The sequence below is a fragment of the Primulina eburnea genome, chromosome 14, assembly GCF_022965805.1.
Source record: "Primulina eburnea isolate SZY01 chromosome 14, ASM2296580v1, whole genome shotgun sequence".
Classification (NCBI taxonomy): Eukaryota; Viridiplantae; Streptophyta; class Magnoliopsida; order Lamiales; family Gesneriaceae; genus Primulina; species Primulina eburnea.
Genome location: NC_133114.1, coordinates 25,915,466 through 26,453,545, shown reverse-complemented (window position 1 = coordinate 26,453,545; position 538,080 = coordinate 25,915,466). Strand labels below are relative to the sequence as shown.

General features: G+C 34.2%; 48 protein-coding genes, 3 long non-coding RNA genes, 1 other non-coding gene and 3 pseudogenes across 101 annotated transcripts; 24 read left to right on the top strand and 31 right to left on the bottom strand.

Moving 5' to 3' along the window:
- Nucleotides 1–11,971: 11,971 nt before the first annotated feature.
- Nucleotides 11,972–14,114, top strand: LOC140812848 (3-ketoacyl-CoA synthase 1-like). The gene is given in 2 exon segments (XM_073171213.1): nucleotides 11,972–12,629; nucleotides 12,632–14,114. Coding segments are annotated over 2 exon segments (1,602 nt in total). The 5' UTR covers nucleotides 11,972–12,428; the 3' UTR covers nucleotides 14,033–14,114.
- A 3,660-nt stretch (nucleotides 14,115–17,774) lies between these two features.
- LOC140812827 (beta-amyrin synthase 2-like) lies at nucleotides 17,775–26,563 on the bottom strand (annotated as a pseudogene).
- A 2,540-nt stretch (nucleotides 26,564–29,103) lies between these two features.
- Nucleotides 29,104–34,869, bottom strand: LOC140812828 (uncharacterized). Its single transcript, XR_012113762.1, has 3 exons — nucleotides 34,587–34,869; nucleotides 29,291–29,476; nucleotides 29,104–29,192 (listed from the first exon to the last, which is right to left on the bottom strand). It is a non-coding gene; the product is annotated as an uncharacterized lncRNA (long non-coding RNA).
- An 11,393-nt stretch (nucleotides 34,870–46,262) lies between these two features.
- On the top strand, nucleotides 46,263–62,477 carry LOC140811463 (protein REDUCED CHLOROPLAST COVERAGE 1-like). 5 transcript variants are annotated; one of them, XM_073169360.1, is made up of 25 exons: nucleotides 46,263–46,416; nucleotides 46,894–47,019; nucleotides 47,098–47,159; nucleotides 47,763–47,855; nucleotides 48,678–48,750; nucleotides 48,837–49,211; nucleotides 49,810–49,874; nucleotides 49,961–50,092; nucleotides 50,524–50,565; nucleotides 50,675–51,199; nucleotides 51,290–51,447; nucleotides 51,718–52,249; nucleotides 52,339–52,401; nucleotides 52,486–52,587; nucleotides 55,361–55,672; nucleotides 56,144–56,236; nucleotides 56,328–56,429; nucleotides 56,692–56,796; nucleotides 56,974–57,107; nucleotides 58,052–58,235; nucleotides 58,635–58,766; nucleotides 59,050–59,162; nucleotides 59,781–59,871; nucleotides 60,169–61,480; nucleotides 61,538–62,477. In XM_073169360.1, exons 2-25 carry the CDS (start codon nucleotides 46,959–46,961, stop codon nucleotides 62,350–62,352), a joined length of 5,676 nt encoding a protein of 1,891 aa, XP_073025461.1. In that variant the 5' UTR covers nucleotides 46,263–46,416; nucleotides 46,894–46,958; the 3' UTR covers nucleotides 62,353–62,477. The 5 variants fall into 5 exon arrangements, with proteins under 5 accessions (XP_073025461.1, XP_073025458.1, XP_073025459.1 ...); XM_073169357.1 differs by having other exon boundaries at nucleotides 46,264–46,416; nucleotides 60,169–62,477; XM_073169358.1 differs by having other exon boundaries at nucleotides 46,268–46,416; nucleotides 46,899–47,019; nucleotides 60,169–62,477.
- Nucleotides 62,478–63,150: 673 nt separating this feature from the next.
- Nucleotides 63,151–63,771, bottom strand: LOC140811465 (uncharacterized). Its single transcript, XR_012113464.1, has 2 exons — nucleotides 63,278–63,771; nucleotides 63,151–63,239 (listed from the first exon to the last, which is right to left on the bottom strand). It is a non-coding gene; the product is annotated as an uncharacterized lncRNA (long non-coding RNA).
- Nucleotides 63,772–64,761: 990 nt separating this feature from the next.
- LOC140812560 (uncharacterized) lies at nucleotides 64,762–67,125 on the top strand. Its single transcript, XM_073170855.1, has 2 exons — nucleotides 64,762–65,714; nucleotides 66,801–67,125. The coding sequence occupies exons 1-2, from the start codon at nucleotides 65,049–65,051 to the stop codon at nucleotides 66,960–66,962; spliced, it is 828 nt and encodes a 275-aa protein (XP_073026956.1). The 5' UTR covers nucleotides 64,762–65,048; the 3' UTR covers nucleotides 66,963–67,125.
- A 3,655-nt stretch (nucleotides 67,126–70,780) lies between these two features.
- LOC140813271 (protein FAR1-RELATED SEQUENCE 5-like) lies at nucleotides 70,781–73,456 on the bottom strand. 4 transcript variants are annotated; one of them, XR_012113871.1, is made up of 4 exons: nucleotides 71,443–73,456; nucleotides 71,236–71,368; nucleotides 71,056–71,163; nucleotides 70,826–70,939 (listed from the first exon to the last, which is right to left on the bottom strand). XR_012113871.1 is itself a non-coding variant. In XM_073171763.1 (3 exons), exons 1-3 carry the CDS (start codon nucleotides 73,300–73,302, stop codon nucleotides 70,862–70,864), a joined length of 2,253 nt encoding a protein of 750 aa, XP_073027864.1. In that variant the 5' UTR covers nucleotides 73,303–73,456; the 3' UTR covers nucleotides 70,781–70,861. The 4 variants fall into 4 exon arrangements, 2 of the variants coding, with proteins under 2 accessions (XP_073027864.1, XP_073027865.1); XM_073171763.1 differs by having other exon boundaries at nucleotides 70,781–70,939; nucleotides 71,236–73,456; XM_073171764.1 differs by having other exon boundaries at nucleotides 70,833–71,163.
- Nucleotides 73,457–78,512: 5,056 nt separating this feature from the next.
- Nucleotides 78,513–81,649, top strand: LOC140813308 (phosphatidylinositol 4-kinase gamma 4-like). Its single transcript, XM_073171812.1, has 3 exons — nucleotides 78,513–78,739; nucleotides 78,850–80,298; nucleotides 80,982–81,649. The coding sequence occupies exons 2-3, from the start codon at nucleotides 78,961–78,963 to the stop codon at nucleotides 81,354–81,356; spliced, it is 1,713 nt and encodes a 570-aa protein (XP_073027913.1). The 5' UTR covers nucleotides 78,513–78,739; nucleotides 78,850–78,960; the 3' UTR covers nucleotides 81,357–81,649.
- A 1,105-nt stretch (nucleotides 81,650–82,754) lies between these two features.
- Nucleotides 82,755–92,430, bottom strand: LOC140813309 (E3 ubiquitin-protein ligase SINAT3-like; annotated as a pseudogene).
- Nucleotides 92,431–95,157: 2,727 nt separating this feature from the next.
- On the bottom strand, nucleotides 95,158–96,877 carry LOC140813070 (aspartyl protease family protein 2-like). Its single transcript, XM_073171486.1, has one exon. The coding sequence runs from the start codon at nucleotides 96,836–96,838 to the stop codon at nucleotides 95,372–95,374; it is 1,467 nt and encodes a 488-aa protein (XP_073027587.1). The 5' UTR covers nucleotides 96,839–96,877; the 3' UTR covers nucleotides 95,158–95,371.
- Nucleotides 96,878–109,793: 12,916 nt separating this feature from the next.
- On the bottom strand, nucleotides 109,794–112,299 carry LOC140811647 (transcription factor MTB1-like). Of its 2 annotated transcripts, none has more exons than XM_073169673.1 (2): nucleotides 112,096–112,299; nucleotides 109,794–111,847 (listed from the first exon to the last, which is right to left on the bottom strand). In XM_073169673.1, the coding sequence occupies exon 2, from the start codon at nucleotides 111,829–111,831 to the stop codon at nucleotides 110,029–110,031; it is 1,803 nt and encodes a 600-aa protein (XP_073025774.1). In that variant the 5' UTR covers nucleotides 111,832–111,847; nucleotides 112,096–112,299; the 3' UTR covers nucleotides 109,794–110,028. The 2 variants fall into 2 exon arrangements, with proteins under 2 accessions (XP_073025774.1, XP_073025773.1); XM_073169672.1 differs by having other exon boundaries at nucleotides 109,794–111,972; nucleotides 112,096–112,239.
- Nucleotides 112,300–127,443: 15,144 nt separating this feature from the next.
- LOC140811478 (auxin response factor 18-like) lies at nucleotides 127,444–132,954 on the top strand. Of its 9 annotated transcripts, none has more exons than XM_073169381.1 (15): nucleotides 127,444–127,507; nucleotides 128,117–128,168; nucleotides 128,663–128,778; nucleotides 128,863–128,958; nucleotides 129,060–129,116; nucleotides 129,251–129,403; nucleotides 129,675–129,759; nucleotides 129,838–129,928; nucleotides 130,009–130,173; nucleotides 130,542–130,655; nucleotides 130,732–130,804; nucleotides 130,890–131,052; nucleotides 131,185–131,732; nucleotides 132,139–132,326; nucleotides 132,421–132,954. In XM_073169381.1, exons 2-15 carry the CDS (start codon nucleotides 128,123–128,125, stop codon nucleotides 132,566–132,568), a joined length of 2,043 nt encoding a protein of 680 aa, XP_073025482.1. In that variant the 5' UTR covers nucleotides 127,444–127,507; nucleotides 128,117–128,122; the 3' UTR covers nucleotides 132,569–132,954. The 9 variants fall into 9 exon arrangements, with proteins under 9 accessions (XP_073025482.1, XP_073025486.1, XP_073025484.1 ...); XM_073169382.1 differs by lacking the exon at nucleotides 127,444–127,507 and adding an exon at nucleotides 127,526–127,713; XM_073169380.1 differs by lacking the exon at nucleotides 127,444–127,507 and adding an exon at nucleotides 127,526–127,810.
- Nucleotides 132,955–133,505: 551 nt separating this feature from the next.
- Nucleotides 133,506–134,704, top strand: LOC140812772 (uncharacterized protein At4g00950-like). Its single transcript, XM_073171129.1, has 3 exons — nucleotides 133,506–133,703; nucleotides 133,774–134,222; nucleotides 134,533–134,704. The coding sequence occupies exons 1-3, from the start codon at nucleotides 133,571–133,573 to the stop codon at nucleotides 134,608–134,610; spliced, it is 660 nt and encodes a 219-aa protein (XP_073027230.1). The 5' UTR covers nucleotides 133,506–133,570; the 3' UTR covers nucleotides 134,611–134,704.
- A 113-nt stretch (nucleotides 134,705–134,817) lies between these two features.
- On the bottom strand, nucleotides 134,818–134,888 carry TRNAG-CCC (transfer RNA glycine (anticodon CCC)). The gene has a single exon. It is a non-coding gene; the product is annotated as a tRNA-Gly (tRNA).
- A 1,619-nt stretch (nucleotides 134,889–136,507) lies between these two features.
- Nucleotides 136,508–139,233, top strand: LOC140812921 (pentatricopeptide repeat-containing protein At5g08510-like). Its single transcript, XM_073171308.1, is given in 3 exon segments — nucleotides 136,508–137,536; nucleotides 137,539–138,404; nucleotides 138,501–139,233. Coding segments are annotated over 3 exon segments (1,545 nt in total). The 5' UTR covers nucleotides 136,508–137,478; the 3' UTR covers nucleotides 139,122–139,233.
- Nucleotides 139,234–169,064: 29,831 nt separating this feature from the next.
- Nucleotides 169,065–171,664, top strand: LOC140813272 (aluminum-activated malate transporter 10-like). Of its 2 annotated transcripts, XM_073171766.1 has the most exons (6): nucleotides 169,067–169,575; nucleotides 169,658–169,795; nucleotides 169,890–170,162; nucleotides 170,250–170,371; nucleotides 170,470–170,613; nucleotides 170,702–171,664. In XM_073171766.1, the coding sequence occupies exons 1-6, from the start codon at nucleotides 169,236–169,238 to the stop codon at nucleotides 171,137–171,139; spliced, it is 1,455 nt and encodes a 484-aa protein (XP_073027867.1). In that variant the 5' UTR covers nucleotides 169,067–169,235; the 3' UTR covers nucleotides 171,140–171,664. The 2 variants fall into 2 exon arrangements, with proteins under 2 accessions (XP_073027866.1, XP_073027867.1); XM_073171765.1 differs by having other exon boundaries at nucleotides 169,065–169,575; nucleotides 169,890–170,371.
- A 547-nt stretch (nucleotides 171,665–172,211) lies between these two features.
- LOC140812234 (uncharacterized) lies at nucleotides 172,212–173,477 on the bottom strand (annotated as a pseudogene).
- A 4,960-nt stretch (nucleotides 173,478–178,437) lies between these two features.
- LOC140811295 (calcium-binding protein KIC-like) lies at nucleotides 178,438–178,809 on the top strand. The gene has a single exon (XM_073169159.1). The coding sequence runs from the start codon at nucleotides 178,438–178,440 to the stop codon at nucleotides 178,807–178,809; it is 372 nt and encodes a 123-aa protein (XP_073025260.1).
- A 6,805-nt stretch (nucleotides 178,810–185,614) lies between these two features.
- On the bottom strand, nucleotides 185,615–187,405 carry LOC140812609 (AAA-ATPase At2g46620-like). The gene has a single exon (XM_073170919.1). It carries the CDS (start codon nucleotides 187,163–187,165, stop codon nucleotides 185,768–185,770), a length of 1,398 nt encoding a protein of 465 aa, XP_073027020.1. The 5' UTR covers nucleotides 187,166–187,405; the 3' UTR covers nucleotides 185,615–185,767.
- A 5,581-nt stretch (nucleotides 187,406–192,986) lies between these two features.
- LOC140811433 (uncharacterized) lies at nucleotides 192,987–194,374 on the top strand. The gene is made up of 4 exons (XM_073169298.1): nucleotides 192,987–193,341; nucleotides 193,431–193,676; nucleotides 193,817–193,976; nucleotides 194,059–194,374. Exons 1-4 carry the CDS (start codon nucleotides 193,120–193,122, stop codon nucleotides 194,235–194,237), a joined length of 807 nt encoding a protein of 268 aa, XP_073025399.1. The 5' UTR covers nucleotides 192,987–193,119; the 3' UTR covers nucleotides 194,238–194,374.
- A 91-nt stretch (nucleotides 194,375–194,465) lies between these two features.
- Nucleotides 194,466–197,868, top strand: LOC140811432 (conserved oligomeric Golgi complex subunit 4-like). The gene is made up of 2 exons (XM_073169297.1): nucleotides 194,466–196,195; nucleotides 197,086–197,868. Exons 1-2 carry the CDS (start codon nucleotides 194,594–194,596, stop codon nucleotides 197,713–197,715), a joined length of 2,232 nt encoding a protein of 743 aa, XP_073025398.1. The 5' UTR covers nucleotides 194,466–194,593; the 3' UTR covers nucleotides 197,716–197,868.
- A 1,787-nt stretch (nucleotides 197,869–199,655) lies between these two features.
- On the bottom strand, nucleotides 199,656–210,664 carry LOC140811422 (mitochondrial Rho GTPase 1-like). Of its 4 annotated transcripts, none has more exons than XM_073169278.1 (15): nucleotides 210,528–210,664; nucleotides 210,119–210,343; nucleotides 209,335–209,467; nucleotides 209,062–209,211; nucleotides 208,610–208,786; nucleotides 208,214–208,465; nucleotides 206,611–206,679; nucleotides 205,095–205,150; nucleotides 204,426–204,507; nucleotides 203,811–204,022; nucleotides 203,634–203,703; nucleotides 202,889–203,001; nucleotides 201,715–201,865; nucleotides 200,934–201,120; nucleotides 199,656–200,035 (listed from the first exon to the last, which is right to left on the bottom strand). In XM_073169278.1, the coding sequence occupies exons 2-15, from the start codon at nucleotides 210,334–210,336 to the stop codon at nucleotides 199,962–199,964; spliced, it is 1,944 nt and encodes a 647-aa protein (XP_073025379.1). In that variant the 5' UTR covers nucleotides 210,337–210,343; nucleotides 210,528–210,664; the 3' UTR covers nucleotides 199,656–199,961. The 4 variants fall into 4 exon arrangements, with proteins under 4 accessions (XP_073025379.1, XP_073025376.1, XP_073025377.1 ...); XM_073169275.1 differs by having other exon boundaries at nucleotides 210,119–210,409; nucleotides 210,528–210,650; XM_073169276.1 differs by having other exon boundaries at nucleotides 210,119–210,421; nucleotides 210,528–210,624.
- An 8,689-nt stretch (nucleotides 210,665–219,353) lies between these two features.
- LOC140812213 (uncharacterized) lies at nucleotides 219,354–223,938 on the top strand. Its single transcript, XM_073170437.1, has 6 exons — nucleotides 219,354–219,551; nucleotides 219,659–219,683; nucleotides 219,792–219,872; nucleotides 220,632–220,818; nucleotides 222,721–222,988; nucleotides 223,498–223,938. Exons 1-6 carry the CDS (start codon nucleotides 219,495–219,497, stop codon nucleotides 223,702–223,704), a joined length of 825 nt encoding a protein of 274 aa, XP_073026538.1. The 5' UTR covers nucleotides 219,354–219,494; the 3' UTR covers nucleotides 223,705–223,938.
- A 1,900-nt stretch (nucleotides 223,939–225,838) lies between these two features.
- Nucleotides 225,839–231,393, bottom strand: LOC140811495 (uncharacterized). The gene is made up of 8 exons (XM_073169404.1): nucleotides 230,480–231,393; nucleotides 229,818–230,168; nucleotides 228,701–229,189; nucleotides 228,463–228,531; nucleotides 227,670–227,825; nucleotides 227,193–227,409; nucleotides 226,639–226,971; nucleotides 225,839–226,127 (listed from the first exon to the last, which is right to left on the bottom strand). The coding sequence occupies exons 1-8, from the start codon at nucleotides 230,723–230,725 to the stop codon at nucleotides 226,012–226,014; spliced, it is 1,977 nt and encodes a 658-aa protein (XP_073025505.1). The 5' UTR covers nucleotides 230,726–231,393; the 3' UTR covers nucleotides 225,839–226,011.
- A 341-nt stretch (nucleotides 231,394–231,734) lies between these two features.
- LOC140813215 (U11/U12 small nuclear ribonucleoprotein 35 kDa protein) lies at nucleotides 231,735–238,926 on the top strand. Of its 2 annotated transcripts, XM_073171699.1 has the most exons (9): nucleotides 231,735–231,953; nucleotides 232,062–232,159; nucleotides 232,232–232,283; nucleotides 233,264–233,334; nucleotides 234,630–234,720; nucleotides 234,792–234,867; nucleotides 237,584–237,662; nucleotides 238,013–238,279; nucleotides 238,819–238,926. In XM_073171699.1, exons 1-8 carry the CDS (start codon nucleotides 231,818–231,820, stop codon nucleotides 238,268–238,270), a joined length of 861 nt encoding a protein of 286 aa, XP_073027800.1. In that variant the 5' UTR covers nucleotides 231,735–231,817; the 3' UTR covers nucleotides 238,271–238,279; nucleotides 238,819–238,926. The 2 variants fall into 2 exon arrangements, with proteins under 2 accessions (XP_073027800.1, XP_073027799.1); XM_073171698.1 differs by lacking the exon at nucleotides 238,819–238,926 and having other exon boundaries at nucleotides 238,013–238,483.
- Nucleotides 238,644–240,138, bottom strand: LOC140813214 (NADPH-dependent aldehyde reductase 1, chloroplastic-like). Its single transcript, XM_073171697.1, has 3 exons — nucleotides 239,755–240,138; nucleotides 239,298–239,674; nucleotides 238,644–239,148 (listed from the first exon to the last, which is right to left on the bottom strand). Exons 1-3 carry the CDS (start codon nucleotides 240,127–240,129, stop codon nucleotides 238,764–238,766), a joined length of 1,137 nt encoding a protein of 378 aa, XP_073027798.1. The 5' UTR covers nucleotides 240,130–240,138; the 3' UTR covers nucleotides 238,644–238,763.
- A 490-nt stretch (nucleotides 240,139–240,628) lies between these two features.
- LOC140813212 (mevalonate kinase-like) lies at nucleotides 240,629–245,563 on the bottom strand. 4 transcript variants are annotated; one of them, XM_073171694.1, is made up of 6 exons: nucleotides 245,331–245,563; nucleotides 243,342–243,585; nucleotides 242,999–243,252; nucleotides 241,807–242,220; nucleotides 241,388–241,528; nucleotides 240,629–240,770 (listed from the first exon to the last, which is right to left on the bottom strand). In XM_073171694.1, exons 1-5 carry the CDS (start codon nucleotides 245,461–245,463, stop codon nucleotides 241,410–241,412), a joined length of 1,164 nt encoding a protein of 387 aa, XP_073027795.1. In that variant the 5' UTR covers nucleotides 245,464–245,563; the 3' UTR covers nucleotides 240,629–240,770; nucleotides 241,388–241,409. The 4 variants fall into 4 exon arrangements, with proteins under 4 accessions (XP_073027795.1, XP_073027796.1, XP_073027794.1 ...); XM_073171695.1 differs by lacking the exon at nucleotides 240,629–240,770 and adding an exon at nucleotides 244,038–245,237 and having other exon boundaries at nucleotides 241,119–241,528; nucleotides 245,331–245,468; XM_073171693.1 differs by lacking the exon at nucleotides 240,629–240,770 and having other exon boundaries at nucleotides 241,119–241,528.
- A 10,599-nt stretch (nucleotides 245,564–256,162) lies between these two features.
- On the bottom strand, nucleotides 256,163–261,577 carry LOC140812793 (signal peptidase complex subunit 3B-like). The gene is made up of 7 exons (XM_073171153.1): nucleotides 261,442–261,577; nucleotides 261,181–261,313; nucleotides 261,043–261,090; nucleotides 260,096–260,158; nucleotides 259,046–259,099; nucleotides 256,570–256,656; nucleotides 256,163–256,488 (listed from the first exon to the last, which is right to left on the bottom strand). The coding sequence occupies exons 2-7, from the start codon at nucleotides 261,304–261,306 to the stop codon at nucleotides 256,363–256,365; spliced, it is 504 nt and encodes a 167-aa protein (XP_073027254.1). The 5' UTR covers nucleotides 261,307–261,313; nucleotides 261,442–261,577; the 3' UTR covers nucleotides 256,163–256,362.
- Nucleotides 261,578–263,095: 1,518 nt separating this feature from the next.
- On the bottom strand, nucleotides 263,096–265,027 carry LOC140812507 (uncharacterized). Its single transcript, XM_073170785.1, has 3 exons — nucleotides 264,768–265,027; nucleotides 264,528–264,603; nucleotides 263,096–264,394 (listed from the first exon to the last, which is right to left on the bottom strand). Exons 1-3 carry the CDS (start codon nucleotides 264,795–264,797, stop codon nucleotides 263,235–263,237), a joined length of 1,266 nt encoding a protein of 421 aa, XP_073026886.1. The 5' UTR covers nucleotides 264,798–265,027; the 3' UTR covers nucleotides 263,096–263,234.
- Nucleotides 265,028–274,735: 9,708 nt separating this feature from the next.
- Nucleotides 274,736–276,805, bottom strand: LOC140811294 (uncharacterized). Its single transcript, XM_073169158.1, has one exon. The coding sequence runs from the start codon at nucleotides 276,803–276,805 to the stop codon at nucleotides 274,736–274,738; it is 2,070 nt and encodes a 689-aa protein (XP_073025259.1).
- Nucleotides 276,806–279,726: 2,921 nt separating this feature from the next.
- Nucleotides 279,727–283,829, bottom strand: LOC140812125 (probable E3 ubiquitin-protein ligase LUL4). Its single transcript, XM_073170329.1, has 4 exons — nucleotides 283,109–283,829; nucleotides 282,145–282,652; nucleotides 280,157–280,259; nucleotides 279,727–280,037 (listed from the first exon to the last, which is right to left on the bottom strand). The coding sequence occupies exons 1-4, from the start codon at nucleotides 283,822–283,824 to the stop codon at nucleotides 280,024–280,026; spliced, it is 1,341 nt and encodes a 446-aa protein (XP_073026430.1). The 5' UTR covers nucleotides 283,825–283,829; the 3' UTR covers nucleotides 279,727–280,023.
- Nucleotides 283,830–285,555: 1,726 nt separating this feature from the next.
- LOC140812381 (E3 ubiquitin-protein ligase ATL31-like) lies at nucleotides 285,556–287,339 on the bottom strand. The gene has a single exon (XM_073170634.1). The coding sequence runs from the start codon at nucleotides 287,310–287,312 to the stop codon at nucleotides 285,846–285,848; it is 1,467 nt and encodes a 488-aa protein (XP_073026735.1). The 5' UTR covers nucleotides 287,313–287,339; the 3' UTR covers nucleotides 285,556–285,845.
- A 3,119-nt stretch (nucleotides 287,340–290,458) lies between these two features.
- On the bottom strand, nucleotides 290,459–295,632 carry LOC140812281 (phosphoglycerate mutase-like protein AT74). Its single transcript, XM_073170515.1, has 2 exons — nucleotides 295,068–295,632; nucleotides 290,459–291,053 (listed from the first exon to the last, which is right to left on the bottom strand). The coding sequence occupies exons 1-2, from the start codon at nucleotides 295,558–295,560 to the stop codon at nucleotides 290,653–290,655; spliced, it is 894 nt and encodes a 297-aa protein (XP_073026616.1). The 5' UTR covers nucleotides 295,561–295,632; the 3' UTR covers nucleotides 290,459–290,652.
- LOC140812282 (uncharacterized) lies at nucleotides 291,060–294,717 on the top strand. Its single transcript, XR_012113636.1, has 2 exons — nucleotides 291,060–294,617; nucleotides 294,648–294,717. It is a non-coding gene; the product is annotated as an uncharacterized lncRNA (long non-coding RNA).
- A 1,415-nt stretch (nucleotides 295,633–297,047) lies between the features above and the next one.
- Nucleotides 297,048–299,987, top strand: LOC140812577 (uncharacterized). Its single transcript, XM_073170887.1, has 4 exons — nucleotides 297,048–297,306; nucleotides 298,103–298,220; nucleotides 298,296–298,524; nucleotides 299,750–299,987. The coding sequence occupies exons 1-4, from the start codon at nucleotides 297,155–297,157 to the stop codon at nucleotides 299,776–299,778; spliced, it is 528 nt and encodes a 175-aa protein (XP_073026988.1). The 5' UTR covers nucleotides 297,048–297,154; the 3' UTR covers nucleotides 299,779–299,987.
- A 2,639-nt stretch (nucleotides 299,988–302,626) lies between these two features.
- On the bottom strand, nucleotides 302,627–308,468 carry LOC140811974 (aspartic proteinase 36-like). Its single transcript, XM_073170114.1, has 12 exons — nucleotides 308,017–308,468; nucleotides 307,768–307,888; nucleotides 306,812–307,239; nucleotides 306,549–306,705; nucleotides 306,065–306,147; nucleotides 305,874–305,970; nucleotides 305,660–305,732; nucleotides 305,388–305,594; nucleotides 304,226–304,350; nucleotides 303,976–304,077; nucleotides 303,778–303,875; nucleotides 302,627–303,031 (listed from the first exon to the last, which is right to left on the bottom strand). The coding sequence occupies exons 1-12, from the start codon at nucleotides 308,259–308,261 to the stop codon at nucleotides 302,857–302,859; spliced, it is 1,911 nt and encodes a 636-aa protein (XP_073026215.1). The 5' UTR covers nucleotides 308,262–308,468; the 3' UTR covers nucleotides 302,627–302,856.
- Nucleotides 308,469–309,633: 1,165 nt separating this feature from the next.
- LOC140812424 (aspartic proteinase 36-like) lies at nucleotides 309,634–313,136 on the bottom strand. Its single transcript, XM_073170683.1, has 9 exons — nucleotides 312,773–313,136; nucleotides 312,522–312,642; nucleotides 311,722–312,152; nucleotides 311,461–311,617; nucleotides 310,981–311,063; nucleotides 310,789–310,885; nucleotides 310,557–310,629; nucleotides 310,284–310,490; nucleotides 309,634–309,858 (listed from the first exon to the last, which is right to left on the bottom strand). The coding sequence occupies exons 1-9, from the start codon at nucleotides 313,018–313,020 to the stop codon at nucleotides 309,746–309,748; spliced, it is 1,530 nt and encodes a 509-aa protein (XP_073026784.1). The 5' UTR covers nucleotides 313,021–313,136; the 3' UTR covers nucleotides 309,634–309,745.
- A 6,230-nt stretch (nucleotides 313,137–319,366) lies between these two features.
- Nucleotides 319,367–325,878, top strand: LOC140811907 (uncharacterized). The gene is made up of 9 exons (XM_073170030.1): nucleotides 319,367–319,706; nucleotides 320,911–320,975; nucleotides 321,716–321,764; nucleotides 322,588–322,682; nucleotides 322,839–322,924; nucleotides 323,008–323,067; nucleotides 323,309–323,390; nucleotides 324,448–324,561; nucleotides 325,365–325,878. Exons 1-9 carry the CDS (start codon nucleotides 319,520–319,522, stop codon nucleotides 325,533–325,535), a joined length of 909 nt encoding a protein of 302 aa, XP_073026131.1. The 5' UTR covers nucleotides 319,367–319,519; the 3' UTR covers nucleotides 325,536–325,878.
- Nucleotides 325,879–326,967: 1,089 nt separating this feature from the next.
- LOC140811700 (phototropin-2-like) lies at nucleotides 326,968–345,018 on the bottom strand. The gene is given in 24 exon segments (XM_073169753.1): nucleotides 326,968–327,295; nucleotides 327,593–327,733; nucleotides 328,408–328,520; nucleotides 329,985–330,036; nucleotides 330,936–331,055; nucleotides 331,506–331,612; nucleotides 332,005–332,054; nucleotides 332,325–332,428; nucleotides 333,482–333,562; nucleotides 335,774–335,858; nucleotides 337,384–337,460; nucleotides 338,113–338,202; nucleotides 338,429–338,488; nucleotides 339,785–339,889; nucleotides 339,987–340,036; nucleotides 340,141–340,247; nucleotides 340,797–340,867; nucleotides 341,071–341,284; nucleotides 342,316–342,407; nucleotides 342,409–342,575; nucleotides 342,652–342,743; nucleotides 343,595–343,777; nucleotides 343,960–344,556; nucleotides 344,885–345,018. Coding segments are annotated over 23 exon segments (2,682 nt in total). The 5' UTR covers nucleotides 344,370–344,556; nucleotides 344,885–345,018; the 3' UTR covers nucleotides 326,968–327,184.
- Nucleotides 345,019–350,343: 5,325 nt separating this feature from the next.
- On the top strand, nucleotides 350,344–360,231 carry LOC140812661 (uncharacterized). 19 transcript variants are annotated; one of them, XM_073170998.1, is made up of 10 exons: nucleotides 350,344–350,583; nucleotides 350,660–350,738; nucleotides 351,525–351,722; nucleotides 351,820–354,871; nucleotides 355,694–355,749; nucleotides 356,073–356,107; nucleotides 358,185–358,247; nucleotides 358,369–358,456; nucleotides 359,705–359,740; nucleotides 359,880–360,231. In XM_073170998.1, exons 4-9 carry the CDS (start codon nucleotides 354,664–354,666, stop codon nucleotides 359,720–359,722), a joined length of 468 nt encoding a protein of 155 aa, XP_073027099.1. In that variant the 5' UTR covers nucleotides 350,344–350,583; nucleotides 350,660–350,738; nucleotides 351,525–351,722; nucleotides 351,820–354,663; the 3' UTR covers nucleotides 359,723–359,740; nucleotides 359,880–360,231. The 19 variants fall into 19 exon arrangements, 8 of the variants coding, with proteins under 8 accessions (XP_073027099.1, XP_073027100.1, XP_073027094.1 ...); XM_073170999.1 differs by having other exon boundaries at nucleotides 359,705–359,742; nucleotides 359,835–360,231; XM_073170993.1 differs by lacking the exon at nucleotides 359,705–359,740 and having other exon boundaries at nucleotides 359,900–360,231.
- A 2,648-nt stretch (nucleotides 360,232–362,879) lies between these two features.
- On the top strand, nucleotides 362,880–365,414 carry LOC140811886 (signal recognition particle 43 kDa protein, chloroplastic). The gene is made up of 2 exons (XM_073170009.1): nucleotides 362,880–364,079; nucleotides 365,097–365,414. The coding sequence occupies exons 1-2, from the start codon at nucleotides 362,982–362,984 to the stop codon at nucleotides 365,115–365,117; spliced, it is 1,119 nt and encodes a 372-aa protein (XP_073026110.1). The 5' UTR covers nucleotides 362,880–362,981; the 3' UTR covers nucleotides 365,118–365,414.
- A 165-nt stretch (nucleotides 365,415–365,579) lies between these two features.
- Nucleotides 365,580–367,336, bottom strand: LOC140811293 (uncharacterized). Its single transcript, XM_073169157.1, has 4 exons — nucleotides 367,256–367,336; nucleotides 366,813–367,061; nucleotides 366,665–366,694; nucleotides 365,580–366,487 (listed from the first exon to the last, which is right to left on the bottom strand). Exons 1-4 carry the CDS (start codon nucleotides 367,334–367,336, stop codon nucleotides 366,197–366,199), a joined length of 651 nt encoding a protein of 216 aa, XP_073025258.1. The 3' UTR covers nucleotides 365,580–366,196.
- A 2,181-nt stretch (nucleotides 367,337–369,517) lies between these two features.
- LOC140812623 (uncharacterized) lies at nucleotides 369,518–371,059 on the top strand. Of its 2 annotated transcripts, none has more exons than XM_073170942.1 (6): nucleotides 369,518–369,663; nucleotides 369,921–370,082; nucleotides 370,199–370,273; nucleotides 370,391–370,516; nucleotides 370,614–370,706; nucleotides 370,817–371,059. In XM_073170942.1, the coding sequence occupies exons 1-6, from the start codon at nucleotides 369,564–369,566 to the stop codon at nucleotides 370,894–370,896; spliced, it is 636 nt and encodes a 211-aa protein (XP_073027043.1). In that variant the 5' UTR covers nucleotides 369,518–369,563; the 3' UTR covers nucleotides 370,897–371,059. The 2 variants fall into 2 exon arrangements, with proteins under 2 accessions (XP_073027043.1, XP_073027042.1); XM_073170941.1 differs by having other exon boundaries at nucleotides 369,519–369,717.
- A 1,334-nt stretch (nucleotides 371,060–372,393) lies between these two features.
- Nucleotides 372,394–374,902, bottom strand: LOC140812232 (probable ribose-5-phosphate isomerase 3, chloroplastic). 2 transcript variants are annotated; one of them, XM_073170455.1, is made up of 2 exons: nucleotides 373,934–374,901; nucleotides 372,394–372,736 (listed from the first exon to the last, which is right to left on the bottom strand). In XM_073170455.1, the coding sequence occupies exon 1, from the start codon at nucleotides 374,783–374,785 to the stop codon at nucleotides 373,952–373,954; it is 834 nt and encodes a 277-aa protein (XP_073026556.1). In that variant the 5' UTR covers nucleotides 374,786–374,901; the 3' UTR covers nucleotides 372,394–372,736; nucleotides 373,934–373,951. The 2 variants fall into 2 exon arrangements, with proteins under 2 accessions (XP_073026556.1, XP_073026557.1); XM_073170456.1 differs by lacking the exon at nucleotides 372,394–372,736 and adding an exon at nucleotides 373,513–373,531 and having other exon boundaries at nucleotides 373,934–374,902.
- Nucleotides 374,903–375,332: 430 nt separating this feature from the next.
- Nucleotides 375,333–376,620, bottom strand: LOC140813095 (endochitinase At2g43590-like). Its single transcript, XM_073171528.1, has 2 exons — nucleotides 376,167–376,620; nucleotides 375,333–375,867 (listed from the first exon to the last, which is right to left on the bottom strand). Exons 1-2 carry the CDS (start codon nucleotides 376,567–376,569, stop codon nucleotides 375,458–375,460), a joined length of 813 nt encoding a protein of 270 aa, XP_073027629.1. The 5' UTR covers nucleotides 376,570–376,620; the 3' UTR covers nucleotides 375,333–375,457.
- Nucleotides 376,621–386,472: 9,852 nt separating this feature from the next.
- Nucleotides 386,473–388,800, bottom strand: LOC140812461 (chitinase 6-like). The gene is made up of 2 exons (XM_073170727.1): nucleotides 388,399–388,800; nucleotides 386,473–387,047 (listed from the first exon to the last, which is right to left on the bottom strand). Exons 1-2 carry the CDS (start codon nucleotides 388,697–388,699, stop codon nucleotides 386,635–386,637), a joined length of 714 nt encoding a protein of 237 aa, XP_073026828.1. The 5' UTR covers nucleotides 388,700–388,800; the 3' UTR covers nucleotides 386,473–386,634.
- Nucleotides 388,801–399,006: 10,206 nt separating this feature from the next.
- LOC140812686 (PITH domain-containing protein At3g04780) lies at nucleotides 399,007–403,388 on the bottom strand. The gene is made up of 8 exons (XM_073171034.1): nucleotides 403,249–403,388; nucleotides 403,060–403,146; nucleotides 402,745–402,868; nucleotides 400,012–400,060; nucleotides 399,868–399,925; nucleotides 399,697–399,743; nucleotides 399,522–399,599; nucleotides 399,007–399,371 (listed from the first exon to the last, which is right to left on the bottom strand). Exons 1-8 carry the CDS (start codon nucleotides 403,285–403,287, stop codon nucleotides 399,323–399,325), a joined length of 531 nt encoding a protein of 176 aa, XP_073027135.1. The 5' UTR covers nucleotides 403,288–403,388; the 3' UTR covers nucleotides 399,007–399,322.
- Nucleotides 403,389–406,700: 3,312 nt separating this feature from the next.
- Nucleotides 406,701–408,594, top strand: LOC140812760 (uncharacterized protein At2g34160-like). Its single transcript, XM_073171119.1, has 5 exons — nucleotides 406,701–406,915; nucleotides 407,056–407,104; nucleotides 407,621–407,683; nucleotides 407,834–407,898; nucleotides 408,192–408,594. The coding sequence occupies exons 1-5, from the start codon at nucleotides 406,793–406,795 to the stop codon at nucleotides 408,306–408,308; spliced, it is 417 nt and encodes a 138-aa protein (XP_073027220.1). The 5' UTR covers nucleotides 406,701–406,792; the 3' UTR covers nucleotides 408,309–408,594.
- A 27,000-nt stretch (nucleotides 408,595–435,594) lies between these two features.
- On the top strand, nucleotides 435,595–439,348 carry LOC140812735 (uncharacterized). Of its 2 annotated transcripts, XM_073171090.1 has the most exons (7): nucleotides 435,599–435,974; nucleotides 436,186–436,265; nucleotides 437,446–437,506; nucleotides 438,098–438,155; nucleotides 438,252–438,309; nucleotides 438,808–438,880; nucleotides 439,057–439,348. In XM_073171090.1, exons 1-7 carry the CDS (start codon nucleotides 435,666–435,668, stop codon nucleotides 439,147–439,149), a joined length of 732 nt encoding a protein of 243 aa, XP_073027191.1. In that variant the 5' UTR covers nucleotides 435,599–435,665; the 3' UTR covers nucleotides 439,150–439,348. The 2 variants fall into 2 exon arrangements, with proteins under 2 accessions (XP_073027193.1, XP_073027191.1); XM_073171092.1 differs by lacking the exon at nucleotides 437,446–437,506 and having other exon boundaries at nucleotides 435,595–435,974; nucleotides 438,094–438,155.
- A 2,468-nt stretch (nucleotides 439,349–441,816) lies between these two features.
- On the top strand, nucleotides 441,817–448,522 carry LOC140811810 (vacuolar protein sorting-associated protein 36). The gene is made up of 9 exons (XM_073169885.1): nucleotides 441,817–442,506; nucleotides 443,545–443,748; nucleotides 445,182–445,275; nucleotides 445,415–445,472; nucleotides 445,618–445,687; nucleotides 446,605–446,740; nucleotides 446,809–446,893; nucleotides 447,846–447,896; nucleotides 447,997–448,522. The coding sequence occupies exons 1-9, from the start codon at nucleotides 441,892–441,894 to the stop codon at nucleotides 447,998–448,000; spliced, it is 1,317 nt and encodes a 438-aa protein (XP_073025986.1). The 5' UTR covers nucleotides 441,817–441,891; the 3' UTR covers nucleotides 448,001–448,522.
- A 3,425-nt stretch (nucleotides 448,523–451,947) lies between these two features.
- Nucleotides 451,948–458,623, bottom strand: LOC140813206 (65-kDa microtubule-associated protein 5). Its single transcript, XM_073171681.1, has 11 exons — nucleotides 458,396–458,623; nucleotides 457,319–457,522; nucleotides 456,769–457,023; nucleotides 456,466–456,681; nucleotides 456,101–456,256; nucleotides 455,847–456,006; nucleotides 455,239–455,390; nucleotides 453,852–453,939; nucleotides 452,664–452,737; nucleotides 452,505–452,579; nucleotides 451,948–452,356 (listed from the first exon to the last, which is right to left on the bottom strand). The coding sequence occupies exons 1-11, from the start codon at nucleotides 458,483–458,485 to the stop codon at nucleotides 452,102–452,104; spliced, it is 1,725 nt and encodes a 574-aa protein (XP_073027782.1). The 5' UTR covers nucleotides 458,486–458,623; the 3' UTR covers nucleotides 451,948–452,101.
- Nucleotides 458,624–467,716: 9,093 nt separating this feature from the next.
- On the top strand, nucleotides 467,717–477,112 carry LOC140811769 (uncharacterized). 5 transcript variants are annotated; one of them, XM_073169837.1, is made up of 8 exons: nucleotides 467,717–468,232; nucleotides 468,500–468,686; nucleotides 468,780–469,030; nucleotides 470,121–470,235; nucleotides 475,949–476,041; nucleotides 476,336–476,479; nucleotides 476,794–476,943; nucleotides 477,031–477,112. In XM_073169837.1, exons 1-7 carry the CDS (start codon nucleotides 467,895–467,897, stop codon nucleotides 476,908–476,910), a joined length of 1,245 nt encoding a protein of 414 aa, XP_073025938.1. In that variant the 5' UTR covers nucleotides 467,717–467,894; the 3' UTR covers nucleotides 476,911–476,943; nucleotides 477,031–477,112. The 5 variants fall into 5 exon arrangements, 3 of the variants coding, with proteins under 3 accessions (XP_073025938.1, XP_073025937.1, XP_073025939.1); XR_012113526.1 differs by lacking the exons at nucleotides 476,794–476,943; nucleotides 477,031–477,112 and adding exons at nucleotides 472,434–472,598; nucleotides 472,685–475,482 and having other exon boundaries at nucleotides 475,949–476,479; XM_073169836.1 differs by having other exon boundaries at nucleotides 476,794–477,094.
- A 9,368-nt stretch (nucleotides 477,113–486,480) lies between these two features.
- LOC140811571 (probable inactive purple acid phosphatase 27) lies at nucleotides 486,481–496,914 on the bottom strand. The gene is made up of 12 exons (XM_073169528.1): nucleotides 496,367–496,914; nucleotides 495,625–495,716; nucleotides 495,428–495,497; nucleotides 495,101–495,223; nucleotides 494,769–494,861; nucleotides 494,413–494,542; nucleotides 493,780–493,861; nucleotides 493,539–493,671; nucleotides 492,730–492,935; nucleotides 492,512–492,637; nucleotides 487,926–488,235; nucleotides 486,481–486,998 (listed from the first exon to the last, which is right to left on the bottom strand). The coding sequence occupies exons 1-12, from the start codon at nucleotides 496,565–496,567 to the stop codon at nucleotides 486,693–486,695; spliced, it is 1,872 nt and encodes a 623-aa protein (XP_073025629.1). The 5' UTR covers nucleotides 496,568–496,914; the 3' UTR covers nucleotides 486,481–486,692.
- Nucleotides 496,915–512,674: 15,760 nt separating this feature from the next.
- On the top strand, nucleotides 512,675–517,080 carry LOC140812840 (uncharacterized). The gene is made up of 8 exons (XM_073171206.1): nucleotides 512,675–513,017; nucleotides 513,881–514,165; nucleotides 514,798–514,857; nucleotides 514,946–515,155; nucleotides 515,728–515,844; nucleotides 515,944–516,043; nucleotides 516,416–516,540; nucleotides 516,642–517,080. The coding sequence occupies exons 1-8, from the start codon at nucleotides 512,796–512,798 to the stop codon at nucleotides 516,804–516,806; spliced, it is 1,284 nt and encodes a 427-aa protein (XP_073027307.1). The 5' UTR covers nucleotides 512,675–512,795; the 3' UTR covers nucleotides 516,807–517,080.
- A 1,843-nt stretch (nucleotides 517,081–518,923) lies between these two features.
- Nucleotides 518,924–521,871, bottom strand: LOC140812974 (general transcription and DNA repair factor IIH subunit TFB5). The gene is made up of 4 exons (XM_073171364.1): nucleotides 521,666–521,871; nucleotides 521,240–521,382; nucleotides 519,462–519,503; nucleotides 518,924–519,356 (listed from the first exon to the last, which is right to left on the bottom strand). Exons 3-4 carry the CDS (start codon nucleotides 519,494–519,496, stop codon nucleotides 519,179–519,181), a joined length of 213 nt encoding a protein of 70 aa, XP_073027465.1. The 5' UTR covers nucleotides 519,497–519,503; nucleotides 521,240–521,382; nucleotides 521,666–521,871; the 3' UTR covers nucleotides 518,924–519,178.
- Between the last annotated feature and the right edge of the window lie 16,209 nt (nucleotides 521,872–538,080).

Sequence of the window (538,080 nt, the reverse complement as noted above, 5' to 3'; positions counted from 1 at the left end):
TTTTAATAAATTCATTAATAATTTCAATTGCTAATATAAGTTATCTAGAATGCTAGTTACTCAAAACTATAACTAAATATGTTAATATCATTAACTTAAAAAAATACAGAAAAAAATATATTAGAAAACTAATTATTACTTTTATCTTCATCTTCATCTTAATTTATATTTTATCTTCAATTTTCCGTAGAAATTATGTTTCGTTCTTTTGTTTTAAATTTTTATTATAACTTAACAAATCAAATATTTTTAATTAATCATACTATGTTATGAGTGATATGATCATTTAAGAATGCAAAGTAATAAATAAGGATATAATAAATATTTAATTAGGATATTATAATTATATACAAATTTACTAAAATAAGTTTTTATGATTTTTTTAGTAAATAAAAATGAAATATTTTTTAATTTGAGAATAAGAGCATTTCTGATTAATAAAAAAACGTATAAGGACCTAAAATTATTTAATCTGACCCCCTCAACCTTAATAATATAGCATATAAATGCATATCATATAGTATATGGCAGCCCTATGCTTCTATAAATGAACCTTCCCCCTTAGGATCGAGATATCTTTCCCAGCTCTTTTAATATCTAACCTTAGATTAAATTTTCTAGTGGCCCCTGGCTGGTCGCCACAGTGCATTCGCTGAAAATAAATCTCTCACTTTTTCTCGTGAAAAGTCAATGTCTTTGCCTCTATATATCATTTTTTTGTATGTATGTGTGTGTGTGTATATATGTATATGTTTTTATGTAATTTTGTCAAATATTGACAGCAGACGATGTGCATAAGTCTGGGAATATAACATGAAACGTCAAAAATTATGTGGAAAAGGAATGGATTTATGATGTGCTCAGTTTGTGATCAAAATGAATTGGCCTTTTTTTGATTATACAGCTTCCCGTGTTGAATTTTCTTGACAAGATTAGTGTGTGGACCATGTAATATTAATTCAATGTTAAAAGGGATGGCTCATAAGTCATAACCAGATCGATGTTTAGTTGATTGTCCATTTAAGTGCCTGGGATTATATCTTAAAACACGGATTCATTGTGGGTTTTGCTATCCCAACTATGAACTACCTGGTGTGGTTTGGTTTTTAACGTCGATCCGATTGATTATCGACGAATGATTCATAATATGATTGATGATAAAGTAATTCTTTGATTAATACCTGCACATATGTGAAATCTGGTTGAAGGAAATCTGTTGACTTCTGTTTCATTGTTAAGGTTGGATGGTTTCTTGAGTCGTTTTTGGTCTTTTGTGCACGTTTAGTTAATATATCTCAGCTGCCAGCAAGAAAGAGTACACAAATATCTCCTTTTTTTTTCTTTTTCTTTTATAATAAACATGGGCACATGCTACATCTTTTCATTTTTTTTATTCTTGAATCTTATGTTTGGCTAATGGTCTGGCAATCAAGACTTAACCCTCATAGACAGATCATGACAACAATCCGGGGTGACCCTCCAAGTCAAGTTTTTGAGTTTAATTTTTTAATGCAAATAAAATCAAGTTTTATTCCGGCCAAGACCAACGACAAAATGCTTTTAAATTAAAGGATACAAGAGCCGAGCTTTAGATTTATGTAATGAATATATTCATGACTCACGAGCTTTTATTAAGCTCGCTATTCATGACTCACGAGCTTTTATTAATCTTAAACGAATTTAATAAATATAAATTATAAATTTAAATATATTCATTAAATTCATAGAGGAAAATATAACATTTTTTTTAAAATTTTTAATGTATTGATGAAGATCAAATGTATTGCTTATAAAAGAATATATATGTATATTTCATTATTAGAAATTGTGGGAGTTAACATGATTGCTAATTAAGTAAGAAGATTGCAACTGCCTAACTTAGTAAGGAAGTTCCAAAATAGACAGCGGTAAAAAATGAATAAATGGAAATTTTGTCATTCGAAATTTTTGTTTTTTATTATATGAACGAGATTTGTATCATCATCTGCCGGAGTTATGATGAGTTCATAATTATTTAATTGATAAAATTAGAATATGCTAATAAACAATAATTGAGTAGTAGTGACTACTATGTAAGATTCTCATTATAGTTTAGAAGAGTCTAGAGTTAATTAATTAAATTGATTATGTGAGGCCCGGGGCCGAAGAGGGCGGGGGGTGATCGTCGGTGCCATCAGTTGCACGGACAATGAGCGGCTCCTGGCAGGCTTCTAGGTGAAGGGAACATGAATGAACTGACCCACACGGGAATGAGAGGGATTCCGAGACTGGGCAATGTAATGGACTGAACAGTTGAAGAGGGCTTAAAAGATTTGATTGGTACTACTCATATCACGAAGGTGCATCTTCTTTTCGGTAGCTCATCACATAAGAACTCCACAGTTAAGCGTGCTTGACTTGGGGCAATTTTGGGATGGGTGACCTCCTGGGAAGTTTCCTAGGGTGCGTGTGAGTGAGGACATAAGCACGCTGGAAAGACTCGTCTGGATACAGTGAGGACAGTCGTCAAATCTGGGGCGTTACAAGTGGTATCAGAGCCGACCTCTCTTAGTACGGTGTGGTTCGGGGACGAACCAAGCGGAAGCTGGTGGGCATGTGAGGCCCGGGGCCGAAGAGGGCGGGGGGTGATCGCCGGTGCCATCAGTTGCACGGACAATGAGCGGCTTCTGGCAGGCTTCTAGGTGAAGGGAACATGAATGAACTGACCCACACGGGAATGAGAGGGATTCCGAGACTGGGCAATGTAATGGACTGAACAGTTGAAGAGGGCTTAAAAGATTTGATTGGTACTACTCATATCACGAAGGTGCATCTTCTTTTCGGTAGCTCATCACATAAGAACTCCACAGTTAAGCGTGCTTGACTTGGGGCAATTTTGGGATGGGTGACCTCCTGGGAAGTTTCCTAGGGTGCGTGTGAGTGAGGACATAAGCACGCTGGAAAGACTCGTCTGGATACAGTGAGGACAGTCGTCAAATCTGGGGCGTTACAAGTGGGTTACAATAACCGTTCCTTTGGCCTCGCCCCTTAGAGGAGTAACATATAGGGGACTGATCAGTAAAACCATAGAAAATGAGATGATTTTCAGTGCTATATTCGTAGTTTGTTATTATTTGATTCAACATGCTTAATATTGAAATTTCGATAAATTATTCGTATGTATATCCTCGATATTTGTTATGCTCGATCGGCCCCCATTTACTGAGTATTTCCCCAAAATACTCACCCCTTACATTCCCACCCAGATAAGAACGAGGAACAAATCGAGGGTGAAGAGCAAGATCACTTTTGGGGGGATGGTAATGAAGAAAACTCCATTTGAGACCAGTCGAATTTATTCTGTCTTTAATTTTATCATCATGTATTCCGCTTCCGCATTTTATTTCTATCGCATTATAAAGACGATTATTGGTTATGAAAAAGACTGGTTATTTTGATTTACTACGAGGCTCGTTGTTTTGCAATTATGTGATTGTGAGACAACGCCGGTGTCGACTAACCCCGGTCTCGGGGCGTGACATTTAAGTGGTATCAGAGCACACCAGGTTCATAATCCGGATGGGAGATTGCCATAGGAAATTTGACGAAGTCAAATTTTGGCAAAAGCTTAAATCATTTTCCTAACCAACTTTGTCATCAATATCCTTATGATTCATTCTTTAGAACCCTTGGAAAATATTCCTTGTTTTGTATCATGTTCTTTGACCGCTTTTCCGATACTTGTTAAACATTTCCTCTCGTTATTTCAGGAAATGGCTCGTACACGTTTGACTGCCCGTAAGAGTGTAGCTTCGATTACTCATAGAGAGACGTTCCAACTAGACAGTCCCCGACCTCGCCCGCGCGCCCAGTCCCTTCTACGTTTAGATGATTTGACTCTAGCACGCCACGATAGGACGGCTAGGAGGCTAAGAGCTAGCAACCTGGAGAGGAGGAAGCAAGTGGAGGATCTGACTACCAAGCTATTGGCAGCAGAAAAGAGGGTCGATCAGGTATATGAGATGTTTCAACTCGTTAATGAAGATAACGGCGAACTGCGAGAGTCACTACAACTAACGAGGGTCCAAACCAAACGAGCTATGGATGAATTGGACCGACGTACCGTAGAATTGGCTGAAGCTCGTCACGCACGGGTAAGAGATAAGGAGAGAGTGGAAGAGTCGTGGAAGGTGGTCATGCAATTGTCAGAAAATAACCAAAGGCTATCAAGGGAGATAGACGAAAGGAAGGCAAGGGAGAAGGCACTCATCCAGAAGGATCAAGCCAACTGCGCGCGTGCAAAGAATGAGTTGGACAACGCGATAGGGAAGATTCTGACTCATAAGGAACAGATTGCTGAATTAGAATCGGAGAATCAAAGTCTGCAGATGCAGCTGGCAGAATTTTTAGACCCGGAGATGCCGGAGGAGGATTCCGAAGAGGAGGAAGCCCCACCTGACGTAGCTGTGGGGAATGGAGAGATATCAGATTAGAATATTTTAGTGAACCTTTTTTTTGTTTATTTCCGTTGTTGCCATTTTCTTTTTTCCATTCCAATAAATTCCCATTCAGTTGTTTATGTTTAATTGAGAAATCAATAAACGTTGTTAGTTCGATTACTTGTTGGCGTCAATTTACTTTCGCACAAATTATTCAATGCATTCTATCAAATTGTGCAACAAATATCTTAGAAACTTGTACACTTGTAGGAAATGGCCGGAAGACCTCCACGAGCCAATCGCAACCCACGGTACGCCCACAACCACAATGACAATAATGAGAATCCGAATCCTGACGGAAATCCACCTCCACCGCCATCACCCCCCAGAGTGGGCCTGAGCCAAGCAGATTTAATAGCTATAGCCACCATAGTGGCAACAACCATCCAGGGTTTGGGAAACCCCAATGGTAATCAGCAGCCACAACCACCACCGGCACAGAATGGGATCAAGCATCATTATGAGTCCCTTCGTAAGAACCGTTGCCCAGTGTTCAAGGGAGACGCCGACCCTGAGAGTAGCCAGAGTTGGTTGAAAAGCGTGGAAACCCAACTGCGACTGCTGGAAATACCTGAGGCACTTAAAGTAGAGGTGATAGTGCCATTCCTGGAGGATAAGGCAAGCAAGTGGTGGGAAACAGTCTCACCTGCCCTGACAGCCGCCGGAGTAATCACCTGGCAACAATTTCGAGACGTTTTTCTCAAACATTATTTCCCAACAGAAGTCAGACTACAGAAATTGAGTGAGTTTGAGAATTTCTCGCAAACTCCAGACATGTCAGTGGTAGATTACACCTCCCGATTCAATGACCTTGGAACTTATGCCCCGACAATCATGGCAGATGGGGTTCTGAAAATGCACCGATACAAAAAGGGATTGAGCAGCCGTATTCAGTCATCCTTAGCAGTTTACCAACCTACGAGCTTTACTGATTTAATGGGAGCAGCAATAAGAGCTGAGACAGACATCAAGCGTCGTGAGGACGAGAACAAGAATAAGCGGCACCTTACTGGACAATCATCCCAGGGGAAGCCGCCATTCAAGAGACCAAATCAGTCCAGTGGATCCTTCAAAGGTGCTTCGTCCCACCCAACTTACCAAGAACCAAAGATGTGCCCCAAATGTAATAATCGTCATTCTGGAGAATGCCACCGACAGACGGGAGCATGTTTCAATTGTGGGAAATTAGGACATCGAATTGCTAATTGCCCCGAGCCATTGAAGAGAAGTACAAAGCCTAATGCTGATGCAAACCCCAACAAACCAAGGGAGAATAAGCCCAACGCTCGTGTGTTTGCAATAACCCAAGAAGAAGCAGATAATGCAAACGATGTCGTGGCAGGTACTATTTTTGTCAATGAAATGCCAGCTTATGTGTTGTTTGACAGTGGTGCTACTCATTCATTCATATCTAAAAGGTTCACTAAGAAACTAGGGCTTACACCTGAAATACTAGTCGAACCATTTAGAGTAGCAACTCCTACTAGTAAGACAATCGAAACACATAGAGTGCACCGACATTGTAAAATCTGTATCCATGAGCACCTATTCCAAGCAGAATTGATACAACTGAACATGGTGGAGTTCGACATCATCTTAGGAATGGATTGGTTAGCAAGAAACAATGCGATGGTAGACTGCAAGGGAAAGAGTGTTAGGCTCCGAACCCCGAGCCAAAAAGAAGTCGTGTATCATGGCAAATCCAAGGAACGGAAGTCACTTCTTTCCGCATCCCAAGCATGGAAAGCCATGAAATCTGGAGAAAATATCTATCTAGCAATGGTTAATGTAGTGAAGGAGGAGATTGAACTTAAACCAGAGGACATCCCTATCGTGCGAGATTTCCAAGACGTCTTTCCAGAGGAACTACCAGGGACAATCCCGGATCGTGAAATTGAGTTCGAAATCAACTTAGTGCCGGAAGCGGCACCCATCTCCAAGGCACCGTACAGAATGGCACCAGCTGAACTTAAGGAGCTAAAGGAGCAACTTCAAGAATTGCTAGACAAAAAGCAGATTCGACCAAGTGCGTCTCCATGGGGAGCTCCAGTACTTTTTGTCAAGAAGAAAGATGGGAGCATGAGGCTGTGCATTGACTATAGAGAATTGAATAAGATCACTATCAAGAACAAATACCCTCTTCCGAGAATAGATGACCTGTTTGATCAGCTTAAGGGAGCCACAGTGTTTTCCAAATTGGATTTGAGAACGGGCTACCACCAATTGAAGGTCAGGGCTGGAGACATCCCAAAGACGGCCTTTCGGACAAGGTATGGACACTACGAATTCACAGTGATGCCCTTTGGTCTGACAAACGCACCAGCAGCCTTTATGGACCTAATGAACAGAGTATTCAAGCCGTTCCTGGATCGGTTTATAGTGGTATTCATTGATGACATCCTTGTCTATTCTCCTAGCAAAGAAGATCACGAAGAGCATCTCCGCCTCACTCTACAAACTTTAAGGGAGAAAGAACTCTACGCCAAGTTCAAGAAATGCGAATTCTGGCTGAACAGTGTGTCCTTTTTAGGGCATGTGATATCGGAAGCAGGAGTATCATTAGATCCAAAGAAAGTGGAGTCAATTCTAGATTGGCCGAAACCGAGAAACGCCACAGACATTAGAAGCTTTCTCGGACTGGCAGGCTATTACAGGAAATTCGTCGAAGGATTCTCTTCCATAGCCGTGCCATTAACAAGACTTACTCAAAAGAATTCTAAATTCATTTGGGATGACAACTGCGAGAAAAGTTTTCAGACATTGAAAGAAAAGCTCGCGTCTACACCAGTGTTAGTCTTGCCCACCGAAGATAAGGATTTCACCATCTACAGTGACGCATCAAAGGAAGGGTTGGGATGTGTACTCATGCAAGAAGGAAGAGTGATTGCCTATGCATCAAGGCAGTTGAAGCCGCATGAACGAAATTATCCCACTCACGACCTCGAACTGGCAGCAGTCGTCTTTGCTTTGAAGATATGGAGACATTATCTCTATGGCTCCAAGTGCGAAATCTTCACAGACCACCAGAGCCTCAAATACTTGTTCACCCAAAAGGAATTAAATATGAGGCAAAGACGATGGATTGAGCTGTTGAAGGATTACGACTTGACTATAAGCTACCATCCAGGTAAGGCAAACAAAGTAGCTGATGCTTTGAGTCGGAGGAATATGAGTAAGGTTACCTTAGCTGCAATCTCCGCTCAACCATGTCTGCGAGAAATCGTCAAGTTGAACCAGGATCGAGACCCAGTTCTAGTAAAACTTAAGGAACAAGCTAAGGAAGCAAAGTCTCAAGACACTCAGATCGACGACAAAGGAGTCCTTTGGATGAAAGGACGATTGTGCGTACCAGACATAGATAACCTTCGACAAGAAGTAATGTCAGAAGCACATAAGTCGAAATTTTCAGTTCATCCTGGCAGTACCAAGATGTACAGAGACCTAAAGAAGAATTTCTGGTGGAGTGGAATGAAAAAGGATGTTGCGATATTTGTTTCCAAATGTCTTGTGTGCCAACAGGTCAAAGCAGAGCACCAAAGACCTGGAGGACTTCTTCAACCTCTAGAAATTCCAGAATGGAAATGGGAACATATCTCCATGGACTTTGTAGTTGGATTACCAAAGTCTAGACAAGGCCATGATGACATCTGGGTAATCGTAGATAGACTCACAAAATCTGCGCATTTCTTACCAGTCCGCATGAACTATAATTTGGACAAGCTAGCCACATTGTACATGAATAACATTGTACGATTACATGGGGTTCCAGCCAGCATCTTGTCAGACAGAGACCCGAGGTTTGTATCTCGTTTTTGGAAAAGTTTTCAACAAGCCATGGGAACTAAGGTCACCCTCAGTACGGCCTACCACCCTCAGACCGATGGTCAAACAGAGAGGACAATTCAAACTTTAGAAGACATGCTGAGAGCATGTGCCCTAGACTTTAGCGGTAATTGGAGTGAACATCTGCCTCTTATTGAGTTTGCTTACAATAACAGTTTTCACAGCAGCATCGGAATGGCGCCGTATGAAGCTCTGTATGGGCGAAAATGCCGGTCACCACTATATTGGGATGAAGTAGGAGAAAAGGACATCACTGGACCCGAGTTGATCCAAGGAACAGTGGACAAAATCGCTATAATCAAGGAGAGACTTAAAGTGGCACAAGATCGACAGAAAAGTTGGGCTGATTCGAAAAGAAGACCAATGGAATTCATAGCGGGAGATAAAGCATACTTGAAGGTATCACCAATGAAAGGTGTGGTTCGATTCAACAAACCCGGAAAACTGAACCCTAGATATGTTGGACCTTTTGAAATTCTGGGGAAAGTGGGAACACTTGCATACAGACTGGCACTCCCACCAAATATGTCTAGAATCCATAATGTCTTCCACGTTTCGCAACTAAGAAGATATGTTTCAGATCCAAGCCACATTCTTGAAGCTGAACCACTCTTAATCGAGGGAGACTTGAATGAAGAACTTAAGTATAAAGAAGTCCCGATCCGAATCGTGGATACAATGGACCAAGTACTAAGAAGACGAACGATTCCATATGTCAAAGTACAATGGTCTAATCATACCGAAAGAGAGGCCACTTGGGAACTCGAAGAGAAAATGAGAGACCAATACCCCTATCTTTTCGAAGGACAAGTTAATCCAAGTTTCGAGGACGAAACTTAAAATAAGGAGGGGAGAATGTGAAGACCGTGCATTATGGAAGGCACCAGTCTTGGGGGAGATCCTCACAACCCAAAAATCACTCTCCTATTGCAATTAAAGAAGCCAACAATCACTCCATTTGCAGCATGAGTCTCCGACGTGAACTTGAACCAAGAAAAGGGCCACATTCAGCTTGGAAGAGGAAACCGTAATCACCCGTTGACTAAGCTATCAGCAGAAATCTTGGAGTGATGGGAGCTTGCCTTGGAGCTGATAATTCAAGCCTATAAATATAGGTGAACCGAAGGGATACTACATACTGTAAGCTTCATCCCTGTACCTGCAGAATTCGAAAGTTCAGTTGCTGGAAAACAGATTTCTTGGCCCAACCTCCTACCCAAATTCGAGGCATTTTAGTAACATTTCGAAGTCCAGTTGCTATCGTTGTTAACAACCCAACCTTAGCCAAGTTCCTGTTGTTTCTTCGAGAGCAGTTGCTGCTCAAAATTGGTCCAGGAATAGCCGAGGAGCTTGATCAAACAAGCTATCCAAAAACCCGAGAATCCCGCAACGGTTCGAAGCAAGGTTGATGCCCTTTTTTCCAGACCACTATCTGTCTATTTCCGAAGGTGACAGTAGCCGAATTCAGCCAAGATCGAGGCATTGCAGCAGCTAATTCGAAGCTTTGCCGTAGCATTTTGAAGTCTAGATTCCACCACTTCAGAAACTCTCCACAAGTTGCTGTCTTGGACCAGTAGCCATTTGAAGCTTCAAATCCTCCCCACAAACTCAATTCTCGATTATCTTATTTGAAACGTAAGAGGGTTTTCTCCTTTGTTTTATTTTGCCTCTGATTTTATTGAATAAAATTGCTCAATCATATTTATTTAAGTGGCCTTGATATTTATACTCTTAAATAAATATGGTCCACTTATTTGATTATTTTGTTGTGGACTTCTTTTGTTTATTATATAAAAATTTCACAAATATAGTTATTTTAAGTGACTATTAGTATTTATACTCTTTTAATAAATATGACTTATTATTTAATTGTTTTTAAGATAAACTTTTGAATATGTATATTTTTATATAAAATATTTGGGCACACTAAATCCTTTTATTTTTGTGAGGATGATATATGTAGGAAATAATTTAAATACGACTTTAAAAATTCGATCGGCATAACCTATTCATTTCCATTCGGTATAAAACCCCTTGAATTATTCGTTGTTCGATATCAGTTATAATATTCGAAAGCATGTTGAATTATTTGAAATGCACTGTAATGATTTGATTTAGAAATGGTAAAGGAAATTCCGAACTTCGATATGTTTTGTTTAGGCCCTGATGCGGTGGGTTACAATAACCGTTCCTTTGGCCTCGCCCCTTAGAGGAGTAACATATAGGGGACTGATCAGTAAAACCATAGAAAATGAGATGATTTTCAGTGCTATATTCGTAGTTTGTTATTATTTGATTCAACATGCTTAATATTGAAATTTCGATAAATTATTCGTATGTATATCCTCGATATTTGTTATGCTCGATCGGCCCCCATTTACTGAGTATTTCCCCAAAATACTCACCCCTTACATTCCCACCCAGATAAGAACGAGGAACAAATCGAGGGTGAAGAGCAAGATCACTTTTGGGGATGGTAATGAAGAAAACTCCATTTGAGACCAGTCGAATTTATTCTGTCTTTAATTTTATCATCATGTATTCCGCTTCCGCATTTTATTTCTATCGCATTATAAAGACGATTATTGGTTATGAAAAAGACTGGTTATTTTGATTTACTACGAGGCTCGTTGTTTTGCAATTATGTGATTGTGAGACAACGCCGGTGTCGACTAACCCCGGTCTCGGGGCGTGACAGATTAAGTAATTAAATAATGATTATTAATAATATTAAATCATGTATTATCGAAAGTGGAAAATACAATATGAAATTTTTAAATAATGAAAATTGAAGAATCCTAGTAATAGTGTGAGAGAGTATGTTTAATAAAAACGTGTTATCAAAAGTTGATAGTATACAATCTACACAACATAGAAAATCTACACAGAAATTCTCTCAACTCTCTCCAACTCACAAAATCGGCCACCGCCTTACGGTCGAGACCACCACAACTCCATCGTGCAACGCCGCTGTCCCTCCACCGCCCACGGCTACATTGAATCTCAACGTAGAATTTTGTTTATATCTCTATTGTGATCTATACAAGAACTGCAGTATTTGATCGTTGACTGGATTTAACGATTGAAGAACGGAGAATGACATTGATTACAATTGATTGTTTGTAGGAGATTACAAGAAGGACCAACTCTGTTAATCCCGAACTGACTTAGTGTTCAGCATTCTTAAACGCAAGTGTAAATCAAATCCAAATATCCTATGAATGATTTGAATCATACATCGCCCAAGAACGTTTTGAATACCAAAACAAATAATTTTAAGCTTTCGCTAAATCAAATCCAAATATCCTATGAATGATTTAAATCATACATCGGCCAAGAACGTTTTGAATGCCAAAACAAATAATTCAAATAATTTTAAGCTTTCGCTAAATCAAATCCAAATATCCTATGAATGATTTAAATCATACATCGCCCAAGAACGTTTTGAATGCCAAAACAAATAATTTTAAGCTTTCGCTAAATCAAATCCAAATATCCTACGAATGATTTAAATCATACATGGCCCAAGAACGTTTTGAATGTCAAAACAAATAATTTTAAGCTTTCGCTGCATATTGAATGCAATAAAAACGGTACTCCAACAACAACTATACCCATCCCTCAATTGTAAAAGAAAAGGTTTTGTTTTCACTAAAATCTATCGAATCGTCTCTCGGCACCCGCCAAAAATAGGCACGGATGAAAAGATTGGAGAAATTTGTAGACGACGGCCAGGGGTGGCAATGGGTGTGAATGCTGTCCCAGAGTATATGGAGAGATGAGTAAATGCTAGTAGCTTTCATCTTCTCTTCATTTTCTCACATGGCCACTTGGTCAACAACATTACCTATTATTTGGTTGGCAGATTGGCTATTTTGCTTTGATTTTTCACTCTACCATTATTCAAATATTTTCCATTCCTCTGCCTGAGATGGTTGTTGAGCTATCTCTCTCTACTTCCCACACACTTGAACCAATAAAATGGACTTTTCACAGTGTAGCTATCCTACGCTATATTCATGTTTTTACCGATAATAACGAGTTCTCTACGTTAATTATCTACTCGGATTAAGACCCATAATTCAGATTATTTATACGTACGCGGCAATGGAGAGAGGTGGAGAAGTGAATTGCATAGAGATGGAAGAGGAGAGGCTAATGGCGGATGTTGAATTCAAGGATTCTTCCTCCATGGTTATCAAAATTCGGCGAAAACTGCCTGATTTCTTGAAATCCGTGAAGCTGAAATATGTGAAATTAGGCTACGGCTATTCATGCAATCCCGCAAGTACTCTCCTTTTGGTCTTCGTACTTTGCTTTTCCTCATAGCCACTACAATACAGCTCACTGGCCTAACATTTGGCCTCTTTTCTAACATATGGATCACTCAAACACTTCTTTTGGACACTGCCACCGTTCTGATCGGTTTGAATGTATTGATTCTCTTGTTGGGGATCTACTGGGCAAAAAGGCCAAGGCCGATCTATCTGGTCGATTTTGCATGCTACAAACCAGAGGACGAGCGCAAAATGTCCGTTGATGCGTTTTTGAAGTTGACAGAAGATATTGGTTCTTTCGAACAAGAGTCGATCAACTTCCAGAAGAGAATATCTCGTCGTTCCGGACTTGGCGATAAGACGTATGTCCCAAGAGGAATTATGTCCCACCCGCCCAATCTATCGATGAAAGAAGCTCGATTGGAGACCGAAGCTGTCATGTTCGGTGCATTGGATTCTCTGTTCAAGAAGACAGGTGTCAGGCCTGAGGATATTGGAATTCTTGTAGTGAACTGCAGCTTATTCAATCCAACCCCATCTCTTTCCTCCATGATTGTCAACCATTACAAGCTCAGAGCTGACATCAAAAGCTTCAATCTTGGAGGAATGGGATGCAGCGCCGGGCTTATATCCTTAGACCTCGCCAAACACCTGCTCCAAACAAACTCGAACGCTTACGCAGTTGTTGTGAGTACAGAAAACATAACCCTCAATTGGTATTTCGGAAACGACCGTTCCATGTTACTTTGCAACTGCATCTTTCGAATGGGCGGTGCTGCCATTCTGTTGTCGAACAAAACCCGAGACAGGAAACGTTCCAAGTATCAGCTTGTGCACACCGTTCGAACCCACAAAGGCGCGGACGACAATAGCTACAACTGTGTCTACCAGAGAGAAGATGAAAAGGGGACAGTGGGGGTTTCATTAGACCGGGAGTTGATGGCCGTCGCAGGCGACGCTTTGAAGACAAACATAACCACATTGGCTCCTCTAGTATTACCATTTACAGAGCAGCTGATGTTTCTGGTCACTTTACTGAAGAGGAAGCTTGTGGGCGCTATGGTGAGGCCATACATACCCGATTTCAAGCTCGCTTTTGAGCACTTCTGCATCCATGCGGGCGGACGGGCAGTGCTTGATGCGGTCCAGAAGAATCTGCAGCTCACGGAATGGCACATGGAGCCATCAAGGATGACTCTGCACCGGTTCGGAAACACGTCTAGCAGCTCATTGTGGTATGAATTGGCTTATACTGAAGCTAAAGGTAGGGTCTTTAAAGGGAATCGTGTGTGGCAGATCGCATTCGGGTCGGGTTTCAAATGTAACAGCGCAGTTTGGAGAGCTCTCAAGGGAATCCCTGCTCAAGAATGCGACGGTAATCCATGGCTTGATTGTATCGATAATTACCCGGTCCCCGTTGAACTTGGATCTTGATTTTGATATTATTCCTAAACTTTAATCTATTCTTTATGAAGTCTGTGCTTAGATCTCAAACTATAACACTCCACCGAAGAACATTTGCTATATATTAAATTATAATTGAGTTTATGTTATAGGTAATAATGTATATAATTTATTTTTATTAAGTTAAATTAATTATTTTACAATTAGATATTATTATATTAGTAATAATATTTTTACTTGTTAACAAATTTTTCATATCACGAAAAAAAATTCTACTTCGACCTTAAAAATGTTTACTTGTTAAAAAAAAATCAATATTTGTTAACTTAAATTTTTTACACACCAAATAAATTTTAAATATCAAATTCAAGCAATAAATACGTGATATTAAGAGTCGTTCTACTAATATTTTCAATAAAGAGCTGTATTTAGAAAAATACACTTTCATGAACCTTGTGAAAATATTTTAATAAGTATAAGGAAAACATTTTTACTCACTGACATATAAAATTTTTATAAAAAAATGACTATGTATCAGATATCAGATTTTGAAAAATCTCACTCATTGTTCATATATCTATAAGTTTTATGGTGCTTTACTTCTCGAATTGTAACAAATCAATATCAGATTATGAAAAACTAAAATGATGATTTGTTTGCTTGGTCGTTCGCAAACAGTACATTTGGCTTTATTTGCATATATTTATTTATTTTGTTTTTATCATATGATAAAAATATTTGTTTTATATTTGAGTTGATGATTATTTATCATAATACAATTTAAATAAATATAATTTTTTTAAATAAATTAAATAATCTTGAAAATAAAAATGTGTACATAATCGAATTTATTAATGTAGTTGGATTGAAAAACAATTTAGGTTAAGAATAAAATTAATTTTTCAACATTATAATACAATTTATATAAATAATTTTTTTTATTAATGTGTTTACAAGCCTAATTGAAATCAAGCCCAATTGAAAAAAAAATTAGAACACTACTTTGTGTTGTTGTCCTTTGCACAGCAAAGAATCTGTGTTCCTTGTTATCATAGTTCAAATTTGGAGACGTTAATAATATGTTTTGTTCATTTAAATTTCATAGCCTCACATATTTTGTGGGGACTTGTATTTCTCATTAGTATTTAATGACCAAACAATCATTATTAACTAATCTATATAGTGAAAACGATTTAAAAAATTTCTTTTTGAGTCTACAGAAATTTCGACATAACCTTCTTCGTATGTAGGGCATCCCAAAAATATCAAGATACTACAAACAATATTTATATACTTGAAATAAAGTCATGTCATCAATCCACAAACTTATAGTAGCACCGATCAAGACTAAACACATGCATAGCCAGTAAGGCCCGATCACACAATTATCGATCGAAAACATCGTAAAAATATGTGTACAGCTACTCGGGTCTCCCTGGCAAATGTATAGACCCCGAATAGTTGTACATATATTTTCACAATGTTTTGGACTGAGAGTTCCAATCACACACACACACGATAACTCTCAGCAACAACCCAATTATAAGGAGACACTACCTGACGCTCCATCAGACGTGTCAAATCATCCTGGATAACTTGTTATGGCATAAAAAACAACTACATTATACATTTTTTTTTAAAAAAAATCTGGTCCAGTAGGACGAACCAATAAAATTACTGCAAATATAACTTAAATAAAATAAAATAGAGTAAAATGCAATGCAATACAATGTGTGTAAGGTAAGAACGAAATAGGATAACAAACAGTGTGAGAACCTGAAATTCCAGCAGAAGCTAACAATTCCAGCAGCAGCTAATATTTCAGAAGATAGTATTTTCCTGCAGATAGAATCCACCAGCAGATAGAATCCAGCAACAGAAGAGCGAGATTCCAACAGAAAGTTACTGATTCAGCCTATGACTTGTAACTGAAGCATTTAACATGCAATAAAGACAGTTAATTTCAGATTATGGCCATTAATTGGAAGGCTAACAGTCAGAATTTTACCTATAAATATCATCCTCAAACCTCTGAATTGGGTTACACAAATCTTCAGATTATCCCTTGAATTTTCGAGCTAAGAGAGTGCTTATTTTCGAGCAGTAAAATCCAGTAGAGAGAGCAACCAAATTTCCAGTAGACTTCAACCGAAACTCTAGCAAATTACGGTAAGTGGGCTTATGTATAAATATCTTGAAACCAGATTGATGATTTCTATTTTAAAGCAAAGTATAAGTATTCCTGATTTCTGATCTCTGATTTTTTAAGCATTGAAACTTAGTGAACTAATGGTAGGAATATATATTCTGAACATTACTGATTACTGATTTATGATTATTGACCTCACCCGTTAGAGGAGAGAACATATAGGGGACTGATATCAGTTTAGCCATGAAATTCACGAACGTGCTCGGTGCTTACTTGTTAAATTTCCGATTACTGAATACTGATTTCTGTTATGAAAATAAGAATTTCTGTATATTATTTGTATTACTGTTTGTGTATGAAAATGATTTCGAAAACTGAGAGTTATTCCCGCCTCCGCTTACTGTGTGACAATCATATCACTCACCTACCAAATCCATCTCAGATTAGAGCGCGGAAGAATTGTTGGAAGAAGAAGAACAACATCAGTTCTGGGGCTGGTGAAGAAGACTGTTATTTTTCTCAGTTCTGATTTATGTAATTAGATTTCGCTGCATCTGTTAAGACATTATTATGTTCGGTTTTATATTTCTGCTGTAAAACATTTGAGTTTGTATCAGACATTGAGATATTATGTATTTATGAATAAAAAGACTGGTTTCTGAATTTTGTACTTCTGAAGCTTGTTTTTTTCGAATGTAAATTTGAGAGCAACACCGATGTCGAAAGTGATATGATTGTCCTTGTTCAACAATCAGGAATGTGCTAATCATATCACTCACTCCATCCATGAGATGTCTCGAGTTTTCTAATCATATCACTTGCTTCATCGACGACTCTACATCTCAACAGATCAATAACAAGAGCAATCAAAAGAGTCAAGACTGAAAATGCTATGCAACAATAGTTAATATGCTTAATTGATGAATATCCCAATTATTCTTTTAAAAAAACATATTTTTTATTTTATTTACAAAAGGTAAAAATATGGATCAACTCTCAACTTAGCATATTAACTCAGTATGAATGCATGAATAAAGTCACATCATTAACACTCACAAGATACACTTAGCGTCATCTCACGTCATTATAAACATCGTAAGAAAAATAATTTATGCGTACTTCAACCGAAATTTAATTTATCACAAGACGATAAAGACAGAGCATTGAACATCAAGGGTTTGGCTTCCTCACATTGCTCTATTTTAGGATTTTTTTTTTCCCTTTCTCGTAGGCTTGAGGCAACATAGGTGCAAAGTCGATAATATACTCAGCAAATTTTAAGGCGGCTGTGATATGGGCTTGGGGAAATGGGTTTAGAGTGGGTTCTCACATATTTTGTGTTAGAGAATTTGAATGGATAATTTATATTTTTTATTCAATCTTGACTTTAAAAGTTTCATGGAATTAATTTTTTGTAATAGAGCTTTGGAAGATAGAGTTGGTTTTGACTTGTGCTAGAAGAAGTAACAAGCTGGGTAAAAGATTTGACCAGAGTGGCTACAAATCTAAAAATAGGATTCCGATAGCAGTCTGTCCGTTGATAAAAATTTTAAAGCAATGTTTCGATGACGTAGTATACTCAAGGAATTGCCTATGGAGAAAGAATATGGATTCCACACATCTATATTACAACATGTTTAAATTATTAGACTCAGCGTTACCACAAAAGAATTAATTATCTGAAGTGGGGATGTAGCTACAAATTTATTGAGCGCACGAGATTTCAGTTGGATGTTTTTTCGTACGAGTTTTAACTATGAATTTAACAACTTGTAGATATTTCATCTCATTTATTTCTCATATATATGGTTGATGGCTGGTGATGGAAGGCAGTGGAACGCGATTGCGATACTCAGCAAGACACCATATCGGGTATGTATTTCTGTATAAAGCGTAATGCAGCATGCAGTTTTTCCTAAAGGCTCCTGTGATTTCCTGTTGTGGGAAATCACCATTTTCAAGCTGAGAGTTTATCAGAAGCTTTGCTCCACGGTGGAGGGGTGTCGGGTCTCTTTCACCCTGTTAATTGAAATATACCAACAGATATTTATTTCATACGTTTTTCTATTTTTTGGGTTTATAAAAGGGAGGATAATTAACCTGGCCTGAATGGATGAGACCCATCAAAACCCAAGCGGTTTGCACCAAGTTTGAGCGTTCTAGTGGCATGTACTCCTGTTTTCAGACATATTTCTATAATTAAAATTACGAAAACTTGCAATTTCAATCGTTTATATTTGTTTGTTTGCGGTTTTGATCGAGTGCAATATTTGTTAGCGTTAGTAAAAAAATTACCATATTCGGGCATGAAAGGTAACTTTCTCCCCAGCCACCGTCGTCCCTCTGCGCTTTCAGTAGAAAATCAACACCTTTCCGAACAGCCAAACAATTATTGTAGGTTTTATCGGCAACAGCGAGTCCTCTCAGTGCAAACCAAGTGCCATACGTAAAGCATACACCCCAGCTTCCATACCTTTTGACAAACAAATTGAGGGCAGTATGACTTATAAGTATTTTCCTTGCGAATAAACAAACTACAGAAATACTTTACTACACATTCTTACTTAACGTTTTGAGTCTATAAACATTCAAAATCATCACAAAACTAGTTATTGTCTTTAACTTTATGTTAAAAATAACGGCAAGAACTAAGTACAAGGAATTGAATTTTTTTTTGTAGCCCGTATTAAAATAGTAAGCTATCAGATTTATTTTTTAAATAATTTTGTTCATTGGTATCTTGAATTTTTTATGAATATGAATTTTTTTATTTAAAATCATATAAAAAATTATTAATTTTTTGAAACCGATGAAATTATGAATTTCTTGTTAAAAATTTAATAATTCCGGAATCAAGTAAGCAAATTTATTTTTGAGACATATTTTTTGTTATAGCCCGTAAAATTTAAAAGAAATAAAACAACAATACCTGTAGTTATCTTTAATATTGAAGTTAAAAGCGTTAAGTTAAAATATTAAGAAACCAAAAATGTTTAGTAGTAAAGTACAAAGACTAAAATTGTATTTTTCTCGAGAAAAACATCCGTCATTATTCTCATGATCTGGTTGCCTCCCCTCAAGCTTTATTCATCTTTCAATCGAGATCACTCATCTTCACTGCGTTGGAGCGCACGCCTTACATAAAATATCGGGAGCATCAACTACTCGAGAGCTTATCAAGGATTTTTACCCCCATATAATTCAACCCACATGATTCGATCTAGACCATAGATCTGATACCACTTGTTTAAAATATGGAAGTTGCATATCTTCACAGTGGTACGATATTGTCCACTTTGAGCATAAGCGCTCATGGTTTTCTTTTTGGATTTTATCCAAAAGGCCTCATACCATTGGATATATCATTTCATCTTATTAACTAATGATTTTCCTCTTAATCTTTCAATATGGGAATTTGATTGTATTTTCAAGAAAGAACAATTTTATCAAGATTTGCAGGGAGAGCTGTGTCATGGCAGTCAAAGTTACAAACGTGTGTAGCATTGTCAACCATTGAAGAGGAGTTTATTGCAGCAGCCGAGGAATGCAATGAGCTGTTATGGATGAAAGGGTTTTTTAAGGAATTAAGTTTTGTCCTAGATCAATACAAGTTGTTCTGTGACAGTCAGAGTGCAATTTATCTCGGAAAGAATCCTTGAATGCATCCGAGATCTGAACATATTGATGTTCGTTATCATTGGATACAAGATGTATTGGACAAGAAGTTGTTAAAGCTTGAGAAGATTCACACAATGAAAACAAATATGATATAATGACTAAGACATTGTCGAAATGGAAGTTGGAATACTATTACAGGTTTGATCGAATTCACAAAATGTGCTTGAGGGGAGATTTGCTAAATAATCAAACAATCTTTGAATTCAAATCAAGCAAAATTTGAATTCAAAGAACACCATTTTTTGAATTATAAACACATGTGTTGATTAGTCAAAAATTATTAATAAAGAAGTGATTTTCTTGAGAGGTTTAGAGTGGACGTAATCTAATTTTGGGGTGTACCATTATAAATATTGGTGTCCATCTTATTCATTGTTGATATTATTTATGATGTTTCCCTGCAATGTTATCTCGTTTATTTTTCTGATTTCCCATCACTTTTGATATAATTATAATGGAACAGATGAAAAATGTATACCATGATCCATCAGGCCTTTGAACATTTTCAAGGTATCCGACAGCCTTGGTAATGAAGTTCTCTACTTCATTCTTTCGGTGCGCAGGATGCAACCTTTTGAACAGAACAACGGCTTGCAATGCTGATGAAGTGCACTCAACATAACTATATGTGTAACGCCCCAGATTTGACGACTGTCCTCACTGTATCAAGACGGGTCTTTCCAGCGTGCTTATGTCCTCACTCACACGCACCCTAAGAAACTTCCCAGGAGGTCACCCATCCCAAAATTGCCCCAAGTCAAGCACGCTTAACTTTGGAGTTCTTTATGTGATGAGCTACTGAAAAGAAGATGCACCTTCGTGATATGAGTAGTACCAATCAAATCTTTTAAGCCCTCTTCAACTGTTCAGTCCATTACATTGCCCAGTCTCGGAATCCCTCTCATTCCCGTGTGGGTCGGTTCATTCATGTTCCCTTCACCTAGAAGCCTGCCAGGAGCCGCTCATTGTCCGTGCAACTGATGGCACCGGCGTTCACCCCCCGCCCTCTTCGGCCCCGGGCCTCACATGCCCACCAGCTTCCGCTTGGTTCGTCCCCGAACCACACCGTACTAAGAGAGGTCGGCTCTGATACCACTTGTAACGCCCCAGATTTGACGACTGTCCTCACTGTATCAAGACGGGTCTTTCCAGCGTGCTTATGTCCTCACTCACACGCACCCTGAGAAACTTCCCAGGAGGTCACCCATCCCAAAATTGCCCCAAGTCAAGCACGCTTAACTTTGGAGTTCTTTATGTGATGAGCTACCGAAAAGAAGATGCACCTTCGTGATATGAGTAGTACCAATCAAATCTTTTAAGCCCTCTTCAACTGTTCAGTCCATTACATTGCCCAGTCTCGGAATCCCTCTCATTCCCGTGTGGGTCGGTTCATTCATGTTCCCTTCACCTAGAAGCCTGCCAGGAGCCGCTCATTGTCCGTGCAACTGATGGCACCGGCGTTCACCCCCCGCCCTCTTCGGCCCCGGGCCTCACAATATGTATCAAATATCTCATTAAAATTATATTTTGAAATCAAGCATGAGTTACCCAAAAAATTTAAAAGGGCTCATGGGAGAAAGATGAATCTTACTCATGCTCGATAACAATGTCAGCGAAGAACTCGGAAGGGTTGAGCACCTGTTGAATAGAGGGAAAAAAATTACTGAGGTTTTAGTGCAAGGAATCAATAGAAATGATCATATGCAAACGCATGTTTTTTAAAGATGATATCTTGTTTTACTGAAGAATATAAACCTCCAACCAGTCTGAGGCTCCTGCAGGCTCCCATGCAGGTAAGCCACCGTTTTTGCTCTGCAAAGAAATCAATATGTTCACAGCATTATACAGTCCTTGAGCTTCCATTTGTTCTCCAACAATTTCCGGAGGCATCATAGAGAACAGAAGGCAACACTGAAAAATCAATACCAAGAAAATGTAATATAAATAAGCACTTAGTTTTCCACGAATCTATCTTTTTCTTTATGAACATGGATGTATACCTTCAATGCTTCAGCAGTACAGTCTGATACTTGCCATCCGTGATCTTGATCCGAAAAAGTCCACGCCCCTTTAGAAATATGGCGGTGCATGCTTTTAAAGTCACCCGAAGGATCCTTTTTAAGCTGCAGGTTCAATGTCAGTATCCCATATCAACCAAACCAACAGCTTTTTTTGCAAGGAAAAACTCAACTGGAACTACAAGTACCTGTGATTTTTTTATGTAGTCGTGTCCTTTCTTTAAAGTCTCACCTATTTCGTCATTCAAATTGCTAGCTAACAACGCTTGAATTGCTAAACCAGTATCCCATTCTTGACTTCCGAAACTCTGAAGTTCAAAATCCACATTTTTTTTAAAAGAAGATATCTATCAATTTAAATTTTTGAAATATTAAGTTTGGTGCTTAGAAAATTACTGAAGCACCTGCATTTTCATGCCATCTTCAGCAACCCATATGTAGTCAGGGATTCTAGCAAGATGTTTCTTGAAGTAGTCTCCATTTGGATCCTCAACCCAACAAGCCAACATACACAACACTTTTCAACACATCCGATAGTGATATACCTGCTATTTTCATCTTCAAAATGGATGTGCTTTATAGCAACTTGGAGAGCCTTTTCTCTTAACTTGTTGAAAGGCCAACGAGTCAACAAAGGCTCGACAAACAAGTAACAGCAATCCCATATCAGATCTTGTATTAGTGGGTGAGGATAATACAGATCCTCCTGCATTCAGGTTTTAATTTTACAAGCTCTTTTTAAGCGAAAGAAAGGGCACGCATGTATGCGTGATCAGTTATTTACCTTTGCACACCGATGTCGTATACTTCTCCAGTTGATTTGTTCATAGGGCTGATCATATAGTTCTTCTCTTAACTGTAAAATGAGAGGAGTGATCGGTCCCACAAATCTCTTGCCATATAAATATGACATTGGCATGTATACCATTCGGCAATAGCACCACATTTTTGCTGCATGCGTTTCAGTTTGGAAAAATCATCACATAATGAGTATTAATGAGATATATTTTTGGGAAATTGAATTTTCCATTTTTAATCATGTAAATCATCAATTGCAGTCGTGGTCACCAAAAATTTATCATTGTTTTTCACTTTTAGTTTTTTTCTTCGGAACACTGTTGTGGCGTCGGACATATCAACAATTTCCGGCTCGAAGTCATCATTTTATGTGTTACATTATCACTCGGATTAAAAAGGATTATAAATGAAAACAAGGACCAACTTATTGGTCTAACACTGCAATTTGACGCGTACATGCAAGAATAAAAATAAACAATAGGCATGTTAAATGACCAAAATTGTAATTTTTCATTTATATATGTGTATATAATATATATACACTCTTATTATGGGCATATATGCATGCATATCGATACCTGGATGCATAGGAAGAAAAGAAGGAAGAAGCCAAAACTCAGGAGGCACTGGATTGCTTCCAGACCAATCAAATACTCCTAGTATCTACAAACAAACAAAAAAATTCGAACTTATAAACTTTTTCCCAAGTAGATTCGCAAAGTTATATATAATTTGTAGGTATTTATATTTAACACAGTGTATGTAACATACAGAAAGCCATGTTTTCCCCCAGGAAGGTATAGCTTTAACAGTTCCATGATCGAGTATCCACTTCCTTGCTCTAGAGCATGCGTTGTTTTCACCATCATCTGGCCCTTCTCCGAGTATACGCATACAGATGTAACTGAGTGCAGTGCTGAACATAGTGCTGTGGCCCTCAATGTGTAGACCCCAACCACCATCTTCATTCTGTTGATTGAAATGAATTTAATTATCAAGAAAACGAATTTGTTTGTGTTATTTGAGTTATGGTTTTATTGTTAAGAGGACATTATATTAATTCACACCTGGTGACAGTATATGTAGCGGAGAATTTCTTTGCGATGTTCTAATGGAAAAACGGAGTTGAGATGGCCTGTAATATGAAGGATCATTACCTGCATGCGTATTAACATTAGCCGATGTTCATACAAATTGTGCAAGAAAAATGGATAAGATCAGTGACCAAATACCGACACAGACGATCGACTTACGAGAGGTGGGAGAAAAAACAAGGGACCGGCATTTTCAGCCGGCCAGTGGCCGTCGCTGGCTTGCAACGCGGAGAAGAAATGGACGGCCCTCCGCAGCGTGGCGGTGGTTGTCTCGTAAGTAATTTCTTCGTCATCTCCAACCTTCACTTGAGGAATTTGTTGTTTGAAATTCTTTTCATACAGAAACTGCTCATTAAAAAAATATAATAATTAATGCTTTATTATTAACTATTAACTTCATGAATTAATACTTTTTTTTTCAATTTTTCACTTTCTTGTTATTTTTTCTCACCTCTTCACAATATTATATTAATTTAATCAATTTTCTAAAGACAATATTTTGCAAGCATTCCCTGATTTCCTTTAATGGGGCTGGGACTTTGTTTTTAAGTCATGGAACTCCCCAATAAATTACAGTAATTTGTTTCACATTTATTCAGTCAATATCACATGAACTTATAACTTATATTTGAAAATATATTATTGCATTTTCCTATTTATTTTAAAAAAATGAAGAACTTAAAAACACAAATTAGCCAATACAAAAAGTTAAAGTTGCTTTAAATCCTTACACCTAAACTTAAATTTTTATTCAATTCTTGTCATAAAAATTATGTGTTTGCAATCTCTAATCCCCAACAAAATGTGTTTGTACCGATTTTCATCTAAAAAACATGTAGACTCAGAGAGTTCAAAATAATTTTTTGACACGGGGATCGAAAGCAAATTTTTTTTTTGGTTTTGAGAATTTTTGGTAAATTTACCGATACAAAAATAATGTAAAAATTAAAATATAAATATCTTACATAGTTGATCTCTTTGGCAGGACTGTCTTTATTTACTAAAACAAGTACCCAACATCGTATTATACAAGTGTAATGAATTCTTGATTTTTTCAACTTTTTGTCTACCGGGTACATTTTTTTTTCGATTTTGATATAAGTATGTAAAACTCTAGCAATTTTATTATATACTAAGTATTTTAATTTCCTGATATGTTTTTTTTTTAAAATATAAATTTTATTAATGATGGCATTTGGAATTATATCAACGCATGCAATATATGAATTATAATACCACTGTGCTAAAAAGCGTGAAGTCTGAGAAAAAAGACTTGTTTCAGACAAAAACGTGAAAAAATATCAAGGTCGATCATATGGAACGAATAAAAAAAACATGAAAAATCGGATTTCTTAGAAAAATTTTATTTTTTTCTAAAAAAAATTAATTTAACTTTTAAATTTTATTTTAAATAACTAACATTTAATAATATTAGCTTTTTAAACAAAAAAAAACCCTAAAGACATCGAAATAAAATTTGTTCCAACCCTTCCTTTCTTTGCAATTAAGAGAAGACGCTTGACCCAAGCAATGATCTACAAAATTAGTTTTACTCCCCATAGTTTATGATTTCGAAACTTATGTGATAACTTGAAAATTTATACATTTATTCTTATAATTTATATGTTTATGTGTTATTTAATCTATTGATTTACTTGATATAATTAAAATTATAATGAAAACAAAAAAAAAAAAACAATTTAAACTTGTAATGTCACGCTCCGAGCCTAGGCCTGCGTCTACATGACTGCATAATTAGCCCCTATAGCAACTACTTCGTATTCTTCATCGTTTTACGAAAATGATTAACTCAAATTGCTATAGAAGTCCATTGTAGGCCATTATAAACTCATTTTAAATATTTAATTTTAAGACGTGGGATAAGAGGTATCACAATCACTCCTTCAGAATGCGAGGTCCTAGTCGTGTCCTGACCACTCGATCCACGAGAGCCGAGAATCTAGAGGTGACTCCTACATGTTCAAGATATGACTCTCATCATGTAGCACTTTGCTCCACAGGTTCAAGAGCTGCTCTCATGCACATAACACTTTGCCCCGCATAACACTTATTTCTCGGTGTTCAATGCATTTGACCAGCTGTGATACCATTTTGTCACACCTCGAGCCTGGGCCTGCACCTGTGTGACTGCACAATGGTCTCCTATAACAACTACTTCGTATTCACCCTCGCTTTACGAAAAATGATCAACCAAATTGCTATAGAAATCTATTGTAGCGAATTATAAACTCATCTTAAATATTTATTTTTTAAGATGTTGACAAGAAATATCACATATGAAGCTTTATCGTGACGATTCGTCATATTTCACGTTTTCTAGAACCTTGCTTGCTACTAGTATGCATGAGTTAACAAGAATGGGTTTAAATTTTATTGAACCTGAATCCTCCACAAGATATCACTGCTAGGCTTCACCTGATTCCGGTTGTCCCAAAACTGCCAACGGGCATTCTCCGCTTCTTGACGGAGCTCCTGTGTGCCGTAATTGGTGTCGAACTCCCATGTCTGCCGACCAACATAATTGTTGGTGCTGTAAAGGTAAGGACTGTCAACTCCCTCAGCAATCTTTAGTCTCCACATTTTTTAGGTTTCTGTCCTAACCTGTAACTGAGCCTGTAAGAATAAATTTACTCGATCGTCTGTGTCAGTATTTGGTCACTGATCTTTATAAAAATTTCAAAATGTATGAAATTAATTAACGAGAAAGATCGAAGAGGAGACAGAAACTCAAATGTGAAAGAAAGTAACAAAATAAAATTTTTATGGATTATGTTGCATTGGTTTCAGCTAGGTTTGCAATAAATTGATCTGACAAGAGCATTGGTTGTTCAGTTTATATATGTTATTTTTTGGGGATGTATATAAAGTTGAACGAGAGAGATGGAGACAATTCCACAAGTTAAATGTGCTAAATTTTTGGGACCCTTTCTCGAAATCGACACTTGACAGAGGTGCAAACGAATCAAATCAAACCGAATATTAGTAAAATAAAATAAAATTTAAGGATCAAATTAAGTATATTCGAATTTGAGTTCGTTTCAAAGCTTGAAAATGTTAATTTCTTTTTTTTTTGCTCGAGTTCAGTTCGAAATGTTTGAACTTATTTTAAAACTATTCGAACTATTCCTCGAACATTAAGATTTGATAATGGAGGTTCGAAAGTTTGAAATGCGAAAGCCTCAAAATATATATGTATCTAATAAATAATTACATTAAATTAATAAAATATCATGACTCAAATAGCACGAGAACTATCGAACAAAATAATTTTAACTCGAGTGCCCAAAAAAATTTGAACATATTCGAGTTCGATAACTTCGAGTACAAATCAAATATATTATAAAGTTGAGCATTTACATGACTAAAAAAATCGAGCATATATTTGATCTATCAAATAATAGATCTATCAAATAATACTTTTTAAATATTATTAGAAAATACTCAACACATATATTTATTTATTTTTATTAAATATGAACAATGATAAGCACTAAACTGAATTTTTTTGAAAATATAATATCTTATTTTTTCCCACCGATAATAGTATATACTCTCTTATATGTACCACTTCACAACAAAAAAATCTACTTTAATTTAATTTTATTTTTTGGGTGTCACGCTCCACGCCAAGAGCAAGTGATCTTCGATTAACATCAGTAAAAAATCTACAGTATCGAATATCTACCATCCCAAAAATACAATTCTCTTCGATCTCGACTCCTTCACCTTCTCATTCTATATACTAGTAAAAGATACACACGCGTTGCATGTGTTACTATTATTTTTAGTTTACTCAATAATATTAAACAATTGATCATACAAAATTATTTCAATTTAAAAAAAATTGTTCGATTTAAAAGGGAAGTTTTGTTTAGATTTTTTCGATGTAAAATATGAAGTGACTTGAGAAGATTTTAATAGGGTAAGAATGATAATTATGAAATTAAATATTTTGGTGTCTTCCAAGATAACTACTCTAAGGGTCTCACACTTAATAATATAGTATAGATAATAGTATATTATGACATAAAATAAAATAATTTTGGAATAACTGTAATCAAAAATTTAGTAATCGATCAATAATAAAATAAATCATTCTCAAGTGCATTGAAATAACTATGTTTATCATTGCTAAATCGATATCAGTCCTCTATTTGTTGCTATTCTAAAGGGTATGGTTTCAGCAACATCAGTATTCAGTAGTGTTCAAAATATGTATATTTACTATTCGGTTAATAATTGCTAAGTGCACAAAAATCAGTCATAATTATACTTCGGATTGATTGAGCCGACGGACTGAACTCAAACTAACAATTCTAGTGCGCTTAAATTTTTTGTATGTCATAATTCTTAAAAAAAATCCTCATACTAAATTTGTGCATGATTCAAAACTAGAGGAACAAAATTTTTGCAGTGATTAATGTATTATTATGCATACAATGTAGCCCTACACATGCTGTCACGATTATTAAGGTAATATATATGGCAGCTGATGCTATTTCATATCTGATTGGTTATTTATTATATTCTTCATTTTAATTTGTTAATTATTCAATGTATTATATCAGAATTATTCTGTTGTATGTAACAAAAATTAAAAAATAATAAGCTTTTTACTTTGAATTTTTTTTTGAAAAAAGGAAAAAATTGTCACCGAAGTAATTAAAATTTATTGGAAGTATGATATGTGATTGGAGAATTTGGAGTGGGTTCAACTTTTTTATTGGTGGTGACCGCCGTGTATTAAATGAGTGTCTATTTTTTTACAGTACCCGAGAAATGCAAATGTTGGAGCTATTTTAATTCAAACATAACAAACTTTTCTAAAGTTGCATTTTCTTGTTCCACCCAAATATTAAAGACACTATGATTACTTTTATATAAAAAAGGTACTTTCAATTCATATAAAAAGAAAATATGACTATAAGAATTAATAAATAAATTCAAAAATTTACACCTATACCAAGTTTATATTACATATAGAAGTATATGTAATATTTAAGTATAGTTGGAAGCTTTCGTAATTATCGAGATGAGTGATCTTCTTGGAAACTTTCGTAATATATTTGCTTTTATTTGCCATTATAGACAAAATTGGATATTTACTTTTTTTTGACCATCATCGCAATATATCGAAAGTTTCCTCATCTGCATCAGTAAAATGAAAAGTACTAGAAAAATAATTCTCGATTTCCCGACTGGAACTTGAGGATCTTTGTGGGCATTTTGTCAGTTTCTTAATAAAATTTGTGATTTAGTAAGTATAGAAGTGATATTACTAGTGATAGTGGATTTTCTTCATGGTGACAATATATGTAACAGGAGACTGTACTAATTCACACATGGTGACAATATATGTAACAGAGAATTTCTTTTCGATGTTCTAATGGAAAAACGGTGTTGAGGTGGCCTGTAATATAAAGGATCATGACCTGCATGCATATGAACATTTCACCATTTGTTTATACAAGTTTCGCAAGAAATATGGCTTTGATTGGTGACCAAATTAATATTGTTACAGACGACTTACTAGAGGTGGAAGAAAGAACAAGGGGCCGGCATTTTCAGCTGGCCAGTGGCCATCGCCGGCTTGCCACGCTGAGAAGAAGTGAACGGCTCTACGCAGCGTGGCAGTGGTCGTCTCGTAAGTTATGTCTTCATCATCCCAAACCTTCACTTGTGGAATTTGTTGTTTGAAATTCTTTTCGTGCAGGAACTGATCATTTAAAATTGATTATTAATAATATTATCATAACAACAGACACTAATATTTATTTTTGAATATTTTATATCACTCATAACATTAAGAATTATAATAAATTTAAAAGTAGAAAATTTTTATCATATTCTAATCAATTATTAAAAAATCTAATAAAAAATTGTTTCTAAAATTTTTATATTTTATTATAATATCTAGATCTTAAGCATAACAATTAACACCATAAAAGGTAATATATATAGTTATTATTATTGCTGATTAAATTAGATATGACCAATTTGTGGAATTGTTGGCCAAACACATTGACCACTGCCACAGCTGAGGAAAAAATAACAAAAGCCAAACAGGCTACGGCTCTAATTGACCATATTTAATTTAATAGTTAATTAACTTGTAACATCCCGTACTTTTGCTACTAAAATTTACGGAAGAATTAAAAAATTTTTTAAATAAAAACATAGGCATTCAAAATTCGATAAAATCAACAGTACGTCTCAACAAAGATCTAAAAATAGAGTTTGACAAAAGTGTTTGAACTTTTCATAAAGACTTAAAAACATGGCGGTCCTCGGGTTTAGCCTCCCACTCAGTCCAAGCCTGCTCCTTGGTCCCCACCTCATGTCTCCTCATAAATATCCTCACCCGCATCGATCAAGTCTAGTGAGTTTAAAGACTCAACAGGTATAAACTGGAAGTAACAAGTATTACATAGTAAAATCACATGCAACTTAAAAAGGACATACATACCTAAACTTGAACTTGCGTATAAAAATTTGAACATACATACATACTTAGACGCAGAGACGGATTTACGCTAGGGCTGTACTGGGCTGTAGCCCAGCCCATTTTTTTTATTTAGCGACGGTTTTAACGACGGTTTTTTGATAACCGTCGCTACTTTTGCGACGGTTTTAGTAAACCCGTCGCCGATGGGATCGGCGATAGTTTTATCAAAAACCGTCGCACATATTAGCGACGGTTATTGCTAAAACCGTCGCTAAATTATTAAAAAATTCTTCGATATTTTTGATGCAACAATAGATTTCATTTTAATGGAGTTAAATACTCGGTTCAATGAGTTAATCGGTGAAACTTCTTTATCTTAGTATAGCTTTAGATCCTAAAAATTCATTTGACTCATTTAACAGTGATGATATTTGCAAGCTTGCGAAGAAGTTTTATCCTGGAGATTTCACAGATCAAGAAATTGTTGTTTTGAAGTATGCATTGATACATTTATAAACTCGATGTGATGCAGAATTTAAAGGTTTCTACACTTGTTGAGTTGTGTCAGCAATTGACCGAGAGTGGACGGTCAAGTGTTTATGTTATGTTGACTAGATTGATTCATCTTGTTTTGACATTGTCTGTGTCTACTGCCACTATTGAACGGGCTTTTTCAGCAATGAAGCATGTGAAGACGGCACTTCGCAATAAAATGGAGGTTGACTTTCTTGCCGATTGTTTGACACTCTATATTGAACGAGATTTAGCTAAACATATTGATGTAAATTCTATTATTGATGAATTTTATGTTTTAAAATCCCGTAAGGCACAACTTCGTTGAACGATATAATGTATTTTTTTTAATAATATATAATTTATCATATTGAGTTCAAGCCCACCCCAACTCTTATTCCTGGATCCGTCCCTGCTTAGACGTGTCATCAACATAAACTTTTCTTAACATACTTGCATACTTGAACATACATGACTTCATCATTTTGCGTAGAGAATGTTTCAAAGCAAGTGACCCATAATATATTTCGCCTGATCAGACTAAACCACAGTAGTGGGCTCTGACAGAGACGTATCCACTTCCACATACATGAGATCTCCGTTCATAATTTAACGGGCGGATCGGTCCCCGTTCATAATTTAACGCTTTCCAATCCTGATCTAAACTCGTTCATAATTTAACGGGGTGGAGAGGTCCTCGGCCGCGTTCACCGACTTCCAAATCCATTCATAATTTGGTCACAAGACATTTAGCATACCTCAAAAACTTGAAATATTTTCTTTTGCACATCAACATACTTACTTGGCGTTGAGGGATTCAGTGGACTTCGATTGGGTTGTTGCTGCACATACTAATATGAATTCAAATGCTTAACTTGCATAACTTAGACGTAAATATAAAGCCTACTTACAAGCACATTCAATTCTTTAGGACGTTCTATATTCACATGACTCGAACTTGTAAGTCATTGAACTAAACCATGACGTCAAACCTCAAAGTATAACATAAAATATTTCCCCAAATAACAAGCACACAGACCCGTGCCCAGGTCCGGCTCCGGGTCCGTGTCCGTGTCCGTGTGTTGAAATGTGTCGAAAAGAAAAGGGAGGCACGGGCCCCGTCCCCAGATCCGTGTAAGGGTCCGTGTATGTGCGCAAATGGATTACTCGGGAAAAAAAGGGCACGGGCCCCGTGCTAGGGTCCATCTAAGGGTCTGTGTATGTGCGCAAATTTGACACTTTGGAGAAAACAAAGGCACGGACCCCGTGCCAAGGTCCGTGTTTGGGTCCGTGTACCTGCGCTAATCGGAAACCAACGAGAATTCAATACACGAGGTGCTTATAATTCTAGACTCGATTGTACGGACCATGAACCGACACCCCGAGACCCATCTTAGCATGCCATAACATCAATCCAAATTCGTACCACACCCAAAGCAACGATGTTCACCCTACGACACATACAATTCAAAAACGTGGCAATTGATACTGAAATGTTTCCTACGACTTCTAATGTACTCAAGTGCCTATCGACACTAAACGACAAATCAAATAACAACCCCACATCATACTAAGCATACCTAAACGCAGCAACGATCATCCGTCTATTCCCAACGAAGCCTGCAACAATAAAACTTCAAAGACACGTCAATACATAATTTTCTGAAAAACGCAGTTTGAGCAGTACCACGAAAAACGTCATAACTCACTCAATTTTTATCCAAATATTTCGAATTTAATGTCAAATTGAAGATATCGAAAAGTTCTACAATTTTCATGTTAAAAGTTTTCTTAGAATCACGACCAAAAAGTCGCAGTATTTAAAAAGACAGTAAAAACGAGTTTTCAGATCTAAAATTATTTCTAAACTGATCCAAATCATTTTCCGCTCAAACGACGAACGACACACGTGAATTTTTTTATGCATAAACATAACACAACGCATAATATGACAAGATCGATGCAGAAATAATAGATTATACGTGCCTTTTGATGATAAAATTTACCGAAACGGCGATACCGATACGGGAACGGAGCGAGGCTTGATCCGGGACGAACGTGGCGCTAAATTCTTGAAATAAACTCAACGAAATATTGCTGGAAATTATACAGATGGGTGGGCGGCTGCACTAGGGAAGGAGACCCTAGGTTTTCTATCCTCTCAAAATTTCAAAATCTGAAAATAGAGTGTGTGTGTGTGTAGAAACCTGTGTGAGTGTGTATCTCGGTGTGTGTGTGTGTGATTAGCTAATTTAGGGGATTAAAATATTGCTTAATTAAATAATTAGTCACCCAATAAAATGTAATCAAACACTAACTTAACAATTCCACTAATTGAAGTAGAATACGCACTAAATTTACAAAATTTACTAATTAGCACAATAAAATACCAAAAATGCTAACTTTTAAAGTTTTAAACTCTTAAATTACTAGATAAATAAATTAGACGTTAAAATACTAACAACCTAATAAATTATTTAAAATACCCCAACCTCAACTCAAAAATAAAATAGCACGTTAAAATTGCCAAAATCGTCACCTGTCTTTTCCTCGATCCCTCTTCGAATAATCACTTGAAACATGACACTTGAAAAACATTTTAACGTGCATCACATAAACATTGAAATGATGCAATTTATACAAATCATGCATCACTAAATCATTTTAAACTTTAATACAATATTTAACAATTAATTAATGGATGTGTTATACGTGTACTGAATTTGAGCTCTACATAACTTGTCTTTATTTTCGAATCTAGTTTCATTCCAGTGATGGCTTGTAGACAGAAAATTTCATTTTGGTGGGTAAAATTTATTTTAAGATACATACTTGAACATATAAAAAAACAGTATATCTTTTGTGTGACGGTCTCGTGGATTTATATATGTGAATTGGGTCGATCTTTTTCATGCCTACAATGAAAAGTAATATTTTTTACATAAAAATTAATATTTTTATGGGTCGGGTTATATTAGAGACGCGTCTCACAAAATTATTATTTGAGACGGTCTGATATGAGCTTTTACGAAGAAAAAAAAGTGCTACAATTAATATATTAATTTTAAGGATGAAAATAAAAAAATATATACGATAAATATATATTAAAAGTCTACTTCAATCACAAATTACAATTTTCAAAACATCATATTTGTCAATGAGAAATGAGAAATAACTATATAAGTTTGGTTAGAAAATTATTTTCCATTTTCTTATAAAGCGGCCTTTAATTAATTTGAGAATTCCATCTGAAATTTATGTCAGCTACATCTCGCGATACTTACATATACTCCTATTTTTCATAATAAAAGTAAAAATAATAAATGATAACGGAGATTGATACTCAAAATTGGAATCGGGAATTTTTTATTAATACATGGACTGGGATTACTATAAGTTAATGAAAAACTCCTGCTCATGCTTTAAATGCTCTGTTTTCACTCGGAGCTTGAATATTCGAAAACATATTATTAATTTATTATACTGACACTCTAATTCTTGGTTAAAAACACAACCGATTTTTTTTAAAAAAAATAAACATAATGTGAAAATTAAAATATGAGTATCTCACGCAATTTATCGATACTTTATATTTAGGGGCATGCCTACATTTGTTTATTATAAAAACACGGTCTCACAGGTCAATTTTACAAGATAGATTTCAACTTAATCCAATTTATCAAAAAATATTTTTCCTTATGTTAAAAGTGTTATAATTTACTTGAGCATGAATTGAGTTAATTCATCTCATAAAAAAATTCTGTGACATGTTCTTGATTTATTTGATGTGAATATGACTTTCTTTATTTAGTGAAATATCCTCTAGTTTTTTGCTAAAAAAATATCCTCTAGTTTTTTTTTATTGAACCTGAATCCTCCACAAGAGATCACTGCTAGGCTTGACCTGGCTCCGATCCGGTTGTCCCAAAACTGCCGACGCGCATTCTCCGCTTCTTGACGGAGCTCCGGTGTGCCGTAATTCGGGTCGAACTCCCATGTCTGCCGACCCACATAATTGTTGGTGCTGTAAAGGTAAGGACTGTCAGCTCCTTCAGCAATCTTTAGTCTCCACATTTTTTAGGGTTTTTTCTGAACCTGCAATATTAAATGTGATTGATCTTGTCATGTTGCATGGAAGAAAATAAAATGGTGGTGGCCTGATTTATTTTGTTTACATGATCGTTAATACATGGTCGAGCAAGTTTCATGCATGCCTCGGATCGATGATCCATTTCCAAATATGTTACTGAATATGTCATGTAATAAAATACGTCGTGACCAGATAAAAAAATTATTCCAGCTTTTTTTCTGAGGAAAACCTAAGCATCGAATTAAATGCGATTTTCGATTGCAAACTATGAAGCATGTTGAACAATTAGCGATCAATGATCATACCTGCCCAGAATTTCGTTGATTTAGTTCCGAACGAAGGAAGAATTGGTTTGATATTGTGGAGTTTTGGAAGGTAAAGACATTGAGTGCTTTTACTCCTGAAAAGCTTAATTTAATTTGCGGGTTTGGCAGTGCCCAAAAAATGAGGTTAAAATAATAATGTTCAAGTCAATATTGGAGAGCACTGAGAAAAGGTGCTTTGAAAGGTCAAGTTATCTCAATAAATTTTATATAATCACCAATTTATAAGTATCGTATCATTATAAATTAAATAATATATATTTTTTTATATAAATATTATCAAATAAAAAATAAAAATATGCATATTTAATGTATATATTAGACTTTCTTTTTAGTCCACTTAAATACCACGTAAGAAGAGAAACGATTAAAAGTAACTATTTGGTTTTTTTTTTTTAAGAAAAATATTTTATAAGATTCAAAATTGAAGATTTTTAAGATGAGTGATAATCCAGGATCAAGAATTTGATAATGCTTGTCGGTCGATCAAGGGAGATTCCACCCAATGTTAAAAAAAAAAAAAACACACACAGACACATATCACAAAACTTTTAGGTAAAAACTTGTATGAGACGGTCTCACGAGTCGTATTTGTGAGACGGATCTCTTATTTGGGTCACTCATGAAAAAGTATTACTTTTTATGCTAAGAATATTACTTTTTATTGTGAATATGGGTAGGGTTGATCCGTCTCACAGATTATGATTCGTGAGACGGTCTCACATGAGATCCACTCAAATTAAACTTTTATGAGACAGTCTCACGAGTTAATTTTCTGATACGGATCTCCTATTTAGGTCATCCTTGAAAAATTATAACTTTTTATACCAAAACTATTACTCATTATTGTAAATATAGACATGGTCGATTCGTCTCACGGATAAAGATCCGTGAGACTATCTCATAAGAGATTTACGAACTAACCAATATATAGTAGATTAATTTTGTCCATAGTAAGATCGATTCCTGGAACAAAATCTACTCCCTGCCATGAATTTAATAAAATTACATACAACGTACGTTTTAATCACATAATTGTTCTCAAAAGAATAAAAATTGGACAAATCTTTAACAATTTGTTCAAAGCCACAAGAAAATGACAAAAGTTTACTTATACCTTTTCTTAAGGAAATGTGTATATATATATTGTGGTTAGTGAAATGTTTATTGATAGTTTAGCTCATTGCGTGAGATGGAAAACAGATCTTCTATGATATTTCTTAGCAACATTTCATGTCGATGCATCAACAATTGATTATCATGTGTTAGGTTTTTATCGGTGCGACAGTTTTTTTAGTATGTTGAATTAGAAAAACAGTTGCAATTTTATACACATGACAATCAGTGATTAATGTAACGGATATTAATGTTGCAGAGATTTTTCTCTAATTAATTGCATTGCACAATCCATCTTAGAATGGGTTTTCATTTCTCAGGTCTTTACCAAAACTTCGTACGAGTGAATGCACCATAAAACATATTGGACTAGGCGTTTGTCACATTGTGGTATTTCATCAAATTTCGTACTTACTTAAAAAACCTTTTAATCATTTAAATTTTTTCTTGACTTTTTTTTTTCCTTTTTGTTTTATTGGGAAATACTTTCAATTTGATAGCATTAAGCTAATCATAAACAAGCCACCTATATAGAAAAAATTATAACATCTAAGGCTATTATATCATTTTAGACTATTCAAGGCTACATGCTATTTTTTGTATTTTATAAATTATAAAAAAAAAAAGAGTATCAATTAGTTGCCCCAAAAAGAATTCAAAAAGAATTATGTGACACACTCAACGAAGTATCTGAGTTGATGGAGTATGTGAGTGCTTGATCAATAGTCAGAAATTTGATCATCTCTATCAATACTTTCTCAGATGAGCTTGTCATATAAAGCTTGTCCAGTGTAATTTATTGGACTAATGTGGTATGCATGTCATTACATTAGCCCGATGTTTACCCAATAAATATAAAAAAAAAACAATGGTTGTGAGTACAACGTCATAAAAAAATACTATTATGTGCTGATATCAACATGTAAAAATGCATCATTAAATTAGGAGTGGAAATGTTTACATGCAGTGGTCACCAAATATATAATTTGAAGTTGCATGATAGCGGTCAGTAATCATGTTCCCTGTATCCACATATGGTGGATGTATTAATTAGTGTTTCGTATATAGCAATATTCTAAAAAGCCCGTTTAAATGTACTTAAGTTTGAAGCTCGACAAAAACGTCTCGATTCGAAAAAAAGCAGTTAAACTGTAGTTTGACCGAATTAAGCGTAATTAAGATATTTAATTAAGTGTGCTTATGCACAATTAACCGCATCTATTTATTTTTAATTTTTTTTATTTTGAAAGTATGCCTTTTTATTTTAAAATAATAAATTAGGTTTATAATTTAGATGTTTATTTTTAAATTTTAATTATGATTAAGCATGTTTGATAATGATTTGACAAATATTTAGAATTTTTTAATGTGGTCTAGTTGCAAAAACAAATAAAGATTATAAGTTTGAAATTTTTATGCTTTTATAAATATGAGAATTAATGCATCTGACTTAAATTATCATATTTATGTATTATTTTATTTATTTATTGGTTTGAGATAATTACAATTACATAAAGATAAAACACGTTTTTTCACGCTTAAGCATATGCTAATCTCGCTTAAATTTGAAAAGCTTGGAGCTTGATATCCGCGCTTCGGGGTGCTTCACGCTTTTTAGAATCTTGGTATATATAATATCTTTTACTTTTATTTTTTGTAAAATATATGTAGAATATATTAAAATCAAAAAGTTTAGAGATGCTAAATATTTTGAAAACTAATTAGAATAATTATCTAAGTAGGTCAATTAATTTTTGTTATTTTTAATATTTATATTATAATGTTTTATAAAAAAAATTTAAAAAAAATTTAAATTTCATATGAGATAAGTTTTTCTGATCCTACTTTAACCATGGGTCGTACGTTTATTCTACAGCATTTCATGTATTGTAAAGTCTTTTTTTACTTCCAAAATTACCCTACATGATCACATTGATCATGATGTATATAATTTTGTTCTTCAATTTAAATCTTTCGAATTTTTTTTTTGTTTTATTTAATTAGTATTATTTGTTTTTAGTTTTATTTCATGTTATAAAATGTTGTTAAATATTCATATTTAATAATTATAAAAAAATTATCTTATTAAATCTCATTTCATATTTAATTTTGTAAATATGATAACTAAACTTGAGAAATAAAATATGTGCAGCACATAATATTTGTCATACCCCGAACTTGAGATGCAACATCGGCATTTTTTTCAAATAAAAATCGAAATAACAACTCTCTCGTAGTACAAAAATTCAACTAAAACATGTATATTATTTCATAAAGAAATTTGTTCTTACATTCAAAATATAGAGCATAAGCTAAATATATCAGCGTACTACGTAAGCTAAAGTTTATTAACATAACGACGTACAGTGGAAATCAAATAGCAATAACCATTCTAAATTTCTTCTTTCACCAATCCCAAAACTATGTATGTTCTTATTCTTCGAATTCATTTTCATTCTTATCTGGAAAGAGAAGTATGAGATGATCATTTGGTTAAACACTCAATTAGTGAAAGCCAATCGAACACAACAAATACATACATGTATACAAATGATTTTTGAAAAGAGCATCATAACATGGCAAAAACAGACCTTATCACGATAAACAAAACATTGATGTATATAATTAAGATTTCATCTTATCTTTATTGGTTTACTAAATCAGACCCATATATTTTACTCTTTTAATAGATGAGATCATGTAATGATTAATTATGATTTACTACATCATGCAGGGACGGATCCAGGAATAAGAATTGGGGGGCTTGAACTCAATATGATAAGTTATATATTATTAAAAAAAATTACATTAGATGAATTAACATCATTCAGGAAAAGAAAACAATAGAAATAATATGTCTTATTTGTTGAAGGCGAATACTCCAACCAATAAAATTTCTGAAACCATTTTTCTGAAAACGACGATTCTGGCTTCCAAATATTGTACCTGGATACTCCAACATATCTGGTTGATAAGGCCCCATATTTAGATATGAACGTCTTAAGTACATCTCGTACATTAACATGATATTCACATATCTGTTTTCATTTTTCCGGATCTCGTTCAATAAAGCAGACGAAGACTGATGATCGTCTCTAGGAGAGGAACATGAAGGAATTTGGATATTGGGAAATAGAAGACTTTAACTGGATTGATGTTGCATTGTAAGGACCGTAGGAATTGAAGTATCTTCACTAGCTTGACGATCTCTCTTCTTAAAGAAAGAGGATATCAATGTTTTTCCTTTCTTTGCAGCAGATTGATGTTCCATTTTGAAATAGTTCAAGTTATAATCCTAAACAAGAATAAAATAATTATTAAACAAATAAACAAGTAATAGTAAATCAACAACTCAACAACAAATAATCAAGAAACCACAAATCACGCACAGAGAAGCTATAAAAAACAAAATAAAAAATGTATAGCCGATTCTTACCTAGATTGTTGCCTTGCCGATGAGCAATTCGATTTCTTCGGGAGTCCGCAATTCTATTCTGTCGCTAAAGGGCTTGGGACTTGGGAGACAAATTTTGTAGAATTGAAGTGGGGCGGATCAGAGGATATGAGATGAATTTGGTCTCATCCTTGTAAATGGACGAGACTTGATTGGACTAAGACATTGATGTACGACTGTTTTTGAAATAACCGTCGCTATTAGCGACGGTTTGTCAAAAAAACCGTCGCTAATAGCGACTGTTTGAATTAAAACCGTCGCCGATCCAACATCGGCGAGGGTTATACTAAAACCGTCGCTAATATTAGCGACGATTTTTGAAAAACCGTCGCTAAAGTAAATCCGTCTCTGACATCAGGACCATGTAAAGGTTATTATAACCTACCGTATCAGAGTCAAATCTTTTTATGTTTCAGAATTCTTATACCATATCAAATTGGAATCATGAAAATGCTTGAAATCATAATTTTTCATTTCAAACACCGTACATACAAAATGAGACATAATTTAAGTAATAATAATTACACGGTAATTTTTTTAAAAAACATTAATCTTATAGCAATCTAATTTGAAAACAAGTTTCTTTGGCTGCTGGGTAAAAGAAATGAATTTTATACGAGTAGGAATAAGAATGTGATTTAATGGATACGAAACGTGAAAACAGGACATGGAATTAAATTGTTAGCACTTTGGAGAGTGACGTTGGCTTTATAGATTAATTGGTGCATATAGACTAATTAATAGTCTATCAATAATTATATTTAATATATAATAAAATATTATATACTTTTTAAATTATAAAATATATTGTAAAAATATTTCTTATTTTTATAAAGCGTGAATGAACATTCAGACACAACAAAATTAAACTCTCAATTTTGTTTAGTTAATAAAAAAAAAAATTGGCATAAATATGTTTTATTTATTATATCAGATTTTTGTGACGATTATCAAAATATTAATATTTTATATTACACGTAGTTTTTTTTAGATCCTCCCCATATTACAAGTCGTGGAAACTATTTGTTTTTGGGAATATGGAGTTATTTACGAAGGCCAAAATTAACACAGGCTCGTAATATTGGTAAGGACCAAGTCGAAAGTGCCCGATTGGTTTAATTGGCTTGGGTCTAACCCGAGCAATAAAAAGTGTGGTAACGTTGGGTTTGGACGTTTGGTTTTTTTTTTTATAAACAATTTTATTTTATTTTCAATAAAGATCACCACTGTCATATTTTAATTTTTTTAAGGTAAAAACTTGTGTGTGACAGTCTCACAGGTCTTATTTTTTGAGAAATATCTCTTATTTGGGTCATCAATGAAAAAATATTACTTTTATGCTAAGAGTATTACTTTTATGAATATAGGTAGGGTTGACCCGTCTCACAAATAAAGATTCGTGAGACCGTCTCACAAAAGACCTACTCTTTTTTTAAAGACTGATTTTCATATCTTCCAACAAATATATTATCTTTTATATTTTAATTTTCTACTTTCCTACAATATGCCTAATATTACATTTTAAAAAAAAAAAAATTCACCGAGATGGCAAGTTTTTATTATATAAAAATAATAAAAGATCGACAGGTAAATATGTCAAGGCTTCTTTTAGAAAACTCATTTCCTCAAAAGAAAACCTACTGAAACTCCATGAACAAAACCTTTAAGTAATGGACACTGTTTTGAGACAAAGCACATTAAAGTATGACAAATGAAAACGCAAATCTTGGTTTTAAAAAATAATGGTTCATATGTATGTTGGATGTGACACAAGTTTGTTTTAGCTATAGCATAATTAATTTAACTTCAACTTATTATGGTTTTATATAAGATTGATACCTGTGATTTTTAGGCAAATCTTATAAACTGATTCAATATTTTCGTTTATAGTAGCGAAATAGTTGTACACGCGTTGTATGCTTGTGTAATTGGTTTTTTGGACAATTATATGGAGTTGAATCAAATTTTAAATATATTAAGAAATATTTATACTAAAAAAGAAAAAAATAACAATTTCTATCCAATATTTTTTTTACTTATTATTTGTAATATTGATCATCTATGTTTTTGAAATTGAGTATTAGTTCTGTATATTTTGATTTTGGGCAATTTAGTCTTTTTCTTTGTCTGGAACACTAATGTGACACAACATATACGATCACCACAGCGGCGTCAGGACAACGCTGCATCAACATTACACCAAAGAAAGAACCAAATTTTAAAATATATAATAATAATAAAGAATACGAACTATACTGAAATTTGATAACAAAAAAATCAAAATCACAAAGAGACCATTATAAATAATCAAAATTACAAATTTTTATATAGTAAAAATATTTGTAATTATTTTTTGGATAATATGTCTTCTTTAAAATATTGATCCAATTTCAATGGTTAACGTGTTATTTTTATATAAATAGTTGTTCAACTGTCTAAATATATATGTAATTTGTTTGTGAGACATGATGTTATGGTTATTTGAAAGTTAATTTTATTATTAGTATAGGAATAGTACCGTCATTTGACAAATGAGTAGGTCTCTTGTGAGACAGTTTCATGAATCTTTATCTGTGAGACGGGTCAACCATATACAGATATATATTCACAATAAAAAGTAATACTCTTAACATAAAAGTAATACATTTTCTTGAATGATCCAAATAAAAATCCGTCTCACAAAATACGACCCGTGAGACCGTCTCACACAAGTTTTTGCCTTGAAAAATAATCATAGTAAGATATCATTACGGTTACATGAGGGGCAAAATCTTTATAATATAGTATTCACAAAAAAATTGTGAGATAGTCTCATAAGTCAATTTTGTGAGACGAGTCTTCTATTTGAGTCACCAATGAAAAAAAAATATTTTTTATTGTAAATATGAACAAAAGTGACATGTCTGACGAATAAAGATCAGTGAGACCTGTCTCACAAAAGACATACGAGACATACTCGTACTAAAAATTTTATGTGAAATAAGAGTTCATATTTATACGGCGGCAATGTTCGAATCTCATAACTTGAACTACCAACTACCAAAATATGAAATTAAACACGTTATAATGTCAAAATAAATATGTAATAATAATAATAATAATAATAATAATAATAATAATGAATTAGAGAGATAGAAATAAACAGGTGGGCGAGAAGTCATAGATGAAAACAATCTTGTAGGATAGTTTCTGGTTGGTTCCAGCAAGAAAGAAACTACTTAAATTAATTTGTCCTTTTTCATGGAAATTCCTTGTTTGCAATTTAGGGTTTGGTTTATTCATCAATATCCAGTCAATATTTTGAAATTCGGGCACTGTTCAGATATTGGGTGGTGCAGAATGAACTATCCTCGAGGCATCATTTTCATTTAAAATATGAATGTGTCATCCATAATTCATATAACTCCAAATCTAAGTTTTAAATTAGTAGGTGGCTTGATGGCTTCGTATCACCAAATCTATAGGTTTTTATGAATTTTGACCCTTATATATAAATTATAGTTAAACATATTTTACTAACTTTCTCCTAACATTTTGATTTCAAAAACTAACAACTTTCGTTTTTAAAATTGAAAAAAAAACAACATTCTCCATTTTTCTTTAAATATTATATAACCAATAACATAGAAATGCTTGAAATCATACTTTTCATTTTAAATAATAATATACATATATATATATATATATATATATATATATATATATATATATATAGTTTTTAATGCTATATCAATTTGAGTACTATGTGCGGAAATAGCATATTAGACCTATTTGGACAGATTAACAATATAATTGTGGCTTTTAGTAATATTGAAACACATGCAATATGCCTGATTGAATATGAACGATTTCATATTAGTCTATGAGCAGGTGAAACGAAACTCTCCAACTAGCTAGTTAATTATACAATATAAAATTAAATTTGTAATTTTCAGATTTAAAACACATTAACGTTAAAAAATGAATAACAAAAATGTTAAGATTACGAATTGAGTCTAACTTTACCCCATAACCTAGTTCAAAGAAATTAAGAAGATTGTCCAAATTGTATATATAACTCCGAAAAACTTAATCCAACCAACGTAGAACATCTAATACACTATCTCTCATGCTCCAGAAATATAACACATACCATCATATTTCAGAAAAGAATAAATTAAGCATGAAATTTACAAAATATTAACGAATTCAATACATAACTACGAGTCTGATCGCTAATACAGCATAGTTTATGCTTGATTCATTCAAAACATATGTTCCAATACCTTAATTGATGAAGAGATGTGTGCAGAAAAAGATTCTAGACTCAGACAAATATACACACGCATATATATATATATATATATATATATCATTAAAAAAAGAATTGTGAAGAGATGTGTGCAGAAAAATGGCACCCACCGACCCTTTGACTCATATTTATTGATAGTATGCGATATCATATATAACATAGAATTGTAAAACATGAATACGCGAATTCAACAACGAACAAGTGTGCTGGTCCCATTATGCCCTGCAAAACTGGCATCTGCTGCCTTAATTCTCAAATCATATCACAATATTGTTGTATTTACATTTTCAAAAACTAAATTTATTTAAATTGTGTTGTTTTTTAACTTCTTATTAATATAACTATTTTTTTTACGGATTTATATATTTTATTAAATAAAATTCACATATTGGTTTGTTCAGTTTATTTTGTATTATTGTGATGTGATTCGGGTGAATTGGGTGAGCAGGGTCTAGACAATCCATTGGATCTGATAAGAGTTTGTTTAGAAAATTAACGAGCAAGGAGATATGTCTTGTGATGAAGGTATATCTTTAAATCATATGGCTGCAACCATGTCCTGCAAAGAATGAAATGAACTCGTGAATGGGCGCTGGAGGGATGTCTGACGTGACCACTCAGATGCTTAAGTCAGCAGGTGAAGATGAAGGGATAAAAGACTGTATATGTGAGACTATACGTGAATGCTCAAAAGCTTGGAAACAAGAGTATCTGAATCCTTTAAATGAAAAAAACATATATGCTGTTTATAGGAGGAAATCCTATGATTGCCTTGTTTTCATGTGTCCAACGGCTAATTAAGGTAAGGTGGCTGCTCATACCCTATCTATGATAACTTCTCTGACACGCCAACCCCTATAGTTCTGACAGTAATGATTGTCAAGCATAAGGTAGCTCATATTGCTGCACTCAAGTGAAGTGCTATTTTTGAGATAGCCCTGGTAGAAATCATCCGATCCGGGAGCTTGTACGAGACCACGAGCTTCTGGTAGCCCAGAGAGAAGATGTCCCGGGCATCCACTTGCCCTGCTTTTGAAGATTTTCATCAAGCAGATTGACCATACTTTGAGCTATCTATATAATATCTCGGGTTATCCACGACCCGAGCTCTAATGGGGGCATCACCATACTGCATATACACATATACATATAATCAAGCACATATCCAAAACCATTTTTTTTATCGGTGCATTGATTTCTGCTCTATATCGGGACCCCTTTTTTAATCAAAATTATTAAACATGCAATAAAAAATATAGTTCGAGAAATTAAATTGATCGATAACATGAATACTAATGAAAAATATGAATGTTATATGAAAAAATTAATTATAATATGATGGTAATTTCTCATCCTTTTCATAAATTACATCATATTATAATCATTTTTTCATATAACATTCATGTTTTTCATTTGTATTCATGTTATCGATCAATTTACGGTTTTAGTTCAATAGTTTGTATTTTTTCAATCTTAGTTATTTTTCATTATTGCTGACGTGGCACCATACGTATGTAGGAGTGAGTCTCATTTGAGACCGTCTCACGGATCTTAATCTGTGAGACGGATAAACCCTACTCATATTCATAATAAAAAGTAATACTCGTAGCATAAAAATAATAATTTTTCATGGATGAACCAAATAAGAGATCTGTCTCACATAAGTTTTTGCCCGTATGTAGTATACACATCAGGTGTCACACCAATAATTTTTTATAACACAATTATTTTTCAACACGTTACCACTCCAATGAAAATGAATATAATCGAAATAATGCAAATAAGTGGACTAATTAAAATGTAAATCGAAAAAAAATAGTGACAAAAAATAGAACATACAAATTGTATAATCAAAAATATAATTTATCCATTAATCAATTTGATCAGTCAAATTTTCATCAAGTAACCTCTAAAAAAACACAAGGTTGGATATATTGAATTGATGAACTTGGAAGATGAATTTCAAATTTATCGTTTAAATCTACAAAATTCAAGTGAATTCGAAATCTAATCTATGTCAAGTTACACAATTTCAATTATAATCATATGTTTTTAAATACACCAAAAATAAATCTTATTTGAAATTTACCACTCAAATACTTAGTTGAAAATCATATCCATCGATCCAAGCGGCGATAATAAATCTAAACCCAATTAAAAGTTCTCATATTAAAATGATAAACATCGAGTATGCCTATTGGACGGAAGCTCCCATACAATTCTGACCATTAAATCTCAACCCTTCCTCCCTTATCACACCCTCACCCCTACCCACCCCACCCCCCTATCTCTTTCATTTTGCCTCCTCCAATATTCTCCCTCCCTCTGTCTCTCAAGCTCTCTTTTAATGGTGCACTGCGATATCTGCACATCATCCAAATACTGAGCCTATCTCCACCGGCGTACAACCATCTATTGACCAAGGTACAACCTCGCCCGCGTACTGCAGATATCGTTTCTTCATGATTGCTTTCCTGGATATAAATATAAATGAATACCGATTTTAAGTAACCTCTGCATCAATCCTATCCGGGATTACTCTTTGTCGCAATCTTGAATTGAAATCTGCTATAAATTGGTTCAACTCTTAATTATTACCTTGCAGTAAGCACAACTGTTTCATATGTATATTATAATATATATTACATCTGCGTACGTAAATATGTATTTCGCAATTATTTTTCTTCATTCTTTAATTGTTGTTCTTGTGTAAAAAGTTGTTAAAACATATAGTTGGGTTAATGTTAAATACTATATTTCTGCCTCAGAAAAGCTTATCTGTAATATTCTCAAAACAACATTAATGGGAATAGACTAAGCTCATCTTTCTTTTTTCTGGAAAAATGCGTGGAATTTTGTTCAGTTTTGTCGATTTTTCAAGTATTTTGAAATTGAATTCAGTGCAGTACTCAATACACTTTCGAAGTTTAAGGTTAGTTAATTAAGGAGCTAGCTCAAGTTTCAGAATGGCACCAAAGAACGCTCGGGGCAAGCCCAAGGGTGACAAGAAGAAGAAAGACGAGAAGGGTAAACTTTTTTTTATTAGCTTGTTTTATTTCGTTGGAAAATATTATTTATTTAGATATATATTGCTTTAATATGCAGTTCTTCCAGTTGTGTTGGATATCAAAGTTAACCTCCCAGACGAATCTCGTCTTCTTTTGAAGGTTTGTTACCCTAGCTAGCTACACCAATTTTTTTTAAAAAAAGATTAATTCACACAAAACAATATGTAAATACGTACCTTGGAACTCTCTCTTTTTTTATTTTCATTTTTTTGAAAATATTCTACGTACGTACTTTGGAAGATAAGAGAGATTGCATGAACATAAAAAAATTTCACTTATCATCTAGACTCCGTTGGTATATTAAAATATTAAGTTTTGCATCCTAGTTTATTAAAAAAAAAATAGTATATATAGTTTTGGTTATATGCTGTTCACCAATCGTGCTATTCTCCTTTTGTCCATCATGAGTCGACATTTACTTATTTGATGTAGAATTTAAATATATTTCATCAAATCCAATATATGAGTGTTACCGATAACATGAATATATATATATTTGGTATTATGTGCACTAATTCTCACCACTACCCAGTTTACTAGAACTGGTGCAGCATGTTAAATTTTGGATTTATCTGTAATTTACTTATTTCATTTACAAGAAAGGACATCTAGCCATCTGGGCAATGTGATTTTTACGACATTTATACATAAGTGATGAGTTTTTAGCTTCTTTTTTTTTTTTCTCGTGTTCTTGTCGAACAGGGAATATCAACTGACAAAATTATAGATGTTCGTCAACTGTTGTTAGTTAACACATTAACGTGCCATATCACCAACTTCTCCCTATGTCATGAGGTAAATTGTTCTCCTTCTGGTAGTTAATATAATCGAGATCATAAATTTAGGACAATGTCTCGAGTTTAAAAGACTTAAATGTAATGAACTGTTTCCTTATGTATTCTTAAAGGAGTTGTGCTTAAATACACGATTAAATATTGATTAAGTATCTTGTGAGACGATCTCAAATATCTTTATTCGTGAGACTGATCAACCATATTTATATGTACAATAAAAAGTAGTAGTTTTGATATAAAAAATAATATTTTTTTCATGAGTGATAAATAGAAGATATGTTTCACAAAATTAACTCATGAGACAAAAAAATGTTCGAGCAATGAGTTGTTTTATAACAATTTATTCATTCGAACAAGTACTTATTTAATGATGCATTGAATTCATTAATAAAAGGGTGTAATACTAAAGAAACGTTTCTTTTAACACATAGGGTGTGTTTGGTTGAGTGGATTAAATAAGGATAGATTAATAGTCAAATATTTATCGTTAAAATTTTAAGTTGTTTTAATAATCATTTTGACCCGGTTTAAGATCCAATTTTATGGATAAGTATTTGATTAATAAAATTGGATATTGAATCGGGTCAAAATGATTATTAAAACATCTTAAAGTTTTAACGATACATATTTGACTATTAATCTATCCTTATTTAATCCACTCAACCAAACACACCCATAAGGTTCTTTATCCGACACAGTAAATTAGATTTATTAATGTTAATCAATCTTATGTTTATTTCATACGAAACTAATTTATTACTTATATATATATATATATATATATATATATATATATATTCCTGGCTGGCCCATTAAATTACAGGTCAAGGGGCCACAACTGAAAGACACCGTGGACGTGTCCGCACTGAAACCCGGCACTCTCACGCTAGTCGAAGGTTAAAATAAAAAACTACGACACGTAGGACCCAAAAAATGAAATTCCTATTTTATCCCTAACTCTTTGGATTTCTCATTATCCCAGAGGACTACGATGAAGAGAGCGCCACGGCGCACGTTAGAAGGCTGCTGGACATCGTCTCCAGCACGACTTCGTTTGGGCCGTCGGGGAACAAGGATCATTCCTCCTCGGCCTCCACATTCACGGCCGGTGACACTGGAAAGAATGTGCGAGGTGTGCAGGATGCCAAGCCCTCGAGGAAATCGAGTAAATCACAAAGCTCAAACAGTAAAAAAGACAGTTCTTCGCCTCCGTCGTCACTGGCGGAGGCGGAGGCGGAGGCGAAGTACGCATCTTCGGCGTTGGTTGACGGAGAAGCGGAGATGAATAACATTTCACCCAACCTGGGGAACTTCTACGAGTTTTTTTCTCTCTCTCATCTCACGCCTCCACTTCAATGTAAACTTTTTCCTTCTTCTATCACTTCTTAATCGATTCTATCTTGCATGGGAGTGGATCATGGATTGGAATGAACTGAAAAAGATCGATTCTTTCGACGTCGCCATCGGCCTAAACCTGACTTCAGTTAGTATAGTACACACACACATATACACACACACAGAAAGTTAGTTTCTCATGTCGTTAGCTTTCTCCTTGAGGTCAACTTCAGTATTTAATAATTTAACTCACTCTGGGCCCACCTTTCTTTTTTTGTTGGAAGAAGGCCCTCTCTGTTTTATGTGTATGTAAATTACTGAAGTACATCGATGATCTATTGATAACATTTACTTGTTCTAAATATACATTTTTCTTGCAATTTAAATATAACTTTAATTATCTTTGAACGAAACTTTCAATCTTCAAGGGGACGACAGAAGATGTGTCGAGTGTGCAATTAATCAAGTGTTGGCATTTATCCAAAAATTTTCCGAATGAGTTAGTGTCGGACCTTGGAAGTTGCTAGGGAAAAACAAGTTGTTTTTTTTACTTTTCTTGAATTATATCTAGCCTTAGTGGGAATGTACACTTATGGATATGTGATTCACGACTGTGTCAGTTATAAGGTTGGGCATGAAGAAAACTGGTGGAGTTTTAGGGGCTGATCATCTTTTCACTCTTGAAGTAAGTCCCTGAAGGCTGAAGCTTTTACTTAAATGGAGGCATAACGATAACAGAATATTCTGCTTTGTCTTTTTTTTTTTTTTCAGGTGAAGTTGTGCAACGGGAAATTGATTCTTGTAGAAGCTTCCAGAAAAGGTTTTTGTAGCACTGGAAAGCAGCAAATTCTTTGTCACAGTTTGCTTGACCTGTTGAGACAACTCAGCAGAGCCTTTGATAATGTCAGTCCCATACTTTCTTGGTTATTTTTTTTATGTTAGCCTTGCATTTGATTGCTGTTATCCTAAAAATGTTCTGCATTGATATTTGCAGTTATTGGTTCTTTGCTTATGTTATTAATTTTAAACTTCCATCAAGTGGATTACTGTCAGCGTGCTAATCCCTTTAATCATCCTTGTTATCCCCTGTTCTAAGCTTGATATTTTTTAATATTTTTTATAAACTGGGCTGTGGCAGCATTTCGTAACAGATTATGGTGCATTACTGTGGCGAGATTCCTGGAACTTGTGCAATAGTTGCCCTCACTATCTAGTATTCTCTCATTAGAGTGCATTTCTGAAGATGGCTTAACATTTTTACTAACTGTGATGCACTTCTTTTGGTGCCTGAAGCAATTTTTGAGACCTGATAAGCATTCTTATCTCCATTTCAGGCTTACAGTGTACTCATGAAAGCATTTTCAGAAAGAAATAAGGTAAAAGCATCAGTACCTTGGATTCTCTGAATCAACAGCCTTTTTGCCACATCTTTCTTTTTGCATCAAGTTTTACATTATTCGCAACTTTACCTTTTCTTTACTGCAGTATGGGAACCTACCTTTTGGCTTCAGATCCAACACATGGCTTGTCCCTCCTGCTGCTGCTCAATCACCATCTTCATTTCCTCCTCTGCCTTCAGAGGATGAAAACTGGGGAGGAAATGGAGGTGGTCTAGGCAGAGGTGGAAAATGTGACCTGTTGCCTTATAGAAATGGATTTTTGTCTATCGCGTCGCTGCCATGCCAAACAGCTGAGGAGAGGCAGATACGAGATAGAAAAGCCTTTCTTCTTCACAGTTTATTTGTAGATGTTGCTATTTTTAAAGCCATTGCAGCTGTGAAACATGTCATGAAAACTCGAGAATTAATTCATTCTGCTTTGGACAGTCAAATTATCCATACTGAGAAAGTTGGGGATTTGTGCATTGCTGTAACCAAAGATGCTTCTAATGCTAGCTGCAAAGTTGATACTAAGATTGATGGACAAGCAGCTATTGGGATGGAAACCAAAAAATTGGGTGAAAGAAACCTGCTTAAGGGAATCACAGCTGATGAAAATACTGCTGCTCATGTAAGATTCTAAGGAATGTTTATTCAACATGTTTCTTGCTTGTCGTTTGTCAAATCTTATAATCAAGAAGTTTTTGTATGTTGACTGCAGGATATTTCTACCCTAGGGGTTGTGAACATAAAGTTTTGCGGTTATATTGTGAGCGTGAAAGTGCAAGGGATTGACGGTGTAAATGCAAATCCTAATTCACAAAGCCTGGAGTTTCTTGATCAGCCAGATGGTGGCGCTAATGCCCTCAACATTAACAGGTTTATTTACTAAATACTCCCATAATTATGCTAATCAGCACATAATTTCTAAAATGAGTTTCATTTGCTATTTCCTCTTTAGGCAATGTTACGCCACTTCCACTCTGCAGTCCATATTAAGTGTTCCTAATTGAACTGGATAAGCTTTTATGATCAGCTTACATTTTTTCTGGGTTTATTTCACACTACTAGTTTACAATGTATGCTATCTCTCGGTCTCTAATATTCACTTAGAAATGATTTTGTTACTTTAATCTTGTATATTTGCAGTTTGAGGCTGCTTCTTCATGAAAATGACGTTCCAAAACAAAATAAGTTAATCCAGAATTCACCTTTGTTAAAGGGTGATGATCTCTGTTCTTCCCAAGCTTTTGTTGAGAGAATATTGGAGGACAGTCTTTCAAAGCTTCGGGAAGAGGAAACTCGTGTAGATGCTTTTGTGAGATGGGAACTTGGAGCCTGCTGGGTACAGCATATACAAGATCAGAAAAAAACAGAAAAAGAGAAGAAGACGTCTCATGATAAGGCCAAAAATGAGTTGAAGGTTGAGGGACTAGGAACACCTCTTAAATCCCTTAAAAGCAAAAAGAAGATTTCAGATAAAAGTACTGCAGTACCAAAATCTGAAAATTTCAAGTCAACTGCAGATGAAGTGAAGGATGAAGCTGAGAAGAAGGTGAAAATTGTGACAGAATCTCAGTTTGATACTGAAACACCTGAAAGTGAACTTATGCTAAAAACGTTGTTGTCTGATGCTGCCTTTTTTCGATTAAAAGAGTCAGAGACTGGACTTCACACTAAGGTATCATGTAATACTTAGTGGTTTTTAACTAAATGTTTTATGGCATTTATTTTTTGAATCAGTTTACTTACTTTTCTTATTGTTGGTAGTCGGTGCTAGAATTAGCTGAGTTATCCCAAAAGTATTATAATGATGTTGCCCTGCCAAAGCTGGTACTTTGTTTTTTCCCTTTAATATGGAATTATATATCTTACTGAAAAATAGCATCTCTGGTCCTTCTAAATTACGAAAGACAGGTTGCAGATTTTGGTTCATTGGAACTATCACCAGTGGATGGCCGGACACTAACTGATTTCATGCATACTAGAGGTCTTCGGATGCGATCGCTTGGACAAGTTGTAAGTTACTCATGGTGTTATTAACTCCTCTGTCCATACTACATGTTTGTCATTTTAGAAACTAGGAAAGTGTACGTGTGTTACTCGTGGTTGATAAACGATCGAAACGTAATTATGAAATTTAGATACTGTCTAAAATCGTTTGAATAACGTTATGTTTAAGAGTATTTGTCAATCTAAACAGATCAAAACACAATAGATAAAATAGCATCTTGACCATAAACATATATGTTCACTTGTTCATGTGACAAACTTTTAAATCAACGTGATTATGACGTAACAACAATTTTGTCAAACCAGAAAAGATTTTTTCATCCAAATATCATTCATAAAAGAAAAAAATAAAAATAAATTAATAGAGTAATGAATTTTATTATGGCCCAAACCACAGTGTACTTAAATGAAGCACACAAAATTATAAGCGATAATAAAAAAAATTCTCTTAATTAACTAAAATTAGCGTACTATTTTTAAAATAAAACCACTAAAATTATTATCAATTTAATTCAATTGTGTATTTGCTAACTTTTAATCTTTTATGGATTTTGTATACTTTCTATGTTTGGTTTTTAGAATTACATATTTAGATAACTAATTTTGTATCAGAATACATATTTTCCTGTGGATACTTTTAACTAAATTTCATTAAAAAATTTCTACATGCAAAACTGCTTCATGAAACAGAAATTTACATCTTATAGCTTTCGGCAATGGCTGTAAACCAAACATAGAAATCGTTTCCTCTAACATCCATTTTAAGGAGAAAAATATTTCTAAAATTATTTTCAAAATAATCTCAAATTTAGCCAAAATTTCATTAACGATTGATAAAAAAGATCATATGCCAAATCGGTAAATCAACTGCTATAACTATCAAGCCTCATGACAAAAAACCCGAATCACTTGTTACTATCAAGCCTCATGACAAAAATACCCGAATCACTTGTTATCATGAAGGATTTTCATTCACACGATTGTAATATAATAAAATAGGATATGGTAAAAAACGAGAATGACTTGAACATTATCGACTATAATATAGCGAATTTCTACATATTTAACATCATCTTTGGGACAAAACTCAAAACTGAGTTAATATAAATATATATTCTACCTTTCTTCTCAAATAATAAAAAAATGAACTAACTAATAAGGAGGCATCACATAAAAATGGATCAAGAATGTCAAGCACAATAAAAGTACTTCAATTATTTGTGTTATCAATTGCAAGCTCTCACGAAATATCAAAGGTAAAACAAATTATGCATGTGAACAAATGAAATGAAAAACAAAAATGAAACAAAATACCACAGTCATCATAATAGAATGCAAAACCTCTTTCGAAAAAAAAATGCCACAAAGAGGAAAAAAAGGTGTGAAAATAACAAAAACGAATGTCACAAAGAAGAAAAAGAAAAGCATGAAGAAACCAATTAAAAAAATGAAGAAGAATGATAAAACAAGTGGTAAAAAATACAAAAATAAACACATGAACTAAAAAATAAATGCACAAGACATCAATTTCTACGAACATAAATACAATTGAATGATAACTACTAAAATGAATTAAATCCTATTAACCTTAATATGGACAATGACTAAAATAACCCTATCAACTATGTCAAAATGTAAAACAAGAGGTCATAATAGTAAGCTCACAAATAGAACTCATATTTTTATAGGTATATAAATAAATATAGATTTGAGTTATTGTTTTTATATACCAAAAGAGAAATCATTGCCTTTCATGTATAAATCAATTAGGGGTTCAAGAATTAACTGAAATCTGAGAATTTCAAATCCATGAGATAGATGGAATCTCTAGTAGTTTGGGGGATTCTTAAATCCATGGGTTTTAATCTTTTTCTATGATATCATTCGATTGTTTATATATTTCCAATTTATTTCAAATTCTCCATATTTGAAGTAATTTACAATCCAGTCCTCCAAATCAATCATCTAATCCAAATGCAATCTAAAGCTACATTTGGATGCATGGATTTGGATTAAAAAAATAAATAAATAAATTTTAAGTAAGAGGATTTGAAAATCAATGGATATCAAGTATGAAATTTTAATGGGAATCTCAAGTGCCCAATTGGTGAACTATTAATATACTAGATTTTATTGGTGGATTTTAAGTTCTCAAATTTTTTCTCGTTGAATTTTAAACAGGTAGGAATATAGTGAAGAGCACACATATTGCAGCGTAGGATTTATTTGACCGGTCATGAGGACCTAGTGACCTACATCCAAGAAACATCGCCTGTAGGTTAAAAGTTTTATTAATCTCTCTTAGTTTAGATTATAACCATTACTTCTTCATATGGTTGATAATATATATTGGGTAATATGGAAGAAAATATTTTTTAAACCTAGATCGCATCATATCATATCATAGCATATAATATAAAGATACAATCTGACCTAATATCAAATATAGTTTTACGATATATTCTTCGATTTCTATCAGTTCTAACCATGAAATGTACCCGAGGATTAGGATGATTGAATTTGAATCCATGCAGCTCAAATTTGTCAACCTCAAATGCACATAATTGAAATCAGATAATCTTCGTTGAGATATTGAGTTCAAGAGTCATTGCATAGGATTTCATTATTTTATGTTTTCTTGTTTATAAAGACGGCATTATTAATTCCTTTCTAATATTTTGTGATGTCCGAATTCTAAAAATTATTTCTGATTTTACATGCAGTGTGGTGGGGAATAAAACCACACATTTGACTTAGAATGCATATTGTATTTTAACAGGTTAAGCTTTCAGAGAAGTTATCACACGTGCAGTCTCTTTGCATTCATGAGATGATAGTACGGGCTTTCAAGCATATTATGCAGGCAGTAATAGCTGCTGTCCACAAAACTGAAAACATTGCAGCAAGCATCGCAGCAGCTTTAAATTTGATGTTTGGATCTCCTGAAAGTGGACAACCAGGTCAGCATGTACATTCCCTTGTATGGGGATGGCTGCAAGTTTTTCTTAAGAAGAGATATGGATGGGATCTAATCAGCTCAAACTATAATGATGTGAGAAAATTTGCAATTCTTCGTGGTTTGTGCCATAAGGTATGCTGAATTTAAGTAGCCGGAGATTGGCAAGATCGTCGCTTTTAGTTTCTGATGTTGATCCTAGTTTCTGATGTTGATCCTGAAGATGTCACTTTCTTTTCCACATGATGCTTTGACTTGCCTAAATATATTTTAGGGATAGATAATTATACATATTCGTGAAAGAACTGTTGGATGTTCTCCATTATAGAATCCCAAATGCAGTTCATTTGTTCAAAAACAAATGTGTAATCGACTGCAAAATAAATCCTTCCTAGCATGATTGTTGCGTATTGCCTGAGATAGTGGCTAGCAATTTGACTTCTACTCTCTCTCTCAATCATTCAACATGTGAGAAAGAAAATCTTTACACCTTTTCACGCTGTCTGGCAAGAAAAACAAAGATATGGACCTGTTTTTTATTCCATTTCATATCGGCTGGAGATTAAGTATATAGTGCTTTAAAGATTTTATATCCTATGTTTCTAGGTGGGTATTGAACTGGTATCAAGAGACTACAATATGGAATCTGCATGGCCTTTCCGAGTGGAAGACATTGTTAGTCTAGTACCAGTGCATAAGGTTATTCAGACCTTTTAATTCGTATGATGAGGCACCTTATATATTCTTGGTGTGTTATAGATGCAATAAAATTGTCATTGGTTTCTTACAGCAAGCAGCATGCTCTTCTGCTGATGGACGCCAGCTCTTGGAATCTTCTAAAACAGCTCTTGATAAAGGAAAACTTGAAGAAGCTGTCGCCTATGGAACAAAGGTGGATTATAGATCACGTTCACAATAATTCCTTGTGTTTTTTATATCAACTTTAGTTAGGTTTCTCTTTCCGACTGCTTTACGGGTGATGACAAGGTTAGTAAACAATCTGTGGTAGAATTTTGTTTGGTTCATGAGTTGATATTTTCATGGTTTCAAATTACAACTAAAACAAAATTTAGTGGAAATGGCTATTATAAACACATTTCTTTTGTCTAATCTCGAGGTTAATAATTAACCGAATGAATGCAACATAATCGCAGGCCCTTGTAAAGTTGGTTGCAGTATGTGGACCCTATCATCGAATGACAGCTGGTGCTTACAGCCTTCTTGCCGTTGTTTTATATCACACTGGAGACTTCAACCAGGTACATGTCCAGTCTGCTTTATTTTATTGCAGTGGCATCTAAGAAAAAACACTATCAGCCTGTTGTTATCCTAAGGCCCAGTAGCATCTGTAAATCACCTACTAGATTGAATATATTCTCTAGTGTCTCACTGTTTAGAATATCTGCAATCCACTTTATTTTGTTGATCGTACACAGGCAACAATTTATCAGCAAAAAGCCTTGGATATCAACGAACGAGAACTAGGGCTTGATCATCCAGATACTATGAAAAGTTATGGGGATCTTGCTGTCTTCTATTATAGACTCCAACACACAGAACTCGCTCTCAAGTATGCGTTTGATTCATAGTCACTGTACCCTTTAAATTTGTCAAGTGTGATTTTGTAATGGTGAAGTTCATTTTCAAAAAATGTTTTTATATTTTAAAATTTAAATCTTGCATGTAAATGATGCATGTCCAGGCTACACAGAAATATTCTGTTTGTTTATCTTGAAGAAACAAAAGTTTCCGTCATTTCTGTATTGCATAAGTGGAGTATGTAGCCATTTGCATTGATACGAAAATAACCCATGTACACTTTTGTCGGCTTATCAAAACAATTACTCTTTTTGTGTGAATTAAATTTAACAACTTAGAAGTCCTGTGATCCAGTCTGCCGTATGAAGATAAATAGTAGGAACTTGGAGTGAAGAACATGTGCCTAAATTATTGTAAACATAAACTTCAAGTTTAAGACGTTTCTTGTAGGCTCAGCCTCCACATTTATCTCGGCTCAGGTGCTGATTGATATGGCTGAACATTGGAAAAATGTGCATCATTTGAATAAAAATTGGCCTTTAAGGCAAGTTAGACCCTGGGAAAATGAGTGCTTGGATACATGTTGGCAAGTAAGAATGGAGCTCATTTATGCATGTGAGATGGTAAAATTATTCCTGACGAAAATAAATTGTGAGGATTGTTTGAATTCACCAAGAGACTAATATTCCACTGGTCCGGAAGCATGATTGAGCAAAAAGGTAATTAGGCTGGGAAAAGGAACATGCCTAAAATGTTTGATCTGTTTATGTAACCAGAGTTACATCCCTTAAATCTCCATTTAATTGCCGTAGAAGAACGACACTAACCATAGAAGAACGATACTAACCATTTAGATATGTACGTGCACGTGTGTGTGTGTATGTTATTGTTTTCAAGCTTTTCCCTTTTGGAAACAAAGCTTTCTCTGAATGTATTTAGCAGTTATACTTATGTGTTTCCTTTTTCATTGAATAGATATGTTAAGCGAGCATTGTATTTGTTGCATCTTACATGTGGACCATCACACCCAAATACTGCTGCAACATACATAAATGTTGCTATGATGGAGGAAGGACTTGGTAATGTGCGTATTGCTCTGAGATACCTTCATAAAGCTCTTAAATGCAACCAAAGGCTTCTTGGACCGGATCATATTCAGGTCCTTGCAAATTTTGCTGATATTTTTCTCATTTCATTTATAGAGACACGAGCTGTAATTTTGTGGCTTACTACTGAAAGCGTCACTGTTTACCTCCTTATCTCGTTCCAAAGCAATATGCTTTGTAGTGTTTTATGTGTATGTGATTAGGATCATAAGCGTTTGTTTTTTCATTCTTCCTTCCAACATACAGAGAAAATGAAAGACGTGCTTACAAGTGTTGTTTTCTTTTGTGGATTCTTTTGGAAATGATGCCTGGGTTTGAATTTTCTATTTTCTCAACTTAGAATTCATTGGTCTTTTGTCTCTTCATGATAAATTATTCTTGTTCCAGTTGTTATGTGGACTTGTGTTAGCATGGTTTAAAAACGATATGCTAATTCATTTAGTGTTTTCCAGACCGCTGCTAGTTACCATGCCATCGCAATTGCCCTCTCCTTGATGGAAGCATATCCTTTGAGTGTTCAGCATGAACAAACAACCTTGCGGATACTTCGGGCAAAGCTAGGATCAGATGATCTTCGAACTCAGGTACTTTGATTTTTTTGAGTCCAGAATTGTATGACTGATCACAAGTTTTTGTGTTCTAGGTTTTTCATGCTTGTTAGCAGCAGAGGATGTGTAAACTTTTTATTGGTGTTTGAATGATGCAATTACTGGTGCTGATCACCATACTTTTCTTTGTACGACCTTGACTGTCACATATCACTGAGTTTTAGCAATTATTTTGGAGGCTGTGGAGGAAACATTCTCTGTGCATCGATCCCTTCAAGGTTGTTACAATATTTGTGGGCCTCATTGTTTTTTCTTGCAGGATGCGGCTGCATGGCTTGAGTATTTTGAATCCAAGGCATTTGAGCAGCAGGAAGCTGCTCGAAATGGGACACGGAAGCCAGATGCTTCTATAGCCAGCAAGGGCCATCTAAGGTAAATCAACATTTTCTGGGTGGTTTTTAAAATCAATGCATTTACCTCCCTGAACATGGAGGGAAACCTTTTTACCCTTTAACTAACATTATCAATAGATAAGTTGACTGGTGGACTCCGTTGCTGGAATGTGTCTTATTCTCAGGATCCATATCAATTTGATGAGAATCATTGCTTTATCAATGTGGGATGTGATCTTTCCCATCGTACCCACCCCTTTAGCTTTATTTCCTTTTGAGTGACTCAGAATCTTGAGTTGTGGCTTCGGTTCTAATTTTAATGACATGCTACCTGCATTTTGGTCCCTGGAAGTGAGGTTTCTTTTTGAACTTTCGAACCCCTTGCTGATAAGGGATGCACATTAAAATCAATGTGCAGTTAGAGTTTAAATGACTTTAAAGCCTGATAACCCTAGCAGAGAATGTGAGAAAGACTAATATCTTTCTGCTGATTGGAAATAACTGCACTATGCTTTATGTTTTCTGGTGGTCTCATAGTGGCAAATTTTTCCTTAAATAAACCTACCTTTTACAAATTGCATATTGCCTTCTTCTTCAGAGAAAGATTACATTTGGGAGATTGATGTTATTTCGTTCTTATTGATGATTTCTCTTTCAGTGTATCAGATTTGCTCGACTACATTAATCCAAATCATGATGCAAAAGGGAAGGATGCTGTGGGAGTAAAGAGAAGAAATTATGTTGCAAAGGTTAATATTTTGCTTCTTTATCGGTAAATTAAAACACATTGATAAAAAAAATAGATACAACTATGCTGGACATATGTAGATTGTTACAAAGTTAAGCTAAGTAGCTATATACTCTCTGTGAGTGCCATTGTAGAACTTGAAAGTTATCCTGTCTCTATGACATTCATGGGTTTTTCTAAAGCTTGTTATCATACCATATAGAGTTCCGTCTCTGAAAAATGATGTGCACTTTCACTGGATCGACAAATATTCATTTTTCAGAAGCACACCTATTTTACAATTGTGTTTCATTTCTAGGCAAAGGAAATATCCCTGCAACAAAAGCTTGACTCAGATTTTGATGTGCTCCTGCTCCCAAAAGATGTCCGTAAGGAGGAGTCAGATGAAGACAAACAAGTCGCTAACTTTGATGTGGAGCCCAACTTGGACAATTTGTCTTCCCCTCTGCCAATTCGGTCTGAAGAAAATATTCAGGTACATTCGGAGGAAAATCCCACTCAGCTTGAACAGCCTTTGCCTGAGAAACCTGTAGAGAAAATGCCAGTGATTTCAAATGATATCCCACCTGAAGCTCATGCGGAAGCGGAAGATGGATGGCAGCCAGTTCAACGACCCAGATCAGCTGGTCTGCTTGGAAGACGAACAAGGCAGCGACGTCAGCACACAGTAAAGATGTTTGCTCATCAGAAGAAAGATTTAGTTGCTGAAGTGGATAATGGTAGACTTAAGCGTAACCATCGAACCAGTAAATATTATGTGTTAAAGAAACAGGGGACTTCTCCAGAAAGTTTTGCGGAATATTATGTACCGAAGAATTCATCACCTGGAAATAAGTTCGGTAGGAAAATCATTAAAACTGTGGCATACAGAGTGAAGTCTGTGTCTTCATACCTCATGGATGCTGATGTGGAGTCTGTTGATAATGAAGGTAAGACATTATTCTCTCCATCTGATGAAGGGTCGTCAACTTTTCTACCAAAAGAGACTGGAACAGTGGCAAAGAGAAGTTCAATAATTAGTTTGGGTGAGTCCCCATCATACAAGGAAGTAGCCCTGGCACCACCAGGTTCCATACCTATGTTGCAGGCAAAACTTCCCCAGAGTGACATGCAATGCAATAAGCAAGTTATAGAATATGGTGAGCAACAATATGAAACAGAAGAAAAACATGAGTTGCTGGAATTAAATGGAGAAAATCAGGAAGAGAAAATTGTGAATAGAGTAGTTGATTACACAGAGAAATCAAAAGATGATACCAAGGCTTCAAACAAAGAAGAGGTATTTCAAGCAGATGATACTAAGAATTATGAAAACCTTGTGCCTGGGACCGAGAGTATTGCACCCGTTCAATCCAGTGGGAATGAGTGTAATCAAATGGATGAACAATGTTCATTGGCAGATAGCATACCAGATTCTGTACATTCTCCAGAAATCGGTACTTGTACTGCAGCTTCATTAAACACCATAGGACATAATGATGACACAAAATTTAATTTGCCAGGGTTTGAAGAACTGAATGTAAAACGTCCAGTGACAGGTCTGAATGACTCCAGAGAAGTTTCCAACAGGAAGCTGTCTGCAGCAGCAGCACCATTCAATCCATCAATAAGTGCTGCACGTGTTACGCCTTTGCCTTTGAATATTTCTCTCCCCTCTGGTCCAGGAGCCGTTCCACCTGTTGGGCCCTGGCGGATGAATATGACCCTTCATCCAGGTCCTGTTACTATTTTACCTAATTCAATGTGCTCTCCTCACCACCCATATCCATCTCCCCCACCAACACCTAACGTGATTCACCCATTACCGTTTGTGTACCCTCCATATACTCAACCCCAAGCTATACCACACAGCACTTTTCCAGTAACTAGTAGCTCATTTCATCCAAGTCATATTCCTTGGCAACGGAATATATGCTCCAATGGTTCAGAGTTTATTCCTATCACAGTTTGGCCTGGCTGCCATCCGATAGAATTTCCTTCCTCACCAACGGTGGTGGAATCAATTTCTGAACACATAATGGAGACAAAGACGCTATCTATCAACTCCGAAAACCTAAATTTGGCACCTGATTTACCTGTGGATCTTGACCCAGAGAATGAGTTTAAGAAACAATTAGTTCTTCCAGCATCAGAAGCACTGAGAAACTTGAAAAATATGGACGGAATCAGATCTGAGAATGCAGACAATATTCATTGTTCAGTTAGTCCCTTAAACAGCAGTAATGGTTCCAATAAAAATGCCTGCAGACACGACAATCATCCTGTGCAGAGACAGCAGCAGAAAGCTGACAATGATAAGACCTTCAATATTTTAGTTAGAGGAAGAAGGAACAGAAGGCAGATATTGAGAATGCCATTAAGTTTACTGAGAAGACCAAATAATTCACAGTCATTCAAAGTTGTATGCAGTAGAGTAGTAAGGGAAACAGAACTTCCTAGATCTACCTGTTTTGATTCTAGTGAGAATGCTAATGCAACATAAGGTCATTTTATTACTAATTATGGTTCAAGCTGATTAAAAAGAAGTGGAAGTTATGTTACAACACATAAAAGTGACAAATGCTACCTTCGATATTTGGAGGTTCGTTTGAGTCCGGAGTGAGTTGCTGCAGGTTAGTTCCTTCGAGGGTTCTTTTTGTTCTAATATCTCTCTCCTCCCTCTCTCTCTGTGGCTATTTGTATATTTTCCTGCATGATAAATATTATCCTCACATACTGTTTGTTTGTATGATTGCATTTGACGAAGAATTGCTAGCTGATTTTCTTAAATTGTATAAAGACAACACTTCATCATGCTCTTGGTAACCAGAGTAGCGTTGGGGTTCCTATCATTTTCAAAGTTAGCTTGGCTATGTTCACAGATGCTTTATGTTAGATATGAGTTTGATGTAAAAGTTGAGTGTAGCATATTGCTATGTTATGAAACTCAGTTTGTGAGCTGCTGGATAAGTAAAAGTTTTTGTGGCAGTCGGAAGAAAGTATTGGATACTGATGCAGAAATTAAGGTTGTCCCATATATCTTTATTATGAATCAAGTTAAAGAGTTTTTTTTTACTACCGCCATGTAATACTTATGAGTGTGCCCTTGACAGTAACAGTATGTTATTCTGATTCGTTCTCTGGATTATTTAAGGAATTTAAGTTGTATGAGCATATTTTTCTTGCCAAAATTTGAAAAAAGAAATCCATCTTGTTTTCACTCGGCTGATCCCTGTGTTCTTTAAATATGTAGGGTTTCTTTGGAGAATTCATATTTGGATTATCCGAGGTTTTTTATATGGATCATTGCATCTTCATTCGGGAACAAATTTCCTTCATACAAAACATGAAGTCCATGGTATTCATTCGCTTATAGAATAAGAATTTGCTCTATTTTGTTTTGTTTCCAATAATGTTGCTTACACCACAATCTGTTTGTTGTCTCCAATAATGTTGCTTACAACACAATCTGTTATTCACACTCCACATTGTATTGTAAAAACTCATCTAATTTCTTAACACATGGTGAAGACAATATCATTCATTTTTATTTACGGTCACGTAATTGATCTGTTGTTCTTTGGATTACACAAGACCACTCACTTTCTATAAACAATCTGAAGAAATTACTTTGTGGGAAGTAAATTTCATCTAGCAAAGCGAGATACAGAGCATAGATTTTCTCTTCAAATTCACAAGTCAAAAAATGGTCTGAAGCTGAACTTGTTTATTGAATGTTAAGGTGAGTCGACAGAGTAAAGATAAATATATATTCATTATTATTACTATGCTATAGAAGTTGAATTTGCTGATCAGACACTTTATTTCACTTACCACAGTTCGAGGTTAAAACGCTTTGTATGTATCAGTTATGAATTTAGATTCTCCCTTGTAAATGTTTTGTGCACAGATAATCCTTATGTACAGATGTATACCCGTAGCTATAACCCCCTTTCCACAAATATATTATTACTTAATTACATATATAAATATATTAATATTTTTTTTTAATACTATTTCAAAATCATTACATTCAAATAAATATAGAAGATATAATGATGAATATTATTATTTTTTAAAAAGAAATTAATTAATGATATAGGAAATTTTATTTTTGAAAAAAGGAAAATAAAAAAAAACAAATAAAATGGGAGATGTTCCACAAAATAAACCAAGTAGAATTTGAACTTATGACTTGCTGCTTAGGAAAGCTGACTTTTGTGAGTGTTTGGAGGAGCTTCTAGGAAGCACCTCTTAGATTCTACCACATGGCATTTTTCTGATGTATTTGTGAATCTCAACTTCTACTCAACTTTATAGTTTTTAACCATAAGCTAAAAGCATTTTTTCATGATTTAAAGTTATAATTTGACATTTGTATGGTTAAAAAATTTATCATATTCTACAATTGCTTTTAATTTCTATAAATATTTTTTTAGATTTTGTAAAAGGTTACATTTTATTTATATCTGTTTTAAACTTTTCCAATGAAACTCATAAAATTCCAATCATATTTTACTTCAATCATTTTTTTTAAAAAATGTTTGTATTTTTTATAATTTACATTTCCAGAATTTTTTTACATGTTTGTGTGAATTTATACACATTTTTTCACTTGTTTTTTTATTAATCTTATATGAGTTTTCAAGTATTTATATTATAAAACGATAAATAAATTTTGATAAATTTTGATACAAAATATCCAATATAATAATAATTATATAAATATATTGTCAACTATATGTATACCAAAACTTAAAAAAAAAATATTATTTTCATTTTATTAAAATTTAAGTTGAAAGTAATTTTTCTCCGAACACTCTCATCGAATCATGGTATCGACTCTTTGAGAATAAAAAAAAAAAAAAAAAACTCAGCAAATATATAGACCCCTCGCCTCTTATCAATATTTTATCAATGGTATGGATAGTAATATTCCTTGGACCAATGATGGACTATGCCTCACGAGTGGCATCTCTATCATGAGCAATTGCAAATCTATAGTTAGCAAAAAAATGAAGAAAGCAAGGGAAAATCTTGCCCACAAACAGAAGCAGTGGTACCTAGTTTAGTGTCCTCCTCTGTTCTTCACATACGTTTACGAATTCTCGAAAGTGTGCAAGCTTTGTTGCGTTCTTGCCCTGCTTCGATGCAGACTGAAACTGAACTCAATTCTGACAGCTTTGTGATTCTGTCCTCATGTGCTCCCTAGTGATGCTGCACTCTCCACTCAAAGCTTTGAGTTTCTTGAATTTTTCTTGTGCTAGATCGGTTAGTCGTTCCTCGTTATCTGTCTTCAGATTCAAGAAATTTTCAATCACCGCAAATTCCTCTATACCTCAGAATCCTAACTCAGTATGGGGCAATTACATCCCAACCATCAAACCCTTTTCGTATTTAATTCCATTTTTTCAGAAAGTTGGGACCTTTGTGGTTGAATCATCGAAGTCGAAATGTGCCTATGTTTTTAAGGATTTAAGTGTACAGGAGACTGAGTCTTTACAAAATGGGGCGTTTGGTACGGCGCTCATGAGTGTGACGGCGACGGCGAAAGTTAAAATAAGTCCTTTTGTGGCTAAATTAGCGGCGAACCCTACGTTCGTTTCGGGTTTATGCGCCTGTGCTGCTGCGCAATCTATGAAGGTTTTCCTGAATTTTTGTGTGGAGAGGAAGTGGGATTTTAGGATTATGTTTGCCTCTGGTGGAATGCCTTCTTCACATTCTGCTCTGTGTACTGCATTAACAACTTCTGTGGCCATTTGCCATGGGGTGGCGGATTCGTTGTTTCCTGTTTGTTTAGGATTCAGTTTGATTGTTATGTATGATGCCATAGGTGTTAGACGGCATGCCGGGATGCAAGCTGAGGTAATTGCTATTAATTTCGTTTGTCTTCCATGATCTGCTCCTTAATTGTTAATTGTTGTGTTATTGGGTATTATTTGGAGTAAGCAATATGTATCAAATTCTGAATGATTGTGATTGTTTTTTTTAACATTCTTCTCGATTTATGGCATGTGTCATAAGCGCTTTTGGGAATTTGTGTTTAGAGCTCATTGATGAGTGAACTGCAAGTTAAAAATACTCCTGCTATTGAAAAAGCTTGGCATCGAAAGGTTTTGACGCGAAGGCGTTAACTTGAGGCCGTACATCTGTTAGTACCAATCCTTACAAGATATTTGAACTTGGCATTGTTTGAATTATGGACAAGCTAGCTCTGCATGTCTTATAAGTTATATCTTGTTTTAGGTGCTTGTTTTAAGAATATGTGCTGCTGTTGTGGTCCTGCTAGAAACTTGATTGCTGTCACATTTTTTTTATGTTTCGACCTAAATGGGTTGATAGACTCAGACCAGCATAACAGCTCATGTATTCCTCTTACAGGCCTCAACTAGGTCATGTAGCGTGCAAATGGATCACGTGTGAAACAAGATATAAATAATGCCATATTTCAATACAACTTAAATGTATGGCACATCCTACTGAACTTACCTAAGCATAACATTGGCCCAGAACTCATTGGTAAGACAAGCATTGAAGTCTCACTTGTTCCCACATATGTTTTGGGCATAGCAAGGATTTTGTCTTGTGTTGATGTCTATCATCTATGAGTGGTACTCGAGCATGAGAATTTCTAATGCTGAACGAAGCTACCAAACCTTTGCATTCTTAACGAGTAGGTTCTTTATGTAGAACTGCAAGGTGAAGGAAGAATTAGTATATAATTATTTTTGTCAAAGTGAATTCAACCTGAACTGGCGCCACCCTCACCCACTTGGTTTTTCCTGTATTTTACCTTAACTTGCTTTTGCAAATGAATGATTTATTGATGTATAGAGGAGCTGCAAATCAAAATACAGTGCAGAGGAGTATCTTGAAATATCCTCATTTCTTGATAGTGTTCTTTATTCATAAGTTGACCATACTTTACTCATAATTGTTTAATCTCTGTAGGTCCTCAATCTGATAGTTGAAGATCTATTCCAAGGGCATCCAATAAGCCAAAGAAAGCTTAAGGAACTACTCGGCCACACTCCGTCCCAGGTCTTTGCTGGAGCTCTACTCGGTATTATCGTTGCTTGGATATGCTCTCCAGGTTGTTTCATTGCAATCTGATGAGTTTTGAATGATGTTGCAGTCGAAAGGCAGTAATATTTGGGAATCATATGTTGAGTTTACGAGAGTGTTCTTGTTTTTCTCACAGTTTAAAGAAACATAACAGTTCCTAAATAACCAATTTTTTTCCCTGATTTTGCAAAAAATTTAACTGTCTGGAGTCTCTAAATATTCTCAAATCCTCTTACCTAATTATACATATTCTCTGGTTAGTCTATTCTATTTATTAAATACGAGATCCTTTAAATTATCAAAGATTGCGTTTGAATTGATGAATTTCAAATTCATAGATTTCAAATATATTCAAATGTATTTTTGTAGTTTAGAGAAAAAAGATCATAAACTTGGAATCCACATCTTCCATATTTAAATAATAATTATGTTATTTATGATTGATTTAAATTTCATCCAATAACGGATATATTTGAAATTCATTTTATTTTATAATGTTATTGTTTAAATAACTAAGATATTAATTTAATATTTTATTTATTGTTTTATTGTTAAAAATATATAATCGCTCATATATTTCAAATCTATCCAAATGAAAGCAAAACGAAAAAGCAAAAACTTGTGTGAGACGGTTTCACGGGTCGCATTTGTGAGATGGATCTTTTATTTGGGTCATCTATGAAAAAGTATAATTTTTTATGTTAAGTGTATTACTTTCTATTGTGAATATGGGTAGGATTGACCCGTCTCACAAATTATGATCCGTGAGACGATCTCACATGAGACTCACTCAAAACAAAAAGGTGAAAGAAATGAAATACAAGAGCCTTAAAACTTTTTTGTCTTTTGGTGTATTCATCTATTCATTGTTCCAGGAAAATGATTTTTTTATTAATTATTAAAATGTGAAGTTAAAATTTAAACTTTACTTTTTAAACATTTTCACCCACTTTTTACTAGCATAAATTTGGTTAAGTATAAGAGAAGTTCTCTGATAACTGCGTATTCATTTAAATAAATAATGATACACAAAAATACCATTGTAAATAGGAAAAAAATGAATTACTATTTATTACTTATTAAATGGACTTACAGTTAACAAAAATGTCCTGTAAAACAGAAATTTACCAATATATTCCCAAAAGAAGATTAAAAAAAAAGTCATTAATCCACGTTGATGGGCGTAACTAAAATATTATAAAGAAAATCATGTATTTATTTATTTATTTAAACACAAAAATAATTAAAATGAAACTTGGTCACAGTATCCAAATTACGATAGGAAAGATTTTGTCAAAGCCCGACTTTGTCTACTTCTCGAAACTAAGAAAGTCCTTAACGGATCTTCAAACGGCTTTTCTTTTTCACCATCAATTCCAAATAATAACCCAAATGCCTCTTAAAATATTGTTTTTTCAGAATTAGATTATTTAACTCCATTTTTTTTAGAATTTTACTCCAATTTTCATATAATAATGTGGGTCACAAAAAATAAGTAGCACAATTGTTATGTTGGTAGCATTTGAGTTGTTACAAGTATAAAGATCTAATTGTTTCGTTATCATCGGTTATAATTTTTTCAACTTGATCTTATAGATTTTGTATTTTTAAAAATATAACTTAAAAAGGACTGCATTTTCTATTATCGATAAACATATATAAATTATTAATTTATAAATACATATCCAAATTACGATTACAATATAACATGAAAATTTATCAGTATTATATCATAAATATTATGATTATTTATCATTCTAACTATCTTAAAACATTGTACTCTTTCTGTCTCAAATGCATATATTCTTTTTTGACACATGTTATTTATATATATAGTTATGTTAGGATCAAAATAAACACGGAATATGGTCTAGAGGTGATGAATAGAATCGTTTGAATAAATTGTTCTTTCATTATAAAATGTTTTTTTAGGCCCTCGCTTGCAATAAAATTATTATATTCAACTTGCGATAGTGGAAGTATATACAATCCTTCAATTTATAAAAGATATCAAAAATATGAATTCAACGGAAGAGTCATGAGCTTGCTAAATTAACATTTTCATTTGTTTCTCAATTTCCATCCTATTTGGATTCGTGGAATCATGTAGCTAAAATTTACAATAAACATAAAGAAAATAGAGATCAACTCTTTGTGGACTTGGCGAGAGAATAGATTGAGATTATATGTAGTTAACAAATCAAAAGATAACACTAGTGCAGTAATTCAATATGAACGACATTTATCAATAATAATGTATCGTTATGAAAATTTTCTGTAGAGTGAAATGCAATGACTGTTAAGGACTCTGAAATGAATATATTATAGGCTACGGAGGTGGCTCCCACCAACATTGTGTCTCTTCACGTAGTCATATTGGATCCATGCAATCGATCATTTACGAGCCAAATTGAACTCATATTTCCAGACATAAGTCATGTTGTTTAGATGAGTCATATACCAGAATTTGGAATCGTTGTTCATTGGACTCACTTTTCGGGCATAAGCCACGATATCCAGTCGACCGTTGTCTTAATTACATCCAGTCATTCTTTTGCAATCATATATCATAATTTAACCAAGAATCAAGTATGCCAAACATTCAAAAGGGTAAATCAAGATGATCCAATAAATTACAAATTTATTGTAAACTCCAGGACAAATGCCAAACTCTATTATTAAATAAATTGGTAGGAAAAACCTCACGAAGAAACCATACTTTAGAAATCCTCACGATAGAGAAAATCTCTCCTCGGTAGGTTAGTTTTCGACATGATTTCAATCCGAAGCCAAGATAATTTCTTGTTTTCTAGAAAATTTATAGCAATGTTCTTCACGGTTTCAATCGATTTTCGAAACTTTGCTTGATTAACTTGATGCACCTTCTTTTTCAAAGTGTTTCTGGTTGGAAAAGGAGTATTGTGTAGGTTTTTTGGAATTTTTGGAGATGACTATTTTGGCTAACTACTCAATTTTCTTCAAAATTTCATTTCAAGCCACAAATTTCATAGGGTTTTGTGTGATAAAATGCATCACAAGAGGTCGTTTATTGGCAAAATGAGATGAGATTAGTCATTATCCATAGCCAAGTGTTGGCATATCTTGATGACAACATTTTTTCTATTAAATTTAATTAGTAATAAATATTTTTCATTAATTAATATAATATTTAGAAACTCTATGAATTTTTACATGTGCTTATTTATTTATTAATTTAGCATATATTTTTATGTATTTAATATATTATAATTTTCTTTTGTAATTTATATTAATTTTTATGTAATTTATAATAATTTCTAGAATCATTTTTCTTCTCAAATATATTATATATATATTTTAAAAGACTAATTTTTAAATTATTTATTTATTTTGATTTTATTAACCTAAATAGTTTTACTTTATATTTTATTGAATACTCTTTATCCAGTTAGGTATAGTTTAGTACGGATCCGGATCCCCTGCTGTGCACAGCATCATGCTGTGCACAGCTTGACTTTTTTTTTATTTGTTTTTAAATTTTTTTTTTTCTTTTCTCTTTTTTCCTCTCTTATTCTCTATTGTTTTCCTTCTATTTTCATCCTTTTTTTTTTCATCTTCCACAAATATTGGACAAAATTTTATATGAAATAATATAAACATTTTAATTTTTTTATGTTAAATTAATAATTTTGCAATTAAAAATTATTATATTAAATTTTTACGTGTGAAAAATCGTATCTTTTTTTTCGAATTTGATGAGTATTATTAATTTTTTTCTAATGAACAAAATTTTTAACAATATAAAACTATTAACATGTTAATGCTTAAATTAAAATTTAAAACATTTCCATCATGTAATATCAAAAACTAAAATTCAACACCACATTTCCATAAAAAATAAATAATTCATACATTTTTAAACTTAATATCAACTAACAATGTTAATCGGCTATTCTTTAAATAAAAAACTACTCAAGAGCATTATTGGATATATCTCCATTGAAATCCATGGCTTCAAGAGAATGGTGAGGATGATCAAATTGTGCCTACATTAAATAAGAATAAATATTATAAAATCAATTTTACCATATAAGAATTAATATTTTTTTGGCTTAAAATTTTTACCAATTAAAAAATTTCTAAATATCATTAAAGTTCATACCATTAATAATTCAGTGAAATTGAATTGACCTCCAGTTGTTTGAAGACATGCATGAGGTACCGGAGGTGCTGAACAAGATACGGGTAATTCATCATGTGTTCCGATGTCCTACAATGATTGTAAAAATAAGAAATCTAGATAATTTTTATTTCAAAAAAGTATTAATATAAGTTAATTTACCTCGACTCTCAAATTTGTTTTTCTTCGTTTTGCTTGAAGTTCTACCCAACTCTTCAACCTTCTTGACTTTTTCACACCATTTCTTTTCTTGAATCCTTTTGCTTGTATCATAGAAGGTCCTATCGATGATGTCCTGACACCACTATTATTGTCTTGGCTCACTTCAGTCAAACGCATTTCCATGACTTGCTTGGTTAGATCACATACCGAATTATGCACCAAAGAGAAAGTTGATTGGTGGACGGAGGCTTCGGTTGCCAGTCTTACGAGCATCATACAAAGTTTTCTATATCGTTCTGTACTTTCTCGTTTGGGATCTTCTTCGACTTCATTGCCCATACAATCGTGTACCACTCCACTCCTAGCTTTTCTCGTCCATCTATTCAAGATATAATGCTCTGGCAGTTTTTTTACGTCCTGCACATCATATACTTTCACAGCATGACAACACAATAATCCAGTCATCTCGAATTTTCGGCAACTACATGAAATCATCTTTGTGCTAGGATTAAATGTCACCCTCCATTCTCCTTCTTTATCAATTCGCCCGACAACATATTCAAATAATGGTTGAGTTTCATTTTTATATTTTATGTAAGCAGCTGCGAACAAAACAAACTCTACTTGAAATAGATGAAAGATAGTGAGGGTATAAATTTCAGAAAGTTGACGCAACATAGGAGAACTCTCTAGCTTTAATCTCGGTAATTTTTGACGTGTCTCAAATTCACATCTTAGCTCATTGTACCGCTTTTCCTCCAAGACCTGTTCGAAGTGCTTAAAAAATTGCATTATATCTAAGTCGGGTTTCATACAACTCTTGACATCAGAATTGACACTTTCACTGAGTTGTGTGCTTCTCATACCAAGTGTGAAAGCCTTGTTCAAGTAACAAGCTGCCCATTTCTCCTTTATATTGTAAGTGAATTGCAGCCATGTGTTTTCTTGAATATTATATTGTACTAGTAGAACACTCCAAGCCTCCTCGAATCGGGTCTCATCGTCAATGCCATACATGCATCTCTTAAAATCAGTTAAGAAATGAGAACCATCTTTCATCAAGTTTCCCAAGTGTTTGATACCATTTTGCATCAAATGCCATGTGCACAATCCATGAAATACCTCAGGCATCACCTCCTGTAAGGCCTTTGCCATAGCTTGATCCTGATCAGTGAAGATAGTGAGAGGCTTTTTTTGCTTGTGTGCCTCTAAAAAAGTTTCGAACAACCATTTAAATGATGAAGCAGTCTCATCATACAAAAGTGCTGCACCAAAAATCACTGCTCCTCTATGATGATTGAAACCTGAGAAGATAGCAAGTGGTCGGTATGCACGGTTCGTACAATACGTGGTATCTAGTGACACAACATCACCAAAATACTCATAGTCGATTAGCATTCTCGCATCAGCCCAAAAAACATTTGTTATCTGTTCCTCCACATCCATCTGATTAGCATGGTAAAATGATGGATTTTTAGATAATTGTTGTTGAAAATATCGCATCAGACAACCAACTTCCCCATATACCATACTTCTTTGTCTTTTGGATCGAATATAATTTTTAGCATCCAACCTTGTATAACCAAGACCATCTATTCCCCCTGCATGCTTACTCATCAACTGAAAATTTGATTTTTGTTTAAGCCCAACATCCTCTGCCAAATCAATCTCATAGGCTTGAACTTCTGTAATTTTACGTTGGGAAGACAACATATGAACTGTTTCTTGAATATGGAGTGAGTGATTATGCTCTTCGATAAACTCATTAACTTTATATTTATTATCCACAAATGTGACACCCATTCTTACTTTACAATTTGTTCGAGTCTCAAGCCGAGGATTGAGTGTCGATGATTCTCTTTTGTCATTTTTACGAACACCCTCCTTGCAACAAACATATTTATACGAAGTTATAAATCCGGTGTTCTTGTTCTTGTTGAAATAATGCTTCCTAACTCCAAATCCAGTTTTCCCACCATATTCAACCCAAAACTTCCAAGACTCGTCTAGACTATCAAATTCCATACCAATCTTAGGCTTGAATTCGATATTTGAATTATAATCCATCAAGAATCTGAAAGTATCAATAAAATTTTTGGCTTATTTCAGATCAATAGCAACATAAAAATAGAAACCAACAAAATCAAATAAAAAAATAGATAGCTAAACAATTAGAAAAAAAATTAGACATTTAAAAGAAGAAAAAATCGAACCTTGTATGTTATAGTATTTCCTGCAAAAAAAATAATAATAAAATTGAGTGAGATGAAAAACGAGAAAAAGAAGACGAGATGAAAACAAATGTTTATACTATTTTCATATAAAAGTGTGTGAATAATGTTTGTGGAATAGAGAAAAATGGAGGGAAAAAAAAGTAGGAAAAGAGAGGGAAAAAAAAAGAAAAGAAAAAAGAAAAATTAAAAAACAAATAAAAAAAAAAGTCAAGCTGTGCACAGCATGATGCTGTGCACAGCAGGGGATCGGGATCCGTTTAGTACACTGGATATGAGAGGGATTGATAAATAATCTTCATTATCCCAAGTTTGGTACTTTTTTAGAAAACTCATGAAAATATCATGGGTCCGTGATAAATAATTTTATACAAAGATAAAATATCATTTTTATGAGATGTGATAATTTTAATTTAATGATAAAAAATACCACAAATGACTTAATTTCTCTCAATATATAAAAATCCTATACCCTATCAAATATTTTTATATATTATCAAAATAATAGTGTTTTGAACTCGAGATAATTATATAAATGATTTTTATAAATATTTAAAGTTTCCTCTTGTAAAAAGCTCTGCCTTTCGACCTTAATATAAAATTAAAATCAAATAAATATTTTTATTTATTTTTTATATTATATAATATGATAGTTATATAAATAAACTCGAGATAATTATATAAATGATTTTTATACATCACGATAAAATTATCAGTATGACTCGATTAACCTTAAAAATTGATATTTGACTTGACTCACAAAATTTATTATGATAATATTAATTTTGTCATTACAATCTAATATATAAATTTAATCACTCTTATTAAAATAATACCAAACATTAAATATAATATCCTACATCTTATTTATCCTTAACTTATCCTTATTCTATTATGTGTACCAAACTATGCCTTAACGTATTGTTATCATTTTTATTCAAATCCTTTAATTAAATTTTGAACAAACACTTCAAAATTTTGGGCGTTACAATATCCCTCTAAAAAGAATATGATCCCCATATTCTTTGCATTGTGGGAAATCTCTTAGTCTTTCGATCTGTTCTTTCCCATTATTTTCTTTCATAATATTATGAATCGAAATTAATAAGATTTTTATTCATCGAGCAAGAGTATCTTCCTTAGTTTGTACAAGCTCGACAGAATTTATGTTCGTCTTGAATGTCTCTCTTATCACTGTTCGACTACGGGGTTGATATCATCTTCCTTTCCAATGAGTCCGTATGCTCGAATTGGAATGTTGGTCTTGGGTGTGAGTGGTGCTTTGTTCTTCTTAATTGTTCGGGCAGTCTTGAATATGATGTTGGTCACTTCCACAAAACACACATTTCCCATGTTTCTTCCAACATTTTCTTTGTCGTGATTGGGTTGTCGTGGTATCCACATTTCTCGTTATAGTTGACGTCTGGGTATTCTTGAAAATTTTTGCTCTTGGATTCCTCACACAGTTCGGGTTGGGTATCTTTTCCATTGCTTCTTTTCCGACTATTGTTTTCGATGGAGTTGGGGATCCCGTAGTTTCTTTTGCCTTCTTATGTCCTGGGTAGTAATTTGATCTTCGTCTCTACCTACAGTGCTTGATTGACAACAGAATATAATATGAGGCTTCGACAGATAAGGTTGCCCAACGAATGTCAAGGTTGAGGCCTTTGACAAATTTCCTAGTCTTTCTTGCCTCATCTTCCAGGTAATGAAGAGCATAGTGAATCAAATAGTGAAATTCTGCTTCGCATTGTGCCGCAGTTAAAGAACCTTGAACTAATTCCATGAACTCGAGTTCTCGTTTTTTGAGTATCTGGGTGATGTGTTTTGCCTCAAACTCCTGAAAAAATAGTTAGTCCATATGTTGGGAATGTTGCTCTTATTCCAATGGTGATCAACAACTCTCCACCAGTCATGTGTTTCCCCCTCGAATTGATGTGCCACAAACTTTACCTTACGTTCTTCTGAGTCTTCAGCTTGTTGAGCGTAAGGGATGCCATAAAACTTGGGTGAGTGAATCTTTCCAGGGTTTCGATCACATGTTTCTTCAAAATCTTTGAAGACCTCGATTATCTCCGCCAAAGTTTTTTGCTGGTGGTGGTTGATAGAATCGCATAAACTGCTGAAATACGTCAAACATATTTCTTGGATTTTGCTCTTGGTGTGGTATATAGTGTTTATTTCCTTGGTTTCCCATTTCTTAGGAGCGATGATGTTCATATTGAATTCTAGCTTGTGAACTATTTCTTGACGACAACATCCTAGGAAATGAAACTCAAATCGTTTTCCTTTTAAACAAAGGATTTGTAATCAATATCAATTTAGAAGGAATTTCGTACCGTACTACCAACGTTTTTTAATCAAAACTTGTTGATCACATAATTCACATTTTTTGGGTCAAAGTAAGGCTGACAATTTATCCTATTTTATTAGTTATTAACCAGAAGGTCTAGACATAACGGTATATATCATAGGCTTTCACTATAAGTCGTAGCCATCAAAATCCCAAAAACATAAAATTTTCTGGATTTTTTATTTATTTTTTCACCCTACCCAAATTTATGTCAGGATAAACCTGGGGGACTCTGATAACACATGCGGGCCCCAGCTTGCAATAAAATCATAATATTCAACTTGCGGTAGCAGAAGGATATACAATCTTTTAATTTATAAAAGATAATAAAAATATGAATTCAACGGAAGAGTCACGGTCTTACTAAGTCAACGTTTCCATTTTTCCCAATTTCTATCATATTTGGAGTCCTGAAATCCTAGGACAGAAATTTTGCAATAAACAGAAAGAAAATAAAGGTCAATTCATTGTGGACTTAATGAGAGAATAAATTTGGCTTATATGTAGTTAACAAATCAAAATCAGTAAACTAATTCAATATTGTATGACATATATTAATAATAACATATCGTTAGGAAAATATTATGTCAAGTGAAATGCAGTGACTGTGAGTGACTCTGAAATGAATATTATAGGCAAAAGAGGTTGCTTCCACCAACATTCGGTATAACACTTTCCATACGTACTCAAGTAGGATCCGTACAATATATCATTTATGAGCCAAGTTGAACTCATATTTTCGAACCGAAGTCACGTTGTTTAAATAAACCATATGCTAGAATTTGGAACCGTTGTTCATTGGTCTCACTTTCAGGGTCTAAACCACATTTTCCAGTGGACTAGAAATTTGGTACAATGACCATTGTCCCGACTCCATTCAGTCATTTGTGTACAATCATATATCATTATTTAACCAAGAATCAAGTACCTTAGACAATCAAATGGGTAAATCAAGCTGAACGTTTAAATTATGAATTTACTGTAAATTCCAGGCCAAATACTAAACTTTATTATTGAAGAAACCGATATGAAAAACCTCACGGAAGAAACCTATGGTAGAAATCCTCATGGTAGAGAAAACCCCACCCCGGTAGCTTACTTTTCGTCTTGATTTCAATCCGAAGCCAAGATAATTCCTGGATTGTTGTTCTCTGGAAAATTTACTGCAATGTTCTTCAGTGTTTCAATCGATTTTTGAAATTTTTCTTGATGATCTTGACACACCTTCTTCTTCAAAGTGTTTCTAGGTGGAAAAAAAGTGTTGTGTAGTTTTTCGGAATTTTTGGAGATGGTTTGCTATTTTTTCTTATTTCCTCATTATTTTTCACTATTTTTGCTCACTACTTAATTTTATTCAAAATATCCTCTCAAGCCAAGAATTTCAGAGGATTTTTAGTGATAAAATGCATCACAAAGGTCCTTTTATAGGCAAAGTGAAATGAGATGAGTCACTATCCATAGTCAAGTGTGACATTTTTTATATTAAATTTAATTAGTAATATTTTTCATTAATAAATATAATATTTAGACACTCCTGTGAATTTTTACATATGCTTATTTTTTACTAAGGGCTTTCGTTAACTTTTTGTAAAAACTATATTTATTTTGACATAATTTGCATTCTTTTGGCAGAAAATTTTAGTTGATTAGCCATGAAAGCAGCAAAGATAAAAATCTTTAATATACTATAGTATATAAAATATGAGATTATATAAATGATGACTGTCATGAAACATATATTTAAATACTGTATATTCTACAAATATTCACAGTCGGTTGGGCTGGGCTGCTTAAAAGGAGTATAAATGTCATTCGAGTTCGAGACTAACATCTGTGATGCTAACGACCAAGTTTTATTGATATGATATATAGATGTTCCATCATACAGCTGTATGCTCATAAGATGAGTTCATCGAACTACCTTTGCTCGAATTTTCCAAGTGAATACCATTTTTTAATGGAGAAGTTCATGGTTATTGTCGTACAACCATTACTCCTTATGATCCAAAACAACATTGAAGCTCTAAATACTATTATTATGTTTTAGCTCGTTTATTGGAAGGGTCATCAAGTGGCCAAATTGTGTATTGTTACACCACATATAGGAAAGTGCATTGTAATAGGATATTCATTGATTGCCTACGGACGTTGATATCCTATGCGATCCGTGGACTTCATAGTACATGAAATCTTTGATCATAGTAAGATAAGTGTTTTAGGAAAATGATATTTCCTATTTGCACATGCGATGCCACTATGAATGCTCAATATAATTTACATGGTTATCGAATCCATATACTACCCTTGATGTATCAATATGTGATGAATAGACATTAAAATATATGCTAATTATAATCGATTGGTTCTCGTAGGAACTATCAGTGAGATAATGATACCTACAAAATATAAGATAGTCCTAGGGTCTAATTAGAAGTAGTTATGACATTTTTATTATCAAGGAGTTGATGAATAGAATGATCCATATTAGGACGAGCCCGTATAAAGAACAAACATTATTTTAAATCACAAAATATTATTTTTTATTTTAAATATAATCGAATGAACTCATTTCATAAAAATATTTCTTTCACAATATTCTTTAATTTTCCCATAAATAGTGTTAAGAGTCAATAGCGATCTAGCCCGTTTGTGTAACGGCGTTAACTAGGAGTCAAAGTCGTTAATAACTTCTTATTACGCCAAAACCGCGTAAGCTTTCTCCTTCTCCAACCAACCAATCAAACCTCCATTGCAAAAAAATAGCTCCCAAAGAATCATTCGTTTTCCTTCTGCCTTCCACCTATTCAAAACTGGTGAGTCTCCTTATTTTGCAATTTAATTGCTCCCACTCCCAATTTCAATTCTTCCTTCATTGTCTCCTCAGCCGAGGGCGCCGTTTTTCATCGGTCCGTGCTCTCTGGTAAGTCGCGCAATCAATCCATTCTTTAGCTCGTTAGGATTTTCATTTAATCCTCGAAACGTAGATATGGGAATTCCTTGTTCTTTATCGTTTTTTTATGTTTAATTCAGGTCTGTGAATGATGATGAATATCACGCATGTGAAAATTCGTTGAAATTTGTTTTTTCGGGGTCCGATTTAGTATTTTAGGGTTTCGGATTTGAGTTTTCGGGGGTGCCAATATGTCTTCGGCTGGATTGGTTTCCAATATCCCGGTTCGCGAGGATAATATGATTTTCTCGCCGCCTCAATCCCCTGAACCTAGTCTGGAATCTATTTTGATCTACGTTGCTATGTCGGGCTCGATGGTTCCAATGCGGGTCCTGGAGTCGGATTCCATTGAATCACTGAAGCTTCGAATTCAAAATTGTAAAGGGATATTTACGAGGAACCAAAAATTGGTTTGTCGAGGTAGGGAATTGGCACGGAGCAATTCCCTTATGCGGGATTATGGCGTGAGCAATGGAAATATTCTGCATTTGGTACTACGCCTGTCTGACCTCCAGGTTATTAATGTGAGGACGTGTTGTGGAAAAGAATTCACTTTTCATGTTGAGAAAAGCCGAGATGTTGCTTATGTTAAGCGTCAGATATCCAAGAAAAGAAATTTTGAACATGTCGAGGATCAAGATTTCTTGCTTAACGACGAGTTGATTGAGGACCAGACGCTGATAAACGATCTCTGTAAGTATAATTCTGATGCTGTGATTTATTTGCTTGTCCGGAAGTCAGCTAAAATTAGGGCTACTCCGGTGGGAAAGAACTTTGAGCTGTCCATTGTTGCACCACAGGTGAATGAGAGAAAGTGTGGGATTGATTCAAAGCATGACCATAATCTTTATGTTCCAACCAAGACCCCTGTTAGGGAGAGAGTACTGGAGCCTGTTATTGTTAACCCAAAGATCCAGCTTTCTCCTGAGATTAGTGATTTGATAAATCGTACCATGAATGGTCTGGATAGTGGAAAATGTCCAATTAGGTCATCAGAAGGTACTGGAGGAACATACTTTATGTCGGATCCTTCGGGTACTAAATATTTATCAGTTTTCAAGCCAATTGATGAGGAGCCTATGGCTGAGAATAATCCTCGTGGGCTTCCTCTGTCAGAAGATGGCGAAGGGTTGAAGAAAGGAACCAGAGTTGGAGAAGGTGCGATCCGGGAGTGTGCTGTCTACTTACTCGATCATCCGATGAGCGGCCGGCGCTCGTTTACTGGAGAAGTTAGGGGCTTTGCCGGAGTTCCTCTAACTGTTTATGTAAGGTGCCTTCACAGTGCTTTTAATCATCCAGATGGGGTGTCTGTTAAGACTGGATCCTTGCAAATGTTCATGGAGAATAATGGAAGTTGTGAGGATATGGGGCCCAGCGTCTTTCCAGTTCAGGAGGTGCACAAGATTGCAGTGTTGGATATGAGGATGGCCAATGCAGATAGGCATGCTGGAAATATATTGGTGAGTAAAGGTGAAGATGGCCAAACTGTGCTAATCCCAATTGATCACGGCTACTGCTTGCCATATAGTGTAAGTTCTGTATCTAGCTTTTCATTCTTGTTTGTTCTCAGTTAACCATTTTAACAGGTTGCAAATTTGTATGTTGCTCTCTCTTTTTGTGTGCAATCTCATCTAGTACCAAAACTATCCCGCCCCATAACCTGTAAATTTCCTATTGAAACTTAGTTTGCCAACTCGATAGCTTTGGTGCATGCTTATTATAACTGAAATTTATGATGAAGGAAAATAAACTTTATTCATCTAGGATCTACTTTGCTCATATGATTATGCTGCTTGCAATATCCATAAACCATGCTTGTGCATCATGGAAAACACAAAATATTTTGCAATGACCACATTTATTTTCTGCTAGAAATATTTCAGAGGTCCAGATGATACATTTGCGAGAATATGAAATATGGTACCATCTCTGGCTCAGTACCCCCACCCGCACCTCTCACTGTTTCGGTGTGCCAATATCTCTATATCTCTGGCATAACTTTTGAATCGCTAGATATATTTGTCAAGAATTCCTCATGAATATCTACTAGGTCAAATAATTCTTGCACATCATATAGCCATAAATATCTTTCATTTTGATATATATGGTAATCAGTGTATGTTAAAAGATACTAGTTATTAAGTGAGAGTCTTCCAGCTTTATCCAATATAATCTCACTTTCCAACCGTTATGGTTCTTCCCGTCCTTTTAGTTTGAAGATTGCACATTTGACTGGTTGTACTGGCCCCAAGCTCGCCAGCCTTTCAGCGCTGAGACCCTAGAGTACATACGCTCAATGGATGCAGAAAACGACATCGCTTTGCTCAAATTCTATGGTTGGGAGTTGCCTCTTGAATGTGCTCGCGTACTACGCATATCAACCATGCTTCTGAAGAAAGGCATGGAGAAAGGCCTTACTCCATTTGCTATAGGAAGCATGATGTGCAGAGAAACGGTGAGGAAAGAATCCATCATCGAGCAGATCATCCAAGAAGCTTGGGACTCTGTTATCCCAGGCTATAGTGAAGCTGCATTCCTTGATTCGGTGTCCATTATTATGGATAGCCGTCTTGAGGAGATGGTCTAATTTCTCAGGTTATGCTTAAAAATCAGTACATAGATGTGAATGATATCTACGTATGCACATACTGTTGGTTGTGAATGATCGTAGTTTAAATCGTCTGAGTCGCAAAGATAATTTCTATCTGATCGTTTTTTTTTTTCAATTTGTTCAGCATTAACTGGAAATGACTTGTATAGCTTTGTCAAATTCTGATTCTCATTTGTTTTTTCTTTCTGAGTGTAAAGGAGTCATTTTGTCCTGTTCTACATTGTGCGAGAATACAATGATGTCACAATGAAATTGTTGAATTTTAGGTTTGTTTTTGTCTGAAAAAAAATATATATGGGTTTTTCCGTAACCAGTAAGTATAAATTGATTTTCTTCTCGTTCATCCCTGTTTTTTTTTTTAAAAAAAAAAATTATTTCCTTGTCTTATCATAAAAGTAAAAACCGTTACTTTATTCAAAAACCCACTAAACCTCTCTTTTCTTCCCACCTGTCTGTCTTCAGTCTAATCGAATATAATCTAAGGAATGAAAATGAACGAGAATCAAAATCTTCGTAGATCTAGCCATAATCATAATCACTATACCAAATCCAGCGGTGGCCGTACTAATCTAGCTTCATGCATAGTCGCTACCGTCTTCCTCCTCGCCAGCGCCGCCGTGGCCTATACTTCTTCGTATTCAAGCCCAAGCAACCGGCAATCGCTGTTAACGTCGTTCAGTTCCAGAACACCTCCATCTCAAACGGTCGTGTACTCCGGCCAGACTGTGGGAATCATTTTCATCCCCGCTTCGTGTACTCCGGCCAGCCTGTGGGAATCATTTTCATCCCCGCTGGAAGAATCGGTGGCAGCGGGAGTCAGAAAATCTGGGCGAAGTTTGATCTGCAGAAGTATCCGTTGTCGTCGCCGTTGAAGGCGGCGATCGGCGAAGGTGGTAACGGAGTTCCCGTGGAAGGCTTTGCCGCGGATGGGACGCCGATGGAGATACCGACTCGCATGAAGTTGGAAGGCAAAGTTCGCGTATCGGCGAAGGGTAGTAAAGGAGTTCCCGTGGAAGGCTTTGCTGCGGATGGGATGCCGATGGAGATACAGACTCGCATGAAGTTGGAAGGCAAAGTTCGCGTGCTGAAGATGTTCGTTCACCGAGTTGTGAGTGGAGTGAAGTGTGAGGTCATGATTGAGAGCACGCGTGCATGGGACTGTTTTAGGATTCCGCTGTTGACATAGCAGCTTCCATTGTACTTATTTTTATCTAAATAATAGAATAAATAGATAATACAAAAATAGTATACATCTCACACATGATATCAAATTATGGACGAAGAATGTAGAATACATGGTAGTTTGTGGTTTATTCATGCATATAGAAGAGTTTACGATTGTTCGTGGTGTACTCAGTACGTACCGAATAATCATGGTAGTTTGTTTTTATGTCATAAATAATATATATATATATATATATATATATATATATGTATGTGTAAAATACACAGTCAGCGGGTTGCAAAACTCTCACGGACCAAAACTAAAAATTACAAAGATTGATTTGGGTTACTTTGTTCTTTCCATATTCTGCCAGTTACACGAAGCCTAAGCTCTTTCTTGTCCGCTCCGGAAAAAGACAGTGCAATGTTTCGTTGTATAATGAGGCCGTCGTAACAGTCTCGAACCTTTCTGTGACCGTCTCTAATGCAGCGAGGTGTGCCCTCCCATATAAGCTTCCGACCATTCCCTCCGACCTCCAAACAGTAGCGGTAGTTCCTCCCCTCCGTCTCGTCTCCCATGAACCGAAGAAAAGCCATGTAAACAGGAGCCGTCCCGATTTGGAAAGCTTCGAAATGAAGGCAGAAATATCGACCAAAGCAATGAAATACCTGGATGAAGAAAAGGCTCAGAATGCAAATGCAACGTTTGATGCACTTTTTTGACGAGCGTGGTAGAAACCAAGAAATTAAACACTCACAGTCAGCATCCATGTGGCGTTCTCTACATCTTCAGGATTTGATTTGACGTAGCGATGGTTAAACGTGCAACCGGAGTGCATGTCGACCTTATGATCATCTCTCAAGTGAGTAACAAGACACTGAATATCCCCAACGACCGAGCATCTCGATCCGGCATAAGGGATCGTAAGGCCGAAAGTCACATATGGCTTCGTGTTTCGACTTACTATAGAAAGGCAAGATCTCGGGGCATCCAAGGGTGCAATGCTTGCAAGGAAGTTCGAGTGATTCGGCCACTTTCTCAAGTGCTAAGCATCTTATATCACCAAGATCGTGTCTACAAGTTGGGCATTTGTTGTGAACCTTTGCTTTACACGAAGAACAAAGGGTGTGCCCGTTCTGGCACTGTAATGATCAACTCCATGTCAAAACATTTTTCGATGCATTTATTTTCCAAAACCACGCGACCTGCATGGGGCGGAGCTATTCTTTGTGGTCCAAAATATAAAGGCACTCCCTTTCAGTGTACATTAGTAATGAACAATCAGATATTTCACCTTCCTTTTTATTTCATAATCTTATTTTGATAATTCTTATTTTTGAAAATATATTATTTAAATATCTCACGTTCAACTGGATTAAGTCCTTGAGAATTGTATAAATGGACTTGGACAATTTCCTCTAGAGCTAGCTTTTGAGGTCGAGTTAGATACAAGTTTCAATTTTAATATAATATTAGAACAAATGCACACCATTATGTGTTGGACTGCCATATGAGCCACGCGATAATAATTTGTAAAATTTCATGCTTCAGTTGTTCATTCATGTGTGTGAGGAGTATTTTAAATGTCTTACATCGACTCGATTAAGTCCCATTGAGCTAGTTTTTGGGGTTGTTCTTGCGCACTCGAGATTGATCGACCAAAGTTAGGCCCAAGTCCCAATAATAAACTTGTGCAATTTAACGATACGAAATTGACTTTTTTAGCTCACTGATTCTTCGAATGAAGAACTATTATTCGAATTTAACATGGAGTGAGTCTCATATGAGACCGTCTCAAGGATCATAATTCGTGAGACGGGTCAACCCTACTCATATTCACAATATAAAGTAATACTCGTAGCATAAGAAGTAATATTTTTTCATGGGTGACCCAAATAAGAGATTCGTCTCACAAATACGACTCATAAGACCGCGTCACACAAGTTTTTGCCTTTAACATGACATGATTAAGGTTTAAATTAGATCATTAATTTTTATAGGGATACATATTTAAAAACGGCAAAAACTTGTGTGAGACGGTCTCACGAGTCGTATTTGTGAGACGGATCTCTTATTTGGGTCATCCATGAAAAATTATTATTTTTTATGCTAAGAGTATTACTTTTTATTGTGAATATGAGTAGGGTTGACTCGTCTCACAGATTATGATCCGTGAGACGGTCTCACATTAGACCCAATCTTTAAAAACATATAGAATTTAAAGTCGTAAATGCATGTTAACGAGAAAAAACAGCAAAATCGGTGAATGGCAATGAATAAAGAACAAAAACCACTTTGGAACGAACAATATTAGGATCCGCGACGAAGGCACCGCACACTCGATTTTATAAAAATCTGATTTTTATATACATAGGTTTTGTTGAAAAATAATTTAAAATGTGTGTATTGAATATTTGAATGTTGAAAATAAGAGTTGTAAATATTGAAAATTAGTGTGTGATGATGTAGGTGATGATGAATTTTATTTTTGGATTATGTGTAAAGAAGCTCTATAAATAGATCTCTCATTTGTGAAAAAAATCACAATTGAGTAGAGAGAAAAATATTATAAAGTGTGTAGTTTGGTAAATTTTGAGAGTTTGAGATTTTTACTTTTTACCATAAATTTTTACTTTTTCACAACACGTTATCAGCACGAAGCTCTAAAAGTCCTACATACTTTTCCAAGCTCCAAACAGAAGAAAAAGGTAACAAAAGTAATAATATTTATTTTACTGTTATTTATTTATTGTGTATTTATTTAATATACAATATAATGTTATTATTAGAAATAATAAAAATAAATTTTTCATAAACTTGTTATAAATCCTGGGAGGATGTTAAGACGACATCTCACACTCCCTGTAAGGGATACGACATGTATAAAAGCCTATAAGGTTTTTAAACAAAATAAATTATGACAGTCATTATAATATTATGATATGATATACATAATTATTTAAACATGTATAATATTATATATACCATATTATTACCATAAAATTATACAAATACATACCTTTATTTTTTTGTACACCAACGGTCATAAATAGTAAAAAAAACGGCTAGTTTTTGCCCTATAAATATGATCTCACAAACACATTCAATCACTCCAACTTTCTCTTCTTCTCTAAAAATTATTCATCATCAAATTTTTCGAAGAAAAAAGAAGATGGCTTTCTCCAGGATATTTTTAATTATTTTGGTTATCATACTCACGAGTCTTGTATTTATCGGAGAATATCCTCCTCGTGCGTTTTCTTTATTTTTACAAATACTTGTACTTGTTGTTTATCCGTTACTTTGTATTGCAATATTTATTAACTAATAAAATGCATCGTAATTTTTTTAGTACCACCATGTCAAATTTAACAAAGCTCGAATTTGTTGCGCTCGACATCACGGGAAAGAATTATATGCCATGGACTCTATATGTAGAAATGCATCTTGAGTCATTGGGTCTAAACGAGACCATTAAAGAAAATGGCATATGCACGTCACAAGAAAAGGCAAGAGCCATGATATTTTTGCGTCGACATCTCGAAGATGGATTGAAATGTGAATATCTGACTGAAAAAAATCTCATGGCTTTGTGGAAGGGATTAAAAGAAAGATTCGAACATATAAGAGAAGTTATACTTCCGACCGCCCGGGATGAATGGAATACATTGAGATTCCAAGACTTTAAAAAAGTCAGTGATTACAATTCGGCGATGTATAGAATAATCTCGCAATTAAAATTTTGTGGACATGAGGTCACAGAATCTGAGATGCTTGAAAAAACATTTTCCATGTTTCATGCATCAAATATTACACTACAGCAACAATATAGAGTACGTGGATTTGCGAGATATTCTGAACTCATCGCCTGTCTTCTTGTGGCGGAAAAGAACAACGAGCTATTAATGAGAAATCATCAGTCCCGACCCACAGGATCAACAGCATTTCCAGAAGCAAATGCTGTAAGTAAAAATGAATTTAAACCTGGAAACCAAAATCAATTTCAAAGACGAGGTCGAGGTCGTGGACGTGGACATGGAATTGGTCGTGGTCGTGGACGCGGCCGTGGTTTTGAAAATAATAGAGATAGTTATTTTTATAATTCATCTCAAAAGAGCGTCCCAAACCATCCACTAAAAAGGCATCATGAGAATACAAGTGTTAATGAGAATCACTCAAAAAGATATGAAAGTTCTTGTTACAGATGTGGTACTCCAGGACATTGGTCCAAAGTTTGTCGAGCCCCTGAGCACCTTTGTAAACTTTATAAAGAATCATTAAAGGGGAAAGAAAAGGAGACCAACTTCACTGAACGCAGTGACTGTTTGAGTGATTCAACTCATTTTGATGCTGGTGATTTTATGAATGATTTCTCTGGAAATGATCAATATGTTGGTGGGATAGAAATGAACAATATTGATACTGCAGATTTTCTCAACGATTTCTCTGAAAATGAACAATATAATGGTAGAATATAAATGTATAATAATTTATTTTTCATGTATTCATAGAATAATGTTTTATTGTATAATTATGATATGTGTTATAGTTAAATATATATTGCCAGTAATTTATTTCACTGCATATTTTTTTGAAGTTCAAATATGGAAAATGCTATGAGTAAAGCTGAAGTTTGCATACCCGATAGTGGTACAACGCACACTATCCTCCGAGATAAAAGATATTTCTTGGAACTAAAACCAACAAAAATAACGGTGAATACAATATCAGGTCCTGTAGACTTGATTAAAGGATGTGGTAAAGCACAATTTTCGTTACCTAATGGTACAAAATTTTTGATCAATGATGCTTTATATTCACCACAATCGAAAAGAAATTTGTTGAGTTTTAATGATATATATTCCCATGGGTATGATACTCAAACAATGAATGAAGGGAATGAGAAATATATGTGTCTTATCACATATACATCAGGAAAGAAATATGTGATTGAAAAACTACCAATGCTCCCTACTGGATTGCATTATACACATATAAGTCTCATTGAATCAAACATGGTAGTTGATAATTCTTCGATATTAACCAATTGGCATGATCGATTGGGACATCCTGGTTCAACAATGATGCGAAGAATTATAGAAAATTCACATGGTCATCCACTGAAAGACCAGAAGATCTTTCAGAATAATAAATTCAATGTAAAGCATGTTCTCTTGGAAAACTTGTTATAAGACCATCACCAGTCAAAATCCAAACTGAATCACCAATGTAATTTCTTGAACGTATTCAGTGTGATATTTGTGGACCAATCCATCCACCATGTGGACCATTCAGATACTTTATGGTATTGATTGATGCCTCCAGCAGATGGTCACATGTATGTTTATTGTCAACTCGAAATGTTGCATTTGCAAGATTACTTGCTCAAATAATAAAATTGAGGAATCAGTTTCCCGATTATACAATCAAGAAAATTATACTTGATAATGCTGGTGAATTTACTTCCCATACTTTCAATGATTATTGTATGTCTATGGGAATCATTGTTGAGCATCCTGTTGCTCATGTACATACACAGAATGGATTGGCTGAATCATTGATTAAACGTCTGCAAATGATTGCTAGACCAATGATTATGAAAACAAAGCTCCCTATTTCTATATGGGGACATGCAATTTTACATGCTGCTTCATTAATTCGCATCAGACCAAGTGCATATCATAAATACTCCCCATTACAGCTTGCATTTGGTAAAGAACCAGACATTTCTCATATGAGAATTTTTGGATGTATGGTGTATGTGCCTATTGCACCATCACAACGAAAGAAAATGGGACCTCAAAGAAAGGTTGGAATTTATATCGGTTATGATAGTCCATCAATCATTCGATATCTTGAACCTCAGACAGACGACGTGTTCACAGCACGTTTTGCTGATTGTCATTTTAATGAGGAAATCTTCCCAATGTTAGGGGGAGAACAGAAACATACCGAAAAAGAAATTACATGGTATGTATCATCATTGTTACATCTGGATCCAAGAACAAACAATGTGAACAAGATGTACAACAAATTGTACACTTGCAAAGAATAGCAAATCAAATACCATATGCATTTACAGACACAAAAAGGGTAACTAAATCATATATACATGCTGCAAATGCCCCTGCTCGAATTGAAATTCCAAAGAAACAAATGGAAGATACTCATGATGTCATTAAACGCCTGAAGCGTGGAAGGCCAGTCGGTTCCAAGGATAAAAATCCTCGAAAAAGAAAATTCATAGACAAACACGATGATCACAAAATAAAGAATGATGTTTCTGAAGAAACACATGATGATCACAAAATAGAGAATGGTGTTCTTGAAGAAACACATGATGATGAAAATGTTCTGTCAGAACTACAAACTGACGAGAATCATGAAATCTCTATCAATTACATTAATACTGGAAAAATATGGAACCGAAAAGATATAGATGAAATTGATGATATATTTTCTTATAATGTGGCAATCGACATCATAAATGATAACGAAGATCATGAACCAAAATCTTTTGGTGAATGTAAAAATCGGCAGGATTGGATAAAATGGAAAGATGTCATCCATGTTGAATTAGATTCGCTAAATAAACGTAATGTTTTTGGACCTATAGTCCTTACACCTGAAGGTGTAAAACCTGTTGGATACAAATGGGTTTTTATTCGAAAGCGAAATGAGAAAAATGAAATAGTAAGATATAAAGCTCGACTTGTTGCACAAGGTTTTTCTCAAAGGCCTGGAATTGATTATGAAGAAACGTATTCTCCTGTGATGGATGCAACTACGTTTCGGTATTTGATTAGCTTGGCGGTATCTGAAAATTTAGAAATGCGTCTTATGGATGTTCTTACAGCTTACTTATATGGATCACTTGATAGTAATATATATATATGAAAATACCTGAAGGATTTAAGATGCCTGAAGCACAAAGTTCAAAACCCAGGGAATGTTATTCTGTGAAATTACAAAGATCATTATATGGGTTAAAGCAATCAGGCCGAATGTGGTATAATCGACTAAGTGATCACTTGATGAAAAAGGGATACGTAAATAATTCAATATGCCCTTGTGTTTTTATTAAGAAAACAACATCCGGATGCGTAATTATTATTGTATATGTTGATGATTTAAATATCATTGGAACGAATAAGGAAATTCAAGAAGTTGTGTCATACTTGAAGGAAGAATTTAAAATGAAGGATCTTGGAAAAACCAAGTATTGTCTGGGTTTACAAATTGAACAAAAAGAATGTGGAATGTTTGTTCACCAGACAAATTATACAGAAAAGATCCTTAAACGTTTTAATATGGATAAAACAAATCCTTTAAGTACTCCAATGGTTGTTAGATCATTAAACATAGAAAAGGATCTATTCCGTCCATGTGAAGATGATGAAGATATTCTAGGTCCAGAAGTACCATATCTAAGTTCCATCGGTGCCCTTATGTACCTTACAAATTGTACAAGGCCTGATATATCTTTTGTCGTGAATCTGTTGGCAAGATTTAACACATATCCAACAAAGAGACACTGGAACGGAATTAAACATATATTCCGTTATCTACGAGGAACGACAAACTTGGGACTTTTGTATTCAAAAGATGCTAATCCAAGTATAATTGGTTATGCCGATGCTGGATATTTATCTGATCCACACAAGGCACGTTCCCAAACTGGATATGTATTTACTCGTGGAGGCACTGCAATATCTTGGCGTTCACAGAAACAAACGCTCGTAACAACTTCATCAAATCATGCCGAGATTATTGCACTACATGAAGCAAGTCGTGAATGTGTGTGGTTAAAATCAATTACCCAACATATCCAAATCTCATGCGGATTATCATTCGATGAGAAGCCTGTGATACTATATGAAGATAATGCTGCATGTGTTGCTCAAATGAAATAAGGATACATAAAAAGCGACAGAACTAAACATATTCCTCCTAAGTTCTTCGCATTCACCAAGGAGCTTGAGAAGAATAAATGTATTGATGTTCGTCACATTCAATCAAGTGAAAACTCATCAGATCTCTTCACAAAGGCACTTCCTACGTTAATATTCAGAAAGCACATATATAATATTGGGATGCGCAATCTACGAAATTTGTAAAGAATTGTTCGTGTCAACATGAGGGGGAGTTTACGTGACTGCACTTTTTTTCATTACTATGGTTTTTATCCCAATAGGTTTTTCCTAGTAAGGTTTTTAACGAGGCAGTACAAAAACACGTAATGAAGACATCATCGTATCATGATCATCATCACACGGAGGAGTGTTGAAAAATAATTTAAAATGTGTGTGTTGAATATTTGAATGTTGAAAATAAGAGTTGTAAATATTGAAAATTAGTGTGTGATGATGTAGGTGATGATGAATTTTATTTTTGGATTATGTGTAAAGAAACTCTATAAATAGATATCTCATTTGTGAAGAAAATCACAATTGAGTAGAGAGAAAAATATTATAAAGAGTGTAGTTTGGTAAATTTTGAGAGTTTGAGATTTTTACTTTTTACCATAAATTTTTACTTTTTCACAACAGGTTTTTCGAATATAAGATTTACATAATATATATTTCATTCGGTTATAACATATTTATTCGAAAAAATGGATTAAACTGACCTCCATATTCTTAAAATAATTCTCTTTTCTTACCTTTCTTCTCCAACAAGGCCAAAAGTCAAAAAAAATCATTGAAAAGTCCATTTTTTCAATACAAATTCGAATACATATTTCTTCCTCAGTATCCATAACCCAATCATCTCTTTAAAGTTAGGGTTAATTATAATTAAGTCTCGAACCCGAGACCTCGAGTCAAATTTAATCATGACCTTTTATTATCCCTCTTTCTTCATTCTTCCAATCATCTACAATTTGTCGTCACAAAATATTCCACCCAATAATTCCTTTCAGACGAGGACGCCATAAAAGACATGAATTTGTCTTATTTTGACTCCTCAAATTTCCTTTTGCGACGACAAATTGTACTATATTATATCAGTTTCATCCATGATGGTTGTCTGGATAATGCGGAATAAGATTCATGGAAAACTTTTAGGTATGTATTACAAACAGATTATTCAAACTTTTACGGTCATTAACTCAAAAATCGATGAGATATTATCACCATAACTTACTCAAATATAACACATCGATTGTGCTTCCATATCCATTTCTTGTAACCCTAAATCTCTTTACAAATAGTGTAATAAATAATTGAAGTATTACATCTTTTCATATTCTCTAGAAGCTTGATTGCTAGCTACTGTAATGGATCAATGTTGGAAACTCTAGCATGATAATTATTCTTGGTTTTAAAATATAATTTACTTTGAAGCTATATATAGTTTTTGGCTGTTAAAAGGAAGCTTTTTTTAATCAATACTTTTGCCCAAAATAGCTAGCTAGCCAGAAACTGTTAAATCTTGAAAACTATCAAACCAAGCTATAACTAAAGAGAGAGAGAGAGAGAGGGAGAGAGACAAACCTGGTGGATGGGGGGGTACATAGAGCTGGTACAGACAGGGCATTCAAGAAGTTCTTGGACATTTGTGACTTCTGGATTTTTACCATGAGATGGTTTTGGAGAAGAGGGAGAGATTTCATCTTCATTTGTATGAGCTTCAGTATTGGATAGGCATTCAATATCGTTTGAATCCATTCTTGAAAAAAGCTCTTAATTGGGATATTGCACCATATCTATATATTGTTTTGGAGTAGGTTTTCCAATGATGAAGTCTGAGATCTGCTTATTATGGAAGTGAACAAAAAGGAAAATAACTAGAAGATGTATATGTTGGGAAGATGCTGCTAATGAATAGCTTAGTTGTCCTCAAAGGTGGTTGTTGGATGTCTCGCCTCGGTTTTTTGAGCTAACTTTTAAAGTGTTGAGTCGAAGTCTTAATCTTAACAATGATTTTTTTATCAAAAAATAATAATAATAAAGGTGGTATATATGTATATGGATGTTTTGAATTTGATAATAAATATGTGACAGTCATTTGCTCGGTACAAGGTTAATTGGCGATGTTTTGTTATGGATCGGACATCATAAATGAGAGTATTCATTTTCAGAACCTAACCATCTTGAATTCTGAGTCGGTGGGGGTTTGTTGTCCATGTTAATTTGGTTGCAATTAATACACAATTATAATGACGTGTGAATGATATGATATAAAGCTTGGAACCCAGTTTTATGTTGGTATGACAAAAAAATTGTGTCAGATAATCTCACGGATCGTATTTTGTGAGACGGATCTCTTATTTGGATCATCTATGAAAAAATATTATATTTTATACTAAGAGTATTACTTTTTATTGTGAATATCTATAGGGTTGACCTGTCTCATATATAAAAAATGGTGAGATCGTCTCACAAAAGACCTACTGTTTTATGTTAAATATGTAGTGTTAGTTGGACTTTTAAATCACGAAGTTATTGAGGAATCAGCCACTCTTCCTGCAGCCGGGTCCCGCTCGTTTCAATGATTAAGAGTACCCAAAATGACCACACCCATATTTAATGTGGATCTCCGGGGGTTCCGAGATAAAGGTGGGTCTGGTATAGTAAGGGAGTTCACCTACGGTCTGGTTCGATTTCATATAAAAATTCGAATCAAATCATATATTATATTTTTAAAAAATTTAAAACCAATCCAAAACTGTATGATTTGGAAGAATAATTATAATTTTTAAGTTTCATAGTGAATTAGTGCACGGGAATTCTAATTTAGAAAAAAAAAAAAATCAATTGAAAACTTAATATAAATTGAGTAAATATTTTATTTTATTCTGGACTAAATGATTATAAGTAAAACCCATACATTACATGTTATATAATTTTTGCAACTTATAAAAAAGATAAACAAAAATTTATGTGAGACGGTCTCACGGGTGGTATTTTGTGAGACAGATATCTTATTTGGGTCATCCATTAAAAAGTATTATTTTTTATTATGAATATCGGTAAGTTGACATATAGATAAAGATTCGTGAGATCGTCTCACAAGATAGCTGCTACTCAAAAGATAAACTTTTAAGTTTGTAATTATGTTTGTTTGAACTAAAATCTGCGATAATTAAATTATCAAATAGTTGGACCGTGACAAAGCTTAGTAATAATGGATTTCAAACTAAATATCAAATAAAATATTTTTATATGAAAGGAAAATCAAACTAAATTAAGAAAATTTTATTACATAACTTGTCATACTAATACAATTAGTATGGTTTGATCTATTTTTCATCTAATTGAACCAAACCAATTTTTAAGTTTGATTGACTGTAAAACCAATTAAAGCAGTGATTTTTTTAAAATCAGACAAAACTATGCGGTTTGGTTTGGCTTGATTTTAATGCTTGTTTCGATTTAGTTCGATTTCTGAACACCCATAGGCCATATCTAGTACCATCTTACCCCTATTCAATTCACACATACAATTAAATTACAATAAACTATTTTTAATATTTTATTATTTTTCTATATTGTTTAGTTTGCTAGTTTTTTTCTTTAATATTTTTCTTACCATTGTCTTAAAAATTTAGTAAATATTTAAAACTTCAGTAAAAAAAGTTAAATTTAAATTTTAAAAAAAAAAAAAGGCAATTGTGAGTGGTAATAGAATATTTAAGTAAAAAATAAATATTTGATCATTTGACGATCGAGTACGATGATAAGAATGAAACTCGAATAACCGACAAAAATAAAGATGAATAGCATGAACGTGGATAGAAATGAATTATGTGAATTATTACTTGAACCTACCTTTGCCATCCCTACCTCAGTAGTCAAAAGTAGTTATCCTATATCTCGCAATAAGAAAGCCAAAAAATAAATAAATAATAATTAATCAATGTAAAATTGACGCTTTGTTGTGGGCTAAAAGGAAGAGGTTGGGCTACGTATTTGTTGGACCTCCTTCTTCTCAATCAGATTCATCATGGGCCTCTACATGTTAAAGGAAGAGCCAATTCTAACATATAACCGTTGCGTGATTTCTATCGATCGATTCGTTTAGCGTAAACTAATAATACCGGCAAGGTTTGTTTAACATTATTCCATGCAATAAAACGTTAATTTTCTAAAAGATAATCATCAAATATTACAGACCTGTTGTAGTCAGCGTATATAGCGCCATGGAATGTCTTTTAGACTTGTAATAAGCACGTCATTTACAAATGTAGTAGTGGTCGGATGTTTTTGTTTAAAGAAATTATGATTGTTTAGTATTAAAATTACATGGACAGGGTGTAATCTGCATGGCATTTTGAATTTTGCGCATGGTAAACTGACAAGTCCACCAGGATAACATATTATATATGTATTTGTGTGTGTGTCTTTGTGTACCCTTAAGATAATATCACAGAGTCATGATTCCCAATGAAATTTGAACACCCTTTCATCATATAATAGGTTGGATGAGATTTCAAGTAGTAAATATGTGAGACGGATCGATTAGATTTATATTTTGAATAAAAATATTTTTTCGTATTTATTAACATATTTTATGAATTTATATATGTTGATCGAACAAATTATGATAGATTTGAAGTTCAAATTTCGTTCGAAAAGGATTTGAATTACATTTTGCATAACACAAAATCCAAATCAAATTGATAATCTATTTTTTTTTTTTTAAATGGAAACAATCCTTAAAACCTACAAAATGAAAACAAAGCTTCCTTAGATTGCAAATTTATCATTTGGTTTTGTATTACAACAATAAAACTACTAAGTCTGTCACCGTTCTTTTGTTCTTCTTCCTTAAACCCTAATCATTAGTAGGACAACGTCGTAATATTTAGCATTGGTTCTGAAATCTAAACACAACTACCCGGAGCGAACCCGACCCGTTTACCCGCCAAATCGAACACAACCCGGAAGCCCTGCTGCTGAATATTTCCAATAATGGACAACCCGCTCGTGGTACCCGCGAAAGCGAAGCAAAATGTCCCCTCGCTATCCACCGGAATCAGGTAATTCGACGCCGGAAGAGACACTTCAGCGCCAGTGAAATGGAACACCAAAGTCGGAACCTTTACCACCGTCTTCCCTGAAAGATCGAAACAGGTGTCGAAGAGGGAGTAGTCCGGAGCCCGCTTCAAGTTCGACGCCCCCGAACGGAATGCATCCCTAAGTGCAATGTAGGCGGGTCTGGTCAACCGGGTCACGGACGTGCCCGAGTCCACTATCACTCCACCATTGCCACTCGGGTCGAGGTTGAAGGTTGACGATGCAATGACGGGGACTGGAACCCCTCCGACGGAGATTCCGTTCAAGCCGATGTAGTAGAAAGTGTCAAGCTTCGGATTAGTTATCAATGGAGTAAAGACGGCTTTTCTGGAGAACGAGGATTCACCGAACATGAGATACGACGGTTTCGAGGAAGATGACCGGTCCACCAAACAGTAGGAAAATTTATCACCGAATCGGCGGCCGGCTTGAGTTGGAAAAGATAGTTTACCACGGCCGAGGCCTAATAAACCGGCGGCGCCGACGAAAAGGCCTTCGTTATCGTGTCCGCAGCCAAGGGCGACATTTTTTACCCTCGTCCGCCGAAATGTTAATGTTTCTGTTGAAAATTCCCCGACGGTGAAAGAACCATCGCCATACGAGACTTGGTAAAGACATTTTTGCCGATTGGCAGTGCAACCAGGATTATCGAGCCGCCGGCAGAGTGGAGACCCACACGAGACTCCCGAGAAGGAAGTCGACTTTTTCGGGTCGAAAACCGGGTCGGCTTGTCTGTAGCATTTCTTGCACGGGGAGCACTGGATCCAAACAACGTCACTTCCAGTGTCGAGCACCATGTAAACATACTTGGCAGGAGTACCTATCCCGAGGCGAGTGAAGTACTCGCCGCTTCCGTGTCCAAGTCCAGAAATCACCGAGCTGCTAAAATCACGCGACAAAGGCGGCTTTCTTGAGGCGTTGGCCGCAGCAATCGTGACCAGTGCTTTCACTCTAACGGCGTCGCGTCTGAGACGGAGCTGGAAAAGGGATTCTTTTGTATCATTGGAAGCGGGTGAAAGATTATCGACATGGTGTAAGTTCAGCGAGAAAGTATCATCAGATTCGGGTGAAGCCCCATCAGTACCAACTCCGAGTTCGTGGTCTTTCTGTATCAGCCATGATAGATCCTGAGGTGTAGGAAGGGAGGTGAGGACGAAGGTCTGATACTGAAGAGCAGCAGAAAAAGACACAGAAATGGTGAGGAAAAGGGAGAATAAAATTTTTCCATCCATTTTTGCAGAGAGGATAGGAGCCACCGGTTCTTTTCGAAGCATGCATATGTATGTTTTGTAGTATTTCTGTCAGATTATTACATGACTAGTTCGGTGAAGAATCCAATCACATAAATGAGGTGGGATATAAAAATAAATAAAATAAATCTTTTATTTGATTTTTAATTTGATCATAAATTCCCCATTTTAATGTATTTTTTTATATCATTTCACACAGAATATATTGCAATAATTCGCCAAACAAGCCACCGGTGCCATGCATCATGTATTCCTTACTTGGTACCTTTTTTAAAGTAGTGATTTCAGTGACAAATCTTGTGAATTGTTCGAGTATTAAAACAATGTCATCGTAAATCAAAGGAATTCAGACATAATCATTCGAAATACACCAATCTTTTTCTAAACACAATGCGTAAATATTCCACTTAGTCCCACGCGATCCTAAATGTCTCCACAAATCCTCGCACGCTGCTCCTTAAAAAGCAGTGGAATTCTTTGTTAAAAAACGAACCAGGTATGTTACTCTGTCACGCCTGATATATAAATGGTGTTTGGAACATGAAATACTATGTAAATATGGTACGAATTAATTTGAAATTTATGTTATTATTTATTTAAACAAGAAAAATTCTATTTTTCCAAATACAACATTCATTCAATTCTTATTGACCTGCACATAAATTAAAAGAGAAGAGATCATTAATTATTTATTGTAAAGAAACTTGTATGAATTCATTAATTTGGTCGAGCTACCTCTGAATTCACAGCCTCAATAAATTTTTCTGGGTCCAACACAAATAACTGTGTTTGTATTTCCGTAATAAATTTTTTCACTTTACCAACGGTATTTATGTAGTGTCTCACCCACCAAGATCATCTACGATTACCGAAGGGCAGCAGTCCAAGTTCATCGTTCTTGTGATATATTCGGCGGTGAATTGGCCAAGTGGGCCTCCTTTCTCGGGAATTCGTGTATGTCATTAATGTGGTCACACCTCCACTTCATTTATAACACATTGGAGATTTTCGTTACTACACAGAACACCACCACATCAAAATCGTATTGATGTTACATTAGCGTCATGTTAGAAAAAAGGCTAAATCTGTCAAAAAAATGAAGATAACATATGTGATGATACAAGGAAATTTCATGCTATTATCGAGACACTGTCCAAATATACTCGTGGGAATGAATATTTATCAATATATGTGGAGACTTTCGGCAGTTTCTGGTTTTGTTGTGGCAAAACATTTGGCCCAAGAATTGCGCAGAGGAAAGGAAAATAATGGTGGAGGAGGGGACCCTTGGTTGGAAAGTTGCATCACTTACTGCACAAGTAAAAGAAATGTTCCTAACATATATTAAAAGCTGCTACTATTTTTGTGTGTGTACAGATTAAAATGTTAAAGTGATTTTCTTGTAGGGTTTAATTGTATTAATAAATTATTATTGTATTTTTAATGTTAATTGATTTTTGTGTCAGGTTTATTAGTGTTAATACCTTATTATTTTTCTTGCAGATTAGAGAAATATAGGAAATTTTAATTGATTACTCAATTATTCACTTCCAAAGGAAGATATATGAATTATTCATTGTTATATACTTGGAGTATTTCTCACCCTATGATGTGGTCAAATGTTATTCATGTGTGTGAAGTGAGAGAATAAGTGAACGGAAGCTCTCTCAGTATATTTCTTACAATGATTTTACACTGAATAAATACAAGTACAAGTTTTGGTAAAAAGGAAAGTCCGAAACTAATTGCATATGTCAATCTCTAATTATGTCAATCAATGTGTATGATGATCCTTGATTTGAGTATACCGATTTCTTCCTTTATTGGTGATAATCATCTCTTGATCTTCGTAATTATCCTTAACATGCCCCCTCAATCTGGTGTATGAAGGGGGACAAACACCCAGATTGTTTCTAAACCTTTGGAAAGCATTCTTATGTAATGGTTTTGTAAAGATGTCAGCAGGCTGAGACAAGGACGGAATATATCGTGTGACAAGATAGCCCATCGCAACTTTCTCGCGTACAAAATGATAGTCAAGTTCAATGTGTTTTGACCGTGCATGAAACATCGGATTAACTGACATATGGAGTGCACTAATGTTGTCACAAAACAGTTGTGGTGGTTGTGATAATTTAATCCCAATGTCTCGAAGAAGGAATGTCAACCAAGTTATTTCTGCTGTTGTGGAGGCCATGGATCGGTATTCGGCTTCAGAACTAGAGCGGGACACAGTGGGTTGTTTCTTTGAACACCAAGAGATGCAGTTTGCACCAAGAAATGCACAAAATCCTGTAGTACTTCTTCGGGTGGTTGGACAACCAGCCCAATCTGCATCACTAAAGGCATAGAGGGTTGTAGGACTTTGAGTTATATATCGAACACCAAAATTTCGTGTACCGTTTAAGTATCTCAAAATACGCTTCACCGCCTTGAAATGAATTAGTGTAGGGCTGCTGAGAAACTGAGCAACCTTGTTGACAGCATAAATTATGTCTGGCCTCGTGAAGGTGAGATATTGTAGTGCACCTACTATGCTTCGAAAATCAGTCGCATTGACAGGCTCTGAATCTGATGGTTGCGTTTTCTCTTTTATCGTAATGGGTGTAGAGAAGGCAACACTTTCAAGCATCTGTGTTTTGTGAAGCAAGTCATGAGTGTACTTTTGCTGCGACAAGAACACACCACCAGGAAAATAATTCACTTCAACACCAAGAAAATAATGCAGTAATCCGAGGTCCTTGATAGCAAATTCTTGGCCCAGCTTATCAACTAATCCTTGAACAAATGCATCATTGTTTCCTGTAAGGATTACATCATCTACATATATGAGAATAATAGCGATAATATCATTAGCACGATAGACGAAAAGTGAAGCATCGGATTTGCTACAATAAAATCCAAGTTGTAGCAGATATTGAGAGAGTCTGTCAAACCAAGCACGAGGTGCTTGCTTCAATCCATAGATTGACTTCTTAAGCAAGCAAACGTGATTTTTCTTTGTGGAGTCGATGAATCCTGGTGGTTGTTCCATGTAAACAATTTCCTTAAGATTACCATGCAAGAAAGCATTTTTAACATCGAGTTGCCTCATCTGCCATTTGAATGACAATGAAAGAGCAATCACCAGCCGTATGGTAGTTGGACGAACTACCGGACTGAAGGTTTCGTCATAGTCGACACCCGAGACTTGTGTGAAGCCTTTTGCAACTAAACGAGCTTTGAAGCGATCAATTGTTCCGTCCTGTTTCGTTTTAATTCGATAAATCCACTTTGAGCCAACAATGTTGACGCCAGAGGGCCTAGGAACCAAATCCCACGTACCATTTGACTTGAGAGCATCAAGTTCATCTTGCATAGCACTTATCCAGCATTGATCTTTTAAGGCTTCTTTGAGGCTGTTTGGTTCTGATGGAAGGGATTCTTTTGTGGCAACAATTGCATAATCTTGCAAATATGAAGGCGTTTTGCGTTGTCTCATTGGTCGAGCAGTGGTTTGAGAAATTGCTTCAGAATGTTCAATGAGAGGTGATTGAGATTCCATATTTTGTGGTTGTTCGGATAATAACTCTATCCTTGGCTCGATCGAAGTTTCTTCAGCATGCTCATAGTCATTTTGCATAATTTGCGATTGTGTAGAAGGGCCACGAGTTTCTGTAGTTAATGACTTTGATGAGTCAATGATTTGAGATTCTGTACTATCAGCACCAAACATCTCCAAGTTTGTGGAAGTATTGACATCTGCATTTGAAATATTGTCACAACAATTTATGAAATTAGGAGCAATTAAGGATTGAGAACTATCCTGTTTCGAAAAATCTTCCGACGTGCCAATCAGCTCATCCAAATTCGGAAATTCTGACAGGGAAAAATTTTGAGATTTTTGGACCAGCTGTGTTGGTTTGAAGGGGAAGGCTTGTTCATCAAAAATGACGTGTCGCGAAATGTATACTCGTTTTGATTTTGGCTCTAGGCATCGATACCCTTTGTGTATTGGACTGTATCCAATGAAAACACATGGGTATGTTTTCTTGACAAACTTCGAACCACCTTGATGTCTCAAGGAAGGAAAACACAAGCATCCCAGCACTCGCAAGCCATTATAATCTGGATATCTGTTATAAAGCTTGTGATAAGGGCTTTCATTCTGCAGAACTGATGATGGTAGACGATTAATCAAATATACACCAGTAAGGAAAGCTTCAACCCATAAGGATAAAGGTAAATTTGCATGGAATAACATGGTAAGTCCGGTTTCAACAATATGTCGATGTTTTCGTTCCGCTACACCGTTCTGTTGGGGAGTTCCAGGACAAGAAACATGCAAATCAATTCCACAATTCTGAATATGATCAATAAAAGTATTTGAACTGAACTCTCCTCCACCATCACATTGAAAAATTTTGATTCTTTGATCGAATTGGTTCTCCACAGTTTCTGAAATTTGATGAAGCAATCAAGAAATTCTGTCTTTTTCTTTAAAGGATATAACCATGTAAATCTGCTCAAGTCATCAACAAAAATCACAGAATATCGAAAACCTTGATTTGAGGCTATAGGAGCTGGCCCCCAAAGATCACAATGAATTTTTTGAATGAGAAACTTTGAGATCTTATTATTGGTTTTAAAGGGGAGTCTACAACTTTTTCCCATTTGACAGCTGATACATATGTTTGATTTAGCTATCCAATAAGAAACATCAATGACATTTTTCTCTTTTAACAAAGATAATAACTTTGAATTAGGATGTCCTAATCGTTGATGCCATAGTGTAGACGTAGAACCTCCTTTCTTTATTGCGCTCAAGGCTTCATGAAAAACTCCATCCAAGGCATATAACTGTCCCTTTTTACGCCCCTTCGCAATTATCCTTTGATTTTGATCCTTAACAACAAAATCAGAAGATGTGAATTCAAAGGTGCAATAATTATCCGATGCAAATTTTCCAACAGATATCAGATTCTTTTTCAAATGCGGAACGACAAGCACATCATTTAATTTAAATTTCCCTTCTTTGGTAGAAACATGTGCATCACCCACATGAGAGATTGGTAAGGCATTTCCATCACCCACAAAAATCATGTCATTGCCCTTGTAAGATTTTAAGGATGATAATTTACCTGCATCATTTGTCATATGCGCAGTAGCCCCAGAATCAACGTAAAATGATGGATCATTTTCACTGTTAAGATTAATTGCAGCAAGAGCTTGGGGTAAGTCGTCTGATTGGTAAGAATAATCAAACCTGTACCAACACTCAATGGCCAGATGATTTGGCTTTCCACAAATTTGGCAAGTAACTTTATCAGGATCGTTTGAGTTGTTGAAGTGCCGAATTTCCATCTTCGGAGAGTGATTAAAACTTCTGGGCAATGGGCTTGTATTCTGGTGTTGTTTCACTGCAGTATTTTGGATGTTGTTGTATCTTCCAGCTGGTGTAAAACCTCTGCCACGAGAGTTGAAGCGTCCTCTTCGTCCATTTTGTCCGCGTCCCCTTTGGCTAAAGAAGGCCTGAGCATGTTGAATGTATGTTTTCTCTTCCTCTTGTTGTGATGCTAATGTTTGTTCATGGCCTTGAAGAGCCAAGAAAAACTGGTTGAATGAAGGATATGGTGGTTTTGTAAGCCAAGCATTTTGAAAATTTGTGTACTGGGCACCTAAGCCCCTTGCAAATTGGAAGACCTTGTCAAGATCTGGAACTGGTTTCCGAATGGCCGCAAGATTATCACATATGAATTTAAATTCTTTAAGGTATTCTCCAAGTGGACGAGAACCCTTCTTAATTACCATCAGCTGATGTTTCAGATTTCCTTCTTTTTCGATGGTGATGGGGAGTAGTTGTTGTTCTAGTGATGTCCATAGATCAAAAGCAGTTCCTGTTTCTCCAAAAATCGTGCTAAGGACATCTTCTGTCATGGTTCCAAGGAGCCACGAAGTTAGGAGTCCATCATTTGTTAGCCAGATTTGATATTGGGAGTTCATTTGTTTTTCTCCCTTTTCATTCACAATTTCTTCTGTTGGTTTTTCATTCACATGGATGTGATGGTAGATACCAAGGTTGCGGATTAGTGGGATGACTTGGGATCGCCACAGAAGAAAATTGCTTGGATTTAGTTTGATGGAGATCAAACTAAAACATTGGTGAAATGACTGCAAATTGAGTTCAGGTTCTTGCTTTAGCAAGGAAGAAGAAGCTGAAGACATTTTGTTTTGGTTTGTTGGTGTAGGGTCAAGCTCTGATACCATGTGAAGTGAGAGAATAAGTGAACGGAAGCTCTCTCAGTATATTTCTTACAATGATTTTACACTGAATAAATACAAGTACAAGTTTTGGTAAAAAGGAAAGTCCGAAACTAATTGCATATGTCAATCTCTAATTATGTCAATCAATGTGTATGATGATCCTTGATTTGAGTATACCGATTTCTTCCTTTATTGGTGATAATCATCTCTTGATCTTCGTAATTATCCTTAACAATCATCAACATACATGTCAAGTTGTATAAAAAAGCGAGAGACTCACTTGATCTAACGACATTGGAACATGAACATAGTCGATAAATACTTTCAGTACAATATAGACTAACCCGGGAGTCATATACTTTGGTGGTCAGAGACTCACAGAGTATCCACAAAGTTAATCAGCTTCTTGTATTCAAATGTCGTTGAAAAATTAGAATTTTCAAATGTAAAGTTGTATAAATCCAAAGCCCAATAGCCCGAATAGCTAATGGGGTCATTCTCACTAACTTTATTGGCTCAATTCAGGCTGGCGAGTCCAGCCCAATCTATAATTTTTGGGCTACGGGGGAGGTTACATCCTGATTCTGTTTATCCATTCCCCAAATCTCTCCTCTATCACTTGTCGATTATAGTTCCAACACAAGTTTAAAACATAATTCAAGTACTAATTCCTACGTTCATTAAAATATCATATTTTCTAAGTTTATTCTCTATTATATGATAACATACGTTAGTCACATGATTAACGAGAGTTAATTCATCTTTTTAATAATATGGTTTGAAGACCCGACATTTTTTTGCTTTTGAAACAACTTTAAAGTCAAAAAAGCAGTTTCAAAACGAATTTGTCCAGTTTTAATTACCATATCTTTCTATCTCATTAATTTTCTCATCAGGTTTAAAACTTGGCACCTGTTATATGAGTGCGTGTGTGTTTATTAACTATCATTTCTCTTTCATAGATCTTCTTCAAGTGAGGAATTGTAATGAAATTTTCAAGCATCAAATCTAAATAATGAGCAATGCATGAAGACCAATATAAATGAAGATGTTGAGCTTCAAAATGATGTCATATTCATTCAAATTTAAATACATTATCTAATTAACATTAGAACTTTAATTTAAAGAAATGCAACAATTGCGCATATAGTGATATAGCTGATATTAAAATTTTAAATAATATCATCTAAAATATTTGTGCTTGCACCATCGGTAACAACTTGAATCGCATTCTTTGCCACAATTTGATGCACATATTTGTCGATTAACTTGAACAGTTTATCACCAGTGTGAGAATAGCTTGACCATCTTAAGATTCTATACACACTCCCGATCTTGGACCATTTACAAAAAATTAATCGAAGTTCTATTTTTCTATATGGTCCACCCATTTGCAATTAAAGTGCAGTCATATTTAACTTGACCATTCATGAATTCCTTCAATATTAATTTTGTATGTTGTAGCTCCTTTTTTATAAGCATACAACTCTAACTACATGGTAATTATTCATTCCATAACCTAATTGTCCAACTACTTGGATAAATGTTCTAAAACTATCATAATTCACATTATTAAATTAAATATGTGCATCATACATCCATCTAGAGAACCTTTGCACCACATTCTTCCTCGGTTTCTTCTTATGTTAATCATACAGCTTTGCATCTTTTTTTCTTTTATTGTTTCACAATTTTATCAACATCTTATCATAAATATAAATCTATTGGGCCAGTTAATTTTAGTTTGTTCTCTTGAAAATCAGGTGCAAGATTGGAACACTAACCATTGTGGAGGCCCGGACGCTAATTCATGTCTTAATCATCATTAATATCAAATATAACAACTAAGAAAAGTGGGACTAAATTTTTTTTTTATCCTTTTAAAATATGAATGCGGAAACATAATAGTAATATATCTGATATACATGTGAATATAAAAGTACAAGTCATGTACTATATGCTTCTATCGCAACTAGGTTCAACATCTATACATCCAGTGCTGAATCCTATCCTGTTTCTGGGCTCGGATCTCCACGTTATCTATACTCTCTCATCCTCTTTCTGATCATGTCCCACCTGTTGTCAAGCACACATACAAACAAGACAACAGCCGGATAGCTCCGGTGAGAATTATATTCCCAGTATAAATCATGTATACATGCAATAATATAAAAAATATAAAAGCATATAACAAATATTCATAACATGTATTAAAATCAGAAACATGACTCAATACGAACTCTGAATCTCACTCCGTGATTCTTAGACTCTGACTCGACTCATCATAATCTAGGGATCCCAATCTGAATAAGAACATACCCCCACCTACACTCCCAATCGAGGTGGTGACATGTTCTTATTCACGGACTTTGGCTCTTTCCATATCGAACACCAGTAATAGAAGAAACTCCAATTCTATCCACTCCGATATAGCCAAACGTCCGGTGTCTTGGCTAATTAGCCACAGGCTGGGCCTATCGACCCTGGCATCTATATCGAACATCAGTAATAGAAGAAACTCCAATTCTATCCATTTCGATATAGCCAAACCTCGGTGACAATGTGCAATGGGCCTGTGACGATTCCATCACAATCAGGCACCTCTGTCACGAGATCAAATGTATACGACTAGGCACGTTCGCCTATGACTCAATACATACATTGTCTATAAATCCATAGACCACAATCACAATCAATTGCAAATAACAATGCAATAACATAAAGTATGTGATTTTGGGAAACTCAAGTCAAACCTCACTCGAGTTGTGCAATCCCCACTCAACATTAATTTATACATTTCGTTCTGTTGCTCTGACTCTGTCGAAGTCTCGAACCCACTGCCTGTCAATATCAATCTGGTAATAAATATCGAATATATCGTATCAATATACAACTCAATTCAGAACTTGTTCTGATCAATACTCAAATCAAACATAATCTGCTCAATGTCACGACAGAACGATACAATCATAATCAATACTGAATCTGATTAATACCAATCTACTGATGCTTCGACGGTATAATAATACAGTCTTGATAACTCCGTCAATTTCCACATCACAGACAAAATCAATATCAATACAACTCATAACCCCAGCGATAACAAATTATAATCTTAAATTGGTACAATCTCAGTCATATCGCTTCAGAAAATCAAAACAATTGCATACACAGTCTGTTCTTCGATCTAACTTCGATTATACAATGTCTACTATATCAGAAACCCTATATATGATTCATATTCACTTCTGACAATATCATAATTCTAAACGATATCAGAATTCAATAAAAATTACGTCCCGTTGTAGCTGTCGTTGCTAGGAACACGGTGCTGAAGTCAGATTTTAAATATGCCGGTTGGATCTCGCAAAATCACCATTTTTCCAATTTAAGGAAACCTCCTCGGAAGCCTCTCGTTCTCCTTTTCATTTTCTGATAAATGAATTGCTTGTTCTTTATATATATATATATATATATATATATATATATATATATATATATATATATATATATATATATATATATATATACACACACGTTGAACGGGAGACCAAGTGGCTCATCTTCGTTTTGCATGCCGCGCGCATATGCGCGCCCAAGGCCCGCGCATATGCGCCTGGCTTTCCGCCCGGCACGGCGGCACTTCTGAATTTATCAACTCGCGCGAGACCTACTATCTCGTGCACACACACACTCGTGCATATGCGTGTCTCTACGCCGCGCATATGCGCCAACTCCTCTGGACTCCCCCCTTGGCTTCTCGCATGACTCGCGCATATGCGCGAGGTCTTCTGCCACCCACACGCATATGCGCGGCTCCTTGTCACGCATATGTGCGAGGTGTTCTGTCCTCGCACATATTCCGTGTTTTCTTCCGCCTTTTCGGTCTAATCCGTTCCGTCTATAATCACATCAATTATCACCAAATCGTTTCAGATTAACAGGATAAATTACTCGAGCCTTACAAACCAAATGAAGCCATTAGGTCGTTTCTTTTTTGCTCGGACATCTTCTTCGACTTCCAAATATTGTTTTGATATGCAGCTTCATCGAAGTGATAAAACACATCGGTTTGATTTTTCACTTCTTTCTTTTTTGTCATATAAGAACTGATTTCTTTTTTTCACGTGCTCTAAACATTTTGAGCAAGTTTTTCATATTTTCATTGCATCCAACAAGATGCTGCTTATGTCGATAAATCATATCGTTAATTATTTTCTCACAAAAATTGAGTTTATCGGTAATTTTGTGTCTACTAATGTTGCATATAATTACATGCTCATCTTTCAGAAGGGATTGTTATTCAAAATTTGACATTTTTATCAGCAACTACAGGCTTCATATGAGAGAAGGACTAAGGAGAATAAGAGTGGCGTGATAGGAATTCTGGAATTATCTTATTTGAATCGCTAGAAATTGAGAAACCAAAATTATAGTTTTACACGCACGTAGTTAGAACCTTAGATTTGAAAGTTTGATTTCAAAAAAAAAAAGAATTGGATGCACCTGGCATCCTGACGCTCGTCTTTAATAACTATGAATGAGATATCATTCCTTGTTAAATTATTTACTTGTACTGCGTATGACATTTCTGATTCATTTTTCTTTTATGAAAAATCTGGGGTCAGATGTTTTCACTGTCTTTCAATGATGTTGTGCTTGACAAATTGAATCAATCAAGATATATACGTACAGATTAATTTGATAAACATATTATTATTCTTTTTCTTTTTCTTTTTCTTTTTCTTTTTGACAGCATTATTATAACACCACTAATTGGATTTGATTCACGTTTTTGCATGATATTGGTGTGATTTATAAAAAAAAAGAACAAAATTTATTTCACATGCTTCACTCCCCAATCAATCACATGCACGAACCTTTTATGCATCACATTCTTTTTAATAATGACATCTGTTTGATTAATTGAAAGGTACTCTCGAGAAAATTCGACTGCCCTGATGCAGATCCAACGGCCCATAATTGATCAAACATGTGGATTCACAGTAGACTTCATAAAAAATAAAAAATAAAAATGGGTCAAACATGTCATCGATATGTACTTAAGACAAAACCCTACTGTTAGATAGAATTAACCTCGTAGAGTCTCTAATTAGTATTTGCAGCTAAGCAGATCAGACATGGTTGGTTAGCTCTAAGAAATTTATGGGATTCTGCTGAGCTGTGGAAAAGGGTGAAATTTTATGGGATGACCGATCCTCCATGCATCTATCATAAAAATAACACTGCAAAATCATAAAAATGAAATAAATTTATCAAAAAGAAGAAGAAGAAAAAAAAACATTTGCATGAATTCTTTTTAGTTATGATGATTGATACTCTATGGATATGTCCATCAAGATCAGGCTCAAACAAAACTTTGGAACTCCGACCCATTCTTAACATAGGTGAGTGGCCCATGATGGATCTCATGTACGCTCTTATAAATGTCAGGCTTGTGCGTCCAACTCACTCATTCAATAAATTGATTCATTATATTGATCCTTAGCAGCCTGTTTTCTCATTTTATTCTGGATACCTGATTTGAGCGTCTGAAGGGTTACGTCGGGACACCTTCCCGACCCTCTTATAACGGTCTTTTTTGTGATTTCAGTCCTAAAATAAATTTGAGATCTGCACACGGACTAGTATCATCTGTTAGAACCGAATTCTAAATTTTCAATAAATATGAGAGATGATGGTTTGATAATAGTTGTGATCATGAAACTAATATCTTAAGTTAAAAGATAATAAAATTATTTATCTTTACCGTGGGATGATAGGATTATATATGAAATAAGTTATACAATGATTATTAAAATATCAAATAATAATTGATAACTCACCCTTCAATTATTAAAAATAATATTATACTTTTCTTACATAATATGATTATTAAAATATCAAATAATAATTGATAACTCACCCTTCAATTATTAAAAATAATATTATACTTTTCTTACATAGTCAAACTATGATTTTGGTAGGAAAAGAATATTTTTTCGCAATTTTTCTTTTTATTGAAATTTTCTTTTTTTCCACACAATTTCACGAAGGATAGGAGAATCAATCATTCATGTTCAAATTTTAAAAAGAAAGGAAATTAAAATAAACATACTAAAGTATATGGCATTATAATAGGAAATTTTATGGGGAGATCTTCGTCCGGTGTCACATGTCGTCACATGCCCCGGACAGGTGGATGATCGTCGAATTTCCCCATATTAAATTTTAGTATGGCATGTCTTACACCTAAATAGTTGTTCCCCCACGTGCCACACGTTCTCGAAAGAGCTCATGCTATTTTACTCTCTTGTTCACATGCATTCCTTCTTCAAAGTCAAAAAACATGAATATAGGAAGCACAACCCACCTTCCTCGGAAAATGCTTGTACTCTCTTACCAAAAAGATTTACAATACATATATTCTGTGCTCTCACAAAAATGAGTCTGTATTTGAATTTTGAAATAAATATTTAATTTAACAACATTGACTAAAAAAAATCAAACCAACCATTGGCATTGGTGATTCATCTTCTCCTATCTATACACACACATGAATTTGCCAAATATCATGCCATTGACCAAATCTAATGTGTGATTTCAAACCACCAAGATTTCAAGAACATATCAAGCATATCACTAGTAAATAAAGAATGAGGGCAAAGATTATGGCGACCAAAATAATGTAAGGGATACAAATACCGAATAACAGCAACAGAATAACAATGAAACAGACAGAAGTAGGGGAAAGGGAACTAATGAAATCTCCCGTTAAACTTTATATATTCAATAAGTGATGTATATATACTTATAATCAAATAATGTTTTGTTACCCTAGTGGGCCAAATTACATTCTTTCTTCTAATGCTAAGCATTATCTGCTGTATAAGTCTGCAAAATAGTTTTCCATGTTGATTTTACCACATGGTATTTGGCAATGGCAATATTTGTAGTTATCCAACAGATGACTACGGCTGCCAGGAGTTGGAATCATGGGAATACGCATTTATCAGCTTCTCCTTGGTCAGCGGTTCTGATCCTACAGATTTTACAACGAATGTGTGAAATATTTTTTCACTCCCAACGGCCATTTTTGTGTCAACAATAGTTGCCTGCGCATTCTTGATTGCTTGGTAGATTTTGGACACAGGGTGAGCATCCAATTGACAGCTCATCTGCACTGTAACGTCATCACCGTTGGCTTGGACGTCGATTCTTGGAACCGATTCTTGCATCTCCGTGCTTGTCTTAGCTTCTAAACATGATGCTTCCCTTGGTATGCTTCTAGGTCTTTCTCCCTCTGACTCCATGTTCTTAAGTTTCGTCTGTAGTTCAGTTATGTAAGAAATTGCATCTCCAAGGAGAGAAGCTTTGTCCATCTTGGAAATATTTGGCACAACTGCTCGCAGTGCATAGAAACGTTGGTTAAGCTTCTCTCGTCGCTGCCTCTCTGCTTCTACATGATTGAGAGCCTCCATTCGTCCATTGGCAGGCTTCCGACCGCGCTTTCTTGGCCTCATCTCTGTCGATAACCCGTTCTGCTCTTCCTGACATGAAACCTCTACATCTGAGTGCTCAGAGTCAACACTATGCGTCTGGGAAACTAATGGCCTCGAGGTTGCTCCAGTAAAATCAATCTGCATCTTTGCTGGCTTTTGATTCTGAGTATTATTCAGCCGAAACTCTTTCCTTGGCCCACCGATATGCTCGTGAAGATTTTTGGTTGCAGGGCGAGGGCTATAAATCTCCGCATGGTTCCCCGGCTTTACATTATTGTACTGAGTCCATGTTGCGCCATGAAAACCATTTCCAGTTTTTGCAAATGGCAGCCTGAGCCCATCTACATTTGCATCCCATGCCCTGCCTTCCACTTTCTTAACAGCGAGTTTTTCAATAAATTGCATACGACCTGAATTTAAATCCTGCCCGAAAATCTTGGCGACGACTTCTGAACGAGTTCCACTTACCAAATTAGAAATGGGATCATCCACATCTTTTTGGTTGGCCACAGGTCCGACTTTCTTGACACTAAGATGTGGCGAAATTGAGGAAAAGGAAGATCGAATCTCCTTTAAGATCTCTGAACTTTCCGGGATACATTTCACCGACCCTAATTCAACCACCCCAATGTCTGTTGGAATCAAAACGATAGTTTGCATACCAGCCGACTTTGCAAGAAAGGATCTCACGCAATAATCAATCGGAGACTTCAAAGCATCCAACAACCAGACATGCTTATTTGACCCAAAACATTTTCCAGGACCCCCTTCTCCCCTAGCAAAGCAGAAGTACATGGAAGCCAGGAAGAACATCTCCGTATCCGTAACCTTATCCAATCCAAAGGCATAACTATCCTCATCGGTTCCCCCAAACAAAGTATGCAACTTCTGGAGGACCCTTTTCCTCATTCTTTGTTTGGATTCATCTTCAAGTCGCATATTGTGAATCTGGGTAAATTCAGACTCCTCGTCATCGCGAGGCTCACGACAACACCCATCTCCCCAGCCCAAGACCAAATCCCCGGAATTAGACCTCGAAAGCTGCCAAAAGATTGCATAATTCCAGCTAAAATTGGCGAAACCTGGGCGTTCCACAAGATCTGACAGCTTATTCTGCAACTTCTCATCATTCCCCAACGTCATGAAAGAGCATTCAGCAGAAACGGAGCTCGACATCAAGTGATCAAAAGCCTTGGCTCCTAAAACCGCCGCCGTCATGGCCTTATCCTCAACATTCCACCCAACAGCCTCCATCCCGAAATCTAATCTCATCCCACAAGACAACCCACTAATAAAAAAAAAACTAAAAACAAATTAAAAATTCAGTCTTTGTAATCAATCCCAATTTCCAAATAACACTGATGAAATCCAATCCAACAAAGACCCGTCTCAGCTCTTCCACAAAATTCAACACTTTTTGCAGAAAACAAGTAAACTCTCAGATCTCAGATCTTACAAATCCAAATAGACATGCAAGACCAAAAAGCACAGAGAAAAAGAAGAAAGAATACGATATAAAACAGAGAAATTACCGACCAACAATTCCAGTGTGCGTACAGCTGGAGAAGTGAAAACGAAGAGCTATCGTTTGGCTCGGAGTGAAGGAAAAAGAAAGGGCAGCACCCGAAATTGGTTGCCCGAATTCCAACGGTGGTGCATGTGTTTGAAAGGACTGGAAAGTAACCGTGGTTAAGTTAAATGGAGGGTGGTCAGTTACCATTTTATCCTCCCCATCTCTTTCCCCATGTTTTTTTTTTAATATAGCTCACATTTCCCCAATGGTTGTATCATTTTTATATCAAATACAAATTTATTTTCACACTAATTATTATTATTTTTAATTAAATTTGAACATGAAATAGAATTAGTATATCATGAGAAAAAAAGTATTCTAAACTAAATATTTGGTGTAGAATCGAGTGTTTGTCGCTTTATCAAAAGCTATAGTTAATAGTAATGGTGCAACTCAAATCTTTTAAACCACACAACAGCTCAAGCATCAAGATTCGATCGCTCTACTAAGTAGGGACAATTATTGCAACCAACAATCTTCGTTTCAATAATTGCATTCCTTGTAATACATGAGAATCAAATATGTAACATTGGCTTTGATATCCATTGTACGACTGAGTGTTTGTCGCTTTATCAAAAGCTATAGCTAGTAGTAATTGAGCAACTCAAATCTTTTAAACCGCACAACAACTCAAACACTACAATTCGATCGTTCTATCGAGTATGGACAATTATTACACCCAACACTTGGTAGTTACTATATAAATTAATTGAGAGATCCGGTTTAGGCAAAAGTATCACAAAAATACTTATAAAATTGTCTCACATATTAATTTCATGAGACGATTTCTTAATATCAAACTCATTACAAAAAAATATTAATTTTTTAATTAGAAATATAGATCGAATAATTTGATCTTAAAAAAAAAAACTGGATTTCACAATTATTACTTCAGTTGTAAAAAAAATGAAGTGGTACAAGTGAGGAGTGGTTCCTGTGGTGAGGCCGCGTCATAAGTGGGAGACACGTGTGTATTAGTTTGTATCACACATTTCACGTTTGAGTAGGAGAATCTCACGCACCTAGAAACCGCGTTCTACTTACTGTTAGGACCACGTGAACTGCATTTATTCATTAATTTATTATGTTTTTGTTTCTTTCTTTTACGCGTGCTCTGCGTGTGCTTTTTCTATCTTTATTTATTTTTTATTTTTATTTTTATTTTATTTCTTTCCCCTTGAACACGTTACCCTCGTGTTTTTTTTAATATCTTACTGACAACAATACAAATTTTACAAAAACTCGAGTTACATCGTATTTTTGGTCATTTTATAAAACGAATGTTTGATTCGATCTGATTCATTAACAAATATTATATTTTTGTGTTAAAGTATTATTTTTTATTTTAGATATAGATAGTGTTGACTCGTCTCACGAAAATAGATTTATAAAAACGTGTCACAAGATATCTACTCAAATTTTAAACATTTAATAAACTTTTAAATTTTTATTCAAAAAGTACTTGCTATAAATTTGATTATATTTTATTTAGTTGGCAAATGAATGATGTTTCGTATATTAAAAATATGTGTGTAGACTATCATCTGTACATAATCATATAAATGATCTTATATTGATTATATGATTCAGGATATATATGTGTGTGTGATTAATTCAATTTATCATAGGCTCGAAAGTGAAATAGAAATTGAATTCAATGAACGAGAAATTTAATTTCATTTTGAGTAATTCATTTTTTCACATAACGAATATCGTTCGATGATATATGTAACATTAAGAATTCATTTTGAGTGACACCTGCTACGTTTTCTGGCGTAACGACTTGTGTATTATGAATAAGACTGCAATGGATGAGTGACACCTGCTACGTTTTCTGGCGTAACGACTTGTGTATTATGAATACCGAAACATGTAACATGAAACCTTAAACTGAAGTATAACGTATCCCATCAATTAATTATAGGATGAAAAATAAAAGAATGGGGAATGAATCGACAGTCATATTATTGTCCTATTGGAAGACAAAAATCATATGACATATTGTAAATTGAAAGGCTTGTTTAATCATAATATAAAAGGAATTAAATGTAGTAAACTAAGTCCCTTGTTTTAGTGAAACCATTATTCTGAGTTTTATTAAACAATTTCCCACGTTGGTCATAATATGGGAGTATATTGATGGTTGGATGCTGAAGCGCCTACTTTATTCGTTGTGTAGAGTAATTCGACTCTTGACATTATACCGGTTAATCCAATCCAACCGATGTTAACAATATTTGGGCATGATTTTAACTATTAAAAAGAGACATCTTAATCATAACGTGTGTTCATATTTTTTTTAGTTCCATAGCAATTTTTCAAATTAAATCAATACGTTAAATACAATATAAAAAACTAAATGAATAAAAATATCAAACATGTCCAAAATGATCATTAAAAAACAATCCGCCTAACAGTTTTAGAGAGCTACAAATACTAATCAAGTCTGTATAATCAAGTTGTTCAGTAATTTCTTTCTTAATCGATAACAATATCAATTCATTCAATTTTTCTTGTGACATAGTTGATCGGAGAAAAGTTTTGATGAGCTTTAACTTTAAGAAATTTCGCTTTGCACTTGCTGCTGTGACCGGGACAGTCAAAAAGATTTTATAAACAATATGAACATTTGAGAAACACACATCCATTTTCTTCAAGTAATTCACTGCATCAATGGCCTATTTTGCTTCTATTAAGTGTGAGACCCTTAGAGGACACCAAAATATTTAATTTCATAAGCACCTTTCTTACCCTATTAAAAATCTCCTCAAATCACTTCATATTTTACGTAGAAAATAATCTAAACAAAACTTCCCTTTTAAATCGAAAAACTCTTCTAAATTAAAAATATTTTGTGTTAATTGTTTAGTATTATTTGATCAAATTAAAAATAATAATAACACGTGCAATACGTGTACATCTTTTACTAGTATAACTTAGTGGATAGAGTATTTGTTTCCTAAGCATCAAGTATATTCAATTCCTACTTTGATTTTTTTTCTTTCTTTTTTCTATTAATTTTTTTAATTCATATATCAAAATTATAGTGTACTACCCTCAGTATTTCTTATAATTACATTTTAATATTCATTTAAATATAACCCAAATGAATTATAAAAAATATTGTACATGTACACAACATGTGCGTCGGTACATTAGTTTATCTTAAAATTATGTATAGAGTAATAAATTTCTATTCAATTATTAAATTTGGGTGGGACCCACTCAGATGTGTACAACATTAGTTTTGGCCCTTAATTTTAGATATTCAATCAAATTTTAGAATAGTACACTCATACAAATAAAGAATTAATACTGAAATATATATTAGAGTGATTCAATAGTTGGTTCCGGCGATACTCATGCAAATGAAGAATTAAATACTGAAATATATATTAGAGAGATTCAATAGTTTGGCTATCTAGTATTATATATAATAATTTTTTTTAAAAAAATTTTGGGACCCAAAAAAAAAAGATGAGCCTGAGTCGTTGGACTCATTTGACTCTGAATAAGCACGGCCCTGATCCAATCATTGTACGTCGAAATAATAGGCATGTTGTGATCGAATAACAAAAAATATGTATCATTTGATAAAATATTGATTGATTTGAATGAAAGTATATATTCACTTGTCTTATTTGAGTTGACATAACATACACAACATTTCTCATTAATAAATTGAAGTATAAAATAAATATGTTCTTAACATGTATTTTTTTTTACATATATTGATGCAAGATATGCACGTTGAGATGTGATATTTGGATAATCTGATGTCATTGGATTTTAAGATTGATTATGGGGTTTTGAACGTGGAATTAAGTTTGTCATAATGTGTCTCATAAAAACATAGCATTTGTGGCTTTTATGATTGATTGGTTGAAATTTAGGATATGATGGTGTTTTTTCGACGCTATCAGAGATGTAAAAACGAATTTTTTATCTAATGAGAAAAAAATAATTTCAAAGTATATATATAAGTAATATGTAAAGCATAGTCTTAACTTAATGTACGGAAAAAAACACACCAAAAGTATATAATAAAATATATTAAATTTCTATTTAAGGCGTAATCTATGATGTATCAAACTTATTAATGGTGAACTTTATATCAACACCAAGAGCTATTTATCTCTCAATGTAAATAATCGTAGCATTGATTAGAAATTCAATTATCATTTTTATTGTAATATGGTGTCTTTATGAATTTCATCCCAGAAAAAGCTCGCTATGTGGCTTTTGTAGAAATTGAAAGAATAAACACCAACGTAATCAACCTATCAATCAAAGGATATATGTTTGCCTTTTTTTTTTTTGCAGTCAATTCTTGACACGATTTATTAAGAGAATCAAGTTTCTGAAATTTTATCACGAACCACATCAAAATTATAATGATCCAACTGTCTCTCCAGCTCTTCTATTCCTTCTTTAGTAAAATCTTTATTATTATCAACCAAGTAACAAATATCATAGGGTGAAAATGATTTAAATTCATCAACATGACTCAAAGCAACACTAAAGTCAGGGATTTGGATTCTCTGCTGTGACTGAAAACACATCACCTAGTATTATGCTCTTTTTACACGAGATGATCAGCTGAAGCTGATCATCTGACAATTTTTCAAATTTATCCGAGATTGTTTGAGGTCCATCAAATGATCAACTGATCATCTCGTGTAAAAAATGCACAGCACCAAGTGATATGTTTTCCGTCACAGCATAGGATCCAAATCCTAAAGTAAGGAGTTCAATTGTATCATCCGAAAATCTATCGTTCAACTCCATCAACTGAAAATCTATTACTTGATTGAATATATCAAAATGATAATAATCACACACAATTGTATTATTACTTTGCTCACAAAGACGTTTAATTTGTGCCTTGTAGATAACAGTCATCTAACCTAAGACATCAACATCATTACTTTCACAAAACTCGACAAAACTCTAAAAAAAAACTCTCTTATCTATCATCTCGCATCTTTTGAAGAACCAACGTAGTAGAAACTGAATTCATGGCATTCAAAATGTCTATATTTTCCTTTTGGTAATGCTTGACACAATATATCTCATAACCCCAAAACTTCATGCATCAAAAAGAAGATGAACATCAATTCAAACGATTTTATATCTAAGTACAAACCTTTAGCCTCTCCATGAATATTACCATTTGAACGTCCATCGATTAGATCTCCAAGAACTGTACATATTGAACCAACAAATCAATCTATCTCTGAACTTAAAGTAAAAATGTCCACTCCAACGAGCAGTGCAAGCTCGTGCCAAAGAGTCAAACACCTGTTAAAAATGGAAATATGTCGATGGCTAGTACAATCGTGCTTCTCCCAATGCTTTAGTTCCCATTTTGCATATTGGAAGAGTTTGATTTGAATTCATTCATGTGGAAATGGTTAAATGAAGACCTAATTCTAAAATTTGAATTTTTATGCTAATTTTTACAGACTTTTAAGCCTTATATTTGTACAAGATTTATTAACTTATATATATTTATTAAAGTGGGATAGGGCAATTTTCTAGTGGGCAATAACCCACTATTGCCCCATAAAAAGTTGCGTCTTTGGGCGCTAACATATGGACACTTCTTTGTTCTTTACTAATGCTTGTGTGTCTTCTTGAGTTTGATGATTTAATAGCGAATGGATTGATTTCGATATATGCTCGGTGGATGAAAATTGACCTAATATCTCTACGGAATGGATGTGTTACATATCATAAATCATTTTATAGATACATATTGTATTTATTATGGTTGTTCCGTACGAAACTCATCTTCGAATGAGGCTATTATTGTCTTTGTGTATGGATAATGGTAGGTATCACACGTCATCAGAAAACTAGATATGATACTTCTGGAGGAAGCTGCACTTGAGATTTACTTGGTGTCGTTCATCCCAATATATATTTTATATTTATATCGGAGCATGTTCAAGAAATATGAAGTGGTTGTGTATATGTTTATTTTGAATAAGCTATGTGCACATGTTTATTATTTGATGGTTGTAAACAAGATATCACATTAAACTCTTTTTTTGTGTCGAGACTCGAGAATTACATCAAATAAATGATTTTGAACTCTTGTTAGATGAAATTTTAAATTTGTTTTTACTATAATTAATTAACTCTAATCGAATTACACGTTAATAATTATTAAGACTTAAGGATCCCTCAAATTAGATAAGGTGGAGTGTTATTAACATTTTTTGAGTGTAAATAATACTCCTCAAAATCCCGACCCACTCTCGTCTCGAAAATCTTGACCCGCATTTTTTCGACCCGAGTTTTCAAGATTTTTCTCGTCCCGCTCAATATCGGGAAAGGGATCGGGAAACTAGCATCCTACTGATGAGATTATCGACCACATTTGATGATGGGAATTGAGAGAATGAAAGCGTAAACAGATTGGTGAAAATATGATCTATTTGTCACACTCACACACACAAAATATGTGTATATATATTTTTTTCTAAGTTGGGTGAAAGCCCAAGAAAGTAATTTGAGGCCTACAGTTCATAAAATCTTTCCTCGAATTGATCGGTATACTGTTGAGATTTGAAGCCCAGTAAGGCTCAGCCTCTCTCCACATTTGTATAGCTATATATACTAGATACATTGAAACACACATATTGTATTGTATATGCAAAAATTAACTATAAATTTGAATCGTAGATATTTGAGATAATGATTATTTTATTTGGGTGAAAATTTGAAAAATATATATATATATATAATTTAATTTGGATGAAGAATTGATAAGAAGTGAGAAAATGTTTAATGAAATTTGTAATATATTTTCCTCACAAAAATACGGTGGGCATTTATGAAATTTTCAAAAAAAGGCTTAACCAACACATAAGAAAGTTTGTTTGTCTAGGAGTTTAAATTTGATTAATTGTATAGACATGTTTCATCTTTTATAATTATATTTTTCCAGTTTATATTTTATATTTGTAATTTTTTTTTATATATCAAATTTAGTCATTGTGTGGACATATTCACTAAGATTATGTTTACCATTGTTGGTTTTAAATTTGGAATTCATAAAAACATATTCAATGATTTATTTAATAAATACATTTGACAATGAATTATAAATCTTCAACTATTATTTATCAACATCATAGTGGATTTCAAATTCATCTTGATACGATCATTTCAAATAACAGATCTTTTGTAAGATGATATCACAAATATTTATTATGACAAAAACTTGTGTGAGACGGCATCACGGGTCTTATTTTGCGAGACAGATCTCTTATTTGAGTCATCCATGAGAAATATTATTTTTTATGCTAAGAGTATTACTTTTTATTGTGAATATCGGTAGGATTGATCCGTCTCACAAGAGACATACTCATTTAGTCATTTATTAGTGAGATGACGAGTCAATCATGTCCATATTTAAAATAAAAAATAATACTGTCATATGCTTTGTGTGGTTGTGTTGGGGCTGTAGGGTTTATTTTATGAAAATTCGTTCGAAATGAATTAAAATATGATACTATTTTCCGTGAATTTAAAATATATCACAGGTTTTAATAATTAATTATACTGATAAAAGGATATGATAGATTTGAAAGTCATCTAAGTTTAATTAATTCAAATAAATCAATGCATTTAAAATTACATAATTTCAAATAAGGATTTTTTCATTGTGTTAGACATTTTTTTTATACTTAATAATAGAGGTAAGTGTCGAATATATTAAATACACTGATTTAGTTATAATTACCACTAATAATTAATATATGATGAGAAAAAAGGGTTCCATCTTGACCATCGAAACTAATGTTTAAACTAAAGCAAAGCAAGTGGTTCCCTGCTTTTATATAAACTTAATTGTCGTTTACTAATCATAATTAGTACCCATCTCTTTTCACTTTTCTATTACATTAAATCATTAAGACAGCTTGCAAGTTAAAGTGATCATAATGTTTAAATTAATCACCTCTTTTTCCACTAAATGTTGTTAATAATCCCGAGCTAACATCATGCTAATCACATGCATGCGTATAGTTTTTAACAGTTCCTCCATACTCTATTACACAACACATACATACATACGTTAGTAGGTATTTTGTGAGACGTCTCACGGATCTTTTTTCATAAGATAACTCAACTCTATCACAAAATTGACCCGTCACGTGATTTTTTATATAGATACATATACACATATAATTATATATGCAAATTATTTATTTATTGCAAGAGTGTAGAAAAATCTAAGTAAATTTAAAGTTACAATATCTTTTTTAACAAAAATCACTGATATTTCCAAAGGAATGAAAACGTGACTCCAAAAAATCTTGGAATTTCAATTGGGATCTATTTATCGAGCAGATCCAACGGCTAGGGAAGCCTGGTTAGAGGTCAAAAGATGGTCAAGTTGTACGGACAAAGGGAACCCCAACCCTATCAAAAGAATCTAGCTTATATCTATGTATATAAAGGCCTTGGAACAAGGAATCCCACTAGCAAAGTTAAAATTAATTAACATAACTTAAGCTCTATATACATACACGTATCCCTAATTATTATATAATTAGATTTCGAATAAGATACATCGTCTCAAACTCGAGACTTTGATGGCATGTGAGTTATAAGTAGTCAGCGTGATTAACAATTTAACATTTAATTTAGTAGAGAATTTTGTTGCAATTATTTAAATTATACACTTGAGTGTTCATTTATTTAAATTTGACAAAAACTTGTGTGAGATGGTCTCACGGGTCGTATTTGTGAGACGGATCTCTTATTTAGGTCATCCATGAAAAATATTATTTTTTATGCGAAGAATATTACTTTTTTATTGTGAATATCGGTAATGTTGACCCGTCTCACAGATTAAGATCCGTAAAAAGGTCTCACATGAGACCCACTCTATTAATTTAAGAAGTGCGGTCCGAAGATAATTATGTTGGCATAGAATTAAACCGCTCGTGCGTGCACGAACTTATTCGATGGGCCAAGACAAGTGGAAAAGAGATGGAAAATGGAATGAGAAATGATTTTAAAATTATATAAAAATAAAAATGGAATGAGAAGATTCCAATGAGATCAAAATGATACCAATTTAAAAAATTGGTATTGGGGAATTGGAATTCAAAACGATATTCCATGTAATGGGTCCAAAGGAGACATTCTATCATTATCTTGAATTTTTGACAAATTGATTAACTATACATTTTAATGGAGCCAACAATCAAATAAAGACTATTAAAGATTTCCGATAAGATTGCCTCAAATTAATTAATTTACACAAAAAATTTGTTATACGGTCTCACGAGTAATTATATGAGACAGATCTCCTATTTGAATCACTCAAATTTTTTTTTTACTTTTTGTTCCAAAAATATTATGTATTGTTTTAAATATAAGTATAGTTGACATGTCTCACTGTGAGACCATATCACAAAAGACTTACTAATTATATTATGATTTCGGTTGGAATTTTCAAAATAGTTATTACCCTTTGTTTTGTGGGACATCTGATCGATTCTTTGCTCTACATTAGCTGCTCTGTGTGTATCTCTTTTATCAAATGATGTTTAACTAGAGATAACTAGAAATAAGAGTAGGGCTCTTGTGAGACGGTATCACGAATCTTTATCTCTGAAACGAGTTAACCCTACCGATAATCACAATAAAAAGTAATATTATTATCATAAAAAGTAATATTTTTTCATGGATTACCCAAATAAGATATTCGTCTCACAAAATACTACCCGTAAGACCATCTCACACAAGTTTTTGCCTTAGAAACAATTGAGACTTATTATTGGAATTTCATTGGATTAAATTTATCTATGATTGGAAAATATGATTAATAATTTAGGGCCTCATCGTGATTCCGTCGGTCCGATGGCATGACGAATTCCCAAATTGTCATACATAAAAAATTTTGTAAGACTGTCTCGCATATCAATTTTGTTAGACGAATCTCCGACTCGACCTAACTCATTAAAAAATATCATTTTTATAACAAAATTAATATTTTTCACAATATGTATGGATCGCGTAGACACGTCTCATAGATATAAATATGGTAGACTTGATCACAAGATACCTACTCATTATTATAACACCTTTATTAATTTTTGCATTTATAATCATGTCCATATTTTATAATATGAATCAAACTAATTACAAAAAAGTGATTACAATCCAAAAAACTTTTTTATAAAATAAAATATTATACAATCACACAATGCGTACGAGACACTGACATATATTAATTGTTCCACTATAATTTCCTTTACAAGAGGTCAATGTGATAGCTTAATGTTAGCAACATGGAAAGTTGGAATCATATCTATTCTTTAATCGAATTAAGGCATCAATCTAAAGTTCGGTTTTTCAAATATTAGTTGTCCTATCCTTTCATATTATATAGTTTATTATTTGGGCAATCATTTTATTTTGAGAAAATTAAAGATCTTTAATTTCCTCTTCCAGACTGGCTTTGGTTCGACAACTGTTGGTGGTACACATGAAAAATGTTGATCTTTACGAAGATAATTTTCGAACCTAGTTCTGATCATTTTTAGTGCAAAATGTTTGAATGTACTTGAAATTTTGCCGCCTATGTGTAATATGAGATGTGATCTCGAGTTAAAAACTTGTGTAAAACATATCTCCCGAAATAAAAGGGAAAATAACAAAAAAAAAACAGGGAAAATAGTAATTTTAATCATTTAAGTTGACATATTTTGGATTTTAGTAATATAACTTATCAAAGTTGAATTTTTTATCAGTTAACTTGAATTTGTTTTTGTTTGGTCATTTTTAGTGCCTCAAACTATAAAATCTATCGAATATGATTTATATAACATTGCTTTTCTCCCACGCAACGTAGTAGCGATAATTAAACATATATTATTCAAATTAAAATTAATTTAATAAAAAAAGACTAAAATAAAGCGAAACGATCACAATATTTCTAAACAAAATGAAAAAATTTGGCGTTTCACATTTTTTTTATTATGAATATTTAGTGTGTGTAGTATAAAGTTTTATTCTTGCCACATTATCCACATATGAGAGTATAAGTATCCGAAATGCAATATCCGGTGGTTTTAGGCAAAAAAAATGACAAAAAAATCAAGTTATTGGATAACAATCAAACTTCGACAAGCTACAATACTAAACTCAAAATAGACTAAATTATAAGACTAAAATTTTCATTTTCAAAAAAAAGAAGTTTTGTTTTTCGGTTGTAGTTTGAAACATGAAAGACAAAAACTTGTGTGAGACGGTCTCACGGGTAGTATTTGTGAGACAGATCTTTTATTTGGGTCATCCATGAAAAAATATTATTTTTTATGCTAAAAGTGTTACTTTTTATTGTAAATATGAGTAGGTTTAACCCGTCTCACAAATTAAGATCTGTGAGACGGTCTCACATGAGACTCACTCAACATGAAAATAATATAAGACTGTCTCTAATTTATTTAAATTTATAGTTGAAGCTGTTTTTAGAATGTTTGCGTTCTTTGATTTAATAGGCCTTTGGTCGGTTGAATATTAGGATCAAGCACTTAAAATTAGGCCAAAAGCTATAACTGTTAGCCAATACACAACTTTATTTCTTTATATTTGTTGCAGCGCAGAGTGCAGCTATTTGGGTGCTAATAGGTCGAGCTGTTAGGTTCATGAATCCGAGTAGGTGCGTATCTATCTGCTGATGTTGTCTCATATCCCTTATAGATCAGTCTTATCCTTTCCCTACCGTCGACCATGTCCCTAGCAAAGACATTATTATCCGTTAATATATGGTGTCATTCTTTTACGACCAACTTATTTAACCAGATCAAGCGGTGTAATATCAGCAGTTTGACGCATGAGAACTTCCCAGGAGGTCACCCATATCAGTACTACTCTTACTCATGCACGCTTAACCCAACAATATATATATATATATATATATATATATAAATATATATATAAAATATTTAAAATTGTTTACGTTGTTGTACGGTTTAAAATATTTTCTTACAGTGTTGCTATCGACTACATTACTTGATAAAAGCGAAAAACACACGGTCGTATGTGTTCTATTTCTAACCAATTCTAGTATATATATTCCGGGTTGTTTTATACTTTTTGCATGCTAAAATTATTTATTCCTTCCATACTTTTGTGTACGACACAAATAGATAACCCGATAACTCCAATAATCCAATTGTTGAATCAATTGGGACCTGTAATAATTAAAAAGAGAAGTATTTTTGAAAATAGTAACAAGCTACACCAAGTAAGAAGTGTAGAACGATTAGTTCATAAGGACCACCGTTGTATAACCATTCATCAACGGATGCTGCTTCCCAGATTGGGTAAAAGTGCAAACCGATAGCTGCAGAAGTAGGAATAATGGCACCTGAAATAATATTGTTTCCATAAAGTAGAGATCCAGAAACAGGTTCACGAATACCATCAATATCTACTGGAGGAGCAGCAATGAAGGCAATAATAAATACAGAAGTTGCGGTCAATAAGGTAGGGATCATCAAAACACCAAACCATCCAATGTAAAGACGGTTTTCAGTGCTGGTTATCCAGTTACAGAAGCGACCCCATAGGCTTTCGCTTTCGCGTCTCCTGCTTCGCCTAGCAGCACGACGCTTGACATAGGTTTTGTGTGACCATATATAAAAAAAATTTCGAATTTCAACTTTTTAATTTTTTTAAATAAAAACTCCCACCTAAATCCCAAAAATAATCTCATAAATTCAAATTTTTTAAAAATTAAAGTAGCAAAAACGCAGATTTCATTATTATTAAATGGATAATTGTTTATTTGCCTACAAAAATGTTTACAAGTTATAATTCTTATTCAAAATTGTTGTTAATTGTTATACAATATGAATTTTTATATTTATCTCTATACACGGATTGTAATGATTTATTTTTTTTCTAAAAATCGAAATATTAGCAAATAAATATGAAAAAATATATAGAAAATTGACATTTTATATTTAAATTGTGAACATTGTGGGATTTAAAATATGACAATTTTCGTACTTTCTCGTCACCATTTTGTCTTTTACTTCGTCGTCACAACCAATTCCCATCACCATATAAACTCCATAAATTTAAATAAAATAAAACGTAAACTTTTAAGGAATTAGCAACATTATTATTATCTTACCTTACCCAGCTCAAATTGTCTTAATTTCCATTCCAAATTTAACCAAACCTTGTGAATATCAAATAATGGTCCTGATCAGTATTTAATAATACAAGTGGAAATTAATCATACATGAAAATTAGGTGGAAGATTAATTTTTTCGAAGTTTCTGAATCGATGGAGTACTAGATATCTCTTAACTAATAATCACGAGTTAGATTTCCATACTAACACATTGTAAAGTGATTCTGTCTCATAAAACTTATTTAATACAGTTTACTTGATTAACGTGATTTTTGTTTTAGTTCCGAAGTTACACATTAAAAAATAACGACAATGAGTTTTCATGTCATGAAAAAACTGGCGACAAAAAGTGGAGAACATAATTGTAAAGAATTGGTGGATGAGCGTTGAATAGTCGTGGCCAATAAGCGAGGCACAAAAATTTTGACCAGGCCCAAACAATTGGTGACACGTCGATTGAAACCACGTGGCAGTAGTTGGGTAGCCACACACGACAAACACGTGTCTCACCTGGGTCCCATTGATTTCAAACACCTACATTTTGAAGTTTTTGATTTGATGATTTTAATATTATAAAGTAAGTATGTTGGTACAATTCCTGTAAATATTTTTTTTTTTGTTTTTTTCATTTAATTATATTTTATTTTTGAGTGCATAAAAAATCACTTTAGTTACCATAATTATATTAAATATATGATTTGTAGAGATAATATACGAATTTTTTTTAAATAAATTAAATATTGTAATTAGAAATTAATTTATATGAAAACATTACTTATTTAAATCGTAAATATGATATTTTCGTAAAAACTAATTAGTGTCACAAAACCGGGTCAGTATCTGTTTGATTTTTCAAAATATCAGAAAAAAAAAAAAATGAACGATTGCTTCATATTATTATTTTTAATAATGTTTGATAAAAAAAAATTGGCACTCATTCATCATTTTTTACTATTCCATTAACTGTATATATTATATATTGAAAAGTTATATATACGTGGTCACAAAAGTCAAACAATTCAAATAATAATATTCAATTTAAAAAATCCGTAATTTTATCAAATAGTTACATTTAGAGTAGGTTTTATGTGAGACAGGTCAACCCTGCTCATATTCACAATAAAAAGTAATACTTTTTCATGGATGACCCAAATAAGAGATCCGTCTCACAAATATGACCCGTGAGACCGTCTCACACAAATTTTTGCCTTACATTTATTGTCATCTTTGAAACTTTTTTTTTTTAAAATTATAATATTGGTTAAATGTTAGCTCCATTGCTACTCGTATATAAGATTTATGAAAAAGAATAAATGTGAATATTTAAATACACATAACTTAAGAGTGAGTTGGTTGAACTAAATCCCAAGTTTGAAAGTCACTCGTACCACCGTTCTTATAAGTCAAACCCACTCCTTTTTTGTGGAAAAGGCCAAATTTCCAAGCACTAAAACTTTCAATACAGATGGAAATTTAACATCTCAACCACAAAAAAACACGACAAAAGGGTAGATGAAATCAGAGAAAAAAGAAATGGAAAAAGAGGTCAAGTTTACAACACAGACATATCAAATAAGTCTTCTGTGAGACGACACATATCTTTATTAGTAAGAGATGTCAATTTTGTTCATATTTACAATAAAAAATAATATTTTTGACTTCAAAATAATTTAGTTGTCGATATTCTGTATTTTACTCTCTCTATATTAAATATATAGATTTGTTTGTTTTTTCATACATATTAATAAAAAAAATTTAGAATCAAAATTAATATGCCCGACTGGCTCGGTTTTTCTCTTAATTTATATATATATATATAAAATTTTGTTCAATTTTTCGGTTCTATTTGTTATAGAGTGAGTCTTATGTGAGACCGCTTCACTGATCACAATATGTGAGACGGGTCAACCCTACCCATATTCACAATAAAAAGTAATACTTTTAGCATAAAAAGTAATATTTTTTCATGGGTGATCCAAATAAGAGATCTGTGTCATAAATACGACCCGTGAGACCGTCTCACATAAATTTTTGCCCTGTTCATATATGGATATGTAATATTAAATGAAGAGGCTAAAAATTTAAATCGTTATATTATATTGTGAACCGTGGCAAGAAAACATGATGGAGCAAACAAGGTATAAAAACGATAACAATATAATATTTAGCAAGGAACTAGGATAGAGAAAGCGTGGCAAGTTCTTGTAAGTTTTACCAAATTTATGTATGTATTGGTGGGAGGAGTGAGTGGTTTTGGGATTTGGTAAAGGTTGGATTCAGGTAGTGTTGCGTGAGAGAGCGACAAAAACAGAAAGAAAAGGAATTTTCCGTGAAAATGCCGAGGGAAAAAGAAATGACTGGTTTTGGTCACTGAAGAGTCTAAAGCGAATAGTAGTTTTGTAACTGAAAAGTGAGAGAAAACAAGAAGCTTTAGCCCTTTCTTTCATCCCTTTCACACACCATTTGTCATACACCCTCGAGAAGCTGTTACGCAAACCTATACATACGTATATACATACCTATTTGCTCCTTGTCTTTTTTTTTTTTGCTTGTGAATGACAGTGGATAATAACTGGTGGGCTTTTCTTGTTTTTGGATTAGAGGTGTTGAATTCCAATGGGGTTGGTTGAAGTGCGTGAGAGGAATTTTCTTCCTACTTTATTTCTTCCTCAAGACTCGAGCTTTCATTTTGTTTCTGGGTTTCTTGGATTTTATCGCTAATTATATATTACTTGAAGTGTCAAGTGTTTTTTTTTTCCTTTTTTGGTTGGCTTTTTATTTAGCATATTATTCTAATCTGGGAGCTTTGGTAGATTTGAATGGCGCATGCTGATGGGTTGAGAGGAGCAGGTTCTCATGGAACAGGTGATAAAAATGGTTTCTCTTTCTTGATTTATGATAATTTTGTGTTATTTGCTTTGACCAGTAGAAGATGCTTTGGAGATTCTATTTTTTCTTGCTCCTGCAACATAGTTGAAATTTCGCGCACTTTCATTAGCCATCTCGACCTGCTGGGGCTTTTTGTTGCAATTAAACGGTGGTTGATCTAGTTAGTCGTATGATTATCCGTGTATAAGTTTTGCAGCCTGCTTCTGCTTGCTTACTGGAATATGCGGGCTTCCGTTCAAAATTTCTATTTGTTACCTTAAAATTTAATTGGAAGGACTGAAAACTTTCACCACTCCTGGTTTCAGTATCTGTTCAGTTTTCCTTGTTCTTTCTGAAATGTCCTCAACCGTGAAATTTGGTAGCAAATCAAAACATTTACTTGTGAAGGTTTAAAACTGATTGCCAAACTGTAGCGTCCCATCTCGTAGTTACACGACTAAAAATGATGTTTTGCCTTTTATCTTGGGTAGATATTGGAAGAGATGATCTCTATACAGAGCTGTGGAAGGCATGTGCTGGACCTCTAGTGGATGTTCCTTGTAATGGAGAGAGAGTTTACTACTTTCCTCAGGGTCATATGGAACAAGTAACCTTTCCACGATCCCTGCTTGAAAATTGTTCGATTCTTTTTTCAAATTCATTTGGAATTATCCATTTAATAAATTTGCAGTTAGAAGCATCAACAAATCAGGAATCGAATCTGCAAATACCTAGGTTCAATCTTCCTCCAAAGATTCTCTGTCGGGTTTTGAACATTAAATTACTGGTATTGTTCATATATTGTTCATTGTGGTTCCCTTATTTTCCCTCTTTGGTCATTTCTTGAATATTCTTATCGTGTTTCCTTGGGTTATACTTAACTAATAGGCGGAAGCGGAGACCGATGAAGTTTATGCCCAAATCACTTTATGCCCAGAACCGGATGTAAGCTATCATCTTGTTGTATTCGGCATTATCTTTGTGTTAGAGCTGTGCCCTATTTTGTTTGTCTGTATAGTTGCACACTAAGTATGTATGTATTAACAACGACCTTTTTCTTGACAATTTTTAAATACTAGCAAACTGAACCGACTACTCTGGATCCATCCTTACCTGATCCACCAAAGCAGATTGTTCATTCTTTTTGTAAAATATTGACTGCATCTGATACGAGCACTCATGGTGGTTTTTCCGTCCTTCGAAAGCATGCCAATGAATGTCTGCCGCAGTTAGTAAGTAATTTCTTTAGAGAAACATATTACTTGGTTAAAGAGCATGTCATGTGCATAATTACTTAGCAAAGAGAAGATGTTAAAAAATCTCTTTTGGCAATCGTGTAAGGATCAATATTATTGGGCTTTGAGCATGAAGTGGAAAAATCACTGTCCTGACTTCATCGTTGTCTTGTTTTCGTTTTTTTTATTTGTATGTTCTTAGTATTTTATTAAAATGAAAGCTTTACTATATTATCTGATCTTTTATATGCTGTTATTTATTCTCAAGGATATGACTCAACCAACCCCAAACCAGGATCTGGTTGCCAAAGATCTTCATGGATATGAGTGGAAATTCAAGCACATATTTAGAGGTAATGATCATATTATGTAGCTCGAGGATCTGCCCTTTTCATTGTATTTTACAAATCTGGGATTTAATGACTCATTAGGTCAACCTAGAAGACACCTACTTACAACTGGATGGAGTACATTTGTTACCTCTAAGCGAATAATTGCGGGTGATTCTTTTGTCTTTTTGAGGTAGCTACTGATTCTACCCTGCTTGAATGCCCCTTTCTGTTTTCGCAGTATAAATTTGATATAAGAAAAATCCATTGCAGGAGTGAAAATGGGCAACTGCGAGTCGGGGTTCGCCGTCTTGCTCGGCAAGTGAGTTCCATGCCACCTTCTGTCATCTCCAGCCAAAGCATGCATCTGGGAGTTCTTGCTACTGCATCACATGCCATCACAACACAGACAAGATTTGTGGTGTACTACAAGCCAAGGTACAAAACTCTCTTAAAACTGTTGATTTTCATTGTTGATAAACTTAATCTCTTCTACTTTAGTTTTGAATTTTATAGTATAGTCAACAGAGTAGGACATAGCATCGCGGGATTTACGTGGTTTGGTCATATAGGCCTACTTCTACACACAATTTTAGAATCCTTAAACTTTATCGATCTATCTAATCTTACTTTAGATTACAATCATCACTCATTATATATGGGAAAATATATTAAAATAAATATGATATTAAAGCTTCCATCATGCTAAATCATATCAAATATATAGTAAAGATTACAATCTTATTGATATTAAATCTGCTTTCAAACTATATATTTTGATATCTAACATTTTTATTGATGTTCAGGACATGCCAATTCATTATTGGGTTGAACAAATACTTAGAGGCCATGCATCATAAATTTTCATTGGGGATGCGTTTCAAGATGAGATTTGAAGGGGAAGATTCTCCTGAGAGAAGGTTCTCGGTTTGCTTGTGTTTCAATCATTAAGCTTAGATAATTCAGTAGCTGATTACAAGTATTACCCATTTTCAGGTTTGCAGGCACCATTGTTGGTGTTGGAGACTTGTCTTCAGAATGGACAGGCTCTAATTGGCGGTCTCTAAAGGTGTATAATCGTATTGGATTTTATCTCATTAAGCATATCAAAATCAATATTTTCACGTCTAAATAATGGTTCCTGCTCCGATTAGATTCAATGGGATGAACCAGCAGCCATACTGCGGCCAGAGAGAGTCTCACCATGGGAGATTGAGCCTTTTGTACCTTCTGCTTCAGTAAATGTATCACAATCACCTATGAAGATCAAAAGACCTCGACCCCTCGATCTTCCTTTTACTGCTGGCACACAACATGGTTGCTCTTTCTCTCTCTCTCTCTCTCTCTATATATATATATATATATATATATATATATATATATATATATTCGCTCTACATTGATAGAGAGTGTTTCATGTAATGACTTGTTAACTGATGTTTAATGTAGAAAATATGATCACCCCAGGTGCTTCTCCTCTTCGACATCCGAAACCAACAAAATCTCTCGAGTCATTTAGCCCCTTAACTTCTAATGATGTCCAAATCAACAATAGCCAAGTTTTTTGGCCTCCAAAGCCGAAAGATGCTAGAGTATCATGGCCATTAATGTCACCATCGAATGTTTCTATAAACCCTTTTCAAGAATCTATCGAAAATCTATCTGTACAATCTGTCCTTCCCGGTTATCAAACCCCTATCTCATTGAGGGACAGTAATTGCCTCAGCCAAGTTGAAGATATAAAGAAGTCTGAAACTGCATCAGTTTGCAGATTATTTGGAATCGATTTAAGGAACGATTCAAAGAAAATGCTCCCACATGGAAAGGAAGTCTCTTTAACTTGTACAGGCATTCCCAATAAAAGACTTGAAGCTGATGGGGTGGACAATGCTGAAAAGAATTTATCAAAAGAAAAAAAGCATGTCGAGCCAGAGGTTTCTCTGAGTGATAGTCGGGCCAAGCAGGGTTATTCTTCATCTTCAAGAACTCGAATTAAGGTAGGTTCATCTTAATCTCATTGAAGTTATGTTTTCCTTAAGTCAGGAGCTCGTATGAGGTGGCCTTAGTAATAGTTTTATACTTTTTAACATGGTTCCCTCGCGTATATATGTTCTCAGAATTGATATCAATGACATACACGTACACTTTGGCCTAGCAATAGATAACTAAGGGCACATTAGACTAAGTTAACTAAATATTGAGGGTTTTGTGCATGGGGGTTTTGAACTTTCAATTCCTGATCCTGGCATCATCGTTTAGACCACTCTTCTCAAATGCTCAAGCTTATGGGGTGGTCTAAACAATAATTTTATACTTAAAAAAATGAACTTCTGCTAAAAAAAATTAATGAACTTCTGCTAGGATATGTTTAACGCTTTGATATGAGTCCTTTACTTGTGCAAGGTTCAAATGCAAGGGATTCCCGTTGGACGTGGCATTGATTTGAGTGCTTTTGAATGCTATGATGACCTTCTCACTGCGCTGGAGAATATGTTTGAGATTAAGGGAGAACTTCGTCATAGAAGCAGGTGGGAAGTTGTGTACACCGACATCGAAGGGGACATGATGCTCGTGGGTGATGATCCATGGCTGTAAGCAGTTTGGGACGTTTCCATATCTGACATGGGTTGTGTTAGATAAAATATAGCATCATTTTATTTTATTCCTTTTCATGGATTTTTGCAGGGAATTTCGTAAAATTGCTAAAAAGATATGCATATACTCCAGTGAGGAAGTAAAGAAGATGAGCAAAAATTGCAAGTTTCCCTTGTTATCTCGACATGGCGAAGGCATGATCGGAAGCATAGAGAATGAACTGGACTCAGAAGCATGAAATGTGTATATTCTCTTGTATATTCTTCTCTTCTTTAAGGTTCCACTTGGTTCAGGTTACCCAGTAAGGTGGAGGAGAGGTCTGGTGCTCTGTTTTTTTGAGCTTGTTCTATAGAGGTAACAGAAATAAATTTGAAGTGAATTAGGGGTTATGGAAGTGCAAAGCTAGTAGATTTGTGGAAACACTTGATATGAAAGATCAATCTCTGAAATTGTAAATATTAAGTTTCTGAAATTGTTAGATACTGTGTTGGGATTGAGAGTGATTTGAGAATATGAAAAATGGCCAAATCTCAGTAGCCTACTAAAATCTTCGGATTGTTGTGTGAACTTTTTGCTTTATTGCAGCCAGTGAATGTGTTTATTTAGTGAGACTGTTTGATGGTTCATGCTGATAAATTGTCAAAATTTTGGGGGAATCAAACAATGTACAAATGATCTCAGTTTGTTTTATTTAATTTAACAAGCACGAGGACCGCCTAGCTTCTCTTGGATGAAAAGGGTCCAAGCTGAAGATTCCATTTTTGAATGTACATCCATTCTTTTGTTTTAAAATCGAAGATTTCTTCACAAGAATCAGAAAAAGAGTCCTATGTGAAAATGAGAATGTGAAAAAAAAGAAGCCTAATAAAGTTAACACGTATGTGGTGTATTACTCTCCCCTTCGTGATTTTATTTTCTGCTCCTTTAATTTGAAATGAGTAACTGGTATATTTGATTTCAGATTCAGGAATATTAGAAAGCTGGTATTCTTTATTCCAATATTTTGAAATTTAATACTTTCTGAAAAAGCATTTTATTTTGTACTCAAACTCAGGATTAGTTCTTATTTCATTACTATATTGTTAATGATTTTTTAAAGTTAATTTAATTTGTTATGATTTTTTAAGGTTAATTTAATTTTACACGTTGAATATAAATTGTCTCCAAAGAAACATACTTCAAAGTTCTGATTTCCCCAAACCTCATCCAGTAAGAACTCGCACTCGCACAGAACAGAAGCATGGAAGGAAGGGACGAACGCCAGCACTCTGCGCCGAATATACTGATTCTCACTCCGCCTAACCTTCCATTGTTGAACATATATGCGCCATCCATGAACGGCCACAGCCACTCTCCTAGTCCTCGACACTCGGGTAGTTAAAGAAATCTCACGAAAATACGATTAATATTTGTTGTCTGATCGATCCCATGCTTAATTTTCAGGTGCGGAAACCCCGCCGCTGCAGACCTTAGCTTCGGTTCCATTCAGATGGGAGGAGCAGCCAGGAAAGCCCCGACCCTGCGCAGCAGTTCTACCCGAACCCATGAAGTGCTTGGAGCTTCCACCCTGCAAAGCTTCCAAAACGCCGTCGCCCACTGCAGTCCTCGACGGGCCTTACAATGTGGGACGACCCAAATTCTCTTCCTTCAGATATTTTAGAGATTCCTTAGACAGTTACAGCAGCAGTCCTGCGGATGATGCAGCACTCATCGGCAACAAACGTATTACAAGGCAAAAGGCAACTGGGCTATTCGGTAGAAGCTTGAGATGGAAGGTGACTGGTCAAAAGGAGAACGACAGGGATACTTTCGGATGCTCACCCTCCGACGATACTAAGAAGGTGGAAATCGAGGCAAATACGAGAAGAAACGCGAAATCTACTCCCCTGTGGGCAAGTTTTCACCCTTATTTCAGCTCATTTTGAATATTATATTTTAGAATCAAATTAAGTTGATGGTAGTTTTCTGGATATATAATTTTTTTCATTTTTAACGTAGACGGTCTCACGAATCTTTATCTATGAAACGGATCAATCATACCGATATTTACAAGTGATACTCTTAGTACAAAATAATATTTTTTCATGTATAACCCAAATAAGAGATCCGTCTTATAAAATATGACCCGTGAGACCGTGGTCGTAGAGCATGGACTTCCAGTGAGCTAACCAATATGTTGTTTATCCTCTCAATCAATTTCAGGCGTCCATATACGAGGGCTTGAAGCACGTTATACCATGGAAGAGTGCAAAAAAATCGAAGAAAGATGACCATCGCTGAAAGAGCTTTACGACGAAGTTTTCTTTCTTACTTGTTGTTTTTCCAACAGAATAAATATAATGATTATTTCTGATGCTTTATAATTTGTGCTCAAAGTTTTCGAACCATGTTAAATCAAATCAAGCAGCATTATTATCATATCAAAAAACCAAGCAATGAAAAAGGATAGGCATCAAAAGTTGTAGAAATTTAAAGGCAAAATTAGAATGCGCATCCGGGGAATCGAACCCCGGTCAGTACCGTGGGAGGGTACTATGATACCACTACACTAGATGCGCTTTGTGTTTCCTAACGGGTACAGTTTGGTATTTAATAACCTATTAAGTTCCTTAATTTTATGTACAATTGATTAAAATCTATAGAAGTATGTGTTTCTAAAAGTAGACAGGTCTAGAGATGTAATCGAGTAGAATTCTTGAATGTTTGAATTTGATTCGTTTATAATCGAGTCGAACTCGAATTTTATTTAATGATAATATTCATGACTCACGAGTTTATTCAAGATTTTATCGAGTCTAAACGAACTTAATAAATATGAATTATAAATTTAAATTTTCGTTAAATTCACTAAAAATTAAATAATATATTTATTAAAAATTGTAAATTTATTATAATAAATAACTTTAATAGATTTTTCTATATATTTAATAAATAATGTGCTAAAATAAATAAAATATCAAAAATATTATTTTTCATCTAAGAGATGACTCACGAACTTATCAAGCAAACGAGCCGAATATTGTAAAACTCGAGCTTTGTTCATTTATCATAATGAGCCCCATTAAACGAGATTTATCGAATCGAGCTTCAAATAATTCACAAACGATTTGATTCATTTACATCCTTACACAAATCTATCCGATTTACAAAATTTTTTTTTATGTCTGATTATTATTAGTAGGGGTGATCAAATTTTTTTATAAACCGCCCGAACCGAATTGCACAGCATCGTTTTTTTATAATATTTTATAAAAACCGCGATTAAAAATATTAATCATAAATCGTATTGCGTACGCGGTTCGGTTATTTTTTTTGCCAAAACCGCACCAAACCGCATCCCCTAAACCCCTTGCCATAATATTGGGCCTATAATTATAATAATTTGTAAACAACATATTTAAACAAAAAAGTTATCATTCATTATATCTCAACTATCTTCAAAATTATTATTCTTACAAATAAAACTTATCTTTTTCTTAATTATTCTTCGTATTAGTTTTTTTATTAAAGTATTTACTTCTTTTGCTACAATATTTTGTTTGAAGTTTGAAAGTAAAAAAATGATAAAATAGTGTAAATGTCATTTTTGTTGTGAATGTATTGTGTTGTTAAATTCTTAAGTTAGTTTTGAATCTTGATTATTGTTTTATCTATTTTGATTTTTATATGCTTTGAATTATATTTTATATTTGAAGACAATATATTGTTGTTGTTTTCAAATAAATTAGAATATTTGTTTTAATATTTTTCATTAAGAAGACCGTAATCCGATCGCAACCGATTGAAACCGCTCAAAACCGTAAACTAATTTTTCATGTAAAATCGCGATTAATTTTTCAAAATATTAACCGACTTCATATAGCAATTCGGTTTGAATTTTTTTTTAAAAAAGCGTAAAACCACACCGTGAACACCCTTAATTATTAGAAGATATTTTTATGAGGGTGCGAAAGCAATTATAGCATGTGGCGAGAGAATCTTTTAGGGCATTCTAGCTTTCGAAGAGGTCCCACAGTGGTTTGTTACAGTCCAATGAATGAGATTATTAACGTAAACATACTTACCAATTCAGATTAAAAAAATATATAAAAATTATTAATAAACTCGCATTAATAAAATTAATTAATACTAAAAGTATTACGAAAAGTAAACCAATAAAACTAATTTTGTGTATTATGAAGCGTAACATCCGCACGTTCTTCTCGAAAAATAGTCTGTCCCTGATTTTATATCTCAACCACTGTCCTAAAATCGATCCACAGAAACAAGGGAAGAAAGAAAGATAGAAACATGTCTTCCGATGAGAGCAGCTGCGGCGGCGGCTTCATCAAGTGCGACAAGCTGGACCGCGTGGCCAGCTGGGTGGGGTCCAGTGTCGCCACGGCCTTCTTCACTTCGTTGGAACGCTGCTCCTGCATCAACCTATCCACCGACGACGCCGATGAGGAGGCCAATGACCGGCCGCTTATTCTCACCAAACACCCCTCTTTCGCCACCGATGCCTCCTCCCACCACCGCCCCGCAGATAATAATGTCCCTACGCCTCCACCTGTGATCTGAGATGCTAATGTTTTGGATTTGGTTGGATTAATCCAACGCTCTCATGCCGTACGTTATTATGTGATAATAATATTATTTTTTTTGTAACAATGGAGATTGGGGAGGGCGGAATTCCGATGATTTGTATTCTATTTGGCTTGTGTGTGTGTGTGTGTGTATGTGTATTTTTATAAAAGATTTCCCATAGCAGAAATCGATGTTGCTTAGAAAAATTATTCAATTAATTAATATTCCATCAAGAATATTGTTGTTGATAGAAGCCATCAATTACGAAACAATCATAAATAATTAATTAATTTTGAGATTAATTGTACGACATAGTTTATCCATTCTTTAAGTAGAAGATGTCGGAAAAGATTTCATCTCGGTTCATATGTACTAGGAAAAATGCTTCCGTTTGAGCTTATAAACTTTTGATTCCAACTCTTATTAATTCACGAATATTCAAAGAATCATATAAAAATTCGAAAGTTGTTGAGCGCGGAAAGTATATTGGTGTATATTGATTTTGTTTTGTAGCAAAAATCCTGCATATTTTTCACTCATTTTTTTCGGTTTCAAAGAATCCCAGCAGGTCTCAACTCTCGCATGAACCAGCTGAAACAGATACACGCCAATACGCTGAGAAATGGCACAGACTTCACTAATACATGATCACCAAGCTTTTGGAAATCCCAGACATAGACTATGCCCACAAGCTGCTCGACCAAACGCCTAATCCATCACTCTTCCTCTACAATAAACTCATCCAGGCCTATCATTCTCGTGGCCTACATTTCCAATGCTTCCTTCTCTATTCTGGAATCCTTCGCCATTGCTTTTACCCCAATCCGCACTCATTCACTTATCTCTTTGCTGCATGCGCAAACCTTTCATATCCTTTGCAGGGCCAGATGCTGCACTCTCATTTTGTCAAGTTTGGGCTTGATTATGATGTATATGCCTCAACTGCTTTGGTTGACATGTATGCTAAAATGGGCTTGTTGCATCTGGCGAGAAAACAGTTTGATGGGATGAACGATAAAGATATCCCCACCTGGAATTCCTTAATTGCGGGGTACGCGAAAAGTGGGTGTTTGGATGAAGCCTTCAGCTTATTCTTGGCTACACCATCAAGAAATGTGATATCTTGGACTGCATTGATTTCTGGATACTCGCAAAATGGGAAGTTTAGGGAGGCTTTGGAAATGTACATGGAAATGGAGAGAGAGGGAAGGGTGAGGCCTAATGAAGTGACGATAGCTAGTGTTCTTCCAGCACGCGCGAATCTCGGTGCGTTGGAGATTGGACAAAGGATTGAAGCTTATGCTCGAGCCAATGGTTATATAAAAAATCTGTTTGTCAGCAACGCGGTGCTTGAACTGTATGCGCGGTGTGGTGCAATTGAGAAAGCAATGCAATTGTTTGAAAACATTGGAGGAAATAAAAATTTGTGTTCTTGGAATACTATGATCATGGGTTTAGCAGTTCATGGAAGATGTGATGAAGCTCTCAAGCTATTTAACCAATTGCTGGTAAGCCTTTCTGAGTACATTACTCACGTAACTATATATTAAGCACTGACTCATGCAATGCAATTTAATCTTTGTACATTCTGAATGGGGATGTAGAGAAATGGCATGAAGCCGGATGATGTCACATTTGTGGGGACAATTCTTGCATGCACTCATGGTGGCATGGTTGCTGAAGGCCGGGAGCTCTTCAATGCTATGGAGAAAATATTTTTTGTCCTTCCAAAGCTAGAACATTATGGGTGCATGGTTGATCTTCTAGGTCGAGCCGGTTTGCTGCAAGAGGCTTATAAGCTTATAAAAACTATGCCCATGAAGCCCGATTCCGTTGTATGGGGAACTTTGCTAGGGGCTTGTAGTTTCCATGGCAATGTAGAGTTTGCAGAGAAAGCTGCTGAGTCGCTCTTTAAGTTGGAGCCTTGGAATCCAGGTAACTATGTGATTCTTTCCAATATATATGTAAAAGGAGGGAAATGGGATGGAGTTACGAAACTTAGGAGGTTGATGAAGGGATACAATGTGACAAAAGCAGCAGGACATAGCTTCATTGAAGAAGGAGGCATAATCCACAAGTTTATAGTCGAGGATAAGTCTCATCCGAGGTCTGATCAGATACTTTCTGTGTTGCATTGTGTCACAGCTCAAATAAAGATTGATGAAGATCATAAGATTGATTGGGATTTCATCAGTGAGGAAATAGGGACAGTGCAAACAGATTGATAAATTTATCTTTTGTCTGTGAGTAGATTTGAAGATTTATGTATCCAAGATGATAGTTCAATTTCATTTTCCAAATGGACGTATTCATGTGAAAAAGGTAATTTTCTGTGTTTAACGGAAGAAAGAAATTAATTTCTACCATTCTTGCAGGGAAAATCTGTTGAATGGACAACTTACTATTTGGTCCGGCCTCAATTGTACTTAGAGCCGATTAGATCACCACTTCGCATACACCGCATGATACTAGTTTCTTTGTTTAATTTGCACTTGCAGAAAGTGAAATTTAATTAGAATTATATATAAATGTTCTTTTTTCTCAACCATTTTCATTTATTCTGGTGTAGTCTTACTTTAATACCTTTAAAAGATGAAAAAAACAAAAACAAAAACAACATTTTCATTTATTTTGGTGTGGATGATTTATCTTTGAAAGCTAATCTTTTTTTTTTTAGTTTTTGTTTTTGACACCTCACTTTCTTAGGTTTGATTTATTCTAGCTTATTGTTTTCTTTATTACATGCACATGCTTTGAATATCCTTTGAAAGCTCTTGTTTGTACTTCAAAATTCTATAATTATGTCCTATAAGAATGATATGAACGTTAAAAGCAAGAATATAACTGGTTGGAAATATTATGTACCATTTATGACATTGAAATGGTCATATCGCGTTGTTGGCTATTTTATGTGATCGATTTGGTTTTACCATTGAGCTTGCTGGTTTGACTCTAGAGTGATGACCATGAAAGTTATAATCCTATTTTTTAGCTTAAATTAATCACCGTTGACCAATATATGATATGCCATCGAAAAACTTCAGCTCGCTAGAAACTAGGTTGTGTTAGAATTATATTTCAGCTGATTATCATTTCCAAAATTAACATCTACCAACTACACACTTAATGAAATATATTAGAAACAAGTTTTGTTATCATCAAAATCAAGATTGCTAGCGTCTCCCAATCCGACTATCCTCTTTTTTCATTATCACAAAACTTGGATAATAATAAAAATGATTTTATCTTACATATTTCGAGTGTTGAAGAGTGTTCTATAAACTTGATTTGGTGCAAATGATTTATCTTTAAAAACTCATATCTCATTTTGTTCCTCACACTCTTCTTGGATATGCTCTCATCCTAATTTTTTTCTCATAATCTGCCTATGCTTTGAATACTCATCAAATGCTTTGTTTGTTATTCAAAATATTGTATGTATGGCCTCCAACATTATATGAACGTTAAAAATAAAAATATGATTTTGAAAAAGTTTTGTACGATTTCTGAAATTGAAACCGTCATATTTGTGGTGTTAGCCATTTTGGAGATCAAGTTGATTTTATTGTTGACTGGACGAACTAGTTTGACTCGAGCTGGTCCAAGTCTGGCCGTCGCCTCTCTTGATTATAACCCTTGATTTGTTGATTTTTGGCAATTGATTAACATGAAAATTGTATCCTTTTCTTTTAGCTTTTCAAAATATACTTCCATTTATTATTACTAGTAAGAAGTACGTGCGATGCACGTAAATATTAATTATTTAATAAAAATTAAAATTTGATTTTTTTTAAAAATAATTTGATTCATTTTTTTATTTATATTGATTTAATCTTTTGTCATATTAGACGAATAAATTAATTAAGAACTTATATACTTTACTTTCAAAATTGTTTCTCAAATTGAAATTCAAGTCGTTAATTTTATGTTATATAATAAATTATAATTAGCATAATATATAGAATGAATTGAACTGAAACAAATTTTGAAAATATATATATTTAAGAACCACGTATAAGGTATAATAACCTAAAAATCAACCAGATTATGGATTTTATAAATGCATAAATCATAATTTATATAAGTGAAGCACACTAAGGACAAATAATTGTCAATTTAAAATATTTATGACTAACTCGTCAAAATATTATCAAAACTAATGAAATAATAATAATTGATAATAAAATATAACCTATAATACTCAAAATTTGCTTTTAAAATTTGTTTTCAATCATTTTTACACGGTTGAAAGATTTTCTCAAACGGTTATAAATATTAATCACGTGAAAAGTGTGAAAGACGGTTCAATATTTCTAATGATATTTTCAACCAGTTGACAATCTAAACAACAAGATATAGTTTGAAGAGTTAGTCTCATGTGAGACCGTCTCACGGATCTTAATCCGTGAGACGGGTCAACCCTACCCATATTCAAATAAAAAGTAATATTCTTAGCATAAAAAGTAATACTTTTTCATGGATGATCCAAATAAGGGATCCGTCTCACAAATACGACCCGTGAGACCGTTTCATACAAGTTTTTGCCTAGTTTGAAATGTAAAAACTTGTGAAAAGTAAAGACACGGGAATTTTATGGATGTAAAACACTCACACGTCACTCCTTCCTCTGTAAAAAGGATTCCACTAAAAGACTTTGTCTTATATATATATATATATATATATATATATATATATATATATATATATATATATATATAAGTGCGACTAAAATATTTAAACTTCTTATTATAGCTAACTATTTTAATTTTTCTATCAGATTCGTATTTTATGATATTATTAGTATATTAAAATTCATAATTATTGATATAAATTCTAATAAATAATTTATTAAATTCTTTACTTTCAATTCTTAGTTAAAAAATAATAAAATATATTAGTATTAAATTTCATATTATTATATTATTATATACTTATCATGTTATTGTACTATTGCATATATAATTATTTTTTTCTTATATCTTCATGTGATACTATAATTTATTACTTAATTAGAAACTACACTAAAATATAATTACAAAATTGCATTAATAATAAAATAACATGTAGAAAGAAAATTAAAAGGATAAAATATTTAAACTTAGTATAAAGATGGATTATTTGAGAAAGTTAATTTAGGAATTACATTTTATTCTTGAAGTGATATAAATTATTACAATCAATGTATATTATAGTGATAATTCATTAGCAATTGTTAGACTATTAATTATATATGATGCGGAATAATTAGGCTACTAATTAATTATATATTAGGTGGAATAAATAAAAAAAATTGATATTTTCTTTTTACACTTACAACAATTAGAAATTTACAAATATATCTTTATTGAAATTTTGGATTTGTATTGATGAGGATGTCATTTTTATCTTTTGGCAATTGAAAAAATTGTCAATTATCTACACTTACGTAGGTTTATAGATAAAAAAAATATATTTTTATTATCAAACATATATACATTTTTAATGCATAGATTTCCCATAAATTATGTAGAAAATTTCCATGCAATTAATCTAACAACACACAATTTAAGGGGATGGTAGAAAATTTACAATGAAAAACTTTGTTATTATTTTTACACTTTTATAAGTATAATAGTTAAATATATATTTTTTTAATATTTTTAATGATTTTTTAAAATTAAAAAAAGCTATTGTTTTAATATTTTTTCTAAGAATTATGTATCAAGAAAATATTATTTCTCTAATGTATTTTTATTATAAAATATTTATTCAATTTTTATGTAACATTATTTTCAAAGATTCTTATGTTGCAATTTTTTATTAAAAAATAAAAACACTATTTTAATCCTTATGTATTTAATGATTGTGTAATTTTCATGCAATTAATCTAACAATACACAATTTATGAGAATAGTAGAAAATTTACAAGGAAAATTTTGTTATTCTTTTTGTACTTTTATAAGTATAATAGTTAAATATATATTCTTTTTAATATTTTTTGTAAGAATTATGTATGAAGAAAATATTATTTTTCTAATATATTTTTTATTATCGAATATCGATTCAATTTTTATGTAATATTATTTTCAAAATTTCTTATTTTACAATTTTCTATTAAAAAAATAAAAACACTATGATCCTCATGTGTTTAATGAGTTCAAAAAAATAAATACCTCAATTAAATACATAATCAATACATTACAAATCCATTATCCCAAATTTGTCCCTAAATTTTATATATTTTTTCCACCAATGCCCATGCAATTAATACAAACAATGCATAGTTTTTGGGCAATGTAGTAAAATCACAATCAAAAAACTTTGCCAATCATCCACACTTTTATAGGTACTAGGAAAAGACACGTGCGACGCACGTGAAAATACACTTCTATTATCAATTGTTGTTGTTAAATAAATGAGATCAAAAGAGATTAATTTACAGAAAATTATATATTAATGATTTTCATGCGATTTTAGTCAATAGAAAAATGAGTAATGTTACATGTACAACAAAATTTGTACAATAATTTTTACAATATAATATATGTATATATTCAAGATTTGATCTATTGTTTCATTGTTAACAATAAAATTATGATTCTAATATCCATGAATTTGAAATCAACTCATCCAAGCGCGATCTAAATAAATTAATAATTGTTGAAAAACATATCAGTAATAAATCTTATAATTTTGTATAAATTAGACATTGGAGAAAATATAATATAGAATTGATATCATAATAGTTATTAAAATTAAATTCGAGAGAAGAAAAAAGTATAATACATAGCGTTGACTACCTATTTTGCCACGTGCTACTGATTTATGAAAAATAAAAATACAATATAGATAATATATTCTAAACCTTAAATTAAATTAGTGCGTCAAATGTTTTCTTCTTTTATATTTTCAATTTTTATTGCTTTCACGTTTTTTTTGTCATCAATTTTTTTCTTCTTTGTGAGAAAAAAAACAATATTCTCATCATATTCAATTCATTAGCAAATCTTATGGTCCTGTCGACATCAATCATTTGCATTTTCATATATGTATTTTTTGATTCTTTTGTTAGACGACTTTTTTTATATAATAATTTTGATGCTGAAAATCTTCCCCTGCAATAATATCATTATCCTCAATATTCATTCTTGTGTTGTTATCGTCTTCTATTACTTATATTTCAATATCGTTACAAATGAGACAATTGATGATCATATTTTATTCTTTTTAATTTTTTGTCGTTCGAAATCTACTGATATCTTTTTAAATTCAAGGTTTTCGTTGTTGAAATTTTTTCTTATATTTTTAATGTCTTCAATTATAAATTATTTAAATCGTTTTGTCCATTTTGAGAAGAAATGTATATTCTTCTCTATTTGATGTCTTTGCAGGTCTCCACACAAATTTAGTTTTTTGTGGAAATTTTTTTTCCTTTCATTTACAAGTAAATAAAACAAAAAAATTTTGTTATTTCAATATTCTACAAATTATGTTTCTTTTTTGTAAAATATTTTTTAACTTAATCTATAAGCAAATAAAACCAATGAATTTTGGTTATTCCATCTTCTAGACAACTGAAAAATATGATTTAATTAATTTTATATTATATTTATAGAAAATGTTCAACTCTTAGTGATATAATAGATTTATGCAATATATTATTTAAATACAAAAATTTAAATTTACGATCAACATATTTTTTTTATATTTCATACTATATTATTGGAAGTAATAAATTTTTATATATTAATTTTTTTCTTGAGAAACTTCTTGCATATATAAACTCATTCAAAAGATTATAGATTTAAAAAATTAAAAAATCATATTCGATCAATTTAATAATTTGTGAAAAATATATGTTCACTTCGTCTACAAACAAATAAAAACCAAATAATTTTGACTTTTCTTATTATCAATCATAAGGAAAAATATTAAGTAATGCTAATTAATAATTTTTGTAAAGATTTATTCTTAATAATTTTAAAAATTTACCTTCAAAGATATGTCATTTCAGATCACATAAAGCTATAACTGATTTGCGTATATTTATCTTTTATAAAAATACATCTTCGTCAATTGCAAGATCATCAAATATGTAATTGTTATAGTTTCTGATATTTACAAAGATGAAAAATATTGATAAATTTTAATAATAAGCTTAGGCTTTGAAAAATATTAGTTGGATTTTTTTATAAAGAAATATAAATAGAATAAATACTCACGAAATATTTGTATGGTCATCTTTCTTCTATATTCGATCATGCTTCGCATCATTTTTGTGAAATGTAATTAACTGTGGAACCTTCTTCATAACACCAACCCACATGATTTAATTATTTGGCTTCATTATTTAAATTCATCGTTTTAAATTAATTAATCTCAGTTAATGTAAAATAAAAGATATTTAACTTTATGTCCTTACACAATTTTTTTTTTTGGAAAAAATTCACTATTTACAACCAAATAAAACAAAAGAATTTTGGTATTTCAATATTGACAAAAAATCTACAAATTAACTTTTTTGTGAAAAAATTATTTTCACTTCATCTATAAGCAAATAAACCATTATATTTGATTATTTCAATTTTTTCAAGTCAATATTTTGTGTGAAAAAGTTTGTTCAATTTATCTATAAAAAAAAATAAAAACCAAAGAATTTTAGAGTTTCAGCTTTCTTGACAACTTGATCATTATCTAGTATAAATATAGTTTGACAATTTTGTCCTAATCATAATAACTTATTTTACAAAAACATCCTCACTAAATTTCTCATGTATTACAAACTAAGGATAAAGTTGACAATGCACAATAGAAAAACTTTGACCTTGGTTCACACATTTCAATTTTTTCAAGTCAATATTTTGTGTGAAAAAGTTTGTTCAATTTATCTATAAAAAAAATAAAAACCAAAGAATTTTAGAGTTTCAGCTTTCTTGACAACTTGATCATTATCTAGTATAAATATAGTTTGACAATTTTGTCCTAATCATAATAACTTATTTTACAAAAACATCCTCACTAAATTTCTCATGTATTACAAACTAAGGATAAAGTTGACAATGCACAATAGAAAAACTTTGACCTTGGTTCACACTTTTATAATATGTATAGATATAGATCAACTTAATGGCTCCAAGTATCAAAATTTTCAAAATTTGAGAAAGTATAAAATTTTCCGTTGTTTGAAGCATTGAAAGACGTTGTTGCGAGACCAGGGCAATGGCCCAATGGTTCTCATTTGTAATCCCCAGCCAAATGGCATGGGTTCGATCCCCCACCCCTTAGTTCAGGAATTAAAAAAAAAAAAAAAAAAAAAAAAGACGTTGTTGCAAGCAACTGGGAAGCAATTGTTTAATAATTTCGTGCAATAGCAGATGTATCTGTTCATTTCATCCCCGAGGATATCAGGATGTCTAGTTGCTGAACCAATAAAGAAAGCTTACAAGCTTACCCTAACACAGTGGCTGAAAAATGCAATTATATGCTTGTGAAAAAAACGAGATGTTCGAACGAACTTCAATTTGGCAACGTGAGCCTACACAAAGAAACCATAAGAAGAGATTCTATTAAACGTTTATGAAGAAAGGATCCTTGATGGAATGATTTTGTGTGAAAAGATGCTGTACCTGCTGTTTGTTGGATTAGAGCCATCTGGGTTGCCCCATCTAACAGGAGAAATCACATAACTTGTTATCTGCTTGATTGTCCATAAATTCTGGATTTTAATATTTGTAGAATATCATCAAGAGTGCACAGAATTGGAGGCAAATGAAATGATCCGGTTTGTGTTTATTTCCTAGCTTGTTTGAACTTTGTATTAAATCAGGAGGAACTTGTAGCACAGGCGGTTTGAAGCTTAAGCATGATAGAACTTGGTATTAAGCTCAAAAACAACAATTCAACTATGAATCTGAAGTCTAATTTGACTCCAACTTGACCCCATCATGATAATTCATTTTCTAAATTGAGAAAATATACAGCTCAGCCCTAATTAGCTTGTTGATCATTCGCATCACAAGCACCAAACAGATATAAACCAGTTGATACAACTAGTAAAATGACTCCAAGCTTTAGAAGCTAAGAAATATGACAGTGCTGCTATAATTCTCTTTTACATGAGCTATGGGCATTCTGCAAGTGGAAGTTAATTTTGGTTTTGCATAAACAAGATAATTTTTTTCTTGATTCTTCATAACTCAATTCCCCACATTATATTTATGCCTTGGCTTCAGGAAAAGTGTCTGCACAGACATCAATCTCGAGCAAATGCAGTCAGGATTTTATCAACTGCCCTCACTTGGGCAGGCTTTCATATCCAGTTACACTATATCTCCTTCTTTCTTGGTCTATGCTACTAGAAATCTGACCTATCGCGACGCATCACACGTTCAACGTCGTCATATGGTACCATTTGGCAATGCGTGTTCAACGTCGCTGAAATATTGAATCATATGCATCCATTTTCTCATCTTTATTTTGGGTTATTTGGCGACTAGACAAAGTTAATGCGTCACGAAATGTAAGCATTTGGCGATGTAGAGCACATTCAATGTCGCTGACACGTGGCGGAAAATTTTCCCTCCTACATTCTGGGTCTTTTGGCAACATGACTCAGTTAAAGCGTCGCAGAACGATAACTTAGAGCGTCGCAAAACTGGTAAATCATTCCACGACGCGTAGTACATTTCGCGACGCATCGTACGCTCCACGTCGCGACTCATTGTTCTTTGTGCATATATTTTATTTCATTAATTTTGAGAATTATATTCAATTTTTGTTAGGTAAATTTCATATCTTAAATTTTTTTTATATGTATTATATAATTTTTTTATTATATACAAAATTATAAATTTTTATTATGTTTATATTATTTATTATAAGTATTTTCATTCTCCCACCATTCTCCCCCATTTCTCCCCGGCCTCATAGAATCTCAAATCAACATCATCGTTCCTTTTTTTCCTATCGGGAAGTGGCTTCAAGTCAGGGGCGGATTTAGTGTAGGGCGAACGGGGGCCACGGCCCCCCCAAAAAATTTAAAAAAAGTTTTTAGTATATATTAATTTTTTTTAAACTAAATATATAAACAGATATATATACATATGGCTCCCCCAAAATGAATGATACGTCCATGTATCTCAGTGGCTAAAGTCACTTATAAACTAAGCGGCCCCCCCAGTTCCCACATCCTAGATCCGCCCCTGCTTCAATTGAAAGATTTTCAGAAAGCTATTGTTAATCGGAAGAGACAGGGCGGGAGTTCATCGACATCGAATCTGTTGAGGTGAAGAAAGCTGCTTAATTCTAGTAATCCAATCTTAATTTGATGGTCAATTCTTAAACATTTTCATTGAGTAGATGCAAATATTGTACCATAGCATTCTTCGGGTCTAGAACGACGGTATTAAGGGCTCTGAATCCAATTTTACATCAATATATAATGGAGAAACACCTGCAGTTGATGTCTATTAATGTCTTGTACGTCTTGGATCCAGGTTAAACAGTTAACCAGACATTTCGCTAACCATCCATTGACCGAAGCAGCCTTTCTTTGTGGCTTTAGAGCGTGCAAAAAAACCGAAACTCTGCAACTACATCTTAGTTTGCGGAAATTTTGTGAGATGTGAATCTAGACTGGACATACGGCATTGGCCCCGCCTCACGAACGAGATGTTGGGCTGGAAGCCTGGAAGGCATAGTGCTATGCACTCCAATTTTGGAGGTTCTTTAATTTGCTATCGTTAATTAGGGTTTGCTGGATTCGTTAAATTTATGATAAAAATTTAAATTAAACCAAGTTACGATTTTATATCCAAACCAAACCAAACCAAACAATTGACATGCGAACGCCCGTAGTTGTTGATCACGTCATGAGATTATCGTGATTTATAGGGCATGCATGCTCTATGCATTAAATTCATCATTAATTTTATGTATTTTGTGTTTATTCCTTTATGTTTTTATTTTTCTAATGTCTAGAGAACATTTCTTAGGTCATGCTTCTATATAAATATAACACTATAGTACTAATACATACATGATGATCGACATTACATTGCTATAACCCTCTATATACTACTAGCTTGGAGTACTCTACCACCAATCACAACTATATATAATATCATATATCTTACTATATAATAAAGAAAGGTCTTATAAAAATTAAATTCGCCATATTTATGTGATATTCCCAAAGTAACCTTCAAGATAACAAAGCGAAAAATATGAAATAGGATAATAGTGTAATTTGTTATGCAACGAATGATTTATATGATAAGTTATTAACGCGTGGAAAAATAACGATTTCAACTAAATATTTGATCAGATGAGATAAAAGTTGAATTATGAATCTAATCAAGTGAACTAAACGCGCCCTAATATGATAATTAATACTATATTTACAAACCTAATCTATAACTATAAGTTGACTACCACCATATTAAATACATTGATACAAGGGTTTAAAATCGCGAGCATAATATTAGTAAAAGTTTAAAGCTGGTCTATATTCGACTCAGATTAAGTATATTCGAGTTCGGCCTCGATTTTAAGTTTGTAAATGATCCTACTCGTCTTACACGTCCACTAATACATATACTTTAACAACCCTAGCTATTCTATACACTAGTTAACACACAACATGGTCAATATCTAGCTTAGAATGTGGACTCATTTTCCGTTCCGTGTGTAGGTAGGAGGACGAACCAAATTTTGCTTGCAAATGTTGATTTTGTCTATGTTGTAACCATTAACATGCAACACGTACAACACTCGCTCTTTTGGAGACTTTAAGAAATATAATCCTCGAAGCATGCATGCAAACTCGACATTTGGTAAAGTTCATTCAATAATTCTCCTAACATCAAACTTGCCACACACACAAATATACATACACATATATATAAATAGTTGAATTGATAGTGCTTGACAATTGTCGATTTATCCATTGTTAGTAACTTAGTAGAGTCAAATCAAGAGTCACGTGCCTTAAATATTACTATCTTAAATATTCGAAAACAAACACACCGACTCATCATAGTATTAATTAATTACTTTGATTTTGCACATTATATTCGATCGATGGCATTGCTAATTATGGCAAGGTAGTATTGTAGTGTGCGTAGGACAAATGAACCATAGACCGAAACGTAAGGGTGCCACGTGTGAAAAGTATTATGCGCACTACGTCTAATTATAGAATAATAATTTAAATACAAATTAAAGTTTTGAGCCTTTCGGTCAGTAAAGATATCGTGGTGGTTGAATATATCGAGTGATATAAGTTATATTTACTTATAATGTACGAATTTTCAATAACTTTAGTCAAAACAGATGAATAATTTGCAGGCGTCATCTTTAGTATTAGGCTTAGGTAAAATAAAACACTGGAAAATGATATCTATACAAATTGAGTTACAATTGGGATAAAATCAAAATGCGTTTAAAAGTACGAAATTATCTCAGAAATTAATTCGGAAAAAATTATTTCAAAGTACATTTAATATATTTTTGTAAATTTAAATTCATTTTATAACTTAATGTGTAACTCAATTTGTATAAATATGAAGAACCAATATAGTTTAGAATTATGTAAGTCGGAGAGATTTTCTTGGTACATTTATGCATCACGAAAACAAATAAATACCAAATTAGCTAGTTTTAATTCGACTCAAGACGTAAATGCATGTAATTCAACGCGTAAGGATGAAGTACACCTGGCGCGGCACTATTTTGGCTTTTTGAATCCACCTATAAAGTAAATTGCCACTACCTTTTGCCATGCAAGACACCGTACGATACTTCATATACTATGTTGTCTTTTCTAAGTCATATAATTGAGTGGGTTTGTGAGGCTCGGGATCGAATAAAATGAGGGTGATCGTCGGTGCTATGAGGTTGCAATGATCTAAGCGAAGAGAATATGAATAAACCGATCTTATACCGAAAGGAGAGATATTTCAAAAATGTTCATATATGAGACTGTGCATTGATGAATGCTTAAAAGATTTGAAAGGTACTACTCATATAAGATGTATCTTCTTCGGAGTTAATAACATAAGAACTCCAAAGTTAAACGCGCTTGACTTGGAACAATTTTTGGGATGAATAACCTCCCGAGAAGTTTCCTAGGATGCGTGTGAGTAATGACAATTGTTAAATTTGGAGCGTTACATGATTCACATAAATAAATTTAAATATATTTGGTATAATCAAAATTATGAATAAATTTAGTTCGGTATGGTATAGTGAGTTTTCCAAAGAATATTGTATACCATATCGAAAAATTTCGATATCGAAATATGAATATCGATTCACCATCAAAATTTCGGTATGACATAATTTCATATCGTTCTTACCAAAAAAATTTAGGTATACCGAAATTTCGGTATGGTAGCCGTTTAATGTCGTATATGTCGAAATTTAAAAAAATTAGTGTCATTCATATCGAAATACATTTTTTTTATTTCATATCAAAATACCGAAATTTTTTTAATGTCATACCTATACCGAAATTGATTATATTATAGTTTTTAAAATATATGAATTTTTTTGGTATTTCTTACAGAAATATCGAAATTTTTTGAATGTCATACACATATTGATACGGAAAAGTTCGGCATGATATCATATCATATTGAAATTTATGGTATACCTTTAAATTCGATATGCACGGTATTTTGTGGTATGATAAGTGCGATATACCGGAATGTTCGGTATTTTTTTCCATCGCACGTATGTGATTGTATTAATACTAATAGATAAAATAGTAAGAATATTAGTTTATCGAGCATTTTATCGTGAATAATTGTTTTTATCTTATTTATTATCTCTGCACTTAATTATCTATAGTTATTATTGATTATTGTTATTATTTACACTGTGTAATAATGCACAAATCCCTTTGATAATTACATTAACCCACGCTGTTTTTTGGTCGACCCAAGTTTTTAGTAGACCAAAACATCGGTCGACCGTGGGTCGACCCATGATTTGATCGACCCAAGCTTGGGTAGACCACTGTTTTTTGGTCGACCTAAGCAAACCCAGTTCCTTTTTGAAATTTGAGCGTGTAATGAGTATCATTTTTTTTTTAAAAAAAGTTTTGAAATTTGAGCGTGTAATGAGTATCATTTTTTTTTATTTTTAAAAAAGTGACAGCTGGCAGATGGTACCCATGGTCATTCAAGGTATCAATACTAACAATCTCAAACTTACAAAAAGATATAAAAAAAATAAAATTAGAAAATTTTTTTCCCTAGGGTTTCGAACTTTTAGGGTTGGTAACCTGTGGCTGGCAGGATTTCGTCGCTCAACCATATTCACTGATTTGAGCGTTGGCTGGCTCTGTTGGAATGGATCCGGACGAGATCACTCGTTTAGTTGAAGAGATGAAGCTATCTACGTCAAATCTAAATGACACCATATGCTTGAATGAGACAGATAAAAGAATGGGGATGGATCGGCTGGCTAAATGCTTAGTGGCCAAGGTTCTATTACCCAAGGCACTCAACCGAGAAGCGTTTAGACAACACATGCCTCGTATTATGCAAGCCACAAGGAAGATAAATATCGAAGCCATGGGTGATAATTTATTTGTGTTTGAATTCACCTCACCGAGGGATCGCATTCGGGCGCTTACGGACGGACCATGGAATTTCTTTCGACGTTTGGTGATTTCCAGGAACCAAAAGGATGGCAGAGCCCTCGCTCTATGGCTTTCGACGAGATATCGTTATGGATTCAATGCCATAATCTACCTTTGGCTTTCATGCAAGAAGACTTGTTATCAAAAATTGGGAGAATAATCGGACGTGTGGAGGCTTTAGACCCAGGTGATAATGGTGCATTCCTGGGCAAATTTGCTAGAATCCGGGTACGTATTAATATCAACCAACCTCTGAAGAAATGTGTTCGCATAAATACTATGGAAAATATGGAGGATATTATCGTGCTACTTGTCTATGAAAGATTGCCGGATTTCTGTTATGCCTGCGGGAGAGTTGGACACACTATACGGGACTGTGAGGATGGAGGTGTAGACAAGACTGCTCCTGGATTTGGCAGCTGGCTACGAGCTTCGACTCATATTGGCACTGGGAGGAAAACCAAAAGTAGTGAACCGAAAGAGGACCATACACCGGGACACACTCATGACAAAGAAACTTGGACAGAAGGTAATGAAGATTCTGGGAATTCTGAGGGCGAGAATATAGGTTCAGTGGCTCAGGTACTGAGGCTAATGGATAATAATGCCGTGGGAAGTACTGAGGTTATACCAGCACAAGCTATAATTCAAGATACGGGCACGGATGCTGGTCATAAGGGTTCAGTGGAGGACAAACAAATGCATGTCGCGAGAAAACAATGGAAACGAAGGGCTCGGGAAGTGCGGAAGGAAGTTTCCTCACAAAGTTTCTTTGGAGCTAAGAGACATTTTAGCATGGCCGCTGATGGGTCTTCTTCTTCTCACGAAGCCACGAGCCCAGTCAAGAAATGCGCAAAACTTGAAGCATTAACGGTGACTACTAAGAATTTAACGGCGGAGGTTGCTGTGCAACCCCGCCGATCATCATGAATATCATTGTTTGGAATGTCAGGGGGCTTGGGAACCCCAGGGCATTCCGGGAACTTCGGCAACTCGTAGCCGACAAGACACCCACTCTCTTATTCCTGTGTGAAACCAAGATGAGAGAGTCTAAATGTAGAAGGTGGAAAGATGTGTTGGGTTATTCGGGTTGCTTTATCATTGACTGCTTAGGTAAGAGTGGAGGATTGGCTTTGCTTTGGAAGGAATCAATTGATGTGCATATCAAGTCTTATTCTATGGGGCACATTGATTGTGTCGTCCAGGATAATGGTAAAGAGTGGAGGTTTACTGGCTTTTATGGGAATCCAGATGCATCTCTCCGTCATCATTCCTGGGAACTACTTCGGAAACTTCGAGGTATGACAGATCTCACAAACTTACCTTGGCTTGTGGGTGGAGACTTCAATGAAATCTGTTTTGAGACCGAAAAACTGGGAGGTGGGAGACGCAGACCCTCACACATGCAATTCTTTAGGGATGTACTGGAGGTTTGTGAACTCCAAGATATTAATTGCCAAGGAGAGTTCTTTACTTGGGCGAATAGGCGAAGTCCAGATAGTATTATCTTTGAAAGACTCGACAGATTTGTTGGTAGTTTGGGTTGGAGGTTACTTTACCCGGCTGCTAGAGCAGTATCCCTAGAGTTCTATCATTCGGATCACCGACCAATTTGCCTTGAATTGAGAGGTTGTTGCCCACAGGACTCCTCGCATGGTAAGCGAAATAAGATTATATTTCGATTTGAAAAGCATTGGCTCATAGAAGAAGATTGCGTGGAGGTAGTAAAAATAGCTTGGGGTGACAGGGGACTATCGAGACCCATCACAGACCGCGTAGTAGATTGCAAAAAAGCACTCCAAGATTGGGCTAAGACCAGATTTCATAGCATTCCCCGATTACTCAAAGATAAGAAAACGAAGCTAAATCTGCTTCGCACGAGTAGGATGTGGAATTCTTCCATCACCGAGATCCAGGACCTAGAACAAGAGATAGATAAAATTGCAACAAAGGAGGAGATGCATTGGAGACAGAGGAGCAGGATATCTTGGCTGAAAGAAGGTGATCATAACTCCCACTACTTCCATGCCATAGCATCCAAGAGGCGAGCACAGAACTTGATAACTGGCTTGGTTTCTGCCCACGGTGACTGGTGCTCGGATAGTAGAGGTATGGGTGACATAGTTCTAGAATACTTTGGATCGCTATTTTCCTCGGGAGCCCCTACAGAGGAAGATATGAGCCCTATTCTTAATGTTCTGACCCCGGTAGTGGACCATCATATGAACTCAGTACTCTGTGCCCCGTTTACCGCAGAGGAAATCCGTCTCGCACTATTCGATATGAATCCAGATAAAGCACCCGGCCCTGATGGTATGCCCCCTCTCTTTTATCAAAAATTTTGGCATGTTGTTGGAGAGGATACTACTGCTGCTGCTCTCCAGATTCTTAATGGATCGACTTCCCTGGTCTCATGGAATGACACTCTAGTAACATTGATTCCCAAGAAGAATAACCCAATGACCATGAAGGACTTTAGACCAATCAGTCTCTGCAATGTAAGCTACAAGATTGTATCCCGAGCACTTACCAATCGGTTACGGCCTATCCTTACAAGATTGATTGATGAGTTTCAGAGTGCTTCATTCCAGGCCTCCTGATAACTGACAATATCATTGTGGGTTTTGAAACAATACACTGGATGAGAAATAGGAGATCTGGAAGAAGTGGGTTTGCGGCCCTTAAGCTGGATATGAGCAAAGTCCTATGACCGAGTAGGAATGGAACTTCCTACAAGCAGTGATGATTAAATTGGGATTTGCAAGAGAGTGGGTTGACAAAATTATGAATTGCCTCATATCAGTGAGCTATTATTCAGAGTCAGTGAGAATGTGGTGGGCCCTGTACGAACCGTACTTCTCATACTTAAAATTTGCGGAAAAATTAAAATTTTCTTAAATAAAAACATCCATACGTCGTCACTCACATTCATAAAATAAACCTCACATCATCCGTCACCAATAAAATTTTGCTAAAGAAACTGTCTCCAAATATTTCGCATCCAAATGTAATAAAATCAGAGTATTTTAAACTTGCATAAAAACATAAACATTGCGGTCCTCGGGTCTAGCCTGCCACTCAGCCCAAGCCTGCCCCTTGGTCATCACCTCCTGTCTCCTCAACATAGTCACCTGCATCGATCAAGTCTAGTGAGTCTAAAGACTCAACACGTATAAACTGGGATAACGAGTACTACATAATAAAATTGCATTCATCTTAAAAATAGGGCGTACATAACTTGAAGCTTGGACTTGCATAATAAACTTGGACATACGTACGTACATAATTTAGACGTGCCATCAACATAAACTTTCATAAACGTACTGCATACTTGAACATACGTAACTTCATCATTTTGCGTAGAGGCATGTTTCAAAGCAAGTGACCCATAACATAATAAACGCCTGATCAGACAAACCACAGTACTGGGCTGACAGGGACGTATCCACTGCCACATACATGAGATCCCCGTTCATAATTTAACGGGCTGGTTGGTCCCCGTTCATAATTTAACGCTTTCCAACCACGATCTAACCCGTTCATAATTTAACGGGGCGGAGAGGTCCTCGGCCACGTTCACCGACTTCCAAACCCATTCATAATTTGGTCACAAGTCAATTAGCATACCTCAAAAACTTAAACATATTTTCTTTGCACGTCATACATACTTACTTGGCGTTGAGGGATTCGTTGGACTTCGATCGGGGCCGTTGCTGCGCATACTGATCATGAATTGACATGCTTAACTTGCATACTTAGACGTAGGTAATCATGCTCACTTACGAGTTCATTCAATTCCTTAGGACGTTCTACAATTCCCATGACTCGACTTTGTAAATCATTGTACTAACCCATGACGTCTAACCTCAAAGCATACTAAATTATTTTCCCCAAAAATGAAGGACGCGGACCCCGTATCTACATCCGTGTAGGGGTCCGTGTAGGCTCTGGAAATTGACACCGAAGGAAAGCAAAGGCACGGACCCCGTGTCAGGGTCCGGGTGAGGGTCCGTGTAGGTACTGGAAATATACACTAAGTGAAACCCAAAGGCACGGACCCCGTGCCCTCATCCGTGTAGGGGTCCGTGTAGATACTGGAAAAAGACTCCGAGAAGAAAACAAAGGCACGGACCCCGTGTCAGGGTCCATGTCCGGGTCCGTGTACCCACTGTAATCGCGAACTTACGAAAATTCTGAACACCTGATATTTATCCTTCTAGACTCGGTTATACGGACCATGCACCGACACCTCGAGACCCATCCTAGCATTCCATAATATCAATACAAGTTGTACAAACGTTCCAAAGCAATAACGTTCGCTCTACGACACAAACGACCCAAAATACGACCAATGACATCAAACCGTCTCCTACGACTTCTAATTACTTTGAGTGCCTATCGACATGAAACGAAACCTCAAAGACACTCTTAACATCACTACTAACATACCCGTACGCAGCAACAATCGCCCGTCGATCTCCGATGAAGCCTGCAACAGAAACTTAAAGAAACACAATTTTCGTAAAAGTCACCGTTTGAGCAGTCCCACGAAAAGCATCTTAACTCACTCAATTTTCATCCAAAAATTTCGAATTATATATCAAATCGAAGGTATCGAGACGTTCTACAATTTTCTAGTTGAAAGTTTTCTCAAATTATGTACCGAAAATTCGCAGTATTCAGAAAGGACAGTAAAAATGAGTTTTCAGATCTAAAATCCATTCAAAACCGATCCGAATCAATTTCCGTTCAAACGACGAACGTCACACACATACTTTTACGCATAAAACAATGCAACGCTTAATATGACATGATCGATACAGAAAGAACAGATTATACGTGCCTTTTTGATATTTAAAAGTACCGTACGACGACACCGAAGCGGAGATGGAGCGAGGCTTGATCCGGGACGATCGTGACGCTAAAATTCTTTGAAGAAAATTCACAAAGTTTGCTGGAAAAGTTCAGAGGAGGGGGCGGCTGCTATGGGGAGAAAAACCCTAGAATTTTCTCTCTTAAAAATATAAAATCTGAAACGTAAGGTGAGTGTGTGTGTTTAGTGTGTGTAAAAACGTGTAAGTGTGTGTGAGTGTGTGTAACGTGTGTGTGTGTTTTAATTAGGAGAAACTCTAGCTAAATAGACTATTTAAAATACTAATAAAAAGTTAACACACACTAATTTAATCAAACTCTACAATTAAAATAATTACACACCAATTTTAAAAGTTTCAAACTCTTGAATCTCTAAATACACAATAATGCTTTAAAATATTAAAATTTGATAACTTAATAAATTTCCCCATCCTCAACTTAAAATAAAATACCACATTTTAATTTCCCAAAAATCGTCGCCGGTCTTTTCCTCAATCCCGTCTCGAATGATCGCCTGAAGCATGAAACTCGAAGGACGTTTTAACGTGCATCACATAAACATAGATAATTTAAAATAATGCATTTAAATAAATCATGCACTACTAAGACTGTTTTAAAATTAAATAAATGTTTTAATAATTAATTACATGCATGGGTTATGCGTGTACTGAATTTGGGCACTACAGGCCCGATCTCCCCAGGAAGGGGACTTCGCCAAGGAGATCCGTTGTCACCCTATCTATTTGTTCTTTATGCCCACGGTTTCTCTGCTTTGATGCAATCGTATGAAAGAAGGGGGCTGATTCGCGGGGTGAGAATTGCATCTTCTTGCCCACCAGTATCCCAACTTTTCTTTGCCGATGATAGTTTGGTATTCTTCAGGGCGACAATGGAGGAGGGGGCGAGAATTAAGGAATGTTTATCCCTTTATGAGCGTGCTTCTGGCCAACTGATTAATTATGAGAAGTCCGCCTTATCCTTTAGCCCAAATACTAACCATTCGTTGATTGATACAATCAAGACAATATTGACAATTCCAGTGGTCCAAGGTCACGACATCTACCTCGGCCTGCCGACAATCTCTTTAAAAAGCAAAAGACTTCAATTTAATTACTTGATGGAAAGAGTGGTCAAACGAATTCAAGGTTGGGGACATAGAGCCTTCTCTGCTGGGGGAAAGGAAGTTTTGATCAAATCCGTCCTTCAATCTATCCCATCGTATGCGATGGGTTGTTTTAGAATACCTGCATCTGTCTGTAAGGAGATTGAAATGGCTTGTGCCAACTTTTGGTGGGGCACATCGAACGGAAAGCGGAGAATGCATTGGAGACCTTGGGATGCTCTCTGTAAGCCGAAAATGAGAGGAGGCCTGGGCTTCAGGAAAATGGTGGAGTTCAATAAAGCGCTTCTAGCTAAACAGCTGTGGCGTATCATTCGATATCCAGATTCTTTAGCAGCTCAAGTCCTTAAAGGTCGTTACTTCAAACATGGGAATGTTTTGAATGCTAGGCTGGGTAGCAACCCTTCATTTATTTGGAGGTCACTTCTCTGGAGCAGAAATGTACTTGAACAAGGTTTGGTGTGGCGAGTGGGTGATGGCCAAGCTATTCATATTTTTGAGGATAAATGGGTACCTGGATTGTTATCTAACATTGGAAAGCCCACAGGAAATTGGCAGATTACTGATAAAGTGAGCTCATTGATCAGGGAGGGGAGTTGGAACCGAGAGCTTATTTTGAACACTTTCAATCCTTACGTAGCCGAAGAAATTCTCAAGATCCCTCTATCTACCCAGTTGACCAATGACACTCAGTACTGGCGGTTTGACAGTAAAGGGAAATACTCTGTACGGGATGGCTACCGACTTCAAATGGGACTTTTTTCTCCACCTGAAAATCAATCGGAACATTCACTTCAGAGGTGGTGGTCCTTTCTATGGAGCCTTTCTATACCACCTAAGGTCCATATTTTTTGGTGGAATGTGTCTCAAGATATCATCCCCACTAGCCAAAACTTGCAGCGCCACCATGTTCCGATTGGATCGCACTGCTCACTATGTAACTTTGCTTATGATTCTACATGTCACGCTCTATTCTATTGTCGAGCCATCAAACATCTGTGGAAGGAAGCAGGTTACTATCATTTATTCAAGGCAAAGACGGCTACAGCTACACCGGTCTTCTGTGAATGGATGCGAGCACAACTGTCCAGGAAATAATTTGAGCAATTTGCAGTTATCGCTTGGGCTATATGGAAAGAAAAGCAGAAATTTCTACATAATGAAGGTGATAGGGTGCTCCCAAAGTCTGTAACGTGGAGCTCTGCTTTACTCTCGAGTTTTAATGCCGCAAAATCAATGGAAAAACATGGTAATGAAATGTCTAATGGCAGGGCCCAGAAAAATTGGAAACCAGCAGACAGAAATTCTTTCAAGATGAATGTTGACGCCTGTGTCAATGAGCAATTACGTCGATACAGTGTTGGTGGGGTAGTGAGGGACAAACAAGGTAGACTTCTGTTGGCTTTCGGGAAACAAATAAACCAACCCATCTCGGTGGTCCACGACGAACTACTTGCCATCAGGGATGGGATTAATCTGCTGTATGAAAAGAATTTCGAGGATGTCCAAGTAGCATCAGATTCCTTATTGGCAGTGCGTGCAGTCACGGCCACGGAGGAAGACTTTGGATATGTTGGGAAATGCGCTCTAGAAATCTTTAACGATTTGAAGACATCTGTGGTTGCGGAGATTATCCATGAATCTAGATCGGCGAATAATGTAGCCCACAATGTTGCACTTTTTGCTTCTTCCCTCCCTTCATCTTTTGTTTGGATGAACGGCGAGTTTCCGTCTTGGTTGGTTGAACTTGTACAGAACGATCTTAATTAATAAATTGCAAGTTTACCGTAAAAAAAAATAAAAATAAAACTAGAACTAAAAGAATTAAAAAAAACAAAAAGAAGATTATGAAATAATCAAAGGAATATATATATATATATATATATATATATATATGTGTGTGTGTGTGTGTGTGTGTGTGTGTGTGTGTGTGTGTGTGTGTGTGTGTGACACACACATAACTAGGGGTAGGGGTGAGCAAGATTTCGATTAAACCGAATTAACCGACCGAACCGAGCCAATTCGAAAATTCGGTTCGGTTATTTCGGAAATTCGGTTTTCAAATTAAAAAAATTCGGTTATATCGGTTAATTCGGTTCGGTTACGGTTTTCAAAATTTTGAAATCGGTTAACCGAATTAACCGATATAATAAATATTATTATTTAATATTTTTTTATTTATCAATTTCTATAAATATTTTAATTTTTAATTTTAAAATTGATATAATATGTATTAATTGTGTTCAAATAAAACTTATATATTTGTGATGTGTGTGATTTTATGTTTTTATGCATTTGTGTAAAGTGTAGTGTTAAAAAGAATTACATATATAATTAAAGTTAAATCATAATTTTTTTAAAAACTAATCGGTTAACCGAATTAACCGATTTTAATTAGGTTCGGTTTTCATCGGTTATTAAAATTAATTCGGTCTGTTCGATTATGACTAAATATTTCGGTTCGGTTTGATTATAGCTAATTCGGTTCGGTCGATAACCGAATGCTCACCCCTACACAAAAACCTTGTGCCAATAGATAGTTGTTAATAATTCATACAAAATGAAAAGGAAAAACAACGTACGAAGTTAGGTGAATATAATTGCAGAAAGAGAGAGGAAAAAAAAAGTTTGGTCCCCAGCAAATGACATCAGAGTGCGGCTGAATCGATCAACTTAAGACTAATTTTAAATTAAATTTCTCTTAATTTAATCAGTTTAATTAATAATTATAAAAATTTCAAATGAATTTGAGCTCGAAACCATTTGAAATCATTTCTCAAATTAAATTCTTCTGTGTAACTCATCAAATCATCCATCCAAACACAATTATAGGTATTTATCAAACTTAGAAACCAATGATATCTCAGCCACAAAAGTTCCCAAGAAGCTAAGCCACACCTCTAAAAAGATAATCATACCCGTGAAGCATATGTCATTTGGGATTATTATATTTTTAGTGCTCTTTAAAACAGTAGTTTGGTCATTAATTTTTTAATTAAATCAAGGATTAGAGAAAAATTATTAGTTAATTATAATTGGAAATGAAAGTAGAAATATCATTATAAGCAAACTAACTTTGATATGATATATATATAGTTGAGCAAGCTTTTCCACTTATATGATTTATAATTTGATCATATATTAGATTATTGATACTTTATGGAACTCTCTACCTCAATTCATTCAACTTTTGTTCCAACATTACATCAAACTCACTTTGTGATCTATGCAAGTTTCACAACCATATGTTTTATATGATAAATTATGGAAATCAAAGTGATTAATGTTTGAAATGAAGTGAAAATGTGGAAATGTTTAAGCTAGAGTTTTTAACACATATATCTCTCACTCTCTACAAATCATTAGGGTGTAACAATCTGGCCAAACGGCGACATGTCCCGTCATGATATCTCGTTTTGACAACTCTAATTTTAAAGAATCAAAATCATCATGAGATCAGATTTGATATTTTGATTAAATTAAGAATAAGCTAATACTGAATTTGGTGTCAAGAAACACACAAAAATGTTTTTTTAATCATTACTAAATAATCAATTTTCTTTAAAGGTTGTAAACATTGGCTCATAAGTTGGAATGTTTTGGCTTTATGTCACATATATAATCAAACTTTTTTACATATATAATCAAACTTTTTTCTTAGCTCAATAATTTGGATATTTTTGTCGAAGTATTAACATAACGTCGAACATATCAGAACTAAAAGTAAAATAAAAAAACCAATTTATTAAATTATAACAAAACTTTTACTATTTTCATATTTTGCATCACCAAAATTTAAAACATATCAAACAACTGGTTCATTTGCACACTATGACGTCATCAATTAATTAGTTTAAGCAAATAATTAACCAATCGAAAACAATAATGGGAAAGTTGAGTGGATTTTTTTTTTTTAAAATATGGCCTAATTTGTAGGAATTAATGGTTCATATGGATAAAAAAAAAAACAAATAAGGTCTCTGATGAAAACAAATATTGCTCCTTTTAGCGAACTCACAAATCTAATTATGTCATTGCTGAAAAATGAATATTTTTTTGGTCCCTATAAAAATTGAGCTCGAGACGATTGTTTATGAGTATATATCTTGTGAGACTGTCTCATGAATCTTTATCTGTGAGATGGGTCAACGCTACCGATATTCACAATAAAAAGTAATACTTTTAGCATAAAAGACAATACTCTTAGCATAAAAAGTAATATTTTTTCATGGATGACCCAAATAACCGATATTTACAGTAAAAAGTAATACCCTTAGCATAAAAAGTAATATTTTTCTGTAATGACTCAAATAAGATATCTATCTCACAAATTACGACATGTGAGACCTCTCACACAAGTTTTTCCATCCATCGTTTATTAGGTCTGATCTCTCGTCCAGCTATATATATATATATATATATATATGGTCTTAATTGTGATCCGTAATTATCGTACGTGATATCTATCTAAAGCATCCCACTTATAATTGAGTTTTGCAAAGAATTGTTTTTAAATCGAAGATTTGGTAACTTTTTGCCTCCACTTTAGGCTGTATTCAACTAACGATTTAATAAATATAGAGACAGTTTCACATGTCTTTGTTAGTGAGATGAGTCAATACTATATATATTTACAATATAAAAGATAATATTTTTGACATAAAAAGTAATTTTTTTTATGGGTGACTCAAATAGAATATATGTCTAACAAAATTGATCTGTGAGACTGTTCACATGAATTTTTATGATTAAATTATATGTCCGTTGTTTTATTTTCACTTGACCATCGGCCTAAATATATTTAATTAGGCCACTTTGCTGTCAAATAATTTTCTTCACACACACACACAATATCATATTTGAATTATTATTTGAGACTAAAAATACCAAGTATGGAAGAGAAAATATCAATTGTTTAAGGAGGCTAAATTATTATTAGATAATGAAGGCATGAAAAAGAAAAAAAATTGGTAATGTCTTTTGGTTTTGATGTTAACGCATTAAATTAATTATTTTTTTTTCATACATTTAATCCAATTTCGTTTTTTGCACATTCAGTCTGATATTACCCAAGTTTAAAGTAATATCCCTTCGATCACTCTAGAGGAATTATAATGTATGTATCATATCGTATCGTAAAACAGTAAATTATTGGTAATAAATTTCACTAAGTAATAATTAAAAATTGGTTTAACACCAGAGAGTGTAAGCTTATTAGTCATTAGGTAATTTATTCAATCTCCCACATGGTCGTGAGAGGGATATGAACCACCTACCCTTTGCATTGCATGTATTTTAATTAACTATAATAGAATATTTAGTATTTTGAATATTAAATTTAATATATTTGTGTTATTATTACAATAGTTGTGTTAAATACATCAAACATTAGGAGAGAGGATACAAAAAGAGAATATGTACTAATACAAGATTAATTTCATTCCTATTTTATTCTATGTTACTAAATCAAGCTGGATATAAGGGAACATCGTTACAAAAAGACAAAGAATCGCTTCAAAGAAACTGAACATTGTTATTGATCTTCTTACCTAATTATACTTTAGGAAAAACTACAATATTAGTATATGTTTGTTCTCAATCAATTTTGGTTATATAAGTTATCAAATTTCAGTCTTGATCTACTACTTTTGTTATTTTCACAATATTAGTTTTTTTTTCCTGCGGTGCTGATGTTACACCTATACAGCTCCAACATGGTGTTGATGTTTCATTGTCATGTACGGTTGGGAAAAATATCGAACATTCCGGTATACCACACTTTGTTAGGCATGCTTACCGGCCAATCCAGTTCCGATCGGTCCTGGGTTGACCAGTTCCGATTCCAAGGTAAACCAAGTCACGAGCTTAGAATCAATCCAGACCACGCACCGGTTATATAATAAAATAACTTAAATATTGATTTTGACAAGTGAACATCTAAAATTTATCATGATTTATTAAAATATATATTTTGAATCTTCGTCGAAGCTTGAGCTTTAAGTTCGTCGATCGCTTCAACAGTCCTATTCTTTTTTCGACTATAAACCATCTTGTAGATCATTGTCCAAATAGTGTTTCTGGCTAAATTAGTTCTTTGTTCACAATAATTCTTCTATACACGGAAATGATGATTCAGAAGAAACACTTGAAGTGTTTGAATGGCTAGGACATCTATGGCAATGTGTGCTAACCTAGGAGTGATCAGATTTTTTTATAACCGCGCAAACCGAGCTCCCGACCGAATTGGACCGCACGTTTTTCTAATTTATAAAAAACCATTAAAAAATGTAATCCGCTGCGCATACGTGATTCGGTTATTTTTCCCAGGTCACCTAACCGCTTAAACTGTAAAGTATTTGGGATATTGAAATAGTTTTAAACAAAATATCATTAAGATCGTCACTCTTTATCTCATTCTCAATCTCTGAAAAATTATATTTCTACAAAGTAAACATCTTCTTCTTAATATTCTCATGAATTTGTCATAGCATTTATTTCTTTTACCATAATATTTTGCTTGAATTTTGAAAGTAAAAAAAGATAAAATAGTATAAATGTCATTTTTGTTGTGAGTGCGTTGTGTTGTTAAATTATTAAGTTAGTTTTGAATCTTAATTATTGTTTTATCTAGTTTTATCTTTACATGATTTGAACTATATTTTAAATTTAAAGACACTATATTATTGTTGTTTTCAAATAAATTATAATATATATTCTAATATTTTTCATTTAGAAAAACCATAAAACGACCGCAACTGCCTGAAACCGCTCAAAATCGTAAGATTAATTCTACATGTAAAATCACGATTATTTTTTTAAAATACTAACCGACCGTATATAGCAATTCGGTTTGAATTTTTTTTTAAAAAAAAAACAGCAAAACCGCTCCGTGTTCACCCCTAGCTAACATTGGATAAACATGAGAATTTACTTTCCACTGATCAAAAACTGCGAAATTCTCTGTAGTCTCAATATATTGAATAAGATAAATTTAAATTTCATTATAATTTGTAGTTATCACCGATTTTTTTTTATAACTTTTGTTGTTTCAAACTTTGAAAGAATTTGAGTGCTCCACTTTGATTTTCTCTGTCAGCCTCTCCTCCAGCTGCGTACTCTGTTCACATTGCTAAGCCATGCATAATTGGGATATTCTCCCAATATTTAAAATTTTGTTTTTCATATTAAAAATAAAATCATGCATTACAATATCATCACAATATGTAATAAATTTATAAAACTTATTGAAAAACAAATGTAGAAACATAGTTGAAATAATGTAGTTAATATTAGAAAAAATTTCAGTTGCTTCTTTAAACATTTCTGTTACTCAAAATATTTTAATTACCGTAAGTCAATATTATATTAAAGATTCTACTGCAATATTATTGTAATATGAAGTAACTAAATCTTGAAAACCCAATAAAGTATAAAGCAAGTGATAAAAAGAATTTCATCTAGTTTCAATGAGAAATGAATTTTTTAAATTTAATACCGTTTGATTCAACTAATTCTTTCCAATCACGTCAATATCTTCTTTCACGTAATAACTTTCCGCAGACTTTGGATTTTTGATTCCATTAGACACATGTTCATCACATCCACATTTAACACATTGACAATGTGACATGCACATCTAACATGAAGTAAATTATCATCTAAAATTGATTTATTAAATATTTAAGGTATTTAATCCCAAGAGTATTAACACTCGCATTATTTAATTAGATCAACTTTATTTTATTTTGTATGTAATAAATCTTAACAATATTTAAAACATATCTAGTTATAGTGTATGCGTTGTGTAACGATTCTAAATGATCTATCGCTAAAATTTTGTTTTACTTAGTCCAAATTTCTTCAATCCAATGACATGTAACAACAAGATAAGATTCATATTTCAATTTAGTTCAAATATCAGTTGTCAAACTACTCTACAAGAAATATTTGAAATATAGGATTTTATTATTCTTTATATTCCTTATACATATCAAAGCAATATTTCTTAAAAGCTATATTTCTTAAGTGTGTGCTTAGAAATCTTGTGAAACCAGGTTGAATAATACTAGTAAATTCAACAAAACCTTCTTAATAAGCTATTATAAAAGCTTGACAACATTTCATAACAAATTTAACAATGACTTTTCAAGAATTTTTTTTTGTTCTTGTGGAAGCTTAACCAAATGAAGGATTAATTTGTCTTTGGGTGGTTTCTTACCGAATAGTTGTAGAGTATCGGTATCATGTTTGTGTACCTTAACTACATATTTTGTCTAATTGTCCGAACCACCACCTTTTCTATAAGAATATTTATTTTCGCAAATTTTACATACCGCAAAGAGTTATTTGTACATTCTTTTCAATATTGAAGTGATCACAAACCTTGATTCACTTTGTTCGGACTGACGTCGTGCTCATTTCAATCGCATTGCTTGTTCGGGTGGACGATGATGGCCCTACATATTTTTTGGAGTGTTACATGGCTTCCTACTCCTCGTGGATAGGTTCGACTTCATCAAAGTCGAAGATGTAACCAAAATGTTTACCAGAGTTGGAATGTGTTGACCTCTATGACCATCATGATTTGAATGTGACGTCGTTGAAATTTGAATTATTTATTTGAGTAAATTATTAAATAGTAAATAATAGTAATAAAGAGAATATTGGAATACTGAGTGTACATAAAATTATAACAAAATTTATTGAATATACGTTGACAAATGACATGAAAGAGAGAATTAATTATAGGAAATGTAAAGTTGAGAGAAATTTTTGTGTGAAAATGTTAAGAAATGATCTTTTATTTATAGTTGATTTTTGAGATAAAAAATATATTGAAATTTGAATTGGGGTCAAATTGTTCAGGGTCCGGTCATGTCATTTTGCAGCTGAGCATGTTACCAGTCCTGACAGCGTCCTGACAACTGTTCATGCATTTTTTTTAAGATGTATATGTGGCTATTGAACATGGATTTTTAGGTTAATGTCAGAAACACGCTGCATTCTTGGTTTTAAGAAAAAATATGTAAACGCGTGAGTTTTACAAGTGATGAGTATGATATAATGTTTTTTAAAGAAGTTAGTTGATTGTGACTAATACGAACACTAACATGAACATGAACATGTAAGGTCAATGCTCAATGGATAAGTAAAACTGTAGCTGATGTCCCCGCTGCCGCGTACCGTGGTTATACGTAGATGGATCAATCGACTTAGAGCTGAAACGAAAGTCACAACTAATGATCTGAATTCAATGAAGAAAAAAGAATACGTATATGTTGACATGATTTGGTATGAATAGGTTTACTTTATGTTCGTGTTTTTGAAGATCATGCAAGTTACTTTTTACAATACTTTTCACTGTTGCATGATATGTATATATACTTGTTATAACAGTTCAGGTGTATTGAGTTTTAGACTCACTATGTGTGATTGATGTAGGTGGTTATGTGGTCGAGGAGACTTGAGGCGCTGAAAACTGAGTAAGCTGAGCTGGGGGGTACACGTGAACCCGACCGGACTCGATTTCTGGGCTTAACAGACCATTTCCCCATCCCTACTTACCAGTACTGCAAAATACCGTATATACCAAATTTAACGGTTACAACGTAAATTTCAGTATGATGTGACACCATATAGAACTTTTCGATATCAATATCGCGATTACATTAAATTTTTTTTGATATTTCGGTAAATACCGAAAAAAAATTCATATATTTTAAAAATTATAATTATAATAATATAATGTCATTTCAGTATTGATATGACATTTAAAAATTTCGATATTTCTGTATGACATTCAAAAATTTAGTATTTTGATGTGAATAATATCAATTTTTTAATTTTGATATAAACAATATAATACAGATACCAGTATCAAAATGTTGTATACCAAGTTTTTTTTTTTTGTAAGAACGTTATGAAATTTATGTCATACCGAAATTACACTACAGTATAGGTATTCATTTTTTGGTACCAAAATTTTTCGGTACAGTATACGGCATTATTTGGAAAATCCGATATACCGTATCGAACAAGGTCTAATATCATATCAACATTTCCAATAAAAAAATATTAAAATTGTCAAAATTGAAAGATACGTGACCAAAACTGAAATTTGATAAGATAAATAACCAAATCGAAAAGCAACAAACATATATAACTAAAATTACAGTCTTTCCTATATTTTATGAATAATAATTGATGGCATGATTAAATACATTTTATTTCCAAGAGAAATGTATAGATACTAAAATATAGCATCCGGTAAATGATGTAATAGTTTTAGGTTCCACCAAAAATGTTCGTGCATTCGTTTTGTTGAGCCGATTTTTGAATATAAAGCTCCCATTAGCGATAATAAAAAGGGAAATGCAATTGATGGCAACAGAAGAGAACACCACTTAAACTGACCTACCAAAATATTTATGTTGCCCGTACTATCCTTCAAATTTAGCTATTATTTTATGAATATTTAATAACATCAGAAATATACCTATATATTATCAATTATTTTATAAAATGCATGTGTGCTGTAGTAGTGGTATATATATACACATGCATGTGTGTAATATATGTATGTGCTTGATCTGCAATCAAACACAACTACCTGGCCTGCAAAGAGAGACAGAAGGACATTGGGTAGTTCTTGTCCTTCGAACCATTCACTGAGCCAAATAAACAGTTATTTTTTCCCTTTGTAGCTTTACGTATTCCGAAAAGATGGTCAAAGAAAGTGAGGCAAGCGGAGGATTGGAATGGAGGATTAACATGCCGGATGGATCATCGAAGATTTTAGTACCCGAATCCATGCCACGAACTAGAGTTTGTGGAGCATTACAAGGAGTTTTGATGGGATTTTTGTCCAAGTTCTGGGGGTTCATTCACAAGGCTTGGAACTTAGGATTGAACGACCCTAAGAAGTTCTTTCATTGCATTAAAGTTGGGTTGGCTCTTTGTTTGGTGTCAGTTTTTTACTACATGAGGCCATTGTATCATGGAGTTGGAGGAAATGCTATGTGGGCTGTTATGACCGTAGTGGTTGTGTTCGAATACACCGTGGGTGAGTAGGCCTTAAAATCGAAAGAATAATATTTGTTTGTTGTAAAATTTATGAGTAATCACATTAATATATATTAATGCAGGTGCAACATTATGCAAATGTGTGAATAGAACAATTGGAACTTGCTTGGCTGGAGCACTAGGAGTTGGCGTTCATTGGATAGCTAGTCAGTCGGGAGATTTTGAACCCATAGTCCTCCAAGTCTCAGTTTTCCTCTTAGGTACGTACATCTTTTACAGACAATATTTATACATATCTAAATAAATTTGTTACTAGGAGAAATTCATTACCATGGGCGTGCATTTTTCTTGCAGCCGCTGCAGCAACTTTCTCTAGATTCATTCCATCAGTCAAAGCACGATTCGACTATGGGGCCATGATCTTTATCCTCACCTTTAGCCTAGTTTCGGTTTCAGGCTACCGTGTGGAGAAATTGTTCGAGCTCGCTCACCAGAGACTATCCACCATTGCAATAGGGACCTCCATCTGCGTCATCACAACCATGCTTTTCTTCCCCGTCTGGGCCGGAAGCGAGCTTCACAACCTTATCAAAAACAACATGGAGAAGCTTGCTGATTCCTTGGATGGTAAGACCAAACAACAATATTCACGATGGAAAATCATATTGCATGTAGGGAGAGTTAACGGACTGATTTCTTCCATTAAAAACGCAGGATGTGTAGCAGACTACTTTGCCAACGATGTGAATGCTAATAATGTCAAGACCGAAGCCCCCAACAAAATTTTGCTAGGCTACAAATGTGTGCTTGGATCTAATGCGACCGAAGAATCCTTGGTGCGTTTGCTTCTTCTTTTCTGTTTCGTGAGAACCTACGTGATAATGCACATTAAAGTGATCACCATTTTGCTGAACCATGATACTGCTTTTCTCAGGCTAATTTTGCCAGATGGGAGCCTGCACATGGAGGCTTCAATTTTGGACATCCGTGGAAGGAGTACCTAAAGGTTGGAGCTTCACTTAGGAGCTGTGCTTACTGCATTGAAGCCCTCAATGGTAGCATCAATTCAGGCGCAAAGGTATCACAAATGGATCCTGCAGGTTCAGTTACATATTATCCTTCATTAACTATAACTAAACATTCATGCCTTTCTTCGAAATTTTCAGGCTCCGGATGTCCTTAAGGCACATTTCAGCAAGTTCTGCTTAAGATTAAGCTCTAGTTCCTCAGCAGTAGTAAAAGAACTCTCCACTGTTATCAATACGATGACAAAATCGACGAAGATTCATCTATTAGTTCAAGAAATGAACAATGCCGTGGAAGAACTTCAAAATGCCTTGAAATCTTTCTCTGAACAATCAACTGCATCAGTAACTGTACCAAAACTCGAAGAGTCAGATAACGGCGCAGTAAAAGCAAAAACAAGTCCCGCCCTTGTACAAATTGTACCATTAGTCACAGTATCATCCTTACTCATGGAGATCGCAGCAAGAACGGAAGAGATTGCAGAGACAGTAAATTCACTTGCAAAGAAGGCAGAGTTCAAAGTTGAAAGCGATGAAAAATCAAAGCAAATCCATAACCCAAAAGCTTTAACAAGATAGTGGAATAAAAAGTTGGAGATTATATTACAATAAATTCCCTTCAGAAGATTATGGTTAGATAATGTAACTGAAGAATTCTGTGGTATTTTTTGTTTTGTTTTATGAGCTAACTTATACAACGTACATTAAACCAAACTTGCGTTTCATTACCAGATTACAGATTTTGAACAAATCCAGGCATGTTTAACGTTTTAAACGGAAGCGCGGAGTTTGTTACAATCGAGTTTCGAATTCGAAATTCAAAAAAAAAAAAAATTCTAGACCTGCAGCATCTCAGGGCCATCCAATCAGATTCACATACATAACCATATTGTAAAATCAACTTTTTTGGAAAAAACAAGAAGATAATATAAAGCCAGAAATAACAGATGTCAGCAAAATGGACAGTATATTTGCACGACAAGTCCAAGACACTTCTTTTGGTCGTGGTGTCCACTGTAGAGTCCATTACAGCTACTGTTATTATATCCTAAGCTAGGTATAATTCACTAACATTTGTTTATAATTTATCTTTTCTATGTAATATTTAATTTCATTAATCTAATGACAAATCTATGAATTTACATCAAGACACTAATTTGATTTATCTTTGCAAACATATAAAACATAAAAATCAATAAAATATCAAGGGTCCAAACCATGAAAAACTGGTCAAATTTTTTAAAAAAATTCTAGTACATGTTCCACTAGTTAAAATATATTGTGTTCGTATAACAATGAAGAACAGTTGGGGAAAGGAAAAATTCATGATCATTTTTTTTAGAGTTTGCAAACACTTCATTAAGCTATAATACAATTTAAAAATTTTGAGTTGCAATGTTACCACCAGCTATAGTCTTTTGGTAAAACGTCGATCGATCGGTTTTCAAATTGGTATCTAAGTCAAGATCACTGATTCGATTCTGATTGATCGCAAAAAGTCCACTATTGAGAAAGATATTATTGTGTGTAATAACTGTCCCTACTGGAAGAACGATCGAACCATGTTACTTAAACTGCTAAATACTCGATCCTACAACAATCTATCCATATATTACATCTTCACAATTATTTCTTTTAACTCAAATTTTCATGACATCCTAAAAACTACTCAACTATCATTATATTAAAATTTGATAATAAATTTATCAAATAATTTGTAATATGATTTAACATCTACAAGTTTGTTTCCCCCAACAAACCAGACATATAATCAAACTTTTTGGAGAGTAAAATTGACACCATATTCGATCCAATAAATATTACCCAACTAAATGGACGATATATAATGAGAAATACACATTGAAGTCCCCTACTAAGAAAATGGAAGCATTAGTCTTCTCTCCAAGTGTGATTGCATTTCTTGCAGTTGTAAAATAAGGTCATTGGTTCATCAGGTGACCTGGTTTGCACTTGGGAGAAATAAGCTTCCTTGTGATTGCACTCGGGGCAGGCAACCGCTGCGCAACGAACAAACGTAACCAAAATCATTTACACGATTAATCACAAATAGCAGCAGAAGTCGAATTTATTGCACTTGCACCGAACAAGGAGAAAGAGCAAACATATAGATAAGAAGCACGAAAACCATAAAATACTCTATAAAACACAAGGCCTGATCTAGGAAGGTGTTGATGTCCTAGATAAAAACACTCAAAAAACACCAAGATAGCAAAATCGTATGGAGTAGAGCTGTAGAGACCCGAGGTGGTGTTGAAACTCTTGTTGTCGTCTTTGGAGAAAATGGGATGGATTAGCCTCTTAGCCAAGCGTAAGTGTCTCTTTATCTTAACCTGTTAAACATAAACCCGCGCATGTATCCATAAACACAAAAGAAAAGAACAGAAAAATATATTACAGATGGCCAAGCAAATTACCTTGTTCTCTATTTGACATACACAAGGACATGTTGGGCAGAAGAATCTGGCTGGCCGCTCCATGTGATGTGAGGCAACTCATATAGCAGCATATTTGAACATATTGGGCAGAACTCCATTGATTCACTATTCGGATCTAACCTTGTTGAGAGTTGCAAGAGATAACAGCTTCAAACAGAGAAAAAGACAACACAAACCAGTCATTGCATCTCAACAAAAAAACCAAAGAAAGTTAAAATAATGACTAATCTTTACAATCAAATCCATGCACCGTCTTCCAGAAATTCAGAAAAGAAAATAAAATTTAACAGAAACATATACAGAAGAAAATGGAAGGGAGTTTGTAGCTTTCATTGTTTTCAACACACCAAAAAATGAGGACAATAGTAGTATTTACAGGTACAAATTAACCATCTATGATCTAAAAAACTAATAACATGCCTACGATTATTATCTCCAAATATAAAAATCCTCTCGTGAAAAGATCGACAACATTATCTTCAAATGCTTAGATATGATAATTTAGGATCAAAGATTTTTTTAGCACTATCAAACACATATTAAGGGATGTAACATATCCATATAAAAGTTTTTTCTTTATTGTGTACTATGATCAATTAATATATAATCCTTATGAAAATATTGAATTCTTTGCTCAAAAGAAAATTTCATATTTTCAAAATCTTTCATCTAATTACATTTGTATTTCAATTACTTGCAATTTTAGTAAATTTTGCATTCATATCTACTAATATGAATGAATTATATGTGTATGGAGTAATATCTCAATCCTCATAATTACTTTTGTCATTTTATTGAAAAGATAATCTTTGAGTTGATATTTCAAATCATTCATGGATTTTTCTTTGTATATCACTATTTAGTCAACATCCATGACAAGTGAAAACATTGTCTCACTATGTACTTGGGGACTTTTTAAAAAAATTGGATTGAGTTTAGTCCATAAAGTTTATATGTCAATATATATTCAATATATACAAACTACAGTTTTATGTATTCATTGTTTTTCATACTGATAAAAGATGATATCAAAATAATTATCAATAATCATATTACTTCGATCTCATAGTTTTGATAAAACAAATAATTTGTTTAAATATAATTTCTTACTGATATTTGTTATTCATTAGAAATAAAATTATTTTGATTTATCAAATTCTTTCATTGTATCATCTAAAATTACTTCTTCTGGAGTTTTTATACTTTTAGGATAGAAAATCTTTTGAATTTATTGGTCGACCACGCACGCTTATGACGTATTTTAGATTTACTTGCAAGTAAAATACAATATGTTCTTGTATGACATCAATTTATTTCAGATGTTTCAGACACCTAAACCTTTTGAAGGTTTTACTATTATTTATGTCACGCTATCTTCAAGACGATCAATCTCTTTAATTTTGACATATAAGTTATTCTGTAATTTCATTTGAAGGGGTTATTGGTTCTATATTTAAAAACCAATTATATTTATAGTGGTTCATACGAGAAAGTTTAAATTGTTCAACTAGAAAAACTATAAGAGATAAATAATATATTTTATCTATTGAACATTATATCAAAGAATGTATTTGAAATTTTGAACTTCGGGTTCACTTATATTTCACAAAAATTGATAAAAAATAAAATAATAAAAAAGACAACACATTTTCATTGATATAAATTTAACTTCAATGTTTATCCCTTTCAATGTTGGAAAACATTGTTTTACTAAAATAACAATTGTTATTGCATCCTAAAAATCTCATTGTTATTAATTCAACATACTTCAGCATAAATTCCAACATATTTTCAATATCTCCTAGAGACTCAATATATTGCATTTTTTTTTTTTTTGCACAATCAATAATTTTACTAATAAACTTTAACTTAAGACAATATCAACATTAATTAATTGTCATAATTTCTATAATATTTGTTGCAGGTAGGGGTGAGCAAGATTTCGGTTAAACCGAATTAACCGACCGAACCGAGCCAATTCGAAAATTTGGTTCGGTTATTTTGGAAATTCGGTTTTCAAATTAAAAAAATTCGGTTATATCGGTTAATTCGGTTCGGTGACGGTTTTCAAAATTTTGAAATCGATTAACCAAATTAACCGAAATAATAAATATTATTATTTAATGATTTTTTATTTATCAATTTTTATAAATATTTTAATTTTTAATTTTAAAATCGATATAATATGTATTAATTGTGTTCAAATAAAACATATACATTTGTGATGTGTGTGATTTTATGTTTTTATGCATTTGTGTAAAAGTAGTGTTAAAAAAAATTACATATATAACTAAAGTTAAATCACAATTTTTTTTTAAAACTAATCGATTAATTCGGTCAACCCGATTTTAATTCGGTTCGGTTTTCATCGGTTATGAAAATTAATTCGGTCGGTTCGGTTATTGCTAAATATTTCGGTTCGGTTCGGTTATGGATAATTCGGTTCGGTCAGTTACCGAATTAACCGAATGCTCACCCCTAGTTGCAGGTAATATATCACATCTCCAAATATATGTTGCATTATTTTCAGAATCAATGGTTCAATAGTTGATATGAGGCATTTGAAAAATAATCAACAAAACTTTTTTTACTGATAATTATTATTCTCAGTAAATATTTTCACAAGCATTAGTGATCTTCTCGATCCTTAATAAATCTATTTAAAGTTACAATAAAAATGTAATTTAAGTGGTAATCAATTTCCTCCAAATAACATAGATCATGCTTGATATAAATCATTTAACGTACTTCAGCTACGATATAGTAGTTCGAGAGAACAATGTATATCGGGTACAATATTCAATTAAGATGTCTAATATTTTTATCGTACTACAGGCACAAATATTTTCTTACGACACTTTAAACATATAATTTTCATATATATATATATATATATATATATATATATATATATATATATATATATATATATATATATATATATATATATATATATATACCGATTTTTTATAATATTTATTTCATCAAGTGAAAAACATTCTTTTCTTTTAAAAATTGATCTACACATGAAACAATAGAAGAAATCTCGAGACACTTGAAAGATAGATAGATCTATATAGATGGAACGGACGGGAAAGTGATTATTCGAAAGTGGTATTGTTGCTCCTTTTCGGGAGTAGACTCTGCGGACACAATAGCTCGAACCTCCAGAGTCCAGAACTGGAGAAGGCTTCGCCACCTTTGGAGTCCCCATTTGCTCAAGAGAAGCTCCTTCCTGAAAAACGAGAGGTTGGTATCAATTATGTTCATTCACTTCAGGAAATGAATCAAATTAATCAGGCAACTTTCAATATTAGTCGCTCATTATTTACTTATGTTTTCGAAAGAGTTGAAACTGAAAAATTAGACATATTTGTTTTCCAGTATCTTCTACTTAAAATATAAGTTGTAACGAATAAATCAATTAGGATAAGTAGTGATATATAGTAGAAACAAAAAATCCGGGTTAGCTAGACTTCTCTACTTTAATCTCGCATTTGGACAAAGAAAACGGTGAAAAATAATGTGAAATTTGAAACTTTAATGCAACATAAAATAATAAAAATTGCAAAATTTTTAGACTTACGTGGTTTTCTCATGCTATCTCCAACCAAAATTTGGTACAGAGGATAGCTCTGCACCACATCTTCTTTTTAAAATTTTTTCTTTTTTTGTTTTTAGTTATTATGAAAATATGTTAATTATCTTATTTATTTTTTAAGATTATAATTATTATTTTAATGATTTGATATTTAAAAACAAAATTAAAATCTATCAAATAAATTTATAAATAGATTTTTAAATAATATTTATTTATTTATATTAACTAAAAATATTTGATTAACGGTTTGATTTAGTGATTTATAGATAATATAATAACCAAATACAAATGAAAATTTTAATGGAATAATATAATTTATAAAAATACAAAAATAACAATTGGAATTGTTAATTCTAACACAAATACAAAACTATTAATATATGTAAAATAAAAAAATATTACGAGAATATTTTTTTTGGTAAAATTTGAAATAAATAGCTAGGTTGGAGTTGGATGTTGAATTTGGTGTAGAAATTCAATTATTTTAGTACAAAACTTGCATTAAAATAGAATTAATGCTTGGAGATGGTCTCACATATGTCTCAACTTTTACAATAATTACATTTAAAAAATAATCATATTATCATTCAATTTATTCTCTATACCACGAGTCATATAATCGAAAAATAAAGACAATGCCCAAAGAGTTTTTTTTTAAACAAAAAAAAAAACACCTAAAAAAAAGCAGTAAGATTCTTAGCTTTTGGTTTTCTAAAGCCACTAACTTATTCGATTATTTTTTTCTGCCATCGATGTTTTTTTACATAACTCGAGTAACGAGAATAAACCAAAACAAATCAAAACAAAAACAAATGAAAAAAATAAAGCAAAACCACACTCAATATTTCAAAATATGAGAAAAAAAACCTTGTTGTTTCCTTTTATTTTGTTTAGACAGATTTTGATGTGTATAATATCTGTTTTAGTATTGTTACGTGAATCTTGAAAGAAAGAATTGACCCCAAATAAAAAAAAATATATTTAATAAATTCAGCAGTTTCAAGTGAAAAGACCAAAAAAAAAATCTAAGTTAACGAATGAAAACCAAATATCGACAAAATTATTGGACTAAAACGAAAAACATATCAACTTACGAGATTTGAAAGTGTTATTTCGAGAGGCAAAAGCCTCGCCGTTTCCAAAATTCATTTCAAATCTTGGGAAATATCATTGTGAATTCTGAACTGACAATACGTACAGTACAAGAATAACAAGCAAACGATGAGATATGCACCAAATATGAAACTTCGAGGAAAAAGCTAGCACGTACGTCAAGATAACATCACCAATCACATATAAAAGTCCCACTATAAACTAGCAACTTCCTGGAAAATCACCATATCGTGGAATCTAATGCCAACGACCTAAAATAGATACATGAACAAACACTTGTCAACCCGTACGTGAGCGATATAAAAAAGAATTTCGAAAATGGGGGATCGTTCATTTTTCTTGCAACTATCTTTCTTACAAGCTACATGAGCAACTCCTAAGCACTCGACAAAGACCACTGGTGGACCCAAAAAAATAACTGTGGACACGATTTATACGTTTAAGACCTGGTTAATGTACCAATAATATTAAGGTCGAATTGAGTTTTATATGAAAAAATACATGTGACGCTTTTACGATCATGGTATATATCAAATGTTTACTTACTAAACTAAGATTAGGAAAGAATAAATTAATCATGTCAGTGGAGTAAGCATAATTACTCCATTGTCCTAACCCTGGTACGTTTTCCTATAAAAGGAGCACAGGGGCTTACGAATTTTTCCATGATCGAGTGCTGAGTGTTTCTAGCTAACAAAGAAAAGAAAATGGAAAGGAAAGGTGAATTAGGGGCCGAATATGAAGACTTGTTGGATGTGATGGCAGAAAAGTTGGATGTGGATAGGTTTGTAGGAGAGCTTTGCGTGGGTTTCCAACTTCTGGCAGATCCGAAGAAAGGGTTGATCACTCCCACCAGTCTGCAAAACAACTGTAAACTTTTGGGATTGGAAGAAGAAGATGTGGAGGCTATGGTGCGAGAAGGTGACTTGGATGGAGATGGCGCGCTTAACCAGATGGAGTTCTGCATTCTTATGGTCAGACTCAGCCCGGGGATCATGCAAAATGCGGATGTATTGCTTGAAAAAGCCATTCAAGCCCACCTCCAACCAACTGCATCTGCATCTGCATCGTCTTCATAATTATTATTTCTGGCTTCTTTTCTTCTCTTTTACGAATAAGTACAACCACCGTTATGTTAAATTGATTTCTGCTCCGGTATCATATATATGTGTAAATATTGATGAATCTTGCGGGTGCTAATCAAGTGATCTTTTACTTTTTCTCACAGGAAATTAATATATATCGACGTGATATTGAAAAATCTAACTTTTGAGATATTATATACTTAAATCTCAAGCGACGATTATAAGATCCGATTCACAAATACTATTTAAGGAAAAAAAATACATTAGAATGACGCCGGAGTAGAAATGACCATCTTCCATATAAATTGGTTATCGTTTCAAATTTTACTTATGTCAGTTGAATATCGTGTGTAAGATATTCAACTGACAAAAAATTATGTTGGTTCTGATTTCTTCAATAAGCCATTACGGGGACTGCAATTTGAAGAAAACGAAACTCAAATATAGATTTATAACAAATTTGAGTTAGAGACAAGAGAATACCTCTTTGTCTTTAAACGAGTTTGTCTCACACGTTATGCTCACAGAATGTGACAATTAATCCAAAATATAACGACTTCTATTTTAAATAATAACACTACAAATCAGAAGTTTTATAGCCACAAAATGATGCAAACTCTCTTAATAAAAATATGAATATGATATACCGGTGCACTTTGATTTTGATTCACTCAATCTATTGCTATTATTAATTTGCAGAATAATGTGTGTATTTCAATTTGTATGGATTGATTATTAAGCAACAATCCTGGAGACTGCGGGTGCTGGAGGATGTGTAAGTCTAAAATTGTCTGGAAGTTGTTGTGTGAGATGTTGCAACAAACCTTGAGACAAGGCAAAAATAGAATGTAACTTGAGGTCAGAGTTGAGCTCTATTTCTTTAAGACTAATTTGTCTCACACACGGTACTTACTTATAGAACGCAACATTTCTCTCTCAGAGTACAACGACTTGTATTTTGTTGTAGGAGAACTCCTAATCACAAAACTTAGCGAATTCTAAGATGATTTTTGAACTTGGTTCAATAAAACCTGGGCAAAGGTTTCTTGTTTTACAACATAATATATAGATACATAGATAGGTATGTATGTATGCCTCTAAGACTAAATTTATTTACCAAAGAAAATGGACTTGGTTCGATAAAACCTGGGGCTGAGGAGTGGCAAATAACCGATTTCAAGTGGAATGCGATTAATTATTAAGCATCCACTTGATTTCAGCATTTACGCGAGTATATTAAGGCATAGTGTAAAGGCCCGAAAATTCGTGCTTGAAAATTTTTGCGAAAAAAATTTAAAATTTTCTTTTAAACTAAATGAAGTATCAACCTCATAAAATAAACTGTTAAATAATGTTTAATGTTTAAAAATAGCAGCGGAAGAATTTAATGTTTACAAAGTAACAATTTAAAATAATTCAACAAGAGGTAAAATGTTTGAGCATAAGAATCGTAAGTGCTGAAAATGAGGTCCTCGGGTCCCACTACTGCCGACCAAGCTAGCTCACTGGTCCCCGCCCTCAGCCACGACATCAGCAGTACCTGCATCAATCAAGTCTAGTGAGTCTAAAGACTCAGCATGCATAAATCGTATATAACGAGTACATAAATAAATAGTAAAATTTTGCATGGGGTAAGATGTCGTATCAGGAGTCATAAAGTGAAAATACTTCGCCATAAACAATTATAATACGTGCATAACTAAACTGAACATCGTAGTAAAAATGGTTGCTCCATCGAGCCCTGTCATAAATATCAAGTAACAATTTTCTGGTGAGACTATGGTATCCGCAAGTGGCCACTGCACTAATATAAACTGCAAAATGACCGGTGACTGGCGACCGGACCGATAATTGGCGATCGGATTTAAATATGCTCGTCTGATCAGACAAAATGCCACAGTATACTGGGTGGTACAAACTGAAACTGACCGGTAACTGGCGACCGGATTTACAAAGTCTCCCATGATAGTGCTACGGCCACAAGCAATATCGCATAAATCTCAAAAATGAACATTTTAAATTTCTATGCACGTAATATAATTAAATGGCATCATCAAATCTGAAAAATTTCAATCTCCTGTATTAAAATCATTTACTTGCGATAATTTTAAAAATATCTATATGACTTGATTGAAGAGTCAAAGGAGATATAAACATGCCTTGGTTTGTTTTGACAGAAAACAAACGAAATAACGACGCGGCGCGGCGGAGACGGAGTGCTCTTCTCTTCCTCACTTAATTCCTTTAAATTAAGCATGCACCATAATTATTATAATAGCGTAAAAATCGTAAACGTGATGCATGAACATTTAAAAATATCATGATTTGTGCTCAGGGCGCTGCTAGGACCAAAATCTCTCCCCGGGTGCAAAATGATCATTTTGCCCCTGGAAACCCAAATATTATCGTTTCAACCCTGGACCTCTAAAATTGACCCGAAACTTACCAAACTCCCTAAAATGTCTCAAAACATTTTTAAAAGTATTCCTAGACTTAAATTCGAGCCCAATTTTCAACTTAACCGATTCGTTTTAAAACTTGGACCGGAGTCCCGGTTTTATCCCGAATCGAACCAAAAATTAACTAAAGCTTTCCCAACTTTTTGCCATAATTTACAAACATTATAATACTCCTAAACCAATATCATTATGCCCCTAACTCACGGCTGAAATCCTCACCATACCATCAAAGCTCTCGGCCCCTCTTGCAAACTCATATCCCAACACATCACAATCCCTTAAATCATTCGGTCCACTCCTATCACCCATCACGTGTCCATCATTTAAGGGCCACCATTAAGACCTTATTTAGCCTCCTAAACTAACCCCACAAAGCTGCTGATAAATTCCAGGAGTTGTCCCAAAGTTCTCGGCTCTACCTTTTTATGCCACTCTTTGCATTATTCTTCCTCATATCTCACGTTTCTACCTCTTCCTACTAGACCAGCCCTGAACTCACCAACCATAGCCCTAGAATAGACCCTAAAGAACCTACCTTGACCACCCAATCATCCCCATGCAGTTTACAACACAGCACCCAACGCTAGCACCCAAGATGAGCCACCCGATGATCAATACCCCTCTCTCGGCTGTCACCAAAATCACCACCAGCCCTCCTAACAATCTCATAACTCCAACTTACCACCAAGAACAGCCCCTTAGCATCAACTACTGGCAGCCCTTCGCACAGATCAAAGAAACCGTGAGCAACACCACACAGAAATGTAATAATATAGTGCAAAACCGAAGGATCTCTCGAGTCCCTAATTATATCGGATGATTTCCTGAAGATATGCACACACAACATTAATATGGATGTTCATGATGCAGAAACAAAATAACAAGCATGCCTGATGAGTTTGTAGAACCAGAGCGTGGGAGGGAGATCCGGGAGAAGTTTTCTTTGCAAAACAAACCAACAACTCAAGCTTTCGGCTGCTGGGTCTGAAACCGAGGGTGAGAGGTTCTGAATGGGAGTGTCGGCTATGCAAAATAATTAGGTTTAGGTTTAGATGATAATTAGGCAATATTTAAATAGCTAACACTCCACTAATGGGCCTTAAATTAACAATTAAAGTTTTAAAAAGATAATTAAGCCCAATAAGCTTAGAATAGGCCCATTAAATCCAAACACGCTCCCGAAAAATATTTCGAGTTGGAAAGATTTTGAAAATAATAGCCGAACCATTAAAAAGTCCCCCGATGCGATAAAATTAGCGTACCGTTTAAAAATTAAAATCATGCGGGTAAAAATATCCAAAAATTCTCATTTTTGAAAAGTACGCTTAAAAAAATTTTATCTTAATTTATAAAAATAGATCGTGTGATAAAAATAATTTTTCTGAAAATTCTCCGGTCTCCGATCCTCGTTCGAACGTGAAATGCACCTAGAAATCTTAATGCGTGAACTTTTAAAACTTCATGAATTAAATTCTACAATGCATGAATTATGCATAAAATGCATAAAAATAATTAAACATAAATTAATGAAATAAACATGCTAAATTACAACTTCTTAAATGAATCTTTATTAACTTATCTCAATACTCCATCTCCAGTCCGGCCTCACTTATTTAACTGAAAAGATAACAATCAAACTACTGTGTAAAATAAATAAATTTAAAGAAAAGAATTTAAATGCTCATACAATAAAAATCATTTTAATTTTAAATCCTAGAATTATGCATGGCTTATACGCAGTCTAATTTACGGGTTCTACACATAGTTTGATACATGGGATCATTATCCCATGTTTGGTACATTTTTAAAAAGCTCGTGATAATATCATGGGCCTTTGATAAATAATTTTTTAGAAAGATAAAATATCCCTTCTATTAGGTGTGATAATTTTTATTTAAGGATAAAATACACTAGAAATAACTTAATTACCCTCAATTTATAAATGATTTTTATAAATCTATGCTAGTAGGTAGAAGTTAAAATCAAATAAATATTTTTATTTATTTTATATATTATATAATATGATAATTATATAAATGAATTCGAGATAATTATATAAATAATTTTTATAAATCATAATAAAATTATTAGTATCACCCGATTAACATTAAAAATTGATATTTGACTTAACTCACAAAATCAAAGGCTCAATTATCATATTATATAATATATAAAATTAGGTAAAAATAAATAAATCATGCAAGCACTATCGGCGTATGAACAAATAAAAAATATGAACTGAAGCAACAACTTTGAAATTATAAAATTTATTATGATTAAGGCTAATTTTGTCATTTATAATCTAATATATAAATTTAATCACTCTTATTAAAATCATATCAAACATCCAGTATAATATCTTACATCTTATTTATCCTAACTTATTCTTATATTATATATCACATATTTATCCTATCATATATACCAAACTATGCCTAAATGACTTGTGAATGAATACCAAGTAGATCGAAAATTAATCCCACGAGTTTCAACATCCTATTATACATTATTATAAATTTGTCGGACTGTCAAAATAACAGTTTGGTGGCTCGAGAAATCATATCTTTTAATTTATCGAAATTAAGAATGCTACTCAAACAAATAATAATAATAATGAGATGATTTTGCATGTGGCTATTATTTTATTAGTCCTCCATATCCAAGATAAGAAAGAACATGTACATGCAAAATCAAGATTTTCATCCAGGTGGAAAACTGCAATTTTGTTATTATGTGTTTGCCTCATCGTAATTTTGGTATTTTATAATATCAAATTTCAATATTAATAACATGTCTTAGATTTTTTTAAATAATTTTTATTCTTTTTTCCACGTTGATGTCAAGATGATTTGATATAAAGAATGACATGCACACTAGCACAAAGGACTCAAATTGCCAAAATTCAATACTGAAATTTGCCGATGACCAATCCCAAACCAAATTAGGGAACAGAGGGAACTACTATTTTTCTATATTCGACTGAAATAAAATGTAACATTTTTCAGAAATTATGTATAAAATTTTTATTGGAAAGAAAACAGAATCATTGTGGTGTTAGCATCGTGACAGCTTATGAACCACCAAAAACGTAAGTGTAGGATCCTTTTTTTCTTTCTGGCTCCATCCGAGTTCCAGTACATTGCCAACTACCTACACACTGGCCACTCAATCTTCTTGTTTTCTTCTTTCTTGTCAAAATAGAGCCCACCGAATAAAGCTGCATACATACATATACATATAATCAAATTTTTTGGTACCCAATAACTCCGTAGGGGAGGTCTCTTGTGAGACGGTATCACGAATCTTTATCTGTGAAATCGGTCAACTCTACCGATATTCATAATAAAAAGTAATACTCTTAGCATAAAAATTAATATTTTTTCATGGATGACCCAAATAAGAGATATGTCTCACAAAATACGACCTGTGAGACCGTCTCACATTATTTCTTGCCAACCCCGTGTGGATGGTAGTTTGCTAGTCAATTATTTAATGCTAGTTTAATTAGTTACACAAAAAGTGCTCAAGTTTTCGATTCAATTAGTTCATGTAGAGGTGCTCAAACTTTGATTAAACTGAAAAAACCATAAATCCAATCCGAATAAACTGAAACCCAAACTGAAAAATCATGTTTTTTTAATTCGGATATAAATTTTAAAATGAAGTTTATATTGTTCAATTTCATATTATATATGTCAAAATCCAACTAATTGAAAAAATTTAAATTTAATTAGAATAATAAATTTTGATTTTTTATTTAGACTTTGTGTATTATGGAATGATAGTTAGTGAATTAAGAATATTTTTGTTAATTTTTAGTTGATTGATATTTATTAAATTCATTTAGACTCTTTATTTAAGGTTTTATTAAATAAATTGCTAAAAATATAATTTAAATATTTTAAAATATATTTTACTTACTAATTAAAATAATTGTATCAAATAGAAATAACGAAACTGTTTTGATAGAAAACCAAACAAAACTATTTGTATATCAATTTTATATTTTTTAAAATCCAAAACCAAAATAAATGGCATATTGTACACCTTATATATATAAGAGATCTGTCTCACAAATATAACCCGTGAGACCGTCTCACACAAGTTTTTGCCTAAGACTAAAATCTAAAATGAGTAGATCTCATGTGAGACCGTCTCACGGATCTCAATCTGTGAGACGGGTCAACTCTACCCATATTCATCATAAAAAGTAATACTCTTAGCATAAAAAATAATACTTTTTCATGGATTACCTAAATAAAGATCCGTCTCAAAAAATATGACCCGTGAGACCGTCTCACACAAGTGTTTGCCATATAAAATATATCGCGTTACGTGACTAAAATCGCAATTTTTAAGTTTATTAATTGCTGAAAACCGTACATACCACAATATTTTTTAACCTGACAAAAATTATTTATATGTATATAATTATTAAATAAATGCAAGCTTATAAAAAAAATTTAGTTACTCATTTTTAACAATACAATTGGTCACCGTTCGATCATATCGGTATCATGATCAAACGATCCAGATTTCTTGCAGCTTTTCATCCTTAGCAAACCGTACAACTTCCGAAACTCTTTAGGCACGGTCTCCTTCCAGTGGGCGGCGCCACTGCCTTCTTCCGACGCGTAAGTTAGCTCAGCCGGTGATGACGCCGATTTCAAGGCTGTGATAACCGACTTCAACGCGCGGCTCGGGGAGTTCCGGTTCGCCAGCATCAACTCGCCGATCTCCGCGGGGCTCATGGTGGCGCCGCTCTGAAAAATCTCCTCCAGTTGTGGAAACAATTTGTGTTCTTTGACTCCTAAGTAGTTACACGCTAAATCTCTGAAAGAATTGAAATCGCACATGGTGAAATGGATACAGACATCGATTCTTCCAGGCCTCAACAAGTTCGAGTCAATCCCCTCTTTGCTATTCATGGTGAAAATCATGATCCTTTCATCTTGGAAATTCAATATTCCATCCATAAAATTCAGGAAACCGGACGAGGAAACCTTCGAATTCGCCGACTTCTCCAAAATGTAAAGATCCAAATGTTCGATCACGATCAGAGATTTACATGTAGTCTGCAACAGAAGCGTATTCAGATCAGCATCATCCCGCACCTGTGACAAATTGACGTTAAACACGTCGTAACACAGCAAATTCGCCACTGCGGCTGTGAAACTGGATTTCCCGGTGCCGGAAGGGCCGTAAAGAAGGTAGCTGCGCCTCCAAACGCGGCCTATCTTATGGTAATACTGCTTGGACTTGAGAAACGTTTCCAAATCATACCGTATCTTGCTTTTCAAATCCGAATCCATAACAATCGAATCAAAACTAGCGGGATGATTGAACGGAACAGATTTCCACCTACCTCCACAGTTATTATAGATATTCAGCTCCTTCCTCCGCTGCTCGATATCATCAGAAACCGCATGAATCTGTTGCAGATAAGGTTTCAGAACTCTACGCTTATCCTTTCTCCTGATTTTCAGCACAAAACTCCTTGTAACCAGCTGGTTGGCAGAATCCCTCTGGACTCTGTTGAGCCAAGAAACTCTGGCTCCGAGAAAAACATCGTGGATCACCTGATCATCGTCGAGCGACAAAACTATTTCGTTGGGCTTCTTCCCGGAGAAGAGATTGGTGAAATCGGAATCCTCCAAAGAAGCCAAAGAATTGACGTAGAGCAAAACCCGGCCGTAAAATTGGTTCTCCTGGTGCGTGGAATCGTTGAACTCGGGAACTTTCAAGTGCTGATGGACATGGAATCGATCGTCGAACCAGTCCGCAAATTTTCTGACCACATATATCAGACCACTCCGATGTAGGAACAATCGAAGAAGAAAGATGGAGGATAAAATCGAGAAAAATATGAACAACAATTTTAGTGGAAACATGAATGAATATTGATGAGAATCACGTATGCTAATGAATAAAGGAGTCTCTTTACTCTTTTAAAGAAGAAAAGAAACAAGTATCGTTATTATTGTTCAAAAATGTTAATCATATGGAACGATCCTACGTATCTATTTTCGTGAAATATATCAACTGATTGATAAATTTTTAAAAAATTAATTTAAGAAATAATATTTTTTCGCTCGAAATCAGAGAGTAGAGATTTGAGAGATGAGGTTTGTTTGGGTTCTTTTGGAAATCATTTAAAAGACATAAATACATAAACCCTTGGTGGAGTTTGGTGACCAATCACCTACCCTATGTCTGCTCTGGTCCCCGGCACACTTTCCAGCCATTAAATTTAACGAAATCATCCTCATATCGCATTTGTAAAGAAACCAATTTCATTTGGCAATTCCCTACAACATCAAAATATTATTACTTAGCTTGATAAAAGTACTCCATAAAAATTTGTTCTTTTTTCCAAAAAAAAAAAGAAAAAAGAAAAAGAAAAAGAAAAAGAATGCAACCTGTTTATGTATAGAAATAAAAATAGTAAATCTATCTTGCATTAATTATAGATCGATATCGATCGGGAAAAAAAATATAGTTTCGATATCGATTTTTCTTAAATGGTTAATCACATGCACATCCATTTATTAACTTTTTTGGTAAAGGATATTGTTTTTTGTAAGATAGGAAGAGTCTCCACCTAAAGCGTCAAGTTAGAAGAGATGATGTTGTGTTGCTGGTGATTTTCGGTCGAGTTCAACCTACATTTATGTCATTGTTAAGTGTTTGATCCTACAATCAATGTTTTTTTTTACATGTAGAGTTAGTTGTTTTTATGTAAACCTCACATATAAGAATAAACTAATTATTCTGCCTACGTGATTATGTGTACATTTTATTTTTTTTACAATATCGATGGACTAAAATGAAATTTGACAGATTATAAAGGACTAAACTGATATTTGAATTGTTGAAATAAGAAAAATAAAAATAAAAGTGTGTTGAAATTTAAAAAAACAAAACAAAAAACAAATGTGTAATACTAATATCATATAAGGGTAAAGTTGGAAGAAAAAATTGATATCCTTTATAACTATCATATCCTCGACTTTAATAAAATAGAGTAGATAAAGACATTTGAATACTATATATATATATATATATATATATATATATATATATATATATATATATATATATATATATATATATATAATCTCGCATCGAATCGGGTGGGTCATCCCGAAATCAGCGTGTGCAGACCGCGTCGCCCATATTTATCTCCTTTCGTAGTTTTGGCTTGACATCAGTCTCTAGAGGATGATGAGAAGAAAATGGGATGAACCACACACAGAGTTGCCAGTTGAATTTTTCCAAGATAATTTATATACACGAGTTTGATCAAAATAATTAGAGTTGGTCTCATGTGAGACCGTCTTACGGATACCAATCTGTGAGACGGGTCAATCCTACCCATATTCACAATAAAAAGTTATAATCTAAGCATAAAAAATTATATTTTTTCATGGATGACCCAAATAAGAGATCCGTCACACAAATTCGACCCGTGAGACCGTCTCACATAAGTTTTTGCCAAATAAATTATTATTTTGTAAATCTATTAGATAAGAGCATCGAACCATTTCTTCATACATCTTTTCAAATTCGAAAGTCGGTTGATTTACTAGATAAGAAGATTGAATCATTTCTTCAGATATTTTTTCAAATTCGATAAAAATTGGTTGATCGTCAAATATTTTTGCAACTATATCATTGTAATTTTTCAATTTCTTGAAATCAATATCGAAATATATGAGAAATTATCATTTTAAACATGATATTAAAAAAAATTATTGATTTTGATACCATGCGATTGGGTCCATCACTTGCTCGAGACCAAGAGGTCAGACAATCGGCAGATGGATTTGAAGTTGAGGGAACCACGAGAATGAGCGGTTGAGACGATTCATGGCAAGTGTGGATCGAGATTATCTGTGAGGTGTAACATGTATGGAAGTGAGCTATGAGGTGTGGCAAAGCGTATCTTATCGGTATCTATTGACTTCTTTGCCTTCTCCCTCGTCTCAAAAAATCATCCAATGCTTCTCGCCGACGAAACGCTGCCCTCCACCGGTGGAAACTCACAATTGATTGAAGGTTTTTGTTCTCACGTAATAAGCTTCATTTTGATACTAATTTTGGGGTGTAAAATTGCGAACCAAGCTGAAACCCGAATCCCTTACTCGCGGCTCCATTTCTACTCTAGTTGTTATTCGATTTTTCCGACGATTTTCGGTTTTGTTTTGGGTCGTGTAGCTATGATTCTAACAGTTTATTTCATTCTTCTCATGTGGATATTGTCTCATGATAGGTTGGATGGTCAAGATTTGTCCATGCATATATAAGACCCACTTTTTTTTTTGAAATTGTATGTGTGGCAAGATCTTACCCGTTGAAATAAAGTGAGGGTAGTGCCCAAATAGGTAGGATCTCATTCACCGATTCTAACAATGATAAATTTTATTGTTTGAATTAATAGGTTGTCGGATGAGGAGAAATTATTCGCTTCGATTTAATTTGATTCCATTTCAATTATCGCACAAATATTGACTATTATTTGAGTTAATTTAGTATATACCAGAGTTTATTGAGTTGGAGGTATATTTCGGCAAGCCCTGTAAATTTGGGTTGAATTAGTATTGCAATTATTTTATGATTTTAAATTTGTTGATGTCAAAATTTATTGTTGAAAATTCGTTAATGCCTTCGTTTATTTGTTTGGGCAAGTTGATTTTATACGTGTGGTGATTTTTTTGCCGAGTTATAGGATTATTACAGGGATAATATTTGTACTTTTTGTATTTTTTTGATGCGAAAACTTATGTGAGACGGTCTCACGAGTTGTATTTTGTGAGATGAGTCTTTTATTTGGGTCATCCACGAAAAAATATTATTTTTTATAGTAAGAGTATCATTTTTTATTGTGAATATCGATAGGGTTGATCTTCTCACAGATAAAGATTTATGATATGGCCTCACAAGAGACCGATTCTTTCTTTGGGTTGTCATTAATTTGTAACTTGTACATAACGTGTTTGAGAAAATGATTGTGAGAATTTTTCTTTTATTCTTGCATTTTTAAATTTTGTTGGTTTTTCTAAAGCAAGCTCGAAGAAACAAGAAGAAAATTATGTTTTTATTTTTCAAACCAAAAGCTAGCATATTAATTAGCAAGGAGCATTCTCTAACAAATGCTGGCATCTCAAATCGTGATGAATATCAAATAGTGGATAGTAATGTTGGTGATTATGTTCAACTAGATCCAACCATGTGTATTCTAATATGGCAATGTCATGTCAATGAAATAGATTCAATTAGACAAGTTTATATTTTAAGGGGATCGTATCAACTTATTATAAAGTTTCGGTGAACCAAATTATAAAACAATATCGAGTAGTTCAAAAATGTTGGTTTGAGAAATTTTCTTGGTTGGAATACTCTCCTAATATAGATGCAGTCTTCTGCTTTCCTTGTTTTATTTTCCAGGAAAAAATACTTGTTATCCTACAAGTAAAGTTCATGATTTTAGAGACAAGAGTTAATGATGGGCAGAGATATGCTTTTATCAATATATGTGAAGTCTAACTTCACCACATAACAATGTCGTGAAATTTTTGAGTGTTTTGATGAATATAAATGGTCACATCGAGTGATAAATGCATAAATATCAGAAGAGGTTAAGAAGAAATGATTGAGGTTTACGACTACAATTGAAAGCATTCGGTGGCTTTGTTTGCAAGGATATGTATTGAGGGACACGATGAATCTTAATCATCCAAAAATCAAGGTAATATTATAAAGATGATAAAGTTTATGCGAAAATAGATGTTAAAATTAATGATGTTTAAAAAAGCACCAAAAAATGAAAAATATACATCATCAGACATTCAAAATATATTTTTCATTGTACTTTGCAGGCGAGCTGGCAAGATGCGATAGAGTTCTCCTTGTAATCGATTTCCAGTATGATAGATGTGTACAACTGTGTGATTATAGTGATTGAGCACATGGTAAAAGAAAAATCTTAGAATTATATATGGGGGAAGCTACAGGTTTTTTTTGTTTAATCTAAGATAATTTTATTATGCATTTCTATATTTGATGCATGAGATTATGGAGATAACATATTTATTTTTTCAAACTTTGCAAAAAAAATCTTGAGACATTTTAAATGCAATGGATTTTATCTCAATAACAAAAGCTTTACCTCATACTTTGAAAACATAAAGTTATCATACTTTGAAAACATAAAGTTATTATATTCTTCTAATGAACGTGCAACTTGTTTGTGATAGTAATTATATTGAGATACCAAATAATAAAACGTTTGTTAATAAAATGTTTGTTATAGATCTCCTATAAGATGTTCGTGCTAGCAAAAAGATTCTATGACATTTGAGCACCATCACCGTTTTGATGTATTTTATGTTGTAATAGATTTTCAAGTGGAATAGCTCAATAACATATTTGATGACGGGGTTATAGAATTTCTTAGACTTAGCATTGCTTTGTAATCTCGAGACAATTTTAAATAATTTAATTCTGATGATATTTACAATCTTGTAGAGAAATTCTATCTTGCTTATTTAAGTAGAAAAAAACTACATTATTTGAATAATCGATGGAAAATTATAAGTATGATATAATTAATAATAAAATATTTCACAATATCTCTACCATTTCTGAATTATGTTGACGATTAGTAGAGATTGAAAAATGTTCAATATTGTCACTTAATTGATATATTGATTCGTCTTGTTTTAACACTTCATGTTTCTATAGCAATGGAACGAACATTCTCAGCTATCAAAATTGCTAAAACTTCTCTTTGGAATAAGATGTAAGAAGAGTACTTTTTGAAAAATTCTTTGATTGTCTGCATTGAAAGCGAGTTTGCTGCAAAACTCAACATTGATTAAATAATTGATGAGTTTGATTTAAAAATATAAAATCTTGAACTTTTATTTTAAGAACGTGCAGTCTTAAATTCGATAATGAAATAAATCAAAAGTTTCCGAGTATAAAAAACACCAAGAGTGATTTAGTGCTACACTAAACAATTTATTCTATGTCGAGCTATATGAATTTTCACATGCAAGGCCCCTCAAATTGAAAAACTCTCCTCTATTAAATAAATAAATAAATAAATAAATAAAACCCAAAATGAAAAATAAATAATATAATATTATTAAAAAAAATTAAAAACACGAAAAAAACTGTAATCAAATATAAGCCTCATCATACTTCAAAAAAAAAAATATTGAGATAAATAAAAATATATATTATTTAGATATATATTTACTTTACATGAATATTATTTGTACACAAAAAAAATGTTGTAATTGCATGAACACAAATGTACTTACTATTTTTACTATTATAAAATATTAGAGCACTTCATAATAATCATTTTGATATATCAATGTGATATTAGAGCATTTCATATTAATCCAAATACTATTTATGCTATAAAAGATTTAGATTTGGAAATTTCTAAATGGTTATAATACTATTAATGATATATAATAAAAACTAAATGATATATATACTTAAATTTTATATTTTTTTTATAATTGATTTGGTTTGAATTCTTTAATCTGAAAATTGAAATAAACTAATTTTTTCAATTCTATTATTTTTAAAACCAATCCAAAATAATGATTTGATTTTGGTTTGGTTTGGTTGGTTTGGTTTACACCAAATATTTTAATAGCTAATTTTGTGTAAATAAATCCAAGGAGTAGCCGAGAAAATAACACGATCCCCAGCAATCTGCGACAGGCAAACTTGTCCTCATCTTCCTTATCCTTGTCTACCCATTCCACCACTGCGTCTGGCACACACACGACCCACTCTCACTGTGTGTAATCATCAGCCACGAACAATGGCGGCAGCTACCCTCAGCCTTCCAAAACTAATCCCCAGTCACCGGACAACAACAAGGCTACCACAAATCCATCCGAAGTTACATTCATCTCTACCCCTCGACACCAATCTTGAAGCACAAAACCAACCTCAGCCTAAAGATCAGTCGTTATTGTTCCAACTCAAAGCAGCTTCTCTCCCCATCACAGCACTCGCATTGCCTTTCCTTTTAGAACCCCAGGCACGTCATATTCTTTTGTGTAAATTTATATTTTCTTTTCTTTGTAATTAACGCATATAATGTACATATACATTGCAACAAATAAATAGGACGCGGCTGCTGTTGGAGGGGAGTTTGGAATTCTTGAAGGGAGATCGTTTGCTCTTATTCATCCGATTGTGATGGGTGGGCTGTTTCTGTACACACTATATGCTGGATATCTTGGATGGCAATGGAGGAGGGTGCGCACCATTCAAGAAGAGATTAATGAGCTCAAGAAGCAAGTCAAACCTGCTGATGGAGACCAGCCACGTGAGCCATCGCCTCTTGAGACCAAGATCCAGCAACTCACCGAGGTACGTAAATGGATCGATCACCAATTCCTTACTGTATTCTAGCTGTAGGGAAACTTGGACTAGTCGTTGATCATATATAATGTTGTCATGAATCTGAAAGTGAAATCAGAACTAGTAGTTGTATACCAATAATAATCCAGGAAAGGAAGGAGCTGATTAAAGGGTCATACAGAGATAAACACTTCAATGCTGGTTCCATATTGCTGGGATTCGGAGTGTTTGAATCAATCTACGGAGGGGTCAACACCTGGTTCAGGACTGGAAAGCTATTCCCCGGACCTCATTTATTCGCTGGCGCAGGTGCAGTATTTATTCGAACAAAATACAGTACAATATAATAGATTTGGGTTCATTCATTTCCTTGTTTATTTATGAATATCAGCAATAACTGTTCTATGGGCGGCGGCGGCTTCGTTGGTGGCTCCGATGCAGAAAGGGAATGAAACAGCCAGAAGTCTTCACATCGCTTTGAATTCTTTGAATGTGCTCCTCTTCGTCTCGCAGATTCCCACAGGAATTGACATCGTCTTCAAAGTTTTAGAATTCACCACCTGGCCATGAATATTTGTTTCTTGTTCAATATTCAATAACGGAGTAATTATTGTATACTAGCGGGTTTGTGACACACATCACTTCAAAGTTGAAATATATAATATGTGTGACATAATCGAAATTTATTTTTTATTAGTGGAATGAAACTTAGATGCAAAATTGGGTGACAATATATAATAAGAAATGTGAAATCGTGCGAAAATGAGATGTGATCGATCTACTTGCAATACGGCCGATGCGACTCATGAGTCATGGCGAAAAGATCGTAATATTTTTAAAATTAAAAATATATATTAATATATTCAGTAGATATCTATTTATTTTTGATTTAGCTTTCACAACTAGTTGCGAAGAGTATACTCCTCATGGCTTCTACACCGATGAGTGATACGGACGTCGACGGCGGCGTCGCCGCCATTAATTCATTGTCAGTAGAATTCGGCACGGCGGAAGCGCTTGAACACGTGCGGAAACTGACGGACGTGGGAGCCATGACGCGTCTCCTTCACCAATGCATTGCCTATCAGCGAGCCCTAGATCTGGAACTTGAGTCTCTACTGTCTCAGCGCTCCGATTTAGATCTCCAGCTCTCCAATCTCCACAAATCGACCGACGTTTTGGAGATAGTGAAGGCTGACTCTGAGTACATGCTCTCCAACGTCTCCTTCACCTCCGCGCTCGCCGATCAGGTATCCGCCAAAGTCCGCCAACTAGACCTCGCTCAATCGCGAGTTCAAGACACGCTTTTCAGAATCGATGCCATCGTCGACCGATCCAACTGCCTTGACGGCGTTCACAAATCTCTTCTCGCCGAGGATTTCGAGTCCGCGGCATCATTCATCCAGACATTCCTCCAAATTGATTCGAAATTCAAAGACTCCTCAACAGCAGATCAGCGCGAGCAGCTCCTTTCCTATAAGAAGCAATTGGAAGGCATCGCCAAGAAGAAGCTTTCCTATGCAGTAGATCAACGGGATCATCCCACTATTCTCCGCTTCATCAAGCTCTACAGGCCTCTCGGACTCGAAGAGGAAGGGTTACAGATTTATGTTCAATACTTAAAAAAGGTCATTTCCGTGAGATCAAGAATGGAATTTGAGCAATTGCTGGAACTTATGGAGCAATCTAATAATAATAGCAACGTGAATTTCGTTGGTTGTTTGACTAATTTTTTTAAAGACATTGTCTTGGCTATTGAGGAAAATAATGCAATTTTGAGTGATTTGTGTGGTGAGGATGGTATTGTTTATGCCATTTGCGAGCTCCAGGAGGAATGTGATTCGCGAGGTTCTATCATTCTGAAGAAGTATATGGAGTATAGGAAATTGGCGAAATTGACATCAGAGATTAATTCATATAAGAACAATTTGCTCTCTGTTGGGGTGGAAGGGCCCGAACCTAGAGAGGTTGAGCTGTACCTGGAAGAGATACTGACATTGACCCAATTGGGTGAAGACTATACGGATTACATGGTTTCAAAAATAAGGAGCTTGAGCTCTGTGGATCCAGAGTTAGGACCGAGAGCTACGAAAGCTTTTAGGAGTGGGAATTTCAGTAAAGTTACCCAGGACCTAACTGGTTATTATGTGATCCTGGAAGGGTTCTTTATGGTGGAGAATGTGAGGAAAGCAATTCATATCAATGAGCACGTGCTCGATGGTCTTACCACATCAATGGTCGATGATGTGTTTTATGTGCTCCAGAGTTGCTGCCGGAGAGCTATTTCTACCTCCAATATTAACTCAGTGATTGCCATGCTGAGCAGTGCTGTGAGTTTACTAGGTGGGGAATATTGTGAGGCGCTGCAACAAAAGATGAAGGAGCCTAATCTTGGAGCAAAGCTTTTTTTGGGTGGTGTTGGAGTGCAGAAGACTGGAACAGAGATTGCCACTGCCTTGAACAACATGGATGTCAGTAGTGAATATGCCTCGAAACTTCGCCATGAGATCGAAGAGCAATGTGCAGAGGTACATATAGACTTTGTTTCCCCCGATGCTAATGTTTTTTATATCTAAATGTGCCTCTGGAGTTATCAAGAAGTTTGGATTTGATATGCTATATGTTCCGTGTTCTCTAAGTTCTTTGGGAGACCATTACAGTAAACTAGAGTCATTGATTAATGTTTATTGGTATAATCGGTTTGACTGTAGATACCATCACTTGCATTTGGCCTACGTATTTCTGCTCCTAACAAAACCTTCCAGTACATAGTTTGCAGTAGCGAACTTGATGGCCCTAGCAAGAGCAGCACTGTATATGGTTTCTTCAATTTTGTTTGTGGTAGGATCTTTGTCTGTAATGTTGCTCTATAGCCGATGCAGTTGTATTTCAATTAATGGAATTTACTGTGTTTTTTAAATAATTTGTTTTGAATCCATGCTTTTGGACATGGAGAAAGTGGTTCCAAACGTAGAGATGAGGAATAGTTTGTGATAAGAGTCTTCATAGTAATCTTCATACTATGTCGTTTTTTTAGGTTGTATTCAAATTCAAATGCATGGTCAAGATTTTTGCCCCAGACTCCGCAGGAATTTCTCATGTAGTGATTTGTGGGAGGGTAGCATCAGTATGGCCATATCCACTTATTTTGAGTGTCTATATTCATGATTTTTGTTGTAGATGAGTTAATTTTTTTTGTTTATGCTTGATGTATGCTTGTGGACCCTGGTTAACTGTTCAAATATACCTTCCTAATCATAAATGATTAACATCTTCTCATCGAGCATGCGTGAATGCTTTTTTAGCCAAATGTATGCATTAAGAATCTTAGGATTCTTGATCTGTGTTTTCTCCACTATCTTACTCCTTTATTCTTGGAAATATGTCAAAAGGACTAACTTCAATTCCCTTGCATCAGGCATTCTCTGCACCTGCAGATAGAGAGAGAGTTAAATCTTGCTTATCTGAATTAAATGAAATGAGCAACAACTTCAAGCAGACGCTTACGGTTGGAATGGAGCAACTTGTGTCATCCGTGACACCCCGAATCAGGCCAGTATTAGACAATGTGGCAACTATTAGCTATGAGCTTTCTGAAGCAGAATATGCTGACAACGAGGTGAATGATCCCTGGGTGCAAAGGCTTCTACATGCTGTTGAAACCAATGTGGCATGGCTTCAGCAATTGATGACTACCAACAATTATGACTCATTTGTACATCTTGTCATCGACTTCATTGTGAAAAGGCTTGAAGTCATCATGATGCAAAAACGATTCAGTCAATTAGGTGGCCTTCAGCTTGATAGAGATACCCGGACCCTGGTTAGTCATTTCTCGAGTATGACCCAGAGGACGGTTCGAGACAAATTTTCTCGTCTCACCCAGATGGCTACTATCCTAAACTTGGAAAAGGTCTCTGAGATTCTGGATTTCTGGGGAGAGAACTCAGGTCCCATGACTTGGAGACTAACTCCTGCTGAGGTTAGACGAGTATTGAGTCTAAGAGTGGATTTCAAACCTGAAGCCATTGCAGCTCTCAAATTGTAGCCCAGCTCATAGTTTTCTTTAATGTTTTTTTACCTTGTGAAGTTAAAGTTTTAAATTTTTACAAGTGCAGCGATTAAGTTTTCGATCAATGTATTAGTCACGAGCTTGTTTAATTTTATTTTTTGGAGATATGTAAAGGAATACATTACGTGATACAGGTTATCGAATTTGAATGAAGGAGTAGGTTCTCAACTGAAGGCCTTATTTTGCAAATTGCGTCCGCAATGTGTTTTTATTTATGTATTTTTTCCATGTCGTGATAGAACCTCCCATGGCATTGTTCAAAAATTACACAATCTAATATCTATGTAAAAGCGTGATTAAAAATATGAATTGTGTTTTCAGTTTCTATATTGTCGTTGATGTTGGTACCTCTCTCTTTGGTATTCCCTGTGCATTTATTATAGATATTATCAACGATGATTGGTATTCTGCCCTTTGGTGTTCCCGTGTGTATTTTGTATGGTCTGCATTGATGGTATTGATTATGGTGGTGGAATCTCATGGTTCTTGAGTACACAATTGTCATCTTCATTGCGCATTGCTCCCTATGGTTGTTAATGTCTCTGTGTCTCCTACTCCATTGGTAACTAGTTTTTCTTCTCCGAATAAGTCGAATCAAGTAGAAGAATCTTTTTTTTTTTTGGCATGGTGTAAATAGCTAAATCAAGATAGTAGAACACATAGGTTATGAAAATCAGCTCTTTATTATTTAAAAAAAAAAACATTCTTAGAATGTACTTCTCAAAATCTACGATCCAAGTATCAGCATTATTAATATTGAAACTCATCTCTCTCTCTTTTTTTTAAGTAATTTTGGAAGAAAACTCGAGAGGAAAATACAAACCAAGTCAACGAGAGATACAACTCTAGCAAAAATAAAGAAAATAAAGATCAAAATATTGAGATAATTGAGATATCATATGATACAAAGTTATCATTCTTCGTCACTAAAAAAGCCAAAAGGAAACCGGAGAACAAAAAGTAACAAAAGAGTGAAAATTTCAAAAATTAAACAACAAAAACTTTAAATAAATATCTAGCTAGCACAACAAATTATCTATCATATTTGTATGAAATTTAGTGTTTATCAAGTACAATAATGATTTACTTTAGTATTTCAATATGTATTAATTTAACGTAGTTTGCAACGCACGTGTTCGTTACTAATTATTATAAAACATGGAATATAATTAGAACGGATTAAGGCAAAAACATGCATATATACTTGATGATAAATTTATATTATGATTTGAGTGGCCTTTTATTTCAAAGCTCTTCATAAATTAAAAATAACATCAAGTGTTGGGGGAGGAACGTTCTTGAAGCAAATAAATCATCAGTGGTGTATTGTTGTGTTCAAATATTAGAGCATTATCCCAAGAGTTCATCTAAAGATACATTTGGTACTTCTGGGATTCATTCACTTTTCAGTAAACTTACATATATTGATAAAATTTCATCCTTAAATACATTATTGGCAGCACCCTAAAGATAGATTACAAATTTCCCATTTTGACTGAGGGGAGTAGGTTTCAAATTTGAGATTTACTAAAAACGCTTCTCCGACTTTTCCTTTAAAATGAATCATAATAACAAAATTGAACACAAATCAATTAATTTTTCTCATATATGCCCTCATTTTTTCCCCAGTGAAATGTTGAGGTCTACGTTTATTCAAATAGGCTAAGTGGAGTTTATTCAAATAGGCTAAGTGGAATGAAAACAACCGCTCCTTCGATTTGTTTTCCCCTTTTTTTGCAAGCAAGCACACGACCAGTGTTATGATAATAGCTATTTTTCTTGCAATATAACAGCTCATTTCTGCACCACAGAATAAAAATAAAAAATGCTACAGGACATAGCTCCATTTGTATAACATTATTTGATTAGATTTTCCCCATTTTTTGGCTATCGATTCCATGGAAAACTTTGGCCAGTGGATAGAAAATAAAAAGTTCAATATTTTTACTAAAAGTTTTCAAAAAATTCTTCGAATGTCAATAAAACAGAAGCAAAGTAACATTTATCACTCTTTTTGGTTGAAGAAAAGCTAGAGAAAGTTGATAAAACCAAAGTGAGTGCATGATCTAGTTTGATAATAATTTTGATATCACAAGAAACAATAAGCACAAATTGAACTAAAGTGGTTCAAAAAGAACCACACCCTAATCTAAAAGAAAAACAAAAACCAACTAACCTACAAAAAAACATAGTCAATCAATCAGAACCAGATATCTTCTTTCCTAACTAGACGAATTCCTTCTTGCAGCATAGACACGATAGGCAGCCAACCCGACAACCACCACGGCAGCTCCAACTGTAAGATTGATAAAATCAGCTACAGTATGATTAGATAAAATATGCAAGTGCAGTTTTATGTTAAAATTTAAGAATTTTGAACAAGTAACGCAACTTACTTAAGAAACAAGGAGAAGAAGTGGAAGAACAAATAAACATTACTATCAAAATGGCGATATCACAATCCATAAAACAAGTAAATTGTCCATTCCAGACTCCCTTCTTCCTATGGAAATATCCGGGAAAATAATACATCCCAGAACTTATGACTCGTTAGTCCCTCTTAAACTAGGTTCAAACAATTGATGAAAATTGTTAAACTCATCATTGTGGTGATGCAGAATGGTTGACAGTCATTAAAACTACCATCTCTGCCAAACTCCTTTAATTGGATTAGTTAGTTAAAAACGATTTTAATTTCAAAAAGATAAAGGAGTGAACATAAAGCACAACATTGCAACACGTGAAAACATTTAGTGAGAAAGTTTATGATCGTCTGAAATGCAATAGAATTAAGGTTCCAATAAATTGCGAAAAGCACAAAAGAAACATAGGTAGCATTCGGTTGGGCCTCTGATCCGACTCAACTCAAAATTCTGAAAGACAAATCTCAAAATGATTTTTAAATACCATGTGGAAAAAAATTATGGAAGTTGATGAGATATGCAAAGAGAGATGTAGTGTAATGATTATATGGAAAAAGTAAAATAATATAATTTACTAGTAGAACTACTACTAAAATAAGAAATGGTTGTGCAAGTATTACATTTTTAATAGTTATTTTGAAATAAAAATGAACGTATAGAGTAAATATTTGAGAAAAGAAACACGGAGGGCGATGTTTAAAATGTGTAGCCAACAATGGTTGGGCTCTGGGGTTCAGCCAAAGAGAGCTATAATGCTCTAGACCAAGATACCTGAGACAAACACAAGCGACCGGTTAATCAGCCTATGATACTGCTTACGGCTTTTCCCTGCTACGGTCTCGGGAATGCTCAAATTAGGGTGTTCAGCCGCCCTCACAATCCTCTGAAATATGTTGCTCAAATCTCCCAGCTTTGTGCTCAGGGGTATAGGTGCCTCTACCCCCATATCTTGGCTCACCTTTGAAGAAAAAAAGAAACAAATGAAAATTTATCAGCTTCAGTAGGAAGAAACCATATTCCAAAGCAAAATAAAAATTTAGACGTGCACTAGTCCAGATGTGCATTGCAGCTCTTCTTTCCACATCAGAAAAGACAATCAATGAAATTTGGGACAGGACTCACATATGGTGGTGGACACTAGTAGAGGCCAGCGAGTGAGATTGCACGTGTTCAATTGTCCATATTAGCACCCAGGCTGTTAACCCCTCCTTATTAGCTAAATCCATGACTTATGAAAAAACTCAGTTTTTATAACTTGAGGTATACTAGAGGAATCCATATTAACATTTGCTAGAACTTTAAAAGTTCTGGAAACAACATTTTCTTGATTTGTTGCCAACGACTACTATGGATAGAGAAAACTTTGGGTTAACACCGGGTATGTTTTACAAAATACTGGTTATAGATTCCATGGTTTACTACACAAATGAAACCATTAAAATTTCATATATTATGCCGAGGACAAGCTCTACAAATAGACAAACACCCAAAGGAAACAAAGTGGCGCATTGAATATTAACTCAATTTATGCTCCCATTGTAACCAATATTACCCTTGTAGAATCTTGAATCTCTGTCAAATAGGGGTCAAGGTCATCTTTAGCAGCCACAATGAGGCAAGGCACCTCATACCCAGTGGCTTCCCCTTGACCAGCAACATCCACAAGCATCTCAGTGGCTTTCTCCCAGGAAGGTTCACGAGAACTACAAAGGAAAAGATCACAAATTAACAACATTGAAGAGAATAGCTGTTTGAAATAGGTAAAAAAGAGTAGCAATTCTGAGATAAAAGAAAATTCTGTAAATTGTGTGCTAATAAGTAGGCAAATCAGGTTGATCGTCAATATTAGGGTACAAAGCAAATCAAGAAACTGGAGGGTTTTCCAATGGTTTTAAATAAAACGCAAGTTCAAATTCACACATGGAGTTCAAATCAATTCCTATTTCCATGTTCAACTTGAGGGACATTGTACAGATCAAATAATATATTCTGAATATGTTGTATCTTTCACACGATATAATTGTGATCGTTTATGTCAATATATTTTAACATATGTATAAAGGTGATGGTTACAACATAAATAAAGAGAGATTGATAGAGTTTAAGCCTGTGTGAGTATATTGTGTAATGATCTATGTGGTCGAACCACGTCAAACCTATAATGCTTTCTTATTACTATTAAAATTCGACGTGGCATCATAAAAGAAACCCCGTCTCAGGTTTTTGTCTCGTGTTGTCTAAAAAAATCTATCCATGTAGGAAAAAATGACAATACAACAATATGAACAAAAAACTGTGGACAAATAACTTGCATAGCGTATAAGAACCGTGGTTCTGACTGCCTAATTTTCACGGTTACAAGTTGAACAACCCATAATTTTAATGTCTATAGGTTTGATTTAATTCTTTCGTATGCAAAACTATGAAGACTGTATTGCTACTCAATGAAAAATCTCAACCTCCATGCACGGTGTCTCTCTAATTATGAATACGACATTGGAAAAGATTTTTCGAAGACACGACATGATTCTATGTTCAACTAGAGAGGGAGTGTTAGAAATAAGTACCACAAAATTTTATTGTAGTTTAGTTATAGTGAATATTTCCAACCCTGTTTATTTTAATCAATTTTCAACTCTGCATAGAAGGCATGATTTTAATCCAAATCAAGAGAGGTTAATCTAGTTCTAGTCTGCATTATGTCAGCGAAAGAAAAAATCGACTACCTGTCATGTACAAATATTGCAACATCACAAGCTGCCAAACAATCCTTTGCAGAAATTAAATTTTTCACTCCTTCCTCTGGAATCTCTCGTAATACAAGGATCTTTTTAAGTCCCTGCCAACATAAAAAATCGTACCTTCTTTCTTCAAAAATCCAAGTATCTCCACCAAGAGAAATTAGACTAAGACATCCTGCACTTATCAATCAAACAGGAGCACAAAATGCATTCTTATGCCATATTCAGACTTTAGGAGACAAAAACAAAATCTTCTTAAGAAGGACCCAGTCAATGGACCATTAAATAAATTTAAAAAATCTCCAATATTTCCACCAAGATATACAAGACTCAGGTGAAAACAACACTCAATGACTTTGGGATCATTTTCTTCTGCTATATTCGGATAAAAGAGGAAAATATATAATGTAGCACCCAAGAAACAACCAAGAAATCAGCATGATACTAGCATCAATCAACACACATGTGCTTTTCCTCTAATGCAATGTTCTGATTTCAATAAGCAGCTATTTATATCTTTACTTTTCAGTTAAGAGTAAAATTCACATTTTCCCTCATGCAACAAGTGTTTATCACCTGCTAAGGTTTTCAAATCTCATTTGCAGAGATCTATATAAAATTTTGATGGCACAATATAATATGTTTAAAGCATGTGCAGGTCAAGACCATCAAGCTACCTTGTTTTATATTTTAATGAATCGTTTCTAAGAAATGACAAGATGGGACATACCGATGGTAGATCAACCACATTAACAGCATATCTGTCACTGGTAGTGGAAACATAATCTTCAGTGAACGGCCTACAAAAAGAACAACATCATAACGTAAGAAGCACATCTCATCGACTAAAAAATGGAACATGAATCCTCACATAAAAATTGTAATATTTAGTGAAGACAAAACATACTTTCCAATAAAAGAACTCAGCAAAGCAGATTTCCCAGCTTCCTTTGGCCCAAAAACATAACACAGATGAACATTTCTTGCTGTTTGCTGCTTCTGACGATCTAATTGCCTTCTCCGAGTTATTCGCATTGCAGATGAGGGATCACCACCATAACCAATATATATAAGTGTCTCGATGCAATGAATTGGGTCCAGAAGCATCATAAGTGCCCACTGAAAACTTGTATATCATTGTCAGAGAAATCTATAGGAACAAATGGATAAAGCATCTTTGTAACACAAATGAGATCACAGATTATCCTTTCTCAACTAGGTTTATGAAAGAGTGAGTCTCATATGAGACCGTCTCACGGATACTAATATGTGAAACGGGTCAACCCTACCCATATTCACAATAAAAAGTAATACTTTAAGCATAAAAAATTATACTTTTTCATGGATGACCCAAATAAGAGATCCGTCTCACAAATTCGACCCGTGAGACCGTCTCACACAAGTTTTTGCCTTTATGAAATAAGGAATGCTTATGAAGGCCAGGTAGCTAACAAGTAGCGAAATCAAAATGAAAAACATGGGTAATCAAGAACTTCAAATACAATGATTAATCTTCACACACCAATGCCAAAAATCCATCCAGAGATAGCCATCCCAAAGCAGTCTTCTCTGCAGAATCATCATATGGAGCTTTGTTCCAAGGACTGATTTCCAAAGAAGAAGATGAAACATTAGGGCAAGCAAAAAAGAGCTCGGTTAACCAACAAAACAGATGCATAAATACTTTCCATTGGTCAAAATTCAAGATTGATCAAGCATTACACTTATTTCCGTGTCACCTGCTTCTCGAATTAGTTTTTCCTACTATCTTGGAGTATGGAAGCAGTAAAATAATCTGTTTGAGTTACTTGTTTAAAAAACAAAGCTACATATGTAAATAACTAACCCGTGCGATAAAAATAGAAGAGCAATGCACTAGTTCAAATCTCAAAAAACTATATTTCGAGAATTATAATGGTCCCTTTGGTAGTCTTTTGCAGAAGATGTATCTCAAAAATCCAAGCCAATCTATGAGTCTCACCACTTGCTGATAATTAACTTGGCCTTGAGTAAAAAGACATAGACGTAAATGCATCAAGAATTTCCCTTCTCATTTTAGCAGTTAATCACAGATATCATAAGACTGTTTGATAGATTCTGTTGAATATGATCTCCAAAACATCTGTAGTAAAAAGGGACCTATTTGTGGAAGTAGACAAAAATGTGAAGATGTCAAACAAAAATCCATTACTTTTCAGGAGCGGTAGAAAACAAATCTTCAAGCTCAGCAGATCGAAGAGCTCCATCCTTTACAACATAGAAACCAAAAATCATGTTGACGTACAGCATGAAATAAGAATTGAACAAGAAAACAAGCAATTTAATCACATTGATGATTGTAAGAAAATAGTACAGACTGGAGCAAAATACAGTAACAAATTACCTATAATATACTGAATACCTAAACATTCCATGAAAACGAAGACCTAAATATGGCCGGTTGAGAAATTACAGTAACACAAATCTGTCACCTCTTTCTTAGAGCGCAGTAAAACAAAGTTCGATGTTGTGGAGCAAGAAATTATCCTCAGCATATCAAAAAGGGTGTCTTTATGTGTGTTATAAACTTATAAAATCCACTTCCACCAATTCACATGATAAACCTATTACCACCACCTGTGAACTCCGTTATTTGTTATTTTGCTCCAAACAATGATGGTGTGGCTCGAAATCTTCCTGGTGGCTCATACACTCTCCCTATAAGGGAGGATTCTAAATCTAATCTAAAAGAAACTAAACACACAAATAATTCTAACTAATCCCAAAAACCTTTTTGATAGATCTTATAGAGAGGTCAAACATTCTCTAGTTTACTTCTCCTATTACGACCAAACCATCTCAACTAAATAAGAATATCTATCACTCACGAACATCAATATTTATATTCAAACCAATTTTATGTGATACAAAATATAACGAAGCAAATGTCAAATTTTATGTGGATTTGTACCACTCCAAAGACATTGCAATATACTATATCATAATCATCTAACGCTTCAGAGTTTAAATTCTAGATTTAAAATTCGATCAAAAAATTGATGTTTTGGAACTTCCTCTGTTGACTTTGAAAAAATTCTTTACACTTAAAGTGCAATCGACGTAGAGAAGCTAATTGATGGCATCTAAAAGACCTTGATTGGCTCTTTAAAGCCTGTTGATCCAGTCTTAATAATTCAAAATACTCTTCTTATTGGCTTTTGTTGACCATTTCTTGGATGTGTCCAGAGTACTTTGTCATTATTGTTTTTCTTGGTATGCATCTTTCTATGTCTAATGCTTTTAGACTAGGGAAACACCCGTTTTTGGAAGGCGTAGATCCTTTTAAGTCATTTTCTGAAATTGCAGCAACTGATTATTCTTTTACACTTCATTAATCACCTCAAAATGACAAAAAATTAAGATTGGTACTTATCTTTGCAAAGAGACAAGTATCCATGTATTATTGCTTTTCTCAATGATATATCATCAATCCAGCCTCATTTTCCACATAAAGGTAATAAAAGACATTTTGATATCTCAGTCACCTGTCTTAAAAATCCACTCAAATGATGAAAAATAACAAGGAACTAGTCCAAAGACGGCCAAACTGATCACATAAAGGATAGTAACAATTATAATAACTCAGTAATAAAAAAATATCAAATCAATGGTAATCAGAATATTATAGTTATACATAACTTAATTCAGTAGGAAGAGACTTCACTTACACAATCAACATCGTACGTGACGAAAATCTTTTTGAGAAAATCCACAGCTTCATTTGTCAGCTCCACACTCTACAAAGATGGGAATCAAGCATTAGAAAATAAAACAAAAACAATACACTGCAAAATTTGTTACTAATTAATAAAGTAAGAGGATGGTGTAATAACTACCTTTGGTATTTACGTGAACATCCAAAATTAACCCTAACTCAATGAAGAAAAAAATAGATGAAATGCGCAATGTAGTAATTATACTCAGTATAATGTAAATTTCACCATGAATTCATGTTGGTGAATTTTTAGATCTGAAAGTAACTTCCATCACCGTGTTCTTTTTAACTTATTGGTTGGTTTCTTACCCATTTTAAAATGGAAATCAACTTTTTTCCCACTCAATTTTTCAACTTCCAAAATGATTTTCCCAAATTAATAAAAATAAATAATATAATATCTTAAAATAAATTGATTAAAAAAAATCATAACAAATTAATATCTTTTAAAATTATACTTCAGTATTCACACGCATTGTGTGTGAAAAGAAGCTAGTTAAAATTATCTCAGAGGAACAGAACAGGAGAGGCAATTCACAAAACCATGAACTCACCAGAAAAAGGAAATCGGAATGAATCATCAGAACACATCAGAAAGATGAAATTCAATTAGTGTTGAACTTGTAAAGGTTTTTTGCGAATTGATAAAAGTCAACGATCAACTGATAGGAACTTTAGGAATATGGTGATTTTGTTCGATGACTCCTAAGCAAACTTATACATCATTTACCATTCATTGGGCATGACAAACAATAGGAGAAGAAAATGCATCATCATAAGAATGCAACAACACAGTTTCAGTGCTGCCAATTAAAAGTCAATACAACTAAAATTGCAGGAATCGGGAAAGCGAAAAAAAATCTTAAAATTGTTTCCTCTTTGGAATCATGCATAAACAAGCACATAGCAGAGATTGTATTAAAAAACAAAGTATATCCCAATATAATTTGATTAATTTGAAAGTAAAGATATTAAAAATCTGGAAACTGATACAAGCAAAAGAGGTTGGACCATAAAAGTGTATACATTCCCCTCTTTAATGAATAACCCTCAATTGCAAACCCACCAAAGAGACTTCTCTTACTTATTACTATAACCAAAAACCATATTTCATTACAAATGAAGCCTCACAATTAAGTTTCAAATTTCAAAACGCCCATCAACTCAAGAAAGACCTTTCAAGAATAATAAAAATTTTAGATTTCATTTCAAAAGTTGGCCTTTGAAATTCCAACATGGAAGGCTATCATAACCCCATATTAGATACTTCTAGACTATAGTGCTCTGGGGCAGGCAGTCCTCCAATGATGGATTCTAGTTTGGTTATGGCTGCCATATAAAGAAGAAGAAACAACGAACCCATTCACCAGGAATGACTCATCCACATTCTATCAACACTGGATTGAATCAATCAATTAAAAAAAGATGTTAAAACTTAAAGCATTTTTAAGTTTCAATTTACAAATGCGACCTTTTCAACAAAGGCATCACCAGGTTATTTCATATTTTCACATGTGACCCACTGAAACTCGTGCTAATATCTTACGATTAAATACCTGGTCAGGATATCTCTTTGTTGGAGGTGGCAACTGATCATCCCGAAGCTTAATTTCATTGTTATATCCAAATTTTCTAAGGACAGTCCAGGTGGTCTCTAATCGCCCCTTCTCAATAAAAAGTGCATGGAGAAATAGGAAGCCAGTCAATGTAAGACCACGCTCATCGACACCTTCCTGCAATTTCTCTCGTACAACTCTCTTAACACCAACTATTTCAGAAGGCTGGAGTGGAGCATTGAAACACTTCACCTGCACATTATTACCACTTCATTTAACTCTCCATAAAAAAAAAGAGATGAAGCTTATACATTAAGCCATGAAGCTCGTTATCACTAATCAGAAATAAACAGTGAGACATTTATATAGAAATTCACTCTATCCAAAGAAATTGACCTGAAAGTCATTTAACTCTGCATCACTGAGGGCACCATCCCTGTCATGGTCACAAAGAATAAATATCCTTTTCAAAGCCCTCACACATCTCGGCTTCAAAACTTGCTGTTCCTGATCAAATAAAGGGGCAGTCGGGTGCAGTACAGCTTTTTGTGCATAGTAGAAAACCTCAGGAATCTGCAAGAAGAAAACAACCACCATTTAAGTAACTTTTCTTAAAAACACGGCAAATCAGAGGCGTAAATGTAACTCAGGTAAGTCAAACGCTAAAGCATTTAGAGAGAGAGAGAGAGAGAGAGAGAGAGAGAGAGAGAGAGATAAACCTATCACTAAACTCCAAACAATTATCAGACATTATAGTCAATTATTTGGTTGAAAAATACAAGAGCATACAAAAATAAAATATGTTAAAAAAGAAGGAAAAAAAGGATATGCCAGCATTAGATATTAACCTGAATATGGTTTACTGCTGAACATTCAATACAAGTTTCAATCTCTCGGAACTGTTGCATTATTGGTGACATAACCTGCTCCAGACTAACAGGCTGTAGATCACCTCTCTTATCTAGCATGCAACCCACCACAATAACTGGCACTTTAACCTGTAAAAATCCAAATGTTTACATGATAATTAAACTGAGGAAAGACACTGCTGGAATGTTAAAAAATCATCTGACTACAGACTCCAACTTGATTAGTAAATTATAAGAACATGAGAAAGCAACCTCTAATCGTCGAAGTTCAGGAAGCCAAAATGAACTCAATCGATCGAGTGTTTCAGGTCTATCACACGCGTAAGTAAGAACAACAGCATCAGCTTTTGTTAGTTGTTCAACAAGTTTGCCTCTATGCTCAGGGCTGCATTCCCAATGGTGTGATAAATAAAATCAAAATTTTCATCAGATGGGGAGAAGAGAAACAAATACATGGCAACAATAGAAGGGCTAAAGATACATTAAACAAAAATTTATGCAAAACATAGGCACAGAGTATAACCAAAACAAGAACACAGTTAACTCAAATATATCAAAGAACCAAGTCAACATAGAAGATAATACATATGTGTTTCATGCACGTGCTCACAAGACAGCACAACTGACTAAAAAAAAGAGACGATTTTACATTTTAAAGATAATTAAATCTCCGAAAATGATGACTTGCATCTGCATAATAAACGCTACCAAAAGACCACATTCACAAAATAAAAATTGTTCGATTTCTTGCCTAAAAGCGAAAAACATCCAAAGTCCAAACATGACAAAAGAAAAAATATTGTGAACCAAAACTCTGTTGAAGGATTAGAGGGGGAAAAGAAAATTTAACCAGCTCAAAAGTAAGTCTTGTGTGTGTATATATATATATATATATATATATATATATATATATAAGGCAAAAGAACACATGAATAATATATCCAATGAACTACATACAATTCTTCAAATTCCAACACTACCAACAGACGTTAAAGCAAACAAGATATGTGATAGACAACCAAGCATGATTAAAGACCTTGATGAAGTGTCAAAAATGGTGACCGGGACACGGTCGGGGTACAAGTCCTCCGGCAGCCTGGTTGGTGGTAGCACTGGAGGGATACTTGTGGGGAAGTTCTCAGCCGCAGCTGTAACAATCAAACTCGATTTTCCTGTCTTGGCGTCTCCAGCAACAACTATTCTCACCCCTGCGCCATTACCTGCCGCACCAGAAGCTGAAGCACCTCCCGCCATTCACCAACTGCACCCGATCAAATGATGAAGATAAATAAACAGTGCTGGATTGATTGGACAGCCTCCGCCAATCCTAGGAACAAAACTGAAAATAATTTAATTTTAAAAAATAAACCAGAAATCAATGAACAATTAGATAAATGCCCACCACTGCTAGTTGTGAACCTGCATAGAGAGCAGAAAGTTGTTACCTTGCAGAAGGGGGCAAGGGAGCCAGAAAATTAATTATCTCGTGAGAAAATCAAATTTCCAAATTGTGCTTGTTAGGGTTTAAGCCTAAGCAGCGGAGATGATAATAATAAAATAATAAAAATAATTTTATTAGAAAAAATTGGATGAACGGATCCAACGGTGGGGGATAGTCGGGCCAAAGTAACGAGATTGCAGAAGTGGGATTTTTTTAATAATAATAATTAAAATGGTTTAATTAAATATCATCTTTAAAAACATAATGACAATATTTAATTAAAATAGTTGATTGGACATGAAATATTTTGATTTTTTATGTAAGTGGGATTTTTTTAATAATAATTAAAATGATTTAATTAAATATCATCTTTAAAAACATAAAAAAATATTTAATTAAAATAGTTGATCTGACATTAAATATTTTAATTTATTTATGTAAAAAATTTATTTATGTATTATTTTATGATTTATAAAAACATTTACCTTTTATATTATTTAAGAACTGGTTTATTGCTAAGATTATGACAAAAATATATTGAAAATTGTTTTTAAAATTACGGACAGAGAGTTAATCATTTAATAGTTTTATCTGGTTTTATTTTTAAAATCTTTAAATTTTCAAATGACTTGGGGATTATAACTAAAAAGTTTTTAATTTTGTGATATCATCATCAGAAAACATATAAACATTTAATGTTCTTATAATAATCTTATTTTAAAAATTCAATTTTATATTTTAATAAATATTTTTCTGTATTTTACTTTCAATGTATTTTTTCTTTAAAATTAACTTGAGGATTTAATATGTATTACTAATATTTTTTAAAACAAAAATATTTTATATGTTTTACGAATGGAGCTTAATCATTTTGAAGTACTTCCTACTTTAAAATATTTTTTAATCAACTTTAAAACTTTTTGGCCAAGAAATTTTGATCAAAGAGGTTTTGTTTTTAGAGCTGTCAGACGGGTCGACTTGTCCTGCTTCAGCAGTCTCCAAACGGGACGATTTCAAATAATATAAATCATTGTAAATAATATGAGTTTTTTAATATTCATAAACCCACATCATACAATCATAAACATTCTAAATAATATAAATGGTTCAAAATTAATTAATCACACATAAATCATTCCAAGAAATATAATTCTCTCAAAATTCATCAATCGAAAAGTCCAAACCATACATAAAAATAATTACAAATATTTTTAAATCCATCAACCATATACAATTCTCTCAAAATTCATTTTCCTAATCTTCCCTGTCTCTTTTTTCTTCTTCTTCTTCAATAATTTCCAAAACTTTTGATCTTCACAAGATAAAATTGTCTTAATTCTTGCATCATCTTCATTATTAACACTAAAAAAAATTACAAATTCAGATCACAATAAATCAATATATAAAGTAAGTAAATAACAAAACTCAATAATTTGTCAATGAAATTAACATTACATAATCATGTAACCAATTACGAGTGCAAATAAGAGCTTGCACATTTTCAGGAATGGTACAACTTCTATATTTGGTGAACACACGAGCACCAATAAAAAAAAACTGATTCTGATGCAACAGTCGTTCTGGAAATAGCTAACACTTCACGTGCCATTAGTGCAAGAGTTGGGTATCGATCACCTAAGGTGAGCGATTTCACCTTTTGGAGCAAGAGTTGGGTATCGATGCTTATGATACATCCAATACTTCAACACATCCAATTCATCATAGTATGCAAATTCAAGATTTGGTTCTTGCAAATAGATATCCAATTGAGATTTTTTTAGCACATGTTATAGTTTGACTCTTGTATGCTTTAATTTCCTATATTAATTGAAGCATGTGTGTGTGTATCACACAAGGAAAAAAAATTTAATAGAATACTTACATCAAAAATTCTTTTGCCATTAAGTTTACATCCTCCTCCACTTTGCATTTGTGTAAGTGTGGTAGAAGAAGATAGGAGTTGTTAAGAATGAGTTTTGTTGGAATTAGAATATTATTCAAAAAACTTGTAAAACTATTTCTTCACAAGTGACATCTTCTCTTGAAATTTAAGAACATCAATAGTAAAAGCTGATTCTGATGCAACAGTTGTTATGGGAATAACCAAAACATCACGCGCCATTAGTGCAAGGGTTGTGTGCCGTTTCTTATGATCTATCCAATACTTCAATACAAAATTCTTCATAGTATGCAAATTCAAGCTTTGGTTCTTGCTTATAGATATCCAATTGAGATTTTCTAGCATTTGTTATAACTCTCTTATGTAAAGAAAAATTAATAGAATATTTACATCAAAAATTATTTTGCTCTTATGTTTACATCCTTATTCACTTTGCATTTGTGTAAATGTGGTAGAAGAAGAGAGGAGTTGTGAAGAACTAGTCTTATTGAACTTAGAATATTGTTCAAAAAACTTGTAAAAAAATTTCTTCACAAGTGACATCTTCTCTTGACATTTAATATGGTCATTCTCAACTTTCGAATAAAAATACTCCAACATAAAAAGTTTTATTCGTGGATCAAGAATAGCTCAAAATGCAAGTATCACGCTATATTGAATCAAATACCTGTCAAACTTCTCTTTCATCCATTTACACATATCACTTATTACCACATTTTCATTCCACAAGTTTTCCTTTAACAAAACTTCAATTTTTCAAACTTCCATAAAATACAATTTTAATGTAGGAAAAAAAGTACAAGAAATCAAGTTGGTATTATCATAAAATAGCTCAACAAACTCCATATTTTTTTATCCTCTTACACATTCTTTACTTAAAGGACAATACTTATAATTTCTATCATTCAATTGTAGAGAAAGCAAAAGTTTTTTTTTTAATATTTGATGGCACAGTCCAACATCAAATATGTTGAATTCCAACGGGTAGATGCATCTAATCGCAAGACAGTACTAGTGTCAATGCCACCAACCGCTCCCACACATTCTTCAAATTTTTTCATCCTACTCTCTGAACTTTTCACGTACTTGATAGATTCTCTAATTTTGTTCAAAGCTGCACTCCCCACTTTCAGATCTTCTTGAACAATGAGATTCAATATATGAGCGGAATAATGACTATGGAAATATTCGTCTTTCCCATAACAAGCTATTATGCAAAAAGAGTTGCTCTTTCAAAATATCTTGCATATTGTCATTGCTAGATGCCTGATCCAATGTCAAGGAATTTTTTTTTTTTCAATTCCCCATTCCTTACAATTCAACTCCCGAGCGTAGAAGAGGCATGTAAACACAATAAGTATTTTACTTTCCAATTTCCAATTTTCATCAACAAAATAGCCAGTCATGCAAATATAATATTCACTAGTGCACATAATTCATATATATGAAGTTAAACATATTCTATTTTGAATACTAGCCAAAACTTGCTTAATTTTCTCTTTCTCTCGAACATAGATTTTTGTAATATTTGAAACAAGAATATTTCTAGAAATACAAACAACATCAAGATTTATCTACCTCATCCAAGCTCTAATATCATCATATTCAACAAATGAACATGGTAAATCATGCTTAATAATTGTAGCAGCTAATAATTCATGTGCGATCTTTTGGTCAATTTTTTTAGACCTTACCCTTTCCATCATGATCAACAATCATTTGTTCAATTTTTTTAGACCTTACCTTCCCATCGTGATCAACAATCATTTGTCCTACATCGTAGAACGTTGTTATTTTTCATTTTTCAAGGTGGCGCCTCAATGAAGAAATCCCATATTGTTTGCTCCCGTACTTGTGTTCCTTTTTACATCTCTTACATTCAAACTTTTGTATACCATCTTTACCAATTTCTTTCTTTGTAAAATAATTCCAAACCTTGAAAATTACTTGGGCTTTTAATTGAACCTTGGGCATAGAGTTTTCATCTCATCGTCCTCATCCAGATTAATACTTTGATTTAGTGAAGTAAATTAAGTGAATTGTCTGTTTTAAGTAGTAGATTAATATCAAACAAAAATCAACCAAACAACCAAAATCAATCAATCAAATTTAGAATATACAATAAATTAGTAATATAATCTATTATCTATATGTATAATTGTATATGCAATGGGTCAAAATTGACATTCAATTAACTTAAAAGGTACTTAGTGTAAACACCAAATTCATTAGATGATTTTATTCCCTACGTATGTGCAGTCAACATCTTGTGCATTTTGTGCATTTCACTATTTTATACAGTCATCTTGTGCATTTTGTGCATTTCATTATTTCATACAGTTATATAAAAGTGTTGGCAATTTTTATAAATTAATCATATAATTTAATTATACAACATTTTTCTTATTCGATGAATTCCTTGTGTTAAGTAAAACTAATTATCATCAACAAAATAAAATGGATCAACGTGATTACCTTTTAAGCCAATGGTGAGAGCAAATTGCTGACATGCTGGTGAGAGCAAATTACAGACGACGCTTTTGAGCAAGGGTTTAGGATTTGTGAGTTCAAAGTTGAGACCTAATTAGACTTTTAAATTTTAACTTTGGATTTTGTCAAACAGTCAATATTAAATCAAATATTTTAATATTTTTAAAGTACTTGGGCTGGCCGCCCGCCCGGCCAAAACCTGCAGCCCAAACGGGCCAACCCATTTAGTCCCGCCTCAGAACGGGCTGCAAAATGGCAACTTTCCTAACCTATTTTCATGTCGGGGCGGGTTAGCCCGACGGATGTGACCGTTTTGGCGGCTCTAGGTTTTTTATATCAGATTTACGAGACAAAGAAATTAGAGTTTTTGGATTTAAAAAAAATTCAAAAGCGGTTCTTCATAATTTCTCAAAAAATAATAATTAGATGGAGTATATCCTTAAAGACATTAATTGGTGAAATTGATATCCAATAAATGCTATTAATAAGACCATGTATAACAGTCTGAGGAAGTTGTTGATATGAAGTTACTCATAATGATATCGGTATTGATGTTCCTACAGTAGTGAGATGATATTGAAATATTAATTTTTATTCAGTTTAATAACTTTATGTGTGAAAAAAATAATAAAATTGTACGTAATTGAGAAAAAAAATTATAATTGCGCGTTATGATTTATTTATTAAATTCAATAATTTATTATTTAAAAACAGAATAATTAAAACATAATTAAAAAGTGGAATAATTATACTATGCATTTCTATGTAGACTTTTAAATGTGTTCAATAAAGTCTTTTGGAAGTATATGGTGCAATTCGAGGTTCCGAATGTTGACACGTTGCTCCAGAAAAAAAGTTGAACTTTTCGTTAGGATATCTTAAAGGAACAACATCTGGGGGCATATATTCATCATCTCCAGCTGGGAAATCACGATCTTCCAGCATATCATTCATTTTGTCCTCAACAATCATGCTATTGAGAATTATTTAAGTTTTCATTATATATTCTAACTAAATTGGATCACATATGTGAGATGAACCTCTCACTATATGTCAACGTACATGGAATACACCAAATACACACTCCACGTCTTTTCTCACCCCTTCTTGATATCATGCAAAAATCATATGTTTTTTTTGCAAAAGGAACTGAGGGATGGTTTTCACAAAGACAACCCAAGATGGGTAAGTACCATCGGCAAGGTAGTAACTCACGTTTTACTCATTCTCGTTCACCTCAAACTGCACCGGAGGAACTTAACCATTTGCAAGGTTTAAGAAGAAATTGGACCTCTCAATCACATTGATGTTGTTACATTGTGGTACGCCAAATTATGCATATCAACCCCATAAATCTCTCGATGCAACAGTATGTAGTATGATTAAAGGTCCTTTTGGTGTCCACTTTGATGGCCAAGCTGTTGGACAATTTTTTCAAGACAAGTGCATGCAATCAATACTTCCAAGAATATTGGGAAATCCCCTTTCAGCATTTTCAATAGTTAGTCGAGCAACGTCCCCAGGTGCTAGTTGCCTCATATATTGCTCAGACAATATATCACGCATCCTTTGCAAAATGTTTTAAACATTCCAATGTTGTCTATGCAATGTATTCAACATCGTCTGCAACATTATATACAAACGAATCACAACCAAAACCTTATGAAGTAATGACAACTCGAGCTTACAGTTTGAGTCCCTCTATTGGACAAAGTAAAGCACATTTGTTTGTAAAGTTTTCACAATTCTTAAAAACATATACCTCCTCATTTGAAAACGGCCTTCGAAATTTTTTTTGTTATAGACGAGATTATCAATGAAGTATTTTGATATAATCTTGCAGCCCAGAAACACATTCTTGATTTGTTGTTTTCATTTGTAGCTATTTACGCAGCTTGACTCCCACAATTCAAGTGTTACAGCAGTGTGTGTCAACAATATCTGGGTTGGTGGTCATCTTGACGAGAAAACGATCAGTTGATAATGGGGTATGACACATTTTCATTGTCTGATAAGAAGAGTTCATGTAAGATATGATAAATATTCAAGAATGCGTGCAAGAAAGTATTGAAGATTGTGCATGTGAAATAAATTGAATATTGTGCGTAAAATGAAATCAAAAAACAGGTTTATTTATAGACAAATGTTTGTATTTTATAAAATATAATCACCTGGATTTTCAGAATGTTTTAAAAAAAGTCAACTTTTTGTTCCCAATTTTCAATTTTTTTTATATTTTGAATTCTTAGATCGACATTAAATAAACAAAATTAATGACCGACACTTCACCACCAAGTGACTTTCTGTTCGGCACCCACCATCTTCCTCGCACACAATATATGTGTGAGGTCCTCGCCTCATTGAGGACGAGAAATCCAATGGGCCGATGAAGCACACCATTGGACATTGCCTAACAAATGGACAACAATTTTTAGATATTAAAATAAAAATTAAAGATAATGTGAATACATATTGTGATATTTCAATATATCTCTCTCAACCATGGACAATTGGATCTGGTTATCCATGTCACCCTGATCGATATCATTAACTGGATGATTTAAGGATTTAGTCAAGTTCAGGTAATTAATAAAAATCTAGTTAGGTTTGAGGTAATTTGTTTATAGACAAGCTACATGATCAAGATACTCAAATAAAGTTAAATTCCATAGAGTAGACCAGTTGACTTAACCATGAACTATTATCCAGGTTTTTTTTCCAATTTTTTTGTTCAGAATTTAAAGAGAGAATCGGTTTCACGAACATGAAATAGTAAAGTGGTCTACAAGTCATGTCGGATTTTGATATAGTGAAATATTATTGGAAAAAATGTTCACACGAGAACTACCCGAAAACAAATAAATAACTAAATATTATGTTGGGTTAAGTGTGTAAGAGTGCGATAAATAATAAAACGAGTGACCTTCTCCAAAATGATCTTATGTGTCATGGGGCTGACGTTGCACCACTTGATTTAGTTGGTTAGGTTGATCATAGAAAAGGCATACCAAATATTAATGGGTAAGACTGTGTTTATTGGGACAACACTAGCGACAGGGTGATGGTAAGACTAATCTCGAGGGACTGAGACAACACAAGCAGTGCTCTCAGATTCACGGGCCTAACAACCCAACTCATTAACATTCACATCGGTACAGTTCGATTGTGCACATTTCGTTTATATAAAGATTCACATTGTTAAAAATATAAGAAAATAAAGATATATCTTGACTAATAATTATAGTTTTTAGCTTAGTGGTAATCGTTTGATCTTAACACAATATTTTTTAAATATTGTCAATGTGAGTCGGGAGACTTGCTTTTAAATTCTCACTAACATAATTGTATTTGTATTCATTCTCTATCAGACAAAAAAAATTTATGCTGTCACTGATTCACATAAAAATGTTCCTGTAATCTTTGGGCTTACATGTGTTTTTCTATATGAAATGTAGCAAAAATTTAAAATCTGTAACTAATATATAATATTTGTGTATTAACTTTTTTAGATCTGATACAAAAGATAAAACTTTGAATATAAAATTGAAAAAACTATATTAATATCAACACATTATATATTTGTTTGTATGTTCAAATATTATAAATTAGTGTTGAATCTGAAAGAGTTGATATTAAATATCTGATATTAGTATCACGTGTTTAATTATTTGTACCAATTTTCATCAGAAAAAGACGAATAATTAATACAAATACTTGTTATACATATTTTAGTACTCATAAGACATACCTTAATATCAGATATGAAATATTTTGCATGTTAATATCATATATTAATACTATATTTTTAATATTGCATCGATTTTTATCGGAGAAAAGACGTATCATTAGTAGGGATGACAATGAAACGTGTTTAGTCAAACCCAAGACGCACCCCCGAGACCTCTGCCAAGACAAGAAAAATTAGGACCCGAACTCGTCCCGCCTCAAAACCCGACGAGTCCTACTCGGGTTAGACCCGTGGACCCACTACATTTAATTTAAAAAATTAAATATATTATTAATAATATATATATATATATATATATATATATATATATATATATATGATACATGATATGTATATGTCTATATTTATTTATCATGTGTGTATATATTAATATAACGATATGTATATGTCTATATGTATACATATATCATATAGTATGCATATATAATATACCTATATATACGGGGCGGGTTCGATGTGGGTTCATCAAAACGCGAGACCTACTCTGAACACGTCATTAGACTCGTTGCCTCTGTCCTGTCTCAAAACCCGACTGGGTTAGTCGGGTTTTAACCCAGTCCATTGTTATCGTTAATATTAATGTTTGTTATATATATTTGAATACTCAAAAATTATATATTAGTATCGTATCAGAAATATTTTGTGTCAAATATTATATACGACTTTCAATTATTTGCATGAAATTTTAACCGAAAAAATGAGAGAAAAAGAAAGAATAGTTTGACCGAGACCCAACACAATTGTTGGGATGTATTGATCATCAAGCTCGTCATTTCACCACTGTGGTCTTGCAATTACATTACGGTTGTGGATCGAACTCCCAAGTGAAGAAGATGATGTCCGGCAACTACACATCCATTAACAATCAAAACCTCATCGGATCTGTTCCGGTCGGTAGTTACCTCTTTTACCTCACATATAAAAAAGTCTCTCCTGATTTGCTGTTATTTTGTATTATTAATCGATAAATTGATTCGGAGGAGTTGATGTTTTGCAGGCAGTTACGGATCCAGCTGCTATTGGTATAATTTTTTTTCATTTTTTAACATTTAGCTCGTATGATTACTGTCACCCACGGATTCAATTTAATTTGCAGTTAATGTATGTTTTTTCGATGATATTGCATCCAGAATCGAATCTTCAGATATTTCCGCCCGTAGTTCCTCAGGGGAAGATAACTGGCCCCTCACGACCCCCTCGTGACGCTGACGGTATATTTCTTCTTCAATTATCTTTTGTCTTGGCATGGTAGGTTTATTGATTTGAGACATGATCGGTATGGCGTTTTTCTGCCCATTTAAGGAGTACAAGTGCTATACAACCGTGGTCGTAAAGAGCTATGCTAGATGTGAATGTTCAGTTCATTGGATGAATTTATTTTGCAAGCTTTTTATATTGTTTGTCATTAAAAAGTTGAAGCGCATGTCTTGGAGAATTGATGCCAAAATGCCAAAGACAATTGGAAAATATTTCTAGTTTTATATGGTCTCTCGGGCTATGCAATGGGTTTCAGTTCGGTGGTAGTTATTCTGTTGGTTTGTTGCAGAAACGACTCAACATGTGGGTTATCTCACAACTCTCACTTGAATCATGGTCGGCTAAGGGTAAACCGCAGTAAGGTTTCCTAATTGGATTTGATTTTGGATACTTTTTAATAGGGTCTGATTTGCGGGAGACACATATTGAGGCACCTGGATAATAGTCGGTCAGGGTTAAATATAGTAAAGTTTTCTAATTGGATTGAGCTTTAGGTATTTTTAATCAGGTCTTATTTTGTTGGGCTGCACATATTGAGTTTTATAATTTTCTTTTTAACTGTGATCAGTGATTATCTTAGTATTCTTTGAAGCACTTTCTCATTTATTGTCATATTGGATTGACTATATTTCTTCTTATTTTTCTTGTCTTGATTTTATGGTGATATCATTTTATTTTCTGAATATCATATTGTAATTACATTGTTTATTCAGATACATTTACCAAATCTGCATCTGGTTCTGATGTGCCCCAGCAAACTTCTTGGTTTCAATCTTTCACAATTGCTGCATATAGGCCTTATTTTGATGTTGACACATCGGATGTTCTAGAAAGGATGAAATATTCTCTATTTCCTTTCAATGGAAGCTTCAATGAGAAAACTGCCAACCAACCAGATTTGTAAGTTTAACTGCTATTTCTTAATGTCTAGAAATCTTAATTCTTAAGTAGTTTTTGCTTTATGAGATAGTACATATATCATTTGGGCTTGAATACTTGCAAAGTTTTCGGTTCTAGAATCAGAAAGTTATCCTCAAACTTTTTCCAATGTATATAGCAATAAAGTTACTTCATTTGGTATTCACTTCTATGTTAGGGGCTCTCTGTTTGCATGATCGAATGCTACTCTAGTTTATTGCCCAAATAAATACAATAGTCAGCTTGAGCCAAATCTGCACTCAAGTGGCATCTCTGTTGTTCTATATGCATGACAGTGTGACCTTATAGTAACTTTTCTCTCTCTATGCTGTTATGGTTAGTAGTACATTCAGCTTATGAGGGAAACAAGGCTAACCTGATTACCTGAACAAATTTTCTCGTGATAAAGATAGAAGTCTCAAACTTCCTTGTGACTTTGGGTGGGGACGCTGTCATAGCTTTGCTTTTCCTGATAATCCTCAATTATCATGCTTCTTTGTAAACATAAAAACATGGGAGAAAATGAAAAGAAGATTTTTAAGATGGTCACATTCCTGTTCCTCTAGGGAATAATATGAGCCAATGGAGTATTTTCTAGCAGGCCTTTGAAAATACATCCCGTATTTGATCTTTTCAAATAGAAGTCTGTTTGCTGCTATGATGCATGAATGCCCTTTATCATTGTTTTTTATCAACAAAAGAAATATTTAACATGGCATTAATATTTCATTTTGGTGAATTTGATTAAAATATTTAGATTCTGCTGTATATGCATTTCTTTGTTTGTTAGTTGTGCTTCTAGGTTGCAATGTTACTGATTTTTGTTATTGTATGTTTCCTCTTCTGGTACCTTTTGGTGGAAATTCAAATCCTGTATCACCCATGCAGATGAATTTAATTATTTTAGAATGCCACGTTATGTCTATGGTCCTTGTTAGCACCTGGAGTCTTAGTGCACTTTTGTCTTTTTTTTAACATTTTCCCTGTTTAGGGTGTTTAGGTCATTATGATGTATTTCCCTCACACCTACCTATCAATAGATTTTGAATCTGTAACCCTAGAAAAGTTTGGTGGTGTAAATATACTTGGTTGGACATATTAATTTGGCCTTTTTTTTCATTCTCATGTGAGACTACTGACGAGTATATTTAACAATTTAAGGGTGCCAATTTTGTATAACCGTAGTAGAGTATATATTTGACACCTAGCAGATACAAAATAGTTTGTATATAACAGAAAATGACATTGACCGTAAAATTGATCGTAATGCAAATTTAGCATATTTTCTTCAATCAGTGTTATGAATTGTTTTGAATTTTCAATTTTTTAGATCTTATTTAATTCATATAAACTGGTAATATAAGCAACACCACACCCATTTGATTTTTTTCTGACTATTCTATGATAAGAATTGAGTGGTGATCAAACTTGGGAAATGCCATTTTTTTGGTGGTTGGGCAAGGCTTTAAAGAAGAAATTCTCGGTCTTAGTGAGAATAAGATAGATTATGGATGCAACTAATAAGTACTTTAAAGTCGCCCAAATTAAGTTTCTTAGTTCAGGTTCATAATTGTGTTTCATATATACCGACTCGTTTGAATATGAAACAAGTGGAATGGATATCATATCTTTTGGACAGATTTCCCAGTATTCTATACAGACTGACTTCATCACTTCTGATATGTAGATTAGTTGCTTTGCGATCCAGTAATGGCATTTAAGGGTCATATCAGCTGTATTATTCTTTTCCTTATTTTTATTCACTCCCTAATTGCAAATCACACCAATAAAATTTTAGCAAGCAGTGTATAAAACATGTTTTTATTTGTTGTCAATTTGTTTCTTTCAAATTAAGCGTCATTATGAATCTGTCATGATTTTCAGGTATGGACCTTTCTGGATCTGCACTACCTTAATATTTGTGGCGGCTTCTATTGGTACATTTGTTACCTATTTAACACACAAACTGCAAAAGAAGGAATGGGATTATGATATTAATCTGGTTACATGGTCTGCGGGGTTGTTCTATGGCTATGTTACTATAGTGCCTCTACTCTTGTATATAGTCCTCAAATACTTCTCAGCTCCATCTGGTCTCGCCCAGCTGCTTTGCCTCTACGGCTACTCTCTGTTTGTCTTCATTCCTGCTTTGGTAAAACTTAAAATGACAGTTTTTTTTCCTCATTGGTTTAACACTTTTTTGCTCACTCAATGTATGATCTTTCTTGAGCATTATGATTTATCTCCATGCAACCAAACTTGATATTCTGTAGTTAAAAAGTTTGAGTTCTTCAAACTATTATAATTCTTGTAAATGTGTAATTTTGTTGTACAGTCTAAATATTTGAGCAGTTCACACTACATATTTGATACTTTTCTGTCTGGCCATATCAATTCCTGTTTCATGATCAGATGTCAGTAAATCATCTGTTCAATGGTTTACAAGGTCCACAAAATTCCAGTTGGCAGTTAGATGGAAATTATCGTTCTTAACTCCATCAAAAGCCCTAGAGTTTTGAATTTTATTAAAAACGAAATATTGTGCTGGGATTAATCGAGTTTTCCATGCTAATGTAGTAACTTGACCTACTTTTATTTCATTTTTTTTTTCATTTTTGCATGATCTGACATGTTCTAATTCTTCTAATTTGTTCAATGCAGTGTTTATCTGTTGTTCCATATGAAATCTTCAGATGGATTGTTGCTGGTATAGCGGGTTTCATGTCTGCTACATTTGTTGCTATTAACCTCAGAAACCACATCAAGTCTGCAGGTGAAAGCTGGGTTTTGATTGTAGCTGCTATATTCTTGTTGCAGCTAGCTCTTGCTTTGGTCCTTAAGTTCTACTTGTTCAACATCACAATATAACGACGAGCAACTGTGTAACCATTGGTGGTATCAACGAGTTACTGATCTGGAGTGATCATGGTCCTTTTTTTGGCTGAAATATTGAGCTTCATCATGTTATGAGAACCGTTTTTATTCATTTAGTTTTTATGATTTCTCATTTATAATTGTAAAATCGGCATTTTTTTGTAAAACCTTTGAATATGGAGAGGCCTGATACGTGCATTGAAGTTAATCAAGTATGGCTTTGGTTCAGGATTTAAATTTTATAGTATTTTGGGCATCTTTACCTCTCATCATTATCATACTTCCTATTTGAGACTTTAATTCAGAACAAAAAACCGAAGTATTAGAAGTTTGATCAAAACAAGCTAACCTTCAATTCAAATACGGAGACCTTGCAATGTACAAGCAATAATATTCGAGCACAAATGAACGTGGCAAACAAATCAAACAAGTTTTGAAAAATCATTTCATTGCAAAAGTCCACAAATTAGTATTACTTTTGCAATTATTTTAAATTGCTTGCAAATATTGTTATTAATTTCAACAATGCAAGAAGAATCAGTTATATTTCACCAAAAATGATCTAATTTGGCCACAAAAAGATTTTAGTTGTTTTTGTAATTAATATTGAACGATCAATGTGATTATTTACCCAAATATCCTTAATTTGAAAGTTTTTGTTGAATAAAATTGATCATTTACGTCACAAGGACTAACACAGATTGTTTGACAATAACTACATCACTGCAACTTTTTAACCTAAATTAGGATTAGTCCTTCCACATCCTAACGCAACAACACGCTTCGGAGCCCTCATCCCAATACCTGGAATGGATTTTGGCTTATGTTCAGAATTTTTAACCAATCTCTTTCATCCAATGAAAAATTAGAGTTCTTAAACGGGACATTGTGATAAGCTTTTATAGGTTCCAAAAATTTAATTCCTTAATTATTTTTAAAATCATTCCATAGGCTTTCTCCAGACTACATTTTTACCATGGTTACCGAGCCAAATCGAAGAAAATGATCTCAATTTCGTCCGTCCTCATCGCTACACCCACAATTAAACTGATTGAAATTGTGTAACATGATCATTCAGTGGCAGCACAACCAGTACGTGCCAACAAAGTTCTACGAGTGTTGCACTGGTTGATCAAGGATATATATATATATATATATATATATATATATATATATATATATATATATATATATATATATATAAGAATGAATGAAAACAAATATCAGTAAGATATTGCATCAACAAACAATATACATTTCAATAAGCTGCCATTCTAGCAATTCTGATCACATAAAAAAATATCTGGAGATGAAGCAACGGTTTTGATTGCACACGAAATCCAAATATATAGAATAAGAGCTAGTGTAAAAGATTTCGATACTCACCAATTTTAGACAAGCAGAAACTTGAGAAGCAGGGGCCATTCAGGCCTTTATCCAAAATCCTTGATCTTCTGTTAAAACAATATATGAATTCAATATTCAGTTACAAATCAAAATGGCAAAACTTAGAGCGGAAGATCGATCCTGAGCCGTGATATCATATAGAGAAAGGAGCACTTTTTAAGCGGTTGGTATAGCTTACCTTCTTTAGAATTGAGAGGGGAGGTCTGACAAAAGGAACAAGAGGAAGGGGAAAAAAAGTAAACAAATAAAAAAAGAAAAAACAATGTGCTACTTCGATCAATAGAAATCGCCAATTGATTCAAGATTCCGTTCCAATTTTCTGGGAGAAAAAATAGTCAGGAATGGTACAATATTTGGTAGTGAATTTGCCCAAAGGCTACTTGTACAAAAACTATAAACTTTCACCATGAAAAAAAGTACAACCACCATTACTATACATCGTATTACTTATATGAGAGGAAGCCTCATAAATTAAGAATTCCAAAATGATAAATCTAACACAAAAGAAAAAGAAGAATTTTTGAAGCACCTTAACTTTAATTCGACTGTATGATCTCCCCAACACAATCACTGGTACAAACAAGTATATTTTGACTTGACCCCAAAAAGAATATCCCATTTTTGTTGGGGGTATTTTGTTATGTAACCCCAGTCAACTATAATTTTTAAAAAATGACTTTCTGCAGGTATTTCAAATACACTTGGGGATGTCATTTTTAAAAAAAAAATAGTTGACCATGTTCATTTTCCTAAATATCCTTTTTTGTTGTGATGTAGCAACAACAGGTCGGAGGGGTGTTAAACCGCACAGCTTGCCTTGTGGCTTGCTAGAACAGTGATTTAGCAGCACATTGTAGACATGGGGTCATTGGAGTTTCATATACCGCTTGTTGTTTACGAACCAAAGCGTAACTGTGGCAACTTCGGAGGAGTACAGCTTATTAAATTTGCCCACAAGTTTGCAATGGTGACAAAATAGCGCTCCTCTCCCCACTTTATGATCTTCACTCCTGGTTTAGAAACAAAGGAATTTAAAAATCACACATGATCGACATTCAAGGATATTCACAAAATCAGATATAAATCATCCAAATGTGACAAACTGCAACATAATCTTTGGTTGAGGTGAAAACAGAACATTGGCCATCAAGGGAAATCGATACAGTTGACAAAATAACAATTTTTTTAATTTTTCTTCTTCTTTGTTCTCAAAGCCCTTTCGACATCAATTCAATCTGAAATACATTATTTGAGAATTAGGGTCTGGTAAATATTTCGAAAGTTGTCATTCCTGTTAAATTTGAAATATTTTATGCTAACTTCTTACAATTGCACAAAATTTTGGGTCTTGAAGATGTTTCAATGTTTTCTTTGAAGAAAACAAAGCCCATATAGAGAATCATGAATCACGAGACAAACATTCATCTGTATTTGCTAGTAAAAGATAGCCATTTTCTGCAAACATGTAATGAGTTCTCGTAAAAGGAGAAGGAATTGAGCATTGTCATTAAAAATGTCTACCTGGTACCACTCCGGCCGATAGCATTGATAGTCCACATAATGAATCTTTTTCCAAGAAAACATAGTTTTGAAGTACAGTTGCATCAAGACCACGGATGTCATTAATGGACTTGAATAACAATGCATCCTCTGATGCAGTAGATACTTGTACACTATAAAGGGCTTCTTCAAGTCCTGATGTTGACCACAAAGCATGGCATTCCTCTAGAAGAATGTACATGCCAGAAAAATCTATGGAACATGATATGGTCCAAGGCTTAAAAAGTTTGGCTGAAGCTCCAAGAATCACTACCACCCTATAGATCTCTCCAAGTTCTAAAACAAAATTTCTTCCTGTAATAATTGCAACAGTTTCAGTGAGGATTAAAATGGAAAATTAAGTATGTTGAGTTTACAAATAATATCAGCTGCATTCATTAGCTTTCTTCTATGCATAAGATTTAATATTACAGTCGTTATCAACAAATGTTCTTCGACCAAAATGTATTCATTACAGAAAATACTACCGATGTCAAATGGACCCTTTCAACAAGATTATAATATAGGTTTGATACCTTGAGTTTTAGCAAGTAACTGACTCCGAACATGCTTCTCTGCTGCTTTAGTCCAAATTGAGGCACCTTCTTTTAATTCTTGAGCACATACGGAGATTATGTTAGACCATACGGAAATATATGTGGTTTTTTCCTCTGATGTCCCTAATGTCAAAATCTTAAGCATCGAGTTTGTATGTCTAATGAGTTCCATAGCTGATTTCATATCCTTCTCCACCTATGCCCAGAAAATGATTTCATAAGCAATGAAATTGCTATTTTCCATGTGCACAGAAAGAAATATATAAATATAGACAAATCGAAAAGTCAGTCAGTCAATTCTAAACTGTAATAGAGATAAACTGAAAAATCTCTCAACTATAATGGATGTGGAAAAGCAAAAGAAGAAACTGAAACAATACGTCACCACAAAACTATAAAAGAACATTTTACTATATAAATAAAAAATATGCATGAAGTTCTGAATTAACTACATACCAGAAGTAATTGTTCTGATAAATGATACTCTGACTCCAATATCTGAAACTGTGGCTCGAGCAAAAAATCAATGAACTCGCCGAGATAACTATTGTTTGAGGTGTGATCCTGCTTATCAAAGAGGTAATCCATTCGTTCCAGTTCCGTGCAGAGCATCTATACACGGTTTGAACGCAATTAGAGTTAGAACGGTGAAGTTTGATCCGATTATATTTAGTTTTTAATGTTCAGTGAAATTATGACATCAAACCACTGATTACCAAAATAAAAGAATCAACATTTTTATCTAAAAATTGTCACATACTATTGACACATAACCAACCACTTTAAAACACCAAAATCTCTTTTCAATGTCACTAAACTACAAGAAAAAGTACAAAATTGAAACAACTGTCCGAGAGGCTGTAGCTAGTTTATGTACATCAACTCATTACTGCATTACAACGAACATGGTATCAAACTGATTTTTCATCATGAGAAGAGTTGATCCACATTATGCAACCAAAAGATAATCTCAAGAATCTAATTGATTGAAAATAACAAATGTATTTTGATAAATTTGAGATATATAAACAATGACCAAACTTCAAGAAAGTTCGAAAATTACCACCAATTATATTATAGAACCAAACAAAGTATTAGAGTAATCACAGTCGCATGGTTGCAATTTGCAAAGTGCAACTATAGGAACAAATCAGTCTTTCTGACTGCAAATCTGGGAACAAACACAAATTTTCATAACGCCATTGGAGGCCTATGTTAAAAGCTCAGTGGTAAGCACTCGGATGATTACCTGGAACTCACTGGTCAGATCTGATATGCTTGAATCTTCACCCAAAATATCATCATAACATATAGATTGCTAGCGGCAAAAAGAAGATTACAGAAAATTAGCATTAATACAATAGGAAGCACAAATATGTACCGCGAGTTGTATCAAAATCAGCATGCAAGTTTATCAAAACAAAGAATATGAAAACTCAGTAACAGTGACAAGAGGATCAAAAAATTCGGTTGACTCTCAAGCATACCTTTAGGCGTTCGATATGGTTTTTAGAAACAAAGCATAATGCTTCCTTTAATTTAGAATAAAAATTCAAATGATTGTTCAGCTTCATCTTAGAAGAAGTTTGCAGATGTGCATCCCCAAAGCTATAAAGAGATGCCTCGTTGTCCCCGCTCCTTTGTGAGAACGCATCCTTAAAATCCGAAGAAGTATCATCACGATGATCACCACCATTCCCTAGGTTGGAGCTGGTCATTGAACTTGAGAGGTTCAACTCAACTGCATTTGGTTCTTGGGTAGTGTTTATAGAAGTCTTCTCAGTTTGGTTGTATAAACTTGATATTAGATCATTGATACAAGAAATTGATTTAGAAGTATGATTATCACTCTCAGAATTAGACTGGTGCACAAATGCATCTCGAGCATCTAGAAAACCATCGCTTTCTGGCTCTTCATCACCAAAAATAGACATGGGGAGTGCACTTCTGTGAAAATTTGAGTTCGTATCCTTCCTCTAGAAAGTGAATAATCACAATCAGTAGAAGAAAAAATAAGAAGAAAGAAAAGTTCAATTTCCTTTTAGTGATAGCTAAATGTAAGTATGCAATGAAATAGCTGGCACCGGTAGATGGCATGATCTTTTCTCAAAGTTAAGGAGTGCAAAAACCTATAAAAAAATGTGCGTTCAATAGATCAAATAAATTCTAAAGTGTGTTAAAAAGTTGAAAAACACAACCATCTTTAAACTAAGAAAGACAAAACAGCATGACTGAATTACTAGGAAATATGTGGATGACAGCAATGAGATTGCAAAAGAAGGGTAAACTCATTGACAAAAAAACTTTTGTGTCTGAACTATGTCCTGTATCATGAATATGCGTCCTGAAATTTCAATCCATCATCAGTGAGAACGGTTACTCAATTCAATTCTAACAGTTGCTTTTTCATTCACCAGTCAACTTTACTGATTCAAACATCTAATACCTCATTAGGATTTTTCTATCACGTCTGGATATGTTTTCGCAGGAAAAAAAAACAGCATAAGTTAGATAGTTTGTGAAGAAAACTAAAACTTTACAAAACACTATCCCATGGTACAAGAGTCAGTCAAGAATGAAAGGGACACACGAGTGACTAACCACCTGCTCTGGCTTAGTTTCTGCAGAGGCAGCAGTAAACTCTCCAAAATCTTCATCAAAATCAGCACTTTCAACATCTGGACTAGGATTCAATATACCTTCTGCATCATTTTCTTTAATGTTTGAATCATAATCGCTAGCTTTGCTTGGCTGGGTATTGATTAACTCTACATCCTGGGAACCATGAGAACCAGCACTTGAAGCGGCAAAAGTGTGTACAAAACTGGTTGATGGTGCAAATAGATCTATAGATTCCTTAGCAGGCTCAAACAAATTATGTATTTCATTTGAGCTACTCGCACTTCCAGGTGAGAATGTATTCATTGCAGACACATCATGTGGAGTCAAGTCAACCTAGGAACAAAGCAAATCATGTTTAGGTAACCAAATGAGGAAGACTGTACCTTATAGAGTTCACTTCACTACGCCTAAAGATACTCACCGCCGGAGCATGTAATGATTTCCAATCAAGCCACAATTGATACTATTTTATATAAAATCATAATTATCGCAAAAAAGTGCAGTTCTTGGCCTTATGGCGCATTTCAAATCTCGATATATTTAAAATCACATGATCCCAACATAAATGCCTAAAGAAATTAACAAGTACCATTTCACAGCTGAACTTTGGTTTATATGTCAACACTATAGGAGTCATGCATTACCTTATTACTCAAATCTATAGCATTGGGTTCTGAATATGCATCTTGAAATTCCCATCCATCATCATCATCATCAGAAGGAGGAGCATGAGCCGTCAAACCTCGTGTACGATCATTTATATCCGAATTGGGATAGGAAGTTTTGACGCTTGGATTTGCTGAGTTCGAGTTAGAGCTGGATTCACTCAAATCCAGACTCCACGCACCAAAAAGGTCATATTTATGATTCGGATCAAACACATTTGCCATAAAACTGAACTCGCTATTACCATTTTTTATGAGCTGACTCTGATCACTTCTGCCTACCGCACCGTTAATGTGAATGTTTTTCGAATCAGTAGAATCTGATCTTGCCACATTCAGATCTGAATTGGACTGAAATCTATTCTCAACCAAAACCGAATCTTTATTAATCAACTTGGAATCAGGCCCATTTTCCCCGTTGATCAGCGAAGTGTGGCTGAACAGATTACCAGCACTGAGATTCTTAGAATTCTCAGTAAAAACCGAATTGAAATTCGCAGCAGCACCCTTACCTTCTTGCTCCTCTTCTTCCTCGGCAGCCCCAAAAAACGAAAGCGGCAACGCACCACTCGGCTTCACCCATCGAGACGTCGGCGCCAATGGAGAATTTCCTTTCCCAGTAAACGAATTGATAGGAGGATCGGCGAATTGCGATTGATGCGGAGATTTCACGAAATCACCCCACGCATCATCGTCGGTAACTGGATCCAGACCATTGGATCTAGAATCCAGCGTGGACAGAGGGTGGCTGGAGCGGAAGGAAGAGAAGAGCGAATTCTCCGAAGGCGGAGCCCTCCGCCATAGCCAAAAAGACGAGGACGCGGAGAATGCTCTTCCACTGTTCTCTCTGTCGTTCAACACATATATGCGCGATTGGTTGAACGCGCCTGTGGATTATAATAGAGCCTACCCCTACCGTATATTCATTTTCTAGATTTTCAGCAGCCGTAATTACACTAAATTTTGTATAGAAAACGTAAAATCGAGTGTAATACAAAATTTAAAATCTCGAATTTAATTTATTCTTGATTCGAAATACGAAAATTTGAAAAAATATTGATTCAAATTCGATCAAATTCAACTTGAAATATTCAAACATATTCACAAATTATTTTTCGAAAATAAATATTCAAAAAGTTCATAATACATACAAGCAAAGTTCGTCCACGCCAATATTAATTAATAGTTTTCTTAATGTAATTAATATTTTTTTGAAAAAATGCTACTCAAATATGAAAACTAAATTTGGACAAGATGAGACGAAGCGTGTATATTTGGGACCGCAAGTAACCAGCAAAGTTTCATTTTGGTGTGAAAATGGGGAGCAGCGTAAATTCAGTGTTCTACGCCGACTCCTACCATCCAATCCAAGTCGGAAGCATCGACGGAACCGACACTCAGCCGCACGACGGCGCCGTACTCAGAGCTCTTCTCTGTTCCAATGCCGCCCTTTGTAAGAAATAATACTTGCTGCTGCTGTTTGTCATTGATTGCCCATGGTTCGGGGTTTCAATTTAATGAATTTTTGCTTCTCGTCTTATTTCGTGGTTTCTTTTTGCAGACGATCCATTTGGAGACCCTAAGGTTATCGGAGACCCTTATTGCACTCTCTTCGTCGGTCGTCTTTCCCATCTAACCACTGAAGATACTCTTCGAAAGGTTTTTTTTTCGTAAGAAATTTAATGATTGTTATTATGTTATGCTAGGTATTTTCTTTGTTTATATTTTCAGGCTATGAAAGTCTATGGGAGGATCAAGAACTTGCGATTGGTCAGGCATATAGGTATTTTTTTTAATCAATTTTCCTCCAGTTCATTGGCTTCACATGGATCAGTGAGTTACTGGGTTGAGCTTAATCTAAAACAGCGAGAGTGATTGGGACCGTTGTTAAAGAAATTTAGTGTATTTCAAGATAATCACTAGAACTTCCTCGTTACGTGGATCTTTGTGAAACAGGGGAGATGAAAACGTTCAACTCGCATCTTTACTATTTTATCGTAGTGACACAGCGTGTTTATATTTTAATATCATTTTATTTTGTTAAATATCAAAATTTAAGAATTGGGCTATGCAAGGAACTAGTCACTCCAATGAAAATCCAAAACTTGCGGTACATTTCTAGTAGAATTGCTGCTCTTTGTAGGAACTTGCAATTTATTTCTTCAAGTGCCTTGGGATGGAACGTTTAAAAATAACAACACGGATCTTGCTATGACTGCTGCCTACAAATGATCTACAACTGAAATGAAATTTCATGACAGTAAAAAAATTGTTTGCCACATTACGGGGGAGAATGTTGCTGCTTTATTTACGCAAGGATAAAAGTTAATTGTCATTCACTATCATTCTTCTTTTCTCTAAACATTTGCTTGTGTGCGAGAACTGCTAAGGGGATTTTGTTAGTGATGCGTCGTAAAACATATTAGTTGTTTCTCTGCAGTGTGCTGTAATCATACAAACTGCTACTGACCATAGTACTCCAAAGGGTCACATCATGCAGAAATTTATACTTATGAATGAATTATTTCTTTCATTGAAGCACAAAATTGTAGATGGGATGTTATAAAGTTGTGTAGGTGAATGATCTGATTACTTGTTAGCTTTGTATCATATTGTTCTTGACTTCTGAGAATTTGAGAAGCAAAAGGATGTGAAAAGATTACTTATTGTATTGAAATTATTTTAAAGAAATTTCAAATATGTGATGTTTTTCCTGTTTCTTTTTTTTTTCTCGAGGATCACCCTTGAGTTATTTGTTTGCAGTGACTGGTGCCTCACGTGGTTATGGGTTTGTTGAGTTTGAGACAGAGAAGGAGATGCGTCAAGCATTCAAGGTTATGCATACTGGCCATGATTGTTAGCTGTAACTTTGCTTTTTATATAAATTTTGTTTGTCATACAAGTGAGCCAAGATGCCTGAGTCAAGAAGAAAGCTCTGTAAAACAACTACATTATTAGTTTACTGAAGAGAAATATATGTCGATCTTAAATTTAGGAATTTAACCAGAGATTATTAAAGCACTATAGCAATGGCGAATAAAGTAAAGCCCATATGGTGGGGAAACAAGGAATTAGTTTCGTTTATTGTTTCATTTGTAAACGTTCCAAACAAAGGTAGCTTGTCTGAGAAACTTCATTTAATTAATAACGATATTAGAAAGTGAAAAAGGTCATCGGTTCTGGGACATCTAAATTTGATAAGAAAATGATTGTTGAATATCTCTATAGGAATCAAATAAAGAGAAAACAAAAAACTCCACTGCTGCCTTGCATTTGTGGAAAATCAACCCGTTCTACCTTGGTTAGTTTTAATCAATTGTGAAATGACCTTCCGCTCGAAACATGCATTTACTTAGTATTCACTCTTTTAAAATTTGAAATAGTGTTTCTGTTTTGCCATTGCGATTGGTTCTACAAGATTTTCCCCCAAAACTTTGATTGTTTTTATTTTTAAAAAAAATTCAGACCTCTGTTGACCCCACCCTTCCTAATGATATTCAGTTTACAAAGCTGACAAATCTTCCTTATCCAGTTCGTGAATTTATGGGCATGTTACCCTGTCACATCCAGTGTTCTAAATTCGCCTAGGCAAACGGCAAGCGTGCACCTAGGCGGCCGCACAGCAAAAGTGCTAGTCAGACAGCTTAGGCGTCCAAAAATTACCTTTTTTTGGAAAAGTTTTTTGGGCTTTTTAATTTAAATTAAAAGTCCAATTAAAAAAGTGAATAGTAATTATTTTATAGGTTTTAAACCAAAGTCCAACAAAAATGTGATTTGTAGGCTTGTCATTACACACCAAACTTCATTTTATTATGTTAATATCATAGAATCCACCTAGAAGCACCTAGTCCCCACCTAAACGCTAGACTGGCGTTTAGGACATTAGTCTCATCCTCAGACAACAAATGATTCTACACTGTGTACCAATACTCGAAAGAAATGGAACACCTCTTGTGGTTTTCTGAGTTATTTCATCTTTTCAGATTTTGAAAACTATAGTGTTGCTGGATTGCATCAATATGTAGATTTTTGTTGTCACGCATGTGTGACTGAACTCTGAAGCAACCATATTTTGTTCTATTAACTCTACCTTGGGTCTCATTAATGATTGTGTTTTGCTAAATTTCAGGATGCTCATCATACTATTATTGACGATTCTGAAATTATAGTTGACTACAACAGGCAGCATTTGATGCGTGGCTGGATTCCAAGAAGATTAGGTAAGTCGAAAGTTTCCTTTCACAATGTTTTTGTACTCAAAAGGGACTGAAAGTTACATCATATTTGATAGGGGGTGGTCTCGGTGGTAAGAAAGAATCAGGACAACTTCGTTTTGGGGGACGAGAAAGACCATTTCGTGCTCCACTGTATGTCCATCTTTCCTTGTTTACTAGCAAGATGTTTAATGATTTTATCCTTTACCCTGGAATGAATTTTGTTTCTTAATATTTCCTTTTTGTTTGTCAAAACGTGGTAAGACAAATTGTTTAAAGAAAATGCAGCTGTCTTTCAGATAGGAATCGCCCACATTTTCTCTTCATGAATAAGGGAGATTGAGCAAGGGTCCATAGCATAAATAGGAGCTAAATTTCATAGAGAGATTGGATTTAGAGAGTGTTAACATGGATTTGTGAGTGCCCGTGTAATGTTGACAGAACTAACGACTGGAGGGAAGAATTGGTATACATTAATGGTGATAGGTTGTTTACTGTCCTGAGCCTATTACCATTTGAGAGGGGGTATGGGGAGGAAGAACGCTGTAGCTTGTTTCTAATTCCTTCAAAACTCGGTAATATTATAGTTCTTTTATTTGGTATAACTTATAGATTGGAAACACCTGAGGCAAAGCACTTGACTGGACAATTGAAGGTAAATTGAAGATTATCAAAATGTGTCAGCAGAATCCCGGGTTTATTGAATTTAAAAAAGGAATATAAAGTGTATTTGGAAGGGTAATGTGATTGGTTATGGTAACTGGACCTACTTTGGCTACTTCGGAACTACCACCATTTGGCAATCTAACCGCCTCAATAGAAGTGTCACAAGACAAAGAATCATGTGCGGACAAGGAGTTTCCAACCATGTGGTTATTCACACCACTATCCGCTATCCAAGAAGAAGAAGAACACGAGGATGACTGCACTAAACCTGCCATGTTAACAGCATGAGGTGTATCCTTTTTTGGAGTAACATGTGTCTTCTCAAGTAACTTCAAAATCTCTGCATACTGGGCTAGTGTGAACAAAGCTCCATTAGAGTCTGATTTTTCTTCAGGTGGAGGTTCACCACCAGGAATGTGAGCATTTGATCCAGATTTAGGAGGTCGAGACCACTCTTTTCTGGATTTGAGATTCGGACCTTTGTTCTATTATTATGAAATCTGTGACCTGATGGATACCCAATCAGTTTGTAGCAGGTGGACTTGGTGTGGCCTGGCCAATTACAAAACTCACATCCAACTTATTCTTTCTACTTATCGTCAAACCGTCCTTGAGTAGAACACGGAAGATTGTGTCTCAGTCATAGAGGAAGGTGTTGCGAGAAGAGAACGGTGAGATTCCTCCTGTGAAGTAATCGAAAAAGACTGGCTACAGAAGGCATTGGAGTCATCATCAGAATTTGACTATGGATAGGAGTACAATTCTCATTGAACCCCATGAGAAATTGTAGCAAACGCTATTGTTGCTCATGCTCAATATACATCTTTTCCGTATCACAGGCAAAAGTAGGCAATGTAATGAGAGAACCAAATTCATCCCGAAGCTGGCATAATTTCTAGTAGTAGCTGGAAATAGTGCTACTACCTTCCACCAGTCGTCCAATTTCACGATGCAGGGCAAATATTCGAGATCCATTTCTCTTATCGAATCGTTCCTTGACATCCTTCCATACCACAACAGCTTCCGTCGAATATACAATTCTGGCAAAGATTTCCTTCGAAACATTGTTCATGATCCATGTTAGCACGAGCACATGACATCTTTCCAACGGCGGCAAGGTATCCGAATCTGCGGTTGGTCTAGCACAACTGCCATCTATAAACGCCAATTTGGTCTTAGCTCGCAAAGCTGGCAACATTGCTCGACTCCAAACACCATAGTTCTCTGTTTCAATCAGTTGCTCCGAAATCAAGGTCAATCCAGGTGTATCAGAAGGATGCACATACAAAACACTGTTCAAATCTATTCGATTGCTCATAATGTTGCAATTAAAAAAATCGAAGAAAAATGTGCACAAAAGGGAGAAAGTTGAAGAATCCGCAAGGAAATCTGCAAAAAATTTGCACTCCACAACAAGCACCAAATGCAGGACCCTAGACAAAATCCCTAGGCTCTGGTTACATGTTAAGAATGAAGAATGCGAGATAATATGAGGAAAATTCATTCTGACTTCTGAGTACACAATGCTCTATCTACACTTACCAGTCTGTACATTCCTACCAGAAGGAAAAGGCTATTGCTAACTAAAATGAAGACACGAATTTTAGCTACACTAACTATTCTTTTGTTCCCAACACTCCCTAGTATTGTTGTAGAAGCCATCATCGTAATTTTGAGTGGCTGATAAATACTTACTCGTTTTTCTTTTCAAGTGGAAAGCAACATTTTGCTGTTGAGTTCTGCTGGAAAGGTTTTTTTAGCTAATGACATATGGGGTTTGTGAGGAATTGACTCGGTGAGAATATATTGAAATGAACTTGGTAATATTCCTCTAGACAGAAGATTCTTCTCTTATATGGTATAGATCTTCTCTTTATAACCTCACAAATGCAAATTCAGTTGAATTTTGTGGCCCGCCAAAGTTATTTTCGTACTATAAATATGGAAAGAATACTATTGGAATATGGAGCCTGAGATGGATCTCAATTTATTTGTTTCATCTCATTTTTTTTCCAACTTTTGGATTTTGGTTCCTTTTCTTGTTGATTCGTTTGGTCCATGATCTATGCACTACTCTTGTATTATCGTTGTGTGCTTTCTCAAGGGAAATATCTATAATATACACCTCCCCCAAATCCATCATCTCCACAGATACTTTACAGTAATGTTTTCCAAGCTCTTATGTGTTTTGTTGTACGCTCAGGAGACAAATTCCTTGGGATGAGTTAAAGAGGCTTGGAATACCACCTCCTCCTGAAGGAAGATACATGTCACGCTTTCAGGTAAGGGTAACATGGGATAATGAAGCATGCTGATTGTTGGATGAAAAATATTTGAACGATATCAGCAGCTTTCTAAGACTGAGTTTTGTTTAGGTTCGCCTGTTCCAGTATGAACTCCGGTTATGATATAAACCAAATAAAGTAATTGTACTTGATTTTCTCTGAGAAATCTCAAAAATATCGAAAATCCTTTAGTATGCACTTTACGATTTGATCAGTTAAATACTTGCATCTCTTGTTCGATGTCAAACATTCAAACTTCTTATCTTGACGCTTGATTGTCCTTCTGGCATCAAACACTGTCATAATTCCTAAATATTAGAGAGTTGCTATTTTAATTTTTGAATTAGAACCCATCGCCGCCGCGAAGAAAAAGAGAAAGCGCCGAAATGGAAGACACTCAGGAGCACATGAAACGGAGGGCACCTTCTCATCAGCTCGAGAAGTCATCTAGTCCTCAGCATTTATTTAGTGAAGATCGCATCCACAAGAAGCACAATCGGGTTAGACATTCTTATAGGGAGGAGAAGAGGTTGTCTAGTTCTAACGAACGATCTCATATACAGCATCGACATGATAGGTGGACTCCTGGTAGAGATGACCAGTAAAGCGATTAGGTAAGAGCTGCATTATGACCCTCTTTAGGGAACTTGGCATTAATCCTATTATTGGGTTGCAATTGGTTAATATTGCTGTAATGTTTCAGCTGTATTAAGTATTATCCAAGATCCACACACTGTCTCTATTTAATGGAAAGAGAGAATATTATGTTAAGTTTGTCATCATTCTTGGTAATGGAAGGAGCTCTTCCGCATTTGCTCTTTGTCAACCATCTTACATGTTACGTATCATTCAAATTTGAGTTCGAGGGTTTACATTAATGAAATCACCCGTCCACTTCAGTGATCGAGAGAACCATGTTCAGGAGACTTGTTCTTCATAGTTTAGAATGTCATTGAAGAATTCAATACAATAGAGAGGTTGAGAATAACAAAATGAAGTGTATATTTTCATACGATAGCCGACAAACACATGTAATCAAACATATCACAGAAAACTTTATTTTTCATTATTCATTCATACATCTAATCAGTGAACTACTCAACTATTAACAATTGTGCCCCCATTAGGGTGTATGACCTGTCCGCTTATGTAGGAAGAGTAGACATTCGCGGCCAGGAACAAATACGAAGGGGCAAGCTCATAAGGCTGCGCCGCCCTCTTCATGGGCACTTCAGACTTTCCCAGTTCGGCATTTTCCTCCTCACTTAGAGAAGCTGCATTCACAGGTGTCCATGTAGGCCCTGGCGACACACCGTTCACCCGGATCCCTTTATCCATTAACTGCATCGCGAGGCCTCGAGTGAATGCTATGGTTGCCCCTTTTGCGGCTGTATAATCCAGTAACTTTGGCGTGCCTATGTAGGCTGTTAATGATAAGGTGTTGATGATGGCACTTCCTTTCTTCATATGCTTCAAACTGTGCCTGTAAACACCGCATGAAAAATGTCCATCATACAATATGAATTCGTTAATTACATCCAATAGCTCATTTCGAGTTCAAGTCTACTAAATATTCAAAATTTAGCTTCATGCAGTCATTGAGTTGTGTTTTGCTATTTGAGGAATAGTTACCTTGTCATGAAGAAGTAGGAGAAAATATCAGTCCTGAACACTCTTATAATCCTTTCTTCATCAATATCTTCAACAGAATTGGCTTTGTGCTGCTCTGAGGCATTGTTCACTAGTATATCGATATGCCCGAATTTGTCCACAATTTCCTCCACCACTTTTTTGCAGTTTTCGTCGTAACCCAAATCCGTGGGTATAGCAATGGGGTCTTTGGCATGGGGGTGCTTGGCTTCCTTCAATATGTTAAGCGTGTCTTCCGCGTCTTTGTCTTCTTGACCTTTCACGTACGTGAATGCAATGGTGGCGCCCTCTAAGGCAAACAGGTGGCTCACAGCTCGCCCGATGCCCGAATCACCTCCAGTCACCACCGCAATTTTACCCTGCACATCGATCACCAGTAAGTAGTCAGTGTGTGTAGTCTTTTCATAAAAAAATAATACACGAGAATGTGTACACGTACGAGAAGCTTGTCGGATGGCTTATAATCATCGGAAATGGACTTGGGAATTGGGTCCATCAAATGTTGTTTTCCGGGCTGAGTGCTTTGTGACTGCGGCGGCTGCCCGATCCCAGTTGACGACGCCATTGATCTCACACAAGAACGACGTTGAATCGAAGGATGAGTTGCTTTAGCTGGCAAACGTGGGAAGTAACAAGGGAAAGAAACGGGATTCAAGAAAGCTTTAGTTGCCAAAACTTTGGAACTTGGAATGAAACGAGACATTAGATGATGTATATATATAGAGATCAGACGTGATGAAATAAGCAAAACTAAAAATGGCGTAGGTTGTTGGGTTGACTGGCAAAGGTGATGGGGCAAATGGGCGACGGGCATTGTATAAAATGAGATGGGAGAGGATACGTGTTGATTGAAAGATGAGCTTAGGACAGATGTGAGGGGACAGACGTACGTCCGACATCCGAAAAAGATTTGGATCCATGCAGCTGGTACCTACTTTGGGGTGGTTTACGTGTGTGTATTATATGTATGTCACGTATGTTAACTATGACTATATATTATTAAATTAAATTATTGTTTTAAGAAGATTTAGAATTAATTAAATTTATAGATTGAATCACGAATTCCATTTCATTTCTCGAAACATCTGTCGCTGATTTTAAAAGATTATTTTGTATTTATTTGAATGTGTCGACAAGTTCATCTCAAATCATCAATCGCAAAGTTTGTATTTTTATCGACCCCTAATGTAATCTTAATAGTTTTATTTGTGCTACATTAGTTGTTCGTTGGGACTACACCATTTATTTATTTTATTTGTGTTGAGTATAGAAATTACGCTATTTAAAAGTTAAATATTACACTAAAAGAGAGTTATTGAGATGAACTAACAACTCCGACAATCACATCCCTGTAGGGAAATAATAGTGAATTTGATGACGACATTTTTCGGAAGACCCACCTACTGTGGACTTTGCCAGTGCTCGTTCATTTTTTGATATTCTGGTTGCCTTAGCCTGAAAATCATTGAGCGATTGTGAGATATCACTTCGCATTTTGTGGTTGTTTGGATAAGAGAAATAAACGAGATAACATAACAACGGAATATTATAAGTACTATCAACAATGAATAAGATGAAGATCAATATCTATGATTTACCTAGTCCACCTGCTACACTGGAAGTTACAAGTTGCTCAGGGTGTGTAATTAATATCAACAAAAGGGGCGAGAAAGATATTAAACATGTATAAGCTATGATAATAACGAGAATAACCAGGTCGCTCTAAAATTCAAAGACACTAACAAACTGGATAATATACTTCAAAGTTGTTTTGCAAAATGCATCTACAAAGTGGAAAAGAAGAAAAGAAATGACATGCAGACCATAATTTATTTTCAGATTCAGAACGTATTAAAATGGGTACAACGAAAACGCACAAGTTTTTCACAGTTTTCCCGAATGAAGGGGACAAAATATGATATCCCCGAGTCCAAAAAAGAAGTCAACTTCGATGAAAATTATAAAAAAAAATGTAAAAGAAAGACAGCCTAGTGAAATCAGGACTACCAGAACCAGGGAAATATAGCACCCATCTGCATGTACTCATTCGACATTACACGTACAAATCTTACAGTGTAGGCGTTGTTACTAAGGTCAGGAAGAACCGGTAAAACTAATTTCCATGCCCTGTCCACCAATTCCTGCGATCAGACATTGGAACCCACCGGATTCTAACTCTTGAACCACTTTATCAACGATTGATCCTGACAGTACTGAGTTATGCAGTGAAGGAAAACTTCAGAGAACTAAAATTTATGGATAAATGATATACATATTTTATCAGAAATTGAAACAACATAGCCAGTGGCGGAGCCAGAGGGGCAGGTGGGGCGACCACTACACTTTTCTTTAAAAATTTCTGATGGACTTTCACATTTTCAAAAAATATATATGATTTTTCACCCCTAGTTTCAGTTTTGGCACTTCAGCCTCTGCCACTGGATATGAAAGGAGTCGAGGGAAAAAAACAAGCAGAACAAACGTCGGATACAGGCTGGCAGTAGTGTCAAAACACAGCCTCCACCACCAGCTCCAGTTAGTTTTGAAGAAAGTTTATATTTAAATGTCGTTCGAAGCACACTTTCTATAGAAGCATGGCTAACCCCCATACACTGGAGTAGTCCTTGATTCATTTCCATTAACTCTCCTAGTTTCTCCTCTTTCTCAGTTATGGCAAGATCATCAGACACAGGCGTTTGGATGATTGCAGCCAACTCATTGCTAATGGAATCAACAGCATTAAATACAGCAGTCATAGCATTAGAATGCCTCATTGTCCTTTCCGAGACACCAGCTACCAAAGCTTTTGTATTTCTCCTGACTTTTGTATTTGTTATGAGCATTTTAAGAGGCATATTAGTCTTGATGCATGTCAGCTCACCAGATCTAAATTTGATCATGTTGCCTAATAAATAAAAGTCATTAGTCAACGGTCATAAAAGTGTTCATAGATTTCACTATCGTTGAGAAAAAAATGTAGTAAGCTCTTTTGTGTATTTAATATAATAATCAGGCACGGTTTGGTGGTGGCGTGCTTAGAATATCCACCTAGGCTCGCTGAACTAGTCTGAACAAAACATCTGTTGAGGAAGAGAAATCCAGTGTCAGTGACATCTTATTATACATTGGAGTTACTTTCAAGCACAGTCTACCAATCTTTAAACGAGGTTGGAACATCGAGTTTATGAAGCCCCTATAATATTCTGAGATAAGATACATTATACATCATCAGTAGTAGTGTAGTACGTTGCTCAAAAGTCCATTTCTGCATGGAAAAAACTTATTAAATTGTTTTCTAAAGTTGTACGCAATTTATTACTTTGCTTTTGTTCAAATAGTATATAAGCATTCCCAGAAATTATACCATCCATGAGGATAAACATCATATGGTTCAACTACAAAAGTGAACAATGTCCTGATAACTCACAGGAAATGTAATTGGAGATAATATTTGAATTAGACACGAGTCATTCTCATTTTCCCAGGGAAAAAAAACAAATAGAGAGAGAGAATAACAATTGTCTCAAACATTAGTAAATCAAATCCTAAATCGAAGCTATTGGAGTTCAGTATTCCACCAGATCTTTCTATTTTCCTTCTTTTTTTTCTTACAACTTTTGAGAGTGATGTGATGATGCAAAATGAGAGGGATAAACGATTGAAAAATGAGAACCTGTACTCACCATAGGTGCTAACTGTGTTGTCTATCCCAGATGGCTTGCCATGGATGATCTTTTCACCTTCAAAGGCCCATTTATTTAGCAGTTCCAGCTCATTCTCTCCAAATTTTTGCCAACCTTGATGGCTAAAATCCAATTTTACAGATTCAGATAGAGCGAGTAGAGCAGCTGAGATGGCTACACAGAAGGCAGCAGATGAACCCAAGCCAGCGCCCAATGGCAATTCAGAAGTGACGACAATTTTAGCAGGCTTACACCTGATAAGACCAAAATATAAACTAAATTATAGCGTTTGTTTGTGCTTAAAACAAAATTTAAAACCATAAAAGACGTTAAGATTACACACCCATGAATCGAAGTGTACAGCCAAATAAAAGCAGAAACACCCGAAGTTAGTCCAGAATTTTCTTCTGGAATATTTTGTTCTTCAACTAACATAGTAATTGCTTTTAAGGTCTCTAGTGAACATGACGAGGGAGAGGAATTGGCATGACTACCTACTTCAGGCAGAGCTTCTTTAATTCTTCCAACAGCCCAAGAAAACTCCAAGTCCATATCCTTAAGTTGGAGTTTAATTGCATCATCATTATCTATTAAAAATTAAATCAATAATCAGAGGTAAAAAACGGAGCCAATTAACAAACATATCAAGAACGAAAAACAGAGAACTACAGATTTAATGCACTTCAAGTCATGTTCCACTATTGATAGTGCTCTTGTCAGAGCTATAACGTGTCATTTGCAGGAGTTAATTCTTCATTCTTAATAAAGTTTCTTGAGGAACAAAGGGAAAGTGTCATCTTTCTATCATTAAGGACCTCAGAACTACAAGGATGAATAATTTCCTTCAAATCGTCCATATTATTTCAATTGAATCTGCCTGCAGTTCAACAAGATCACACCAACAACCTTGATTTAATTGGTTTCACATTGGAATTGGAACAATAATCATAACAAAGGTCATTTACCTATGAGAATTCATCATCTCACAATTTTAAAAAAAATGGAAATATATATGTTCAATCATGAAGTGCAATAATACCATTATACAATTTCAAAACTAATAAGTACTGGCTTGAGCAGATGGGGCAAGCAACTAATAAGTACTGGCTTGAGCAGATGGGGCAAGCCTGTGCTTTATGAGACTATCAGGAATATTCACAACTTCAAGTTGATATATGTTTGTCCGTAGAATGTAACTTCAAGTTGTTTCCCATGAATTTAGTTAATGCATGCTTTCACTTTTACAATTGTTATATGTTCGACTGGCACACGTAGTTATTCTCCAGAGAGAGAATGTATTGGGCAGTGTTTTAGACAAATTCAAGTAGGAAAGACTCAGTCACTTCAATAACTATCATATCTGAATTTGCAAGCACAAACAACTTCCAAAATGTCAAGTCTCATTTCTTCCACAGATTATCTACTTTGGAAATATTTTTCCATTACAATTCCAGGACAATTTAATAGTGTCATGCGGAACATCAAAGTTTGTACATCCTTCTAATTATCACATTGGAACCTCTGCTAACAAAGTGAAAATTTCTCATCTATGCGCCATAATTTTCATGGTCATTACAAAAATAAAAATTGTCGCGCTGAACCCAATTGAATCATTCTACTCTGGGGTTTTTCTTAATGGGAAATTTATCAAATACAATATCTATATATCTTTCTATTCTTCCTCTTATAAAAATTCTAACAAAACCATTCCCAGTTGTAACAAAGACCGGTCACAGCAAGATTCAAACTTATCCTTTACATTCTCACAACTCACAAGCTTCCCCACAGCTCAACATAATGTGAAAATCATTTTAATTCATCTGAGTTGGGGAATTCCAAGCTCTTCCCAGTTATTGATGAATAATCACACTTGAATACAAGTCATTCTGTAACATAAAAAGAAGAATCTTGCAAGTAAATCCCACGTTGAATCATCCGAAAACCACTAAAAAGTGTGGAAATATAATGATTAAGCAATTTTTTAAATCAAAAGACCCATTAGAACATTTTCCAGTGATCGGAAGAAAGAAGTAATATTATCTAATACCATTAATACATCTAAAAAAGAAGCCGAGCGCTAATGCAAAAAAAAAAAAAAAAAATCATGCTCATGCTTGATTTTGCTGATAAAAAAAATAAAAAAGCATGCAAAAGATCAACAAACAGTAAATTGAACTAAGATTCTGAGATCCATGTTAGCCCTATTGACGAGTAGCTTAGGAGCAAAAGTCAAATTTTCCTGCCAAACAGCAAAACATTCAACGTGATTTCCTCGAAATTACAAAACACGGAAAATTTCTCGAACATTGTTGAAAAGGGAGCAATTGAGTACCAGAGGGAGTCGGGAAACGAAGAGATACATAAGTGTAGAGATCAATGGCGGCAGCGACGGCGGTGGATCCGTGAACCACCGCATGTTCGCCGGCCAATATGATTTTTCCGGGGGCTCTTGCTCGTACCTCCATCGCTTTTATTTTGGACAATCTAACTCGTTCAATTTACACGTTAAGTTTGAGGAGTCGACAGCACCGAGATCAGTGGCGGAGAATTACTCTTATATATATATATATATACTAGAAATAATGAACCTAGAATTTCAAATAAAATTAGTTTACTCAACCAAAAATAATGATAATATTATTGTAAATTTTGACAATTCATGTTAATTAACATATGTAACTAATTTGGGAAAAAAACATATTTTTTTAATTTAAAAAAAAAATGGACTACTAAAATTTTTCTCATATCTTTGTTATCATATTGTTTTCTTTTGTTTTTTGTCATATTCTCTCAATAATACATGTATTATTTTACAATATTTTTTGACAATCAATGATATGCAATTTTTTATTTACAATGTTGTTTGATTATCTTTCTCTTTCATGTAAATTGACAACAATTTCTATTGGATGTTTTTACTTTCCTAGTAACCTTTAATTTATTAGACACTTGTACTTGATAACATATAAACTACACATTATTATTAATTGTTTACTTTAAATGTGTCTTTTATTTCTCCTTATTCATATTTTAAATATGTGTGATTAGTAGTATTTAATTTTTTATGTCTACCAACATTATAATATTTTTTTTATCCAATGATATCTTTTCATTATGTAAGTTAGTATTTTATTTTTTTTATGTCTTTGTAAATTATTTAAATAAAACACGGTAAAATATCGTTGTGATTTCAGCCGTCATTTTGGGTTGGGTCTGTCGGTTTTTTTCGATTATGAAAATTAATTCAGTCGGTTCGGTTATTGTTAAATATTTTGGTTCGGCCCGATTATGACTAATTCGGTTCGATCGGTAATCGAACCGGGCGAATACTCACCCCTGATTATTATAACAATCTATCATCACATAAAAAGTACTGATGGATTGATTTAAAAAAATATTGATTAAATGTTGTGTTGGAATATTTCATGTTCGCAATCTTGATTTTGATGTTAACAAAACTTGTTATTGTGTTTCTAACATATTTACTCAAGTGTGAAGTTGCAAACACAAGAAGCAAGCTGAAACTGAATTTTGCACAAACTGAATTTCTGGCGAGCTTTGGTGTTTTGAAGATATCTCTCAATTGGATGATCCAAATGACAATCCGCGAATTGGACGGATTAGAAAACTCAATTTGGAACAAATCGTATTTCACGTCAGTTGGGCAAAATCGGATGTTATCATGGTCTAACTGATCGCTCAATTACCGAACTGATCACACGAAAACAACAATCAGTTGTGTTTGAGCAGCTGCCGTATTTTGGTCATATCTCTCAGCTCGGTTATCGAAACGAAGCGATTAAGTATGCGTTGGAAAGATAAGACAAATATCTACAAATCATTCTCAGAAGTCAAAGTCTGAATCGAAGCTTACAATGCTGATAAATGACGATCAAGTTACTGGTTCTGCACAAACTGAAATCAGCTAGGCTGATTTTAGCACACCAGCTGAAACTGAACCAACTGAACCAACTGCTGACCAGCTGACCAACCAACTGAACTGAACCAGCTGCTGACCAACTGAAACTGAACCAGACCAGCTGAAGACCAGTTGAACCAGTCCAACTGAACCAGTTGAACTGAACCAGACCAACTGAACCAGTTGAACTGATTGACCAGTTGAGTTGACCAGAGTTGACCAGTCGAGAAAATGTCCAGCAAGACGAATTTGACCGTTGCAATTCCAGAAACAGTACAGAAACTTTCCAACGGTCATATTCTTGTGTCTAACGTATATATCAGTGTTGGAGCCTATAAATACAACATATTGAAGATCAAACAAGAGCTTTGGAAGTGGATTCAAAGCATGGGCAGTTAGCATGAAAAAATCAGCTAGTTGAGAGCACAAGCCCTTGTGTGAGGATACATTTGAGATGTGCACTGTAAAAGATAAATTCCTCACACACACAATCACTCACACATATATGAGAGAGTTGAGCTTACAAGTTTAGTTGAGTGAGTCTTTACACAAAGACGTAAAACATTGTGTTTGTAGTCTTTGCATATGAGACATTAAACAATATGCTGATTGTGAGGTTCTGCTTACAATCTTGAGTGCTAGGAGTTCAGTTTAGGCAGTGGGTAAGTCCTAGCTGAATGGGTTTGTACAAAGTGTTGTATAAATCAAAGTCTTCTAGTGAATCCTTCCCAAGGGGAAGAAGGGGTGACGTAGGAGTGTTTGAAATCTCCGAACATCCATAAAAAAATTCGTGTCTATTTATTTATTGCATTTGCTTATCATCTTCACTGTTTTTAAAGATGCATTGTTGAAGCATTTTATGTGTTTCTCAAATACCAAAATATTGCATACCAATTGTTTGATAAAATGCTTCAACTGAAATATTTTTACTCATTCAACTTGCATATATTTTAAATGCTTTACAAAATATTTAATCGGTTTCTACGAAGGATTATTTCGAGTATCTTCCGCTTGGTTTTTAACCAAACTCGATTTAATTCATCGGTGTTCAATATTTCAAGAACCGAGCTATTGTAGCTCATCGATTTACTCCCCTAACCGATCCTAACATGTTGTCATCTATTTGCAATTTATAATAATAATATTTTTGACAATAAATCATCTTTTTATTGACTCTTATGACAATTATTTTAATATTTCATATTAACTCATAAGTATAATTAACACAATCAAATCACTAATGTCATATTGATATTACCTCCAAAAAAAATAATATATTTAATTTTTCTAATTGCTTATATATCTTAATGGGATAATTTGTGTACCCTTATCTTGAGAAAAATTCATTGCATTTATAAAGTTTGAACGATAAATATAACTTTATATTATATATTTAATTTGGAAATTGAATTCATTGTATGACAAACACTTCTTTCATTTTTATTTTTTTCTGTAACCAAAAGAGTTAATATTTTTTCTCTTTTATCTTCTCCAACTCACCATAAAAAGTTAAAAAAATATTTATATCTAGAAAAATATTTTTTTATTGTTTTTCTTGTCTATATATTTTGTTATATGTGAACGTATATTCTACTTCATTGTCTTAATTGTCATATATCTTTACTATATAATCTGTGTACATTGAAGATGAATTAGTTCATTTTATAGTTTTTTATTACCTGCACTTAGGTTGATATATTAATATGTGATATACATGGATATAAGAATTTTCAAATTCAATTTATTCACAATGATTTTTCATAACAAAGGCCAACTCAAAATAATAAAAATTAGGATTAATTATTATTTTAAATATGATATAAAAATAATATGTAGAAACTTTTTTATTATATTTTAGTTGCAAAATACAGTGATAAATGCTTGTATGTGTACTATTTCATTGTGACAATTATAAATTTATTTAAATATCTTATTTCTCACTCAATGATCAAAATTTGTTTCTTTCTTATTTTGATTATAGAAAAATCCAATATTTCATTTAAATATTTTTGTTAATAATATTTACACGAGTTTTATTGTATATTTATCCAATTTGAAAGGGATAAATTTTAATTCATTATATAATAATATTTAAAAACTGTAGAATGGTTCTAAATTTAAAAATCGAGTAACATGTAATGGATCCATTCAAAACTAAACGTTTGTGCAAACCTATTTTTTCTAGCTTTACAATCGAATAATATAGGATCGAATGTTTGTCGTTTTACCAAAAGCTATAACTGATGGTAACTATCCAAGTCAAATCTTTAAATCATATAACAGCTCAAGTGCCTATCCATCGTAGACAATTATTGTACGAGACAACCTATCTCCTAATAATTGCATCAATTGCAATCAATGAAAATCAAAGTCGCGATCTTGACTCTTATACAAATTGTAAGCTCAAGCGTTTACTGTTTTATCAATTGTAGGATGTTAAATTTAAAATTGACATTAAATAATTATGGTATTAATTCTAACATTCTTTTTTTATTCTTCTAAATACATTACTTTTTCTATCTTCAAATATATTAATCTATTTATTATTGTATACAAAGTTAATAATTATTTGGTTAATTGATCACATTTAAGATTAGATGTTTAGAAAAATTCTAATATATCTTAAAAAACCAATAGACGATGAAATTAAATTTGAAATCAAGAGAAAAATTAAGAAAATTTTGAACACTACAGTGCATGAACTTTCGCTCTGTACAATGACAAAAGATAAAGTGAGACCAAGTGAGATACTTATATACATGTCTAATTCAACTTAGCCCATTATAATATTTTTATTAACTCACTTTGTCCTTCGTTTTTACTTCACTAACTTTGTAATGTGACTCATTCAAGTATTAACTTTTTATTTTTTTAGTACAGAGTGGGTACTCTCACCGAATTCAATCTTTAGAAATCGGTATTAGTAGTTTATAGGTAATAGACAATTATTTAGTTTTTATTTTCTGTCTTTGATTAATTGTGTAATTTTTTTATGTTCTACCTAATTCATTTTTAGAATTTTTATTAAATTTTTATAATCATGATTAGAAGTGTTGTACGCGTACAATATAAAATTAATAAATTTTAAAATGTTGATATTGAAGTTTCGAATAAATGTATTAAATCATTATTTAAGAACTTTTAGAAAAATAATATACCTCATAATTAAGATTTAAAGATTAACATACAAATAAAAAATTGCGATGAATATATTAAAAAATAAATGGTGTTAGCCCAAAAAAATAAAATATGATTATTGTAAATGAATTTTTCTTAATTAATTAGAAAATTTTCAGCAAATGCGCTGAATTAATTAGAATGATCTCAATATAGTATGTCGATAAATGTTTTTTCATTTTAGTTAGTAATTGAGTCCTTACGAACATTTAAAAAATTGTGTCTTTAGTTATAATAACAGTGTCTTATAATTTAAAATATTAAATGAAACAAATTATCATGATAAAAAATTAATTAAGAAATTCAAGAATATGTGATTATTCAATTAGTTTAATTGACACACTCTTTAGTTTGCTGATTAAATAGATGTTAAATCCACAATCACTGAGTTTGACAAAAATTCTTATAGAATAAAATACAATTATAATAAATTACTTGATTGTATATGTAATAAAATTTTGTATATTTCATATATGTTTGACTTATTTCATTTATAAGGTTGAAATTTCATATATTATAATATAAGATTTGTGATATATCTTAACATCGATAAATTCATTAAAAATTTATATATTAATTTTAACTACCATATAATTCTGATTTCACCCCAGACTTTTTGTATTCGTTTGTTTGAATTTATTGTTCCTCATTTTACCAAGACTCATAATATGTCAAACATGAAAGTGAATATTAATTTAAAGATATGATAATATTTATATATTGTAATAAATATATTTACCTCCCACGATACTGATAAAACTAACTTAAAAATAATATGTTGACGAACATATTGTCAGGAATCCAAAAATACAACTCAAATGTCAACTTTGACACTCTATTTTGAGTGACTGCCAAAATGTCTCGACCCACAATTTTGGACAAGATAGTAACATCACAATTTTGAAATCAAAATGATATTTTCCATTTTATATCAAGAATTCATGATTGAAAATCGATAATATTAGATATATAGATATTTAATATAAACTCGTGCGAGTTCATTTATGCTCACATTTAAATGTGTCAACGAAATTTCAACCAAACTCACTTAAACTGTTTGGCGGTACAGGCCAACCCGACAGACCCAACACAAATTGACGGCTCAAATCACAACGATCTTTTGTCGTGTTTTATTTAAATAAATTATAAATATAAAGCGCAAAAAAAATTCGGTTGCAAAAAACTTTAATTTAAATACATAAATTCTATCAAACTGTCACATTAGGACATGAAAAAATTAATAAGACACCAATGAAAATTCACAATTCGATAATGAGTTATTTCTAAACTTTAATTAATTTAATTTACATAATCAAAAGATAAATACAAAATCTAAATCATTGAATTAAAAATAACATATTATAATGTGGGCATGCATAAAAAAACCAAATACTAATTTATATAATGAAAAAATATCATTGGATAAAAATAACATATTATAATGTGGGTAGATATAAAAAATTAAATAATAATAATAACACATGTTTAAAATATGAATTAGGAGAAAGAAAAGACACATTTAAAGTAAACAATTAATGTAAAGCAAGCAAATAATTAATACGAAGTAAGCAATTAATAAGGAGATACATGTAAATTAATATATAAAGTCTCAACATTAAGCAAATAATTAATGTAAAGCAAGCAATTAATAAGGATATACATGTAAATTCACATATAAAGTCACATATATATATATATATATATATATATATATATATATATATATATATATATATATATATATATAATAGAAATATGTTGACGAACATATTGTCAGGAATCAAAAAATACAACTCAAATGTCAACTTTGACACTCTATTTTGAGTGACTGCCAAAATGTCTCGACCCACAATTTTGGACAAGATAGTAACATCACAATTTTGAAATCAAAATAATATTTTCCATTTTATATCAAGAATTCATGATTGAAAATCGATAATATTATATATATAGATATTTAATATAAACTCGTGCGAGTTCATTTATGCTCACATTTAAATGTGTCGACGAAATTTCAACCAAACTCACTTAAACTGTTTGGCGGTACAAGCCAACCCGACAGACCCAACCCAAATTGACGGCTCAAATCACAATGATCTTTTATCGTGTTTTATTTTAATAAATTATAAAAATAAAGCGCAAAAAAAATTCGGTTGCAAAAAACTTTAATTTAAATACATAAATTCTATCAAACTGTCACATTAGGACATGAAAAAATTAATAAGACACCAATGAAAATTCACAATTCGATAATGAGTTATTTCTAAACTTTAATTAATTTAATTTACATAATCAAAAGATAAATACAAAATCTAAATCATTGAATTAAAAATAATATATTATAATTTGGGCATGCATAAAAAAACCAAATACTAATTTATATAATGAAAAAATATCATTGGATAAAAATAACATATTATAATGTGGGTAGATATAAAAAATTAAATAATAATAATAATAACACATGTTTAAAATATGAATTAGGAGAAAGAAAAGACACATTTAAAGTAAACAATTATTGTAAAGCAAGCAAATAATTAATATGAAGTAAGCAATTAATAAGGAGATACATGTAAATTCATATATAAAGTCTCAACATTAAGCAAATAATTAATGTAAAGTAAGCAATTAATAAGGATATACATGTAAAATCACATATAAAGTCACATATTTATAGATATAATAGATATATATATATATATATATATATATATATATATATATATATATATAATAAATTGGTTTTTTTTATGTCCAAGGAGCTAAGAATTATATTTTGGGGGGAAAATCATAATAGCTTTTGTGTCCAAAATATACATTGCGTCATGTGTACAAATTATTTCTCTGTATTATTGTATTTTGTAATTTGATAATGATGATATCAAAATTTTATTTTGGATTCGATATGGTGAACAGGTCTTTAAATCTTTCAAGCTCTTGGGATGGGGTCGGGTCGGTTTTGAGGGGTCTACGGGTTGGGTCGTTAGAGATATTTCCGGCATTACCCATCCAATGTTTGAGTCGGTGCTTTGATTATGAATACAATGAACAATATGTGATACATTAGTGTTAATTGGGTAAGGGAGTGTGAATGAATAAAGTTATGCTCGGTACCTAGATTATAGAAACAGGAGAAATTAATTACTTTGTTGGAGTGAGATTATTATTACATTATAATTCTATTTGAAAAAGGTTACATGATATGATAGGACTTCTCAACCATGGAGGCTAGAAATCTTAGTGGGGGTTAGGCCGTTAGGAGTCTCACCTTATCTCGATGAGAGATTCGATCAAATCTCCAAATTATTGATGGAAATATCTTCATATTCTCCAACTGTCTTCGGACACAGATTTCTCGGCTCTACTAATGGGCTTAGACCTTTAGGGAATGGTCCGTAGGCTCGGTCATTTATGGAAATGATTACGGGCTCGGTCTTTTCAGATCCCTTGTTAATAATGATGTATGACCCTTAATGGACTAGGAAAATTATATCGCAATATAATGTAAGAGAATTTGGAAATGTTCTTAGCTTCAAATTCGAAAAGTTATCGAGATCTGCTAACTCACCACATTGAATTTAAAATCGTGCAATATGTTCCGCTTAGAATGTTCATCTTCTTCAAACTAGGCCTCCCATATAACTCATTACCACTTCCCTCATTGTTGTGTAATATTGTAGACTGGAATCTCAGAGGATAAAACAAGTACAGTATGTCAGTATCCCTCCGAGTGTTAAAATTGGGGTTAGCACTTGGGCCATTCGGGTTATTTCCTTTCTCGATTGAATCCTCATACATGCCAGGTTGTTCTCCAGAAATAGTGAACACATAAGAAAAATTTACAAGTTGTTTTACATTACTGCGATTTCTAGATTAACTTTCTTCATCCATACTGTAAGACCGAGTGCTTACCGCTTTACCAATAGCTATAACTAGTGGTAATGGTGCAACTCAAATCTTTTAAACCGCACAACAACTCAAGCACCACGGTTCGATCGCTCTACCAAGCAGGGACAATTATTGCACCCAACAATCTCCCTCCCAATAATTGCACTCCTTGCAATCAATGGGAATCGAACTCGTGACCTTGGCTCTGATACCAATTGTAGGACCGAGTGCTTACCGCTTTACCAATAGCTATAACTAGGGGTGCAAACGAACCGAATCGAGCCGAATAATAGTAAAAAAGTCAGGCTTGAATTCGGCTCGAAATAGGTATATTCGAGTTCGAGCTCGATTCGAAGTTCGATAATTTCAAATATTTGGGCTCGAGCTCGGCTCGAAATGAAGTTCGAGTTCGGCTCGAAATATTCGATTATATTCGTGAACTATTCGGCTCAAATTCGATAAGTTCGAATACGAATCGAATATTTATCGAGCCGGCTCGAAAAACTCGCGAACATGTTCGGTTCGTTTGCAGCCCTAGCTATAACTAGTGGTAATGGTGCAACTCAAATCTTTTAAACCGCACAACAACTCAAGCACCACGGTTCGATCGCTCTACCAAGCAGGGACAATTATTGCACCCAACACATACGATGCGAAGGAGTACACCTTTCTTCTATCATTGGATATGTGAAAGGCGGAATTACCAAGCGGTTTATTTCACCTGCTTGAATATTTTGTGAAGTTTGGTCTTGTTCGACATCAGATATATTTGAATTATTCTTCTTAGTAGAGGGATGATTTTGAAGACAATCATTGACCATTTCTTTAATGTTTAGTGTTTACCATCTTCATCTTGTCAAAATAAACTAACGTCTTATTCAACAACATATCCAACGTTGGCTAGATATTTGATTTCAACTCAGTATTTCGATGATCCTCCGTTACGACCTTGCCTTAAACTGGTCTATCACATTCTAGATCAATCCCCCAACAATCGTTACTCGATCCTCCACCTATTATGGACTTCCTCCTTTTGGCTAATGAAGGTTCTTCTTTAGTACTTTCAACGTTATTTCTTCTTGACGACATTTTTCAGGTCTCACTCGACGTGTCAAAACTTGTTTGACACCAATTTTTGTATAGCGCAGGTGCTAAGTCGGGAAAAAAATAAAATTAAAATACGACTTTTATATAAATGACGGGAATTTCCGATTTGATAGTTGGTTTTAGACTTTTCGGATTTAGATATTAAAGAAATGGGTGTTTAACAAAGAAAACGAGGAATCGATTCGCAAACGACAAGAAAATTAATTACGTTATTTCGAGCGGCATCAAACATATTTTACAAGCTGGAATAGAGCAAAACAAAAGTAAAATCAAGGGAAATGATCCTTGATGCCAAGAAGTTGCTCGGGCAAGGAGCGGGATCCTTACATGCTTTTAGGTGAAGGAGAACAAGAATAAACCGATCTCATACCGGAATGAAAGATATTCCAAGACTTTGTAGGTATAGAACAGTACAGTTGAAGATAGTTTAAAAAATTTTATAGATACTACTCATATCAACAAGGTGTATATTCTTTTCGGAGGTCTATTACTTAAAAACTCAAAGTTAAGTGTGCTTAACTTGGGATAATTACAGGATTGATAAGTCCTAGTAAGTTTCTCATGTACGTGTGAGTAAAGACATAATAAGTTGTAAAGACTCGTGTTATCACAATGGAAATAATCGTCAAATCTGAAGCGTCACAAAATATATAGCTGAAATTTAAAAAATATTGCAGAGAATATTTGAGTAGTTTGATGATTGATTCTATCATTCCATTTGTCTCCTCTTCGGTTTTGTTCAAACTTCTCTCGTGATGACTTTATCTCCCACTTCGATCGTGAAGGAGCGTGGGTTAAAACTTTTCCTGGTAGACTTTATTTTTATTTATTTATTTTGGGCCAACACCGTGTAAGTGGGATGTAAGACACAAGAGTTGCATTTTTTACTAAAATTTTCCAAGACTAAGAGCTCTACTGTTTAATTTTCATCTAAAGAATATGTCGTGTTGCCCCCATCCCTCCCATCCAAGATCATGGATTCGCCTATGAGCAGCATATCAGTCACATATAACAACATAAAAATGGCAGCTGTCAATCAGCCTTGCGGTAGAGGCCAGTTCTTCAAAATTAGTGTCTAAACTTCGATGTCCATCGCAAGTTCATCGGATTCAATGTAGAATGCCGAGTCTAAAACTCGAATTCTATAAATCTTCATGGTTTCAATACAGTCAAGAATAAAACCACCTTTTAAACTCCTGATGCTGTTATTCTCACGCATGTATCTTTAACTCTCGGAACGCTAAATTACAGAAAATGCCACAAGATAGTATTTTTATCTATACGCCTCAGGTAAGCGGTAGCCACTCATCACTATTTTGTCCACAAACATCTTTCCAGTCTTTGGCATGACATGCCAATGCAATGTTAAGTTGAACTCTTTACCGCGTAGATTTCTCCCCTAGCCACAAAAGAATATACATCAAAGGCCGAATCAAAAGATTAGGTATGAATCGCGTAAAATGCTATACCCAAAACTCACTTGGTCAATAAAACGATATTTGTTTGTTGTGTGAATCCAAAACTTGGCATGTTCTTTGGAAGGTATAATACCATCCCACAAGGACACCTACAAAAACAAATTTCAATCATTTCGAGAATCGTCCCACATAGGAATACAATATTTTATGGTACTCAAGAGCTCTCCAGATAGAGAGTTTTACAAGGTAACAAACAGTGTCTAGGAAATACTGCACATTCGTTAGGACATCAGTTTTCTATCGAAGCAATGGAGAATTATAATATTGAATAAAATAAAGTATATATATTAGAAGGGTATGAGTGGTCCAAATGCAAATAGGTTTATAATTTCAGTAATCCTGATGTCATCCAGTATCAAATCAATGCATTCATTTATTTCGTTTTTTGCAATATTTCAAACGAGATAGATTAGTTAAGATATCTCCTCATCTATTTGTTGATGACAAACTGGAAAGAAGGCCAAAATCCTTTTACCGAAGTCAAAGAGTGTCCAAGCATCAAATCGTAGTTATTTAAGGTGCACAAGTGTCCTAGAGCCTGAAGCGCAAGGTAAGGTGTGCGCCTCATCGAAGTAAGGCGCACTAAGCATAAATTGTTATAATTCACATATTTAATGTAAATTTAACTAAAATTTATATGCATAGAAATAGATTTCACTCATTATTAAACAATAATTAAAATAAAAAATTCATTAACAAACATACAGTGTGATTGTTTTAAAAAAAACAATTCCCTAATCGTTAACCTTCTTTGTCTTCTTAAAGAAAACATTAAATGAAAAGTTGCATAAGTCCTGGAATTAAATTGCAGTAAAAAAACCAGAAAGAAAAAAGTGATGGTTAATATATTTAAGTGCTTGGAAAATTAAAAAAAAAAAAGAGGAAAAAAAAAAAAGAAAAGCAAAGAGGAGCATTTTAGTAATTAAAAATTAATATAGAAGCATTGGAAGAAACGAATTAAGGCTGCATATATTAAAATTAGGGGAAAGATAGTGTTATGCTTTTGATGGAATTAAAGTTTGCCAATACATACAAGCAGGATTTTATGGGATTAATCTTACTGGGATTGGGTTATGTTAACGTGGAAAAAAATTACCCACAAACAATTTTAACATAAGCGCTTTTTCCTTCTCAAGCAAGGCGCACCTTGCAAGAGGGGTGCAAGGTGCGCCTGGGCTCGCCTCATGCAAGATCTGCACCTAGGTAAGGCAAGCGCACGCTTTTACAACTACGCATCAAATAGTTTATGATAAGGTACACCCAGAAACAATTTTAACCTTCCAAACAGGGACATACAACTCCAAGGACTACTCATCAGATGACACGTAATCTTGCTTCTGTGATGCTTGGGTTCTTAAAATTCTAAATAGACCATAATTCGAAGCATCTAATTACAATGCCATAACAGAACAATGTTGTAGAGATAGCTGCGGAGCATACGTCTCAAGTGAAACAAATACTCTAGTAACAAGAAGACATTTAGATTAGGCCCCCAATTTGTAGGGTGATCAAACCCTGAGCGGATAACATACAGTAGATTTAGTGTTTTAAATGGCGGTTGAAGGCCGCCTATCGCCAATGCATGATGCGGTTGTTTTAGGCGACCCAAGTTATACGACGGTAGGTAAGCGGTCAAGGCTGGCGGAAGCGACGAGCAGGCGGGTCAGGTGAGACAGTCAACAATTTTAAATTGTAGTCAACAAATTTTAAAAACATATTCAAAGTTAACTAATTTTAAGAACTCAAAACCCTAGTTATTTAAATCAATCTCTCACTTTCTTTTTTAAAACTTGGTCCTCACTCCTCCTCTCTATCAACCTCTAGACCACACAAACTATGTGTCGCCGCCTGCCGCAAGAAGCTTTAGGTTACACATTGTATATTTATTATTTAACATATTTTTTTTAAATATTTCAGATTTTGTGATTTCAAAAATCAAATTTTTTTTAGTTTAGTACTATTTCTAATGATGGATTGAAACTTTGAAATTTAAACTTAGTTTGTGGTAAAAGTAATTATATTAATTTATTAGCATAATAACATTATATGATGATGAATATTTATTAATTATCTTATAATTTGTATTTATAAATCTATTTGCACATTTTCTAGATGATATTATATTATATTAAGCTTCTTTATGTTTAAACATTATTTAATTACACATCTTGCATAAAAAAAAGATGATTATTTGTGATTATATTGCATGATTATATATGATTATCTATAAAAAAATTACTTAAAAAATTCAATCACCTAGGCACTGCCTGGGAACCACCTAAGCGGCCGAGGCGGTAAGTGACCGCCCCGTCCAGCCACCGCCTCCCGTCATTTACAACATTGAGTAGATTCGAGAGATGAAAAAATACACAGCAAAATGAATTCTAGAACAAAGGCAATAGGAGTTGAACTATGGCTATTAAGATATTTTTCAACAATAATTAAATAAAAGATAAGTATAAATGAACTGGTAGACACCTGATTCAACGAATTCTTTGGTGTTTCATATTCAGCAGCTAAAAATACAAAGACCTGCAAATTCCACAAGAGCTGATGTCACATTACATGGACTTAATGCCAATAAGAGGTCATAAATTCAGCCATTCCCAAAATTTTTAGCATCTGACAGTTGACATTAAGTTCATTTCCCTTTTTTATGAACTTCAAGTAAGATATTTTACATATAAAACAGTTTAAAATGGCATATGGTGACATAAAAATTCGACATTAGCTGAAGAAAGGGAAAGAAGAATTTCCGACGCTAATGCTTGCCAAAACAAAAGTATAAATACATTCAAAAAAACAAAAGCATGGAACAAGAAAACATCAAACCCTGACAACTGTGATAATTTATTAGGGCTAATATAAGGCAAAAGAAGACATCATGGATATACATAAAAAGAAAATTTTAATTTTTATAAAGCAGAAAAAAATTATTCAGGATGGATCTGGGAATTTTCGTTCAAGTTAAGAAGGGAAAGGCATGGAATGGAAATTTTTAAAATTATTTTAGCCGAAAAACGAAAAGGAAAACGAGAGAGGTAGATGCACACTTTTTTTCGTGGGTTTGAGCTAGAAGCCGGGACAAATGGGCAGATCACACCCATAAGTCTGTCCTTGCACCCTATGTCCCTACCTAAAACAGGAGACCAAAGATGCCAAGCATAACTTTCCATATTTTAATTGTATATCCTACAGGATACAATCAATAATTTCTTGAGCAAACCACGTGGCATATTTCATTGCATGTGTATTACTTCCAGCGACCAGCCAACAACTGTTTATGCTCATGAAAGTCAGATGGATAGGCATTGCTAATGTTCTATAATTTGAACTTCATCTAGTAACTGAACCAATTTTTGTGACTACATATTAAAAGCCGGACCCATGAAAATCAGGGATTCTTTGACAGAAAGCAAGTAGTCTCCTCTATCCGTATTGAATATCACCAACAGTATCAAGAGAAACTATAGGTGGTCAAAGTTTAAAAATGGATAAAATATTCCACATAATGAGTTAATGACAGACCTGCTTCGTGTTCCATGTAAATAATGACTGCAAGTTAGCAGATATATTCAATGTCAGGCTGACCTGCATGATACAAACATCCTTATTAGCCAACCAGGTATGCCACGTTTCCTTAATTGTTTTTCAGAATTGGAATACAAGAAATTGAACACAACTTTGCACATTAATATCTGCTAAACCTTTTGCAACTTATTTTCTGTACAAGCACAAATTAGCTTATCAGTCAAAATGCAGAGGTAGTAATCCAACTTTGGTTAACAAAAAATACAGGTAATGGAAAAAAATGAAATATGAAAGAGATTGGGTGGAAAGAAAACCAAATTCTGGATCAAGCTGTACTTCCTTTTAACTTGTAGAAGTAGTGAGTGAGAAAGTGTAAAATCTTTAATCTATATCACCTTAAACTCAACCAAAACTAAGGACACATTTGCATTTGCTAATCATGAAAACCTCCAAATGTGACTATGTTCAAAACTATGACTTTTCGAAGTGATGTATGGCCCATAGATAGGATTAAGTGGAAACGTGATAACACAGGAACATAAGCACTCAAACTCGAGAAAAAAATTTTAACAGCACGAAAATTCCACCGAAAGTTTGATGTTAATAAAAAGTACAAGTAGTCCAAAGATCGGAAACTTTGACTTGCACAAAACTCAAATTTTGCATGGCGATGCATGTAGGCAATCCGAATCGAGTAAATTCAGAGTTGGCACAACAACAATTGAACTTTGAATGCAAGTTATACTGAGTAGCAACCAAAATGTACAAAAATAACAGGAAAATGTAAACGGATAATGAGTGATGACAGAACGAACTTAAGGGAAACGTTAACATAGTTCACATGCTAATATTCAAGCAGAAATCTCTGCCCAGCAACAGTCCCAGAATACCGGACGCACAAAATAAACGAATAAACGCCGTCCCAAATCAATAGGTTGATTTACCTCATCATCTCCATCGGGTTTCTTCTGGAACCAATTAATATTCAAAACCTAAAACAAGAAAAAAAAACTGATGAACAATGTCATTTTAAAATGGGGGGATTAACAATTAAACATACGTATGCGTACAATTATACATACCTGAACTTCAGAGGTGGGAGACGGTGAATTAAAATTGTCAGATACAGAAGCCATGGCGCACATTAAAGCGAGAATGGTGATGGCGAAGGTTAGCAGAGCATTAGCTCTGTATCCGAAAGAGTGCATTTTGTCCCTGATTGAGTATATATAATCGGGAAAAAAATGATAAATCTAGCTTTGAATCAAATTCAAAGGAATCGCAAATCGTTAAATTCTTGAAATCTGCCAAGAATTTTTCTGATGCAACAATGAATCTTTTACCTCGTGAATCGTAGGTGCCGCCGGAGACTGAAAGTCTGAAACCGATCGAGGACGAGGGTAGACTTCAGAAGACTCGAACGAGAGAAAAATGGAAATAAAAAATGGTTACTAAATGGGCTGGGCCCAACTTAAGTATAATATTGGGTCTACTTTTATTTATATACTATTGGGCTGAAATATAAGCTTAAGATTTGAAATCATAATTAAAAATTATTTACATAATTGGAGTGAATTTAAATTGAGTATACAAATTTTCATATTATTTATGGGCAAAAACTTGTGTGAGATGATCTCACGGGTTTGTTTTGTAAGACGAATCTCTTATTTGGGTCATCCATGAAAAAAGTATTACTTTTTATGCTAAGAGTATTACTTTTTATTGTGAATATAGGTACGGTTGACCCGTCTCACAAATAAAGATTCGTGAGACCGTCTCACATAAGACCTATTCTTAGTTATGTACCCAATACATATGTTTTATTACATTAAATTTTTATCATCTCACCCATGTTTGCACAAAAATTTTATATGTACACCTAAGATACTTCTCTGTATAAGACGTGATAAAATTTTAATATCTAAAATATCAACTTATGATGTCAACTATCATAAAAAGAGATACTCACTAGAATTATTATTGAAATTGTTTGACTTCGTATGTTGTGAATTTGAAATTTATTTGAATTTTGTTCGTACAAGTTTCATTATTAATCCTGAAATTTATTTGAATTTTGTTAGTACAAGTTTCATTATTAATCCAAATACAGCATAAGTGAAATGAATTGTACTTAATAGAAATAAATGCATATTGAAATTCACGGTTTGCATATGGGTCAGATTTAAAATTATAGATAAAAATATACATATAAAAAATCATGCATTTCCGAAAATTGAAACGAATTAAAGCCAACCAAAAAAGGTCAAGTCCTCTCTCTCAAGTTAGGCAGCCTAGGTTGCCAAAAAATCCAAATAGGGCTTTTATGCAGTTGCCGTGTCGTGTAGAAGTAGAACAAAATTAAATTCACAAAACAAGACATACACGCGTTTTTAAGCTAATTGTCTTCTTTATTTGAATTTCAATTTGAGTTTGACTTTGAAAATATTTTTTTTGTTGTGTTTCATTAAAAAAAAAAAAAATATTGAATCTCGGGAGAAATAACGAACTTGAATTTTTTTTATGTATACATAATTAAGCAAAAATTTGGATCTTACAAATCATATTTTGTGAGACAGATATTTTATTTAGGTAATGAAAAGTATTATTTTTTATTGTGAATATTGATAGGATTGATCCGTCACACTTATAAAGATTCGTGAGAACTTCTCACAAGAGACCTATTCACGTAATTAATATCTTAGATTCCTTAATCTAAGATCAATAACTAAATAAATTTAAATAAACCACAAGATTCAACTACAGTTCATGCATTTAACTTAAAAGATTCACTTCTTGATGATCAATTTTACGACACGACTTTTTTTCAAGTGATTTATGAAAAAATATTATTTTTTATAATATATATAAAGAAGATTGATTTTGATCGATTCCAACAGAACTCAGAGAATGAATTCGAACTGAAATTGTTGTTAGTCAAACCAAACACCAAAAATCTGACCAATCTATTAACATTGGAGATCGATCTCACAGGGGGAAGAACGCACCAAGGAACCTGATTGAAAGGAAAGCAGTAACTTGGTTTGGTACATGTTGATTAACACTAGCACAAATTTTCACTAAGCTACAAGCACAAAAGAAATCAAAACTAAACCCAACATCTAATACAAGACTACTTTCACATGATACTGCAACTATCAGTGTTCTCGTCACTGAAAATATGGGTGAATTTATCGTTGGCCGGAGGAGGAGGCCCGTAGTTCATCCCCGGGTGCACCGGCCCATTGAACATCATCGGATGGTACATATCGTTCCCGTTCGCCCGTTGCTGGTTCATCATCATCATCTGAGCCATGTATTGCTGTTGGTTGTAAGGATTACCAGGTCCCGGGCCAAAGTCCCCTGGTCGCCCTTGCGCTGCGCCGGGGAAATTCCCCATATGCAGCCCCTGCGCAGAGGCCGGAAACTGACCCATCGGATTGTGACCCATCATACCTACATTTCCACCATTCAACCCTTTATGGTTTGTTGCATTGAACTCCTTGAATCCTAGTTGTTTATTCTCCATTTTCGGAAGCCCGTCAAATTTATCTCCCCCTTTCTTGCTCCAGCTATCATTGTTTTTCCCATCATTCTTGCCATTTTTTGCACCAGATTTACCATCTCCGATTACAAATCCTACATTTTTACCACCTTTTTTACCACCAACTTGATCTTGATTCCCCTTTTCTGCCTTAACTTTACCACTGTTCTTCGCACTGCCGTCTTTAGCACCAGTTTTACCCAACATACCCTTCAAAAAGTCGAATCCGCCGCCTTTCTTGCCATTTTTTGCTCCAGTCTTGTCCTTCAAATGGCCGCCATGGCCACCACCACCAGCACCATTTGCAACTTTATTGGATACTTGATGATGACCAGTAATGAACTCCTCATCAGAATAATCATCAAATTCATCGTCAAAATCATCTTCATCCTCCTCATCTTCTGACAAATTCAACTTGCCAGATTTATTATTATTATTATCTTTACCCAGAAATTTCATATCCTTCACCCCTTTAATATTCTGATTCTGAATCTGCTGCAGCAGAGGGTTTTGCTGATGCCCACTTTTCTGTTGATCTTTTCCACCCTTTTGAGATCTATTATCTTTTCCCCCATTAGTCGGGTTTTCAAAGCGGAGATTGTTGAGAAAATTTGCGGGGTTTTGTCCATTTTGTGTTCCCCAGAGCTCAGCATGTTTGCCTGATTTTTCAAGTTTATCTATGAGAACAGCTGGATCAGCATTCCCAGAAACAAAAACTTTCCCTTGCTCCGCATCTATATTTACCTTGTACACTCCTGCAGAGATAAAAATTTAAATCCATGAAAAAAATCTTAAAGAAAACAGTAAAAAAAATATATATATATATATACATAGGACAAACTAAAACTCGATTGCTTGATAAAGTCTTAGCTGAACTCCACAACGTACCCTGAATCTTCTGCAGCTTCTTCTTGACCTTTTCCTTACATCCTTCACAGTGTATATTTACTCTGAGAACACAAGTCTGCAGCCAAAAACAAACCAACACAACTGAATCATTAACATAAACAAAAACCGTACAATTGTCCCAGGTGGGCTGAGCACAAATCTTGAACAAAATTCACAAGCTCAAGCCAGACAAAACTTTCCAGTAAAAGAAATCTTGACGAAAAGAACCCCCCATAATACCTGAACCCTCAACATATCTTGCTTGTTCATTGTTATTTGGAGTGCAAAACAGGAAGAAAAGAGAGGAAACGAGTAGCTTAACAGTGAAGGAAAGAAGAATTTGAGGTAAGCAAATATTATATCATTATCCAGCAAGAAGAAGCAGGGCTTTAATTTACAAGATCAGGAACCGACTCTTTCGCTTTTGTAGTCGGCTGCTCTCTTTTGTACTGAGCAGATAAAGGTCGAATAGGTTTAGAGAGAACTAAGAAGGCGGTTGCAAGAATTTAAAATAGTCTCAGAAAAAAAAAAAATTAAAACTAAAAATATCTCTTCTGAACACTCTTCACCACTTCTTGGCACTAATTAGAAGCAAAAGTTTCAGTTTTAATTATTATTATCATTAACTATTTAGTAATTAACCTCTGAGTGTCTATTATATTCACGTGAATAGGTATTTTGTGATGTCATTTTATATATTTTTTCATCTTATGGATCAATTATATTTATATTTACGATATAAAATAATCTTTTTGATATAAAAAATAATAATTTTTCATGAATTATCCAAATAAATTGTTATTCTTACAAAATTTACTTGTTAGATCGTTTCACATAAGTTTTTGTATATTTCATATTGCTAAGTATTTCGATTTACCCGTTACTTTCTTGTACAATTTTGAATAGGTGAGACGGTGTCACGAATTTTAATCTGTGATACGGATCAACCATACCGATATTCGTAATAAAAAATAATACTATTAGCATAAAAAGTAATACTTTTTCATGGATGACCAAAATAAGATATTTGTCTCACAAAATATGACTCACGAGACCGTCTCACACGAGTTTTTCCCTACAATTTTTTTATTTTTTTAAAATTTTATTTAGAGCTTAATAAATTCTTTAAAATTAATTTGATTTATATTACCAAAATTGATAATATAAAAAATATAAAAATTGAGGGAAAAAATCTTATGAAATTTGAAAAGAGGCCAGATTGTGAAATAACGATCGAGGGCACTTGTGATCATGTGCGCATGTATAGTTAATTTTTTATAAGTTATATTTTTATAAAATATTTAAAACTTAAATTGAAAATATCAAAAATCACAATAAAATTATATTTATTTCACTATTTAAATTGTTATCAATTTTTTAAAAACTCAATGTGTTAAAAATAAATTTTATTTGGAAAATAAGAAATCATAAAAGTTACAAAGATTGTGAACAATTTAAAAATTGAATATAAAAAAAATAAAATTCATACAAATTTAAAGTATTTTTATATATATCATGTTGTGGGTTTGAAAAGTAAATCATGTTATGGTATAAGATAAGAGATATATCTATATACTATTGTAGTAAACTAAAATATTTGTACTAATAAAATTTATACCAACTGAATTTTATGAAAATACCACTATCCATGAATTCAAATATTATCTCTAAAAATTACATATTTAATTTGTACATAGAAAAATAATAATTAAAATTTATCAAAAAAATCACAAGCATATACAGATACACTAATATTATTATTATTTTGAAAGTTTACAAAATTAAAATTTTAAATCTTACTAGTCAATTTGTCGTGAGATATATCTCATATTTGATTCGTTGTATGAAAAAATATTATTTTTATATTAAAATTATTATTTTAATTTCAAATATATATCGATTAGATCTTTCTCACGGGAATATAATTCCACAAAACTGCTCCAATATAGGTATAACCATGTGGCAAGGTTTTGTTAAGCTTTGACTCTAACCATCATTTAAAATTTCATAACAACGAGAAATTCAATCGTGTTGAAAAATATATTTAAAATGTGTGTATTGAATATTTGAATGTTGAAAATAAGAGTTGTAAATATTGAAAATTAGTGTGTGATGACGTAGGTAATGAAGTATTTTATTTTTGGATTATTTGTAAAGATTTCCTATAAATAGATCTCTCATTTGTGAAGAAAATCACAATTGAGTAGAGAGAAAAATATTATAAAGTGTGTAGTTTGATAAATTTTGAGAGTTTGAGATTTTTACTTTTTACCATAAATTTTTACTTTTTCACAACACATTATCAACACGAAGCTCTAAAAGTCTTCCATCATTTTCTATGCTTCAAACAGAAGAAAAAGGTAACAAAAGTAATAATATCTTCTTGGATTCATTGACCGATTGATAATAATAATAGACAAAGGAGAGTGCCCAGTAATAGTAATTTGTAATTGGTAACCCCATCCCGTAAAAGCAAAAAAATAGTAATAATAATAATAATAATAATTATTATTATTATTATTATTATTTGTAATGGGAAAAATAAATGAATAAATAAAGAGGAGCCAAAGGCACGAGGCAAGCCAAAAAGAACGAAATAATTGTCGAGTTAAAAAATGTACATTTGTTAATAGGGGAAGTTATTGAAAAATCCCCAATCAAAAAATTTCTTTGGCTTCACTCCCTACCCATAAAATTGTGGTACTATATCATACAAAATGTGGTACACTTCATGTGGAAATGTGGTACTAAAAAAATACCTAGAGACTGAACACACAAAAAAATAGCGGCTGGGGACTGAACCCAAATTTCCCGTTGTTAATAACACTGTATTCTGACAGCTACCATTCACTGCCTTTACCCATTTCTTTTATTTATTTGTTCCTTACATTAGTTCATAATAGCACTGTATTTCTTCACAGTTGTCTTTGTTCCCATCTTGTGTCAGAATATACACGCGCTTTTTGTTCTTGTGTAGTCTTTTATTATTTCAAATTTATTGACACTCTCGTAGAACAAACGTGTCCTCTCAAAATAATTATATTTATATTTGTTATTATCATATATAGATTTTTGATAAATTGATAAGTGTTCGGTGCTACGGTTGTTAATAAAATTGAGATCATGAGTTTGATTTTCATTGAATACAAGTAATGCAATTATTGGACATAATAAGTGTCCATATTGTGTACGACAATCGAAAACGTCAGTGCTTGAACTGTTGTATAATTTAAAATATTTAAGTTTCATTATTATCATTAGTTATAATTTTTGGTAAAACGACAAGCTCTTGGTTCTATAATAATTTTAAAAATTATCGAATGATTAAGTGTAATATCTACAGTTTTGACCCAAAAAAAAAAATTTGGTGTCCGTTTTTAGTTAGATTTAAAATTTTCAAATGATGAAATTAGAAAATTTGATTCATCAGAATTATATATCTTTTTAGTTGTCTATTTATTACTATCATTATTAAAATTATGGAATCGTGTATTCTACGTTATTAGTAAAGGCAAAAATTTGTGTGAGATGGTTTCATGTGTCGTATTTTGTGAGACAGATCTTTTATCTGAGTCATCCATGAAAATATATTACTTTTATGCTAATAGTATTATTTTTTATTGTGAATATCGGTATGATTGACTCGTCTCATAGAAAAAAACTCGTGAGACCGTTTCACAATAGACTTACTCATTAGTTAAATAGTTGATATTTTCAAGACATCGAGTCTGGTTGGGTTGACTTAATTAATGATGATTTAGAAATCAATATAAATTATTACATAACTTCACCCAACGTGGGATCGTGCTTCTATGTTTTAAAATTAAAATTTTAGTTTCGATTTTATTTTATTTTAAATTTTAGTTGCAATTTCTCTTGTACAAAAACTTGACACACTGATTTTAGGATCAACTGAGTAGTAGGAGCGCCGAGGATATAACTAATTAGTGATTAAAAAATATATCGTATCGCGGTAGAAGATAAAATATTGACGGATTATTCATCTTTGTTTTATTCAATGTTTAGCTCAAATTATACATAAAATTAAAAGGATTGTTTCAATTTACGAAAATTTTATTGCTGTGCTTGGGATTAGATTTAAATATATAAAGGAAAATATTGAAAATTAAGTTTAAAAGTAATATGTTTTATTACTATAGAAAATATTTTGCAATATAATATGTAATCTAGTGATTAAGGGAATAATTACAATGACGTAAATTGATCTATATTCATTTCATATGGATTCACACTAAATATTATAAATCATAAGTGGGAAAAAAAATAAATAGAGATCATTTATAAAATTCAATATTCATGTGTAATTTTTATTAAACTCAATTACCCTATTTATTAAGGGAATAACATAATACAAGCACTTACAATTATTATCTTGATAAAAAAATGTAAGTAAATGAGAATAATAATCTACAATAAAGAAAAGTGTCTATGACACTTCCTCTTAGATTATTATATGCATCTATTTGTCAAAATCTCAATTTGACAAGATAGATGCTCGAGGAATTCATTGAGACTCAAATGTTGCATCGGTAAAACCTTGATAGTAAAACTGTATGAGAAAAAACATGTGTGAATGAAAATAATACAACAATTGATATTTTCTTCAGATTTTTTACGGATGATAGACGTGTTTGGTTAAAATTTTACTAAAAAATCTAGTGAGACAAAACTATAATGAAGGAAAAATAGTCCGATATCTTTCACTACGTGATAATTGTCACGTTAAAAGTTTTATGAAAAATCATGTGGGAAAAATCACATGAAATTAAAAAGAGTACCGTTTTAATTGTTCTACTTGTGGCAAGCATGTTGAAATTATTAGGACCTATACTCCAAAAAAAATATATAAATTACCATTATTGAATCAACTAAATGATAAAATCAAATATCTAATAAGTTTTTTTTTTTTTGAAAATATTATCTAATAAGTTATAAAAACATAAACTCATTCATGGCATTATATATAATATTATAATTTTTACTATGATTGGTCGATAAATAAATCAAATAAAAGAACTTAAAATTATTTAAATCAACCCGCTGTCATCCAGGGGCGGATTTAGTGTAGGGCGAATGGGGGCCACGGCCCCCCCAAAAAATTTAAAAAAAATTTTTAGCATATATTAAATTTTTTTAAACTAAATATATAAATAGATATATATATATATATATATATATATATATATATATATATATATATATATATATATATGGCCCCCCCAAAAAGAATGATACGTCCATGTATCTGAGTGGCTAAAGCCACTTATAATGTTTCATCCGCCCGATTTCGAAACCTGGGAGCGCTTATTTTTTCTGGCTTAACGACGGTTGTGACTAAAACCGTCGCAAAATTTGCGACGGTTTCTTAAAACCGTTGCCATATAGCGACAGTTTTTAAAAAACCGTCGCAAATTTCGCGACAATTTCTTATATGGCGACGGTTTTTGAGAAAACCGTCGCAAAATAAACTTAGCGGCCCCCCTGTCCCTAAATCCTAGATCCGCCCCTGCTGTCATCATTATGCATATGCCACCATCATCATGGTTGTCATGTATGAATGGTAAGTAGATCTCTTGTGAGATGATCTCAATAATCTTTATTTGTGAGACTGGTCAATCCTACATATACACACAATAAAAATTAATGTTTTTAGCATAAAAAGTAAATTTTTTCATGAATGACCCAAATAAGAGATCTGTCTCACAAAATATGACCTGTGAGATCGTCTTACACAAGTTTTTATCACGAATGATAATATCAATTCATTGTACTTATTATTTATTTTGTTTTTCGATTGATATCGACATGATCTTACTATCACATATTCATAAATATTTTGTCAATAACATAGGTAGATTATCATCAAACATCAATTCACTATTAATAAAAAAATAGTGACAAATAATTGTTCATTATTCTTCTAGAGCATAATTCTTTAATAAATATGATATCTTTAATCATATTCTTTACTAATTTTGACAATTTTAGAACTTATATCAATATTCTTTAAAAATTTGTAATTGAATTATTTATTTATAAGATTAACAAAAACTCATTTAACCAAAAAAAAAATACACTAAATCAATATTCTTCAAGAATATTGTTAAATATTAGATCTTATATTAATATTCTTATAATAATATTAACAAATCTTTCATCTTTTAATCAATATTCTTCATAAATATTGATATACTATTACATTATATCTATATATTTCGATAATATTTATAGATCTTGAGTCTCAAAATTATTTGGATTATATTTCTAATTCAGAATTTAAATAATTTTCTAAAATCAATATGTCGACAAGACTCCAATTACGCTAATTAGACTCGACAAAATCAAGCCTTAGTTGAGATTGAAATTTTATAAATGTTCGATCCTTTCTCGTACAAAGTAATTTGGAATCGATCTAATTAATGTCAAAATGACTGGGGTAAAAACTCGTGTGAGACGGTTTCATGAGCCGTATATTATTTAGGTCATCCATGAAAAAAAATACTTTTTATGCTAAAAGTATTACTTTTTATTGTGAATATGGATAAGGTTAACTCGTCTTACAGATAAAGATTCATAAAATCATCTCACAAGAGACCTACTAAAATTTTGGATACACAAATATATATTTGTAGCCAATTAATGTAATGAAATTTGCGAAGAACAATTTAGATTTTAATAAATGCTTTATATATGTATCAAAATAATATTAAAATTTAATGGTGATTAAAATATTCATATTGATATTGTGTACACACACAAATAAAAATTTAAAATGGTTGAAAATTCAAAATATACATACACTAACTTAGCCTACATATAATGTGGATTTTGTGTCTGAAGCGGACAAATATATAATCGTTGGTCAATAATTAATTTACTCGAAAACCCAAATTATTTGTTTCTTCTTTTTCCCTCAAAAGCAGCCTGGATTCTGATCACATTGTCCACCGCTTTTCATTGGTCGGATGCCACCCTTTTACACACACAGAATATAGACACACACACACATATGACATATATATATATATACATATATATATATATTATCTTTTTTATCGTGCTTACTGCTGAAGTGACACTTACTTATTCGATATGTCTATTATTGGTTTGACGTATTCACTTATTTTATTTAGATTATGTCTCTAGTAAGACGATCTCACGAATCTTTATCTATAAAACGAGTCAAACTTACCAATATTTACAATAAAAAGTAATACTTTAGCATAAAAAGTAATAATTTTTCATGGATGATCCAAATAAGAGATCCGTCTCACAAAATGCGATTCGTTAGACCGTCTCATACAAGGTTGTGTATTTTATTTATAATTTTGTTATATTTCATCGTATCTAATAAGTAAGGGTCACTTAAACAGTAAGCACAATGAGTTGATAAACTTTATATATATATATATATATACGATCCTTAGTTAAAGTAGACAAAAAAATTATAAAAATTTATTCTGATAATAGACTTTTTTTAATATATATATATATATATATATATATATATATATATATATATATATATTAAAAAAAGTCTATTATCAGAATAAATTTTTATAATTTTTTTGTCTACTTTAACTTATATATATATATATATATATATATATATATATATATATATATTAAAAAAAGTCTATTATCAGAATAAATTTTTATAATTTTTTGTCTACTTTAACTAAGGATCGTCTCCTTTAGGGAACATTTAAAGACTTGAAAGTCGATATACTATGACAGCACTTTAAAAAAGTAAAAATCGAATAATATAATTTAATATTTTGGTCGAGCAAGTAAAAATATATATTTATTTACCCTCAGGTTATTTGAGCAAGTAAAAATATATATTTATCTACGCTCTGGTTATTTATTTAAGCTTGGATATTAAGTTTGAGCCACCAGAATAATTAATTTTAGTGTGATGATGAATATTTTAAAATATCAACAATATCATTAGGCATAGTTTGGTACACATGATAGGATAAACATGTGATATATAATATAAGGATAAGTTAAGTGATACTCACGGGAAATCTAGGGTCCGATCCCAACGAGCGTCACTAGTTCAGACGTGGGCTTTAAGATGACCCTGAGCCTGAAATCAAGAAAAAGACCGTTAAGAGGGGGCCAGGAGGGTGTCCTGGCGTAGCCCCTCCGACGCTCAAGTCAGTGACTGAGGATATATGAGGGGAGCAGCTAAGGGTGCTGCTGAAAACAATATAATGAATTGAATGCCTGAGTTATACACCCGAACCTAATATTTATAGGAGAATACCTGGGCCCTTGATGGGCTTGTCTTTCATTTGGGCTTGGGGCCCATCCACGGGGTATCACCAGTCTCCCCCTCCCGAGTCGAACTGAATCGCAGGTTCGAAGTTCGATTAGTTGTGCTGTCCTCGGGTTATCGGGTGCGAGTTTTGCATTATCTTCCAGCCGTTCGTCAGTCCCCAAAAATTTGGAAACAAATCAAATCGTAATCCTAGCACCGCTTCATCATCACCTCACCATCACCTCGCTCAAGCACAGGCCTCGCCGCCTGCACGCCAGCCCCCACAGCGAGCGTCCGCCCTTGCGCGCCTCTCCCTCGCCCGCCGAGCGTCTGCTCGCCGCACGCCCGAGCGCGACACGCTCGCCCAGCTTGCCCCATCGCCTTCGCCACGCCAGCTCGCCCGCGCCCCGCAGCTCGCCCGCCACCCCCGCTCGCCCGAGCACCCGCTCGCCCCTCGCCTGCCGCTCTCGCCCTCGCCCGACGCTCTCGCTCGCCCGAGCGCCGGCTAGCCCGAGCACCAGCTCGCCCCTCGCCTGCCGTTCTCGCCCTCGCCCCTCGCCTGTCGCTCTCGCCCTCGCCCGACGCTCTCGCTCGCCCGTAAACTCTGCTCCCCCAACAACTTTTGTTATCGACTAACCAAAAAAATATTTTTCCTCCCAAACTCTGCTACTCTGCTAGGCGATGCCTTAGCAGAAAAATTTAATTCTTCACCTCCACCCTCTAACTCCTCTGCTAAGCCGGGTCTTAGCAGGAAAATAAAAACTCAACATCTCCACCCTCTAACACCTCTGCTAGGTGACGCCATAGCAGGAAGATAAAACTCAACATCTCCACCCTCTAACACCTCTGCTAGGTGACGCCATAGCAGGAAGATAAAATTCAACGCGCCCACCCTCTAACTCCTCTGCCAAGCCGGGCCTTAGCAGGAAAATAAAATTCAACGCGCCCACCCTCTAACTCCTCTGCTAGGCGATGCCTTAGCAGGTAAATAAAATTCAACGCGCCCACCCTCTAACCCTTCTGCTAGGCGATGCTTTAGCAAGAAGATAAAATCAACACCTTCATCCTCTAACTCCTCTGCTAAGCCGGGCCTTAGCAGAAAAATAAAAAATCAACATCTCCACCCTTTAACTCCTCTGCTAGGTGACGCCATAGCATTTAAAGAGGAATTCAATACCTCCACCCTCTAACTCCTCTGCTAAGCCGGGCCTTAGCAGGAAAATAGAAATTCAACACCTCCACTCGCTAACTCCTCTGCTAGGTGATACCTTAGCAGGAAAATAGAAATTCAACACCTCCACCCTCTAACTCCTCTGCTAGGTGATACCTTAGCAGGAAAATAGAAATTCAACACCTCCACCCTCTAACTCCTCTGCTAAGCCGGGCCTTAGCAGGAAAATAGCAATTCAACACCTCGACCCTCTAACTCCTCTGCTAGGTGATACCTTAGCAGGACAATAAAATTTCAACACCTCCACCCTCTAACTCCTCTGCTAGGTGATACATTAGCAGGAAAATAGAAATTCAACACCTCCACCCTCTAACTCCTCTGCTAAGCCGGGCCTTAGCAGGAAAATAAATTTTTATCCTTCACTCTTCTCCTCTACCAGGCGATGCCTTAGTAGGAAAATAAAATTTCTCTCCTGCCCTCTGCTCCTCTACCAGGCGATGCCTTAGTAGGAAAATAAATTTTTTCTCCTTCCCTCTCGTAATACAACAACATTCATGAACTGAAAAGAGGAACCTGATTTTATTGAATTCCAACGGATAAATAAGACAAATTCATAAACGAAATACATCAAAATTCAAGTCAAGATTAATATTCTCTAAGGTGGCAAGCGTTCCTGAGCCTCTTTAGACCCTGGCCCAGCGCATTCTCCAACTTTCATATCTGCTCCTCTTGTACCTCACCAGGACAAAGTTACTCATTTCTTCCTTTCCTAATCATGTTAAGCTCCACACTCGCTTTCTTCCCATCTTCTTTCACTATCCCCTCATAACACCGACGCGCGACCATCTGGTCCCCGCATAAGGCTCCAACCTCCTTCCCTTCAGGAAACTTCAACTTTTGATGATATGTGGACGCTACAGCTTTGAAATCCTTTAGAGCTGGTCGCCCCAGAATTCCATTATACTCTGAAAGGGTATCCACCACGGTGAACGCTATCATTTTTGTTGCCCGCCGAGGATCAGTTCCCAAGGATAGGGGAAGCACAATCTGACCCAAAGGTGGGATGGCGTGTCCTGCAATCCCATACAACGGGGTGGAGACCGGCTCAAACTCAAATCCTTCCACCTTCATTTGATCCAACGTGCTCTTGAACAAGACGTTCACGGAGCTTCCATTATCAACAAATATCTTTGCCACATCACAATTGGCAATTGTGGCCGTCACCACCAAGGCATCGTTATGAGGAGCCACGATGCCTCGAAGGTCTTCCGGCCCAAAACTGATGACGGTGTCTTGTGGTAAGTCTGCACCCCTATATATCTCAAAGTTCTCCAACCTTCTGCCACGTGCTTTCCCAGCTCGCCCAGAGTCTCCATCAGTAGCACCCCCCGAGATCATATGAATCATTCCTCTCGTAGGGTGGTTATCCTCGTTCATTCTTCTCCTCGGTTCTGCGTGCTCTCGAGGGACATCCTGGCCTCGACTTTCTCTCCTTGACTCCTCGATCCTCTGATGTACCCATGGAGGACCTTGACCACGTCTAGGGGACATGCGAGACCTCGGTCGACTCCCGGATGCGGATCCTTCTCGTCTGTCCCGCGAAGGCAATCTAGCCCTGCTCTCAATCCTTTGCGACTTCTCCCCCCTCCCCTCGGACTCTCCCACTTCCATCACCTTGTCATGACTTCTATCCAGATGAACATGAGATGAGAACCGTCCTCTACCTCTAGTTCTATCCTCCTCCCTTTCACCTGCACCCCTCTTCCTTCCTCCTCTCTCTACTCCCTCAACTCTTCCTCCCCCGGGCCGCTGCTCCATCCTCTTGTGCCGCTGGGCATCCTCTAGATTTACATATTTTTCCGCCCGAACTAACAAATCATCATAGCTCGACGGAGGTTTCTTGACAAGCGATTTGAAAATTTCTCCTCCTCTAAGTCCCTGGGTAAAGGCACTTATCATGATGTGAGGAGTGGCCGCTGGTATCTCCAATGCTACGTTGTTGAAACGCTGAACAAACTCTCGCAAAGTTTCAGCTTCTTGTTGTTTCACCACAAACAGGCTCAAATAGTTTTTTTGGTATTTCTTGCTGCTAGCAAATCGGTGCAAGAAGGCAGCTGAGAAGTCCTCAAAAGAACGTATAGAGCTGGGCTGCAAAGTGTTAAACCATTGCTGGGCTGACCTCACCAACGTGCCCAGAAAAACCCTGCACTTGACCTCATCTGAATACTGGTGCAACAGAGCCGCATTCTCAAATCTCCCCAAGTGTTCTTCGGGGTCTGTATGTACATCATATTCTCCAACGTTTGACTGTCGGAAATTTGGAGGAAGTCCCTCTTTCAAAATGGCGAGGGAAAAAGGACTTCCTTTCTTGGGGGCTGCAGCTCTGTTTCCCAATTGCTGCCTCAGCGTCCGTATCTCCCTCCACATCTCTTCCATCTCCAGATTCTCCTCACTTGGGCGGGATCGCGTCTCCTCCACCCTACTCTGACTTCCCTCCATATTCTCCTCTCGCTCCTGGCGAGCGGCCTGATCTTCTGCAAACATAGACTCTTGATTCCTCTTCATGGCCTCATCCACTGTCCGGGTGATAAATTGACCCAACTGTTCTAGGGTCAAGTTCCCCACATTCTCATTGGGACGGGGTTGCTCGACCCTTGTCTCGTGAAGGGGCTGCTCGGTTCTTGTCTCTTGACGAGGTTGCTCCTGTCTCGTCTCAAGATGCAGTTGTTCCTGTATTGTCTCAGCACGAGATGGTTCAGGTCCCCTCCGAGGACATGATGATGCTGAGGTAGCTCTTCTACTCCCTCTCTTACCTACCATATCTACGTCTCAACTCAAAGTTCCCACAGACAGCGCCAAGTGATACTCACGGGAAATCTAGGGTCCGATCCCAACGAGCGTCACTAGTTCAGACGTGGGCTTTAAGATGACCCTGAGCCTGAAATCAAGAAAAAGACCGTTAAGAGGGGGCCAGGAGGGTGTCCTGGCGTAGCCCCTCCGACGCTCAAGTCAGTGACTGAGGATATATGAGGGGAGCAGCTAAGGGTGCTGCTGAAAACAATATAATGAATTGAATGCCTGAGTTATACACCCGAACCTAATATTTATAGGAGAATACCTGGGCCCTTGATGGGCTTGTCTTTCATTTGGGCTTGGGGCCCATCCACGGGGTATCATTAAGGATAAATAAGATGTAGGATATTGTATTTAATGTTTGATATGATTTTAACAAGAGTGATTAGATTTATATATTAGATTGTAATGACAAAATTAACCTTATCATAATAAATTTTATAATTTCAAAGTTGTTGCTTGAGTTCATATTTCTTTTATCTGTTCATGTGTCGATAGTAGTTGCATGATTTATTTATTTTACCTAATTTTATATATTATATAATATGATAATTGAGCTCTTGATTTTTTGAGTCAAGTCAAATATTAACTTTTAAGGTTAATCGAGTGATAATAATAATAATTTTATTGAAATTTATAAAAATTATTTATATAATTATCTCGAATTCATTTATATAATTATCATATTATATAATATATAAAATAAATAAAATATTTATTTGATTTTAATTTCTACCTACTAGAATACATTTATAAAAAAATCATTTATAAATTGAGGGTAATTAAGTCATTTGTAGTGTATTTTATCATTAAATTAAAATTATCACACCTTCTATTAAGGATATTTTATCCTTCTAAAAAATTATTTATCAAGGGCCCATGATATTATCACGAGCTTTTTAAAAAGGTACCAAACATGGGATAAGAAGGATTATTTATCAATCCCTCTCTTATCCCATGTACCAAACTATGCTTTAAAATTATAAAGTATTTCAATTTGATTTAGTAAAATAGTATAAAAATATATTGTAGTAAATTTATGTATTCCTTAATATTATCTTATCCACTTTTCAAAAAATTAAAACTATTATTATTTTCTAAACCTTTATCCAATTTTGAATTTTTAAATGATTATATCATTCATAATATTAAATAAATGTAAATCATTAAAGTAAAAAGTATTTAATAGAAAATATCACATATACGCACCCGTGCAAAGTGTTCCTAATATATATTAAAATTATAATCTCGATTAAAATAAGATAATGTAATGAGATAACATATAAATTATTTAAAATCCTTTAATTCTACTTTCACCATTTTAATTATCTTTAACCAATAAAAACAGATTCTGTATTTTTATATAAATATATACTCGTGCCTTCGTTTAAATGCATATCACCATTTCATTTACATTATTTTTTTTCTCGAAAATAGATATTTCTAACGTAACTTTAGACTCCACTTTTCACCGCTATAAAAAAAAATTTGTTATTATATTATAATAATGTAAGTGAATATACATAATTAAAATTTCAAATTGAATGATAGTATGTCTATTGTGACATAGTCTTACAGATCTTTATTTGTGAGACGGTTGTCTATATCTATAATAAAAATTATTATTTTTATATAAAAAATAATAATTTCTCATAAGACCATCTCAAAATGAGTTTTGTGTTGAATGATTGACATGAACAAAAACAAGAGTGTGTCTCTTATGAGACGGTCTAACGAATTTTTATCTGTGAGACGAGTCAATCTTTCTGATATTCACAATAAAAAGTAATATTCTTAGCATAAAAATAATATTTTTTTATGGATGACACAAATAAGAGATTTAGCTACAAAATATGACCAGTGAAACGGTCTCACACAAATTTTTACCTAAAAACAATTATATTGTACCAAAACAACTATTGTTGTCTATTTGCAGATATTGATTTGTAATTAATATATATCTCATACTAACAGTGTAAATATAAGAATTAAAACTATTTACGGGAAAATAAATAATAAATTATATATATACATGCTTTCGTCCATTTTCATTGATGGTATTCTCTGGCACACTTTAATTTCATCAATCAAGATGTATATTTTACCTCAGGGTATAGACGAGTTGGTAAAGTTTAAAATGATAATCTGAAGTATATTTCTTAATAAAATATCATGAAAATATGCTCTAAGATTTAGAGTTTACGGTCTTTTCTCTCGAGTCCTTGTCTACTCATACGCATCATTCGATTTACGATTCCATCTATATCAAATAACCTCATGAGTGACTTTTTATTTTCATAATAAAATCAAGATGTATATTTTAGTCCTCGGGATTGCTTAATGCTTTTACTTTAGTAGCCTTTGAATAATCCACCAACTTTTGGATGCTTTCGATTTTTAGAATAGCCTATGCCTCCACCAAATGCGTACATCCGCGCTTTTACTTTAGCAGAATCTTACAAGGATGTTGTATATATGATTAATTATTTTAAAAATAACAATAAAATCAAGAAACATGACATATTTTTTATTATATTTCACTTGAAAACTTGTGTGGTTTGAAGTTTTTAAAATATGGTTCTTTGTGTTAAATATAATATAACAATGCTATTATTTATGACAACTGCATGTGAAAATTTAAATGAAATAATAATTACGTTGGAAATGGTGAAAGTTGAATACTATATATTTATAATTCCAATACATATCTTGCACTATATATATATATATATATATATATGTGAAATAATCTATTTAGGATTTGTTTTGTGGGAGATGGGGCATGTAACCAAAACTTAGTGCCACACACATTGTAATAAAAAACAAAACTTTCATAAGACATCAAGGAATCTCCAAATTTAAAGCAACCAAAAGCCCGACCAAACATGTAGTAAACTATGTATGTATATTCGAAATTTCAAACACGAAATGTTATAAACTTGCACTATACAACGGCAGCTGATAAGAACATGAAGCAACTCAATGTTTTGATTGAAAATACAAAATTATAAAAGTTAGGAAAAAAATGGAACTGTTATGATATTCGAGAATGTATTCAACAAATATTACATTCTCAACTGTACACCATCTTGATTCAAGATTCTTCCAAACTGCATACTTCGGCGGATCATCATACATAGAAACGATGTTGTTCGTTGTATACTATGATATTTTACACTTCCTGCTTAAGCCCCGACTTCTGGAAGGACGTCGAAAATAAAATTCATGAGGGATCAAGTAAATTGTTTCTCAAAAAAACTGATGAGTAAATTAAAAGAGAACACATTCTGAACAAGTCACAAGCCAAAATTTTGTTACCTTCATCAACCTTGATCTCTAAAAGTTCTTCAATGGGCTGGCGGCAAATTGGGCACTTGTCTGATTGGATTCTTAACTCTTTCGCACACTCACTGCACATACACTGGAAAGCCAGAACAAAGCAAGGATTAGCGTAAAAGTAGAGAATACATACTTCACAGAGAATGTCTAGAAGTATCTACAGGTAAAAACAGTAATCTTTTTCGTCGTCACTTTTCAAAATAGAAGAAAGACCAGTCTTAACCAAAATTACTAATGTCAATGTTTTAATGCCATAATAACAGAGCAACTCATAATCAGACACTGCCTCTTTTTTTGTCTGATAAGAAAGAAATCACTTAAAACTAAAAAATTCCGGATGCCACCAATCAGAAAGACCATTATAGATGGAAACTAAGGTGTTGACATATAGAAGAACATATTTATTAACGTAAAACTAAACTACATCAGTTGGTTAATTACGTTGTTATTCACTAAAGCCGAATCTTTGGTTTGGTCATTCTTTACTCATGCAACAGATCCTGTTTTTTCTTCTTTCTACCGAATTCCGGCAAGCATAGGTAAATTTTTTTGAAGATAATATCCATTCTTCGCTGATGGGAGAAAAAAATCACGTGGGGAAAAAGCAGAAGATGGAGAGAAGAACAATACACGCAAAAAAAAAATATGTTTGAGCAGGTGTAAAGGCAGTTGACAAAGGCAACTGAACAAGAGAAAAATATAGAAAACAATCTGTGCTGCTGGTGACGAACAACAGTTGGATCATGGATATTAGCTTAACTTCTTAAACAAAAACTAATGTTGAGTGATTCAGTTAGTTTACATTGGAGAAGTTGATTTGTTTGCACAGTCATAAATCCCCGTTTCAAGTTTTCACTTGCCTCCAATCACTTTATCATTTCTCTCTGTGCGTGTTGAGAAATAAAAATTAAGAAAATAAAATATTGAATGCACTGCGGTTGTCGCTTTTCATTCATCAATTCTCTCTTGTCAGCCTTGAGAAATAAAAATAAAAAACATTAACTACTGGATGCACTGCGATTGTCGCTTTTCATCTGGATTAGTGATTCAGTGAAATCAGAAAAGCCTTGGACTATTGAGTTGCCGCAGCAGCAACTCTCCATCATGGCAACACCTAAAAAATGCTTAGCCTTCTAAATCAAAGTTCATTTCTATTAGAAAAAATTTTGTGTCATTAAGTTAGTTCATCTTGGACCTAGTAACTTCTATCTCCAGTAGTTTCATAAGTTCAACTACAATCTATTAACCCCCAACCCCACCAAGATAAGATTTTTTAAGCCTATTTAGGCTAAACTATTCTCTGGATGGTAACCATGAAGATAATTAATGGTCAAGAACATTTAGAGAAACTAGATAAAGTTCCTTTTTATTTTTTTCACTATATGAAGCTGGCTTCAAGTAAGAATGAACAAATGGGATACCTTTCGGCTTGGTAGATGATACCCATATGGGTAGTACCCTCATCCACTAATCACATGACATATGAGCTAAGAGATGAATAACGGTCACTCATCCTTACATCATGATTGAATGAGTGACCATAATTTATCTACCGAGCATACGTGTCATAATTTAGTGGATAAAGACATTACTCATGTAAGTAGCATAACCAAAACCTTTTTTTATGGAGATATTGTATTTTAGGTGGAAATCAATTATCATTTAAGCTCTTTATTTCATGGTTTTTTCCAGATTGACCAAGTTTTTTAAAAAAAATCTATTTACTTGAAAAATATATCATTCCTATTCAGTAAAAACTTATTTACATTTAATCAATCATATTAAGATTCAATGTGATTTGTTTTCTTATAAAATTAAGCATCTCAACCTGCACAACTGCTTTTATCTTTCTCTTGTATATCAACAGAAGACAAGAATATGCACTACAAAACTCTCCAATTTCCACATTACTGTAATATTATCCTTTATATATGAACAAATAAAACGAACAAGGTTCAGGTTGTTACCAAATGCCTACATGGCAAGACCGCTGTGTTCTTGACCTCAGTCATGCAAATGACACATTCTTTTCCCAAGTCCATGTCATTGATAGTTGTTCCACCCGAATTGGTAATTCCAAAAATCTCACGCAACTCGTAACGAACACCATCAATCCATAAAATTTGCTTCATCACTTTCACTTGGAAATTACCATCATTCTTCTTTTCTAGGACAACCTGAGAGATTTGTGCATGTCGAGATGCATTTATCAGTTCTAGATTTGAATGTTCATCCTCAGGCAAGATCGATCCACATGACTCTGCTAATATAACAAGTGGATAAACATCCTCCCCTGGAAAAGGTTTAGACAGGTCATCGGTATCGAAGAAGCCTAGGTCCACACCCGTTCCTGACGTCTGGCAAAAATTTTGACCCAGTCCTTTATGGAAGGGGATTTTAACAGGCTTGATCTCGGGGTACACAGGAGTGAATGAACAGTTGGCGCCTTCCTTGGCAAAATAGAAGATAGTGATACTGCATTAGAAGAGCAAGGATATTGAGTACTAATTCATCGGAAACTTAGGAAGCATATGCTCGGATAAAAGTAAACAAATCCGTAGCCACACAAGTGGTACATGAATTAAAAGAAAAAATCTTGCGAGCACCAACTCATGGAGGAGAAAATTAATTGGCAGCAAATGCCACAAACCTCAACTGATTACACATCAACACATGATCATCTCTCGAACAGGTAATATTTAAGAGGCGCTGTATATAATGGAGCCTGAATTTTCTAGTTCCAAATGCCAAAAATTATGAATAGATCCAAGATTTATTCAACTTCTTATTAAGGTCACAAGCAAACTCAAAGGCATTTCGATATCCATACGAAACAAAAGCATAAATATGATAAAATGTCCCCTCATGTGACTATAAAACCAGAACAAACAGCAAACAGGAACAGCATGCTAACATATACGGTTGAGATACCTTCCATCAACCAAAGCATCAAATGTGAAGGTAACCAAATGGCAATCTTCGTTCTGAACATCCAATTGAAGCCTTATGGTGTCCTTATGGACATTCACATCATTCTTAATCTTTTTGGCACTTTGATGATCAACGTAAGGAGCGGGAGGATGTAGGGGTGGCGCCGGCCGCGGAAGATGGGCCGGTGATTGGCCCCACCCGTTGATCTGAGGTATATAATAGGGGCGGTAGTTCGAGTACTGACCAGTAGGTCTGGGGTAGTAATTTGAGAAGTTGTAACTGTAGTTGTTGTAGCTAAATGGGGGGAGAGGAGGTGGCGGAGGCGGAGGAGGGTATGGATGTTGCTCCGGTGCTGGTGAGAACGTAGGATGGGGAGCGTTGGCCGCAAAAGCATAGCTTGGTGATTGTGTGGATTGAGCTGGTCGCGTTGTCGGTGGAGGTGGTGGCGTTGGAGTGATAGAACTGAGGGGTGATGAGGAACGCGGTGGTGGTAGCGGTGGTGGAGGTGGTGGAAGTGAAAGGTTGGTGGTGGTGGGGGAAGGAGGTTCTGGTGAAGAGGAGGACGGAGGGGGTGGTTGCTGGTGGTGGCGGCGATGTCTTTTACTCCAGGTTATGCCCATATTCGGTGGCGGTGGCGGTGGTTGTGGGAGACAAGTAATTAAGGTGGAGGAAATCTCACTTTGACAAAAGTAACATCTTCTCGTCTTACGAAACATTGAGAGGGGTTTTCTTTTGAAAAATATAACTCGAAAACGTGTTTTGATTCCACGATATTGATTTGGACAGTCTCATTTTTTTATTTATTTTAATCATATATACTGTGTGTGGTTGTACAAGTCAAAATACAACAACATTGCATCAAGATTCATAATTATATTTATATCCACGTGGCACTAATATATATATTTTTTTCTCCTTTTCTTTTTTTGTAAGTGGAAGCCAACTCAGGGTGCTTTTAAGGTTTAAATGGTAATCAAACCGAGGTTGCTTCTTCCATTACCAAAGATAAAACCAGGAACAAGAAAGCTACTAAAAAGAGCCATTTGTTCACTGCTATTGGTGTTTCGATACAACAAGGACGGATGGAATACTCATCAAATACCCAACTTTAAACAATAATTTTAGAAATTAGATATCAAGGTCTAGCTGCTGCTGGTTGGCTGAGTTACCTCCTCTCACATTCCTGTCGGGCCGGGGGTGAGGGACGCCTAAGGTGAGCGATTTCACCTGTTGGAGCAAAGAAATTAGATATCAATCCATCTGTATTAGCTTTATTAGTTGATTTTTCGGGATAATTGGTCATGTAATTTGTACTGTTTCTATCTTAGTCTAGTTAACAATTAATTTGTATTCTTAGTTGAGTACGTCTCTTGTGAGACGGTCTCATGAATCTTTATTTGTGAGACGGATCAACCCTATCGATATTCACAATAAAAATTAATACTCTTAGCATAAAAAGTAATATTTTTTCATGGATGAACCAAATAAGAAATATGTCTCACAAAATACGAGTCGTGAGATCGTCTCATATAAGTTTTAGTGTTTTTAGTTATATAACTTTTCTGTTTTTTTTTTCTTTTGATTTTTTGGTCATGTTAATCGTGAATTTACATATTTAGTCATATTACGATTTTTTTTTTTCCATTTTGGACCTTTTTTAAGGGGAGATGTTTCTACATATGTCATGATTGTTTTAGAAAATTATTTGGAAGAAAAATCGATGGACTCCGTTTAAAAAGATGACAAAAATGATAATTCATCGTTAACAGAACCAAAACTAAAAAAAATACAAATTACAAGCAAAAAAATATAATTTTATCTGTTTTTTCAGGCGAACTACACTACATTCACCTGATTTTGAAATGTTTTATGGGCCGTTGTATGGATTAATTTAGGTTTGGCCCAATTAAAAAACAATTACGGGATGTCCATACTCTAGTATTTTATGGTATGACAACAAACAAGTTACATTTAATTATTTAAGTGTAAAAATACCATAATTTATTTACCAATTATTTTTAATAATGTAGGTTTGTCAATAAACATATATGTAAAATTAAGTGTCTGATATTTTATATTATACATTATAGTTTGTATCTCGATTTATGCGAGAGGCACTAACAGTTGTCAAGGTTGACCGACCACCTCCTAGTTAATAATGAGAGGAGGAGGAAGGTCCATTTATTGTTGTCTGCCATTAAGACAGCCTCTCCAAAAATTAACCCAATAATAATAATAATAATAATTATTATTATTATAATATAACATATGGTGCTGCTGAGAAATGACCCAAAAAGTCAATACCACATATGCTAAACTATATTTTTTTTTAAAATGAATTTTTTGAAAAACTTTAAACGTACCAAAGGGTAAAAGTCATATGCTGCTGCTGCCTACGGGCTACGACATCGCAAATACAAGAGAACCTGTACAAAATGATGCTACGATACAAAAGAAAACGTGGAAGTTTTCTTGGTCTCGAATTGGAACATTCTCCTCCTCCATAAAAAAATTAAAATTTTAAAAAACCATATTTATTTTATAAATAAATATGGTAAAATAAATTTTAGAAATAATAGGATCCACATAAAGTTTCGGGTGACCGGGTCCGAAAGTAGCCATATGCTGGCCACTTTCTTGTGTTGTTCCATACTCCTTTAGTGGCCCCCACTTCTGTCCGCCGATATTGACCTAACTTGTACTAGAAGAGACACCACCTGGACCGGAATTTTTAATGCTAGACCGGAGACGAATCCGGGTTTTTAGAAATGGGTCGGGTCTCAATGTCATCCCCGGTCTTGGGATCCTGTAGACAGTTGAAAGACGGCATTCTGACCGGATTCCGCCGCCCGCTGTCCTTCGTGGAGGAAATGCGGTCCTCGCCGTTGTCCTCCGTCGCCACCTTTGGTGATTTTAGCGACAGACCCCTCGTGAAAAATACCCACCTGTCCGATTTAGCTCCCCTGTCCAGTTTCTCCAGTTTTCGGTAGTAACGACCTCCCCGGCTGCTTTCTTCTCCTGCGCCGGGAGTTTTGGAGGTCACCTCTTCACGTGAAGTGCTCGCCGCGAAGCTCCCGGTTCGTTTCATCGAAGCTCGGTGAATCATCTCCTTCCTCACCTCCGCAGGTAATTTCAGAGTGAACCTCTCCAGATTCTCCCCAGGATGAACCAGTGAATGTCCGGTGGAGTTTGATCGGAACTTGTTTAGACCAAAGATTTTCACTGACCATGATCTCGGAGGCCTGTTTGGGTAATCGGAGCTCGATTGCTGCGCCACAGCTGAATCCTTGTCGACTGCTACTTGTCGTCGATCTTCGTCTACTTGTATGACGATTTCCTCATTTCTTGACGTAGTACTGTTGACTCTTACCACGTTTTCGTTCTCTTGTGGGGTAGCATCATTCGCCGAATCTGCTGCCTGAGCCGATTGATCTCTGGCCTGCGAGACCAAATTAGCTCTGCAAACGGGGCAGGTGACGTGGGATTCAAGCCACGCGTCGATGCACTCTGTGTGGAAAACGTGATCGCATTTGGGTATCAAACGCAGTGTTTCCTTCTCTTCAAACTCATTCAAACACACGGCACATTCCAAGGCTCCTATCCCGATCTTGTGATCCTTCACCTCAGAATACGAGAAAGTCGGGAACGTCTCCAATACCGACGCGTCAAGCCCACGCGCCGCCGCAGCACGGCGATTACGCATGGAAAGAGCTCGTCGGACGCTGCCAGCAGCTCCGGAGGCATCAGAGCAGTGGCGGATGTAAATAGAGAAGAAGCCAATGAAGAAAAGCACCGCTATGAGGACAACTATGATCACCGCCATGGAAGGACTAAACTTCGCGTACCCAAACTGGCTGTTGTCAGTCGGCGTATTACCCGGCTGAGCTCCGACCATGGTGACCAAGAAAACAGCCACAGAAAGAAGAAAGAATCCATCCATGGCCGCAAAACCTCGCTTCCCGATCGATTTTCCCATTCTTAATCTGAAGAAACCAGTAAAATTAGCACACATATATAAAATAAAAATCTCAGCTTGACATAGGAAGCGAGCTTGGAAGGTAAGTGAATAATGGGAACGGTAGTCGAATTTATTGGAGAGAAAATGGATCAGTGCAGAAGAGGGGAGGTGTCGTGAAATACAAGGTGAAAGACAGAAGAAAGAATTGACTTTTTGAATGTGTGGATAATTTTGTTGAAGCATCATTATACAACGACCTTCTCTCAAATTTTCCTTGTTTGACAGCTTCTTGCTCGAGTTCTAGAATATCTCTATATTTTGGAGGGTTTTATTGCAATATTTTCTATGTGCAAATAACTACCTAAACTATTATTATTTTCCAATCGAACCACTGAGGTTTTAGAATTTCCCGTGATTTACCCTAAATTTAAAAATTGATGAGTATATATGGACGAATTTCATCCTTGGACGAATTTGAAATGCCAATCATTTTGAGTGTATTTCAAACCCATCATAATTACCATAACATCTACGTAAAGTTAATAAACAGTTGAATTTGAAATATATACAAAATAAATTCCTCAGTCTCCTCCGTCTAAGTTTGCAAACTAAAAACTGAGTAAATATCAAATGTAACAGGTTTACAAGAGTCATGAAACATGTACAAAGTAAAAAGATAATTTATTTTTTTAAATTTCAGGCCAATTAGATGGAAAAAAGTTCTGAAAGGAGTAAAAGTTGGGGCATTTCCGAATAAAAATATAAGTTCAAGGTGGAAGTCAATTATATATGGAGTTAATTTGACTGATTTGGTTTATTGTTTTTTTAAAAAAGATATTCATTCACCTTATGCATAATTACCATCTTATCCTCCAGACAAAGTGAGAATGGTCGGGTCTCCAAGGCTCTAAAGGCAGATGAATCCAAAATCTATGTACTCACATATTCACATCCCTAATATAATCACTTCATCAAATTTTTTGAAAGATGTATTCATGCATGACAAAAACTTGTGTGAGATGGTCTCACAGATCGTATTTTATGAGACATATCTCTTATTTGGGTCATCCATAAAAAATATTATTTTTTATGTTAATAGTATTATTTTTTATTATGAATATCGATAGGGTTGATCCGTCTCACAGATAAAGATTCGTGAGACCGTCTCACAATAGACTTACTCATCGTGCTATTTTATAATATTTCGATTTTTCTTTTTAAAAAAGTTGGTTAACAAGGACATCCTTGTCTTTTATCCTTTAATATTGAAATAAGGAGCTTGAAAAAACTTGAAGAGAATGGTGGGGTGGAACTAAAATCTAGAAAGGAAACAGAAAAAAATCCAATTTATGGGAATGCGAGTTTAATATATTTTGATAGTTAAATTTATCTTTTTTAAGCAAATAAAATTCAATTATAATTCCCTTGAAATTAACTATTTTCAAAGGTTCAGATAGACCAAAGCCTTTATTGTTGTTCTTTTCACATATCATGAATTTCCATGATGGTTTCTTTTTATTTTTCTAAACAAAGAATTTATTTGATTTACGAATTGAATTAATTATATAAAAACGAAAATTTCAATTTTAATCATTTTTTTATTAAAAAATCAAATAAAATAAATAATAGGGTGAAAAATCAACAAATTTCAAATTCTATATAATTGAGTTGGGCATAGAGCTGAGAGGAAATTGGCCGGCCACGTGCGCTTCAATTGTTTGAAAATTTATGCAAATTAATTTATTTTATTAAGTACTTTGGTCTTGGTGGGCAAATTGGACTGGTATATTATTAAAACAATTGGAAATATTATTTTTGAGTCTTCCAGAATTCCTTATAAAAACATCTCTTGATTCAAACTATGAACATCTTTATAATATTATTATGATTATAATAATAATTATTATATGTATTTGATTCAAGTTTTATAATAATTAAAATTTAAAATTAATTATATATATATTTTTTTATCTTTTATCTTGTCGTCTTGTATGTTGTATAAATATTTATCATATTTTCTATTTAAAATTTTATGGCACCAAATTTGACTTAAGTTACATAATTCTAGCGACACTCGAGATTATAGACTACCCGAAAATCATAAAAAGTACTATGAAATGGTTTCACTGATCAATTTCATGACACGGATCTTCAATTTAGAACATTTATGAAAAAAATATTATTTTTTATGTTAAAAGTATTACTCTTTATTGTAAACATGAGTATGTCTGTTTAATGAAAAAAAATCGTGAAATCGTCTTACATGATACATACTCTGAAAAAATAGGTGCAGATGTGATAATATTTTTTCACTTTTGTTTATTAAAAATAATTTAATTTCGAGTGATGGTTAATATGTAATATCCAATAGTGTGATAAACCATTTACTAAATAAAACTAAAATATTTGAAAGCATTCAATGACTCGCATCCCAGAGTCATTTCTTTTATGAGTGGCGGCTTAATTAATTGCCTAACAAGAGTAGCAAGTTTTTTCTTTTCTTCTTTCCTACCGATACAAATCATGTTTATTGTTGCTCAAAAAAGGGAAAATCACGATTATTGATTATTATCTAGAGATAAATCGTCTCGATTCATATTTATAACGAAAAATAATATTTTTAATTGAAATCGTAATATATTACACAATACATTTGACATAAAACATAATAATTTTCAGTTAAATTAACATGTATTACACAATATTTTTTAGTATTATAACTGACAAAAAATATACTTTTGCAATGAAATAATACTTTGAAATAAATAATAATAATTCTAATTGATCAAATATTTTTCACTCAACTGATAATATATTATACAATATTTTTTTTTCTTATAAAATAACTTACAAAAATGATACTTTAGTAGTGAAAAATAATATTTTAAACATAAAATAATATTTTTCATTAGTCGAGTTGAGTCAGATATCTTTATCACAAGATATGCTTGTTAAACAATCTCGTGAAAGTTTTTGTGTATTATTAATTAGCAATCAAATATAGATTTGGTATGTTCTTCTGAAAAATAACATTTTAACCTACGTATGAATGTAATGATTCATATATTAAAAATACATATTTATTTGATTGCCCCTTTGATTTTAATAAATCATATTAATAGAATGTTGATTATTTATCACCTGTAACGTATGAGTTGAATAATTGCTCGTATTGGAATAACAATCAAAATGGATTTAAAAGATTTGAATAACACTATTTATAATTTTTGATAAACTGTTCAATCCTACATTTACCAAACATTTTATACTCTTCACACATGAACCTTTCAACAGAGGGCCATATGATGAGAAAATCTTACGGTGACGTTGAGTTTTTGGTAAGTTCGCATGAAAACAAGAATAATGAGGACCCTCAATTTAACAACCGAAACTTACAGAAGATGAACTTCATTTTTCTCTCTTTTTTTTCATTTTTTTATTACAATACACGCGAGGAGGAGAATCAAACCCGGGCTTCCTGGCAGGTGAGACCTTTCATTCTATAATGTAGTATTCCAGGATAGTACCAGAATGCTACAAGAAAAAGAATTCAAGTCATATTTTCTTGCAGCTATAATAAACATAACTACAACTCATTTTTATCTTCGGAATCCGAGTCTTTCGCATACTGATCGAAGAACGAATCAAGATACCACAGATGTTTTTCATTCCAATCACCCCGAGTAGAATCAACTCGCCACTTTTGATCTTCTATCATTTCATCAGATAGTCCCCATTTTCGTAGTTCTTCGTCTGTATGATGGATTGCTAGACTGTAATCTCCGCCCAAACCCAACTGCATCACTCGAAATTCACAATTTCCCAAGTTATTCAAGTACTCGAATTGCTCAACTGTCCATTTAAACCACTTCATTAAAAAAACACGAATTGCAAGCCCATGTGATACGATGACAAGATTGAGATCATCGGATGAATCCTGATGAAGCCTGTTCATATCTATGTCCCTCCACAGTAATTCAAGAAAACCTGCACAGTGAAGTGTTCGTCTAAAATTTGAAACACGGATCCGAATTCTGAGGAAATACATAATTTAAAGATATAAGTTAATGCACAAAACAGAATAGAAGGATTTATCACAGGTAAAGGTAGCAGTTAATTAATTCTGTTGACACATTATTTTCAGATCACGTGAAGGTATTTTACACTGCTTTCAAAAAGGGCATAAATTCTTAATGCAATATTTTTTTTTCGTAATGATCCGATTTAATTATATATTATTTGACGATTAAGATTAATTATTTTAAATTGAAGTATTTTAAATAATTAAATCTGATAATTAAATATTATGTTTAAAATATATATTAAAAATATCGATTTATAGACGAAAAAGATAAACACATGCATATTAATATTATATATACATATATACATATATATATATATATACACACACATCATCATCCTAAATCTACGCGTTACTTCCCGTAGCTTCTGTTCTTCATTCCACCACCATTTTCGCTTCTTTGACCGTCGATTGTGGCTGCACCGTTCGTCAAATAATTAAAGTAAATATATGGTTGGAAAGCTCTTGACATAAGCTAGCCATTGATACCCTTTTGATAGGTAAAATCGAGATTCTTGGAAACCCGCCGCCTCTTTCTCCGTTGAATCGTTGCTGTACGTCGCCGGACTTCGGAGGCTTCAGTTTGATATTATATATACAGAGGTATATTTCAGTTGTTATAGGTACTACTTATTTCTTATGTTTTGTTCAAGAAATGTGTAAATAAGGACAATTACTTTGTTGGATTAAATATTATAATCCTTAAACAAGATTAGGATATGATTTAGTAAATGATTGAAGCTACCTGGTGGCGCTTAGATGAAAGTTTCTCAATCTAACTACCTTGGAGCTTTCTTTATGGTGTTGTTTGCTTTATGACAATTAAGGTGAGGGATTGTATTGTTAATAGACTATCGAATTAATCCTAAAATATTGTTGGTAATTGAGCTCTTGGACCGTTATTATGGTGGAAAGAATTGCTTAATTCTTTCAATTGTTCGTGGAATTATACGTGGACAACCAGTACCTCAAGACAAATTTTAGATTAGGTTTTAATCGTAATTGTGAAAGGAATTTGCCATATGCTAGAACTATAAGTTAACTATTAGAAATTTTAGAAAGATAAAATGTCTAAATAGTTGAAATTGGATTTTTTTAGTGAATTTAAATTGTTTTGGAATTTTTATATGATAATAAGATCATTTAAATTAATATTCAATTGAGGATTTAAGATATTGGTAAATTAGTTGAGGTACGTAGAGATCAGTTATTTTCACGATAATCGACAGAGGCATCTGATGATCATGTGTACGATTTATTTGCTATTTGTTGATTTATTTGATATTATATGCTGACTCGCATATTATCAGTTGGTAATTGATGTGCAAAATAAAATAAAATATTTCTTTTGTTCACATACATTTTATTTTAGTTAGACACATCAATACGATGAACATATCATATTGAGCCTATATGTTATTGAGATCCAGTTATATTTCGGTTGAGATCCGTTATATATTTGATATGGTGTCATGGAGATGTTTGGCTACCTTGATTCGGTTCGACTTATGTGGTTGCTGGCTTCGAAGCCGGGCCATATCCCAGACACGGTCCGCTGAGTCGTGGACAAGCTCGAGCATATATGTATGATTGTCGATATCGATCATTTGACTCCTGATATCCTGATATCTTGCATATATTCATGCGTTGCATTCATATATGGCATCATTGCATTTCTATGTCATATATCGTGGTTTCTTAATGTCTCGTATTGGGGTTTCTGACCCTCGAGAGAAGGCTGTCGTGTCTTTTGTGTATGGACATGAATACATGACAGGTGATTCGACCTCAGGCCCTCAATAGGAAGTCTCAGGAAGTACCAGAGCTCTTTGAGAGTGAGCTCAGTTGTATTTAAGTACTGTGTGTTGTTGCCGTCTCCCATATACTATATGTATATATTTGGAGGATTGTATTATGATATTATCGAGCTACCAGAACATTCGTTCCCCAACGAGTTGATCCGAAGGCTCGAAAGGAGGACTTAGTAGGCTATCAAGTCTCTCCCCACTGGCCTTCGCGGGCAAAAGAAAGAGATTCATTTTTAGATGCAGATTAGGCTCTGCTAACCATTAAAAAATATATTCAACTGCCTTCTACGATCTCGTTGGTTCTATAATATTTTGGGTTTGTATATGTCATGATTGTGTCTGGCTGACATATTATTATGTTATTATGTTTATTGAGGGCATATGCGTATTTTGAGTATTTGATTTTCTGGTATATCTTATTTATGAAAAAATCATATCGAAATTTTTATAAGCTTAAACACAAATTTTTAACTTATTTTTTTGTTATTTATTGATTAATCATGATTGCATGTTTATAAATCATTATTGGGATAGGACTCTCACATTATCCTTCCCCCATTTCTTAGGGATACTGGATATGACTACTAAAAGAAAATCCGTGCAAATAGGCATCACAGAAGTAAAAGTTAGAAGTTCTTTCACAGTCTCAGAGGCAAACAATTATAGAAACATCATAGAGAGACGGCACAGTGACAAAATCTTTAATAACTTTTATAAACACACCAACACGTACACAACTTCAGAAACAAAACCAAACACACAGTGAAATATCTCACACTTTACAGAAAATACAGAACAATAAACCAAACATAGCTGTAGTTCCTCTCTAAATTGTCTGCCTCTTCTCAAGTGAAGCCCAACCAAACCATAAACTAAGAAAAGCCACCAACATGTCATTTAAGGATAGAATCAACAAATGTATACCAAAGAATTTTACGTACATGCAGTTTCCATGCAACTGTGTGCACGCACAAAATAAATAATAAAGTAGAAAAAAGTTAAAGTTCACATATTGTGGATTATATGCAGTTTGTGAGCAGACACAAAATAAGAAAGTAAAAAAATTCAGAGTGAACACATATTAATCCAAGTTACCAGAGAAGTTCTTGCATTCACTTATAAAGAGTGCCCATAACATAATCATCGAATGCAGATGGAGAAAAAAAAATCAATGTTCTTGGTTTAAAAATCAACCCAAGGAGGACAGATAATCCCTTTAAACATTCGAATTAGGAAATGTTCGATGAATCATTTAGTAACATATTTCAAAGGTGGTCTCATAAATTGTTGATTATTTGTTATACTACTAGGAAGAAAACCACAATACATTATGGAAAATGCCGACAATAACCCAAAGGGACTCTAAAACAAGAGAGACATTCTTCTTAAACTTGAATTTAAAAGTTTTACTTCTGCGGCAGCTTACAATTTCTCATCAAGAATCAATACCATGTAATTAAATTTCACACGAACTAAAGAGACCAGCATTTTACACTCGCACTATATTTCCAAGCATAATCCACAATCTGTGAGTTCGAACCATTTCAGCCAATCTGAATAATGATCAACTAAATCCAGAAGTCATCCTACTCTTCAGAGCTGTTTTTCACACCATTTCCTTCAGAACTATAAAAATCCTCATTAAATTCTCTCCAAAACGTATATAGTGAGTAGGAACTTTTGTACAAGATGACCTCTAGATCCATGTTACCAGCTAAAGCATTGGCAAGGAAGATTGTACTGCCATTTCAGATTAACTGTATACATCTAAATAGGTTCATCCAAATCGACCTACCGGAAGGAAAGAAATCTTTACTTAAGTTTCCCTCACAATGTTTCGGAATCCTACTTGCTGAAGATAGCAAATCTCCTAGTAATATCACTGAAAATTACAGGTAAGGAAGCAAAATTATAATCTCTTATTGCTAGTCGAAAACAAGAAACATATTATTTCAGTATAAAAGCACTCCATGTTCAAATAGTATAACTAAAGCAGCTCCATCTTTTGCATCTCAACTGAATCAATACAAGATAAATAACGAAAGGAGGAGCAGCAAAAAGTAGAGGTGATCGAACGAGGATGTAAGGTGGTAGAAAAGAAAAGAATACTTGAAACACGATCATAAACATCAGCAGCAGACTCTCCTTCGGGAAAGCGATAAAAGAACCTCCCAAACCTCTCTCTCGTCTCCTCAATCACTTTCATCCGTTGGGCAACCTGAAAGTTTCCGAAATCCTGTTCTCTAATCCGGCATTCTTCCCTTACCCCAATGATTCTCCTCTTGGGAAAGGCACGACCGATCTCGCGGAGGGTTGAACGAGACCTATGGTAAGGAGACAGGTAGAAATAGACTTTCCAATTCGACGAAAGTCCGCGGTCGGAGACGACATGCCTGATGTCTGAGCCAGCCCGTTTGGCCTGGTCGACGCCTAGAGGCGTCAAGGGTAATTTATAGTCGGGTGTTGTCGCGTATGCACTTCCATCTATGTTGCCTTCACTTTCGCCATGGCGCAGAAGAATAATGCGCTTAGGCAGGATCCGTTGATTCTGACCCTGAGGCTGGTGGCGGCAGTCGTTCAAGTTTAGCGGCAGCGAAGCCATAATCTATGGAGGTACACGGAAAGCACGTGAAATATGTGTTTGGAATTTGACTGCTGTCTTTAAATCTTGACAAATGCTAATAATTGATTCCTTAAAAAATCTTCCTGTTTTTTTTTTTTTTGAAAGGAAAAAAATCTTCCTTTTAAAACAAATGATTTTTTTTTAAAAAAATTAAGTATTGTTTCAAAATAATTATATAAGAAATAAAAAACAACAAATTTAAAATATTGTTTTAAAAAAAGTACATGAGAAATTTAAGGGGAAAAAAATACCAAAATTCCAATACTTCGTTCATCAAGAATTCCAAGGAATTAAAAATAACTTCTAAATATCATTTCTTCATATCAGAATCAATTTTTAAATTGTTTTTATAACAATGGAGGGCAAAGCTATATTATATGTTTATTAAAAACATGAAAAAAATTTATGTCAGACGGTTTCACAGGTCGTATTTTATGAGACGAAATTTTATTTAGGTCATCCATGAAAAAGTATTATTTTTTATGTTAAGAATGTTATTTTTTATCGTGAATATCAGTAGGGTTGACTCGTAAAAATTCGTAAGATCGTCTCACAAAAGACTTACTCAAAAAACATACTATTTAAGATTTTTTTAGTATATATTTAATATTTAATATAACTATATTTAAACTTAATCCAGGTTCAGTAATTTACATATAAAGATAGTATTTTAGTTTACTCGATTTTCTTACGTCTATAAATAGAATGCTTTGTCTTAATTAGTAATTAGAAAACATAATAGCTAATAGTGATTGTTAATCTATATTTATATTAAAAAAATAGAAATTATATTACTTGTTCTCTTGAACATTTATCCTACCATTTCTCACTCTGAGAACCCAATTTATAACAATTTAAAATATTCTTTTTTTTAAATGTCATGAATTAACTTGATTTAGATATACGATTAATAAAAATATGGTTGTCGATATAGTTTTATGCTAAGAGTAAAATCTATGTTGATACACGAATTATTGATAAATTGACCAAATTATATATTAATTATTGTAAATGACTTAATTGATATATGATCAAGCTAAAAAATCAATTTTATCATCAACTTAAATTTTTTTAAAGCCCAATTCCATTAATAAATTCAATTAACTAAATGTTTTTATTTTCAAGCTTATTTTACTGAATTTTTTAAAATTATTTTACAAATGCAACATTGAATAATTGCAATTTAAGTGTTACATAAATACAATTACTTTGAAATAAGTTTTTTTTTTTTTTAGTTTTTTTGGCTATAAAAATAAGGACAAAAATGTATGTGAGATGCTCTCACAGGTCGTATTTTGTGAGACAGATCTTTATTTGGGTAATCCATAAAAAATATTACTTTTTATGTTAAAAGTATTATTTTTTATTGTGAATATGAGTAGGACGGTCTCATGAGACCTGTTAAAAAATAAGATATAAAATTGAACCAAACGAGATGAACAACAAAAACCGATCGGTCCTCAGATAAAAACGGCTGCAGAGACTCCGGTTTCAATCGATCTCAAACTCCGAATCAAAACCCTGGTGGATAGATCCCAATTACAGTTACCCTATCGCGGGCAAGAGGAGAATTATGGTGAGGGAAGTGTCGGAAAGTTGCGTGGAGAGTCTGCTCACGGAGATCGTCTCCTCGTATTGCAACGGCTTCTACGCCAACAAGCCCGAGCTAGCTGCCCGAAGGATCGAAGCCATTGGCTTTCAGGTTGGCCACCAACTGTCTGAGAGGTTTGTTCTTATACACATTACCGATTGAAGTTTCGTTGTTATTTGTTTGATTATTTGGTGAGGTAAATATCCCATTTGAAATCGATGTGGGGTTAGATACTTGGATGGTAATGCAAAATGGGAAATTGTGAATTTTTTTAGTTGCAGGTTTGTGGCGGTATGTGATCGTCGATTGAATGAACTAGCGGAGGTTCTTTGGTATTTAATAATGAAGCAAAAGCAGTGATTGATGGTCTTGGAGAAATGTGTTTGTGATGGAAGCTATATGGATCGAAGTTTCTGAATTGAATGTGACATGATGCTGTTACATTTTTTTCAACACGCGGGCTCTTGTTTACTTTTCTTATTTCTGCTGTGAACCTAGTGAAAGTTTTATATTGAAAGCTTCTTCACTAGAAAAGGTTATAATTCCTTCATAATTTGGCTAATTTGATTACTGGTGGAAGTTGTAATAGTTTGAAAGGAGTGGTTAACCTACTGACCTTGTGCGAGAAATTGGTGGCGGCTTAGGTGTTCTCGATTGACTGAATACACTCATAGCTTGTTCATATAGAGTATCTTTTGACTTGTAGCTTTAAACGAGAAATTCTAAAAACAAAATTATAGTAGAGTTAAGGCCAACATCTTTGTCATTGCCTAAATTTTGATCCAATATGTGCCAATTCTTGAAAGGTTTAAACAGTTTACATGAGAAAAATTTCATCTTGATGCAGAATGTTCAAATCACATGATATTTGGTATTGCTTTTCATGTATTGATGAGGAAACTCATTGAATGTCATCTGGTTTTGTGCCAGATATACAATGGATCGACCTAGATTCACGGATCACCTGGAGGCTATCAAGTTCATTTGCAAGGACTTTTGGTCTGAACTATTTAAGAAGCAGATTGATAACTTAAAGACAAATCACAGAGTGCGTATGCGAATCTGAAGGAACTAGAAAGATAATTTCACATGATTTGTGTGACCAATTATGTTTTCCTTGCAGGGAACTTTTGTATTACAAGATAATCAGTTTCGATGGCTTGCACATATGTCAGTTGACCCGTCGGTAGAAGCCTCTGGTTCTATTCAAGATCCTTCAGCAATGGCAGACAACAAGGAAGCTCAAGCTACCGGCATGCATCTTTACTTTCCTTGCGGAATAATAAGGGGAGCACTTTCAAACTTGGGTATACCATGTGCAGTTTCAGCAGATATATCCAACCTTCCAGCATGTGAGTGTTTCTTAGGTTGTTTTTTCTATTTTTGTTGCATTCTCGGATCTGTTATAGAAGGAATAGTGAAATATATGATCTAGTAAAATAACATAAATAACATATTACAGAGATTTTTTTTTTAATTTTCAAAGACATCATCATTACAAATTCAACTTTTCATCCAACACATGTATCAATATTGTAAGGTGGTAGCCTTTTTCACTCTTGTCTCTATCTTATATAGTGTTTTAAAAGGGTAATTTGAAGAAATATGGTTAAGAGATGTCGGCGGTTGACTTTTCTGATCTTATAAAAATGCTTTGGTTATATTACATACAAGTGAGTTATCGTATTGCTCAAAACTTACACAAGGTTAAGTTTTGCTGCTCCTGTTCTTTAACTACTGCTCTTGGTGCTTCAGAAGCTACATTAGATCGTAGGAAGTGAGTTTTTCCCATTGAATTTTGAATTTAGGGGAGTGGGGTAGAACTGGTTCATGACTTGTTCGACTAAAACACAGTTCTCACTGATCTTGGGCCTTTCACGTGTTTGTTCATGAGTTTGTAAGCCGACAGCCAGATTTTATTACTATATATATTTATGTATTGAATGTATACGATATGACATATGATAGGTGATCTTGGTAACAATAAAAAAAAATCAATGTAATTAAATATCTTTTATTATTAAAGATTTGCCTTGACCTTTTTTTACCAGTAATATTAATCGAGAAACCCACATAAGAGCTACTTTCAGTTTCTTAATGTTTATTTTTTAATTTTTAAACTACCATTTACAATAGCTACCTATTTATCTTATCGAGTTGTTTTAACAGTTTTTACACAATATTTTTGTAAATAATGACTAATTGCTAGACATGCGTCTTAGATTATCTTTAATTTAATTATTTATTTTGTGATGTGACTAATTTGTCTGCTATGCCTCTTTGAGGATATATCCACCTTAGTGTAATTGTGGAAGTCACAATAAGAGCGGTTTTTGAGGCTCTAGACGACCCGATTTATTGATCACGCACGTTCATCTGTCACAAGTCTTTCTGCATTAAAATTGCATAGTAGAGCAATATGTTAAAAGACATTGTATGTTAAAGATCCTTAATCTCAAACAACTCGAGTTCTAGAGATATTGTAACGAAGGTGAAGTAAATGGTCACCGGAAAACTTCATGACATCATCCTAACAGGCTAAAATCTTTGCTCCTAATCCTTCTCTGTGATTTTCAGGTTCTTTTGTGGTTCGTGTAAAAGCCTGAGGAGGTCTGGGCATGATCGTGATTGAAATTTCAGGCTTCATGTTTTACTTAGTTGTGAAGTCTTTTTTCACTCTTATTCCTACATCGTGTTACCAATTCTAGCTATACAGCCAATACTGAAGGAAGGTATGTATAACAGAAGTTATCCTTTTATTTGATTTCATGTGAACTCTGTTTTGACTTGTTTTATAATACTTCCATTGACTACATCGTTAAATCGTGCAATATGCTTAGATACTATATTAAATTTACGTTGGACCAACGTGTATATTTTCGGATTATCTCCCATAATAAAGCATTAATTTTCTACAACATAATTTGGTAAAAAAATATAAATGAGGGGAGCATAGGATCAGGAGATTTATCTCCTTGGCCCCAACTTTTATCCTATGTTTGGTGCAAGGATAGAGAGGATCCATTTATCTATGGCCCGGAAAAAAAAAACACTCTTTCTCCACCCCCTCAGCGTCATATGTACGAGTACGTTGTTTTGCACATGCTTTGTATATGCATAATATAATATATAAATACAATGTAACATAATGGCGAAACCTTAAAAAAATGTTCATGTTGAAAATATTCAAATTCGAATTTTAATTATTTGAAAATTTGAAAAAAAATGATAGTTCGGAAAATTGAAAAATTATATAGAATATTTGGGTATTGTTGAAAGAGGAAAGTCGTGTGGATAGTTGGGAAGAGAAACTGAGTATTGTTGGGAAAGTTAAGTTTAAAATTAGTTGTTGATATTACATTGATGTCTTCTAGAGAGTTTGTTTATAAATAAAAAGGAGGTATTTAAGCTCACTTGTTAAAAAGCCCAAATAGGTTCATGCATTATCAAGTAGTAAAGATTACTATCTTTACAGTTCCATGGATAATGTCCTGAAATTCCACACAAGCCCTGGTGAAACCCCAAAAATGAGACGAGTTACTGCCACATTTACGATTTTTCGTAGAAGCGGGCGACCATGGTGGAGGGGAACAATGGGAAAGAAACACATAGAGTGTTGCGGAAAGTATAAGTGAAAAGGGTAGTGATGCAGCTCAGAAAAAATGGGGCAGAGTTGGTGTCTGATTCTCGAGCTAGAAGCCTTCTCTCCAAGGATAGTGCCCAAAATCTCTAGGTAATGAGCGAGTTCCAACAATCGAGCTCTTGCACACGCTCAAACAACGAACTCGTATATGAGATGTCAGAAGATTTTTTCGTCGTTATCACTCCGACGCTCAAGTCACTGTTGGACTCATGAAAACTAGAAAACTAACTATACAAGTGAAAACAGGTTGTAATATGAACCGAGTACCTTTCCAAATATGTAAACTTTGGTATTTATAGAGAAAAGACAATGATGAGCTCGAAACCAAAGTCACGAGGATTTTGTACTTTACGCATTAAGTGTCTCGTTCCGGACTAAGGTCCGGAGGACCTCTTTCCTCCCCAGTCTTGAAAAATCACCGCTACGTCGTACGCGCGCCGATTGTCGTTCCCAATATTGTGGAGTAGATCAACTTCTACTCTGCGGCGCCGACTGATCTTCTCGTTACCCGGAGAAAGTTTTTACTCTGAGGACAATAACCTCTTCCTAGATTTAGTCCCAACCTGTTATATTTGACTTGAGCGTGATCTCTGAACTCTACCACCTCGGTCTCGAACCCTCAAATACACACTTATGCTTGTTGACTACCTGAACTCGAGCATTCCATCTCGAACCAAAGCATCTTGCTCGCAAGATTCATCTTAGTCACTGCGGCCAATTACCCTAATCAAGTTGGTCTGAGTACCTTGGCCTAGGTCCTGGTGGGTAGCATTCTTGTGATTCCATTCTTTGCTCACAACTTTTCTGAACTATTTCTCAAGATGTCATTGAAACGAAACCATATCTATGACTGTAAAATCAGCTTTGAGGACAAATCTAGTGTTGTCCATGCCATTTTCGAACAAAGATCAAGGAACGAAGATAAAAAGGGAAGATTCAAGATGAATGAAGTTTTCGTTTCTGGTTTTTAATCGGCTGATTTTCTTTGATTTCTGAACTATTTCATTTTGGGTTTTATTTTATCTTCTATTTTAGGATTTTGGGTTCTTGAACATTCACCAGCTTATATAATGACAGCAGAAGAGAGCTTAAATCAGGTCTGGGTTTTAATGATGGAATTGAGTTATTTATTTCTAAAATCGATTTAGTTTTTAATTTTTTTTTGGTTACTAAAAGCAATAAGAATGGAAAAAAGGTGATGAACTATCACTTCTGTCTACCTAAGTCATCCATTAATTTCAATCTTTGAGTGCATGTAATTTTACATGTTTTATTCAAAAAACAATCCATGTTTTTAGTTATTACCCACACAAAAACGCAACGTGCCTGCAATTTTCACACACAGTGGTGCGCTATGTGTGATTTTTTTTCACACACAAACAAGCCAAAGACCATAACACAGTGAGAATTTTTTTATTTTTTGATTACCAAACACAGATATTTAAAATGGATCATTCCTAATAAAAAGTAGCTGTCGAGCACACGTGCAACTATGAAATATACTCTATAAATATTATGCATGGTGCATATATAATATAGTTTTAGTTTTTGAATTGATTTATAAAATGGACGAGTTGTAATCTCCTCAGTTCATTGATTGATTAGTTAATTGATTAATATTGGATAAAATCGAAAAAATGTACAAGGATATTTTTAATATTTAGTATGGTGCCTTGTAGTTTTCAAGTGACACTCAAGTTTAAAGTTTAATAATATAGTAAAGGCAAGTCACGACTCACAACTAATTGACTCACACATTCTGCCGCAAGGATGAATTCCGTACAAAAATGTGAATGCTGCTAAATCATGAATGAAAAATATATTCTTTTCAATATATATATATATATATATATAGCAGAGCTTCTAGAGTTAGTCGTGAATTTCTGCTATTCATACAGACAGGCGCATATTGGATACGCTAGCTACAAGTGCGGGATCGTTTCAAGGAAGCATTTCGGTGCAAGGACTCCATTGACAGGACAGGAGCTAACAGCAGACAACACATGCTAGGCTAATACACGACCACAAAAGTCAGGTAAACTTAGGAGCTCTGCAACGGCTGAAGTTCTTGCTCGGCTACGATGGACTCAACGGGCTTGTACGGATTAGTAGATCGCTCCCTCCTCCAAATAAACCATGCCCCAGACGCCAAAATTCCAATCCCCAAGATTACAGCAAATGAGACAACTACCAAGTAATATTGCTGCCACCATGTGCTGCATCATTGTAGAAATTGTCGAGTTTAGTATTTTGTATATCAAGTTCTACTGCAGATTTGTAACATCTTTAGCTTTTGAGATTGGGAAGAAGTTTCCATAACAAAAATTACCACGATCGACCATCCCATCACTTTTCTGAATTTATATTCATCATTGACACTTCTATGCCACATGCTGGGATGTGATGTAAGAGAATATATTTACCAACACAATTATAAATTTGATATATATTGTGTTTAATATTTTGTAGAGGATATGTTAGGTGTATTTTAAAATAGCAGCTTAGCAACCTTAGTTTCAATGAGGCGTTCACCACACATTATGCCCAGACTCCATGCGGTGCTTGTGCCAAACTGCCAATAATAACGACGAACAAAACCACCACCTCCAGCTTCTCCCCTCTTCGATCTTTTCTCTCCTTCCTCTCCGAAATTTTTTCCATCAGATCCCTACATGCCAGGAACAGCCCCTCCTATGCTTCCACTTAGTGCTACCACAAATAACAACCTCCAATACACTGAATCCCGATCTTCTCTATAACCCATACAATCCCAATCCAAAAAATTAAAACCCACCATTCCCTCGTCTCTCTTCACCCTTCTCTTTTCTCCCAATACCAAGACATCGCTCCAGATAGTATGCTCAAAATTGTCTTTTATGAATTTAAATATTTTTTTTAAAAAAATGAGGACACACAAGTTTACCAAGAATAGAGACACAAAGGAAATCATATTTTAGTTTACCGATTTTGTGGGGGTTCAATGTTCCATTCGAACAATTTATAATTTCCAAAGCTGTCAGGAAGATGCAAGCTGTTTTCATTCAACTTGGAAATAATATCCTGGTAAAAAGAAAAATAAAGCTGTAAATGTTTCTGAGCCCCCTTAAAATAAAGATTTAGACAAGGGAATCCACAGTTCAAAACAAAGTTTACAGTTTACCATTGCAGCACTATTTGAGATATAATCAGAAGATTCTGCTGGAGCAATGGCCCATCTTAGGAGTGTATCATTCTCTCTTGAAGTGAAATTCATCAATTGAACCTGCAAAATGATTCATCTCAAAATGACGAGAGTCGTTGTACCATGCAACAATTACAGATGAGTAACATAAATATCAGGATTTAATGAGTAATCAAACTAATTTTCAAATTTTGAATTCCATGGTGATTGTCAATTTTTATTGATGTACCTGAGAAGCATTAACGTCCAATTCTTTTGCAATGTACAGAGCAAGTTCTGGGATGTGAGGCTTCAAATCTGAGTACTTCACACTCAGCAGCATAGAGAATGTTATGAGCCCTATTTTAATGTCCCCTGCAAATTGACAAATGCGAAAAATTGCCAAAATATGCTTAGTTTCATTGCTGCTTGTTGGCCGAAAGGAATAGTTGAATAATTCTTAGAAATAGTAGAGATACAAGAAATAATCCACATGAATAGAGAATGTTTTCAGCTAGAAAAAATTGCTGGGTTATTTTTTAATGTTGGTTGAAAAAAAATAAGGACTTGTTTTCTTCTGCTGTAATCGGAATCGAATGGAGTTCATGTCTACTTTTAACAAAAAAGTGACTTTAATACTCGAAAACTACATATATTTCTTACTGTAACAGATTCCCCTTTCTCTCCTGGTCTTTCTCATGACAAGTATTCTCTGCTCAAAATGAGATTCTGTGCAATTGTCATACGCAAAAGATTCTTTTTGTATATTTGGCTAGTCTGCGTCTCTCACTGCTGAAATGTAAGTCCCACTTATTGTAGTATACAAATCTTTCTCCTGATCTAGCGTTGTCAGCTTAGGCAAGAAGATAAGTTTCTAAATAAAATTATATTTATGGATTTCATCGAGACACCTAATCAAAACATGTGTTTGATCTTGCAATCCTAAATTATTGGTTTGGAATGATGATCAGTCTTCCATATTTTTTATCCCTTTGACTTTGATGCTCTTCTGGGCTTGAACCCATGATCCATCCCATTTTTTATGAATCTTTTTTTATATTTAACCATCGATCATCACATCCTGCTAAAGTATTCGCATTCACCATGTAAGCTCTCATTCCCCTAAAAGGTGTCTCCCACAGTTTACTTTTTACTTCGAGAAACTAATCAGGACAGGTGGCTCTCATATTCCTTTGCTTTTCCAAAAGAAGAAGACTGAGATGAAGAATAAGACAACAATAAGCGTCTTCATTAGTATAGCTTTGACCATGCACAATAGGAAAGTCTGAATAGATTACAAAATAATCATTTAACTTGTTAATATTTATTTAGAACTTAAGCAGAAAAGGTTTGCAAACGGTAAAAATTAGCATGACATGCAACAGTAAAAAGAACACAGTACTTTGTTATACCTGGGCCTTTGAATGGTGGGGATTCACTAGGAGCTAGTGTAGGAGATGTAGCCATGCTGGAATTAGTCTGATTCAAGCCCGACGGCAGTGGTGGAGGGGCAGGAGATATGTTGAGTCTCTCCCATAACTCTGAACAATTGGTTTTCCAGAAACCAATCCTTTCATGTTCACGGTCATATGTCACAAGAGTATTACGGACAACGATACCTATTACCAGTACATATAAGCAAATATACATCTGTTAAATGATACCCATTAAAGACTGAGCTTACCCCCCAAAAGAGTGGTTGGGTCCTTTCCGTTCTGAAAAATCCCGAGGCAGTATGAACCACGCATCTTCGAATGCTAAACAAAAGAAAAAAAAAGGTCAATAAAACAAGAACCAGAAGGACATTATTATATAGAAATGTACACACATCAGGTTGAAATAGACTATTATACACTCGAAGGAAATACTTCAAACAAGATAACACAAAGGTAACCTACTCTGAACAAGTAGTTCTCAGGGGACAACAATAGCTTCTGTCCATTGCCAAATACCATTTCAACCAACGGAAATGATTTCGAGAGTTGTGAAGCATCACTGAAGCAAACATTCACACTCAATTAATGGTCACAAAAAAAAAGCGCTGAAAGCTTTGATTTCTTTAAAGACTCAATTATGATAATCATGTTACCTTCCAGCACCTGAGAAGCAAATATCATTGTAGTTAGGGTCAGGACCTTGTATTCGTTTAAGGGACTTGAGTTCCTCGAAGATCTACAATTCAAAAATGATAAACATCAGTACTGAAAAAGGGAATCATGCAGATTCTTCTAACAATTGAGTAATATAATTTAATTGCTAAAAGGGAGCTTTTAAATGTTATCTCCAGCTTCCAATGTAGCATCTTAAGTGATTGCAGAAGCTTGTAGTGTTTTAAGCACAAGACTCCATGGGGCATGGAGGAGAAAACAAGAGGATTTTTTTCAAGCCTTCAAACAAATGACAAGAACAAGCTGCCTTTTGTGTGAGAGAGGAAGGACAAAGAAGAGCAGATATTTGTGTTTTGATGCCTGGCTGGAAATTTTGTGAAAAGTTAAAAGGCACAACAACCTAACTAACCACAATTCCTAGACAACCATAGATAAATGGCAAAACCCAAAAAAGAAATATCTTACGGCTGTTTTGAATGCTCCGAATGCAAATTCTGGAAGATAAGCATAAGTCGTGCCACTATCCAGCACAGTTCCATGTTTACCATCAAATGTCTTGGGATGCAGAGGCAGCGCTTTCCCAGAAACACGTATCTCCGTCAGCTCAATATTGTAATATGGACTGTTGCCATCCCGAAACTAGAGTAAATGCGTGAGATGTATCAAGTGTACTTGTTAGGAAAGAGCCTAACGTTCCATCAGTATACCATAAATCTTCCTAAACATACCTGCGCAAAGGGTCAGAACGGGTAAAAATCATATCAGCAGGGGATGAAATTCCTCCAAGAACCATTGTACCGCCACCCAAATCCATTCCACCATAGCACAAAGAAAATGAATCACTAATTACACCTTTGTCAACGAGTTGATCCATGATACTAAGATCTCCACGGCCCAGACCCATTATACCATCAGCATGTTGGCTGTAAAGATCACCTGTTTCCATATTTTCGCAACCAAAAACAGCTCGTTGGGGTTCCAGTTCACTTTGATTACCGAAGGACACAATGTCTTCACCTAGGACCCCACTGCTAGAACTCATTTCAGCATATTGTCTTTCATAAGTGCATTGCTTCCTGTCGCTATCGCAGGGGCAATCAATGTTGCACTTCACTGGTTTGTAGGTACTTGAAAAATCGGGCTGAAACTTTGGATCCTATTAAATTCAAAAATTGAAACCAACATCATGCACTAAATCGATAAATGCAACATAATTAAATGAGTGGCGTCAAAGCAGATGAAACGAGAAGAAGACCAAAAAGGTTACTCTTAATTCACTCTCTCGTTACTTTTTCATCGTTGTTTTGTCACGACTCTCGTTGTGATGACAGTTATTTAGCATCCAAAAAAATATTTTTATAAAAAAATGAAGAGTGTAATCAATACAAAGTGGAAACACCAGTTCAATGAAGATAACCACAGACTACAAAAAGATCACTTAAATTTCGATCACTCCGAATTGGCTAAGTATATTCAAAAAATTGTGATTTGCTCATTACATGACCACCACAAAATCCATCTGGCTCTTGAGACATTTTTTATTGAACATTCAACAAAGGCATTAATTTAGCATGATTAAGAGTAGCATTGAAATAAATCGGAATGAGAAGTGATACAGTAAAGTAAAGAACATATTCAACCTCAATCCAACACTTTTTAATAGAATACGAAAGAAGCAATTGACCTGATGCTTGCCGCACTGTTCGCAGGTGGCGCAGGGAACATAAGTAACAGTACTGCCCGTATCAACTATGAGCGCAAACATTTGGGGCGGTGACCCGATCCATAAGCGAGACGTATAATACCTGCAAACCCACGACATAAATCAAACAAGCAAAATCAGATCTCATCAAATCACCACTCAACAATTCAAGAAACGACTCATTAGGTTCATATCAAACCAGCAAACAAAGTCAAAGACTACGGAGCAGACCCGTTAAGGAGGAGATCGTCGTGGAGAAACATGCGGGCGGTGCGGTGGGAGTTGTTCTGGAGCTGGCGTTGGGGATATGAGTCGATTTGGCGGCGGTTGTTGTGCAGAAACAGAGGTAGGAACATGGTAGTGGTATTACTATGAACATGATCACTTTTCGAATCCGGGATTGATGAAATCGGAACGAAGAACAAGGGGAGAATGCTGGAGGTGAGAGCGAAAGCGAACAATGCTCCTCGTGCCATTGACAAGAAGGAATGAATACGATCTGGTATTATGGAGGGGCACCGATAGCGAATCGATCCAAAGTACACATCACGGTCATAAATGCTGAGTCGCTTCTTTGGCTACAGCTCCTCCCTCTTCCCTTCGCGTGTGCTCGCGTTGAAAGACGTTGCTTTGTTTTCTGACATCCGTGTGTGAATGGGCTTCTTCGCCAACATCCTTGATCTATTAATTTTCCGAAAGTCAGATTGATTTTCAAACATTTTATTTATACTTTTTATTGTTATTTAAGTAATATAATACACCCACGACAACACGAATCAATTTTATGATATAAATATTTTGTTTAAATCAACAATTAAAAAATGTTATTTTTTAGAAATTCGGGTTTATTATTGTCGTTTTTTTTGTGTAAACATATTATCTCATTAAATATTTGTCGGATATTTTTCTTAAGTTTAGTTGTCTTTGTCACTAAACACCTCCTGATTATTCAATTTCTCTTCATTGTCGATACTAAAATCTTCAAAAAACTGCAGACTTCTAGTTAATCAGAATCTAATAATTTTCGCTTTTTGGTTGGAGTAAAAAGAAGTGCGACACTTGAAGAAGAAAACCCGAAACTTCTTCTTTTTTTACATGTATTCATTCACCCTGACCCCTGGTTGCTCATGCACACAGACAGGTTGAGACTGTTCGCTCTTCTATTTGACCTCCATAGTGAGTGGTAGAGTTGTTTAAACGGACCAGCTGGATGGACAAGCCCACAGCTCGTCACAGCTTGTCATAACCCGCCATTTGGCAGTACAAGGTGGCTGGTTCGCCATTTGGACATGTTGAGATATTGTCAACTCAATCCGTCTATTTAGTCGGGTTGGACGGACCAACTCGATAGATCTGATCAATTTTGACAACCCGTGATGTGAAAATATTCTATGTCAAAAATCTTGTTCTTTTGACTTTTATGATTTTCATTTCATTCCGTACAAATTTCCAGTATTTTTAGCATAAAAACAACACAAACCAAAGTTAATACTTGATTGAAAATACGGGACAATATTTTTTTATAATGTCTAAATTTTCTTGTTTTATTGAAAAATACGTAGACATATTATTTCACTTTATACAATACAAATTGATTGAAAAATATGTAGACAATCTTTTAAAAAAAATCTATATATTACATTAGACGGCTTCTAAAAATGGGACCCTAAACGACCACCCAATGCTTAGGTAACCACCTAGCGGTCTTAAGCGACGTATTTTAGAACACCGATTAAAACAAATACTCAACGAGTGACGTGCATCACAAGATGTAAAAATAATAAGGCATCATTCAATTCTTAATGAAACACGTACATCCGCAACTTTTTGGTAACATACACAAAGCAATGACTGTATACAAAATATCTGAAAGGCATACCATGTCTGGTAACATACACATCCACACACAATACCCACTTCAAAGCAATTGTACACTGAATAGAGAATATGTCGAAAATGATTACTGAAACAGAACATTGAACGGAATCATCCAAAAAACTAAGAAAACAGTGTAGATCATTGACGACCAGTAAAGTACGGCCGTTGAGATTGAAGACGATGAAAAGCTAGCTGCTGCATTCACCAAAGGAGAGACAAATAACCAGGAAGAAAATACAGAAAAGGATAGAATCATTAAGATAAAGAAAGAAAGAAAGAAAGAAAGAAAGAAAGAAAATTTTTGACAAAGTATTCATGTATACGGAGCTATCTTTTTTTTTCTTAACACTCCAATTCAAAATCCTCAAACATAAATGTCATCTTCAATTCCATTGGGTAACTAAAGATACTCAACAAATAAACTACTCTCACGTGCAATGCATGTGTTTTTGACTAGTAAATATAAATTTACGACCGAGGATAAGACATGTTCGAATAGATTACAATCGAAAATAATCATATTACCTTGTTAAGATTTAGAACTTGAGCAGAAAAAGATTGTTACCAGCAGAGACTAGCATGACATGCAACATCAAGCAGAACTCAGTAATTTCTTATACCTGGGGTTTTAAATGATGGAGGTCCACTAAAAGCCAGCGTAGGAGCTGTTGCCATGGTGGATTTATTCAGATCTATGCCGGAGGGCAGTGGCGGAGAAACAGCAGATACATTGAGTTTCTCCCATAACTCTGAACAATTGGTTTTCCAGAAACCAATCCTTTCATGCTCACGGTCATATGTCACAAGAGTATTGCGAAAAATGATACCTATTACCATCAAATATGAGCAACAGATACAGCAATTAAACCATAAAAATTAAAGACGAAGCACACCTCCCAAAAGAGTGGTCGGATCCTCCCCGTTCGTAAAAATCCCAAGGCAGTATGAACCAGGCATCTTTGAATGCTAAACAAAAATGGCAAAAAAACAAGACCCATAAGAACGTAAGTATATAGAATTGGCGGCATAAATAACAGAAAAACAAATGTAAATGCATCAGGATGAAAAAGATTATTATATGATGGAAAGCAAGACTTCAAACAACATAAAACAGGTAACACCTACTCTGAACAAGTAGTTCTCAGGGGACAACAATAGCTTCTGTCCATTGGAAAATATCATTTCAACTGATGGAAATGATTTTGAGAGTAGTGAAGTATCACTGAAGCGACGTTAGCACTCAATAAATTGTCACACAAAAATAAATGACTGAAAGTTTTGCTTTCTTCAAAAACTCGATGATGATAATTATGTTACCTCTCAGCACCTGAGAAGCAAATATCATCGTAATTAGGGTCATGACCTTGTATTCGTTGAAGGGACTTGAGTTCCCTAAAGATCTACATGACAAAAACGGTAAACATCAGCACTGCAAAAACTGGACTATGCAGAATTTTCTAACAGTTATATCAAATTGTTTAATTGCTTAAAGGGGGGTTCTAACTGCCATCTCCAGCATCAACTGGAGTATCTATAGTGATCACAGAAACTTGCAGTGTTTTAAGCACAAGAATCCCAAGAGGGAAAAACTAGAGGATCTATGCAAACATCAAGCCTTCAAACAAATGGCACACCCTGTGTTTTTTCTATGTGATTGAAAGAACAAAAAAAGCAGATATTTGTGTTTCAATGTCTGGCTCGAAATTATGTGAAAGCTAAATGGAAGAACGAACAGAAAAATTATAAATCCTAGACAACCACAGACAAATGGCAAAACCCAGAAAACAAGTATCTTACGGCTGTTTTGAATGCCACAAATGCAAGCTCTGGAAGATAAGCATAAGTCGTACCACTATCCAGTACAGTTCCATGTCTACCATCAAAAGTCTTGGGATTCAGAGGCAGCGCTTTCCCAGCAACATGTATCTCCATCAGCTCGATATTGTAATATGGACTGTTGCCATTCCAAAACTAGATTAAATGTGTGAAATGTATCAAGTGTACTTGTTAGGAAAAAGCCTAACATTCCATGGTTATACCATAACAGTCTTCCTAAACATACCTGCGTAAAGGTCAGATCGAGTAAAAATCATGGCAGCAGGGGATGACATTCCTCCAAGAACCATTGCACCACCACCCACATCCATTCCACCATAACACAAAGAAAACAAATCACTAATTACACCTTTTTTAACTAGTTTATCCACGATACTGAGATCTCCACGACCCAGACCCATTATACCATCAGCGTGTTGGCTGTAAAGATCACCTGTTTCCATATTTTCGCAACCAAAAACAGCTCGTTGGGGTTCCAGTTCACTTTGATTACCGAAGGACACAATGTCGTCACCTAGGACCCCACTGCTAGAACTCATTTCAGCATATTGCCTTTCATAAGTGCATTGCTTTCTGTCGCTATCGCAGGGGCAATCCATGTTGCACTTCACTGGTTTGTAGGTACTCGACAAATTGGGCTGAAACTTTGGATCCTATTAAATTCAAAAATTGAAACCAACATCATGCAACTACATCGACAAATGCAACACAGGATAATCAAATGGGTGGCATCAAAGCAGACGATGATTGGAAGTAGCAACAGATTTTATGTCATACTACCATTTGGCCATTACAGGGCCAATGGCATGAACACAATCACATGACCATCTAAAAATTCAAATGATTTTTAAAAGGAAACGAGAAGCAAGATTTGTTTATTTCATAATCTAAAAAGACATTAAATTTATCACTATTAAGAGTAGCGTTGTACTCACAAAGGATGAGAAGGAGACACGGTAGATTAATGAAATATTGAACCTCAATCTACAATATTTGACCGGAATCGGAAAGAAGTAAATGACCTGATGCGTGCCACACAAATTGCAAGTGTTGCAGGGAACATACGTAAGAGTACTGCCCGTATCAACTATAAGCGCAAACTTCTGGGGTGGTGTCCCGATCCATAAGCTAGACGTGTAATACCTACAAACCCACATCATAAATCAAATATCACAACCAGCTCTCATCTAATCACCCGTTGATACATTCAAGAACTCGCTCATTATACTCATATCAAACCAGTAAAAGAAATAAGAAAAGCTACGAAGCAGACCCATCAACGAAGAGACCGTCACGGAGAAACATGAAGGCGTTCGCCCTGTGGGAGCTGTTCTGGAGCTGGCGTCTGGAATATGCGTCGACTTTGTGGCGGTTGCTGTGCAGAAACAAAGGTAGAAACATGGTAGTAGTATTCCGACTAATACAATCAGCTTCCGAATCCGCCATTGATGAAATCGGAACGAGGAACGAGGAGAGAATGGCGGATGTGAAGACGAAAGTGAGCAATGCCCCAGCTGCCATTGAGATTGAAATACAAGGAGCAAAGAGATGCAATCTGCTATCACTACAAAAGATGCTGCTCTGCTCTCACTTCCTCTTACTTAGATGTTCATTCTTCGTCTCTCTCCAGCGTCCACGTCAACGTCAAAGTCAACGCTGTGAGGTATGGTGTGTGTAAACCAATCAAATGGAGTCGAACACGAGGAGTCGAATATAACGAAAATTTGAAGGTTTAAATTCGGTTTTTATTGAAATTGGAGTTCGATTTAAAATTCGAAAAAAAAATCATCAATAAAATTATATAACGAGAGTATAATTATAATTTTGAATAGAAAATTATCAAATAATAAGAAATTATTTAATATAAGAGTCTTTATTAAAGCTAATAAGATAATTATCAAAATAAAATAAAGATCAAAAGTAATAATACTTATACTGATTGGATTTATTACTCCAATACTTGGAATCCACATGTCATGATATCACACTTGTGAATTGTGATTTCTCATATTATTATACTATTTTGGAACTGGTAATTTTTTACTAAATTCAAAATTATTTATACAGATTAAATTTAAAAAGATATTAGATATTCATAAAGTTTTAAAAATAAAACACAAATCATCTTATATATATAATAACATCGATGCATTCAGACTAACGGTGTGTTTGACAACTGGGATTTGAGAGGACAATCAAAAGCTCACATCTTCTTCTATGCTTAGATGCATAGGTGAATTCAAGATCTCCTCGAGGTTCCTAACTTGATTTACTACGAGATGGTCAACTTATTTATTATAAATTAAATTGTATTTGGATCGAAATATTTGAAGTCATGGATCACAAATTAATTTATTAAATTGTTTATACCAATATATGTGGGGTGAATTTTAAGTTCACCTATTTGTTAATTTACTTATATAGATGTATAAGTAATTGTGATAAGTTTTAAATGCACGGAAATATTAACAATGTCAAAACGGGCTAACGGGGGTGATCAATATGTAACCTGGTGCAGTATGCTATTAGGCAGCCAAGGAGGGTTGGCCCGACTCCCTAGCCAATTTTTTGTTGAATTTGGTGGGACGGGACAAAATAGACGAGTCTAAATTTTGGTTAGTCGAGATATTACCAACAATCCACCTATTTTACGTGGTGGGTCGGCCGTCCAATTGGCCTAACCCGTTTTGATGGGTGTACAAAAGATTATTTCAACTTCATAGTCAAATCACGGGCTAATATCATTTGGACCCTACGTGAAATATCAAAAGATTGCAAATACTTGTCCTGTCATCTCTCATTTATTTTTTGCAGATGATAGTCTGATTTTCTTCAAGGCGACCCGTGAGGACAATATACAAGTTCGAAATTGTCTTGATCTGTATGAGAAAGCTTCCGGCCAAGTGGTAAATTTTGACAAATCTGCTCTTACCTTTAGTCCAAGCACCTGCCCTCACACAAGAGCTGATATTATGGATGTTATGGATATACCGATAGTGCAAGGCCATGAAATTTATTTGTGACTACCGACATTCTCAATGCGCAGTAAACGTTTACAATTTGGTTATTTGCGAGAACGGGTGGAGCAAAAAATTAAATCCTGGAACAATCGTTTTTTATCTACGGGAGGAAGGGAGGTGCTTATAAAATCTATTTTGCAAGCTATTCCATCCTATGCAATGTCATGCTTCAAAATACCCGTTTCTATTTGCAAGGCTGTTGAACAACTTTGTGCAAGATTTTGGTGGAAAGATGCTAGTGGTAACAAAGGGATACATTGGATGAATTGGAAAAACTTATGTAAACCCAAGAGTGTGGGAGGTATGAGATTTCAATGCTTGGTAGCTTTCAACAAATCTCTGTAAGCAACAAATATGGAGAATCATTCATTCACCCGACTCTTTGGTGGCCCGAGTTCTCAAAGGCAGATACTTTAAAAATTCAGATATTATGCATGCAGGAGTGGGCTCAAACCCATCATATGTTTGGAGATCTATGCTGTGGAGTAGAGACATTATTCAAAGAAGGTTGTGTTGGCGAGTAGGGAATGACCAGAGTATTCGGGCTTTTGTAGACCCTTGGATCCCGACGGTTCCATCTTATAATAGCAGTTTACATCCTTCTAAAGACAATCACATCCGTGTGTCACACTTTATTTCTGGAGCGGGAACATGGAATGAGTCTTTGGTTAGGCATTGCTTCTCTGTACATGAGATTGATGCTATCCTCAATATTCCGCTGCACCGACAGGGCTGTGATGATTTACGTTTCTGGTCTGGGAACAAGAATGGCAAATATTCTGTTAAAGATGGTTACCACTTGGAGACTGGAAGCTGGGACACTCCACCTTTTATTTCTCGGCAGCCTCTTGGCACTTGGTGGCGGCAGATTTGGAAACTCAGATTACCACCGAAAGTTCGTATTTTTATGTGGAAAGCTTCAAGAGACATTATTCCGACTGAGGTTAATTTGCTTTCTCATCATATTCAACTGGACTTGCTCGCTTTGCATTATCATTATGCCTCTACTAGTCATTGTCTCCTTTTCTGATTGGCTATTAAAGATGTTTGGAAAAATACTCCTTTTTGGTATTGTCTGAAAAAACATCGTGATGCTTCCTTTCTTGATTGCGCTTTATATGTGTCAAAGAGATTTAACCAAGAGGAATTCGAATTGTTTGTGATCCTTTGTTGGGCGATCTAGGCGGGAAACTTGTTTGTATAAGCATGATGCCGAGGGTAAGAGCATGCAATTTAGAGTGGATTGGGTTTATGCATTTCTAGATTCGGTTCGATATTCTAGATTAAAGTGTGCTGTCTCAGTATGTGCCTCACAAACCTCAGCAGATCATTTATGGAAACCGCCTAGCCCTAATTTATTTCGGCTAGATGTTGATGCAGGGTTCGATACCAAGCGTAATAAGTTTAGTGTTGGAGCGATAATTAGAGATTCACGAGGAGTAACTAGAGGTGCACATGCTCTTATTATCTGTAATCCTGGTAGTGTCCTTGCAGCTGAAATCCTGGCTATTCGTTGTGGTATAGATCTTTGTCTACAGGTGGGTGTTTCTTCTGTTTGTATTTTCTCGGATTCCAAGGAAGCGGTTCGTTTAGTTCTCAACCCAGATCTGGACACTGGTCCTTGTGGTGCATTGGCTCTTGAAGTTAATTCTATGTTCCTAGTGAATCATTTTGTATCGATTAAGCATATGCATCGTTCCGTGGCACACTCTCTTGCTCATAGAGCATTCAATAGCTCATCTAATTTACTTTGGCAAGATGAAAATATTCCATCTTGGCTTTGTAGTATTGTAACTCGGGTTCTACCGATTTGATGTTATGAATGTTTACTTTTCAAAAAAAAAAAAAAAAAAATTTAGACCAAGGGCAATAACAATGATTCAACAATGAGTAAAACATAGGAAAATAAGTTGTATTATTTGGTATATGTGATATATATACATTGAATTTTTAGGAGAAAAAACATTAATGGGGTTTTTCTGAGTATTTTTACCCGCATTACTTTATTTTTAACGGTACGCAAATTTTATCAAATTGGGGGACTTTTTAAGGGTTCGGCTAATATTTTCAAAATCTTTCCAACACAGAATATTTTTCGGGAGTGTATTTGAATTTAACGAGCCAACTTTTAAACTCATTAGGCTTAAATATTATTTTAAACCTTTAATTAGCAAGTTTACAGGCCATTAATCTTTTAATTAGTATGACATTTAAATATTTGCAACCCTTTTATCTCCCGTAACTCCCATGACCGATATACACTCATTTCTTTCAACACACACCCCTCGGTTTTCATCACCAACAGCAGAAGACACCATTCTTTTTGGTTGGGTTTGCAAAGAAAAATCTCTCGGGACTCCACGTGCATTGTTCTTGTTCTTCATTCACCAAGGCATGTCCTACACCATTATTTTTGCATCACTCATGTCATATATATTTCTGATATGTGTGGATTTGTGTGAAGAAGTCTCGGTCCAACGTAGAATAAAAAGAACTTACGGTTTTTGTACATGTTATGCATTCTTTTAAGGTTAATTCACGCATCTATGATTTCTTGTGCAATGGGCTGCGATTTCGGTGCTGGTAAGGGACTGATGTTAGTGTCAAGATGTGGTTTGAGGAGTGAAATTCATCGTTGTTGCTGTAGGAAGAAAGATCGAGAGTTGTTCTTGAGTTTTTGGTCTGTTGGGACTCGGTTGGTGTAGATCGAGAGTCAAGAGTGGAGCCGATGGCTTGAGAAACAATCCGAGGCCTAAACCAGACCGTATTGAGTCTGAGTCGTGGTTGAAGAAGGGCTCGAGCGCTTCTGATACCACCCATAGGACAGCTCGATCGTGTGAGGGAGCTTGAACCATGAGTGGCGCATCTTAGAGTTTAGCGTTTGGGAGAGAAAGGTGCTGTGCTTGGATGGGTAGACTTGGGTTCTTTGGGACCAGGGGGGCCTAGAGTAGTCAAGAGGTGATTGGTTGATGGCTGGTTTCGGTGGAGGAGAGCTAACATGAATTTAGATAGGTAAGCATGTGAGGACGTGTCTTGTGGATAGGGACTAGCGTCCAATGACATGCTGGAGTTTTAGCCGTGAGTTAAGGGGCTGAAGTGATATGTTTAGGAGCTTTTAGTGATTGTAAAGTGGGTTAAAAAGTTGGAAAAAAATTTAGTTGTGTTTCGAGTCGATTCGGATTAAAACCGGGACCCCGGTTCAAGTTTCTAAAACGAGTCGATTAAGTTTGAATTTGGCTCGATTTTACGTCTAAGAATATTTTAATAATGTTTTGGGACATTTTAAGGAGTTTGGTAAGCTTCAGGTCAATTTTAGAGGTCCAGGGATGAAACGATAATTTTCGGGTTTCTAGGGGCAAAATGGTCATTTTGCACCCGGAGTGAGATTTTGGAACTGGCAGCGCCCTGAGCACAAATATATGATATTTTAAATGTTTATACATCATTTTTACGATTTTTACGTAATTATGATAAATACGTTGCATGCTTGATTTAAAGAAAAAGTTACGCATATACATGTTTTATTAAGTGATGAAAATGATGATATTTTTGAAGGATGAGAATTGGTTGTGACTGACAATGTATATGTATACGATGATATGATTGGAGATATCGTGAGGGAAAAGGTCCCAGAGGGAGCCCAACGATCGTATTTCCATTGACATGATATGAGATATGATGAGCTGAGGCCCGAGCTCAGTGGCCGGGTAATGCTGTCGCTGATGTCCCCCGCCGTCGGGTACCACGGTTTTTATAGATGGATCCATCGATAGACCTGATACGATAGAGCTGATACGAAAGTCACAACTAATGAACTGAATTCAATTAAAAAAAAATGTTTAAGTTTATGCTGATACGATGAGCTGTTTTGACACGTACATGATGACATGATTTGACACGATATGATTTTACACGACAAGTTTATGTTACGTTTTTAAAGTTCATGAAAGATATGTTGAGTATGATATTTTTCACTGCTGTGTGCTATGTATATGTATTTGCTATTAACGGTGCAGGTGTGTTGAGTCTTTAGAACTCTCTAGGCGTGTGTGATGCATGTGAGCTTAATGATGAGGGGACTGGAGGTGCCGAACTCTGAGTAGGCAAATCTGGTGCGGTAACACGACCCGAGGACCGCATATTTTCCGCATTATAATTATGAGATTGAATGGAGATGAATATTGATGATTTTTAAGATTTTGACTGTTCATGTTTACGTATGATTTTGGGATGAGTTGGTTATTTTAAACTGCACTATTTTACTGTCAATATTTAAGATCATTTTAAATGTTATATTTTTCTGTACCAACACATGTATGGTTTAATGGTTATTTTCAAAATGAGAGTTTTTAGTAATTAAAAAAAAATTCCGCATTTTAAAACGAGTAGACGTTTCAATACCAATATTTCATATAAAATAAAATTACAAAACATACATGTTTCGCGTGCAAAAATTACTAGTTATTAATAAAATCAGTGCTCCAATATATACGAGGGATACACAGACATTTTTTACGCTTAGGAGAGAAAGATTATTGATTATATTTTTAAATTTTAAATGTAAAAGATTGAATTTCTGATAGATATATATATATATATATATATATATATATATATATATATATATATATATATATATAATAGTTAATTATATTTGATTTTTTAAAAATAAAAGATATATTAACCTATTAAATACATTTCAAGGAATTTATTTAAATTTTCACTTGCAATTAGTCCTCGTTAAAATATAAAAATAGAAATAGAAGGATTGAATTGGGCGTGGAGCATAGTTGGAGGGTCGAATGGAAATTAACAGAAAACAGGGAAACTCAAATATATATCGATGCTTTGATTCCGTGGGATGGGTTTCCGCTGCTCTCTCCCCTCGATCCCAGATCCATAAAATATCCTACCGGCTTCAATTTGGCCACTCGATTAACATACATATAAACTGAGGCTGCGAGTGGACGTAGAAGAATTATATATATTCAGAAGCAGCGATGGTGAGCAAAACAGAGGAGGAAGAACTGAACAGATTGGAAAACCAAGTGGATAACGGAGGAGGAGGCGCGTGGGAGTACCTATGCCTCCTCAGAAAGCTGAAGCTTCGCCGCTCTGATAAAGTCTTGAAGCACGGCGTCCATATTCTTAACGACCACAAGAAGAGATCTGCTCTTGGCCCTGAAGGTGGATATATATTAAAATTCAAGAGTTTTGGTTATTTTAGATTTGTGTAACCAATTTGAGGCCTGCTTGAAGGTTTATAATGCTTTTTATTTACTTCAAGTCGATTTTATTGCGAGAATTAGGAAAACGAAGTGGGTTTCTGATCATCAATCATAATCACGATTATCACGATACGGCAGCTTCTATTAAGAAACAAAGAGAATATGTTTCCATATTTTTGAAGTAGAGATTGGGTTTGTGAGCAGTTGGAAATATTGTTTTCATGAAATTTACTGTTTGACCCTCTTGCTTATTCTTTTGGGAAATGTTTGTATCCGTTATGCTGTGTGTGCTATTGATATTTGTGGTATTATCTTTTGTGATGCAATGTCAGTGAACGGTGAAGCTATTACAACAAGCAAAGTTTATGATATTCCAGATCCAGATCTTATTAAGTGGAGGTTGATTATGTTTGTTAGTGACTTAGTGTATTATCACGAAAGTATTCTACTTGCTATGAAGCAGCAAGGAGATCTTAGTAGGCTCAGGTTGTGAATGATAGGTTCATGTTCCAGAATATTACATTTACTTTTATAACTCTAGTATTACCGTAAACACTCACATCTTGTTGTAGAAACTAAACAAGAAATTGTGGTCTAGAAACTTGTGACTTGTACAAGTCTACAAAATATAAATAATGTTTTGTAAAGTTTGTTTCCTTTGATCCCCAAAATTTAGATTTTTTCGCGTGTTGATGTTGAGGAAAGATGGGGATTCAGTTTACTTCTAAGATTCTTTATATTGAATGTGCTAGTCATCACATTTCTTGTGTGGTTTGAAATATTTATGTTTTGTTCAAATAGCATTAATACTTTACTTTGACTTATTTTTGTTTGCTCAAGCATGCTTCTTGACTAATGTCTGATAAAAAACATTAGTATCGTTTCTTATAAAAAAAAAGGTCCATGATCAAAGAAAGTTATAACTGAAGCTCTTTCCAATCAAAACTTGAAAGTTGAAATAAATTTACTGGCTTGTGCGATTCATTCCTGATGTATTGGAGAACTCCTTTATGCTAATTCTCAACTTCGTATTTTATATTTTATGTGATAATGCTAACTAGGATTCGTGTTTCTTAGGAGATGATTTCATAATTTGCATCCTTTGTGCCACATATCTTTTGATTATTACTTTTTCCTTTGTTCTCCTCCTCTAAATGATGTAGAATGGACTTTATATGAGCAAGTATGCATTGCAGCCATGGACTGCCATCTGCTTGATTTGTCAAAGGTATATCTTTTCTCACGAGTAATACTTGAATATATTTTTGCATGCAAACCATTAAATTCAGGAGTTCATGCGATGCTCCTGGATTCTGTTTTTTTTTCCCGTTTTGCAACTTTTTACATGCAATTTTTTCCTCTCAAAATGTTTACTGTCGCGGTAGTTATGCTAGCCATTTCTTGCATCTGAGCTTCTAGAAGCATGTTTGGGATATTAGTGAAAGAGCTTAGAGTCCAAAATATATAGTTGCTACTGGTACCAAATGGATGGTCTCTCAAGTGAATGAAGGGATCCAATATCTTTATGGAATAAACTTTTTTTTCTTGTTTGCAAAAGTATTGAAGTATACCCCCATGTTAGAATGGATTTTATCATTTAGTTTTATTCAATTATTGTTTGTGTTGCTAGAAAAGACCTTGATTCTCTTCAAGGAAAATATAGTAATATGCGGGGGGGACTGTAGGGGGAAATTTACTCTTTTCTTGTTGCACTGTGGAGTGTGGTGCCACTGACTGACTTATTTTCATAAACTTATAGTTTCTTGAAAAAGTGAAGGCTACCCGATTTTCTTGGTTTTTTTCGTCACATCATATTGACTCATATATTTAACTTTGAAATTGTGCTTTCACTTCTGATAAACTGTACTTACTGGGATTCCGAGTTTTGTATTTTGTGTTATTTACTTTTGGAACTCTTATAGTTCTTGAGCATGAACTTGATGTGTTTATCCATAAATTTGGTGGCAGGAGTGCATAAAGGTCTTAAAGAAAAAGTTTCCAGGGAGTAGAAGGGTTGGTGAGTTGAATTAATTTGCAGATAACATATGCTTCTTTATGTCTCTAGGAGTCGGATAGTCTTTCATAATCTTGCTCATAGATGCTTGTTTTTTCATATACAACCATTACTTCTGTTATTCCACCACGCTAAAAGATAAGAATTTGTAGTTTTTCAAGCTATTTCTATTATTAAATTTTGCTTCTACATTGCATGCTTTTGGATTGAATTAAGTAACGAACTATCTGCCCCCTCTCTCTTCCATTCTTTTCTTTGTTGTAGTTCATTAGAGGATGAGTGTATTCAATAAATTTTTTTTTGTTCCCTTCCTTCAATGTTTTTGTTTTCCAAGACAAAGGGAACTTTTTTCATTTCCCCGGTAATACCAAGCGATGTGAAGTTTGTCAAATCCTCTCCTGGTCAAGAATTTGACTAATCATTGCCTTCCTCTCTTCCTATCGAAGGGAATGGACATCTAGTCTCTTATTGGTTTTATTTTATTTATTTTGGACATTGGGTCAAATAGCGCATACGAATTGATTATTCATATTTTTTTGAGCATCATACCAAATCAACTTGCAATGCCCCAGGTTCTATGTTTGAATCTTATGAAGTGTTACGCTATTGTATCAATATCGCTGATTCAAGTGGATGGAGCTACCACTTAGTGGTTCTCCATGTTATTTGCTGAATATGTATTTTCCAACCTATTTCAGCTTTAAACCAGTCCCCAGTCTCCACCTTGTTCAATTTCAAAAGAGCGCTGCATGTTCTTTGGCAGCTTTTAGGGAGCCAATATATATATATATATTGGCTCTTTTTTGACTTTTTTTTGCACTTGCAGGCAGGCTGGAAGCAATGTTTCTTGAAGCCAAGGGGTTATGGTCAGAGGCCGAGGAGGCTTACACAAGTCTGTTAGAAGAAAATCAATTTGATCAGGTTGGTGAAGAGACTCATTATTTAGTAGATAATTTTTTTAAGTTAGTAAGTTCCTTTATTGTTGTAGAAAACATTTGTTCTCTTTGTTGTGGTTTTGAAAGGAACAGCGTGCATGCATGTTCATGGTTCTCAACTTCTCATGATTTAAGTATTCAGGTGGTACACAAGAGGAGGGTGGCAATGGCGAAGGCGCAAGGCAATCTTTCTGGGGCAATTGAGTTACTCAACAAGTATCTGGAAATGTAAGTAAGATGCCAAGAATAACTCTTGATTAATATGAAAATTTTCTCAAATTGTATAATGCAGAGTTTTGACCATTTTCCAGATTTATGGCAGATCATGAGGCATGGAGGGAACTAGCTGAAATATATGTCTCTCTACAAATGTAAGTTTGTTCTTTCCAATTTTCTTCTCGAGGTAGGAGTGAATGTATGGAGGGAATCTTGTCCTCCAGACAAATTGCTATGTTCTAGTTTGTCTAGCTGAAATATACGCGTCTCTACAGTTGAAAGTTTATTATTTCCATTCTCTTCCTGCGGTAGATGTAGCAAGGGGAATCTTGTCCTCCAGAGAAATTGTTAAGTTCTATCTGTTGTTTAAGGTCCTTTTTCTCTACTTACATTTAGGTATAAGCAAGCTGCATTCTGCTATGAGGAAGTTATCTTAGCTCAGCCAACAGTTCCATTGTATCACCTTGCATATGCTGATGTAAGTAGCTTTTCTAGAGATTTTTCCTTCTTTTCCAGTCAGAAAGAATTTGAGATGTAGAAGCATCAAAATGAATGACACTATAGAGAGAAAATATGACGTCATTGAGAGCAGCTTTTCTGTGATGTTATTTTTATTATTAAAAGAACACGCATGCTTGACCAAAAATGTGTAGCTCAATCAGAAAAAAAGAAAAATAAATAAAAGGGCTAAGTAGAAACCTTTTCTCAATATATATGAAAAATCAACAGTTTCCTAATACCTAGATTGCATGATCAAGACACTTTGAAAATAACTGATATTGTAACTGGATGAATCTAATTGTTAATCATATTATTAAGGGCTAAGTTTAATTAGTTCTCCTGAAGCATGAAGTAATATATCCTAATTGGAATATATCCTAATTGGGTCAGAATGGAAGACGGCATGAATGATGTCTGGAGCCTACAATACAACCATAGTTATTTCACAACAGCGAACTGGATTCGGACAGATAAAAACTTTCAAGGATTGTCTACATAAGATGTTTTGAGAGATTGGTCATATGTGTATTGTTAAAAACTAACTAGATTATGGCAGTGGATCACTAGTCCACTTTTTGTACTGTAAAATTCTCATATTAATAATATTATTATGTTTCTTATCAAAAAAAATTGTCCACAATATAAACTGAAACCGATTGCTGAAAGGTGAATAGCTGATTTAAACGAGGTTGACCGATAGTAATCCCTTCAGGGTAGGAGCTGGGATGGATATTTTCAGAACTTCAATTTACCTCACTTTTTGAGTGGCGGCAGTTAGTATTTGGTGCATGCAATTAAGATGTCCACTCTTTGAAAATTTTCACGTGGCTTGATTTATTTTAAATTTCTTCTTTGACCATGTTACATAAATACTTATACTGAGGCTGGCAAAGTTCATTTACCTCTTGATATTTCAAGCTTTATGGCTTGTGCATACTTCTTGGAATTTTGATTTATATATTGTTTTTGTATATGGGATAACTATGATCACGTAATGGAATCAGTTGTTACTTGCATCTTTCTGGCTCAACTAGGTGCTTTATACAATTGGTGGACTTGAAAATCTTCAAGCTGCTAAGAAATATTATGCAGCTACCATAGATTTAACTGGCGGCAAGAACGTTCGAGCTCTTTTTGGCATATGCCTGGTTAGACTCTCTCTTTCATGCCCTCCAAAAAATATATATTAAGAAACATAAGCCAATTAATAGAGTTCATTCCACAGTGCCCACACTTTCCTCAAGTATTGTAGGTCATGTAACTCATCGTTCTCTTGACAGTCTGATTCATCATTTAGTCCTCTGCATCTAACATTAATTATGAAATTGGTGTGAATATCATGAAATTGCTATTTCAAGTTATCTTTTGAATTAGAATAAAAGCCATTTTTGTTAAAACATTGACGAATAAATTAATAATTCAGTACTCATTTATTCAATATATAAATGGTTTTCTTGTAAATATATTTGAGCAAGGAGCATTAAACCATATGAATACCTTTCTTACCCTCTCTAAAGAAAAAGTAACGTAAAAACATTTTCAGTTTACATATGTTACTTTGAGCAAAAGTCGAAGCTATGATTATATGCAACTCTTTTGTACTAAAAAACTATGTAATTTTACTTTGAAGTTAAATGATTAAAATTTAGTTTTAGAAAGAAATGACAATGGTGGTTAGTACATAATATTTGATCGATGCAAGTAATAACAAAATTTCAAGCTCTCTTTTTTGTTATCCCTCATGTCAAATTATGCAAAAACACTGGTAAGCAATCTTCACATGAAATCTTATACGGTCTCAAATGCAATTTTATACATCCTTCTTTTTGTTGTCCGTGGCAAGGCATGTAATATATGGTTTTAGAAGTTAGTTTGCCACACAAAGTTTTAGTACTGCCTTTCTTGTATGTAACCATGATGTTCAACTGAAAAAGTAAGGTGGTTGTTTCAGTGTGCTTCTGCCATTGGGCAGCTGGCAAAAGGGCGGAACAAGGAGGATAAAGAGAGCTTGGAACTGCAAGCCCTCTCAGCTGTGGCATTGGAGAAAGATTACAAAGAGAAATCGCCTACCAAACTTTCGCTTGTTAGTTCCTGTTTGAGAAGTTTGAAAGTGCCACTATGATGTCCTATCCAATCTTTTTGGATGATCGACGTTGCTTGGAATAAGAAACTCCTCTTTGAGAAACTTGAATCGCATTATAATTATGTATTCAATGCTTTAGCTCGATAATCGTTGGTTGAATTGTTGAGTTCCTATTTGAGACACGTGAAAGTCTCGCTAGAGTTTATTTACCTATTTAAGTTGTTTAGGGATGATATATTATTTCGGTGAGACTTCATGATTGGAGTTGACACATCATATGTTCTAAGGCTGAGGTTTTAGTTCTAAGATTTTCCTGGACCTTGGTCCTTCTAGTACTTTATTTTACCGAACTTAAAGCTTTGATAAAATTTTATTTAATTTATGCCGACAGCCTCTCTGTTTTTTTAAGAATAGGTATATTTTTGGTACAACATTGGCGTTGGGAGGGTTTTGATCCTCTATCACCACTCCCTTCTATTGGAGCGGCTTGTGCCATTCCACAAAGAGGGGGTTGGCACCTCTGATAGTCTTGATAACATATGATGTGATATCTTTAATATTTTTCCTGATCCGCATAGACAGATGGATTAATTGTCGCAGGCAATAGCCTATCAAGCGACCCTCTCACCTGGCTTTGTTCATGCTACTCACATAGGTAGTGTCTTTATCAACTCAGCACATGACACGTGTAATGAGTGGATAAATTATTATCGTTCATTCAATCATGATATTTGGATGAGTGGTTATGATTCATCACTCAACATACGTGTCATCTGTTGAGTGGATGAGTGCACTGTCCATGTCCATATGAGTAACATCTACCAAGCTCTCCCACTGGGGCCTGCTATGCCTGAAGATTTGATTGATACAATCAGTTTAGTTGGAATTGAGGAACATCTTTAGCACCATATTATCTTCCGCTGATTATTGTAGTTTGTGTCAATCACTAATCAATAACACTTGGCTCAGCTTGTTTTAGATGACTGATATGGAGTACTCCAGGTTTGTTTCAAATTTGTGTTAACTACATGCAAGCGTAAACAGAAGGAAAGTCTGAGACCATATCTGGTACTATATTAGAGAATATGATATATATGGATGATTCTAATGTTTGGAGAAAATATAATCTTTTTCTCAACATTATAATACACTAGACTCATTCTTCAACCAGTGTATTATAAGTTTCCTAATATTCTTTAAATTATCTTAAAATATAATCTACTGGTTGAAGAATGAGTCGTATTATAAGTTTCCTGATATTCTTTAAATTATCTTAAAATATAATCTAACTGTTGAAGAATGAGTCTGGGGAAAGAAAATGAAAATGAGATATTACCATTTAGTTTTACTGCAGATGAAAATCATTTCCAGAAAATGGAACTAAGCATGCTGCAGTCTCGTCTTCATGGGAAAATGGCATAACCTAATATTTCATGCATCCTTGAAACCATACACTATTAACATTGAGATCAGAAAGCTCTTGCAGTTTACATTTTTTAAAAAAACACGTCGTATCGTACCCCTGTTCTTGTAAGAATAGATTACCCACTTACTGGAGCTTAATCTCAACACACATTTGCTTCCTGAAATCTACTTAAAAATGTAGAGAACTCTCAGCACCCAACATCATTCAGTCTCCACAAAAGCACAAAGAAGACTTCACAACATATACATTTAAAATGATGCCTTTAGAAAATATCCATGGGATGCACAAGCACTCCATCGTCGGACCAACTAACCTCCTTCGCATTTGATTCTTTTCCAATTAATCGAAGAGGCTCGTCTAAGGGCGGCGGGCTCTGCAAGTGATAAACAGTAATCAATGTTTGTTCACAGCAAATGATAGGCAGGATTAAAAATTTTATTTTTCAAAAAAGAAATCTTTACATGTGGTGTAAATGTGTGCCTTTCCAATTTCTAAATGCATATAAAAAACTGAAATCAAGAGGTCAGAAAATATAATTTTCATTGTTCAAATTCAGTCTCTCTTCGAAAAATGAGAACCTCAACAACAAAATTCTTTTGATTTAAGCTAATAGCTTATATATCTAAACTCATTCATGGTAGTAAAAGCCAAAATGGTGAGGAGTTGTTACCATGCAGCGAATAAGAGGCCAATCTATTCCGTTAAAGAAAGGATGTTTCTTGATCTCATTTGCACCAGTATTTGATCCTAAACGGCTATCTGAATCTCGATTTAACAATGCATGAATCAACTGCCTTCCTGCAAGACTCACCTGCAATTATTTTTCCTATTTACTTCGACTTCGAGAATGGGTACAGTTTGCATACAAATCTAGTTATTGGACTCTCATACATATGAGATTTTCTGGCAGCTGTAATTCAATATCCAGATTACCACTTTGCCTTTTTTGTAAATGATGTACACATTTCCTTCTACGGAAGCCAAACATCGAAGAAACGAAATAAATACTTTTGGTATTCATATTTAGATTAAAGCAGGAACTAATCCAAGAGACTATAGAGCAATGAATGATCTTCCTCTCCAAAACGAGAAAAAATTTAAATTTAAAAAAAAATAAATATCACATCTAAAATCTATTGAGTCGCTCACCAGACCAATTTCAGCGCTCTTAACTAGTTCCTGGTAAAGCCTATGATTCAAAAGAAGAAAATACTTTAAAACAAACATTGCCGTCCTCGACATTCTCATTTTTTTAGTGGAGCTGTCCATTTCCTTTTTTCTCCAAAACTTATTGATGCAATATAGAAAAGATCAGGAGATGGCTACCAGAACTGCATTTGGGAAATGCACTACATTCTGCAGAATTCAAACGAAAATTCAATAATTTTACTGCCACAACCACCTATAAACCATTAGACCTATAAGAACCCAAGAGTTACTCGCCAACAGCTCGATTGTCATGCTCAGTACAGTTTATAGTATTACCGGAATGCTACTTGGGAAAGTTAGGTCTTTGTGCAAGATGTTGGCAAATGTTTTCTGCCTGTTCTTTCCTCTGAATGGTGTGCGCCCGTAAAGCATTTCATAGAGCAAAATACCTGAATGTAAAAAATATTTTATGAGGTCAGCAATAAGCATAGCTTAGTATCATAATCAACCATTAAAGTGAAGTTCTAAAAGGAAATGAACTTCTTTCAAAAAATTAAGTCCAAGTGGTTCCAAAAAGATCATGAAGCAACCTACAAGTTTTCAAACAAATTAGGGACATTTCTTTATAGGAGGTCAACTAATTTGGAAAACGTATCCAATAGATAAATTCTTCAATGGCATAATACCATAGCATATGACATGTTGACAAATTCTATAAACCTATCCAAATAGGTTGTAGAAACAGGAGGGAACTAATGGAGATGACAAGAAAGGAGAGCCAGAAACTATCAGAAAGATCAAATAATGGCCTTGGCCCTAGATAAATACAGAAGATAACTTGTTGAATGAATTTTTTTGGGAGGAATTAAGAGCAAACTCACATTTTCTTGAAAAATTATTTAGCTCTAAATGCTTATAAATCTAGCCACTTTTATTATGAGAAACAATATCATATTAGCAAAATAAAAGAAAAAGTTACAAATGGTAGACAAGATAGTTGAAATTCTGATTCCATCAACAACATATAAACCAATCCCTAACTAAATCTGATAACAAGAAATTATTAAATAATGAATGCTTCCTAATCCAAACTAATGTCCTGAATCTGACCTTTTCCCAACATTCTTTAACTGATTCTTTTGTATAATCGAAAATCATGATGTTTCGCTCTAGCTAGATTGACCAAAAGATACAATTGACCGCCACATTCCAAAAAAAATATTGCCTTTCTTGCCACACTCTAGAAAATACTGCTTCTCTAGACACTCAATTCCCAATGTCCTTTAACGGTGCATTCGGGGAGATGAATTTGAAATATATGGATTTCGATTGTAGTTTTATTGTTAACAATGAATCAATATATGAAATCTTAAATCCATATCTCACTTATTTATATATTATTTACACAAAGTAGAATGAATTTCAAATGACTCTTCATCCTAATTAAAATAAAACACTATGTAAATACGCAAGATGTGGATTTGAAGTATATAGTTTTGTTTATCTAAAACAACAAAAATACATTCCATCGATCTAAATGCAACCATAATCTCTGGAAACTCTACAAGTTTTCGAACTGAATTACATACATACACTACGATAAATCATTTTTTCTAAGACAGGATATCAGAAAATGTTGTTTTCACCAAAAGTACTAGTTAATATTGCATAGATGCAGCTTCATTACATACAAGGATCATGTTTCTCAGTCCAAAAATAAAGTTGTTGTCACCAATAGTTGAAATATAATTCCATTTATAGTCAAATTAAATTGAAGAGAATTAGCATATCCTTTTTGTCGCCAATCAGAACGAAGATTGTGTGAAAGGATTGTGACATTGTTCCAATAAGTTTCTCATCTATCTGTTACTGTGAAAAAATAATTCAGAAATCATTCACTTTCACATGCTTACCAAGGGTCCACCAATCTATAGCACTACTATGACCTAAGCCTGTAATGATTTCCTGCAATTAAGTGAAAAGCACAATGAAAAAATATATTTTCAAGAAAATTTGTCAAATGTTAAAAAATTGGAAAAAAAATGATAATGAACATAACATTTCTCTGGAGAAAGGAAGGCTATCCAGAAAGTAAGTCAAATCGACAAAATTAAAATCTTGTAACTGGTTTTGTCTACAGCCAAAAGAGTTGTAATCAGATGCATTTTGATAGGATGTAAACCAAATTAAATTGGATAGCTTTTATATATCTTTGTATAAAATCATGAAGAATCTTCATCAGACAAAGCCATTTTGTGATCTCATACTCAATGATCATCAATGCCAAAACGAAGAAAAAAACATGTGAAGCATAAACTAACTTCAAGTTCATGACTAGGAGGTCCTAATGAATTGCACATTTAGTCCCTTGCTTTGTTCCATAGAATATGATCAATGCCCTAACTATGTTTCTCAGAAGGAAGAAAGAGATGTATGCCTATAAAACAAACAAGTTGAGGCTTATTATGAAGTAAATCTTAACACACCATTCTACTAATAAAATTGAATATCTAGAAGTAGACAGCTAGAAGTGGTCATTGATCAGATAGAATTTGCATGTTTAAGACGTTGCACTTGCTATTTCACCTAAATACTGAACAGGAGTACTTGTACTATATGGTAGCTCCGCTCATTATTGAAGAATATACATTAAAATATTGCCCGAAATGTAGAAATCAATTTGTGCCATGTACTTTGATCAAATCGAAATCTTTGAACTTTGAAGTCAGTTAAGGTCATCCTTAGTAGGCAATAACTACTATGGGAAATAACATAAACTAGCCACGAATTATAACAAAATTTCTATGCAAGCCAATGCATTAAGATAATGAGCAGATAAAATCAGAACACAGAAAAGCCCATACTGGAGCAATGTATTCTTCAGTTCCAACAAAAGAATTTGATTGAGTACTTGGTTCTGCAAAAAAAATTGGAGGAGGTTGTTTCCTAGAGCTTCTCTTCTTCGGGGGAGGATGCTTTATGACCTGGAAGTAATAAGTTTTTTAGTACAAAATAACTTAACTCGATTTTCGAATTTAATAGGAACACGGTTCCCGAGATAAAGAACGAACTATAACAGTATACCTCATATCCTCACACCGTGCATTTAGAGAGTGGTTATGATCACATGAAAAAAGGTCCAGGTGTTTCTTGTTTTAAATAGGTTTTACCCTTGTGTAACCCCATGCTCAACTACAGAAGATAAAAGCTATAAACTGGTAAAAAGCTTTTCTACTTTCCTCCAGATCGAAGTAAGACCGATGGAGATTCAAATGCAATCGAAGGTTTGGGAGAAACTCAATCAGTTCAGGATCAGTGGAGCATTTTAAGAATGTTAAAAAATGGAAAATTGTAGTCATAAATCATCAGAAAAATAATGTTCCAACAAGAGAAGCAATTACGAATCATCAAAGAGAAACTAATAGTATGCATACCTGTGGTTTGCATGTTGTCTTAAATGATAGATCGAAGTCAGCTAACACAATATGTCCATCCTTCTGAAGAAGAAGATTTTCTGGTTTCAGATCCCGATAAATTATACCTGCAATGGTCCACATAGGACAATCAAATGAATATCTACAATCAACGTTCAAGCAGAAACGTCACATGCCTCTCAACTAACATGTCTTATACCAGCCACTTGAACTAGGTAAAAGTAACCTCAATGTTTGTTAATGGTAATACAGTGTGATAGTCTTCGAAAGTAAAACAATATATATTTGGTAAATAAGAATGTGATCTGATATTGAAAACGTGGAAGAACTCAAAGATAGGAGCTGACAGGACTAAAGAACTTGAACTATCTATGAATACCAGTTGAAAGATGGGACTTAGCAGGACTGTAGGACCTAAACGAATTCTGGCATACATGGTTCACACTACTTCATCCAAAAAATGCATTGTATTTATAAATTTGTCAACAACTAGAGATACCTAAACAGTGAAGATATTCCAAGCCAATGACGACCTCTGCTGCATAAAACCTGGAGAATTTTATATACAACTTTCAGCATCCTTCAACTCACATTACTTTCAATATTCTAATATGCATTAGACCTACGTGCTATGACATTTATGAAAGAGTGTACAGGAAAATTTGTGCTCATTAGAATCTCCTACATAGAAATGAATTACAACTTCATTAATAAGACATACATGAAGTCGTAACTCATTTCTATGTAGGTATGTTCCAAACATATTAAAGAATTTCAGTCATTATCTGTAAATTTCAAACTAAGCATTTAACCAACTACCTGGCTGAGTCCTCGTTTAAGATTTTCAAGGGTTGTTTGTCAAGCAGTGCAAATAACTCTCCTCCGGGATAAAAATCTGTTATCAAACAAACATGTGTAGGTGTCTGGACAAAAAATAGGTATCATGTTAGAATGTAAAGAATATAAAAAAAATTAGGAGTAAAATCAAATTAAAGAGATAAATTGATGCACAAGGCATGTTAGAGAGAGAACATATATCAGGCCTTTTCAGCTAGCACAAATTACACAAAAATCCATTGAGTTAGTTTAAAACAGTTAGCTGCATCTGTTATATAATGACATTGCACAGCTTGATGGAACTTTGAGTACTTTGCCTGCTTTTGATTCTTAAGAAACTAAAGAAGCTATCAACGTACCATTTTTCTAAAATGGATTTCTTATTTAAGGATAAGCAAAAAAATGTAGGGGTTTTTCCACATATCTAATATCATTCTCCAAGATATACTAGAAATGAGCTCAATCTGGCATGTGTTAGCTTGGCAGTATTTGATTTACAACATGGCACTCTAGTATATATTGAAGGCTTAGTAAAATTTCACAAAATGAGAATTTTGTGATGAACTATATAATACATGTGTATCTGAAGTCAATGCAATCAGCTGACCGAACTCTCGATTCATGATTCAGAGCCCATAAATGTATTTAATCCTCTAATGGCAGACTCTACAGACACAGGACCGTACTGTCTCGGACTTTTTAGAATTCTACACTTCCTAAATCTAGGGAGAGCAAGAACTATTGGCTATGTTCAGTTTCATTTTAAAAAATCATTCTCGTTTTCCAAAGGTAAGAATAACATGTTTGATCTCATTCTCCATTCATTTCACAGCATACATTTTCACTGCCTTTTCCATTTTCCTAAACAATAATTGTTTTCTATATATATATATATATATATATTATGGTTTGATATCTCAAGTTAAAATGTTTCATTTTAAAAACAAAACAAAATATGCATCACATTTCCCAATACAATTTCAAGATCGCGATTTTACAAAGAAATGTGCGAAAATGTCGGAGATGAAACAAAAAATAGCTTCGAATTCTTGCATTGCACACATTTTAATGATCATGCCTACATCACATCACCATAAAGTAAATAACACATGGTCAATCAAGTTTCTTAAAGGGAGAACCTGAAAAGAGGTGTACAAAGTGGGAAGAAGTGGATGATCCAAGAGTGAGATAATTTCTCTTTCAACGCACGCCCGATGAACCTGCACAAATTTAAGACCACAGTCCAAATTGATTGTCATTACAAACAAAAGGATCACCCCTTTTTGTGCTCATGAAATCTAATTGTTTATCCTTGAGTATATTTGACTATGTTTTGCAATGCACAAACCCATGCATGCAGTCTTTTTCTGTGTGTGGTATGAACAGTAACCTCTTCAGCGGGCATATATCCTATTGGTGTTAAAAAACCTAACCAAACTGTAAAACCAAACCAAACCGCATTGGCTGAATTGATTTTCAGTCGATCACAGTTTGAATTGGTCTTAAAATTAGTCAAACCAAAAACTTTGGCGTGGTTTAATGTTTAGATAAAAATAAACTGATCCAAATCGATTACATTAATATAAAAAATATGTAATAAATTTTGTTAATTTAGTTTGGTTTTTCTCAAATACAAAAATATTTTATTTGATTTTTAGCTTGTATTATATTATTAATAAACATTGTAAACTGTCCCATTGTATTAAGAATTTATTCATTGCTGACTTTGTCCCAAATACACATAATCATGTCCCTAAATGTTTAGTTTATCTTATATATTGCAAAATTCTATAACCAACCTATTTATTTTAATTTATGATATTTTACTTGTAATCATTTTAGTCAGCGATCAAATAAATGTTCACTCGATTTCTATCAAATGTCAGTTATTACTTTTTCCAAATTACAATATCACAATACTAATTCACCGTGAAATTCAAAACTTAAAATTAATCATCCAAAGCAGATCAAACCGAAATTTATGGTTTGGTTATAAATAATTTATGGTTAGGTTTAATTTGAAATTTTATAAAACCAGAAAATATATTTTGGGTCGAATTTATATTTAAAACCGAACCAGACCGTAGTTAAACACCACTAATATATCCATCCCTATACTGAAATGCCACAATCCTGTAGCAGCATTTTGTGAACAACTAAGTTTTGGAATACACGGAGTCATGTATGGAACTTCTGGTCAATAACTACTAGTATTTATCTCCATCCTCCAACCAAAAATGCTCTGGAAAACTAAGACCAAGGTAGCATACCACCTCTTTCCTCTTTCTTTCTAAAGTTAATCCCCAAAAATTCTTTTACATTCATGAAAAACTTACGAATTTGAATTACCTTGTGTTAGGTACTTCCTTTTGATATAAAATTCTCATTGGTTCCTCGAGTTTTAATTGACAACTATGGTTGTGTCGGTCTTTAAGCTTCTAGACTAATTTGTACAACCTTTGAAGTGATGCTTCACGCTATTTGCACAAAAAATCAAGTATTTTAGAAAACATATAACCGACATATTTTCTTTGTTTATTTGTTAGTTATTTATTATATTTTATCAACATTATATAATTAACCAAGGACTACATATTTTTTTCACATTAAAGGGGAATAGGATCCTTATTGGTGCATGAAAATTAAAATATGTTTTGGTAACAAAAACTTGTGTACAATGCGCCAATAAATGATAGGACATGTATAAGGGATTGTGCGGAATATGAATGGCCAGTGATATATATGGTGGTCAACCAGGCATAGTGGATATTTGATCCCGGTTCGGCAAGCCATCTGGTACACTGTAATAGTCTGCCGGATGAGTGCACATTATAGTGTTGAGGCCAGCCCTTGTATTTTGTTGAGTGTGATATATGCTCAAGCACCATATCATTTACTGGAATTCATGAATATCCTTCAGACTGTGTTTGTTGTTGTACCTTTACGACACGTATTGTTTAGCATTTCATATTACCTCTTATATAGTTCTTCGTCGTTTTTATCATGGTCAACTCCATCTTTGGGGGTTGTATTTTTAGTATGTAAATCATAACATGTGACTTGAGGACCGAAGACACCGAAGAAAGGACCTATAGAGGAGATCAAGGTCGAGTTCGTAATCTCAGATCCTTGTACTATCATTCTATACTATAGTCCCAGAACTTTCAGATTATTCAAATATATCCCCAGTATTATATATGTATAATCATATTATGAGATGTATGCTTGCATTAATTTATATAATTGACTATGATATTTAATTTAGCTTTCGTTATTACAATATTATTATTATTAGTAGTAATCATAAGATTACTGTAATGATTTTGGGCCTATGTTAATGAAAATTTCAAAAACCCTTCACCAATCATTAAATAAATTAAATCAAACAGCATGATAATACGGGCGAGAACCCAAGTTCCCCACACCTATACCTTATTACGATTAAGCATCATGGATTTATCCATTGCCTTCATAGCAAAGAGTTGACCACTATCTATTAGTTCCACCAAATGAACACTGCAAAAAAAAAAAAAAACATTTGTGTTTGCATAAGTGAAGAATTCAATTCAACCGAAGCCACCACTGAGAGGCCAGGTACATCCTTGAGGAAGATAGCATAAAACACTGTTGAATTGTTCATAAAATAATAATTTATACTGAAAGGAAAAGGTGAATAAACAATAAAGATAATCATATGAACTAGGAAAAAAACATAATTCTATCAGACAAAAAATAAATAAATTATAGAAAACAATTGGAAACACAACCTTAGTTTTCAAGAACTTTTCTAGTTAATACATTACATGTTTTCCTTTTGTTCCATTTTCATCACGTCAATGAGACCCCTTGAACATGTATACTTGAGCTTGATAAAGCTCGTGCTCAAGTTATAATTAGTCTTGACAAGCTCATGTGTAGGATGACACACCTTCCACCTCGACAATGGAGAACAAATATGCATGTATATGACACAACTAATTTTGAACCAACTTTGGTACTAAATGACGAAAATAAAGAACAAAACTAGGAAGCAAAAATATTTCTTAAGAAGGGCACCCAAAACCAACTTAATGGTAATATAAGGCGTTTTGTGATTCAGGGATCTTGAACCTTCGATTCCTAGCCCTAATATCATGTTGAAACTGCTCGCCCAAACGTTTGAGCTCATGGGTTGCGCCATGATCAATAATTTTATACTTTAACAAAAATAATTCTCTGTTTTTTTTACATAGATGCAAAAAGGCAAGTACTGGTATGAATGCTCCTCGGCTGGTTAAATATTATGACCTTATCATATATTAGAAGAATCCACATAAATTAGGTGTTCGATGAGCTCAATAACTTTACTATGGAATATATAACTAACAAGGTAATAAAAAGGAGATCGAGCCAAACAAAAGATCCAAAAAGCAAATAGGCCAGCAAGGAACAGAATGAAAAAATGGAGGGGGGAAGAAAGTACAAGAAGAACTATTGACTGAAGGATTTTTTTTTTATCAAAGACGAATAAATTGTTTGTTGATAATATGCAATTCGATAACAATCAGCATATGTTAATCAACTGCATTATATAGTTTGAAAGTTATGAAATATTTTCCATGGTTATTATTTAGAGATTTTTCCATATCATACTCAGATTAAGTAGACACTCGCATCGATTTGGCTTATAAAATTGTTACCATAAGTAACAAAATGCAAATTCCTATGCATTAACAAACTCCCATAGCATCCTCATGTAGACAAAGTTGCTTATTACTTGTTACTAGCATCGAATGAGCCTACTAAATTTGCTACCATAAATGGCAAAATGCAAATTCCTAGGCAACAAGGATAATAAGATACACACAATATCTCATCAGGATGTCATATATAACAAAAAGCCAACACTTAAGCAACCAAGACATAAGCTACATGAGCCCTCCTAACATTTATTAGTGCCAACTTAATAAGGAGAGTCGTGCATTATATAAGTGTAAGTGCTGAAAACTGGCTGTAATCATGATTAAGAAAACAGTTCATAAATTAATTTATGTTGTATCACCTTCCAGTGTCGCCACATCCCAAAGGACGTATTGGTTTGAAGTGATTCAATCCAATAGTTTCACCAGATTCAGTGATCTATAAAAATTAGAAATAGAAGTAAGATACTTGCTAACAGACAATAAACAAATAACTATATCATCTTGGCTTCACCTAATTAATTCAACATTTAAGCTTCATTCCACACCATCAATTCTTGGAAAGAAAATATATGGTATGATGTTAATTTGATTTAGTTTGAGAAATTTCCTCAGTTTTTATAAACAGGTTATGCATTCTCCCAACATAAAGACATAATTGTTTTCAATATTCTTAAGAGAATAAGAGCTAGTTATTTGGTCATATGACAGTGGATGTAGGCCAAGTAACCAAACCACATAAATCTTGATTTATGTTAATTAATGGTCTTCGTTCTTTGTGAAGTTTAAAATTTGTCTTGGTATCATGATAATAGTCCGATTACAGCTGCACTCCCATCAAAATATTTCCATCAGTTGGTCATGTATGCTTTCGGAGGATTTCGTTGTAAAAACCCACCAACATGTCTCATGTGGATACTAACTTATGGCCTTCATTATCTGATCTTCGGCCCATGCACGAAATATGATGAAATATAAATTTTTTATCACCAACTTCTGACATTATAAACTAGTGATATTCTAGTTCTTCACATGGAAGCCTGAAGAAAACATCTCCAGATTTGCTTGAATTCAAGTTCACATTGTTATACCTTTCTTATTGATGCCCATTCAACACTATTTTTTTTATGGGGCTTTGGAAGTACAGGTTGAGAATGTACAGCCCACAGGTCTTGTGGTCTCTGAAATTGACATAAGATATTTGCATTAGCAAGAAGAGAATGAGACATTATCTTTTCATAGCATTTTGTCAACAATCTCAACATCCTAACATTAATATGTTACTCACTGTATTAAAAGCCTTATTTTCCACATATTCACATCGAAATGCATTAAACATGTACGGATATTAATATGAAGGTTAATCATTGGAGGCACTTCAAGGATAGAAATAAAGGAATACCTTACCAAGTTGGCATCAGGAAGTTCTCGAACAGCTTCATCAACATTTTCTGCTGTAGATTTGACCTGGTAAAGAAAATTCATCCAATAATAATTAACTTGAACTTGAGGAACTAAATTGAATGTTAACAGAAGATTAATCAGAGAACATAAGAGTAAAGCCAAAGGATAATTCTTTGAAACAAAACTTATGCTTGCTTTATCATTTTTATGTCAGAATGATAGAATAGGTCATTTAACATCGCCTCTACTATTCTCTCTTCCACAATGATTCGGGAATCATGATGTTAGGGTACCTAAAAATACTTGCATTACGTGATACTTCATTTGTGTTTCAGTTCCAAGATTGATGTTTGCAAAGCCTGTTTCACACTCTCCTATGTATTTATAATTTTATGGCACAATTTTGGTAGCACGATCAACAAGAACGTGTTAAGTTTAAGCAGATTTTAGAAAGCTTTAAAACAACTTCCTAGAATTAAAAATAATTTCTTCTAGGGCAGGTGGAACATAACACATTGACATCAATAATTAGCGGAAGTCATAATATCTTGAATTTCCTTTAGAGTCCAAGATGAAGGCCACTAGTTTTCCCTTTTCAGGGAGTGTCTGCAATCTCTATTCACTTTTCAATAACAAAAATCAGTTTTTTTAGTGTTTCTTACCTGCAATTTCTGCTTGTGCTCATTGTAATTCAAATCCAAAAGCTGGTCCCATGCCGATTCTTAGTTTTTAAAAATGATTATGATATTTTGGTAAATAAATGGAAATTTTTCTGGACATTCTTGCACCAATATTTTCACTAATCCAAAATTAACTTTTATATTCATGTTTACAATAGACCATCAAACCCTATATTTTGTAAGCACTCCAATTTTTTTTTTTGGTATGTTATTAAAAAACTAGTATTAGAATCACTTATTTATTTTTTTCGTATATAATAAACAATATTATATTAATAAAAAATATGAACTAAAAAAAGCACACCAAAGGTCCACGCCAAACGAAGTGAGATCCATAGTCAAAAAAGATTAACATAACACTAGACTCCAATTCTTATACAAATCTGAGACTGATAACTGTTCGATCTCTATATTCCTTTAACTCAAGCATGAAACCGTGAACTTAAAAAATCACTTATTTATCAAACGTTCTATTTTTAAAAATTTCGACATTTCACTTTTTATTTCAAACACCATCTACTTCTCATTGTTCTCACTTATTCACAATCTATAAAATTAATAACTTCTTTAAAATCACAAATTTTTGCTAGCACTCTCTTAATTTCTGTATTTGGATAATATAATCAGAGTGTAGATTAGTTCAAGGAGAATAAAACTAAAATTACAGCAACAGATATACCAACTTAGTGCCCTGTTGCTCAGTTCCCTCGGAGAGGCGGTTCTTCAAGGGTTCCACATGATCACTTCCATCCAGTTGGACACCAATAAAATATTGCAGTTCACCCTGTCATGCCAACAAATATCAAGTAAACAAATCTTGGTGCCATTGACTTAAACTTCTCAACCGTCACAAGAGAGCTTGATTCAAATGGAAATTCCACCTTCTGATCACGCATAGGTTGCAAATGAAATAAATTCCAGAATTTCTTCCCTGAAATTTTTTAATCATTAATAAATGACAAGTTTAAGGTGAGAATTTAACGAAGAACAAGATGTCTAGCGAGTCTATTTAATAATATTGAGAGCTAAACGAACCATATTTTGTGTAATTAATCAACTGAACTGTAACATCCCTTTGGTCCCTGATGGCATCCCTTATCTTTGAAACAGTTGCTCGATCAGTTTCAGGTCCCTGAAGAAACCTGAAACACATTTTTCAACAATATTAGGAAAGCTGGAAGTGATTTAGACATAATGAAAGAGAAAAACATGACTCCTATAGATGAATAGTCTGCAGAATACATAGTCAGAATGTCTATAGTTTTAAAAACATTCTGCCTTCTATGTAATTCCATACAATAAACCATGGATGAATAGCGAGATGAATCAATATCATTTAAATTTGTAGTTGAAGAACACAGTAGGAAGGAGGCACACAAAGTATACAGGTACATATAACTTTCTTGCTCAATCTATGTGTCTTATATGTCATTCCATACAATAAACCATGGATGAATAGCGAAATTAATCAATACCATTTAAATCTGTAGTTGAGGAACATGATAGGAAGGAGGCACACAAAAATATACAGGAACATATAACTATCTTGCTCAATCTATGGATACATCTCATCATTGACATCTAGCTCGCTTAATCCAGTGATCCAAATTACAAGTTCCTAAGGATGTCAGTATCACGTGGAATGTCAAACTAATGTTCAAACACCAACATTGGATGATTAATATTCATACCTGCAATTCCTTCCCAAAATTTCTTCACGTGAGTATTCTGTCAATTCAAGGAAGCTATCTGATGCAAATATCTGCAAGTCAAGAACTGTATTATGATATTATTCTGCAGTGTATCTTCAAGTATTAATATTTCAAACAAGAAAACAAAGAAAAAGAATTTTATATAGAAACTAAATAGTGATCTACTGCATACGATTTCAACTTTGTCTTTAGAAAAAAATGTGACAATAATGAAGAAATTTAAACGCTCTTATGACTATGTAGTTGCTCTCACGATTGGGTTATCAGGAAGCCTAGGATCCGTTATCACAAAATTCTTTTCAATACGTTCTAAAGTTGTTGCTAGGTCAATGCCTTGACGTATATCCCTTTCTCTTTCAGTTTGTTCCCAACTCTCTCTCTGTTCTTCGTCTGTCATCATCAGGATCTCTGGTTCAATAACTCTTGGGTGTTCATTGGTAGCATGGCATACAGACCTATTTTTTAACCTGCAGAAATCATGCAGTAGTTTAATAGAATTGAATGATACAATCCAGAGAGGATCGAATCCAGCCATCTACTGTTCCGGATGCAGGTTACCAAGTTAACATCATTCAAACAGATTTTGGGAGTAGGTTACGAGAGATAATTGAATCAACTCATCCTACAGTTTCAGACGGTTACCAAGTTACCAGCATTCAAACAGATTTATTGTGAAACAAATTGGAAAGCCCATAACAAGTAGAGCCTTTTGATTTTTATCAAAATGGAAGGTTCAACATCTTCCAGTAAAAAATAGCCCCTGTATTTTGATAGAAACAAAGGTTCTCAGACTAAAGCAAATTTATAAAACTTGAGTGGATAGAAAGATTAGCGATAACAACTTGTGTTACTCACTGAAGCTTAAAGTTTCAGGTTACCACATGATTCAGTAGTTGTCAAAATTCCAACTCTTAAGTTTGGAAGTCCAAATCAAAAGAGTGTTCATTGTCTCGGGTCATTGGCAATCCCATTTTCGTTACCATCTCCACTTCTCTATTCCACATTCACAATGTCCATGGACTCTAGGTACTTTTGTTATCTTTCCGGTATTAATGACGATATTTCTGGAAATGTATTTCAAATATTGAATTGGAGAACGTCTATTAAGTTATGTTTTAGGAAGAAAACATCTTCTATCAACAGATGTGTCGTGTCATAAGATGTTAGAATAGTTGTTTAACATTATAAATTTGAAAATATATTATATTGAGTTAGAATACAACAGTGTAATTTTAGAACTATTTTCAGGGGTGACAAAAGTTTTTATTTAACAAATGATGATTGTACAGGGGATTATGAAAGTGATGTGAAAATGTATTTTGGAAAATGAAATGAATAGTGTATGTTTGATTATATTTTCAAGAAGTAAAAACATTTCCCAGAAATATAAACAAAAAATGACTTATTTTTTCCTTCACATCATATCTGGACTAAGAACATGCAATAGCAGATTATAGGAGAAAAGTTGAAAAGCCGAGAGAAAGAGATCAGTACTCACCCCATAAGTGAAAAGCGTAAAGATTTTCTGGACTTTTGGCATGTGTCTGAACGGAAATCTGCACGATGTGACTTACTTGTTGTATCTAGGGGGAGGGGTTAGTCTCCCGGGGGTACCTTTATTATCCAACAATTCTGCTAGCCCAGTATGTTCACTCTTAGTCATGGTATCATGACTCTCAAGTGTTACATGGGATTTTGGATGCCTAAGGGTTTGTACCACCTCTGTGATAGAACCTAAAGCCTCTTCCTTTTGACGAGCTGAAACAAGTTAATCAAGTCAGATTCCAAACAACACTTGATTATGAGTGGGAATAGGCTCAGTAGGTGTACTTACCATCATATCGAATTAATGACCTTGACAATCCATTTGGCCGTAATGCTCTATCATTAATCCCTTCCGTGTACTTGCTGACTTCAACCTGCATTCTGCCAACAATAACAATATGTATATACATAAATCAGATTGGGAGAAATTGTTCACATTACCAAAACATCAAGTATAAGAAAATGCTGCTTACACGTTAGGTTGATATATAACATCAACTTCATATTTCGTCAAAAAACTTTAAAATAAACAAATTCAGGGGATGATATCGGCCAGCAACAAGCACGGACAGACAAGGAGAATGGACAATGGTTTCAAATTCACGATCATTAGCTTCAACCCCCATTTACATAACATCAAAAATACTTGGACCAGAACTTAAAATGGATATTGAAGAAAATGGAATTAGTCATGAAAATGAGACTTCTTTGCTCTGCTTGATATGAAGTCGATTGACCTGGACTCAAAATACCTTCCAGGTGTAAATCACGGGCATGTTTCTATACACCGTCTATAGTTTTCTATTACTGTATGTATGTGTGAACTTTAAGCATAAGGAAAAAACAAACATTTTTCACTTCAATAATGTCAAAGGTTCAAATATATTTATGTTCATCAAACCCATGCAAACAATTTCATCCACATTACAGTAAGATGACACAATGTACAGTAAATTAGAAAGATCATATATCATTCAGTAGGATGGTAACAACTTACAACCTCAATAATCTTAAAAATATTTTGATACACAGGACTTAGGAATATAAGCCATGCATGATCAAGCAGATTTTAATAATCTTCCCCTCATTTTTAACTCAATTTTATGAAAAAATTGTGCATTGAGGCTCAAATGAAATCACAGTATTCATACTTCCTATTGTTGGATAACTAGATTTTCTATTAAAATGAACTAATGACTATCAGGATTCCACTTGAACAATCGAAAAGTTACCCAATAAATTGTATGGTCTTTCCTACATCGTCTTTGATTGGAGTGACTGTCAGCATATTCCAGAAAGGAGTACCATCCTTCTTATAGTTTAGAAGTCTCCCACAATAGCTTGTTCCTGTTCTTACTGCATTCCTTATTTTTTCTACCTCACTCTGGTCTGTATCAGGTCCCTGCAAGAAGCGGCTGAAACAAAGAAAACAACCATCTCCAACCTCTTTAGAAAGATGCATTATGAATCTAAAAGTTCAAAATGATTCCATATTACACAATGGGACAACTTTGATAAACTTGAACTTCATAGCATAGTTACAAAAATATTATGGTATGTGACAGAGAAAAAAGTATCCCAGAGCTCTAATACTCACCAATTCCTTCCAATGACCTCTTTCGAGGAATAACCAGTCACAGTGAAAAAGCCACTACTAGCATAGATGATGGGGCAGTCTGGCTTGGTCGCATCGGAAACAACAAATGTTTGTTTCAGTGTTGCCAAAGCATCTTTTATCTCCTGAGAGACCCTCAGGAGTCCGGATCCAACAACAGATTCCTCAGATAACCTAGTTGATCCAACTGAAAGTCTCTTTACTGAATCCTTGCCTGCTCCAACTTCTGCTGCTGAATCATTAGCTGCAATTGTTTCAGCTATAGAAGAATCTGCTGCAGTTCCTTCCTTCATACTATTGTCTAACTGAAATTCCATCCAACTATTGTCAATTTGATCCCCAAAATTTTCCCCATGCAGTGAAGGTACGTGCACGTCACGTTTCTCATTCATAGTACCAGCAGAGATTCCAAGATTATGAATCACAGATGGTTCGAACACACCAAATTCCTTCAATTATTCTGACACAGTCAAAAGTAATTTACGCCAATCATCGCAAAATGAGCTTCCGGTTGTCTTTCTTTTCCAAATCAATATTCAATGGCTTTATATGTCATAGAATCAACAATACAATTAAGCACTGTCAAAAACAAAAACAAAAACAATAATAAATAAGCTGATCCACGTATTTGAAAACTAACAATCTTGCTAATGACACTAAAAGAAACACCGCACAGGACCAAGATAATCAAGAACCATCTTCTCATCTCACTTCAAAGGAATGGCAAACCGATGTGACGTACACTAACGCTAACTCCATATGCGTGATCAAAATATCAGGCCAAATAAAACTTAAGTAGTATGCTCGAATAGATGAGCTAAGATACTAAAATTAACTAAATTAATGAACATAACTGAAAAGGGTCCAAGAATCAATCTAAAAAATGAAACAAAAAAGGTTCGACAACCTGTGTGAAGTAGGTGGAACTGCAAGTGTTGAGCAAAGTCGTTTCTTGTGTTTGTGTAAGATTAAAGGATGAGTGGAAGGATATAATGTACTCGAGAATGCATTGTAGCCTCAAATATATAATATAAAAATGTGGACACCATATGAAACACTTGTGTCCTGAAATATACGATGTCTTCTTTCTTCTTTTTGTCTGGTTGTTCGTATGCGACGAAAATGAGTACGAAGAGGTGTCGTTTGCAAGGAATATGGACCGCAGGACCAGTGGGACGGGGGCTTTTTTAAAAAATAATATAAATTTAAAAATTATTTATTAAAATATTATAAAACTAAACTTTTATGAAAATAGTTCAATTCGGGGTTTTTTCTTCCCCAGATACTATTTTAAAAAAAAGTGAAGTCACGGATCCAGATGAATCCGTGGTAGACTGTCACGGATTCAGAATATGTGACGGTCTATCACGGATTTTGAATTTGTGACACATTTTCACGGATTCATTTAAATCAGTTTGCGCTCATTTCCTCTTATTCATTTGCGCAAAATCCTTCATCTCTCTTTTACATTATTCTCAAATCTAATTAAGTAGTAACTCTTAAATTTATATTATTACTAAATTGATTTTTTTTTGTAATGTTATTTTATGATTTTAATTTTTAATATTATTATGTATTAATATTATTCGTTGATTTTGTCATCCATTTCATTCGATAAAGTCTTAAATGGTAATGTTTTATTTTGTTGATAATATTTTAATTATATATTAAGAGATAATATTGTTATGTGTAAGGTACTTTTTTTATTTCAATATTTTGTTTTATGTAATATTTCTGATAATATTTGTCATTTATTTCAGGTGTTAACATTGTTCATTGATTTTAGTACAAATTCCGTAGAACCACATTGGTAATTTAAGTAATTTTTGTATATTTTAATTGTATGATTTATATTGTATTAATATAATTATAATTTTCTTCACTTACATTACACGAATAAGTATGATTATATTAAATATTATACTCTTAATTAATCACGATATAAAAATAATAATTGGAATTTTATTAAGAAAATAATAATTAATATAAATTTGTGATTTTTGAAAATATTTATCAAAGTTAGTATTTTGAATATAATTATTTATTTTAATATGAGAATGAGTTAATATTATTGTACTTAATATTAATGAAAAAGATATATCTCTCTTCAATTTGTAGGATTTTTTTAAATATAAAAAATATATATAAATTGTTTTAAACTATACTATGTCTATCTCATATTGCAAACAAAATAATGATTCATAATTACTTATTTCTAAAAAATACTAATTTATCTCGTACAACTAACAACTCTCTAAATAAATTTTTTTTGTTCTCATAATAATAACAACACTAAACATAAAAATAATTTCAATATTATCAACAAAAATAATAATGTTACCTTTTAGGAGTCGCTCGAATGAAATTGATGACAAATTCAACAAACAATATTATTACCTAATAATGTTAAACATTCTTATCAAAAAATAACATTATAAAATAAAATTATTTCAATAATAATAAAAATAAAATTAAAACCTGTTAAATACTTCAAAATTATTGATGCTCGATAAATCAACACAGTGTAGTCAAAAAACACAACAGGAAACAAGAATCCGTGACAACCTTTAAGAATTTTGCGCAAATATTTGCGCAAATTAATCGGATGAAATTTGCGCCAATGAATAGAAGAAACATGCGGATTCATAGAATCCGTTACTCCCTGTCACAGATTCATAATCCATGACAATGTGTTACAGATTCATTTTATTCATATTTTTTTATATATAAAAATTAGAATCTAAAAGAAAAAGCCCCGGATCGCAATATTTTCATAAAAGTTTCAGTTTTATAATATTTTAATAAATAATTTTTTAATTTATATTGTTTTTGAAAAAAGCCTGTGGGACAGAGCCACCCAAAGACAGGAGTGGGCTCAAGCCAGTCTCATTTTTTTCTTAATTAATATATAATAGTGTATATATAATTTTAATATACTTCAAAAATTTGGTTCAGCTCACAAAATAATTATTAACAGTAAGCCCAGTAACCTTTCTGCCAATTGAGTTCTACTTTGTCTTACGAGTATGAGATCAAATTTTACCTATGAACATGTTTTGATCTAATGACAACTTCTGAGAAAATGTTTTATTTCAGTTTTATGATATCCACAGTACAATTTGATTTTTAAAGTGAGAAAATGAGAAGTTACATTAACATGTCTTCGTGATTACAATTGACTTTTTTTATTTTGTTGATTAATTATTCTGACTCGTTTTTACAACTAGACAATTTTTTTACTAATTCTCTATAAAATATAACAACATCGATATTCAACTTATAATATAGATTAGGTCAAGTATATTATTGAATTTACATCTAAAAAATCATTCATAAATTATAATATTTTCACCTCATTTCCTTAATTTTGTTCATTCAAACTACCTTTCGATCATTAGAACTATTTCAATATCATGTTGTAATAGTTTTTGGTGTTTTAGTGAAAGAATAAAACAAATAGTTTTTCTTATAAAAAAGTACAAAAATTATTGTGTATTGTACCGAATGATCATATTTTCGTACTTAGTCCAAAATCTATCATTTTTCTGGCTACGTCCCTGAGTAAACTACTATTACATGGTTTTACAGCCGTAACGAGTGTAAGTTCAAGCAGGGAGGGAGCCACCCCAAAGACTGGGGTGGGCTCCAGCCCTATATCAAAAAAAAAAATTATTATTAGTAATTATAGTATATATGTAATTTTAGACTACATTAAATTTTTTATCCAGTCCATAAAATAATTATATTTACTAACTTAGCCCATTAAAATTATTTTCAACCCATTTAATCATAAGAGAAATTACTCTATCAACAACTGTACTTTTGTAAGCAAGAGCCTCAAGTTAAAAAAAGTTGTGATCGCGAGGATTTGAAAGAAATTTCTGATAAGAGATTTGAAAAAGCTTGTGCGGGAGAGAACCTCGATTGAGTTTGCACGAGGTGAAATGATTGTTTTTTGCTACTTACTTAGTTTATTCCATTTATTATGCAGAAAGATTCAAACTATGGCTTGGTTGATTTTGTAGTTATTTTTCAGCTTATATATTGATGAAATCATAGAAGATTAAATTTTTGGTATGTATAGAGCTTGAGATTAACTTTTATATGATGTATATTTTTAGTGGATTTTCTGTTTTTCCACCCCAACGCGAGTTTCGAGCAGAAAATTTCTCCCGGGGCACTATGACGGGGAAAATCGTCCGCCCTAGCATGCCTGCCTCACGTCTCCGGTGCATTTTTCTTAAAGATTTGATTTGTCTTGTTTTAACGCTTCTTGTTTTTACGGCAACAACTGAACGATCATTCTCAGCTATGAAATTTCTTAAGACCTCACTCTGGAATACGATGAAAGAAGGGTTATTGACATATTATATGATTATCTACATTGAAAGAAAGTTTAATGGAAGGATAGATATTGATTCAATAATCGATGAGTTTTATTCGATAAAAAACCGCAGAGCAATAACTTATATTTAGTTAATGTCACTATTATTTATCGAGTCATTGAGCCTTAGGTCAAAAATTTTCTGGCTACGTCCCTGAGTTCAAGTAAATCCAATTAAATAGAAGGGTTCATTTCATTTTGTTCTCTTCAACTATTTTGATTTTGCAATATTGATTCACATTTGTAGTTGGTTTAACTCTTCTATATTTTCTCTTCTTGAATAGCACTAGTGATTGTCATATTAATATGATATACTAATATGATTAATCTAATCCGACCAAAATTGGGAAGCTCTCATTACAAAAGATTTCGAACAAATACTATTAAAACCTCAAGATAATAAGATATTTGTCACATACATCCCCTTTGATTATAATAAATAATTATATTACATTTATTATAAAATAAAGATTTAAACCAAATAAATATTTCATTAAATGTTGATCAACTCTATATATTGTCCTTTCAATTCCACCTTTTCGTCCGCCCTTGCAGAGTAGAAGCGAGTGCCAGGTAGATAAGTTTGGACACTCTCAACCTGATTTGAATATTATGAAAGAAAATATTATGTGTTCCAAATAAAATAACAACTAAGGAACATTAAAAGAATAAATGTTTTCTAACTGAGTTGATTAGGCCTCTGTGAAGACGGGGGAGGGTCAGGTCACTGCACTAGATGAGCTTGTAGATGGCCAAAAATGCTCTATTGAAGATATCTCATACTCTATTTCTTTCCGAACCATCCGAGCAATATTTCGAAGGAAACTTTTTCTGAATCCAGGGAGTTGCGGACCGGATTTAACCTGTTTCTGATTATAAAGTATAAGGCCGAATTGAGATCAGATTGAATCAGTCTTTTTTATTATTTTCAATGTATGTACCTAAACATATCATTTGTTAACCAACATTTTGTATATTAATAGAACTACAAGAACCAATTATTAAACAACAAAATACTTAAAATTCTTTTTAAAAAACTGGTTCCAGACCAGATTTGAGCCGATTCAGGATCGAAATGGACAAGATCTTGTTATCGGACTCGATTGATACCGATTCTATATCAGGATCTTTAAAAACCAATACGATTCAATTAAAATATCAATTTGTTTCGATCTTAACCCACATTGACTAGAGATGGTCAATACGGTCTATCTTACCGTACCGAAAATATTGATAGGAGAAAAATGATAGCGTTACGTAGTACAATCTTTTCGGTATATCAAAAAGTCAGTATGCTGAAGTTTCAATACGGTATTGGTAAAATACCATCATACCGAATGTATATATAAAAAAAATTCATTATCTTGTAATTCCAATGTCAGTGATCACCGATACTAAGCAAATTCCTTAAGATATCAATGAACACTAATAAACTTCAACTGCAACATTTGTGACTTCTTTATCCGCTATCTTTGTAACAATGTCTGAGGTCCGGTGATTTTTTAAGCATGTCAGCTTTTTAACAAGTCGAAACCCAATATCCAGTCCTCTAGCTAGCTGTAAGGTTAGTTGAGAGATAAGACTTCTCAGCAGTTTAAATTCTCAATTATGAGTCGAGTTGATTAACTTAATTTTGATTTGGACTATTCCAATATGATGAGTCCAAACAGAAGTTAAATTCTTTATTTGCCACGGTATTGATATATATCGTTTTATACGCAAAAAATACCTTATATTTTTTTTACAAAAAATATAACTTTATTATTTAAAAATATTATATGTTTTTAAATTTATATATATTATTTTGACATTTGGTATATATCGAAAATTCAAATTTCATATCGTTATCATACCGAATATTTCGGTATCGGTATCATAGCATAACGAAAATTTCGGTATATAAAAAATTTCAATAAATTCGGTACGATAATCTCGAATACCGAAAATCGGATATTTTTCGCCGCCCCTTATTCCGCATTGAACCTAATTACAACCGGATTGATTCAAGACCAATTCTGAATCAAACTGCCGCAAAAACACGTGCACATAAGATTGTCTGCTGTGTCCCTAACGGCTAAAGAACATAAAATCTAAGTAAAGTCCTCCCCAAACCTCTCCACTTTCTCTAACAGGATCAACATGACATCTACCGAAGAATCCGATGTCGAGATCCTTTGCTACATCTCCCGTCGCCCGGGATTTCACGGGTTTCTCAAGCAGAGGTAATCACAGAGTTGAAAAATCCAATGCCAGAGGTAGAGGCCTTTCTGATTTTCGATTGGAAACGTTTTTTCCCAGATATTCTTATTTTATTGTGAATGAAGTCGATTTGGATGGAAATATTGTTCGTCTAACCTCGCTAGATGCTCCACCAGAGGTGCTGAACTCGATACTTTATTTACTTTGGTATATTACGTTGACATTAGCGGCTGGAAGTAGGGATGTAATCGAGTCGAGTCGAACCAAACTCTTGAATGTTTGAGCTTGATTTGTTTATAATCGAGCCGAGCTCGAGCTTTATTTAACGAATATATGCACGACTCACGAGCTTATTCAAACATTTATTGATCCTAAACGAGCTTAATAAATATGAATTATACATTTAAATTTTCATTAAATTAATTAAAAAATAAATTATATATTTAAAGAAAAATATATTATTTTTATTAAAATTTGTAAATTTATTATAATAAATAAATTTAATAGAATTTTCTATATATTTCATAAATAATATGCAAAATAATAAATCAAATATTAAAACTATAATTTTTTCATCTAAAAGATTACTCATGAACTTACCAACGAACATGTTCACGAGCTAACGAGCCGAATACTGTAAAGCTTGAGTTTGGCTTGTTTAGCTTAACGAGCCTCATTAAACGAGCTCAAACGAGCTTTTATCGTCAAACGAGCTTTTATCGAATCGAGCTTCGAATAGCTCAAAAACGATTTGGTTCAGTTTACATCCCTAGCTGGAAGTGAGCTGAGGGGACTTTTCGTGCTCAAGTAATGAAAAAATTCAAACTTTAGTTTTCTGAATCAAATTTTGTCCCAGAAATATGTGAAATCACCCCGACATTCGATGGCCTGTCAGCTCAACTCTTGGTCCCATCCTGAGTAACATGACAGTTTCTGTTAAAACACTTAAAACTTGGTCTAATAGATTGCTGAGGGAAAGAAAGAAAAAATGTGTGATCTATTGGCTAAAGATTATAGTCCGGAGATAGAAATCTTTAGAGTTCTTGCTGGTGGCATTGATCCAGAGAAGTTGAAAGCTTTTATAGGTCAAGTTTCTTCCAGTGTTGGGGGCAGCAATGAATCAGTTGTTCTCTCTCCAAGTTCTGATAAGTCCCATCTCACGGTATTTTGGACAAGTTCTGCTCAATAATTTTACGCATTGGTTTTATATCATACTATTTGTTTCTGGTCTTAAGAAAGGATGTTTATCTACTTTTCAGGCGGTTCATAACTTCTTTAAGGAGAAACTGAAATTCTTTGTTTCTGACACCATAGATGGACCAGATTCCTCATCGAAGTGCATCAGACTGCGGCTGGATTTGGGTAAAAAGAATGAAAAGGGAAGGGACTAGAGGAAAAGAAAAGATCGAGGTGACAGACCTTATGATTGTAGAGGTTCAGATAGTTGGCCAGAACACCTTGACAAGTTTCTGAGGTGATTTTTTTTAATGTTTCAATGCACATAATGTATTTGATTTTTAAGACCCTAATTCCTAAGGGATAAACTGGATATTGGGTATCACGGGGAAAGAAGTAGGAGATATAAGAAAAATAGGTCTTTGACTCCAGACATATCATCGGAACTTTTTTAAAGAAAATAATTATATCAGTGGCATAATTTTTTAATATCAGTATGGACAGTCATTCACAACAAAATTACAACATACATAGTTAATTTTTTAGCTCGCTCAGCGCTACCGGAATATGAGGATATAACTTTGTGTTGATGCTGGCTTCCTTTGTGAAAGTATGTATTGATTTATAAGAAATTAATTTTTTTTATTGTTTGTTTGTCAAATGTGTAGTAAATAAATGCTCTCTCTGGGTCATTAAGTTTCCAGATTGTACTCTCTCAAGAACGGAGAGAGATAAAGGTTCTTGCTCATTTTATGCAAGGATGTAGAAACGGTTTTAATTGTGAGCATTTTTTGTATAAGAAACAATATTTTATTAGTGATATGATAAGAGTTAATTACAACAGTGGACTAGTTGTCCACTAGCAACAGAAGCTACATAATATCAAAGTTGTATCAATGATACACATAAGACCAATCTCTCAAAATATCTAAGATCATCACATTCTTGAACTTATCATGAATGCTGATCCACAAACAACTTTTGTCTAGATTTTATCCCAGCACTGATCTCTGATGTCCTCCTTATCTTCAAAAATCCTTCGATTTCTTTCTAGCCATATTGACCCAGTATATGCCTTGCACCACCACTTGCCAAAAAATTCTTCCCCTCGTACTCTGTAGTTGTCCTAGATCCATAGCAAATAAAATTATCGTTGACTTAGGCACCATCCAAAGCAATTCCAGTTCTTTCAAAGCTCTGGTCCACTAACCATTCGTGAATGCACAATGAATTAGCATATGATCCTGCGTTTCAGCTTCATTCATACACAACACACATCAATTGGGACTCATAGCAATTGAGGGCCACTTTTTTTGAATCATTTCCAAGATCGGTAGCTTACCCAGAATCGTTGTCCACGAAAATACCTGAATCTTTGTCGGAACCGGAACCTTCCAAATAACATGGAAAAAAGGAAAAACTGGGAAGCGAGTATGAGGAAAAAACGACTCAAGGAAAGATTTTACCGAGAAAGATCCCCACTCCATACCCGATAGCCATCTACCCCTTCAACCAACCTAGTCCTATCTAAGAAACCTAATAACTCCGTCAACTGAAACAGCTCATCATCTCTCACAACCCTTCTAAAATGCAAATCCCACGATTGGGTAGACGACGAATTGTCAAAATGAACAAAGTGTGATATAGGCAAACTGTGAACTGCGGAAAGCCGAAATAAGCCCGGAAAAAGTTCTTTGAAGGAGTAATCCCCCCACCACCTATCTTCTCAAAATCTAGTCTTGTTACATCCTCTAACCTCAATCGAAACTAGTTGCTGAAAAATCGGGTATATTCGGGAAAAAAACTTCCATGGGCATCTAAAAGTAACGTTTCTTGCTAAACTCGCATCCCACCCATTCTCATTTAACCCATATTTACTCACTATTACCTTCTTCCACAACGTCCCCTGTTCTATGTAAAATCTCCACCACCATTTACCCAACATAGCCTTGTACCTCAACATAACTTTCCCAATACCCAATCTTTTTTTTTTCTGGGTTTGCACACTTGTTCCCACGCAACCAAGTGATTAGGAACTTCACCATCCGCTCCATCCCATAAAAAGTTCCTTGAAATTTTCTCCAACTCTTCCGCTATACCTTTAGATACCCTGAAAAGAGACATATAGTATATGAGAAGTGAATTTAAAACAGATGTTATCAAAATTAATCTTCTCCCTCTTGACAAAAAAACTTTTTTGCAACTTGTCAATTTTTTCAACATCTTAGACGGAATAGGTTCCTAGAACGATGCTTGTAATGGATTTCCACCAAAAGGCACACCCAAATACTTAATCGGCCACTTGTCTATACTACTTCCAATTTGTTGTGCTAACAGTTCAACTTCTTCTTCTTCAACGTGAATTCCCAACAAAGCACTCTTTTCCCAATTGATTTTTAATCCGGTCATGTAGCAAAATGATCTCACAACTTGCACCAAAAACCTAATATGATCATCATCCCTGACAAAGAAAAGTGTATCATCCGCAAACTGAATATGATATATCTATATCTCCAACCTCGACCCCTCTTAGTAAATTCTCATCCTTGGCTTTATCAATCAATCTCCCCAACACATCCACTACCAAGTTGAACAAAAAAAGAGACAACGGATCACCTTGTCTAAGCCCTTTGTAAGCATTAAATTTACCTCTTGGCCTTCCGTTGATCATAACATAAAATGATACATTTGACACACATCCTTTTATCCATCTTCTCCATCTCTATCCAAACCCGTTTTTCCTTAAAACAAAATCCAAGAAATCCCAATCCACATTGTCATATGCCTTTTCGAAATCCACCTTCAATACCCACCATTTCTTCTTCTTCCTCCTACCCTCTTCCAGTAGTTCATTCGCAATAAGGCCACAATCGAGTATATGTCTTCCTTCAACAAACGCATTCTGAGATTCGGATATTGTTTCTGCCATGACAATCTTAATCCTTTTTGTTAAAACTTTTGCTATTATCTTATACAAACTTGTTGTAAGACTAATTGGTCTGAAATCCTTCACTTTGACCTATTTATTTTTCTTTTTTATCAAACAAATGTACGTTTCATTGGTTACAGCAAGAGATAGTCAATGCTCCCACAAGCTTCAATGGCCAATTAAGACGGTTCAGAAGAAAGAAATGCGTATGACCTTATCCATTGCATATTCGTGGAATTCAGCGAGTAATGTGCCACTTATTGATCTCCAATGTGCAAAACAACATTGTAGTCTTAAAAATACAGTGCAAGGCTCTAATATTTAACATACAATGTGAATGGCCTATTTGATTTGAACAAATAATCGTGATTTGCTTATTTTATCAACACAAAATAAATGCAACTTTCCTTTTTCACTAAAGGTTAAAACTCAATTTAGCTAATGGTTTTTGTAATCTTGTTTATTGTGTGGCCTCATTCATTGAACCCTGATTGAACGTTCGAGAAATGGGGCTGATCAGAACCAAAAAAGTTTAATTTATGACTATGAAGGTTGAAAATAATGCGAGTGTTCTAAGGTTAAGTCATATCTGCATTCTATTGATGCAGGTGACCTGGAATTCCTTGAAGATCAGAGACCGGACCGATTAGCACAAGGACGATATTCCCACCACAGGTTCAGGATTCCTTCCAAACCTCCTATTTCAATCCCCAACGACACAAAGGAACCTACGGGCGGGGCACGTAAAATCGAGTGACATGACATGACATGTTAAAATAGTTTGGTTGGTTTCATCCTTGATATTACATCTTCATATCTTGACTTCGATTCGGTAACTGAAACAGTGCATAACAATCACCTATGGATGCATACTGCATATGGTGATCTGATAGTTGTTATCCGCTGAGATTTTTTTGCTAAAACTGATAATAGCTCCTCATTTGGCCTTATTTTCCTATGGAGTTTAGCTCCATTGCATCATTAAAGTGGATTTTTGCTTAATCTTTTCATGTTTCATCTTTACAAAGAGAACAAGGATACACAAGATGCCCTCTGGCTTCTTAAAAAATTGCTTCGCATTCAGGTACTGTGCATGTCATTCGACTTTTTATTTTAATCTCCTTTTACTATTCAAGCAAAGCCCATAGTAAATATTTACTTGGCTGTATGAAGTTACCCTTCACTGCTGACTAAAGGTAATAATGCATGACATTTGGAGGATAAACATGCTTCCATTAATTTACTGCCTCATTTCTCCTATCAGCCTATGGACATGTTTTTTTGCTGTCTTTTGACTTACGATTATGGTTCAAAAGCTTTTTCAGTCTTACACTACCTGCCATGAGGTTAACAATTCTCTCAAGTTTTTCTCTTTTCATTATTAGCCCAGGTCTTTTGGATTTGCAGGAACAAAAGATAAACGGTTCATGTCTACTCAAAGGGTAATTTGTCTCATCTATTTTTTTGCTGCACTGAGATGAACATTCATCCTCTTTTAGTTTTATATTGGACTACCCATTATTAACATAATAACTAGTTAACTTTCTTAAAGATGATATCCATTTTGCATTCAAAGTAGTTATTGCCCGTATACTTTTAATTCTGGAAAATTGTTGTCCATAATTCACCTTTCAGTGTTAACGGAGCTGTAAATTGCTTACTCGTGTACAAAAATCTCAGTCTGCTGTATGTCCCGGAATGGGTGTCTTACTTTTTTACATTTTTCTATGTTGAATTTCAGAGAGGTTTCTTTGAGTTTTTTCTTTTTCATTTTTTTATTTGTTTGTTTTTTAGCATTTTGGTGTATCTATCATAGTAGCAAGCTTAGATTTTTTTGCACATTGGCTGTCATTTTCTAGAAACACCGTCGGAGCCATAATGGGGGTTTTGATAGATCCCTACCTATTTATTTAAACTAAGAACACGCAATGATGACATTTATATAGTTTAGAAAGTACGTAAATAAGCACTACAACAAAAATGGTTTTTCGCAGCGCGCATACGGGCTTTCCGCAGCGCGCATTACACGCTGCAAAGTTGCAAGCGGTTAAAAGTACAAGATTATCCGCGGCGTGCATTGCACGCTGTTAATACTATTATCAACGGCGTGCTTATGTACGCTGTTAATACAAACTTTCCACAGCATTCATGCGTACACCGTTAAAAGTCATAAAAAAACAAATATTAGCGACGGTTTATATAAAACCGTCGCCTGGCAGCGACGGTTCGGAATTGTAATTCTGTCGCTGATATAGCGACGGTCTTTAATTAGAGCGACGGTTTAAAATTCTGCGACGGTTCTAAAAACCGTCGCTAAATTTGCGTAAATATAAAAAAAATTAACTTTTATAATTTAACAAATTTTAATAAAAAATACAATTAAAAAATTAACAAATTGAAATAAAACAGGTATCTAAATCGAAACTAAAATCAGAAAATTTTAAGTCTTGTTAAATGGTTTGGAGGACAACGGAGATAGGATTTAAATAGATAATTTGCGATTGTTTGCGACGGTTTGTTAATAAACCGTCGCCGATGTATTCTTTTAGCGACGGTATTTGATAACCGTTGCCGATGTACATCGGCGACGGTTTTAGATACCGTCGTTAAATGTTTATGCCATTCGAGTTTACATCGGCGACGGTTTTAGATAAACCGTCGCTAAATGTGGCCTGAAATCGAAATTCGACCTCATTTTCCTTAGCGTGCTAATAATATGCTGGCCGTGAATAATACTATTAAGTATTAACGGCTTGCGATTAATGTACGCTGTTAATGTCTGAAAACGATTTTTTTTTTAAAAAAAGATTTATTTTTAACAACACGCATAAACTTGCACGTCGTTAATATTACTATTAACGGTGTGCGTTTATTGTGCGCTGTTGTTTATATAATTTATTAACAGCATACAAAAAAGCATGCTGCAAATATTACTATCCGCAGCATGCGTTTAATGCACGCTGTCCATAGTAATATCCGCAGCGTGCTTTTAATGCACGCTGTTAATAGTATCAAGTTACTATCCGCAGCGTGCTTTATATGCACGCCGTCGATAGTACTATCCGCAGCGTGCTTTTAATGCACGCCGTTAATAGTATCAAGTGCAACACTATTAACGGCGCACGGGTGGGTGCACGCCGTGAAAAGTAGTATTCGCAGCGTACTTTTAATGTACGCTGTTGATGACGTGCTGCGGAAAGTCGTTTTTCTTGTAGTGAAGGTAATCACATTCTATCCATTTAAGAGATATCTAAGATGATGTAATTTCTGCATTAGCTTACATTAAATTTACCGCATAATAATGGATTTTTTGCTGTTTTATTATTCTTATCATGCAAAGTATTGTACCTTTGTCATTGCTGACAGGTTACAGTTTTTAGGCAGTGAGCTAATAGTTTAGCGGTACTGAATGAAAAATTAGCTAAACTCGGAAATTTCTTGTATGTGCCTGACCTTGCAAGGTGTGTCCGCGTGCATTTTCTAAACTTGACTCTATTTTTTCCTTAAATATCTGTACAGCCATGTTAATGGTGGTCTTCTTCTTGGGCAACTCCAAGGAAATCGATTTACAATTACTCTAAGGTATGCACACGATGTAAGACTTCAAATGTCAGTTTGATAAGTTACATCAATATCTAGTACAGGCACAATTTCAGTAATTTTGTGTGTATTCAATCCTTAGTTGTGTTTTTAATTCTTCCAGAAGTGTAATCGCAGAAACTGAGGATATTATTAAAGAATCTATTGGTGCCTTGGGAAAGAAGGATTTTATCAACTACTTCCGTTTGCAGGTTACTATTTGATAAAATTGTTTGCTTGCTCTAAATTAAACTTTACTTGCACTATTCTCATTTTCCAAGCAACGTTATTCATGGAAATTTACTAACTTTTTTAATAAGAAACAATATTTTATTAAGATAAATTTAGGGTAAAGTTTACAAAAAAAGCGGACAAGATATTTGTTATTACGTAAAAGATAAAAAAACGTTCTGATCGCATCATCAACATATAAAGCGGTAATCCTTAGCCAAATCTGAAATCGATAAATGCTTAAAATCTGAGAGCTTCCTAGTCCAAACTGCAGCCCTAAATCTGATATTTTCCCAACATTCGTCAGCCAATCATGCTACGTTGTCGAAAATCCTTGTGTTTCGCTCCAACAAGATCGACCAAAAGATACAATGGACTGCCACACTCCAAAAAGTACTACCTCTCTTGCTGAGATCACAACATATCACGCGCTGATCTCGGAGCAACTCACACGAAACCCAATTCATTTAAAGCTTAGACCGGATATTAGCTGAGAAGGAACAATGCAGAACCATCACCATGCACGGACAATGAGCGGCTCCTGGCAGGCTTCTAGGTGGAGAGAACATGAATGAACCGACCCACACGGGAATGAGAGGGATTCCGAGACTGTTCAATGTAATGGACTGTACAGTTGAAGAGGACTTAAAAGATTTGATTGCTACTACTCATATCACGAAAGTGCATCTTCTTTTCGGTAGCTCATCACATAAGAACTCTAAAATTAAGCGTGCTTGACTTGGGGTAATTTTAAGATGGGTGACCTCTTGGGAAGTTTCTCAGGGTGCGTGTGAGTGAGGACATAAGCACGCTGGAAAGATCCGTCTTGATACAGTGAGGACAGTTATCGAATCTGGGACGTTACACATGCACTTCATTGTTGAGCTTCCCCTTGGTGTGCGTGTAAGTACAATGGCGCAGCCTCGTGTGCTTTTTGGTGTGCGTGTAAGTACAATGGCGCAGCCTCGTGTGCTTTTTAAGTGTAGTAACAGTTTTTTTATAATAATCACGATTTTAAGTACCATTTAAAATTGGATATTCAACTTCCCTTTAAAGTTTCTCAGCCAAAGTCTATAATTGACTTAAGCTTTCTATCATATTTGATTTGGAATGGAATCTCACATCTCCTTATATGGTCAATACTTGCTTGCTTTCCTTTTTGTTGTGTCAAGCAAGTGCTTCTGTAGAGTTTGCCTTAGTTTTCTGATAACATGTATTACTTCTTGAAGGGAGTTCTCAATGGGTAAAATTACAGGGGCATTCAGGTGTGTATTTGAAAGGACTTCGAATGGCATGCTTCACCTTTTTTGTTTACTTTTCCTGTAATATCATTTACTTAAAGTTGGTTACTTTTACTAGATTATATATATATATATATATATATATATATATAAATTTCCATAGGGAAATGGTCAACTACACAGATACGGATGCACCTTTGGTGTAGACAGACAGGGAAATTGCCAAGTCGAGTCCAGATGCCTATGGTAGAGATGAGAGAGAACAAAACAAATGGCAAGCTGATATGAAGCTGAACCCACACAAAGTCGGTAATGAGACAGAGATGCCTACAGAAACTATGCAACTAGAGGATGTCTCCAAAACACAGGAGAGCCTAACAGCTCTCAAGTTGGGTTTTACTCGCCCAGCTTCTTCTTATGCAACCATGGCCATAAGCTTGCCCAGAAGAAATTTTCGCTTTTCTCCAGTTGTGTGGTATTTGGTGGCAAAGTTAGGGATTTAAACCAGTTATCTAAAAAGCTTAATTAAGATTTGAATTTTTTTAATCAATGTTAAAAACAATTTTGGAATTCAATGACGATTATTGATATATTATGATACTAATGATTTCAATAATTTTTTTTTTGGGTTGATAGTGTTTTAAATCATAATAGTTTTAAAAATTTAAAACTATTATATATATATATATATGTATAGTTTTAAATATTATATGTATATTTGCAAAATTGTTTTAAAACAGAGTTTTAAATATTATATAAAAGTTAAAACTATTATATATATGTATAATTTTAAAATATTATATGTATATTATTTAAATTAAATTACTATAAATAAAAATAATGTACGCATTATTTTAAATATAATCATGGTGTACCTATAATGACGATTATTAGTATAAAATCATAATCGTCATTATAGTTTTAAATATTATATGTATATTATGTATATTTGCAAATGTATGCACACAACAAATTGTGGTACAATGTAAGCATTTAAGGTAACGTTTGCCACGGTCTCACGGATTCTACTTATTTTTATTATTTTTATTTAGTTATAAAATATAAATATATAACTTAATAAACATCTGGATAACAACGTCTGGACAGCATTTTCCGGATTATTATAGTTTTGTAAAATTTTTTAATTTGCAATATTTTTATAATTTTTATTTTTTATATATTATTTTTAAAAAAAGCCCCTCTAGCCTCCACTTTATTCCCTGGACTTAAATGCCATGTCATATTAACCAAATAAATTTACTACTATTTGATGTAACTTTCATTCCCAAAAAACAAGGAAAGAAACAAACATTTTAATAAAATCAATTGTATAATTTATTAGTTTCATTTTACAGTCTATTTGTAACTTCCAATTTTATGAACTTAATTTCTAATTTATAAATTCTATAATATCAATATTTAAATATTACTAAAAGATTCTTAGTTATTTATTAAATAAGTTGAGGTTGAATAATGCTCTGCCTTTAATTTTTTATTCGTCCACCAATTCTCAATAAGGGTATGTTTGCCACATAATCACAAGAAAATGAAGGGTGGAAACAAACTATATAATTAATGTTTGAATATTTCTTACTTGATTAATGAAGATCACTACTAAATTTGTGAAAATGGAAAATTATTTGTCAAGAAAAATTTTAATTCACTTGATTATAAACAAAATAAATTGTAATTTGTATATGATGTATATAATGCAGGGATAGGAAAAGAGACCGTAATTGGAGATCAAATTAATTATATTATAATGTTAAAATTATTTAAAATATAACAATTTAATAAATTATCAGAATAAATAATGAAAGCATAGGTGAATAACTAAAGTATTAGGATTTAATTTATTTAATTTTTACTTTAATTTAAGTCCTTTTATTGGAATTTGCCAACCCTTTGCCCTATTTTATCATCTATATATACAAAAATATCAAGAGTTTCTCAATTTTACTGATAATAATATATTTTTAAATATGTTAAAATTTCAAAAGTTCATAAACGTTTTATTTATATTAATTTATTGTATTTGTCATATACTGAAAAGGTCGAAAAATTCAAAAGATTTGAAGAGTTTTTAAAAATTATGAGTTGTATTTAAAAATTAAACCAATCATTAAATAGTAATATTATGTTTATTTGTGAAATAGAAATATTGGACTATTAATGAAACTTTTATCATTACGACATGCAATATAATAATTAATGTTTAATTATTGTCATAGGTTAGGAAAGAAGGAACCATGCCTAGAGGCATCTTAAATTGCTTAAATAGAGGATATTTGGTGGGTTAATTTGTGAATGAGAAATGTGGACTTTTAATATGTTCAATTTTCATGTTAGAATTAAAATTAAAAGTGAACTTTCATGTTTATTACTACTAAATATTTTACTTAAATGGTTGATAAAATGTTAATTTTCCATATATATATATATATATATATATATATATATATATATATAATTTTATTAAGTTTGATGCACTTAGAGTAACTAACTTTGGTGTCATGTCTGTTTTAATAACTATATTATTAATAAAATTTAAATACAAGTCACTTATAGTTCAGTTGATAAATTCATTGTTTTTTAATATTTATGTTATAGGTTCAATGGTTATTGAGCTATCGAACAACTAATTTAAATTGAAAATAATTTCGTATTAATTATTTAGTATTACTTGATCAAATTAAGAATAATGATATATATACTATACGGGGTTTTTGAGTGGATAAAATGAAGTAATAGTCAATTTTTATCGTTAAAATTTAAGATGTTTAATAATATTTGACTCGGTTATATCATTTATTATCATGTATCCTAAAATTTGGACTTAACGGGTCATGATATTAAAACGTTGAAAATATTGCTATATCGATCCTTTTATCCACACAAACACACCCTGAGCGTATCTGTACTATTGATATTATTATTATTATTATTATCTACTGTGAGACTGAGAACTAGAGAGACACCAACTTATAAAAACGTTATATTACAACGTACGTATAGCGTGTGAAGGAATAACTACTTATTGATGTGTGCCCCACAAACAAACCACGACCCCAAGATATGAATTAAAAATAACACAAAATGAAGGACCAAATCTGCAAATACCTTCAACCGTGATGTGATTTCTTATCCCCACACCACATGAACATAATCTCCCCGTCAGTTGCCCCTTTTGTCTGTCTCAGTACAGTATGCTTCTATCTTGCCACTTTTACACTGCAACTCTTCGCATTTGCTCGTTCAATCTTCAATGAACATTCTTCAATCTCTCTCTCGCCTCAAGCCCTCTTCCCCTCCACTCACACTCGTCCCGCTCCCTCTTCCCTCCCTAACCCACTTCCCAATTTCCATTAAAACCAGTCTTGACCACCCGAAGACTTCTACTTTGTCTCTTTTCGCCACCCTCGAGAGCCGGGCATCAGCATCCGTGCCAGCTGAAGAATTTGGTGACTACGATGCAGATGAGAGTTATGGTGAGGTGAACAAGATCATCGGCAGCAGAGCGCTTCAAAATGGCCGCGGGATGGAGTATTTGATTGAGTGGAAAGACGACCATGCTCCAACTTGGGTCCCCTCCGACTATGTAGCCAGAGACGTGGTTGCTGAGTACGACTCTCCTTGGTGGACCGCTGCCAAGAAGGCTGATGCCGCAGCTCTGGAGCGGTTGATTGCGTCCGATGATGGAAGGGACATTGATGCCGTCGATCAAGATGGTCGCACTGCACTTTTGTTTGTATGTGGCCTTGGCTCGGAGGAGTGTGTTAGACTTCTGGCGGAGGCTGGAGCTAATATAAACCATAGAGATAATAGCGGTGGCTTGACGGCGTTGCACATGGCCGCCGGCTATGTGAAGCCTGGCGTGGCGAAATTATTGCTTGATTATGGGGCGGACCCAGAATTGGAAGATGATCGAAAGCAGAATGCTTTGGAGTTGGCGAGGAGTATTCTAAGGGTGACACCAAAGGGAAATCCTGTGCAATTTGCTAGGAGATTGGGGCTTGAAAATGTGATAAAGATATTGGAGGATGCGATATATGAGTATTCGGAGGTGGAGGTGATATTGGAGAGAAGAGGGAAGGGGATGAATACGGAATATCTAGTTATGTGGAAAGATGGAGAGGCTAACGAGTGGGTGAAGAAAGGAATGATAGGGGAGGATTTGGTTAAAGATTTTGAGGCTGGGCTTGAATACGCAGTGGCGGAAAGCATTTTAGATGAGAGGGAAGGAGGAGAAGGGAAGAAAGAGTTTTTGGTAAAATGGACAGATATGGAGGAGCCCACTTGGGAGCCTGAGGAGAATGTTGATCCCGATTTGATCATGGAGTTCGGAAAGGGCCAGTCAAGTAAAGTATGTGCGATTGTTGATTAAATTTGCCTTTTGGTGTGTGAATGACTGATTCTGAATTTTGGTGCCTAATATTGGTGTTATGTTAAAATATGATCTTCACAGAAACTTGTGATGGGATTAAAAATTCAGCTTTCATTCTTGAAATCAAAATTTTATCTAGTGGACAATGTTTTAGGCTCAAATCATTAGATTTCATGCTGAAACTTGTTTCATTCTTTTCTTTGGCTGATCAATCGTGTTTGTTTCATTATTTTTGACACAAAAAGTTTCTTGGTTATGTGAATGATGTATGAATGAATAAATTGATGGATGATCGATCACATTAAATGGATATTTGTGGAGTGTTTTACGACTTTCGGGCTCATGCCACATTGACAAATATGTTGGAGTCATGAGTGTTCTGTAGTCAGTCCTGAGGGGGAGAACTAACTAAATCTGATTTCTCACATAGTGCAAATGATGACCAATTGACAAAAAAACAGCCACCTTATCATTTGCTCTATCTGGCCACTGGAATCAAGCTTGTCTTCTCCCTTAAGGACAATTACTTACTTCTGGTCCCCGGGAGCCTCTTGTGAGATACTTCGTCAAAGTGAACATATTAGTCTGCGTTCCAGGAAAGAGATTCGAGTTTAACGGCTTAGTTGTATCTTGTGCTATTAATTCATGCGGTATGTGGAAATGAATATATTCGAGAGATTGAAAGTCAAAGAAGTCCAAAATAGAAAATTGCAACTGTCCCATTGTGATTTACACGGTCCAAAGTTGATTCTCAAAGATTGGCCTTGAATTGCACGAGCAATGTGAATTTTCTGAACTGCTAAATGCATGGATTCTGCTTTCAACATACGATAGTTTCATAATCATGTAATCGTAATTTAGTAAATGCGCACATGCTAAAGCCATATAACTTCTGGCATTGACCCCTTCGTTTCCTGAGGATGTCTAATTTATCTGTATAATTAACTTAATGTTCTAATGAATAACTAACTTCTATTCTATCATTTGTACCTGCAGATTACTGAGCCGCCATCTTAAATTGTTTGGGAAATATCTGATTGACAGCACCTTATTTTCGGGTATGTTTGGATTCTATTGCAGTTTGTATACTCTGCAAATTTGCTAAACAAAAAAATGTGTAGCAAATTTCTTTCTCAACTTCCATATCTGCCTGTGCACCCGAAAATATATTCCTTCTATATACTAATTGCTAGAGGTGCGACACCTGTGTAGCATGATTTATTTGTTGAGATCACCAGCTGAACTATGTAATCAAATTCAGAATTCGTTTTTGGAAAGCCTGTGCTGCATTTGATTCAAATGCTTTATTTTGAATGCATTGTGTTTTCTGGAGTCACTTGCAGTTGCCATGAATATTATTTAGTATAAAGTAATCATCTTCTTCATTGAGCAACTCTATTTAGTGTAGGCGGTCCATTATTTATTAGTATACCTTATTATTTGGTTTATAACAAATTTTGAATGATAATTTGTGTTTTATACTTAAAAAATGTTTATCATTACCAAGGGATGTATTATAGTCTAATTTGTTTAGTCATATACGTGCATATTAATTTGGTTGACATGCATGATTTGTATAAATATACCGAAATATGGTTGGATAAGCATAAATTAATTTACAATTATATCAAAAAATTTGATATTTATATATATACTTACGTAGATATGTATACATGCGTGTCCTTAGATTAAAAAAATCTACTTCACCATAAATGCGTTGGTGCAATCCAGTCAGGAAATACTTCACCATAAAGGGGAAATAAATCACCCTTTCTTGGGTCTGTCACCAATCATACCAGAAGAACTTGTAAAATGTTGTATGATGTACACTTTTCCTGTTAAGTATTTGATCTCCCTCAGCTGTCATGGACGCGAGTGACATATAATTTTGTACTCGTGCGAATCTTGCCTCGACCTTAATAAGTTCATTTCCTGACCGGGTTGGTCTGTTGGATATGGAAGAATCAATACAAGATAACAGGAGGCTGCAGTTGAAAGAACGAAACAAAGTCAAGAATGGTTAAACATCAAGAAATGAGTCGCTAGAGAGAGTACGAACACCTACCTCAAATGGGATTATTGATTTAGTCTTGTCGTCAATGGATTTGCCGAACTGGTAAATCTTGATTGACCAGTGGCGCTGTTTTTGCCATTTTCGAGTCCATTGATGGTGATCGTCCTCTTTTCTGATCAGTGGCGGGGAAAGGTCGTTGCTTAGATTCTCTGTGCGACCTGGTTTTCGTTTTTGAAGATTTAGTATTGCTCATGTACTTTGGTAGGAATCTGGAGTTGGATGTGACTTGATCTGGGCAGTTTGCTAGTCTACGAATAAATGGTTTGTTTTCATGCCAAATCCAGAAATGTTTGGAATTTGTAGGTGCCATTATCTCTCATCGTCCATCAAAGGACTTAGGACTCGAATTTGTGAAGGATAATGCTGACGGACTAGGGCAGGGATTAAGATCATATTCTTGTTGCGAGACTGATAGACGGCTACAGCTATAATCTTCAACTCTTTGAGCTTGTTTGTGATACATGCGCTCACTTATCCTCCTAGTAAGTACTTCCCTTGTTCCGTGATCAACCCTATTCTCCTGTAATAAAGTTAATTAGAACGAGTAATTGGAAATGTTGCCCTATTCTGTGGCCAATTAATCACTGGTACACATAATATTTGCAAACACGGATGCAATTTCCGTAAAAGAACTAGACAAGACATACTCTATGTTTTGGAATCTGAGCATCAGGAGCCGATGTTTGTTTGTATGATATTTTTATGGGTTGGTCTGCCATTTGAACCATTTGCATTCGGGTGCGAACTTGAATCGACATCACATCATGCACAGACCTCAGAACATAATTCATCTGTTTCCTAACCAAGTAACCCTTCACGAGGGCTTGCAATTTCACTAGCCCTCGTAAAGCCCGCAATGCTCTCCTTGCCTGTACATATCTCAACCCCTATAAAGCATGATGCACCAACAAATGGAGAAGTTTGGGACTAAACATGAGTATTCATACCAAATGAGCACGATACACAGCTTGATTTCGGTATCAGCTGCATTAGTTTTATGCCCGAGGTTGTGGTCGTGTTCATGTTCATGTTCGGCTGAATCGAATAGTTTATGTGATCTGAAGCTCCATCTCCGTTTTACTTTAGGCCCTTCTCCTACAATCGCCACTTCTGTTCCTTTCCCTACCAACAAATTCCTGATCCATTTACCTGCCTTGCCCATGTTTAGATGATACTAATCAACACACCTAAGAATATATTTGAGTCACTATTTTCGAATATTCAACTTAATTTGGAGGTGGGATTTTAATACACATATATATGCATGTATATTGATTAACTGTTTATTAAGTTTTAATATATAGTCCTGCATAGGATTTCCCTTTGAGCTGCCAATCCATTTGCCACTTCAATATTGTTGAGACTAAAAGATAGAAAGGTATTACTAAGGGCTCTATTTTATTATAGGAGTGAGTGAGTATTATGTGAGATCGTTTCACGAATCTAAATATGTGAGACGAGTCAATCCTACCGATATTCACAATAAAAAAGTAATATTTTTAGCATAAAAAGTAATATTTTTTCATGGATAACTCAAATAAGAGATTCGTCTCACAAAATACGACTCGTGAGATCGTCTCACACAAGTTTTTACCTTTATTCTAGATAGACAGAAATAGTCTAATTTTTTTGACACAAATATATATATTAATAATTTGGTGCATATTAGAACCTTCAGTTATATTATAACAAAAACTCTGTCACTGTTCAATTTTGTTAGAAAGATTTTCAATCCGATCTAATTCATGAAAAAAATATTACTTTTTTTATTCGTCTTATAGATATAAATATGTAAGTCCGTCGTCGTCCCACTCTAAATTAATATATTATTCTACACATTCAGCGACATCAAAAAATGAAAATAGAAATAATTGTACGTACCTTTTTGTAAATGAACATAAACACAAAAGGTAAAGAGTGTGTCTCATGTGAGATCATCTGACGGATTATAATCTGTGAGACGTGTCAATCCTACACATATTCACAATAAAAATTAATACTCTTAGCATAAAAAGTAATATTTTTTTATGGGTGATCCAAATAAGAGATCCGTCTCACACAAGTTTTTGCCAAAGGTAAATCAACAAATTTAAATTTAAACCTTTAAAAAGAAAAAGAATGAACATAAAAAATAAGTCAAATTCCCAATTTTCGTCATAGATCCGAATTGGTTTGCTTCCTTGTTCTGCACGGCGAGTGGTTTGACAAGAATAAGAGAAAAAGGTAAAAAATTGTTTGAAATGGTCTCACATGTCATATTTTGTGAGACAGATATTTATTTGGATCATTCATGAAAAAGTGTTATTTTTTATTCTAAGAGTATTCTTTTTATTGTGAATATCGGTAGGGTTGACCCGTCTCATATATAAAGATTCGTGAGACCGTCTCACAAAAGACCTCTTAAAAAAATATGATTGGTCGATATCCAAAATGGACCTTAAACTGAATTGAGGAGTTTGTTTTTTCAACGAAGAAACTTGTATTATATAACATCCAATAACTGAAACGAGACATCATTGAGCATATACATATATAATATTATTTTTTAATCATATTTTTAAATTATATAAATTTAATTTAATGAAAGAAAGAAAAAAATGTAAATAAAAATTTTATAACAATTTTAATAATTAAATAATTTGTATTAGTTTGTTGGTTGATTGGTAATTTAGAGAGAAAATTATGAAAAATAAAAATGATATGTTTTACCGACATAACCACTAAAGGCCTAAAGTAGATTGTTGAAGCGAAGCCGAATTGTCCAGGAAATATCACTAAATCTTCATAAACCCTCTCTTTTAAATTCCAGATCAAATTTCTGTTGCATAACTACACATGTACTTGAAAAACGAATGAGTCGATGTTTGTCGTTTTACCAAAAGTTATAGCTAGTGGTGATTGTGTAACTCAAATTTTTTAATCATATATCAATTCAATCACCATGTTTCGATCGCTCTGCACATCAAATATAATTATTACACGCAACAATAAATATATATTAACACAACTAGAACTAAACGTTTACGCTATCGTATTGTATGATTTTAAAAAATTAAATTGCACTACATACTCACATATATTAAATTATTAAAAAAAGAAACATTAATACACGTTCCATGTGTAATATAATCAAATACTCCACGAAGACCTTCTGGAATCATACACATTATTTTCCAGTCAGCCACCCATGATTTACCCACATCTAATCTAGTCTGACCATTTCTCCACCAACTAAATATATACCAAAAGTCAATAAATCAAATTAAACGCCAACATATATATATATATATATATATATATATATATATATATATATATATATATATATATATATAGGCACACATATTATATTGTAAGATTAATTTATTATAATAAAAATAATAATAATAATGGGTTTCTTCAATTTTCATTGTTTTACTACAATCTTGTTACTCTTAATATTGCCTATAATTACAATTACGGAGGCTGATATTCTGGATCCTTTCTACGGTAAGCAGTTCTATCAACTATCTCAATGGCGAAGATCGCGATTTTATATTTCGGGTTCGAGTCTTCAAATTTTCGTCGATGCATTGATCGGAGGAAATTTAATGCACACACAATTAGACGAACTTAGAAATTGGTTTTGTGTGTACCTATTGAAAATAAGTGTGATTTTATCCAAAGAAGGGGTTTAATTTGGTTTCGTGATTTCCATTTTAGAATATATAATGAATTGATCATTAGTTTTGTTTTTGGAAATTTAGATAACATATGTAATGAAGTGCAATGTGGAAAGGGAAGTTGTGAGTCAGATCGGAGTTACCCATTCGGCTTCAGGTGCCAATGCGACTCCGGCTGGAGACGAACGCGGCTGAACGATTCCGATGAGCAAAATCTACTCTACCTACCTTGCATCATACCAAATTGTATGTAATCAAACTCAAAATCCATGATGAATTATACAACTTTTCATTTAAAATTTGGACTATTTCGATGGGATCAAGGGAGGATTATTTCATATGTAAATTAATTAATACTGCAGGTTCCCTTGATTATTCGTGCATGCCAGCAGCTCCGCCAGCTCCAGCAGTTCCATACAACACATCTTTCTTCGACCGTACGTAATAATTTCTTTTTTTTTTTCACCTCAAAAATCAAATATATATTTAATTTTATAATATTTTTATTTTGAATAAAAAGTAGGTAATTAATAAAATAAATTTGTGTGCTTCAGCTTGTTATTGGATATATTGTGGGGAAGGGACATGCACGAAGAACACAACACGCACACACATATGCCAATGCAACCCTGGATATTCAAATCTCCTCAACATCTCAGCATTTCCATGCTACTCCGATTGTAAGATCATAATATATTTTCGTTATCGATTTTATATCCGTACTCTATGTACGTATGTATATATGTATATAATACGTATAACGTCGAATAAATTTAGGTGCTATACAAGCCGACGACTGTCAAAGACTTGGAATAAGGGTGTCAAAATCAACTTCGGGTTCCTCTTCAAACTCTACTGATGATAGTGGAGGTTTGTTTTCGTTTTCGATTTCGATTTTAACCATATGTGTACATGTATATATATATCATATACGTTATTGTAAACTTTTATTTGATTTTCTTTAATTTTGATATATGCAGCAATTACAGCTATTTCGATGGGGATATTAAGCTGGATGGCTATGTTGATTATACCTACTGCATTTATTTACTTGAAGTAGGGAGATTTTTATTTTATACTTTCACAATATTATTTATTTTTCAGCACGTGATATAAATTCAAATAAAATAAATTTTCGTGTATAATAAATAATGTTCAGACAGATTGTATGATTATAGTGATGAGGTTTTTATTGTATAATATATAGGATGAATAATTGGATACTCGTGTGGTTTAATTTATTTATTTTCATGCCCAAACTTATTGTTTTTTTTTTTTTTTTGAAAAATTATTGCATAATAAATTATGTTTATTTTTCGATATTGAAATGACTTGTACTGTTGAAATCAGTACACATGATATCTATAATAATGTATTATTAATATTAATTATTATTGTTATAAACATTATATTGAGTTTGATCCAAATTTATTTATGCTTATATCACTTAAAAAATTGGGATTATTTTAATCAAACGTGGGCTACATCTATATTAGGGGCGGCTACCTTATGTTAGGCATCAATAATGCACATTTTTGGAAAATCAAGATTGGTGTAATAGTGAGGTAGATGATTATTTTGTTTATTTCACATGTTTTTTTTTGTCAAAAGATCCGATGAATATATAATTAATCGTTCATGAATGAGAGTACTATTGATATGTGTGATTTGTTGAGAAGTTCTCATACGTCAAGTTATTGATGCTATACCACTTGATTTGGTTAACTAAGTGACGCATGAGAAAGTGACGACAAATTTTAATAGGTAATAGTGTCTCTGTTGGAGACAGATCCGATGGTAGAAAAATGATAAGATTGATTTCTAGGAAATATGAGACAATATCAACAGATAACACATATCTCTCCGAACTCATGGACCTAACAACTAAACACATAGACACTAAAATAAATTCATTATACATTCCACGAGTATAAGAAAATAAAATTATGTTTTTATCAACTATAGTTTTTGGCCTCTTAGAAAGTGCTTGATCATTAATGACGTATTCTCTAGCAATATATATATATATATATAAAGATAAGAAATAAATACCAATATGGCATGGACTGTGCATTTTTTTTAGATGCAGGCATCTGGTTTTTTAACATTTATTTTATGTAGTAAGTATGGTATTGCAGATCTTTATTCATAAAACGAGTTAATCATATCTATATTTACAACAAAAATAATACTTTTTAAATTAAATCTTCATTTCACAAATTAACCCATAAACCATTTCACGTGAATATTTGTGTTATTTTATGACAATCAATCTGTAAAGATACGCAGGGTTTCTAATAAAATATTATTAATTTTAATAACAAATTGACAAAGTAATGCAAATAAGGATATCTTTGCTAAAATAAAATATTCTACCGCCTGGATTCAGTCGAATCAAACTCGAATGGCGGATTCGATATTAAAAAAATATCAAAACTTAATTTTTAAAATAAAACTGGTAATAAAAAAAAATAATTTCTTTGTAGATACTTAAATAGGATGTTCAGTAGATATTTAAATATGACTTTTCTATTAGGCCGTAAATTCAATCCGGTAATCAATTCAAAACAGCCCATTTATTTAATCTTCGAACCTTGTAATTTCTCAGTTGCTTTTGATTCTGGTCTTTATTCCGCCTAGTTTATGTGCTTTCCATATTTAAGGAGTGTTTGCAGATACGCATGAAAATGCATGTGAAGCCTTGTTATGCTGTATATGAGAAGTCCCAGTTTTATCAGTTGATCCAGCACGCATAATTTTTCTGGCATTGTAAAATATAACAGCTCGATATCCGTAGCTGATACGAAGGCACGCCAGCGGCCATCTTCAAGATTCACCAGGACGGAGTATTAGAAGTGGTATCAAACAGGGAGCGAACGTTAGGATATTGCGCTATATACCTACATTTAGATTAGATAGAGGTCAGTAGAGTTGAGATCTGCTTACCCTGGAATCAATACGGGACATATCATATTCCGGCTTGACTATTGAATTTCTGTATATATTCACAAACAAGTCTCTGTGAAAGATCCCATTTATGTAGGCAACAAAGTCTGCTGATACATTTTGTCCATAAATTTCAGGTCAATCAACTATACTGCTTCACGAGGCTCAAAATTTGGAATGTTATCGACGGTTTTACACGATTATGCCACCAATTTCAGGCAATTACAGTCACACAAACATGTCAACTTTAATAGAGGCGTATTTGTCAATATCTAATGGGCGTGTGCATGAGAGAATGGTTTCCATATCCATCAATAATAGAACCACCAATATTTCAGGGCTAAATCCTAACAAAAGTACCAAAGCAAGGAAGCCGCGGACCTACAAAACAAAAACTTACTCGCATAAAAGTCACATAAATCCTTGGGAGCCACTTTAAGAATCACAACTCGGGTGAATCAGCATGTTCAATTGTAACGGGGAATTCATATTCTGAAAGATGTGTGATTATAATGTACCTTAGTTCTTAATCAGCCTGCAGATATATCTAGCAAATGGGGCAATTATTTTCGTAAAACATGGATAAATATGGAAGTTATGCAACCCATAGTTTATAGTGTAGCCCACTCAAGTCCCCTATCCCGTTGGCCTCCGCGGCAATGGATCCACAGGCTTGATGGATGCATATCACCAATATTACTTCTTTATTAAATCTGTTAGTTTGCCCGCATTCTAGGACTTGCCTCCACCTACCGCACGGAAATATCATAATCCACTCAACGATCTTAGTGCTGGACCACCCACCAAAACATATCCACGGTTCAAGCAAAGCTCTTCTCACCAAAACAAGGAATGTTTTACAGGCAAAGAAGGATACTGATGTGTGCCACATAAGAATCCAAGTCAATAAAACCTTGGTATTGAAAAAAACTTAATAGTTAATCTGTGAAACAAAATGCATCTGAAAATAATTAAAGAAACAGAGGATCCGAAGTATTTTCTTTCAACTCATCAACAAGATAATCTTTTTCATTTTCATCAGTTCATCCCATGAGCTACAACGAAATTTGCAGCAAAATTAATTGTATCGAGACAATGTAGAATAAAGAGACAAAATAAATTTCAAAAAATTCTTCACATTTTCTGCTTACCCCATGTCAAAATTATCTTCACTTGGTTTTGATACTCACTCCTTCGCCGCCTGCAATAATCACAGCAGTTGTCATATCTAAGAACAAGCCATGCTCCACCACTCCTTGAAGTGCCGCAATCTCCTTCCCCGCCGCTCTTGAATCCTTTATCGGAGTCTTGAAATACAAATCCACAATATAGTTCGAATTATCAGTAACATATGGCTTCCCATTTCCATCCAATCTGAGCTTCGCCTCACACCCTTCTCCCTTAAACATTTCCTGGAGTCTCACCAAATTGTAGTTCCAGCAGAACTGAACGACCTCCACAGGCATTGCGAGACCCGATCCGCCGAGCCCAGATACCAGTTTAGAGTCATCAACCACCACGACGAATTTATCCGAAGCGGCTTCAACCATTTTTTCACGCAAAAGTGCTCCACCTCGTCCCTTCACCAGGTCGAGATTTGGGTCAACCTCGTCCGCTCCGTCAATGGCGAGGTCCAGGTGCGGATGGGCGTCGAGAGTGGAGAGTTGGATTCCAAGTGAAGCGGCTTGTTCTTGGGTTCTTTTGGATGTAGGCACACCAACTATATCAGTGAGTTCGCCGGATTTGAGCAAAGCTCCAAGCTTGTCGACCACGAAGGCGGCGGTTGACCCAGTCCCGAGGCCGAGTACCATGCCGCTTTTCACATACTCAATGGCTTTATCGGCGGCGAGTTTTTTAAGGTCATCTTGAGTGAGAATCGGGGCGGAGAGGCACTTGATGGAGAACTTGGAGGGGGTGGTACGTAGGTGGAAACGGGAGGTGGCACGCTGAAGTGAAGACGTTGAAGTGGGGGAGGGAAGAAAGGCGGCTGTGGCGGCGGCCATTGTAGGAGAATGGGTGGTGGAAATAATATCTGGGATTCTGGAAGCTGATCAGATATACAACGAGAACTGAATCTGATCTGCCTCTTGTTCGTGGGTGAAGAATTAGGGGTCGGGAGGAGTTATATTATGATAAAATTTATCCCAACTTTTGTTTTTGTATTTTGGGCTATTTTCCCAATAAAATATTGAGTGAGTCTCGTATGAGACCGTCTCACGGATCTTAATCTGTAAGACGGATCAACACTACCCATATTCACAATAAAAAGTAATACTATTAGCATAAAAAATAATAATTTTTCATGGATTACCCAAATAAAGAATCCGTCTCACAAATACGATCCGTGAGACCGTCTCACACAAGTTTTTACCTAAAATATTAGAGAAATTTGTCTTTTTTATTTTCGTGTAATGAAATCGGACGAAAAAACTTTTATAGAGTCCTCAATTTTTTTAAAATAATACATAAAAATTTATGTAAAACAATCTCATATATCAATTTTATGAGACATATACCAGTATATAACCTCAAGCCCCATACTAAATTCAAGGCGTTAACTTATAACCCTGACATTTATTTCATTTATCATCATTTTATTTTACAATGTGAGAGGAATAACCAAGTAATGTTGGCCATTCATTTTATTGGTACAAGTTCATTGTCTAGTAGTCTGTCTAGCAGCTAATATTGGCGCCAGGATCAACTCCAAGTTGGCTACAATAGTTTCTGTAATATTGGACACGAGAATTAACCGCGCCGGTATTTCCTCCGTTACACTCCATTCCGTTGATGGCTCGAATCGTGGCTCCAAATCCCTGTCCGGAAGTTATAGCATTATGGCAATTGTTCATCCAGAACCAGAGGGCTGTCTTGAAAGATATGACATTGTCTTTCGCCACGATGTCGGGGTTGTTTAGTCCATCGAAACCGATGCTTTGGCCCGCTGCCCCGTAATTGTAATTCCATGTAAGTTGAAGGGGACCTCGCCCGTAGTAGGTCTTGCCGGAAACGCATGGATATTGTCTATTATTGGAGTCGCAATAGTTATGAGATGCCCCATTAATTTCCTCTATGTAGCACAGACCTGCATTAAAGTTCAACTTGGTCATACATTAAACTAATAATTGAATATATATATTGCTAGAGCAGATGTCACTTTTATCAGTCAATTGTCAATTTTTTCCATTCCATTCAATCTTGTGAATTCCTAAAATTTCATTATAATTTTTTTAGAGAAGACAAAAATTGACACGGAAGAATAATTATATGTTAATTGAAATTGATGACTACGTACGTGAATAAACTATAAAAATGTCGTATGTAAACTTTCCAACTTTCACTATTTAATTCAAAATAGGACTTTTGTAAATAGAATAAGCTTACTTCCAGTCTCATGTGTGACATGAGCAAAGAAGGCAGCAATCTCACGCCGAGCAACATCGCTAGCCCCACTACCGAAACCAGAGTATGAGCCGGCCGCAGTGAGGAAGGCCGATCGAGTGTAGAATCCTTTCCCGGGGCAACCGGCACCAGCCTTGTTAGCGATCCCATTGAAAAATGCATCGGTCACTATATTGGCAACCGAACCACCCGATGAGCCATAGCATGGGCCAGATTTACATCCGGCACCACAATAAGCGTCGCTAGTACCACAATAACCGAACTGGCTACAACAAAGGTTGGGTGCGCAATTGCAGTTTTGGCCGAAAGCCGTCTCCCCGGCAAATGCCAGGACTATGGCTACAAGGGTACAAAATGTGACATAGGAATTGCTTTTTGTGATCATTTTGGTACAAAATGAATTGATTAGAGAAAACGATGGGTTTGTGTTGAATGAAGCACAAGATAGGGAATGTGGGGGTATTTATAGTATTGGTGCAGCGACAGGAAATTGGAAAGAAAAATTGAGTGGAATGACTTTTCATCTAGGAAACTTGCATCAAAGTTACGTAGCAAAATTTTATCAGTTGGCTTCCTTATTTTCAAAGTGTAGGTATTTCACTTTTTACTATGTATATTTAAGTAGATAAATGAAATTAATTTGTAAAAGATTAATTTATCTATAATGTCTATAACAATAAATCAATATGGTGCATTCAAGATCAAAAATTGGTATGCATGTGCTTGGCACTAGCTAGATATTTGAATCGTGATGTAATATTTTCGCTTAAAATTTAGTATATATCTTGAATTAACTTCTTAAGAAATGGGTATGATATTATTGGTTTTATTTTTTTATTTTTTTTCTTGAGGGTGAGTTTAAATTAATGGATTTTACAAATTCAGTCTCTTCCAAATATTTTCCTCGACCAAAATATATGTAATATGTTACCTCAAACATCATGTTATGTTTCGATAAGAGACGCTTGGCTGTGCATGCATTTGATATTGACTTGTCGAAAAATTGGTTCAGTGGATGAGAAGGTTTAATTTCAAATAAGCACGTTTCTAGAATTGACATATATATTTTGGTTTTATTTTTCCAACACGACACATGCATTAATTGTTGGATAAATGATGAGTAGTGAATGAAAGAATGTAAAAACTATCTCACGTTGGAAAATGAGCCAAATAAAGTCTTTCTCATTAGCTCCAAGTTTGAGCTAATGGTTTGGGCTCCAAAAGATACCAGAAGTTTTTAGAAGGGAGAAGACGCTGATAGGTTGAGTCTCGATGAAACACATACACGCGCGGCCAACCCTTAGCCCGGTTTGGTGTGGTGCGGTTTCTTGACCATATTAATCTGTTTGGACAAAATTTATTTGAAAAATAATTTTTATTTTTCGAAATAGTGTCCCTTAGACCAAACAGTACTGCGTCCTCAGCCCACCCCTTCACATCAGCCAGGATGCGTTTGGACCAAACCATGTGTCCACGTCCGAACCAGTGCTCTCATGCATATGTCTTTTGGTGCAGAACCGCGCGTCCCCTGACTTGTACACGTCCAATGGCTTATCACAGAAGGGGTGTGCATTTTATGTGACTCACTTTATATATATCCATCTGCCAAACATTCATAATAGCATATATATATATTTCATTTCGTTGCATTCTTTTATTCTGAAACTTGAAAGTTCTTCATATTTTGATTGCTGTTATCAAGAATTGTAGTGCTGCATTCTTGATTTGAAGTCGTTGTACATTAGAGACAATTACCGCTAATGTAAAGCACTATTTAAGGACAATTTCGTATTGCGGACAAAAAATACATCATTGCCTCGACTTACTGTTTTTCTGTTGCTGCACATTATTCATGTCTCAAAGATCCAAAGTAATCACATTAAAATTTTAAAAATAGAATATAATCTAAAATTGTGTTTGAATTGATAAATTTCAAATTTATTGATTTCAAATTTATTTTTGTTTTTAGATATATAATGTCATAAACTTTAAATTCACTCATTGGATTGATGTATTTCAAATGTATTTTTGTTTTTTTATATAGAAGTAAGGGTGTAAGCTTTAAATTCGTCTCTTACATGTTTATATTGTATTTCGTGTTAATTATGATGAATTTCAAATTCACTCAATAATGATGTCATTTGAAATTCTTTATATAATATGTAAAAAAGTAAGACGTTAATTTAAGATTTGATTTATTGTTTCTTTTTAAACAATAAAACTATAATCGAAATCCATAGATTTCAACTTCATCGATCTCTGTGAGTGCAGCATGAGAGAACCATTTATTCGACTGCATTGGTTAGTTGCCAATTCATTACCTCAGACAATCATAATCAATTTTTTTTTTTTTGTCACGAATGTTATTCGTTTTCCATTTTATATTACTTGCCATTCATATTTTATATCAAATTTATTCGTAAAATGGAGTCTATGTAAGAACGAACGTTTGTCGCTTTACAAAAAGTTGTAACTTATGATACTAGTGCAATTCAAATATTTTAAACTGTACAACAGCTCAAAAACCACGTTTCGATTGCTCTAACCAGCTGAGACAATTATTGCACACAACATGCTCCTTCTCAATAATGGTACTCCTTGCTATCAATGAGAATCGAACTCGTGACATTGGTTCTGATACACCGAACGCTTGACGCTTTATTAAAAGTTATAGTTGGTGGTAATGGTGTAATTCAAATCTTTTAAGTAGTATAGCCGTTAAAGTACCATATTTCGATTGTTTTAATCAACAAAAACAATCATACACCCTTTTGAACCGGCTTTATGCGTCTAACTAATTAAATAATAAATATTTAAAGTGGTATAGCAGCACTTGAATTCAATTTTATCGGTATAACCATGTACGACTAGTTTAGATAAGATTGAATTAGACAAAGACTCGAGACTAAAATAAGTATATATCATGGAGTTGGTATATATCCAATCTCTTGGCTTGAAAATAGTATTTTATTAAGCATTGTTGAAAATAATATATTTAAATATTGAAAAAGTAATAGTTGAATATTTGAATGTTGAAAATAAGAGTTGTAAAGTTAGAAATTTGTGTGTGATGATGTAGGTAATGATGTATTTTATTTTTGGATTATGTGTAATGAAACTCTATAAATAGATCTCTCATTTGTGAAGAAAATCACAATTGAGTAGAGAGAAAAATATTATAAAGTGTGTATTTTGGTAAATTTTGAGAGTTTGAGATTTTTACTTTTTACCATAAATTTTTACTTTTTCACAACACGTTATCAGCACGAAGCTCTAAAAGTCCTACATACTTTTCCAAGCTTCAAACAGAAGAAAAAGGTAACAAAAGTAATTATATTTATTTTATTGTTATTTATTTATTATGTATTTATTTAATATACAATATAATGTTATTATTAGAAATAATAAAAATAAATTTTTATAAACTTGTTATAAATCCTGTGAGGATGTTAAGACGACATCCCACACTCCCGGTAAGGGATACGACAAGTATAAAAGCCTATAAGGTTTTGAAACAAAATAAATTATGACACTCATTATAATATTATGATATGATATACAGAATTATTTAAACATGTCTAATATTATATACACCATATTATTACCATAAAATTATACAAATACATACATTTATTTTTTGTACACCAACGGTCATAAACGGTAACAAACGGCTAGTTTTTGCCTATAAATATCATCTCACAAACACATTCAATCACTCCAACTTTCTCTTCTTCTCTAAAAATTATTCATCATCAAATTTTTCGAAGAAAAAAGAAGATGGCTTTCTCAAGGATATTTTTAATTAGTTTGGTTATCATACTCACGAGTCTTGTATTTATCGGAGAATATCCTCCTCGTGCGTTTTCTTTATTTTTACAAATACTTGTACTTGTTGTTTATTCGTTACTTTGTATTGCAATATTTATTAACTAATAAAATGCATCGTAATTTTTTTAGTACCACCATGTCAAATTTAACAAAGCTCGAATTTATTGCGCTCGACATCACGGGAAAGAATTATATGCCATGGACTCTAGATGTAGAAATGCATCTTGAGTCATTGGGTCTAAGCGAGACCATTAAAGAAAATGGCATATGCACGTCAAAAGAAAAGGCAAGAGCCATGATATTTTTGCGTCGACATCTCGACGATGGATTGAAATGTGAATATCTGACTGAAAAAAATCCCATGGTTTTGTGGAAGGGATTAAAAGAAAGATTTGAACATATAAGGGAAGTTATACTTCCGACCGCCCGGGATGAATGGAATACATCTGAGATTCCAAGATTTTAAAAAAGTCAGTGATTACAATTCGGCGATGTATAGAATAATCTCGCAATTAAAATTTTGTGGACATGAGGTCACAGAATCTGATATGCTTGAAAAAATATTTTCCACATTTCATGCATCAAATATTACTCTACAGCAACAATATAGAGTACGTGGATTTGCGAGATATTCTGAGCTCATCGCCTGTCTTCTTGTGGCGGAAAAGAACAACGAGCTTTTAATGAGAAATTATCAGTCCCGACCCACTGGATCAACAGCATTTCCCGAAGTAAATGCTGTAAGTAAAAATGAATTTAAACCTCAGAACCAAAATCAAATTCAAAGACAAGATTTTGGTCGAGGTCGAGGTCTAGGTCGTGGACGTGGACGTGGAATTGGCCGTGGTCGTGGTCGAGGCCGTGGTTTTGAAAATAATAGAGATAGTTATTTTTATAACTCATCTCAAAAGAGCGTCCCAAACCATCCATATAAAAGGCATCATGAGAATACAAGTATTAATGAGAATCACTCAAAAGATATGAAAGTTCTTGTTACAGATGTGGTACTCCAGGACATTGGTCCAAAGTTTGTCGAGCCCCTGAGCACCTTTGTAAACTTTATAAAGAATCATTAAAAGGGAAAGAAAAGGAGACCAACTTCACTGAACGCAGTGACCGTTTGAGTGATTCAACTCATTTTGATACTGGTGATTTTATGAATGATTTCTCTGGAAATGATCAACATGTTGATGGGATAGAAATGAACAATTTTGATACAACAGATTTTCTCAATGATTTCTCTGAAAATGAACAATTTAATGGTAGAATATAAATGTACAATAATTTATTTTTCATGTATTCATGTAATAATGTTTTATTATACAATTATGATATGTGTTATATTTAAATATATATTGCCAGTAATTTATTTCATTGCATATTTTTTTGAAGTTCAAATATGGAAAATGCTATGAGCAAAACTGAAGTTTGCATACCCGATAGTGGTACAACGCACACTATCCTCCGAGATAAAAGATATTTCTTGGAACTAAAACCAACAAAAACAACGGTGAATACAATATCAGGTCCTGTAGACTTGATTAAAGGATGTGGTAAAGCACCATTTTTGTTACCTAATGGTACAAAATTTTTGATCAATGATGCTTTATATTCACCACAATCGAAAAGAAATTTGTTGAGTTTTAATGATATATATTCTCATGGGTATGATACTTAAACAATGAATGAAGGGAATGAGAAATATATGTGTCTTATCACATATAAATCAGGAAAGAAATATGTGATTGAAAAACTACCAATGCTCCCTACTGGATTGCATTATACACATATAAGTCCCATTGAATCAAACATGGTAGTTGATAATTCTTCGGTATTAACCAATTAGCATGATCGATTGGGATATCCTGTTTCAACAATGATGCGAAGAATTATAGAAAATACACATGGTCATCCACGGAAAGACCAGAAGATCTTTCAGAATAATAAGTTTCAATGCAAAGCATGTTCTCTTGGAAAACTTATTATAAGACCATCACCAGTCAAAATCCAAACTGAATCACCAATGTTTCTTGAACGTATTCAGGGTGATATTTGTGGACCAATCCATCCACCATAGTGGACCATTCAGATACTTTATGGTATTGATTGATGCCTCCAGCAGATGGTCACATGTATGTTTATTGTCAACTCGAAATGTTGCATTTGCAAGATTACTTGCTCAAATAATAAAATTGAGGAATCAATTTCCCGATTATACAATCAAGAAAATTAGACTAGATAATGCTAGGTGAATTTACTTCCCAGACTTTCAATAATTATTGTATGTCTATGGGAATCATTGTTGAGCATCCTGTTGCTCATGTACATACACAGAATGGATTGGCTGAATCATTGATTAAACGTCTGCAAATGATTGCTAGACCAATTATTATGAAAACAAAGCTCCCTATTTCTATATGGGGACATGCAATTTTACATGCTGCTTCATTAATTCGCATCAGACCAAGTGCATATCATAAATACTCTCCATTACAGCTTGCATTTGGTAAAGAACCAGACATTTCTCATATGAGAATTTTTGGATGTATGGTGTATGTGCCTATTGCACCACCACAACGAAAGAAAATGGGACCTCAAAGAAAGGTTGGAATTTATATCGGTTATGATAGTCCATCAATCATTCGATATCTTGAACCTCAGACAGGCGACGTGTTCACAACACGTTTTGCTGATTGTCATTTTAATGAGGAAATCTTCCCAATGTTAGGGGGAGAACAGAAACATACCGAAAAAGAAATTACATGGTATGTATCATCATTGTTACATCTGGATCCAAGAACAAAACAATGTGAAAAAGATGTACAACAAATTGTACACTTGCAAAGAATAGCAAATCAAATACCAGATGCATTTGCAGACACAAAAGGTGTAACTAAATCATATATACATGCTGCAAATGTCCCTGCTCGAATTGAAATTCCAAAGAAACAAATGGAAGATACTCATGATGTCATTAAACGCCTGAAGCGTGGAAGGCCAGTCGGTTCCAAGGATAAAAATCCTCGAAAAAGAAAATCCATAGAGAAACACGATGATCACAAAATAAAGAATGATGTTCTGAAGAAACACATGATGATGAAAATGTTCTGTCAGTACCACAAACTGACGAGAATCATGAAATCTCTATCAATTACATTAATACTGGAAAAATATGGAACCGAAAAGATATAGATGAAATTGATGATATATTTTCTTATAATGTGGCAATCGACATCATAAATGATAACGAAGATCATGAACCAAAATCTTTTGGTGAATGTAAAAATCGGCAGGATTGGATAAAATGGAAAGATGCCATCCAGGTTGAATTAGATTCGCTAAATAAACGTAATGTTTTTGGACCTATAGTCCTTACACCTGAAGGTGTAAAACCTGTTGGATACAAATGGGTTTTTATTCGAAAGCGAAATGAGAAAAATGAAATAGTAAGATATAAAGCTCGACTTGTTGCACAAAGTTTTTCTCAAAGGCCTGGAATTGATTATGAAGAAACGTATTCTCCTGTGATGGATGCAATTACGTTTCGGTATTTGATTAGCTTGGCGGTATCTGAAAATTTAGAAATGCGTCTTATGGATGTTGTTACAGCTTACTTATATGGATCACTTGATAGTAATATATATATATGAAAATCCCTGAAGGATTTAAGATGCCTGAATCACAAAGTTCAAAACCCAGGGAATGTTATTCTGTGAAATTACAAAGATCATTATATGGGTTAAAGCAATCAGGTCGAATGTGGTATAATCGACTAAGTGATCACTTGATGAAAAAGGGATATGTAAATAATTCAATATGCCCTTGTGTTTTCATTAAGAAAACAGCATCCGGATGTGTAATTATTGTTGTATATGTTGATGATTTAAACATCATTGGAACGAATAAGGAAATTCAAGAAGTTGTGTCATACTTGAAGGAATAATTTGAAATGAAGGATCTTGGAAAAATCAAGTATTGTCTGGGTTTACAAATTGAACAAAAAGAATGTGGAATGTTTGTTCACCAGACAAATTATACAGAAAAGATCCTTAAACGTTTTAATATGGATAAAGCAAATCCTTTAAGTACTCCAATGGTTGTTAGATCATTAAACATAGAAAAAGATCCATTCCGTCCATGTGAAGATGATGAAGATATTCTTGGTCCAGAAGTACCATATCTAAGTGCCATTGGTGCCCTTATGTACCTTACAAATTGTACAAGGCCTGATATATCTTTTGTCGTGAATCTGTTGGCAAGATTTAGCACATATCCAACAAAGAGACACTGGAACAGAATTAAACATATATTCCGTTATCTACGAGGAACGACAGACTTGGGACTTTTGTATTCAAAAGATGCTAATCCAAGTATAATTGGTTATGCCGATGCTGGATACTTATCTGATCCACACAAGGCACGTTCCCAAACTGGATATGTATTTACTCGTGGAGGCACTGCAATATCTTGGCGTTCACAGAAACAAACGCTCGTAACAACTTCATCAAATCATGCCGAGATTATTGCACTACATGAAGTAAGTCGTGAATGTGTGTGGTTAAAATCAATGATCCAACATATCCAAATTTCATGCGGATTATCATTCGATGATAAGCCTGTGATACTATATGAAGATAATGCTGCATGTGTTGCTCAAATGAAAGAAGGATACATAAAAAGCGACAGAACTAAACATATTCCTCCTAAGTTATTCGCATTCACCAAGGAGCTTGAGAAGAATAAATGTATTGATGTTCGTCACATTCAATCAAGTGAAAACTCATCAAATCTCTTCACAAAGATACTTCCTACGTCAATATTCAGAAAGCACATATATAATATTGGGATGCGCAATCTACGAAATTTGTGAAGAATTGTTCATGTCAACATCAGGGGGAGTTTACGTGACTGCACTCTTTTTCCCTTACTATGATTTTTATCCCAATGGGTTTTTCCAAGTAAGGTTTTTAACGAGGCAGTACAAAACACGTAATGAAGACATCATCATACCATGATCATCATCACAAGGAGGAGTGTTGAAAATAATATATTTAAATATTGAAAAAGTAATAGTTGAATATTTGAATGTTGAAAATAAGAGTTGTAAAGTTAGAAATTTGTGTGTGATGATGTAGGTAATGATGTATTTTATTTTTGGATTATGTGTAATGAAACTCTATAAATAGATCTCTCATTTGTGAAGAAAATCACAATTGAGTAGAGAGAAAAATATTATAAAGTGTGTAGTTTGGTAAATTTTGAGAGTTTGAGATTTTTACTTTTTACCATAAATTTTTACTTTTTCACAACAAGCATATCAGTTTTTTGAAATTTTTACGAATATCTGCAATCAATGATAATCGAACTTTCAATCAAAAATTATATTTAGTGGTAACGTATAATTCAAATATTTTAAATTGTATTATAACTCAGACACTACATTTTAATTGCTCTTTCAAGAAAAACAATTTCCCCATAAAATTATTCCATGATATCTCGATGGCTATTCTTTTTCAGCAGTAGTAATGAGACACGAAATTAATGGTCTACAAGGACTAAACAATGATCCGTATTGACTGCCAACTCAAAATTTTAGCAATTTTGCTTGCCTCTTTTTGTCCTTTTTTTAATTAATTAATTATATATTATTCCTAAAAAGCAAGGAGTTTCCAGTTTTCCTTTTCAATTGCCTAACAAATTTTGACGTACCAAACTTTGTGAAAACATTTACCAATTTTATGACTGTAATATATGTGATATTTAAATATAAAAAATTCATAAACATAAAACAAAAATTGAAGCATCAACCCGTCATTCTCAAAGAGATTTGAATCCAGTCTCATCCCTCCAAGTATATTCGAATTTACTCTAAACCTGAAATCACAAAGGAAAACGTTAGAAGTGGGCTGAGAAGGTGTCCCGACGTAGCTCCTTCGAAGTCAAGTCAGGTATTGAGAATAAAATAAGAGAGCAGTTAAAGAAGCTGCTAAGAATCAATATAATGAATGAATAATTAGACTCTCAAATATGATATTTATAGAAGAGTGCCTGAGATTTATCATGGACCTTATACCTTGGTTAGAGATGGGCCGGGGATCCAAAGTCAGTTTGGGCCTAATTTTGATGGGCTTATTCATGAGATAATATATACACATACATATCGAAGATATCTGTAAAAAAAAAAAAAAATAGATAAACCTTTCAAAAGAATTCCAGTTTTTATTTCTTCATTTTCTCTCTCTTTCGCTAACCTATTTCTCTAACATCTTTCTTATTTTTCATACTTTCTTCCCCAACACTTGTCATATTATTAACCTTCAAACTTTATATTCTTGAAAAATTTATAACTTTTTTAGAGATTCATATTGAAATTCTTATTTTGATTCCAATATGTGTCTTATTTATGTGTTAAATAATCCATTCCATTTATTTGTGCAAGCATATTTCTTTGACTAACAATGCCCGAGTTTCGTCCATCGCATTGGAGTCCATTAATGGCTCGAATCGCATTCCCGAAAATTTTACCAACTTTCGATTAGATATGAAATACAATAGACTTATTATACCAAGACGTACGATCTTTTATTCATGTAAGCACATTCCTTAATTATTAATGCTCGATCTAGCAAGTAATATTGCCACCAGGATCAACTCCTAGTTCACTAGAATAATTTCTGTAGTACTGAACAAGCGAGTTAATCACAGCCTGACTTCCTCCATCGTATGCGAGTACATTAATAGCTCGAATCGTGGCTCCGAACCCTTGGCCAGAAGTTATTGCATTGTGACATTTGTCCATCCAAAGCCAAAGGGCCGTCTTGAAGGATACTACGGGATCTCTGGCCACGATATCGGGGTCGTTCAGTCCATCGAACCCGATGCTCCGGCCGGCCGGCCCGTAATTGAAATTCCATGTGAGTTGAAGGGGACCTCTGCCGTAGTAACTCTTCCCAGGTACACATGGATTTTGTCTGCTACTACTGTCGCAAAAGACTCCTCCATTTGCGCCACGAATTTCCTCTATATAGCACAAACCTGCGCATTACAATTTTATCTTCTCACACTTCAAACACTGAGATAAAAATGGATATATATTTTTTGCATTGGCAAAATATATATATATATAATATATATATATATATATATATATATATATATATATATATATATATATATATATATATATATATATATATATATATATCAAGTATTATATATAATATATGTAGGCAATAATGGAGTGGAGCAATTAATGAGGAAGGACCACGTGTTTGTTGAATTCGTTCAGTGGACGAAAAAAATTTGAAACGAAAGCTTTTGTTCAGGCGAAGAATTGCATCTATAAATAGAAGCATTCCTTCATCAGTTGGAGCATCTCATTCTCAAGCAACATCTTGAGTTGTCTCTCTTCTCTCCTATTAGTTCTATAATATTTATGAGGTGTTTGTTCTCCTGTATTAAGAGAGGGTGTGTTCTCTTTGGGAGTGGGTCTCATGTGAGACCGTCTCACGGATCTTAATATGTGAGACGGGTCAACCCTACCCATATTCACAATAAAAAGTAATAGTACTCTTAGTATAAAAAGTAATATTTTTTCAAGGATGATCCAAATAAGAGATCCGTCTCACAAATACGACCCTGTGAGACCGTCTCACACAAGTTTTTGTCTCTTTTTGGAAACACAGTGAGTGAGTTGTACACCACAAAATATTATAATGGAATTCTTTTCATCTTGTCCGTGGTTTTTATCCCTAATAATTTTGGCAAAAACTTGTGTGAGACGGTCTCACGGGTCGTATTTTGTGAGATAGATCTTTATTTGGATAATCCATGAAAAAGTATTACTTTTGATGCTAAGAGTATTACTTTTTATTGTGAATATGGGTAGGGTTGACCCGTCTCACATATTGTGATCCGTGAGACGGTCTCACATGAGACCTACTTAATAATTTTTAGGGGTTTTCCACGTAAATCTCGGTGTCCAGTTTATTCTTAATTTTCGGGTTTTATTATCTCAAATTCCGCACGTGGGACCAACAATATATATTATTGTGAGGTATGGCATTTATTTCTTTACATATAAATGTGATTTTCAATTTTAGTATTATGGGCTTTGTTACAATCATAAAATAATCATCCGACTATCAATTTGGGTAATTAAATACATTAGAAATATCCTTAAAATAACAAATATTTGTGGGAAAAAAATCAGAATATTTGACTAGAAGCAGCAAATCGAACATTGAAAAATAGCTATTTAAAATTGATATTAACGTATAAGTGACATGACTAAAATGAAAGTGTAAATTTTCTAATTTTTTTATGAGAATTTTTTTTTTCCATTTTTAAAAATGAAACATGGGAATTTTGCAAACATTAAACTTACTTCCTGTTTCATAAGTAACGTGTGCGAAGAATGCAGCAATCTCACGCTTAGCAACATCACTAGACCCGCTTCCAAACTCGGGATAGGGACCGAGAGCATCGAGGAAGGCGGATCGTGAGTAGAATCCTATCCCCGGGCAGCCTCCACCGGCCTTACTAGCGATTCCATCGAAAAATGCATCAGTCACGATACCGGAAATTCCCGGGAAGTTCTGCCCGAAAACCGACTTCCCGGCAGTGAGAACTACGGCTAAAAAGGTGTAAAATGTGCCACAAGTATTTTTGGCGCCGAAGATGATCATGTTTGGTACAAAAGATTGATTGGAGAAAGGTCGAGGTTGGAAAGGGAGATTACTTAGGTTGCATGTATTTGGTGATATATTATTAGTGCAAACGGAGAGAAATTGGAAAGAGAGATTACGTGCCGAGACTTTCTATCTAGGAAGCTTGAAAAAATACGTAAGGGATTTGGAATTTCATTTGGTAATTAAATTTCACATATTATTTAAGAATTTTATTATATAATTAAAAAATAATAAAAAATTTATATTATTTACTTTTTTAAATACCTTTTTTAATGCTCATATAGAAGAAGAAAAAAAAATTTGAGCATAAGAAGAGAAACTGTGTTTTTAGTTTAAAAAATTATAAAGATTATCGAGGTAAATTTGAGAAAAAAGTTACCAAATTTTGATAAAATAGTTTTTGTATTAAATTTTTTGGAGGTTTTCAGAGGTAGAAATTTTTTGCTTTTTTTTTTTTTTCTAAATACAATTCGTTTTAATATAATTTCTCGAAGCGTATATAATAAAATAGAGTGTAGATTAGAGTTTTAGAGAAATTATATTTTATAAAAATATGAAACTCGAAAATAATTTTATTTTGTCCCTAGCTCTCAAAAGTCAAAACCCATTAATTTCTTCAAATTTGTAGGAATTTCATTTGGTTAAATCAAATCTCTTCGAACACCATGTAACCAAATATACGATGCTATATAGGAGGCTGTAATTTACATATAATAAGTATATTGTAAGTCGATTTCATGGATTTATATATATGTGGGATGAGTTGATTTGATCTATATTTATAGTTAAAAGTGATACTTTTGCGATAAAAAATAATATTTTTTACGATTCGAGTCAAGTCGAGATTTGTTTCACAAAATTGACAAGTGAGACTGTTTCATAGGAGGTGAACTGTGTTGAACTGTTTTATGGATCACCCGATAATATCTTGTAAACTTCAAGGTCAAGTTGTTCAGTACTTGAAAATGGGAAAGTGAGTATATAATTAATTAAGGCAAAAATTTGTGTGATACGGTCTCATGGGTCGTATTTTGTGAGACGGGTCTTTTATTTGGGTCATCATGAAACAATATTACTTTTTATGCTAAAAATTTTACTTTTTATTGTGAATATCGGTAGGATTGTCTCGTCTCACAGATAAAGAATAATGAGATTGTCTAACAAGAGATCTACTCTATAATTCATTAACTTCCTTAAAGTTCCAAAGAAGTTTGATTTGTTCTGTATTGAAGTAATAATAGTTGGGCACGATTCATGTAATTACTTAATATATTATTAGAATTAAAATGTTAAAATATGATGTATTTGTATTTAATTTTCATCTAGACGTCATTAATTAAAATCATGGAATTACAGAATTTACTTTTCTATGAAAAAATGACATAATAAAATTATATTTATATTTACATAAAATTAAATACCCCTGAATGAGCAAAAACAACACGTATGCAGTATGCTTCGTCGAATAGTGCAATTTGAGAAAGACCATCTAGATTATAAGTTGAAAAGCCAAATGGAATACCAAAATTGACGATACGTCACATTTTTCGATTAGTCTAGCTTAATATAAAAGTATAAATAACATATCTATATATCTATATTTTTTTTATTAAGTGTGAGACATTTAGAATAACTAATTTTAGTGTCATGGTCTGTTTTAATAATTATATATATTAATAAAATGTTAAAACTTTAATGCAAGTTATATGTAGTTTAGTGGATAGAGTTATTATTTCTCGGGTTTAGGCTATAGGTTCAATTCTTACTAAAATAATTTTTTAATTCTTTCATTTTCAATTCAATTTATTTTTTAATTTATATATCAAAATTACAGTGTAGTCTCTCACTATTTTTTATAATTATATTTTGATCCTCGTTTAAATATAAATCAAATAAATTATAAAAAATATTATACAAGCACGCAACACATGCGTCAGTGCACTAGTTATTGATTAAAATTGAGTAATGTATAATAACTGACTTGATCGGTTAATATGATACTAAACTAAATTTATAGATACATCTATTTTACAAAATGATAGAAAAATAACAACTGTAAATAACATAAAACACTTGTTCTCAAACAAATCTAGCTGAAAATCATTTTATAAGTTTCAAATATCGTTTTTTCAGAAATAAAAAAGCCAAAAATTTGTATGAGATCGATGGTCTTATGAGACAAATATGTTATTTGAGTCATCCATAAAAAATAATTATTTTTTATGCTAAGAGTATTACTTTTTATTGTGAATATCGGTAAGATTGACTCGTCTCACATATAAAGATTCGTGATACCGTCTCAACCTACTCAACAAAAAATTACTTAACATATGTATAGCGTGTGTTTCTTTTATATATATAATAAATAAAATTAAAAATTGAACGTGCTTTTTCAAGTTACGGTTTTTGTATCCAAATTCATCCTAAATCATGAGGTCATTTCTAGGGGTCTTTTGTCAAATTATAGCACATTTTATTATCATTTAACAATCTACCGTACTTTTTAAAAATTTATTAAAATATTGTAAAAAAAAAAATTAAAAAAATAAATAAAACTTATACTCCCCCGCCCATCCAAATGGGGAAGGAGCAAATTATTTTTAAATTATTTCACCTCCCCTGCCTGTAGGGGAGGCGGGGGAGGGGGAAATTTAAATTCTCCCCCGCTTGTACGACAGGCGGGGGAGAGTTTTTTTTTAAAAATTTTCAAATGCCCGCCTATTGCAGTGGTGGGCAAATTTAAATATTTTTAAAATAAAATTCTTATATATATATATATATATATATATATATATATATATATATATATATATACACACGAGACTTCCATTTTTTCTTCAAAGATTTGTCACTTTTGTGTTTACGAAGTTCAATTCCATTTAGTATTCAAAGGTTTGTCACTTATATTGTGTTAAAACATTTGTCTGTGGATTTGATTTATTTTTCGTTTCAAATTTTTTTAATAAAATTTTGAATTCTAATAATTTTATAGCTTTCTGTCTCTTCATTTATTTCAGGAAGTGTTGATATTGGTATTATCGTGCCTATCTTGTTAAAAGGTAAATAATATTTTTGAGTGTTCTTAAAATTATTTGTATTCAATTAATTTATTTGATGGTTGTATTATATTAATTTGAATTTATGTTTAAAATTTTTAAATCTTAATTCGTTAAAATTATTATCTTAATTTTTGTTATGATATATTTATTTGTTAATTTGTTATCATAAATATTATTGAAGTGTTTTTATTTATTATGTTTATGTAAAAATGATATATTTGTTTAGGGGATTTTAAAATGACCTTCTACACATGTATGTTTATGATAAAATTTAACTTTAAGTTAGTTTTTAAAACTAGCATTTAATTAAATTAAATTCCAATTATATCCTTTGAATCATTTTCATAACGACAGAGAACATGTTAAATTAAGTCAAATAAGAGGGATTATTTCCTATTATTATCATAATTAAATTTGGTATTAGATTAAATAACTAATCAAACTAACATATTAATTATGTTAATTGCTAAATATGTTAATTAGCTTTTTACATTGTTTTTATGAATACGGACGTTGTTAATATAAATAATCATTTTCACAATTCTATTCAAACTATTCTATAAGAATTTGAAATTTAGATCTAATATTTTGTAATATTTCGTATTAAATTTATTACTTTGTATGTAGTAGCGTTTTTTTTAAGATTAGATTTAATATTTTGTAATATTAATAATTTGTAAAATGTAGGAGAAAAAATTATGATTTAGTAGTATCATTTAATTAAAATTTAGACTTAAATAATAAAATAAAATCTAAAAAATTTATTAGACATGAATTTAATCGTCGAGGTAAACTTTTATATGTTTATTATTTTTTAGTGTTACATTAAAGATCACGTAATATAATATATTTATTTCAATTATTATTCGAGAAATTTTAGGGAATAAAATGGGTCAAATGTTTTTTGATCAAAAATAATTCACTAAGTTGTAATAGTGAAAAAGGTAGTTGAAGATTATAAATAGTGTCTTAAGATGGACTATAATAATTAAATTTATATCAATTAAATCACAATGAAATTATATATAAATATGTATTTATTTCTAACTGGTAATTTTTTGTATATGAAATACATATGGAATTTAACGTTGGAGTTCGAGACAAGATAACTTCGAAACAAATTAGACCAATCTACCGGTTTTTCTAAAAAAAGAAAACAAGTATTTTTCTAAAATTTATTAAAATATTGTAAAAAAAAAATTATCTTGGGTCTTTCATCAAATTATAGTACTTTTAATATTCTATCACCAATCTACCATATTTTTCTAAAATTTATTAAAATATTGTAAAAAAAATTTTTTTTTTTAAAAATAAAACTTTTACTCCCTCGCCTTTCCAAATGGGGGGAGCAAAATATTTCACCTCCCCCGCCTCGTAGAAATGAATTTAAATTCTCCCCAAAAGGGTATTTGGAGTTCGAGACAAGATAACTTCGAAACAAATTAGAGGAAGTACGTAATGTTAAACACCGACACCCTCAAAAGGGTTGATTGTTTTTAACAATTAATAAAAATGTAAATAAATTGAAAATAATTTAATTGAAGTCAACTTTTATAAAATTAATAAATTAGTAATAATTGAGTAGATGTCATTTTTATAAAATTAATATCGAGGATGATTATAATGTTATGATTGATGGTGACTAAATATATTATTTCTAAACATAATAAAGATAAAATTGGTCTGTGACTCGTGTAATTATGAAATTCCCATGTTTCCCCGTCAATTTTAATAATTATAATATTATCCTATTTTAATCTAAATTCAAAAAAATTATTCTTATTCCACTTACTAATTACACAAATTAATAAAACGAAAAAAAAAATAAAATTTTAAATAAAGTCATAACTATACCAGCATACAAGGCATGCATGACTTCATACAATGTAGTTTGAGTTTGTAATTAATTGAAAAATTTATTGAATCCACTTTTGCTTATATCTTTTACATTTTTAAAAAATCTCAATCAAAACCTTAGGGAAATTTATGTAATTTGATTTAGCTTCGTGAATGTGGGAAAAAATAACCCATTTTGAATTAGTCAACTTTTCTTCCTCATGAGACCCAAGCCTTGTTGGAAAATAGAAGAAATAAAAATAATTTGAGCATTTACAATGGATCATTTTGTAGAAAGATGAAATTTTGAATTGAAAGTAATATTGACGGTTAAAAAAAATATACTAATTTTATTAGAGAATCAATTGAAATAACAAGATAAAAGAAGATTGTTTTTCTTTCTAAGATTAAAAAAAAAATAGTAAATAGGATGCTGATCCACCCCTTCTATGTATATAAACTTTTTTGTCAGTGTCAATCATAGAGCTATCATGCATTATAATTATACATACATGACAATATAAAATAAGATTTTAAGAATAGTTCTAGATGAAATCATAGAGCTATCATGCATTATATGTGTCTATATATATGTATATATATATATATATATATATATATATATATTAATGTTGAATATTGAACTTTAAGAATAGTTCCTAGATGAAAACTACCAAGGTTCTGACTCAGTCTAATCAAGAATACAAGTTTTGGTTTTGATAGCTATTATTTTGGCAAAAGAATAGAAATTAAGGTTTATTCACCATACCTTGTGAGGTACTGCCCCATGAGGTGATCAAAGGCCAGATTTAAACACACATACACCCCATGAAGTGATCAAAGGCCCAGATTTAATCATCATGTATAATCAATGGCTGAGATCCTGTGAGGGCACTACCCCACAGGTAGCATCTACTCTACCGAAAATTAATGGGCTAAAAATTGTAGGATAATTTGTATTGACTGGCAACTCAATACGACTTTTTTTTTTTTTGCCTTTTTGGTGGGTTCCCCATCTCTTCATCTACATTTTACTTTTTTTGTCATAAAGGTGTGAAGAACTCTTTTCTGTAGTATATTATTCATTGGGAATATCCTCTTTAAATAATGCATAGATTACATATCATAATCCAAATATTCTCGGTAACAATATCAAACTAAATAATTTACAATCCTACCAAAGATAAAATATCTTATAAACCACATTTAACCATTTAGTCTAGTATAATCGTATATCTCACACTCCCCTTCAAGCTTGGTGTGTGTAGATCTTGATGATCTTAAGCTCGTGGAGAAGAGATTCAAGTGCGTTTTTGTTAACCTCTTAGTAATTAGATCAAACCAGTTGTTGGGAAGTAGGAACATATATCAATTATGCCAACATCCAATTTTTCTTTAATAAAATGTCATCTATTTCAACATTTTTGTTATGTCATGGTGGACAGGGTTGCGAGCAATGCCCGTGGTAGACTTGTTATCACAAAAGAACTTCATAGGATTTTCAAACTCCATCTTCAATTCCTCCATCACCCTCTTAATCCAAATAAGTTCACATACTCAATCGGTCCTGGCCCTATACTCTTCTTCTGCGTTGATCCTAGCTACAACGGACTGTTTCATGCTATGCCATGTCACCAAATTTCCCCACAACAACATGCAATATCCTGAAGTTGACATTCGATCATCATGGAACCATCTCAGTCAGCATTGAAGAATCCTTTTATACTTCTATCGCTGGTTGATGTGATCCGTGTAGATAGTGTGAGCTAGGTCGGGATATCCACCGAATCGAATGAAAGTTTTTGTTTGGAAAGATGAGCAAGGGCTACAACTTGGTGATTATGGCTTCAACCGTAACCTACAAACAAGAAAACGAACTCGTGAATAGACACCGGAAGAGTGTCCGACGTGGCCACTCTGATGCTTATGTCAACAGGTGAAGATGATGAAGATAACCAGTGTAGCTTGGGATAGAAATAAATGCTACTGATGTAAATATGTGTGAATATATGTGGTTGAATGTAGAATGAACATGATATTTATAATAAAGAATATGGTAATGATCTCGTTTTCAGTACACACCTACCACTTATAGCCATGTCCCATGTCACATCAACTTCATGTCATTTCCACCGCGTCAAATCAGTATGATTCTGTCAAGTACGCTTATCGAGATAAGATTTTACCTGTTCTCGCACTCAAGTGCGGCATTACTATCGAGGCTTCCCGGGTAGTGAGTCATCAGCCGTGAATTTTCCCGAGAGCTTGGGCATCTGGTTGTCCGGGTGGATGACTTCCTAGGTACTTACATGCTTTGCAACTCACGAGACCTTTCCACCATCCTACCATGATCCGGGCTTGCCATTTAATGTCCCGGGTCATCCATGACCTGGGCTCTTCCACGGGTATCAATGGTTTTGGCAAAGAACAAATATTTCCCTGGTGTTTACTTCAAGTACCTTAAGATTTGATACATTGCATTAAAATGACCTCGACATGGAGAATGTGTATATTGACTAACTAGACTGACTGCAGATGCGATTTCTAGCCTTGTATGGGAAATGTAGATTAACTTTCTAACAAGGCATTGAGATTTTCCTTTGTCAACAGGCTCTCCTTTCAACATCTTTTCTTTGTTACCAAGCTCAATTGGAGTCTTGCACGGTTTGCATCCAAGCATCCATGTTTCCTCCACGAGATCTAAATTTATTTCTTTTGAGAAATTGAAATTCTCTTTTTGTACCTCCTACGTCCATTCCCAAGAAGTATTTTAATGATCCAAGGTCTTTTAACTTCAAATTCTTTCGCCACCATCGGCTTAATCCTCAAAATTTCTTCCATATCATCTCCAGTGATGATGATGACATTCGCATAGTCTGTGATAATGGTGATCTTACCTCTTTCAAAGTGTCTAACAAACATCGTGTGATCTGTATGTTCCTGTTTGTAGCCAAATCTCTTGAAGAGCATTGAAAACCCGTCAAACCAAACTCGTGGAGATTGTTTTAGGTCATAAAGAGGTTTACTAAGTTTAAAAATAATTTCACCTTTTAATTCAAATCCAGGATGTTGGCATATGTAGGCTTCATCTTCCATTTTCCCGTTTAAAAAGACATTTTTTATATCAAACCGATGTTGATGCCAATCAAGATTGACTGCTAATGAAATGAGAATCCGAACCGTGTTTAGTTTGGCAATAGGGGAAAATGTCTCGTTATAGTCAATTCCAGAAGTTTGCGTAAAACCTTTGGCAACCAATCGAGCCTTGCTTCCCTCCACTGATCTGTTCGCCCTGTATTTAACCGTAAAACCCATTTACACCTCTATGTTGTCTTGCCTTTTGGAAGTTTCACCAAATCCTATGTTTTTGTTTTTTTAGGGGATTCATTTCTAGGACAACAACCTTCAATTCGGGGATTATTAATGCTTCCTTCACATTCCTGGGAATAAATATACAAGACAGGTTTGAGGTAAAAACCCGAAATGAGGGTGACAATTTTGAGTAGGAAACAAACTGAGCTATATGGTATTGGGTGCAAGATCTGACACCTTTCCTGAGAGCTACTGGCATGTCAAGATCAATAATGGGACAAGGTGTACCTGGTTTGCTGAGTGGCTCTACTATCAGATCGGCTGTTTGACAATGAGTGGGGTTCACAACTTCTTTCTCAGTTTGAGGCTTTCTCCTTCGAGTAGCTCTTGCTGTCTAGGAGTGTACTCTCTCATCTTCTAGGCTGGAATGTTAAATTGTATGGATAACATGAGGGCTAGAGAAACAGGAGTTGGGGCTGGAAAAATTGCTGGATGAAGTCGGATATGGTATTGTGCAGTGGATCAATAGGAAAGGATAGACTCAAACTATCCCAGAAGCCAGATTCATTCAGTTTCTCCCCCTGAATTGAAGCATATGGGAATTAGTGTGTTTCTTCAAAAACTGTTACATCATATGTAACATAAAACTTTCTGGTTCGAAGGCAATAACATTTATAACTTTTTTGGGTAGGAGAATAACCCACAACAACTGTTTGATGGCCCTAGGATGCAACTTGCTTCTGTGATGTTCATGAAGGTGGACAAACGTTGTACAATTTTTAAGGGGATTTCATGAGGTGTAAACTAAGGTTAGTGCATAGTAATGGTAGACAAAGGATTCTTGAAGTTGAGTAGGTTACTAAAAAGGCGATTGACAAGATATGTAGAGGTTAGAAGTAAAGAGTGAGTTTCACGTGAGACCGTCTCACGGATCATAATCTGTGAGACCGAGTAACCCTAACCATATTCACAATAAAAAGTAATACTCTTAGCATAAAAAATAATATTTTTTCATGGGTGACCCAAATAAAAGATCCGTCTCACAAATACGACCCGTGAGACCGTCTCACACAAATTTTTGCCAGAAGTAAATCTCCCCACAAGTATTATGGAACGTGCATAGTGAACATAAGAGCCCGCGAAACGTCTAACAAGTGCTTATTTTTGCGTTCCGTCACCTCATTTTGTTGCAAAGTTTCAATATACGAGCTTTGGTGAATAATACCATATTCGGATAAATATTTCCCATTATTTAATTAAGAAGTTAGTTCATTGGTGTTTTAGTCAAATGAACACAAAATGTTTTTTTTAAAAAAAAAAAAATTGCATTGAAAGTTGGAAATAAGGATTTAAAAAAAAAAAACAGAATATATAGAGATAAATTTGAAATTGAAATGACGAGGAAAATTATTTTGGCCAAATCCATAGAGTTAAATTCTTTGGAAGGTTTTTGTCTTTGTCTTGATTTACTAAATAAATTTTGTAATTATAATGTTTATCATTATGAGCAAATTAAGACATGCAACTAATTCTACCACAGAGAGCGTTTGCAATCAAGTCAAACTTTTCCAAACACAATTAACCGACTCCTCCAATATTTCACAAATATGATCTGATATAGCCTATTTTTTCTTACAAAAATCTAATATAAACAGATTAAATTAAATTAAAAAAAAAGCAGTTAGTGGAATCGAAAAACATAAATAAATAATTAAATAATCAATTAACTATAATGGGTAACACCTACAAAAAAAGATATTCAACCCTAAATTCTATAATTATCCATCTATAAATTTTGAGGATTTTTTTTTGTTGAAATCAAAAACAAAATAATCGGAATTTCTTTTTTAACAAAGCTAACTGATTTATCACGATTAAAAAAATTACCATTTAATTTATTCTTGTTCAACCAACTGAAACTGAGGTTGCATTTCAATCCAATTATTTTCATTGTTAAATAACTTAAACAAAAAAAACTTAAATTCATCGTTAATTATTTACACTATAATTATACTAATCACAATAGATTTATAATTATTATTATGTAAATTAATTGAAGGTGTATTTGAATTTCTTTTGTTTAATTTGTAGAAACAATGAAAATACATTTCAAATCCATAGATTTCAAATGACTGAAACAATCTGGACAAATTTGTATTTGAAATTGATTATTGACTAAATAACAGAAATGCTGAAACTGGAACGTATCAATGCAACCATACCATAAATGCATGTCAAAGTAAACTTCTAATGTGCAAAGTTGGACCAACATAAAAATAACAGTACCCATACTCAAAGGCAAAGTAAATTTCCCTTTGAGGTATGCTTAGTCCTCTCTTCCGGTTGATGAACGAGAATATAATGAAATGCTTGCAAATACAACGATATTAGCTTCTCTGTGAAGGCGACGGGGTTAGTGATCCTCGATCTTCTTCAAACCTTTCATATCTGTTGTTTCAACCCTGCAGCATGAAAAAATAGTATGTGAACAATCAAAGAAAACTAGGCATAATTCGACCAACTCCGCTGATTTTGAGATGATGTAAATTTGAAGAGAGAACAATCTTTTGGATTTTGTAATTTCTGAACCAGAAAGACAACAGGAAACTTACGTAGTTCCATAGAGAACAATCTTTTGGATTTTTGTAATTTCTGAACCAGATTGATTTTCTTCAATGAAAATTGTCAAGCTAATTCAAGCAACAATTAACAACGGGCTCACTTTCTTTTAGATATGAAACAACAATTGTTAAGAAGTAAAGAGGCACACAAAGACCGCAAATATACCTTCGGACATTTTGAAACTTGACGTATTTCACAATAACTGGTTTTCCCTGCAACGGTTAGGCATATTAGGCATGTTGCTTCTATAAACAATACTTACCAGTTATATTACTACATAAGCTGGTAAGCTTTTTCTCATGAATTAAAAGGAACCGTACAAGCATAATATCGTACCTCCAGGTTTTCTGTGGATAAAACAGCAGAGTCACTTGGGGGAAAATCGTTAACATTACTGCATCATTTATTAGCCTAATTAGCTATGATTCATTTACAGCGGACGAAACACTAGTGCACAAAAAACTGATCATTAAATATCACCTGAAGCCCATGTGCTCCCTGTTAGCAAAAAGCTTCACAGTCTTGGGACCTGGAAAATAACAACTCATACTCAGATTTTGAATCAAAACTTTGTCCATCGGTTATCTACGGAGACTCAAATAAAACTGCATTCAAGTTGAAAATATCAGAATTTCTAACGTAGCCAGATAATTGTAACAAAATGTCAAACATTGAGACGAAAAGATTGATTTTGATCCCAGCTTCAACAGGAACAACACAAGAGTGATTTCACCCAAGAAAACAAGCATTGAATGTTGGCAAAAAAAAAAAAAACAAGATACATACACTACACAAAACTACAGGACTTGGTCTTTCATAAATGGTAAATCATGAATACGCATATACCTAATTTTCTGGCACTAAATTCTCGAGGTAGTGAACAACTATTGTCCATCTCCAGCTTGGAAAATAGCACTAATGGCTAGATAGTCCGAGATCCTAAAAACAACTAGTAGATGAACATCCCAGGATTATTGCATGAATTGACAAGCCACACTGACTGCATGGGTTATGTCAGAGTGAGTGTAGGATGTAGGATTGGTAGCAAAGCCTATCAAACCAACATTTCATATACTTCGTATGTATTTTGCACATGTATTCTCTAGATTATCTGAATTTGTAATTAAGATCATTGGTTAGTTGGACAGTCGTACCTGTGTTCGATGAGGTCTGAAGCGAAAATTTAAAAATGGGTTCTCTTGTTGGTATAAATAATGCTAAAATTCAATAATAAATAATAAATACAATAAATAATACATACACAACAAATAATATATTACATAAATAACAAGCCAATAAATATTTGAAATATTTACATAAATAATAATCTTCTAGCTAGTTTAGAAGGAAAAATATATCAAATTTGTATAATGAAATTTTTGGATTATTTTTTTGTCAATCAACAACATAGCTAGCTCATTTAGTCATTTTTGTGACATTATTGATCAACGATAAATGTTTATTACCTTCAACTTCGATAAGCTTCTTTATGCTTATGCAACTGTTACTAAGATGATTAACAAAATCTTATAGGCAATATAAGTATTTGAGAATAAACATTCATTTTTTCCAAACACTGTAGCATCTTAAAAAATTATTGAAACTCTGTACAATACTTCATCAAGCTAATTAAAGACTAACTCGTTAACTTCTCCAAATTCAACAAATGCTCCAAAGTCTCTTGATATTGTTTAAATTGTTCAAACCGAATTTGAAGAAAAGATCGATTTTGATCAATTATAAATAAAAATATTCAAATTACACTTTTTTTATTTAATATTGGGCAAAAAAAATTTATTTCAGTAGGTCGTCAACTCAAAATATTTATGTCGGACTCCCTCAAGGACCGGGCTCTGAGGCGGTGGCCTCCTTGGCCTCATAAAAGGTCCGGCCCTAGGTCTACATGTCTCTCCTCTTCTAGACAACTACGTTGAAAATTATTTTCTTTGCGTCAAATCGCTGTAAGAACCATTAGCTGACAAGAGAGTATGGCTCATACTGTGTAAATCTCTCCAATAAGAGCAAATTTTTCTTGATTATCTAACCCAACAATGTCTAGGATTCTTGGTGTATTTTTTCCATAAGGATTATTCGAACTGATTAGCTAACATCTTTTTGAGAAACGATATCCATTGCTAACAATACAATTGTATATACAGAGGATAGGACATCCTTCAGGCTTCAGCTACTAGTCGTAAATATAATCAAACCAGATCTTGCATTGCTAACCATGACAAGTAAATTATTCTGAAAATTTTCAAACAATACTAAGAGATATTAATACCGGGCACAATGTTGAGAAGAAACATGTTTTCTGTTATTATTATTTTTATTATTATTATTACTACTATTATTATTGTTGTTATTATCATTATTTTGCATTTTTCCCATCAACAAGCTACAATATTATGCAGATAGTTGAGAGAGAAAGTAAAAAAATAAACTAGCTAAAAAAGTTACAAACCAAATGGGATGCATAGATCCTAACCAAATCACAACAGCGGCTACGACCGCATACAAGTAAACAAAATCGAAGACTGATTTACAATATCGCATGTAATTTGGTCGTGTCTTCTCCATCAAACTTTGAACAGACAACGAACCTTTGTCCATTATCAATTTAAATCTATATTCTTACAGGTACAAACCTCTTAAGCTATTATGAGTGTCATCCAATTAACATTAGACCAAATGGGATACCTTCCAGCTATGTCCATGATGCAAACCAATACTTTCATAGTTTCATCTTCTTTGATTAACGGACTCTTGTCTCCTTGGCCCTTCCAATCCTCAAATAAATCCATTGGTTCCTCTCTCTACATTGTCCACCTACTTACTTAGTAGTTAGTACCTATCATACTAGCTATACTAGCTCCAATTATTTTCTAATGATTTTCACTCATTCACTGTTCAGAATTTGCAATCCAACTCATGTGTCGTATTTTTCCATGCCAAACCCAATAAAAACCAAAATTCCCTGCAAAATCTCATGTTAAAATGATGTCGTCAAAATGCATGAGAGAACCAAAAAATCATAGTGGGCGACTGCCAAAAAATATAATACATTGTACCAGAAAATTAAAAAACTGTAAGCGGGCAACTAAATGTGCCTTGCATTGTACCAGAAAATAAAAAAACTGTAAGCGGGCAAATAAATGTGCCTTAATCAATACAACACACAATGAGTTTGAATGCAAGAAATAAATCAGTCACCTTCTTCCTCCGGCCCTTTAATGACAACAGAATGCAGTTTAATAACTTGCAAAAAAGGAATATAAATCAATAGTTGCTCATCTGCATCGCTTTCCAAATTCAAATCATCATCTTCTCTATAACCCTGACTTGCAAAATTGAATCAATCAGTATTCAGATACTCTAATAAAAAAACATAGATATAGATTAATCTCTAATTCAACAAATGCCACCGCCGCACTATCTCCCCGCATCACTAGTTATATCATCTAAAATAAAATTCACTAAACGATTAAAAACCCTAAATTTTCTGAAGAAATCTAAAGAGTTAATCACCTGTTTGAGAGCATTTGGAAGAGAGTGGCTGCCGCTTTGATTTAGGCATTCAACACCAGACCAATCAACAAAATCCAGCAAATCAATCTACAGATACATGCGCATCAACAAAGTAGAATCAAATCACAGATACATAAATATGAAAAACAAATCCACAAGAGAAGAGAAGGAAAAAAAACGGGAGCGTACTTGGCTTCTTGGGACTCCAGATACTGATTCAACAGACATGTCCGATTCTTTGGGTGCTTATGTGAGACGAGGGTTCTCCGTTTCCGATGGATTATCGAAGCATTTGGATTTTTACGAGTCTATATATATAAAATTATCTAAATTACTAGTATTTTATACGTACAATTTACTAAATATAATATCGTATCATAATGTTATTTTATACAATTTATTATTAAAATATTATATAAAAAATATTTATATAATTTAAAATAACACTAGGATAACAATAGTAAATTTTATCTTTGCTTCTGAACGGAATTGTTATTTATTTAAAAAAAAATCAAAAAATATATATAAAAAATCATATATTATTTTAGTTATCAAAATGTTAAAAAATAAATCAATATTGTTTATAAAGTCAAATTTTTTGACATTTATTAGATTAATAAATTTTTATTGAAGTTTAATTATTTATTAGGACATATCAAAAAATATTTATATTAAAGTTCTAATTAAAATACATAATAAAAAATTTGTCACATAGAACACATTCTCTTTTGTTTCCAAAATTATCCTTACACTGATATGTTTTTCTCAATATTGACATTGCAACTTATTTTTAATATTATTATTATTATTATATTAAATATAAAATTAAGCATTAATAAAATTAAAAAATCTTATATGAATAATGATTAAAATTTAACACACACTACGTGTGTGAATAATTTACTTACTTTTATGTATATATATATGTGTGTGTGTGTGTGGTCAATTGGTTAATTATTTTATACTAAATAAAAATTAGATTAAATAAAAATATTTTTTCTTAATTATTAAAAATATAGCAGCTGGCATGAATGCAAAAATAATAGCATTTTTTATGCAGGCTCGGACATGTAGTATAAAATCTGAGGCGCTTCCAAATTTTGGGAGCACCGAATTTTTTAATTTTTTTTTACTAGTAGTATAATATAGTTAATCCATGAGTTCATCGCATAAATAACGATAAACGGACAGTGGCTCATCGTGAAAACCTGAAGTCCCACATTCGATTTATCTTTTTTAATGTCACTCATTAACATTCAATAATAATAGATAATCAATATGAAATACCACACTTGTTAGTTCCCGTCAAAAGATAAATCATACACTATTCTACAATGAACAAGCCTGTTAACACTTGATTTCTTCATCCATCGATCTGTTTCAGATGATTTTCTAACAATTGATCACATAATTTTTGTGATTCATCAAAAGTTGCAAATGGCGAAAAATGTTTTCAAGTTGTAGTTGCTCAAAACTTATATTTGATCAATTACGTATGTTACGAGAAAGACTAAATGACTTGGTTACGTTATCGATATAAAAAAAAAGTGGTTGAGAAAATTGATGATGCAAACTTAATCAATATTTTCACTTCCAACACTGTAATATGGGTAATATTTAAATGACAATGTACCGATTCGAAACATGAATTTCATATTTTGTTTGGATGTTCTTTATTTTATTAGTATTTGTTTATGACATATTGTTTTGGATTATAAATTTTTTTTATTTTTTATTTTTAAAATTCATATTATTTATATTATCGTATGTATCAACGAAAAATATATATGAATATTAAGCTTAAGCACACCTTTTTTTTTGTTCTTGCCTCATGTCTAAAAAATCCATGTTCTTGTGTAGACACATATATTCCAATAAAAAGATGATAAAAACAACGTCGATGCACGAACCATTTATATATTATGAATTAATAAAATCTAAACGTGTAATTTTAACTCTAAATTCTGAGGACAACCTATTAAATATACATTAAAAAATCATGTGAGATCATATCAATGATACATTTGTCAAACGAGTCTCTGACCCTACTCAACTCAAAAATGTTACTTTTTCATTTATGACAAAGATATTAGTTTTCCATGTAAATACGGATCGTGTCAAACCGTTTCATTTATTAAATATGTGTTGCGATACCAGAAACCTTTAAACCGCCAACACCAAATTGTAAGAAGTAGAGAAATTATAATTGTGATTAAAAATTTATATATATAAATTTATGTGAAATCGTTTCACAAAAAAACCTACTTTTTTTTTTATTAAAGGGAGCTTTAAATTTTTAATCACAATTATAATTTCTCTACTTCTTAAATTTGGTGTTGGCGATTTGAAGGTTTCTGGTATCGCAACACATATTTCATTTTATTAATTTTGGTTGCTTTGATGAATCAATTGAAGGTCTTTGTTGATATATTTTCGTGGAATATTTCTTTGAAATGAAGAAAAATTTTGATATTTGAATTGAATGGCTTTGTCTTAACCTGTTACATGCATAGAGACATTTTCTGGGGCAGTTTTATTTTGTAACCCTGGTCAAATATTTTTATAAAAAAATAGCCTCATGTAGTGTATTTGTTCACTACATGGGGAGGTCATTTTTTTTAAAAAAATTTTGATCAGGTCTATTTTCTCAAATATCCCTATTCATTTTCTGCTATATTTTTTGTTGACATATATTTAAATATTTTGTTTACAATGAATTTCTCAAAAGAAAATTTATTTTAGCCTACCTTTATTTAAAAATATTAGTTACTCCCCGATGAAAATATAATAAACTACACCCTTTTAAATTTTTTTACATGATTCTTTTGTATTTTTATAGGCAATGATTAAATGTTAATGGTTTATCAACTTCTTTTACTATATTTGATAGAAAATAAACGTTTTTTGAAAAATATAATGATAAGACAAGAGTTAGCCACTAGTTAATTTAAATTTAAACCTTTTTAATATAATTTTTAGTTTAAAATAAAATACATGGAAAATTATTATTAATATAATTGTTAGACAGATTTAATAGGTCAAACTCGTTAAATTTCAGTATAAATCAGGTCGGAGAGTTTAGGCGTTTTTAAAAGAGTTTAGGCGTTTTTAAAAGAGTTTTTTTTTTGTGATGATCGTCTCACGGATATAGATCCGTGAGACGGATCTCCGACTTAGACCAACTCATGAAAAAAATAATACTTTTTGTATTAAAAAATAATATTTTTTCTTAAATTCAAATTAAATATTGTTATACACTATGCCTGCACGTATACATATGCACACGTGTGTGTGTGTGTGTCTACACACACACACACATATATATGTGTGTATATATATTACATCCACACATATACATACATATGTGTGTGTGTGCGCGCGCGCGCGCACTTATATATGTATATATATGTACACATATGTGTGTGTGTGCGCGCGCGCACTTATATATGTATATATATGTACACATGATGCGCGCACGTGTACATGTATGTATATGTGTGGATGTAAAAAAGCTAGAGATGTATTCTCATCCTCTCATTCTTTTAACATTGGAGTGACATGGTCAAAATGGCTGGTATCATGGGCTTCCATTAGTTCTCTATGATATCTCCACTTTTCCCGTACCATACATAGCCAAATAGAAGCAACTTAATTAGTAAGAATCAGTGAAAACCTAGCTAGAAGATCATTGAGATAAATATTAAAATTAAACTTGCTAACTCGGGGTAGGAAAATGACATCCGAGGCACCGACTCCGCCAGTGGTGAAACAAGTTAAAAATGAGAACTTGAAGAAGAACAGAATCCAAGTCTCCAATACAAAGAAACCATTGTTTTTCTACGTCAATCTTGCAAAGGTAGTTAAATTTATTTCTTAAAATACTCCATTAATATATATATATGATCATGCTGCCATGGCCCAGGCTATAGTTTTAATTTATTGGATGTTTAATTTTTAATAAAATTAATATTATTTGTTGTTTTTCTTTTTATGCAGAGGTACTTACAACAGAACAATGAGATTGAGCTTTCAGCTTTGGGCATGGGTAACAGTACATAATCTCACTTTTTTGGCTCTTAATTAATCATGTTAAATTTTGATGGAAAAAAATCAAATATCTTTCTTTCTGAATCCTTTCATGCATCATTTTAATTACTAACTCGTGATCAGATCTCGATAAACAACTTTTTAAAACAGATTTTTTCAGTAATTAAATATTATTTAATGGATGAAAACGTGAAAATTTCTAACACCGATTTTGTGGGAGTTTGTTGGATTGATTTCTGGAATAAAAAATATTTACTTTTTTTTTTTTTACATTGTGACACCAATATTCACTTTTAGAGTAATTGTAAAAATTAAAACTGATTTGGATATACAAAGTAAAACAGAAATGTATTGCATATAAATTATTTTCCTTTTTTCCATTGCCTTACAAAAGTTGACTTTTTTTTTTTTTTGAGAATACAATATTTTTTTTTCCCCAGAAAAAATTGGATTTAATAGAACTATTTATGTCTCGAATTAATATTATTTTAATTTGCTGTGATGACGTTTACAGCAATCACAACAGTAGTCACTATAGCTGAGATTCTGAAGAATAATGGATTTGCAAAGGAGAAGAGTAAGCATTATATTAGTTCTTGAATGCTTTTAATTCAAACAATATTAATTTTTTAAATTCTCAAAATGAAAAATAATTTAAAAAATCAAATTATAGTAAGGTAAAATTACACAAATTCAAAATGATAAAAATCATTAATAATTGTTATAGGTATTTTGACGTCAACCGTGGATATGAAAGACGAAGCCAAGGGCCGCATTGTTCACAAAGCCAGGGTAAGGGACGAAAGCGCGCTATTTATATTTTATTTATTTCTCATAACAATTGATGAGAAACACACAGTTTAATTTGGTGCGAAGAAACGACGTTAAATGATCATATATTATTATTTCATCTAACGTTCAGTATGTTATCTATATATATATATATATATATATTAATTTATCATTCATATATTATATATCTTTCATCGTCTCTTCTTATTAACCGAATGACGCCTAAACATTTAAGACTTCAGGGAGAACTTACATTTTTCTCATCGGCTTTTTTTCGTTTAATATTTGCTCAGATTGAAATTGTGCTGGAGAAGTCTGAAAACTTTGAGTCACTAATGAATGCAAGCCATGCAACGCCTCCGCCGCAGCATCAAAGTGCAGATGGGAAAATCACAGAAAATCAACAATAGAATTGATGTTTAAAACAGCATCAATGGTTCCTTCGTATGTTCATTGCCATTGTTACTTCCATTCTCATTTTTATAGATTTGTGATTTGTATCAAGTTAAATTAAAGCAACCATTGCGTGCTCGAGTTGTCGTTGTTACACACATAGATTTTGTATTTGAATGTTGTATTTGTATCAGGTTCAGTGTGTGTGGACAATGATATAAGTGAATTTATGTCATTTTTCTTGTTCGAATTTTATTTACACTATTAATATCAATACAAATTGAAATAGAAAGGTATATATGAGCTGTTATACTGTTTTATCTGACGTTGTAAGGTTGTTAGTTTAGGCCTTTTTTATTATTCTAATATATAATTTTCAACACGAATCACACAGATAATATATGCAACAGTTTTCCAGTAGGGTAGTATTCATAGTAGTTATTATCCTTGGTTGCACTGATTAGTTCATCTTTTACACTTTCAAGCATGAGGGGCATAGCGTTGCTCGCGATCCATTCCTGTAGTTATTGGCTGTAGTGAGGTGACCCTCTTATGTATGAGAGGAGCATCCCTCGCGTTGTGAGTTGTCCTACCTAAGTTCCCAGCTATCTTTGTTATAAACTTCCGTAGTGAATTGCATTCATCCTCCTCTCCCCATCGAACCGATTGAAAGAACTAGTCCTTAAACTATAATCTTTCTAGAGGTTCCATGAATTGATTGAGAAGAAGTAGCGGTCAGCTTTAAATCTGTTACCGCTTTCTGAAAAAAGGATCTATAAACACGCGATATGTTCTTTCGGAATCTTCTCCCCTTTTGATAGAAAAAAGCAAAGTGATACTCATGGAAAATTTAGGGTCTGATCCCAACGAGCGTCACTAGTTCAGACGTGGGCTTTAAGATGACCCTGAGCCTGAAATAAGAAAGAAGATCGTTAAGAGGGGGCCAGGAGGGTGTCCTGGCGTAGCCCCTCCGACGCTCAAGTCAGTGACTGAAGATATATGAGGGGAACAGCTAAGGGTGCTGCTGAAAACAATATCGAATCCCTGAATTAACAATCAAACCTGGTATTTATAAGAGAATACATGGGCCCTTGATTGGCCTGCCTTTCATTTGGGCTAGGGATGGGCCAGGGGTAATGGGCTCATCCATGGGGTATCAGCATGTCATCAGCATACCGGGCATACCCAAAGCTTTTCTTCTTTTACATGAAGGAATGCTTTTTTTTTTTTGCCGAGTTGGTGCAGGAAGACGTTCATGAGCACGGGGGATTTTGGGCTCCCGAGTGAGAACGAGAAATAGGCGATGCACCATCCTTGCTGCTACGTACATTTTCCTTGACAGATTCAGCGAATTGAATCCATACTCAAACTCAAAAGAGGACCACAAGCTCGGTGCTCGACGAAAGAGAAAGTATCGGCATTAAGAAACTTCTTGGGGAGTATAGTAAAAGAAAGAGCCCGAAATTCAAAAAAGAGGGATTTTTTAAAATTGAACCCCATAATCAAATTTAACCTTAAAATAAGTTTATTAATTAAATTATTATTCTAAATATATGTTAAATTCCAAGCATATCCTTTCATTCCAAATATGTTAATTAGCCTTTTTACCTTCTTTATATTATTTTGCATGAACATAAACATAAATTAGAAGATTAGAGATTAAGTTAAATTGACCAAATTTATAGTGTAATTATAAACTAATTCATACTAAATTTTATAAGTTTTTTATAAAATATTGTTAATATAAATTATTGTTGTACGGATTTAATTAAATACTTCATTCATAACAAATTAAGAATGATAAAATATGTTTTTCAAACATATAAATCTGTGAGTTGTTACTCCAAAATTAAAGATGATATATTAATAAATTTCAAATGTCTTTCAATATTTATCACGAGATTTGGAATATAATTGTTTGGTCTTCCTTACAAAGTCTCGATATTCGTAAGCAGTAAATTGCATCATATATTTATTTAATTTTAATTATGTTGGGCTATATATTTAAGGGAATCACAATGAAGTTATCTTTACTAAAATATTTTCGTGGCTTTTTCAACGTTAATCCACGATTTACTATAGAATTTCATTGCCTTCCCAACAATGTCCCGAAAATTAAAAAAAAAAACTTTAAATTGAATCTTGAATTTAATTTTGTTTTTGTGCAACTTCAAGTGAATCAAAATAAAACTATTTATTGTAAAAATGAACTTATTCTTGCAGTAATCTTCACTTATTGTTTTGGTGAAATAAAATAAAATGATTAAATAACATAAATAAAATCTCCATGATTACACGAACATACTCTGTATCAACTGAAAATCTAGCGAGTTGAAGCATTTTGATGATATCTCATAGACTAATTATCAAAATGACAAACGGACAAAGCAATGACAAAAAAACTTAATTTGTTATAAGTCACATTTCAGGCGACTAGACTAATTTAAACGTTATCTACGCTAATTGTACGTTGCATGATCGAGCTAGATGACACAGATACAACAACCTGCAGTGTTCGGTTAGTACAGATAACTTCGGGTTTTTTTAAAAAATAATTTAATTTTAAAGTTTTTTTTTTCAAAAATAATCTTAAAAAAAAATTTCAATTCTAGTGTAATCCGCGTTTACCAAGTGCGGACGGTGCTCACGTGGAGTACCGGAAGAAAGTGAATTGTGCAAGTTATGATCAGATGCGATGTTTGACTAGCATTGCTGTTAGCAATGCATTTTCTTTACCGGGAGAAATTGTTAGATATCGTTACAGGAATTATAATCTCCGGGATCATGGGCAAACTTCTGCTGCTAGAATTGTGGTTCAAAAAAGGAGGTTCTTGGGATGTGGTGATGGCGAGGTTGGAAATATGCTCTCCAAAGTACATGAAGAGAGACGTGTTTTAGGGTAAGTTCAGGCCCAAATTTTTATTTATTATGATGATACCCCGATATGTCCCGGGCAGTTAATCCCGAGAATGCTCGGGTCATGGGTCAGGCCCATGAGCGATGCCCGGGTCAGGACAGCCCATCTCCCGAGTGGTTGATTCAGGACATAGCACCAGAGTTCTGGTATAACTTCTCTTCTGACACCTCGAAGCGATGGAGGCATTTAATGATGTTGACTTAATAAAATACACGCGGCCGAGCTGTTAACATTAATGAGTGACTGGACAGATGGGATATGACTAATATATGATTTGACATGTCAGAACAATAGGGTATAATCAGCCGCCCTATTATATTTAATGTGCACATCCCAAAAAATGAGGTCATCATTATTTCCTCCACTATAAATACCAGGTTTTGCATTTATTCCTTCATTCAGATATTAATGAACATTTAACACACTCATTTATTGCACACCAATATCACAGCCATCACTTGGCTACATTGGTTTTATTGCTTGAGTACCCTGCTGACTTAAGCATCGGAGTGGCCACGCCGGGGACCCCCTCCGGCGCCCATTCACGTGGTTGTTTTTCTTATTGGCAGATCTTTCAAAAGCAAACGAAGAATCTTCCTTCCAGTTCGCCGTCTTAGCTCATATTTCTTCCCGTATTCTTGATAGCTTACCCGGTAGAGTTCCCGACCCGACTCCACTGTTCGACCCGGGTGGCATCATTGGCGCCGTCTGTGGGAAATCTGAGTCCTAAGACGTGGATATGGCTCCTACTAGGAGAGCAAACCAAGACGCCTCTCGAGCCCCAGAGGAAAACAATACACGTCTCTCTGGCGTAGGTGGTCCCCCCCTAATGATCCTCAACCCACCATTCATTTGACTCCCGAAGAATTGAAGAAAATCATAACCGATGCCGTCAACATGGCTAACGCGAAAAAGGCTGCTTCTCACCAGGCCAGTCAGCATGAACAGCAGCGTAAGCAAACACAAGAGGAAGAAAGAAGGGAAGAAGAAAGGGAAAGCGCAGGTTCTAAATCCCCCACTATCGCTGGAGAATTGGAAGAATTAAGGAAAAAAGTGAAAGCATTGGAAGGGCAGGCTGTCTCCAAGGGCGGTATTTCTGTAATCAAAGGCTGCCCATTCTCTGACATCATCATCCGGGAACCACTTCCCGGGCATTTCAAGTCGGCAAAAATCAAAGATTACGATGGAAGCTCTGACCCTGAGGAACACCTCGCGCGTTTCGAAAATATGGCCATGTTGCACTGCTATGAAGACCCAATCAAATGTAAAGTATTTCTTACCACTCTGGTCGATTCCGCACAGAGATGGTTTGAAGGGTTGGCACCACAAAGCATCTGTTGCTTTGAAGATTTTCAAAAAGTGTTCTTGCATCAATTTAGCAGTAGTAAAAAGTACAAAAAGACCGCCTTCAGTTTATTCGAAGTAAAGCAAAGGCAAGATGAAACCCTGAGGGCTTATCTCAAAAGATTCAATCGGGTGGCCCTTGATGTGCCGACCTGTGCACCTGAGACAAAAACCACCGCATTTATGCAAGGGTTATGGGAAGGGGATTTCTTCCGATCCTTAACCAAAAAACTGCCTGAAAATTTTGAGGATCTCCTGTCACGAGCAGAGAAATATATCAATATGGAAGAAGCGCAAAACCAGAAAAGAGAGGCCTTGAAAAGAGCAAGAGGAGATCGGACTTACAAAACTGAAGAAAGAGCTCCTAAGAAAAGTGGTGGGGGTCATTTTCCCCATGTGCCTTTAAAGATGGCTCGGGACAGAGAGATTCAAGAGTGCGGGACAAATGAAGTCCTTCCTCCCCGTTCAGAGGTCAGAATCTCCAAGCCAGAACAAAAAAGGTACTGTACCCTTCATAAAAATTGTGCTCACGATACTAATCAGTGCCGAGTCCTGGGAAGAAATGCTAATAGACGTCCCGTGTCCGCGCCTCACCCGCCACGAGAACGATCTAAACAACCACCCTGGTTGTCCAGACGTTCATCGCTGAATATTCCCCAAAGAACGATGAGCACTCCAAGTGGAAGACGAGGAGGAGAAACGAGTACCCGGGAAGAGAGAATCAAGCCAGCGGGAGGAGAGGATCCTTCTCCGAGTCGAGGAGTAATCAAAATGATTTCAGGGGGATCTACTGATGGCGACTCTAATCGGGCAAGGAAGGCAAGGGGTAGGAGGGAGTGTCTAGAAGTTGATAATAAAAGAAGAGACGAGCCGATTATAAGCTTTGGACCAGAAGATCTCCAAGGAGTGAGTTTACCTCACAATGATGCGCTGGTCATTCAGGCCCGCATCGCCAACTACGACTTGTTAAGAATTTTCGTGGATAATGGGAGCTCTGTCAATATTATTTTCAAAGATGCCCTCATCCAAATGGATCTGCATGAATACCAGCTGGGAACTGTGGAAACCGCCCTGTTCGGGTTTGCTGGTCACGCCGTGTATCCCGAGGGGGAAATTGCTCTACCCCTGACTCTGGGCACTGGAGACTTGAGAAAAACTGTAATAACTACTTTCACAATAGTGGACGCCCCATCTTCATATAATGTCATCATAGGGAGACCAGCCATGAATGAAATGAGAGCAGTGGCCTCGACGTACCACCAAAAGATCAAATTCCCAGTGAAAGGACAGGTCGGGGAAGTTAAGGGCGACCAGCCCTCTTCTCGAAGATGTTATGGAGAAACAGTCCGAATTGATCAGAAGAAGGTAAGAAGGGAAGGGAAGGGGAAAGAACACCAGGAAGAAGCCCGGGAAGGGGAAGTACACTTTGTGACGAAAGAAGAGCAAGAATCGGTGGAGATCGAGTCGGGAAAGACTATCCGGATAGCTCGGGACATCTGCGCCACCACCCGGGTAAAACTCTTGCAATGTTTAAAAACTAATGCTGATATCTTTGCTTGGTCTCAGCAGGAACTGTCCGGGATCTCGCCCCAAGTGGCCGAGCATAAACTGAATATCCTCCCAGGGTCCCGGCCAATTAAGCAAAAAAAGCGACATTTCGGCCCGGAGAAAGATAAAATAATTGAAAAACAGGTCGAAGAATTGCTGAGGGCTGGACAAATTAGGGAAGTCCATTTCCCTTCTTGGCTATCGAATGTAGTTCTCGTCCCAAAGTCTACTGGGAAATGGAGAATGTGCGTAGATTTCAGAGACCTGAATAAAGCTTGCCCGAAGGATTGTTACCCACTCCCTCGGATTGATCAGCTAGTCGTTCCACTTCTGGGTGTGAAATCTTGAGCTTTTTGGATGCATATCAGGGATATCATCAGATCCCTTTAGCTACAGAAGATCAAGACAAAGCTAGTTTCGTCACGTCTGGGGGAACTTTCTGCTATGTTGTAATGTCTTTTGGACTGAAAAATGCAGGGGCTACATATCAACGACTGATGAATCTTGTCTTTCAAAAACAGATAGGCCGAAATATTGAAGTATATGTGGATGACATTTTGATTAAAACCCGAGAAGTCGCTCATTTCATCGATGATCTGATCGAAACCTTCGCCACTTTGAAGCAGTATGGGATAAAACTTAACCCGGCCAAATGTGTGTTTGGGGTTAAGAGTGGGAAATTCTTGGGGTTCATGGTCACGGATCGAGGAATCGAAGTCAACCCAGAAAAAATCAGGGCCATCATGGATATGCCCTCTCCTCAGTCGGTTCGAGATGTGCAAAAACTGACAGGGAAAATTGTAGCCTTATCACGCTTCATTTCCCGATCTGCACACCGTAGCTATCCTTTCTTTCAAGTTCTGAGGAAAGCACAGAAATTCGGCTGGGATGACAACTGCGAGCAGGCCTTTCAAAATTTGAAAAAACACCTGGCTGAATTGCCTGTCTTAGCAAAACCCGAGCTCGGAGAAAAATTGTGGGTCTATCTCTCAGCCATCGAAATTGCTGTTAGTTCCGTGCTCGTCAAGGAAGAAGGGACCGATCAGAAGCCTGTCTACTATGTCAGTCACGCCCTTCGCGGAGCCGAAATGAGATACAGTGAATTAGAAAAGATTGCTCTGGCTTTGGTAATGACTGCTCGAAAGCTGAGACCGTATTTCCTATCACATCCCATTGTGGTCCTCACTAATTCTCCTCTCGGCAGAATTATGACTCATACAGAGGTCTCGGGGAGGATGATCAAATGGACTGTAGAACTCGGGGAATACGATATTGAGTATAAACCCCGGGCTGCAATAAAAGCACAAGCGCTATCAGATTTCTTAACAGAAATGATCCAGCCCGAGGAAGAAAAAGTGTGGAGGGTATTTGTTGATGGCGCTTCAAACATAGCGGGATGCGGAGTGGAGGTCGTCTTGATCTCCCCACTCGAAGAAAGGGTTAAATTGGCTTTGAGGATTGACTTTAGGGTCACGAATAATGAAGCGGAATACGAAGCTGTCTTGGCAGGGTTGCGCGCTGCCCGTGAGATTGGGGCCTCCCGAATCATCATTTATTCCGACTCCCAGCTGGTTACTCAACAAATTAAAGGATCTTACGAAGTTAAGAATGAGAAGATGCTCAAGTACTTGAATCTTATCACTTCTCAAGCGTCATCCTTCACAGACTGGAGTATCGAACAGATTCCCCGGGAAGAAAACACCGAAGCCGACACGTTGGCTAAATTGGCGGCTTCCTTGACAGAAGTAAGCACCCGGGAGATTCTCTATTGTTCGAAGCTCGTATCCTCGCTTGAAGAAGAAACACCCCCGCTGAGAAAAGACTCTTGGATGACTCCTCTCATAGAGTACATAAAGGAGGGAAAACTTCCGGAAGACCGGACCCAAGCTGTAAAGATCAGGAAGCAGGTACCCCGATTTGCCCTTTTAAATGATGTTTTATATAGGCGATCCTTTCAGGGCCCCTTACTCAAGTGCCTATCGGGGGAAGAGACAGAGTATGTCCTTCGGGAAGTACATGAGGGATGCTGTGGGGAACATCTCGGGGGAACGGCTCTATCGCGGAAGGTTATTTTAGCAGGATTTTGGTGGCCTCAAGTAAACCAAGATGCTACCCGGCTCGTCCAGAAATGCCAAGGTTGTCAACATCACTCTAATTTCCACCACCGCCCAACTGCCAACATGCAACCGATCTCCGCATCATGCCCTTTTGACCAATGGAGATTGGACATCGTGGGTCCCTTTCCGCCAGTTCGCGCCCAGAAGAAGTTCCTCCTGGTAGCTGTAGATTATTTTTCTAAATGGGTAGAAGCCGAGCCGTTGGCAAGAATCACCGAGGATGAAATCATGAAATTCTTATGGAGAAACATTGTCTGCCGATATGGCATCCCCAGGAAATTGATTTCAGACAATGGCAGGCAATTCCAAGGAAAAAAGATTACCTCTTGGTGTCAGGAAATGAAGATTATGCAATATTTTACCTCAGTAGCCTACCCTCAAGCCAATGGCCAGATAGAGGTAACCAACAGGATCATTGTGCAAGCTTTGAAAGCCCGGTTGCAGGGGAAAGGAAAAGATTGGGTAGAAGAATTACCCAGCGTCTTATGGGCTTATCGGACTACTCCTCGAACATCCACTCGGGAAACCCCATATGGTCTGGTTTATGGATCTGAAGCAGTCTTGCCAGTAGAAATCGGGCAATCTTCCACTCGAGTGGAATCCTATTCGAGCAACAATGACTTATCTCGAGCCCTGGAGCTCGACCTTGTGGAAGAAAAAAGAGATCGGGCGGTCATCCGGATGGAAGCTTATCGCAGCAGGATCATAAAATCCTATAACAAGCACGTCCGAAAAAGGGATTTTCACGTGGGAGATCTGGTTATGAAAAAAGTTAAACCGGTGGGTGATGTGGGGAAGCTAGAAGCCAAATGGGAAGGGCCTTTCAAAGTAATCAGAAAAGTCAGTTCTGGTACTGCCTATTACCTCGAAGATCCTCAAGGACGTGTTCTTAAAAGACCATGGAATGCTTTTCATTTAAAGAAGTATTACGCTTAAGAAACATTTGTATCTGTTATTTCTACACTGAATGAAGGAAATTACTCGAAAGAATTATCTTTTAAGTCCAGGGACCCGTACCCTGGCCCGGTGGACCCGTACCCCAGATAATCTTTTAAGTCCAGGGACCCGTACCCTGGCCCGGTGGACCCGTACCCCGGATAATCTTTTAAGTCCAGGGACCCGTACCCTGGCTCGGTGGACCCGTACCCCGGATTATCTTTTAGGACTTATACCCAACCCGGGTAAACCGTATCCCATTTAGCAATCGAAATTACGAAATTTTACTAAAGGAAGCAAAATCGAAAAAAGAAACATGCATACATAGATCAGAGGAAAGAGGTTACAAAAAAAAAAAAAGAGAGTTATTTATTCCGCAGGAGGGTCCTGCTTATCCATATCTTCCTTGTCATCATCTGGGAGAGATGCAACAGCCTTCTCCAAATCCGGGAAATCTTCCATATCCGCTGGAACCATGCCAGCTTCCTCGAATTGCTCCAAACACTTGTTGAAGCCTTGTTCAAAGTACGGGAAGGCTTTTCTGGCCAGCATTCGTTTAAAATCCGAAGACTTCAGGAAGTGTGACATCTGCTCTGTCTGGGTTTTCCTCAAAAGGGCCACTGCCGCCTGAAAGTCCTCAGCCCGGACCCGGTGATATTCTGCATCTTCTCTGGCAGCCAGCATCCCTTCTCTAGCCTCAGCAGCCATCGCCTCGAAATCCTCGGCACGAGCCCGGGAGGATTCTGCTTCTGCCCTGGCCGACTACGCCTCCGCCCGGACATCAGATAATTCTGCCTGAAGCAGGTCCATCTGCTGCTGCCAAATGGCCTTCTCCCGGGCCAGGACATTCTCGTGAATTTCCCTGATCCGGTTTACTTCCTCTTGGAGCTGACCATGCGCTCCCTGAGCGGCCTTGGTTTGGGCATTAGCTCTCTTGGCTATCTTCGCCACTCGTTCATGCCCATGAAGTAACATTTGTAAACCCTGGTAGTAAAAAGGTCAGGAAAATTTGCAAGAGAAAGGAAGAAGCAAGAGAGAGGGAACCCAAAAAATGAACTTATCGAGAAGGTCCGGGCCGCTCCTTCGCTCAGGAGCATATTAGGGTGCATTCCCTGAAGATGTGCCACCTCGTCAGGTCGGAGGAAGCTCCCGATCACCCCTAGCAGATCTGAACTAATGGTATCCCCAAAAATATTGGGGAGAACCAGAGGCCTCGTCGCCGAAGGGCCTGCAGAAGGATCAGCCAAAGCAGGAGAAGGGGTCATCCCCTCGGGCTCATCTTCCACCACAACCGTCTCCACCCGTGGCTCCGTGGTGGCTCTCCTCTTGCGACGGTTCAGGGAAGTTGAGTCTTCCTCCCCTCCCGAAGAGATAGGCCCCACCCGGGGAGAACTGGCCCCTGCTTGGGCATCACTCTCTGCTTCTCGGGCCAAATCTGCCTCGCTGGCTCTGCGTTCTTCTGTTTCTTGAGCTTCAGCTGCCTCCCTAGCACGGCGTGCTTCCAATTCACCAGCTTCGGCCGCCTCCCTGGCCCGGCGCTCCTCCTGTTCCTGGGCTTCCATCGCCCTTTTCTCCGCTCTAATCCTCTTTTGCTCCGCTTTCCTCTGAGCAGCAGCCTCTTGAAAGCTTGCTTTGATCATGTCTTCTTCGGCTACATCAAAAACACAGAGGGTCAGCAAAGTAAAGTTGCGAAAAAAAAAAAAAAAAAACAAGAAGCCAAGAAAAGCGATTTACCTGCCTGCGACCCGGGTTGATCAAACCCGTCGATGATCTGATCTACAGGGTCTTCAGGCCGGGACCCGATCCCGTAATAGGCCAGATTGTTCGACCCAATCAGCACTGAAGATAAGAAGGATTGCTTTCCTAAAACATCCCAGGCATCGGTAAAAGGAGGAAGAAGTTTGAAATCTCGGGGAAGCTCGGGTTGTTTGGGCATGGAAGGAAGAAACCCCAAAGCACAGGTGGGGAGAGTCGGAAATTTAAGAAAGAAAAATTTTGTTTTCCATCCCTTCAAAGAAGAAGGGATGTCGGTTAAAAACCGATAGTGCATCCGGGCCATAAAAGAAAAAACCCCGTCATTAAATCGACAGGAATAAAAATAGTGAAAGATGGAAGAGTTAATGGGAATAAGTTTCATGCGGAACAAAACAAAAGTAGCTGCCATAATACGAAAAGCATTGGGATGAAGATGATTGAGAGGAAGGTTAAAAAATCGAGCCAACCCTTCAAAGAAATGATGAACCGGGAAACGGAGACCACTCCTAAGCTGCTCAAGGAAGAAAGCGTGGTATCCGAGGGGAGGAGTATCAGGATGGTCATTAGGTCCGGGAATCCTAATGTCATAAGTAGAAGGAATAGCTCCCAGGGACCGAATGTCTCCTAAACTACCCGGACGGAGAGTGGAAGACACCGTAGAAAACCAGAAGGGCCCTGTTATTTTATCCTTCCCTCTACTCGGGGAGCCCAGGGGTCGGGAAGAAGACGCTTTAGCAGTCTTCTTGGACAAAGATCGAGAGGGAATAGTAGGAATACCCCTCGGAATCTGAACAGACTGGTCAGAAGGGGTGGGAGAATTGTCCTCCGATAGGCCCCTAGCATTTTTGCCAGAGGTAGAAGAAGTGGAATTGGACATGATGGAAAAGAAGCAAATAAGGCACAGAAAAGAGAGACTTACTGAGAGGAATTGAGGGTGATGGTTGATAGTCGGAGAGATCGCCGGAGAAATCTACAGAGAAGACCGAGGAAGAAAACAAGCAGGGCTTCGCCGAAGAATAAATTTGCAAGTGATTTTTAGAAAAATCGATGGATCGCTATATATAAGGGAGAGATGGAATCTATGCCGTTGATCTAGCATAGATCGGACGGGCTAGATTAGCCTTGGAAGTTGAGCGGCATCATTCGGCGTGAAAATTGAAAAGACAGTTGCTCAAATCGAAGCGCCATGGTAGCTGAGAATACGTACGGGCTCTGACAACACGTCATCAGAATTCTATCATTATGACTGCGCAATGATTGACTGAAAAAGCGAAGAGAGGGATTGGGATAATGCCATATCTCGGTCTTATTCAGATCCCGGAAGAACTAAAGTTATCGAATGAGTACCCACTATACCCAGATTGGGACTTACCGATTTATCATATGACTATTCTTTTATATCCATGCGTGAAAAAGGTAAAGAGGTAATACGCCCCGATAGAATCCTTTTATCACAATCAAGAAAGAAACATGCCAAGTCCCGGCCTCTTACGAGGTAACTCGGGAGCAGAGGATCCCATCACCCGGCTAAAAGGCCCGGACAGCATGGGACCCGGCGTTCTGATATGTTTAGGCCTACCTTTTTCGGTTTTCGGATTGATGATTAGTTTAGCTGATGTTAAAACATTTGCAAAGAATTAAAAGAAGACGCAAGAATTAATTGTCTAAATTTTCATTAAGGGAATGGTCGGCGTCGTATTACAGAAATTTCAGTGGCCACTCGACCTTTCCACTCATCCATCCAGTCAGTAACTTCTTGAATGCCAAGATTGACAAAGGAATCGGTGCTCGAGACCTTATTTAGATGCCGCCATTCCTTCCACAACATAGCATGCAGCAGGTTCTGGTCAGTCAACAACTCTTCAATGCGGGATACCCCTAGTTCCCGCCTGTATTTCCTCGTCACCATCCTTTGAGAGCGAGTGAGGACTGTGCCGTTCAAATAAAGAAGGCCGATGAATTGAAGCTTATGCCAGGTACATATGACTTTGGCCAGAATGTACTCATCGACATTCTTTTTGAAAAGCTCTACATAGGGACGTAACTCCGCTGGGATTTGACTTTGCACACCAACAGAAGAGATGGCACTGCTGCAAGTACTGGAGTCGCTGGAGCTCGACATTGTTCTGTTGGTATGGGTGCATCTTATCCACCAATTTATTTATACGAAAGGGAGGAAAAGACGTTTGGGATGAGGGAATGTGAAGAGCCTAAGGTTAATTAAAGCATGCCGTCATTTATTGGGAAGGAAAATGTATCATAGCCATTAAGACCAATGCACGTGGGCGATTAATAAGGGCCTCGAAAATTACGTGGGGTAGACCAAAAGGCGGATGCAGTTATCAAAACGACCCCGAATATGAAAGGTTTCCCGATATAATGTTTAATGATAATGCATGCATCATTATGACTACCCGGATATCACAAGCCTTGGGGCTCCGTATCCTCTCTAAGAGAGTGCCAGGGCCCAGCGTAATGTTTCAAAGCAAAGCCGGTAATCAACCATTACCGTTGGGATACTTTTGTTTGGTTTGTTCAGCAGGCATTCAGTAATAAAGACTCATACCAGGTCTTAAAAATACAAAGCAAGGGTGAAACAGAAGAGTAACTTTATTCATTTGCTAGCATTTCTACTAATTACATCGGAGTATTCTTCTTCTACAAAGAGTACCCACATGGTTTTCCACTTTCTTAGCTCATTTGGGGAAGACTTGAGGAAGCCCTCGGTGCTTGTAATGCCCGAGAGGATTTTCATCTCCTTAAGCAACGTCAGCTGGTAGATGTAGTCACCCTCGAAGATGTTCACCTCTTCGGTCACGTTCAGACGTTCCCGGTACTTCTCCATCTTTACCACCAGTCTAGAAGCATTAGCTTCTCCGGTCTCGTAGAGAAGTTGTAATCTCTGAAGTTTCTCCCAGTAACGAACAATCTTATGGAACACTTCATCTTCTATCTCGGTTTTCTTCTTCTCAACTAATCGCCACGAGACTTCTTCCATATCTGAATTCGACGGATTACTGGAGCTCGCCATTTGACTCTTGTGACTAACTATTTAATGGTGACTTGGGAAAAAAAAGATGTTGCTATATTTATAATAGCAAGGGGCTAATCACAACCGTCGAATCTTTGGATACATAAACGGTCAGGATGGACATTGGGAATTGCACCAGAAAGTTGAAAAGACGTACACGCCTATCGAAATATTGCGATAAATCATCCTCGAAAACATAAAAACGTGGGAGATATGATTGATTGATGTACATCGCGAGTCTTCACCATACACCGACGTCTGTGTAGCTATGCTTAGTCCAGAAGATGTATCAAAATGGCTTTCCTGACCGGGCACGAGGGACTAATCGGGACAGCGAGTAGACTCTAGCCCGACTATTTAAGGAAGGAGTGATGATACCCCGATATGTCCCGGGCAGTTGATCCCGGGAATGCTCGGGTCATGGGTCAGGCCCATGAGCGATGCCCGGGTCAGGACAGCCCATCTCCCGAGTGGTTGATTCAGGACATAGCACCAGAGTTCTGGTATAACTTCTCTTCTGACACCTCGAAGCGAGGGAGGCATTTAATGATGTTGACTTAATAAAATACACGCGGCCGACCTGTTAACATTAATGAGTGACTGGACAGATGGGATATGACTAATATATGATTTGACATGTCAGAACAATAGGGTATAATCAGCCGCCCTTTTATATTTAATGCGCACATCCCAAAAAACGAGGTCATCATTATTTCCTCCACTATAAATACCAGGTTTTGCATTTATTCCTTCATTCAGATATTAATGAACATTTAACACACTCATTTATTGCACACCAATATCACAGCCATCACTTGGCTACATTGGTTTTATTGCTTGAGTACCCTGCTGACTTAAGCATCGGAGTGGCCACGCCGGGGACCCCCTCCGGCGCCCATTCACGTGGTTGTTTTTCTTATTGGCAGATCTTTCAAAAGCAAACGAAGAATCTTCCTTCCAGTTCGCCGTCTGTAGTGACCCGTTCCAGAATCACCTACTAATCAAGAACTAAGCATGCGATTAACTTAATTAAAAACAATCAGAAATAAAGGCGGAAAACTGTCACCAAAAGATAGTTATACAACCCAATCGAAAATCCAGGACAACTCAACTAAAATGAAATATACGGTACAACCATATCGAATCAAAAAGATACCGAAGAACTAAACCAACCAGCTACTCAACGTCCTCCTCCTCCTCCTCCTGAGCTGTCCAACCTGAGGCCTGCCCCGTGGGAATGGGGTGTCCAAGATAAACAAAACCGAGGACATGAGCGATAAGAACGCCCAGTACAAAGCATGAGTATACAAGCCTATATGACATGCACATGCTATGATATGATACCAGGGTAGTCAAGAAACAAGAGTCACAAAAGATCTCAAAATGCTCAGTCTAGAGGCGCCAAGTGGATAGTGCCGCGCGGTACTCCTCTGGGTCACTGCATCCACTACAAGAACAGACGTGGACCAAAAATGTCCCGGATCACCGAAGCCCTCCCGACCCGTCGGCCACTGTGTACTCTCGGTGTCCATGCGTCCACAAGACAAGACAGGGCTGAGCGGCCCCACAAGATATAGCTTATCTCGAAAGAGATACAGCTCAACAGTAAAGGCTATCTCGAAGGAGATACGGCTCAACATGAAATGCAACATGCATCATAAAACGTGACATAATAACATGCATCATATGACATATATCAATGCATCACATAATCATGCAACACATATAAGGATGTATACTCGACCAGGATATCTCGGATAGTACTTTCGTACCTCTATCACAGCAAGCCTAGCCTTACGCAACACCGCTAATCAGGTCTAGAACAAGCCTACGCATCAAAAGCATACCCAATGAACAATACTACCATGCTCGACTAGCAAAACCAGTACTACCAAAAGTTTAGGGTTTACCTTCGTCCGTCGACAGCCCTTTGATGTCGATTGCCTCGTAACTCAGGCGTCGCTACGCTACCAATCTTGACAGCTCTTGGCTATCGCTCGACCGACAACTAACCCTAGAAACCTTCCAAACCTCTCAAATATGAGACACAACTCAAGAATTTGCAATGCAAAATGAGGAAATCCGAGCACTATTTATAGGCTATGTTCGGATCCACCGAACCTACTTCGGAACGTCCGAACTCCTACGTGTCCATCGGCTCTTGACACCTCATGATCGGATCCACCGAACCTACACTTCGGATCATCCGAACTTGCATGTATACTGACGTGTCGATCAACTCTTGACACCTCATGATCGGATCCACCGAACCCACTTCGGATCGTCCGAACTCTTCGGTGCTACCGAACCATCTTCGGTCCGTCCGATCATGACCACGGTCAAAATTACACATTAAACCTTCTTAATCACCATTAATCCGTTAATTACCCAATTTGGAATTCGGGCTACTACATTCTCCCCCCCTTAAAAGATTTCGTCCTCGAAATCAGGCTTAGAGGATGAACAAAACGAAATAACAACATCGTTATTACATCTCAATTGTTGTTGAATACAACTGATATTTCGATTACAACTGAAAACACAAACATATACAAAGCATAACTCAAAAGAGCTCTGGATGCTCCGAACGCAGACAACTCTCTAGCTCCCAAGTGGCTTCTTCAGTGCCTCTGCGCTGCCACTGAACTAAGACAAGAGGAATGATCTTATTCCGCAACACCTTGTCTTTGCGATCGAGGATCCGCACTGGTCGTTCCACGTAAGACAAATCTGAATTTAGTTGAACTTCAGAGGGATGCAAAATGTGAGACTCATCTGCTACGTATCGTCTCAACAAAGATACGTGGAACACATCATGAATACTTGATAGGTACGGCGGCAATGCAAGTCTGTAAGCCAAATCTCCCACGCTTTCCAATATTTCAAATGGACCAATAAATCTCGGAGACAGCTTACCCTTGAGACCAAATCTCAAAATCCTGCGAAAAGGCGAAACTCGGAGAAACACTTTCTCACCTGGCTGAAAATAAAGAGGTCGACGTTTGGTGTTCGCATAACTAGCCTGTCGATCCTGAGCGATCTTAATCCGCTTCTTGATTATTGCAACCTTATCAATAGCCTGCTGGACTAACTCCGGTCCCTCAACATGTCGTTCCCCAACTTCATCCCAAAATAATGGAGTACGACAACGTCGCCCATACAACGCCTCAAATGGTGCCATACCAATACTACGATGATAGCTGTTGTTGTACGCGAACTCAATCAAAGGCAAATGATCCTGCCAAGCGGTTCCGAAATCCATCACACAAGCTCGCATCATATCCTCAAGTGTACGGATAGTCCTCTCCGTCTGACCGTCGGTCTCTGGATGATAAGCTGTACTCAAACTTAGTGAAGTGCCCAATGCTGACTGGAAACTACCCCAAAATCGTGAGGTAAAACGAGGATCTCTGTCACTAACAATACTGACTGGCACTCCATGCAGACGTAAAATCTCTTGAATATACAAGCGAGCCATACGATCGAAAGTGAAATCACGGTTATATGGCAGAAAATGAGCAGACTTGGTGAGTCGATCCACCACTACCCAAATAGCATCACTATTCCTCGAAGACAAAGGTAAGTGAGTAATGAAGTCCATCGCGATATGCTCCCACTTCCATTCGGGAATAGGTAAGTTCAGCAATAATCCTCCCGGTCGACGGTGCTCTGCCTTAACCTGCTGACAAACAAGACACTTGGAAACAAACTGATAAACGCTGCGCTTCATCCCTTTCCACCAAAATCGTGTCCTCAAATCTTTATACATCTTATTGCTTCCCGGATGAACACTCAACTTGCTTCGATGGGCCTGAGATAAGATCTCTTCTCTCAAAGTATCATACTCTGGTACCACAACCCGATTAGACAAACACAGAAGACCATTAGACTGATAATGGAAATTACTATCTCCACCAGCCAACCGAGCTAATCTCTGAGTCTTGAGATCAGACATCTGAGCATCTCGAATCCGAGCGAACAAAATTGGCTCAGATAAAATGGTAGCAACACGAATGCTCTCCATACCTTTCCGATGTTTGAAATTAAATCCCAACGAACAACAATCCTGGATAGTACTAATCATAGCACTGGTCTGAAGTGCAGAGACTCTCACCTTGCGACTAAGAGCATCTGCTGTGAGATTCGCAGAGCCTGGATGGTACTTGATCTCGCAGTCATAATCTTTAAGTAGATCCATCCAACGACGTTGTCTCATGTTCAACTCAGCCTGAGTGAACAGATATTTCAGACTCTTATGATCAGTAAAAATTTCAAACTTAACCCCGTACAAGTAATGACGCCAGATCTTTAGCGCAAACACAATAGCAGCTAATTCTAGATCATGAATAGGGTACTTCTCCTCGTGAGGTTTTAACTGCCAGGATGCGTAAGCGATCACATGATCATTCTGCGTCAACACACACCCTAAGCCTTGAAAAGAGGCATCGGTGTAAACACTGAAACCATCAGATCCTGACGGTAACGCCAAAACAGGTGCAGAAGTCAGAAGTCGACGAAGCTCTCTGAAACTATCTTCGCACTCAGATGACCACTCAAATGGAACATCTTTCCGAGTAAGCTGCGTCAATGGTCTAGCTACCTGAGAGAAATTCACGATGAAGCGACGATAATACCCTGCCAGACCTAGAAAACTACGGATCTCAGCCACCGTCGTAGGACGTGACCAATTCAGCACTGCTTCAATCTTGCTAGAATCCACAGAAATTCCTTCCTTGGAAATCACATGACCAAGGAATACTACACGATCAATCCAGAACTCGCACTTACTCAGCTTAGCATACAATTGCTTCTCGCGAAGAATCTGCAACACAATCTTCAAGTGCTGAATATGCTCTTCCACACTGTGAGAATAAATCAAGATATCGTCGATAAAAACCACAACAAACTGATCTAGAAAATCCCGAAAGACTCGATTCATCAGATCCATGAACACTGCTGGCGCATTCGTCAATCCAAATGGCATAACTAGAAACTCGTAATGCCCATATCGAGTACGAAATGCAGTCTTGGAAATATCATCATCTCTAACTCTCATCTGATGATAACCCGATCGCAAGTCAATCTTGGAGTAAACAGAGGTACCCTGAAGCTGATCGAACAAATCATCGATACGAGGTAATGGATACTTTTTTTTGATCGTCACACGATTCAGCTGGCGATAATCAATGCACAATCGCATCGATCCATCCTTTTTCTTGACAAACAAGACTGGAGCTCCCCAAGGTGAAACACTCGGGCGAATATAACCTTTATCAAGAAGATCCTGCAATTGCTGCTTCAATTCTCTCATCTCTGACGGAGCAAGACGATAGGGGGCACGAGAAATCGGTGCAGTCCCTGGCATTAACTCAATGCCAAATTCCACCTCTCTAACCGGAGGAAAACCAGGAATCTCATCTGGAAAAACATCAGGAAATTCACAAACCACTGGAATATCATCTATACCAACACTACCTGTGGAGGAATCAATCGCATAGATGAGGTAGCCTTCCCCGCCCGCCTCTAAAGCACGACAGGCTTTCAGAGCAGATACCACTGGCATCGGAGGTCGTGCTCCCTCACCATAGAAAAACCAACTAGAGCTCTCAGTCGTACGAAACTGAACAAGCTTCTGGTAACAATCCACGGTAGCTCGGTAGATAGTCAATATGTCTATACCTAGAATACAATCAAAATCTTCCATCTCCAGGATCATAAGATTCGCAATCAATTCGTTACCCTCAAAATCTAAGGGACAACCCATCACTAGACGCTTCGCTAACACCGAATGACCCATCGGGGTAGAAACGGAAAGAATGACGTCTAGAGAAACATATGGTAACTTATGACGCTTAACAAATCGTGCAGAAATGAATGAATGTGATGCTCCGGTATCAATAAGAACAAAAGCAGGAATACCGCATAAACGAAAAGTACCTGCTATGACTCTCTCTGTCTCATCTGCAGCCTGATCCTGGTTCAGCGCAAAAACCTGACCTTGGGCACGAGGTCGAAGATTTGAACTACCCATTGCCTGACCCTGCCTCCTCTGCTGAACAGTCGTCTGAGATCCGGAACCAGATCCTGCTCCACCTCGCAACTGAGGACAATTCTTCTTGATATGACCCATCTCTCCGCACTGAAAACAAGCTCCCGCGGCTGATCGGCATTGTTCCGATGGATGGTTCTTCCCACAATGCACACAAGAAACCTTCTTCTTACCAAAGCGGAAAACACCGCTAGACCGTGATCCAGATCCAGAAGAAGAAGAACCAGATTTCTTGAAAGACTGAGATCGAGGGCTCAAAGTACTCGGAGGTCTAGAAGAAAGAATAGCCCTACCACGCTGGAGACTGATCTCTGCCTGGCGACACCGGTTCACTAACCCATCATAAGAAGTAGGATTATCACAGACAGTGACTCGATCAAAAATCTCCTGGTTAAGACCCTGGAGGAAATGGTCATACTTGGCCTCAGAACTGCCACTGATATGAGGGGCAAAGGGTAACAACTCGAAGAACTTCTGCTGATATTCATCAACAGACATACTCCCCTGCTTAAGATTCAGGAGCTCAATCGTCTTTGCCTGGCGAAAGGCTAGAGGAAAATACAGCTGCATGAAAGCTGCACGGAAATCGGCCCAAGTCACCCTACCCTGAGACTGGACTATCGGCGCAGAAGTCGATCGCCACCACTTACGCGCACGGCCCTCGAGAAGAAAACTAAGGGTCTCCATCCTCTGCTCCTCGGTGCACTGGAATGCACGGAAACAACTCTCCATGCGCTCTAACCAATCCTCAGCATCATCGAGAGTCTCACCGCCGACTAAAGGCTTAGGCCCCATCTGAATGAAACGGTGCAAATCAAAACGCCTAGGACCATCCCGACGATGACGATGTTCACGATGACGCCTACGATCGTCCTGGTCACCCCAACGACCTACACTTCCCTGACTACTCTCATCACCAAAGTGGTCAGCCATCGCTACAAGATAGAATGGGGGAAAAAATGGTAAAATGGTCAACGAAAATCCCAAAACAGAATCTATATCCCAAAATCGTAAGCATGCTCTGATACCATAAATGTAGTGACCCGTTCCAGAATCACCTACTAATCAAGAACTAAGCATGCGATTAACTTAATTAAAAACAATCAGAAATAAAGGCGGAAAACTGTCACCAAAAGATAGTTATACAACCCAATCGAAAATCCAGGACAACTCAACTAAAATGAAATATACGGTACAACCATATCGAATCAAAAAGATACCGAAGAACTAAACCAACCAGCTACTCAACGTCCTCCTCCTCCTCCTCCTGAGCTGTCCAACCTGAGGCCTGCCCCGTGGGAATGGGGTGTCCAAGATAAACAAAACCGAGGACATGAGCGATAAGAACGCCCAGTACAAAAGCATGAGTATACAAGCCTATATGACATGCACATGCTATGATATGATACCAGGGTAGTCAAGAAACAGGAGTCACAAAAGATCTCAAAATGCTCAGTCTAGAGGCGCCAAGTGGATAGTGCCGCGCGGTACTCCTCTGGGTCACTGCATCCACTACAAGAACAGACGTGGACCAAAAATGTCCCGGATCACCGAAGCCCTCCCGACCCGTCGGTCACTGTGTACTCTCGGTGTCCATGCGTCCACAAGACAAGACAGGGCTGAGCGGCCCCACAAGATATAGCTTATCTCGAAAGAGATACAGCTCAACAGTAAAGGCTATCTCGAAGGAGATACGGCTCAACATGAAATGCAACATGCATCATAAAACGTGACATAATAACATGCATCATATGACATATATCAATGCATCACATAATCATGCAACACATATAAGGATGTATACTCGACCAGGATATCTCGGATAGTACTTTCGTACCTCTATCACAGCAAGCCTAGCCTTACGCAACACCGCTAATCAGGTCTAGAACAAGCCTACGCATCAAAAGCATACCCAATGAACAATACTACCATGCTCGACTAGCAAAACCAGTACTACCAAAAGTTTAGGGTTTACCTTCGTCCGTCGACAGCCCTTTGATGTCGATTGCCTCGTAACTCAGGCGTCGCTACGCTACCAATCCTGACAGCTCTTGGCTATCGCTCGACCGACAACTAACCCTAGAAACCTTCCAAACCTCTCAAATATGAGACACAACTCAAGAATTTGCAATGCAAAATGAGGAAATCCGAGCACTATTTATAGGCTATGTTCGGATCCACCGAACCTACTTCGGAACGTCCGAACTCCTACGTGTCCATCGGCTCTTGACACCTCATGATCGGATCCACCGAACCTACACTTCGGATCATCCGAACTTGCATGTATACTGACGTGTCGATCAACTCTTGACACCTCATGATCGGATCCACCGAACCCACTTCGGATCGTCCGAACTCTTCGGTGCTACCGAACCATCTTCGGTCCGTCCGATCATGACCACGGTCAAAATTACACATTAAACCTTCTTAATCACCATTAATCCGTTAATTACCCAATTTGGAATTCGGGCTACTACACCGTCTTAGCTCATATTTCTTCCCGTATTCTTGATAGCTTACCCGGTAGAGTTCCCGACCCGACTCCACTGTTCGACCCGGGTGGCATCATATTATTTTATCGTATTGTGGATATCTTTTGTTGTTTAAACAATTGTTGGATATTTATTCTGTGGTTTGAAGATAATAGTTTCAAATTTGGAATGAGTTCTTTAACTGCAATATTATAACTTCTGTTAATTTTAGAGTTGTATTCGATGTTCATCAGGTGCATTGACAAATACTGAATTTTGAAATGCTTCGGAGGATGTCGTATCCAACATATTGCACCTTTTAATTTCAAGTTTGTGAATGTCTTACATAATCAGATAGTTTGGATCGCTTGCTGTTTGAGCTGATTTGTCTTTTGATTATTAGATATTCACCTGAGCAATTGTTCAATGTGGTTGCTGCTGTTGACATGTATGAAGATTGAAAGTTCCGTTTCCACAGGGTTAATGTGACGAGGGTGAGTGTTGTGTGTATCAGAATGTAGGTGTTGTGCGTAGGTGTTGTAACACCCACGACAATATATAGCGGAAATTATAGTTTAACAAATTAACACACAACTAGAATGATAATAATACGAAGGAAGATATAAATTATGCACAAGTATAAAATTCTTGCGCGGTGCCTCAGGGCAAAATAATTCACTAGAAAAACTTGTAAGTTTACAAAAATCAATACTAGTGAAAGAATCAAACAACTCCCTAATTAAGGCGAGTAAAAAAACAATTGCATCCTAAACCTCTAACAAACCGTATAACCAATATACAGAAGATGCGTCAACTGAGAAATGAAAAGTTTTCAAAAATTAACACACTAATTAAAACAGTAATTAGATGTTGTCTTCAGATGTTGTCAGTACTTCACAGCAACACTTTATCAATGGCACGAGCTTGCTGCGATATCAAGATGATTCTCAGTAAAAATTCGTCTCTCCGAAATTGTTATGCTCTCTATCGTCACTCTCCTCGTTTCTTCTCCTTTGAGTCCTATTTAACATAGAAAAACAATTTCATTAGGAAACAAACTTTTTTAAAACAAGGATAATATCTTAAAGATATCGTGATATCATATCTTAAAAATATTATGAGTCATATCAAATATAGTCTTATATCACATATTGAATTTATACGAGATCATATCATCAATTTCGAGATTATTCTCATGTCTAGAAAGGCAAAATATTAAAGATAAAAAAAAGGAAATATATCAAGGAATAAAATTCCTTTCAAAGATTTTCTTCCATGGTGTCAGCGATCACAGATAATTCGTCGTTTCTTGATGGATCCTTTGATGCTGAGCTAGAAATCGGTACTCCACGTGAGCACCGTCCGCACTTGGTAAGCGCGGACACTAATTTTATTTTTTTTTAAGTTTTTCGATTTTTATTGTCCGCTCATTTTGTTATCTTTATTACGTACATTCGCTGCCTGAAAATTTCACGTGAAAACTGAAACTCTGAAATGATAATTTCACGTGAAAGCTGAGACTCTGAAAAATCACGTGAAGACCAATAATTCAAATATGAATAGTCTTCACATTTCTTCTCCTATATTGACGAAAAATTCAACAAATGAATTATCAACTTTCTCCTAAATTTTCTCTCAATTTTCATTGGCAAAATGTCTAACATCGACGTACTCTTATATTTTGGTGGTCATGTAGTTAGCGATAATAGATCGATTGAATATAGCATTCCATTTGTTAGACCGATACGAGTATTACGATATATTAATTTGATGGATTTAGTTGAAGTTATGCATAAAATGTTAGCAATCGATCCAGCGAATAATTCTCTGAAGATGTCAACTAAGTATTCATTCATGGAGAGAGCATCTTGGCATGAAATTCAAGTCAATCTCGTTGATGACGATGCTTTACAGTTTATAATGCAATGTGACAATACGCATGTTTTGCATCTGTACGTGGAAGCAAATTCAATTGAGCATAATATTGGATTTGATGATCCTGAATCCTACGTTCCACATGCATCTGATTCAGGTTTTTATAACCAACCTGGTACGTCTACATATGGTGGTTTCCAGGAGCAAGAATCTTATGTTCCACAGGTTACTGAAGGACTCGGTAATATGAGTTTCGATGATGTAAGTGGGCCTTGGGACCAATATATAAATGTCTCGTCGGAACAAAATAATGCTCCATATTGGCCGAATCCAACATTAGATACGAGTGCTCGTTGTCCGGATCAAGCCAATAATGATGATATTCGGAGGACTGATTCCGAACCCGATATGTCATACAGCGAGTCTGAAGAAGAAGAAGTGAATGTTGATGATGAAGTGAATACTTTTACAAATCTTGATGAGGGGACATCATCTCGACAGCCACCACGTGACACATTACAGAAGCAGACCGTACCATTTCTGTCAAACATTTATGAAATGCCATCATTTTTCAATAATTTTTTTGGGGAAGAGCCTCCTGATTCTGTCGATGTTCGTTGTGGAGTGCAATCAAGCTATTACAATCCGGATAGAGGTGAATTATGCGTTAATATGTTATTTAAAGATAAGAATGATCTTATTGCATCTGTTAAGGATTATTCAGTCAGAGTTGTCAAGCGTGAGTACCGTGTCGTGGATAGCACACGCAGTTTGTGGAAGTTACGTTGTAAAAATAATTCTTATACAGCCATTTGTCGATGGGGACTTCGCGCTTCTTTGAAGGCCAAGACTGGTTATTGGAAAATAACAAAATATGGCAGGCCTCACACATGTATATCTACCTCTGTTGGTATAGACCATAAGAATTTGAACAGTGATATGATGGCACAATAATCGTATTAGAGGTTGAGTATTAGAGGTTCCTGCAATATTCAATTCAACTGACGCAATAATCGTAGAGTCTCATGCAAACGCACTTGGTTGCCTAACCATGTCACTTCTCCATCCTAATGATGACTGATGCGAAAACGGAGAAGGCGTACTAAAATTTTGTGGAACATTTATTTCTCCAACAAAAGTATTGTACGGATGTGATATGGTGCGAACATGTATTCGATTGTACCATTGGAAGTAGTCTTCGTCAGTTTGCATCGATCGCCCATGTCGCACCCCTTTAAAAACATATCTCAGCCTATTATTCCACAACACAATTGCATTCCTATGATAATCTCTCCAATCGGTGTTTCGATGTCCTATTCTCGTGATATTATGCATATCGTCATTGTCGATGGCAGACCCTGGAATTGATTGTCGTATTCGAAATTGTCGCATTACCCGATTAGGATGATGCATCTCCACGATGTCAAAGCATATAAGAGACAAACACAGCGACATATTCTGTGGTCATATGAAGCAATAATCGTCTTCATATCTATGTAATTTTTCTGGTATATGCTCCAATTAAACTGTAAAAAAAATACCGTTGAATATTCATTTAATCAATCCAAACAAAATAGTCTTCGTGTAATCACTATTACATATTAACATTCTATAATACCTCATTATTATTCATACGATCTAGAAAATCCCTTATAATTCTTACCGAATATTTTGGCGAATGTGTGTAACTAAATCTATATTTCCACCTACAATTATAAAAAAAAAAATTACATATCAAGAAAATATATAAGATATATATGATCTTACCACCATAATTTTTAAATATTACCGTGCACCATATGGAGAAACTGGAATGAAACCATCCGGATTAACAGGAGGTACAACTAATGTTAACCCATCTCGATCGGGGTTAACACATGTAATCCTGCTACATGCCCATATCTGCTTATAATAATAAAAACAATTAACATTTAACCAAAATATTGTGTTAAATAATCACATCACATTAATGATACATGCAGGATATATAAAGGTCTAGCCATTGTAGTCTTCTCTATACGTGATGCGTTACACAACTCAAGGTATAGAAATGCTAAAATTGCACTACCCCTACTATAAGACTTCACGTTATCAACATCTCATAACAGTTGCAAAAATATTAGTCTACATGACCCTCCTTGATAGTCAGGGAAAATTATTCTTCCAATAATCATTAATGCAATACAACGACTAAATTTCACAACATCTACTTCTGAAGTTTCATCATGAACAATGTTAGATATACAGTGATCGTGTAGTGCAGTCATAGACAGATGACCACCTTTCAAATATTTTGATGTTGTAATACATCTACTCAAGTTACTGCTTCACTATCAATTGTTAGACCCCAAATTATTGAAACATCTTGTAATGTCACTGTTGCTTCACCACGTGTAAAATGAAATGTGTGTGTCTCGCGTTGCTAATGTTCAACAAGCGCAGTAATCAAATGATTATCAAGAACTTGTGACCCACGTTCTAAAACTTCATAAAAACCCATATGATTTAAATATGCTAGTACACGTCTGTGTAAGTAATTATCAGTATATAACTTCCAAATCAAATTGTCTGACCTCTTCACTTTGACAATATCATCAACGATTAACGAAGACACTCTTGATGACATATGCGTCGCTTGTAAATAGAGGACACTGTGATCTTCTGGATTTCGATTATCTGCCATTTTGAAATATGCTGTAGATCTTCTCAACTTCGTCTAAAAAAATTTTCTATGAGGAATTGAGAAACTGAGAAATGGGAGAATGAGAGGGCAAAGATAAGAGGAGGAAAGAAGAAGGAATCGGGCATAGATAAGGATTGGACGAATGGAATTGTGCCACGTGGGAGGTGGAGCATCATCCGTGCTTACGAAGCACGGACGTAAGTGCAGACGCTCCTACGTGGAGTACCGTCCGCGCTTGGTAAGCGCGAATTGCAGTAGAATTGAAATTTTAATTTTTTAAAATTATTTTTGAAAACAATTTTTAAAATTAAATTATTTATAAAAAAAAACCAGATAACTTATGAACTAGACTACCTAAAAAATAATTTGTAGTTTGAGTTTTTTTTTCTAACTATTTTTCGATAGTCATTTTATCGCTAGTTCATAAGATATTATCAAAATACTTTAACTCAGTCGTATGCATGGGTCGTGCAAGAGATTTTTTTACAACTTTTATAATAATAAAAAAAAAAGGGTTTAAGATACCTATTTAAACGTAAATTTTTGATGTTTGACATTCGGTTCGGTGCAAAAAAAAAGGGTAAAAACTGACTAAATGTAAATTGGCAGCAATGAATCCATCCTATCCACTTTCTTTCATTCCCTGCCATGGCCATTTCTAAAACCCCAATGTGTCTTTATGGAAGCCAACCAACGGTGCCAAAATCCGACATAAACTTGACGTTACCCTTTTTCTTGGAGCCTACAAATGGTGTGAATCTTGTTACGAGAAGACTTTTCACTTTGGCGTCTTCTATATCTTCCCTTGTGATGATATCTTCTGCTTCATCTGCTGGAATGCCACCGTCAAATTCTTTTCTTTCTGGGATTTCTAGCACGAAGTCTTGGTTCCAGTTCTACGGCGATGGATTTTCCATTCGTGTCCCGCCTGCATTTGAGGACATCATGGAACCTGAGGTATTTCTTTGTTTTTCCTCGTCTCTTTTTTGGGTAGGAGATGAATGATCAACGAATATGTCATTATGGTATGGTGGAACACAATGGTTGTATTTTCATCAATCCAAGTGCAATCTATGGTCATTTTACTCCCAATTATACTGAATTATTGCTTACTAGTGACTGTCTTTTGAGCTTGCGATTGGCTAAATTGTTCTCTCAACCTTTTTAGGATTACAATGCTGGGTTGTCTCTTTATGGTGACAAAGCTAAGCCAAAGACATTCGCTGCACGTTTTGCATCTGCCGATGGGTAAATGCACCCACTCCTACCTCTCCCTAATCATTCTGCCTCTAACTTAAAAGAATCATATCAACAAGATTCAGGACTGAATAGCTCAAGGATAAGACTGATAAATGACTTTATTGAGTACAATATTGTTTATCGATATCAGCCAAAGCCCGGTGTCACAGTGTCAGCTAACTGTAATTCGGAATTGGACAACAGTTTGTGGTGCCAAGATGCAAAAAAGTATTCCATCTTGCATGCAACTTTGCCTATTCTAGCAATGATCAGCATGCAGGCTTTTTTATTTGATATTTCATTGTGAAAATTTCCGTTTTTTCCTCATTTTTCATATACTCTTGAATTTGAAAAGTCTTCTTGTTTAAATCCAAAAATCCCATCACTATAAGCATATAATTTGACTGGCATATGTAAGACTGGAACAACGAAGGATTCTTAGTGTATTTCCTTCCCAATGAACCTTCGCGCTTAACTTATTTACCCAAGTTATTTGGTCTTAATGACATATTATGGTTTAGCCTTGATGATTTTAGATATTTTACTGAGATTCTAGCATCAAATTGTCGAGGATCTTTGGAAAATTCTATGTCTAGCCAGAGAATGAAAATTCCAAGAAATTCCATGTTAAAATATGCTTGCAATGCTGTTCTAGTCATGCAATTAAGTTTTAATATCAGAGCAGTTGGTGCATCATGTGGGAAGCTACAAGGTTCATGATTTAACCTGACTGACTATTGTATAACCTCAAATTGTGTTATATTTGCTACCTTCCATTTATCAGTCATTTATCTTTGTTGTGATGTGACTTACGTAGCTTAGGTAAGTGAAACTATTGGCCCTTTTCTTCATCAGGGAAGTATTATGGTGTTTGGCTGAGAACTTGACTTGTTTAAGAGGAGTTACTCTTAAAATGAAAAATAGACTTAATTGCTAGTATTGTAACCGTATTATATCTATTTACTGGTCCTGTGTGGTAGAAATCTACATCAATTGTGTTTAGACGCTAAGCAACTTCTTAGTCATTTCAGACAGTCCTAAAAGGCTGATTTCATTGTTTGCCAGTCATGTGAACAGGTTTCTATGTTAGTAACTGAGCCTTCATTTGGATTCTGTCTAGGAATTTATACTCTGTCCTTTTTTATTATCCTGCAAGGATGCATCCTTATACAGTTGAAATGTGATACAGATCCGAAGTTCTTAGCGTTATTGCCCTCCCATGTAATCGACTAAAGATCACCTTCTTAGAGGTTTGTAATTACAAATCCTTCTGTGTTACCTCTGAAAAGAATAAGATACAGAAATTAGTTTTATCTGTGGCATACATAATATTTTAATTGGTTATTCCAATTTATTGTTAAAGAATAATGCCAACTAAAACACAGTTTTGGTTGTGGCTGTCTAGAAAATCCAATCGAGGTCAAAATTTATATTTTAAACTTATGTTATGTGCCCATTAGGAAGAAAGGCCAAAGAAAATCTTTTAAACTGGAGTTAAAAAGTCAATCCGTTCTTTTGGCTACATGCCCTTTAGGAGGATAGGCGGAGGAAAATCTTTATGTAACACTTTCTGATCTTCTCTTTGAAAGACCCTTCTCACGTTTAGGCTGGGTTCTGTGTAATTCAATCAATTACTTGGAATTTATTGATTGGTTTCAACAGCACTCAATCTATCTTACTGAACTTCAAAATTAGAATATTTATTTTTGTGTGTGTGTGTGTGTGTGTGTGTATTCATCTTGTTGCAGTGTATAAAATTTGGGAACGCTTCAGCCGTAGGCAAAAATATATATCAAGTGTTTCACCATCTTATCATAAGCTTATTGTTATAATTTAGACAGGCCAAAGACGTTACTGATTTAGGTTCACTGAAGGAGGCAGCCAAAATATTTGTTCCAGGTAATTATTCTGGTGTGCCTTTGAGGTTTGCGTGTTATCGATTTGATTTATGGTGGCACTTAACATTTATTTACTTATTTACATCATGTTTTACAGGTGGATCAACTCTATACTCCGCCCGTACAATCAAAATTAAGGAAGACGGAGGTTATAGGTAGCATTTTTGCCAAATTTTATCATCAGTTTAACGTTGAATAGTGAAACTATCCATGTTTGTGAAAAAAAGTATGTAGAACAAAATGGTAGCTTTTAGTAATTAGAATGCTAGGTTCACCCTCCAAATAAGTATAATTTTAAATCTTGGTAGAGTATATGATTAAGGATACAATGATCAATAAACTTCTAAAAGGTTATCTAGCTAATATTTTGGTATTGTTTTTGGATGTTCTGGGAATTGCTTTCTGAAAATATGTTTTAGAAAATGTATTGAAAGTATGTTGAATTATTTAGTTGTTTTAATAGTTTGTTGGGTACTTTAAAATTTGAGAATATCTTTCAGTGTGTTGGTATAGAATATATAATCGAGGCCATTTCTTGATTTGGTGAGAGTTAAATTGCCTATTTAGGATAAATGCAAAATGAGTTGGAGATATATGTATTGTGCAAAGAACTTGAATATGAGGTGAAAATGATTTATTTCATTATATTTCAGGAACTATTATTTCTACGAATTTGGTAAAGGAGAACAACATATTGCGCTAGTAGCTGCTGTTAATAGTGGAAAGGTTATCCTTTTTGTTCTTGCCATAGTTCAACCTTCTTCCTTTAAACCGAAAAATAACGAAACATGCTAGTTTTTTGTGAAATTTATTTCCCGCCTAGAATTCTCATATGGGATTTTAAAAGACTTGTTTGTGAATATTTTTTGTTAAATCACCCTCTTTTTCGTGCATGATTTTAGGCGATTGTTGCCGGAGCAACTGCGCCTCAAAGCAGATGGGATGACGATGGTGTTAGGCTTCGCTCTGCTGCGGTTTCGCTAACAGTTTTGTGAGCTGATTTAAAACTTTCAATTGACAGATTTTAGAATCCATACTTTGTTTTGTTTTCTAAGAAACTATCGAGTAGTTTTGATCGTATATGTATATTTGTTATGTTATTCCGGTTTTTGGATTTTCGAATGCCTTTTATAGATATTTAAACTATAGAAAACTATTTGTTTCACCACTTCGTCCAGCTCTCTCCTTTGTTTCTGCTGCTGCTCCTCTGCTCTACCTCTGACTATAGAAAATTATTTGTTTCACCACTTCTCAAATTTTGGATGATCTTCCATCTGCCCGACTCTCCATATTATTTTTACATTAACCATAAGAAGCAGCAGCAGCAGCGTTGAACTCCACAAAGAAAACCGAAGCTTATAAATGCGATGATGCCACAAGAATAAACAGATCAATTGACACTACTCGTCAACCAGAACAGAAGATATCCGTTTCTATTACAATAACAGATACAAACTCTGACTTCTGTGATTTTGGCCAGGATTAGTTAGAAGAATGTTTTAAACCCAAGCAGATATGGCACTATATGACAAGGAAGATGGCATGCCGCGGCTGTATTGTCTAATCCGTGAAGTTATCTCATTGATCTGATAGTGAATTCGGGCCAGTATATTGGTTGGATTGCGGGTTTACGGAATCTTGTGGAAGTCTTAAGAGTTTTATATTCTGAAATGGTGGATCTACTGAGAATGGAGAAGAGTGGTAGGGGAGGTTGTGTGAGAATCTATCCTAGGTGTGGTGATATTTGGGCAGTATATCGAAATTGGTCACCAGGTTGGAACAGAACAGCGACGAATCGGGTTGTGAAAAAGACCACATATCTTTGCTAGTCTTTAGGAAGTGTTTGGTCTGCCGGATCATTTTCTGGCAAATCCCATAGGCCCGTGAAAACACAGTCTAGAAACTGGAAAGCCAAATCCCTAGCCTACTTTAGGATTCGGGGAAATGAGAGGCAGTTAAGTTCTAAATCGAAAACAAATGGAGTCATCTTAATTTTACTATTTTGCCTATAAAAATAAAAACTTACAGTAATCAAAATAAAAATCCACCTCAAAGGCTCAAACTTCATTCCAGATGTATAAAATTCGACCTAAAAATGAAAACATTGATCAAAATATGAAAATTCGATCTAAATGTAAACATCTCAACCCCAAGTATGAAAAACTTGACCTAAATGTGAAAAGCTCAGCCGAAATATGAAAAACTCGGGCTAAATGTGAAAATTCGATTTAAATAAGACAAGCTCAACTCAAACTCGACCCAAATGTGAAAAAACTCGACCCAGATATAATATACATATAATTATTTATGTTAAGATGTTATATTGTACAAAAACTCATTGTTTGAATCTGGATTGAGTCAAAATGTGATGTTATTTTTTTATTTTATTTTAACAAGCACGTGTAAATAGCATCTTGTCTTTTAAATCACTCTATTTGATCAAATTTAAAAAACCAGACTCTCTCCAATTAAAATAAATTGGGGGGAAATCATATATATTTTAATGACCATTAAGATTCTTAATCTATTTTTAAACGGTGACTATAATTATAATATGAAATTACATATTTGTCCTTATTTCGCTTAAAAAAAACTCTAGTCCATTAATCCAGATCTATATGGAGATCTAGCCAACTAGACTGCGGAACTTTTGAAAATATGATCTCTTGACTGAAGGCTAGTTCAAAAGGTAATATTAAGATTTCTTGTTCAAAAACATTACGCTTGGATAATCCATTGACGGCGAATGTAAATCTATGTTAGAATCGTTCCCCCTTTATATTTTTGGTTGTTCTATTGATTTAATATGTGTGCAAATTCTTGTATATCGAAAACAATAAGCGGTGTTATGTGTTGTTAAAAGTAATGTTTCCGGTTTTGTCGTGTATGGTTCATGTTCTACTTCTTATTCACTAAGAAAACATGATCTTGATGTTATGATTTGCTTTTTTTTTTTAAACAAAAAAATTGTCAAGATGAATGTATTAGTTATTTTTGATCATGCATGATTTTCTACAATTGTAATGCTTCAATATTATCTTGTTTATGTTCGACTTAATTATACCAATGTCGAACTCTATAGGTAACCCTAAAATATAATTATTGCTAACTAACAACTTATGGACCAAAATGTCAAAAATATATTTTCTTTCAAATTTTAATCTATCGACGGTTGTAACATCACACTAACATCAAAATTTCGTAACTTCCATTTTATATGATCTTTATTTCTTTTTTTTTTTGTTCCTAATTTGCTAATGCTATAAAATTTAATATTATTCGTTCGTCTTATTTTTTTTAAAAAAATACAACAATATTTATATATCACCGGCCGACCACCGTCGCCGCTGAAGTGGATGAACAATTTTGTCTATTCACCAAAAGATTCTTAATTATCTCATTCTTAACAATCATATCAAACATAAAATTACTTTGTCATTATCTATTTCAATTATTTTTTTATCATTTATATCTTAATCATTTCATATTATCCTCTAACCAAACCTAACCTATAGAGTATATAAGTCATTTCATAACAACAAATATTTTAATTTTCTTTTATAAATGCGATGAAATACATTATCTAATATTTTAAAATAATTAAGGTATTGTGAACGAATTAGAATATTTAGTGAGAGTAGGTTAGTCATGTTTAAATGAAAATTTTCCTCCAAAATGGACAAATTACGAGGACGACTAATCATTTTTCGAAGTTGCCATTTGAATTCTCAACAGTGATGGTCGGGAACTTCCTCCCGGCGGCTAAGCTGACGGCCAACGGCCGCCCAGTTCTGAGCCCCGGAGAGGTAGAGTGCTCTCTTCTATCCTCCGTTGACCTTCTCTCCGATGACCTAATCTCCTTCCCCCACCTCAAATCAGGCCTGCTAATCCTCACCACACACCGCCTCCTCTTTCTCCTTCAAGAAACAACAACTGTTGTAAACTCTGAGTCTCATTACGTTCCTCTCTCCGCAATCCAAAAGATTTTATCCGCCAAGAAATCTCTGAAGTCCATGTTCCAAAGTCCCAGAATCCGCTTCCAGGTGGGCGCTACGCCGGATGGTAAAATTACCGAAAATGGTGCCCAACATGTTGTGATTACGTTGGTTTTGAGAGGGAAAACAGACCCCGATTCATTTTTGGAAAAGTTTTGGGATGCCTGGAGAGGAAAGGCCTGGGAAGCTGGTGGGTCTTCCTCGGGTTCGATTTCGGGGGTGGGCTCGGGAGAAAGTTCGTTGGCGATTCGGATGCCGGTGGTGGGGGTGGCTGGGATATTGAGGAAAGAGCAGGAGATGTGGGAGAGTACTGACAAGAGCTTGCAGGATGCTTTTCAGGATTTAAACGCTCTGATGGTCTGTGTGTTTGAATATAGATTGTCTGATTGCTTAAAATTCTTCTCATATTAACTTTAATTATACTGAAAGACTAAGTGGGCTAGTATTTCTAACTGAACTTTGGTTTTCATTGTGCAAGGATATGAATTACATAGATGGCGGTTTGGTTTATTGAATTGATTATGTACTTATATTACTTTTATCTCATGATGTGGGATCAAGCTGTCAAATTGATGAATGATTAACGAAGTGGATCCATAATCTGCTTCTGTCAAGTTGTTTGATTTAGTATGCGTTAATAATTAATGAAGATTTACATTAACCAGGAGGATGCAGGAAAAGTCAAGTTTTATAGGATAGTTGTGCATTGATGCAAATTTTACTATATATACCTTATGGTACCAGTTACATTAGCCAAATGTATTTCGCTAATGTGAGATTGGATGGGTATTTGAATTCTAGGAAGTGGGCTTTAAATGATGAAATAGGAATTTAGACTGTCATGTAAACATGTCCACAATGATTAAAAGTTGGCATATTCTTGAATTGATATACCATGTATGGGTGTGGCTCTGGATTTATTGCATCATGAAGGGATGATAATAAAATTAAGAAGCAGGCCGAGCTACATGAAAATTGATACATTTAGCAGTCCTTATCCTACAGTGACACTAAATATATTTTACTGTTGAATATGAGTATGTCACCGAAAGTTTGTGACCATTCTTTTATTGGACCTTAACACAGCATTTGGAGGATCGTATTTTTCCGATAACTACTCTATATACTTATTTTGAAGGACATTTTTTTACTTGTAGGGTCTTTGTTATTAATCTCTAAACGGACTATTGAAAAACCCGAAAAATCCTATCCAGCTATGAGGTTTATGTCTATCAACATGACTTGTTATTGGTATCTGTTAGTCTAGTACTACTAAATGTTGTGGAACTAAATGATAACGATTTAGTTTGACACTGAGTCCAGTTGTCCTTTTCTGTTAAATAATTTTACTTTAGTTTTTTGCTTCTCTAATTGTGAAAAATAATGGAAAAATAGAGTAAGGCAAAGGAGATGGTGCTGCTTGCTGAGAAAATGAGGTCAAAGCTTCTATCAGGCTCAAATAATCAAACTTCTGGGGCCGGTGATGATGAGATGGGTAGTAAGGAAGAGATGCAAGATTGGCTGTTGAGTGTTGGTATTGTATCTCCAGTTACAAAAGAGTCCGCTGGTGCTTTATATCATCAACAACTATCTCGTCAGGTATGCTTTATCCGTTTCATGTGCTATTTTGTCCAACAGGATTGGGAAAGCTTTTCATCCTGGAATCAGATCTATCAGAATTTGTCTTAGTTGTTAATTTTTAGCCATGCATAAATGATTTGGTCAACAATTAAATTGTGGTACTCTTATCTTTTCTTTCGCTCCGTTTTTTTCCATGACCACTTATAAAAAAGGCCTCCAATCCAATCAATGGCCACAAGGAGTGTGGATATTGTTGTTCCCTTACTTTTTTACAAACTAAAGGTTATGTTGATCTCTTACTAAATTAGTTTAACATCTTAACCCAATATTTCTTTACCTAGATTGCCCATTTTTAGATTTCAAATATGTTTCATTTCTTAAATTACGTTAGTTGGACGATGTGGTCATTTAACAATACCAAACCAAGGATGGGGAACGAGTTCAAGTCTCAAGACCATCCTTTTAAATTTTACGGAAAAAATACCACCTGATTTATGGTCGCTTTTATTGTATACAAATATCATTAAATGTATTAACTACTAGCAAGTAACTATTTAACTCTCTCATAAATGTTGCTCGCTTTTGGATGGGTGATAAACCTGTAAATTTAAGCCTGAACGAGCTAGTTTTTTTGATTCATCTAATCTCGTAAACTACGTGCATTTGCTCTGGATATTTGTTGAAGAGGTTTCATTACTTCTCATGTTATTTTAAAATTCTTGCAGTTTTTTTGAAGGAATCACACTATAAGAGTTTTATTGGAGAAATGTTATTATAGGAACATACCGCCTTTATGACGGAACATAAATATGTTTATTGTAATGGGAAACTGTTGTCATCCACTAAATTAATCAAGGCTTCTGCTGGGAATCCCGAGATTTTATACACGTGTAACTTCCACAGAGTGGGTATATTTTGGTGGGGTTACAATACTGCAACATAGTAGATATATTAGATCACTCAGATAGGATACTAAATGATTTAGAATTGAAATTTCGAGGGACAGCCTCCAGTTTTCTCATTTGTGCAGATGTATGAGATGGGGTGTTTCAATAGATTGTAGATAATTTACTGGAGAAATGGAAATGTCTTAGTGATTGTCGACCACTATTTGATTGTTCTTATGAGTGATGATAGTACTGATGAACAGGAGAAGATGAGAATAATGCTTCAATGAGACAAGGTTAGGCAACAAATGAGAAGGACATATATCCAAAATTCTTCTTAAAGCGAACGCCCAGGCTTCAAATTAGAAAAGTCAGGACTCCAGAATTTGCCTGCTAAAGATTATTTTCATTTATTTAAGACTTATTGAACATGTTCATCTGAACTTCCTGTTGAATTACATGTACTAGTACTGTACCGTGACATTTATTATATTATGCGACTTTTTGAGCTTTTAATTTTACCGTGATTTGGCTACTGGTGTTTACGAATATGTTGGTTGTTAGCTCGCAGATTTTGTCAAGAAACCTCTTGAAAGAGCTGGAGGAATGATTAATCTTATTGATATATATTGCCTCTTCAATCGAGCCCGTGGGACAGGTTTTCTTTCATCTTTTTGTTTCTTTTTGTCGTATACTTATAAATCCCTTTTGTTTCAAGTGTGTCATTTCAAAATACTGCATGTTGTGCATATGTTTAAAGAGATTAGATTATATAATGATATTGCTTTCTTTCTCAGAATTGATCTCCCCCGATGATTTGTTACAAGCATGTTCTCTCTGGGAAAAGTTTGATGTGTACGTACGATTTTGTGTCAATCGTATTCTGCTACTTCTCTGATAGTTTTAAAGAAAATTAAGATTTTTAATACATGTTTGATGCTTTGATGTTTGTATTCTTCTTTAACTAATCATTCTAATCTTTTTTTTATAATTCCGCCAGTTCGGTTATGCTTCGGAAATTTGATAGTGGCGTCATGGTGATCCAGAGTAAATCCCACAGTGATGATGAGGTGATTCGTTTTAGATATGACATGTTTTTATAATGTTGTTATTTTTGGAATCTTCTCCTTGTGATTGTTTGTGGATGCATTTTGCTCCAACATACTTCTTCTAATATCTAAGAGATAGAAAGCGAAGATTATAAAGGAAACTTAGACATTTTATATCAGTTTTCCATTCAAAAACTTTGGAAAGATTTTTAATGGAAAACTGATATAAAATGTCTAAGTTTCCTTTATAATCTTCGCTTTCTATCTCTTAGATGAAAGATTTTGATTCTCTGTGAGCCATTTATCCCATACAAATATATCTTCTATCTCCAGTGCTGTGTGTTTCAAATTGGAATATCTCTCCTTAAATTATGACTCCCCCTCCCGGAGAGCGCTTAAATGACTGAGATCTTTACTAATACTGTTCCTATTTGGTTTGAGGAGGTAAAATAAAAGGTTTAATTTGGTACCCTCTTGAATTTCACATTTTTCCTTTTGGGGTTAGAGTGGCTACTATCTAGTAATGCCAACAAATGATTTACAGTAAGAAAGGAATCTGAAACATTTGATATATAAAAAGTAAAATTTCTATTTTTTTGCTACTCTAAAGAATAGTTCTTTGAACTTGTTCATGAATGTAGTTCTGTTACATTCGTGTTACATATTAAAACACCTCCAATCTTCAATAAGCTCTTTTGGTGACCAAACTGATTTTATTGTAAAAAAAATATGATGAAAAACAAAATTTAAGGGGACATTTCTGATTGAGATATTGATTGTAACCAATAAATGAAGTAAAGGTAGTGATATGTACTCAGTACTCAGGGGAGTGGCATAGTCTGCGTATTTTTAAATTGTATATTGTCTCTGACTCTCAGGTAAAATGTTGATGTATACCATTATTGAGTCATTATTATCTGAATAATTCTTTCTGTAAGGTATATGCCCGAGTAAGTTCTTTAATAATGAAGCCAGAGGCCTTGCTAGCTGGGATCAGTGCCAGTGATGCTGCAAGGACTTTGGGTGTTGCTCCAGCTATGGCTAAAGAGTATCTCCTTGCTGCTGAAGGCAAAGGCATGTAGTTTCTGTTAAATGACAAGCTTAAGTGATGTTTATGATTTGATGATTGGTTTCTCTTGCAGGATTGTTGAGCAGAGATGTCAGTCCGGATGGGTTTCGCTTTTACGTCAATTTTTTTCATGAACTTGATCCACAAAATATGTACCTGTAAGTTGAAAATATACTGTTGACTATGCTTTCCTGCTCTGCAAAATGTTATATTCTGGTTGACAGTTTTCTTCTCTCCCTTGGTATATGTTGCACGTGTTTGTGATTGCGTTACATGGACTTTTGTTTTTGCTTCTTTCTTTGGGTAATTACCATTATTCTGTGCTATACTTTTAATATTACCGAGATGTAATATATTACACATAACTTTGCACTTTTGAATGTGAGTATAAACTAAACAAATTGTGACATCACTATCGTAGAAAATTGGGGGTGGCAATTAGCACCAATTGTTTTGACTTTAACAAATCATGTGATGAATTGATGAGAATTTTCCTGATACACTATACCCAAATCACTGGTAGCGCCTGATGTCACAACCCCACAAAAAGGGATTGACCTTTTATGTAAGAAATATAACTATCTAACTGTCACCTCTTCGTTTGAAGGCTGTCGGTGAGACAAACTAAGAACCCCTAGTACTCAATTCGGAGAAAGAAAAAAGAAAACAGTTCAATCCGAAAGGAAGCTGCTTGCGTGTATAGAATAAATCATGCATGAAAGCATCAAGGAAGATAAAATGCAGTTTCATATTCCTCTGTGATCATCAAATGCAGCTTAGTTATCTCCACAGATTACTTAGTTTTTATTTCGTATTTAAGTACTAATATTTTCCAGATTTGCATATAAAACTGATTTTAATGCTCGTCATCGGAAAGAATAGGTTTGAAAATATAGGTGATAAATTGTGATTAAAAATGTCATCCATAGCTATCTTAGTGTAGTGTGCATTTTTCCCCCAAAATTTAACTTGGTCTGTCTTTCATATTATTAGCAAATTTAGAGCTAACTGGGCTACATATTCATTCCATGGTCACTTTTCTTTTCGTTTTTCTAATGTATGGCTTTCAACTCTTTTCAACCATGTAATAATCTGAATTCGCCAATGCAGAATAAAAGACCACAGTAGGTATAGCAGTTGGATAAGTGCTGTCTCGTCCAGGTGAGATATTGCCTGCGTTCAAACTTTTGTAAATCAGAAATTATTGTCTGAATACTTACTGTGATTTCTCTCAATGTCGTGTCCCATTATGTTATCGCAGATAAGGTAGTTGCCTTGTCAAAGGAAGGCAGACTCCAGACCATGATAATCGGATATGGAATTTATGGAGGTTTAGTTGTTCTTCTCTCGAGAAATGTGAGCTTCATAGCATAGGACACCTGAACGTGTAATGGGAGTTCCATTTTTCTGCTTCCAAGCGGGTCTGGTTATTCGTGATGGAAGACGTGCTGGTCTCGTGGTGCTAGGAGAAGTGTTTGTGACGACGGCTTAGAAGATTTTATGCAACGTTTTTGTGAGTTGCCTCCTCTGAAATTTGGTCGCCTCATTTAGATTTCTGTGGGAAAGAATGAAATCATAGGAGTATATTAGTTTTGCTTGTGTTTACCATGAGTACATTTCACTTTTACTTTGTTGAATAATATGGGAATTTCGGTGATTATAATGTTTAAAATTCCCTCGCTACTCATTATTGTTATGCGGCATTTTTTGTTTCAAATTTCAATGAAGTTTGATCTATTCAATATATTTTATTGAGGATTAAATAAATCATTTAAATTACATTTTTACCTTTTACAATGTCAATTAATTTTTCACTTCCTCGTAAGAAAATGCTATTATATGAGTGAGTCTCACGTGAGACCGTCTCACGGATCATAATCTGTGAGACGGGTCAAACCTACCCATATTCACAATAAAAGGTAATAATTTTAATATAAAAAGTAATATTTTTTAATAGGTTACCTAAATAAGAGATCCGTCTCTCACACACTTCCTAAATAAGTTATCTAAAAGTTTAATTACTCAAAAGATTATAATTAAATGTCAATATCCTTACATTTAGAAAATACACAAAATAAATATTAAAAGCATTTTTCATTACACTTTTCGTTAATTTTGTTTTCATCTTTGTTTATGCTTTATTTCAAATTTTTTGAATCAAGTAGTTAACTAATACTATGTTTTTAATATTATTATATTTCATATCATCTTATTTTTAACGTGGCTTAAAATTTTACTTTATTTAACTATATCTTATCAGAAATTTCAATATTAATAAATTATTATTTTAAAATAAAATACTGTCTATCAAAATTTATAGATACTTTTTATATAAATAGTTTCATAATATAAAACATATCTGGATTAATTTTAAAATTTAGTGCGTGTATATGTAAATGTTTATAGTTCATATTAATATTTTTATTTTCTAAAAATTTTAGATATTCGGTTAAAAAAAAATTGATATAATATAAAAAAATGCTTTTATATATATTTTGTATTTTATCCTTGAGACATATTTTAAATACTATTAAGGAAAGCTTGTGTTAAAATATGAAATGTTAAATTTTAAGAATAATATTTAATGTTTTATTTATAGATGATGAAAAAAATTTATAACGTAGAAAATATAGTGACTAACATGCAAATATATAACATTTTTTTAAGATCAATTCAAAATCTTATAATATAAGAAATAAATTAATAAGGATAAATTTGTCGATTAAGAAATTTTATAACTAAGATGGAGTGTAAACAACACTCCCATTAAGTTAAAGTAACAATATTTTCTTTAACAATGTTGAAACTAAATCCACAGCAATTGTATTAGGTACATGTTATGTGTTAATGTAAAAACCCGAAAATTCGAACCAGACAAAATCAAAAAATTTCAAAAATTTCATCCCATGGAACTCGATTTTTAGTTAGCTATATTTTCTCATTTTCAAAAATTGAATGACCTAATTAATGACACATTTGACCAAGTTTTGTTCATATGACCTTTTGAATAGCCAATTTAATGGTCTCTTGATTAGCCATTTTAATAGCCTCTTGATTAGTCAGTTTAATAACCTTTTGATTATCTATTATGCAGTCAATTAATGGTTAATTTAGGCCATTAAACGAGCAGTTAATAGCCATAATTTGGCTGCCTATTCTTCTCTCCGATTTTCCCCATTAAATAGTGTATCTATATACTTGAACAAAGCCACACCAAAGGCTACCGTCCGGGAACTTATTTCCATCTATAATGTGATTTTGATATGATCTTCACTGTTCAAAATATAGCATACCAAATTCTGAATACCGTGTCCAAATTTTAGCCCAATCAAATGGCCCGATTTCCGAATATGCCTCCGCAAGAAAACTTCATGGATTTTATGTGATAAATCGACAATTTTTGTTTGTCATCCACAAACTCTTTAAATGATCTTCAAAACTAATCTCCAAAAATTCATGTAATTCTCTTTCTTTCATGTGTTCTTTTGGCGGCTTATTGTGTATCAATCTAGATGAAATCATGCCTAAAATATTCAGATTTAAGGCTAAATTTCGAGCAAGAAGGCTGTAAATTCCGAGTTTGAGAAAGTTTCTATCCAACCTTCAACCCAAGAAACTAAATTTTGCACACTTGTCTTTTTGTTAAGTAAGCTATTTTTTTAAAAGATTGAATATACATAAAGTCTATTTTGTTATATCATCTGTTTTAAAAAAAAATCCGACAGAGTATGCATTCTTCGTTTAAGATTATGTTTCCTTAGTTTCAATATTATGTATACAATTTCTGAATTATGATAAGATATAACCTTTATACAGTGAGATTATAATTATTGTATAGCATTGTCCCTTAAAGTATAATAAATAGAAACTAATATCAGTAAATCATGAAAATATGATGAAATTCAAGTGCTTCACGTTCACTGTATACTTGTAACACACTCTGTTTTCTATTAAGAAATATTCATATTTCGAAGAATTCGTATGTATTTGTTATACGTACTCGATCAACCCCAACTTGTTGAATATTTCTCAAAATATTCATCATTTACTCTCCTTCCTAGATAAGAATGAAGAACAATTGGAAGCTAAAGAACGAGAAATATTTTGAGACAGGTGATAAGGATCAAGCTCAAGAATCATGAATTTGGTTTAGTTATGTTTTTATTTCAAGTTGTATACTTCCACACTTTTTTTTTTGACAATGATTGATCATGATATGGATTGGTTTTGACATAATAAGTGCTACGAGGCTTGTTTTACAATTTTAATTTTTAAAACGCCGATGTCAACAAGCTTCGGTCACGAGACATAACAACTAATACAGTCGTCACCTCCAAATAAAGTGGTATAAACCTCTCTTTTTGAGGGAGAGTTCACCATGTTCTATCACAACTTTAAGTTGTAGGACCGAACGCTTGCCACTTTACCAAAAGGCTATAGCTGGTGGTAATAGTGCAACTCAAATCTTTTAAACCGCACAACAGCTCAAGCACCGCGGTTCGATCGCTCTACCAAGCAGAGACAATTATTACACCCAAGAACCTCCCTCCCAATGATTGCACTCCTTGCAATCAACGAGAATTGAACCCGTGACATTGGCTCTGATATCAGTTGTAGGACCGAGCGTTTGCCGCTTTACCAAAAGCTATAGCTGGTGGTAATTATGCAACTCAAATCTTTTAAACAGCACAGCAGCTCAAGTATCACGGTTTGATCGTTCTACCAACCAGAGATAATTATTGAACCCAACAATCTCCCTCCCAATAATTGCACTCCTTGCAATTAACAGGAATCGAACCCGTGACATAGGCTCTGATACCAATTGTAGGACCGAACGCTTGCCGTTTTACCAAAAGTTATAGCTGGTGGTAATGGTGCAACTCAAATTTTTTAAATCGCACAGCAGCTCAAACATCACGGTTCGATCGCTCTACCAACCAGAGACAATTATTGTACCCAACATAAATTTTCCGTCAAAATCAGTGTATGGCATCCTTTGTCAAGTCACCAACGTTCTAAATATTTATCATATCTAATATGCAGAGCATCCAACCTAAAAATATATACATAGAAAATAACCACTGAGTTTCTTAAATCTGATTAGCATGTTGGTTCAAAGAAAAATGAACATGTTGGAACTTGCAAATTAAATTTCCAACATGTAATTGCTTTCAGTGAACTTTGATCGTGTGAATATAGCATCAACATTGAGAGATTTTTTAACACCTCAGCTTTACTGGTCATAATGTGGAAGAAAATCAGTTAGTGTTGGTGTAATCCATCAATCAAACACGAACGAGCTCTTTGAAATAAGCTGTATCAAGTTAATATTGACAAGCTAAGTATACAGCATAAAACCACGAAATTTAACTACACCTATCATCCTTTGGAAGAGCAACGTAGTTTATGGGAATTACACTACCGGCCTTGCCACTATCTCTTCTGTCTTTGCCTCCTGAGATTCCAAGATTAGCGGATGGAGTCCTCAAACGACGACCATTTGGGGTTGCCACCATTGTGTTACTGTATGTGCTTTGAGCCAAAGGTTTCTTGACAGCTGATTTTGAACCAAACAGTGCTTCTTGTTCTGTAGCTAACTGTTCTTGTAGCTTCCTTTGTTCCTATATTATGCAAAATTCATCAAACTAATGGCGAGCGACAGTGGATCAAATTTTTTCTTCTAAAAGAAAGATTTTAATGTTTATGTGCCAGTATCTCTCACATTTTTTATCTGTTGTAAAACACAAAAAAGATAACCCGATAACATACTCGAGATCTGCGTTTCTCGTCTTCTTTTTCTTGTCGGAAAACAGTGAATTCCTCCAGTGTCCGTAAAAGAGGAACCTGAAACTCCAAAGTAGAACTAGACTCAAGGATTCGAACATATGTTGGAGAAAGATAAAACATGAAACAGGCGAAGCTGCTTACCTTGTTGTAGATGAACGGCATTCCCTTCTCTATCTCCCAAGCTCTTACTTTAGCAGTTAGACTCTCAACAAGAGCTGCAGTAGTGTTCACACATCAGTTTCAATTTAAAACCACATCGTTTAAGTAAATAATAAACTACAAACAATAGAATCTAGCCTTGTGAGATCAGTTTCATGAGTTAATAGAACAGTTGGAAAACTGAACCTGCTTAGTTTGATACAACCCCAAGTAAAATCAAATTGAAAATGAAGCCAAGCAGATGGCTTAAACAAGTCATTATAATGTGAAGCAACCACCAAATTACTTGGATGTCAGAAAAATACATTAAATTACATGCCCAACGGCCATGACACTCTTTGCTGTGAATTTCATGCTCAACCATACATATCTCAATTACAAGCCTAAAAATACCAAAATCTTACTCGAATAGAAAGTGAATGATTCCTTCCAACTAAATTTCGCAGGGTGATGATGGAAGGAACAAAAAACAGATAAAGAACAATGTCGTTGATGATGGAAGGAGCAAAAAGATTGGTACCTTACCAGACCAAAGGCAGAGATAAAATGCATTTGCCGAAAAAGGAATTTCATAGTTTTCAACTTTTCATGTTATTTGATGTACATAAAATAAGGCCCCAAAAATATGATACACTAGGATAAGAACATTCGGGTGAGTGGGTGACTAAGAATTTAATTGTGATGCTTCATTACTATGTATTCATAAGGGGTTAAATTAGATATTTCAATTGATATTAAGTGTGTCGAATGCTTCACTCGTGAAGAATATCATACTTTGTGATTTAGTTGGAATCAATGAGTAGGGTGAAGCCATCACCCGTCACGGTTTTTGGTGTAGTGACTTGGATTTTAATCAAAATTAGATGAGCACTACGATGTTAAATGTATGTTCCATGCCTATGTATCTATTTTTGTCAGTGTCAATGGCGCACCCTTTTTCATGGGGGCTTTGCCCCTTCATTGAATAAGCCCCTTCCAGGATTTTGTAGGGAGAGAGATTTCATGGACGTTGGATATAGGAGTTGGAGTCATCGATTTTTAACGGCATATATTTAATCTATAATATGCTTAAACCCAAAACCCAAAACACATTCATCAATTTCTATAGGCTCTACTCAATTGTTAAAAGAGAAACAATGTGAAACAAATACCTCAGGATCAAAAACTCACATGAGATCTTGCTTACTAAAATTCTGGCTTTCTCAGCACGTTTCAAATTTTTGTGTACTCCTCTTCCAGCACTATAACGATTTTCATCCTAAAAAAAGAGGTCAATATTAATGAAACTCAACAAAATAAATAATTCAAGCAGAAACACTGAAATAAGAGAATTTTAACAACAAAAACTAGAGAGTATCAAGGAATTAATAAAAATGGGAAAAAAACACATCATTGGTGTTCGAAATGAACTGAAACAAAAAGGTCAAGCTCATTTCCTGGTGGTCCTAAGACAACTAATCCATCGGATTATTTCAAAAGATGTCCACTTTTGTAATGGAACCACCGCATGAAACACGTTTTATTAATCTAGAAGATGACTCTTTGGATTATTTAAAAAATATAAGAGGAGAAGAGATGAAATTCCAAGAATAGCAGAAAAATATATTGATAGGTGTGCTAAAACAGGACTACAGAGTGATTTAGCCTCCTTAAACATGATACATTGATGCAATAGGATCTCGGCCAACCACTCATAATACTTCCAGAATTGCATGAATCAGACAAGACAACATACAAACAAATGAATAATTATCATAGCTATCTTGAGTCATGTTCGTCTATTGCCTACAGTAGTTTGTGGAAATGACTACTGTAAGCCACTAAAGGACAAGTTTCGTATTCCCCATCATAGGGCATAACGTATGTTCGTACTTCCTGACAATTGATTGCTAATTTATTTGGAGCCATAATAGACATAAATTGCTATACTATAAACGTCCGATTGAAAAACGATCATTTCTATTTTTAATAACAAGATCAAAAGCTAGCATGGCTGCATGGCATACATGAAAATAATTCTAATTACACAAGAATTTTCTTCACTTTGAAAAGGCATAATTTTCTCGTAAAGAAACTTGATTTTGATAAACTTCAATAAAATTCATTGAAGGCATAAAATTAATGACTAACCCCGTCAAATTCATGGTAAGCTTGGGTGGACTAAAGGTCGGTGTCCTTGGTGACTAACCCCGTCAAATTATAAGTGTAAACAAGTTGAAAGTAAGTGACAGCAACAAAACAAAAAAAATGACATTGGCGGTATTCACAATGTGAGTTAAAGGTAACTAACTTATCATGACTGAGGTTGTTAACTTAGCAATCAATCGATGAGATGATATAACAATGACAACTTTCAAACTAATAATTCTTAAGCTTTCCTCTACTTTAACAATAGTAATTAGTATGCCAGTAACGTATGCACTGATCAGAGAGGAAAACATTTAAGACTAGAAAAAAGAGTACAAGTGTACGACTTCCTCTTGAGGTTATAGATTACAGATACTCTCTAAACCCAGCAGTAATAAAGTCTAGGTGTTCATAGTATAATAAACATTACCCTCTCATAGTCGTCAAGCCAGGTTTCCTCGTCGGCTGCATGTTTCCATTTCTCCACTTTGTCCAAAATATCCTTTCTGCTTCGAGCCTGTTCTTTGGCTTTTGCAACCTGGTCATCCAGACTTGACAAAAGATCAGAAAGATCAATGTTACCTGCAGTTACACGTCCAATAAAATAATAATATTTTAAAATAGAGATGATCGAAGAAAAGTACTAATGTAGGCAGGCGCCTGAGTATAGTTGATGTAAGGTTCTTTCTTTCTCTAGGATTGAAAACAACAATTGAAAGGAAATATATAGATGCGAACCAAAGGAAATCTTTGTCAAAACTAGAAACCCTTATCAATTACTAAACTAGAGTAGTAGACTCAGTACAAGGGGCATAATAAAAGGTGCTATGAGGTAACAGGAATAGCTCATAAAAGTTAGGTTGGTATTTGCATACGAGAAAAATGAAAGAACAGATAGTCAAGGAACTTCGAATTTTTTTTCAACAGTGGGAAAGTGAAGAGAATACTGAATAACAAAATTTGTAACTATAAAGGTTACAAAAGTTATGAAGCAAAAAACGTAGTCAACTGCATCATAAAAGAATAATTGAGTAGGACCAGATTCCAATAGAGTGATGAGAATTTTCCGAGCTTTCTCACTATCAACATCCATATGAACCGCATTGTTGATTTCTTCGAGTTCAGATTGTCTTTTGAATATAAGCTCTCTCAGCTTACTGGCTTTCAAATCATTCAATCGCTCAACTTCAACTCCAATCTATCAGGAGGACAATAACTCAGTAAGTCTAGTTTTTGGCGAATTGTCTCGAAATAAGAATTCATGTGGAAAAGCGTGCTAAAACATTAACTACCTGCTCAATGACATCAAAAGATAGACATCCCTGGCTAAAAACCTCGTCGACGTCTGCTGCAGCTAAGCAAGTGACAGGTTTAAATTTTTGTTGCTCCTCCACAGGTGTATCCATGAGGTTCCAGAGCTCAGAGAGCGTATTTCCAAGCTTCTGTAACTGCAGGCAAACAGAGCAGTAAGAAGATGAATATGAACGACTCACTGAATTACACTCCAACTGGTTCAATTCTAATTTGACACGAGTACTTAAATTCTAAAACTAGTTCAACCCAAGGATATGATGGAAGAGAGGAAATTCTGAAACACCGTAACATATTTAGGTCTCTGACACGAAGAAAAGAAAAGGATAAGTTGTTAAGCGGTTACCTTTAATAGTCGCTGTTGTTTCTCTTTCTTCAGTGAATTTAGCTCATTGGTTAATCTGGCTAGTGTTTCATTGCTTATGCTCTTTGATTGGCCATTTGCAGGATCGATAAAACTTGGGTGAATTTCAGCCATTATCTTCTTAAAATCTAGAGACATGACAACTGAGAGGTCGTGAATTGCACTGATATGAGCATTAACTTTCTGAAAACGCAGATTCTGCAATGACAAACATGGTGCAGTTAGAAATTATTAAATAATTTTTAATTTCAAAACTATGAGGGAAAAATAGACTTATATTCAAACCCTTTCACACTGAAGCTCCTGAAGGTGAGATTCCAGTCCTCGCAACTTGTTGATTGTCAGGTCTAGTTCATCCACTCGAATTCCATCACGATCAGATATCTGATCATCGCCGGATATTTCAGCACAGATCCGAGCAATCTGGAACTCGGCTTCGGCAATCTCTTTAATCCTCTCTTGTTTCTTTAGCCTCAAATTATCCAACGTGGGGCTTATAATGGATATTTGCTGCTTGAGGTTCTCTTTCATATTATCGAACTAACAAATTATGAAGAGATTCAAGAGACAGTTTAAAATCAGTGAAACTATACATCTATCTCTGACGATAGCTAAAGGTATGGCTTCTAGAGAGTAGAGAAAATATGATATATTAACTCAATATAAAAAACTTCAACTATGGATTCAACAAGGATGCATCAAAAGATGGGAAGATTCCTTTTAGAAAACCACTGTAGACTGAAAATGACATGACATTCTTTTGCGGTCGAAATAGTTGTACAACAATGACTTTGAAATTCATTTAAAGAAATCAAAACAATAACTGCGATCAGACCCTTGGATAGGAAATCTGCTCCCCAAGAGCAGAAGCAAGTCCAGCAATTTCAGCTTCAGACTCAGCTAAGGACTGCAGTAAATCGGCCTTGAATTTTCTGCTTCTTTCCACTTTCCTGCGATATATGTCAAGGCATTCATGCTCCAACTGAAGAAGCATCTTATCTCTGTCAGTGTTACACTCTCCAATTTCATCCCATGTCTCCTATTTCACCAAATGAGGGCACGTTCAACAACCACAAGTATTCAAAGGTTCAGTGAAAAGAAACTGAGAAATATGTAAAATTCAAGAGGAACCACAACAGTGGACCAGCATAAGAAGATAATGTAGGTTAATGTCCAATCCAAAATTTTCAGTTCAAATGAAATCGAAACGTTTAACTGTTTTCTATGCTCAGTAAGTCAGGTGAGTGGAACTACTGACAAGATATCTGCATGTTGTGATCATCACCTTTTAATAGCTAGATCAGTATATTGACAGCTTGCTATCAGGTATATGAAAAGCCAAAGGTGAATCAATATCAGAATGGTGCTTTTTAATGCTTCATGCATCCATTCGATAAATTTCAGGTCCATGGTAGATGTAGACGATGCGCTGACAGATATTACTGCCACTAATTATATTAAATGGTCCGCTGACAAAGTGACAATCAAAATCTTTGAGAGATTTTGATGGAAAACATTAAAGAAGTGTTCGTACAAATATAACGATGAGAGATGTTTACTGGTTTCGTCGTGATACTCATTTAAATGCACCATGTACTAAAAATGCTACGTATTTTTTTGGTATCGAGTACCTTTCATTTCCCATTTCCTTATCATCATCAAAATCCAGGTCCTAACACGGAATTTAAAAAAAAATTAAAGGATTTCTAGTAAATTACGCAAGACCTTAGTTTATTTACCCTATTTTCTTTTACTCGATAGAATGTAGACATCACTAAAATTAGTACAATGGGTGAACAGCCGGAGCAATTATTCCACATTACGTAACCTGGAACAAATAATTTATTTCCCAAATAAAGTAACGGAATGTTTGCTAATAGAGTAATAACGAATAAAATTCGCCGTGAAGTACCTGGAGTTCGCGGAGGAGAGAAGAACAGGTGGTGGCGGCGGATTTCGACAGAGACAGCGGCGAAGAATGGCCAATGCTACGAGTTGACATGGTTGCGACGAAAGCGAAACCTAGAAAAATCAGTGTGATTCTGCGAGACGTAGTTAGGGGATCTTAAGCAATTATTGAATAGTAAAGATTCCATTTTTAAGAGGAGAGAGGAGGGAGGAAGGGCACTGTTCTAACGATGGAACCGATTGTTTTTGGCGGGAAAAAGCATATTGTTTTTTGGTATTATATATGTATTTACATTTTATTCTATCATGTTTGATTTCAACGGGCGGCTGGGTTGGGCCAAATTATCTTATTCCATATTACTCAAAAAAACCAAATTTATCAAAAGTTTCGATATTGGTACGGTAGAATAACGATATCAAAATTTTTAATACAGTAATTGTATGAAATTTAAAACATTTCGATATATACTTAAATATCGAAACACTGAAAATATATAAATTAAAATATATAATATTTTTAAATAATAACGTAATAAATTAAAAAAAAAACATAAAGTTTTTTTGCATAAAAATATATATTGATATCATACTAAAATCTTGGTGTACCACAAAATTTCGGTATATAGTCGGTATGTAAGTTATACGTAGTATATCAATATATATTTTCTTATACCGTAATTTTCTGTATGGTATACGGTTTTCGGTACAGGACAATATATCACACCTAGATTTATCCGCCAAGGAAATTGAGACTTGAGACTCGTCTATCTCGCCTCAAACCCGACGGATCCAGTTTGGATTAAGTAAACCACTAAATATAAAAAAATATTTTCAATTTTAGGATGACTACACTTAGGGCCTAGGGGTGGGCGTCGGTCAGTTCGGTCCGATTTTTTTCTATAACTTCGTCCAAACCCAAACCATTTTATTACGGTTCGGTCCGGTTTTTTTTGTAAAACGGTTCGGTTTTATGGTCGGTTTTATATGGTTTTATTAAAAAATAAAATTATACATCACTTGAAGCTTGATGGATGCAACACAAATAAAAGAAACAATGATAGTAGATGAGTAGAACATATATGATTACAATACACTTATGACTTAACAATCTAAGCTTCAATAACAATTTGAAATACAATTTCAAATAATAGCTCTTCAATAAAAGTATACACAATCATTAAATTCCAATTCTCATACTCCAAAATGCACATAAATTTTGCATCTCAAATCTCAATACATTTAACAATACGAGCTTAATAACAATTTGAAATTCCAATTGTCAATATTGGACTTGTCACATGACTAAGGCCCATTTATTAGCCCATTACACAAAAAGCCCTATATTTAAATTTAATATGGTCGGTTCGGTTATTTCGGTTTTCTGGGGATCAAAACCGTAAACCGAACCGAATTTCTTTAATTTTGAAACCGTAACCGGCCAAAAAATCGATAAAACCGAACCATTTAAACCGAATTTTTACGGTTCGGTCGATTATTTCGGTTTTAACCAAACTATGTTCACCTCTAACTATACTACAACCAAATAATAATAATAATAATAATAATAATAATAATAATGTGAATCCTCCTTATTCAAGCGTTGGTTCTGTTCTCCTCGGTTTGACGCAACTAAACGAACGAAATATTGAAAAATACAAGAGAAATTTTTCACGTGGTATGAACACATGATTATGCCACTAAGAATTGAAAAATAGTTATTTTTACAAACTTGAATGAAGAAAATAAAATCTGAAAATTGAAAGCTAAAATATTTGGAAGTTTTCCCAGTATTTTTGAATTGTGTTTTTCTCTTATCCTTTCTCTCACTTTTTTGTGATCCTTTCGACAGTTGCTTCTTGATTCTCTCTCTTTTTTTTTTTTAAACAAGGTAAAAAGATAGTACAAATACAATTGCATCGGGCATCCTCCGGAAACCATCACATAATCATAGTACTCAGTAGCAAAGAATTACGAACCTACAAGTACTATATTAGTAGCATTCAGTATACACCTAAAGATGTGAATCTTAATTCTCTTAATGATGTCATCAATGTTCGGCTGAATGTTCTCAAACATGACTCTGTTGCGCATGTTCCAAACGTAATAAACAGTAGCTGCCAAAGCCATAATTCTCATTATAGCTAGAGTGAAGGATACATTATATTGTACAGTTTACGAAAATCCTTGAGAATGGTAGTTGGTGGACCCATGTTTTTCTTCATCCTTAGCCAGTTGCGATTACCATCCCATATCCGCTTGGAAATTTGGCAATCAAAGAACAAGTGTACAACTGATTCTTCCGTAGCACCGCAAAGAACACAAGATTTTTCAGTCACAAATACCAATCTGTCTCGAGTAAGTAGTTTCTTATGAGCAAATAACCACAAAACAAACCAATGTTTAGGGATCACGCAAGCCTTAGACAACAGAGGTTTCCATGGCCATCTCCCCTTTGATTGCACGAAGAATTCATAAGCTCGAGATAGTCCACCCGAATTACGAAACCCACAATCCAGTTGAGTAATTGCAGCATCCCTGGATCCAATTTTTCGAACCATTTCATCCTGAATGGATAAAATTTGTTTGATCAAAGGTGAGTCTTCTTTGTGCCATGTCCAGTTCCATACTCCGCGAAAGCAACTATACACTTGGTTAACCCATCGAATCCATAAACTATCCCTTCTCTCGTGAATCTTCCAAAGGGACATGGCTAACAACGCACGGTTCCATGCCAACAATTTCTTCGGTCTTTGCCCTCCATCCGACAATGGTTTACAAAGTGTATCAATATCAACAGGTGGATGTTTAGTTGGCCACACAAATTTACGACAAATGGAATGTATCTTATCAATTATGCACTTAGGAACCGTCAATATGGATAACCAAAAGCATTCCACCCTTTGGATCTTGATTCTCTTTGCATGATCTTGATCTTGTGTCAGCACATCTCAAAAGTTGGTCGACCATTCAACTGCCTGCAATTCAGCCAATTGAACTCTTTTACCCTAAAGAGCCATAATCCTAGATCTTTTTCTTTTATTTTCTCTTTGTGGTAAAATTAATTTTTGGGTCACACGAGATTAAATAATACATATCATATACAAATTGTAAGCAATGTTATCATAAATCGTATATACCAATGATCAAAGCGATTTCTTTTATAAAAACGGTTCAATCAGTCGGATCTTTCAACCGACAGTTGGACCAGAAAACTATTATAATATATAAAATAATAAAATAATATAGTAAATAATATATTTTAAAATTTAAAAATATTAGATATATATATATATATATATATATATATTAATTTTTTTAATCAAAACTTAAAATAAAAACATCATATAATCAAATATAATTATATCTGTATTTTTTAGACAAAAAATAAATCACAATAAGCTTTAATATTATTAAAATAATATTTTTAACAAAATTCAAATAATCATATAAACGACAAAAAATAAAAATTTAAATATAAAAAATAATTTTTTAAAAAATTAATATAAAAAAGTAAATAAAAAAATAAAAAATATGGTGAACAAGTAAGTTCACGACTTATCTGAACGGTTCTTAACTGGTCCGACTGATTATTGACCGGTTCGATCGTTAAAACAGTTTATAGAGTAGGTCGAGACCTAACTAGTGGCTTGTTCCTCGTCGGTCCAATCTGATTTTAAAAGCTGATTTTAAGAATAAACGTATAACCTTTCAAGTTATCATACACACAATTCTCGAGTAAAATCTTTGTTAATCATTGTTACGTCAAGTGTCATCCCTTAGCCGCAAAGAAAATAGACAAAAACTTGTGTGAGACGGTCTCACGGGTTGTATTTGTGAGACGGATCTCTTATTTGGGTCATCCATGAAAAAATATTACTTTTTATGCTAAAAGTATTAGTTTTTATTGTGAATATGGGTAGGGTTGACCCATCTCACAGATTAAAATCCGTGAGACGGTCTCACATAAGACACACTCAAGAAAATAAGGGTTATGGACAAATTTTATTTCGATACATTTAGAGTTTTTATTGTGTTTACAAATTTCATATTATTAAATATTTATTATTTAAAATATAAATTATAATTTAAATATTTAAAAAAATAAAAAAAATCAACATAAAATTTTATCTAAAAATTTGTATTTTTCATGCTTTTTCATTTATTTTAAATGCTTCATATGTGTTAGATTGTATAAATGCTAACAATCGTGATTTTGATGATAACAAAACTTGTAATTGTGTTGTTAATATATTTCATTAAGTGGTAGTTGGTAGATATCAATTTGGAAGTGATAAGTTGCTGAAATATAATTTTAACACAACATAATTTAAGGCGAGCTGAAGTTTTTCGGTAATATCGCATAATTCAGTAATCGAAATTGATATCTACCAACTGCACTGAAGTTTTTTGGTAATATCGCATAATTTAGTGATCGAAATGACCAGAAACAAAAACGGTGGAACATAAACTCAAATTCTACAAGTCATCTTTCATACATCTAGATGAATTCGATGTTATCTAGGCAAACTAGTGGTCGTAAGATCTAGTTGGATGAAATTGAAACAACAAGAAGTTTGACATGACCAGACCTAGTATATGGTTGTAACTCTCAGCTTGATTATCAAAATAGAATGATTCAGTAAATGTTACAAAGCTAAGATAATGATATACAAATAATCTCCAAATTCGATACCCATATCGGATCATAAAACATTTGAAAACCATGATGAAATTGTTGGTTCTGCATTGACTGAAGAAAGAATTTCAGCTTGTACAATCTAGTATTTTTATCATTTCTCTCTCATATGAAGACAAAATTGAGTGATTTCTTGATTACGTGGAAATCTATAATAAAGTATAATGTTCACGTTCTTCACTTTGCCAATAAATTAATGAATCAATAGTTATAATTAAGATAAGTGATCAACAATACTTGCAATATCCAACCGGGCCGGCTAAACACCATCACGCAGACCTGCTAGACACCATCTAGCCGTATCTGGTTTAAACCAGCTCGATCTCAAAAAATGGTTAGCAACTTGAATATAAAAAGTTTCAATGTTAGAAATCGTACAAAACATTTACAAACGGTCATATTCTTGTTTCAAACGTTTATATCATTCTTGTAAGTCATAAATACAACACTTTTGAAGATCAAAATGAGCTTTTGATGGGCATTCAAAGCACTGGAAAATTTTAAAAGAAAATAAAGCTATAATGAAAAAGTGATATATGAGGAACGGAAAGAGACACGAGCTTTCCAATACAAATCATCTACACCAAATCAAGTTTGTAGAACATTCTTCCATGTTCAAGCATTGAAGAATACATCATTTTAAGAGATCTTGCTCATGCAAAAGAGAGTGATGCGATTCATAGAATAGTTGAGTAACAACCTTTACACAAAGACATTAAAAATTATATTTGTAGTTTTGACATAACAGACATCGAACATTATACGGATTGTGAGGTTGTAGTCTATAATCGAAAGTGTACTATGAAATTTGATTAGGCAAGAGACAAGTCCTAAGTCGAAGTGAGATTGTATAAAGGGTTGTGTAGAGGCCCGTATTCCGTATTTGAAAATTTGCGAAATAATTTAAAATTTTTCTCTTTAAATAAATAACATGCCTCATTCATAAATAAACTGATAAAAGATTTAATGTTTAAAGTAGCAGCGGAAGTAAATAATGTTTTCAAAACCACAACTTAAAATAATTCTTCAACGTAAACACTGAGTTTGAACATAAATAGTAAATGATAAAAATGAGGTCCTCGGGTTCCTACTACTGCCGACCCAAGCTAGCTCACTGGTCCCCGCCCTCAGTCTCGACCTCATCAGTACCTACAACAATCAAGTCTAGTGAGTCTAAAGACTCAGCATGCATATATCGTGAATAACAAGTAAATTTATCATAAAATTCGGCGTAACGTAAAAATATCGTATCGTAAAGCGTATGTGAAAATCGTGTCATGCGTAATTATAAATACGTGCATATCTGGAAAATCGTACGTAAAATGTGTGCTCGATAGAGCCCTGTCATAAAATAGCATATCAAAATTTTCTGTTGAGATAATGTTCTACGCAAGTTGCCCATAACATTACATGACATGAATCGTCTGATCAGGCTAAACCACAGTATACTAGGCAGTAGAGATCATCACAGCCCTTGGACTGGATATCTGTACCCATACATGAACATGAACCGGTCGTAAGTTACCGGGTGAAGCAATAATCCCATAAGCGTGAGGTGGCCACAAGACATATCGCATATATCTAAAAAATAAACATTTTCTATTTTTATGCACGTAATATAATTAAAATCCTGTTTTTAGCAAATGGGTTGGATCGTTTTCAGGCTCGCTGCGACCTAATTCTAACATGCGACATGCAAATAATCTCAACATGACCAACAGTTCAAAAGCGAACTAAAAACGAGACTATTACGTCCAACAAATTTAATATTCAACCATGGCTTCGTACCAACCCGAACCGACATTGAACCATCATTTAGCCATGATTAAAATACACCTAAAATACTGGAAACATGATCCTAGGCTGTAGTACACGAAAAGATGTGAATGGTGGCCAAAATAGTGAAACGCTCTTTCAAGAGTCACTTTGGCACATTGTACCGTAAATTCTCGTACGACCGCTAAACTTAACCAAATCATGAACGGCCAAAAACTTGACCTTCCTAACTCATTGATGTACTGTCCAGTCCAAGGCCATAGGCTAAAAGCCAACCAAGAACTCAAACAAGCCTCCTGAACCGAAGCTCAGGCTGCTGTAAAAAAAATGCAGCAGCAGTAGCTGTCGAAACTCATTGATGTACTGTCCAGTCCAAGGCCATAGGCTATTAGTCATTGGGGCTTGAACCACCAACCATAGCCTCTTACCAACATCCTAAGGTGTGGCTCGAACCATGGCTAAGGGCCCTAGGCCAACCACAATCCAAGCAACACCCAGGACAACCCAACGCTTGAAATCGAGAACACCAACAAATTCTGTGCTGTGCGATGGTGTGGATCGGTTGCTGTCTCGAGTCGTTCCAGTGGTCGTATGATCGACCATGGCTCGATCTATACATCATGAGATATTGTGTGAACCATGGCTAATGGCTAAAAAGCCAACCAAGATCCACCCAACCCCAAAAGCCGAAACCATTCACGCAGGAAACAAAAAGGGATCGAAGGGGGCACTTGTCTTGTTTGTTTTAAAAACCGATGGGACCGTGAACCAAGCCATGAAAGGTCATCTTGGTCACGTCTTAGACATGCTAAGGAAGGGTTCAAACCATGGTTACAGGCCCTGGGCCAACCATGATCCAAACTCTCACCTTAGGAAACCAACAAGAAATCGAGACTCAACCATGGCAACTATGGAGAGTTGCTGTCAAATCTCTTCCGCCCGCGTGTAGGGGCTAGAACCAATGGATTAACATGACTCTAACATGCTCTAGTACATTTCTAGATGCGGCCTTGAGTGCCTGTAAGCGAGCCAAACCCTGAAACCACAAAAAAAACAAGCCAAAACCGTGAAGCATGAAGTGGCTGAAAAATTATGTGCAGATTTTGTTAAATGATGCTGCCATATTTCGGGTTTTGGCTCTATGAATCATGTACATATGATGTTTAAAAATAATTATATGACTTGATTGAAGAGAAAAAAACAAGATATACATGCCTTAAATTTGTTTTGAAAGAAAACAAACGATTACGACGAACACGGCGCGGCGGAGACGGAGTTCTCTTTTCTTTCTACTTTTCTCTCTTATTTTTCCTTGAAGAACTCACGATTTTTCTACTGATTTCTCTCTGAAATTTCGAAGGAATGAGGGAAGGAGAATGGCTAGGAATGAATGGGGAAGTTGCAAGATAAATGGAGATTTGAATGGTAAAAATGAATCTTGCTATCCTAGTTGTTTGTTAGATAGAAAATGATATAATATATTATGGGACTTGAGGGTTGATTTGGGAGGTGAGATGGCCGATTTTTATCTAGCAAACAAGGCAAGGATATTGCTTGATTAATAATTAGTGGAGATTTAAAATAAAGGAATTATTCTACCATAAAGGGATATGGAAAGATATAAAAAATGGAGAGTTGACAAACTTAATTAAACCTTATAAGGTAGTTGCCGAAATTTGCAAATAAAATGGAGGGAACTATTGCTTAATTATTGAATTTTATCTCCTTAAAGTATTAAACACTAATTATATATTTTAGTGAATTAATAAATTAATTTAGGATAGTAATTATATTGCATGCATGGCTAATTCTATAAAACAAATTACTAACATGTTAAGTTACAATTTCTTAAATAAAATAGGCCTAGATTAATTTAGCTTAATTGGTCATACCTTTTAATTTAGGCTTTTAATTAAATTATTAGAAATAAAGGAACTTATTTACTACTTAACTCCAATTAATTGATTAAATCTCTAAACATTCTTTTTCATTAAAATAAATTATTTTTTATCTTAAATAAATTCTAGGAATATTTTCTTATCATTAAATTTTATCTCAATACTCCAACTCCGGTCCGACATCGCTTATTTACCAAAAAGATAAAACTAAACTTTTATTTAAAACAAATTATCATGACTAAACAACTTTAAAATGATTTAAATATAAAAGAAATCATTTTAATTTAAATAATAGTAATTATGCATGGCTAATACGTAGTCTGATTTAACGGATTCTACATGTTGTATTAATCAAAGTTTTCTAGTGGATACCTTCTGGTAATGAAAGGAGAGATGACATATGAGTTATTAATATCCAAATATCTTTAAACATATATGTGCATTTTTATTCTATCACATTTGATCATCATTAATGTTTTTGTAGATATTGCTGAAACATTTTATATGTTTTTTTAAATATTAAAATGTAGTATACAAAGTGTTTGATAAAATATTTCAACCAAACTGTTTTTATACATTCAACTTGTATTATTTATAAAATGTTTCATTAATTTTTAGAAAGTTGTATTGATTTTTTCCATTCGATTTATCAATTCTCAGAATATTTAAGACCATGTAATTGCAGTTCTTCAGAAACAAAATATTTTAAAGCGATTTTTCACCGTTACTATGTTGGGAAAATTTGTAAAATAACTTCGATCAATTATTTAATTTAAAAATATCATTTTCTCAATTAAATAGTTCACGAAATTAAAAAAACAAAATACCCCATCTATGCATGGTTATTATCTTGACAATATGGTCAAATAAAATATTTTAAAGTGTTTTATGTGATTGAGTGGAACTTTTATCTAAAATTAATTTCGAAATATATATATAAAATTAAAATATTTTTGCGTAAATGTGTTCTTCGTCGAGTTCACAATCTGCCGATGAACGTTCCCTCTCCAATCTCGTGATCGTACAATTTCTCACCAGCATATAGATTCATCGTCAAACCGCGTACTTGCTCCAAACGGAAAGAAAAAAAGTCGAGAAACTGTCATTGAGGTTCAGAGAGTCAGAGCAAACCGATGGCTCCACACGAACTCCGCCGGCTATTCAAACGGCCGGCCATCTCCGACCAACAAAGGCGCCGGGAGCTGTCATTGCAACGTCAGTCTCAAAACCGCCGCGACGCCCAGAAACAGGCCCGTTGTTTAGCCGATACTGTGCTCTCACTTCAAAATGATGCCGCGGAATTCGAAATAGAACCTGAAATAGAGCCCGAGGGCGGAGAAGCTCGTGAAGTAATAAATGATGTTCGTCAGGCCGCCAAGCTTAGAGGGCCCGATGCCCGAAGATGGTTTGCTAAGCAGCTGATGCTTCCCGAGTGGATGATCGACGTTCCTCATCGATTAAACACCGACTGGTACTTCTTTTTCCCTGCATCTTTTCTGGTGCAAAAAGTTTTAAAAAAACTAGTTATTCGGGCTTTTGAATGTTAAAGTTGCTTTAATGATGGCTCAAAGATGTTGATATTGAACCCTTCGAGGGATTGATAACAAATTGTGAGACACTTGCCAATCTGAAAGGAAAAAACTGTAAAGCCCTTTCTTCAATGTTGTGCGAGTTTAATTCATGTCTCGAATTTAAATTTTCTTGTACCTCAATGCACCGGGTCTTGCTCTTTGTATAGGTATGTATTTGCGAGGCCATCTGGAAAACGTTGTTTCGTGGTGTCATCAAATGGAACGACAGTTAGCAGATTGCGTAATGGAACTATGCTGCACCGGTTTCCTTCTGCTCTGCCCAATGGTTCACGGAGCAACAACAGTTCCCGCTCAGGCCAATCTTATTGTATCCTTGATTGTATATTTCATGAGGTAATGAATGTATTTCTCAGTTTATTTGAGGTACTGTTGCTTGAATATCTGAAATAACTATAATTTGTTTGCATGTTGTGTTATGATTTACAGCCTGATCAAACATATTATGTAATTGACCTGGTGTGTTGGGGGGGAATGTCAATGTATGAGTGCACATCTGAGTTCAGATTTTTCTGGTTAAACAGCAAGCTTGTGGAGACAGAAGCTTGCAATGCTCCATCTGCATACCATAAATATAGGTTCAGCACAGTTCCCGTTTTCAATTGTGACGAGGACGGTGTTAAAGCAGCTTACACTGGATCGATGCCGTATGTGAAGGATGGAATTTTGTTCTACAATAAGTGAGTTTCCTTTAAAATTATCTGATTTCAATGAGCATGTACTTAAAATATGATAGGAGCTGTAAATATGCAAAATTTACGTGTTTCATCTATCGATGTCAAAAGAAATGCTTTGCTTTTCCACAAAAATTATGAATATGTTCCCCGACAAACGAACGTCTGAATATATCTGCTGGCCCAGGGTTGAAAAAACTGCCTTTGCTTAAGATTGATGAGATAGTGAAGAAATTAACCCAAATTAAAAGTTTATTCAGTAATCGAAGTGCCTAGGTTCTCGATGGGAAAGCCCTTTAGGTGTAACGTTACATATATGACTGTCAGACTGGATACAAAATTATCCTACAAGGTTTGTGTTGGTAGACTTAATGGAATATTTAGGTTTTCAGATCATGCATTATCACTTGAATACATCTTTGATCCCATTGCATACTTCCCTAACTTTTGAAGCTATGGTATCATAGGGATTCACATATTGCCTGATTTTGTCTCATATGTGCCTTTTAAATTTCAAGAAATTCTTTTCTGGTCTTTATTTAATTGTGGCTAATAAAACTCTTCATCACTCAGAAAATATATGCAGCTATCAGTGTTTCTACGATGTTGCAAGCATACCAACTTTTGATCTTTTTCCATGCTTCCAGAGTATGTGAAACAATACTCAGATAAAGATTTAGGCTTGAAGCACATTCAAATGATTGTTGCATTCGTCATGTTTAAGCATTGAATGTTCAATATACTTAGAAATAGTTAAAAACTTTTGGTTCAAATAACTGAGGTAGTTTCACTTTATGATAAACCTATGAACCTGTGAAATATGATGTGCTTTGACGGGTGAATATGACTAAAGTCAAACTTTCTTGTTAAACCAAATGGATAGCAACTCAGTGAATCCACGTAAGTTGAGTAAATGATTTTTTAACACTTATTTTCCTGTGCTTGTGCTTGGCTTTTCTCCATCATTGGATTAAACAAGTCTTTTGACTTCTATCTTGCTCAAATTGTAGCAACTTGCATTTACTATATTACACTTCTATAAATCTCATGTAGTTACATGGCACACCTTCCGTTTTTCGCTCTAATTCTTTCCCAGGCTTGCACATTATCAATCAGGAAATACACCATTGGTCCTGGTCTGGAAGGATGATAATTGTAGTCAATATGTTTGTGATACAGATAGTAAAGGACAGGTTCCAGATCAGCAGCAGGTATGTATATTTTTATGCCTAATCACTTTGTTTGCGTTGCAACAAATCACCTGTATTCTAGGACTCACTTCATATTAAGGGAATCGGCTGATCGTTATTCTAATGTAGCCTGATTGTAGGCCGTCTTTTCCTGTAACTTTATATACTACTGATCAACTGTATATAGTATGCTTATAGTCTCTGATGGTGATATATGACAATTAACATAGATAGCTGGAAGGGGCTACCATCATAACATATTTGGAGGAATTTGTCTGGGGCTGTTCAGTGCAAAATCCGTAGCAAAATCCGTAAAAGTTTATGAAATTTGAATTTGAATGAGTATTTTAAAAAGCATCCCAGTGCACTGGTCCCTGAGGCTGGTCTGCATAGCAATTAGCATGTCAAGGTGATACTGGTTGGTGTTTCTGTTGGGAACATGTTGAGGTGCTTTGGGGTAAACTCCTTTAGGAAGGGTGAAACAAAATTTTCATTGGAAGCTTCAAATAAGCAATTTGACAATTAACTACTGTTGTAAAAGCAGAAGATTGCATAGTATAGGAACATGTTCCTTATTTAGTTAAACTGATAAAAACCTAATTTAACAATTTAAATATAAATATATTATCTTATCAACTAATTAAAGATAAAAATCTTTATCCTTCTACACTCCACCTCAAGCTGCGTCATATACGTCGATCACGCCCAACTAGGAGCTGAAGTCTTTAAAATTTGGTCGATGAAGGGCTTTAGTCAAGATATCTGCAAGTTGCCTTTGAGTAGGGACATAGTTGAGGTTGATGGCCCTTTTCTCAAAATCCACACTTATAAAATGTTGATTCACTTCAATGTGCTTTGTTCGATCACGGTGAACTGAGTTTTTGGCTATACTTATAGCTGTTTGGTTGTCGCACATCTTTTCGACCGGTCGATCATCTTAAAATTTAATTAATGGAGAAGTCTTTTAGCCACATCCCTTCACAAATTCCATGAGCTAACACTCGATATTCTGCCTCGGCGCTGGTTCGTGCCACCACTGATTGCTTCTTACTCCTCTAAGTAACCAAATTTCCCCACACAAAATGACAATGGCCAGAAGTAGAGCGTCTATGAAAATGAGAGTCTACCCAATCAACATCGCTATACACTATAGTGTTCCTGCTCAAAGATTTTCTAAAAAGCAGTCATTTGCCTGGAATCCTTTTTAGATATCTCAATACCCAATATACAACTTCCATGTGATCTTATGTTGGGTTATTCGTGAATTGGTTTAGAACACTTGCAACAAATCTAGTGTCTGGGTTTGTGTGGAGAAATAGATTAGTTTGTCAACTAATCTTTGATATCTTCTCTTGTCAACTAATGGACACTCTTTTCTTACCCCCGGCTTCACAAGTTTGTATCCCAACATACCAGTTTCGTTTAAGATGTCCAAAACGTATGTTCGTTGTGAGATTGCAATCCCAAGTGAGGATCTAGCAACTTCCATTCCTAAAAAATATTCAAGGTTTCCAAGATCTTTTATTTCAAATTCTTTCTAAGAACAAAGCTTTCACTCGGGTCATTTCTTCGTCATGATCTCCTGCAAGAACAATGTCATTAACATATACTATCAAGATTGTAATTTTCCCTATTTCCCAGTGTTTGCAGAATAAAGTGTGATTGGATTGAGCTTTAGGCTTAGCCATGAATTTTCAAAACATTGGTGAATCGAAACCATGCTTGAGGTGATTGTTTCAACCGGTAGACTTCTTTAATTTGCATACTTTGTTGGCCGTGGATGTCATTTCAAATCCTGGTGTAATATCCATGTAAATCTCTTCCTCGAGGTCCCCATTGAGGAATGCATTCTTGACGTCCAACTGATACTTAGCAGCAACAGATAAGATAACTCGGATGGTATTGAGTCATGCCACATGTGCAAATGTTTCTTGATAATCAATGCCATAACGTTTCAAATCCTGGTGGATATCCATGTGATTCTCTTCCTCGAGGTCCCCATTGAGGAATGCGTTCTTGACGTCCAACTGGTACAAAGGCCAATGCAAGTTAGTAGCAATTGATAAGAGAACTCGATGGTATTGAGTTTCGCCACACGAGCAAATGTTTCTTGATAATCAATGTCATATGATTGTGTTTATCATTTTGCTACAAATCGAGCCTCGAAACGTTCTATACTTCCATCTGCCTTTTGTCTAATTGAGAAGATCCATTTGCAGCCCAGTGTCCGTTTTCCTGGAGGGAAACCAGTGATATGCCAAGTGTTGTTCTTCTCGAGTGCCTTTATCTCATCAAAGGCAGCATCTTTCCAATTAGGGTCCTGCAAAGCATCTTCTATGAAGCATGGAACTCGAATCTGATCTAATCCGGACTCAAAAATGCAGGTGATGTTTAATAAGAGATAACATTACGTATTGGATGTTGTGTACACGATCTTACTCTTTTCCTTAATGAATGGGTGTATTATCAGGATCATTATTTTCAAGGGAATCACAATCTGCACCTCGTGTGTTCTCAATGGAGTTTGATGCCGAGGAAGATTCATGAACTTTCTGAATTTGTACAGATCGCTGTTAGTTCTCCTTTTGATGCTTATTCCTCCGAGTGTACACCTGTAATGACTTGTTGTCGATATAGGGTGTCGAGTTTGCAGGTGGTATGGGGTGGATGGGTTCCAACTGTGGTAATGCAGGTGTGATAGGTTCCAAATATTGAGGTTCAAGTTGGGTTGTCACCCCCTGAATCGAGGAAATGGGATAGAAAGGCTCATTTTCAAAGAAAGTGTCATCCAAGGAGGTGTAGAATTTCTTTGCCACTGGGGAGTAACACTTATAACCTTTTTTATTTGGAGAATACCCAAGAAAAATGCACTTAATTACGCATGGGTCAAGTTTGCCTCGAAGGTGAGAATGAACATGGACAAAGACAGAGCGCCCAAAAACTTTAGAGTATACCAGAGAACAAGGGTGATAAGGTAAGATTCAAGGAGAGTTTGGACGGGTGATTTGTAGTTGAGAATACAAGAAAGAAGGGATTATGTTATTAAAAAATGTGGCAGTGAGGACGGCATCCCGCTAAAAATGTCTAGTAACATTGTGGGTAAAGAATAAAGATTTGGCCACCTCAAGTAAGTAGTGATTTTTACGTTCTGAAACACGATTCTGTTGGAAACACGATTCTGTTGTGGAGTATCCACACATGAGCTTTGGTGGACTATACCCTGACTTTGAAGGTATGTGCCTAGGATTGAATTGAAGTAATCACAGGCTTGATTAGTTTTCAAAACACGAATGCAGGCTGAAAATTGATTTTGGATCATTGTATTGAAGTTTTGGAACAAGGTGTTGGTTTTAGATTTGTCTTTCATTAAAAACACCCAAGAGAGTCTTGTATGATCATCAACAAATAATAAAAACCAGCATGAACCCATAATATTTTTCACATTGCGGGGACCCCATATATTTCTGTGAATGAGAGAAAATGGTTGTGAAGGCTTGTAAGGTTGCGATGTGAAAGAAGTACATGTATGTTTAGAAGATCGGCAAACATCACAGTGTAGAAAATTAGAACTTTAATTATGGAACAATGAAGGAAACAATTTCTCGAGATGCACAAAGTTCGGGTGCCCTAAAGGATAATGCCACAATAATAAATGTCATTCTTTATTTGGAACAGCAGAATTTAAAGAACAAATAGTATTGTGGGATGCTGGTGGTCGCAAGGAAGGCATCTTAAGGAGATACAGCCGGCACAAAAATCAGCACTGCCAACCGTCTCCCCCGATACCAAATCCTGAAGAACACAAGAATTGGAGAAAAAATTAGAGATACACTTCAGAATACTATTGAGTTTACTGGCTGATAGAAGGTTACAATCAAGATCAGGGACAAATAAAACGGAATGTGAAGATAAATCCTTAGAAATATGTGCTGATCCAGAACCCAAAACTGTAGCACTCGACCCATTTGCAATGCAGACAGCCTGTCTAGTAGTACACGGCTGTAGGAATGTAAAAGCTCCAAAATTCCAGTCATATGTTGCGAAGCACCTGAGTCAAGTCAACTATCTAATATTTGGATAAAACCTTCTGTGAGATGAAAGCAAAAGGAATATTACCTCCATGCGCCACACTGCCTGCGCCAATAAGTGAAGAGTTGTTGGTGGTGTTGGAACTGGCTGAACCAATTACATTTGTGGAGTATCTCCAGTTGTCCTTGCTAAGAGTTGCTGATCCGATGCAGAGGTTTCTGCCATAGCTGAATTGGCATGCTTCGTGCAAGAGGATTTCCAATTAGCACGTTTCCCATGGATTCTCCAGCATGTTTCCAAGGCATGGTTTTGTTTCTTGCACTTTTCGCACCAAAGACAGCCTTGATGAGGCTGGTCGTTCATGGCAGCAGCGAAAGGATTGCGGACAGAGTAGGGAGAAGGATTCTTAACGAATTCAGAGGAGGAATTGCGATGAGAAACAAGAGCCGATCCTTCTATTGAAAACGAGGCAGTAGATGAAAGGCCCACCCTCAATTTTCTTCATCTCTCTTCGTGTCGAACTTCTGAAAAAGCCTCTTGCAATTTGGGCAAGGGCTTTGTGACAAGAATCCGACTCTTGACATCATCCAGTTGACTGGTAAGGCCGATAAAAAATATAAAGACCATTTATTTTCAATAATAGACTTGTAACGGGCCTCGTCATCTGGGCACTTCCAATCGGAGACTTCAAATAAGTCCAGTTGCTGCCAGTAGCCTGTAAGGACAGTTTGTTTTAGGCCATGAATGAGGCTTTAGATCTCAAAAGTTCGGCCGTACTTGCACGAGTAGGTTTCCTTTGGAGTGTCCCAAATATCCTTTGCGGTAGGATGCAACAGGAAGTTTCACCAACCTCTGTTGTTATGGAATTAATAAGCCACAACATCTCCATACTGTTGTCCGATTTCCAGATCTTAAAGCCTGAGTCATCTTTTTCTGGACAGCGGGCGGCGCTGGAAAGGAAATCATCCTTTCCCTTACCACAGATGTACGTTATCTTGGACCATTGGAGATAGTTATGCCCATTCAATTTGTGGCAGGTGATCGGGATGGATGTATTATTAGCAAGGCTTGTCGTGTTCTGAGAGGATGGAGTAATAACTCTGACCGACAACAAAAAGCCTTCCTGTATTTTGTTATGGATCGGACGAACTGGATCAGTTACGTCTCTGATACCATGTTGTAAAAGCAGAAGATTACATACTATAGGGAACATCTGTTTATTGACAATCCAATCAAGAGGTACATCATACATTTATATAAAAATCTAATTTGCCTAACTTCTCTATATAATAAATTGATGACAACCTAATATAAAAATTTAAATACAAATATATCATTATCCTTCTACAACTATTTTAAAATTGGTTTTAGCCAATATTAGAATAGTTGGAAGAGTTCAAATAGTTTTTTATCAATCTCAAATGAGTGTCTGTCAAGAACAATTTATTTATGGCGATACTTGGCCAACCTATTAAACTAATTATTTTGGTACGAGCTGCCACTTTTACATCGTCGCTCCTTTGTTAAACTCATCTGGCATTACTTATTTACATTCATGCGATGCTCAATTTATTTGTTTGACTTGATCTTTCACTTTTATCAAATAATCGGGAACTGTTGGAGCTACATGATGGCAAGATACTGGTGACTGGAATAGACCGAGTATTGTTGTGGGCTTGATCATTCTTTTTTGTTAAATAATCAGGTAGTGTTGGAGCTACTTGTTGATGGGAGGCTGGCTACGTCTGACGAACCTCCTATTATTTTTGGATGCTTGGACATTGACATCATACAAAAGGTTTTATAATTTTAGTGCACAAAAATGCTCTATGACATTATTGTAAGATTGCTTTTTCATCAGTTCAAAATGAGAAGCCATGACACTACATTTACCTGATTTCAGTAATTGCTTAACGAAGCTACTTCGTATGTTAAATATGCATACTTGAATCAAGTTATGACCTTATCATTTAAGGGATTTTAGAATACCATTAGCGATGTCTGTGCATGTTCTAGCACACAACATGAACAAAAATATAAAAACAAAGAAAACAGGTATAAATTTGATTGTATGCTAACTTATGGTTTTCAGACAAGACTGCAGGCTGGCAATCTCCTACGTTTTGCCATCAGTGAAGGAGGATTATGTTTCGCGGATGGAAAGCTGGAGATAGCAGATTTGCACTACCTAGGCAAACCCAATCGTGGACGTGCTTTTGCTGATAGTTACTCCAAGGTAAGTAGGTTGAATTAATTTGTTGTATCTTGTATAAATCCTAACTCATTCATCCAATCAGTAGTTACTCATTAATTATGTAACATAGCTTTAAGCATATTTTTCTCCATTTTTTGTGAAACTTTTTCTGAATAAAAACAAATACTTGTAGCACGATGATACATTTTTTATGAAGATCTCGATTCAAGTTTGAATTTACCTTTATTTATTCGATTTTAAATGCTTGTCGGGCATGTTTGCTTTTTTGCTTTATGTGATATTTGAATCTATATCGAATTTGACAAAATATCATAAACGTTGCTGTTGTTTTTTAGGTTATGTTCCAGCACACAGTTCGACACAGTCCTCTCAAAATCGATCATCTTCTTGCATCGATCAGTTTGTCGCACGAAGAGGAAAACAGAACTTCCGACACGGACATGGTTGGTTAAAGATACCTTATGCATGCTCGCTACTGCTAGCGTGTAGCAGGAGGTGTTCTATTCTTTCACTTGTATATCAGATTATCAGAGAATTTAACTGATCGCATCATGCTTGTCGATTACCTCGAGAAATCATCTTAATGTATTCCAAGATGGATAGAAGTTTATGATGCAATTCAAGATGTCATCTCTTCTGATGAGACTGCAGATGAATTTTTTTTTTTTTTGACTTACCAAGCTTGCTTGCTTTTTTTTTTTTTTGTTTTCATTTTTTGTTTTCAATTTTTTTCTTTCCTTTTGTTTTTGTTTTAATTTTTTTTATTTGGTTTCTTGTGGTTTCTTCTTCTTTTACAAGCTTGCTTTCTTACGTTCGTCTATCCCTGCTATGCATAAATAGATGAAAATAGAAACTAATCCTTTTGCCTCCATCTAAAAGGGTTAATACCGTTTTGTCAAATTATTTGCAATACCCACTAACCTCCTCGTATTTGTATTATACCATTTTTCCATCAATTACACCCAATGACCACTTCATTATAATTTTATTATTAAATGCATCATTTATCCTAAAAAGCTGAGAGTGGATCAAGACTCGAGCGTCAGTTAATCATATTTGGAGGCAAAGTTAAATTAGTCTGAATAAATATATTTACGGCTTATGTTGAGATTGAGAGATTGGTTTAGAATGGGTAAATAAATAATCTCAAAAAATTCGGGGCATAATTCGGTTGGATTAGCTACACATAATAGAAATTCTCGTTAGTTAGGTATCAATAAGCTAACAGTTGAGTACTGTGCGGAAAAAGCTTATTAAACTAGTTTGAACTGAAAAAACAACAATATTGATGAACAATTATGCTACAAACCTGTAAGCAAAAATAAGGTAACTAAAAATGTAAATGCACAAATATGTTTCTAGATGTTCGTAGACTTGAATAACTACTATGTCACCTCTTCTTTCTTTCACGAAAGATTTTCATTAAAGGACTTTGATAACTACAACACTTTGCAACTACCCACTTCAGTAGGACTTACCACTACCTTACCGAAACTCTTAGTATGTTCACAACTTAATCAAGATGATCAGTAAGTTTCTTACTGTAATGACAATTATTTTGCAACAAAAGACTCTAAGCACAAATTATCCTTATTTATCATAATATGAAACTTTAACGTGTGCTTGAATAACTGTTAGATCAGTTAAGCTCTTGGAAAATTCACTTGACAAAGATCAAAAGATTAGACGATTAAAGAGTTTTGAGAGTTTTGAAGATTAGAGGATTAAAGAGTTTTGAGAGTCCACCCAACTGAGCTATTTATAGACTTCGATTGCAACAGTCGTCTTTTTGAATCTGATAATCATCTTCAAAAAATTTGTTGCTATTATGTCATCGTCCTTCTGACAAATCGTACACTTTGGTTAGTGTGCGTGGACTATGACATTCTAACAGACTGATAAACATGTTATGAAGATTTTATTTGATATCAATTTGGTTATGCTCTTCGAGGAATATTCTGGAAATCTTCAGAGAATGTTCGTCGTACAGTCTGACTCATTTAGTAATGCAGACTGAACAATGATCCTCTATCAGTTTCCCTTCTATCAGTTAGCTTCCATCTATGTAATTTCCTTTAAATCATCAGCCTTGTTAATTCACCTAAACATAAATGATCAAATAATTTCTCCATTTTTTGTGATTAACAAAATAAGTATTTAGAGAAAAACTTAATTTATATAAAATATGAATAGATTGAAAGAATTACAAAAAAATGAAAAACTGTTAGACTGATACACTGAAGCAGTATTTCTTACGATATTCTTTGAGCGAACCAGAATGGTTAGATTTATCAGTAGGCTTCAGCTACAGCTGCTCTTTCTTTTGAGCCTGACTGCTTGATTCAGTTTTCTTATGGCTACTGCTCACTTCCCATTCAATCTTATTCTATTTGAAATATAATAAGATTGATAATTGAAATCCGACATATAGTATAGTCAATACCCCTCAGGGCCTTTAGGTATTTGAGCACAACAGTTGGCTGATTACTGACACCATCAACATTCTCATTCAGATTTGAATTCACATAATCAATTTTGGAAGATAACTGAAAGTGATTCGCTTGAATTTCTCCATCAAGATGAGATATAGTTGCAGCCTATGCTTTCGCGATGTACTATATCTTCATAAACACGTCAAGCACAGTTTTGGATAGCGTGGATAATTCTTTAAGCATCTTGTCCTTGAAGTGGTCCACAGACCTAGCAGTGTTCAGTTGACCTCTTTTCAGAATTGTTTGACTTGAAGTAATAGAGGTCAAACTGGCATGATATGCTCCAAGCTGTTATCTTCTGCAATGTCTAATTCAGGAGACATTGGCATGATCCTAGAATTTCCTTCGATCTAGTCAACAGAGGAGTAACAACTACTGTAAGATCTAGAGCCTGACTTGTGGAAGGACCTGCTTGTTCAATTATTAAAATTTTTGGCTCAGCCTGACTGACTGGCTCAATCATCTCACATCCTCTATTTCAGAGTTTCCGTCAGAGAGACTGCTGCTTCAATAATCACAACCTCTGGTAACTACTGACTCAGGCAATAATTTTTCCTTATGCAAAACTTCCTCTTCTAACACCTCATCTTCAGATGGGGTTAGCTTTTCTTTTAGAACAGTAGTAACTTGTGCGATATCTAGCACTTCTAATTGTTCGATGATATGATATAATGGCTGTAGGTCGCCAATGAACACATGATCATCCTCATGCTGTTGTGAAATGGAATGTACGACTTCATTAATGTTTGCCAAAGAAATTGCCATAACTTGTGGAGATGCTAAGGCTGCTGCTTGTTGTGGGGGCATCAATGATACTTCTGGTGGAGATAAACTTACTGAAAGTTCAACAATAATTTTTTTTTAAAAAATAGGTTCTTGGCTGAGGTGGAGGGTAGCTGAATCGTATCTTGAATGGTCTGGAGACTTGAATGCTCTACCTTTTCAGTCTTGCTTGAGATAGACAGTTGAGTTTAGTGGCCTTTTCCTTCCTGCTATCTGTTGGCAATACCAACTCATGCTCATCTTCCCACACTTTTAGTTTCATCTGTAAGGACAAAAGATCCATATCTAATTGATTGTCGACAACAATGTCATCAAAGCCAGTTGGGCACAAAAAAGATCGTAATTCTGTCTTTCAACACAGATTGCTGTCAGATTTTTTATTTTCATCAGGTCTACCAAGTATAACCGCTTCTGAATGGTTTTTGATATGTTTTGAGTCTTTGTAACATTGAGAACACTCTTCTTCCAGACAATTGTCTTATCTAAGGAATTTTCTTTTTCAACTTCTTCAAATGATCGATTGTTCTGATCTGGATCCAGTAATCGAAGAACTGAATTTATTCATCTGCGTATTCATTTACCCCATCTATTAGTATGTCAATTTGAGTCTGAACCGCAGAGACTGGTTTAAGTTTCTAGTACATAGACCATCAATTATTTCCCTTTGGCTGATGTTGTTGAAAACTTGGAATCAAGTCCTGATATGGTAGACTAAATTATATCTTTAATAACAATCCAATTTGGTCGAGGAGTTGGAGGAGGAACTGGAACACTGATGACTCTTGAAAGAGAAGGGATGTTATAAATTTTTGCTTTGGAGGTCACAGATTTTTTCAGTAGCTTTCATATCAATTGTCTTGGAAACTATTGTGACAACCTGTTCTCCCTATACTTGAGAAACAAGGATAGCTGCAAGTGGTTTAGGCATCAGGGGACTTGAAGGTGGCTTGGTCTTGGTTGTTCTCAGTTTCATTGCCATAGGAAAAGGACTATCAGCTACAAAATCACTAGATTGTAGTACTAATTTCCTCTTAGGATTCAGTGCATGAGCCTTGTTGCTATTCTTCTCAACAATTACCTTTTTAGCTAGCAAGGAGTTGAAACTTCATCTACTTCTTCTTCCCATTCACCAGTCGCAGAGAATCTGGACTTCATCTCTTCCACAACAGTTTTGGGGACAGAGGCAAAACAGTTAGCCCCTCAGCAGACAACTGAAACAGAGTAGAGAAGAAAGCTTTGTTTATCAGTGATGTATGTTCTTCCAGTAGCATAACAATCTTCCCATCGTCAAAAATGGATCCTCGTGCACAAAAGTTATTCAGTTCTGGCCAATAGATGTCCAGAGACGAACTCAAGAACACTAAGTCCAGATGACTCAACCAGCTTGAAGGTATCCAAGATTGCTGATTTTTCCCAGGAATAAATGGATTAAAAATCCACGACATAGGAGTCAACAATGTATGAGGGTCTAGTCATTTCTGCTGAAAAATTATTGAGAAAAAATTGAATTTTTGAATGCAAAGAAATATGAATAAAAAAAAATTGAAAATTTGCAGAAAATTTGAATTGCGTTGAAATAAAATGCCTGAGAGTAACTAATATTTACGTGCAACCTGAATCAAACAACATGATACGTGTCAATTTGTCAAAATTTTTTTTTTGAAAATTTTAATAATCCGTACGTTGTAGAAATCAATCTGCGATTTAAGCGAAATAATTGTGAACCTTAATTTTTTTTTATAAAAAAAATCAAACTTAATAAATACAATTTAAAAGAATTTAAATTATCGGTTGATCTTAAATGATTAATTAAATAAATATATGAGTCAACAAAGTTATTTCTACGTGATGAGATCAGTCAGGCAAGCAGTATTGATGAATCAATGAGACTCCAAGTTTAACTATTAGTTTGTCTCATCAGTAAAGATCTCTGAATCAGTTCCCCCAAAATTCACGCATTCTTAAGACAAATCAATAAGTCCTAATATACTTCTAAAGTAAGAGAACTTAGCCTCGACGAGTGGTTTTGTGAATATGTCGGTTGCCTGTTGCTTTATGGAGACATATTTCAACCTTATGTTTTTCTTCAACACATGAAATCGGATAAAATGATGTCGAATATCGATATGCTTAGTCCGAGAGTGCTAGAATGAATTATATATGATTGTGATTGTACTTGTGTTGTCGTATAAGATTGATGACCATGTTGTATCAATTCTGTATATTCAATTGTTGTTGAATATCTATTTCTTTCTAAACGAAGAATCAGCTGGTCTTCGATAAACTGACAAATTCTACACGTATGTTTCCTGTTCAGTTTGCATTCTTCACAATCTGCATATGAATATCCAACTAAATCGAAAGATGAGTCATTCACTTATGAGTTTCATTCAAATATTTCAAAATTATTTTAGCAGCTAAGCATGTGATTGCTTAGAATTTGACTGGAAAGCGATCACAAATACATACTGTTAAGATAATATCAGGTCGACTGAAAGTTAGGTATAATAAAGAACACATTAAATCTCGATACATTGGTACCTCGACTGATATTCCCCTTCATCTTTATTGAGCTTAATTGATGAACTAATAAGGGTGGCTGCAGGAGAGAGAGAGTTTATATTCTGAATCTTTTCAGCAACTCTTGAGTGTATTTGACTTGGTTAATAAATATCCCTGAGTTTAGCTGTTTCACTTGTAAACCTAGAGAGAATGTCAGTTCATCCATCATACTCATTTCAAACTTGTCATGCATCAGTTTGACAGTTAGATGATCTGAAAATAATATCATAACATAAATTTGAGCTAGTAAATTATGATTATTCTTAACAAATGTAAAGAAAGATTTATCTACAGAATCAATTATGAAGTCATGATCAAGTAAAAACTATGATAAAATGTTATACCGAGCTCGTGTGCTTGTTCTAAACCATAAAAAACTTTACTTAATCTAAAGACATGATGAGATAAAGTATGACTAACAAAACCTGGAGGTTGTTCTACATATATCTCTTCTTGCAGTAGTCCATTCAGAAATGCATTAACATCCATTCCATTTTAGTATGGTCCAAGTGGATTACTATCAACATTTTTGGAGTAGGATCAATTTGGTTCTCCTCAGTCGATCTCCCATCAGCTTGGTTCTCAAAAGTTTGAATTTCCACAGTTTCTATATCATTAGCCTAGTTCATAGCATCTTGGTTAAGATCAGTCTAGTTATCAACATAGTTCTCTTGTTCTTTAGTTCTAGCTGACTGATCTGAAATTTCTAGTTCATGTGAGTGATAGATCTTTTTGTTCACAATGATTTCATCTCCCATGTCATCTTCCAAATCAAAATCCCTCATCTGATTGCTCAGATAAGCTACGTTAGTTTGATCATCAATTATATCGGTTTAATCAAATACAACTTGAACTATTTCTTCAACATTTAATGTTTTCTTATTAAATATGCGATATGTCTTCCTGAAGGCAAAGTAACCAAGAAATAGACCAATATCAAATTTGGCATAAAAAACAGAGATGAGTTTTACCATTATTGTGAATACATCATTTACAACCAAATATATGAAACTACGAAAGATTAGGCTTACTCTCATTTCATATTTCATATAGAGTTTTACCGCCTTCTTATTTATCATTGTTCAGTATGTGTGTAGCATGAGGTGTTGATTGCTTCTGTCGAAAATATCTGGGAAACAACATAATCAACAAGCATTGTCCTAGCAACTTTCTTCAAAGTTATGTTTCTTCGTTCAACAACTCCATTTTGCTAATACTAATGCTGAATTCCATGTTCCTTACCAACGGTCTTATCCTTTGTGTTGTCACCGAAAGTGATCTTTGGTCCTTTGCATTTGATCAGATCATTAATATGTCACAAACAACCAGTGTCCAAGTACTAAATTAAATTCTTCAGCTCTTTTTGCTTATTGATCTCTTCACTGGTGGATTCCAACTCAACATATACCATAATACATTGCACTTCTTCTTCATCACTCCCACTGACAGAACATCTGAGTCAGATGAGTACGAATTAGAATCTAAATCTTTCCACTTGGTCATATTGTCCTCGGCCACAAGTACTTTTTGATATATTTTCTTTCTGAATGATTTCTTGTCATCCTTGAATTCTTTCTTCTTGTTATGAGATATGTTGTCTTTGTTAGTTGATCTGCTTTCATTCTTCTTTTGTTTAAGACCATCGTAATGAAATGACTGACATTTCTACAATTGACACAAGCATGTTCTTATCAATGGACTTTTTCTTGTAGTGATTTCTTCTGCTGGAGCTTTGAAAATCTCCTCGATTCTTTCTCAGAAACTTGCCAAATTTCTTTATGAATAATGATATTGCATCATTACTTAACTGTTCGGCTGACTTTTCTTTCAAGATGGACTGATCAATGGATGTAGCAGCCAGAGTCATGGTCAGTTTGACAGTCGATTCACCATCTGTTCTTGATTCAAATTCAAATTCACACGCTTTAAGATCTGCAAACAGATCATGCTGTTCAATCTTGTTAAGATACTTGGATTTTCTCATAGCCATTGTCTTGACATCCTATTCTCTCGGGAGTGCCCTCATTACTTTCAAGGTTGTTTCTTGGTTGCCATATTCTTTACCAAGAACATTCATTTTGATTATAATATCGCTCACTCTTTCATCAAAGTTTTGACTCACCGTCCTTCATTGTGATGTTGTTAAACTTCTGTATCACAACATGGAGTTTGTTCTCCTTGGTTTGATCGTTTCTTTCACACAATTGAATCGATTTCTCCCACATGTCATTGATAGTAAACACAACTTGATTTTGCTAAAAGTATTTTTATCTAGGGTTTGTACAAAATATCCTTGGCAATATTATCCAAAATTTCCTTTTTCTTGTCTTCGCTAGTCCACTTCATTTGTGACTTTTTTTTAATCATCTACGGAGCACCTTCTATGATTTCAATGACATTATTGGGTTTCATTATTTTTATTGATCCATGTATAATTACGTATCACATATCATCTTCTTGTGCATTTAAATGAGCTTTCATCATGGTCTTTTAATCATCAAAGTTCTCTTTGGAAAACACGAGAATTTTACTGAAAGAGACCATTTAAATGAAGAGTGTTCAGAGACAAGAATTAATCTGCTCTGATACCACTTGTTGGTATTGGAAGATTGGTTTAGAGAGGCTGAATAAATAATCTCAATAAAGTTAGGGCATAATTCGGTTGGATTAGCAAAACATAATAGAGATTCTCATCAATGGGTATCAATAAGCCAACAGTTGAAAACTGTGCGAAAAATGCTTATGGAACTAATTTGAACATAAAAAATGACAATACTGATGAACAGTTGTGCTACAAACCTATAAGCAAAATAACTGAAAATTTAAATGCACAAATATGTTTCTATGTAACTGAAACTCTTGGTATGCTCACAACTTAATCAAGATTATCAAGTAAAACTTCTTACTGTCAATTGCAAGAATTTTGCAATTAAAGAATCTAATCACAAATGATCATTAATAACCAGAAAATGAAACTTTAGTGTATGCTTGAATAACTTCTCGATCAATCAGGCTCTCAGAAAATTCACTTGATAAAGGTTCGAAGATTAGAGGTTTATAGAGTTTCGAGAGTTTACTCAATTGATCTATTTATAGACAACTCGTATAATTTGGTTAGTGCACATGGACTCTCACATTCTAAGAGGCTGATAAAATTGTTATGAAAATTTTATCCGATGTCAGCTTGGTTATGCTCTTCAAGGAATATTCTGAAAAGCTTCAGAGAATGTTCGTCGAATAGTTTGACTCATTTAATAATGAAGAATAATCAGTGATATTTTATCAGTAGCTCTTTCTATAAGTTAGCTTCCATCAGTTATGCTTAGAAATCGGTCGGACTTCTAAAAAATTAGTTTCGCTTCTGCAAATATTAACTCATGAATGATCAGTTTCTCTCGTGAATTCAGTTCGACTAAGCTCGGTAAGTTTTCTTTAAATCAGTAGACTTGTTAATTCATCCAAACTTAATTGATTCAACGACCAATAATTTTATTTGCTAGATAAATAAATAAATCAATACTTAATCGCTCAATGCATCTTATGTCACTTGTTTTGTTATGAACTAAGAGCAACTCCAACCCAGCACTATTCTGGTGATGGGAAGTGAGCTCCAAAATAGAGCCCCTGCTTCTTACCCAAATTTGTTGCAAACTTTTTTAAGAAAAAAAATTATTTAGCTCTTAGTTACTATAAATAATTAATAAATATTTTAATTTAATAGATAATAATGTCTAATTCATGATTTTAATTTGAAAATTAAATATTCAAACACATAAATTTAATTATAATTATAATATTAAATTTTATAAATACATGTTAATTTTTTTTATTTTTAATTTATTTTAAGTATTATAAATAATTAAATTAAATTAACAATCATAGTTATATCATTAAATTTATAAATCAATATGAAATAAGGATAATAATTAATGTATGTAAAATAAAAAGAAACATTTAGAGAATATTCTTTTAGGTTTTAGGTGCAAGATTTGAAAGAAATGAATTAAAGATGAATGTTGTATTTAATGCATAAATTACACTATTTTAATGCATAATTTGCATTAAAATAAATTTCTATGTGGCAGATATCCTAAAAGAAATTGTCCTTACAACCTTGACTTGTTAGGCTTTCATTCCAGATATTTTACTTTCTACACTTTGCTTCAATCCAACATATTTTATCATTTAAAAAATCATTTTATATTATCATAGAACACCGTTATAAGATAATTTTGATACACAAATTGACATATACATTAAAAATTACCTTCCCTCAAACAAAAAGAAACATCACATTTCCGAAAATATGTTTCCAATATTTTTTCACCAAAACATATAGAAACTGAATCCCAGCAAGCCAGGCCATTTTATTTCCTCCTGTTGTAGGTATCAATAATTCAAGTTGCCAACGTTGTTGATGCACAGCCATCATGAACACATGCTAAAACATCTCTGTAGTCTCTGGAGATGGTGAAAGAATCGTAAACCTTTCCATCGCTGCTCTTCTTGTATTCGAAAAGAAGGGACGAATGATTAAACGCAGTCAACTTGACGAATCCCCAATCGTAATCCTTATAAACACTCCAACTTGTGTTAACTGAACTGAATTCTGATAAATGAGCTCCTCCACCACCCACCACAACATGTATCGTACCATTCACTATGCCTGAATAGTTGGACTTTTCGGGGTTCACACATCGGTTCTGCATCAAGGAAAGAAAAGTTGAAGTGTTAGTACATGTTAATGCCAGAGATTATGTCCCTATACTGCAATACAGGTTTTGACAAGCTTGGCACTTTAGGATGTGGTGCAATATTTGATCAGTGCTTAGTGATTGCTACTAGTTAGCATATTTTCTTCCACACACAGGAGTACATGGAGAACCTAAAAGAACTATCGGAGTCCTTTGCGGAGATGCCAAAATTATCAATCTTCTATATCGCAAAATGAAAAAAACCAAAGTCCTGAACAAAGGCGTTCACATATAAATCTTCCTAAAATTAGAATTATATCTCCTCTCTAGAAGCACAAAAATCTACTGAATTATATTGCTCCACATCGCCAAATGATGTGTCTATAGATTACGTCTGCAGAGGATCTGAGCTATTAGCAAACAGCTTGGTCAAGATGAAGCTCAAGTTGCACCTTGATTCGAGCTCAACAAGTGTTAAGTACTTGAGCTCGAGTTTAATTTTTTTTTAATTTTTTAAATACTATTTGAGTTTATCATTTTATCTTTGTTTAAAAAGAAAGTGCTGCCTGTTATGAAGTCTACAAAATAAATGAAATTTTTCCTTCATCTACTACCATAACTCAAGTTGGAGCTCAAGTTGTTTGCAAAACACTATATTAATCTGATGTAAATCACAAAGATAAAAATTATAATTAGAAAGTGTTGTAAAAAAAAAAAAAGGGTATTCCACATGTTTGAATCATTTCCACCAACCAATACTTTTCAAATAAAAACAGTAAAATAAAAATTAGTTTGCTTCTACAACATTATAAGTGTATAAATGAGAATTTAGCCAAACTTGATCAAGGTAATTTACACATATTGCAATGATACTTGTATAAAATAGTTTAAGATACTATAAGAACCATTATCATGCAGAAACTAACAAAATTTAACCTGATATATCGGGCAAGTCCTCTCGTAATTGTGGACATGGCCATAAAATGCAATGTCCACCTTGTATTTCTGCCACAGCCTCTGCAGGCTTTCCCTTCCCATAGGTTCTTCAAACGAACCTTCTAAGCCATAATACTTGTCCGAAGAATAACCGAGAACTCGATGAGCAGAAAAAATTAACCAAGGTTGCTTTCTTCGATCTACTGATGCAAGGCAGTGCTCAATGAACCTGTACTGCTCGGATCCTTCTCTCCAATCGTGTTCACTATCTGCTATGCAGAAGTGAAACATACCATGATCTGTTGAGTACCTGATATGAGCAAGTTTATAAAATTGTAACGTTAGATTTAACTTTGAAATTAGCAAATGGATGAAACTTATCTTAATAAAAGGAAGGTTCCAATCCAGACACTTGTAATTTTCAACTTCTTATGAAATACGGTGAACATAAATGTTTATCTTCAATAAGTTTGTTACTTATAACTTCATGCCAATAAACAAATAATCGATTCATCCCATTTGTAATTATATTTCATAAAATATACTTGCAACACTTTTTCATATCTACTAATATAATCAATACTTGTAATTTAACCTTTTATGTATCACTAGTTTTGAGGAGCAATCATTGTTCTGTTATAGAGCAATGAAAATCATGGTGCATAGGCTGCTTTATCTATTATCTATTATTTCTATTATTATTATAATTATAAAAGTGTGAGTTTTCATTGTTTGTTTACTAATTATAAAAGTGCGAGTTTTCATTGTTTGTTTACTAAATTGCCCTCATGTCTTATATTTGTCTTTTGGCATGCCTTGTGTTTATTTGAGTATCACTATTATTATTTTGTCATTTGCCTATTTAACTTTGACTTTTCTTCATTATTTATTATCGGTTAGACGGTTTAATTCCAAAGTTACGTATCGACTTGCAATCTTGGCATCGCCATTCTCTTTGTCAGCATCGACTAATTCGAAACTTAATTTGAAAGTTGTCATTTGCTTTTTCAACTATGACTTTTCTTCATTATTATTTATTTTTGGTTGGACGGTTTAATTCTAAAGTTACATCTCGAGGTTCAATCTTGGCATCGCCACTCTCTTTGTCAGCATCTATTAATTCGAAACTTAATTTGGAAGTCATATTTGGACCCGGACCTTTTTGGGATGCCACAATAACTAACGAATGACAAGTGTTTTTCTTTGTATGGAACATATTTCAATGAAAACTAGATGAGTCAATCTACTTGCACGTATTTCTTTTACTACTATAACATACTTTTATCATTTTGTTATTTTTCGAATATTTAACTTTGAATTTTCTCCTTTCTTTGTTTTGGTTAAACGATTTAATTCCATAATTACATCTCAAATCTCGATGTTCAATCTTTTTATTATATTTTTAATTTTGAAAACTTGGAATTTTCTCACTTCAATTATGTTAAAAAAAAACAACCAGATTTAAATAATGTGTGCTTTCAATACACACATTTAACTTTAATAAACTTTTGTAAATGATCATTATTTTCATTCTCATGTGAACGTGTTGAGCTTTTTTTGAGTCAAATGAGTTAATGTACTAATGAAGTCATATTAGTGTTAATCTAATTTGTATTGTTTTGATTGAAATTTGTATAATTAATGTGTGTGCTTCAATTTTTATTCATCTATTTATTTGTTTGGTATATAGATTTTATATTAATAATGATATATTTAACTTTTTTTGTACAAAATTGAATCAGAAAGTTTCATTCATATGCATTAGATTTGTCATATTTCTCCTAAATAATAAATTTATCTCTAATATATGTCTTCTTGTTATTTTAGTTTGTTTATTTTGTTAAAATGTTCATGAATTCAATATTTAATAATGTCCTTTCGAGTCAATTGAAATATAATGTTATTTAAATAAACATATTCGTGGTAAATTATTTATCATAAAATTTTCAATTTTCGTAATTCTGATTATAATTATTTATATTACTTCATTTCACAATATTTTCAATTAATTAACACAATTAATTAGCAGTAAAAAAATTTAATTTCATTCGGATAAGAGATATCTTATCGACAAAAATTTGCTTGGTATTTTTATGTAGTTTCTTATAATGTAGGTATATTCGACCATGTTTTTTTCATTTTATAATAATTTCATATGATGATTCAGGTACTTTGAACTAGTTTTTTGTCAATCAATACATATTCATCAACGCGATATTGTATGGTCTCTTCATTTTTTCCGAACAACTAAACTTTATATAACATGTGTTCAGATTGTTTTCCCTCCGATATTGAATATTTAAATTGTTTAATTTATTTTTAATTATCACTGTGTTAAGTTGATATTATTTAAATAAACTTTATATGACTCTTATGATTTCTCTATGTTTTAACTTTTTTCAGATTTCAAATCAGATTTTTTCATTCAAATGAAAATGTATATACAATGACTATCTTTTATTATTATTAAACAATTATACATTGGAGTGGAATACTGAGTTATCAATTGATATATTTTTAATATCATTGATTCTATGAAAATGTTGAAAAATCTGATGTAAACATGATTTTTTCAAAAAATTAAAAAATATGGTTATTTCTTGATTTTTAATTATCTTAATTCCTTTCTTTTTCCACTCATTTGTTTTGAAACATGATTGTAAATCAAAGTTCATACCCATGAATAATTGGACTATGGCGTCGAAGTGAATGTCATTTCTTAAAAATACAAACTATACAAGAAAAAAATTTAATTTATATTTTAGATTTTCTATATAAATAGGTGCTCATTTTTCACCCTTTATTATTTGTATTTAGACATTATAAAATGCACTTCTATCCTTTGATTTCAAATAATTGATTCATATGTTTCGTTTATGATGATTTATTATTTATTCATTGAAATTTTATTATTTTGCGGCATAATTATCCAACACATTTGAAGGGAAAACTTAAATTACCATTATTTGATTTAGAGTGCTGCATAACCTAAATATAAGGCAACATAGACCAGTTTTGAGGTTGTAGTTTTTCATTCGTCTTGTGAAAGAATAATAATCTGGAAATAACAGATTTTTTTGTGGAATATATAAATAGTTGGGACATGAAATAAATGAGAACAATGTGAGTGCAATATGATACTGAAATTTGTTAATGATTGTAAATTTTCTGCATGTGTCCAAATGAGAGAGTTGAAAATTTATCGAAGCATGAGTTTATAATTCATTAACAGGAAAAACATATGTTTAAACATAAAGAGAACCTTAGATAACCAAACAAGAAATATCATAAGTTTCATTTCAAATTAGACCAATTAATTACTAAGAACAATGATGTGTTGTCAATGGTGGTAAAAGATGTGAAGAAACCAAGTGAGATTTCAAAAAATGAAAAGAGGGAATAAAATGAAGTAAGACTTGAAGTGTGAACTACTCAAATAAACAAAATAAGGTCATAAGAAAAAATAAGGCAAGCATCAAAGAGATTAATCAACAACAAATTCGATGCTGAAAAAAATGGAAATAAGATATGATGATGAGATTGCTGAATTTAATCGAACAAAGAAGTAAGAAAAATAGAAAAAAGATGAAAAATATATCGAACTATTCAAAAATCAAACAAGAAAAAAATTGGACAAATTAAATCATAATTGTTTGAAATGATATATAAACTGTGAAATAATATTTGTTATTGAATAATTTGTGCAAAAATTATGTATATACATTGATTTGAAAATTTATGATCAATATTCATAGTGTATTCAAGTTCGTTACCCATCTGCAACGCACGTGCTTTGTTACTAGTAATTTGAAAAAATTAAGTTGCACCATTACCACCATCAGCTATTGATAAAGCAAAACGTAATGGCCTTACAATTGGTATCAGAGTCAATATCACTAGTTTGATTCCCATGAGTTGCAAGTAGATGAAATTGTTGAGAAGGGATGAAATACTTTACCGTTATGCTATATTCTGATATAATACATTGTATTTTAAAGTTACAGCATAAGCCACAAATCATTATAATCCTAAACACATAATGTAACATTCCTTATCTAACATATTACTATATATAATATAAGATATACAATAGAAATGTCCTTCAGAAACCTAAACAAAACATAAATCAAATTCTCTGTTATAATTTCCAAAAATATATTTCAGAAGCCACGTCTCCAGATTCCCAGAAACACTGAAGAACTAACCCAAACACAACCTAGTTTTTGCAGGTGCAGGAAGGAAGAGAGTAGCAAGCACAGATAATGTATGTTTTATGTTTATATCATATTGAAGTTGGCGGAAATCCCAAGTTGAAGTCTCAGGTGGTACATTATGCTAGTTATATCCAAGATATTTTAAATCTTGTGTCCTTAATCCATGCACTCTATTTGTTGGTGTCCATCTTTCTGTAAATAATCCTTGTGATGAAAAGTAAGTGTATATTATGTTTAAACTGTCTGCATTGGTACTTTTATTAGAAGAATTAGTTTCTATCAAATTCATCAAATGAATAGTCATTGTTCAGCCAAACAAACATGACTGAATTTTCGCTCAACCAGGCAAAATTATGAAAGAATTCAACTCACCAAAATTTGGCTCTATTCTCTGCAGGAACGTAGAACATCGTCTCAGCCAAAACACCACATTCTCCTCCAGAATCCCTGGTGTCATAAAATGACCCTGTCCCAGGCCAGTCGCGCTCATGGTTTCCACTATCATACGACAATTAAATCAAATTTTATTTAAAAAAAAAAAACAAAAAAGCAATAAACAATTCTTGTATGACCAATCAAATGAAGAAAACCTTGCAATCATATATGGCACAGTCGATGCTATAGGTTCCACCTGTGCTGTGAACTGGTCCCATTGTGAAATATAGCCATTCGCATATGCGATATCTCCTATATGGAAAACTATGTCAAAGTTACCAAGATCTTTAATGAGCTGATCCGTTGTAATCAAAGCGCCAGGCTGATAATTGCTATACTCATTTGAACCATCACGCTCTGCCTGAAAGCAATGCAGTGATTGAGCCAAAAAATAATTTAAATTAAAAGATTGTTAAGAGTTTAGGGATCACTAAGTATCATATTTATGTAATATATACTACAGAAAAATATGGATAGACATAGAATAATATAAAGAAAGAAGAGGAGCGATTTCCCCTTGTTGGCCTCTCCTCCCCCTGTAAATGAGTTATAGTATAACCTACATGTTTTATGACTTTACCACACCACACGTACATGTGACGCTTCATTTGATGAAATAATGAACTATTTGCTGTGCAAGTAGTTGATTTTAGCAATGAAGGAAAGTGCTCGTGTGCATGGTGCTAATGATGGAACAAGCTACAAATAATATGCCTATTCAGAGCTAAAATCCATCTGTCTAAAACTAAAGCTTTCATTTATTAATTCAGTTGATGCTGATAACCAGCTAGTCAAATTGTAGAGTATTTGCTTTCCATTAAGGATCAAGGATGCAAACCAATTGGGTCCGCAAGTGATGAAAACCATACCTGTGGAAAGACTGCTAATGTTTTCTCTTCTTAAATTTTCTAACATCAATCATAGGGAAAATAATGCACGTTAATTTCAGACACCTACTCCGTACCTTTCCCATGTCACCAAATATTATGACCCGCTGCAAAGAGTCTTGCCCTGGATATGGCGAAGACCTGAATGAATATGTCTTGCTCCAAATACAAGAACCATTGGATAAGAGGTGACCCATCTTGTATGTGTATCTGCAGAACATAGTGCGGTTACAAAATAGTGTATATGCTTGTTTGCAACAATTCAGGTCAGGGTGGGTGGAATTAATTCTGCCAAAACATGACCTTTTCAGAACTTACATAGTATTTGGCCACAAATCTTTTAGAAAACTAGTATGTATAAAACCAGGATCACGCCAACCAACTGTTCGCGCAGGTGAGCCTATCAGCCATTGTAAAGCTTTTTGTCAGTTACCATCATTCATGTTCAATTTATTAAGCATTATATCTGTAATCACAGTACACTGCATAGTTATAACATGTAGATCTTAAAATTTAAAAGAACAAGATTAAAATAGTAAATTTCTTCTACTTTTGGACATATACAAGAGTTGGAATCCGATATCGTTGCCGGAAAAATGGACGCACTTCCAACTTGTAGTCTAATATTGATATTGCTGATGAGTGAGTGAACTTCCAAAGATAGTTCAAAATACCATGTAAATGGAGAAATAGAGAAGTAAACTGAATATCGATTTTGAAACCACAGGAAAGATATGTCCAGCACACAATTCAAAACGCAAAATTAAAAAAAAAACTACTAAATAGACAAGTAGATAGAATATCGATTTTTGAACCACATGAAAGATATGTTGAGCAATGTGTGCTAGGAATTTTGGAACAATTATCACCAATAGAATCATAGATTAATTGAACAAAATAAGAAGGCAATAAATAGTTATCAATGTAACTCAATGCATGAATATATCATACCACACATGCTGCTTCTATCAAAAGTCAAAGTCCCGGCTGGTGACCGCTTATTTTTATGCCCCTTGCTAACCCACTGCACAAAAGGCGTCGCTTCATCTATATTGTACCCACTAGTCCATGTCACTGTCATCTGCATAGTACAACTCAGAACTGACATTTGATTTCATCACCAAATGGAGACAAAGAACAAGTAAAATTCCGTAGCTATGATACTACAACTAGCATAGCAAGAAAACATAGAAACTAAGGCAAACTTTTAGCTTGCTATTTTGAAAAGACTTGTCACAACGATGTGACAGCCTAGAAACACAAACTCTTGAAAGAATATCCAAAACCCATAATTATCGATGACTTACTTCGTTCCAAGACTTTCCTTGAGCAAGTCGAGGATAAAGTGGTGCTTTAGGATTCATGAAAGATATGGAATTTGATAACGCCACTATTTTTGGCTGCAACGATGTAAAGATTTTTCATTAGACAGGTATAGGAGATATGGTTGAAAACAGACATAATATATACATTTTGAGAATTGCTTCAACTTGGAAATTGAATATTCAATACTGTATCTTTAATCACAAACCTATAAATGTTAAACATACAAGAAGTGCCCAGACATACCAGCTAGATACACCTTAAATTTAACTGCAAACAAATTATTAAAAATTCAAAGAAGAGTAATTTAAGATACATTTGACAACCCGCCTCCAAACAACGCAAAGGAGAAGTCTGCTCGCTGATTGATTAACTGGAACTTCACTGAAGACTTCCCAGTCTTTGAATAGTCAGAATTGGAGAAGTTTGCGAATTGGTACTGTAACATTCAAGCATCCTATCATGCATCAGTACGAATTGATCATAAACCAGTGGTGGAGGGAAAGGTGGCCAACAGGGGGGCAAACTTTTCAATTTTTTTAGTGTTTAGTTTCATCCCCTCTAGTTGACATTGTGGCTCCACCACTTGTATAGTTACTCATATTTTTGAGTTCCCACTAAAATGACTCGTATATTTACACACCTTTATTGGGGCAGTACAAATATACGGGACTTGTTCCTTTGGGTCGTTTTCTATGTAACAGTCTGATCCACTGATTAGCCAACATTCAACTTATCAGTGAAGCAAGAAAAGATCTAAAAACAAACATCTGCATAAAAAATAATTAAGCAGAAATTTTTGAGTGGATGCTTGAAAAGTTACAGAAGTGCAGGTATTACTTGAATTTTCCAGGAGAAAAAACACCAATCCAATCATCATTTGATGGATCTTCATTTTCAAAATCCACCACAACCCATTCAGTATCTTGACCCTGCAATCAACACATCACAATCATAACAATCATTGTATTTTAAACACTGAGTGAAATGCTTCTTGACCTCTGTAATATTCGAAACAAAGCTCACTCATATGAAGCATAAAACACTATAACATTAAGCATGTTCATAAAAACCTGTCCTCTTTGTCTGGGCATTTTTTGCTCGCCCTTGTCATTTTAAAAATTTGTAACACCCACAATAACTCAAAGTCACTCTTCAGCCCATTATAATTGAAGGTTACTTTCTGATAAATTATAAAGAAATCTAAAGAAACTCTAATTGAATGAATAGTTACCTTCTCATCACTAATGCCAATTAACAAAGCAACAATCATCAATATTCAAAGAATAGGCGCGTTCAACTCATCATGCGAGGGTAGAAAGAGTAAAAAAAAACATGAAACTTTTAGCAACATATTTAAAGATTTAGTAGCTGACTTCTTTTCATTTTTTAGTATATCCTTTAAACTATTGCTTAGTCAAATGCAGTTCAACATTTCCAATACCAAAAGTTGTCGAGAAAATACATCCAGATCATGTAGTTAGTAACTTCAAACCATAAAAAGCTTATCAAACAGTTCGAATATCAGAGAAAAAAATCCAATCAAACGAATCACGCAATGAACACCAAGTTTCTTGCCTACCTCAAGTCCAAGAACGTAAGGCTGTGCTTTAACAGATGCCGAATCACTGAGAGCCAGAGTGGCTTTATGAATAGCTATCTTTGATAAAGGCTGCTCGTTATCAGTCCCAGAACAAGCAAGAATAGTAGCTTCATTCAGCCTCAACAGCACCGCCAACATAAGAGCCGCCACAGCCAACGAAAAGTGGTTCTTCTTCTCCATCCGTACAACGTTTTCACCAATATGAAAGGAAACCCAACTAAGAATGAAAGGAAAATAAAAAGAACATTCGACCAGTAGGATTTCCCTCGAACGATTCGATCATTTATTCTTCCAAGATTTTGTCAGTTGGGAAAGTCAATGGATCACCCAGAGATCGTTGCCGGAATTCCAGTAAAGATTCCCCCACATATTCCACTTCAGTAGTCCAGTCCCGAGGGTGAAATATAGGACAATTCATCCATTTTTAACCTTCTAATCATTTTAATTTGTAAACCAACCATTGAAAGTTTCCATGTAATTTCCGTCAAAATTGTCCTTACTCTGCTCAAATCTAATTTGCTCATTCCCTCCTAACCCCATCATTCCTCAGTGTCTCCCCCTGTCCCTTTTTTTCTACATTTTTTCCCATATTCTTGATTATCATCTTTCTTATGTATTTATTTGTTTATTTTGATTATTTATGAAATTTTTGTTCCTTTGTCTACAAACCACGTGAAAGAGTAAAAAAAACTAAGAGCACGTGACTTGCCAACACTTATCCGTCTCACCATATTTATTTATTTATTTATATATAACAACGATTTCGGTTGAAAATAAATATAGTAAGTGGATGAAGTGAAGTTGTAGTTAATGGACGATAAATCCAAATATCGATCCAACGGAGACTAATATTTAATTACTAGTATTTTTATCACTTAACTTAAGTTAAACAAAATAAATAAAAAGATGATAGGTGAATTATTAATCTAAATTATTAAATAAAATAATTACAACTAAAAATGATGGATTCAAAGATCAAGGAGAGATTCAACTTCAAATAAAGAATTAAGACACATAACGGTATCAAACTCTACTACGTTGACATATGTTAAAATTTAATTAGTTATTTAATTATTGACAATCACGTTGAAATCTTCAATTTATTTATTAAACGATTCCTCGAATTAATAAATCTAACAGTCCAATTATTTGTAATGGAATTTAATTAGATCTAAATGCATTGAATCTTTGTGGAATTTCAGTTTTCACCTAAAACCGCACACTGAAACCGAATATTATTTCTAATCAGTTTAACCATGTGTTGATTATGTCTTTGTTGCTATATTTAATCAATCATCTTCCGATTCGTGATTAATCAACAAACATGTAAATAGTTGATCGAGCTATTAACAAGAAATATTAAACCAACATCAATCAATAATTAAAATCGAAAAAAATAACATATTGAAAATAAATCAAATATCAAACAAAGTATTATTTGGCCTTATTGTAGTCTTATTTTAAAGAAATTTATGGGATAATACTCATTTTCGTCCTTTTCGTTAACCGCTTTTCTCATTTCAGTCCCTCACGATTTTTGACTGCTTAATTAATCCTTCGTGTTTTCAAAATATTCCCGAATTGGTCCCTACCGTTACCCTGACGTTAAGGTTAACGTTGACTTGTGAAAAACGGGAGAAATTAGCGACGGTTTTTCAAAAGCCGTCGCTAATTAGCGTCGCTACTATTTCCATAAAATAAATTTTAATTTTTTTTAAAAAAAATATTAAAAGTAATTTTTTATTTCATGGAAATAATAAACCGTCGCTAATTTTTTAGAATCGGACAATGCTAACAATATTAATGATCTTAACTAACACTTAAAAATTTACAAAAAATTAAAGCGAAAAAGTTTACCCTAAGTCGAAACTAAAATCGTGTAAGAAAAAAAAAATTAAAGTGATGTGAAGTGGTGTGTATGAAAATTGAAAGAGAGTATATTTATAGACAGTTTTGTGGGGACCCAGACGCTAATCATTTTCTTAATCATCGTTGGGATTTAATTATCAATTAAGATAAAACAGGGTCTAAAAATTTTTCTTTTTAATATACAATAGCGGAAGGTAATGGAATCTAAATACTACACATATCTGTATAAAATACATTTCAGTATTAAAAGTACAATAATCTAATCTAAGTTCCACTACTAAAGTCAAGTAATAAAACCAAGTCTACTGTAAGTCCGGAATCACCACGCTATACTCGTCTTCTCTCATCATCTTCTTGACCCTGATCCTGCCCCACCTGTTGTCATGCACACATACAAAACAAGACAACAGCCGGATAATTCCGGTGAGAACTAAATCCCAGTATAAAACATGGTAAACATGTATATACATAAAATAATTCATGAAACATGCTGTCACGACTAAAATCAAAACATTAGATTTCATAAGCTATGAAATCTAATCACAACAAGCATGCACTTCAAATCAGCTAAACATACATATAACCCATCTAAATCATAAAAACATGCTAGCACAACTGGAAGCAATAACGATGGGTCCCATGATCTAGGAGCCACATCTATATAAGCATGCAGTCCTAAATAAATCATGTCTAGACTTGACTCGATCTGAAACTCTAGGGATCCCGGGGTGAATAAGACGTCACTGGCTGTCACCTACCCTACCAATCGAGGTGCTGTACGTCTTATTCCTAGACTTCGGTCTGATCTGTATCCGCATCTACAAAAGGGCGGTGATCTTCCCCAGAGCTGAGATATCGCCGAACGTCTAGAGTCTGCCTGATCTCCAGACTGTCCTATCTTAATGCATGAATAACAATCTATAATCATAGCATAATCATATAAAAACATAACAAGAGTATAGTATGTGATTTAGTGGGCAACTCAACGCGATCTCAATTGAGTTGTTCTTCCCAAATATCACATGAATTATACCTTTGTCTTCCTGATCTGATGAAGACGACGTCTCGAAGTCGAATTTGTCCATATCTGATCTGAAATGACAATAACCAATACACTGTATCAATGTGTAGTTCAAATCACAATCTGTTCTGAACAATACCCAATTCAATACATGATCTGATCAATATCTGAACAAAATACTATCTGATCACATCATCAATATCACAAGATAACAGAAACCAATACTGAATCTGATCAATCTGCACTAACTGATGTTTCAACGGCATAACAATACAGTCTTGTAACCCCGTCAGTCTTAACATCATAATTATAATACCAGAATTCCTAATAAATTTCGGTACAATCTATAACTTCAGTATCTGTACATTGTAAAATGAATAACAGCATAATTCTGATAGCAATCTCAATCAAATCAACTCTACAATTCATAACAATTCCATAAACAATCTGTTTCTAAATCTGACTTCGATTCTACAATATCTACGGTAGCAGAAACACCATATCTGAATCATATGTAATTCTGACAATATCATAAAATCAAATCTTGTCTAAACGTAATAAAACTTACGTCCAATCGTAGCCTGCGTTGATACGAACACAGTATCGAAGTCGGATTTCAATTCAGATATACGGTTCGCACACAAATCGATTTACAAACTCACGAAGGCAAGTATTCCCCAAACCTCTCGATTTTCTCTGAAGAATGAAGAAGATTTCGAGTTTTACGCATATATATATCATGCATGTAACTCGTACGTGTCATCTCCAAAAATTGCCACAAAACGACTCGCGCATATGCGCGCTCATTCTCGCGCATATGCGCGAGACTCTCGGCCTCGACAATCGCTGCTGGTCCTCGCGCGCATATGCGCGTTATCACATCGCGCATGTGCGCTCCGTCTCGCGCATGTGCGCGCACCCCTATCGCTCATGTGCGCGAGACTTTCTGCTCGGCACTAATGATTCTCGCGCATATGCGCCCACTCGCCCGCGCATATGCGCCCATGGTGCTGGGCGCTACGCGCATATGCGCGAAGTCCGTTCGCGCATGTGCGCGCATGGCTCGGCCGCCTCCGCGCATGTGCGCGACTTCATCCGCGCATGTGCGCGAAAGGTGCTGCCCATCTCGTGCTAGACTCGCGCACCTCCACGCGCATGTGCGCCCTCTCACTTCTTGCACACACATTTCACACCTTTATCAGGTGTTCTAGTCCGATCCGTTCCGTCTAAAATCATCTCGATTAACTCTATAATTCATTTCAGATTAATCCCCGATTACAGTAATCATATCCAAATCATTTCTGATTACGGTAATTAAATTCTCGGGCATTACATTTTCTCCCCCTCTTAGATCTGAGTTCGTCCCCGAACTCATCAACAATCAATCCACCTCTATCCGAAGAAATGTATATCTAGAAGAGTTTAACATTCCAACTCATATCACTAGCCGAATCAATCCTATATTACTGGCTATACAATACCCGTATACGCCAATTGCAATTTATAACGAAGCAATACCACCTGTAGTTGCTATTCTATCTGTTTATTCCAATTAAGGACATATTCCATCTTCGGCTCCAAATACCAATCGTCAGCATCTGACATTGGTTTCTTATATCTATTCCTTCAGATAACTAGTGCTAACATCCAGTATTAGAGTTCTATCACTATCTTCCCATATCTGAACAAGACACTCCGACTACCTGTCAATATGTGAACAATCTGCCAAAGAAACAACTTATGATATAACCTACCATAAGTACCCACTTAATCGTAATCATAGTCTGATATACTCTACTTGAACTCATCATTCTAGTCAATCTGACTATTTCTTTGACAGGGATCTCTGTCATCTAGTTCTGTTTGTACATCATCTTTACAAACTACTAGATATAGATTGAACAATCTATCAATCATGATCATACCATATCCCAATCTGAAGAAAATGGCGGTAATATCATTACATCAGTCCTAGAAATGTACTTCCATTTCTATTCAGGATTATACTAAGTCGGTAATAATCTTCTGATTCCTAGCTTTCTGGCTTCTTTTGTTAGCGATCCAGACATATCAGTACCATTTTTTTTACCAATCTTACAACATAAATGGCTGTCCCAACTGCTCTCATCTGTCTCTACCAACACTATCTGTTCGAATATCATACATTCTGAACCATCTGAAGGAAAACTGAATCCCCTATGGTGCATTTCTGACACTACTTGAGACTTCAGATTCGAACTATCCGGTATAAACAAATAGTTACTAATATAAAATAATGAAAAATACCTACCTTGCATTCGGCTCTGACTATCCATATCAAAAGCTGTAACAATTCTGAAACATTCTGATATAACACGATAATCGGTCTTATACAAAACACAAATTACATAGCCGTTATACTGATCTGATCAACAAAATACAGTGCTGAACATTCTGATTACATTTCTGAACTGTTTACACTAGTCTGCATCACACACTGACTCCCAATAACATCAAATTCTGAATAGAAAGAACCTATACAGATCTAGTGAGTTTAAGAAAACTCATAACATAATAGATTCTGGCTGGCTGACTAATCTTCATACTGCCCAGATCAACTGCTATATCTTATCTGCAAATAGAATATACTCCCAACCAATATAAGATGTCTCAAATACTGATTTAGAATCATAACAATACTCAGCAGACATAAATCAACACAAAAATAAGATAATCCGAATAAAATAATCTGTCCAAATTAGATAAGAAAGTTCTGACATATCTGACATTCTGTTAATTCTGACATTCCTGATACCGCATAGTCTGAATATAAACCTGTATCAATAACTGCATTCGGATCCATACCTGACCCATTGATGTATACAATAATCACAGTTCTCGGAATATTTAACCCAATCTTCAAATATTCAATATACACAATCAAATACTGTGGATATATCCTGGAATCATAGATATAACAAGCATAATTCTTCAAAATACCCCTGAACACATAATCTGTCAATCTAGAAACAGAACTAAAATGTCTTCAAGAGAAATACACAATCCACTGTATTCTTTAGCCCATACTTAATCTGTCAATTCTTTCAATTCTTTCTGATAGAGAACCCATCTGACATCTTATCTAAGCAAACACCAGTTAACTATTATCTTACTATCAAATTTTAGACTCGATTTCAGTGGATCTACTAGATACATAAGGATGCCATCTGTTCCTTTCTGTAATAATCGAGTCCTAAACCTTACAATGTTCTAAGGACTTCTGAATCGAAAATCCTCATTGATCACCTAGATCTGGTCTTAATCTTACTATTTCTGGAACACATTCTACGATATTTCTGTACTTGTTTAGCATATACATGTCAATAATGCAATCCAAATCAGACAATTACAAGTGCATCATAATCTAATCCAGTCCCATCCTCATCTAACTGAGTATATAATATGTCACAGAAATTGCTGATATCAACATATTCCTCAACAGCCAAGGAATCAATACTACAGTATACACAGACCCAACAGATACAGCATATCTCCATACCACTCATTCACAGATACTCATAACGAATGCATTAGTATATATCAATACGTATGCAATATAATCATAAAAAATGATACCTGTTGTAACTACTGGGTCTGTTTTTCACGCATTGCCACCCGATGGTCCTGCTCCCCAGAATCTTTGGGAACCCTTCTGAGGACACACTCTAGCAAAATGCCCATGCTGTCCGCAGATATTGCATCTACCAGTCACTCCCTGGCATTGTTCGGTGGGATGTCTCCCTCCACACCTAGTGCAATAGACTCCAGTATAACTCGGACTGGAACCACTGGAACTGGAAGAACCACTGCCTAACTTCTTGAACTGTTTCTTCCGAGCTTTCAGCAAATCTTGCTTTCCATTCGTGCTGCCACGTTCAAATCTCGAAGGGGATTGTGGTGTCTGGGGTTGCTTCACACACAACCTCGTTAATTGTCGAATCAAACTCTCTTCTGCTCTCTTTGCTTTACTCAAGACATCAGCAAAGTGATAAGGTCGCTGTAAATTCATGAATGCAACTATCTCCGAATTCAATCCTCTAATGAATTGATTCACCACAGCTTCATCATCCCTAGCCATATGAGGGGCAAAACGCAACAGAGTAGAAAATTTAGCAGCATAATCATCAATATTCAATTGACCTTGACTTAAATTCTCAAACTCTGCTTTCTTGTTTTCTCGGTACGAGGCGGAGAAAAATCTTTGATAGAATTCAGTCTTGAAGACTTCCCACGTGATCACAGTACCACGTAGTGCTAATATTCTTTTGATTGTAATCCACCAACTTCTGGCAGCCTCTTGTAATTGGTGAAATACCAATTTAACTCTTTGGTCATCTGTACAATCCAGTAGATCAAACAATATCTCTATGTCCTCAACCCAGTGCTGACACGTTTCAGGCGTCTCGGTACCACTCAGAATCGGCGGCTGAAATAACTGAAATTCTGCCAACTTGGTTTCCATCGGAGTCGCTGACACATCTATCTGCGGTTCTGGTATATATGGCTGCTCATACGATGTACTGCCTGTTTCCAACATCCTTCGGGGAGGTATATCTGATTACCACAAACATTAGTAACCCAATAATACAATGCTGTGCCAATCCTTTCTGATCATGATCATCTTACTGCTGATCATGAATCCGATCTGATTCATACTCAAGAATACATAATACCCATTCACATCATATAATCAGGTAAACATGTATCTTAAAGCAGTAACACATAGTCTCATGCTAGCACACAATGTCAATCAACATTAGAATCAATCTCATGCTAGTACACACATGCAAGGAAAGAAAGAAAATTCATCTACCCCGCTCAATCTTTTCTATCTCTAGAAGATCTATCGCTAAAGAATCTATAGCTAAAGGAACTATCAGCTCTAGGAACCTTCAGCTCTAGAACCTAAGGCTCTGATACCACCTGTTGTGGGGACCCGGACGCTAATCATTTTCTTAATCATCATTGGGATTTAATTATCAATTAAGATAAAACAGGGTCTAAAAATTTTTCTTTTTAATATACAATAGCGGAAGGTAATGGAATCTAAATACTACACATATCTGTATAAAATACATTTCAGTATTAAAAGTACAATAATCTAATCTAAAGTTCCACTACTAAAGTCAAGTAATAAAACCAAGTCTACTGTAAGTCCGGAATCACCACGCTATACTCGTCTTCTCTCATCATCTTCTTGACCCTGATCCTGCCCCACCTGTTGTCATGCACACATACAAAACAAGACAACAGCCGGATAATTCCGGTGAGAACTAAATCCCAGTATAAAACATGGTAAACATGTATATACATAAAATAATTCATGAAACATGCTGTCACGACTAAAATCAAAACATTAGATTTCATAAGCTATGAAATCTAATCACAACAAGCATGCACTTCAAATCAGCTAAACATACATATAACCCATCTAAATCATAAAAACATGCTAGCACAACTGGAAGCAATAACGATGGGTCCCATGATCTAGGAGCCACATCTATATAAGCATGCAGTCCTAAATAAATCATGTCTAGACTTGACTCGATCTGAAACTCTAGGGATCCCGGGGTGAATAAGACGTCACTGGCTGTCACCTACCCTACCAATCGAGGTGCTGTACGTCTTATTCCTAGACTTCGGCCTGATCTGTATCCGCATCTACAAAGGGGCGGTGATCTTCCCCAGAGCTGAGATATCGCCGAACGTCTAGAGTCTGCCTGATCTCCAGACTGTCCTATCTTAATGCATGAATAACAATCTATAATCATAGCATAATCATATAAAAACATAACAAGAGTATAGTATGTGATTTAGTGGGCAACTCAACGCGATCTCAATTGAGTTGTTCTTCCCAAATATCACATGAATTATACCTTTGTCTTCCTGATCTGATGAAGACGACGTCTCGAAGTCGAATTTGTCCATATCTGATCTGAAATGACAATAACCAATACACTGTATCAATGTGTAGTTCAAATCACAATCTGTTCTGAACAATACCCAATTCAATACATGATCTGATCAATATCTGAACAAAATACTATCTGATCACATCATCAATATCACAAGATAACAGAAACCAATACTGAATCTGATCAATCTGCACTAACTGATGTTTCAACGGCATAACAATACAGTCTTGTAACCCCGTCAGTCTTAACATCATAATTATAATACCAGAATTCCTAATAAATTTCGGTACAATCTATAACTTCAGTATCTGTACATTGTAAAATGAATAACAGCATAATTCTGATAGCAATCTCAATCAAATCAACTCTACAATTCATAACAATTCCATAAACAATCTGTTTCTAAATCTGACTTCGATTCTACAATATCTACGGTAGCAGAAACACCATATCTGAATCATATGTAATTCTGACAATATCATAAAATCAAATCTTGTCTAAACGTAATAAAACTTACGTCCAATCGTAGCCTGCGTTGATACGAACACAGTATCGAAGTCGGATTTCAATTCAGATATACGGTTCGCACACAAATCGATTTACAAACTCACGAAGGCAAGTATTCCCCAAACCTCTCGATTTTCTCTGAAGAATGAAGAAGATTTCGAGTTTTACGCATATATATATCATGCATGTAACTCGTACGTGTCATATCCAAAAATTGCCACAAAACGACTCGCGCATATGCGCGCTCATTCTCGCGCATATACGCGAGACTCTCGGCCTCGACAATCGCTGCTGGTCCTCGCGCGCATATGCGCGTTATCACATCGCGCATGTGCGCTCCGTCTCGCGCATGTGCGCGCACCCCTATCGCTCATGTGCGCGAGACTTTCTGCTCGGCACTAATGATTCTCGCGCATATGCGCCCACTCGCCCGCGCATATGCGCCCATGGTGCTGGGCGCTACGCGCATATGCGCGAAGTCCGTTCGCGCATGTGCGCGCATGGCTCGGCCGCCTCCGCGCATGTGCGCGACTTCATCCGCGCATGTGCGCGAAAGGTGCTGCCCATCTCGTGCTAGACTCGCGCACCTCCACGCGCATGTGCGCCCTCTCACTTCTTGCACACACATTTCACACCTTTATCAGGTGTTCTAGTCCGATCCGTTCCGTCTAAAATCATCTCGATTAACTCTATAATTCATTTCAGATTAATCCCCGATTACAGTAATCATATCCAAATCATTTCTGATTACGGTAATTAAATTCTCGGGCATTACAAGTTTGCTTTATGCTTTTGGTAAAATAGCGACGGTGATTGCAAAACCGTCTATACTTCAAGGTTAATAATATTACCGTCGTAATTAGCGACGGTGTTACCAAAACCAGTCGCAAACTGTCTATAAAAATACTCTCTTTTCATTTCATCTACACCACTTAAAATTTTTTTCTCTTACACGATTTTAGTTTCGACTTAGGGTAAACTTTTTCGCTTTAATTTTTTGTAAATTTTTAAGTGTTAGTTAAGATCATTAATATTGTTAGCATAGTCTGATTCTAGGTTTTTTTTAAAATTATTAAAATTAATTTTTTTTATTTTATGAAAATATTAAACCGTCGCTAAGTAGCGACGAAGTTTTGAAAATCCGTCGCTAATTAGCAACGGTTTTATAAAAACCGTCGCTAATGTCAAGTCAACGTTAACTTTAACATCAGGATAACGTTAAGGACCAATTCGGGAATATTTTGAAAACATGAAGGATTAATTAAGCAGTCAAAAATCATGAAGGACTGAAATGGGAAAAGCGGTTAACGAGAAGGACGAAAATGAGTATTATCCCGAAATTTATTCTATAAAATTAAAACAAAGCAAAGACACAATATTTGAATTCATAAGAATAAAATTTAAGGAGGAATAAGAAAATCTCAGTGTGGTCAACGTGATTCCTATTTTGAAATTGTCTTCATCCCCCCTCTCAAATTCTCAATTCCTTCTTCCTCAACGTTCTTAAGAGAAATTTGTCTGTTGCATAGTTTTCTGTTCTCTTCATTATCTGCTTCCTCCCTTCTATTCTCTCTCCTTTTCTGACATGTCTGCCTAGCCTTATGTTCTCACGCCCTTGTTCTGTTCTCACGCCTTAGCCTCCTCTCCAGTCTTCTCTCCTTTTTCACGCTTTTTTCATGTCTTTTTTTTTTTTTTATCTTCACTTCATGGCCTAATCCTCCAAATCTTTAAAGCTCGTGTTAAGTTCAAAAATTGTTGAGATTTTATTTTTCAAATGTGAGCTTCCTCTCTATCAAGATCTTCACAGATTTTTTTCCAAAGCTTTAATATTCTCAAGAAAATAACTTTTGGTATTTTGTTGCATTTGAAATCTTGTACAATCATCTTCTCTTTCAAGTTAAGCCTTTTTCCTCTTTTATTCAAATCTATAATTATTATAAAATTAATTCAGATAAACACAAAATAATAGACAAAAATAGTAGATAATCACAAATAAAATTCCTAAAATCTCCATAAGATTTGGGTTAATCACTCACATAAAGATTCGTAAGATCATCTCACAAAATATCTATTATTGTTCAAGTAGCACTAGTGTCTTTCTAATACTAATATTATTAATAATTATTAAACCTTGAGTTTCTAAATCATTTGAATGCATCTTATTTCATTTGAATGAATAGCCTAAATGGATGTCAAAGTCGTAAGCATGTATCCGAGAATTTTGGATGCAAAAAGCAAATAAAATAAATTTTGTATTCATGTTTTTTTCAAGAAAAAAAAAGGTCAATACATAAAATGCATAGATAATCTGAATTGTGAGTTTCAGTTTCCTTTGGTTTTGAGTGGTGTAATTTTTTACTTACTAGTATACTTTTCTTTCTCTTCTTTTACAAGAAAATGACGCAGATCATTGTTATGTTCCGATGTCTCATATTTATTCCCCTCGACAGTTTTTGTTTGTCCTGAAAAGGACCACCTCTATTATTGTATCTTAGGTAATCTCCAACCCAAAATTCTATTTTAAAATAGTGCAGTTTCTGCACCAAATACAATATTCATATCCAACACATCTACTTCAAATCTTACTCTAAAAAAGAATATTCTCATATTCGATTTATTTAATTTTTTCTTATTAGTTATTAAATGTGTATTTTTAAAATTTAGTGATATAATTATAGGTACATTTTATGTTTGATATAAATATTATATTATTAATAATTAGGATAATATTATTAAAATGATTAATATAATTATTATAAATATATTATTTAAATCTGTGTTATACGAATTGAAACAAAAATAATTAAAATTGGTGAAATAGATGAGTTTGGACTGGTATATGAGTTTTGGAGTGGTAGATGAGTTTTGACTGGTAGATATGTTTGGACTGGTAGATCAGTTTTGACTGGCAGATGAGTTTGGACTGATAGATGATGTTGGGTGCAATAATTGTCCGTGCTTGATTGAGCGATCGAACCGTGGTGCTTGAGCTGCTGTGCGGTTTAAAAGATTTGAGTTGCACCATTTTCACTAGCTATAGCTTTTGGTAAAACGGCAAGCGTTCGGTCCTACAATTGGTATCAGAGCCAAGGTCACAGGCTCGATTCCCATTGATTGCAAAGAGTGCAATTATTGGGAGGGAGATTGTTGGGTGCAATAATTGTCTCTGCTTGGTTGAGTAATTGAACCGTGGTGCTTGAGCTGGTGTGCGGTTTAAAAGATTTGAGTTGAACCATTACCATTAGTTATAGAGTTTGGTAAAGCGACAAGCACTCGGTCCTACAGATGAGTTTGACCTGGAATTAACTGTGTGCTTGAATGTTTAAATATTATTCAATAAATTTGTGTGTTAGATGTTTAATTATAAAATATTTTAAAATCTATTTATAAATTTTTATAATATTTCAATTTTTATGATTAAATATCTAATTATTAAAATAATATAATGATATCATAATATTATATAAATAATATTTATAATTTTTAATATAAATATTTATAATTTTTTTAAAAAGGCTTTCCTCTACGGCAAATTGGTGCCGAAGGAAATGGAGTTGCGCTATTTTGCAAATAGCACAGCCCCGTTGGAGAATATCTCTGCGCCAAACATCATTTTGGTGCAAAGGTTGGAGACGCTCTTACTTTGGCAGTCTTTCTTTGCATATTAGGGTACATAATGAATTATTAATGCTGCAACTTTTGGGTCATTCGAGGCTCGTTTACCTATGTATATTCCAATTCTTCGTTATACAAAATACAAGTGATAAATAAGGAAACATGTTTTTTCATGCAGGTCCACACATTTATTAAATTAATATGGAGTATGTGCGATACGTTGTTATACACATTGACATTGATTATATATAATATGAATTAAATATATATAAAAAAAATTAAAAATTCAATTTCAAAAACTTGTATTATTAACAAATGATATTAAACAAAACACATAAAATAATATTGATTGAAACAAACTCAAAAAAATGTTATCCATCCACAGATATACACAGTGGCGTATTCACCATATGACCAGGAGGGGCCACGGCCCCCCCAATTTTTTTTAAAAAATTATTACTATATAATATATATTTTATTATTTAGTATATATATAATTTGACCTACAAAAAATTATCCACAGAAACACACATGCGCGCGCGCGCTCGTCTCGTCTCGTCTCGGTGCGGTGCGGTGTTTGACCAAAGTTAATCTTTTTAGACCAAATTTATTTGGAAATTAGATTTTAGCTCAACAAGAATGCACAACAGTGTGCATCGTGCACGCACTCGGGCAGAACTGGGCGCGCGGTGGCGCCACATCCCGCGCGGATGCGCGCATGTCACTGGAATTCGAGCATCTGGCCAGAACAGGGCGCGCGGCCGCTCAGCTTCTCGCGCGGGCGCGCGCCCTACTGTGCGTATGCTGCACATTTACAGTGTGTACACGCGCGGCCGGCGCGAGCAGCGTGTTTCCGAGAATCATGCGCGACCCTTGGTTTCAAAGCACCTGTTCGTGGCTTCCTTTGAGTCAAACAATGTGTTCTTTGGCTAGAATGGTGGCTCCTCAATGCACCCAGTCTGGAGAGACATGTCTCCTCAACACATCCAATGATCACCTATAAATGATCCATCCCACCATTGTCCAAGGCTGCTGAATTTTTGCATCTTCTCTTCTCATATTGTTGTACTATTTTCGAAAAATACTTGAGAGCTCTTGCATATAATTGTTTGCTGATTTCGAGATTTGAAGTGCTGCAAATTCTCGACGTGAAGTCGTTGTATCTTGGGGACGATTGCCTGCGACGTATAGCACTATATACGGGCAATTTCGTCTTGCGGAGAAAGGATCATCCTTGCCTCGACTTGATCTTTTTGCTGCTATCTGTTCGTGATTCAAGACCAGTTTCAGATTCGACGAGAAGAGGTAACAACAATAACCTCATCGTATATGAGTCATAGTTCAGAAATCCTTTCACATATCCAATCGAATCCTAACAATGTTTGAACATAGAATTTGACCAATCATTAAGGAACATATGTTATTTTTTTATTACAACACACGCGGGAGGGGGATCGAACCTAGGGAGAGGAGCCAGCTAATCTGGCGGAGTGAGACCACTGGGCTATAAGACCGGTTTCTTAAGGAACATATGTTGTAAACAAAGAACTCATGCTCGAACGCGACTTTCAATAATCGAAACAATTCATATATGTCTTGATAAATGTACATCAATTTCAAAATTTATGTATATATCCGTTGAAGTTTCGAATTCTCAGAGAATCTCAAACAAACTTGAAAACTTATCCCATACAATATCAAATATCTAAAAATAGATAATTATCAAGTTGGAAATTTGCGGGTTTTACAAATGTGGCTTTCAAAACATCCATCAATGAGACCCTTACATTTACTAGAATCTCATCAATCTTAATTAAACAGTATAAGGTTTTTACATATTAAATTCCACAATTAAATATAAATCTTGAGTCGAATCACTTATTCAATTCAATTAAGTAGATAATATATGATTGTTATTTAATTATGTAAGAATTTTAACAATATATGCGAAGGGCGAAATCTTATGTACGTGATTGCAATAACTTTATGATGTGCATAATTACATTAATAATATTTATATACGTAAAATATATAGTTAAATAATTCCGTGAACTATTTCGTTTTTTTTTTTAAAATTTGTGTGAAACTGTCTCACAGGTAGGATGGATATGGTACAGTATACCGTACCGAACTACTGTACCGTATACCGTACCGAAAATATCGGTATGGTATTTTTCCATACCGATACCGGAAATTCGGTATATTGCACATTCGGTATGAAAAAAATTTATACCGGTACCGTACCGACACCGAAAATTTTGTCGGTATACCGAAAATGTTTTCGACATTTTTCGGTATACCGAACTTAAATTTAAAAAAATAATAATAAAAAATTATTTTCGGTATTTCGGTATATACCGAAAAAAATATTCCGTACTGATACCGAAAATTTCGGTACGGTATGACCGTACCGAAATTTTTGGTATACCGATTTTTGCGGTAAGTTCGGTATTTTTTTGGGTACGATTTTTCGGTATTTTGGTATTTCGGTATTTTTTCCCACCCCTACTCACATGTCGTATTTTGTGAGACAGATTCTTATTTGAGTCATTCATGAAAATTTATTACTTTTTATGCTAAAAGTGTTACTTTTTAGAGTGAGTCTCATGTGAGACCGTCTCACGGATCCTAATCTGTGAGACGGATCAACTGTACCAATGTTCACAATAAAAAGTAATACTCTTAAGATAAAAAGTAATATTTTTTCATGGATGACCCAAATAAAGATCCATCTCACAAAATACGACTCGTGAGACCGTCTCACACAAGTTTTTGCCCACTTTTTATTGTGAATATCGGTAAGATTGACCTGTCTCATAGATAAAGATTCGTGAGACCGTCTCATAAGAGACATACTCTTCGTTATACTCAAATTGAGTTAAAAAAATATTTATATTATCTTTATATTTTAAATCATCTCAGCCAAACAGCGTCAAAATTATTGTTTCTATATGATATCTAATTTTAGGAATACTTATCCCAAAAAAGTACGTTATATTATTTTTATAATAATTTAGAAATTGACATAGCATTTTTTTTACAACAATTAAATCAATAAGGAATTAAAAACACACAAATTTGAAAATTAAATATTAATTTATTTCTTACTATTGTTATTATTTAACTATTTATTTTCATTGAATTGACAATATTAATATTTTTAATTTACATTTACGATTATTATCATACTAAATTATTTCTATTTTATCAATATTATTTCTTAATGTATTTTTTATTATAACTTTTTAAAAAATAATGATAAAAAATTTAAAATGGATGTCGAATCAGCTTATATTTATATTCTATTATATTAAAAAAAAATCAGATATTTTATATTCACAACAATGGCGATTCCAACTTCCACCTTGCAACCGGGATACTTCCATTTTCGAGCAGATAGAATAAATTTGTTTGCTGTTTCTTTGGAATTCATCTGTTGATTATGGCGTTTGCGTGGATTTCCCCGAATACCTTTACTGCGTTCTCATCATCATCTAATGATCGTATTGATCTTTGGAAGATTCCGAAATTCCGGGTGCATCCTTCTTCAGCTGGAATTTTGAATTGCAGCTGCAAATGTGAATCGAATTCATCGGATAATGGGTTGAAATTTGTGCTCCACGATGCTCTTGATTCTTCTGGCATCGATACAACTCATGCTCGGGTAGGTTATTCTTTTGATTGTTAGCTTTATGTGATTTCAAGATTTTTGTTTGGTTGAAGTTGTTAGATTTTGTTAGAGGTGAAATTAGCATTTACATGATTATACACATTAAATCATCTAGGTTAGTGAGCCGTGTGATTGCGTTTACATAATTAAATACAATAAATCATTTTTTTTGTCGTTGAAATACGGTGTTTATTTAATAATTTATCCCTCTTTTGAATATCTCATCACTTCAGTAAAAATGTCGACTTGACTATTTTTTTTGGAAGTATGATAAAATGATGTGAACTTAGTTGCTACAGTTTACAATTATTTTTAATCTATCAAATCATATGACATGAATTTAGATATGAGAATATGCTCAAAAAAAAGGGAGAGAAACCATGTCCATAAAATTTCACATTATTAGTCTATGACTGCCTTTTGGAGACGTATATTTAACAGGTGAGTAAGTTGTTAAAAAGAAAGAAGATAAGTGAGGATTTCTTCTGTACCCATAGGTTGCATGAGCTAATCTTGATGGAGACTGGGCGTAAACCATCTTGGGCCATGTACATTATTTCCTCCAGATTATCTTCACTCTTCAATGAGAACTACATTGATCTTTGATCACCAATAACTTTGTTCAACATATGACTTTCATTTATGGTTTGAAATACTGTGGTCAAAAGGCTTCATCAACATTATTGAAAGGCGTGTTTTCTCGAGTTTGATATGTTTTGTTGGTAAAATTAGTAAGAATTTAAATCTGTTCCTTTGCTAGTTCTAAACATAGAATATTTTAGCTCAACAATGGATTTTCCTCCTAGAATGTATTTTAATGTTTGGAAGAAGATTTAAATGTTTTATCTGTTGAACAGGCAGCAAGGGAAGGTTTCTGCTCACAGATTCAAAAACTATCTGATATCGAGAGAGAGACAAGTACAAGAGTAAATGAAGATGTTGATTTGGGAAGAGCTGCTCTGCATATAGCCGCTGAGGATGACTCCCTTATATCACACTCTTCTGTTCCTCTTCCAGTTGACGATTTTCTTTTTAGGTTGGACAGTCTTGCCGTGGAATATTGCTCTCGTTACGGCTCTTCTCTTAGATCCTCCCCTGAGGATTTTCTGGAGTGTTTAAATAGATACTTATATGTGAACAAAGTGAGTCCGATTTCTTTCCACTTTATCAGCAATATTTCGTGAATATTATGTTTATGTGCCTATTTTATGTGGACAGTTAATAACTATGCTAAGGTCAAAAGCTGATTCTTTGTTATCCTTAGCTGTTAAAAGCTTCTCTTTTCATCTATGCTATCCTTTATTTGGAGAGAGGTGTTACTTGTTAGTTTAAAATACAAGTACTGAATTGATTTAAGAAGTCAGGCATGCTGCATCATCTACAGTGTTTACTTTAAAATTTTAGAGAAAACAGGTAAAGGTTTCTGATATAATTCTTGGAAGGCATTATGCAAAGAAGAATATATATTAATGCTGAGGGTTTTAGTTCAGCTTGGAGAAAAAATGGCTATCCCGTTAAAATGTTTGCTAGTGCAGTGCTTGAATATTCACCCGTATGTGTTTTGAAAAAATAAAATATCATCGATGCTTGAACTCTTGTTGTTTACTATTATTGTTCAAGAGTTGGTCTTGATACACCCTGAGAAGGAACATGGCTCTCTCCTTCTCGGTCTTGGGAATCATCTTGTTCTTTTTCATGGCACTAATTAGCTCCATAGTTTTCTTGCTGCTATTAGAATTTACCTCTGAGTGCAACTTTGGTTTTTGATTTTCAGGCTTTTCGAAGATCAAGTGCGAGAAATCAGGTGGAGCAGCGTGCTCTTTATCTGAATTCAGTATGTGTCTCTGTCATGGTTACTTTTGTTGTAAATGAGATAAATAGTTTATGACTCTATATTATGTACTGATTGTTTTGGCCGCCAGGTATTGACACATCGTTCGGGTTCTGTTCCAATGCTCTCTCTTATTTACTCGGAGATTCTAAAGATGCTTCGTTTATGGGGAGTCCTAAATTTTGATGTGGAAATTTTCTTCCCACATGATTCTTATGGTTCTCCCAGTTGTTATCACAAACAAGAAAGCAAAGAATCAGATCAGCCAGATGTTATGGCATCACAAGCTTTACTGGTGGAGGTAATATTTCTTGCTTTCCACTACATTTTGTGGCATGCCTGTCCTACTTTGTCGTTGATGTATATATTTGCTTCTTCAACATGCACTGGACATCTTTTAGACATGGCTTACCTTTCCATTTGTGTATTACTTTTCAGTCTGATGGCTTTAGTCATCTATAACCACCAATCTAATTGTTCATTATATCTCATGAAATTTGTTGGAGCAGGTTTGAAATTTATGACTAATAAATGTGTAATGCGCTTTCTTATAGCTTCCATGAATTTAATGCAACCCTGCTATAATAAAATTGAAATGCCTGGTGATCCTGAGTTTGACTTATTTGGTCTATTCGAGCCAACTTAATAAGTTCTGCATTAAATCAGTGCAATTTTGTTTTTCTGAGTGGATTACGATAATAGTTGTGAGATTTGGATTAGATACATTTGAACTGCATCAAAAGTCTACTTGGGGTTTATAAAGTTTTCTTATCTCTGAAAAACATGTGATACTCAAATTTATTTCAATTAACTTTGCACCTTTACTTGCCCATATTTATTTTGTTGATTATCTGGTAACGTGGACTATCACAGATATTGCAAGATTTGAAGCATGCTTTCTGGCCATTTCAGCTTGATCATGCTAGAAGTCTATTCCTAAGGGCAGCATATGCTGCTCATTGTTACAACGGATCCAGCGAAAATAAAGAAGGTACTGATCTGTAGTTTCTCAAGACCGATTCAAATTTTCTCACCCTCCAACGTTTCGGATCGTCTTTTTGAAAATTGAGCCTGTTTCTTTGTTTGATCAGTGCGTTGGAGCTTGCATCTGCCAAGGCTGCTAGGCATAGGCTGCAACGAGGTGTTTGGACCAGCGTTCGGTTTGGGGATATACGCCGTGCTCTGTCAGGTTTGTAGATAACTTGGAGTTCAGTCTCTGTCCTTTCGATTGGTTGCAATATTCAATATTAGCACACAGACTACGTTGAACTCGATGTTTTTGTATAATTCTGGTATATGTCTACTAGATTAGGAGAATTCAGAACAGCCTATAGAGTGTGAATATTAAAAATGGCGGTTTACTCAATTGGAACTGAAATCCGAAGTCTTAGCGTGATTACTTTCCGAAGAAAACATAATCAACAATTTGGCTTTGCAGTTCTTTTTGTTTTCTTCCATTATTGCACTGTTAGTGTATTATAATTATTTCAAGGTTCAAGGTTGGTTCCATGCTTGTGGCGGATTTCTAATTTTTTGTTCTCATTAAATGTGTTTTTAACAGCATGTGAACGTCTCATCTTACTCCAAATTGATCCAAAAGAACTAAGAGACTATGCTGCTCTGTTGTACCATTGTGGATTCTATGTCGAGTCACTTCAGTACCTTAAGCTCTACCAAGATAAAAAGGTATATATACACACGTGTGGGAGAGTGTATATATAAATGTAGTACATAACACTGGAATCAGTCCCTTTCGATTTTACTGATAAATCATAAATGTATTGTAGGAATCTCCAACCTTTGATTTGAAATCCCGGTTAGCCAGCAACTTGGAGGAAGACGAAGCTGTCGAGAAATTAATAATTCGTCTGAACCTGATATTGATGGAGGAAGGTTGGTGTAGGCAGTCAGATAACAGAAGTGCCCTTTTCAACAATACTGAGCCATGGTAATTTTTATGTCATGCCTGATATTTTCCCTTCATTTTGGATGGGGAAAATGTGCGAAGAAGATTAAATATCTGTACAAATGTAAAATGATTGTAAATAGTAGACTTCCTTTAGGATCTCAAGCCTAAAATGTTACTAAATTTAATTTCAAGAAATGCACCTAGATTAGAAATGTAGGTTGCACAAGGATTTGCACATGAAAGCAAGGTTATGCTTTGACCGTATTTGTTTTTTGGTCACTGTTCTATGCTTATTTGGCGATTTGATCTATTGATATTACACCATTATCCAAACTAGCACAAGTGCACATGCATTATGCAATGCACAATATATGAATACTATCTTGAGAATTAGCACCAGTATCGAGCCTTGAGAATTTGTGCTACTAGGGAGGAATGATTCTAGATAATTCTCCAAATTTGTTTGGCAAAGCAAAACTTTATTAAATACGGCAAGATTCCTGAACCCCATACCCCAATGTTCTTTGGTTGGTATAGGAATTCCCAAGTTGTCCAACGCATTTTCTCTCTCTTGTTATCCATACCCCACCAAAAGTTAGCACACTCCCTTTCAATAGATATGCACATGTTACCTTTGGAACGTGGAAGCACGGCATTGCACAAGTCGGGATTCCCTGTAGCACTGATTTGATCTGGATTTCCTTACCACCTGGCACCTGCTGAAAAAAATTTACTCCCTCGACCATTAATTTTGCGTGAAACCCTCTCCACTAAATACTGGAATTGAATTTTCTTGTTCCGAAGGGAGAACGTTGGCAACCCAAGATACGTATCATGCCCTTCGACCACAGGAATAGTTAGGAGAGTTTTAATCCTGTCTATCAAGTCTGGCTCCGTATTGGGAGTAAAAGATAGTGCTGATTTTTCATAATTAATAACCTGCACCGATGCTAGCTCATATGCTCATCCATGGTGGCCCTGAAAAAGATGAGGCTATCGTCTGCAAAGAAGAGATGGGTTAGCTGGCCATCTTGAAGCAATTCGAACTCCCTTTAAGGCCCCTAGTTGCATACATGGACAGTGAGGCTGAGAGGCCTTGGGCACTAATTACAAGCAGAAATGGCAACAAAAGGTCTACTTGGCAGATTCCCCGGCTCGGTTTAAGGTTGCCCACAACTTCCCGATTGAGTGCAAAGGAATTGCCAACACTCGAAATACAATTCATCACTTTCCGAATCCATGAGTTGCTAAAATCCATCTTGTCCATTATGCGGCCATGAACTTCCATTCCATCTGATCGTATGCTTTGCTCATATCAATTATTATATCAAACAATGATTTCATCAATGTAAATGTGTATCTACCCAACAATGAGAATTAAGATGTATCTACCCAACAATGAGAATTAAGGAACAATGTTTTCATATATACAATAAAATCTTTATAAATCAATACTCCATAAATTAATAATCTTACTAAGATAATATTTTTCATCTTCCCGATTTAAGTCAGTTTGCTAAATTAATAATTTCGATAAATTAATAAGATCATAATTTTTCGAAAAATCCTCGTATAAATCTATGGTTTGTAACATAAATTAATAATGTTCTAAAAATACAAACATAACTAAGAGAATTTAGTAAAATATCATTAAATGAAACTGACTAACTGAGACAATATTATATCGTTGATTCAAGTCTAAATACTCATTGTGTGTTGTATAATATTGGATGGATCAAAATCTGTACATATCACATGCAGATGCATTCACATACTCGCAAATGCATGCATATTTCTCAACTTAATTTGTAGGTAGAATCATCTATTTACAACTATGAAAATCTAATGGAAATATAAAAAATATCCTTACCACATGATCTAAAGATTAGAAATTGATTTGCTAAAAAAAAAAAGATTAGAAATAGATGGAGTGTGCCCCCACATGTCGGAAAAAATTACCATGTCGCTTTCCTATTACATTTCTGGTGGACTCTTTTTTTCCCCTTGGAAAATCTTGCTTATCTTCATTACGATGAATGAAAAGAAATAAATAAATAAAATCGACATCTCCTTTGCTGCACGATGTGTCATATTTTATTCCATGTTGGAGGACAGACTTATAATAAAAGAAATGGGAGAGAATAAGAACACAAGAGCGACTTCCACATAAGTTACTTCAATGCATGGTTTCATTTAACTGCTGTCATATAGATGACACTTGCCGAGAAAAATATAGGGGATGTACCTGAATTAGTGAATTATTACTATCCGCCAACATGATATGAATATTAGATTATCCAACAATCAAAACTACACTGGTCGTGTTTCTTGATGTAGCATAAACTTCGCTCACTTACGGTGTACAACGATGTGACTCCAAATTAGCTTCATAAACATTACCAAATTCCATGTAAATCAAGCTGGTTTCTCATATGTATTCTGCTCTCTGAATGTTGCTATCGCACTTCGTATCATACCGGCCATATCCGAACGCACAAAAAGATGTGTGTTATCCAAAACATGTATTATAAACTTCTGGGATTGAGGCAGTGAAGCATTCATGTTGATGATGAATTGTGCCATTGGAATGTCACTGCACAACGACAGATCAAGTTGGAAGATGAAAATTAAAACAAATAGGAAAAGAAAAAAAGAACAATGTTTTCCTTTTTAGATGATAATTATAATATTTATTTACCATGAAATGTACAATCCTTTGATGGCATTCACCATGATAATTCTGCAACACGTGCATACCATTAAGACTATATAAGAACAAATAATACAAATCTTCAAAATCCATCAAAATGTTTCAGACTAATCAGAATTCAGAACATGGTTAAATGTCTTCCCCATTGTGAACACCTTAACTCAAAATTTTCTAAAATGATTATAAAATTAACAAAATAAAAACCTATAGACCTCAAAATTATCCTTTTCCATTTCTCAAGTCCACCGACATCCTCGAGGTAAGATCAACAAGTCCGATATTTATATTTTCATTTTTATCACACTCCATCTGCCTAAAAAATAACCAATGAATAGTTTTATCAGGTCAAAGTTCAAACAGTGTCCATATTTTGAGTTGAAGCCTCACTATGGAAACTCTAAAAAGGAATAATATTTGAAATTTTTATAACCGGAATATTTATCTAATTATTTTATATATCTTAAATAACTAATGTTGTACAAATGATGGATCAGATGAAAGTATTAATAACAGGTAACTGCGTATGATCGAGATCGACAATTCTACACATGCATTCAGATTTTAGGACTAATCCATGCCTTTATTTGTACACGGTGTTAAAATTTATGGTGATGCAATGCCAAAACAAGGTACACATATATCACAATTAGGACTATGTCATATGTTTCTGGTGCAAATTGAGATAAACATGGTAACATTGCACCAGAAATAAATGTTGTACTGTCTACCACTATTTCTATGCTAGTAGCAAATCTGTTGCCTCAACTGTCTACCACATCTGTGTCACAACTTGAACAAATGGCTCCCTTTCACGAAGGAGGAAAAGGATTATCGTTGGGTAGTTGTTTCACGTAGGGTCCCGGGGATCAGTTCACCATAAACTGGACATAAACGTGATTTAGGATGATTGAAATATTGTCATAAACTACCATCTGCCTCAACTGTCTAGCCCATGCAATCAACAGTCAAATGGGTAATATATTAGTCGCATTTTGGCCAAACCATCACATTACATATCCAAAGATCAATCAGAGAGACCACTATCGCCAAAAATAAATTCCCTATCCTCAAAACAAAATAAATACTGAGGCTGAGACAACCAAATCTTAATATGATGCGCCAAATCAATACTATTTCCTAAGTCGTGTTATAGGAGCGGAAGCACAGTCATGATAAGAGAAAATGATTCTAAAATCAGGCCCGAAAGGCAATAACCAACAAAGCACAAGACCAAGTTATAGCGGAAATTTTGAAAGCATTAACAGTTTTCAATCATCCTAAACCAACCCCAAAACAGTCCTCAAATCTTAAAACTGGCAAAGGGTGAAACTTTACCTATTCATCTACCTCTTTTACATCACAATTCAAACAACCATGAAGTTAAATTCAATTATCCTCCCAAAAACAGCTTTAACCTGGACAATTTTCAGCAGCTAAATCTCAATTCATCTTGCAATCATGTTCGGAATAACGTAGCAACATTGCCAAATCCGATTTGCATATTTTAGGTGACCCTTTCAGACAAAGATTAAAGTCGGCCATCGTAACAGCACTAAACGATCATTTACGGCAGCTCCAAATTATCAAATTCAATTTTTACATACGACAGGATTGTCTATTACACTTAATTCAATTAAATCCTATATACTGTCATATTTTCTCAATTCAGCTACGAGCTCAAGTTATCCAGCAGCCAGCAAGAATCCCTTGAAGAAAATCAGGACAAGATCAAAGTGAATTCAAAAACAACAATCATCTTTTCATACCTTGCAGGCTTTGGATTATGGAAGATTGCTTGACGGAAATTATAAACGGAGATGACAATAAGCTTCTTCCCAATTTTTGCAAATTTGCAGCTTCTTTGTTCCTCTCGAACAACTCTCCCCTTTTTTATTTTTCTTTTTTTTTTCTAAAACAAATAATGCCATGTTAATAATTACCTAATTTTTTATTAAATAAATTAAAATTAATCAACTTTAAAATTTTATAAACTAAATAAAAAACGAATCCTTCATTCCGATCTGAAACATGTGCAGCAAGATTTCTGATTAGAAATTTGCTACCTACTGAAATTAGCTAGTCTCTTAAATTCTTTATTGTATAAACCCTGCTTCTTTCTGGATTCTAATTCAGTGTCAATAAAAAGAAATTTGTTCAACAAATAAATAAGAAGAGAGGTAAGCAGTGCATACCTTGGTTTTTGGCGGAGATTGGGAAACTGTGGCGGAGATCGGGTGGTGGATGAGTTTCGATCCTAAGGCGGAGATTGGGGCGGTGAAGTGGTGGGTAAGTGTCGATTGATTATTTTTTGGGAGGGAGATTCTCTTGGCTGCGGGAGACAGAGGTGGTGGTGCTCCGTGGAGGTAGCCGATTGCGTATGGGCTTTGGTGGAGAAGGAAGGTGCGTGCGTTGTTCATTAATGTTTTGTAGGGTATCAAGTTTATATATATACAGGGATAATACCCATTTTCGTCCTTTTCGTTAACCACTTTTCCCATTTCAGTCCCTCACGATTTTTGACTGCTTAATTAATCCTTCGTGTTTTCAAAATATTCCCGAATTGGTCCCTACCGTTACCCTCACGTTAAGGTTAACGTTGACTTGAGAAAAACGGTAGACATTAGCGACGGTTTTTCAAAAGCCGTCGCTAATTAGCGTCGCTGCTATTTCCATAAAATAAATTTTAAGTTTTTTTTTAAAAAAATATTATTAAAAGTAATTTTTTATTTTATGGAAATATTAAACCGTCGCTAATTAGCGACGGTGTTTTAAAACCTGTCGCTAATTAGCGACGGCTATTTAATACCGTCACTAATTAGCGACGACTTTTTACAAACCGTCGCTAATTAGCGACGGTTTAATATTTCCATAAAATAAAAAATTACTTTTAATAATTTTTTTAAAAAAAAACTTAGAATCAGACTATGCTAATAATATTAATGATCTTAACTAACACTTAAAAATTTACAAAAAATTAAAGCGAAAAAGTTTACCCTAAGTCGAAACTAAAATCGTGTAAGAAAAAAAAATTTTAAGTGTTGTGAAGTGGGGTGTATGAAAATAGAAAGAGAGTATATTTATAGACAGTTTGCTTTATGCTTTTGGTAAAATAGTGACGGTGATTGCAAAACCGTCTATACTTCAAGGTTAATAATATTACCGTCGCAATTAGCGACGGTGTTACCAAAACCCGTCGCAAACTGTCTATAAAAATACTCTCTTTCCATTTATCTACACCACTTCACAACACTTAAAATTTTTCTCTCTTACACGATTTTAGTTTCGACTTAGGGTAAACTTTTTCGCTTTAATTTTTTGTAATTTTTAAGTGTTAGTTAAGATCATTAATATTGTTAGCATAGTCTGATTCTAAGTTTTTTTTTAAATTATTAAAATTAATTTTTTTATTTTATGAAAATATTAAACCGTCGCTAATTAGCGACGAAGTTTTGAAAACCGTCGCTAATTAGCGACGGTTTTATAAAAACCGTCGTTAATGTCAAGTCAACGTTAACTTTAACATCAGGATAACGGTAGGGACCAATTTGGGAATATTTTGAAAACATGAAGGATTAATTAAGCAGTCAAAAATCATGAAGGACTGAAATGGGAAAAGCGGTTAACGAAAAGGACGAAAATGGGTATTATCCCTATATATATATATATAATATATATATATATAAGGGGAGTTGGAATTGGAATTGGATTTTAAATCCATGGAATTGAAATTTCATTTTAGTGTTAGGAAAGTATTTAAAATATAATTGGGAATTTAATTTCACAAATTTAAAATAATATTTCTTATAATAAGAAAATTGTATTGCTTATTTTTAAATTTTTTTATTAATAATATTTATATAAAAAATCATATTTTTTTTATCAAGAACAAATAGAACATATAAAAAAATTGTTAGATACTTTTTTAAGAAATGAAAAAATATAAAGTTTATGGAGATGAAATTAAAAATAAAGTTGCCAAATTTTGTTAAATTAAGTTTTTAGTATTAAAGAAAAAGAAGTTTTTTGATTAAATAAATAATTTATAGAATTTTTTAAATATACATTTTTATTTTATTTTCTAAAAAAAATAGTGTGAATTGATGATGATACAGATTTTGGATAAATGGTATTTTGTAATTTTTTTTAAAAAAACACTTAAAATTTATAAGTAAGTTACATAAATTTAATAATAGAAACCGTCGCTAAAATAGCAACGGTAAACTATACACGGTTGCTAAAAAGCGACGAGTATTAGTAAACCGTCGCTTGTTTTATTTAGCGACGGTTTTTTATAACCGTCGCTACATAGCGACGATCGTAAAAAACCGTCGCAAATATAGAGACGGATTGTCTAAAACCGTCGCTATTCGATCTGTTTTTTTGTAGTGATAACTCATATATATTATTTATTTAAACGTCACGATAGGAAAATATGTTGATATTAAAAGTTTATTTAAATAGAAATGTAAATACTCTGCACCCAATTCTTCAACATATAACTTGTCATGCGAGGCCTCAATAATATCCCGATGGGAGATTAGCTCAAAGAAAAGTTAATCTCGAGGTCTCTCATATATATGGGGACGTTTGTATTGTAGTGCGGCTTAAAAGGAGTAGAATTGTATAATTATCATCAGTTATAAAATTCGGTAAGATATCAAGCACTCGTTCCTACACCATCTAAAGAATAGTGACGTATCAAGTGCTTCGATCAATTAGTTAGTTCGGATATTAGTCAATATGACACTATAGCACAAAAGAAGACAGTAAATAGTGAATAATAAATATTTATGCTTTGCTTGCATTCCAGCCCTTTTAGTCTGAATCTGTTTTGTCATCTGAAAATGCTGGCAGACATGTTTGATCTTTGAACTCGTGCTTCACTTGGTTGCCTCTAAAGTTGGAATAATATGGTCCCTTAATGTTATAAATTCCACCGGGTGGATCCAATAGATCTAATCGTTTCCTCCAACACAAAATAAATAAATTATAATTTTGTATGAAATTATTTTTTTAAAAAAAATGGTTTTCCAAATCTGTGCCGATTCGTACATGAACAATTTCACATGCATGTACATACAAATTTTTTTTTTTTGAGCAACAGACAAAAATATTGCAAGTCCACTTACTTTATATCTATACATATTATAAAAGTGTGAATCAAGGTCAAAGTTTTCTATTGTGTATTGTCAACTTTGTCCTTAGTTTGTACATACAGGAAAAATTTAGTGAGGATGTTTTTGTCAAATCAGTTATCATGATAAGGACAAAATTGACAAACTACATTTATGCTAGATAATTATCAAGTTGCCAAAAAAACCGAAACTTTAAAATTCTTTTATTTTTATTTACTTATAGATGAGTTGAACAAACTTTTTTCACAAAAAATATTAATTTGAAAAGAATGAAATACAAAAGTATATTAGTTTTATTTATTTATAGATAAAGTGTGAAAGAATTTTTTCACTAAAAGTTATTTTTTAGAAGATTAAAATAACAAAAGTCTTTTGTTTTATTTTTTTTTGTAAATAAAGTGAAAATATTTTTCCACAAAAACTTAATTTGTATAACGATATGATGTTAAATATCTTTTATTTTACGTTCATTAAGATTAATTTTTTTTAAATGAAGAATTAAACTAATGAAGCCAAATAATTAAACTAATTTTGTTTTTGTTTTAACAAGGTTAGTGTCATGAAGAAAGTTCGATATTTAATTACATTTACAAAATTATACAAGAATTATCAGATATAATCCCAATAAATATTTCATTGATATTTATTTTATCTATATTTCTTTATGAAAAAGAAAGTTAACTAATATTGTTCAAAGCGTTGGTTTATTATGAAAATTCAACGATATAAGATTGAATAATATATTTGTATTAATTTTTGTTGGGTGTAATAATTGTCCCTACTTGGTAGAGCGATCGAACCATGGTACTTGAGCTGCTGTATGGTTTAAAAGATTTGAGTTGCACAATTACTACTAGCTATAGCTTTTGGTAAAGCGGCAAGCGTTCGGTCCTACAATTTGGTATCAGAGCCAAGGTCACGAGTTCGATTCTCATTGATTGCAAGGAGTGCAATTATTGGGAGGGAGATTGTTGGGTACAATAATTGTCCCTGCTTGGTAGAGCGATTGAACCGTGGTGCTTGAGCTGCTGTGCGGTTTAAAAGATTTGAGTTCCACCATTACTACTAGCTATAGCTTTTGGTAAAGAGGTAAGTGTTCGGTCCTACAATTTTAACTATATTTTCCTCTTTTTAAAGGCTAGAAACTATAACAATTATTTTATGAGAGATTCTTGCAATTAACGAATGATTATTTTTATAAGAGATATATATTGACAAATCTAAATTTTTAAAATTATAATAAATAAATTTTCTATAAAATTTATTCATTAGCAATACTCACTACTTCTCTATAGACAAAGTCAAAGTTGTTTGGTTTTTATTTACTTGTAGATGAAGTGAACAAATGTTTTTCACAAAAATATTTGTTTGAATGTGATTTATTTTATTTTGTAGATTTATAATCTTTTGAATGATTTTATATATGCAAGAAGTATATCTTTAATTTGGTGAGGATGTTTTTGTAAAATCAATTATTATGATGATGTCAAGATTATCAATCTATGTATACTAGGCAAGGATCAAGTTGCCAAGAAGATGGAAACTCAAAAATTCTTTGGTTTTTGTTTTCTTGTAGATGAATTGAACATATTTTTTCCCGCAAAATATTAATTTGAGAATATTGAAATACAAAAAATCATTGGTTTTATTTGTTTATAGATGAAGCCAAAATAATTTTTTTCCCAAAAAAATTAGTTTGTACAATATTGAAATACCAAAATTCTTTTGTTTTATTTGGTTGTAAATATAGTGAATTTTTTCCACAAAAAAACATAATTTGTGTAAGGACATGATATTAAATATCCTCTATTTTGCATTAACTGAGAATAATTAATTTAAAACGACGAATTAAAATAATGAAGCCAAATAATTAAATATGTGGGTTGGTGTTATGAAGAATGTTCGACGGTTAATTACATTTTACAAAAATGATACAAAGCATTATTGGATATAGAAGGAAGATGACCTTATAAATATTTCGTAAGTATTAATTATTCTATCTATTTTTCTTTTAAAAAAATCCAACTAAAATTTTTCAAAGCCTTATTTTATTATTAAAATTTAACAATATATGATTGAATACATACAGTTTTACTAATTTAACTATTTTTCGTCTTTGTAAAGATCATAAACTATAACAATTACTTATTTGATGATCTTGCAATTCACGAAGATGTATTTTTATGAAGGATGGATATAAGTAAAGCAATTATAGATTTATGTAATTTGAAATGACATATCTTTTAAGGTAAATTTTTAAAATTATTATGAATATATCTTTACAAAAATTCTTCATTATTGCTCAATATTTCTCATTATGAGTTATGATTGAAAATAAGAAAGGTCAAATTTATTTGTTTTTATTTGTTTGTAGATGAAGTGAACATGTATTTTTCACAAAATATTGAATTGAATATGATTTGTTTTATTTTGTAAATCTATAATCTTTTGAATGAGTTATATATGCAAGAAGTTTCTTAGAAAAAAATTAATATATACAAAGTTAATACTTCCAATAATATAGTATGAAATATAAAAAAATATATGTTATCGTAATTTTGAATTTTTGTATTTAAATAACATATTGCATAAATATGTTATATCATTAAGAGTTGAACATTTTTTTTATAAATATAATAAAATATTAATTAAATCGTATTTTGTCAGTTGTCTAGAAGATAGAATAACCAAAATTCCTTGATTTTATTTGCTTGTAGATTAAGTTAAAATATTTACAAAAAATAAATATAATTTGTAGAATACTGAAATAATAAAATTCTTTGGTTTTATTTGCTTGATGAAACAAACTTTTTTTTTTTTACAAAACATTTAATTTGTGTGGAGATTTGTAGAGGAATCAACTAGAGAAGAATATACATTTCTTCTCATAAGATTTGCTAATGAAGATGGCGAGAATATTGTTTTTCACAGAGAAGAAAAACCGATGACAACAAAAATCATGAAAGCAATATAAATTGAAAATATGAAATAAGAAAACATTTGACGTAATAATTTAATTTAAGGTTTAGAATATATTATCTATATTATATTTTTATTTTTCATAAATCAATAACACGTGGTAAAATAAGTGGTCAACGATATGTATTATCTTTTTTTCTTCTCTCAAATTTAATTTTAATAACTATTGTGATATCAATTTTATATTATATTTTCTCCAATGTCTAATTTATACAAAATTATAATATTTATGACTACTATGTTTTTCAAAAATTATTAATTTATTTAGATTGCGCTTGGATAAATTGATTTCAAATTTATGGATTAGAATTATAATTTTCTTGTTAACAATGAAACAATATATCAAATCTTGTATATACACATTACTTATTTACATATTATTATTTATATAAAGTAGAATAAATTTCAAATAATTAACATTATTATTGGGTGGACTTGAGAAATATCATAATTAACATGAATTACTACTATATAAACATGAAATGAGTGGATTTGAAGTTTATGATGTTACTTTTCTAAATAACAAAAAAACATTTGAATTTATTGAAATCCATCCATGCAAGAATAACCTTAGATTTATAACACATAAAATTTTAAACAAATATCTTTTGCACTCATTTTATAATACATGTAGTACAAATTATATTACATTGAATTTCCTACGGATAATGCTAAAGGTACAACCAATATATCGTACTGCGATATTTATAACAATTATATCGCGAGATTTTGTTATTATCTAATGTGATTTTATATTTAATTTATCATGAGATTTTTATAAATGAAATTTCTGTATTGATTTTTTTGAATTGTAAGAATTATTATACAAATTTGGTTGCACATTTAGCATTACTCATTTTCTATCGACTAATATAGCATAAAATCATTAATATATAATTTTTTTTGTAAATTAATCTCTTCCGATCTCATTTCTTTACCAACAATTATTGATAATAGAAATGTATTTTCACGTGCGTCGCACGTGTCTTTACCTAGTATGTTGAAAAATATATTTAAAATGTGTGTATTGAATATTTGAATGTTGAAAATAAGAGTTGTAAATATTGAAAATTAGTTTGTGATAATGTAGGTAATGATGTATTTTATTTTTGGATTATTTGTAAAGATTTTCTATAAATAGATCTCTCATTTGTGAAGAAAATCACAATTGAGTAGAGAGAAAAATATTATAAAGTGTGTAGTTTGGTAAATTTTGAGAGTTTGAGATTTTTACTTTTTACCATAAATTTTTATTTTTTCACAACACGTTAACAGCACGAAGCTCTAAAAGTCCTACATACTTTTTCAAGCTCCAAACAGAAGAAAAAGGTAACAAAAGTAATTATATTTATTTTACTGTTATTTATTTATTGTGTATTTATTTAATATACAATATAATGTTATTATTAGAAATAATAAAAATAAATTTTTCATAAACTTGTTATAAATCTTGGGAGAATGTTAAGACGACATCCCACACTCCCGGTAAGGGATACGACAAGTATAAAAACCTATAACGTTTTTAAACAAAATAAATTATGACAATCATTATAATATTATGATATGATATACATAATTATTTAAACATGTCTAATATTATATATATCATATTATTACCATAAAATTATACAAATACATACCTTTATTTTTTTGTACACCAACGGTCATAAATGGTAAAAAACGGCTAGATTTTGCCCTATAAATATGATCTCACAAACACATTCAATCACTCCAACTTTCTCTTCTTCTCTAAAAATTATTCATTATCAAATTTTTCGAAGAAAAAAGAAGATGGCTTTCTCAAGGGTATTTTTAATTATTTTGGTTATCATACTCACGAGATAAGGATATTTTTAATTATTTTTGGTTATCATACTCACGAGATAAGTGATTGAAATATATCTTATCACATATAAATCAGGAAAGAAATATGTGATTGAAAAACTACCAATGCTCCCTACTGGATTGCATTATACACATATAAGTCCCATTGAATCAAACATGGTAGTTGATAATTCTTCAATATTAGCAAATTGGCATGACCGATTGGGACATCCTGGTTCAACAATGATGCGAAGAATCATAGAAAATACACATGGTCATCCGCTGAAAGACCAGAAGATCTTTCAGAATAATAAGTTTCAATGTAAAGCATGTTCTCTTGGAAAACTTATTATAAGACCATCACGAGTCAAAATCCAAACTGAATCACCAATGTTTCTTGAACGTATTCAGGGTGATATTTGTGGACCAATCCATCCACCATGTGGACCGTTCAGATACTTTATGGTATTGATTGATGCCTCCAGCAGATGGTCACATGTATGTTTATTGTCAACTCGAAATGTTGCATTTGCAAGATTACTTTCTCAAATAATAAAATTGAGGAATCAATTTCCCGATTATACAATCAAAAAAATTAGACTTGATAATGCTGGTGAATTTACTTCCCAGACTTTCAATGATTATTGTATGTCTATGGGAATCATTGTTGAGCATCCTGTTGCTCATGTACATACACAGAATGGATTGGCTGAATCATTGATTAAACGTCTGCAAATGATTGCTAGACCAATGATTATGAAATCAAAGCTCCCTATTTCTATATGGGGACATGCAATTTTACATGTTGCTTCATTAATTCGCATCAGACCAAGTGCATATCATAAATACTCCTCATTGCAGCTTGCATTTGGTAAAGAACCAGACATTTCTCATTTGAGAATTTTGACAAACTACATTTATGCTAGATAATGATCAAGTTGCCAAAAAAACCGAAACTTTAAAATTCTTTTATTTTTATTTACTTATAGATGAGTTGAACAAACTTTTTTCACAAAAAATATTAATTTGAAAAGAATGAAATACAAAAGTATATTAGTTTTATTTATTTATAGATAAAGTGTGAAAGAATTTTTTCACTAAAAGTTATTTTTTAGAAGATTAAAATAACAAAAGTCTTTTGTTTTATTTTTTTTTGTAAATAAAGTGAAAATATTTTTCCACAAAAACTTAATTTGTATAACGATATGATGTTAAATATCTTTTATTTTACGTTCATTAAGATTAATTTTTTTTAAATGAAGAATTAAACTAATGAAGCCAAATAATTAAACTAATTTTGTTTTTGTTTTAACAAGGTTAGTGTCATGAAGAAAGTTCGATATTTAATTACATTTACAAAATTATACAAGAATTATCAGATATAATCCCAATAAATATTTCATTGATATTTATTTTATCTATATTTCTTTATGAAAAAGAAAGTTAACTAATATTGTTCAAAGCGTTGGTTTATTATGAAAATTCAACGATATAAGATTGAATAATATATTTGTATTAATTTTTGTTGGGTGCAATAATTGTCCCTACTTGGTAGAGCGATCGAACCATGGTACTTGAGCTGCTGTATGGTTTAAAAGATTTGAGTTGCACAATTACTACTAGCTATAGCTTTTGGTAAAGCGGCAAGCGTTCGGTCCTACAATTTGGTATCAGAGCCAAGGTCACGAGTTCGATTCTCATTGATTGCAAGGAGTGCAATTATTGGGAGGGAGATTGTTGGGTACAATAATTGTCCCTGCTTGGTAGAGCGATTGAACCGTGGTGCTTGAGCTGCTGTGCGGTTTAAAAGATTTGAGTTCCACCATTACTACTAGCTATAGCTTTTGGTAAAGAGGTAAGTGTTCGGTCCTACAATTTTAACTATATTTTCCTCTTTTTAAAGGCTAGAAACTATAACAATTATTTTATGAGAGATTCTTGCAATTAACGAATGATTATTTTTATAAGAGATATATATTGACAAATCTAAATTTTTAAAATTATAATAAATAAATTTTCTATAAAATTTATTCATTAGCAATACTCACTACTTCTCTATAGACAAAGTCAAAGTTGTTTGGTTTTTATTTACTTGTAGATGAAGTGAACAAATGTTTTTCACAAAAATATTTGTTTGAATGTGATTTATTTTATTTTGTAGATTTATAATCTTTTGAATGATTTTATATATGCAAGAAGTATATCTTTAATTTGGTGAGGATGTTTTTGTAAAATCAATTATTATGATGATGTCAAGATTATCAATCTATGTATACTAGGCAAGGATCAAGTTGCCAAGAAGATGGAAACTCAAAAATTCTTTGGTTTTTGTTTTCTTGTAGATGAATTGAACATATTTTTTCCCGCAAAATATTAATTTGAGAATATTGAAATACAAAAAATCATTGGTTTTATTTGTTTATAGATGAAGCCAAAATAATTTTTTTCCCAAAAAAATTAGTTTGTACAATATTGAAATACCAAAATTCTTTTGTTTTATTTGGTTGTAAATATAGTGAATTTTTTCCACAAAAAAACATAATTTGTGTAAGGACATGATATTAAATATCCTCTATTTTGCATTAGCTGAGAATAATTAATTTAAAACGACGAATTAAAATAATGAAGCCAAATAATTAAATATGTGGGTTGGTGTTATGAAGAATGTTCGACGGTTAATTACATTTTACAAAAATGATACAAAGCATTATTGGATATAGAAGGAAGATGACCTTATAAATATTTCGTAAGTATTAATTATTCTATCTATTTTTCTTTTAAAAAATCCAACTAAAATTTTTCAAAGCCTTATTTTATTATTAAAATTTAACAATATATGATTGAATACATACAGTTTTACTAATTTAACTATTTTTCGTCTTTGTAAAGATCATAAACTATAACAATTACTTATTTGATGATCTTGCAATTCACGAAGATGTATTTTTATGAAGGATGGATATAAGTAAAGCAATTATAGATTTATGTAATTTGAAATGACATATCTTTTAAGGTAAATTTTTAAAATTATTATGAATATATCTTTACAAAAATTCTTCATTATTGCTCAATATTTCTCATTATGAGTTATGATTGAAAATAAGAAAGGTCAAATTTATTTGTTTTTATTTGTTTGTAGATGAAGTGAACATGTATTTTTCACAAAATATTGAATTGAATATGATTTGTTTTATTTTGTAAATCTATAATCTTTTGAATGAGTTATATATGCAAGAAGTTTCTTAGAAAAAAATTAATATATACAAAGTTAATACTTCCAATAATATAGTATGAAATATAAAAAAATATATGTTATCGTAATTTTGAATTTTTGTATTTAAATAACATATTGCATAAATATGTTATATCATTAAGAGTTGAACATTTTTTTTATAAATATAATAAAATATTAATTAAATCGTATTTTGTCAGTTGTCTAGAAGATAGAATAACCAAAATTCCTTGATTTTATTTGCTTGTAGATTAAGTTAAAATATTTACAAAAAATAAATATAATTTGTAGAATACTGAAATAATAAAATTCTTTGGTTTTATTTGCTTGATGAAACAAACTTTTTTTTTTTTACAAAACATTTAATTTGTGTGGAGATTTGTAGAGGAATCAACTAGAGAAGAATATACATTTCTTCTCATAAGATTTGCTAATGAAGATGGCGAGAATATTGTTTTTCACAGAGAAGAAAAACCGATGACAACAAAAATCATGAAAGCAATATAAATTGAAAATATGAAATAAGAAAACATTTGACGTAATAATTTAATTTAAGGTTTAGAATATATTATCTATATTATATTTTTATTTTTCATAAATCAATAACACGTGGTAAAATAAGTGGTCAACGATATGTATTATCTTTTTTTCTTCTCTCAAATTTAATTTTAATAACTATTGTGATATCAATTTTATATTATATTTTCTCCAATGTCTAATTTATACAAAATTATAATATTTATGACTACTATGTTTTTCAAAAATTATTAATTTATTTAGATTGCGCTTGGATAAATTGATTTCAAATTTATGGATTAGAATTATAATTTTCTTGTTAACAATGAAACAATATATCAAATCTTGTATATACACATTACTTATTTACATATTATTATTTATATAAAGTAGAATAAATTTCAAATAATTAACATTATTATTGGGTGGACTTGAGAAATATCATAATTAACATGAATTACTACTATATAAACATGAAATGAGTGGATTTGAAGTTTATGATGTTACTTTTCTAAATAACAAAAAAACATTTGAATTTATTGAAATCCATCCATGCAAGAATAACCTTAGATTTATAACACATAAAATTTTAAACAAATATCTTTTGCACTCATTTTATAATACATGTAGTACAAATTATATTACATTGAATTTCCTACGGATAATGCTAAAGGTACAACCAATATATCGTACTGCGATATTTATAACAATTATATCGCGAGATTTTGTTATTATCTAATGTGATTTTATATTTAATTTATCATGAGATTTTTATAAATGAAATTTCTGTATTGATTTTTTTGAATTGTAAGAATTATTATACAAATTTGGTTGCACATTTAGCATTACTCATTTTCTATCGACTAATATAGCATAAAATCATTAATATATAATTTTTTTTGTAAATTAATCTCTTCCGATCTCATTTCTTTACCAACAATTATTGATAATAGAAATGTATTTTCACGTGCGTCGCACGTGTCTTTACCTAGTATGTTGAAAAATATATTTAAAATGTGTGTATTGAATATTTGAATGTTGAAAATAAGAGTTGTAAATATTGAAAATTAGTTTGTGATAATGTAGGTAATGATGTATTTTATTTTTGGATTATTTGTAAAGATTTTCTATAAATAGATCTCTCATTTGTGAAGAAAATCACAATTGAGTAGAGAGAAAAATATTATAAAGTGTGTAGTTTGGTAAATTTTGAGAGTTTGAGATTTTTACTTTTTACCATAAATTTTTATTTTTTCACAACACGTTAACAGCACGAAGCTCTAAAAGTCCTACATACTTTTTCAAGCTCCAAACAGAAGAAAAAGGTAACAAAAGTAATTATATTTATTTTACTGTTATTTATTTATTGTGTATTTATTTAATATACAATATAATGTTATTATTAGAAATAATAAAAATAAATTTTTCATAAACTTGTTATAAATCTTGGGAGAATGTTAAGACGACATCCCACACTCCCGGTAAGGGATACGACAAGTATAAAAACCTATAACGTTTTTAAACAAAATAAATTATGACAATCATTATAATATTATGATATGATATACATAATTATTTAAACATGTCTAATATTATATATATCATATTATTACCATAAAATTATACAAATACATACCTTTATTTTTTTGTACACCAACGGTCATAAATGGTAAAAAACGGCTAGATTTTGCCCTATAAATATGATCTCACAAACACATTCAATCACTCCAACTTTCTCTTCTTCTCTAAAAATTATTCATTATCAAATTTTTCGAAGAAAAAAGAAGATGGCTTTCTCAAGGGTATTTTTAATTATTTTGGTTATCATACTCACGAGATAAGGATATTTTTAATTATTTTTGGTTATCATACTCACGAGATAAGTGATTGAAATATATCTTATCACATATAAATCAGGAAAGAAATATGTGATTGAAAAACTACCAATGCTCCCTACTGGATTGCATTATACACATATAAGTCCCATTGAATCAAACATGGTAGTTGATAATTCTTCAATATTAGCAAATTGGCATGACCGATTGGGACATCCTGGTTCAACAATGATGCGAAGAATCATAGAAAATACACATGGTCATCCGCTGAAAGACCAGAAGATCTTTCAGAATAATAAGTTTCAATGTAAAGCATGTTCTCTTGGAAAACTTATTATAAGACCATCACGAGTCAAAATCCAAACTGAATCACCAATGTTTCTTGAACGTATTCAGGGTGATATTTGTGGACCAATCCATCCACCATGTGGACCGTTCAGATACTTTATGGTATTGATTGATGCCTCCAGCAGATGGTCACATGTATGTTTATTGTCAACTCGAAATGTTGCATTTGCAAGATTACTTTCTCAAATAATAAAATTGAGGAATCAATTTCCCGATTATACAATCAAAAAAATTAGACTTGATAATGCTGGTGAATTTACTTCCCAGACTTTCAATGATTATTGTATGTCTATGGGAATCATTGTTGAGCATCCTGTTGCTCATGTACATACACAGAATGGATTGGCTGAATCATTGATTAAACGTCTGCAAATGATTGCTAGACCAATGATTATGAAATCAAAGCTCCCTATTTCTATATGGGGACATGCAATTTTACATGTTGCTTCATTAATTCGCATCAGACCAAGTGCATATCATAAATACTCCTCATTGCAGCTTGCATTTGGTAAAGAACCAGACATTTCTCATTTGAGAATTTTTGGATGTATGGTGTATGTGCTTATTGCACCACCGCAACGAAAGAGAATGGGACCTCAAAGAAAGGTTGGAATTTATATCGGTTATGATAGTCCATCAATCATTCGATATCTTGAACCTCAGACAGGTGACGTGTTCACAGGACATTTTGCTGATTGTCATTTTAATGATGAAATCTTCCCAATGTTAGGGGGAGAACAGAAACATACCGAAAAGGAAATTACATGTTATGTATCATCATTGTTACATCTGGATCCAAGAACACAACAATGTGAAAAAGATGTACAGCAAATTGTGCACTTGCAAAGAATAGCAAATCAAATACCAGATGCATTTACAGATGCAAAAGGGGTAACTAAATCATATATACATGCTGCAAATGCCCCTGCTCGAATTGAAATTCCAAATAAACAAATTGAACAAAGTAATGATATCGTAAAATGCCTGAAGCGTGGAAGGCCAGTCGGTTCCAAGGATAAAAATCCTCGAAAAATAAAATTCATAGAGAAACACGATGATCACAGAATAGAGAATGATGTTCCTGAAGAAACACATGATGATGAAAATGTTCTGTCAGAACCACAAACTGACGAGAATCATGAAATCTCTATCAATTATATTAATATTGGAAAAATATGGAACCAAAAAGATATAGAAGAAATCGATGATATATTTTCTTATAATGTGGCAATCGACATAATAAATGATAATGAAGATCATGAACCAAAATCTTTTGGGGAATGTAAAAATCGGCATGATTGGATAAAATGGAAAGAATCCATCCAGGTTGAATTGAATTCGCTAAATAAACGTAATGTTTTTGGACCTATAGTCCTTACACCTGAAGGTGTAAAACCTGTTGGATACAAATGGGTTTTTATTCGAAAGCGAAATGAGAAAAATGAAATAGTAAGATATAAAGCTCGACTTGTTGCACAAGGTTTTGCTTAAAGACCTGGAATTGATTATGAAGAAACGTATTCTCCCGTGATGGATGCAATTACGTTTCGGTATTTGATTAGCTTGGCAGTATCTGAAAATTTAGAAATGCGTCTTATGGATGTTGTTACAGCTTACTTATATGGATCACTTGATAGTAATATATATATGAAAATCTCTGAAGGATTTAAGATGCCTGAAGCACAAAGTTCAAAACCCAGAGAATGTTATTCTGTGAAATTACAAAGATCATTATATGGGTTAAAGCAATCCGATCGAATGTGGTACAATCGACTAAGTGATCACTTGATGAAAAAGGGATATGTAAATAATTCAATATGCCCTTGTGTTTTCATTAAGAAAACAACATCCGGATGCGTAATTATTGCTGTATATGTTGATGATTTAAACATCATTGGAACGAATAAGGAAATTCAAGAAGTTGTGTCATACTTGAAGGAAGATTTGAAATGAAGGATCTTGGAAAAACCAAGTATTGTGTGGGCTTACAAATTGAACAAAAAGAATGTGGAATGTTTGTTCACCAGAAAAATTATACAGAAAAGATCCTTAAACGTTTTAATATGGATAAATCAAATCCTTTAAGTACTCCAATGGTTGTTAGATCACTAAACATAGAAAAGGATCCATTCCGACCAAGTGAAGAAGATAAAGATATTCTTGGTCCAGAAGTACCATATTTAAGTGCTATCGGTGCCCTTATGTATCTTACAAATTGTACAAGGCCTGATATATCTTTTGCTGTAAATTTTTTGGCAAGATTTAGCACATATCCAACAAAGAGACACTGGAACGGAATTAAACATATATTCCGTTATCTACGAGGAACGACAGACTTGGGACTTTGGTATTCAAAAGATGCTAATCCAAGTATAATTGGTTATGCCGATGCTGGATACTTATCTAATCCACACAAGGCACGTTCCCAAACTGGATATGTTTTTACTCGTGGAGGCACTGCAATTTCTTGGCGTTCACAGAAACAAACGCTCGTAACAACTTCATCAAATCATGCCAAGATTATTGCACTACATGAAGCAAGTCGTAAATGTGCGTGGTTAAAATCAATGACCCAACATATTCAAATCTCATGCGGTTTATCATTCGACGAGAAGCCTATGATACTATATGAAGATAATGCTGAATGTGTTGCTCAAATGAAAGAGGGATACATTAAAAGCGACAGAACTAAACATATTCCTCCTAAGTTCTTCACATTCACCAAGGAGCTGGAGAAG

Bases quoted from the DNA above. Each gene is read 5' to 3' on its own strand.
- LOC140811463 (XM_073169357.1), top strand. From the start codon at position 46,959: ATGGCACCAAAGAACGCTCGGGGCAAGCCCAAGGGTGACAAGAAGAAG. The intron at 51,448-51,717 runs GTTTATTTACTA...GTATATTTGCAG, and splicing joins AATGCCCTCAACATTAACAG to TTTGAGGCTGCTTCTTCATG. The intron at 57,108-58,051 runs GTATGCGTTTGA...TTCATTGAATAG, and splicing joins CACACAGAACTCGCTCTCAA to ATATGTTAAGCGAGCATTGT.
- LOC140812560 (XM_073170855.1), top strand. From the start codon at position 65,049: ATGTGCTCCCTAGTGATGCTGCACTCTCCACTCAAAGCTTTGAGTTTC. The intron at 65,715-66,800 runs GTAATTGCTATT...TAATCTCTGTAG, and splicing joins ATGCCGGGATGCAAGCTGAG to GTCCTCAATCTGATAGTTGA.
- LOC140813271 (XM_073171763.1), bottom strand. From the start codon at position 73,302: ATGGATTATAATTCAAATATCGAATTCAAGCCTAAGATTGGTATGGAA. The intron at 71,164-71,235 runs GTAAATTAACTT...CAATCATTGTAG, and splicing joins AAACAAATTTGAGAGTCGAG to GACATCGGAACACATGATGA. The intron at 70,940-71,055 runs GTATGAACTTTA...TATTTAATGTAG, and splicing joins ATTTCACTGAATTATTAATG to GCACAATTTGATCATCCTCA.
- LOC140813308 (XM_073171812.1), top strand. From the start codon at position 78,961: ATGTCTTCGGCTGGATTGGTTTCCAATATCCCGGTTCGCGAGGATAAT. The intron at 80,299-80,981 runs GTAAGTTCTGTA...CCGTCCTTTTAG, and splicing joins GCTACTGCTTGCCATATAGT to TTTGAAGATTGCACATTTGA.
- LOC140813070 (XM_073171486.1), bottom strand. From the start codon at position 96,838: ATGCTTCGAAAAGAACCGGTGGCTCCTATCCTCTCTGCAAAAATGGAT.
- LOC140811647 (XM_073169673.1), bottom strand. From the start codon at position 111,831: ATGAGATTAGATTTCGGGATGGAGGCTGTTGGGTGGAATGTTGAGGAT.
- LOC140811478 (XM_073169378.1), top strand. From the start codon at position 128,123: ATGGCGCATGCTGATGGGTTGAGAGGAGCAGGTTCTCATGGAACAGGT. The intron at 128,959-129,059 runs GTATTGTTCATA...CTTAACTAATAG, and splicing joins TTTTGAACATTAAATTACTG to GCGGAAGCGGAGACCGATGA. The intron at 129,117-129,250 runs GTAAGCTATCAT...TTTAAATACTAG, and splicing joins CTTTATGCCCAGAACCGGAT to CAAACTGAACCGACTACTCT.
- LOC140812772 (XM_073171129.1), top strand. From the start codon at position 133,571: ATGGAAGGAAGGGACGAACGCCAGCACTCTGCGCCGAATATACTGATT. The intron at 133,704-133,773 runs GTAGTTAAAGAA...CTTAATTTTCAG, and splicing joins TCCTAGTCCTCGACACTCGG to GTGCGGAAACCCCGCCGCTG. The intron at 134,223-134,532 runs GCAAGTTTTCAC...AATCAATTTCAG, and splicing joins CGAAATCTACTCCCCTGTGG to GCGTCCATATACGAGGGCTT.
- LOC140813272 (XM_073171765.1), top strand. From the start codon at position 169,236: ATGGTCAAAGAAAGTGAGGCAAGCGGAGGATTGGAATGGAGGATTAAC. The intron at 169,796-169,889 runs GTACGTACATCT...TTTTTCTTGCAG, and splicing joins AGTCTCAGTTTTCCTCTTAG to CCGCTGCAGCAACTTTCTCT. The intron at 170,614-170,701 runs GTATCACAAATG...CGAAATTTTCAG, and splicing joins GCATCAATTCAGGCGCAAAG to GCTCCGGATGTCCTTAAGGC.
- LOC140811295 (XM_073169159.1), top strand. From the start codon at position 178,438: ATGGAAAGGAAAGGTGAATTAGGGGCCGAATATGAAGACTTGTTGGAT.
- LOC140812609 (XM_073170919.1), bottom strand. From the start codon at position 187,165: ATGTTTCCACTAAAATTGTTGTTCATATTTTTCTCGATTTTATCCTCC.
- LOC140811433 (XM_073169298.1), top strand. From the start codon at position 193,120: ATGGCGGCAGCTACCCTCAGCCTTCCAAAACTAATCCCCAGTCACCGG. The intron at 193,342-193,430 runs GCACGTCATATT...ACAAATAAATAG, and splicing joins CTTTCCTTTTAGAACCCCAG to GACGCGGCTGCTGTTGGAGG. The intron at 193,977-194,058 runs GTGCAGTATTTA...TATGAATATCAG, and splicing joins TCATTTATTCGCTGGCGCAG to CAATAACTGTTCTATGGGCG.
- LOC140811432 (XM_073169297.1), top strand. From the start codon at position 194,594: ATGGCTTCTACACCGATGAGTGATACGGACGTCGACGGCGGCGTCGCC. The intron at 196,196-197,085 runs GTACATATAGAC...CCCTTGCATCAG, and splicing joins TCGAAGAGCAATGTGCAGAG to GCATTCTCTGCACCTGCAGA.
- LOC140811422 (XM_073169278.1), bottom strand. From the start codon at position 210,336: ATGGCGGGAGGTGCTTCAGCTTCTGGTGCGGCAGGTAATGGCGCAGGG. The intron at 209,468-210,118 runs GTCTTTAATCAT...TTGGGAATGCAG, and splicing joins ATTTTTGACACTTCATCAAG to CCCTGAGCATAGAGGCAAAC. The intron at 203,002-203,633 runs GTATGTCCCATC...TTATGTTGGCAG, and splicing joins ATGTGGTTGATCTACCATCG to GGACTTAAAAAGATCCTTGT.
- LOC140812213 (XM_073170437.1), top strand. From the start codon at position 219,495: ATGATGTCCGGCAACTACACATCCATTAACAATCAAAACCTCATCGGA. The intron at 219,684-219,791 runs GTATAATTTTTT...TATTGCATCCAG, and splicing joins TACGGATCCAGCTGCTATTG to AATCGAATCTTCAGATATTT. The intron at 219,873-220,631 runs GTATATTTCTTC...TTGTTTATTCAG, and splicing joins ACCCCCTCGTGACGCTGACG to ATACATTTACCAAATCTGCA.
- LOC140811495 (XM_073169404.1), bottom strand. From the start codon at position 230,725: ATGGCAAATGTGTTTGATCCGAATCATAAATATGACCTTTTTGGTGCG. The intron at 226,972-227,192 runs GTATCAAACCTA...CAATTATTACAG, and splicing joins GTTACTTGCTAAAACTCAAG to GAAGAAATTTTGTTTTAGAA. The intron at 226,128-226,638 runs GTAGACATTTTT...TTTCTAAACCAG, and splicing joins ATCGGCCGGAGTGGTACCAG to GAGTGAAGATCATAAAGTGG.
- LOC140813215 (XM_073171699.1), top strand. From the start codon at position 231,818: ATGGGGAGCAGCGTAAATTCAGTGTTCTACGCCGACTCCTACCATCCA. The intron at 232,160-232,231 runs GTTTTTTTTTCG...TTATATTTTCAG, and splicing joins CTGAAGATACTCTTCGAAAG to GCTATGAAAGTCTATGGGAG. The intron at 232,284-233,263 runs GTATTTTTTTTA...ATTTGTTTGCAG, and splicing joins GCGATTGGTCAGGCATATAG to TGACTGGTGCCTCACGTGGT.
- LOC140813214 (XM_073171697.1), bottom strand. From the start codon at position 240,129: ATGCCCGTCGCCCATTTGCCCCATCACCTTTGCCAGTCAACCCAACAA. The intron at 239,675-239,754 runs GTACGTGTACAC...ATCGATGTGCAG, and splicing joins AGCCATCCGACAAGCTTCTC to GGTAAAATTGCGGTGGTGAC. The intron at 239,149-239,297 runs GTAACTATTCCT...CGGTGTTTACAG, and splicing joins TCCTACTTCTTCATGACAAG to GCACAGTTTGAAGCATATGA.
- LOC140813212 (XM_073171694.1), bottom strand. From the start codon at position 245,463: ATGGAGGTACGAGCAAGAGCCCCCGGAAAAATCATATTGGCCGGCGAA. The intron at 242,221-242,998 runs GTGAGTACAGGT...TTTATTTATTAG, and splicing joins CAACACAGTTAGCACCTATG to GCAACATGATCAAATTTAGA. The intron at 241,529-241,806 runs GTATCCGACGTT...TGCATAACTCAG, and splicing joins TTTGACACTACTGCCAGCCT to TACTGTCAGGATCAATCGTT.
- LOC140812793 (XM_073171153.1), bottom strand. From the start codon at position 261,306: ATGCACTCTTTCGGATACAGAGCTAATGCTCTGCTAACCTTCGCCATC. The intron at 260,159-261,042 runs GTAAATCAACCT...TGTATCATGCAG, and splicing joins AACCCGATGGAGATGATGAG to GTCAGCCTGACATTGAATAT. The intron at 256,657-259,045 runs GTGTCTACCAGT...TTGTTTTTGTAG, and splicing joins CAAAGAATTCGTTGAATCAG to GTGTCCTTGTGGGATGGTAT.
- LOC140812507 (XM_073170785.1), bottom strand. From the start codon at position 264,797: ATGAACAAGCAAGATATGTTGAGGGTTCAG. The intron at 264,604-264,767 runs GTATTATGGGGG...TTTTGGCTGCAG, and splicing joins AAGATATGTTGAGGGTTCAG to ACTTGTGTTCTCAGAGTAAA. The intron at 264,395-264,527 runs GTACGTTGTGGA...TTATCTCTGCAG, and splicing joins GAAGCTGCAGAAGATTCAGG to GAGTGTACAAGGTAAATATA.
- LOC140811294 (XM_073169158.1), bottom strand. From the start codon at position 276,805: ATGGTAGGTAAGAGAGGGAGTAGAAGAGCTACCTCAGCATCATCATGT.
- LOC140812125 (XM_073170329.1), bottom strand. From the start codon at position 283,824: ATGTTTCGTAAGACGAGAAGATGTTACTTTTGTCAAAGTGAGATTTCC. The intron at 282,653-283,108 runs GTATCTCAACCG...CTTCTAATGCAG, and splicing joins GATGCTTTGGTTGATGGAAG to TATCACTATCTTCTATTTTG. The intron at 280,260-282,144 runs GTAACAACCTGA...CTGGCTTTCCAG, and splicing joins TCTTGCCATGTAGGCATTTG to TGTATGTGCAGTGAGTGTGC.
- LOC140812381 (XM_073170634.1), bottom strand. From the start codon at position 287,312: ATGATGCTTCAACAAAATTATCCACACATTCAAAAAGTCAATTCTTTC.
- LOC140812281 (XM_073170515.1), bottom strand. From the start codon at position 295,560: ATGGCTTCGCTGCCGCTAAACTTGAACGACTGCCGCCACCAGCCTCAG. The intron at 291,054-295,067 runs GTATTCTTTTCT...TTCACTGTGCAG, and splicing joins TGTTTATGATCGTGTTTCAA to GTTTTCTTGAATTACTGTGG.
- LOC140812577 (XM_073170887.1), top strand. From the start codon at position 297,155: ATGGTGAGGGAAGTGTCGGAAAGTTGCGTGGAGAGTCTGCTCACGGAG. The intron at 297,307-298,102 runs GTTTGTTCTTAT...GTTTTGTGCCAG, and splicing joins GGCCACCAACTGTCTGAGAG to ATATACAATGGATCGACCTA. The intron at 298,525-299,749 runs GTGAGTGTTTCT...TGTGATTTTCAG, and splicing joins TATATCCAACCTTCCAGCAT to GTTCTTTTGTGGTTCGTGTA.
- LOC140811974 (XM_073170114.1), bottom strand. From the start codon at position 308,261: ATGGCACGAGGAGCATTGTTCGCTTTCGCTCTCACCTCCAGCATTCTC. The intron at 306,706-306,811 runs GTATGTTTAGGA...GGATGGCAACAG, and splicing joins CGTTCTGACCCTTTGCGCAG to TCCATATTACAATATTGAGC. The intron at 304,351-305,387 runs GTATAACAAAGT...GTCAATTTGCAG, and splicing joins CCCACCATTCAAAGGCCCAG to GGGACATTAAAATAGGGCTC.
- LOC140812424 (XM_073170683.1), bottom strand. From the start codon at position 313,020: ATGGCAGCTGGGGCATTGCTCACTTTCGTCTTCACATCCGCCATTCTC. The intron at 312,643-312,772 runs GTCTGCTTCGTA...GTGGGTTTGTAG, and splicing joins GACGGTCTCTTCGTTGATGG to GTATTACACGTCTAGCTTAT. The intron at 310,630-310,788 runs GTAGGTGTTACC...ATTTTTGTTTAG, and splicing joins CTGAGAACTACTTGTTCAGA to CATTCAAAGATGCCTGGTTC.
- LOC140811907 (XM_073170030.1), top strand. From the start codon at position 319,520: ATGGTGAGCAAAACAGAGGAGGAAGAACTGAACAGATTGGAAAACCAA. The intron at 321,765-322,587 runs GTGAGTTGAATT...TTGCACTTGCAG, and splicing joins TCCAGGGAGTAGAAGGGTTG to GCAGGCTGGAAGCAATGTTT. The intron at 322,925-323,007 runs GTAAGTAAGATG...ACCATTTTCCAG, and splicing joins CTCAACAAGTATCTGGAAAT to ATTTATGGCAGATCATGAGG.
- LOC140812661 (XM_073170991.1), top strand. From the start codon at position 350,523: ATGTCGAGATCCTTTGCTACATCTCCCGTCGCCCGGGATTTCACGGGT. The intron at 350,739-351,524 runs GTGCTGAACTCG...TTGGTCTAATAG, and splicing joins CGCTAGATGCTCCACCAGAG to ATTGCTGAGGGAAAGAAAGA. The intron at 351,723-351,874 runs GTATTTTGGACA...CTGACACCATAG, and splicing joins CTGATAAGTCCCATCTCACG to ATGGACCAGATTCCTCATCG.
- LOC140811886 (XM_073170009.1), top strand. From the start codon at position 362,982: ATGAACATTCTTCAATCTCTCTCTCGCCTCAAGCCCTCTTCCCCTCCA. The intron at 364,080-365,096 runs GTATGTGCGATT...TTGTACCTGCAG, and splicing joins GAAAGGGCCAGTCAAGTAAA to ATTACTGAGCCGCCATCTTA.
- LOC140811293 (XM_073169157.1), bottom strand. From the start codon at position 367,336: ATGGGCAAGGCAGGTAAATGGATCAGGAATTTGTTGGTAGGGAAAGGA. The intron at 367,062-367,255 runs GTAAAACGGAGA...CATGCTTTATAG, and splicing joins TTGTAGGAGAAGGGCCTAAA to GGGTTGAGATATGTACAGGC. The intron at 366,488-366,664 runs GTACTTACTAGG...GGACGATGAGAG, and splicing joins TTGATCACGGAACAAGGGAA to ATAATGGCACCTACAAATTC.
- LOC140812623 (XM_073170941.1), top strand. From the start codon at position 369,564: ATGGGTTTCTTCAATTTTCATTGTTTTACTACAATCTTGTTACTCTTA. The intron at 370,083-370,198 runs GTATGTAATCAA...TTAATACTGCAG, and splicing joins ACCTTGCATCATACCAAATT to GTTCCCTTGATTATTCGTGC. The intron at 370,707-370,816 runs GTTTGTTTTCGT...TGATATATGCAG, and splicing joins CTCTACTGATGATAGTGGAG to CAATTACAGCTATTTCGATG.
- LOC140812232 (XM_073170456.1), bottom strand. From the start codon at position 374,785: ATGGCCGCCGCCACAGCCGCCTTTCTTCCCTCCCCCACTTCAACGTCT.
- LOC140813095 (XM_073171528.1), bottom strand. From the start codon at position 376,569: ATGATCACAAAAAGCAATTCCTATGTCACATTTTGTACCCTTGTAGCC. The intron at 375,868-376,166 runs GTAAGCTTATTC...ACTTTAATGCAG, and splicing joins TGTCACACATGAGACTGGAA to GTCTGTGCTACATAGAGGAA.
- LOC140812461 (XM_073170727.1), bottom strand. From the start codon at position 388,699: ATGATCATCTTCGGCGCCAAAAATACTTGTGGCACATTTTACACCTTT. The intron at 387,048-388,398 runs GTAAGTTTAATG...TGTAATGCGCAG, and splicing joins CGTTACTTATGAAACAGGAA to GTTTGTGCTATATAGAGGAA.
- LOC140812686 (XM_073171034.1), bottom strand. From the start codon at position 403,287: ATGTCTGTTGAATCAGTATCTGGAGTCCCAAGAAGCCAA. The intron at 400,061-402,744 runs GTGACTGATTTA...GTTATTTTCCAG, and splicing joins TAAAGGGCCGGAGGAAGAAG to GTCCCAAGACTGTGAAGCTT. The intron at 399,600-399,696 runs GTATATTTGCGG...TGCTTGAATTAG, and splicing joins AAGTTTCAAAATGTCCGAAG to CTTGACAATTTTCATTGAAG.
- LOC140812760 (XM_073171119.1), top strand. From the start codon at position 406,793: ATGACATCCGAGGCACCGACTCCGCCAGTGGTGAAACAAGTTAAAAAT. The intron at 407,684-407,833 runs GTAAGCATTATA...TAATTGTTATAG, and splicing joins TGGATTTGCAAAGGAGAAGA to GTATTTTGACGTCAACCGTG. The intron at 407,899-408,191 runs GTAAGGGACGAA...ATATTTGCTCAG, and splicing joins GCATTGTTCACAAAGCCAGG to ATTGAAATTGTGCTGGAGAA.
- LOC140812735 (XM_073171090.1), top strand. From the start codon at position 435,666: ATGGCCATTTCTAAAACCCCAATGTGTCTTTATGGAAGCCAACCAACG. The intron at 436,266-437,445 runs GTAAATGCACCC...AATGTGATACAG, and splicing joins CGTTTTGCATCTGCCGATGG to ATCCGAAGTTCTTAGCGTTA. The intron at 438,310-438,807 runs GTAGCATTTTTG...ATTATATTTCAG, and splicing joins AAGGAAGACGGAGGTTATAG to GAACTATTATTTCTACGAAT.
- LOC140811810 (XM_073169885.1), top strand. From the start codon at position 441,892: ATGGTCGGGAACTTCCTCCCGGCGGCTAAGCTGACGGCCAACGGCCGC. The intron at 442,507-443,544 runs GTCTGTGTGTTT...ATGGAAAAATAG, and splicing joins AGGATTTAAACGCTCTGATG to AGTAAGGCAAAGGAGATGGT. The intron at 445,688-446,604 runs GTGATTCGTTTT...TCTTTCTGTAAG, and splicing joins AATCCCACAGTGATGATGAG to GTATATGCCCGAGTAAGTTC.
- LOC140813206 (XM_073171681.1), bottom strand. From the start codon at position 458,485: ATGTCAACTCGTAGCATTGGCCATTCTTCGCCGCTGTCTCTGTCGAAA. The intron at 452,580-452,663 runs GTAAGCAGCTTC...TTGGAGTTTCAG, and splicing joins TGCCGTTCATCTACAACAAG to GTTCCTCTTTTACGGACACT. The intron at 452,357-452,504 runs GTATGTTATCGG...TGCATAATATAG, and splicing joins ACGAGAAACGCAGATCTCGA to GAACAAAGGAAGCTACAAGA.
- LOC140811769 (XM_073169837.1), top strand. From the start codon at position 467,895: ATGGCTCCACACGAACTCCGCCGGCTATTCAAACGGCCGGCCATCTCC. The intron at 468,687-468,779 runs GTAATGAATGTA...TATGATTTACAG, and splicing joins TTGATTGTATATTTCATGAG to CCTGATCAAACATATTATGT. The intron at 476,042-476,335 runs GTTTTATAATTT...TATGGTTTTCAG, and splicing joins ACATTGACATCATACAAAAG to ACAAGACTGCAGGCTGGCAA.
- LOC140811571 (XM_073169528.1), bottom strand. From the start codon at position 496,567: ATGGAGAAGAAGAACCACTTTTCGTTGGCTGTGGCGGCTCTTATGTTG. The intron at 495,498-495,624 runs GTAATACCTGCA...TTGGCTAATCAG, and splicing joins TTTTCTCCTGGAAAATTCAA to TGGATCAGACTGTTACATAG. The intron at 495,224-495,427 runs GTGTGTAAATAT...TGAATGTTACAG, and splicing joins TTTGTACTGCCCCAATAAAG to TACCAATTCGCAAACTTCTC.
- LOC140812840 (XM_073171206.1), top strand. From the start codon at position 512,796: ATGGCGTTTGCGTGGATTTCCCCGAATACCTTTACTGCGTTCTCATCA. The intron at 513,018-513,880 runs GTAGGTTATTCT...TCTGTTGAACAG, and splicing joins TCGATACAACTCATGCTCGG to GCAGCAAGGGAAGGTTTCTG. The intron at 514,858-514,945 runs GTATGTGTCTCT...TTTGGCCGCCAG, and splicing joins GTGCTCTTTATCTGAATTCA to GTATTGACACATCGTTCGGG.
- LOC140812974 (XM_073171364.1), bottom strand. From the start codon at position 519,496: ATGGTGAATGCCATCAAAGGATTGTACATTTCATG. The intron at 519,357-519,461 runs GTAAATAAATAT...GTCGTTGTGCAG, and splicing joins AAAGGATTGTACATTTCATG to TGACATTCCAATGGCACAAT.